This window comes from Agelaius phoeniceus, chromosome 5 (assembly GCF_051311805.1).
Source record: "Agelaius phoeniceus isolate bAgePho1 chromosome 5, bAgePho1.hap1, whole genome shotgun sequence".
Lineage (NCBI taxonomy): Eukaryota > Metazoa > Chordata > Aves > Passeriformes > Icteridae > Agelaius > Agelaius phoeniceus.
Genome location: NC_135269.1, coordinates 63,883,476 through 64,460,191, shown reverse-complemented (window position 1 = coordinate 64,460,191; position 576,716 = coordinate 63,883,476). Strand labels below are relative to the sequence as shown.

The 576,716-nt window shown below is 36.6% G+C and overlaps 3 protein-coding genes across 44 annotated transcripts; 2 read left to right on the top strand and 1 right to left on the bottom strand.

Annotated features, from left to right (window-relative positions):
- The first annotated feature begins 17,150 nt into the window (after window positions 1–17,150).
- On the top strand, window positions 17,151–148,726 carry SEMA3E (semaphorin 3E). Its single transcript, XM_054631424.2, has 17 exons — window positions 17,151–18,000; window positions 86,361–86,521; window positions 94,041–94,100; window positions 98,716–98,835; window positions 113,407–113,500; window positions 119,882–120,001; window positions 120,442–120,584; window positions 122,322–122,436; window positions 122,762–122,831; window positions 124,139–124,283; window positions 128,812–129,034; window positions 131,604–131,695; window positions 132,868–132,909; window positions 136,031–136,197; window positions 142,244–142,311; window positions 143,761–143,900; window positions 145,488–148,726. Exons 1-17 carry the CDS (start codon window positions 17,886–17,888, stop codon window positions 145,938–145,940), a joined length of 2,328 nt encoding a protein of 775 aa, XP_054487399.2. The 5' UTR covers window positions 17,151–17,885; the 3' UTR covers window positions 145,941–148,726.
- A 91,747-nt stretch (window positions 148,727–240,473) lies between these two features.
- Window positions 240,474–564,591, top strand: PCLO (piccolo presynaptic cytomatrix protein). Of its 9 annotated transcripts, none has more exons than XM_077179156.1 (26): window positions 240,475–240,956; window positions 247,394–248,645; window positions 259,873–261,267; window positions 381,268–382,482; window positions 389,440–394,504; window positions 394,882–396,314; window positions 424,693–426,901; window positions 432,004–432,140; window positions 439,920–440,001; window positions 452,339–452,464; window positions 478,700–478,808; window positions 479,426–479,493; window positions 481,986–482,197; window positions 487,086–487,136; window positions 487,993–488,123; window positions 489,725–489,751; window positions 493,105–493,198; window positions 499,190–499,261; window positions 501,811–501,991; window positions 503,209–503,403; window positions 504,656–504,838; window positions 515,862–516,003; window positions 519,328–519,395; window positions 554,104–554,238; window positions 554,857–555,002; window positions 559,522–564,591. In XM_077179156.1, exons 1-26 carry the CDS (start codon window positions 240,715–240,717, stop codon window positions 559,660–559,662), a joined length of 15,111 nt encoding a protein of 5,036 aa, XP_077035271.1. In that variant the 5' UTR covers window positions 240,475–240,714; the 3' UTR covers window positions 559,663–564,591. The 9 variants fall into 9 exon arrangements, with proteins under 9 accessions (XP_077035273.1, XP_077035272.1, XP_077035271.1 ...); XM_077179152.1 differs by having other exon boundaries at window positions 240,476–240,956; window positions 394,882–396,890; window positions 481,989–482,197; XM_077179153.1 differs by having other exon boundaries at window positions 240,476–240,956; window positions 394,882–396,890; window positions 504,764–504,838.
- Window positions 502,091–544,380, bottom strand: LOC143694170 (uncharacterized). Of its 34 annotated transcripts, XM_077179194.1 has the most exons (12): window positions 543,900–544,366; window positions 534,699–534,834; window positions 530,832–530,998; window positions 526,673–526,748; window positions 521,418–523,406; window positions 518,990–519,177; window positions 516,998–517,086; window positions 514,609–514,677; window positions 513,016–513,258; window positions 510,642–511,163; window positions 508,785–508,854; window positions 502,091–507,217 (listed from the first exon to the last, which is right to left on the bottom strand). In XM_077179194.1, exons 2-5 carry the CDS (start codon window positions 534,766–534,768, stop codon window positions 523,390–523,392), a joined length of 330 nt encoding a protein of 109 aa, XP_077035309.1. In that variant the 5' UTR covers window positions 534,769–534,834; window positions 543,900–544,366; the 3' UTR covers window positions 502,091–507,217; window positions 508,785–508,854; window positions 510,642–511,163; window positions 513,016–513,258; window positions 514,609–514,677; window positions 516,998–517,086; window positions 518,990–519,177; window positions 521,418–523,389. The 34 variants fall into 34 exon arrangements, with proteins under 34 accessions (XP_077035309.1, XP_077035308.1, XP_077035278.1 ...); XM_077179193.1 differs by lacking the exon at window positions 521,418–523,406 and having other exon boundaries at window positions 518,990–519,173; window positions 543,900–544,365; XM_077179163.1 differs by lacking the exon at window positions 521,418–523,406 and having other exon boundaries at window positions 543,900–544,359.
- Window positions 564,592–576,716: the final 12,125 nt, after the last annotated feature.

Genomic DNA, 576,716 nt, shown 5'->3' with positions numbered 1-576,716 from the left:
GCAGAAGGGATAATACTCTGTGAAAAGCTGCTCCATGTTCCTCAACAGTTTTCTTGAATTGTCCTCTAATTATCTGGTTCCCTCCACCACAGAGGAAAAAATTCTGGGCTTGACAACTGTGATCCACCATAAAAGTTTTACTTTAGGAAACATGTTAATCATTGAAAAAACCCCAATGATCTTTTTGCAGCCACCCTCTTTCATTCTCCAGAAGTTCATTAAGTGTATAGAAATTCAGTATGCTGCTCAATCATTTTATTAGAATATTTCTGTTAGTAGATGGACCAGAATCACATCACTATATCCTCAAGGGGAACTAATGTGATTTTGTCTTTGCCTATCTCTTTCATTAAAAGTTCACTTCTCACTTCTGTACAAATGATCTGGCTGACCTGAGTAATTCAGACATACTCTGAGCACATTCTACTTCACTGAGCAATTTAAAGAGCTGAATTTTTATGTCTGAAAAGTCTAACAAGTAACATTAGAGAGTATACAGATTCTATTACTTTCCATTTCCATTCACTACACTGGTGCCTAAGGTCACTTCACACAAAATTTTTTACTGTTTTCTGAGCAGCCACCTGTGACATCTATGCATAGAAGTGAGACCATCAGTAAGTCTGTTGCTTCTAAGTCAAGAAGTGCTTATTCACTAAGGGAGGAAGAAATATCTTGACAAATCAAGACTCCACTGCCTCTAAATACCCAATTGTTTCCAGCTGCAAATAGACATTGCTTCTCCTGCTTCTCCCCGTTCCCTGTTTAGCAACTCTGCAAAGTTCCAGGGAGGCTGGTTCAGAAGGTGGGGAGGGAATCTGCATCACAGAGGAAATGACCTCTCTATTGGCAAGATCTGCTTGAAACCACCCTCCTTTTCTGGTGCAGATTAAAATGCCAGTTCACAGCGAGAGAGGGAAGGGAACGGGGTATTGCTGTTAGTATTTGTTACAGCATAAAAAGCAAAGGCTAATCAAAGATAATGATTCTGATGAAGCAGAAACAGGAAATGTCATTAAATCAATAGCCCAATGTCATTTGTATGTTAAAAAAGGGTAATATATTCCATGTAACTCTAAATATACTTTGAATTAATAAATTATTGGGCTATGATTTCATATAAAAGTCAAGATAGAACACATGTAGACCAAAATCTAAGCTAAAAGTCATGGTGCAGAAAGACAGAAATGAAACTCAGTATTCTGTTTCCAAGGGTCTTCAACACAAAAGTTTAAAAATCTTGAAGAGCCATGTGGAAAATTTCTGCCTGTTTGGAAACCCATGTTTTCAACTTTCAATGCATGGAAATGATCAGAAATACATGAAAGTTGTACATTTTTTTTATTGTAAACTAAGAAAAAAACCCTCTATTTTTGAACTTTTTTTTCAAATCCTGTTTTTCAGACTTTCTTAATAATGTTTAGCTTAATTCCAGGGTAGAATGTACCTCCTTTGGCAAGGTATAAGATAAGAGCATATTCAGGATTATCACAAAACCACATTTGCAACACGTGCAGCTGCACACTACAGACTGTGTGAGAAGGACACAGCTTTGCCAAGCAGAGCTCTTGCTGCTCCCAACAGGCTCTGTGAAATCCCACTGCCTCCAACTCAGCCACTGGGTCTGGCAGGCTGTTCTTACAAAATAGCCCAGCACCAGGTAATTTGGAGAATTTAGGCCCCAACTGGTTATTGTGCTCTTTATATAAAAGACCTTATCATGTGGCAGTTTCCTGTACAAAGGAATTTGTAAATATAATGTTAACTTGTGTACAGATTTTTAAATTTGTTAATTATTTTTCAATTTTAAATGGTCTATTCACATATTTAGAAAAAAGCGTGTTTCACATATGCAGATGAATGAATAGATTGTGAAAACATTTTCTTTTTTTTCTTTTAATTACAAATCAGGCATTTGAAACATGAAATTTCATGTGTAAGTCTGTAAACTTTGATGGATTATTGTTTAAAGGGTCTATATTTTGTCTCCTTACTGTTTAAATGCTTTACAATTTCTATCAATGTCTAGCTTTAGTAGAATAAATATTTAAACTAAATATAAGTAATTCTCACCGAGAGAGAGTCTCCAATTTTGTAAAGTGAATTCAGTGGCAAATCAAAAGAAATATCATAAATTAAAAAGTTTGATTAGTTTGACTCTAGCATTTATTTGCTTTCATTTTTTACTCTGTATTTATCAGAAAGTGGTTTGGCTTTCTGTGGAAATGAATTTAAAGGAAGACATACGATTCCTGTGCTGTATTAAATGGTCTTTTCCCCTTAGTTATTCTATCATTCAATGTGATTTTATTGCAATTATTATTTTGATTTATCTGCACAATTTTAAATCTTGTAACAGCCCTGTAATAAGGGTCAAAAATTAAAATAAAAATGGGTCAAAGTTAACTTTGTCGTGTGACTGGTAAAGAACTGCAAGTATGAAGGAGTGGGAAGCTCAGATCCAGCATGTTGGCTTATAGAAGATGCTGGGAGAAAAAGAGCTGACACAATTTTATGCCAATACATTTGATCTCTTGGGCATTCTGGATATAATTGAGTGCAAATAAAATAACAATAAAACCCCTTCTATCTACTGATATTTCAGCAGTTGAGGTTGGTGTCTATAATACTACTTCACACTCAGGTGTGCCATAAAATATGTTCTGTCAAGCAGTTGAGAAAGGAGAAGGAGGAAGGAGAGAAAAATGACCTTTTCAGGTTATTCAGACTCTCAGGGGAAGCCAGTGAAGCAGAACCACATCACACTGACCTGCTGGACTCTGTCACAATTTGTCACTCTGTTCCAGGGCAAACTTCATCCATTTTGTAACACTGTAAAACCAGAAATCAATGCAACAGAAAAATTCTTTTAGATAAAGAGAACTGAGAGACGTAACTTACAGAGATTTCTCCTGTAACCATTTTTTTAAAGGAAAAGCAACATTCCCTCTTACTGAATAGGATGTTAGGTTTACCACCTCTAGCAAAAACAACACATTGTCATTTTCTGGTTCACTTACTGTGCTACTGCACTTTTTTATGCTTTTACATGTTATGAGCATGGTCTGTATTTGATAATTAATAACATCTGCCTCCCTTACACGACAAATGATGTTTCCTAAATGGAAGTTTTTTCATTTCTACAAGTTCTGCATGAGTCTTTTAGGAAAAGTTTTCAAATCTTTAGTTTTGTGCAATTTTTAAAAAGTTTCAAACATGTAGGAGAGCAGGTTATCTTAGCTTTTGACTCTGAATTATTTAAAATTCAACCTGCTTCTCTTGCTGCTTCTTAAGCAGGGAATATATGAATAAGAAGAATTAGTCTTACAGTATGACGTGTAAAGTATTTTGAAGTATAAAATGTATGCATTTTTATAAGATGATTGACTGTCCCAAAGGTGTTTGTATTCCAGACTTGATATGTTTAGACTCCATAAATATTCAAAGAAATATCTTTGCTGTATACTTTTAACATGTAAAGTAACATTTCCGTTTTTTATTACAGGGAATCTCAGACATGAAGAAATTAAAAGACCTCAACAAACACTACAAAAGCAGAGACAGGAATTGAATCTGTATCTCCTGCATGTTAATTATTTGGTTTCACTTGCAGAATTAATCCTTTAATGTGTTGCTGTTCAGTATCATTCATTTGACATTCGTGCAGTTTTTTTGGCTCCAAATAGAGCAGGTTTAGAAAGCAGCAAGAAGCTGTGTTTTCATTTCAGCAATTGTGAAAGGAAGCAGCTAGCTTGCTATCATTCAAGTAAATTCCATTTTTCTGGACCTTGAAACTTACTTTTTTCACCAGACAATGCTATGCCAAAATAGATGTCCATGAACCATGGTGCTGATTGGAAGAAATGGGCTTGCAATTAGGAACCACATTTTCTGTTGAACAACACAATACATACAGTCAGTATTTTAGGGAGACTTCCTGCATTCTTTATAAAGCTAAGGAACCCAGGTAGATTTCATCTCAGCCAAATTTAGCTGCTTAAATAAGTTCAGCCATTCAGAAGTTCTACAGAGCATCTAAGAGTTTGCTACATTCTTTGAAGTAGAAATAATAAATAGGAAGCCATGAGAAAACGAGATACCTGTGTGGAGCAAAGAGGTAAAAAAAATGAAAAGAACAAATAGATCTAAGACATACTTGGTTTTTTATCTATTAGTTCTATTTAAGAGGTAGTTATTTTTAAAAAAATTGCTTCCCTGGAGAAAAAGACTGCTAAGCAGTTTTATTTATCCTCTGAGAATTATGTAGCTGTTGTTTTGTCTATCCACCTGTTTACATGTGTTCTTTTCTTCCTTGGATGCAAATTTTGGCTGTTATATGAAGCCTGTTAACCCTTTTTCTGTCAGGTCAGAAAATTAGATCATAGAACAGTATTAGTGTTCGTACAATTTTCCCAGGTTTTTGGATGGAGTAAGTGGGGCTTTTTTGTAGTGTCCTCAGTAAAATTTAAAAACAGCTTTTGTTGCTGCCAATCAAATTATGGCAAAAGGAAGTTTTCTATCTCATGATCTTCCTACCAAACATTCAAAATCATAAGCTTGTTCCACAATATAAAAACAAACTTTACAAATAAAAACATTTTTCCAATTTTTGCTTTTAAATTGATTATTATTTAACTGTAGAAATTATCTATCTGAAGAAATATTACAGAAAAAGAAGAAATTGGATGAGGCCTGAGGGAGACTGAAATACATGCCTAAAAACAAGTAGCGAATCATAAAAAGCAAATAATTATTAATTAGTTTTAACATTGTACATTTTATTTTTATTATGTTTTTATGATGAAGGAATTTAATCAAAAATATCCAGACAGATTTGGAATCCCATTTTGCTATCTGGTGATATTAAAAATATTACCTTTAATAGACAGAACTCAGACACCAAATGTTATAGGCTATTTATGAGGTGGAACGAAGGGAGGAATTCCAACCCCAAAAAAAGTTGCATTTTCAGGCAATTTGGTCAATGGTCACCATTCTGAATGTTGCTATGAGCCTTTACGGTCGACTAAAGATCAGGAAATTTAAATGAGCTCTTGCTATCAAGGAGTCAATTGAATGGGTAAGGCTGTGAAAACCCCGCAGGGATGAAGGCAGCCCGAGTTAAGGAGGAGATCCAAACTAAAACCAGTTTTCAAAACTGTTACTGATTTTTATTTTTTTATTCTTTCCAGATGCTTTGCATTCTCTGTCTTCCAATTAACGTAGAATGAATTTACAAATTTATAGAGAATATAGTTCCAAAATGAATACTTTGTACAGAATATAATTTCTGATTTGAATTCACAACTTTCAGAGCACAAACAGCTGCAGGGATTTGTTCCAGGCCAAATCCTGTCTGGAGCATTAGCAGCTACAGCAGGCTGATTTCTAGTTTTATTGACCAGTGGTTAGTGTGACATGTTTGGGCTGAGTCCCATTTTCAGCGACATTTAATACCCTAAAATGAACATGTCATCTTGTCATAGCTTCAGTGAAAAAGGGACAAATATAGATTTGATTGCAGAGAATCATGTGGTCTGTGTGGACAAAGTTGATGGTGTTTGGCTTTTTTGTTCATCAATACTGCTGTACACTTGAGAACCAAAATACATATACATGCTGTGTCTCTCTCTCTCTCTCTCACTCTCTTTCTCTCTCTGTTTTTCTCTCTCATTCTCTGTGTGCTGTTGCTTCTCAAATTAAATGCAGGTACATAAAAGCCCATCAGAACAGATCACTCCTTCCACTGCTGTGGCTATGGAGGCAAACTGAAGGGGTCCATAGACATGAACCACTTGTGTCCATCCTCTCTTTGGGACATTAATACCATGGCAGACTCTGTTCTTCTTTTCTTCTTAGCTCCTCTGAAACCTTCTCGTGTAGTTTTGCTTTCAATTCAGGATGTTTTCACATCCTGTCCAAAAAACACAGTACCTGAAATAACATTTCTCAATTTCCAACTTCATTGCTCTGTGTTGGCTCCTCTTTGACACATAGCTTGAAAATTGGTTTTGGCACCAAGGCACTCTCCTTCTTTTCTTTATCCAAAGGAATGTAGACCATTTTCTAGCGATGTATTTCTTGTTTCTTTCAAACAGGGTAGTCCTCTTCATAACTATTATTTTCCCACCAAAAAAAAACAAAACAAAAAAACAAACAAACAAAAAAGACTGGGAAAGGTGATCATGGTGAATTATTTCTCAGTGAAATATATTTTTCAGATCATGGAGTTTGGGAGTCCAGGTTGTGGGTCTTCTACAGAAATTAAAAGAAAATTTTCATAAGATCCAGAGACATTAAAATCTGGAAGAAAATACTCATGGAAACATTTACCCTAAGAAAAATTCCTGGGAATATCTCTGGAGAGAACCAGTTCAATGACACAAGCTTAGAATTAAGACTTTCCAAAAGTTAAGTGCCAGTGAAAGACATCTGTGAGTATGCAATTTTATTTTTAGGGACATAATTTAAAGATATTTTAAAAACAGGACATAAGCTGTGGAAAATTACTGGCCCTTGAACTGAAATAAATAAAATATGACCTCCAGTACCAAATAATTCCTCCCATCTTACAGCTATTCAAACATAGAAGTCAATTGGTCATTTATTGGGTGTTCAGCCCACAGAGAAATAAGCTCCCAGCTAAGGCTGATCAAGATTTATGTGTTTATAAATATATAATTTTAGTTGGCAGGCTTTCTTGATCAAGCACACCCCTTTTTTAGAAGAAAATGGCACATTTCCATAAAAGTGACAAGTAATAGTAATCTTTCTCAGACAGGCTTCCATTTTGCTGAGTGTTTTAGTCTGAAGGTCTGAACATGGGAACTGCGTGCCAGATCTGGGGAGGTCCTGTGAATAATGTTATGTGAATAATTGTACTTCAGTACCTGAAAAGTGAAAATGAGGTTTGGGTACTTTAAAAATGAAAATTAAGTTTCAAGTTGAATAGAATGCAAAACTCTTTTTCTCCACAAAAAAAAAAAAAAAAAAAAAAAAAAAAAAGAAAAAAAGAAAAAAAAATTTGTGGAACGAAATGTTACATCCATAGTGAACCTCAGAAGAAAGATCCAAGTAAATCTGTGTCAGATCATCCTCTTGTTTGAGGCGGGAATACAAAAACACTGGACCACAGACCAACCTTATGCACTGGTATATTAAAGAAAATTAACAAACAACAAAACTAAGTGGAGTTCATATTTATTAATTTAATGTTGACATAGTTTACAGTTGAATCTCTCAACAGTGGGTATCTAATCATTGATGGATTAGGATAGGGAAAATACACACTCTTGCTTTAGAAGTTTTATGGGCCTAATCACTTCCTAGCTTTTTCCATGAAAATAGTTGCATCTGAAATAATTCAATGAATTCAATATGAATTTGCCAGCAGTCAGGAGACAGCAGTCACTGGGATCAGTTTTTATAACATTAACAAGCCCTGACATCTATGACATCTATATGAATTTCAGGAGCTTAATTTTGGAATAGTTGTAATTTGATACCATGGACTGGTGCCCAGCAACATCAGGAGCATGTTTGGTACAATATTCAAATATATCTCCCAGTTTAGTTTCATCCCAAAGGAATCCACTTTGTATCTTCTCCCACTTCTGTGCAATTTAAACCAAGGTGTGGTGCATGAGTCAGAAAATTCACTCCAAAGTCATAGTCTGGATCAGAACAAAAGTGTTCATGTGGACAGATACACACTGAGTCTGCTATCCTGCTTCTCCTCAGGTAAAGTGTTAGTGCAGTCAAAATGGGACATAAATTCCACAGGTTATACCACTTAGTTCCTTTCCTTCTATAGCATTTTTTTTTTGTATTACTCATAGCTATCACTTTAATACAGGCTACAGGTGAATCTTAAACTTGAGCATGGTTGGACCTGGAGACCACAAATTACCTAGAGTAAGTGTTGATTAGTCACTAAGTAACTCACCTGATGATGTGCAATCACAGAAACTTAATTTTCTTTCATAAAACTGCCAAGCTAGTGAACTGTAACACAGCCCTCAAGGCATTATTAGACAGTTTGAAACCGGTAAAACACAGAGAATGATAATCACACCTCAGGACCTCAGGGTTCTAGGGAAACCTTTGGTCCACACTTTCTGTAAGTGGATGTGACCAATCTGCTCTATGGAATGTTATCCCTAAGCTGTATGGACACAGGTTCTTATAGCCAAAAAACATCCCCCAGTTCCTTTAGCACTGGAATCATAATTCCCAATCCCACTTCCACCCCTGGCCTTCCTTTGCTTGCCCTCTCATCTCTGGAACTTGTTCTGCCCAACCAACACCTCAAATTTTCACCTTGGAACAGTTTTTTTTTTTACTGTGCACATGCAAAATTTGGATCTCTATCTGGAATCAGTTTCACAGAAATGATCATCTGTTTTGGGGAAATTCCCAAAACAGGAAAAACAGGTCTAAAACTAAGAAACATGTTGGTCTTTTCTAAAACAAAATTTTTTATTTCCCATTTTTCTGTTAGTAAAAAAAAATCCAAGATTTTGAAGTCCAACCCAGCAAATCACTGAACATTAACTTAAAGCACATAAATGCCACTGTTAAAATCAGTGGAACTGTTTGTAGTCAGAAGGGTCAATCTGTTGCCTTGGATTATTGGAACAGAATAAATGTATTTTATTTATAGCGTTTTCATTTGTTTCACAAATAATGCTGCAACTAACTTGATGTAACCCCAAAAATTCTGTTTTGTGAATTTAAGGCATAAAATAGTGGTGTTAGAATGAATGTTAATAGCATATTCACACTTCTCATCAACAGTAATAATTTCAGAATATTTGGTGTTCTTAGCTGTCCCTATTAATAGAAATTGAATCAAGTCATTTTACACAACCAGAGAATGAGGCCATCCTGTTTCTGGCCTTTCTGATGATGCAACAATTTGGCTCTGAATCCATAGGAAAATTTAACTGAAGGAATAAGAACTACACAGACTGCAGTGACACACAGGAACCAAAATGAGAGGGTTCCACATTTTACAGAGCACTTCCATATTCCAGATGACTCAACAAATAATATTTTGATTATTGTTATTTTTAAAATTTATCAGAGCAGCTACTATGGTAGTTATGCTGAGCATCAACTAGCACAGCAACACCAGCCTGTACAACTTGCTGTATTGTAAATCAAGGATTCCCCCAGGCAGCCATAATTTGTCTGTCCTTCTGGTTTTGACTACTTTAACTTTTCTATTTTAAGGATTAAACATGTGCTTTGTGTTAGAGTAGGGAAGCCATAGCAGACTAAACTACAGTCTATGGTGACTTTGCCTTTTAGGTCGTGCCCTTCTTTGGTCCTGGAGGAAGATGGTCACATATAAAAACAAATTATGATTCAGAGAATCCCTACAGAGACATTAACCAGAGAAATGTGGTTTTCACTGTGCCTTCACCCAATGTACTATGTCCCTGTAAAAATAGTCTTGTACTGGTCTAATTAATTGGCTCTCTAATCCTTGCCTTGCCCACTACATACAAAGTGGTTTTGTAAATTCAAAAGAGACACGGTCCTGAGCCACAACATTTATAAGATCATGGCATCCAGGGATGGAAAACAACTAATACATCATCCGGTCCACCTCCCAGCAGGGCAGGGTAGCCTGTTAAAAATGCCTCAAATAACACAGCTTTGACCACATCCCGAGGCAGCCAGTCCTCTGCCTCATTCATCCTGCTGCTGGGAAGCTGCCCTTGATTTCCCTGGAAGCTTGTTTCACAGCCTCTGACTTTGAATTCAGCTCTGCTACGGAAAGGGAGCAAACCTCCCTTGCCTGAGGACAGCCTTGCACATCCAGACAATTGCTCACCTCCTGTTTATGCTTCTATCTCATTACTGTTCTTTTGAATTGGGGAAATTTGTTTAGATGAAATTTCTGCATCAGCCAATAGAGCCTCAGGATAAGATTTTTGATGTTTTTCTCACATCTCACAATACTATTGCACTTTCACTACACAGCTATAGCACTGGATTTCTGAGTATTTGTTCTAATGACTGAAACCCTAGGTTTTGCTACTGGAACAATGTAATATCATTATGAAGAGGGCATAATCTCAGTAGATGAGGGTAATACTTGTACAGCCTTAATAATAATATAAATGAACCTTAACAGGCAGACAACATATTTCCCTGAGATAAAAAATTCACTTATCTAGTTGGAAAATAGACTGCAACTACTATTTCACTTCCTCAAGGTTGTAATTTAAAGGATTTACTTAATGCTGTTTGATACCCTGTGCAGAGACTTGAAAGCTGAAGTTGTTGGCTCTTCAATAAAGAAAATTTATTAAAGCCCTTGGTTTTGGGGTCTTTTTGTTTCCTTTTTTTCTCTTTTTCTTTAAGTGACTGTGTGGTTGAAATAAATATCTGTCTAGACAGATGTCAAAAGTGAAATCCAACGATAAAGACTTTCTTCATGATAATAATAATAAAGCAGATGAAAAAAAAATTGTGGTGTAAAGAACACCCAAGTTCTGAATGTAGAGCCAGATCTTTTTGTTTCAGCTGTCACACAGCAAAGGGCACTCAGTCAGTCACTCAGCCAGACCAGAAGTTCTCCCTTACACAGAGTGTGGGTGCCGGGAGGGTGTGTGAGCACAGTAAAGTGGTTAGAAACACAGCAATGGATTTTGTGGTTTTCTCCTTTGAAAGCTATTATCTGGTTAATGCTGGGATTTCTGAAGACCTCAAGGGAAATAGATTTTTTCAGTTCTCATCACACTGGGGGTTCTTTTTTTGGAGAGGATTTGTACAGTCTGAAAGGTTTGAGAACTCCTTCCCAAAGCTCCCCACGGCTGCAGTGGGATCAGACACTGCTCACCAGGAACTGCTGCAAGACACTGGGGATTTGTATTTGTGCTTCAGTACCATCCCAGCACCTGGGTGTTAGCTGCCTGACAGCTGTACAGGGATTCAGAGCAGGATATGTACCCAGGAACATCTTTAAGCCACGGGGAGAATTAATGCTTTAACCACTGTGACACAGAAGCCTATCTGCTAAGCTTCTTTGTGTGCTGAAGCTGAATACAGACAGCTCACTTCCAAGCACACCCTCTGTTAAAAGCCAAAAGAATTTCTTTAGATTTATTCCTTCTTTCCCTCAGGTTTTGGACCCACGTTGCTGTCACAAGAAATCTAATACATTCCTAAAAGCAGATTATGTCCCACTGCTGCAAATGCCACAGCATATACCAGCTCTCTGTGTTCGGGATCTGTCATGGCATATGTCTTCCACTACTAGGAGTAAAAATGCAAATTCAGTGTAGCCCAGAACTTGAGTCCAGAAGTGATGATGTCATCACCTTGCTCAAATAGGAATGTGGAATCTTTTAGTGGGCAATAAAAGTGGTATTGATTTTTAAATATTCTGCATCAAAATGTATTTGTAGCACTAAAACCTGCAACTGATTTGTAGTAAAAATGGTTAATTTTTCAACAAATGCTTTTCATTTCACCTTAGGATGATAATTGCACTAAATGATGGTCACAGGCTTCAGACAGAAAATGTGTAATTTATAATTTTGCACGTCTGATGATGGAAAGAAAGATATTGTCTACAACTGTCTCCAACAATGGCCAAACACTTATTCTCTGCACAGAAATTAAAATTAATGGCTAGGAACTGAGGCCACTAAATGGCACCTTTAAGCCATTAAAAATCATCCTTCTTAACTAGTTATTTGTTTGTTGTTTTGTCTCATTTTCAAATAATGAAGCATCAAGAAGAAATCAACTGGAAGCAAAATCATGTAAAGGGAGAACAAAATGGTATTCACATTGATAATTTGGGTTAAAAAAGGGCATCATTAATCTTTAATAAAATATATCCCTCACTTTGAGTTAATAGGAAATAGCTGATAGATATAACTACTTTATATTAGACTTTTGACCATTACATATTTATTTCCTGCTCAGTGATCAGGATAGGAAATATTTCAGGCCACATTTCATCTTCAACAAACAGCTAACTGTTTCATTTATATTTTTTCTTTTGAGAGACTTCAGTAATTATTTGGTAGCAAAAATGTCATCAAAAATACATTCCTCTAGAGAAATCAGTAATTTGATTTTCATCCATAACTAACCATACAGATTGCTGTGACCCATGTACTAATGGTAAGTCAGGCACATGGAGTTGATTTCAGGAATAAGATACACTGATATGCCTGGTTTTTAGTCCAAGCTATAAAGAAATCAGTTAAGAGGTCTAAATTTGAAGAAAGAAAAATTTATTCCTGTTTTTTATAAGTTAGACAAAATACCCAATCTATGTCCCAAGCCGTATTGACATTCACCTGTAATTACACATAGAAACGATGTTACTGCAAACAATAATGTTCCAAGGACAGTCTGTTTCTATATTTACCTGCCAAAACCCTGTCCTTCTGGAATTGAGGAATGAAATTTAATTGAGACTCTTTTTCTTCTTCCAGAGCATTAATTTATCATGTAATTTTGTGGCTGTTTTGAAGTACAGGTTCATGTTCAGTCAATCTCTTTTGCTTAATGAATATTTTCTAAATTTTATCTTGGATCAAAGAGAATGCACTGCATATAAAACAAGAGAAATAACACTTCCCTGTCCTGGAGATATCTCATACAAACACTTCTATTTTCACACAGGGTTAGGCTCCAACTCCTGATGACAAAAGCAAAGACTCAAAATACTTCTAGTCGGAAAATTCCACAGAGGACCAGGTCTTATTATTATTTACTGTCATTTCCTTGTAACAAGCAAGATCTGGCAGCATTCTTCTGCTATCAGTTAGCATATCCTCCTGAGAGTCAGTGGTCAGTGGGGTCATTGAAGTGGTGGCTCTGCTCCTTTTTTCTTGAGAGAGATTCCAGAAGATATTATTGAGTGATTACTCACCTGTAGGATCAGCTTTTCTGCTTTTCTGTTGTGTCTTGCCAGCACTCTTAACAAATGTGTCCAAGGAGTTTTTAGGGGTTTGCTGGGAGCTAGGATGCTGCAGTACCTGACACAGTTTGGTGCAACCATTTCTCCCAGCGCAGCTCACATGAGGGAGTCAGTGGCCAGTTTGTAACAGAGACTGGAGCAAACATCAATTCCCCCCTCAAAGGCAGAGATAAGGCAGAGGTAACAGTTACATGATGTATTATAGACCTTTCCTTCAAATCCTACATCTGTTGTAAGAAATTTGTATGACAGAATTTAAAAGTCAATGTGAACTGCAATGCCCAGTGGACAAAGTGTCATAAAAAGATTTACAGATGAAGAACTGTAAAATAAGTTATTTAAATCTTTTTGTATTAAATAAATGGAGATATCATGACCTGTGTGCTACATCTACTGCAGGGTACTGTACATACACAGGTACCATTAACTGGTGAAAGCCACACAGCTCCTTTTGGGGTTGCTCACCTTCCTTAGATCTGCAGCCACAGTCAGACAGAGACAGAAAAAAGAGAGAATTCCTTCTTTGGCTCAGTGTATTGTCATCAGAAGAAAGATGCAGTTTTGGAAATTTTAAACCTGGTTTCTAGTTATGGTTATGGCAGATGTTGGACCACCCCAGCTTTAAATTTTCTAAACATTTCATTTTGCTTTATGGTTATAATGCAATTTGTTACTAGTACTAGTAGCTGCAGATCTACTTATTTATGTCGTGCTCCTGCGTTTACATTTCACTCTATCAGTTAAACTTAAACCAGTTCACACAATATGTCAGAAGTATTTTCTGTTAGAGTTCTTAGATTTACAGGCTCAACAATTTCATTACCATTGCTCTGGATCTGCAGCAGCTGTAGCAAATCAAACTATGGCTCACAGACTTCACATGGCAACTCACAATTAATTTGTAGTTCTATTAATGGACTCTTACTGTACATAAAGACTGCATATGCACACAGCAAACTTTTTTTCCCACTTTTAAAAAAACTCATCATCTTCCTCTTTAGGAGAGTGTAATTATAGGCATTCTACACTGGCAATCAAGTACAGGGTTTGCATTTGAATTTTCAAATACTCTTTACTTACAGGCATGTTTGCAGGCATTTTTTAACTTATCTGTCAGCATTTACTTAAGTGGCAATTATACTACTGAAACAAACTCAGGTTTGACAGAGATCTGTTGCATTTGCCTTATTAAACAGAAAATAAGGAGTAAACCCACCTTGTTTATTCTTCAGAGATCCTTGTACTGTACTACATGAGGGTTCCATAGCCCTGGGGCTTTGTGTTTGTACTGATCTAAGACTGAATCCTAATATTTGAACATCTGTGTTGCCATCCTTCTACCCACTATTTAAAACTGTAGAGGAAAAAGTCCAACTCCTTGGGGCAGGACTGTGTACCTATTAAATTGAAAAGATGCTGAGGTATAGAGCTTGACTGCCTTGCCTGAGGGCACACATTTCTCTTGGGTTGAAATTGTGTGCACCTCTCCACCACTTGCGTTGCCACAAATCTTGTTGTGTAAGGGTGCAAGGGCTTGCAATCCTCACAGAGCAATTTGTGAACGATAAAGAGAGGATTCACTCTGTGAGAACACAAACAGGGGGAAAAAATCTATATCTTCTGCATGTACCTGTATGTGAATCTTCCTTTTCTATTGTCAGTTTACTTTGAGTGCAGGCATCTTTCCCCATGCCCAGCAGCCATTTCCAGATTTCTTGCTGACAGCCAAAGCCTGAACACCGAGCAGCAGCTCCAGCTTCTGCCTCCCTGCCTTTGCCCCAGCCCTTCCCTCGGCAGGCAGGGAAGGAGCCTGAGGCACCCACGCAGCCCACCCTGCTTGAGAATCAGATTTCAGACAAAAAAAGCTTTGTCCTTGGGCACAAATATGAAAATCAGCTTGTTTGGGTATTTCTGACTCCTCTGGAGCTCCAGCCCTGGGTCACGTTGTGTTTGTGGAGAGCCAAGGAGTTGTGTAATGGCTGGGATATGTAGGGCTGGAAATGCAAGTGAGTGCATGCAGGCTCGGGTTGGTGGGGGAATTGCCCTTATTTGTATGCATGTATTTGTTTGAATAGACCTGCTGCACCCCACATCTTATCTAAACACAAAACAAGGCCTGTAGCTTCTAGCAGCTCCCTTGTGCTCCCTCCTCCAGCTCCCTTTCCCCTGCTGGAAAATGAAAACAGAACTTTAAACGTTGGGGAAATTGTTTTGGATTTGCCCCTCTAACCTTTTTGGTATCATCTCAGGATAACCAGAGTGTACCTATTCAGTCTGTTAAGCCTCTCAGATGCCAGCTGAAGCCCAGGAAAAGTAAAAAATAGCACCATATAGCAGCTTGGAGGGGAGTTCTAGAGAGAGACAATATTTGAGATATTGCACTAATATTTGCTTTACTCACTGAATATGGTTTTAGTTTTCATAGTGTGAGCTCACATTTGGATTTTTGTGTACTTTTTGAAAGTACATATCATAATTAAAATAAAGTATTACATTTTCCACAACAAGATCTTTCAAAGAAAAAAAATTCCTTTTGGACTACTTCAGAATCAGAAATGTTTACATTTTGTAAATTTATGATGACAGAGAATGAGGCTTTGAGAAATGTCTTAATTGTATGTTTGTGGGGTGGTTTCGGTTTTCTATTTTCTTTTAGGAAAGATGCAAATATTTCAATAAGAACTCACAGTATCACAACCAAAGGGGAGTCTTCAGTAACCTTACCAGGCACCAGATGATGCTGCTGCTTTCCAGCAGCTCTCAGTGGCCACAGGCAGAACACCTGTATGCCTCAGCAGCACAGAAAGGTGCCAGCAATAGCAATCCCATCAGGTGGAGACAAACTCATCCCTGCTGAGGGCTGTGCTTGCAGGCAGAGCCTGCATTGCCTTCTCCACTGACAGCATCTCCAGTACTCATGCTGAGCTGCTTCCAGACAGCTGGCACATCAGCATAAAATCCACTGCAACCTGCAATTGTGTGCAAGAATTGGAGCAAATAGCTGTGTGGGATTTAGCTGGAGCTCCCCAGGCTCAAGTGCTGCTGGCACAGCTTCCAGCTGATTCAAAGCAAGCCCAGGGATGTGTACATGACCTGCTCCTGGAGAACTAACAGGTACACATGACCTGCTCCCTGCTCCTGATTATACAGCAGCCTCCAGGAGTCCTTGGGCATTCTGAGGATTTACTTCTGTCCTTTCACCACAGCTGCATATTTTTTTTTTTTCCTCTGTCCTAGTAGTTCACATATTTTATTCTTCTTGAACAGATCTGTCCTCTCCCATCCATGTATCCTACTATTACATTTATTAGCATTTCATTATATTATTGTTCTGGGTTCTTTTCAGTTTGCTGGCATACAGACATGTCTTATTTAATCTTTCTCTGCAGATATTATTATCTCTGGTTGACTACCAATTTTTTTTGAGTGCATTATTGTCAAATGCATATATTAGTTTTCATTTTCCTTTCTTTGTGATTCTTTTTCTGTAAAAAACAATGAGAATTATAAAGACTTAACACGACTTTAATGCTTCATCCTATTAAAATAGTGCAATTGTTAATGTCTAAAATGCACCTTGCATAATCCTAAATGATTATATGCATGAGATCTTAATTACAGAGAACTTTATTCCTTAATTAATGTATTCCAGACATCTGTAGTTTTGATGTATAAAAACCTAGTTCTTGCCATGGGTATATTTTAAGTCACACACGCAAAAAAGAGATGAAGTTTTCTGGTACTTGTTAGCAGTGTAAGAGGTAGCTGCTTGGCACTTTTAAATCTGATGCTGTTAATCATTACAGTGCTTTGATCAGGCTTTTTTATTTTTTTAAATACTGGCCAATCCTACAGGCATCTATTCAGATAAACAATTTTACTGACATATATAGATGACCTCAGGTTCCAGAGTCAGAGACATTTAAAATGGAAAGGGAAGAAGCTACTGTGTAAAAGCACATGAGGGGCGAAAAAATGTAAAAAGCAGATCCTTTTTCTTTAAAGTGAGAAAGTGTATACAGTTAGACTCTTTTTACCCTGATCCACTTAGGAGCATGCTGTTTAACGACACTAAGTGATAATGTACTTAAATGGTTAATGCAAGGGTTGATCCTCCTCTAAGACTGAGCTGGGAACAAAAGCTGAAATGACTTTTTGAAAGGGAGGGACAGGAGGAATTCTGACCCTTCTCCTGGCGTTTTACAACGTGAAACCACAAAGCAATTGAGGAATCAGTGCACGGCACGTGGATTAAAACGCTTCCTAGAAGCAGCTAGGACTGTGCATTGCCTAAACCCTCCCTGAACTTTCCCAGTGAATACAGCAGCCTGACAGCCCGGCTTCCTGCTGGGTGGATCCTGCAACTCCAGGAGGGAATGGCACTTCTTGTTTTTAATTAGCAAAGGTGAAAGGTGAATTAAAACTAGCTGTTTGGCAAGTCAGAGCAAGGGGCTGAGTTCTGAGGAGCACCAAGGAGGAGGGTGCTTTCTCCTTTTTTTCCGTGTTTTTTTTTTTTTTTTTTCCTCCTCTCCCTCCCTCCTTCTCTGAATGAATTGCCTTGCAGGAGGGACTGAAAATACAGCTTCTTCCTGAATCCACTGGCAGAGTTACTAAAGACAGCTCAAGACACAACACTGCAGAGTAACGCCTTGGAATGTCCTTGCACTTTATAAACAATTGTCCTAGGGAGGGAATATTTTTACATGACATTTGCACAGCTTGACAAATGGCTAGCTGAGGCTGTGTGCTGCTCTGATGAACGTTGAATTTCCCACAGAGACACCCCACAAACTGACCAAAGAGAGAGAGAGAGAGAGAGAGAGATCAAACTGCACTGGCAAAGTGGAAGTTGGAGCCTTAAAAACACGCCAGCAAAACAACAAACAAGCAGCAGCAGTTCAGTGAAGAGAGCAAGAAATCAATCTTGGGCAGGATGGCATCTGCTCAGGACCTTGTGATGCTGGCGCTGTATGGCTCGTTACTCGCGCTACCGGCTGGATGTCACACAGCAGATACCCGGCAGCCGAGGTTACGGCTGTCACATAAAGGTAGGTCAGTGTGTCAGGCTTTTATAAAGACTTGGTACTCTGCAAGTTCATTGCCTTCACTGAATGCATTGCAGCGGGATTAAATTATGGTCTTTTGATAGAGTAAAGTGTTCCCGTTCAGAAGTCATGTGAATTGTTTCCTTGTGCTAAGCTTCACCCTAGATTAAGTTTACTGAATTCTGGAAGACTTAAGGTACTTGCAGTGATGATTTTAGACTACTGAAATGTTCTTCTACCTGAAAGTGTGTTAGATTTGCATGTCATTCTCTCTTACTCTCTGTGCTGTAAGAAGGCTGTCAGGTCTCTTATTAAGAGGGAAAGAAATGGAGAAGATAACCTGAAATTATTGCTGAACAAATGTGCATCATGTAACCCTTGAACAATTAAATGTCTGTTTCGCTTTTAGAATTCTATCTGTCTACAAATATAGCTAAGGCAAAAGGACTGAATTCCTGTGCAACCATATGATTCATTTTCTAAACTAGCAAGTGTCATCACACTATAATTAAAATGAGTACCTGCCAATGTAAGTCTGCTTGCTGTTTAACTGAGTTGCCCAAAGGAAAAATGTTATTTTTTCTGACATATTTATATAGAATACTTAGAACTTTTATTTTTGCTTAAAATTATTTAAGTCTCAGTTACCTGAAGACTGAACCATTCTTCCTTAGCTCCTTCAGTGTCTCTGTTCTGGATTGCATGTGATTTAAACTCTTCCCTATGATTTGGGTTTAATCCTGTATATATATAAAAAATACCTGTGTGTGCATAGCCATGGCATTTCAGTTCTCTGCAGCAGGACATAGATTTGTAGATTATATACTTAGACAGGTATGAGAGATGGTCATTGCAATAGGAGAAAGAAATGTAATTGTGCAAGATAAAGTGATGATTGGCCAATCAGTAATGTTTGGATATTACCTCTTAGGCACAGATGAAAACAAAATGCTTTTTTGCTGACATAGGTGGGAATGAGCAAATTCCAATTTACTCAAGAACATTTCAATGGTTATGCAAGTGATAACTAAGCTGCATCAGTGTGAAGTACATTAGAATACCTATTTTAGGAATGGCTAAGTTTTAAGAATTAGCAGCATCTAGAGATCCATGTGTATACAGCTTTACTCCTAACAAGGTTTAATTGTGTTTTATATAGCAAGCTAAATTACCAATTATAAGGAAGGGAGAAGCTGAATAGGATAATTGGTCTGAAAGTCTTGCTAGGAAGCTATAAGAAATGGGGCTTGCTTTTATAGGGCCATGAAATGTTTTACAGAAAGAAGTATTTTTCATGGAAAGCTGTCTTGTAAGTAAACAATTAATTGCTCTGAATGAAATAAATTATATGACCCCTTTTAACATATAAACCACTCTTCTTTTAACCTATAGTTCAGAGTACAGTAGGAATGAGTGCCAAATGCTGATTGTATAATCCTTTCACATCTCTTACTGTTGAAAATGTGCATTTGAATATTGATTTATTTCTAGATGTAACTGCTAGGGCTCTAATTGTTACTGACATTTGTTTGCTTCTGATGGGGTAAGGGGGATGAGAAAAGCACAGTAAATGAGACAAATAGACCAAGTGTTATGTTGGTTAAGTACTTTGGCTTAGCTGAACATTTTGGCAAGCTCCCCACTATGGTGCTGTGACTATTAACTGCTTCTCTGCTCACTTGTAGTAGTAATTGCTTTCCAATGGTTGGAACTAGTGCACATTTCACTGCATCCTACTTCTCTTTTCAGCAGTGAGCCAGTAATTTGGCCATAACACATCATAACTCTGATATGTTCAAAGAGATCTTAAAACATCCATTTCTCAAAGAGGGCCAAACCTTACCTGCCTGATGGCAGTTCCCTCAGATCCAACAACACAGAAAGATCCGTCCTCATAAATTCCCTACCATGGTCACACACATCACCATGTTATATTTCACCTTGTACAACACCCTATCACAGTTTTTACCCTTAGGAAATGAGACTGATTTTACAAGCAGCATTGCAGCCAGGGAGTGCCTGACCCCATATCCCCAGGCAAGGGTTGGAAATGGCATACCTGCCTGCCACCCTGGGAACAGCTACTGCAGCCCTCCCAGCCAGAAGAATGTAGCGACCAAGCACGAAGACAATGAGCAAATGTCACTGCTGTCCTCACTAATCAAACAGGAGCAGCAGGAGGGACCCTCATCTGAATTGCATTTGCTCCAGAGAAAGGCTGCTGAGGGTACCAGAGAGCTTGGGGAAGTTAAAAAGATGTGGTTGTGCACCCTCTGTATGAAGGTGCTTCAGCCTGTCCTGTGAGTTGCTGTTGTGGCACAGAGGATGAAGCCCCATATGTGCAAATTTTCAGTGTGGAGTAGCTGCAGCCTCAGATAAAAATTCACTGCAAAGAGCCTGCAACATGGGAGTGAGCAGGCTGCTGGCTGCCTCCCTTTGGAACTGCAGATGTTGGTGGCTAATTGGGATTCAGGCCCTTGTAAGATAGGTCAGTGCTGAGTGGCATGTTAAGAGTTTCTATGATGAGTATGATGAGGTTATGGACAGCAGATTATTTTGGGTTTTGTTTTTTGGTTTTGTCTGTTTGTTTGTTTGTTTTTGGTTTTGTTTGTTTGTTTTTGGTTTTTTTGTTGATATGGAAGAATATTTAAAACCAGTCCATTTTAAAGTCTCGTCTCCTTTCAGTCAAGAGAACACTTGCACAAATTAGTGTCCTTTGATTTTTACCAGTTCACAAATTATCTCTTTAAATCCCTTTTAAAGTGGTGCTCAGTGAAAGTGAGTTACTGGTCTGAGAGTGAAGGGGAACCTTTTGCTGCTCAGTGAAAGTGAGTTACTGGTCTGAGAGTGAAGGGGAACCTTTTGCTCTCCCAGCACACCAGACCTTCACCTGCAGTGCACACGTCTCCAAACCCACAGCAACAAGACCAGGTCCTAACCCTTGCAGAGGGGTCACCTGATGGATAGGAATACCACAATCCCCCTGCCAATTAAAGGATATATTGTGCAACCCCTGTTTGACTCCATGGCCATTTACTCTGCTTCAGTGGGAGTTAATGGAAGTCCTGCATTCATGAACTACTGTTAAACCTGTCAAGTCAATGCAAACTGTAATGGTGATTTTTGCTAAGGCAGGTGATGGTCTTAATTCACAGTAATTCACACTCAAATCTGAGTTTTGCCATTTCTTTATCAGATGTGGCTTGATCCTATAACCACCTAGCAGTCATTTTATGGTTCTAACTTCATTTATATTAAGTTTATATCCAGAACTTGAAGGTGTTTTCCTCAAACCATCATCTTGTGTGCATTAGGAAATTTATATTGCAATCAGTACCACTTGTGGTATTAGTGTTATGATTGCACTAAAGATCAGTGTTTGAAGATGACCAACCAAGATCTGTGTACTCCAATAGCTTCATTTTGATTTGTAGTGATAAACATGTGTTACAGCATGTCAATATTACAGAGAAATAGATTTCTGCATTATTAAGTTGTAGGTTGACAACTTCATTTAAAAATCATTAGCTCATTTTACATACAGTACAGACTCTGGCTAATGAGGTGTTAATGGGAAGCCAAGCTTCAGCCCCTGTTCTTTATAGGCTGCTGGTTAAATTCTTTCCCAGTGTCCCACAGTTTGAGTTCTTGCAATGGGAAATATATAATTAAGGTGAAATCAGCACACACTGTGTGTTAAAAAGAAACTATTTACATTACAGATTGAAATGGATTGGGTTTCCAGAGGACAGGAGGGATATATTTTTATAAGCCTAACAGAGCTACACTGGAAGCATGTGGGCCTGAAAGGCACATGAAGGACATAATTGTCTAATTCAAGCATTATGCATGGTTTTATTTGTATTTCTAATTGGTTTGGGATGGGGTTTTTTTCCTAATTCATAATTATGGTAAAGAACAAAGGTAATACAGTATAAAAATGAGATGTTGAGCCTTTAGAGTGGTCTGCACAGTTCTCTTGCAGTGATGGGGTCTGGTGCAGTTACGTGCAGCAATTTGCACATCTTGAGGGATCTGTTTTCTGTTTTACCCACTACATTCTCCTGAGTGGCTTGAGGGGTTTTGGCATTACCTGACCTCAGGTTGTGCAGCTATGCACTGGACACTGCTCTTGACTGGAAAAAGTGTGATTAAGAAGCAGCTGTGCCTGCCTTACCCATTGAAATATGTCTTTTTTACCTGTTGTTTAAACTGCTTGCAACTTTCTACAGTAGAATCAAGCTGCAGCAGGCAGAAGGAGCAGACTGAACTTAGAAGCAAATCATCTGGGTTAAAAAAATGTATTATCCAAGCACAAATATTTCAAATAGTAACATACTGCTAAGGAAGGGAGAGATGAAATATTGCAGACAAAATCTGATACTCTCCATGTTCATAGTCAGATTTTAATATGTAAAATGTGTAATGTAAAATGTGTAATATAAAATGTGTAATGTAGAAGAATTTAGGTTTTTTTAGGGCTGACTAGTCATCCTGGAGGGCTTCTGAGGTCTGTTACAGCAGAAAAAATGTTTCATTGCCATTTGCAGGAACTGCAGTTTCAGCACACCTACTTTAACTTCCCTGATATTTGCAATTTAGAATTTATTGTAATTGAGACTAAGAGTTTCACCATGTTTATCCATGATATCTTACTCTGTTCTCTAGCTAGAGGGCAGTAAAATTTCCTCAGGGGCTAACAACTACATTGAGTAACAAAAATGTGGGGAATATTTAGACAGTGATTTCTGAATTCTAAAGTAGGCAAATATGTTTCATGAAAGTATAGTTTTTCAATTAGTAATCAATTATTACTCATCATAAATCATGGCTAATTAATGACTAGCCACATAACCCAAAGCTGAATCATGATGGGTTCAATTTCATACATGAAAATGTTTTCTATTTCTAACAGCTTTCACTGGTTTTGAATGACTAGGAAAGAGCAATTTTCCTACCAAAGCAAATTCAAATTCAATAAAGATGTTAATTCATGCTTGATATAAATCACCTTGACTTTGTACCAAGATAAGGAACTGACTTGTGGTCTTTGTTTATGTATAGTCCAGAGAGGTCTGTGTACAAAAAAAAAGTAGAGGATATCATATATGTATTCACACATACACATAGATACATAAATACATATGTACATGTAAAATATGTGTGTGTGTTTATATATAACAGATTGAAGTTTTTGTATTTCTTACATTGAACTAAAGAGCAGTAAAATTCCAAGGGTTTAGAACCTAATGGTTTTTATTATGGCTCCACACATAAATGTGCGTGGGTATAAGGGCTGATAACCAGAATTCCAAGTGTTTGGAAAAAACAACTGACAAGTAATATTTTATAATTCTTGAGGCCACATAGAACTCAATGTTAGCTTAGAAATATCTTAGGCAAAGATGCACAAGCATCTCTAGGCCACTTATGAGGCAGACAGGAGAGCTTTTGCACCTCCTCCCACTGTATAGGCAACTGATTGTCTACCAACATTTAGGACAAGATTTAGGTTTATTATCTATCCATATCACAAGGGGTGACTGCTAGGAAGTTCTGGAGTGGCTACAAGTAATCTTAGAGTGCCTTGCTCACTGAGACAGGAATTTTTTGGCAGAGGATTCATGCTAGTTCCTTTCATAACTGCATTTTGTTGACAAAGGCTGCTGTAAGTATTGCTGTAGCAGAGCTCCGAGGCGGTGAGTGCCACGCCAGGGATGCAAGGAGCAGACGGTTTGCAGCCTAACATCAATCACTTTCCTGTTCCTGCTTTAAAGAACTATCTGAAGGTGCAAGATCAGAATATCCTGCATGTTGCTGCTTCTCTGCAGCTAACTCCCTGCTTTCAAAGTGATAACACCATCTGCTATTTTAAACTCTTCATCAGATATCGTACTCATCATTATTTCACTGAAAGCAGGCGTTATATTTTGCTTAAATGAAAAGAGGATTAATGCTATTTACATGATTTACAGGATGGTGTGCAAGGGTGAGCATCTGTGTTAGGCCTTTTGAGAAACTTTTGATCAATAAGTATGCTAAAAGTGTAAAGTGGAAATTTATATATTATTAAAACTCCTGCCCTGGTTTTCTTCTTGTAGCCAGGCAAATGTGATGAAGTTATAGCATGCAGACGGTGTAATTACAAAAATCATCATTTCTTGAAGAAATTCATAGCCTGTAGGAATAAAGATAACAATCTTTGTTTTACAGGGAAAAAAGCCCTCTTGAGTATACTATTTAAAATGTTTTGTGTTGGTTAGTTAATGTTTGGCATTTATTTAAATCAGTTAAGGATTCAGAATTAAACATGAAAGAGCGTGTTGAAAAAGAATGAAAATATTGCATTATAAAAATATGCAGTACTTTAGCCATGACTTCAAACTCCTCTTAAGAAAGGACTTAAATAATTTTGAAGAAACAATATTTGAGAAGTTTTAAAAATAAACTCCATCTTTAAATTGGTGAAAAATTTGAATTGTCATCACCAAGATTCAGTTTGAGGAACTGACTCTACTGAGCCTACTGTATATATTAAAACAAAGGAAACCATCATGTTTCTCTCAGAGCACAATTTTAAAACCAATGTGTTTATCTCACATTGACAAATTCCATTTTTGCCTTGGTCTTGGTTCTTCTGATCACCCTCAAGGCTACAAATTCTTATTTTGGAAGAGAGATTTCTCCTTGTTAACGACTTCAATTGAAAGCTGACTTCAATGTGCTTTTCCTCTAAGCATTTTCTTAGTTTAAGCTATAAATTGAAATGCTTTCACTCATGCTGCATCCCTTTGGCAAACTATTTTATAGCAGTCTAAAGACTATTTTTTTCCCCTTTCAAAACAATGTAAAGCAGGACTGTACCATTATGTATTCAGTTTTTTCTTACCCTGTGATGATTTTCATACTTATAAAAATCACTCAAGCAAAAGTATTTTAAGATAAATATTGTTTGGTGGGTTTTTTCATTTTTTTAAGATGCAATGTTACAAACAGAAGGAGTGGTTTCTCTGATTTGTCTCAGGGGTTCTTTGTGGCATTTTGATGCTAGACCTCTTCAAGGGGTTTGTAAACTGCAGCCCATTACAATCAAGCATCCAAATGCACTGTTTAGCTGCGCTGCTCTTGGTGAATGTATAATCTTAGTGATGAATCTCTGTTCCTCTTCTAGTCTACTCATTCTTATTTTACCTGAAATTTAGAGGACCTCCAGAATGTAATGGCATGCCAAAGGTTCCTTTTACAGTTTCTGTGCAAGTATGTACAGGAGGTCTGCAACCACAAAGTTGTCAAAGGGATGCCTGCCAAACATCTTGGCCCTGGCATGACACCCAGCCTGTGTGTGCAGCCAATAGCTGCAAAACTTGATTCACTCATGTAGCTGCAAAAAAATTTCTGATGAAATAAAAGTTGAATCTCATCTTTAAATTACTTTTTATTAGTCTCAGGTGAAAGCAGAGAATTGGCAGTTGTCTATGTCATGTCTTTCTACCCTGTCTCGCTGGAGTATACCTGGTGTGCTTTATTGCCTCTTCTGTCAATCAGAATCTGCTCAACTCTCATTAAAAGTCAACACGAGTCCTCCAGTTACATGTAATGATCTGAGATTTGTTGCTGAATGCAGTGTTGTGTTTCAGACTGAAACTTCATTTGCCCTGTGGAAGTGCCAACCTTTTCCCTCGTAAACTCCAGAAGAACAGAACCAATTCTGTGTACCAGGAAGCAGCAATAATCCATCATGTTTTCTTTGCTTTTCCATGGGGAAACCCAGTGCCATAGCACCCTCTGTAACTCACCTGCCTGCTACTGATTGCCTCTTGGTTCTAAGACCTCCAGTATCAAGGAAAGGATTAAAAACTGGTTTTGTCATCTTCTGCACATTACAAAGTCAATGTAAAAGAAACCCTCTAATGGTCAAATGGCAATGCCTAGTTTGACATATACATGTAACATTCAAAAATTATATTACCATTCTTGGTTGAATTTTCATATCAGAAGTTCCTAATAGTGAAGGAAACTTTCTAGTAAAGGAAGATTATATGAGAAGCATGAGACTTGTCTGCTTTGTGGGATCTATTGCAATATAGTTCAAAAGATCTTTATGAATATTTAACGTGAAAAAATAGAAAAAAATTAAAGGCCAAAAATTTCATTAATGAAAAATAAAAAAACCCACCAACATAAACTCAACCAAAAAATGTCTAGTAGCCAAAAATGGGAGAAAGACAAAAATATCACTGACAGCTTCTCCTATCCCTTTGGCCTGAGCAAAAGATGTTCGTTATTTATAAGAATTTGATGACAGGCAATATACAGTACTCTTCAGACTGTGATTTGGCAGGAATAGATATGAAAAAACGTTGTTTATGGTCCTTGTGAAATCATGTTGCTAGCATTTTTACTACATCTGTAATGAAGAATTTCAGGTTTTAGGAGATTTGCTTGTTGAGCATTTGCAGTTTATCTTCTCTATTTTTTTTAAATCCCCAAAAATATATTTATATGCAAACATAAATTCTCAACCCATGCTAGACTCCTCTAACATGATGATGGGTCTTTTTTTTTTTCCCCAAAAATAATTCTCTAAACCAAGGGACCAGTGCTTGGAAGATAGGCATTCAGTGAAAGAAGATTTAACTCCTCTTCACATCCTTAATGTGTCTGTTCTCTACTTCTGTGTTTATTTTCATCTAAAGGATTCCTGACTTCATACTGTGAAGCAATTGAAGCTTCTGTGGGGAGTCAAACAATGGGGTTTTTACTGTTGCTAAGTTTGCTTTATAAGCTCTTTCTTACAACACATTTGTTTAATAGGCCTAGTAAAGTGGTGAATGCAGCTGTAAATATATCTTTTATTTGTGGATGTGCAATAAACATCACAAGGATTTTGGTCTTTTCTTATTCTGATCTTCCTGACACTGGTGAAAGGAAATAGTAGAAAATGAATGAAAAGTGCCTTAAACTGATTGCAGAAAACAACAGACCCCACATACCTAAGGGTTAGTACCTTGTTTCTCTTTTAACAGATGGTTTCTCCCAGCAGTGTTACTAAAACTTAATAATAGCAAAATAATAGGTTTCTTGATGTGAGGGAACTATTCCAGATAGCACTATTCACTGGGGTCATCGCTGAAGGTCATTTTTCATCCAGAAAGCTAAAGGTTAGCAAGTGTTGCTCAATTCCATGAGCTCCTGCAACTCTTTATTTATGATTAAGCTAAGTGCTCTCCTGTGGGTGTGTGGTAAAAGCCAAGAGTAAAGGAAAATAAACCCATTCCTTTATATATTAAATATTTCATCCTAGTTGATTGAGAATGGTATGATGCAAAGCTTGAAAGTATGTGCTGTCTGGGAGCCCAGGAAGACATAAACTGTCTTGGAGATCTTGTTCTTATTAGTGTTGTTGCTGAGAAAATGTCTTGTCTTTACGTGCCCGTGTTTACATGCAGTAAGTTATTATTCTCTCTTCTCTGCTTATCTTAGGCATGGCCATGTCCTCCTGCATATTTTCAGGTTACACAAGCATCTGGGATAGCAGTCATTTCTAAACACACTGCTGAGAAGGTGTTAAAGTATTCAGCAGGTTCAGCACTTATTGTAGCTCATAACCAGGCTGTAAACAGTCCCAAGCACTTTACTGATTCCATAGTATTCCTTGTTGAGGGACTGCAGCTTCTGTGGTTTAACTCTCAAGCTCTGCAGTGGGTTATTTCATTTCTAGAAGAATTGAGTTTTTGTAAATAAAATGCTTCACATTTAGAAGTTAGTAAAGAAGTGTTTCTCCAACAATGGCTCTGAATGCAGTATACTGTCTTTAAATGCTATATATGAAACCTTTATTACAAAACCAGAATAATTAATACAAAAATTGAACCGAGACCTTATTTCACTAATTACAATAGCAAACCTCCAATAAACTTTTGTGACTACAAAGTTGCCAGGATATTCCTGTCTCCTGACCTTACTCTCTGAAAGAGTGATTCATTTGGTCATTGTATTTCACCTGGAGTTGTATTTCTATCTCTGTTGAGTTTAGAAGGAGAATAGTGATCAGCTTAAAACAGAGTCCTTACATTTCAATAAAAGTAAGTAAGATGAATTTGGAAAGAATGTCTGATGACAGGTCTAGCATGTTACCCGTGTAAGGATAAAACCCTTTGTCTGAGAATGACTTACTGCAGAGTTTACAAGCTGCAGTACTATTGCCTTGATAAACTATAAGTAAAGATATAATTCTTAAGTAGTCTGACTTTGATCTAATAATGGTCTGGAAGAAGAGGATGGATGTGTAGTCATTTGAGCAGTGACCTGAGCAGTGTAAGTTGCTTCCAGAGCTGCTGGACACAATTGTCTCTGGACCACAGTAATGACTGATGTGCTCTGCACCTGCTTCCATGCACAAGATGCTGATTTAGATTAAGCATGGCATGCTTAGGTTAAGCAGCTTTCAGAACAGTTTAAACCAAATTGATGTACTTTTGTATGAAATAGGTGAGCCACTCACAGCTGTCTGCCATAGCTCAGCTACTCCTTAGCAAAGAAGCAGTAAAAAACTGCTGGAGGTTAGATACAAGCTAAGTTATTTCCACTGCACACAAAGTAGCATTAAAGACTATATCCTGAAGCTTTGGTTCTATAAGTATTTGATCTTATGTGTGTACTTTTAATTATACAAATTGTTTCTTTGATTGAAAGTTCAGTTGGGGTGTGTTTGCAAGATCAAAATCTGCGGCATGGATTCTTTGAGGCCATCCCTGTAGTGTGATCCATTAAGATCAACGACAAAAGTTGTTCTATTTTGCCCATACCTCACGCATTACAAAGCAACTTTAAACTTTGAAAATTCTGATTTATATGTACAATTTAACTTTCTATTTTTTTCTTAAGTTGAACACTTATGGAAAATCTTGAGAATTGTAACTTGCAGTCCTCCCTTGTCATAAGGAAAATGGTATTTCCAGAAGATGCTTCTTTGAGGCTTTTATAGAGCACTGTAATATGTGTGGGTACATGTCATTAAGAATTGTGGAATAAATTTTACAAGTGCTGTATGTGGTCTCTGTAATTTTCTTGACATGGAACAACCCCTTACTTTCTTAGAAAATGTAACAAGTTACTTCATAATATCAGGCTAATAGTTTTCTTTTTCTTTTTTTGTGGTTTCACATTTACTGCTTTAATGTGTAATACTACTAAAATCCTTGAGCTGTAAAATTAGATGTCTGGGCTGTTGAAAACTTGTACTTCTAATTTAAGAGTAAAACAAAGCAAAAAAATTCCAGCTTGGAGATTTGAAAATAAGAATAACTAGTGTTTGTGCATTCTTGTGAAACAGTTCCTGAAGTGTGCTGTGAATTTGATAGCAGCATAGAAATGCCTTACCTTGAGATTGTTGAAAGGTAACAGAGATATTGACATTTCCTGATATCTGATACCAGTGCCTGGGAGTGTTGCATGACCCATGGGGAAAAGCTGAGAGTTAAACTTGTCATGTCTTAGCATGTTTTAGATTTTAAATGGTGTATACTATAAATTAACATGCAGAAAGTAGGTTTCTAACCTATGATGAAAAGGTGCTCCAGAGATTTCTGAATTAGTCATACATTATAGGCAGGACTGCAGCCTGGCTTCAGCCTTGTTGGAGTGGTTTGGCCTCTGCATTCAGCTGTTCACAACATGGTGATAAGTTTCATCTCAGTGGTTTTGTTTTGTTGTAAGTGTTTGGTCCTTCAGTCTTCAAGGTCTGCTCTTGCCAGGCATTTTAATTTTGATGGCAGAGGTTAGCTGTTACAGCATCCACCTGAGCACCATAATTGTGGTTGCAAACACATCACAGTAGCTCAGGGAGAGAGCACGTTTCTGTTGGCATCTCGAGTCCTGCAGTTGGTTTCACTTACTCACTACAGAGTTGTTTACAGACTTTTGAAAATGTGTTTGAGAGCACTTGAGTGTGAAGGTAGGTCCTGAGAGCAGGTTCCATAATTGCATTTTAAAGTTGTGCTGATCTTAATGCTGTTTATTGGACAAGACTTGCTTTTAACCCATCAGTTCCTAACCTAAACAGATACTGATTTTCAATCCTTAAAAAGACCTCCCACCTGCTGAAAATACAGAAGATGAACCTAAATAAAGACCTCACAACTGATGGTTGGTGTCTGTCTTGGATGGTGAAATCCAGAGATCTGATATGATGCTTATAGAAGTTATAGTACCTATGAAACTTGTCTTTAAACCAAATATTTTTATAATTAAGCTATTTATTTTTTGGAAAGTCAAGGCCTTTTATTTCACTGAGAGGTTTTTTGGTTGGGTTTATTCAATCACCAATAATGTATGATCACCAATTAGATTTAAGAAATATGGATTCATTTGAATTTTTATGGAAAACTTTCAGCAAGCTCCTGTGATATATTTAAGTCTTGCTAAACCTCATAATTTGCTTCCCAGTAGAATTATACAACCTACATGGAGACTAAAACTTCCTTCTAACTACCTATTGTTTTATCTCATGAGACTGAAATACCTTGGAGCAGTGTGACACTGGCAATAAGGCATATGAACAAAGACATGCCTCAGTAGCAGGCTATCATTAAAGAAGATAAACTTGGAAAATGAAGGATGTATTCTATACTCCCGTATCCTTACATCACATTTGCCTTGGGGTTTTTTTTCCATTCTTTCCTCTACTGAAGTACTCTGAAACATTATTTTCTTTATTATTAGCTTTTAAAATATCTTCACTTCTTATTAAATCACTTAATTCTTCCAAATTCATACTCACTTTTCCTCATCCCTAGTGTTTTCCTATTGCAGGTATAAGGGTATCCCAAGTACTGAGGTCTCCCTTATAGCAACTATATCCCTCTCATGGAACCTTCTGCAGTATTTCTTCAACTCTTTTTATTTATTAAACACTTATTTGGCTCTCTAGGTGGGCCAAAACCAGCAGAGGTATGATTGTTTCTGCATGGACTTCTTGACCAGTTAGTTTGCATGTACTAATTGACAGTTAATTGGCTTGCTCATTGTATTACTTATCCAATGATTTTGTTCTCACTCTTTTCCCACAAAATTTAAAATTGGTCAGTGGGATCTCATGTGTCATAGGGAACAAGAATTGTGTCACCAATTGGCAGAGTGCTCCAGAGCACCTGATTTTCTAAGGAAATTAGATCACAAGGCAATGAAATAATTTTTACTGTGATAAATGATTCCTCTCTTTTGGTCCTTCCAAACTAATAATTCTGTAGAGAAGTCAGATAACTACTGACATTTCAATGGCAACATAATTATCTTTTCCAATCGTTCCTATAGAAATTTCAGTCTCCTGTGTTGCAGGTAGCTGTTCATGTGAAATTACATGATATCTAATCATGATTTACCCTGAAGGTATTTTCTTATTTAGTGAATTTAAGGCACTAAATCTGTATTCTTAAGGATTAGGAGAATTAAAATTAATAAAAACATGGGGATTTGTTTTGAAGTTTTTTGGCAGTGAATTGAAGACAGTGAAATAAATGAGTACTTGGAAGCTATTTTCTGTTCTACTCCTTGCTTTCAAATGGGTTAGAATTATTATCCTAGCCCTTTCCTCTAGGATTTTGATATGCTTTTATTCCCAGGGGAGTCCTGGGGATGTACATACATACATGTAGAGATTTCTGGAGCACGAATATTAAAGCCAGGAGCCAAAGAATGATGGAGGTGTCCCAGATCAATATAATGCTAAAGGAAAAGAACATTTGGGTAAAAAAGACCACATAAATTCTATATGACTGAAAGATGAAGGTCCTCACAAAAAAAAAACATTTGCACTGGATGTTTAGAGAGGACCATATAACCGAGGTAGTGAGATGGGGCTTCATCTACCCTAAATCAAACCCACTATATCAGTACTGGCAATCTTTTCCCAAAAGACTTCCTAACATGAAAATTTCAAGAAAAGAGGGATCAGGCTGGCAGTTGAAAAGTGCATTAGACAAGCAGGCTAAAAACTAATCTATGAGTATCTGAGCACATTCTGCTTTAGGAGTAATAACAAAAAAGCATTCTGTATTTACCTTGTATTATCTTAAATGGTGTCATTCTCAGATCAGACTGATAAACTAGTAATAAATTGTTATATGCTTTCCTAACAAGCAAGTTTTTTTATCTGTAAACTCCAAAGTTTTTAAGTGAAGCATTTTATTTAAAGTGCTTTGAGATACTAAGTTAGATAAATTAACCTTTTTCCTTGTATTGATTGTGCTGTAAATGCATTCCAAAAATTCTAGTGTGCTGATGAAGCCAAATTTTTCCTTAAGCTGCTGCCATTTGTTCTTTTGTAATGTTTATCTAGATGCTGTTAATTAACTTCAATTTTGTGGATAGTTTAGGAATGTTAAAACGAGCCTTGTCCTATCTCAGTTGTCAGAAACAGTAGCAATGCTTTGAAAAAGTCAATGGCTGTTGTCTTTCAATTTTAGACTCCACAATAATGCTTAGTTTTGTTCACAGATAAGTATTTAATTCAGAAATTTCATATGAACTGATTTAGTGATGACTGCCATTTTAATAAATTGAGATGCAACATTTTTCTTTGAAGTCCAAGGTTTTGAAATGAGAGGTTCTTAAGAATAAGTCATAGTTTTTGAAAATTGTAGTGCTCAGCATTGCATAAAATTCTTTGAAACAATATATTTTCAATGTTTCAAATATTGAAAAAAATGGACAGTAAATTGAAAGAGCTTTGCACTTATTTCTGGAAATATTACTTGCTTTTCTGCCATTATAAGAGATCCCAAGTTGGCAAAATTCCTTTTTTTTTGGATGAATGTAAATAAGTACTAAAAACTTAACACATTTTCAGTGACTTTCAATGATGCTTTTTCTCTAGGACAGAGGTTTATCATCATTACTTGAAACAAGTATGTCTTAAGAAAAGGGTATTTCATTAAATTATTGTGATGAAGAACAAAGCCAATGTTCAGTTGCTCATTTCTTCTAAACTAGCATTGGTGACATGGATCCTTCTGTAGACAACTTCCCTGGTTTGGGGTTTGTTACAGATTCTTCAGATTTGATGTCAACTTTGCAATTCACATATGCAGAGAAGAGTTTCCTGTGGTTTAACAAATCATATGGCATCCAAGTGCACATTTCCAGCTTGCTGAAAATATAAATTAAACTAACTTCACAGCATTGTTGTTAATTCGAGGCTAAAATTACTTGATTCAGAGGCATTCCTGGTAACTTTTTACCTCATCATAACTTGGTCAAGTATCAAATCCCCCTCAGTTCATGTTCACAGCTGATTCTCTTCTGTTGGCCTCAATGGGCTGTTTTGTTTCTTTTGAAAAGGTTTCTGCTTAATGCAAAAAAAAAAGAGTCCAAGACTCTTTTTGCTTTGCTAGTGGAGTTTTTAAAATTAATTTTCCTGATTCTTAAAGGTCCAGAAATAATTATGATTAGTATCATGTGTTTATGCAGCTTCCAGCTAGTAATACAAGGATTTAAGTTAACTTTATATTATATGGGTCCAGTTATTTTTGGTATAAGTTTCATTTTTGTTTTGGTTTTAACTGTCTTCTGAAATGTCATATCTTAGGTTAATTTTTTTTAATGTTATTTTATATTATTGCTGCTCTAAGAGAACTAAATTTAATTCTGGTTTGATCACGGTTACTGAATATCTCAAGTATAATTTTTTTTTCTATTTTTGATTAAAGCTTCTTTTTATATGTTCCAAAACACGCCATTCCAAGAAGGAATCATTTAACATACAAAATAGAATTTCTTTAGATGTTTTCTTTATTATGCCAGATAATTAACAAAAGAGATGTTCAAGATATGTTTTAATGTAATATTACTCTTTTCTGCATCATCACTAATCCTGGCCAACACCATGCCTTTAGCATTCTCTCCAGTAGAATATCTTTAGTAGTACCATATCTTTATGACTCTCTTTGTGTACTCTACATTAATTTAAGAAATAAATGCACTTCTCATATTTTATTATACACATGCTTTTTTTCAACAGTTGCATTAGATGTAGGTTCTTGTTTGCATACCCTGGAAGTGTTTCTACCCATTCTTCTGTGGTGTATGCCTCTTTCTTAATTTTGGGAGCTCTGGATGAAGAAATGCTTAAAGATTTTTGCAAAAACAGGAGTTTGTGTATTGTCTGGTTTTTTGGTTTTTGTTTTTGTTTTTTTTTTAGTTGAAAAAGCTGCTGAAAATACAGAAAGCAACAGTTAAATTTTCAGTTCAAGGTATAGGATTTAGTTGTGCCAGGGGAGGTTTATGTTGGCTCTTAGGAAAAGGTTCTACATGGAAAGGGTTGTCAAGCATTGAATTAGGCTGCCTAGAGAAGTGTATATATGGAGTGTTTAGATTTAGGGGTGGGTTGGCAGTGCTGGGTTTGTGGTTGGACTCAAGGATCTCAGGGGCCTTTTCCAACCTAAATGGTTCTATGATTCTGTGTTTTGTGATGCTTGAAAAGACACAGGTTCACTGTTTCTTTCAACTCTGTCAACCTGGTCCTAACCCCATTCAGGAAAGAATGTATGTTGTGTAGGAGAGAATGGATGGGTTTTGTCTCTTGATAGACAATTTGGATGCAGGGTTGTTTGTTTGTTTGTTTGTTTCCCTTTTTCTAAGAAGTCCTGGAGAATAGCAGAAACTAGAGGCAGACTTCATGTTCTTCTTGGCATAAAATGGTCAGATACCTGTTTATTATATTCTTTTTCTGTCCTTCTATTATATCCAAAAAACCATAATTCAACTGACATCCAGGTTTGGTATCAAAATCAACATTCCTTTATTTCCAGTTTTTCTCATGCTCCTTTCTGGTGCTTTCACTATAATTTAACAAGGACTGGCAATGGGCTTTAACTGCCTTTCTTTGACACTTTTTTTATTTACAACATTTTCCGTGGTGCTCAGGTTATTATAAGAAGTTGGAAACTGTGTTGAGTTCTGTAACTTGTACTGATGTCTGGAATATCAATAACTCCTGGTATTCCTCTTAAAGCACACACTTGTTTTAAGGTTACTTTTAGTTTTGTGGAGCTGGATTTCAATAAGAATTGACAATGGCAATGAGAACAGAGATATCAAATTGTGATTCAACTGCAGAAGACATAAAAAACTCTGACTGGTGTGCATTTCAGAGCAGCAGCAGTTGTAATGCTGTTAAACTAATTAGATAAGGAGAAACCTCTACAAATTTTCTGAGAAACTGTCTATTATTTAAAGCATTTAATCTGAGAGTACAACATGTTTTTTTTGGGAGTGGAACTGTATAACTTTTGGCTACCAAAGCTGTCAACCTTTTTCAGAGATGCACTTTACTTTTTAATTTGCTCCTTTAGACTTTCACTGCAACCTGGAAAAGGTCTAAGGAATTTTAGTAGCAATAAGTTTTGTGTTAACTCTGACACATGGACAACCAATGAATGAATTCACAGTTGAAATTATTCAACTTTTGATCTAAGAGAAATGTCTCAATCTGCAATCAATTCTTGGGTAAATTGCATATGGCTAAGTTACTAGGCTGAATTTCTGATGTACTGTTTCAGCTATCCAGAGCTTAATAACAGATGAAACTTTCTTCTGTTCTTGGATAATCTGGAGAAAGAGGGTCATAACTGTACAGAACAATAGATCATTCATGACTACTGAATAAGTGGTGTGTTTTTGTTTTCCCAAGCCGAGCATTTCTAAATTGATTATTCTTTTGTGTTTGTTGTCTGTGTTAAAAACATAGATTCCTTAAAAGATTTTTTAATGATGACTGATGCTATAAGAATATGTGGAATTTGTTCTGAGTTGTTAAAATCAGTGCATAATGAATTCAGAAATATGTAATGAATAATGCATTGTATTCTATGTAATTTTAAGTTTAACTTGCCTCTCAGATGTTGATCAAATAGTTCTAGAAAAAATATTCTATAGAAAAAGGGGAAGAGAAATGACAAGACCTTCCTACTTAAATATAAATCCCATTATTGTATGCATTAAGGCCAATCTTTAACAAGATTTGAGCTATATATCACATGAAGAAGCTCAAGTTCAGCATATCCTCAGAACATGTGTTTGGGACTTCTGTGAACAAACCTCTGACGTTTTAGTGCTTCAGCTGGCTGAGTCTCGTGTGATCTTTTCCAAATTCTGAGGCAGCTTGTGGGTTTGGAAGCTGAATTAGTTTTGTTTTCACTGCATCCTCACTGCAAAATCAGGGCAGAACTAGTTCACATGCCACAGCCCAAACTGGGCTTTTCACTTCATTTGCAGTTCTCCTAAACTTAGCCCAAGGTTTCTTGTGTGAATGAGAACCTAGGAGAAGCCCACATTAACACTAGTGAAGAAGCAGAAGAAGCATGAGGTGTGATCCTTTCAAATGTTACCTTTTTCTTTCTGTTCACAATTAATTGTCTTGGAGGTGTTAGAAATATGCTGGTGAATTTGTATTGTTTGGGAACTTAAGTTGATTTTAGGCTCTGGTGGTTACGAATCATATTCCTGTAGAATATTCCATTTTAATTCATAAAATAGTATGATTAAGTATTTTATTTCAGATTTATATGCATCCACACCCAGTTTTTGGTTGGTTATCATTCTTCAGTCCATTTGAACTGTTCCTGTAGTGATTGGCTCTTAGGACTATTGCTGGATTTATATGAGAAAAGGAATATTCTGTGAGCACCCTCTGAAAAATTTCAGTGGGACAGGATGAAAGGAAAAGGAGATAATTCCATCATGTTTCTTCTCCATCCCCCTAAAATAATCTGCAAACCAGGGCAATCACCTCTAAAAAGCCACTGGAGTTGGCTTCAGAGTGGTGCAGATTAATGTGCTGAAATTGAGTAAGGCTGTGACACACTTCCTCTGGCATGATTTTATAACATTCCTCATTAGGCCTGCCCTAGTGCCATCACCCACATGCTACAACCAGAATGATGGTGGGCACATTATTCACAGGTTGTTGTGAGAATCTGCAGTGTTCTTATTATTTACAGGTCAAGTCAACACAATAGAAAGAGAGCAGAAATTTAAAGTTTCATCTAAACTAATAATCTGCCTACTCTTGACCTGTGTATGCTGTATTTTTAAATGCTGTCCTATGTTGCAGTTACAGACATATATCCACTGAAGAAATGGGTGGTCTTCCTATTCTTCCAGAGCTTCAATCAGGGGAACAGTTGGGTTATTTTCCTCATTAGGACATCCTTAATCTAACTGAAATGCTAATTGTCATGCTGTGAGATCACAATCCTACATCTGATGGGGAGATGTAACATCTGAGCTACCTGCAGAAAAGATCTTGTGTCTGAAAACTTGTTGCTTTTTCCAAACGTTTTGGCATTAGCAGTTGTAGCCTCTGTTTTCCTTACCTATATTTTGGGAAAATTACAGCCAGAGTCCATGAATAAAATGTGGGAAGTGACTGACTTATTTTAAAACCAGTTGTTAGCAAAGATTCACATAAGCCATACTCTGAAATGATAACTTTGTTGAAATGAAAACCAAAACAAAGAACAGCAGTGTTGTAGGATATTAAATATTTAGATAGTTTATCTAAATATCTCTGCTATTTCCCTCATGCCTTGTTTTTATCCCTGTATTTATAACTAGGATCAGAAATGGAAATGTAACAATATTCTTAGGAAGATACAGAATTACAAAAAAATCCCTCAGATATGATTTTTTTTATATATTCATTCCATCTTAAAGAAGGGCAAGAACTCTGCATTTCTAACATTTCTAGTTCTGTACTTGCCAATACAGTTTGGGTAAGCAATTTTAGGACAAATTGACTATTTGGAACTGCTGGAATGGAATTCAGTGCAGCCTTTCCACATCTATAGTTGGTGATCTCAGGCTGACTTACATAAGCACATTGAAAACAGATTTGAACTGAGGAATTATGTTGCATTAATTTGTATTGCTTACACCCATAACAACTTCAAATGCCAAGTTCTCACTTGGCATGATTAATAGAAGTTTTCAAAATTTCTTTTTTTCCTTTTTTAAGCTGCCTCACATTTGTAAAGGAGATATGGGCTTCTCTTTACTTGAATATCATCCTATTGCATCCTGGTTTGGAAGGGCCCCATAAGGATCATTAAATCCAGCTCCTGGCCCTGCCCAGAACACCTCCAGAATCACACCCTGTGCCTCAGACCATTGTCCAAACACTTCTTGAACTCTACCAGGCTTGGTGATGTGGCCATTTCTCTGGGAGCACTCTTCCAATATCCAGCCACCCACTGGGGGAAAAGCATTTTTTTGGATATCCAACCTAAACCTCCCCTGACTCATTTCCATGCCATTTCCTTGGGTCCTGTCACTGGGCACCAGAGAAGAGATCAGTGTCTGCCCCTACACTTCCCTTGTGAGGAAGCTGCAGGTCAGGGAGAAGTCTCCCTTTACTTTCCTCCAGGCTGAACAAGTGACTCCAGCCACTCCTTGTGCAGCTTTCCCTCCAGACCCATCACCATCCTCATAGCCCTCCCTGTAACAGCTTTATATCCTCACCTTGTGGGGCCCAAAACTGCACACAGAGTCGAGGTGAGGCTGCACTAATGCAGAGCAGAGAAGGACAATGCCCTCCCTCAGCCAGCTGTGTATGGCTGGGTCCTCCTGGCTGCCAGGGCACTGCTGATCCATGTTCAACTTGACATGTTCTAATTCTTATTCTTCTTATTCTTATTCTTATTCTTATTCTTAGTGTTTAAAACAATATCAATAGCTGCAGCAATTTTTCAATCTGATCCCAGACAGATAGAAGGTAGATGAAAAAGATTGTGTGTGTTTTATGTATCTGCATTTTTTCTCCTTGTGAATACATAGCTCGGCTATGTGTTGAAAATAACAATGAACAGCAACAAAGTAGATTGCATGAATTTTTACATACAGTCTTGAAAAAGCTATATGCTTGCTCAAATGAATCTACCCATTTTGTTGTAAGTTAATACTTCTTTTTCAAAGAAATAATAAGGATAAATATAGATATATTGTTGTAGAAGCCATTCTCACTATTCACATTATGTGAATGATCTTCATAGATAAAGTCTATATATATATTGCACAGGTTCTGGGTTCCTTGTTATTTATTATTTGGCTCTGGCAAAGTTTTGGATTTAATGAATTATTTAATTGGCTTATGTTTTCTGTTATATATTGTATTTTGAAATTTTTTATTTTTGCTGCTTATAAAGCATGATAGCTGTTTTCCTGTTCTTCTAAGTAAGTAGCTTTATAAATTGCTTACTGATTTTAGGATCATATTAAGAGATTTAAAACTCTGCTATAGGTAATACTTATATAGGTAAATACAGTATTTCAGTGCCATTTCTCAGAGTTCAAAAAAGGTTTCCTTGTCATTTGAATACCTCTTGAAGTTCTAAAGACAGTTTCCCTTATCCTGTGGGACTGTCTGAAAAACAGATGAACTGTTACAATATGGAGATTGGCATTTCTTGGCTGGGTAACTTTTGTACTGGCCATTAACTATTTTCTCCTCCCATCAGTAATTTCAGACTTTAAAAAGGTGCTGGAGGCCAGTCTGTGACTTAAGCAACAATTCTGTCTTCAAGACTTCAATTTTGAATAGCCTGCAGGACACTAAAATCTTGCACTCACTACATGTAATTGAGAATCAGTGATCCCTGGTGCTTCAGCTTACTAGAGAGTAGATCCATGGAGTATAGGCAGTTTCCTGGACAATTAATTAAGGAAAGGGTAGAGTTTTCTACTTCACTATGGATCAGTTAGACAGTTTATCATTCTTACAGATCCAAAAAACCACATCTGTCCACATCTTGTGGAACAATATTTTTTTTTCATCCTATATTTCAAAAACATATGCCTTTCACTAGCAGGAATTCTTCTTATTCACCTGCAGTGGTCAGTAGCTGAACATATTCAGAGAGAACATAATGTTGACAGTTAAAAAAGGCTATTCAGTTTACTTTTCTTCTACCCACTCTATTTAGTTTGTTATATATGAATTATTACAACATTAATTTGAATTCCTACAGTCTCCAGCACAGCCAGAAGTAGGATCATCATCAGAGCAGAAAACATCAGTATTTGGAGTTTGTGTTGATGACTGCAAAACCTGGTTTGCAGAAGCAGTTGTTTCAATAAGAGTATGTCTTGTCTCAGCTTGTACACCTTGAAGTGATTGATTGTAAACAGATGTTTGGGCAAGTGAGAAATAATAATAATGCCTGAGCAAATTTTGTCCACACCTGGCCATTTCTGTACTGTTTCTGAAGAGAAATCTGAAGAGTCTGAGGCAAATTGTATTAAATGTTGGTACAAACAGAGTTTCACAACTTCTGTGTGATAAATCAATGGAAAGTTCATAGCAGAAGAGGAGGAATTAGGCCTGATGATGACAATGATGATAGTTTTATTCCTTAATGAATGCTATTATGTAAAGTGAGTCTAGTCTACACCTGGCATTTCAATCATCATACTTCAAACATCTTTTTTTCCGGAGTGACTGCACACATATTCATGAAGCAAATATTTCAACAGCAGCAAAATTTTCTCCTCTATGAAAGAGTAGCTTTTAATTTTGAGATACTGAATTACCCAGGAATTAAAGTTTTCATTGTTTCATATGCCACACGTGCATAAGTTTCTACTTACACTTTCTCTGCTTATGCCAAATACTGGAGATTCCCAGTATCCAGTTTTAATATACTCAGACTCATTTTCTTTGCTACTCAGTGTAATCCCAATTCCAAATCCATTGGAGTTTACATTGCAACTCAGTGTAAATTGATGTATCACCCAAAACTTCAGTGATCTACACTGATTTCACTGCTCTTCATAAGTGCAGGTCCAGGTTATCTACAGCTTTCTTAGGCTTGTGGAGATGTGCTGGGTCAGCCCAGATGCGTAGTGGTGGATGAGAATTAAGTGGAAGTGGTAAGCATACAGGGCTGCTGCTCTGGATTAGCTAAATAAATTCAAGTGAGGTTTTGCAGGAGCCAGTGGAGCCTTTGCTCTGTCTGGGATGTGGTGTGTCTCCAGTAGCAACCTCTCCTAATGGCTGGGATCTGCTTGAGTAATCCAAACTCAAGCAGATCCTATCTTGTACCAAAGCAATCAGCACACCTGGCTACTTAGTTCAGTGTTGTGCTTGTAATTTCCACTCAATCTTTGGCCCTTCTCATTAATCCAACAGGGAACAATTCTCATAAATCCCACTGTGTATTATTCATTTTCTACATTTACTGAAAATCAGTGCATTATTGAACCTCCTGGCCTGTGTGTGCCTGGTTGTGTTGTTTTGAGCAGATATCAGGGTGGTTGGTTCGGGTGGCCTTTAGTAAACACACACAGCGGTGTCACCCATGTCATCCTGCCCCTTAATTCTTACCCAGAAACTCAACTGGTTCTTCATCCCCCCCATGGCAGAACTCAATACATTCCAGTTGCTCTTCACATAAAGAGCCCAAAGAGATTATAGTTAGTTTCTGTTGGCTGATATGAGGACATCATTCTGTCTTTGGTCTCTCATTATGTATATTTAGTTAAATAATATTATAACATGCATATTATATATATATATTTATTTTTTAAATAAATCTAAAGGTTTCTCAACAGACAGATATGTATAAATACCAATATTTATTTAGCAATGCCTATAATATGGCATTTCCTATGAGAATATCTCTGGTACAAGAAAGGGTCTTTTCATATGTCTGACTTTTGAAATAGTGCTCCCTGTACTCTGCACAGAGGGTCAGGATAGATCTTTATAATGTTCTCTTCTATCCTTCAGATTTCTGGGACGTTTCTTATTTGGCATAATTCAGTCCAGCTCTCTTGAATGCAAAGACATTTACAAGCTTAATACAATTTTACTGTCAATAGACTCCTAATTTATAAAGGCAGCTCTGATACTCTTTCATCATTTATGTTCAGTTTTGATCTGATGCACTTTTTTTTCATTGGACTTTAGGCAAACATATGAAATATATCATTTTAGCTGCTACTGCATGCCTGAATTTGAAAAGAAAGAAAAAAAAATTAGGAAGTTTTATCCTCTTTAACCACAGCATATTTTTTCCATCCTCAGGGAAAAAGAAAGTAATTCTGGTTAAAAAGGATACCCTGTTATGTATAGAATAATGTTTTCTCTGACTCTAATGGATTTCACTGTTTGAGAAAGCATTGGAAATGGAAAAAATTACACACTGACAACAAAAATCACAGCAGACTGGTTTTATTAAAAACAAAAAGCCTTTTAGAAAACAGACCAGAGAGAAGCATGGATTGAACAGTATTCCTTTCTTTAAAAGAAACATGTTTCCATGATACATTTTCTTTAGAAACATATATACGTATGCCTAATTAAGATACTTAGAGATATTTAATAATGAGCAATTAGTTTTAAATTCAGAAAAGCAACTATCATTTTAATAGTTTGGTTATATAGGAACAATGCAGACATTCAGTTTTCATGAAGCATCAGTGTGACTTGATATTTGATGTAACAACTGAAGAATTTTCTGTGATCCATCCCATTATGCTTTAATATTTTTAGCACCATTCCCAATTATGTTCTAAATTAAAGTCTTACATAAACAGAGGCATAATTGCAAATGCAATGTTTAAGATGCCATGTCTGGAATATCACAGAATTTCAACTAGCAATTCCACTCAATCCATTTATATTACATGTATAATCCACTGATTAGAGGGGTCATCCCTACTGATCTAAAGCTTCATAAAAAGTAAATAATAATGTGAATTGATTTTGAAATTATTTATGGAAAGCATATTTTTTATGGAAGTACCTGAGAAGTGGAATTCTTCATGGAAATTTTTTACCTAATGAAAACTAATAAATATTTTTTTCACAAAGCAACTAGAAGAGTTTCTTATGTATCCTGAAAATAACATAAACTTTTCTTTAACTCTGCCATTTCAGTTTTAGCTCAACTCTAACCTTCTCCTCCTGTTGGTGACTTGCACTTCTTTAAAGGAGTCTCTGTTTGAATGCTCAGATTAGTGTGTGACTCAGGTAAATGATAACTAAATGCAATATAACCATAAATGAGTGACTGTAACTGTAAATGATAACTAAATGCAATATAACCATAAATGAGTGACTGAAAGTTCTGTGTGTGACTTTATCACTGAAAGGTTCATGTTAGAATGAAGGTTCTGGGATTTCAGTGACCAAGTCCTAATATAAACCCCTTTAAATGCTTTGAAAATTCTATTATTAACTATTGAATTCTCCTAATGAGGTATTTCTGAAAGTACTCATGCATCTCTAAAATGACACACAATGTACAGATTTGACAGACTTTGAGAAGGAGAACAACAGGTGATTTTTCGGTGATATTTCTTAACTCTTCAAATAAAGTTGTGTATTTTTTTAATGCCGTATAATTCTAATTTTGTGCTACATGTGAGCTGTTTAACAACATATTTAATTATCTTCTTTTGAGAAAAGTATAAAAACATTATTGTAAAAAGTATGAATTATTGAAAAGCAGCTATAAATATGATTGCACTTATATCTGGCGGTATATTCCAGCACACCTTCTATTTGTCATGCTCCCTAAAGTGCTTTATTTATTAAAATATATATAATTTTGTATCAAATATTCATAAACATAACAATTTCAAGCACAACACAATGCTTTTCCAATATAATTACAACATTCTGGCATATCTATGTGTACTTAGTTATTACTATTTTTGAAGACATTATTGCCTTTATCTAGTATGAGTGTGAGTGAGATTAAGGTGACATTTATGTAAACCTGTAGGAAGATTCTTCTGTTTCCAGGGAGCACAGTTTGCTTTTGTCTGAAAATATCTGTAGTATTAAACTCAGTTTTGGTTGCATGTCCTTATACTGCCCCTTCCTACTGGAAAAATAAGCATTAGAGAAATTTATTACTATTCTGGTATCCTCCATAGGATTTAATGAGATGTCTCTAGTTTTTCTGATCTTGTAATCTAGGGTAACCTAGCTTTATAATGTTATTCTTCTGAGAATTTAATTGAGTTTTTATATGCAAAGGTCAAATTCCTTACTCATATTGATATAATAATTCTGTAAAACAGTTGAGTTGTCTGCAGCACATACTACTGCACATCACGAGTGCTGTGTAATATGATTTTATAGAGGTAAATTAGGGTTTAAAATCCAGTTTCTGAATTTGTAATTATACAGCACAGAAGGCCAAACACAATCATATGTATGGGTGTCTGAAATTTCTTGGAGACAGCCATTTGACATCACCCACAGTGACTTTTGAGTCATTCATTTTTTGCATAATATCATGTTCTTTCTTTACTTTCATAATCAGATCTGAAAGTTACTCTTTCTGTTTGACAGAATTAACAGCTAGGAACATGGAAAATAAAGAATGGAATAAGGCTTGTCTACTAATAAAAATGTCTCAAGTTCTATTGCTTATATCTGAAAGAAACAACCTATTAAAATAGCAACATGAGAGAAAAAAGGATTTTTAAAAAGACTATTTACTGTGGTTAAATTCTAGCTTGAATGGAAATACAGTTCATATGAAAAGTGAATATATAAAATGAAAGTGTAAAATTATACATAAGTGGCCTTATTCAAGCAAGAGAAAGATTTGAAAATTTGATGTTGTCAAAATGACAGGAGTGCTTATGGTCAGAAGTAAAATCCAATATTTCATAGCACTACACTGTGTCATTATTTGAGTGACACTAGAGATTAAATTGATTTAAACTTTACTTTGCTATTATAACTGTTAATTCCTGTGTCAATTGTTTGTATTAAGACTTTGCTTTTCCCTTGGAGATGTCAGAGCACTGCAGAAGATGTGTAGTGCTCTTTAAAGATATGGTTCTCATTAAATAAGCCATCTGCCTGGTTTACTCGTTTGGAAATCCAACATGTGTCTGCTAAAATTATTTATATAATTTTTAGTGCCCTCTTCAAGGCAGAGGTCAAGAAACAGCATGGTTGTGCCTGTGAAAAGTCAGCCAGTTTAAGCTGCCCATGCTGGTGCCACATCTCAAACATTTTGAGCCTCTAACTTCTACAGACAAGTGAGAAGAGCTCGAGAATCTTCTATCTCAGTCCCTTTCCCTTCCTGGCTAAACAACTTTGAACCCCATGAATTTTTTTTCCCCCATATTGGCTCAACTCCATGGATCTCCCCAAGCTCCATAACGTTCAGACACAATGAGTTAAGCTTGTATGTTTCTTATTGCAGAAATATTTTCTAGCAGAGCATTTACATTCATTGAGACAGAGTTATTTCCAGTTTGAAAAATATACAGGCTTTGCCAAGGAAGGCATCTTTAAGAAGTGTGTTAAAAATATTGAAGAGAGACATTTCATGGTGTCTCAGCCCAGTTTCAAGAGCTATAACTCTCATTTCTTTGATGGCCTTCGTATTTAATCTTATTTTTAAGTCCAAAAAAGTGTTTTTTAAAAAAAGGTCCAAAATTCATCCTAGTTTCTATGCAAATTATTCTATTAACATCTCTACATAAAATTGGACATGGGAAATATTTGGTTTGGTTATATTCCATTCGTTGATTTTTTTATGGTTTTTTATTTACCTTACTTCCCCATCAACTTTGCATAATAATCAGGAACAATTTGCACTTGAGGAGAGATTAAATGTAAAAAAATTTTACCATAGTGGGCATAATCTTGGCAAGTAACTTGCTATAAAGAAATAAATTGAAAATATAATACAGTAAGGAGCAGTATCATTAAATAACTGTTAGGGTGAATTTTCTTGTGTACAATCTATCCTTTCTTTCATGAGCAGGGGTCTCATTAGGCTCAGCAACAATTAGGACCTTGATTTTAGGTGGTTTTTAGGTAGGTACGAGGTAATGTCAGAAAAACAAGGAAGTCAAATCCTGTATCTTGGTCACAATCTAAATGGAGTAAAATTGGAATAAACCATGTCTGCTGCTATCTCCCCAAGGTGAGATATGAGAGAATGGACCAGAAAGAGGAAGAAGGCATCTCAAGATATTGGCTGATTCAATAAAAATTCAGGTGTTCCACTGCTTCACTCATACTCTTGTCCTCTGTAATGAGCACTAAGGCCCTGGATCTCCCTTCAGCGTCCCCTATATGTGAAAGTTCTGTGTCTCAGCAGAGAGAGAACTGAGAACACACTGCAAAGTACAATCTTTAAAGTCAGAAACAAACTGAGGAGCTGCCCTTTGCCAGTCAGTAGGGAAAGGGGACAATGTTACAGTGGCAGTTCTCATATAGCAGAGAGTTTCAGATATCTACAAGACAGACTAATAATCCTTTTTACTTTTTAAAGGTAATCATCTGCTTTTGAAACAGGAGATGGGGTATCAATTTTTCTCTCCTGATGTAACTTCATTCCTACGTAACTTAATATGTAGAACATTTTTTCTTTGAGAGGTGAGAAGTCCAACTCAACTTCCCTCTTTGCTGGTGGCAATACAACTTTTTATCCTTCACCTTCAGTGGAGAATTTTGATATAATGATGAGATCCCTTGTCTGTCCTCCCACTGCAGCTCTCACTTTTATAAAAACATTTAAGTCATTAAGGAGAGGATACAGGTGAGAGTAAGGCTAGCATGTGGCAACTTGAAAGCTACAGTAGTGTCCTGGCTAAAGAAATTCTGGACATCCCAAAATCCTCCATATATTTAGGCAGTTTTCAGTATACTAATTTTGAGTGTTTCCAACAGAATTTCTAATTATTGCTTTAAATGTTATCTTCATTGCAGAATTTTATTACAGAGCTAATAAAAACTGTGTGTATCATCTGCACTGGAGCACTGAATTTAGCTTCTTTGAGACTGCTGAAACCCTGCCTTGCTTCTCACATCAATTTCTATTTTTAACTCTGAACAGGAGCCAAGTAATTTAAAAGTATGTGAGAAAGTTAATGTATTATAAGTGGTTCTAATAGGTTATTCTCAAAGACTTAAAAATCAGCATTTGCAGTGAAAATATGAGTCTGGGAGAGACAGATCCTACTTCTCTGTAACTGATGCAGATTTGGTGATTTAGAAGTTCAATTGCAATTGCTTTGAAGATTTTCAGCTTTCACAGGCCTGCTCCATAAAAGAGTTTGCTTTTGCTGACAATTGAGAAAACACAACAGATAAATGTATTAAATCAGACAATGCCTGGGCCCTACATTTTTCTTCCATCTGGAAGCCTGTTTAGCCAATATCAGTCCCTAAGAGACTTGCTGCCAGTAGCTGGTTGTACTTGTTTATTTATATATCAGTAATGTTTTTACTTCTCGAATCACTGAAACCCATGTGCAGTTTAGGGTTTCATCTAGGCTCTGGATCTCTGGTCTTAATGAGAATGGTTAGGTTCAGAATAAGAGTGAAATGCCCACATAAAAGGGTAAACACAGAACAACCCACAACTGCTTTGTAATCCTTCATGAGCTTCCCAGACTGGCAGGGCTGCCTGAAGCTCTGGGCAGGCTCTGCTGCCTGCCCAGCCGGGGTAACACCCCAGGACACAGGGAATTAACAGGGAATTAACATTGCCTTTGGCTCAGCTCTTCCACTTGCTGGCCAGTGCAGCTGAGCTGGCATGGAGGTGGCACAGGAATTTATTTCTGGAAAAGACCACAAGCAAATGGAAAGACTGAGGGTGAAAGGAGGAAGCAAGGGAGGAATTATGACTCAGAGGGATGGTTGTCTGTGACTCCCAGTGTTTCCCTGGGTTACCCAGGAGTTACATGCAGCCTCCTACTTGGAGTTAAAATAAAGGAATAATCTATTTCAACAGCAAAGTGAGTACTGGGGTTTGGAGTTTACATGTCTGGTTTTGCAAAGAGCAGCTTCTTAATGATGTTTGTACTTTCATGTGCTTTCAGCTTGAATTGAGGGCATGTAACTCTGATGAGGTATTAGAAAATCTGAGATCATGATTCTGCTTCATTCCTTCCATTGCGTTCATCATGAATCTCACAGTGATAAATACAACAGAAACGGTACACATTTCATTAGAAATACAAAGATGTACTTCCTTACTCAAGAAGACTTGCAGATTTTACAGCTTCACTCTTGGATACCTGTCAGGTGAAACTCTTTTAAACACCCACTTACTGGCAGTGCAGCTGGGTGTTTCCAAGCAGCAGAAAAACTTCTTTCTACAGCCTTTACTCCTCTCCAGTGAAGAATTTCACGTGTCCCTATATGTCAGGGTCTATTGAAATTCATTCGTGTTCTAATGTTCTAATAAAGCTAAAATGTTAACATTCCTGCAAATATATCTATAGAGGAAATACTTTTTAGTCCCACAGTTATCCATGATAAATCCCTTCAGATCAATATTAATCCATTCCTCCTTAGGATGGCAATTATGCTTAATTTGTGTTCTGAATAAGAATGTTCTTACAAATCAGAGCATCACCTACAAAAGACCAGTGGCAATCTTTTTATTTGCCTTACTCAATCATTGCCTTGGTGAAAGAATCAAAATGCGTAGAAGTTTATGCCTCTTCATTCAAGTGCTTTTTTCTCATAATATGAAAACCAGCTTACTCTTTTTGTACACCTGGTCTGCTGCTTTACATCAACAGAAAAAGTGGTTTAGCTTTGCTCTCTCTCACTGTAATCACACTCTTGACAGCCAGCACACTTAGAACTACTGCATGTAGCATTAAAACTTCAGTAGTTTGAGAGAAGATCCCTAAAGATTCAGTAGTGGTTTTAGTAAAGGAGTAGGAAAGTGTATCCTTGAGCTGATACAATCCAGCATCAGGTAAAAGTTTATGCTCTTGAAATTCAATGAGAACTTTGCCAGTACCAGTGTGTCACTGGGCTCCAGGTGCACGTTTTTAAGAACAGCTTGGCATTTGAAAAAGGTGAGCTAATTAGTAGCTTCATGTTCTAATGCTCATATATTCTTCTGATACAGTAAGATGAAAATAAATATTAAGATGAGGCGAGCAGTGTATGAATGTGCTTACACATTTATGTGTATAATGATGTAGTGTGTATAGAGACACACATTTCTTTGGTGTGTCTCTGTACACAGATATACATGTATATATGCATACACACATCTCCACACTTTTGGTTTATAAAGTTTTGTGCTTCTTTAAATACACATCTCATAAAACTCTTTCAGTAATTGTTCCTGTGCTTCAAGTTAGCACTGCACCATTTGCTCAATTCTAATCCCTTGCACAAGTTGAAAAGAGATTTTCATTCACTAGTTAGTGCACAATAGGCATTCTCTATTTAGTTACCCTTTTTTATCATTCACATGTTTGTACTTAACTAAAAACCAAGAAACTAATGTGGTGAAATTATTCACCCAAAGAACACAAGTTCAATGTCAATTATTTTTTTATGGACATTCTTTAAAGTATATATGTTTCCCATATATCTGACGTTCATAGCAAGAAATTGACATTTCTAAAAGGAAGTTTTCCATTAAAACATGGTTCTGTTCCCCAGCACTGAGGTTTCAGCCAGCTTTGCTTTGACTGCCCATACTCCTCCAAGGGAAAAAATTCCTCTCTTGGAAAAATGGAAAGGATAATACATGCATTCATAGACTAAATTCTGTGTAGTATGCCTCAAGTGTAACATTCAGCTTCCTTAAGAAAGTAGAAAGAAGCTTCTGTTTGTGGTATTAATACACATGAAAATGTTTCCAAAAAAGAAGGTTTTCCACCCTTCCTGAAATCAGATCAGATGTAATCCCCTTTATTTAGATACAGTTTCTGAAAGTCTTCTGTATTGTGATTTACTAGGACAGAATCACCAAGTTTACATTTTTCATTTATATTTGTGTAAAGATTAATTTTATTATCCTTCAAAGAATAAAAGGAAAGGAAATTGTAATTCCACTTTTTTTTCTTTCTTTAGCTGTAACAAAAAAGCCAATCCACACTGACACTAATGGGTGAAAAGCATCAGTTATTCCATAAAACCTTTTTATGTCATCCCACATTTTGCTGTAGTGAGATTCCAGCTATAGTCAGTTGACCTAAGTCAGTGTCCCAGTAGCCTGGGCTACACATGCCAGGGCTGCAAACTATTAAAACTTTTGAAAAACCTTTGTTTCAAGGAATTTTAATTATGGCTCACAAGGTCATTCATGTTGAGACTTTATATCACAGGCCAAACTTCAGATCTTCATGAGTAAGGCAAGAGGTTAGCATGTGTAACTCTATCCTCACTATAGAGTTCATATGCTGCTGATTATGAGCTTGTAAACAAATCCTTCACATCTCTCCTGTCTGAAAGAGCTTTATAAGGAGTTTACTTTTTAGAAAAATAAGAACAGGTGACAAGGACAAATTGTCGTGAAGACTGTGCAAGAAAGTTAAACCCCCAGTTTCTGATGCAAAAGAGATTAAAATCAGAAATATCAGATCTAAGTCCTTAGGCTATGTGGAGCATACTTAGGTCATGTCACAGTTGTGTTGTCAAGGAACACTTGTCCTTGGCTTCAGTAAAACACAGGATAACTTCCCTTTTCATTCGTCTCAGCATCTGTTTTCTTCTCTTTCCCCTCTTTCTCCATGAAAACATGATTTTCAAATGCTAGTCTTGAGCTGAAGGTGGTCAAATCCCTTGCTCACCAATTTGTAAACTCCTTAATGTATCTGGCAACTTGAATGAGAAAAGCGTTCATGACTACTACCATCTCTTAAGGGACTTAAACAAAGTATGTAAATATTTAATCCAGATTCCCCTTTAGGAAATTATTAATCTGTGTGAATCATAGTGATGATTCTGCTGTTTAGTCTGTCCTTACATTTTAAGACATACCTGTGTTGAGTTTGTTTGGTCCATGCAGCAGTACTGTTTTATGGTATTTTTTTCCTTGAAAAGGCATAGTTCTTTTTTTCTTTCTTTTCTTGAAATAAGCCATTCTGGCTTCTCTGCCTCTCACTTTATTTGACATACACAACTTGTCTTCTGCCTTAAGAATCAATTTGGCTCACTTGTGTAATTTGCTCTTTTAGCCTGCTTTTGTCATCTTTGCTTCAGAGAACATTTATGTCTTCAACTAAATTGTGTTAATTAGGAAAATATCTAATGGCAGCTTGCCCATCACCATGCCTGAATGGCCACGTAAAGTTAAAGTAAAAAAAAGCAGTACTGTTTCTCTTGAGTTCATATGAAATCCTTCCAAAACTGCCATCACAGAGTAATTTATCTTTTTAAAACACAGACAATGTAACAGAGAAAGGCATAGTAAGACAGACTTGGAGAGGAAATTATGTAGACATTTTTTTAAATAATGAGAATAATTAATTGTTGGGAGAATTTTCTAACCAAAGTGATGGAGCAGCTATAGCTGAGTGTTTCTCTAAATCATGTACTTAAGCTCATCAGGAAGTTATTAGGCTTGATGCAGAAATTGCTTCATTAAATTTTACACCCTCTGTAATGAAAGAGGTCAAAATAAACAGTCATAAAAAACATTTTTGGCCCTCAGTTGCAGGTAAAATTGTGGTCAAGTGAATCCTAATAGGATCTAAGTCCTATTGATTTCAATAAGAAAATGTTCTCATCCAATAAACTTACAAACAAATCTTTTGCTTATGTTAGGTGAAGACAGAAAAAAAGCATTTTAGGTAATTTATTTTTAATATATTGTGCTATCTAATCAAGTGTTATGAACAATAGTGAAATATGGATACAATGGGACACTCCTATTTATGGTTTTGCTATGGTAATTGCAATTAATATTTTTTATTCTTTTGTGCCTCTATTAAGGGACAGAAAAGATAAAAGTACCCTCTTTATCATGCTGAGAAAACAGCTGAATGTCCCTATGGAAATTTAGCATCTGTTCATCTGACTTTTCTTAGCTCATTATGATTAAGACTACTGCCAATGAACCTGCAAAGATTTTACTTAATACTGGGATATAGTATTTACTATATTGAATATTATGATAGTGTGTATCTAAAGATATATATATATATATATATATATATATATATATATATATATATATATGTGCACATTGTATATATTGTGTGCTGAGTAGCAGATCTTGATCTTTTTCTAGTTTCTAGTCAATTAGAGACCCTTTTAACTTCCCTGAGACACAGGTTTAAGTCCCTGCTGTTTTTTTTTTTTCTTTTGCAAGTTAATGCCTATATTTTTAGCTTCTTTATATAATGTAGCAGAGATACCCATGCAATCTAGAATAGAAAGCAGGTCAGCCTGCTGTTGTGCCCCCTAATTGCTTCTGTCTTAAAACATTTCAGTCTTTCCATGACATGTAATTTCTTTTTTCTTTCCAGTGCACATGAAAAGGGATAATGTTAGCATTTTGCAGTTAATTCAATTACTTCCCACTTGTGAAAATGCTGACAGGATTTCCGACCACTGGAAGAGGTGCCCTGACTGTTAAATGTGATTGGCAGCCCAGACATAACTTATAAATTGCAGCTGAAATTAAAGCATTTTATCTTCACTCATATATATCCTTCATGACAAACCATTCAGCAATACTTCCAAGCCATTATTTCAGTGAATTGATTTTCAACAGCAATTAGTGACCAATTTGTGAGATAATGTTCTCAGTCAAATCACAGGCGTGTCAGGATCTGTTTCAGTAATAGACAAGACTTTAATGCACTTATGATCATAAATCTTAACTGTTGTTCTCTAAATACTGTAGATGAATTTTTTGCAGATTTACACCATCTGCAGTAATACTGTTATCAGAAAGCTGTGCTCTGTGCATTTCATATAAACAGAAAAATGTGAAAAAAGAAAGATTATTCAAAAAGTGCCATTGTCTGCATGTTGGAGAAGATAATTTCCCATAATAAACCCATTATTTTTTTAAAATGTTATTTAATGATAATAGTAAAAATTTGCCAATAGCATAATAAGAAAATAATTTAGAAAATAAGGCTTGTCAAAAGCAATTATAAAACACATAGAGGAAAAAACGCCTACTTTAAATATATTTAACGAAGGCTCATAATCATCACACCTAACTTTAAGTGTCCATTTAGCTCAGATTTTCTCTGAAAAAAGAAACGGGGGAAAAAAGAAAAGTGGGAAAAAAGAAATGCTCCCAAAGCTAATTTAAGTAAGAGGTGAGTTGAATTTCCACCTTCAAGTGGCTTCCTGTTGTTAAATGTACAGAGGTGGAGGATCCCTCTGTACCTGTTTGGACTTCACATCTAATTTTCAGACAACTAACACTAAGAGATGTGTGCCTCTCTTAACTCACCATCTGATGACATTAGCAGGATTTTAACACTTAAAAATGCATAAGAACAGAGGTGAAAGTAGGAAGGTGGAAATTCTACCATGGTAAATCAATAACTTAATCTCATAATGGAATTTGCAGACAAGTGCTTGAACCCAGTAATAAAAATTAGTAGAAAATTTAATAGCCATATATTGAATCATATTTAAAATTCTTAAAAAGATATAGCAGGAAGGAAAAGTCAAAGATAGAATGACTTTTGAAAAACATGAAGACAAGTAATGATCTAAATAAGCAAAAGATATGCCGTAGTATTATGAACAAGAACATTTTTTTTTCCTTTATTTCAGTTTTTAATTTGGTGTATTTATCCTGAACAGCTGGAATAGCAATATTTAGTGTTCTGCATGTTGACCAGAGGTGAGGACTTCCTTAACTTGGGATATGTCTGGGCTGGTTGGTGCAGCCAGCCACAGGAGCAGGAGGTCAGACTCCCGAGTATTTCATGGTTTTCAGAAGCAGATTTCTCATTCTGTTCACCCTTCAGCTCCATGGGGGAGAAATGAACAGTTTATTCTGGAAGCCAAGGTCTCTGGGTTGACTTCTTGTCCCTCCTTGAGGAATAATGAGAGGGTCATGCATGTTCCAAATGTGGAAGGGCAGGGATGCAGTGGAGTTGTTGTGCTCCTTGCCTTGACATGATATGGAATAGTGGTTTAAATACCTTAGATATGCAGATAAACATCCAAGATAGCCTATGGATTTGAAAAGAATGATTAAATCACATTATATAGCTAATATTAGTCCATGCACATGCTTTTAATTTTTTTCTATAATAGAATTTCAGTTTTTTTCAAATTAAAGCTAACAAGGGATTTAAAGATGAAAAGTTATTAAGGAAAATTAAGGAAAAGAATTATGCTCATATGCAATAAACCTCCTTTGGTATCATGAAAAGATATTTTTGTAGTTTTAATCACATTTGCTTTACACTCTGCTTCAGTTTAATTAATTTTTTTTTCAGTTTCTCAACTTTCAGAATGCTAATTAAACATACAGAGTGGTTTATCCCTTTAGAAAAGGAGTCAATATGTTTCATTCCTTTGAGGAAACTCTCATTTATTAAAGACCCATTTGCAGTCCAATAGGCAGCTTGTTCTTTAGACATGAGGACAAGCATTTGGTACAGTTTGCAATATCCACTTTAACTAGCAGACAGTTGCTAGGTATATGTTGTAATTGCTATTGTAATTTTAGTGCCTCAAGCAAAAAAAAAAAGCATTTTTATAAATGTTTCTTTGTTATGTCTATACTTAATTAAGTTTAGGGATATGATTTTCTCCATCATCATGTGCTTCTGATTACAGTGATACTTACATGAGCCTGTATTTTGAAGGACTTAAATCTTAAATATTCACCATCTGTTAATAAAAGAGATTATCTCACTGCATTTTGCAACAGGTATAGACTAATTAGAACCAATTGGTATTTTTTGCATTCCTTTTCCTTATAAAGGAACTCTTCAGTGTAGGAGTTACATGGTTAAACTCTATCTTTTGGCTGAGTGCAGTCTTATTGGATCATTACTTAATCCATCAAAGATGTTGATTATATCTTTTAATAACTGGAATAGTTGAGACCAAAAAAGAGATTGATTTAATGATATGGCAGTTTTAGCACAAAGCAAGCATTTCAAAACTAAGTGGTTGCCTGAAAGGGGAGAAATGGCCTGAAGGCTTTGGAGAAAGCCCTGTGGTATTTCAGTGACAGGTTTCCTCACTGCTACCTCAGCACAGCTCCTTCACAGCTGGTTGCTTCTGTTTGTGCCTGCAGAGCCTCCTAAGGATTATGAGATTATTGGTCTTGACTAAATAAAATGAAGTGAAACTTGAGATTTCTGAACAGGCTTTGCACTATTAAAGTGATATAAGTTTATTTCCTTGAGTATCTCTATATCAGTAATTAGTGGAATCCACTGCCTCAATTATTCTAGTTTTGAGATTAATGTGATAGAAAAATACTGAAGCTGCCACAAAAATCCTTTTCTCTTAAGTAAATGCATTCTGACAAGGAGAACAAGAAAATATCAATTTAAATCTTAAACATATTGATAAAATGATAAACTTATGATAAATGATAAACTTATTTGGACAATTTATAATTATTAATCTCTTGGTCAGACCTAAAAAATTTAAAAGGAATTAAATCCCCTTTAAAAAATCCTTCTCAAAAAGTAATATGATGGCTGGATATATTTTATGATCAGAAGAATTCTTTGGTGTTTTAAACTAATATGGTGTTTGGTTCAAAATGACTACAACATTGAAACCAGTTCTTGAAGGGTAGAATGACCTTGGCCATAAATCCAACAAGAATTACCATGATACCATAAACATAGGTTTACATTGATTTGAAAAAGGAATAAAATCAATTTATTTCAGAGAGAGCTGGTTCATTAAAAGGAATGGTTGGAATTAACACTTTTAACTTTTCTTATGTAATAATTGTAAAACTCTATATAAGAGGCTACAACATTTTAGATGAGAACATGTTGTTGGACTTGATGTTCCTCGTTTCTTAAGATTCATTAGTTTATTATTTTCCCCACACAGCTTTCATTATTTTAAAAACCCACATGGATATAGAGACTGCATCATTATAGAAAATGCAGTTTCATCTGGAAATGTCTCAAAGGCCATTTTAGAGGGTTTTATCAGGCCAGGTGAAAGGGGAGCCTTGTGAAATCCTCCAGCTGCTTCAGAAGTGATGGTTCTCATTCTGACTTTCCTAAAAACACTTTCATAGATTGCCTAATTTTTGAAGCCTTGGAAAATTGTAATCCAAGATTTAAAGGGCTGCATGAATTTGTGTGATCTGTTCCTCATCGATATTAGATTATTCACAGGCCCTGAGGGAGACTGGGTTATAAACAATTATTTTCCATAATCATCCAAACTTCTAACAGTTTCAGTAACATCCCCTTTGCTGTATGTGAACCAGCCATGGCAGACCTCAAGACACCACATGATTTCAGCAGGAGCTGTGAGTGTCAGAGGAATTTCAGTATTCACTGGGACATGCTTAGCATTGGCCTCAGTGATTCCTTTTACCTCTAGTGACTGCTGAACCAAGAGAATGCTATTTTTTTTTACTCTAATGAGATTTGAGATGTTGAAGGTGATCTGAAGAGTCATCATCAATTGATGATATACAGTATAAAGTCACCATATATGCAAGTTATGTTAATTGTTAATCTGAATATTCTGTCAAAGAATTTTGAAATACATTTTTTGGAAGATGATCTGTAAGATCATTTCAAATGATTACTTGGAAGATTATCCTACAACCAGAATAAGAGATAAGAAATATTAAACAAAAAAGTTTTGAGCCCAGCTTTAACCAGGAGGCTGCCCTTCAAATTGTTTTCTTGGATTAAAAACTTCAAACAAACTTCAAACTGAAGCATGAATGTGGAAGTTGCCTCCTAAAACTCTGGTTCTAATTCAGGCAGACTGATATTTATTATTCAATTTCAATCTTCATGTTTTCTGATCTTTTGATCTACAGATAACCTATTAAGCTAACTACTAGGAAAACATGGAAGTAAAACATTATTCTTAGACATACTGTGCCAATGTTTCAACAAAGTAACTGAAAGGGATCTGGAAATTTTGCTTTAAGGAGATGGTAGTGAAGCTCAGCTATGCATGGATAGGTGACAATGGGCATTTGGGTAAAATCTGAAATATAATCTATATGTGGCAGACAGCATACTTTTGTTAACTTATTACAGAATCATACTGGAAATTATTCAGATGCTTTGTAGCTTCTCTAAGTGTTGATTTGATAATGTAAGCAATCTGAGACATCTGGAGAGGAAAACCAAAGTGTTTAACAGAGAGTGCTAAGGAGAAAAAAACATCAAAAACCTAGTCTGTGTACCAGAATGGCATATTGACAGAATACCCTGTCAATAGGCTGGTAACAGATTCTGAAATGCAAAGATCTTAAATACAGATGGATCATCATTATTAAATAAAGAGTCTTTAAAAGTCAGTTTTTAACTTTGAAACTGCAAGTGAACTAGGTGAATTGGGAGCAATGAAACCTATTTTATCAATAAGATGCCTACAAGTAGGATTAGAACATTTTTGTACCAACAGCTCTACTTGAATTTGTCTTGTGAGCATCCTTTAAAACCAGTGAACAGAAATAGCCACCTCTAGAGCACAATTCATGTCAGCAGTGTTGAACTTGTACAATGGGGATTTTATCAATAATCAATTTTATTTTATCAATAATATGCCTACAAATAGGATTATAGCATTCTTGTACCAACAGCTCTACTTGAATTTGTCTTGTGAGCATCCTTTGAAACCAGTGAACAGAAATAACCACCTCTAGAGCACAATTCATGTCAGCAATGTTGGACTTGTACGATGGGGAGTTGAAAAGCTGTCTTGCTAGAAAGACTCACTTCCCTGTTGTAGATTAGAACATATCTAAATATCAAATTTCTGGAGTTGGATATGCTACCTTTAATGTTTTATAAGGTGTTAGCCATATATCTGCATCTTAATGAAAAATAAATTATGTTTCTAAGCCTAAATGTTTCCAGGCTGTTATGAAAGGACAGTGCCATTAACCTGTCCTCTAAATGTGGTCCTGAGATCTTAATTTGAGAGTGTTAGGGATGATTTTATAGAGGAGAAAGCAAAAGCAGAGCCCAGTCTTCTGACTTCTTTGACTGCCAGTATTGTGACATGCCTGTTTCCCTGGAAGCCTTAACTGCAACCCTAGCAGTTTCTAATGCACTTGACTGAAAACAATTGAAATTGCAAGTGAATTGCAATTGCTACAAAGCCTTGCCACTGCAATTTCTGAAGGCAATTTCCTTGGCATTTAGTGAGGTTTTGAAAAGCAGTTAAGTTGCAATTAATAGAAATAACAGTATATCTGTAATTTTCTTTGGCCTCAGACCAAACCCTGATTGACATATATTCTAATAACATTGTCATGAATGTTAGCTGCAACTTTTCTTTTCTTTTCTTTCTTTTTAAATGAATTAAATAGGATTGAGTATCTCTATTATTACAAGCCATGAAGCATGCAATTACTTGGCTAGCAAGCAAATAGTAGCTGGCAAACTGTGTAGACAATCTGGAGCTCAGATATCTGGACCCTCCTGGTGGTCCCAGATTCTGCAGTGAAGACTCAATTGCATAGGGACTGAACTATTCTTGCAGCTGAGTAGGTGGTTCTCTGCAGTTCAGAGCTAAGACAAATAACTAGCAAAGGCAGGAAAATATTTACTGCCACTACCCACCACACATACTGCCACCATACATCGTGTACCAGCATTGTGACTGAAAATAACTTGCCTGGCTCAAAGACTATCAAACTATCACAGACTACACCAATAATACAAGATGCTTGTAAATGAAACAGGATGGAAATGCCAGCATTTATAACATCCTAACCACATCTGTGTCACTACATTCATTGTAGGAGTCAAAGCATATGCTCATCTTATCTAAATTCAGGCACCTATAATGCTTTTATTAATATTTTGATCTTACTTGACTGCTCATGCAGTCAATGCAAAAGGATGAGCCTTTCCAGAAGGCAAGGCTGATCTGCAGTAAGCTAAGTTACTCTTTGGAGGATCATACTTGTCTCCATTAACTATTAGGAATTTCAGTCACTGGATATGTACCTTGTGTGCCCCGAAGCTCTGACTTGGGTGGAATGACTCCAAATCCACGTGAATAAAAATATTGTTGAGGAGAATGTAAAGGAAATGATACATACAGTATCTGGAGGGCTGAATTGCTTTTTTTTTTTGTTGTTCTTGGGGTTTCTCTGATATTCAGTCCATAATATCCAATATTAGTGCTGGGTATGGCAAACTTCACCAAGTTAACATTACCAGGTTTAACCTGAAGCATTTGATTTGTCCTAGTAACTGAATTCTTGAGTTTTACCATTTAACAACCAGTTTTCTCATATGTGAAATCACATGTGAAATAATGCATAGTTTCTAATTTATAGAAACAACCAAGTTCAATCAATATTTAACTTATCTTCATTGTCTTCTCATTTGATGCAAAGAAATCTCACTGCATGTAACAAGTCAGACAGTAATGTTTATCCATTGCAGTTGTTTCACCTTTTTGAATGAGGTTGTTTCACCTTTTTGAATGAGGCTCAGTGTACCTCAACTAGACATATGTTGGCCTTTGGAGACCTATAACTCATCTAAATTCCAAACAGAAAGCTTGAGATGAGTGTGTTCAATTGATCAAGAAATGTCATTGCCTCCTATATCTCATACCCTGAAAGGCATGTATAATCTTCCTGGGAAACAGGAATCACAACCTTAGAGTCTTTCCTGCAAGGCAATGAACTAACTGCTAGGCAAGGGTGAAATGCTTGTTGGCTCATTTGTCTGAACAAGCCCTGTCCTTCTTCCCTTTTTAACCAACTGACTTGCACCTGCCTCCAAACTGACTTCACTGAAGTCTTCTGATGGATTGTTAATGATAAATATGGATGTCTGAATCCAAATAAAGTAAGTTCAGAGCTGTATTTTAGGTGTGCATGTCTCATTTTATGCATATATTAAAAACTAATGAAATTCTATAATTATAGGGTAGTTTTGATGAAGACCACTGCCAAAGGTTGCAAATCCCATACACTGCAGCATCTGACTAGCTGTTACAGTTACTGATATTTAAGGACTTTGTGGTCTTCATTTTAAAGCACAAGTATGTATTTATGTATTTACACCCTTGAGCTAAACCATCAAAGGCATCTTTGTAAGCTACAATTTTTAGTAAAAATAAATTAAAATTGTTCTGAATGCTACTGAAATAACAAACTGGGGCAATCCATCTGGAATTCATTTTACTTCATATTACAGGCTTTGTGTCGCTGCTGTCCAATTTGACACCAAAAAGCACAAAAAATAACATTGACATAAGGATATAGTTATGTTTATAGCACGAAGTAGATTTTTTTTTCCCATTATTTTCAGAGTAGTATCCTTAGAGTTGGCACCCTCAACTGGATTTCAGAAAAAACTGTCTGTGGTGGTCATGTTAAAATGCAGCAGCAAAAGCAAAAGGATGAAGAGCTGTCAGTCCAGCTACTGTTCTTAGCCAAGTACTTCTGTTGTACCCATTGGGGGAGGCTGTGGGGCTGGAGCTGGGAGCCAGGATTTTCCAGACATGCTTTGAGGAAATAGGTACAGTACAAGTCTGCTGCCTGCATCAGTGTATTTTTCTTATGGTCCATTAAATCATGCCAATTAAAATCAATAGGATTTTTTTTTCTTTAAAAAGCAGAATAAAAATCTGGTTTTTTTTTTCTGTTTTCCCTGAAATCACATTCAATGTGCTTATGTAATGTATTTTTAAAAACATCTAGAAATCTTAGTCTCCACAATGGCTGCAGTTGTAAGAACTTTAGGTATCTGAAAAAGACAATAGGAAGGTGAAGACAATTAGATCACTCTTCAGTAAAGGCAGAACTTGAGGATGATCCATACAGGAGCCAAAACTAAATTAAAAAATCACTTTCAATAATACCAAAATTGAAAATAACAAATGGATTTATAAAAGGGAAGTGTCTTCATTTGATTTAGAAAAAAAAGCTATGAGTGTTTTCACAGCTTCAAGTCAGAAAACACAACCTTCTTCAGCCCTAGCTATAGGCTGATTGAGCTGTCTAAAAGTATGGATCCTAATTCATTCAAGAGAGAAAATAGGTATCTAGTTTAATTCCAAAGATGTCTGTGTACATGTACGGGTGCTAATGTATGAAGTGATTTACTCTTCACATATGCTTACATCTTTCATTTGGAACCTAAAAGGCTACTTTACACCAGATGCCTACATTATGTTTTGCTAAATTTAGGTGGAATATTCCTTCAATTTAAAGAAGAAACCAGTCCTTAAAACAGAATTAAACTGAAAGCAAGATGATACTGAAGACAGTTTCATCAAAGATAAATGCAATTACTTGTACTAATATATTTTTATTTAATATAGGATTAATTCCTTCAGACATTAAATGTAGTAGAGAAAATGTGTTTAGACTTCAATAAAACATTTAATATAGTGCTATAGTCAGCTATTAGTCAGCCATGGGGTTAGGGTTGGACAGGTATTAGCACATACCCTATAAAACTAAAAAAAAAAAAACCAAGAAACGGACAGAAGCTCTATTTGAAGAGAGGTTTTTTCAGAATTCCACAAGGGTTATTCATGGAATGCATCATCTTTAATAGACTCATTTTTAGGCTTGGCAGAAAACCAAGCAATTTGCTAAAGAAATTAGCAGATAATGAACAAAATAGATGACCTTAAGGAAGAAGCGTTAGACTGAAATAAACTAAATGAAATTTTAATAGTATTGAATGTTTGGATGTGAACACAAAGGTCCATAACAAATGACTCTGTTAAAAGCTGCAGCCAAGATTTTTGGGACCCAGAAGGAGGAAGAAAACGGAAGTGTAAGAGCTGATTCCAGGGAGATTATTAGCTAAGCAGTGGGATTGGCCGTGAAAAGAAAGAGGGGCTCCTAAAATCTGTTAAGCAAAGTGTTTCCAGTGGAATTGGGAAATACTGAATGAGGCATAGGTAAGACAGTCATAAAATCATAGATCCAACAGTTCTGTGAACTGGGAACCGCTGCTGGAAAGGCATGGGGAAGATGCAAACATCTGCCAGCCCAGCACCAGTGAGGATGCTGAGCTCCACTTCCCCTGCCAGGCCTCAAGGCAGTTTCATCATCACCTACCAGGACCAGGGACTGGGGCTCCCCTGTGAGAAGGCAGAAATTTTGTACAGCTCTGTAAAACTCCTCCAGCTTCCTCCTTCTGATGCCAGAACCCAGAGCAAAGCTCTGAGAACACATGGTGTCCCTGCTGCAGCTCAGGGGACTGAGTTACTCACTTTTACTCTGGAAAAAAGCTGAAGCAGCCTGATCTGAAAGAAGTCTCAGGTTAGTGCTACAGATGGCTCACGGAACTCAGTATGAGTGTGTGGTGGGGTGTCCCTTTCCTTTTCCTTCCACACAGAAGATCTCCCACTCATCACAGCTCATGCCATAGGAAAATCCTATTTTGAGTTGTGTAGTAGTGTAGCAGCAAGACAGTAGTAAGTAGCTGCAAAACTGCAAATTTAGAAAAACAACCTCATCTAATAATCAGAAGAGGTAAAAGAAAGTGAATTTTGGTGGACTAATAAACTACTTTTGTATAAATGTATCCAGGAATAAGGCAAATAGTGAAGTTACGCAGCAAATATATTCTATTTTGATTGTGTTGTCCCTAAATTGACTGTTTCAGACATTTCCATGTGACATCAGCAGGTCTTATAAAAGATATAGAATGCATATGCCACTAAAGTGTGACCAGATTGAAATTCAGCCACATTTATGCTGAGAGAACATACTTCCATCCAACAATGATGAGGTATAAACAGCAGGGAGTCCTATCATATGCTTATCTAATCTGTGAGTAACTCTGCACTAATGAGCAGCAGATGAGATGGATTCTTTGTAGTCATTGTTTTCCTTTCTCCCCTCCCCATTTTTCTTCCTTTCTTTTTTTTTTTTTAATGTTTTGTTCTTTTTGTTGTTGCTGTTGCTGTTCTCTGTGGGTTTGTATTTAGTGTCTTTGGCTTCTAGAGAGAATTCTCCTGTATATTTTTGGTTGTAAATGTAATGATTTCTCCTGTATACCCTCGGGTTGTAACTGTAATAAGTTTTACATATTTAACATACTCTGTCTTAAATATCTACAATTTCTCCTCTATTTCGTGGAATTGCTTCAATGCACTCTCAATGGAAAGTATTAATGTAAAGTAAAGGAAAATATCTAGGAACCTTATATCTGTATTTTTTTTCCTTTCTGCTTCAAACAAGGCAACTAATTTTAGAAGAGTAAGTGAAGATACGAAAACGTATACATCAGACCTCTACAGAATACTACCTCATTTAGATTCTTAATATTGTGTTTTTGTAATTAATTTCATTCATTTCTTCTCCTGGAAGAATGATCTTCAGACATATTAAATTAAATGAGAGAAACAGGATTTAAGGTTTGTAGATTATGTATACTTCTCGAGAGGAATAACAATTTTTCAGCCTTCTAACAAACTTATGGGCCATGGAACTATTGAAACCATGGAGATAATTTTATTTGTTTAATTATACTTACTGGTTTTTATAAAGTTCTAATCCAAAAATGTTCAACAATGAAAAAAAAAATTCAGCATTCATAAATATCTTGAATGCTACATTAATATGCTTTGTCCATACAAATATATGTATTTTTAGACATAGAAAAAAAAGTGTTAGACACGGAAAAAATGTGACAAAATTAAATGTAACACAACAGAACTGAGGAAGAATTTAAAGTCTGAAATAAAATGAGCAACTGAATATGAAGATAAATATACAATAGTACTTAAAATAAAATTCACATCATAAATTGGAAGCACATCAAAAAGATTATGTGCTTTCAGCAGTCTAGAGAATGGACTGTATTACTTATACAGCTGAATGTACTGATTGAATTAGCTATGAACTTTTAATGCTATTGACATACTTATTCACAAATGATAATAGCAATCCATTTTCATTCTTCTAAATGTGTATTATATATCAGAAGACTCTAGGTGGGGCAACACATGTACCATGTCACCTGGTCAGTATTAGAATTATTCCAGAGGCATCGGATTTTTGCCAGGGTCAGCAGAAAATTGCCAGTCAATATTAGCAAATGAAATAATTTAGAATTAATCTTGCATTCTCTTTTCAGAATCAGAAAAATATTTTGAAATAATTATCTAAGTGGACTTGAAGCAGTGGAAGATATATCTGTAATCTTATTGTGTGGCTAAATAACTCCTTCCTTTGTGTTACTTTGATGTGGTTTTTTAGTTTAGACTGTTTAATTTTGGATTATGCAATTCAGCATGTCTACATTATAGAGCGGAAAATGTAGCACTGTGCCTACAGCAAAATGTGAGTGAGGAAATATTGGCACAGGAAGGTTGATCCCATAGTGCACTCAAGCTTATTATTCATCTCTTAAATGAGAAAAGCTGGCTTTTCATCACAAGATGGTGATTTATCACATAGTTGAAGTGAGAAGCCAAAGGTTAGTAGAGGCATATGAAAATGAAACTCTTTCATGCTTTAGTTGAGTAAGGAGTTGGCAGAGTTATACTATTTTGGTTTATAATATAGGTTATGTTCATATATACACATTAAAAAGAGGAAAGAGTGAAATTCTAAATAATATATTTATAATCATAGCAATCATTTGTAGATTACTTCTTAAGGAGACATGGCAGACAGCTCCTTTCCTATGCTGAGTAGTGCAGCTGAAGATCTACTCTAAGGAGGAATTTCCGTATCAGGAGTACATAATCCTTACAGTTCTGGGTATGGAGACTCTGATGATAGAAAGAAAAAGAATTGATGTAACATTCTGACTACAATGCTTAGATTCTGTTCTTGGCATTAGAACAAGTTGCAGTTGCTAAGTTACTTATAAAAAACAGCATTGTTCATGCAACTTCTCTGTTTTCCCTAGAGAGGAGTTTGTGCCTAAGCACAATATAATATGATTTATCAATATATATCTACTGTAGGAATGTGCATATCTGATGAGGAGACCATGCTGGGGAAAAGTGACCTGTCACTGTCTTCAATGTGATTACAATTTCCATAATTTGAAGCAATTATTTCACATATCATCACTGTGAAATAGATTGCTGTGTTAGATCCTAGGACCTTTCCTGTGTAGAGGTTTCCTGGGGGCTGGATATATCCCTGTAATGACATTTGGATTATTTCAAATGAAATTTGAAATTCTTGCATTCATTTCTTATGTCTTAATTTTGCATTCCATACTCAAATGCTTCTTAGATTAAACAAGATTATTAATATTGAACTATGCTGTAAACCTGAGTATGTCAAAGCAGCTTCTTAACTAGATTTTAATTAACAGATTACAGATATGCTTTTCATAAGCTGTTGCTGATGGTAACTGAAGTTACCACTGCTCATTAGCATTACTGAGGTGACATGATTTATTATTGCTCCTTGGCTATGAGGTAGCACGTGAATATTTCCCTACTGTTTTGTCTAAATCAAAGGCAAAGGCCTGGGCCTTTATTGTACACATATGAGATGTCTGGTACAACAGAAATTCTTCTTAGTTCTCCCAACTCTGCTCTAATATATCAGTTAAATAATAATTAAGACATTTTGGAACAGAATACACATGCCATAAAACAAAGAATTACCTAAATGGAAACAAACCCATCAGAGTCGATTTAGAAAAGATTACATCTCATTTTAAAAGGTAAATCCAGAGCACAAGCACCACTGAAGCACTGACATGTGATAAATCCTAGTATTTAAATTTTTGCTGTTCTTCTTGGCAACTTTGAAAAACAGTACTCTTCCAAATAATATTTGGGCATGGTTCAGGAAACAATACAAGGGCTATTCTGCATTAGGAGGGTTGGATGACGTTATGTTGCTTGGAGATGAAGACAGTGGAACATTTTAGCTTTATGGAGGTATGCCATGTGGCCTCTGAGACATAAAATGGTTTTATTTAGTACTACTTCTGCAGCCAAGAAAACCATATTCTTTCACACTAGCAGGGCCTATTAAAGAATTGTTACTTTCAAAAGAAGAGGTGGTTGCAGTTTCACACCTCTCCAGGTTGTGTTGTAGTTGCATCAGCTGCAGCTCTTCGGTGTTGATGTTATTTGCTATCTTATTTGAGGATAAAAGTGGCTGAACTCAGTTTAGATAATGCCGACAAGTACGAACTAAAATTCATTAGTTTTACTCATAAATCTGCTAATTCACCGTTGTTCACTTTTCAGTGCAAAAAAAATTTAATTCAGTCTCTGAATTCCATTTCTTGGTTCAATTCATTTACGTTTCGTAATTGAATGGAATGAAGAATAGGGAAGACACTATTCAGAGTGACTTTCCCCATAAATTTTTTGTTAAATATCATAAAATTTGTTGCCAAGACAATCAAAGTCATCCTTGAGACCAGACACTGAAATTTTTTATGCTATACTTTCCTGCAGTCATCAGCACGTGAGAGAAATAACACCGCCTTGAGGTTTTTCATCACATGAAAACATTTGTCAAGCTGACAGTTTGGCTACTTCACAAAAATACATAAAGTTCATCAACAGCGCATGAAAAAGTTGTAAAGTAATTTACAATTTCTCTTTATTCCACTTCAAGATATGTGATTAATGGGATATAGCCTAGTTTGATTAATCTGTGCATTCATAGTATCTCCCACTTGAGTTTTGTAGATAGTTGTTTCTTTCACAAGAATTTTTTCTTACATTTTTATACAAGAGGGGATTAATCATCCTTCCAGTTAGTCACCTCTTTTGTCACTTACCCACCAAAAAGACTTGGCTTTCCAGAGAGTGTTTCCACTAAACACTCCTGCCATAATATTTGGTTTCTTCACCACACACTCAGTTTTCATCTTTCTTGGCCAAACTATTTTTCATTCTACAGCTTATATGGAGTATAAGGTATTTGAACTGAAAAAGACATTGCTGGTCTATTTTCCATTTCACATGTAATGAAAACAATTTGAATTTGAGTTGACATGCAAGCACTAATAGTGTTCATTCAGGGGAAACAATAAATAATGACAATCAGCAGTGGTAGAATTCTATACTTGTATTTGACAAGCAACCTCAATGTCCAGTGGTAGAGTATATGGCAAAAATAAATCAGTTAAAGTACAGTCAGTATCCACTAAAGCAAAAGAAAAAATGTCATCTTAAACCATTATTTCATTTCATCTCTCAAAGGTGAGATGCTCCAGTCTTCTGAGCATCTTCATGGATTCCTCTGGACTTGCTCCACTGCATCCATGTTCTTATGTTTGGGACACCAGAGCTGGATGCAGCGCTGCAGATGGGCCTCATGAGAGTGCAGTGAAGTGGCAGCTTCACCCCACAACCTGCTGCCTATGCTACTTTGGATGCAGCCCAGGATAGAGGTGGTTTTCTGGTATGTGAGCACACACTGTCAGGTCATGGCAAGCTTTGCATGCACCAAATTCCCCAAGTCCTTCTCCCCAGGAGATGGACTGTTCTCAATCCATTCTCCACCCATCCTGTTCTTGTGCTTGATATTGCCCTGACCCAGGTGCAACACCTTGCACTTGACCTTGTTGAACTTGATGACATTTGTACAGTCCCACCTCTCAGGCCAGTCAGGGTCCCTCTGGATGACATCTGTTCCCTCCAGTGTGTCAACCACACCACTGAGGTTGGTGTTGTCACCAAACCTGCTGAGGGTGCTCAAGCCCTCTGGCCATGTCACTGGTAAATGTGTTAAACCCAGCCCTTGAGGAACACCACTCATCATTGGTCTCCACATGGACACTGAGACACTGAATCTGCTGCGTGGTGTACAGTGAAAGAGGAAGGCCTAAGAGCTTTTCAAAATCTGTTATAGAACTTTATTGACAAAATTAATACAGCTCACCAAGTAGTTCAGAGGAAAAAAAAAAGAGATCTTTACAGAAAGAGTAAGAAAATTAACTTAGTTTTAAGTTTCATGAGAAAAGACATTAAACCTTTCTGTGTTGTGGGGGAACAGCAAACTATTTGCTCATTTGCTCAAAGGAGAGCTCATTAAAAATCTGCCCCTAAATCTGTCTCTTAAAAGATGTCACCATATCTCTAAGTGAGTGTGCTCATTAGTAGTAGCAATTATTGCTCCCAGCACTAATAATTGATGCTTTCCCAGTTGTCGGTTCTTTTTTAGACATAAAAAGTTTTGCTCAGTCTTCTTCTTGCCTTATTCCCCTTGCTTTTTCAAAGGCAAGTTGCTTTTCCCTGCCTTGAAGTTCAGAGGCTCATATCTTTTGAACTTAGAGGTGAATAAAATACATGGCAAATAACCTGCCAACTGTAGGATCAGTTTCCTTTTCAAGATACACTTTAAATAAGCTGGGATAATTTTCAGAGTTTGTTAGCTCACGAAGTCTAAATGTCAGATTTTTCTGTGCTGAGCACAGTGTGGGCCTGTGTAATTATCGAGCACAGCAACCCTATTGTTGCTTTATAATTAATTGATTTTCAAGGCAATGCTTCTTCTGTTCATTTAAACATATTTCTGCTATTTAATTTGTCATAAATAAAGATTACCAAATATATCTCTTGGGGTTTTTTAATGTTCCTTCTTCAAGTAAGCCAGCAAAGGACTGGAGATTCTTAGTCTGAAAGTAAAACCTGACACTCTCCCAAATGCAGGCTGAAGTGCCATAATGTGAATAGCAAATTTAAATTCCTGGGTTTTTTCCTTGTCTGAAATGCAGCTGAGTAGCCACTGTCCACACCTTTAGCAACTACATCATTCCCTGAGCACACAGAACCATACAAAACCCAATGAGCTCCTGTTGACAGTAACAGCAAAGAGACCTTACTGAGACTATGGCAGTGCGTATTTTAATGCCATTATTGCATTTTTAATTGAAATTGGTCTCCCCTTAACAAGCCACACTTAACCTACAGGTACAATGTGCTGTACAAGAATTTTGAGATTGTCACACATCAAAGGTGTGTAGTTAGGCAGAAGGCCAAAGCAAAGTGTTCCTTGTTCCTCTGGAGAAGAATATCCCCTAAGGAATGCAAATATTTATATTTGGAAGGTATCCTTATCACCAAGTGATTCAGCTTTCAACAATCTCCAATTCTTCAAAAGGAAGTAGATTATTTTATAATGCCAAGAAATGATCAGTATATTATTTCTATGGATTTTTATGCATGAGCAAATAATAAGCACTCTAGCACCACCATCTTTCTTTCTTTATAATATATTTTTGTAGCATTAAACTGATATAAATCCTAGACCTTGACATGGATTTCCTATTAGCTGATTTGTGCTAAAAAGCATATGATGTGTACAGATGGGTTTGTTCACCTATTTACCAATTTAAATAGTAATAAACAGGACAAAAATGTAAGTTCCTCTTTTCACACTTCTATCAATGGTGGAAAGAACCACTAAATGTATTTTCTTTCAACCAGCTTCCAGATGTATGCTGCCTCATATGCAAGTTGCTTCTGTCAGAAGCCAACTTTGCACATAACTAATCATGATATTAGAAGGTCTGTTGCTTATGTCAAAATTAATTCATGAGGAGAACAAAATCTAATACACAGTGTAACTAAGCACTAGCTAACCTAGATAGTCAAGGTCTAGTTTTATGGTGAAATTAAGATATCCTTTAGGTGTCTTAACAGCCTGTGACTAGGCTGTGGTTATTTAAAAAAAATAAAAATGTATATAACCAGTTAAAAATATGCTTAGAGGCACTTTTTGTTTATTTTAAGAACTTTTGCATTATAACTATTCCACTAGCCCTTCTAAAAGTTAAAATGGAGATACTGTGTATCTGCCTGGCATCTGAAGAACAGCTGTGAAACAGCAGAAATATTGTGATTTGAAAAGAAACCAAAGTATTGTCATGTCAATATAAACTATTTTTCTAATTTATATGTATTAGAAAAGTGTTGAAATAATATGGAGTAAAACATTTAAATTCTATTATACACTGAGTCATAATTTAATGCCATGCATTTAATATAAATATTTGTTAATTCTCTGACTAGAAATACTTCAAAGAGAAAAGTATTTTTGAATATTTCTTCAGTCCCCTAAATTTTTCTTGTATGGAGAATACTAAGTTGTATGTTAAATTAAAGGTGTTTAACAGGAGTGGGGATAAAGATATGTAAAAAACAATTGGAGAAAAACTTTTCACAAAAAGAATTTCACAGCACAGATGATGGTGCTAGTCAGCCAATCCTTCCATTGAACTACCATTTTGAGATACTGTTCACAATTAACAGCACAAAGAAAAATCCCATTCAACTAGAACAGAAGAGCTTTCCAATTAATAAGACATAAAGCAGGCATTGTCATGCTCTCAGTTCTGTGTGTCATTTCTAATAAAGATTGGATAATAGAAATGCGTGCTAAAATGAACCTTTTCTTTATAATAAGAAGGCTCTATAGAGCAGGAAAATAATATAAACTTTTTTTGGTATAGCTGTTTCTCAATCAAAGGGGCATATCAGTTACTGTATATTGCTGCAACATTCCAAGCATTAAATTAAATTATAGACAATAGAATCAAATACAGTTTACATCTGTGGAGCATTAAAAAATGAGGCACGTTCAGCAGTTTATTTATTCCCAGTAGAAATACTCCTGTTGAAACAGTGCTCTGAAAACATTCTTTCCTACCAGGCTTGGCTGTCTCAAATGCATTCCTCAGGCAATACACATATTTAGTTTTTAAATGTGACATGTAGAAATCAACCTTGATTTTCTTGGATGGCTGGACTTTCTTTAGTTGTGCTACAGTTTAGGTAACCTTATCACTCCCAAGCTCTAACCCTGCTACTGGACCTATGCAAACAGCCTGAAGCACACTTATTCCACAGGGCTGCAAATAAGCACCAAAGGCCCACCTGTGTTAATACATTTTGAAGGCTTCTGTCACTTATTGCACAAGATTAATGTGTAAGGAGAGGCCAAATTCTGTGGAGACTGAACGTGCAATCTTTAGTATAAATACAAGGAACTGGACCATCTGATCTGAAAATTACATTGTTGGTGGAATACCATTACAGCTCACTGCAGTCATAAAAGGAAGGGCTGCAAACATTACTAGTAGGCTTGGATGCACATTTTTAAATGCAGCTTAAAATTGTTTTATAAATCAAATGAATTTTGGATTTACGTAGCAGGCATCATATCTTCTTGTTCCTAACATTGGATAATTCCTTCTGTAATTTAGATCAGACTGTATACATAATTCAGAAACAGCAGTAGGGTGCATCAAGGACAAGATTCTACACAGGTATAAATAAGTGAAATGTCTTTGAGCAATTTACAGTGCTGCCTTTTGCACAGTGGTCACTCCATCTTCTTTTGCTGCTGTGGTCTTTTGCCTGGAGACATTAGAGCAAATTTGAAATTGAATCATTACCTATGTTGAGTCCATCCATTGCATGATTTGCTGCACCATTCTCTAAACACATATATTTCTATTTATTTTTTTAATTTTTTTCCCTCCAGAAAGACTCATTGGTCAAGAAAAATTACCTGCATCTTCATAGATTTTTTAGCTTGATGTGAAATTTAGTGTGTTGTGTTCTGTGACTAAAAGCTCAGACTGGGTTATATTGAAAAAAAAATGAAGGTGTTTAAGCAAAAATGAATGCAATTCTCTTAGAACTCTTGTGCAATGGACCTTCTGACTATTTACATTAATATTCTGTAGACTTGCCCTACTTGGATTCTTCATTTAAAGCTCTCTGACAAAAGAATGTGAAAAGGAGGTAAATATTTAATGTGAAGGGATTCCTTAGATGTCTGTAGTACAAGTTACTTGAAGCAGAGGATGGCATTTCAAGACATGTAATTTGTGTTAAGGTGCTCTGCTTATATTTTTGGTATAAATGCAAGAACAGGAGCAGCTGGCTTGGTGGAGGGCACTGCTGCCTTGACAAAGTCAAGGCATCTATGCAAACACCACAGCTCCAGTTTTCAACACAGGCAGCATCCATCCTGCTGCTTTACTAGAGCAGGCCTTGTAAATCCTTATCAGTAAACCACCAACAGATACACAGTGACAATAAATCCTTCTAAAGGACATGTCTTCTGATCTTAATAAACCTTCTAAATAGAGCAACAAAGAAAACAGTGAAAATTCCACTGACTGTCTGACCTACGAATCATCAAAATGCTAAATCCTACAGGGAAGAAAAAGTAATTTTTTCCAATAGCTGTTTAGCATTTTTGAAGCTATTCAGATAATGATGATGGGCGTAGACAAAAAAACTGATAACAACTGAAAAAAATAGTTGCTGTCAAATGGCATTAATAGCAGCACCAGGCTAGACATGCATAGGAATGTGCAGGTATAAATAAGCACTTTAATAAATGCTAGAGTAGAGCTTTATTTTTGTTCTAGTATCTCTGAGACTAACTTCAAAAGGAAAAAAAAAAAACAAAAACAAAAAACTAGAAGTGAGTTGAAACAGGAAAAAGAAAAAGCCAAGGCTGCTTTTGGAAAGATAGATTCTCATCATAGAATGAGAATCAAAGCTCTCATTTTTCAAGAAGGTACTATCATTTTTTAGTACCTTTATTAGAATACTTTCAGATGCTGAGCAATGCTTTCTTGAAAAATGAGAGCTTTGTGTGAAATAACATTTTGTATATGCATATAAACGTACCTGCACACATGAACAAAAACACACATTCTATGGGTCACAAAATATTTTCCTTGGATGAATATTTTCTGAGGAGATAAATGCAAATATTCTTTTTTTTATTTTTTATTTTACTGTTGCACAGAAATATTTTACTTGCAAATGTGACACATCCAGCTACTGATCTGGTATCAACATCCTGTGCTAGCAGAAAACTTTGTTCTTTAGTGTAGTTTATATTATGAAAAATGAAGATGGGGAAATAGCTGGAAGATAGGTAATCCCTTCCCCACTAACTAGAACAGATTGTCACATGTTTCCTCCTATCTTTTTTAATTGGCTCATCTACTAGCAGTTCCACCACTTGCCTTTTCAGATTATTCTGAAACTAATAGATCTGACTTTTACATTATTTGAATCCTTATTGCTAAATTACCCACCACAATACCTTGTCTTGTCCTAGCAGTATTTGCTGTTTACTTTTCCCTTTCTTTTTTTTTCAAAAACAAATATATGTTTTTGTGCTGTGGTTTAACAGCTTTATTTTCTATTTCTTCAAACAGTGGAAAATGAATAGAGAATGTTTGATATTTATGATACACTAAATTTGGATAAGTGAATGAGATTGAAAAAGATGCAATGAAAACCATTTTTTGCGGGGCTTTCTTGTGATATACATACAACACACATGATGGCCTGTGTGGTCTCTCAGTGGCTGCCAGATGAGATGTTGTTATTGAGAAATACATCCTTCTGCAGGAGAGCCTGTTGAAATCAGAAACGGTGTAATAGATATTTATGTGAATAACACTGGCAGAAACAAACCAGTTATACTGCATTTTCATTTACATGTATGAGTATTTTCTAATGCTTTGCCTCCTTTTTTTTCTTCTTTGGGGAGAAATGTCACATTGTGTTCAGATCAAACCCTATTTTATAATATCATACAAGTGTTAGAATATGACCCAATTATTTAATTCTTAAACAGATTCCCTTGAACTTTAGTTAAGCTTATATAATAAATGGCAGAACTACTTAAGTGTAACATTTTCCTCTGAAATATTTATGAAATATAATATAAACAGTTAAATAGCTCTCAGTTAAATAATATATGTTTTGGATCTATTCATTCCTAAGTGTACTTATTTCTGACAGTTTGATAAATATATTATTCTGTGACAAGTTATTTCATACAGTTCATTATGGTGTTTTTACATGTTTTTCCTAGTGTCAGGCATAGAGAATTGTAACCTGATGTATAAATACTAGTGCAATATGCAGCAGGTATTAAAAAATTATTTTGTCCTCAGATAGTCCCATGCCTGAAAATAATATGCAGAATATAAATCTGTGTTTCTATTCTATTCTAAGAAAAAACATTGCTGTCAGATTAAGTATATAGCACTTGGGATCTATAGTTCTAATATAATATCTTCACATTTTTCATATTTATATTGACAATTATTTTGGATGTAACCAGCATATCTCAAAAGTTGGTATTTAGAAATTGTCTTGTAATTTTGTAAAAGGATTTTGAATTTTGTCTTCTATATTAATTTTTCTCTACAATCTCCATACACTACTATGAAAAATCCACTGCAGTTTTTCCATAAGTCCTATTGCTTTTGGAGATAGCTAAATTTTATTAAAGATACATCTTCTTAGAGAAGGCATAATAATTGGTACTTTAAAGGTATGCAGAAGTTCTGGAAGTTATTTCCTAGCAGTACAGATTCTAGTTTTGGTTTTTGATTTTGGTGTATAATTAATCTATGAAGCATTATGAAATTACAGAAATTTAATTCTTTTTCCATTGATTAATATTTTTACAAAAAAAGGGATATTTGCATGTTTTAAATTAAGACTTCTATTTTGTTTTAAGACCATGTAAGTTTGAAATGTTAGTTGACTTACTATAAGAACAGAGAACTGCATTAATCAAAATAAAATATGTAAAATTATCAAAATTATTCCATCCATGGGAAAATAACTAGATTTTTGATGTTTGAAAGTGCTCTGTATTTGAAGTTTTTCTTCCAGTTTGGCATGAAAACATTTTCCTATGCCTGTTGTGTGTTCTGCTCCCTTTTTTTCTGAGAGCAAATTCTCAGGACTGTGGGTCACCCATTGTACTTGCATTCAGAATATGACCTGTCCAGCAGTTTTATGCAGACTTGCTGAGTGATCAGTGCAAATCCTGTAGATTTGCACTGTAAATTCAAACCCTGGAGAATTTTGTAAATATTGATTTTTTTTTTTTCATTTATCCTGTCTTGATGACAGAATTTTGTTTTTAATTTTGGTCTCGTTTTTTAAAATTTTGTTTTGGCAATGCCTTCGAGTTAGATTGGAAATTCCCAGAGAAAACACTTGTCCAAGGCTGTGTGTTTTTTTCAGCTCTGAGCAGTACATAATCTATTAATGAGGATCTGGGACAGGTACTATTTAATATCTTCAACAGCAATATGGTCTCTGGGATTGAGACCACCCTCAGCAGGTTTGTGGATGTCACCAAGCTGGTGGAAGCAGTGACAGTGCCTGGCTCTGGCAGGGGGCAGTGGTTGATGAACTTTGAAGGTTCTTTCCAACCCAGAGCTCTCTCTGTATCTATGATTTAATCCCTAGATCTCTATGAACTTCTGCACAACTCTTCAGTATACAAAAATGAATCAGATGTATCAATCCTTCATTTTCATACTATGTCTATAATTCTAAACATCAATAGTCCTTGTGAGAAATAAAGGACAGTGAAATTATCTCACATTCTACCTTCTGTGAAGCCAGCAATAAGTAGAAAAGACAGATTGACTCCAAAACATCTGAAATCAAGCCCCAGTGTTAAACCAAGAATCAAGATGAAGGTGAATTTCTAAATTACAGTGAAGAAAGAACAAATGAAGGAACACCCATAAGTGTGGAGTGTTTTTACATCCTGGGCAAAATGATTCAGGGCAGAGTAATAATACTGAGACAACGTTCCATTTTGAGGTGGGAGAAGTTTATGGAAGATTTTTTATGATTACCATCAGGTCAAGTGAGGATATAGAGATGTTACTTGTAATTTCAGGAGATTGTTTTTCTGTTGTATCGTAGAATTCTCTTCACCATGAGAGGCGCTTTTTTTATCATTGTGAATTTTTCTAAAAGCACCTGAGAGGCTTAGGAGCACAAACGACAGCTGAAATTCAGTACAGTCTATTGTATGACTCCATTGGATAATCAAATGTGACATGAGGAAAGATAAAGTTTACATCAAAGTACAATAAACTTCTAAACAAGCACTATCATTTTTCTGTTTTGCAAAACCCATCAGAAACAAATTAATAGTGTTGGGGGGAAAAGGAAAGGGAGGATGGGTGGACATGTCCATGAAGTTTTGAGGATAATATGCAACAATAAATAGTACAATTCCTAAGAGTTACATGACCATTTGTGGCTGCCTATTATTGACTTTTATTCTCCAGTTAGACTATTTAAGATTAACTGTGTTGAGTTCTACGAGCTCCAAGTCAAATGGCTGAAGAATGTTTTGTCTGTTAATATTTGCAAAGCATTACTGATTCTGAAAGGTTTCAAATATGTCCTAAACTATTGAAATAAAGCTTTTTTCTGTCTCTCTCTTCCAAGTCATTTACTTAACCAGAATTTTACAGATAATAAGGCATACTGGGGGGAGAAAAAGAAGAGACAAAAAGATAGATATTTCTATGTGTTGCTCATCGCTGCTGTGATTAAAATTGCAAACACTGATAAAATACAACCTTGGTTTATTTATAGAATGCATTTTGGAGAGGAATTAATCTACAGTTAATTATGTATCTAAAAATTAGATTAAATTCTTAAAATTTGGATCATAGAAATTACTATTTTCAGATTATATTTGTTTGGATGCCCTTCTACAGGAATTTTAAAATGCAGTTTGGGAATGCCTCTTTCTTTTGTTCTGATAAAAAAAGACATCTGGATAAATACCTTAAACTAGACAGCAGACTTTTAACAAAACAAAATCTGAATATGACATATCCAACCCTGCAATATATGAGCTTGAATTCATTCGTAATGCTCTGTGTCATAATAAAAAAAAAAATTAATTAAAATAAAGACAACAAAAAGATCTTTGATGTATTTAGTTCTCACTAATATTTAAAAGTATTTGAGATGGATCAGGAAAAGCAGGGTCAAACCATGGATGTGTTAGTTAACTCACATGAGGTGGCTTCCAAAGACACTGATGCAGCAGCTGAATACATCTCCTTTTTTTGAGTTAAATCTTTCCAGAGAGGATATTCTGGTCAATTAAAAGAACAAACTTTGGACTAACAAAGTGTTCATTTCTAGAGAAGTCTATTCAGTCTGTTTATAGAGTTTCTATGCTCAGGGAATATTGAGTTTATTTCAGTGTGTGAGCTGTAGCAAGTCTTTCCAAACTCACCTATTGTCTCGAACTCTGCATATGCTGTGAGTAATTTATTTCAGGGGAAAAAAATACCTTGAAAATTTCCTTTCATCTTTTTAGTTTTTTCCATTTCAATTTTCTGTCTGCCTTTTGCTGTTCTCACAATGCCTCCTTTCTCCTTTTTCTCAAGAAAAATTCTGTTTTTTTTCCTGTTGATGACTCCAGATAGCCTTACATACACTGTCAATCACATGCCATCCTGCTCAAGAGCATATGCTGCTGAAAATCATATGAGATAGCTCCTTTTAATCCATCTTTTACAGGGGAAATTCAATTTAACAGTCATTTTGAATAGCATAAACCCCTGACTCTTGGCATCTTCATTTTAAATGAAAGCACCAGATTCTCTTTCTGTCAAAACACAGGATCTCTCCATAGGAGGAATTCTCCTCTTCCCATACTGGTGTGGTAATAACCATGTAGTAAGTGGTACACCTTAATAAATCAGGTCCTCAAGAGACTGGACTGTCTGTGTTTCATCAGCAGAGTTCTGTGATTATTTGAACCATATGTACCTTCTAAAACTCAAGTTTTATAAATCGATTATTTCACTTGTTAACACTATTAAGATATTAAGCATAATGTAAAACATCTTCTGTGAGTATAATTTTAAAAGGGCATTTCTTTTTGTGCTTACTTCCTTGGAGGTATATTGGATGAAGTGTATAAAGTTCACAAAGAGTATTTCATGGACGCTTGTGTTTTCCATAGGTTGGAATAATTGCACAGTAAAAAATTCCAGTTTATATTTCTGCTGGAATGTTTTCATAGAAAAACACATTTCTAAAGCTTTCTATCATGCAGTCTACCATTCACAAAGAAATTTATAATATTGATGAAGATATTATTATCCACAACTTTATCATATATTATCACCTCCTAAAATACTTTACAGGAAAAGGATCATTAGGATTTGAAGTCGCTAGAAAATTTTAGGCAGCCACATTATGCAGGTTGCTGAGATCTGGGAGTTCATAACAGCCACAGTGTTATGCCATTTTGCATAGGCAATTGTTTGATATTTTCCGTCACAACCACATTTCTGAACTGTGTTGTCAGATAGTATTTTGGGGATGCATGTGCCTTTTCCAATAAAATCCCACTGGTAAGCTAAACAAATGTTTCTATAATAAAGTATAATGGCATAATGAGTATGTCAATTTACCATAGCAAATTTGTTTGAATGAGTGCCAAAATTTGCTATCTAATACTGAAATGAATTTAAAAAAATTCTTCACCATTCTGCAAGCAATATCACTCTAACAGGAAATAGATATAGAAAAAAATACAGTAAGCTTAATTTAAAATATTTTAAATTGTTACTATTGTTGAAAACTAAATACCATCATCAAAAGCATAATGAATGGTAGGCATCATTTATATAGTAGTTTGACATTGAAATTATGAAAATTTCTTCTCGTTCTGAGTGATTCTCTGTTGTTTCACATAAATACAGATAAATACAGGTTCAGATAAAATACAGAAGGAGAACTATTTTCCCTATACTGTTCCACATCTATTTAATCTATACTGGTGTGATTACCTAGGTCAAAATTAATGAATTTAATTGGGAAAAATGGCAGATGAGCTCTGGATTAGGCCTTCTCTGAGAAACCATCCTATTTTACTGCTATAAAAAAAATCTGTAAGGTCCAGAAATTTGTAGGGTCAAAATGTGTTAGTGTCAAAAAACAAATATCACTTCAACATACATGACTGTTTAGCAGGTTCTGTAACTGCTTTCATTTGACTTACAAAGAGGTTTTCTTCTAAGACAATCTGTAAATCATCCGTCATTTTGGGTAGGCATGATTAAAAACAAAAATATCAAGTTTCTCTTACAATGAATTTAATTTCTTTTCAAGCATTAGAAACATTAAATTGAATATCAGATTTTTTTTTAGTGGACCGGCCTGTAAATCAAGAAATGTATCTAAAAATTGCTGTAAACTCTGCTTGTATGAATATGGTGTGTTTTGTGTGTTATGTCCTTTAAACTGATGTACACCATAGAAATTTCCAGCAAGTACTAAAAATATTACAGAATACTGTGCAAGCATACATGTTTTTACTGTTATGTAATATACTACCACTATAAACCCTGGTCTTTTGTGATGGTTATATTTCTGTTACTGAGTGACTAAAACCAAACCAGCTACAGTGTTGCTAACTGAATATGCTATTTTGCTACCAGGGAAAAAGAAACAAGTATTTGCTAGGTGTGACATAATACAGGTATATCACAGTATGTATGTGACATATAATAGTTTGAAATGGAAATATCAAGGATTAGGACTTGAGCTGTCATGATTAGCTGTGTTAAGGATTTTCAAGCTACACAGAATATTTTCTGTCATTAGCTGAGTAGCATTAGAAGAAACAAAAATATTTCCTAAGATTTATTATATGTTCCAGTTTTAGGTTTTTCCAATATTCTTAGGGGAAAAAATCCAGAAGAGTGTTTTGTCTTCCATACAGATTGAAACTATTCTTGTCTCTCCCAACTGTACCTTTTAATTTCAGAAACTTTTGCCTCTGTAATTTCGGCAGACTGAGAGGGAAAGATTTTGTTTGAAGTTTTGACTATAATTTAAACTTCATCACTAAATCCAGAACATTTAGAGGAAGGGAACCAAATAAGCAAAATTATTCATGGGCTTTGCTGCACCAGCTCCCTTCATGAAGCCAATTACATTCCCCAAATAAAGCTCAACAGCCAAACTCACCTGCTGTTAAGAGCAGAGGTTGAATCATATGAAAGTAGTTATGGACTAATGGGTTTTTGCTTGTTGTTACTAGAGTTTGCTTTCTGTCTCCTTCTCTGCCAAGTTTCTGAGGCATCTGCCTGGCAGCCACATAGATAAAACCTCAAGCAGTGAAAGCTCATACTCCAGTCTCCCTCACAGACTTTTAATCCTATCTCCTGCTGATTCATCTTCTCCCAATAAAACACTAAATTATCTTAAGAACAGTGTTTAAAAATTACACTGGTGTCTTTCAGCATTAGTACTACCCTGGATTTTTTAGTTAGTTTACTATTTGCAATTAATTCTGCTATTACAGTTCTCATCTCGGATTTTGCTACCAAATCTCATGCAGGAGGATTTACTTTGGCCACCTCTGGCCAGTTAACACTGTTCCCTTTTCTACTTCCCAACCAGTTCAGTTCCTTGCTGTTTGACCCGAGTTAATGCAACTTTCCATTACCTGACAATCTCTGTCATGACTCTATAATTATTTTTACAGGGTTATATTTAGCTAAGGACTGTAAACATAGAAAAATAAAAATTGTTAATCTCATATTCAGCAGAATTGGGGGTTTAGGTGAATTTTATTCTCTATTTTTTATCCTGGGAAGAAATCTTCTGCTTTCTACTAAGTTTATGTAGAATATTGCCAGTTAGAGGTCTTAACCCTGTCAGAAAAGATTCAACCCCTTGTAAGTTTATACTTTTGTCCTTGTGATGGATGAGTCTTTAGAGTACCCTCAAATAAATATTTGCCTTAAAGTACCAGTGTTTTATAACAGAAGATACATATATTGCCTGGTCTTACAATTGACCTGTAGTTCATAAACTGTGTCACAGATATTTCAAGCTCTCCTCTATGTCTCTTTTTATTTTTTCTCATTTTTGTTTCTATCTCTTTCTTGTCACATGTAAGCAGATTTTGTTATCACTGGTCAGCAATATAGCAAAAAAGCTAAATTAATTAAAATTACATAAGGTTCCCAAAGTTCTTGTAAAACTTGTTCCACTGCAGTATCTGTATTCAAGACTATGCCAATAATTTGAAGCATAAGATGTCATTCAGTTGCTCACATTACCTAGACTTTATATCAGTGGCCTTTCACATTATTGATGGGGACAGAAGGCAACCCCAGCCATTAACTCTTCCTGTAAAGCAGCACTGAGACATCCACCTTATGTGGGCTCATTTGTCAGTGCCCTGCATCTGGAAAACATCTTTGCTGGAAGAATAATCTGCAGCATGAAGTAGTGTGGGAGGTGAGACTGTATTTCTGAAGAATTTAAAAGGGGAGCCAAAGATTTTTATGAGGGCAAAAAAGGGCAAAGGCAATAGACATGTGCAGTTGTGATGATGTAATGCTATGAAGAACAGAGCAGAGCAACAGCAGCTTTGTCACTCCCTGAGAAAAATAGAAAAGATTGAAAATTTGCAATGGTATTTGTCTGTATTGAAGGTCCAAAATGATATATTACTCAAAATATGCTTAAATTCTGAGAGTTTGTTATAAATGAAATGTCACTATAATCTGGTTGCTGTGGAGCACTGTTGAGATTTTTTTTTGCATTTAATTTTCCAAGCATATTTAAGTTATCAATAATTTTTTATTTAAAAAACATTTTAACAAAAATAGAGTGACATTTTTTTTCTAATTGAAGAAATGACTAATCTAAAATAATCTTGGAAGTTAGAATTATATACTGCTCATTAAAATATCCAAGAAATTGCCTATTAGGAATGTAATTAACATTGTTAGACCAATGTGGAATAGAATCCATTTTGTCAAACAGGATACAGTATGAATAAATTCACCAAAGTAGATCTGCTATAAGAGATGGTGTGGTAAGCAAGATCAGTTTAAACATTTGCCAGCAAGCTCTGCCAGACAGATAGCAAACCAGCAGGTTTGTTCTCAGCTTTTAAAACAGAAAGAAATCAGACTTTTTTCTCCTATGAAATGTAATTCAGCAGTGCAGACTTGCTTTAAAGCTTTCAGAGGGAAAGTGAAGTGCCATATAGGAGTATGTAAATATTGAAGTAGTCTTTCCTTTGTTGAGTAAAATGTTCTTTGTACTGCAATGGGGTGGGTTTAGTTATGGTCTTGAGAGTTAAGATTAAAATGGAAAAGCACTATAGCACAAAAGATAACATTTTCTCAAATTTATGGATCAGTACTCCAGAAGATTTGTTTTTACCAAAAGATAGGAAAGGTCCTTTCTCTTTTTTTCTATGTGCTGAGTACTAGCAATATATTCACCCTGAATAATTCATCCTCTGTGTCTCTGGCTTTTTGCTTCTTTATGTGAGATCTTTTCAGAATAAGTAACTTTTTTTGGTGTTTTTTTTGCTTTTATTTTGGATTTGGGCTTTTGTTTTTGTTTTTTGATACTGAAACCTATAGAAACTCAGTAAAAGGAAGGGTTCTGCTCAACTGAAACCCTTAGTCACTCCCACATGAGGGACAAGCCAAAGGTTTCTAACCCATGGTCTGGAACAGTTTGTATAATTTATTAAATGTTAAATATTTATATATTTTGTTGCACAGCTTCAACAGGAAAAGGATAAAGCATCCATCCTTCTCTACCAATCTAGTAGCTAATAACTTGTGATTAGAACTCATTACAGAAGTAGAAAAACCTTCATTTCAATCCATTCAGAAAATGAAATTGACCTCATTGTCTGCTATTCCTCAGGTTTAGCCCTTAGAATATTTTTAAAATTTTAGGTAGCACATATTTTCTCTGGCCAGGTTATTGAAGAAAATTGTACTTGCACCTGATCTTTTAAGTGTGCTAGATGTGCCCAGCATAAATGTGGACATTAAATCCTAGTATTAGGTAGAGGAACAATGTCTTTCTGGGTTATGCTCTTAAGACATTGTCTAGAAATTGATTTTTTAATTAAAGGGTATCAGCATGACCAGGAGTGTAACTGGACACCTCAAGGAATCTGTATTTACAAGGTGACCTTAAGCTTCTTCAAGGTAACTGAAGGTAGATTTTGGGGAAATTTGCTTAAAACTTTGAATCAAGTGCCTCACCCCCAGTTGTGTTGTGATTTCAATGACCGAGTGCAACTCAGCACTGCACAGTGCAATGATCTGTGTGTCCAGCTCTGGGGTCCCCCACATGAGGATCTCACCTGTTTGGAGCAAGTCCATAGGAGGCCAAAAAGATGAACAGAGGACCAGAGTACCTCTAGTATAAAGACAGGCTGAGAGAGCTGGGACTGTTCACCCTGCAGAAGAGAAAAACTTAGGAAGACCTTATGGCAGCTTTTGGTATTTAAAGGGGCTAAAAGAGAGCTGGAGTGGAACTTCTCACCAAGGGCATGTGGTGATAGAACAAGGGGTAATGGCTCTAAGCTGTAAGAGCATAGGTTGAGATTAGATGTTGGAAATCTTTTACTGTGAAGGTGTTGAGACACTGGCACAGGTTGTCCAGAGAAGATGTGGGCGCCCCATCCCTGGACTTGTTCAAGGCCAGGTTGAACACGGCTTGGGGCAACCTGGTCTTGGAGAAACTATGGCAGGAGGGTTGGAACCCGATGATCTTTAAAGTCCCTTCCAACTCAGAGCATTCTGTGGTTCTTAGAATCACAATTCATTTCTGTGAGCATGAGAGCTGTGCTATGTGTGGAGGCAGGAGCTCATCCAGAAGCAGTCCAGCTTCATTCCTACATTGAATCCAACCAGCTTTCCTGAAAGGGCGTAGCACAACAAAAATTGTTCTACTGCTTCAGGACCTATGTCATTTACATCAAACTACACCATGGTGAGATTCACTTGCCTAGAAATGGCCAGCTTCTAGTGCTGTTTTAGACTCCCAGATATACCACTCATTCTCCAGGCATTCAGGATGTGCTGCGTTATCCTAATATCTCATGTATCCTATAACATATGGGAATTCTACTACCTATCAAAGGATCTACATAATATTACTACATTTGTGATTCAGTACAAAATCACTCTCCAAACCCAACTTGATGGGTTCCAGTCCTTTCAGATATCGGGTAAATTCCTATTCCTTTCTCTACCCCCACAGCAACCACATGTCTGTGTGGTTTGCTGGACCTAGCCTTAGAAACATCTCTTTTTGCAAGTTCTATCTTGAAAGATTTTTAATATTCTCAACTTCCATTTAAGACCATAAGATTTGCAGGTGTGCTTTGTGGGGCTGAGTCTTATATGAGCAGTTATCAGTTTATGTGATCGGGTAGAGAATTGTTCATCATTATGAGAACACATGAGTCGTATCTCTGATCTATGTAAAGAAATATTGTCTCATTTATGAACAATTTGCCTTCAGGATAACATGAAAATAAATCAGGGGAAGCTACCACAGTAACCTTTTGTTGTTTATATATAACTATAATTTAAAATGCAATTCTTTTCACTCCAAGACTGATTAAAAAATAAAATGTACTGAATGATTTATATTCTTGCAAATAAAAAGTGGCTTTATTTAGGACCAAAAGTGTATTTCTATCTCTGCTTTCATTTCATTTCTAATCTGTTCAGAAACAAGAGTTGTTCTTCCAAAACAGCAATCTGCTCATTTGCTTGGCAAGAGCAAGCTTTGAAAGTGCCAGTTCCACATTGCTGTGCAGCTGTGTGCTGAGTGTGTCACTGTCAAAAAATTTGTATCTATCCACTGGTTAGTATGCAATGCCTAGACAAAAAAGTCTCTTGTTCTCTTAATCATGATACTCTCTATGACTTAGTTTTCCATTTTCATTAAGTGAGGCAGTCACACACAGGTACAACTATTTAACAGATTCTACTTGAAGATCACACGAGAAAGACATCATACGTGAGGCTGAATTTTTTACACAACTCCTTTGATGTAAATTTTATTATCTAAGGAAACAACTTTCAGAAACTAGTTACTTTTAGCCTCTGTTGACCTGAACTCAGCTACCTAGTAAATGGAGTAAAACATAGTTATCCTATTACTGAAATCACACACACAATATACTTAATAATTTAAAATTAATATAAATCGTGTGAATTTGTTGGATTAAATTAATACACTTTTTGAGCATTAAATTTCTTGCTTACAGAACATCAGCTATGGCTTCTATGTTGCTGTTAAGATGCAGCATGGACAAGTGAACATAAGTGCTGGTGTGGCATGTGAGCAGGAAACCTCCAAATTGCATGGGGGCTCATTTGTCTTCTCTAGCTCAGGGACAATCTCATTTCTTCCAACATCAGCCTCAGGATCACAACCAAACAATTGAAAAAATTATGCCTATGGAAAGCTGTGAGGATAAGCATATTTGATTAATTTACCAAAAGTGATTTCTTCAAAATAAAACAATTTGCCACAGTACAGACATAAGAACATAGTTGCTTTCCCCCAGTCCAAGCTCTGTTGCTTTGGAGGGAGTCTGAGGGTGCTCTCTCAAATGACTCCTTTTGAGGCTTCTCAACAACAAAATTATTTTCAGCCTTTCTGACTTGCTGCTAGCCAGGTTGTGCTGTGCACCACAGTGCAGAGAGATCCTCTGCACTTTGCCTCTTTCTTGCTTCCTGAGGCCTGAATTCAAGTTTCTGCAACATTACCCAGAATGAATTTCCTTTTCTCAGTGGAACTGGCTTTAGCCTAGCTCATGTACAGATAAACCACAGATTCCCATATCAGATCAGTGCATTTCTTGACAAAATCAGTGTTGGAGAATTATTCATATGCATTTCACAGATTTCATACTGTTTTCATTGAATTTAGAGGCAATACACTCAGTGAACTAAGTGAAGACAGTGCTAAGCTTAAAACTCACAATGCCATCCTCCTAAAAATACAAACCCAGGTAAAAATAGTGTATACATTGAAAACCTGGAGTTTGACATACATGAGAGACAAGGACACAATTTTGAGTATTTTTTTTTTTAATTTCCATTAATTCATTCAGTGTTTGTCCATTTGCAGTTATTGTTCTAAGAAGTACTTAGAAGTATTTGCAGGGAATGCCTCAACAAAGGCAGGAATGATGAATCTGACTCCATATTCTCAGAGAGCTAATTTATTACTTTATAACACTATATTATATTAAAGAGTATTATACTATACTAAAGAATACAGAAAGGATACTTAGTAAATGCTAAAAAGATAATGATGAAAACTCATGACTCTTTCCACAGTCTCAACACAGCTTGGCCCTGATTGGCCAGAGTCAAAACAACTCACACCAGAATCCAATGGAACAATCACCTGTGGGTAAACAATCTCCAAACACATTCCACATGTGAGCACAACAGGAGAAGCAAATGAGATAAGAATTGTTTTCCTTTTCTCTGAGGCTTCTCAGCTTCCCAGGAGAAAAATCCTGGGTGAAGGAATTTTTTTCAGAGAATGTGAATGCCACAAACTACTTTTTCCTTTTCAGAAAATGTCCAGGAGAAAACTAACTTTCATCTCTCCCTATCTCATATTTTAGACATAAAGACTATGATGGAAAGACTCAGAGACAAACCTCCTTGAGAACTGGCTTAGTTTAAGAATTGTTCCCAGGTGTTTCGTGTCTCTTTCTTACTCAAAGATTATATGTTTAGCATTTTAATGTCCCACAACTTCTCGCCCAGTTCCCTAGGAGGATATGAAAATGAAGCCATGAAAGCTAAGCCGTTTGGTATTTATCACAAGCTCTCTGATTGTGTTTCAGAGCTCTGGGATTTAAACAGGACGTCAGTCTTTCGTAGCCCGTTTGGATATCTTGGACTTCACGTAATGCTGCTGGATGAGTATCAAGAGCGACTGTTCGTGGGAGGAAGAGACCTCTTGTATTCCCTCAGTTTGGATCGAATCAGTGACAACTACCGAGAGGTGGAGTAAAAAGCCATATATGTACATTTATAGTATATATTTATATAGATTAGTCACTTCATGTCACAACACGTAGCACAGGATATTAGAACTTGCATGGCTGAGGTAATGGAGTTTTTGTAGGTGTTTTGTGCATGAACTCTAAGGCCATGTTTATATTTAAGAGAAATATACTAATTACCATTTCCTTCCCCCTTTTCACCCACAAGGCTCACTCTGTATGAGGAGACTGGGGGTCCTATAACTATTTCTCACTGAATTTCAGCATGGTTACAGATGTTTAGAGCACCTCACATTTGTAGACATCTGATTTATCTCCACTATATTATTGAGGAATAATATCTCCCTGGTATTTTTGGGGAGTTTCAGAAGATAAAATGTAAGGGAAAAAAGTAGCATAAATAGAAAAATAGCATAGTATTTTTATGCTTTATATTTTTAGCATATAGCATACTATATGCTAAAAAATAGCATATAGTAAACTATTAGAAGTTTTCAATAGCAGCATAAACCTTTTTTTTAACCTTTAGAAACTGGATTTTGCATTGGTTTGAGCCAGAGGTGCTATTACATAATGACTGAAAGTGGCATTTGAAGGCTATTTAGTGGTCTGTGGGAGAAAGGTAAGTTAAGTCATAATCTTGGCAGAGAGCTCAGAACATTGTAGAAACCACAAGTGATTGGCAAACTGACAACTGAAAAGGAGAGGCTGGAGTCTGAGCTGATGTGAGCCTCGGGTTCCTTACTCACTTCTGTCCTTGGAAACTAGAATTGGAAACATATAGTGGCAAGGGAAGCTGTCAGGAGCATTGTTCAACCATTTTGAATGCAAGTAAATGATCTCTTGAAATATTTCAGTATTTTCCTTATCTACTTTAAATTTTCCCAATGTGTTTTGATGTATTTTCATTTATTTGCAAATTAACTAGTAGAACAAAAAGTGAGTAAAATAAAATAAAGTCAATTGGGAGAAATATTTTTTTGATTTCTGTACTGCACTGACCACTGATGTTTCAAATTCTTTTCTTTCTGCCCCCTTGCTAAAAGTGAATATCACTATTCTTATGGTCACACTCTGACCAACTTTACCATAAGTATCTTTGCTTATCTCCAAGCATAATTAGCATGTTCCACTACTGTGAACAGATATAATGTGCTTTATTCTTTTTATAAATATTTAGGAATGTCAATCCTTGTTATGGGACACAAATCTATTCAGGGAGGCTATTTGAGAATTTATCTACATTAAAAAAAGAAAAACACTCAGAATTTAACTCCCCAGGGGGCAGAGTTACATACTGAGCTTTGTTCCTCAACAGTGAGATATAAGCTAATTCCTTTTCGCTTTGGAAAAGCGAAATTATTAATATCCTGTGACAAGATATTAGAGCTCACAGATATAAAAACATTTAAACCAGCATTTTTTTCTATAAAATAAGCTTTTTGTCTCTTTTTCCCCCTTTGGCAGTAAATCTGTGAGGAATGATAGGATAGAGCACTTCATGCTTCTGTCCAACCACCATCATCCCATCTGGACACACTCAACGTTCATTGCTCCCCTTCTTGTTTTTAAGTGGAATATCAGCCATTTACTCTGAAGCCATGCTCTCTGTCTGGGGACCTGTGTAGAGTATGGCAAAGTGATGTAAACTCTTCTTGCCTTTTTTTATGCTAAAGATGAGAAACTGAAATAAATGAAGCTTGGCCTGGCACCTTTAGAAACATGGTCTCACTGGGACCTATCTGCCTTGAGTACAAATGGCATGAGCTTTTATTCTTTTTCCCAGAATTCACTCAGAGCAGATCTCATTCAGGGATAGTTAAGGAAAGTATGATCATTTTACAGCTTTATCAGTAAAAGTGTGGAATGAGACATTTCTGTTATAGAAATCCTTAATTGCTGAGATACATTGGAGAAAATTCCTGGAGTTGAGAGAGTGGTTGATTAATTCTTGCCAAAGTTCTTAATTAATTGATGTTTAACTGTGTCTTGGTTAGTTTTTGACCTTTTCTTTTAGACTGAAGAGTTTAGCTTAATTAATCTAAACTAGAATTTGTAATCCACTGAAAGTATATGAGTGCAAGCAAATTCCTGGATTTTATTCTCTCTCTGGTAACCAGGATGACTCACTATCTGCAAAAGAAAGGTTTCATGAATTTTTGGACAGATTTGTATTGATCTTCATCTTCTGTGACCCAGAAAATAGTTTATGTCTTTTAATTCATAGTCGTCCCTTTCTCAGCAATTTAGAATATGAATATGCTTTTTAAAAACCAAACTGAAATCCATTCCCAACTAGAGATTTATGCCTTTTGCTGTAAAATGACCAAAGAATTCAGTTCTAGCCAGCATATTAGAAGTTATCCCAAAGAAAAACAACTAAATGCTGAATGGACATAAAATGCTTTTGCATTGAGACCTGTTTACTGCCAAAGTAATCCAACATTTCCAAAAAACTTAACTTTTGATGCATGTGAGGTATGCCTCCTATAAATCTGTATTTAATAGACTACATGTTTTCTTCAGGTTCAATTCTCTTCAGCTTTCAAACACACTGCAACACTCTGAAGGGTCGATTATAGCTTTTTCATGTAACCTAATGGCTGTTTATATAAATGTCTACCAAATTATTTTAAATACATTTTATCCTCACCAATTTTTCATATACACTAAAAAAATTGTAAAAAAAAATGGGGGAAAAGGCCTTCAGGAAAAAATACTACTACTGTCATTCTTGCATTGGTGAGGAAATCCAGACATTTGTGTTGAGCTTTCAAGAAAGTTCTCGACCTTCCATGTCACCTGGGAAAGACTCTCACTTCTCTATTTGTTCAAAAATGTTTATTTTGCCTACTTTGCTCTTTGTATCCCTCATTTGATACATACATATTCTTGCTTAGAGTATGTAACACATAATGCTTTATGTTTTTGAACATTACTTAGATGTCTTGTTTCTATGTGAAGCGTGCCCTCACACTAAGAGTAGCAAGAATGAGGGAGAATATGAAACGTGAGTATCAATGTTTACAGAGAATTAGAGCCATATAAGCACCTAAAAGCTTGTGTAATGACAAAGCTTTGTAGGCACATTTCACTTAACCTTTGCTTTCCCTAAGAGCTCATTCCCTTTGACACCATCTTTGGAATAAATCCTTACTCATATTTGAGATTTGGTTCAAAGCCTTAAAGGCTTGTAGTGATCTAACAGATAGAGAACTTTCTTTGGTATCTGGTGCCAAATTTGTTTTTAAAAACATTGCAGTTCATTATAATTGGTGCCAGAGAGGATCTTTGTTAACAGCAAACTTGAGCCAGTGCCAGTAGCTCATCACCACTGGTCAAACAGCTCATAAAGAAGGGATACCTTTGTTCCTCCTTCGGTCTCATGTTGGAGTGAAAATAAACTGCTCTTCCTATTTGCCCACAAATTCCTTACAGATAGTTTCTACTTCAAGAGCCTTAGGAAGATCTGAGTCTGAACAGAAACCTTCCCACTTCTGTAAGTGGGCTTGTGCAGGCAGATTTAAATTGTGTTGTTTCTCACCTAGTGTGAGATGGCGCCAGATTCGGTTTTATATCTCTGCTGTAATAAATTATAGAGACCTCATCATATATCTTGCCTCTAGTGAAGCTCTGCTTCACTCCAGAGCTGGCTGAAGACAAGTCTGCAAGATCAGGGCTTGCTTGAGTCTTCTTTGAATGCCGTGTAGGAGTGTGCACTAATGTAAACTGAAATGAGAAGCACACAATTTAGCGAGTATTATCCATTGGAATAACCTTCCAAGAGGTTATTTGTTGATAAATATATACAATATTCAGCCATCAGCAGATACTTTTAAAGAAATTATGTTTCAGCCAAGCACAAGTTGGCTGTTAATTAAGCACTATTTATTGACTTAAACTGGGGACAGGCTGGTTGAATTGCTTAATTGCCCTGTCGCACATTATAGTTCAGACTAGAACACACAGTGGTCTGTTTTGGCCTGAAGTGCTATAAAGCTCATATAATTTCTTTAAATTAGTTTTCAGTATAGATACCATCCTATTTTTTGAGGCTAGTGTCTGAATGGAGAGGATGTTTGCAGACACTAATTAGCATTCCAGCTCGAATTAAAGTTTCGCCCATATCTGTACTTTCTTACAACTCCATTTTTTTCCCCATGATGAATATATTTAAAAATATCTTTTCCCTACAGTGCTTTACCCTTTACAGAGCTAAAATTACATCATCGAGGTCAAGGATGAGAATGCTGTGGTACAATAGGAAAAAACATCACTAAACAAGCAATTTTAAAATTTAATTCACAGTAATCTAAAGTTGTGAAAAATTTTGAAAAATTATGCTCAAGCCAATAGTTATGTCAAGACTGCAGCCCAGTGGGATGTATGCCAGTGTGATGCTAATACAGTCTATATACCCAGGCAGATTTCCCAAAATACGTATTGATAGCTTGCCAAATGATTGTAATCCCAGCAGAGAACCAATTAAAAATTAAATTAATTTTTGTAAACCCAGCAGAGAACAAATTAAAAATTAAGGCTGGTAATTGTCACACCTCTTAAACACAAACATCAGGAAAAGTAATACATGCCAGGTTAAAAAGTACCATTGCAGCTGATTAATATCTGGATTTTCATGCAATGCAAACACATCCTATGTCATGCTAATTTAAAATTTGGTATGATAGTAAAATCTGACATGCAGAGATTTTTTTAGTCTCGATTCTAAAATACTCTTGAAGAGATTAAAATCTTAATACTTATTTATGTTAAACTCAAGAGCCTTGCAAGAGTTATGAGTTTAAAAAATAATTTCTGGATAGAAAAACTTCTCCAGGAGACATATATCTATTACTAGAGTTATAGTTCAGACCCCTGTACTTCAGGCAATAAACATGGACTTGCCTTAGAAGTCAGTAATTTTGTGAGGAGGGCCACAAAAATGGTCAGAGGGCTGGAACATCTCTCCTATAAAGACAGGCTGAGGGAATTGAGGTTCAGCCTGAAGAAGAGAAAGCTCCAGGAAAACCTTATGCTGGAGTTTCAGTTTCAGGCCTTACAGGAAAGACAGAATTTTCTCAAGGACTGTAGTGACAGGACAAGAGACAGAGGTTTTCAAATAAAAGACTGTAGATTTAGCTTAGATGCTAGGAAGAACTTCTTAACTATGAACATGGTGAGACCCTTTGCCACACAGAAGTTGTGAATGCTCCATCCCAGGAACTGTTCAAGGTCAGGCTGGATGGGGCCTCGAGCATCAGTGAAAGAAATCCCTGACTATAGTAGGTGGTTACACTCGTTGGTCTTTAAGGGTCCCTTCCAACCCAAAGCATTCTGCAATTCCAAGGGTTATTCTTTTTTTCTGTGCCAAGGACCAAATTTATGTAGCTCCACTGCAGCTGCTTTTTGACATTCCAGACAAGCAGGAGCATTAGGTTACCTCTTTGGCTTTTTTCTCTTAACTCTGTATATGTATTTAATTCAGTATATCTTATATCAGTATATAAGTGGAAAATGTACATTCAAAGTATTTCCAACAGCACTGGGACTAAGTCTCCAAATGCAAAAATAATCACCTACACACAGTGTATTTAATATCAGGTTACAGAGTCAAGTGTTTTATTCCCTCTGTGGTTTCTCTGTTCCTAATAGCCCCCTATGCCTGGTGTAGGCAAAAGCTCTCATTTTAGCCTGCTAGTTAGAACATGTCTTTGGGAAGTGAGAGCTGTGTTTTCATACTTCTAGCCTCGAGAGATCTTAGAGATCTCATAACTTCTAGGTTTTTTGGGTTAAGGACAGACTTAACCCAAGCTTCATTCAAGTCCTGACCAGTGACTAAAATAAATGACTGTGGACCCTGGGTTTTGCAATGAATGAACCAGGAATGGTCTGACCAGGATGACTGGATGAGTGCCTTCATGGGAGTTCAGCAGAGTCCAGGTACCCTTCCAGACTATACAGCAGCAGTGAAGAGACTGGATGAGAGTAATTTTTCATCACTCATAGATAACTGCAAGACCATCTGACTGAAAACAAATGTTCTGATTAACTTGGATTTAGATGGTTTGAGACCTAAACACTGCCAGGGCACTGCTGACTCACTCAGTTTGCCATTGACCAGGACCCCCAGGTCCCTTTCTGCTGCTGCTCTTGTCTCTCATTCCCTGATCCATGCACAGCACTGGGGTTGCACTGTCCCAGGTGCAGAATGCACTTGCTCATGTTAAAATTGATCCAGTTGATGATTGCCCAGCCCTCTGATTTGTCCTGGTCTCTGCAGTGCCTTGGCCCTCAAGAGAGTCAACAGCTCCTCCCATTTAAGTGTCATTGGCAAATTTATTTAGTATTTCTTTGATTTCCACATCCAATTAATTAAGGAAGATATTAAGGGGAAGTGGGTTTTTTACTTTCAAGTCCCAGGAATCTAGGATAAATAATTTATCCCCACTTGTCTGCAATTAAGTTTTTTATTAATTTATCATTTTCTCAGATTAGAATTATTTCAAGAGAACTAAGACAGTTCAATTACCAAAAAAAAAAAAAAAAGCGGGGGGAGAAAAAAGCTTAGCAGAAGAATTTCATTTAAAAATGTTTTCCGGACAGAAAACAAAATTGTGATTGGATTATTGACAAAAATGTCTTAATGATGACATCAGTTTTTAGATATTTACTTGATTTCAGCCAAGCCTGATATCACTGATGTGAACATGTTTTTGTTTTCACTTTTAAATGTTGTAAGAAATTAAGTAATCATTCCAGTGTGATCAGTCATTGTTTAATATTGTTTTCATCCAACCAAATCATGCATCTGGGATGAAACCTAAATGTTATACAGTACATAGCTGAAGAAAAACTCATTTGTGTAATTTGGCTTCATGTCTAGTAATTGACTGTGAAGAGCCAATCCTATTCCCATTAGGTTAATTGCTAACCCTTATTAACTTCAACTGTAAGCCATTTTCTTTCCTAGGTGCCACTTCAAGCAGGAAATCAGTAGTTCAAGATTAATAACTATGTTGAAATTCTCTGACAGTTCAGCATAGTTTTTCCTACTGAATTTATATAAAATGTTCTATACATTAACTTCCTTTAAATTCTGTTGACTGCTAATAAATTTGCTCTGCTGCCCTAATCAAGACAGTTGTGTTCCAACAAAGGGAAGACTGAAAGTCTTTTCTCTCAGGAGAAGAAAGGCTCAGGGGGAACTCATCATAGTATTCCAGTAGTTAAGTATTTAAGTGGCATCTCAGAGAGGAAAGAGGCTCTCCCTTCACAAGGAGCCAGGGCCATGGTGGAGTTTCTGTCAGTGAGGTTTAAAGATGCCTAGGACAGACTGATAATCTCACCATGGGCTCCCATTCCCACCAAAAGCTGGACCAGATGATCTTTTCAGGCACCTTCCAACCTGGGCTGGTCTATGATTTTGTATTTCTGATCTGAGAATCTTTCACATGAGAAATAATGGAAAGGCTGGATTTCCATGATCAGACTGCCAATTAATTTTTTTTTTTCCCTCAGATCCATTGGCCTAGTACACCTCTGCAGGCAGAAGAATGCATAATTAAAGGAAGAGATGCTGTAAGTATCACTAATAACAGATCAAATATACTTTAATTATACCACTGGCTGGTCCAAAACAAGGATTCAGGCATCCCTAACTTAAGAGAGATTAAAGCACAGATAGAAAGTGAAGTGTTGCAGGTTAAAAACATGTAACTACTGTGAACACATTAAATTATTAGTTTAATTGCTCTTCAAACCAGCTCGTAAACAGGCAATGAACACTTTTGATTGCCTGAACTTTCTTCTAATTCTTATTCTGGTGCTAGCAAAGAAGGTACCTTAATAATTTTCTTTTTCCATTTCTATGTCCTTTTCTTTTCATACACACAGATTATCTTCTTTATTTTCACATTCCAGTTTATCTTTAAAATTTGCATTCACTAGAATACATTCAAAAAAGCAGTTATTAATGATTATAAAATACACTGTAATTTATATTTTCCTATAGGTTTCTTGTTCTATTAATAACAATAGTGTTTTAATGAACCTCAGACCTGTTCTGTTCTTGTGATTCAGTGCCCTGACTGTAATAATTTCCTGGGAAAAGACTTGAAAGCTCACTGACACACAGCAGCTGATATCATTGGCAGCACAGGATGAAAGTTCTTCTGGAGGGGAGCTCTCTTTAATTTTGCAGTGCACCAAGCTCATTAGCTGCACCTCATAAACACACAGAGAGTACACCTAATAAATCCCACAGCTGAGAGAGCTCACACTGAACCAAGGGATGTGAAAATTTTGATAGTTTTACAGCAACAGTGACAGGAATGTAGGACATGGAAGGGGACACACAAGCTTTGCCAAGAAACACAGCAAACAGCAGCCTCAACGATAACCACCATCAATTCCCAGTAAGTTAGGAAGCTATAAAGATTTCTTCTGAAGTAAAAGCTTGAGAACTGTCCACATTAAGGCCCTGGAACCAGATTTGAATGTTCTAGTAGTAGTAATAATAATAATAATAATAATAATAACACCCCAACTCTTCCTATTCACCTTGTATAGAACTGATCCTTTTTGAAGATTCTTAAGGTTTCTTTGTACTTTTTCAGGTTACTTTTATATCCTTGATAATTTTAAGTGGCTTTGGTGGCAAATGGTGGTTTTCTACAATGGCTGAACTTTATGGTCATATTAAATGAATCCTAAACCTAAATTATTTGGCCTTTATTTGATACTACCTCTAAACATTGGCTGTTGTGAGTTAAAGTTCTACCATCCTTCTTTAGCCCTGCATGTTTTCTGATACTCAGACAATATTTTTGTTAAAAAATGCAGCAATAGGTACTGCTGTTTCAAAACAAAGATAGCTCTCCCAGACTCACATTTCCCTAAACCTCAAAACCTTTTTGCAATGCAGTTTGTTGTTATAAATCCTCAAATTTGCATTCTATGAATGTGGTCATTTAAAGAGCTTTATGTGTTTCCTACATTTCTGTGCAACATGAAGATTTGGAGTAACTACTGCTTTTACAGAAAAAAACCAGAACTTTTAGATAATCACAGGATTCTAGAAGTAGACTCTTTAAGAAATATACATTAAAATTTTAAAAATTTTTAATATTGTAATACCAAACAATGTTCTGATCCTCACATGAGACTTAATTATGCATGGACTATGTGAATGGGTGACATTAATATCAAGGAAGTCTTAGTAATTTTCATCAACATCCTCAGCATTCAGTAAGATAAATCATTCAACCTGAAAGGAATCTAAATTAGAATCAAAAACCTTCCTACTATTTTTCTTTTCACCCTTATTTTTTGTAGCCATAAACCAATATTGACTTAATAGAATAATGTCTTAAAATCAACCATCTATGAATTTTAATTTCTTAATGCTTCTTTTCACACTACAAAGTCTAGAAAAAATATTTCTCTATTTCAAACTTTTTTCTTATTTCCATGCTGTTTCTATTTTTTTATTTTCCTTTGCAAAAGATCTGTTACTCAAGACATAATTATTAAGTAGAACTGATAATATTGTAATAAGCTTCTCAGCACTGAAATACTTCACGTGTACTTTGCTGCCTCTTTCTACATAACAGAACTGGCCACTTTTACAAGCTTGTATAACCTTAAGAAGTTATCAGTTCTTATTGTAGCAGTAAAATAGCAAGTACTGTAGTCATAAACATTTTCAGAGCTTGTAACAGACTTAATAGGACAATTAAAAAAGGCTTGTCTTAACAACACATCTATACTCTTAAAATAAGGCCATGTTTTCCTGATTTGAGTGAAGACAAAGAAAAAAAAAATCCTTCAGCTGTCATCCAGTGTGCCAGGAATCACACCTGTTAGCCTGTGGTGGGAGAGTTTTCAATTACTCTGAATTACTTTATCAGAATAGGAAATCATTCAGATATAAATCAAATTCTGTAGAGATGCCTCACTCCTCCACACTGAGAAGTTTCAGTTAAAAAAATTCCACAGATCTAATAATTTATCTTGGAGCATCCTAAAGACAACCCTAGTATTTATTTAATTGATAAAGTATAAAGAAGTCTTATTTCAATGTTCCCTTGGATGATGCATCTCTTCCCTGCTCTGTGTAAAGTACATTATTAGTAGGTTTATCAGCAATGCCTTTTTTCCTGACACTTCCCAGAACAGCACCTTTTGTCATCTGTTTATAAACTTATAAATGAGCAAGTCTAGCCATTTTGAATTAGTGTTTTTCTATGTTTGGTATTTTCATATCCTAGGATTTTTTTGCAGATTTTTTTCAGGCAATCCTACAAAGGCACACAGGAGAAAAAAAAAAAAGTGTGGTGTGGATTTTTCCCATTTAAATAAAATCTTAAATCCCTAAAATGATTTTGGCATAAAGATCAAGAGTTTATCCATATACAGAAAGTGTATATGGATAAAAAAGGAAACCATGGAGTAAAGAAAAGACAACCACTGAGAGCAGACAAAGGGAATAAGTCAGGAAGGAGGAGAGGGAGAATCAGGAACAGCATCAGCACCCAGTAAAGCGTCTATTCAAAATCTTCATGGCATCATAAAATACCTATGAAATAGCATTTTGCTACCACAAATCAGCAAACATTTGGGAAATGAACATAAAAAGTGGACACCTCTGTCTTTGAGTGCTGATCCATACAAGGAGGATCACATGCTGCTGATTTAACCCCATTCTTCTCTCATTTTGTCTGACTTTATGCTTTTATTTCTTTTAAAAAAAGGAACACATTAGTTAAAAATCAAGAATTTCCAAAAGTAAAATATTAAAAGGTCGATTCTCCCATTGTATATGTATAATATTTCATTACAGAACATGTTATGTCTTGTGTAGGTTACTTACTTCCATGAATTAGCATGATGTATCCTGAGGATGAGCAGTTAAGGAGAATCAGGTAGAGGGGGAGATTTCTTTCCTTTTTTATTTGCTGGAGCATATGGAAGACTTACACGTAATGATTTCAGGGATTTGAAGAAAGATGGTTTCTTAGTTTTGAACCTGGTGTGGATTTGCAAGTGTTGAATTCTGCTCATGAATTCCCTCTAGACCCTTCCTTTTTGATGTTAAGTTCTTGCAGTTGTTTAATAAGATCCAGGATTGTTCTCACACAAATACAGCAGTCCAAAAATGAGAGTAGTTATCAGTGAAACACTGGAAATTTTCAAAAAGGAAATTCCTCCACTCTGTTTTGCACATTCATTTCAGGATTGCATTAATTGCTTTCTGGAGATGTCTGGCCTGCTTCACTGGCTATTGAAAAAGCCAGAGAGAATTCCATAAATTACATGTCAAATGCAAGAACAAAGTTAGCTGGGATTAATTCCATTTTAAATGTCTTAAACTTGATGTGACTCTTAAAGCTCAGGGTTCTAAGTTGCAGAAATGTTGAGCAATGAATTGAAATGAGCAGTAATTTTGCTCCACTCATAGAAACCCACTGTAAAAACACCAAAAAAAAATTCTAAAAACAAATCCCAGGAATCCCAGGAGTCCCAAAATCAAGGGATACTTTTATCTCACTGTCTCCATTTCTAGTTTAGCACAGGACCCCTCATCTCAAAGGAAATGTTTTAATTGTAATATTTATGAAGCTGCAAATACACTAATGAGTCCCAAAGTATTGCCTTGGGGGAAATGAATATTTCTTTTTCAAAGGGGTTTAAACAGTGGAAACAGACAAAGTATGTGTCTATACAATATGAAAAATATTGATTAACAATTAATTATACAATAAATTAATGGTGCAATTAAAATATATTTTTAGCGAGATCAAGTATTTAACTCTAGAGAGAAGCTGTTTTCTGACCGTTCACATCTTATGCTCTGAATCTTATGTATGTGTCCTATGTACCCACTAATACATAGTAAAGATCTTTTCAGATTTGCAGATATCTCCATGACTAAAGAAGCACGAAAGTGTTTTTATAATTTATTAACTCCTAACTGGATAAGCATCTAAAATAAGATATGATCAATCAGTGCTCTAAACTTGCTTTTTTAATGTAAAAATGCCCACCCATGAAACTTATGGAGCAGAGTTAGTAAAATGAAATGAAATAGAATAGAAAGATTCAATATTAGAACATCACCTATGGGCACATAAGATACTAAAAGAAATAATTTAAAAGCTGATATTTCCCTGTGTTTATTTTTTACATAAACTAGGATGAATGTGCAAATTACATCCGTGTCCTTCACCGATACAACAGGACCCATCTTCTGGTTTGTGGAACAGGAGCTTTTGATCCACTCTGTACTTTTATAAGAGCTGGACATCCATCAGAGGTAAGAAATTTGGTTTATAGTACTGATCCTTCCAGTCCAGATTCCAGCAAAGCCACTGTGGTAAAAAATAAATATTAAAGTTCAGTTGTTCACAGCTCTCATCTGATAGATATTTTCCTTGATTTAACCCCGTTCTTCTCAGAAATGTAATGCTGGACTGTAATTTAGTTTATGATCATAGGAACTCACTAATATTTGAATGTATATTCTGGAGAATTATGCAAGTAATCCAAAGGTCATCTTAGATTTTTGGTGTGTTTTTCACTAGCTAAGCTGATATAGTAATTCTTAAGAAAAAAAAATTAAATTTTTTGGGGAGAGTTATAGATAAATCTGTTGGGGTTTATTTTTTTTGTTGTTGTTTTTTGTTTATTTAAAAAATACATCATATATCAAAATATGTGTTAGTTTGATGGGAGATTGAATTTCTTAACGAATCTTTGGTAAATTCTGCTTCTTTATACTGGTCTTGTTCAGCACAAGTGTAAGCTCCTTAATGATGCTTACAGCTGAGTGAAACAGTACTGCAGAGATCAATAAGAGGATCAATATTTTGAATATTTTTCTTATGCAAAAATAGAAATTGTCTGGACATCTCAGGAACTGGGATCCTTTCTGTCTCAGCTATATTAGAACAGGTTTAAAGATTCAGCAGAAGTACCAACCTCTCATTTTAAATTAGCAGGTAAAACTCCTTGGGCATCAGGTCTAGGCTGCTGAAGGCACAGGTGATGGCAGCTTTAGGAACTGAACCAGGGATTCTTGGGAATGCACTTTGTGAGATGGGGCCTAATAGATGGAGATGATCTATAACCCAAAGATAAGATTGCTTTTGACTGGCAGGTGTCAGGAAGGGTTGCTGGTTAATGGTTTTGTTTAGTTGGTTCACAGGATGTCTCCTGGTGGAGCTGAGCACTTGTCATGGAGCTGATGCTACAGCACCATCCAAGGGAATTCTTGCTTTCCCCTATGGCCAGGAACTCTTGTCTTGAATAAATATTAATTTCGTATATAAAATTTTTTGAAGTGTACTCATAGAAATCAACTACTGGATTTACTTTAGGCAATTGTTTTTGATTAATCTTTTCTGAGTAATGATGCATCCTTTTGACAAAGCAAACAAGAGTGACATCACCAGAATCAATCTCCAAGGATCCAATCCAGGCTGTGCACCTCCAACTGCAGTCAAAATGAGAAGAAACTCAGGAGTTAGAACTCCAGCACAGCACTTAGATTCAGAGTTGTATGAATTGCCAAAACACACTCTCTACTGAAATTAAGGAAGGAGCTAGATAATAAGAAATGTTTAAATAAGAAAATGTGTGTGTCTTCCTTGCTCCTCTCACAAACCTCCTGTCAGGCTTCCCAGTAAAGTTTGAAGGAAGCAATAGCTGTACATGTAGGAACACTTTTTGAAAGCTAAACAACAGACTAATAAAAATAGAAGCTAGGAAAAAAAAAGAAGCAAGATATATTTAAGACTGGGTGACCCATGATCATCCCCTTATCTTATCCTTCCTTCCCTTATTTTTGTTTATTATTCTCCCTTGTCACACTGAGGTTCTAAAATTTTACCCACAGTGAAATCATGGGAAATTTTCTTTTGTTGTTTTTTTTGTTGTGTAGACAGGAAATATATATTCTACACTAACAAGTAGCTATACTTTTTCCTGTTATCTGAAAAGCTGACCATCAGGATTAAAAAAGAGAGATGCCATTTATATGGTAGGTTAAAAATAACACATGGTGTGTGGTTGAATGGGCAAATTGTAATCTTGCTTTCTTTGAGTGATAAGGACATGGTGTAGCTGCAGGAAGTGAAAGGACAAGATCCTTCTGCAGAAAGCTGCAGCTCAGTCTCTGCTGATCTGTCTGGTCAGAGTATCCTCTTCCCAAAACACCTGATTACTGTCCTCTATTTCTTCCACCTCATCTCTCTGGCCATTTTCTCACTGTCTGACTGTCATGGAAAGGACAGTAGCAAATGAAACAGTACTTAAAATATGACTATATACCTCTTTACACCTCCTCAAGCCTGAGTAGCACAGTTTATGTTTGAGGCTCATATATATTTGAACAATGTCACTTCTCAGACATGTTAAGGTGTAAGGTGTAGGATGAAGGAAAGGAAGGAGCTCTTTATGACAAAATTCTGTGTATCCAGATACATAACTAATGCAGCATATGAAGGTAGATGCAGACTTTCATATGGAATTATTAACCAACAGTATCAGCATAGAAAAATACTTGCTCTCAAGACGTTTCAATAGTGCTCTCTGAGCTGATGGAGTGGGGAAGTTGGGACCCTCTCAGTAAAAACTGCGGGGTTCTTAAGTTATTAATGGTATATAAATGTAACCTAGAGATGAATTTAGAGAGGCATTTAAGCACGTGACAGAACAGCAGGAGTGTATCTGCTGCAACACTGCCCCTTCCCATTTACTGAGCAGGCCAAAGAGGAACCTGTTGGAACCTAACATCCAGTTAAGGCTCTGGATCTTGGTGATCATGTTGCAGGGATGTTTGTCTTGTAGCTGGCTTCCAACAAAAGTCATCCATTTCTGAATAGCCATTTGGTAAGAAACTGAAGCATTGCTGGTTTTCCTTTGAACAGTGAAGATTTCCCAAAGCCATGATCCCAAGGACACTGTATGGCATCCTGATTTAGCATGGGTTTGTGAGGTGCAGTACAGTTTGTGAAAAGGAGCATTCTGCCTCCTGTATATAATCTTACATACTTATACAACCACAAATTCATCTTTTCATATCAAAACCAGGTTTGAGCTGTATCTTGCTGAGTTCTTGTCAAGAAATCATGAAGCCAAAAGGAGATTTCCAAAAATAGGCGGAATTTGGTTGCTTCATTGGCAGATCATTATACCATGGAACTGCCTTAAAACAGAACATCTGATGTTCTTGAAAAACACAGCAATAATGTCCATTCCCCAGCCACTCTCTGTGGAAAGTATTATCCTTACAATGTAGTGAATGAAATGTGCTTTGAAATCTTCACATGCACATTGTGCTATGAAACATTACAGCTTCTTTTGTGCTTCCCGTGGTTATAGCAATGTCATTATGCCATGCATTTTTTCTTTATATGTTGATCATAGAAACCAACAAGAAAAAAATATCGGTTTTATTTAATTCTACATCAAACTTGTGTTGTACCACCAGACTATAACCAAATGTATTTTTCTAAATCACATTACTTATAAGTTCTCTTATATACTATATATCCATTTGAAAGACTAAATAAAAAAATGGTTTACTGTATTCTATCCCAATATCGACTTAATTGATTTCACTGTGGAATTCCAGACTGTTGTGTTTCATAAAGCTATTTCAGTTGCTATATGTCTAAAAATATATAAGTATAGTCACTGACTGCAGCTTTTTATCTTTTTCTTTATTTCTAATTACTTTGATCAATGTTTCTTTTCCAAATTTAAACATTTCAGCAAAATACTCAATGTTTTTCTGCCATTTAGAATTAAGTTACAAATTAGGAAAAGTAGTAGTGCTGACTTTGCAGACAGAACAGCTACTGATGTTTGCAACAGAACATATTACAAAGTCTTGTCCAACAAAACAAATATATATAGCCAGCCAGTAAGTGAATTGATTATCTCTGACTTCATGAAATGCTTCCAAATGTCAAAAAGCATTGCAGGTCAGAAAAGATTTGGTTCTTCCAGGGGTTTTTTTTTGGTATTTTGGTTTTTTTTCCCTTTGAGTTTTTTGTTTTGTTTTGGTTTTTGTTTTTTTGTTTTTATTTCATCCAGAAATGAACGTGAAATCATTAAAATAAACATTATTTTTCTGGAGGAAAGCAAGAGTCAGAGACCCTGCCCCCCAAATTTCTCATGAGGAAATGTATATGCATCCTTCCCATGTACTCTGTGAGAGAAAATCTGAGATAAGTCTTCAAACAAGATATAGAAGATGAAGAAACGTTCAGGAAAAATGTTATTTTGCTTGGATTCTCACCAAATTGACATTTGTCTCTCTTGTTGACTTTGATGCCAGCAAGGCAGGGGCAGAGAAGAGGGGAAGCACCTGCATTTAGTGTCTTCCTTTTACATTTATATAAACTTCTCAGTTTTGGCAGGTGACAAGTGCTGAAGGAAGTGCTTTCTGTCTCAGTCTATGTTTCACCACGTCTAGCTGCTAGTAAAAGAGTGCTCTGGCACTGTTCTGTATTGCTGGAAATACCCTGAGTGTGTTTTAATGAACCTTAGATAAATCAAAGGACCTATCTGCAGTCAGGTAATGATTTATCTTTGAGTTATCTATTCAGTAGAGCAGCAGGTGTAGGGGTGTCCTGGAGGCTTTCCAGTGATCCATTCTGCCTTATTCACTAACTCACAAAACACCTTTAACAAGTCCACATGGGAGTTTCACCAAGTACAGCTAAAAATTACTCTGCCTCTATAGGACCTACAAAATTAGTAGAAATTCCAAAAGAAAACAATGTGCAGAAATAATATCCCAAGTTTTTGCAAGCTACATGGGGGACAAGGTAGAGCTGATTCCTGAAGAGGAAGGCATCTCTGCATGACAAAACCTGTTGAGGGAATTAAATTTATGAGAAAGAACTATGCATGAAGAATTTTTCCTCCATAACACACTGTAAATTTTTAATATGTACATGGAGCTGGCAGGGTGCCATTTCAGTGCCTCATTTAACTCAGTAAACTGCCTCCAGCTGCATTTCTTCACTTTGAAAGGCTGATGGATTAAGCCACCCTTTCCACAAAATGCACTGGTGGTTTTTGGGTTTCTCCTCTAGGTGTTCCTAATCTGATGTGTTTCTTATTACGTTACTTGCTCCTCAATTTGCCAATTGAGATTCTTCTCGTCAGGGAAGACCAGATCTGAATTGAGTCTTTAGTCCTGTTAGAGAGGTCTTGCTTTTAGTAAGCGGCAGCTGTTTTCTTTTGCTTGGAGGACAGTTCAGTCAAGTTGGAACTTTTTCTTTTAATCTATGTTGCCTTTAATATTTTGTTGAGTGTGGGGAAGGACACTTCTTTTTCTATATGTTCTGTGATTCAATGCAAAACCAAGACAAGGTTCAGTTGTGCAATAAAATTTCTGTTTACCCCGCTACACCAACCAAACATAGGCAGCATGAGCTCCTCAACGCTTGCTTTAACAAACTAGAGTGAATTCACATGCAAGTTGTATGAGAATATGCCAGTCTTATCTCAGCTTATCTTTGACATGATAAAAATCTTCTGCTCTTGATCAGCACATGGTAATGTTATCATTCTTCCAGCTTTGTTGAGAAGCAAAACTGCAAAAAGCAAAATATTAGACATATTTCTATCTATTATTTTACAATAATAAAGTTGTTTCTGACGTATTTTTATAATCAAAACAAGCAATGACCTGCCAAGTTGATCCCTCTCCATGCTCATTCCTATTACCTCATCTCCACACTGTTTTCAGAGGATTAAGGAGGAGGAACATCTGGTTTCACTGACCAAATAGAAGTGGGTGTTGGTCAGTTCTTCATTAGATAGAATGTGTGACAAATTCTTGCCCTGAAAATATTTGCTCAGATGCACAGTGTCCTTCTGCATGGGTGAAAAGCCACCCTTTGGAGCACCATCCACTAAATAGGTATGAAATTCTGCCAAGTGGGCAACACATGTCATAAAATCTTTTACCAGAGGGGTTCATTTGCATTCTCTGGTCTGCATGCCCACACCACAGACTGCCAAATTGCACCAAAACATCCATACACTCCACACTTCATTTAGGTTAAAGCATTTCATGTTCTGGAAGCTGAATATGCATACATCTCAAGAGAGGTTAAAATGGTACCTAACTTAGACAGAAAATTAGTTAGGTGAAGGCAACATGTATGCTCACAGCAAACAACAAAGGTGCTGTGCTGCAAAAGGGGAAAAGGGGTAACACCACTATTTCTCTGACCTATATATTAGCTGTTCTAATATTTAATTACTTTTAGTGTTAGGAAATAACCACTTATTCAAGGTCAATTTGTGTCTAACTTCAGCTTCCTGTCATTTAACCTTGATATGCCTTTGATAGCAAAGTTGAAAAGTCTCCCACTATCTTTTCCACATCTTTTCCTCATGTAAGTACCTATGCACAAAGATCAAGCCACCTCTTCACTTTTTTTGATAAGCTGAATAAATATAGCTCCTTAAACCTCCTATCACCAGGACTCCTCAATCTTATTTGTGTCCTTCCTATGAACTCTCTGCAGTATTTTCACATCTTCTGGAAGTGCAGACACTAGTATCACACATGCTATTCCATGGTGTGTGTACAGGCAAGGTCACTGCCCCACCTCTGTTTGAGATTCCCCATTCATGGGCTCAAGTGCTGAGTTCTTGGCATGGTATCTCAATGAGAAAACTCTTTTTTAGCAGTTTGCACTTAACCCAAAGTTCTTCACTTGAGCACAGAGTTATGCCAGGTTACATGCTCTGCTGAGGCACCTAATTATCAGTCTTGTGTAACAAGGTAAGTGAAGAGATTGCTGGTGCTGCCTGTCAGTGTCAGCTTTAATAAGGCATCTGGGATATCCAAGATCCTAAAAGAGGCACCTGGGTCTAATGCATGAAAGCAGTCTGAAGAAGGATCTGAACTTCCATCTTCTAGGGTGTTCTGATGTATTTCAGATACAAACTCTGTTCCCTATTCCAAGATGCAGCTCTTTGGATATGGTTGTATTAAAATCTACGTAGCAAACTTCTGACCTTTAACTCAGTATTCCAAGCATTCCGTAACCTGAGCTCTCATTAACCTTTTCTCTTTCTTATTTTGGCCTCCTCAGTACTTTTGTGAACTTTACTGGGAAAGAAGTCATGTGATTGTTTAAATCACTTCTACATTAAAAAATAATCTTTCTAGCAAAAAATAAAATTTAGGGAAACCTTCAGTAAAAGAGGATTCATCAATGATACCTCATAAGAACTGTGCTTTAATATACGTCAACTGTTGGTATTTCTTAACAATTCTACAATGCACATTTTTTATCAAATACCTATGTACTTAGTGAAATGTTCTGGAGAAAGTCAGGTATTCTGTAACAGCACAGTTGCTCTTATCATTCTTACATTTATAACAGACAACAGGTTTTTTGAAAGTGCTCTCCATCCATAAAATGAGGTGAATAACATTCATTACTTTTGAATATTGGCTAAATATGGCCATACGTGAAGTGTAAGTTCAATTTGGGAGATTGGTAGGGTCTGTGAATTGATCAGCCATATGAAATGGATTTTCCATCATATTACCCCTGCTCCTTTGCAAGATTAAACACAGATGGTCCAGGGAGAATGAATCCATACAGAGGAATAATGGTGTTATCCCACAGAGAAAGAAATCCTCCACCTGTGTGGTAATTTGATGGGGGTAACTAAAATATTCCAGCTCTCCTTATAATGATTTTTAGATTCTGCCACATTTATTTATGTGATAAAGTATTTTCTAAGTGACAGCACCTGGTGAAGTCTATATCATTGTTTGAAGAATAGACTTACTAATCAATAAGGTGTTACCATAATTAAAACGAGGAAAAAATGTTTCATTAATATTTTTACATTATGAGATGAACCCTTAATATTGTATAATCCTTCTATGATATATAACTGATATTTTTTCTTATTAGACTGATATCTATATAGAAAGTAAAACTAAGTGTTGCTAGCAGTTTATGTGTGTCATTGGGAGCCAATGGATCCACTCCTCTGCCCTTTTTTCCAGAATGGCCAATTTAGCCATGCCCAGCTGAAGCTCTGCAAAAGGGCTCCACTCCATGGAGACAGACAGAACAGGGTATGAGTCCTTCTGAAATCCATTCCCAGTTTAATGTAGCTGTTCTTTTCATGCCCAGCGCATCTCTTCCTCCTTTCACCACCAAAGCCTAGATAGAAGCTCAAACCTTGGAGCTGCATCCTTCCTTTTTCATTTCTTCATGACCTTCATCCCCAGTTGTTGTGATAACAATCATTAGATTAGGTCATTAGAGAGGCTTTTATTTGGTATTTGCTCTGATATGACCCTCACAATGTCAGCACAAGTTTAGCCTGTCAAAGACATGGAAGAGGAAAAGGCTTGGCTAGTGGGGCTCTGTGTAAAGACTCTGCACTTCCCCACAGAAATCCCTTCACTTTTGTACTGTATTTATGACTATACTTTTCCTTTCACTTGGTTATAAGACTATATCACTATATACAGCTACTTATACATTTTAATTCTATATACAGCTACTTATACATTTTAATTCTAGAGAGCCTTTCATACATATTAACTATCACATTAGTGCAATATAATCAGCATTTCTAATGGCTCTATTCCTTGCCATAAGACCCCTAATGAGTTTATGTGACCAGTTCAAGGTCACACAAAGGTGTCCCTTCTAAAATTCTGATCAATGCAATCACTTCTGCTGAAACACTGTGAGCTGCTAAGGATAAATACCTCTGATTTCTATGTTCACTGTGGTGGGATCTTTTTTTCTTTTGCCAGATTTTTTCACATTCTTTAAGTCAGGAAAATATATTATTTCTGTCACTTTAGGCCAGATATTTTGACACAAGTCACAAACTGCTAATCCTTTTGCAAACTCACACAGCAGTCTGACATAGCTCCAGATTTTAAACACATTTTCAGATTGGAGTCCAATGTGTCTTAATCATTTAACTGTGGAATAAAATGCACAGACCTGAAAAATTCATCTGAATTTTTAGGGAGGATTTAATGTCTATAATATTTTATGCACTCTCATCCCATAGGGCGATTGATCTTTTCAGTATGTCAGTGGATAGTAAAGAGGATTGAAAACAGATCCTCAGAAGAAATACTACCTCCCAAATAATCTTAATTATGTCAAATAGCAGAGACTTGACTATTGCAGACAGTTTTTGAGGACTCTATTCCTAATATTGTATCCCCATTTGGCTTGGAAAATAAAGTTGAGTGAATGCTGAAGGTATAATTTTAAAAGTTAGTAATCCTCTGACAACAAGAGATTTTTTTGCCAGTGCTTAGATCCTTTTGAAAATTAATGTTTGGATTAGTTAAAGAAGATATTAAATGAAAAGTTCTTTCCCTGTTGGAGCATGGTCTTGATCACCCATATACCTGTATGCCTGTTTTATGGTGACTTAAATAGGGCAGTGTATTGCAATAGGAACTTATTAGTATTATTGTAAGTATTTGGAGCACAGGTTCCTTTATACAGACTCAGTTGTATTCCACTGGGTTTAGATTTTTAATTTTTCAATGAATTAATTTGCTTTGTAGCAATTAGACACCTAGCTAATCTTTGGGACTAAATTTATCAGATAATGCTAATGCACATTTTTCTTAGCAACAGAATTTAGTCTGCTTGAATACAAAGGCCTAAATAATATGAGGCACCTTTTCTGACCCAGTAAGTTATTTTCTGCTGTTATATAAGGACAACCTATTTTCCTGTAGATCTCTTTTACCACGTTCCTTCTTGATGAGGCAAGTGTACAGATTAAGGCAGGTCATGGAGTTGAATGTTCACTTTGAAGACTTATATCTGAATTATATTTTCTGCTGATTTACAGACATGTTCTGTGATCTTTCAGCTTATTTTTTTTAATGAGGAAGTCAAGGTTCATCCTTCCTAAAAGAAGCCTCTGCACAGTGTAATCAGTGTGTCTGTCTATGTTGAAATAAAAATGCAAGGATAAGTATAAAAGAAAGAGAAAATATGTGAAAAATATTTGGGAATATACAAAACAAAAGAATATTTGCAAAAAAAGTTAATTTATATGCGAATCGATAATAAAACCATTATAGTGTGAAAAGAGAATGGAAATCAAGGTGAGATTTGTAAAGCATTTCATTGGTGTAAATGGATTTTTTTTCCCATGTGAGTGATTGAATACTAAGCGAATGCATAGAAAATTTTTGATCGTGACAAAAACTGAAGTGCAAAGTACACTCCCATTTCTGATGGCTTAAGAGTTACTTGAACATAAAAAGAGTGCAACATGTATGACACTAGCACCATGTGGCTTTATTAACAATTTTAAAAGAACGTTTCTCATAGCTTTGCACAAGCAGAGAATCTCTATTTTTTTCTATTTTTATGCTTTCCCTTTCAATTCAGTTTGCATATGAACCTCCTTTTTCCACTTATCTTCAAAAAAGTATAAATTTCATGACCCCTAGAAAAGGATAGCAACAAACAGCTCTTGCATGTAATGTCAATCTACTCTAAGTTGAAGAACTATGAGATCATTAAAGCTGAGAAAGAATTTTGTCCAGTGCTTTAGAGCAGTACTGAATAGTATAGCCAGTGTTTTAAAATATACTTTAAAAAATCTTCACAGACTTTCCTCACTGTACTCTAGATATGATTTAATACCTGGCAAGGTAAACAATATGGAATTGTTAGGAAAAAAAAAAGCAAAACACAAATCCAAACATATCACACACCAGGAAAAAAAACCCAAAAAAAACTGCCTACCAACCACAAAAATGCACAGGCCTTTTTGAGAGCAGACCATGTCAGTACTGTTGCAACAAATACATACACAGTTAAGGGTGTAATTAAAGATTATGAAAAAGTTTCAATCTCCTTTAAAAAATGCCAGTATGATATGTTTTACTTTTTTTGCTGTGTGGAAAATAATAAAATTTAAAGTGAAATAACCAAAACACTACAAATTCTTGCAGAAAGTCCAATTATTTTTCTCTCATAAAAATAATATCATAGGAAAACACAACTAAAACCGCTGTATCTTTAAGTCCCTGGTTTAGTGGAAAGATACAGCTGTAGTATTAATGTTCAGAATAGGCTTAGGTACTTTGCTGAACAGGAATGGAAGTGAGCATATGTTTTAAATTAATCACATGCATAAGTGTTGTCTTGACCCAGAGCAAAGCAGCACTTGGCATTAGTGAAAGCAATTTTCTGCAACAAAAGTTAAATTCAGTCTTTAAATTTTAATGCCTCTGATTGACCTTTTCTTTCACTATTGTGTATAGCCTACATTATTCTAGCCTTCATTGCCTAAAATTATCAATTCATATCAAGTTAATGGCAAAATGTTGGATGTTTTAAAAATATCTTCTATTTCTTTGAAAGAACATTATTATTTTAATAATAGTTGAAAGTGTATTATGTTTCCTGAGTCACTGGTGTCATAAATCAAACCCAGAAGCCCCTTTCTTTTCCCAAGCTACATGTAGAAACACGTAATTCCACTCCCAGCCCTCCATATGTGCTTTTGCTTGGTTTTTACCCTAACCACTGAATAATGCCCATAAAATAAATTGTGATGTTGAATTGATGGGCTGTATAATCTGTCAGGAAACTGTCAGTTTTACTCTGATGTTTCTCAAGGGATTTCAATGTCAAAAACTGCAAGGAGGGTTAGAATTATGGAATTAGCCTTCAAAGCTGATTATTAATGTGCAATGCTTATTTCATTTAAACTGGCATCCCATGGAAGCTGACACATCTTACACCTGAACTTCAGTTACTTTCCCCAGTGATAGGAATAACTTATTGCAACCATGGAATATTTGGCATGTGGTCCTAAAAGCCAAAGGTGGAAAATCTCTCTTGGAGGAGTCATTGCTTACATTTTCAGCAACTTTTCAGACAGTTACATGTGTCTGCAAGCATTTATGAGCTACACATCCTTCTTTATATCAAAACTAGTGACCTCCTCTTAAAAATTCCACCAAATTGCACTGAAATCAAATTTTTTGTCTTCCCCCAGTGTTAATGCTAGAGTATGTATTTAGGCTACAGTCCTTATTCATTAACTCCAGACAATGAAAGGATGCTATGCATATTGTTTAGCATTTTCATTCCACAGTCATATAGTTGGCTGTTCTAAACACATTCATGTTATGAATGTTAAAAGAGATGGGTTTGTCTTTAGCATTGATTTAATCCTGGTTCTCAGGGAAATTATTGACTTCTTTAGTAGCGTTTTCATTGTACTGGTACAATTTTGTGTGTAGTGATGAAAAGTTCTTCCACATCATCCAGGAGATGCCCACATCCCCTACTGGCCACATCTCCCTGCTGTGAGGACCAGTGGCATTTTATCAGGGGAAGACCAAAATATGAAGTGTGTTTTATGATGACCTGCTGGGATCATGTCTCCTCCAACAGCAGGAAAGCTTTCAGTGTCTGTTCCCTATGCAGGACAGAATGGGAGCCACAAACTATAACTAAGAAATGCAGAAAAATCTATCAATTTTTAACTCTTGGTTTGTCTCTCCACTTCTAAATCTATTGAACCAATTAACTGACAAATAGTTTAGCTGAAGTCCTGGAGGAGAAACTCTTTCATGAGTAACTTTATTTTGAATACTAAACTAGAGAATACATAACTTCAGATGGTTTTTAGAAATATTTCCTTACAGCAAATTTTATGCCATTATGACTCCCAAGTACTTTTTCATTATTTCAAAAAGGTTTTCTTTTCCTTTCTGAGTTCACCTCACTCTTTTTTTATCCATTGTTGACTCCAAATGTTACAGTATTTAGTTTTGAAAAATACATGGTATGTGATGTTTGAAAAGTATGGAATAGGACTGAGATTTCCACACACAGGGAAATATTTCTTCATTGTTTGACATTTACCCAACAGCAGAGGGGGAATAGTTACTACTGATGTGAAATTGTTGCTGATACAGCATAAAACAATATTCCTGCACCATCAGTCTCTACCCAAGACAGTTATTTTCTGCTACATCAGCTTTAACAACCAGGGCTAGGCCAACAGAGAAACTTCTGCAGAGGTGAGGTTATAAATGCTTTGTTACCTCATGAGTTTTAGGTCCATTTCCTAAAATTTGTATGGATTTTTCCTTATTTTATTTTATTTTATTTTAGACTTTTTCACTGTAAGTACACATGAAACAGATGTCCTCTTTTTGCAGAACTGCATTCTGAGCTGTATACCATTTTTTATAGAAGCTTTCTAACTACTGGGAATATTTCTTTTTGACTAGAAGTTGCAGCAAAATGACATCTATGATTTAGACAGTTGAGAATGGAAGACAGGTACATCAGCTTATGTGTTCTGGGGATTAAGATGTGAATAATGCTTTGAAGTCAAGGGGCTTATGAGAAATTGAAGATTGACTCTTTTAAATTAAATGCGCATAAAGATTCAATTATTTGTCAATTAGAGGCAACTAAGAGCTCTACAACTTTTCATTCTCCTAATATCTTTTCTTCTTTCTGTCCTTTTAAAGTATTATTTTATTACTGTTATTATTATCTTTCATTTTTCCACCTTCTGCTTCTTTGGTCCTTGTCTTTTTAGGCTGGGATTTTTTTGCAGAAGAGCATAACTGGGATGAAGTCACCTGAAGAGAATATTCATTTAGTTTCTGGGGCAATTGCACTTGCTTGAGAATTTTTTATGTTTTAGATTATCAAAATTTTTTTCTGTGCAAATACTGAGTTCGTCGAATGAATATGTGAAAAGTCCAGTCTAATAAAACTTGATTTTTATGACTAAAAAGTCCCTTGGAAGTTTATGATAATGTGTTCTGTAAGGGAGAGACTGAGGCAAATATTTCTCAAAATTCTGGAGGATTTGGTTTCCTGTTGCATGTAACTTTATGCCTCACAAAATATTTGCCTCATTTATTAGGAACATGAACCTGAGATTTAGTTTAATCAACAGGTAGGTTACATTTATCCAATATATGATATAATCTGCATTTCAGTGGACTTTTGAGAAAAACTTTACACAGAACTGGAACTACCAAATTATCAAATATTTGCTTGTCACACATTTTATGGCTGTGTGGCATATTTTTTATCAAGTTTTCATAGCTTTCTATCTATTTGCCCTTTTATTTTTCCCTTTCTCTATGTTTTTGGCATGCTTTTCTGTTAATGTCTAAATTAAAAATATTGTGCTCTCACTTGATATTTTAATCAGACATTAATGGGCTTTTCTGTGAAAGCTGAGACAAAAGTACCACTGCAAATGAAAATTTAAATTGTAAATTCTTTCTCAGTCTTTACAGCCTTATACAGACAATTTAAACCAAGTTGCCAATATTTTTTTATACCGATATTCTGTTAAATCCACTGAAGAAATCACATCTGCTCTGAAAACCATAACTGGGGATTCATGCTTCTGTGAAGAAGATATATAAACATCTCCAAGCTATGAAGAGAAGATAACAGAGTCTGATATATTTAACAACTACTGGGAAAAAAATTGTTTAAAGGGGGAAAACACATTCCATGGTGAGATATCTATTAAATGTTTAGATAATTTGGAGAAAAGATAGAGGAATCTTTCCTCCCTACTCCCACAGAAATGAAAAAAGTGCAATTTTAGTGCATATTTTTCTGATTCTTTTCGGGCAGTGCACAACAAAGGTGATTTGTAGAACCCCAGAGAATTTTTACTAGTACATCAGTGAGCCACCATAATTGTGTTTTCTCCCTAATGAAGTCAATCCTCTACAAAGGTGTAATGAAGTTAAAGCTTGTCACTAAGGACTGTGTTTCTTTGCCTGTAGGGTTTATGGTGTTCTCTGTCTTTTTTTTATTTTTAATTTAAGGATCATCTGTTTCAACTGGAATCGCACAAATTTGAGAGAGGACGAGGCAGGTGCCCTTTTGACCCCAGTTCTTCCTTCACCTCCATCTTAATTGGTAATGATCTTTATGTCACAAGCCTCACAGCCCTGTCAATCTGTCATTCTGAGTCCTTTCTCCAGCACACCAAAGTGTTGTCAGCCTTCCATTGCAATCTTCCACGTGTCAGACTTAATCCTCGTGGTGCTGCCCACATTAATATTGCATTCCAGGCAGCATTACCCACAGCAAGGGCGTCTCACTGAAGTGAAATGTTGAATGACATGTGCCATCCTGGAGGTAATTGATTGTTGTATAATTATGGAAATAATCATTTCCTGCTTTCCTTAAAAGCAAAGAAGCATGACTGGCTTAGTCATTTACACCCCTTTTGTTTTCATCTGCTGAGATGAATCTGAGCAACAAGCAGCCTATAAAAATGTGAATTTAACTGTTTTTATATCAAGCTTTATTAATTATATAAATTACCATTTTTGAGATTAATTTTTTTTTTTTCATTTCAATGCTTCCTTCTAACAAAGCTATCACAAACTGGTGATTCTGTGTTAGAAGAGTTGATCTCATACTCAAAAGATATAAAAATAGAATTCAATCTAAGTGCTGCCTTGCCAGGAAGCTGTGCTGAGATAGTGCTCCTCTGGGCCTTGCTGGGAAGTGTAGCACTATAGGACTGGGATCTTTGGAGCTGTGATATAGCAAACCATATGGGCTTTCCTCAAGAAATGTTTTCTTGAAACATTTTGTGAGATGAAGCAAAGACAGTCTTGGCACTATTGACTGACTGTACAATGACTAAAAATAGCCTGGAACAGCAGGTAAATGGTAAAAGCTAGATGGAGTTAGGGAGCAGCACAACAATTTCTGGGTTTAGAAAACGTGAACAGAAACTGAGCATTCAAAAGAGATATAGATTATAAGAAGGAGCTAGAAAAAGGAGCTAAAGATTAAGTAAATATTCTGTTTTTCAGGGATTAAAAAAAAGAGGATTTGAGGGCCTTTTTGATATTTACATTTGTCTTTGCATCTTAAAATCAGGCAACTAAATTCTCTGATGATTAACTACAGTGGTATGGCTCATCCATGGTGGTGATGAAATATTGGTAATGAGTGACAGTTGTATTTTTACATGCTAGGTTTATTTGTTCCTTTACATTAATAAATTAATTAAAAGAAGAATCTTCAGCAGAAATTACAAATCTTTCACACTGCAGCAATTGATCAAAATATCCTTTAATTTCATTTAAAAAAGTAAATTAGAGCTCTAATTCTTAACAGTTAGTGGGCTAAGAAGTCATAGAAGAATCAGAAAAACATACTGTATTTTGCTTGACCTTTCAAAATCCATGAAGCACAGATTGTCATGCTTTTATCTCACCCTTATTTCTAAATTGTTTCTACAGTTTTTTACAGATTCCATTCTCAGCTTAGCCTGGGAACAAAGATTCATGGAATTGCTGTAGGCCTGAAACCTCACAGTCTAATCTTGAAGTCCTTCTCAACCTTTCCTGAGATAGAACTAAGTAAATAAATTAACCTGATCATGTTCCTACTGTGAGATCAATCTGAATTTTATTTGCTTAAATGGAAGCCAGATTGTCCCACTGAGCTTTGAGAGTTTGCCTGAATTATGGGAGGTCCTATGGATCCTCATATTTTTATCTGAAGGAGAAAACAATTCCTTTTTCCTTCCCTGGTAAAGGCTGATGAGAGCCTTAGAGATCCATTGACAAAGATATCTGACAAAGCTAAAAATTCTGTAATGTAGCAAGATTAACAGGAGAAAATAATATTTTTGTCAGATCACTGATACACCAAAAGACAGACTAACTTTCACCTCTTCATCAAAACTAGGAAAGTATTTAGAGGCTGTTTTTCTAGCTATCCATTAGGAAATTCTACAATTTCAAGTCATCATGCAATGATATTTTAAAAGCATAAGAAAATTCTTCCAAGATTCTATTATACTATTTGTTTCATATTTTTAACTATTGGAGCTAAACACTTCCAACACTTAGGAAGAATATTTTACGGAAGTTTGAATTTCCATTTATTCTATTTTATTCTGCCAATTTCTACTACCCAGAGACACACAGTTCACAGAATAAAATGCTGCACCTTAGACTCCAGGATGTATGTCCTTTGTCTCTGCAGGTAGCCAGCTGAAAAGTTTGGAAGACCTAGATGCAAACACAGTGAATAGAAATCTTTTAATCGACATTTGAGAATGAGAAGACTTCTAATGCCAAATGCACTGAGAAGGAAGGGATGCTCCTTCATTCAGATGAGCACTGAGTTAAGCTCATGATGGACATTACCCCATGACAGGAGATGCAAACTGCACTATGCACCCTCCAGGACTGTTCTTCCAGTCCTTCTTCCAGTGCTTGGAGGTTTAATTCTTCTTCATGCACTTCAATTTTCTTAGAAAGTGAAATCTGCTCCAGGTGTGAAGTCAGCATGGTCTTGGAGGCTGCAGCCCAGAGCTGTCTGTACTCTCTGATGCAAGTTCAGCCAATGTGCATGTCCTTGAAAAGGTTTTATGCAAACCTGTTAGAAAAGCACACCCCAGCACCTTCTTCCTCCCAAAGAAAGTGTTCAAAAGCTGCTCCCACCTCTGCCCCTCACATTAACACAGCACCTACACCAGCATGGCCATTGACCAACAGTGAGGATTAGGCTAACAAGAAAACTTTACAGGCCTCTCATATAGTTTTAAAAGCTTCTAAAATTGTTATCTTGAAAGATCATTTGTACCATAACCACTTAGGACCAGATTTAGCTGGATTAATTTAGGAAGAAAGAGAATCCCTTGTTCCCCATCTCTTTATGCATTTCAATACAAGAGTTAAAATACCCACTCCAAGAAAACAACAGTTCGTGACTTGGCTTTAAAATGAAATTTCTGTGCTGTTGTAAGCATTATTGTAGGTTATCTGACCCACTAGTGAAGTAGCTTGTGATGAATTCCTCAAAATATGAACAATTAATTTATTGCCAGCATCAGGAAACAGAATGGAAGTTGGATGGCAGACAGGCTGAATACAATATTTATGTTTAGCTCAACGGTATATAAAACTTTTGGACTTCTATTCCTAATGATCTCCTCCATCTGTTTTCAATAGCCAAAACTATTTTTGATACCAGATCTTGCACGCTGATTAACTTAGACCACACTAGCTGAGAAATTAATTTATGTCCATGTATTCTTACCTGCAACATATCAGAAGCAAGTGGCGAAAATCCTAAAGTACATCTGAACAGGTTTATATCCAGGGAATCCATTCCAAAAGCATTTTCTGCTTTTACAGTTTTAAAAGTTAGGTATTTATGTCTTTTCTTCTAGTCTAGACAAAAAGACACTTCTTCTCAAAACAAAACAAAATAATACTTGAGTGAAAGACAGAAAATAGAAATATACAGAGGTACTAGTTTACCAGTTACTAGTTAACTAGTTACAGTTTACTAGTTTACTAGTTACCAGTTACCCCCAATAGGGTTTTTTTTAAAATTTTCTGTTTTCATACTTCCAAAAGTATCATTTTTCTAAAATGTGAATTAGTCTTTTGATTTTAGTCATCATGTGAGTAATAACTGACTGTCAGTCAAAGGAATGCATGAAAGGTGCAGTTTGTGTTCTACTCATTACATCTACACACATTCTAGTGCTTTATTAATAAAATAAATTTTCCATTTTACACAAAAAAGACTACTGATGAATAATAGCTTGTGTTTGCATTTGTACCTTCCAATTTCATGCAGGTACAAAATCATGCCATCTTTAAGATGGTAGCAGCCTATTTATAGAAATCTTTTCTATGAGTAATTTAATTTAAATGCTCCAATCTGTTTTGCTTTAGGGTTGACACCGAAGAATTTTGAAGGATGTAGAAGAAAAAGTTTGTATTTTAATTTGTTAATATTTTGCCTTGAATAAAAGGCAAAATGAAGGTATTTTAAAATGATCACCATTGAATTCTGATATATTTGTTACTTGAAAAGATGCTAGCTAAAAGATGAAAAAAATGCTAACTAAAAAGTATGTGTGTATCACTTGAGCTAAAAGTGGTCTTTGAGGTCCATGGGGGTTTTCTGTTTGCTTGAAAGAAGAAGGAAGGACAGGAGACACTTTTTATTCTTTTTAGAACATAATTAACCAGGCTGTTAACCTGATTTACAAAAATTTAATTTTAGCATTTTAACGTGAATCTGAGGTTAGATTGGAAGAGGGGAGGAGTAGTGTAGGTCTCTGAAGTTACTCAGCTGATTTTCACTGGAGGTTAATCAGTGTGTGATGAAACCCTGCAACCAAGACAGGATTGAATTCATATGTGGTAGTAGTTTTTCAAGGGAGGAGAAAAAAGTAGAAATCTTTCCAGAATTCTTCAAGCCTCAGTCTTAAATTATCTCTAAATCTGGAATTGGTCAGTAACTGTAAAAACCTAGCAGTGTTCAAAATTTGTAACTTACATTTATACAAAAGTCTATTGAAAAGGACAAGAGAAGATTCTCTTAGTGTCAAAAGTGCAAAATATCTTGGAATTATTATTATTATTATTCAACATTATGCTATGATGTTTTTTTGCTGAGGTATTTGACAGTCACATTTGTCAGTACTGTCCCATTGTTGTTCTCAGGTGAAGTGGCCTGTCTGCTCACACATGATACTTATATTTAGTTTAGTAACAGCTCAAGGTAAAAATCAGATTAAATTCTATATCTGTAAAATATCTTCCATGGAAAAATATCTCTCCAGGACTGGGACTTCCATTTTCTCCCCTCAGGATCTCACAGATATAATCAGTCATAACTTCTGCAGTATACAGTAGAATGCCATACCAGCAAGTTAGTTATTTATAACAACATTTTATACCTATGTCAAACAGAAGGAAGAGACTTCATATTCAACTTGGGAACATCTGGACTCACAGATGTCAATCCTGATCATTGGCAATATGTGATGAATCATTTACCCTACATTGATGCATTTTCCAAGATTCATTATACTTCTGAAAAGATGAAATGTCCCGTTTTGCATTACACACTACCTAAATGAAAAAGAATACCAACCAGTCTGATATATTTTTCCAATGGAATTCCCAAAGGGGGATATATGACTCATTAATTAGGGAGTGTTTGGAACAAATAAAGTTATAAAGACACTGGCAAATTCTACAGTTTAGGCAGCTCTGTGTTGTTTGAAAAATAAAGTTCTCAATTAGTTTTGGGCAACCTTCACTTCTACAGATGCTATGATTTATACTTACCTTTTACTTCACTTGCCAGTATTTTACACTAAATCTGACGATGTATTTTCCAGGGCAATAACCATTCTGTATATGATGAAGCCTAAGGCAAAACTATGCTCAGCTCCAGCTCAGCAGAGGTGTTGGAACCCAGCTGCCAAAATATTAACTTTTCAGAATGATCATTCACAATTATACCACCATTCAATTCATGTGTCTCTCTTAAAAGAAACAAAATTCACACTTGGTGGGAGACTTGCAAACAAAATTCTTGCTTTCTGCTATAATCTTTTATAAGTGCCAGCAAACATTATTTGGATGTATCAGTCGTGTTTATTTGGATTAGGGTGCAGGAAGCTGTGTCACTGAAGCCTCCACTCAGATTAGCCTTCAACTGGAAATCATTTATTTCCCCTCTCCTTGTGCAGTTTAATTCCTTTTGTGTCATTTTCTAGTATAAGGATGCCATCTAGTGACAACTGCTGAAGCTGCTTGCTTCTTAAATTGGGGCTAAAAAATTTGTAATCCAAGTCCACAAGGATATGAAAAAAGTTATTGTTAATGCTTAGTCAGTTAAGGGGAATAGTGTCCATGCAATACTGAAAGGTAGAAGTATGGATGGCATTTTCCCAAAGTAAAATATATCCAATATCACAATTTAAAAGGGGTTGGAGATAGGCTTGATTTTTGAACATATTAAATGGTACCTATATACATATTTATTTTTCAACAGTGTCTGTCATTCAGTGTATTATTTATAAATTTTATGATGACTTCTTAATTTGTGAATAACATCTAATTCTTGTGAAAATGAGACCCAGTTTCTGCTTTCATAAATTTTTCAAGAACTATTAATCACCAGTTGTGGAGGATGGATGAAATCTCCAGTTCTGTCCTTGCACTGGTAAATATTTCAATGCTAGGAAAACAAGTTATTGCTGGAACAGAGAAAAATAGTGCCCTTTTTTCTGTGTCCACCAAACACACAATCCCCTCAGCCAGCAAGTTATTCCCAAACTGTAATTATTCCAGGTGAAGTGGAACAGCTCCAGTAGGCTGACTGGAAAACTTCTCAGCCTAATAATTAGCACATATCATATTTTAATGTGGTTCCTATCACATGCAATGAAATTAACTTGTAGACTGTTACCAAATTGTTTCATTTTAGGTTTTTATTATAATGTCTGGTCTGCAGGTGGTGAACTTTTCACTGGTCTCTACAGCGACTACTGGGGAAGAGACGCCGCCGTGTTCCGCTCCATGAACCGCGTGGCCCATCTTCGCACCGAGCCTGACAATGAGCGCCTGCTGAAAGGTGTGGGGGCAGAAGGAGCTGAGACCAGAGGTGTTCCAGATGGCTGGACCATTTCTGGTTTGCATGGGATCACAGATTGCTGTGCAAAAATTAGCCTAGTTTTAGCCTAGTTCAAATTAGAGTGTGTAAAACACAGAGAATGGGACTGGAAAACTGTCTTTGGCAAAAATACAGAGGAATGGTAATTTGTCAATTGAAGGTATAAATATACTTCAGCATTAATCTATTCTACATGTTCTATGGATACCTACTAAAAACCCCTTTTTTTATTATGACCAGTAACTATTTTACTATTTACTATCACCCAATTGCTCTCTGACTGACAGAGCTCTTACCTCTAGTTTTATTTTTGGGTTGCTATAGGCTGGTTTTAAGGCTTGAAAAATAAGGCAATATTTTAATAACCAGGCTCAACTCCTTTTTTTTTTTTTTTTTTGAAGAACCAAAATTTGTTGGCTCATACATGATTCCTGACAATGAAGACCATGATGATAACAAAGTATATTTCTTCTTTACTGAGAAAGCTTTGGAAGCTGAGACAAGCACTCATGCCATATATACCAGAGTGGGACGTGTATGTGCGGTAAGAGCCTTTCTCTGATTGTGCAGATAAGAAACTAGAACTAGAACAAATGATGAATTGTACAGCAAATTATTATTACAAACGGACTTAAGTTTTACAGGGACAGAAAGATTTTTCTTCCCTGAACTGCTCTCTTCAATACTCCATTTCCCACTCAGGCCATGCTCCTGGTGTGTTGATCTCATCTCTTTTTGGCTCCCTGGCCCCACACACAGCAGTAAGGTCTTGGGCAGCTGCTGGAGAGGAGCACTGTTAACATATGATCTCCCAGCTGCCCATATTGGTGCTCTCTAAACGCTGAGGAATTTTGGGTGCTTTCCTCTTCTAATAACCAGCCACTGTAAGGCTGATGAGAGAAGCTCTCCCATTTTCCCACTGGGACTACAACAGCTTGATTAAAGGAAAGAAGGAGAAGGTTATTTCTTAACACCTGATTTTGATTTAAAAAAAAAAAAGTTTGTATTCCCCCTCCCAGCTGTAGGGAGTACAGTTTAGGGGACAGTTCAGAGGGTTCCTAAAACCTATTGAGCAAAGAGCAAGGTGCAAGTTAATTATTTTCTGTCACCTCAATAAGTACTATTTGACATGTATGCTCACCAGCATACTGCCCCCTATGCTTTCTTAGGTACTCCTTTATAACTTAAAAACATCTGATCCAAGTACCAAATTGCAGCCTCAGACATTAATGTTCACAAAGCCACTTGGATTTCTGGATTCCAAACTGGATCAAGATCCAAGCTGGAATTCTTTGGCTTCTGTTCTGAATATATGCCTGGATAGATTATTTTAATAGTTCCCCTTACTCTGCAATATATCCACCAGGAAGTCTTATCTCTAGCTATGGGTTAACCAAAATCCCACTGACCTTTCTCTTCCACCTCTCCAAAACTTATCTGGCCATTAACTTCACAGCTGTATGTCATAATTCAGATTTGATTTAGTGAATACAGAAGATATCGAGCTGGTGATTCAAGAACTGGCTTTTTTCCCCCAGCTTTTACATTTTCATCTGAAAAGTAACAGGTTTTGTAACACAGAGGCATCGACTCTGCCTATTTCTACTTTTCTAAGGAAAACAGATCTCTGTTTGTAGAAGGAGTTTTGCAAGCCTATTGCAGAGCCTTCAACAACCAATTACACAGGTCTTGAATTGAAGACCACAGATTGAGGATGCATCCTAAAGCAAGTAGTACTAAATGTTCCCTTTTCTTGAAAGTCCCGACATTTGCAAGAGCAAGAAAAAGGCAAGGCAGCCATAGCAAGGCAGGTGTTAATTGAAGTTGGTGAAATTGTTAGAAAATCATATAAATAATTGCTTCAGACTTGCCCCAGCTGCACCAGGTCTATAGATATACTCAGGGCTTCAGTTTCCACATACATTGAACTGAGCTCTTAAAGCAAAGCTAAACTTCAGTAATGTACTCAGTATATCTAGTTTGCAAAAATGAGCAATTAAAAAAAGCTTTACGACAGCTGTATAGCTAAAACTATCCAGGGATGTGGTGCAGAATTAAAAAATTCTTATGAAACCACAGATCTTAATGAGACCTGGACTTGATCAGTACAATCCTACTTGAAAACTGACTCCAGAGAAATAAGTCTAGTAATAGACATGTGGTTTCAAAATGGATGCTTTTGACATTAGAAGATGTAATGAGCAGCTAATTCATCAGAGATGTTTGTGCTTCTAGACTTACTCATTCAAATTACTGCTGGCATTTGTTTCTCTCTACACAGAATGACATGGGAGGCCAGCGAGTGCTCGTCAATAAATGGACCACTTTCCTCAAAACCAGACTAGTTTGTTCTGTGCCTGGGAAAAATGGAATTGATACACATTTTGATGAATTAGGTAAATATCCTAGACAACAAACAACTGGAAATAATGGGAAAAAAATATACCTTTATCATAATTGTCAAATATTGCACTTGTATTCATTATCAGGGAATGGTGGTTAGTGTTGTTTCCAATGTGTATGAAATTCTACACATATGGAGTTCACTATCACCAATTACTCCTTTATGTACTGCATTGTTTTTAAAAGATTAAAATCTGCATAAAATGAAATGGAATAAATGAGTAAAATGTGATTATGCTTTCAAGAATCAATGAATTTTCTTTTGGTGGGCTGAGAAAAGTAGATTTTTAACAATAACATTGCATTTAAATTTTACAGAGGATGTGTTTTTGCTGCAAACTCGTGATAATAAAAATCCAGTGATATTTGGCCTCTTCAACACGACAAGGTAAACAACTAGAAGAAATAATAACAGCCATAGAGGAGTGTTTGAACAGTCTATTAATGAGCTAGAAGCTGGATGATACATATCCCTTAGCAACTATATAGTAAACAGTTTAATCTCAGCTCTATTCACAGCAGGTTTCCTTGTTAATGTAAAAACTTCTCTATAACACTCAGGGGCTTGAAGTCTCATTCTGTGATTCAGTATATCTAGATCAAAAATTAATTAAGTGTTTCTCAGCTTGACAATTTCCTATGCCAAAGTACATGCACATCTGCATGCTTATAAGAACAGCATCTCAGAGCCACCTGTCTTCCTTTAAGAGCTCCACTGTAATTCAAGGTTAAGTAGATAGCAGCTTAAATTCCTACTAACGTCTTAGTAAAGCCTAAAGCAGCAGTGGTGGCCTCCTTTTCCTTTTCCACTGCAGCCTAGCTCAGGTGCAAGCACACAATACTCTCAGCTTGGAAATCTGACTGTTAGTTTAGGATGTAACTGGTAGAAAACAGCACCTATGCTTTTGCCACTTTCTCCTGTTTTTTTTTTTACTAAAAAAAGGCAGATCTGCTCCTCTAGGGTTGCAAACACCTGGCATTTCCTCATGGCTCTTAATGCCAATAGAGAAAGTTGGGCACCAAATTTAAATTTTCTGGGTTGTCTTCTGCAGTCTTCAGAAACAATTTCTTTGTAGAGAGCACTCATGCTTCTTTAAAAAAACCAGAAAAAACTACAGAAAAAAACTAAAAACAATTGTTCTTCTGGAACAAAATAAAATAGAATTTAAAAATAAAATAAAAACTTTTATCTGGATTTTTCTTCATAAAGTTATCTGATCTAACTAATAATGCCAACCAACATTCCCACTCAATACAAAAAGAACTCATTTTAGGACTGTTTATTTTAGTAAGCATTGGTTGGTTTCCCATCTTTCCAAGCAAAAAAACAGTAGGAAAAACGTTAAAATCTTAAGTTGTTTAAGTCACTAATCAAAGACATACAGGACCTGAGTTCACTCTGTTTTGCTTTCTCTGTTTCTAAACAAGTAATTTAGAGTTTGTGTATACTAGCATCAAATTTTGGCACAACAACACAGAGCTTCCTTGGAGAACTGTTATGAATACAAATAAATTAAAGACTTTTGAAGAACATTGGATGCAGTATTTAGAAGAAAAGCATGTAGGAAAGAATAAGTGTTTTCTCCCTGAATGCTGTTGAAATGTGACTCGTTTTTAATTACATAATAATGCCACTATTATTTGGACAGAATGTGACATATTGCTTTAATAATGTCTTTAAATTTTGCTTCCTAGCAATATATTCAGAGGATATGCTATATGTGTTTACCACATGGCCAGTGTCCGAGCAGCTTTCAATGGACCATATGCTCATAAAGAAGGACCTGAATACCACTGGGCTCTCTATGAAAGAAAAGTACCTTACCCTAGACCTGGTTCAGTAAGTACAGTCTATTTTCCACTGCTATGCTATGTAAATGATTTTGGAAAGAAAAAGCAGACTGCTGCTAATGTACAAATCCATTATATTCCTTGAATATCTACATACCCCAGGTATTCCTGGAAAAGTGTGGAATGGATCAGCAATCGGTTTAATCAAGTACTAGAACCATACATTTTCCAAAGGAAAATAGTTGGATTAAATATATAAGGTTTTTCAAAATCCTGTTGGGACATGATTTTATCAACATTGTGTAAAGGTCCTAAGGGCCCCAAATTAGGACTGCAGGCAAAAGGGATAGAAAGAGGCAGATCAGATGCATTCAGTTTCATTCAGAAACATTAAGTGCCTTACCTGTGAAGGAACCTCTCTTTCTTTCTTTAGCCTGTTGAAACTGGGACATTTAACAAGTGTTAAAGGAAGGGAAAAAAAAAACAAACAACAAAACCCCCCCAAGAAAATCCACTATTTCAATATTTCAATAGTTTCCAGGAGGTTTTTGTTCCTTTTTTCCACCTCATTTTCCAAAAGGATCAAATTTAAATATATCTGTAATTTAGATAAATGAGCAGATAAGAAATCAGACATATTTTAATAAAACTGACTAATCAGAATAAATGCATTTGTAGATAAAGAGCAAATTCTCCATTATTCAAAATCCTTTGCTCAAGATTGGTTCTTTCTGGAAGCAATGGACTGACACCCTCACAGTTCATTGATTTCCTTTCAGACATCACAGAGTGAGATTTTTCTACCCTTCAGTCAGGTTCCTGAGCTTACCTACATTCTTGCTCTGTACCATTTACAAAGAATACAAAAATACTAAAACAACACTGTTAAAAAACAAACTCACAAACATCACTCATACTTTTTGTTAATTTTCACACAAGTTTCCTTATAAACATTTTTTTCCCAATGGCTACTAACTGAAGGAAAGAAACAAGATGTATTTTGAAAATGCAATTAAATAGGAATTAGTGTAGCAGGCATTCAGCAGCTATAGAGGTGCTGTCATGTATGGAGCTGTTCCTGTCTGGTACTTAGATTTCTGGAGGAAATCACAAACTCATGACTTACGAGACAAATAATTAACTTCTACAAGGAATTGCCATGTTTTGTCAAGGACATCACAAGTAATCTTCACCTCTAGCCCTTTTCCTGTTTCAGTGTCTTTTTAGGAGTTTCTGCAGTTTCTGTGCCAGGTGCTCACATCCCCACTTGAGGGGTGAGGAGGGTGAAAGGTGCCCTGTGCATTGCAGGGCCTGTCACCATCTCACAGGGCAGGCACAGCCTCCAGGAGGAGGCAGGCAATGCCAGCCTAACTCAGGGAAGCACAACTTCCAGGATTTCTTTTTTACCCTTTTAATCCTTTTGGGATTACAGCTACCTACCCACCCATGGAGATTGTCATGTGCTGCAAAGCTGCTTTTGTTTGCACTCATGAAGGTCTGCCCCTTGTCATGTCAGCATTGGGCAGATTTCTAACTCTGAGCAAAGACATTTCTAATAGCTCTTAAATCCACCCCGCCAGTCTTCACACTTTGCCCCTTAATCTCCTCTCAGGCTTGGGGGTCACTCTCTTGAATTTAAAAGTGTAATAAACAGTTGCTGGACATTCCCTTCAGTGCTGTTTTCCCTTTGCTAACTGAATCAATATTCCCTTTTATACTAAAAGTAGTCATTTCCATAAGCATTGCAAGTTACATGTAAGCATAAGTAACTAGGCCTAAGTAACATACAATTAATTTATCACTGAATCTCATGAATGAGAGGTGGAAAGGCCTATTAGCTTGTCTGCTCCATTGCAGTGATACCTTTCTCCCTGTTGTGTGATTTCAAATGCATGCCCTTTCTCATTTTAAATTATTATTTTTCTCTACTTCTCTTGAGGTTACAGACATAAGTCAAAATTTAGAACCAGATACTCCAAAAAAGAGATTATCTAGGATTTAAACATTATGAATATGATTTCACCATCTTGGCCAATGAGCTACCACTGTATCAGTGCTGGCATCAATACCAAATATTTTTTTTGTTTGTTTGACATCAGTTGAAGTCATTAGTATTGAGTCAGGATAGAAAAACAGGTAAATAAATTATCAGGTTTTAGGAAAAATGGTTGAATTCCCAGGAATTATTGTTTTCCTATTTGATATTTTGTATAGCAAATGTATGGGTTTTGCAGTTTTACCAAATAATGAGACTGTGCTGTGCATGGATTGCAAAATAGCTGTATATTTTGCAAAGATGATACAATCCAAGTTCTTTAAGTGGTATTCATTTTTTTCTGGGCAGTAGAACACCTCACATATGTTATTTGGACTAGCATTAAACACAGGCATGAATTCAGTGCTAATGACTGCAGTTTATTACATTGATATCTCCTAGCACTGAAGATTAAATCGTGTCTTTTTGGCACGAAGGAGAGAACTCAGAGCCAGCACTTCAGCAAGGCTGACAATGATTTATAGGAAGGCTGCCTTAAGTTCCACTTGCTTCCAATGCTTCTCTTCCTTGGCCATGTTTGGGTCAGACTAGAGTGTCACCTTCCCAAAAAGGCAAGGCATAGGAACAGAAAAAGGAGCAGAAGAGTGCAAGTAATTTCCCAATATCAGGGAAAAAATTAGCTGAGGAAGCAGGTCTCTCCTGAGTGCTAATAGATTTAATTGTGGATTTCTTTATATGTCGCAGAGCACATCAGAGGCTGAAGTAGATGGCTCTGCCAGGTAACAGAGCATTAATTGATTCATTTTTAGCTACTCATTTAGGGCACAGTTTAGAGGTCTTTTCAATGCTTATCCAGTAGCATGAGTTAGGCTCCACACTCCAAACAATGTGCAGCCTGTTGGTAAAATAAATCCCACCACCTTTCCTATTACAGGAGTGACAGTCACAAAAACCCTACTAATGGGTGTCTCTGAGAGTCAGAACTCATTGATCTTAGGTGTTGAATAAGTAAAGAAGAAGTCTATGGGGAATGAGAGTAGAGATTAAAGCTAAATAAACAGAGAGCCACTGTTAAGAGTCACACAGGTTCTGACAGACTCCACAATCCTCTGCCATAGTCTCTCCTGGGTTTTTTAGTTCATTTAGGCTGTGCTGCTCCTGGAAATGACATCAGCTACATCAAGTAGGGTTGATATACTTCAGAGACAGCTACATTTACTGTTTCCTTTCTAGACTACTAGATTTTATTTAATTAAAATGAAAAGCCTGTGAGTGATTATTTTTACTAATCTCTCCAGGACTAGACCTTTGCAAAGGGAACCTGGCAATGCCTATTCACTGGATATGCTGTGCAGTGCATGGGAAACACAGGCTCAGCCTGTCTTTGTGCTCCAGCTCTTTTTATTGCAAACAGCTGGTAAAATTCCATCACTAGGTTGATTAGACAATTACTTTTAAGTCAACAGTGAACAAATGCATTCCTGTAGCTAAACCCAAAAAGTGGAAACAAACATTGCCATGCTTGACAAGTGCAGGAGTTTGTTATTGTCGATTACAGCTGACCACAAGTTTAAAATTACTGTTTCCAGTAAACTTAAGGAGAATTGTATTTCATTTTATTGATTGAAAAATCCAATTTAAATAGAGAAAGGCTGCTACTGTGGCTTTGCTTGAAATGCATCTTAAAACTACGCTGTCTTATGAATATTTAGAGAAAGTAAATGGTTACTGAGATATTTCCAACTCAATCATAAATGGTTTCAATTAGACATCATGAAGCAAATTGGAAATGTAGGATCTATGTTCAGTTGGGAAACACTATCTCGTTCACAAAGCATCCTAAAATTAACTTCTCTCTTTAACGCAGTAAATTATCTCTAATTGCATATTTAACTGAAGGAGTAAGCCTCTTTTAATCAGTCATTGACATAAAGTTTATTTGCTTTACAAACTGGTAGATTGATCAGTGCAAACATTGGTATTTGAAGCTAAACTGTGATATATAATACTGTCATCAAGAGTCAGGAATCAGAATCAAACATAATGCTGTTAGGATGCCTGAAATCAAGAATTACTCTTGGCATAATTTTTAAGTGTGTTTAGTTTCTTATGGTAATACATTTTGCAATCAAAAAATAATAAAAGTAGAGATTGATTTCAAGCATTAGTGTTCTGCTGACTTTGCATGGCTGTTTCGCTACTGGGACAGAAAAGCCCTTTCTTCTAACTCTGTCCATGACCATTTTGATTACATCTTCAGTGTGAGTTTGGGGAAGAAATAAGCACTACAGCTTTTGTGAAAATCTGAAAGTGTTACCCTGTATTCTGTCCTAGTATGCCAAAGAGGGATGAACTCCTGCTTCCTAAACATGACCATGCCAAGGCACTGTTCAGCATCTCCTTTCTTCTCATGATTAATAATCCACACATGCATAAAGTACAGGGTTCACTGTCCTAATTCCCACTGTGGTCTTCTGGGATTGATTTTCTGTAGACTTATCTTTATCCCTGAAAACAAGCCCCATTTCTGACAATTTCTTGGGCAAACCTTCAGGGTAATCTGTGTTCTGTGTTTTTGCAGTGTGCCAGCAAGGTGAATGGAGGGCTGTACACCACCACTAAAGACTATCCTGATGAAGCTGTGCATTTTGCCAGGAGTCATCCACTGATGTATCAGCCCATCAGGCCTGTTCATAAGAGACCAATACTAGTTAAAACAGATGGAAAGTACAATCTTAAACAAATAGCAGTGGACAGAGTGGAAGCTGAAGATGGGCAATATGATGTTTTGTTCATTGGAACAGGTAAATTTTGCAAGTTTTTTTTTGTTTGTTTTTCTTTTTTTTTGTTTTGTTTTGTTTTGTCTTTTTCTCCAGGATGAAGCAAATCAATACAACATTTATTTTTATCAACTTTTATTTTCATGCCTTCGCCTTACAGAGGATGTTAGTCATTCTAGACATGTGTTTCACTGTGATGCTAACATACAGGAAAGTAATGGTAGGGAACTATTTAAAAACTAGCAAGAGAAAGAAGTATAGGATTCCATTTTAATCTCTTTTCAAAAAAGAATACAAAAAAATTGCAGAACAACCAGCCTTTTTTTTTTTAAATTTCAGAACACTGTCAGGTATCTAAGCTGAGACTTGGAGACCTGAGAGAAACAAAGGTGATATGATTTCCAAAAATATCTGTTGAAGTTATTGGTTTTATTCCACAGTTTCTTTTCCCCAGTTCTGGAGACAAGAAGTCTAGCTGATACCATTAAAAAAAACCTGCAGCTTCCAGATTTGGGTTTCAACACAGATGAAGGAAGGAAGGAGGAAATGCCCAATTTCAAAAACCCGAAACTTTTAGAAGTTTCCTATCAAGTTTTCTTATCTTTCTTCTGTGCCATTTTTTTTAAATATAGAGAGCTTGTTTAGCAAGAATTTTTAAGCTTCTTCCTAACAAATACAGTAAAGGAAAAATATAGCCTATAGCTGCACTGAGTCTAAGAAAGCAGAAAAAAAAAATAAATACCCTAATGGTATTTGAAAAATAGAAAAACTTAAGAAAACAAGAGGAAAGGCTGGAACTATGCAAGACTTAAGTCACATCTAATCTGTCTGGAAAAAAAACAAGGATTCTTACATTCACATTTAATCAATTTAACAACAGGAGTGGTATCACACATCATTTTGACCACTTTGTCTAAGAAAGCAGTTCCAGTGAATTATTTTTTATTAATGACATTCCTCTGATAAGTACATTTCAGTGTTGAAAACATTCAAAAAATCATGTAATAGAATAGCAAAGGCCTATTTATATTAGTGCTGTTTTCTAAGGTTTTAAATAGCCTTGGAATAGTCTTGCTAATGGACTTAGCTGTGGTCTGTAAAATATTGTACCATGTGTCACTTATATACAGCAGATTTTACAGCGGGTCCTACACCTTTTATATTTTCTCCTTGCATTTTTAATTGTGACTGTGACTTGTACACAAGTCTTTTGTTCAGCAAAGTTGAATCCAAAGTGGCTTAAGTGTGTGCTTTAGAGCTGTTTTGGATTGGCCCCCAACAGCTGCCTAGTGTTCTCAGGCTGTCTGATCTCAGGTGATGTGAAATTCCAGCACAAGAATTTGGGTTTTGGAAGGTCTGAAATGAAACCTGCCATCACTACTCTGGCAAAGCTCCCATCAGAAAACTCACTGCTTATTTGGGCAATATAATGTTAGAAAGGGTTGATATATATGTATTTTTTAATCCTAGTCCAACACCTGCTGTGTAACATAAGTGAGCAGCATCTTACATCTGAGCAAGTTTCCTTAGGATAGCAGTGCAGGTTAGAAAGGTTCATCAAAGGCAAAGTCTGAACATCAGAGCTTTCACATGTCTGTCAGCAGGAGTTGAAGAGGGACTTACTTATGAAAATCACAGCTCAGAATACAAATTCTTTTCACTGTTCTACTACAAAATGGTTGCCTTTGATTACATAGTCTCTTTGAAAAATGGTGTATGACCCCAGTTTAATGGTTCCCCTTTTTGTTTCACCCTTTGATCTTTTGCTGAACATTTTCCCCAGTGCTTCCTTGCTTAATATGTCCCCTGTAAACCAAGGGTGACTGAAAATAACAGAAGAAAAGAAGTGATATTTGCCATTGTTGATGACAGATTTTCAGATTAAGGAGAGGAAAGCTTTTTTATAAATAGCCAGCAAGGCAAAACCAAAGTCGTTGAAGTCCAGATGTTATTTGTGTGTTTTACTTTCCTGCAAGAGTTTCAGAGACAGAGAGGTTGATAAATCTAAGTCCAATCTGTCTTTTTGAATGTACATCCTACATTTTGATTCATCTCCCTTTTAGTACACCTTCAGCTCAACAGCAGCTCAGCGTTTCCTTAGAGAAGGGTAAGAACTGTGCACAATGAGCCCCTGAAGGTTTTTGTACTTTTGCCTGGGGGGATGGAGCTGCTGTCAGCAATTAAGGATATTTGTAGTTTGCTATCTAGTGTAAACACTCAGATCCTATAATTAAAGCTACTTTACACTTGCTTGCCTCACTCCCATTTCTTTTTCTGAAATATGGTTGCCCTCTGTGATCCTTTTGCTACTCACAATGGGTTATGACCCAATGTTTGAAAAATACAATTAATTACATATCTTATAAGTGTCTAAATCAACTCTTATTTGCCAGGGACAAATTTTCATATATTTCATTTTCTAAGAGTAAAAATCCTCATTAATAACAGCACAATGCAACTAACTTTTCATATTTATAAATTTCAATCCATTATCAATTTGAAGAAGCCATTTCAGGTATTTGAAGGCCATATAAATATTTCAACCAATCATAGCCTTTACTTTTGTTTTGTTTTGTTTTAAATTCGTGTCCAGATAATGGTATTGTGCTGAAAGTCATAACAATTTACAATCAAGAGACAGAATCTATGGAAGAAGTGATTCTTGAAGAGCTGCAAGTGTTCAAGGTAAACTGTGTTGTCTGTGAAGTATATACAAAAGTCTTGAATTTTCTGCAGAATTAAAATGTCAAAAAAATCTGAGGACAGCCAAATGTATCATACTTGTTTGCAAGAAATTTTCTAATTACCTAGCAATTTTATGACAGGAAACCTTCATTTTCAAATGAAGTTTTTCTAATGTCTCCAGTACCAAAGCATGTTGAAGCAAATCACAACTACTGCCTTTCTATTTATGCACTTGGACATTGGAGTGCAACTTTTAATTAAAAACTTATTTCATTTTGTTTAATTTTCCCTTGTATCCAATTAAATAATTAAAAAAAGTATAACTGCACACATAAAAATGTGCCAGCTACAATCTTGGAACTTTAAATGACATCCAGATAGAAAAAGTCCACTCAGAAAGGTTGATTCAGTTAACCTGTCTCTACAGTGGGCAAACATGGGTCCTCATGAGGCAGAACTCCATTCTCCTAAAGAATAAGCTATGACTAAAGCTCAGTTCTTGGCATGTGACAAAGCTAACATAATGAAATTCTCTTAGTGAGTATCATCACATCACGTTAGCCAAATAAAGCAGGAGGCTAACCTGCTTCAAGCTATAGGGAGAATCTAATATCAGAAGTCAGACATTGAAATCTGGTACCTGAATTTAGGCAGTGTAACTATTGACTTGTTGCCTGCAGAGAAAATCAGAGAATTTGCCCTTCTTGGTAAAACTAGTTTTCAATAGAACTATAAGGGGCTATGTATTGCTCCAAGAAATCTGAGCAGAGGGCAGAGAGGACAATGGTAAAAGAAGGAATTCCCGCTATTTTTGTCTTATCTTCAATGAATGTTTTGTTATAAAGAACACTCCACTTATCACTTTCAAGCAGGACAAAAGACATTCAGTGGTGACAAGAGCTAATGTCATGTTTGACAGGGAAATTGTAGTGTTCCTGTAGCTCTGATAATCCTGAATTAAGTGTTGGCTGCTTGTTTCCAAATAAACTGTTTTAAAGCAATGTTTCTGAAAGTCACAATTTCCTCACATCTTTCTTAAAAAAAGTCAAAGTATCTAGCAAAGCTGAATGTAATAAGTAAATACCAATACTATTTTACCTGATTTATTTTCATAGCAAAAATATATTATATATTCTTTTTTCTAAGCAAACAAATATTTCCTATTTTTTTAGATGCCAGTACCTATTATTTCTATGGAAATCTCTTCAAAAAGGGTAAGTATTTTACAAGTTTGAAATATGACGATTGTGACTCAAATGTAATGAAGCTGTAAACTGCACAGAGCTAGGTGCATGGATAGATGAACAGATGTACACCATCTATAATGAGATCTGGTTGGACACATGTAATTGTTCTGTAATATAAACTTATGGTTATATGCTCTGTTCCTTTATCATGTATTTATGTTTTTCAGTTCTAGTGGTAAATATCCTTAGTTCACAATACCATAAATATCAAAGCAAGTAAAAACCTGTTTCATAAGTTGCTGTTGTACTAATCACAGTAGGGATTAGTTTGGTGGATATGGTAATTCACAGAAAAGTTCATTGTTGATAAATGCAGACAGACTTCAGCCCCATGGGGATATAGAGCCTTGCTGGCTCTCCCACATATTCAGTTGCCCTGTAGAACTGTTTGCATCTGAGTTCTTTTTGAGTTTCTGAAAATTTCTGCTGATAAAAACACCCACTTTATTACTCTTGTGGGAAGATTCTCTTCCATATCATATCATATAATCATATCATCTCAGCATGGAGCCATATAAACATCCAAGGATAGTTATATCTTAATGTTAAACATGTCCAACAGTGATGTTAGACATCCGGTGCAATGTAGGTGCACATAAGCACAGTGAAACACGAGTAACAAAGAATGAAAAGGGCTTTCTTAGGAGGTGTGACTGTGCCCCAAAGGGTTATTTGAGTCTTGGTGTCTAATCAACTTGCATTCTTCCTGTATGTAATGCAGAAAGTCAAAGTCCTGTGATGGTAATTCAGAAAAGGATTTGGGTCAAAGTATTTTGAATTATTTCCTGCCTCAATCTTTTCCCACAGACTGTGAAAGCAGCTCTGGAGACTAGATTATCTAGCACAGCACCTAAGTGATTATTTGGAGAAAGACTTGGTGTCTTTTCAGATGTTTACCTTCAACTCTCAATGAATTGTCATGGTTAAAGGGTTGTGTTGGAAAAGTAAAACAGATATCATAAAATATGAAGTAGCATTCATCCATTGTATTCATCTCCCAAGAGGTGTGCTAACTCTACTAATTCAAGGCATACCTGGAAAATCTGGACAAATCTGCAAAAAAGCCACAAGAGCAACCCAATAGTTGAAGAAAAAACTTATTGTGAGAAGTAAAAGTACCTTTACTTTTTCAAGAGATCAAAAAGAAGACTGAGAGAGAACAGGAGAGTCAGATATATATTTTACTGTGTGAAGTGACTTCCCACTGTGTGTATGAGGATTCTTAAACATTGATGGCAAAGCAATATCAGATTAAAAAACCAACATCAGATTGTTGAATGTAGATAAACTTATTCTTGAAAGAGGATACAGTTTTCTGACACTGAGGACAATTAAATGTTGGAATATGTGTTAGGGTCAGAGTTGGCACCAAGTAATTTTGTATTTAAAATCAGCAGGAATGTAACATAGTTGAGCATACGTGAAAAAAAAAAACGTTGTACCTCCAGCATTTTTGCTGATCTCTTTTGAACTTGGAGTTACTGAGCCTGTGGAGATCTCCTTGCTACCTATGTCTCCATATCCTTATAACACTGACCAGTCTTCACCAAGTCATGGTACAGTAAAATAGCACATTTCAGGGCTGAGCTTGTTATCTGCAGAGACTGGGAAAGAATGTTCTTTGATGTTCACTTGGCTAGATATCAGATGCTTCTTTTTCCTCCTGTGATTTACCAAGACTTAAAGAAGTCTTTACCCTTGCTAAAAGATAAAAGAGAAAATCTCATCTCATATGTCTCATTGAAAGTGTTGTTCATGTCTTCTGGGACAATCGCACTGCAGCGCTTGCAGACAAAGAATTCCCCTCAAACAAGTATCCTAGGTTTTCTCTTCATTCCAGTTGGCAGACTGAGTTCCTGCTACTATCATCTGGTTTATCTCACCAGAAAAAGTCTTCAAGCATTGCTGTTACCAGCCTCTCCTAGTTTATTCCCCTGGCATCTCTCAAAGTTTGATTTCTGTGATCTAAAGAGATATAAGAAGTATAATAAGGAAAAGGAACAGACTATCCAGATTAAAATTTATATTTTGTGACTGAATAAGATGTCAGTATTTTCCAGCTTTAAGTAACTTTAAAATACCAGATTATGACAGCTTGATCAAAGAGTAGGAATTATGGACTAAATTTGGCCACTAGGATGAGCACAACTTAGGAATCCTTTTTCTGACTGGTAAAACTGTGGAAGTGAGCTGTGCATAAGCAGTTTCTATTGCAGTGCATAATGCATATTTCTGTGTTCAGAAAATTTACATTCACCAGCAACAAGACTTTTTCTCAAATTCCTTTCAATTCAAGCTATTCTCTTCTGAATTTATTGTGCAAGTGTCTGAAGAATTAAATTTATTATCTCTTATTTGATTTGAAAAGGACATCTATGTGAGCTCAAAAGATTTGAACAATGAATGCTAATGCTGAAAAACTCCCACTCAAACCCTGTAAATAAATACTAAAGGAGAGAGTGACATGTTAATTTGTAAGGAAAGACTGCACAGCAACAGGAAAACAATTAAATAGCTATCTATCTATCTATCTATCTATCTATCTATCTATCGTCTATCTCCTGTGCACTGAGGTATTATACAAATCATAGCACTACTGTGCATGTAAATATGTGGCTATATTCTAAGTAGCCACATCAAGAGTTAAATTTACTTGAAAACTCCCATTTTAAAATTTAATTTGCTTATAACCCTTGCATATTTGAACTTCTTTGTTTAAAGTCTTTCATGTCAAGTTGGGTTTTTTTTGCAGATCAGTTAGGTGACAGACAAGTGCAAAGAGGGAGGCATTGGAAAATATCTTGATGAAGAAAAAGAAATGTAAACTCTTGCCTATTCAAACACAAAGCTGAAACTTCAGAATCGAGGAAATGCCAAAATAAACTTGTTCGTTTTGCCTTCTTTCTGTTTCTCTGTCCTCAGTAGGAGAGTTTAATCTGTAATCAGATATTTTCCTACAGAGTAACTCTGCCTCCCTCAGGTCACACGCTGGAAGCACAACAAGCAACGATCCATTTAACAATTTCTGCTTTGGGAAGAGAAGTTTTAGTGGACATTCTAGGAACCCTGTGTGGTGCTTTTTTTGCAGCAACAGCTGTACGTGGGATCTGAGGCACTGATAGCCCAAGTGAAGTTCCACCAGTGCGACATGTACGGCACAGCCTGCGCCGACTGCTGCCTGGCTCGGGACCCCTACTGCGCCTGGGACGGCATCGCCTGCTCCCGCTACTACCCCACGGCAGTGCAGGCAAAGAGGTGAGAGCCCCTGCTTCTTCTGGAACTCTTTTTACAAATATCTGCATCAACAGTTTCTACTGCAACACCGAGTACTTCGTTACTTATTTATCTTATTCATATCCCACTCAGACATAACCCAACAGTGAGGCGTTGCACCACACTAAGGCATAGTCCTCTTCTAATTTCTCAGCAGCGCCTTAGAGGATTGCGAGGAGCCAAACTCACAGGGTGGCATAAACCGCAGTAGCAGGAATATTTTTATGACTAGAGCTAAGTCACTTCGTAAACATTTGCATCACACTGCAAACTGATTTTCTCAAACATCTTTCCGTGTCTTTGCAACATCAGAGACCTGGTTTGGTAGTACTATACAGCAAGTATATCACACTTCAGCAACATATACCACAGAATTTCTAAGAAAAAGTCAAAGAAGATGCTTTGTTATTAGTTGTGACAGTGTTCACAGGGGTCCGAGGGTGAGGGAAGAGATGAGGATCTGACTCCATGTTTCAGAAGGCTTGATTTGTTATTTTATGATATATATTATATTAAAATTATACTAAAAGAATAGAAGAAAGGATTTCATCAGAAGGCTAGCTAAGAATAGAAAAAGAAAGAATGAATAACAAAGGCTTGTGGCTTGGACAGAGAGTCTGAGCCAGCTGACTGTGATTGGCCATTAATTAGAAACAACCACATGAGACCAATCCCAGATGCACCTGTTGCATTCCACAGCAGCAGATAACCACTGCTTACATTTTGTTCCTGAAGCTTCTCAGCTTCTCAGGAGGAAAAATCCTAAGGAAAGGATTTTTCAGAAAATATCATGGCTACAATCAGTAATATACCTTCACCAACCAAAAACCACTACAACAGATTTTCTGCAAAAGCTACGTTTTGGTTTTCTACAGTGGTTGAAAGGCAAATTATTCTAGAGGCAAGTTCAAAGCACAGACCTGATTTGGGTGCTTTAATTCTTTCTTGTGGAGACTCTTTCTCTGTATCACCCTTCACTTATTCATGGTTCTTGACCTTTATTCTTTCATTCAATGATTTCCCTGGGACTTGTTGTCCTCCCTTCCCTCTCAAATCCAGGTTCTGAAATTCAGCTACACAGGTCAAGTATCTAGAACATGCATGTTTTAATCCAGACCTTTTCACAAAAAATTAGTCAGCTTTGCCACCTAGACAGAGAAATTTCTTACCTGAATTGGTAAGAAATTTTGGTATTGCATAATTCAAATAATTTCTGTGGCTTTTTTAGCAGTTTCTGGTTTTAAAAATATATCCTTATTTATATTAGACCTACAAGGACTATAATAATAAATTGAATAAATTCCAGAGAGAGTTTTGAAAACTTGTGGAGATGGTTAAGTCCAAACCAAGTCACAGTATCCCAAATGTATTATTGTTTCTTAAGGAAAATCAGGAATATGGGGCTTTGTATTCAGTTATTTTTCATCTGGCATATTTTATCTTTCCATGAACCTGGATGCACTCAAATGCATGCTGACTATTGTCAGGCATAATAGACATTTCCATACATTTTTTAAAAAGATAATTAATACAGTGATGTTATCTTTGGTAACATTATTTTTTGGATAAGGTACATTTAAAAGTACAAATGAGATACACAGTGTGTGACTCAGCATAATTGAGCATCTCTTGGATTTACTGCACTATGGCATATGTTAAACCAAGCAGGAAACCTACACAGCTTTTATGAGCAGGACTGCATAGTTTTCTTGTGCCTTTTGTGAATATAGGGAAGGGAAGAAGTGGGCTCTGGTTGACTGCTCACCATGAAATGAGTCTGGTTAAAATTTTCAGGCCCCGGATTAAGAAAGATGAGCAGCTATACAATGGGCCAGGGAGATTAATGTCCTACAGTATAAGTAGAAATTGGATTATCATAATGATAAAGCATATGGGTTACTCATCTGATTCTGTAAAAGTCATTTGGGAGGGAAGGGGGGGTTAAAAATTTCCCAGCAGCATTTTAGCTTGTTAACAGTATCACTATTTATGTTGTGCAGGCTACTTGTTGTCTAAGGAAAGATGAGAGGATCTCACTGAGGCCTGGACTTTGTTGTACATGTTTCTCAACTAAGACACTTTCCAGAGTATCAGCCTTTAAGTTCCCTGAAAACACATTATCCAGGGTGGGGTGATATGGGCAGCAGCCCAGGCACTTTCCTGTGCCTTACCTCCTCAACATTCAGCTGGTCAGCCTCTAAAAGAAGAGAATACTGCTGCTATCTCCCTCCTTCTCTTAAGATAAGCACTGTAGCAGTGGAGAAGGGATTTGCACTCAATTGAATGTTCTTGAAGTCTGCAAAACTTGTTTTCCATATCAGAGTCTGGGGAAAACATCAGGACTAACAGTGTTGAGAGGCATGAATGGCATTTGCTTTGTTCACTTTAGGTCACAGCTGAAGCTCAGAGCATTTTAAGTTTAAGGCTTTACACTAACTGTGTGGTACAGGGAGAGGCAGGGAGAGGTACTGGGCACATGTGTATGGAAGTTGTTTTAGGTTGCTTCCTGTCAGGTACCATGTGAAGAGTACAAGGGGACAAGGCAGGTCCCGCCAGACAGCGTGGAATTCTTTGAACTGTGTGGAATTCTTTGAACTGTGTGGAATTCTTTGATACCAAGTAGCATTGAGTAGTTGATAACCCTACCATGGCTTTGAATTTATTAATGCCACATCCCAGAGCATTCATGCCTTAGTCTGCCTTTTCTCAAGCTCAAGCTGCACATGGTAATACAAGTAATGTGAGTTCAAGGGGCATTGGAGGGCATTTGTTTCTCCTGTTCCTGAGACCTGTCCCTTTATTGGAGTCATGGAGTCGTGCCTTACATTGCAACACACTTGAACTGACCTTAGTACCACCTGTCTGCTCAAATGTGACCTCCATTCTGTACATTTAGGTGGAGTTTTGATCTGTAAGAGCAGGGCTGCTAGTGGGTAAGGGCTCTGCTCAAAGCTCTCCTTTTAATTCCAGTCCTAGTGGTGAAGAATTCAATTGAGGCAGGGATGTACAATGTACATTTGGTCCAAATGCTGTCTGCTTTAGATGCTGATACCTCCAAGGTACAACAAGTGTTTAGAGTAACATTAAATAGAAATCTGTAAACTAAATAACAGATTGAGAGAGAAGTGAAGCATAAATATAAAAACCTTACTTGGTTTGGCTTGGCCTCTGATATTAATTTTTTAAATTGTGAAAATCCTTGTTCATGTATATCCTTGATAACTAATTAAATGGGGGATTTAATTAAGAAAAAATAAAAACGGAGTCCAAAATCCCATATCTTGATGCTGGCAGCACAGCACACCACAATTCTCTGGTAATTACAGGTGTGTGGCTCCTGAATACTGCAAATACCTCAGATGGCAGAAGGAATTTCAACTGCATTCAAATTTCTTGAAGTGTACTTGAGAAAGCAGAGGTCCAGGACTTAAATATTTTAGTTCACTATTAGCTCTGCAATCTGATTTAGTCAGTTTCAATTTTTATCTAAACAAGCACCAAATTCTACAAGTGAGATTCTTTGCAGTATCAGCTCCCTATCCAGGCTGAAAAAGGTCTGAAGTAATTTAAAAATGTCTTTGAACTTGGGTAGGCATTGTGTGATTCTTTAGCTAATTTTTGAAAGCTGACAGTCTCTCCCCTGCCTCCTCTCCCTCTCTGTCTTCTTTCTCCATCACCCACTCCACCTGCAGGCACACAGTCTACTGATTTACTTGTGCAAACATAGTGGTGCCTTTTCTTCACAAGACTTTTTGATTTTGCCTCACACATTCCTGGGAAATAGTGAAGAAAAATGAAAATTATGGTGATGGTAATGATGATGATGATGACTGTGTTGCTTTCTTGCAGATTATTTTTACCAGGCTCATGGAAGCACAGAGTTAAGGGCTGAAATCTAAATCAATGAAATTACAGATTGCAAGAGATACTTCCCAAAATTCAGTAGACTTGTTAATCACTGAAAATTGTTCCTTACAGTAATTTATCTCAGGGATTGTCTGATAATCTATTATTCTGAGTAAAATCATTTCTAAGAAAAAAATAATACCAGACTTGTGTCAGTATTTGTGAAATAAGTTTATCTCCCAGCAGCTCCCATCTTTCAGCACCTCTCTCCATTTTTGCCTTCTATTTGAGAAAATAGTAAGTGAAGGCACCGAAAATAGTAAGTGAAGGCACTGTATCTTCCCCAGTCTTCACAGCTGCAACAGTAAAATTCCATCAAGCAAACATTTCTTTTTCTTTAATGATTCCGACAACTGGAGAAATAATCCTGTCTTACAGAACTAAGTTTTTTTAGCTTTACAGTGATCTTAAGGAGCTCATGAGTAAATAGAACATGCTTGCTACCTGTTCCTGCTAGATAGGGCTGTTGGACCTTACAGCAGCAGGATTGTCTTGTTTGTTTTTTTAAAGGCTATAGTGTTTATGTATATTTGTGCAGGAGAATGTCTCTTCTGAGTAATCTACACACACAGACTTGCAAACCTGGTGACAACATTTATCAGCACTGACACTGCACATTGCAATGACAACACCCAGGGCAGAATTAAGGCCCAGTTGCTACCTCTGTTTTTCTTGAATAGGATGCAAGTATTGTTAGCATTTCTCCCTAAAAGCTCAATGCAGTCTTCACTGAATTTCCAGATTCCCCTGAAACAACAATGGAAAAACACTGGTTCTTCTCTGAATATCAATGGAGGTTAATCTTGGTCCACCAAGAACACTGGATCAGGAGTTCATATGGGTGACAGAACTCAGAAAATAATCACTGTCTACAGCCAGATTAAAAATGAAATTAGTAATATCCATGGACAAGACTTTTAGATGGTGTAAATCTAAATAGTTTTAGTGAATTTGATTTGTGACAAATTAAAATTTTATCTATTGGGTTCACATAGAACTGGAGAATAACCTTATTTCACTAGTAAAATGCACAGAATAACAGAACTCTTAGGCTTTGTTTGTTTCTAATGTAATTTAAACTGTACACATACCTACAGTGTAAGATTTGCTGCACTGCATATTTCTTCTATTAATCTGTTATGTGTGGCATTGGCAATACTGTATAGAATTACTCCTTATGCAAATATAGGAACAGTATCCTCAGAAAAACTACATTTGAGGTTGTTGGACATACTATTGTAGCAAGATACAGCATTCCTATAGGCTCTTTTATTTCCCAAGTAAAGAATTTTAATTTTATTTATCAAGGCACTCAAAGAAAATAAATGCTATATGAAGGCACAGTTCTTCTGGGAATACACTATATAATAATGGTTTTAATATTTTTTTTTCTGTAAATGCAATAAAAAACTCAAACCTCTTAAGTCAGAATGATTTTTCTTTCAAAAGGACTTGTATTTTTTCCAGGTCAAAAACAGGGCTCACATGTTCTGACCCCAGTTCTTCTTCTACCAGTTCACTTTCTAAGCATGGGCATTCATGAATGTATATATTTCCCTGTTGAGAAAAATGAGCTCAGTAACTGCCTGGTACAAAGGTGAAATAAAATAAAGTGTTTCTTCCACACATTAAGACTCTCAAGTGAAGGAAAAAAACTGAAAAAAACCCCATGAGACTAAAGGATAAAAGAAGTACCATTCACATGCATGGGAAACTGTGCTGAATTAAAAAAGGAAAACTTCCATTCTTTCTAGAGAGGAAGAGAGAGAGAAAGAGAGAGAACCCAAAGACAGGATAAAGGTCCCTATGACTGAGTGTTACCTGTCAGTTCAAAGGATCTTGTTTTTGCATTTATAACATTAGCATAGTTCTATATAAAATGGACACATAATGGTACATCTTCTCCAGACAAGCATGTTTCTGTTTTGCAGACACATGACTCCCAGTAGGCTGAATGGAGACAGAATGCTGATTTATAAATGAGCACTTCTCACAACAATGGTAAATTGTTAGCAACAAAGGTTTAACTCCTGACGTTTTTAATGAAGGCTAGTTCAGCATAAGCCAAACAACATGTCAGCTAAACATGTTCTCTCAGATAATTCCACCTTTTTCCCTGCAGACGTTTCCGCAGACAAGACGTTCGGCACGGGAACGCGGCGCAGCAGTGCTTTGGCCAGCAGTTCATTGGTAATCAACTCAAATGTACAAATGCTTGTAAAGGCCTGGAACAGCCAGCACAGAGTTTGCCAGAGCATGAGCCAGACCATGATCTCACCTGCTGTTTTCACTGGCATGTTCCTATCATGTTGTTAGAGCTGTGGGGCTGAGCCCCAGCCATCCAGGTCTAAGGGTGACTGTCTCAGAGGGTGACGTCCCAAAAATGTTCATGTGGTGCTGCAGCACTGAAATTCAGACTAAAGATATGGAGAAAGCATCCCAATGGCTCCCAACAGAAAAAAAAAAAAAAAGGTAGAAAGATGAGGCAGGGATAAGAAACAATGGAGCTGCATTCTGAAATGTGTATGAAATAGTCAGGACACTTAAAATTTCAGAACAGGCATGAGCAGTGACACGACAGAATAAAAATTTGTGTTTATGATCAAGTTTTCTCTTAAAAAAAATAAGATAGAATACTGTTATCCAAACCTTGAAAAGTGAGGTTTTCAAACATGGGTATTGGGAATAGAAAACCAGAAGGAAAACATTTGCATGGAAATGCTCTGTATTTTGCAGGGTAATACACAATACATTTATAGAAGAAAAAAATAAAACATAAAAGTTCCTTCTATAATGATATCCAGAGAAACACTATTTTAATATTTACATATATATATATTTTACCAGAGAAAGCTTCATTAAAATTGAAGTCCATTGGAGGATATTGTACATTTTGGAAAAGTATATTCCAATATTAAGTGCTAATCCTTCCACAAGTTCAAAATACAACAGAGAAATCACAATTATATTAAACAGTGTATTTTTTTAAGATATAAAGCTACTTGGACTCAAGAATCGTTCTCACTTTTATGGAATAAGATGATTTCATTAATGAAGCAGTTGGTTTTGTTCAGTGTAACAACTAGTTTATCTTCGTCCAGATGTTTTGTTGGATTGAAAACCAGAATTAAATTTTGATTTAATTCATTCACCTTGTTTTTACTAGCACCCTTGGGCCCAAACTGTACATTCAGTTAATACATGTATAGCATGGATATATATAATATTGGTTAGAGTATTTACAGTATCATTCTGCAAACAGTTACATGCTGTAATTATCCCTAAAAAAAATTAATTTTTTTATTATATTTAAACATGTTTTGAATCCTTCTCTTTCACTGAGTGAAAATGAAATTAACTATTCATAAGAACCAGGCACAAGCAATTAGCAGTGTGAAAGGCTGAGATCTGTTTCTCTGTAATCTTAGGTGAGTCACAGCACAATTTGGTCAGATGCTGTGAAAGCCTGGGATGATGGGAAAATTCATTTAGCAGGTCAGATCTTCCTTAGACATTCCTTTCCAGTCACTGTCTGGTTGGATCTGAATTAAGCTTCACTACCAAAAGTAAATATACCCTGAACATGGAGCATAACAGAACTTGCAGTAACACATTTTTGAAACATTTTTTTCCTTCCAGGTGAAGTTCTGGAGAAGACTGAGGAAAGACTTGTTTATGGGATAGAGTACAACAGCACCCTTCTGGAGTGCACCCCTCGGACCTTGCAAGCAAAAGTCATTTGGTTTGTCCAGCGAGCACATGACACTAAGAAAGAAGAGGTAAATATTCTTATAAACAAACTTTTTTCAATAAAAGAGCCTGCTGTTAGGAACATCACCTCCTCACTGAATTTCTGCCACCAGTTGCTGAAATGTACATGGGTGTCAGGGAAAATCACTGTGTTCATCTGGTCTCTTGAATTAATAGACCTGAGAATTTCACCTGGTGTTTGCATTCAACATCTTGAATGCAGATGTTAGACATGTAGTGAAGCTAATTTAGGATCTCAAAACAAAGGAAAATCCATCACTTCTCTTGGTATGTTTTTGCAGGGATGAAATGTGTATGTATTATTTCCAGTGATAGTCTAGCTTAACTTCTATTCATTCTTGCTGCCTCACCCATTTGTTACAAAATTTTTGCAAATACGTGTTGGTGGATTCTCTGCCTCTTTTACATGTGTTTTACCATTATGAAAATGTTTCATAAGTGCAATCATATTCATTCCTCCATACCTCTCTGATACACATCAATGTAGCTATCACTGCAGTGTAGATAGGTCACTATAAGGCCTGGTAAAAAGTCCCCATCTTTCTTATAAGCTCCCTTTAAGTACTGAAAGGTCAAAATAAGGTCTGGAGCCTCCTCTCCTCTAGGCTGAGCAACCTCAGCTCTCTCTTTCTTCATAGGAGAAGGGCCCCATTCCTCTCTTCATTTTTTGTGACCTTACTCCAGTCCCACTCTAACAGGTCCATGCCTGGCTTGTACTGAGGATCCCAGAGCTGGATGCAGCCCCCCAGGTGGGGGCTTACCAGAGCAGAGTGCAGGGAGAGAATCACCTCCCTTGGCCTGTTGGCCACACTTCTTGTTAGACAGCACAGGATAGAGTTGGTTTTCTACAAGTGGATGTGGCCAGCTCTAATCCAGTCCCTCATCCTTCAGTACTGCCAGGTCCTGAGTTGATTCTCTTCAGGGCTGCTTTTGATCCCTTCATCACTCAGTACTTCTGCTTAAATTCATCACCTTATTGTTAAATGAGAAGCTGAGGATACCATTTCCCTGGCCATTCCTGCTGCTGGGTTAGACAGCTCAGTGCTTCCTGCTTGCCAACAGCTGTGAATGTCTCAGGAACATTCCTGTAGCCTCAGGAACTGTAGGAGGAACTCAAACAGCAGACTCAGAACTGGGACTTTAAGATCACAGTGGTCCTGCAGATGGATATGCAAATATTTTTATGAATGTCTCCTCAAAAGCACACCAGTCTATAAGAGAATTCACAGGAATCCTTATCAAAGGTCATCTGGGAAATGCCCTTTTTTTTTTCCATCCAGTAGATTAATTCCATGTTTCCAACTTACTTCCCTCTGCAATTAAAACACAGATCTGTCTGCTTCACTATATGTTCTGCCATGCTTCCCAGATTCTTTAGATTGTTCTCCATTTACAACTCAATCTCTTCTTTACTTCAAGTAAATATTTTTGTTATTAAAAAAACACTCTGAATTAAAAAATTTGTAGATCTCTAATCTTCCTCTCAAAATTTAGTATCACAGTCATGAAAGTACAGTTCAGAAATAATTAAATTTGTTTAATGTAATAGCAAAGGCCTGTGCTCTATAACTGCATTTTATGTTTTTTTTTTTCAGGTGAAGACTGATGATAGAATAATAAAAATGGACCTTGGCCTTTTATTCCTGAAGCTGCATCGACTGGATGCAGGGACTTATTTTTGTCAGACAGTGGAGCACAGCATTGTTCACACTGTCAGGAAAATCACCCTGGAGATAGTCGAGGAGGAGCGTGTAGATGAAATGTTCAATAAAGACTATGAGGAGGAGATCTCTCACAAAATGCCATGCCCAATGCAGAGCAGTATACCTCAGGCTTCAAAGCCATGGTATAAGGAATTTCTTCAACTGATTGGTTACAGCAACTTCCAGAGGGTGGAAGAGTACTGTGAAAAAGTGTGGTGTACAGATAAGAAGAGAAAAAAGCTGAAAATGTCTCCATCCAAGTGGAAATATTCCAGCCCTCAGGAGAAGAAGGCAAGGATCAGGCCAGAGCATTACCGGCTGCCCAGGAACATAGCTGACTCTTGATGGACAAAATCCATCCACTGTTTCTGAGCAAAATTTTATTTGGACTTAAGAGGGAGAAATCAGTCTTGGTTTGAGTAAATTTCACAGGTTTATATATGTAAAATATTGGGACTGAAAACAAAAATGATATGGTAAGTTATATTGTACACTCATGATGACTGTTTAGAAGCATTTTAAACAAAATCTTCCCAACTATCTGGTTCTAAGTAAGTAAATGCAATCAGAGTTTTGCATTAGGGAGGACATGACAATCTTCAGGTTTTGAGTGCTTGAATCAGTTCCCTGGGTGGGTCGTGCTTGCGCTGTATATTGTTGCACATGATGGCATATTTAACAAATTCAAATAGCTAAACATTCACAAGTGGATGAAAAGTATAAGAGATATCTTTTCTTTGTTTCACAAATTTCTCATGCTTCTGAAAGCAGCACGTCTCAAGATCTTTTTCCTTTTGATTGTGACCTGTCTGAGTTCATCACTGAGAACAATGAGTTGTGTTAATACAGTGTACTGCTACTTCTAAAGATAATGAAGGGAAATCCTATTTGCTTCCCATTTTTTTTTCAGTATCAGCCATTTATGAGGCACAGTGTGCTCCCACAGCTAAATAATATTGCCTAGTAACTTCATGTAAGCCACGTGCATGCTGAGAACACAGAATGAAATTCATCAGTTTATCTACATAAGAAGTTGAAATAATGGTTTAGATAGAAAACGAGTCCATCTTGTGTCTGTGCATTGCCTTAGTGGACACGAATTAAGGGATCGCCCTCTTGTGGCTAAAGAAAGCAAAACACGATATTAAATTTTTTTTTTGAAGAAATATGTATAAGCAAAGTATTACCAAGATCCCCACTGGTTTGCTTTCAGCAGACACTTTTAGTCTCCATGTGCTAAAGCCACAGATTTAGAAGGCAGTGTTGGAAGTACTTTATACTGGGAAAGCAGCGTTTTAAATAAGTGATGCTTTATGTTGATAATGTGCTTTTGGGGTAAAATGCAGTCATAAAAAGTTAGGATGCAGATTAAAAACAAAGCCAGAATTATGGAGCTATGTTTCTATAGTTTCAGGATCTGGTCCACATAAACCTTTTTCTGATATGTGATCTCTGTTCGAAAGGGCTGCTTTGCTCCTCTTGTGAGTGATACCAGGAAAGGAGATCAAAAGAGCTAAGTCATTTACAATCTAGGTCTTACATGACTGACTTAACAAAAAAAAAAAAAAAAAAATCCCAGTATATATGTGTATGTGTATATATATATAGTATATATATAAGAAAAGCTTGTTTTAAGAAACCAGATCCAGAAAATGCAGAAAACCTAGCATTTCAATACCTGAGAAATTTAATATTACAAAATGAATTGGATTGGGGATTTTTTAAAATTAAAAATTTAAAATAAGAAAGGGAAGTTAAACACAAATTAAGCATAAATACAAGCTAAATGTAAACACAAATGAGTTGAAAATTAGTTTAGTCCTAAAATAAGTACAAGATGCCAGTAGGGGAAATAGCCAAGCTGATCCAAATTTTTATGCCATGAAGAAAATATACAAGGGATTCATCACCTACAAAGAGTTTCATGGCCCTGGAAGAGTGGGATTAGCAGCCTGGGTAACAGAGGTTTGTGGTTTTGCTGCATTCCCAAAGGCAGCAATCAGTGCTAAGCCAGAGTTCTCCAAGCAGGCTGTTTGTGAGAGGAGCTCACAGCTGCTGACAGGACCAGTGAGCTTTGCTGTGCTCCTCTGGGAGCAGAGGCTGAGCCTGTGTTTGGAAGGAGCACATGGCACACTGTCAGCAGCCAGAGTGTGAGGAAAACAGGGTTTCACCTGGTGTGGGTATAACATGGATGAATCTTCATCAGCCTGTTAGGGGAATCAGGGTGTCTGAGGGTTTGCACTTGGTTTAGCTACTGTGTCTCTCTAAGAGATGGGACTGGACACTGTGCAGATCCTTGCATGAATTCATGCTTTGGTCTGAGAGAGGAGACTGGATGCACTCATGTTTCTGGGACAGTTTAATGGAACTTAGTTGCCTGTAGGATTTCCTATTTGTTTACAGCTGTATGGAAAGGACCAGCAGTGTGATTTGTGGCAGAGAACACACACAGAACAAGCATCCCTGATCTGAACTTAGTGCCCTATACAAACCTCATTAACACCCTCGGTGAAAAACTTCTAAAACACTACTAAAATCCTTTTCTGATGAATTATGGAGTCCCCTTCTTTTAAGTAACAATGGGAGTTATTTTTTATTTTTTTTTTATTCATTTGCAAGTATCTAGTGCTAAATGTATCATTAATGAACCATTTGAAGACAATTATAGCATCTCAGCCTCATGGAACAAATCTAACTTTGTGTCTCATTTGCTGATATTTCAGGTGGAAATCATCTTATATGGAAATCAGGATTCTTGACTTAATATGAGAGTGTATATTTTTAGCTACCCATCCCTTTAGTGTTTACATGTGGAGAATTGCATTACCTTTTTATTTTCCTTTTAAAACTTACATTTTTAGCTTACACCTTGCTCCTTTCATGGTTGCAATACCTGTGAGAATTCAGAACTACAAGGTCTTGTTCAAAGAGTGCTCTGACATCTATATGGAAGAAGAGAAAGAGTGACAGTGTATTTTGGAAGGATATGCACAAATGTGCATTTAGCACAATGTTATTTAAAATGCTTCTTTGTATATTTGGGGGCCATTGTCTGCTTCTTATCATTATGAGTTTGATGTATTTTGTATGTGCATGAAGTGGTCAAATTATAAATATAATTAAGAACCATATTTGGCTGAAATAATCTGTATTATTTCTTATCATTTATTTTCCCCAGACAGCATGATTATCTGCAGCTCACTAGTCACACATTGTTAATTTCAGATGTCCTTCACTATGCATTTTATGAGCAGAGACCACAGATAAGGACAGAAAGATGTGTGTATAGAGTTGCCAAATGGGAAATGTGGCACAGGGTAATGAGTAGATATAGTCTGCCTGATGCATCAATGTGTTTTGAGAGTGGAACATGGTCACTTTAGCCTAGAAGATGCTAACCAATGGAAATTCACTGAGAAGCCACAATTTGGATAACGCTTTGGACTCTACCCTGTTTCATGATGAAGGAAAATCCAGAGCACTTGGATTAACACTTCCTTTGCTTTGGTTCGTTGTTGTCAGTGAGATTACTGTCACCTTGTACAGACTGCTGTGCTCTCAGATTCTCTTGGGACATCAGGGCAGGAGGGTGTTAACCTGATGTGCAACTCCTGGCTTTTATATCTCAAAATGCGCTTTTAGGATATACACTGCTGTTCTGTAGCATGAAACAAATCTCCTTCTGTAGGCAATTGAGAAAAATAATTGTCCTGAAGGGGAATTATTCAGGTATCTGAATAGCACAAGTAACCATCATATTTGAAAAAGTGCTTGAATCAATATAATTAACATAGTTATAGAGCTTCTCTTTCATAGTTATAGAGTTTCTCTTTCTTGTTCTTTTACTTTCTCTTAAATTTCAAGAGTGTGGTGGTTTTGGCTGGTGTAGAGTTAATCCTCTTCCCAGTGGCTGCTGTGAGGAAATGTTTTGGATTTTTTCTGAGCACAGGGTTGATAATACAGAGAGGGGTTTTTTTTGTTCTTTTGTTGTTGTTGTTGTTGTTTTGTTTGTTTGTTTGTTTTGTTTGTTTTATTTTTATTGCTGAGCCGGGCTTACACAGAGCCAAGACCTTTCTTTGCTTTTCATACTGCCACACTGGAGAGGGACCTGGGGATGTGTGAGAGGCTGGGGGCAAACGCAGCTGGGACAGGTGACCCAAACAAATATTCCAAACCATGTGGCATCATGGTCAGTTCATAAAGTGAGTGGAAGAAGGAGGTTGGGGGGAATTTTGGAGTAATGATGTTTCTCTTCCCAAGTCACTGTTACGTGTGATGAGGCCCTGCTCCCCTTTGAGATGTCTGAACACCTGCCTGCCATGGGAAGCAGTGAATTAATTCCTTGCTTTACTTTGCTTGTGTGCATGGCTTTTGCTTTCCCCATTAAACTTTCTTTATCTCAACTCACAAGTTTTCTCTGTTTCACCATTCCAGTTCACTCCCCAATCTTGCTGGTTGGGGAGCAAATGAGTTTCTGCACTGGGGCTTGGTTGCTGGCTGGTTCTTAACCCTGACAGGGGAAAAAAATCAATTTTCTCCTAAATGTCAGTCAGTCAGGTTCCCTCTTTAAAAAAACCAAACAAACAGTAATGTTATTCTACCTTGGAGCACTGAGTCTGGAGTTATTTATGCAACTTTACATCTCCGAGTCCAGAAGGCACAAATGCCTCTGAAAGCTGCACTGTCCAGATAAGAGGCACTGAAAGTGAGCTTTTTTACAGCTGTAACCAAGCAGGATGCCTGCAATTCCTATCAGCCCTGCAATCCTGTTCACTTCACCAAATTACTGTTTTTATTGGAGAATTCCTGTCCAGCTGACATGAGTATTTATTGTAAATGAAGCCATGATTGGCAAGTTTTCCCTTTGGGTGATATTTTTTATACTCTCAATGAGTGATTTCTTTTATTACTATTAATTTATTTTTTTTGAGGAAATAAGTTATCTGACTGGCACTACAAAGATGGCAGAGCTAGCAATGTCAAGTAAACCTCTTGTCAATATGAGTTAATCAGCTTCCTACAGTGATGCACATATTGAAGAACACATTTGCCAAACATCAACCTAATCCATTACTGTAATTGCATTTCACAAAAGAGCTTTGCTCCTTTGAGATATGGCTCTCATGTAATGTTGAACCAGGAAATACTTTGTTAAGCATTTGTGCACATGTGCTTATAAATTGCTGTAGTTAGAGTAGCAGAGGAGAGCACAAATGAACAAACTTAAAGCATGGAAGCCTCATCTGCCTAATTCCTAGATTTCCTGAGGTTCTTATAGAAGCCCATCTAGAAAGAGCACATATGGCTGCAGGAGGAGGAGCCTGGATCAATAAATGGTTTGGTGCCACACAAGTCCTGTTTCAGGACACCTGTGGGCTAAGGATCCTTTGTGAACTTGTTTCAGTAGATTTCCCCAATGGCAACACACAGAAAACTCTATTGAAACAAAACATCTCTTTACTTGCAATGTCAGTTAATTCAACAGCAGAATTTCATGTCTTTGACAGTGTTTTTGCACATCTTTGGAAAGCTATATTTTAAGAAGAATAGTCCAGGATTACATTTGATGTGGCTGCATTTGTTGCTTATAACTTATGAACTCCCAGAATATCTGTAGCCAATTTGGGTTTCAGCATTTCCAACATACATGCAGATAGCTCATGATGATTTTTTCTCACTCTGAAGAATCACATTTGCCAAGTCCCCTCAACCTGGACTTCAAGTATGTCTGTGAAGGCACATAATAATGTCAATACCATCATTATCCTCATAAACCACAACAGCTATAATTCACTGTCTTCTCCCTTTCCCAATAATAAGAGCTGAAATTTGCAGACCAGTGCACATGATTAATGCACCATGAGCATTTTCTGCATTTTAATTTGCTAGGTGTATTAAATAGTGCTGTTAATCAGAACTTGAAGAATGCACCGTGGACCTTATCATAATCAAGGTAATATAAATATTCCACCTGTAGCTTTAACTCAAGCATACAGATCATTAGTATTTAATTTACTGCATTTTCTTCTGCTTAAATGTTTTACTTGATAAAATATCAATATTCAATCATTAAAAAAAAATCAACATTTGACAGTGTTTTTTACATTTTAAATTGGCTTAGCTTCACAATAGCCACCAGAGGGATAAAAATACAGTTTTGTATCCCTTGATCCCTTCTTCACAGACCCTTATCTCTTATCTCTTATTTATCTCTTTGGCCTGTGGCTAAGCTCCCCATGTCCTGCTGGAACAATGAAGGTGAGCAGACAAGTTGAATCATCAGGGAGATCCCAGCTTGTGCTCCAAAAGCAGGGAGTGAGGGAATCTGTGCAAATCAATACTTTTTTCACAGAGAGTTTCTGATACTATAGTCTAACACAACCTCCTCAGTCATTCCTGTTATTGAGTGGAATCTTCTGGAAGAGGGTCCAGAATGAAAAATCAAAGGTTAGTAAGTCTGTCAAGGAATATAAATTCTTTTTACAGTGATGCCCATTCATGGTCTTGTCAGATGGAGTCCAGAGTCCAGAGTACAGCCCATATATAAATATTCAAAGCACAAGAGCAGCAGTTGTTCAGTTATTCAGGCTTCTTAGATCTTTTTAGATTTTTTTTTTTTTTTTAATGGGGAGAAGGGGGAAGGTATGAGATTTTGATTGTATGTTTGGGGGGGTTGATGTTTGGGGGGTTGTATTTTTTAAAGTTCTTCCATTCTAATTGTTGATGAAAAAGAAATATAAATTTTTAAACAGCAATCTGTCCTTTTAAGTTGTGCTCATTACAATGAGAGGATTCATCAGATTAACTCCACCATGATGTTTTCAGGTAATCAGAAAAAAATATTTCAAACTGATTTTTGTCTCAAAATAAATACTCCAAAATATTGGACCTATCCATATATATGAAAATATGGTAAATACTTCTCAACAATTTTGCCTTAGAGAACTACTAAGCAAAGTCACTGGGGAGGGTGACATTGACAGCATTCAACAAGAAAATGTATATTGCAGGATGTTTTAGTTCAGAGTGCCTTTTTTTTAATGTACTCTCATCTCTCATAGGTCATATTTCATTAGAGATGAATTTTAAGAAACAATTATTATTTATATTTTCTTAGAATCTGGGGAATTAAATTTTAACACACTTTTGCACCACATTTCTGTAAAAAAGAGATATTAATGAAATAGTATCTGCCTCTCTATATTATGCTTTTTAATCATCCTGGAAAAGATCAGACATGAGATTTTTTTTGTCATCTGAAAACTATAGAATTCTTTTTTTAATGTGCACTGACCTTTTTAGAGTGTGTACATGAAAATAAAATTCATTTAGCCTCCAATATATAAAATTATGGCTCCCCCAGTCTAGAACATTACCCTGTCTGTTCTGTCCTGTAGCTTTCTGACTGTTTTCCACACTTTTGTGGCATTGTTTCCTGAATTTCATTAAATGTTGCAGTTGTCACAGGGAATTGTCAGCTGGCAGGTGAATATTTGGCTGTGAGTTATATTATATATATTATATATATTATATATAATATTATATATATTATATATATTATATATAATATTATATATATAATTATATACTATATATTATATATTATATATTGTATATATTATATATTATATATTATATATAATTACATATATAATTATATATAATATATATATTATATATATTATATTGGTGTAGGGTTAGTGTCTAAAATTATATAGGATCTGCTCACACACAGAAGCTTTTATAAAAGACTTTGAGTTGTGATTTTTTATCATAGTTCCTGTGCCTGCATGGATTATGAAATGTGGATAAATTTTTAATTGCAAGGAGAAAATGCTTCAGAAAAGCAGAAACGTATTTTTATTGCTTAAAAGAAAAAAAACTGAAAGGTTTTTCATCCCATTCATCATTTTCAGAGCACCTAAAATGCACAAATTGGGAAACCACAGAGGAAAAGGAGTTGCAAGAGTGGCCTTTCTGGCTTCTCCTGACTTTGGTCTGTGTCTTTGGTGGTGAAAGTAGGGTCAGTATGAACTCCATCCTCTTCAAGAGCTGCTGGTTTAGCTAAAGCTGCCAAGAGGGTTGCCACATCCACAGCTCGTGCCAGGGAGCACATCCCCAGAGGGATGATTTTTGCTGCTGGTTGTTCTCAGGGTGTTCCTGTGCAGCTCTGGTCTGATCCAGTGTGCTGGTTTGCCCAAAACCGCTACATCCAGCCATCACATGGATTGAGAAGTCTTGTGGGGGACATTGCAAAAGCCATATGGCAGGAGCAAAGGGTGCTGTGGTGTGAGGGGAAGCCTTTCTCATTTACAGTTCACTGCATTTGATACTGTGCAATGCAGGGGAAGGAGGTGGAAAAAAGAAATAATTGTTAGCGACCTCTGTAGTTTGAATTTTCCATCTTGGAAAGCTGGATTCACAGAATTAAAATTAAGTGAATGGCATCTTTGGACAGCAGATGTCATATGCTCCACAGAGCGTTCAGATGCAAAGCAACTGCAGAGAGGGCCATCAACACTGCAATTACACAAAGGCCACAGGAAAAAGAGAATATATCAATCTTTGAGCTTGGTGGGAGCTGAATATGAACATGAGCTAGACTTTCAAAGGTTGCAGAATAATCAGGTTAGTCCCCATTCTATTCAGGCTCTAGAGGAAGTGTGTTTGCTTCCCTTTCTCTAGACATAAGGCTATAAGGGACTTAAAAGGAAGGAGAGATGAAAAAGAGACTGATCTCTTTCTTGTCTCATATTTAGTCCATCTCCTACATAAGAATTCGTGGGTTTAAGCCACATAAAAGCAATGTATCAAATGAAGCAATTAGTCTATTTTTGTAGCCATAAACAAAAGCCACGCTGTGGGAAATCTCTTCTTACCTGAAACTGAACCTTCCTGTCATCAGCATAACAAAGGCTGTTCCCTCACACAAGATCTAGGCAGGCAAAGAGACCAAGATCTGAATAATTAAGGGCATAGCCAAGGCAGTGATTTATGCAGCACAGATGGTGTGTCTTTCTTTAATGCATCCAAGACTTTTCCCTGAAATAAGTAAAACCAACCTGATGAGTTTGAAATCAGTAGCTACTTTGCAATAGAATTAAAGTTTCTTAGTTTCTTTGGAGACAAACTATTCTGTTTCTTTCAGTGAGAGCTGGTTATTGTGAGAGACTGAAATGTTAATGACTCAAAAAAACCACAGGGGTCTTTGCTGAGGCCAGGTTTGCATCCCCAGAGGGGCAGGAGGTGAGTTTTTGGGTGGGTAATGACAAGGCTCTGGTCTGCATTAGACAGATGGGGTGAACAATCACTACCAGAGGTTACAAACTTGGCTTTGAGGCCAATAAGAGACAGATCCTGAACGGTGGGATGGTGCTTTTTATCATGCCAATGGCCCTCCCCTTTACAATTTATTCAGTTGTAAGCCCACACACACACACCCTCTTCTCCTGGGGAAGTTTCTGAAAGAACTGGATGGCTGCATCCAAAGGCTCGGTGTCCAAATGGAGATCAGTAAAAAATGGCCTCCCTCAGGGGACTGAGACATCTTCAACATCTTCATTATGACAGACAGTGAGACTGAATGCACCCTCAGCATGTGAGGGACACCAAACTGAGTGGTGCAGTTATTTGCTAGAGAGCAGGGAGGTCATCCAGAGGGACCTGGAGTGGGGCCATGAGAAACTCATGTAGTTCAACAAGGCCAAGTCCAAGGCTCTGCATGGGGTCAGGACAAACCTGAGTTCCAGGACAGTCTGGGGCATGATTGGGTTAAGAGAACTACTTGGGGATATCAGGAGAAGAAACATTCAGGAAGACATGGCCAGGTTGACTTGCAGCTCAGAAAGTCAACTCTATCCTGGGCAACCTCACAAGAAGAAAGGTCAGAAGGTCAAGGAAGGGGATTATCCCTTTCTACTCTGCTCTTGTGTGACTCCACCTGGAGTACTGCATCCAGCCCTGGCGTCCCCAGCACAGGAAAGACCTCTTGGGGCTGGTGGGGAAGAGGGGCACAAAGATGATCAGAGTGATAGAGCACCTCTTATATGCAGAGAGACAGAGAGCTGGAGTTTGGCCTGGAGGAGAGAAGGCTCTGGGGAAACAGTGTTCTGGTCAATATACAAAGGGGGCTTATAAGAACAGTGGGGAAGGACTTTTTACTAGGGTGTGTAGCAACATGGCAAGAGCTAATGATTGTAAACTGAAAGGGGGTAGAATTAGATTGAATAAAGGAAGATCTTTCTTGTTTTGTTTTAGTGGTTTTTTTTGTTTGTTTTGTTTCTGTTTTTTTTTTTTAATGAGACACTGGAATGGGTTGCCCAGAGAAATTGTGGTTTCCCCATCAATGGAAGTACTCAAGCTCAGTTTAGACAGGGCCTTGACCAACCTGATCTAGTGAAATCTGTCCCTACCCCTGGTGGGGGGGGTTGGACTACGTGGTCTTCACAGGGGCCTTTCACATCAGACCATTCTGCCAGGGACTACTGAATTAACAGATAATTATTACTACACATGGTAGTGTGCCTGTAGAAAACTGCAATTTCTATTAGTACCTTGACATATTCCTAGTCCTGCCATTTTTGCTTATATCATCATTTTAAAATATTTTGAAGTTACCTGCAAAACTAGTATATCATTTGAGTTTTCTAAAAGAAAACCTGCATTCTCTTCCCAGAAAATGAGGATTTTATGCTAGAAGTTTTCTGCTATGATTCTGTTCTCAAATGTCTTAGTATCTCAGTGTGTTTTTTCTTGCATCAGCAATCTTTCAAGTTCCCCTTGTATCTGCAGTGAAGATTTTTTAAAATATTACTGTATTTAAAAATACAATTGCTTAGAAGCAACACCATGCTAGGCACTTCACAGATACCAGCTACAGACTTGCTTCTTAGCAGGGAGAGATTCTTCTTCAGATCAGGGATTTAGCTTGAGCAACTTGAAACCGATCTATTAGCACACTTGGCATGGTTAATATTATTAAAAGAGAAATATCAGCAGTGGATTAGATTTACACAGCAATGTGTCTGGTCATGGCCAAACACAAACTGTGAACCAGTTTGGGAAAAAGTCATTGGCCATTCTGAAAGCTACCTCATATATCCTAATATATTTTTATGAGGATATTTTGCCTAATATATCTTAGCCTATTATATCTTTAGCCTAATACATCTTAGTTAAGATGTATTAAGTTTTTCTGTATGCTAATAGGTTGCATGCATACATAATTTGCTATTTAGATAGATTGCAGGGTTCAAATTAAAAAAAATACAAACATTTAAATATCTGTAGAAATATACAGAGAAGAGATCTGGACAAACACATTCAGATAATTTGTTTACTGTATATTTTTTCCAAATTCTCATTCCTGCAGCACAACTCAATTCCTTTGCACATAGCTGAGATAATGGCAAAGATGCAATTTGCTCAGCAAATAAGTAACATATGTCCTACTTCTTGAAAGGAACAAATAATGACACTTCTGTTTCCTGACATTGCAGACCAGGAGAGTTGTAAAACAAGCAAACTGCATAGTTTATCAACTCTGCCACTTATATGAGAATTGAATTTTGACCCCATTTCATTCCATAATCATATTCTCAATTCTTGAGTAATTTTTGCCTTCCAACTACACTAGCACTGGCCTCTCATTACTTTCCCTGAGTACCATTCTCAGCTGTATCTGAACAAGGGTTTTTGGGGCTCCATAGAGGGACCAGAGCCAAGGATTCATAAACTGATACAATTATGCTAGAGGCACAGGAGGGTCAAAGAACAGTAGGAACAGAAAACAATCAAACAAACAAACAAATAACAACAACAAAACAGCATGAAATTATTTGTAAGCTGAATTTCCTATTGCACAAAAGCTCTATGACCATTTTACAAATTCATTTACATGAGAAACGTTTTCTTTTAGAGAAAGCTCACACATTTGTTTGACAGCTATTTGATTTCCAGAACCATGTCAATTATTTCCTTGTGTTGCCCTCCGTGTATGAGTTAGGGACATTTCTGAGGATTTGTAGTCACACTAACATGTGCAATGCACACACAAAATACACCTCTTAGCAAATAGTGCTGTAGAATATATATGTTTACAAGCTAAGCCTAAGAAGTTAAGACTTCTCTAAATTAAAAGTATCTGACACTTGCATGAACTGGCCTGGCTGCTATCACTGCTGCATTGAGTGAGCACCATAAATACCTTCATTAATAGATTGAAAAGTTCCAACACCTGGATAAAGTAAGTCCAGAAACTGAGAATTCAGAAAATCTTCGGACATACGGCCCCTTTAGATTCTGTTGGTACAGTTAACACATATCAAACCTGAATAAGAATCAGAGTGAACAGCATTCAAATTTTTTTTTTTCTTAAAAATACTTAAAACCCATATTTGTATCTTTCTGGAAGAGTTGAAATTTATGAGAAATTAAACACAAAGGAATGTGTCTCCAGCTTGGACTGTAAGTAGAGGAAGACACAGAACTGAAATGTTCAGGAATAGAACTTTATATATTTAAAATGCAAATTGCCATAATTCTAGGCTCAGTAACAGAGTACGAGTCTGTCTTTACTCCAACAGAAGGTCCCCAAAATGGGGCACTTTATCTGCCTGTTTTCATCTCCTCTTACCAAAATGCAAGGTTCTCTGCTCTGATTCTTATACAAGAAAAAGTTTCTTGCTCCAAAACCTTCTACCTCTGACAAGTGGCCTGCAGACACCTCACCTCTGCAGTGCAATAATTTATTGTCTTACAGTTCTTTACAATCTGTTCCTAGGGCACAAGTAATTATACTTGCAGCTGCAAAACTCCAGGAACAGCTGGAATCCACAGGTGATTTCACGTTGAGTACAGTTTACTCTCTACTCTCACAACCAGCCCAAATGTGTACATGAAGATGTGTTTTGCAGTGCTTAAAAATATGAATTATGAATTGTGGGGAGGAACACAAGTCCCCAGCTGGCATTCACATGAAGATGGAGAACTGTGAAATAAAGGTGTCAAAGAACAAGCAACAGCTGTGTTCCTGCTGCCTCTATCAGATCTGTGCTTGAGAGGCTCAAGATGAGCAGAACACGGGATGGAGAGCTGGAGAATAAGTTAAAAAAACCTGTGTTCAGGGGGATTCTGATTCTAGAGCCCATTGAATGCAAAGCAGGCACAAGATAGGGAAGCTGTTAGCATTCAAAAACACATAATCACATAAGCAATTATATGCAGGTGCTTTTCTTGAGAGCTCTGGGTGTCAGGAGTATTCAACTCAAGTCTGACTCCGACCATACATTCGAGATGATCATGTTCTATCATGATGATCGTGTTTTTATATTCATCATATCTATAATATTCTATATTAACTTTCATGTTAATTATTAAACTTATATTGTTCTATTGTATACATGGATTTCAGTCAAGCATGGCTTCTCATGGTTCCCCCTTAAATTTCTAACATAGTTTTCTCATGATTCTTCTTATGATTATACAATAATTATATTTAGTTACTAAACAATCATCGCATCTAACAATTATATCATTTATCATACTGCTTAGGCAGGTGCAGTGATCTGAGAAAACACAAAGCCCAACATTTTCAAAGTCTATCTTTAACATTTTCCAGGGCTCCACTATCAAAGCAGCCTTTTAAAGAGTGCAGAATGGGGGCTGGTGATTGGCAGCTCCTGCAGAAAGAGAGGTTTTCCATGGCAGATGTAGACTTTTGTCTCGAGGCTTTGGATCAGAATTTCTTGGACAGTGTTCTTTGAAATATTTCTAATTCTAAGCACAGGGATATACAGACAGGCAGGCAGGAAGACAGTCCCCTCATATAAAGAGAAAATGTTTAAATTTGACAAAAAACAAGTGAAAAATCTTCAAGAAATATAGGATGTGAAGAAAAATGTGTTCAGTTGCCTGCATTTAATTTTTTTAAAGAAGTTTTAGAACTAAACATCAATAAAGATAAAAATAAGCAAAAAAAGAATAAAGAAAAAAGAGTTTTAGGTAATTAATTCCTTGCGAGGATTGTTATAAAGAAAAGGCTGTAAAAACAGTAGAAAAAGGAGGCAAGCAGGGAAATAAATGCTAAAAGCATAAAATTCAGTTAAATGGGGAAATAAAAATAAGCATCTGGATTTAGACTATCTGTACTGGTAGTTTACATTAAATTACTTTTCATATAATGCTACTGTGTAATTATATTTTTGCAAAATCCTGGATGATGAAAATACCCAGTTTTGAATAACACATATTTATGATGAATAATATACTTTTATAAGACAAATATATATTTAATATGCCAGTTGGAAACTTGATAGAAAGAAAATAATCATTATGCTGTCTGTTATTGTAGTTCAATAATATCAGAATGAGAAATTCTACTGCATTGGTGAACAGGAGAGGGGTTATGTCAGAAAATAATAGTCAAATAAGCCTTTGCTGTCACATTGTATCACATAATCTTCATAGATTGAAATTCCTGCTTGAATTAGGAAAAATGTAATAGTAGAGATATTGAAGGAAAAAATTGTAAAAGGAAAAATATGCTCTGAAAAATTATGAAAAATATTGCAATAATTGTGAATTAAAACCAGAATTGTGTACATCTTCAGTGAATCCTCCTAAATAAAAGTGAACATGGGAAACGTGGTGTATAAACTGCACTTTAAAAGTGCTATTGTGCATTGGAGTAGTTAGAGCATTCACAAGAGAGAAAATTACTTTTATATCAATAGCATCCTGGTTCAGGACAGAAGACTGAAGTGGCAGTAACATATCAGCAATTTCATTTTTGAGTAACAGGGGCCATACAGTACTGTAATCTGATAACCCTTAGAGGATACTCCTTCTATAAAGGTGGAATCCATACATACAGGATGAACAAAGTTAGAATGAGATAAAATAAACTGCTGACAGGATAAAATACTTCCAAGAAAAATTTGTTTAAAATGTCTAAAGAGATACTTTACTTAAAAATAGGCCACTAATAAGAAGATGAGAAACAAAATGCATGAGGAACACACATACACACACACACACACACACACACATATACACACACACAAAGAAACAAACAAACAAAAAAAACCCAAACCAAACAAAAAATACACAACCAAACAAAAGCCAGATAGCATGGTTAAATAGTAACAAAAGTAAGTATTAAGAACAAAAAAATCAACTTTCCAAAAAGGGAGGCTTTGCAACACAGACACAGAAGATAAAATGTCAAATTAGATATAAAACGGCAATCAGGGAAGCTATAAGAGAAGAAAAGAAAAGAAAAGAAAAGAAAAGAAAAGAAAAGAAAAGAAAAGAAAAGAAAAGAAAAGAAAAGAAAAGAAAAGAAAAGAAAAGAAAAGAAAAGAAAAGAAAAAAGAAAAAAGAAAAGAAAAAAAGAAAAGAAAAATATTTTAGGGAGAAACTTGCTAGAGGCATTAAAACTAATAATGAAAATTTTCAAGTACATCAGAAGAGGGAAACCTGCAAGAGAATTTACAAGGCTGATAGAAGATACCATTTAAAAAAAGCTTTTAAGCAGGATAACAAAAACTGCTAAACCAAATTAGTTTTATGTACTGTTCAATAGACACAGGCTAGAAAGTTTCCTGAAAAAGGTTCTCACATATTCCTCAGAGGATGAGATGAACAACTGTCCCAAACAGAATAGAATAGAATTAGAATAGAATTAGAATAGAATAGGATAGAATAGAATAGGATAGAATGGAATGGAATAGAATAGAATAGAATAGAATAGAATAGAATAGAATAGAATAGAATAGAATAGAATATTTCAGTTGGAAGGGATCTACAACAATCTTCTTGTCCAGCAGCCTGACCAGCTCAGGACTCACCAAAAGTTCAAGTGTGTTGTTAAGGGCATTGTCCACTTGACTCTTGAACTCTGGCAAGCTTGGGGTATTGACCACCCATTGCCCACTGCTCCAGGAAACCAGTTCCAGTCTTTGATCACCCACTCTGCAAAGAAATGCTTTCAAAGGTCAGGCCTGAATTTCTCTTGATGCATCTTTGAACCATTCCCATGTGTACTGTCCCTGGATACCAGGGAGCAGAGATCACTATCTCTCTTCCACTTTTTTTTTTTTTTTTTTTTTTTTTTTTTTTTTTTTGAGATTTTGGAAGAAATAGGTGCAAGGAAAAGCAGCATTTTTTCAGGATTAGTTGGTGTCCACCCAAAAATCCTTCAGAAACATGAAAATGAAACTGATGAATTGCCATTTGTTGTGTATTTTACGAAAGCAATGAGGTAACCAGTGGTAATGAAACCAACCTGATCTACCAGAAGGGACATAGAATTTTGCATAGTCTGTTTGAAAGCAATTTTTATTTGGTGAACAGTAACAAGACATCATTTAGGATTAAAAAAAAAAAAAAAAGGAATGAATGTGATTCAATCTCTGCACTTTACACTTTGAGTTTTCAGAATTGTCACTTCTTAAATTTAACACTGTTGTAATTGGAATGCTGGACCAGGATTTGTCATGGGAAGTAAAAATGGCCATGCAAGCTGAAAGCACCTGTATACCAATTATATAATTGATAAGCTCACTTGCAGCAGGTACTGCTTAGTAAAAAAGAAAAGAGAGGTACAAAAAAAAACCCTTTTTCTTTCTCATCTTCAGTAAGTTTAAAAAACAAATTAATGTTCTGAAATATTGAAATTTATCCCTTTTACCAGAAGACCCAATTTCATGTACTAGACAAAGAAGAATCTTTTGCCTTTCAATAAAGTACTTCAAGCAGACAGATGTTGGGAAGATGAAGTGAACAAAATGAAGTCTGTGCTGTTACATTTTTCTATGTAAATTGGGGGCTTTAAAACTAAGTATTTGCCTTAATATAAAAGTCAATGCTCTTGGCCACTGAAGCAGCCAGAATCATGATAGAGGAAAGGGGAGAGACTTACATTCTGCTGTTTGGTTTTTTGGCTTGTATAGAGTTTATTTTCTGCCTGCTAACTGGTACAGTGCTGTGTTTTGGATTCAGACTGAGAATATTGTTGCTAACTGATGCTGCTAACAGTGATGTTTTAGTTGTTGCTGTCCCAGGGTGACGTTATGATGCTTGTATCCCCATTCATGTGTTCTGTTAATGTTGGATATTATGTTCTGTACCTTTAAGACCGGCTCTGAAGAGGGAAAGTTTTGTTTTGGTTTTCTTGTCAGCCTGGCAGGACACAAAGACTGCAGCTTTTGCTTTTTCTGCTTTTGCTTTTCACTTTGCTCTCTCGTTCTTGCTTGCTTCACTTCTGCTTGCTTTGCTCATTATCTAGTTTAGCTAAACTGTCCAATTTCTTCCTGGACTGTTTCTCCTTTCCTTTTTCTGACCATTTTGAACCTGCTCCAGACTGGGACCTGGGAAACACCAAGATTCTGCACCTTGTGGCCTGCAGCAGCTGCCCCAGCGCTGGAGGGACTGAGAACAGAGTGACCACCCCTCAAGAGAGACTTTCTGAATTTGTCTTCTTTTTTCAGAGCGTTGCCATCCGGTATTGTTCATTCTGTGTGCTGGGGGTGCTGTGCCTGTTAAATAAACAGGTTCTTTCCACTTCTCTCCAAGGAATCCTTCCCAAACCGGTTGCGGGGAGGGGCTGTGTGGGTTTGCTTACTGGAGGGGCCCTAATTTGGAAATTCTCCTCCAAATTTGCCCTAAACCACGACAAAATCTTGTTTGAGCCCCCGTCTCTCTATCTTGCCCATGTCTTGCTGGCGTGGCTATTCACAAGTGTGGTTCCCCACTGACCACCCACAGGAGCATCTCTGCTCCATCAAATGGCCTCGGCCGGCTCGCGCCTCGTCCCGGCGACTTTTCCAACGGGTCACCATATCGATGCCAGCTTTAGGTCCCACACAGCTCACGTCAGCCCAGAACCACAGGCTCAAGCGATCCGCCGGACTCAGCCTCCCCCACGGCTAGGATTACAGGTGTGTGCCACTACGCCCAGCGGCATTTACTCTACATCCAGGACTTTTCAGTTTCCCAGGCTCTGCCAGTGGGCAGGTGCACAAGAATCTGAGGGGGAAGCATGGCCAGGAGAGCTGACCTGAGCTGACCAAAGGGACATCCCATACCACGGAGGGTCATGTCCAGTGTAGAAACTGGGGGGAATTGGTCAGGAGCTGCCTGGGGACAGGTTGAGCATTTTTCAGTGCATGATGAGCAATTGCATTATGCAGCATTTGTTTTTATTAGGCTTTATTTCCTTCTCCCATTATTATTATTGCAATGGAGACATTATGTGTTAGTAACCACTTGAGGAAGATTATTCAGGAAAAATATTATATCTACAGAGACATATTATAATATGTATAAATGTATAAATAAATGTATAAATATAGTTTTATATACCGTTATATAAAATGCTTGAATATGTACAGATATTTGTAGATAGGGGTCCTAATAAATTTCTACCATGTGTCTGAAAAAAGACATTCATTCTTATGGATAACTCCAAAATATGTATTACTCTTATCTACCATTAAACAAAAAGCAAACCAATGAACAGAACTGTCAGTAGTTTTAATTAATCTGTGGAAAACATACATTAGGTTGTATCTTCCGTGTGGAGGAGACTGTGATTAATGGTGATTTAATTTTCTTTTTAATTAAAAAAACCCCAACACCCTGTACATTGAAAGTTATAAATTGGATGTAAAATATTGGGTTAGTCTATACTTCATTCCATTTTTTTCAAAATATCTAGGAAGCTACTGAAGGAAGCTCCACCATGATCAATGTCCTGGCAGTCTTTTAAAAATTTATTTTACATCTGCTATCGAACACCAAAAGCTAGCAAGCATCCTAGAGGCTTGGTAATGAACCACTGAAAAGCAGCAGAGTTGTGTTGCTGCCTTTGCTCAGGATTAAGGTGGAAGGCAGGATACCCATTCCAAACCTGGCTGGGTGTGCAGTGATCCACAGTGTGCAGCTGCTGAGGCACAGCTGTGTAGAGTCATTATTCATGAGTGGGAATGCTCAGATCCATTTGCAAGGATGTCACTTGGTATGAAGACCACAGATGTCCTGAATGAAGAAAAGCTCTTCCACTCCATGTGGAGGAGGAACTGTGGCACACATGTTCTGCAGAACATCTGACCACCCTCTGATCACCTCTCAAAGAGCCTGTGGATCATGAAAAGATGCTGCCTTTACCGTGCCTCTTCCTCCTTTGTCTCTTTACCATTCAAAGGGATGACTATCTGAATCTCAGCCCTGGAAGTTGTCCAAATTCAAGTATCCAAATGAAGGTATTCTTGTGGGAAGGCAAAAAGTTAAATCCATCTGTTACAGAGAAAGAAAAAAAAAAATTGAAATAAAATGTAGCCTGTCTGAGGCATAGAGGTATACATTTTTGGTGTGCAATACTCTATTCAGGGCTCTTGTCCTGGCAGATCCTTGGGTCAGAGAACGGAGAATTTATTTTCAAATCCTCCAGTAATGCTGCAATAAAGCATAAATATTCATTGCCATCTCTCCCAGCAATTAGAAGGGAATCCATCTCAGTCTGAGTTCCTGAAAACGCCAAGCTCCTTGTCAGACAGAGTCTATTCCCTCCATACAGACTGCAGAGAGGCACACTTAATCCTGGAATTGGAAATCACTGCACCACTGATCATAGTGACAAACTTATTTCTCACTTCACTTATTTCTGTGCCTGGATGAGCTTAACTGGGCCAGATGATTTTTGCTGAACAAGTTTTTGAAGCTTCTCAATCCAGGTCAAGGTAGACAAAAATAAAAAATAATGATGAAAAAAGACAAGTTAAGAAGCTGTGCTGGCAGTCCTTATTATACTAATGAGCAGATTGGTCCCTTTTGCTATGAGATAATAATTTCCCTGGGTAGTGATGAACAAGAGCAAGTTGACAGCTAGTAAAATAGGGAAAGCTATTCTGTGCTTTACAGATGCCTTATCTGACCCTTGAACTAGGTGTACTTGCCAGCTCACCAACTCCCCAGTGTTTGGGGCATTTTCTTAGAATCATAAAAATGGAATTGATGGGGATTTCTTGACCAGTGCAACGATCCATCTACCTTTGGGGGAAGGTCTTTGTGAAAATGAATCACTTAGCATTAATTATGCACTCAGATACCTTACTAACAAAGAAATGAAAAATTTTGCTCTTTGACATGTGTTCAAATTATACAGCAATAGTACTGTAGTAAGGCATAAACAGTACAAGCAAATTATTGAATAACTTATCATTCATTTGGTGCCCTGGATAAGGGAAGAATCCTATTTGAAGAGCTATGATTTCTTTTTGTTTCACATTTTAGAGAGTGGTTATGCATGAAAGGATCAAATTAAAGCTACAAATATAACATGATATTTATTTTCTTTGGAATTATTTGTTGGATTTACTATTATTAATTAATATTTTAATTTGTTTGTGTACAATACATGATCTAGTGCAACTGTCTATCTCTGCTAAGGTGCCTTTCAGAACAGATTTAAAACCACTGATTTTTCAGATTGATGCGACTGCATTTTTTTCCACTGTGAGTTGCATTCAATTGCTAATAATAGTAGTAGGGAAATAATAACAGCAAAAATAAAATATAAATGTTAACACAAAAGCTATGAGAATAATTCAAAGAGTCTAGTGGAGAATCTAGAGGAACCTGAATTAACCATCTGACATCCAGATATTTATTTTTCATGATTTTCTTCTATAGTCGGAGGAGAGGAAAAGTGGTCTCTTTGATCTTGGCAAACAGATTCTCATCCTCAGACCAAGTTCAGGATGGGACAAATAGTTATAGCAAAATCAATTATACAAGTTGTGACTTTTTTATACAAATGCTAAATTTTACATTAAAAATAGCACAAATGAATACATAAAATATGAGTGCTTGTTATTGAAAAAAATTAATCATTGCAAATGGGCACTGCTCATCTTAATCTTCCTTCTGATTTTTCGTGGGGAGAAATGTTGGATCAGATTTGGAAGAGAAATTCAATGTTCACCTTCTAAGTCAGTGTTGATTTGGAAAAGCTTCAAAGTATTCATTTTATCACTTCATTACAGGACTTCTGATATGTCATTAATACTTTAAAGATACAGAGGAAAAGTCAAAGTCACTCTTACTGAAAAAAAATATTTAATGAAAAGCTTAAATATATATAAATAACATTTTTAGCTGTTCCTGATAACTTGGAGACATTTTCCAGAAAGCACATCACTTTATCTCAAACATGCTCCAAGACCTCTGAACATTAGCTAAGAAGTCAGCATGGGATAGTACTTTAAATTTTGATGCAGTTATTTGCCACTTTAATTAAATAGAATTAAATAGTATAAAGCTGTGGTATCTCAGTCCTTTTACCAGGTCCCTTTTATCTCCAAGACATTTGGTTCAGGGTTTTATTTTAAAATATTTTCTTTTTTATTTTTCTCTTTTTCTGGTTTTGTTTTTTTTTGGTTTTTTTTTTTGTTTGTTTGTTTTTTTTTGTTTTTTCTTTTTTTTTTCCCTAGCAGCTTTGAGCAGCAGGTGGACAGGAACAGACTGACAGGCAGCAGCAAGGGATGGGGATGTGCCGCCTTTGTCCACAGGGCAGTGGCCTCACCAAGCAAGACCAGGCCAGCTGCACCTCACTGGGTGAGTGGCACAGGCTGGGCATGGCAGCTGTGCTCAGCCCAGAGTCCAGGGGACCAGAGAAGTCCATGGCAAAGCAGCAAGTCCAGGATTTGTGTGGGAAGTCAGCTCTGAGGACCAGGGTCGAGGTCAGCAAACCCAAGGCATGTTTGAAGTGTGACTCAGGTGTGGTATTTTCAGGGTTCCCCCTGGCAGGAAGGAAAGATGAATCTATGTTCTTAGAAGGCTAATTTATTATTTTATGATATTATATTATATTAAAGAATTTTATACTAAACTATACTAAAGAATAGAGAAAGGATACTTACAGAAGGTTTAACAAGATACTAATGAAAAACTCGTGATCTCTTCCAGAATCCTGACACAGCCAGACAGTGATTGGTCATTAAGTAAAAACAATTCACATGTTGGATAAACAATCTCCAAACCACATTCCAAAGCAGCAAAACAGGGAGAAGCAAATGAGATAATACTCTTTTCCTTTTTCCTTTTTCTCTGAGGCTTCTCAGCTTCACAGGAGAAGAAATTCTGGTGAAGGGATTTTTCAGAAAATATGACAGTAACACTCAGGCAAGGACCAGGACAGGTTCTGAACTTAAAAGCAGTTCCTAAGGAAAGGGTCAATAGACCTCATTTTCAAACTAACCAGCAAGTTTACACATCTGCTCCATATCAGAGCTGACCTCCAACATCATTGACCAAACTTCTGGAGAGGCAATGTCTGCACTCAGGTCCCTGCCACAGACCTTGTTACACAGCTCAGCGGCTTTAATGTGACAGTGTGTCACCATCTGTTATGTCCACCACAGCCACACGCCACATTACAAGCCCTGTCAAGGAGCTGTGCATACCATGTGAGCACAGAACAGCCCTGCAGCTGGGCAGGGTGAAAAGCTGATTCTTAATTCTGGTTTTTGTCCCCTGGCTGTAACTGGTTTTCTCACTCCAGCTGTGTTCGGGTGGTGAGTCATCCTCAGTGCTAAAGGTGTAAGAAGCACTCACAGAAACATAAGGAGCAGACATTACATAGCTGAATTGTCAAAACTTCCCTGAATGTCTCAGAATTTCGTGAAGCAAGAATCACAAGTCTCATATTTAATGCATGAAGGGAAATAACTCAAAATTCCTTCTATGCAAAAGCCTTAGAATAAAAGTGTCACATCCTGAAAAATCGTGCTCTACAGTGGGGACCTATATAAAAAAAGTTCCTCTGTCCATAAAATACATGGAGTTGGTAGGACTGTGAGGTGGGACTAAGAGGAAAATACAGCTCCTCTCTGTGTTGGCAAAGAGCCCTTGGAAAGCCAAGAATCTGTATCTGCAGCACTTGGCAGTGGGCAGCAGTATCCTGACTACACACACTTCAGAGACTCCCTGAAAGTGAACAGATCTAGGCTAAGGCATTTTGATACTTCTGAGATAAGAAGAGATAATAAAATTCATGTTTTGGAAAAGAACACAAGCCATCCCATCATTCTTGACAGTCATTATTTGGTATGTGTGACTACCTTTTCTTGTTCTGTGGCATCTGAAAAGTTTAAGGGCAGTATTTGTTAGACTAGTTATGTGTTGCTGATATTATGACACAAATGGGGATTACACCAAAACAGATGCCCAAAATACCTAACACATTCTGATATTGCTGGAATATTTATGGGCAATCTTCTGTTCCACCACTGTAGAGGCCCTTATGTAATGTTAACAGAAAAAAAAAAAAGCATTACTTTGTCTAAGTTTTAAAAGATCAAAGCAATTAAACAATACTGTTTCCTTCTCCTCAAAAGAGGCCCTTCTCAATCCAGTCTTGAAAATCAAGGAGTGTAATTTTCTGTAAGAGGAATCCACTTCTATTACTGGAGCATCCATCTCTACAGCACTGTATTTTAAGCAGTAGTGACAACCTCTAAGAGGTAGTCTTGAAAATCTGAAGGTCTGTGATCTTTCTTGCTTTATCAATAGCCACAAAAGTTGCTAAAATTGTTACAAAGTTGATAAAAAGTAGCTTGAAACCTGTGATTCAAAATTTGTCACAGGTGAGACCAAGTCCTATGGGAAGGGCTTGGTCATGCATATTGATTTTATTGAATACTTTCACCCTTCTCTGATTACTTTCTTCCTTCATGAAAATCTGAAAAACTTTTCAAAAATAACCTCTTTTCATACACTCTGACACTGCTAACACTCAAGCATCTTAAAGATTTTTAAATAGTTCTAATTTTATTTTGAGAGCATATTTTTGTGTTTTAGGACAGTGGGTTGTGTGTAAGTGTGAATTGCTGTATTTTTGGTTATAGAACAGGAGGACATTTTTAATTGATTATATATCCCAGTCTACTTTTTTCCTACATACATCTAGTTTGTGAATTCTTCTAACACTGGGAAAATATGAAGATGATTCAGCTTTCCTGTAGCCTGCTGGTAGGGGTACTAAATGCAGTCCTTTATTCTGGTACTGGGGAGTAAAACAAAGAGAAGTTATTTTTCTTGTGCTAACCTGAATTATTTGTGCTTTCAGTTTCTTGAGTGTGAGGTCAAGTACAGCATCAACATAATCACAACTGCCTGGATGTATTCTAGGAGCTGGTCTGGTCTGAGGACATTCACAGGGCAGGAATTAATTTTCCTTTTATGAGGTTAGAGGAGGTTAGAGGAGCTGCTGGTTTTCAGCTCAGTATCAATTGCTAAGCATTTTTTTCAGACTAGCACTGAGCACACCATCCTCTGCAGCAGCAGTGTGCTCCAGTTTCAGGAGGCAAAGCCACAGCATTCTAACACTGCAAATTGGAGTGTGGGGCAAGGAGCTATAAGCCATGCCTTCTTTCTGTGCTATTAAACTGCATTAATCATCGTGTCATCTGAGTGTTTGCTTTCCTTTGCAGGTTTTTTTGAGCTACTCAGGTTATTTTACTCCTCTGATTTAATATTGATTTCCTTCATTCTGTTCTCTGTACTAGCCAGCTAATCATTGACTCTGTGTGAGAAGTATGAACAATTATAAGTACAATAAAAATAATGGGAATTCTATCATGCAACTACTGTGAAAAACAAACAGATGATAGTTTTAATAGTCTTCAGAAAACAATGTACCGAGGAAATCAGAGTAAAGGAGTAGTGGTATTGAAAAGTAAGAATCCTTCAAAAAAGGATTCAAAAATTTATTGAAAGCAGAGTAATAAGAAAAAAAATCTTTTCTATACTAAAAAAAGCACTTTTCTATACTAAAAAAAGCAAATTTTAAAAATAAAGTTATATGGCAGTTTGTAGAAACCAGAGCCTATTTTACTGGCTTGCATGGACTGTAGATCAAATAAAACACCAGACTTCCATGCTTCTGCATTAAGGTATGAGACAGTGTGTCCTAATTCCCTGGTTTGAAAGAACCCTCAGGCATGTCAGGAAACTTCTGCTTCTATACCTTTTCATTCCTGCTCTGCACTAAAGCTGCATAGCTGGAAAGCTGCAACTACTGACTGCAAACAGGATCCACAAAGCCAAGGTGCTGTGAAAACCTAGATTTACATACTGGGTAACCAGAATATCAGCAAGCCCTTCTGTAGATATAGCTCTGCTGCTATTTCAATGGTGGTAAAAGATAAAACAAATCTAATTTTTGAGAGTAGCTGTGATTTTGCTGATAGCCAAGCAAAGGAAACCTCAGTGGCTGAAGCTGCTGCCCATTGTCAGCTGAAATTGCAGGTCTGACTCAGTTCTTTCTCCTGATTCCTTCTACTTGTGGGACAAAATAGGCTGGTTTGTGCAGCTGTCAGAGAGCCTAAACACATCCTGTTTCATAAATGAGAGAGTGAAAAACATGTCAGAAAGGGCCAGAAAGGTAGCAGAGCTGTGAAGAGATAAGTTGCTAAGCTGCTGTAAGTCACACTCAGTCACATAACCACAGCCAATGGTCGGTGTGTCACCTCTTACAGCACTGTCACTGCTGGCTTTGAGAGCAGTATGAAGTGTAATGCATGATTTCTTGTTGCTCATTCTGCTCAGCACATTGTCATGGGACATTTCAAGCTATTTTTGGCCTCCTTCTACCCATCACATTTTCAAGACAATGGGAAGACAATGTGTCTGTGTCTCATTCCCATTATTATAATGATTTAAGATTGTGCCATCCTCTGTTCTCATTAATAACCTTCTTAGAGAAACAGTATAATAGGAAATACACCAGTCAGGAAAGCCTTCAGTGACAACTCAGCATTGTGATAAAACATGCTGCAGTACAAGGAGAAACTTGTATATGCCCATTGTGAGGAAATGGAAGATGGAAAGAAGAGAATGGAGAGCAAATTAACCCCTTCTGATAACTGAAGCTCATGAAACTCTGGAAGCTTCTCTGCCTTTGTTAGTCATAAGATGAGACAGTAGAGGACACAATCTCTATTGCTCCCCAGGGGATATTTTTCCCCTTTGTAGCAAAACAACCCATTAGGTAAACAGAGCTTTGTTGCCCGTAGCAACAGAAAATTGCATTCCAGCAGGATAACAATGTATTTTAGCTTTGCTTATTTAGTTCAAAATTAAAAGTAAAGATTAGCAGGAAAACAGAAGTACAATGAAAATTAGGCCTTGCTTAATAAAGACAGGAGAATTAAAAGAAGGAAGAACAAGATTCATCAACCGAATGAAAAACACAGTAAAATCGTCCTGTATTTACCTGCTGCTTACTTTATTTACAGCAGTTATAGTCTGGCATTCAATTATTTCCACACTGCCAGACAGCTTGACACAAAGAAGCTGACATTGTTCATATTATAGAATTACTGCATGTCCTGAGTTGTAAGGGACCCACAGGGATCATAAAGTCCAGCTTCTGGCCCTGCACAGGGCCCAAGATTCACACCCTGTGCCTGAAAGCATTGTCCAAACACTTCTTGAACTCTGTCAGGCTGATGCTGTGAGCACTCCTCTGAGAAGCCTGTTCTGGTGCCCAACCACCCTCTGGGTGAAGAATCTTTTCCTAAATCCAACCTAAACCTGCCCTGACACACCTTCAGGCCATTCCCTTGGGTCCTGTCACTGGTGACCAGAGAGAAGAGGGCAGTGCCTGCCCCTCTGCTTTACCTCTCAAGGAAGCTGTAATGAGTTCTCTTTTCAGTCTCCTCTTCTGCAGGCTGAACAACCCAAGTCACCTCAGCCACTCTTCAGATGGCTTCAGCTTTACACCCTTCACCATCCTCATGGCCTTCCTTGCACAGCTCTAACAGCTTCATGTCTTATATTGTGGTGCCCAAAACTGCCCCCAGGACTTGAGGTGAGGCCACCCCCGCTCAAAGCAGAGCAGGACAATCCCCTCCCTTGCTTGGCTGGCATTTCTGTTCTTGATGGCCCCAGGTTTGGCCCTCCTGGCTGCCAGGGCACTGCTGACTCCTGTTCAATTTGCCATCAGCCAGGGTCCTTTCCATGGCACTGCTGACTCCTGTTCAATTTGCCATCAACCAGGACCCCCAGGGCCCTTTCCATGGCACTGCTTTCCTTGACTTGCTTGCACTGCAAGGATATAAAAGCCCTGGGATTCCTTTGTTTGGGGTCCCTCCTTGGAGGCATCAGCTTGAGTTGTTTCTGTGTTACAGCACTCTAAATGGATTTCTTTATTGAGCAAATCATCTGAGACTCTGTTCTGGGAGCCCTGGGGTTGAGCCAGTGAGGAAACTGGTCTGTCTGTGTGTTTGGGGTGTGTGGGGAGCCAAGCAGGGACCATTTGGGTCACTGGAGGGACCTTGGTTTCTGTGAAGGGACTTCAGTCCCAAGAGTGGCAGTCTTGGTCCTCAGGAGTGTGATTCCCTGAGAGTCTCATGCTTTGTCAAACTGGAAAGTTTCCTTAATGAAACCTTTTGCGTTAGAAAAGTTTAGTATTTGAAACCCATCTTCCAAGTTGGTTGGTAGCACACATCTTGTGTTTAGGAAGGGTGGGTGTAGGATTTGGGTACCTTGCAGATTTAATGAGGTGCAAGAATAAAAAGGGATGAGGCTATAAATTTTCTAACTGTGCTTTTACTTCCTTTAGAAATGCTTTGGAAAACTTTCCTTTTGTCCTTATATCTTAATGGCTCCTTTTTTTTCCTAACAGTCCTTGGCTTTTAAATTTTTTTTCAAGGAAGGCTATGGATAGCATTGGTAAAAATATGACTACAAAGAAAACACTACATTGAAGCAGAACAATGGTAGATTTTATCTAAAGTAGTGAATTGGGGATACTTTTTAATCATCTAGTTTTCTTCAGTTTTCATTACAAGTGAGTTACAAGGGAGGGGAATAAGCTTTGTAATTTTTTTAAAAAACTACAGACCTGGCTACATGGATGGTAGGTAGCAACACAAATTGAGATGTATTGATGTTGCTATGGGGAGAGAGTCTCCAATAATTCATAAGTCATGAGGGAATTAGAGTCCATTTCTCATACTCAGTTTAGCAGTAAGAACAGTCTTGAGAACCTTTTGGTCTGTTTTTAAAAATAAATGAAAATAAATTCCAGCAAATTACAGAATATCTCTTGATTTTTTTTGTTTGTGAGAAACTCAGAGACCCTCTGATAAGTGTTCCAAGGACCACTATCTGCCATTTTACAATGGAAAATCATGGAATCAAGTCATTTTAGACTGTAACTTTTTAATATGCTTTTGAAAATGAAGATTTGGATCATAAAACAAACTGTAAAAATTTGGAATTCAAAGATATTTTTCAGAAGGCATAAAGCAAACATAGGTAACAAATATTCAAAAGTTTCTGCATTTCAAACAATTAATTATTTTAAGGATAAATTCATGATTTCTTAGTACTTTATAATACTCAAATGCCCGATTTAATTTTCTTTGATTGCATATTATAATGCAACTACAAGAATCACATTTCTAAAATAAATGCTATTGCCTATTAATTCAAAATGTACTTTGTGTGAATATTCCTAAATTCTATCTAAAAATTCATGTTTCATTGCAGTGTTTGTCAATGTGGAACCATGTCAATGTGATTGGTGCAGAAGAAATGGAGAGTGAAATTACCTGGGAACTGATGAGACTCTTTTTGGCTAAGAAATGCAAAAAATCACGCTTAATGGAAAAATAACCCTCCCCAACCAACTGTTGCCTCTAAAATGACTCCAGGGTGACTTTGGTCATGACCCCACATGCACTATTGTGGTGGTTTGACCCTGGCTTGATGCCAAATGCCCACCAAAGCCATTTTGTTACTGCCTTTCTCAGTAGGACAAAAAACATGACAAAAGGTTTGTGGGTTGAGGTCAGGGCAGGGAGAGATCACTCAGCAGTTATGGTGTCAAAGGCAAAACAGATTTGACTTGGGGAGACTAACTGAATTTATTACTTATCAAATTTTAACAGGAGAGCAAGAAAAAATAATAAAAAAATCTTAAAAACACCTTACCTGACTGAAGGCTTAACTTCACTCCCAATTGCTCCCCTTTGTGCTCCCCAGCAGCGCAGGGGAATGGGAGCTGTGGTCAGTTCATCACATGCTGTCTCTGCCTCTCCTTCCTCCCCAGGAAAGCTCTGCCCACACTCTCCCCCTGCTCCAGCATGGGGTCCCTCCCACGGGGGACAGTTCTCCACAAACTTCTCCATCCCTTCCCATGGGATGCAGTTCCTCACAACCTGCTCCAGGCTGAGCTCTCTGTGGGGTCACAAGTCCTGCCAGCAAACCTGCTCCATTGTGGGCTTCTCTCTGTGTGGGTTCTCAGGTCCAGCTGGAGCCTGAGCCAGCTTGATTTTTCCACAGGGTCACTGCTTCCAGGGACATCCTGGTCCAACACGAGCTCCTCCACAGCCTGCTCCACCACCACCACACCAGGTGTGGGCTGACCCTCTGGTCAGCTGGGCTCAGCTGTCCTGGCTGTGTCCCCACCCCAAGGGCACTGGTGAGGGGGGAATGCTGAGGGATGGCACTGAAGCTGTGCCCACCCTGCTCAGCAGCAGCTCAACACTGATCTGTTACCAACACTCTTCTGGCTACCAATGCAAAGCACAGCAGTAGGAAAGATGCTGTGGGGAAAATTAACTCCCTCCCAGCCTGACCCAATACTATCAAATACTGTGACCCAACTATCAAAAGCATCTGATAGCTGAGAAGGTTTTATATCACATAAATTATAAAGAAAGGTGTTCTGAAATATAAAGGATCTGCAATCCTTTGTTTCTGATAACTTCCTGGGTTTTTAATCCCATGTAATTAATGCAGTCTCTTTCATACATTTTTTTTCTCTCTCAACTTTTTCCTGACTCATCACCATTTTTTTCCTCTCAGTACTCCATTTATAGATCTTGCCAAACCACAGAAATATCTTTTTTCATATATTCAAATGTTTCTATTTCTTAGACACCAAATGTTTGGTTATACATAGGATCTTATTTCTTCAAATCTGCATGTGAGTTCTTTCATATTAAGCATCACCTACAGAATATTTTTATAGTCAAACCACTCCTCACATAAAATGCAGGTTAATTTCTCTTCTCTATACATAACAGACTTACCACAGGGTGAGGAAACAGCTCTTTTGAATTAGTGGCCATTATCTCAGTCACAGGCAATTTATCTTCCAAGAGTCAGAATCAAGACTGACACACAGAAATTCCTGATTGCCTGCCTTGTATCTACTGATCCAGACTGTTAAATAAAGTTTAACTAAATAGAAACTGATAGACTGATTTTGTCCCAACATTCTCCATGTCCTCAATATTCCATATATTCAGTGATAATTTTATTTCCAATTTATGCAGTGCAATCCAGCTATATTCTTTCTAGATTTTGTTGAGTATTTCACTTGGTTGTGACTTATTTGTGAAAGGCTGTATTCAAGTATGATTAGAATTCAGAACATATCTCTAAATTATTTTCTACATGATTTTGTTCACAGGCAAGAACTTTTCTCTATTCAAGTAGTGGTGCCAGATCAAAATCAATACAGATAAACACTCATGATTTCTCTGAACTTGGCAGAGGTAGGAACTGGTTTGGAGCCACTATGAACAAATTATAAACAAAGTTTTTAACCAGGGATCAGGAAACAGCTGCAGTGATTTCAATGCACTTCTTTAAAACCAGTAATCCTTCCTCTCCACTAAAGACAAACAGTATGGGTCAGGGGAAAAAAAAAGTAATAAATGAATTATGGGTGATTTTGCACTCTAGAAAGTGGAAAAAATCCTTAAAGGTTGAAGTGTGTGGGAGTAGCAGATTGTGCAAAAGAACCAGGATCTGTTCCTAAATCATTAAATAATGACACCTGTATATAATGACCACAAATATTTAGCTTACAATCTTTCTAAGATGGATTTTTCTCTCTTGGTTCTCTGTAATAATCTTAATTTTTTTGCCACAGTTGTCAATGTTATTTTTACCTAAGGAGTTGATAGCTGGTGTGATTAATAAAGACACAGCACAGCTAAGAGAGAATGACCAGGCTTGCAAAACAAAGGTGAGCTGCAGAGCTGGAAATGATTGATTGGAATGTCTGGGAAATGCAAAGGACCCATCATTTAGTATGTAGAGGCAGTCACACCAGAAATCTGGTAGAAATCAGGTGAGGCATGAGTGTACACATTAACCTTGGTGGTGGGATAGAACACTGTATTTCAAACACAATTTTGTGTCACTTGGATGACTGAGAGCAATCCCAAGCTTTGCTGGGAGTACTTAGATGCATTTTTACCCAACTTTGAGGTTTCATATTTTACAGGGCTGCAAGGTGCTCCTAGGATTTTTAACTGGATTTTTGGTATAAAGTACAGATGGTCCTGAATTCGAAAATGAAAAACAACACTGGACAAATGGACATGGGTTACCCTTGATCACCATAGGATTGACAATTAAATAATTATACAATGACTAAATATCATATTGGGATAATTTTAACTATTGATTCCAATATGCTCTTTGAACCCAGTCACTTGAAATCAAATCTCATGAATCTGGTGGTTCTTCTTTCAATAATTTCAGCTAACCTTGAAGCACCCCCAAGGATATTACTGTGACTATTTCCTTTTACATTGGCAAAGTTATGGTTGAGACTTCTAAACACAGGTGAGGTATTAGGATCCAGAATATGGTGTTTAGTCTAACTCCATGGTCAGAGGTTTATGGCAGATTTTCCTTCAAGCAGCAGCACAAGTAGTTAGTGACATGCAAAGATAAACCCATTGCAAGCACATACCATATAATTTTGTAAATCATCTACCTTCTGATAGGAGGAAGTCAGTCCTACGTTTCTAACTGCTAAATAATTCATATTAATTTCACTCTCTGCTCATTTAAATTTGAAGAAAAGCCCTTACTTAATCCTTCAGGTATTGACCCTGCAAAATTCAATACACTGCACTATTCAGTATTTCTTGATTAGGTAAGATGAGAAAAGCAATGCCAAACACACAAGAGTCAAAAAATGAACCACAGAGAAAACATTATGAACTTTTGTCTGTTTAAAATAGCTGCTTTTCCAGGTTGTCCTGTGAATTATTATTTAACTTTGATTTCTTTCACTAGAGCTAGATGTGAGATTTTCTCTTCCCTTAATGACTTTTTTATCTCTTTTGTATATTTACATGCAAATGTGATTAAGAAGAAACATGCTTTTATGTCTTCAACATCTTTAATAAATGGCATTGTTTTGTCTGAAGAAAAGGAGGGCCAGAGGGGCCTTGTTGCTCTCTACAAGTACCTGAAAGGAGATTGTAGCCAGGCAGGGGACAGCCTTGCTCCCAGGCAATAGAATGAGAGGAAATGGCCTCAAGTTGCAACAGGCTGGGGTTTAGACTGAACATCAGGAAAAAATTTCCTTACCTAATAGGTTGTCAAGTGTTGGATCAGGCTCCCCAGGCTTGTCACCTGTGGAGGTATTTAAAAGGTGTGTAGCAGATGTGGCACTTGGGGACATGGTTTGGTGGTGGACTTGGCAGCGCTGGGTTCATGGTTGGACTCAGTGATCTTAGAGGTCTGTTCCAACCCAAACAATTCTATGACTCAGTGACTGGCAGAAAGGCAAGGCATAGAAAATCAGTTTGATGAGACAATCCTGTTTTGTATAACTCCCTGATCAGTGGATGCCAAACTCAGGTGGAAGTGTTGGATCTTGTGAGCAGACAGATTTTTGGCTGTCCTAACTCCAAAAGTCAACATTAAGTTTGTAATGCATATGGGTAGGCTCAGGACACTTATGCTTGTCACCTCTGGTTGGAACTGCTGTTAATGTTAATTTATAACTCTCTTGTGCACCTGTTATGTGCTGTCCTGTTGTCAGTCCCTGTCTGGCTACACAGGCAGCCTACAGGGGTCTGAGCTCTGCAACATCTGGTGTCTGAAAAGAGAGAGAGTCTGATGTCCTGAGCAAAGAATAGATCTGAAACATCACTGTATACTGGTTTGGGCAAAACTTCTTCTGTTGCCTTATAAATTCAAGACATATGATTAAAAAATTATCTTGAAAACAAAGGATTAAGTATGGGAAAGTAAATCAAAAATCCAAAATGTGCTGCAAAGATATAGCAAAATGCAGAAACAGAATTATTACCTATGAATAATTCTGCTATTTAAGCATAGCTTATTATATAATAATAAGCTATGAATTTAGAATTATTAGAGGTGGTAGTCAGCATTTTTTTTCAGTTATTACAATGGAGCAAGGCACCATCCTCCACTGCTAATAAGCTGTTCATATAGTAGTGGGAAACAATACCTGGGATGTGAATATCATTTAAGTAAAGATATAATGTAAAGGAAAATTTTCAAAGTTCCCTCATTTCATTATTACTAATTCTAAGTAAGTTCCTTTAATACAGGTTAATTCTCTTAATAAATTTACCCTCCCCTACATTCTACCAGGCTGTTTATTTCCTATCCAGTGTACCTTTGACAGGTACAGCATCCAGGTTACATCTTGTGTGATATTTTGCTTTGTTAAAAGAGCTGTACTGTGAACAACCAAGTCCATGAAGTTTATTTACAGCAGTTAAAATGCCCTGGTTGTGAATGTCATTCATCCAATCCAAGACTGTCAGAAGAAAAAATATGGGCTATTTTAACATTCTCAGGCTTTATACCTACAATAATAAACAGTTTGCTTAACAAAAAAAAAGAAAAAAAGACACATTCACATCTCCCCATATTTCATTTCCTATGGTTAAGGAGTTCCCAATTTACATATTAATGCAGCTTAGCAAAAAAAAGTTTACAAGACCACCTGGGAAAAATTCCACTAGGTGGATGGTCACTGCAGCACTGGAAACAGAGTTCAACTGAGTATTTTCCTCATTGCTCTAAATTTAAAAATGACAGTGTTAATGTCAAATACAGGACAGAGTTGTGAATGCAGTCCAGAATTCAGGACCTTAGTGAGCTCCCAGAAGAACATAGTTATGCTTTGATTTTTTGAGTTTTGGGCCAAATGTATATTGCAAAGTGGTCCTGTTTGCCCAGTGGGCTACTGTCATACCCAATTATCTGAAAACAATGAAGTTAGGGAAATTTTAAAATGAATACGTTTTTTCACTTTGAAATAACTTGAAAATTATTCTGATTAACTTGAACTCAAGCCACTCTTTCAAGAAATGTCTGTTTTTTCACTCTCGATGTTCGGAAATAAATAAAGATATTGAAAATCCTTCATTTTGTGGGGAGCTTACAAATCTGTCCAGCAGATTTTCAAAACATGACATTACTCTCAGTGAGAGTAGCAAAAGCAGGATATACAGATACTTTTTCTATTTACAGCTTGTTTAATAATTTCTTCTGCATTTCCAAACTCTAATATAGCTTAAGAGTCGCAGAAAAAAGAGTCTTTTTTGAAGGGCAAAACCACCAAGCCACAGCAAGGCCTTTTACCCAGACTTGGTACCACCTGACAGAAACAATCAACTCACTGCAATATGCCAAAATGAAAACCAGTCACCCAAGCCTGCCCTTTTCCTGCTTTTGTTAAAGGTGTCACAAACATCCATATAATGTATTTCTGGCAAAAATGAAAGACTTCAAAGAATAGCCAGGTGACTCAGTGTCACTCAGAAACACAGCACTGTCACCTGGGGCATATTCTCCAGCAATGCCTAATTCAGAAGGGTGGGTTTGCTGGTTTTGCTCTCAGTCCTTCCCTTTTCCACACTGTGAAAGACAGGTGTGTCCCATGCTTTGGATCAGACTTATTTAGCCCTAATTTGCTGTTGCATTTCTGTCCATGGAACCCAACCAGATGAATGACTTTTCTTTGGTCTGATAAGCTCCCCTTTTCTAGGTATGTCAGAGTTGAAGTATTCCCTTCAGAAAAATGCCCAGGAGCATTATTTCCACAAACCCACCTTCAGCTGTCCCCTGCAGCACATTTTGCTCCCCTGTAGAGCTGCCCTCACGTCCCATTATTGAGATTCATTGCATACATAGGCAAGAGAGAGTGACTCAGCAGCAATAGGGACATTATTCCCTTTTTCTCATGTCCACAAGATGGGTGTCTGTGGAATAACAGCAGAGAGAAAGATACATTATTGTGTCACCAGGGTGATGGGAGCTGGAGCTCCAATTTATAGTAAAGTGTTTCTGCACACATTTGCATCCATTTTTCATATTTTGATCTGACAGAACTGCTCTATGTAGAGACTGTCAATGTGTATCTCTGTGAGGGGTAAATGCTTTGCCCAGACCATGGGGTCATTTCAAGGGGTTTCTGTTTCCATCATGAAAACCACAGAACCCACAAGTGCCAAAGTCAGGCCCCTGAAATCATCTTTATGACTATATCAACTTCTGTCCGTGAGACTTTAAAAAATCTGACAGGGAGAGCCAGAAAAATCTGTTAGTCTGCTACCAATTTTACATGTGGCTTTGGACATTTCTGCCTTCTTTCATAATTTGTTTCATTAGCTCTTCAGGACAGCACTTTCTATACAGTGGATAGTCTAAATGGGATCCTGCCCTCTGCTTCAGCCTTCAAGTTCTGCCATAGAACAAAGACCTGTAATAAATATATTTACTTGCCTTCCCATTAAGGTGCCTTTTGTGAAATCTATTTGATGGAATTGTTTCACAATTACCTCAGAGTGAAACCCAGGGCTTTTAGAGATGGAAACCAGCTGACATACAAGTGTGTTCATCTGAATTTATTTTAAAAATAAAGGCACTTTGACTGCCATCACACATTTCCCTATACTATTCTCACTAATTAATGCTTTCAGTGCAGGTAACAGCTACAATTAAAAGTTGTTTTAGTATCTAAAATCAAAACACCAATCTAGGATTGAAATGAGAACTCCTGAAAGAAATAAAAAATTTTAAAAAACAGACTCAGATATAAAATCATCTTACTTGTTTGTCTTTGTGGAGTTTTATGAAGGAGGGAAAAGCAGGGGTTTTGTTCCTGAAGTAACAAAAAAACTAGAAATAAGAATCACACTCTAATGCTAGCTGTAGTGAAGGCACTGGTACATAATTCATCACTCCACTAATGCATTCTGGCAGAGGATTATTTCACATGCATGGCAGGATGTGTCAGACCCTTTGATTTAGGGTCTTCTCTAACAGACTCCATTTTCCAAGAAGTGCAAGAGGGTTCTGCTTCCTCCCCCATAAGCACTATCAAATTCAATAGCAATATTATTAGTGATTGACTACACCCAAGGAATATTGAGTGCAGATCAAGCAAATCATATCCACAACATAAAATTAACTAAGCTTTTTGAAGCCCAAAGGTACATTTGAGAAAATCTGGTAAAGCTGCTTCTTAATATTCTTGGTGAAAAAACATAGTGTGGATCTTCATATATTCTAGCATTCTACTTCCTAATCTCATATTGGAAGATCAGTTAAGTAGCTTTGGTTTTTTTTGTAAAAGAAATAAGATTCCCTGTAATTATATCTAACCAAAAAACCAAAAAAATTTTGGATTGACTGTGAATGTCATTTAATTTTACTGTGTCTCCTGAATTGCAGTATTCATATCAAACAAAAGGATTTTCATTCTTTTCACTATATTTATGGCGTGAGCTGCACATGCAGCTGTTCTACTCCCCACATATCCATCACCTGACCAAAAATCAAACTCTATGTACCAAAGTTATCTAAATACACAAAAAAATAGTCATTCTAGGCCTTCTGACATTTCAATTTTCATAATTAATCCACATTAGGGAAATTGGAAAAGAGAAAATAGACTTAGCAAAGTGTGCCCATTTTCAGTTTATCTACTTGTTAAACTGTTAGTGATTAGATTAATTTAAAAAATGCTGACAATGAGAAGACCTTCAGTCCCCCCTTGACTAAAGGCAGCTGAATTAGCTTATTTCCTCCAGCACAGTTGGTGGTGAACACTTTTCTCTCCAGCAGTTACATGGAAGATGGAAGTTGACAAAGTTCCTAATCTAAAACCCAAACCTGTTTTTTAAATAAAAGGGTGAGAATAGTTTTCCCTCTTTTCCTTGATGCAGGAAATATTCTTGTTTCCTTCAATTATAAAGGATTTTAAAACTGCACTTAAAGCATACTGGTTTAAAGCCTGGCTTTATTGTTGTACTTGAAAGTTTATGATTTAATCTGTGAAGCTGTGTAAGGCAGCATGATTTAATAATCTTCTCTAATCTGGAATTCTGTCTGTATGAAAGATGACTTGAGTAAAGAGAAGCTGTTCCTTGCATTTTGATTGGATTTTCAGACCTGAGTCAAATTAGTCCTCAGAGGTTCTAGAAGCTTACTTTTATTTATAGAATATATGTCTCCCACGTTCTGTTCAGGAACTTTGGACATGATGGCTCCAACTTTCAGGATCATACAGTTTTAATCATTTTAATCTTCAAATGTCAGTCTTTTTACATCTCTCTTTAAGTTCTCCCAGATTTTCTGTTTCCTATTTTCACTTTGACAAGCATCTGGAAATTTTTGCAAGCCAAGTGCACATTCTCTATCTACAACATTAGAAGCTGAGATTCTCCATCTTGCCCTAGTTTTTAATTCCCTCTCCCACTTTTTTCATATTTTGTAACCAGTTACAATAATCATAATTACCATAGGCTATCCTGCATAGCATCAATTTACATTTTTTCTAAGAGCAACCATACAAAAGATGTAAATATCCTGAAAGCAGATCAAAGCTCACTCTTCCATTGAAAAATATTTAAATTTAATCAGGAAACATGACTTACAATTTATACTGTGGGGTTGAATCAAACTCATAAAAGAAATTTTGGGTTGAGGCTGGCCATCTGTTCTTAAGTCATTAAACAAAAAAAAGTCCTACATGACTTAAGGACAACATTTTCAGCCTGAATTGACTTCCTTGGGCTCTTGCATCTCCAAAACTGTAAGTTAAGGTACCCAGATTTATAGTGTGTATTTCACACCATTTTTCTCTTATTTTATTGTCCCAAAATAGTGAATATGTTTGTTGGTACTCAGTAGCTAAAATCATTAACCCCAGTGATATTCAGTTTGATAAACATAGACTGGAAAATAAAAACATAAATGATTGAATTTTTTTTGGGAATTATTTTTAGCTGTAAACTGAGGCAGCACCCTTTGAACACCTTAATCTTCCAGTTTAACTGCTGCTTGACACTCTTTTCCAAAGCTTTTGACTAACCCTGGTACAATTTCTTATTATTCTTACCATGTTCTTAACATGCTCCAAGAAAATTGGATCACTGTACACTTACACATTTGAAGTTCAAATTCAAAACTTTATCTTTGAGGCTGTCTTAGAGTTTTGTGATGGGGCTTAGGAGTAATACATTTGGGTTAATTTCTGCAAGGCATTGTCTTTTTGGGTTTCTTGAATTTCTTTCCAATAAATACAGTCTGAGTTTATGCTGAACAAAGTCCAAGGTGTGACTGTTTATTAGACTACTCTTAATGGATAAGCTATTGAGTTACCTTTATTTGCCAAATAATGTCCTCATTAAATTTATTAGATACTGAGGGTACAGGACTTGATCATGAACAAAATAAAAGAGCTTACTAACACATTCTTAGAAATGGAGAGGAAAAGTATGTTGGCTAACACAAATAATCTTACAATGCTAATTTTGCATGATTCAAACAAATTCTCCTCCTCGCTGTGCTTACATTCTGATTCTGCTAGCAGGTAAGTTGTGCAATTATCCTACTTTATTGTGTGTTAGTGGGTGTGTGAAAGGTGTACTCTACATCTACAAACAGTCACAGCCCATTTGGCAACAAAATGGACAAAAGAAAGATATGCCTCATGGTTTGTGTCCAATTGGAACATTATTTATCAGCATCTACTTGCAACAATTCTAGTTTCAGGATGAGAATTATTGCCATGGTCTGGCTGGAGTTCTGCAAGTGCTAATTTGGATATATATGGACAGATTAGTTGTTTGAAGTTCATTTGAGCAGTGTAGTGATGTCAGTAAAAGAGGCTGTTCAGAGCTCAGCAGCCTTGGAGCACATTTATGTGAGCTGCAAACATCAGTGACCAAAGGGCACCTCTGTAGAGCTTTGCTTTGCTCAGGGGGCTCACCTCAGCAGTGCAGCTCTGCCAGAGAGCCTTCAACAGAAGGTTCAAACAGCTGGGAGTTTTACTGGCTTCTCTTCTCTCCTCTCGCACTGCCTCCCTTACAACTTGTGAGGAAAATACTAGTGTGGAGAGACTATCAAGAGGGATGGCTCATGAGAGAGGGACTGTCTGGGTGTTTCTCAGGCCAGCACAGCCTCTACTCTTTGCCTCCTACCAAATTTCAGGTCCTGCAGTGCCACAGCCGTGGGAGTGCATGGCCCTGTGTCTCAGAGCCTGCATATTGACCCCCACCTTCAAGCTGATGTCCAAGAAAATCTGCATCTCCAGGGAAGAGCCTGGTGCCAGGGGCTGTGCATACCCAGGCTGAGGCATCAGGCTCTGTCTGCTGGGCTCTGCTGCCATGGGAGCCCCTGACATCCCCATCTCCCAGCCCAGGGAGCTGCCATCTCCCCAGCATCCCATCAGGTTCACTTCAAATCTTGACTTTTTTTTTGAAGCTTCAAGAGTAGTGATCTTAATACCCAGATGTGTGATGGTGCTCACAGGGGTCTTAGGATGAGGGAAGAGATGAGAATGTTGACTCCATGTTTCAGAAAGCTCAATTTATTATTTTATGATATATTTATATTAAAACTATACTAAAAGAATAGAAGAAAGGATTTCATCAGAAGGCTAGCTAAGAATAGAAAAAGAAAGAATGAATAACAAAGGCTTTTTTTGTGGCTTGGACAGAGACTCCGAGCCAGCTGAGTGATTGGCCATTAATTAGAAACAACCACATGAGACCAATCACAGATCCACCTGTTGCATTCCACAGCAGCAGATAGCCATTGTTTACATTTTGTTCCTGAGGCCTCTCAGCTTCTCAGGAGAAAAAATCCTAAGGAAAGGATTTTTCAGAAAATATCATGGCTACACAGATGGAATTAAAATGCACTTTTTTATTCAAGAAGGTAAGAGACAAATCAGTGAAAAGTACAAATGTTCACTTCCTAATAACTCCCTTACTATAAACACAGTGGAAGTAGAAATTTGAAGAAATAAGATCCATGCAGCTCATTTGTTCACGTTTTGATATCTTATCCATTATTCAGGATGAGTATACTGATTGAAAAAAATCTATAAATATGAACATATCCATCTTCCAGCAGAATGAATAGGGCCTAAAACAATACATACAGCAGTGTCTGGGCTAATCTACCAGATTATCTGAGTCAGCCACAGAAAATCTGAGCTATCTTTAGGCTCTGACATGTGGTAGGAGAATTTGGTTTAGTCCCAAGGTGAACTTTATATTCTTGTTCACTTATAAGCAAGCACATCTTCTCCCTTGCTGCTGATTAGAAACTCCTCTCAAAGAGCTTAAAAACCAAAAAGCATTTTCAGTTTGAAGACTGAAATTTTGTTTATTTCCGCCACATTGATTTTCAGTCTTGGATATATATCTTTGACACTCAGCATCCACACTCACTAGTTTTTACACACCCACATTATGACACCAGTGACCTCCAACTGAGGGCTGGAGATAAAAGAGTGGAAATGTGCCTCTTGAGCAAGAGATAAAATTTTCTCCACTTGAAGACTGTATTTCATATTAAATTCCTAATCACATATTTTATCTTTATGAGAAAATAAAATGCTAATCATGAAAATTTTCAGTAAAGTCAATTGTCAGGAATTGTCAAAAATGCTGTGTAACCCAAGAAATATGATTTTTTCTATAACCAGCCAAAGAGTTGAAATGCTGTGGTATTGCAAGGTGTCAGAACACGTCTGTCTTTGTCTTCATTTTAGCTGAGATTTGTATTCACCTGGTGGCAAAGTAACTATTACTTCATATTTATATGAGCTGAAGCTTTGTGAACAACAAGAATGGTGAAGTTCTGGCAAAGCTGGAGAGGCACTGCCTTGCAACAAACAGTCCCTGATATCAGCTGGGGCCTGGGGGAGAAAACTTTCTGATTTCAAGGGAATAAGTGATGATGAAGAAAAAAAACTACAATAAGAAAATATTTAAATATAACTCTAAGTGGACCCAAAGAGGAATGAGGAAGAAACTCTTATCCACGGTGAACATCACACAGGGAAAGGACATGAGTTTCAGAATTAAAATTAGGAAGCATTTCTCATGGAAAGGAGGTCAAACACTGGGACAAGGCTCCTGGAGAGGTGGGCAATGCTTCCAGCCTGTGTTCAAGAGACAATGCCCTTAATAATATTCTTTAGCTTTTGGTCAGCCTTGAAATTGTTCGGCAGCTGGACTGGATGAACGTTGCACATCCCTTCCAATGAAAATATTCTATTTGACTCAGTTTGATTCCTACTTCACCATAAAAGACAAAGAAAGCTGAAAACTCAGCACAGCTATCACCCCAATTCCTGCTTGAAGAAAGCTACAACTGTCAAGCTTAAGACAGGAGAGGCATTGGACCATAGTGTGAGAGAAAAAGAAGGATTTTAGGTTATAGGAATATGGGTTCTGTGTAAAGAGTTTAAGTGTATTGTAATATGAATTGCTGTTTCAATTAGATAACTTGGAGGATTTGACCATTAAAAATTAGTTTAAATTATATCAGTTATTAGTTCAGTTATATTCTTGTTATTCCTGTTCATTATTATTCTTTATGTTTTAATTCTAGGCATGCAGTGTATCCCTCTTGCCAGTAACATTTTATCTAACGCAAGCCACACCTTGAAACCCAGTCTCAGAACCAAGCTGAGATATGGCTGTAGAACATAGCTGTATTTGTTTATATGATGTATATTTTGAAATGGCAATGCTTTTAACTAGCATATTGCTGCTTGGTTGGCCTATTACTCATTCATTTTTCTTGTCCCTAACATATGTAGCAAACACCCACAGCTACATATAAAGTGCACTTGATAAATACAATATCATCAGGAATGAGGAAGTGATATGGTAGCACTTGTCCTTTTATTTATTCTCAGGACAGCACATAGGGTGGGATGACTGAGTGGGTTGGGCCATTCACCCATCTGTCTTTATTTTGCAGGTCTTATGTTGTAACACAGGAATTCTATTTCTCTGCCATATTTACTTCAGCTAGATGTTCTTTTGTCCTTTTGCAAGTCCAGCTCTTGGAAGCTCTGGGCACTCATTTTATTTTCCAAGATAAAGGTGCTTTTTTAGAATTCATTATTGTCATGGAGACAGTCATACAACATTTTAAGTGGTATTACTCAGACAACAGGAGGGCTAACATCTTGCAAGGTCAAGCCTTTAGAAAGCATGCCAGGCCTATAAGATCCTTTCCAACCCAAGGCATTCTAAAATTCTATTTTAAAAATATTATCCTTCAAAGAACATAATATGCTAAACTCTCCAGACACCTTACAGGGAAATTTTCAATATTTACAAGTTAAATACTGTGAATTTAACCTGCTTTTCTCTGCTAAATTTCTAAAGGTAGTCACAGTTTTTCTTCTGTATGTGGCTAAAAATTATGCCTTTTTGGTAAACATGGCCAGCTCAACAATTATTTTGTCTCGTTCAAGATCTCTAAACTGAGTGCTTCTCTGTCTGCTAAACAGATCAATACATTAAGTGTCCTCAAAGCTCCCTTTATGTGATGATTGCATTCAGCTCTATACAAAACAACTTCTATTCAAATAATTCTATAGATGATGTTTGCTATCCATTTCTTAATTCAAAAGCTGCAGCTTAAAGGCAGGAAAACAGATCCCCTCCACTTTCAGCAACTCCTGCCCTACCAGCAGCCAGTTGTAAGGAAAAGCTTTCCACCCCTGTGGTGAAGCCTTAGAATCACAGAATATGCTGAGTTGGAAGGGTCCTATCAGAATCATGGAGTCCAGTCCAACACCTGTGCAGGATACTCCAGTCCTGCAGGATTGGAGTATCCTGCACAGGTGTTGGACTGGACAGGATACTCCAATCACACCAAAACCTTCTTGAACTTTGTCAGGCTTGGTGCTGTGACCACTGCCCTGGAGAGCCTGTTTCAGGCTCAACCATCCTTTGGGTGCAAAAAAAATTCCTGATATGCAACATAAACCTCTCCTGACTCAGCTTTAGGCCATTTCCTTGAGTCCTGTCACTGGGCACCAAAGTGAAGAAATCAGTGTCTGCCCCTCCTCTTCCCTTCAGGAGGAAGGTGAAGACCACAATTAGGTCTGACCTTAGCCAGACCAGGCTGAGAAAACCAAGCAACCTCAGCAAACCCTCATAAAGATTCCCCTCCAGACCCCTCACTGTCCTCATGGCCTCTTTTGAACACTCTCTAACAGCTCAATCTATTTTTTATATTGTGGCACAAAACTGTCCCAGCTCTCAGGGTGAGGCCACCCCAGTGCAGAGCAGGACAATCCCCTCCCACTGGTAGCCCAGCTACCAGTGCTGTGCCTGATGCCCCCAAGACAGGGATGTCCCTCTTGGCTCACATTAAACTTGCCACTTGTTATAATCTTAACTCAAAGCTCCCTTACCTTCTTGGTGATGTCTTATAGGCAGCTCCTTGCAACACTGACTCCTCACAGCACAACCAACAAACTTCATCTCTCTCCTCACCCAGCTACCCCAGTCTTTTATAGCACTCATCCTTATTGGACACAGCTGTGGCCTGTTAAGGGCAGGCCTGTTCCTAATCTTTGGTGCTCAGTACAGCTGTAACTCCTCAGGGGTGAGACTGCCTTCTGCAGTGTCTTTATTTTTGTACATTCTGTCCCCCCACAGGCACTGACCAGGATCCCCAGGTCCCTTTCTGCAGCTGCTCTCCAGCCTCTTGTTCTCTCCTCATCCCCACCTCAGCTGCAGAACCTGGTTCTTGCCCTTGTTAGACCTCACATGGTTGCTGTTTGTCCATCTCTCTAATTTGTCAGAGTGTATCTGCAGGGCCCCCTTGCTCTGACAGCTTCTTGCAGTTTAGTGTTCAGCAAACTTAGTATTCCTTAGAGGTTGGGTTTGTGTACCCAAAATCTAATACCTCTGCTTCAGGGAAAGAACACATCTGCTTTTTCATGTAGACTTTTAGTTCAGGAGCAGGTAACTGAGAAAATCCTATTCTCTCCTCCAAGATTTAATTAAAATATATACAAACAGTTATGAAAAAATCATTTTTTAGTGCTTAAAGTCCTGTGCAAGTTCTTATAAATTCTAGGTTTTATATTTTAAACCCCTTAAACTTTAAATAAAAATTCTTGCTCCACATTTTGCAAAGTGGTGATATTGACTCCTTAGTGTTGGAGTAACTGTAGCTGATTTTGATCCAACACAGGAATCCCCCTCTAATCTTTATTTAGTTGCCACACCAGCACAAAGGGACTGTCTTTGCTCCATCCTTCACAGATTTCCCTGTTTTAGGCTTCATGTTGCTTGCTAAGGGAATGATAACAAATTCTATTTTGCGGTATTTAATTCCCTCCAGGCACTGATTAAGGAACATTAGGTATTTAACTCAGAGATATAAATCAAAGCCAGCTTCAAAGTTTGGGTTTAGATTTGTTCAATGCCTCTTGAAATTGCCTTTCTTGTTGGCAAGATTCATGAAGGTGACAGATTCTCAGCAGCTCTATTCTTGTGAAGGAACACTGGAAGCCGTAAAAATTAAGGATGCTTTTAGAAATATAGGATGCAGTATTTTTTTCAAATTCCTTTGTCTCTGGGGTGCAAGGGGGAGGTGGACAGGACCTTTTGAACTGAAACTATATTTAAAGGAAAGCAAACAAAAAAACCCCACCCAAGCATATGGAAATTCTTCTTTTCAGCCAGCCATACAGATTTTACTCAAGGCTTGTTAACTAAATTCTGGTGTCTAGTAGCTGATTAATAATCCTCTGAATGATTTAACCTTGTGTAATGTGTGGGCTATGATTCCAGTTTAAAAAAAAAAAACAAGCAACAAAAAAAACCCAACAAAACCCTGAAGTGTCCACAAACAGAATAAAATTGAAAAGCCATGGTAAATATTGTAATTTACGGTTCAGCACCAAAATTAATTACAATTCAAGATGGCCTCGAGGTTCTTAGCAAGTAATTTGTTCTTAACTGGAAGAAGCATTCCTCTTAGGCAGAGCTGAATTATCTTACTTTATTTTTTCTGTTTGTTTTTTTGTTTGGGTTTTTTTGTGGAGCAAACTACATGAGGGACAGGCCTGGTGGAAGGCATTAATATTTTCCTTCAGGGGAAACATAGGAATTCACAAAGGAAAAATGGAAGAATGGTGCCTGCATGAAGAGAAAGTTAAAATTGCATCTATGTCTATATCATCTATATCTATATCTGTGTGCATGTATATATATCTATATCATCTATATCTATATCTATATATATATATTGGATAAAGCTATGTCTGGTAGCTTTAAATTAGACCCTGGCTTCCCTCAAGTCCATTGCACACTTCATTTGATCTCCTTGGGGACAAGTTTTCTATTTAAATTTTCTTCACTAAATTTATGGAGTCAGAATATGTTAAACAACTAATGAGTAGGTATTTAAGGGGTGACTGGAGCATTTTTTGAGAGAGAAATATCTCTCAAAATTAGCCTCATTTTCTCTAAGCAAACAGTAAATTCTTTATATCATGTAAATTCTTTATATCATTATAACAGTAAATTCATTAATATCATGTAACCTATACTTATAATTTATACTCATGTATCTAAAAACATTAAATTTTACCTCTAGAATATTACTTATCTCTTAGTACTGTACATTACTTTAAACATTTGTAAACATGAATTTGCTCCTTAACTTTTTTCTTTTATACATTTTTTGTTGCACCACTTCTTTCCTGAATGAACGTGCTGAAGACAGATTGGTAGTGTGAGCACAGTGCATAAACCCAGCTCGAAGGACAACTGATTTTCAAAGAAAATACAAAACTCTGGACGCCCCTAAGGTCTCCACACTTTTTACTGAATGTGCAGTGTTTCAAAGAGGGCAGGAAGGAATGGAAGAAAGAAAGTGATGGAAATGTATCAAGTTTATTATCAGAAAGCAACATAGGAAAGTAGAGCCTCAATAACACCAATACTCCTCCTCTGATTGTCCTTCAGTTAAGGGATGTCATGAAAGAATCACTGCATTCTGTCTCCAGGTGCCTGCTGGACTTCACCTTTCCTCTTCTTGACTCTACCTTTTATTATTCAAAAGGGTATCAGACATCCAGAGCAAATAGTTGAAAGATCTGAAAGTTGTTTTCTCATTTGTAGTTGACTAATGATGCAGTGTTCTCTAAGTCCACTTTGTATCCAAGTGAAATATGGCTCAAATGCACCTATTTTCCTAAGGAACTGAAGATTGAAGTGCATTGGTAATTGTACTAATTATTATTATAATAATATAGTTTTTTTTTGATACTGCTCTTTGCAGCAACTTTTTAAGGGACAAAACAATTTGTGTTTCCCAGGAAAATGTCGATTACTATCAGTATTTTATAAATTAGTTTTCATCACGGTTGGAAAGAAGAATATAGATTTATATCTAAGGAGTAAAATAAAAAATCATTATAAGAGCAGACTAAATATTACTTTAATCACCAATCCAATTAGCAATAATATTAATAAAAGGAGAGGTACTCAAGCTAGTTTATTAGAGCTAAGACACAGCTTTTAATGTCCAAGGAACATCGTGATAACCACCCTGCTGTTATACATGCATAGCTTCCCTGCTCCTTATCCAGATAAGGTGTGTGTTTAAAACAAGGGAAGAACTGCATCCTCAAAAGTCACCTGGAACAGATCTTCCTCCTGCATCTAAATTCAAGTGTCAGAGCAAACTGCATTCTTCCCTAATGTTTCTGCGGGCTGAGATTCGGGACTATCCCTTTTAGTGCTTTCATTCCCGAAGGAGGAGCGGCCGGCCGGGGCTCACTAGATGGTGCTAGGCACAGGGAGCATCCCTGCACCGCCGCAGCTGGCATTGGAATGGGGGGAAAGAGCTTTGGGAAAGTGACTCATGTGAAAAGGAACCGGTGGTGTGCATTTGTCAGATCAACCCTGCATTTTAAAGCAGCCTTTCTGTCTGATAATAACTTGTTGCAGTTGCATCAGTATGCCCCTTTTTATCTTGCTTTAACACTGTCTTTTGCTGTTCCGCCTTTCTTCACTTATATATTAATTATTTCATTATTGTTTATTTTCAGTTCCTCTTTGTGTGACAAACCTATCACCTTGTCAACAGGTTGTTTTCCTCAGTTTTGATTCCTGTGTGTAGTTTTGACCCTCCAAATTTTCCTCTTCACCCTGCCAGCTTTCCTTGGGTCCACGTCTCCTGTTTCTCACTTCCAGCCCATCAATATCTACAGCTGAGCTTCCTGCAAGCCTGATTTATGCTGAGCTGCATCCTGCCCCAGGCCAGAGACAGTGAAGTGCATCACACCCATTCTGCCAGGGCCCATCAGAGGGTCCCTGCCCTGTCTGGGCCATCCATGGCCCCTCAGGTGTGTGTCTGTCCCTGCCGCTGCCACTTTTCCGATTGCCCCTGAGCCTGTTTCGCTGGTTTGGGAGACTCCTGGAACCACCCTGCAGCCACACCAGCCCTATCCTGTGGCTGCTGGCTGCTGCAAGAGCAGCACCAGAGTCTCATCCACCCCCCAGTGCTCCCACAGCACATCAGTCCCACCCCAGCCACTCCTTTCTGGCTGAACTTTTGGATGCAGACAACACACATTTGAACAGCAAGTGTACAAGTAGCTCCTTAAAGAAATGCTGTGGTGTCAGTCAGCCCCAGCACCTCACATTAATCTGATGAGACTGTGTTAATCATAGAGGAAATGTTGGGTTTTACTTTACAAAGCACACAATGTCATGTATGTTTTTAAGTAGAAGTCTTAAATGATGCCTCTTAAATGCCTTAAATGCCTCTTAAATGATGAAAACAGTACTGCAGATACTTGCTGCTGGATAACAGGTAAATATTGTAATGTTAGTAGTAATTACTCTGTACTTCAACAGGTTTTTAACTTGATGATTTGTGGGACAAGACAGACAGCAGCTGCATGTTGAAGGGCACCTGGTGGGGACAGGCAGGTGAGCACAGTCTGGTACACAGAATCAGATTTGTAACTTTTAATTCATGGTTCTTTCCAAGCATGACTCCCATGGTGACCTTCTCCAAAGTTGGAATTACCAAAAAAAAAAAAAAAAGAAAAAGAGAAGACTGATTTAAAAACAGGGAAAACAGGGCCCTGATCTGCATAGAATTTTCCTTTAGTGGCAGACTTACAAGGCCTCAGGAAATATTATCCAGATGCATGACTTCTTCTAGCAGATGACAAAGCCTTTGATGTCACTTATTACTTGGAACTAATTCTGAGATTGTAAGTATGCGTTTAGGTATGCAAGATACATTCTATCCCACACAACTAAAAAAATAAATAAATGCCACCATACTCCCAGGGTTTTTTTAGATCTTGTATCCAAGTCTTCCTTCTAATTTGCACACTTATTTCTTAGTAGTTCCACTGGTATAATGCATGAGTTTCTCAACAGGGTGTGTGGGTTAATTCCAACCAAAGTGGCACTAAAACTACAAACTACCTATTCCTCTCACTGTCTTAAAATACTCTCACTGTCTGACTGTCTGAAATTTCTCCCATTTTATGAAACATACCACAGGGGTAAAAATAAAACAAACAAAAAAAAGAGACATAGACAATACAGTTCATTTTTTATTCATTTGAAACAGAAGGCAGATTTAGGCAGGTACAATATGTGCAATATATAGGAAAATCTTGCCAATTTCAGCACTTTAGCCTTCTTAATGACTTCCAGTTAAAAATGAAGTTAACAAAAATTAAAAGTATATACAAAAATCTTGGCACACACACACACACACAAAGAAAGAACATCTACTTTTCGAAATGTTTTTACTCAGCTAAGTGGACTTGACTGTCATGGAAAATGTCCCATTTTTGGAGCTGGTAGACTGTCTGTACCTATCAGCATTAAACAAATTGGCTCTGAGTAAAATTACTTTGAGAAAGGGTGCTTATAAGCAATTGTTCTGAGTTTGTGCTCAGAAATCTACTGTAGACCTCCCATGGTCAGACTGAGACTTGCTTAGTCAAATGATTTCTTCAATGGTGTTAGTGAAACAAATCATATCAGAAATTCTCTCATAATGAGCATGTAAAATCTGAGATACTGATTGGAATGAAAGGCTGCTAATGCTGTAGGGCACAGCAATCCCTGGATGCAATTGCTCTTATTTCCTACCAAATAGTTGTTAACCAACCTGAGGCAGCACTGGGTGGGAGTTGATTCTGGTAAAAAATGAAGTTCTCTTTCAAGGTCTGCTTGTCAAACATACTCAGAAATAGAATTTTATCAGATTTTTCCACTTATTCAATATGAGTTTAAGTTACAAAAAATGTAAATTGGGACTTAACATATAAATATATCTCTAAGTTAGCTGATTGAAATCATTGAATCAGAGCAAGGACACTTTTGATATGTGACACCGTTGCTGGTATTAGCTAATAGAAATTAATTCTCAGCAGTACAGATAAGGACACTGGTTTAGATAAATTTTTAGTTTTTAAAAATAATGATTAGCTACAAAAACTGCATAATATGACCATAACATTATTGATTATCATGATAACTGGTATTTTGTGTTTGAATTGTTTATCAGTGAAGCCAGTTTGGATTTTTAGCTGCTGCATGGCCACGCCATATGGGTATTTTTGCCCACAGATGTACCAGAGTATTGTAATTTCTTGCACTGGGTAAATAAAGAAGCAACAGTCTGATATCAAGATGAGTTTTTAGCCTCCAGCTTGTGGCAGAAGGAAGTAGATTATTGTTTAACACAACCTAGAAGAGGAGATATTTATGTTCTACAGTTTAAAAAAGTGTAAATTCTGATAATGTATGTGGGTTTTTTAATGAAGTTTCCCCAATTTAGGAGCTGTAGGTTTCAGTTTGGAGACACCTTTGAAGTTAAATTAAAGCAGCTAACTCTACATGAAGCTTTACTTTTAATTAAGAGAGGAGAAAATAACCACTCCCAAACAAGTGGAGTAAACAGCTTCATCTAGAGACATATCAGGAAATAATAAATATTATCTGTAGAAGGTAGGAACGCTCAATAACAAAGTCCTGTCAACCCTGTAGAGATGAAGTAAACTTCTTAAAAACACATTAATTTTGAATTTTCAGGGGAAGATGGAAAAAAAGTACCTGGGTGCATAAATAAAAATATAATAAGAAATTTAACTTTTATATAGGAAGACATTAAAGAGAATATAAAATACTTAGGTCAGCAGTCCCTAGAATGAGTTAATTCAATGCTCAAAGATATATATGATAGGATAACAAAAATAATAATAAAGCAGCAGTTCTTTGAGGTACATATGAAAAGGACACTTGCTACAGCAGGCATGTGTACCAGAAAATTATGAGGCTGACTTTTTTTAATGAGCGGTCAGAAATTAGAACAGTTCAATAAAAATGTCATGATTTTCATCCATGAAGGTCTACTAAAGTCTACTGGACAAAGCCCTCAGCTATCTCTGATTTTGAACTTAGCTGTGCTTTGACCTGCACCTGGTACAGATGACCTCCAAATGTTTATTCCAACTTAAATTAATCTGTAATTCTGTGATCTTTCTTAAATAAGGTGATTGGTTTTCTACACTTATGAAATGTGATTGATTTAATGTCCCTGGACATATCAGACTCAAAGGGAGTGACATCAGGAGTTCTTTAAATGTGGTATTTGAACTGTAATTTGGTTTATACATGTGAAATTCCAGGGCAAAGTGGAAAAAAAGTTTCTGTAAAACTTTCCTAGGCTTGTAGTAATGAGTGGCCTCATTCAGCTGTGGAAGTTTTAGGGAACGTTATTTAGAGCTAAACTTAAATGGCATCATCTTTGCATTATCAGCTTTTTCCCTGTCTAGAAAAGACATAATATGCATCAAGATCTCCTGCAGTTTCTGGATAGATCTTTATTTTGTAGATTTTAGAGGCATCCCATACATTTTAGCATTTTTCTTGAATGGTTTTGCTTGTTGTCAGATTTATTGTCTCCTTTGCAACTTGTAGTATTTTAAGTTTTAATGATGAAGCAGATTCCAGCTTGTGCTGTTTGTTTATTTGTTTGCTTCTTCACTTGTTTGTTTATAAAGCTGGAACCTCCTTATGTTTCATCTGTATGGCTCAATCAGATATCATCTCCACAGCATCAGGAATAAATCTACAAGTGCAGTTTTTTAGCCACTGATCTCTTGTATGTTTGATCACTGCAAACAGTTTAGCTCTGATGAGTCCTTGCCATAGTATCCTTAATTAGATGCTTTTATGCTTTTCTAATATGATTTTATAAGAAGCCACTTTTACCATTTACTTGTATGTAATCAAGTAACTTGCTTCTAAGTTTTTAATCAAGCAATATTTCAGCAATTTCTATGTCAGTTCTCAGAGTGCTGATCCATTATGTAATAGCAACAAGTAGAGATCTGTCTTTGCAGGCTTTTTGAAATGTCCTTTCAATACTTTTAATGACATTTCACACACACCACCATAGAGGGTGAATGCCAGAAATCAAGAGCAACATGGTTACAATCATGTTGCAATGTATTTGCATTCCCCCCAGATGAAGGAAGGAATGATGAATCCAACTCCATGTTCTCAGAAGGCTAATTGATTATTTTATTATACTGTATTATATTAAAGAATATTTTACTAAACTGTACTAAAGAATACAGAAAGGATACTTACAGGGGGCTAAAAAGATAATAATGAAAACTTATGACTCTCTCCAGAGTCCCAACACATCTTGGCCCCAATTGGTCATTGAGTCAAAACAACTCACACCAGAATCCACTGAAATCATTTGTTGGTAAACAATCTCCAAACCCATTCCAAAGGAGCAAAACACAGGAGAAACAAATCAGATAATGATTGTTTTCCTTTTTCTCTGAACTTCTCAGTTTCCCAGGAGAAAAATCCCAGGCAAAAGGGTTTTTCCAGAAAATGTGAATGCTACAACAATCATGGTCTTTTTCAAAAGGACTTAAACTCATAGTAGCCAACCTGTAAGTCACACCACTGCAGCAGTGGGTATGTCACATCTCAGAGCTGTAGGTGCATATCAGGGTTACACATTTAGCAATTACATTCTTTAATATGCAATTTCTGGAGAGCATTTCAACAGAGGTAAAAAATAGATACATATTATGCCATTATTTCAAGTATTATTACCAGTATTATTTTCAAACATATCTCAACAGCAAAGTGGTGAGCCACTTTTTTTTTTTTGCCTCTCCAACTACTTTATGGGCAGTGTCTCTCTTTTTAACAATATTATATGCTAATGATTTGCTGTAACACTTGTGGACAAGAAAGATTATTCCTTTTTGCAGGGTGCACTTGCTGAAAAAGACACAGCTCACAGTTTGATGTCACCTGGCTACTTTTGAGCCAGTAACCCAGAACCCTTCAGAAGTGGCTAAGAAAAACAAACCTCTAGGGCATGATTCATCCAACCTATTTTAGACAGCAGCTTCAGGAGATGAGATGAATCAAGTTCCTGAGAACATTTGTGCTCTCCAATGAATATAGAGAGGGGTAAAACAACTAACCCATGGGAAGATCATTATGCTGTGGGTTACTACTGGGTTTGGTCTGATGATTCCTGATCTTAACCCCTTGATTTTAGACCTGAAAAAACCCAGTTTTATTATTATTATTATTCCTATTGTTGTTGTTATTTTTGTTACTAGTATTATCATCATCACTATTGTTGTTTTTACTGAATTTATATCTAAGTCAAGGGACTACTTAAAGTTCAGATGCTCAGAATTGTCATCTCAATTATATATTCACATACTTACCTTCTTATAAAAACTAAAATAAGGTGTTCTCAAACTGTTTTGTTGTTTAGTAAAATTGAATATCTCATAGAATGCTGAAGTCACAATGTTCTAGCACCCATCCTAGTTGCACTTTTTTATATGTTTGGTTCTGGGATTTCTGATGCAACTTGGAAGGAGAGTTTGGAGGTGACTCAGCTTTTGTGAATTTTCAGTGTAATTTCTAAAACTGCATAAATTTCAATAAGTTTGTTTTTGTTGCAGTATATGTTTGAAGTATTATCTAGGTAAAATCTACAGTAGTAGACTACTGAAGACAGTTTGTAGACTGTGAATTTCCTATTAAATATGCTATAAGTGCTAATTTTATCTTTGTATTTTATTATTGAGCCCTCTTTGACAGAAAAATTTACAAATAATGCTATTCCATAATTTTAAATTCTATTGAAATAGAAAGTTATTAATTTTCTGCATTCAACATATCTGTGAGTAGCTTCTTTCCTCTCAGAAATTATTCTCTTTAGGGAATGAAGGATTCTCATAAGAACATTTTTAGTCCTGATTATTACCTCAAGGCATATTTGCATGGATGTAAAGTCTTATACAAATGATACAGTACTCAAGACCTATGAAAGATAATGTTTGTAGCTAATAGTTAATATAGTTAATAAATATATAATATAGTTCATAAATCTTTGGACTCTTCTTTCAGATCATATAAAAATTGTTTTCCAGTTCAAATTAAGCACTAAAAGACTATGGAAGTACATTTTATTAATTTCAAAATGAAGCTATGTGGAGAGAATAAATGTAACCTGGTGATGATACTGCAACTCTAGGTAGCTAAGCATTGCTTTAGGTCATGAGAAGCAGTGTGGAACTACAGGATCTTATCCTCTGAGATTTCCCTACTTAAGTTTCCATTTCCTTCTGTTTGCTTCAGAAAATGGTACTTGTCATAGTAACATAAAAATAAAACAAAGCAAAATTAAGACTCCTTTCTGTGAAGAAATAGGTAAATACTTTTATTAATTTCAGAGAAGCCTTTGTTTAGCCACCAGAGTAAGAGGTATTTCTGATTCAGCTCAGGTTGATAAGTGACTTGAGTGGCAGATTAACATAAAGGTCAAAGCTATTTCATAAGGCATTTGAGAATTTCTATATTTCATTTAAGTATCACTTCAACATTTATCTTCTAAATATAAGAACAATTAAGCAATTTGAGATCACTATCACAGGTTATTTTTATCATTAGGTAAAAACATTTGTCCTCTAAAACATTTGTTGCACATTAAATAGATTCTTCTGTGTTCAATTTGCCAATCAAAAAAGTTTCATTGGTTTGGGAGGCACAAAAGAAACCAAACTGGATGATTATACTGATCCTTCCATTTTTAAAATATATTTATCTGCTTTAATGAATGGAATATTATAAGAATAGTTGAACAAAATTAAATCGAATAGATAAAAAATATTTATTCATAAAAGTGCTGACAGGTGCCTTCTGTAAGTGTAAAATCAGACTTGAGGTGCAGTGTAGTTAAGCACTTCTGTAAATGCCCTCTGTCATCAAACTTACTTTGGGTAATTTATGCTTTGACAATAAAAATATTAAATGAAACAGTAAAAGACCACCTAGCATTTCCTCCTACCTGTAAGGTGATCTATATATTTATATTGTCTTACTTTTTATCTTTTTTTGTTTCAATGGATTTAGGTGCTGACAGCATTAATATTTGAATTGTAGGTGCCTCAAACCTACTTGGAAGCATGATTCAGACCTAACAGACTACAATTCTTTTATCTATTCATCTGAAATTTTTTTTCAGTATAAGAAAAAACTATTTGACAAATATTTGTACAAAAATATGGCTCTATACAATCTTCAGTGGAATATATGGATAGCCTAGGCCTATGTAAAGTGCTCTATTTCTTAGATTTACCTGCTTATTTGGGGGAGAATCTAGGCTTTCTCACATTGTGTTCCCATGAACTATGTGGCTTCACTCTCAAAGGAGAAGAAAATAAAGTCTGAAATTTCACAGGAGCCAGAGCTACAGAAACTGTGGTGCTGCTTTATGAAAATTTTATAAAATGGCTACTAGTGAAGGTAATCACGACACTAAGTTTGGTGTTGGACATTCACTGAGTACTCTCTTGCAGTCTTCAAGCAAGAGATAAGTGAGAGTGGAGGAAAAATGTGCTGCATAAAAGATGTGTGCTGAGAAAACAAACATTCTCATCTAGTGTTGTGAATCTGTGAACACAGACTTCGTGGTTTGGTTTTTCTTAGGGGGACTTTCACTGTTTTCTGATTTAGAGGCATGTTTTCTAGGGTAGGAAAACAAGCATAAGCATTTGGGCTCTTAGGGTCTGACTGCAAATGGGAGCACTGTGAATTAATCTGAGGTGTATTCTCTACTTCTTTTCAGCCATTTCTCTGAACCTAAGGCAAACAGATGGCTGAGGATTTCTCTGGAAGATGAAGTGCTTCAAAATGAGCATCTCTCAGGATGTAATTTACATGCTACTTGAAGCCTAACTTTTTTTTAATGTGATTGGTTTTTTTCTTCCCAAAAATATTAAAGCATAAAGGAACAAAAGCCAGAAGACATAACAATAACATTTACATCACAAGCTACTTGTTCCTACTGCGACATTGTTTATTTACTTATTATTCAAGCACTCATTATAGTTCCTCTTAGTGTATCTTTGTCATCAATTCAAAGAAACAATATAATCTTATGATTCCTTAATTTTTAATGCACCTAAGTATGTTTATATGGGTCATAAAAGCCTCAGGGATAGCAGCAGGCTTTTGATAGATTTTGTTCTTCATGGCTACTTTCCAGCTGATCACAGCTGCTGATTCCAGCAATATATAAGCTCCTGACTACCATGATCCTGTATTTTTCTCAGTGTAGCTACAGATACACGGGGTGACAGAAGCTGCATAGTCTCTCCTGTAGCAGTGCCAGAGAGAAGTCTTCTCTCCTAAACTCAGAGAAGACAGAGAGACTGAGGCTGGTTTTTTTCTGTGAAAAAGGAATGCTGAGATATTCCCATTCCTTTTCTAGTGGGTAGATTTGATGAATAAGATGTTATTTTTCTTTGATAGTGTAAAAGCTTTCTAAAGATTGATTTACTTATCCAAATTTAATTCTTTGAATCTCCTTAATCTAAATATTGGCTTACTATGTTGATTTTGTTAGCATAGATCAGTATTTAAGTGACTAAAATATATATGATTTAACACCTTTGAAGCTATTCCTGAGATGGGATGTCCAATAAGAACTCAGAATCACATAAGTGTTTTGTACTTTACTCAGTAATGCTGTTTACTCAGTAATGTTTGTGACAAGTTTACCTGACATACTGTATCATCTTTTGTCTTTCCTTCACTAAAACATTTGTTCTTTTCTGGAGAAATTACTGCTAAACACAAATATTTACTTAGGATCTTCCTGGGTGGCTGTACTTAGCACAGAAAAACTATCATGAGATAACATTTCACAGTTTGAGTATTCAACAACTTCCAAAGACATTCTCTTTTTTCATTTTTACACAGTCCACTTTTCTTCCACTTTGGAATAAAAAAAGACATCAGGGATAATCCATCTGCATTGAAAAGTGGAAAATACTCAACAGGTTGCTCTTATTTAGGTGGTACTAAAATCTTGGTACTATTTAGGTGGTACTACTATCAAAAATTTGTTGACATGTGCAACTTCTGATCCACTGTAACCTCAAAACTTGGTCTGCTTCCTGCCTGGTTATTCTTCAGCCTGTGTTTTATTAACTGGATGGGCTTGCCCAAATAAGTAAATTGTATTATTTACCTACAGAATTCCATAACTATCAAGACGTTTTTTAACTTTTCACTGTAATAAATTTACACTTCAGTATTTCCTGCAGTATATTCATAGTCTCCCCTAGACCAAAATAATCTAAATTATAATAAGAAAACAATAAAAGCTAACAAGTTTTTTCCATAATCTCAAGAGAGGTTCCTATGCAGTATAGCTTGATTTGTTTTTCATTATTTGCCAATGCATTACATATAACTGTTCTGCAGCCATGGCTATCTAACTAGTCTTACATTCAATTTTAGCACTTTTATTTGTGCTGTTTTCCTTCCAACTTTATGAGCTTTAATGGACTCACAACATCTACTTCTTCCCCCCAACTGCAAGGCCCACTACTGTTATAGAAGACAATTACACTGATCTGATATGTGCCAGATTCTGCCTGTTCTTATTTCATTTTTTCCCAGGTCATTAAAATGCTTTGATTATGACTCCAGCATTTTTCTGATTAGCAAAAAGAAGATCCAAGAACTATAATAATAGCAAAGCAGGTAAAAATTGGTGTGACTTGTAGATTTACTGAATAAAATTGACTATAGAGAAATTCAGAGCTGCTCAAGGACTCCAATTGTTCAGCCATCTAAATTTTCTAAATAGAAAATTCTAAGTTGAAGCTGAGGCATTTGCATGTGGAAAAGATTTTCCTCAGAGAGCTGTGAGTGCCAAAAAAAATGTTTTGATTCTGGTTTGAATTACACCAGTACTTCAGTGAACTAAACAGAGAAAAGCATATAAAAAATTGGGTCTATGCTGTCACTATCAAGCACCACCAAATTCCCTTTTGTCTTGTACATCTGCAAGTATGCTCCTATTGAAAATAACTGTAAAATAACATAGGAAGGTCTTTGTTTTCTAAAAATTATTTATTGGTGATCTCATGGATTTACATTTTGAATGGATTTTTTATTTCTTATAAATAATTTACATTTTTAGTAGGTATATATTCTTCTTCACAGCTACCACAGACAATGATACTTAGATTGTTTTGGAGAAGGGGTGAGAGATCTTGTGGGGGTGGAGGAACTGTAGACAAAATGTTGCTTTGTCATTAATTGTGATAATCATGTCTTCCCAAATGCTCGTGATGCTTTTAGCTTGTGAAAATTCAGCTGAGAATTTAACTTCCCTGTGGAAGCAGGGTAGCTTTTAGTAATGAGATTATTCTCCCTGTTCTTTGGCTATGCTAAGCTCAAACAATGCATTCAACTTTGATTCAAAGCCATTATTTTCAAAACACTGTCATTAGGAAATTAACAATTAGGTGAAAATATCTTGCTACAGTAATTCCTTCAGGTTTCTCTTGGCTGCCTCAACTTCATCCCATCTGAAAAGTGATGTATCATCACCTTGGCAAAGATTTCAGATGCTGTGTTCCCAAAAATGAACGTAGCATTTGCATTCATTTTGCCTGTTGCTCTTGGTTTGCTTTTTTAATTTTAAATCTTTTTATTTACTTCTGATAGCTCCAATCCTTCTTCTCCACCATAAGCAGTAATGAATGTATTCATATCTTCTTTTCCACAAACACAGAAGTGTGTATCAACATTAGCAGTGCATAAATGGTTCAAAGGTGCTGAAATTCATGCCAGATGCTTCAGTGACTCAGTACCAAATGGTGAAATATGTGAAAGCTTAACAAGAGATTCATTTTTCTGTTGAAAATGTCTTAGAAAGGCCTTTTTGTGTTAAGAGACATCATTGCTCACAGTTCCTCAATATGCAGAATCAACAAGCTGAGCAGTCAGCTTACAAAACAATTTCCTTCTGCTGCCTGTATTAAACCATGACTTTATAACAGTCAATTTTTGAGAGAAATTTAAGTAAGATACCTTAGAGAAAAAGATTCTAAAGAAAACAGTGTTAATATGTTGTTTGTTGAGGTTTTTTTCAGCTTTAAAGGCGAGTGTTAGTTTGGATTCTGTGATTTTTTTTATTCCTTACAGCTTGATTAAAAACAAAATCAGTTGTCATTTGGAAAGAGAAAAGGATGTGAAAGTTGTTAAATAATAAGTCAAAAGAAATTTAGGCATCATTCAGTCTGATTGGAGGTTTGGTCAGTGCCTCAGCCTCATTCCTGTGCCTCTTCATTTTTATTTCACTTTCTACAAGATGGTGACTTATTTCAGCCAAATTAATTCAGTAAATAGAGAAGAATTGTGAATTGTAAAATTGATAACCATTCTTTTCCCTGTCCCATCTGGTTTGCTGTCGGATATATGAAACACATATTTCAGATGGACTCATCCACGTCTCGTGTCCTGAGACGCCACATTGAATATCACACTGAAGATTATTTTTACTATCCAACATACCAATTGTCTAATGGTTTTTAGTGTCCCTTAGGACACTTAGATAGTTGAACCTGACTTCTACTTGATCACTAGTGGTGACTTGTATGTCTAGATTTTAATTTTTATTTTTAGTATTTTTTGACATGTGAAACTGATCACTAAAGCAAAACATGTAGTGAGTTGAGAACATAGAGATTTTCTTTTTAATAATTGATGAAATTAAATGCCATGAGGACAATGCCAATACATTTTCTCTTTAACATGTGGATACCCACAGAATTTACTGTGCTTTCAACATTAAAAAAGAACTTATAAATTATAACTTTTAATCCATTTATTCTGTAGATAATATTTTCAGTTTTCATGCTAAAAGGAGGAAGCAAAGTGGGTAGAGTCCCATTTCTAAGCAGTATCACTTATTTGTGAGGCATTACCACATGGATACATTGTTTAGAAAATAAATGTTATGAGGAACTATGTATCAAGCAAAAGTTTTTCATGTATTGACATTTTTTCTTGTAAAATTTAATGAAAATGTAATCCTCTGAATTAACAGCTCAATATAAATGCCATTAAAATAGATGGAAATGTATCCATTAATTTAACAAGTCTTTAGAGCAAGCATTTTAGTACCTTTTAATGCTTTTTGCTCCAGCCTGATGAGTATTATCTTCATTATACAGACAATGTCGTGAAGTCATAGAAAAGTTAAATGTTGATTCCAAGGCCAAAAAAAGAGACACTTGGAAACTCAAAAACTTAAATATTAAGAGTTTTCTGTCTGTAGTTCATATTTAAGTAAGCTGTTTTCTAAATAAATGAATTTTAAGGGTTTTTTTTAAACGTAATATATATTAAAATGTTTCTTGATCTTTATACCATAAAAAATGCATTCTGTAAATAAATTGCATTTATTTACAACAAAGAGTCTATGTGGTTCTAGAGAGACTGCAGTCAAAAATTTTTAGATAATATTATGCATCAAAGTGAATAAAAAACCTATGTAGGAAATATTTGTATATTGATAAAAAATAATATGTTTACAGTGGTCCTTGCTAATAACTGAAATAATATTTTCTTAGTTTTTTCCTTTGTTTTCTCTGAGATACTGGTGGAGCTAATAGGAACATTTTCAGTGGTATTTTGACTGGATTGCTTAGATTAATTGTTAAACCAGAGAGGAATGCAAATAACATTATCTACAAAAAAAAAAAGCATCCAAAGTTAGCATACAAAGTGCTGGGAGGAGAAAGGCAATATGAAAGCCAAGCACCATAACACAGTGACAAGCAAGAATTGTGCAAAACTGATGAAAGATAACACAGGAAGATTAGAAATCATGCACCAGTGACTATTTAGCAAGGAGCCATCTAGGCAACCAGTTGTAATGGATTTATATGAAAATTACACATGAACTTACACAGGAATTAAATGCACAAATTATTTATGTGCTTCTTAAAATGTTCCAAGCATGCCCGTGTAAGTTATCAGTGCAGTATTAGCTATTATTGCAATGCTATTAAATCTTATACAAGGTGATAATGGAGTTTTGGAAGAAAAAATCTCTTCTCCCATGTGCTGCAGAGCAGCTTCCATTGTGGGGCTTTCATTTAATCTGATGTGAACGTGGGCACTCCGGGGGCAGCTCCTTCAAGCAAGGGAGGAAGGAGAGGCCTCTTCCCATTCCCCATCATTGCTCAAGCAAAGCCTCCTTGGGCAGAGACACTGTAGGTGCCAAAGGAAGGAGGAGGGTTGTCGTGAACGGCGGGAGAAATGCGACACACTATATGTGTGAATAGCAAATCTCGAAGTTTATTGAAAACTTACACATATTTATATTAGTGTTAATAAAGCTTATACATATTACAAAAGCTGAGCTCATTATTGGTTAAAACACACTTAGATCAACTACACTTACTTTTATCTTCTAATAATTATTTTGCTTCTATGTTTGCATTCTTCTAGTTTCTCTACTTAAGATATCTACATTTTCTGGCAAGCGATTTTTTCTCCTGTCTTCTCGTTTCAGAGAAAGTCACTGTAACTTTTGTCAGTGATTAAACACTAGTTGCTTAGTTCTCAGTTTGTTTCTCTTATCTTTATCTATCAGTATCACATCGAAATGTCTTTTCTCAGCTAACTAATTAGCTAAAAAACTCTCTACAGAGGGTCAGGCTTCACCATATGAAGTTGATCTCAGGGGGCCAGAACAGCAATCCTGGCAATCACAGAATTAAAGAATCATTGAATGGTTTGGGTTGGGAGTGACTTTAAGATCATCTAGCTCCCACTCCCTTTCTAGGGGCAGGGACACTTCCCACTAAACCCAATTGCTCCAAGAGCCATCCAACCTGACTTTGAACACTTCCAGGGATGGGCCATTCATAACTTTGGCCAGAAAAGTTCTTTTGTGCTCTTTTCCAGAAAAAACATCTTACAGTTTTCACCCACTGTTCAAATATGCCTAAAGCCTTGACCTAGCAAACATTTGGGAAGACATTCTCACTCTCAAGGCTGAAGGTATGTCCCATGTGAATGTGGAATATGGAAGGATTGACATATCATCTTGAGAGTAGTCCATGAAGATGAATCAAAGATCAAAACACAAATGCTTTAATAGAAACCCTAGAAACATTGAAAAGGAAGGGAGGAGGTTAAAAAAAGTGGCATAAATTAATCACTCTCAAGTAAAATAGAAGTAGTTTGAGACTTATACTTGGTTTTATTTTGCCCCAATCAAAGCTTTAATCTCAATTTAACCATGAAATATGTCAAGGCAAATTGCCACAGCTACAGTCAAAGTAATATCTGTGGAATTGAGTTTATAATTGTGCTTGTAAGTCAAGAGAAATTGATTTCAAAATGAGTGGTACTCACACTGCATATCTATGTAGCTATACATTAGGTCATTTCTCACATTGCCCTCCTGAATCTGTAGGGGAAAATCCAGCTTCTCTGTAAATTGTATTTACTTTAAGAGACCAAAATATAATCTGTTTAATTTTTCACTCCATTTAGGTGCCCAAGACAATATATTTTACTTTTCAAAAAACATGTACTGTAAAGCTGGGCTTTGAAAATAGGGTCTAGAAAGTCCCAAGAATCACAGATAGAAGTATAAATCAATATATTTAGTCTAATTTAACTAAACTACGCCACCAATTAATGCTCAGCATTGCTTTTCAGTGCCTTGACAAGAAACAGCCAAAAAGTCATTGCCAAAGAACTGTCTGAAGAGGAATGAGATGGCAAAAAATTCTCCACTCAGTTTACTCATGTCCTTCACCATCTTCATACAGTACAATGTGTTCACATTACAAAAATGTAAAATAACATATATTCCTGGATTAAATGATGCAGAAAAAAAATTTCACAATTGCTTTACACTGAACTTTAAATCTAAATGTCAGGCTATATTTTGAAGTCTTTCCATCCTAAGAAAAAACTTCTTCAAAGTCCAGAGGATTTTGTAGAGCAGAAAAACTGAGTTTAAAGTCTGAGGTCTGATCCAAAAGCTGAAGAGAAGTTCTTAAATGTATCTGATTAAATCCTGGTTCATTTTTGCTGCTAGTAATTGTTCACATTTTCTCTTCAATTTCTATAACAGAAAGAAGTGATACTGGGTCCAGAGAGTAGAAAAGGATTTGGGTTTTAAATAGCATTATTTAGAAGGGAGAAACAGGAATTGGGGTTGTTGTAGATCTTTAACACTCATCCCAAGTCAGTATTTGCAAGCAAACTGAATTTTTATTATCATATTATTATGCATTTGTGTTGTGATTGTTGGAGAGGATTTTTTGTGTGTGTGTGTGTATGTGGGGTGTTTCTGTGGGGTTTTTGTATTTTGGTGGTTGTGGGGTGGGGGAGGTTGTGGTTTTTTTGTTTGTTTGGGGTTTTTTTTTGTGGTTTTATTTAATTTTTTTTCCCCTCGGGATCTTTTGTAATTCTACCCTTTCTACACATCTTTGTTTTTTTAACCTTATTTCCATTCTCTGTCATCATTTATATTTATTGCTACTGTGACCCCAAAGGTAGTTTACATTTCTGCACTAAGAATTATTAGCAGAAAATTAACAGCTAATACTCCTTTAAGAGGGATAAGATATGTCCCCGAGGGCAGAGACATCTTTTGCTTTGTTCAGCACCATCTTAACTCTAGGAGTAGCAGTTTTGTTTGACGTTGCTCAATGGAGCATGCTCACCATGAGCAAAGCTTAGACTGTGGCCCCAGAGCTTTCCTTGTTACACTCACTTATCAGAGCAGGTCCCACGTCCTGCTTTGCAGAGATGGGGTGCTGGATGGCTGGGAGAAGGACTGACCCATGACATTGCTCCCTTGCTATCCAAATAGCAAAGTAAGGAAAGGGTTATTGACCTGATTTGCTGCATTTTCTTATTTTCTGGTTAAGCTGCTAACCCAGAAGATTGGCTGGCTGTCATTAAAAACTGACATTTGATTTTCTGTTGAAGTGAATCCAGACACTATCTGATAAATGCTTAGATAATTAATATAATACAAAATTTTCATATCAGTTTTCCAAAGATAATAAAGGTCCTGATCATTTTTGGCGTGCTGAATACTCAGCTGTTCTGCTTTCCCTTGTGCTGCATACATAGTTCTTCACTATATATAGTAACTCACTCATTATATTTTTTTGGAGTTACAGGAATTCTGCTACTATGAATGTCATATTAGTCTTAGACGTCTTGAAAATGTTCTCCATCACCATCCTTACAAGGCTCGTGTACAGAGATTTTTTGCAGTGCACATATTCAGCATGGAAGAAGGCAGCCTCCTTACCTCAATATTGCATCTGTTCTCTTTAGCAATTTAATTCTGGATATCATGAGTGAGGAGCCTCCTGTGCAGTGACCCTAGTACACTGTATTGGCCAGGTTATCTGTGAATTTACAAAATGGGCTTCAGTTAATATTTTCCCACAAACCAAGAGACGTAAAACACTATGGTTTGACTTGATCAGAGATGTACAAAAGAGCAACATAAATCATTTACTATAAAAAGTCAGACAGTGCCAACAAACAAGCACAAATGCGGAGAGGAAAAGAATTTTCCCCTTAAAAAGTCCCCACCAAAACACACAAACACACACACACACACACACACACACACAGGACCCTACCTGATAACCTTTATGATGTAAATACATAGGTATTCTTTGATTATAAACCATTGGCAGGAGTGGATATGATAGTTTTCCTACATGAGACCAGAAATTCAAAAGTTATGAAAAAACATGTTGAATTTTTTTGAACTTCAGAGCTTCTAAACCCTGAGCCATATATTTTTTTCTCATTTTGGATAGGAAAAATCACTGAAGTTGAGAATAGAGATCAAAAGATATGTTCCTTTCCTCTTCAGTCTCGCCAGGATTTCTCTCTGCATTTGTCAATAAAATAAAAAGTTACAGTCCTCATCGACTTGTTTTCCTATTTATATTTCTGATGCCTTATGGTAAAAATCCCCTACAGGTATAGGGTGATGGCCAGTGCATTCTGCCTTGAAACCATTCTAAATAGCCTGGAAAGAATGAGGGAGCCTGGGGAGTGGAATATCATGCATGACAAGTCCAGCAGCTGGTCAGAGCTGTACTGGGCAGAAGCTGCTCATGGAGATCTGTCTCATGCCATCCATTCTAACAAAGAAAATCACATGTCTCAGGTATCAAAAAAAGTTTGGGAAATATTGTCTGTACTACCTGGATTAATTAATAAATTCTACTCACATATATTAAAACATAAAGCCTTTTTTTTTTTTTTTTTTGTGCAGTCAGGGCTCTCTTCTCCTTTAAAAGAAAGTTCAGTATGTTATATTTTTTGTTACTCTTGTGGGAATGTCTGAGCGTGCAAATCATTCAGATTCTCTGTAGAAACCTTGAAGTTTTTTGGGAAAGTCTTCCTGACCTCTTCTTATCCAGAATTGGAAGATTTGGGTCAACAAATCTGTACATCTTCACTCAGGTTCTAGTCCTTAGGGATCTGAAGACTTTTGAATAATTGAGTTCCCACTCTTCGTCTCCTCCAGCGGGAAACGACCAGGAAGAAAAAAATTCTGGTTAAATATGAATTGGAAAGAAAAGACAATGATTGAACCATAGACTGTCAGTAAAAAAAATACCCAGCCAGGCCTTTGTCACCCCACAACAAGCTTGAGACTCTGTAGTTCCAAATTAACTCAGCTTATTTATAAAACTGAACTCAGGATTCACTGGTATGAACTCAAACATCTTCCTGTGAATACTTACACCATTGCAGAAAAGCAGGAGTATCTGGTGCAAGTAAAGAGATATTTCTTCAAAAGAATATAATTTAAAATATTTTAAAGAAAATTTCAAAGTGTATCATTCTCAAAAAGTGCTGCGTAAGTGCAAAAGTTTTATTATGTATGACTATATGAATAAAGCCAAGTAAGAATTTTAAAACTGCTACTACATACATTAGAATGCCCAAAAGCTGTCATACCTCAATCTAAAACACAGAGAATTTGCAAAAAACTTCTTAATCCTAATTATAATGGGTCATAACTTACATAAAATAATATTTGGTTTGCATCTAGCTTTTTTTTAATTCATTATTTTTCCTGATTCCTGAATCAGTTGCCTAAGAATCTTTAATTGTCCATGCAATTGCTGTGGTTCCAATAGTTCCAAAGTTCAGTAAATTTTAAGAACACAGGTTTAAACATTAAACAATCAGCTAAGACATTAAATATACCATATCATAAATAATCATTCATCATCTTTAAGACTATTTTTAATGGGAACAGCTATCACAATTGCCCATAGTTGGGAGGACAAATCAGATGAAGATTGGTAGCAATACCAGGATTTTTTCTTTGTACTCTTATGGTCTGATATCTGTTTTGTCATGCAGATAAAAATTACTGAAAACAAAATCTGAAATCAAGACACTTATGAGCATACTAGGAAGAGCTGAAAACTGTAAAGTTCATTTAATTTCTTAGTTATGCAAGTTTCATTTTCTGTGAAGCTCTTAGAGTCTACTGATGGGAAATTTTGAAAATTCTTAGATCATTTGTCAGCACTAGTTGGGAGCATTTAATTTATTTGGGCAGATAAGAAATGTGAATGTGGGAACTGCATACTTTTAAGGCAGTCAAGAGCCAAGACGAAGAAGAGGGAGAGAAAAGAGACCTAAATTTCCCTATGCCAGCCTGAGACTTTGGTCTGGCATTTAATCTCTTTGTTTTAATTTGTTTTAAATCAGGAATAATTATATTTCTGTAATCTGGAAGGATTCTGAGATTCTAAATTTAGTGGTGCTCATAAGGCCTTTGAGAGGCTTCACTGGTAGATGTTCTAAATTAGCACTATGTACTTACAAATATCCTCTAATTTTCTTAAAGGTTGATAATTCCTGGCAGTATTAACTCAATATTTTCAAGGGAGAAATGACTAATTAATTTTCTAATGTTGTAGAAGCACACTAAAATTAATAAGTCCTACTTAGCAGAAATTATTTAACACTAAAGAATTGCAGTGCTGTGTATCAATACATTTGTCATATTATGAATATCTAATTTAAGTTTAAAAAGGATTATGAATGAAATAATATAATGTATAATATGGAAAATAGGGAAAATTACCTCTACTGTTGATGGAATTATAGGAACCAGATATTTTCCCTTTTCCTTTCCACCACAACTTCCTGATGTTGCTTCTAGGAAAAAATAAAAAAAGGCAAAAAAAAAAAAAAAACCAAACCAACAAAAACCAAACATATAAACCCCCAAAAAGACCAACCAAACCAAACTAAAAGAAAAATAAATCAAATAAAAAAAAAATCCAACAAAAGCAACCAAAAAAGGCACTATAGTTATAGCCCAAACCTGAACAATAAAGCAACTTCACTGTTCTGAAAACCTCCTGCAGCAATGATTGAACAGTTCCTGCCACATGTGGTTTACTGCAAACTCACTTTTCCTCCTTATTTAGATTCTACAAATCAGCTTTGTTTTGTAGCCTTTTCATCTTCTCACAGTGTCTCATTTCTTTTGCTTTTGTCAGCTGACTGGAAGCCTCTCCTAAATAAAATCCCTCACAGCTATCCAGTAATGGATAATTGGTACAGAAAGGAACTACGGATGGGTTTTTTTGTGCCATTCTTAGTTTTCCATGTCTTCTGACTTTTCCCCTCCTTTGCACCTTGAAAATTAACATAATTAGTTGTGGTTTTTACGGTGAGCTCACCAGAGATTGCAAGTTTGATAAAATGAAATTTAGAGTGATTCATTTTCAACAACACATATTTAAAATATAGCAAATGCTCCTGAAAAGACCAGGACTAGCTGGAAAATCATTTCATTTAGGAGGATATTCCAAGCAAAACCAAATTAAGCTTGTGAATGGAGAGATTTAGGAAAGATGAATAGAAGTGCCTGCATTTGTTTGGCATGGCAGCACCTCCTCAGGTGAGGTGTAAAAACATGGGAGAGAAAGGGAAAACACAGATTTGGAACAAAGAGAGGCAGCCCAGACTCCTCATAGGCAGTCTCATCAAAGGAGGTGGATGGTTCCTCTAAGCTTGAGTTTGTTTCTGAAAAGCATTGCCTGGGTATAGGGTGAACCTAGGTGGTTATCTTGGCTTCTACAGCTGATAGTGAACTTCAAGAAATCTTGAAGTTTATAAATAAATAAAGTCATAAATATCATCTGAACCAAGATGCTGGATAATAGGATTAAATCACAGGGCATATTTTCTTCTGTTACACTTTTCTGTAGCACCCTGTCCAGCTGGGTAAGGGGAATAAAGAAGTTGACATAACTTTGCTAAAATAAAACTCTTATTTTCATTTTAAGCTTGACTAGTATCTAAAGTCAATTTAGGTAGTAATGCACTTTTATATTGTTCTTATTTCTCCTAAAGAAAAATATCTAAATAATTATATGTTAGAAAATAAGTCACTGCAATATCTAAATTCAAGCAGTTCTAAAATCTCAGGTCTCCTGTACTTGTAATTCACCTGTAGAAGTGAGGCTGGTGCCTGACCCCCATAGTGTGTGCAGCCTACTCCTTTATTTATGAGTGGTTCTGCCAAGAAACAGATAGCGAAAGGACAACCTATGACTCCAGGAGAGCACATTTGCTTTTCAGGGTAATAAATTACTGGTAATGATTTCAGAAGAGACCAGTAGTGTCCACGAGTCTTCTCAAAGATAGTTGAAAAATACCTCCTGGTTTTATAGCAATTTCCTTCGCTTGTCAATGATCTGTATGCAAACCAGTTTCTTTGGCACTTGTGTACATAGAGGTTATTCTGAGCAATCATGTAGCAAAAAAGTGAAATTGCCATCACAATTAGCAAGAAAAGGCCATTTGAGTTCCATATAGTAGAATTCTGTTTTTTAAATGTCATTCTTATCTTGTTTCCAAATAATTAAGCTATTCAATAAATAAATTATCTCCACTGCAGTCTCATTTAATTAATAAAATGCAATCCTCACAGAGAAGGAACGGAAAAATATCCACCTGAGAATGGGCTTTCTTCTTCCTAGAGAAGACCAAAAAATCATATTTGACTCCAGGTGTTTTATTTCCTTTTTAATTAAGGGAATTTAGAACCTTTAACTAGGTTATTAAGAAAAAATAAATTAGAAGACAAAATGTTAAGAGCATAGTAAAAGAGCCTGCTTTTCTTTTTCTTTTTTTTTTTTTTTGTTTGTTTATTTTTGGTTGGTTGGTTGGTTGGTTGGTTGGTTGGTTGGTGTTTTTTTAGCACAGTTTTTGCAGACTCTTTTTGAATATTGCAGTTTTCCAAGAAGAAGCTTTGCACCCTTTGTCTGAAGCCTACTGAAGGACAATAAAAATTGCCTATAAGCTTTTTCTCAGATTACATGAAAACAGTTTCATTTTGCCAAAAAACTCCTTCTATTCATGTGACATAAATAGCAAAAACAAAAAAAAATTCTGCAAATTTTCCATAATATTTCAGTAGAACCTTTAAATACTCTAATACTGATGGGGTGTAAAACGAAGTCAAATGTTTGGGGTTTTTTTTAATTAGTGTTGTCTCTTATTATTTGATCCTGATTCTCATGTTTTTCAATATTTCATTTTAAATTCCATACCTTGGGAGAAATTAGTTAGATCAAATTCTTAGCTTGTTCATTGGAACAAGGGTTTTAAATAAAATATTGCATGTAAAGGGATCCATAATGCTACTAGTTCTCAATATTTTATCTATTCCTTTGCCCTTCAGGTTGTGGAGAAAACCCAAGATCATCATTCTTACACATTTGTATCAGATGGGAAATAAAAATAATTCCATATATAAGATGCCTTAAAATTAATGAGTTCATGAGTTTTTTTTCAGGACTCTTATGACTTACTGTGCCTGGATTTTTTGAGTGTCTGGCTTTGACAGCAGAGTTAAATTTAGAATGTTCATTCATTTTCTTCAATTTTCTTTCTAAAACTTGACTGTCAAAATCTTTCTACCTATTCACTCAGGTTCTCATTTAACTATCTGATTGCTTTTCAGAAAAAACAATCAAAATTTTATTTAGCTATAACTTAATTGTTCTAAATAAATAAATAAAGTCATAAATATCATCTAAACCAATCATCATTCTAAATATTCTGTTTTGTTACAATAATATAATAGTGTTCAATACTGTGAAAAACATTTCTTTTTATTTTCCTATGTTTCTTTCATAAAGCTTTATGCTCTTTTTAAAATCTTAATTAAACATCTACTAAGGCATTTTGTACTTCAGTATCCTGTTATTACTGAAACTATCGAGTGAAGAAGATGGAAATACCCAGAATGTGTTTAAAAGCAAAAAGTATATGGATCTGCTAATCTGGTGAGCAACAGCACAGGCTGCTTATGAGCACTGATAAATATTTGTAGAGAAAAAATTGTGTAGCATTAATATCATTTAGAGGATAGAACAGTTTAGACAGACAAAACAGAATTACTTGTTTTAATTCACATTTTATTACCCGATTCAGTAAGTATTCATCTTAATTGTAAAATGTTAAAAATGCCCAAGGGGAAATAAACAATCTTACCACTGAATTGACATTACAAATTCAGCCAAGCATATTGGGGAGTGAGATTCATCTACCTCTTCCTCTGCAAGTGAAAGGGCTTTCTAATCTCTACAATCTTTCTCTGTTTATTAATATAATATTTGATTTTGAAACTCTTCATTTCACTGCTGGCAGTATAAGTACCCTATTCTTTATTCTAGCAGAGGAAATGGAGTTTGTCCCTTCCTCTGATCAGACAGACACAGTCATACCTTTACCCTTAATCGATCTCATATATAATCTACCCAACACACAGCCCAGGTGCATTGGTAGAATCAATCATGCAGCTCAACAAGGGGAAGGGCAAAGTTCTGCACCTGGGCAGGAACAACCACTTTAGGCACTGATCCTTGCTGGGGCCAATCAGAGGGGACACAGCTTTGAAGAGAGAGGATCTGGGAATCCTGGTGGACATCTAATTGGAAATAAAACAGCATATACCCTGGAAGAAAAAGAGTCTAATGAAGCATTGCCCCCAGGTTGTCTTGATATATCAATATAGCAAGATAAACACCTCTTTATTCATTGCTAGTGAGGTCACAGCTGGAGTCCTGTGTCCAGTTCTGGGCTCCCCAGTACCAGAGACACTGGGACATACTGGACAGAGCTCAGTGAAGGGTTGCAAATATGGTTAAGAGCATTCCTTCTATGAAAAAAGCTGAGCTGCAATTGTTCATAACAAAAGGCTCAGGGGGGTCTTACTAATGTACAGAAATGCCTGAAAGGAGAGTACAAAGGTGGAGTCAGATTCCTTTCACTGGTGCCCAGGGACAGGACAAGAGGCAGTGAGCACAAACAGAGATGCTGAAGGCACCATCTGAACATCAGGAAACAAATTTTTACTGTAAGAGTGACCAAAGACTGGAAGAAGTTGCCTTGAATTGTGAAGTTTTCTACCCTGGAGATGTTAATGATCTGATATGGTCCTGGTCAGCTCTGGCTGACCTTGCAGCAGCAGAGATTGGGCTAAATGATGCCAGAGGTCACTTCCAACCTTATCAGCCTGTGCTTCTGTGCATTACTATCTGTTGTTACAACATTTCCAAAATTTGTTTTTCAACTGGGCCATGGTTTGGGAATTAAATCTCACTGAATTTGAACAGAACTTATAAAAAGCATGATGAAAATCAATCTTCTATGCCTCGTTATCTAAATTAAGTAAGATGGAAATAACATTAACATGTTTTTACAGTTGGCTTTGATTACAGTTAGGTCTGATTCTATTTGAGTAAAATAAATACCTGGCAATTTTTTTCCCTTTGAAATGCTGATTTTCCTTAATAGTTGTCTGCAGTCCCTCCATTCATGTACCCTTTGAAAACAGATCTCTTATTTGAACACTTAGACACATGATCAAATGTAACTTTTTTCTGTAACTTTGTCTTAAAATAAATATCAGTGCCCAGTATCTCTAATGTTCTGTTGATTTATGGTCCTCAGAACAATTTTGCTGTCCTGCCAATAATTCATTCCTATTATGTGTTTCTGGGGAAAATGTTTTAAAACATAACCTTTTAGATTAAAAGCATCAATTAAATGAAGTAAATGTGCTGTAATTACAACAGAGATACATGGATAGGTCTCAGAGAAGATTAACTTAAAAGCTAACTGTGAACACTTAAATGTCAGTTTAATTATTAATGCAAAATGTACTGTTTGTCACAGATGATTAAATACACCTCCTAGATAATAGTTATTCCTGTGCAAATTGGAAGGTGCTGCATACTTTGCTGTTTGATATCCTCCTGATTATGTATGTATGTAGTCTCCTCCAGTGAAAGCTTTCTCTAAAGCTGGCTGGTCAGTCTTTATGCAATTTCATGTGTGGCATACCTACTTTGAGTGTCATGACAAACTGTTGTTCCTGTTCAAGCAGAAAGTCATGCTATGGATATTTCCATGGAAATGTATCAACCTTTAAATGTTGTATATACAGGTCAAAAAATGTTCATTTTTATGCTTCATAAGCATTAGATCTCAGCATTTGAATATAAAAGTGTTAATACTAGGTCTGTGTTTGTTGGTCATGGCAAAGTTTTGGTAGACAGGAGTTACAGGGGTGGCTTTTGTGAGAGGCTGCCAGAAGCTTCCCCTGTGTTTGACAGAGCCAGGGACACCCAGTTCCAAGTCAGACCCACAGCTGGCCAGGGCTGAGCCCTCTGTGATGGTGGCAGTGGGGAAAAGTTACTGTGCAGGAGAAATTGCAGCTGGAGAGGGTAGTGAGAGTGTGTGGGCAGCAGCCCTGCAGACACAAGAGCCAGCAGAAGGAAGGGTAGGAAGTGCTCCTGCCAGAGATTCCAGAGAGATTCCCCTGTAGCCCGTGGGGAAGATGTGCTGGGACAGCTGTGCCTCCTTCCTGGAGCCATGGAGGACCCCACATCAGAGCAGGTGGGGGCCAAGGAGGCTGTGTCCTTGTGGGAAGAGCACACTGGAGGCAATCTCCTGGCAGGACCTGTGAACCCCTGAAGAAAGTAGCCCACGCTGAGGTTGCTACCAGTTTTGCTGGCAAGGCTTGTGATTTGAAGGACTGCATATCATTTGTTCCTGTGTCAACACTGTCCTATAGATTCTTGCCTTCAATGTACTTGTTTTTCTGATGCAAGGGCATACAATCATATCCCTTTTTCAGCCTCCACTTTACCAGGGTTTAAAGAACTGCACTCATTTATTGCCAACTCCTAAAGTAGGCTTTGTGGTACTCCTGGTTGAATTTTTTATCTGCTTTATTTCAAGTTATTTTCTCTTGAACCAGAGCTACCATACTTGATATAACCAGTACTGCAGATGGGTGTAAGACCTTAAGGTCTTTCACAGTGACATAAAAAAAAATCTTTCTTTACTGCAAATACAAAGCCTGAAACAGTTTTAAATTGTCTTTGCTGTTTTTCAGAACTTTCTCGCATCAATGGTTTCTAGTCATCCTGTAACTGATATATTTACCCATGTTCTTTTCCTCTCCTGTTTCAGACTCACCCTCTGCATTGTGGCATCAATTCCTGTTGTTTAGCCTTAAGTTCACAAGCTATTGAATTTCACTTCATTTCTATTATTATCATCCTCAAGGTCATCCAATTTTTCCTATATGGAAGAGAATTTTCAATTCTTTTCTGTACAGATGATGACTCCAATTCTTTTTAATCAGACAATCTCATTAACCCACTCTTCCACTTTGTGCCAAGGACATCAGATAGCATATTAAAAAGATTAACCTCATGACCAGTTCTCAAAAAGATCTACTTGCAAGCCTTCCTCAAGCTTGTTCTGCTCTTTACTGTGCTTTTCTTGCTTTTCAGTTTTCCACAAACCCAAATATCTCAATATTATCCAATTTTCATCAGTGTGGGACTATCTCAGGTATTTAACTGATGCCCAGATAGGTAAGATGCACCCAGCTCCTAAGGAAAATGAAAATTCAGTTTCTTATTAGTAGAAAATTTATGTTAATCTAGACCAGTAAACTCATTCTTTCTCATGTATTTTTACATCAATATATCAAGATAAACCTCTTTTTTTTTAGTATCAACATTTATAGGAGCAAAAAGATTTTGGAATGGTAAAGTAATTTGATAGATGAAAGGAAAACTTGGAGTGTTACCTTGCTTTCTCTCCTCTTGAGAGTGAAATGTGCGGGAGACTTGTAAAAGGAAATGGACATGTGGTTTTCTGTACAGAGAGGTAAAAACTAATGATCTGCAAGAAAGCTCTTCTGTTAGTAACCTAAAATATGACAACCACAATATCTTTCTGTGTCCTTTATCATGGTGGTCATCTTCTCTTTTTAATCCTAGGTTTAATGAAAAATCTTTGATACATTCCCACCCTTTCTCCTTCCCACACCGCCTTTTTTTCCCCTAGGGACTAGCCTGAGAATCAAGCTGGAATCACTAGTAGATTGGCATCTAACTTTCTACATCTTAGAAAATGTAATTCTTGCCTACCGACATGTACAGGTGCTCATATAGTGTAAAAGCTGTGACCACTGACAATTTATGGAAAAAAAAATACCTAGTCATGGCCAGCTAAACACATGCAAAGGGTCATTCCTTTGATTCTCTTGCTCACTTTACCCATTCTCTTCCATGTGCTTGACTGGAAAAGAAAAAGGAAAGGAAAAAGACAACAAGAGACAAAATCTCAAACCTTTCTCAAAAATTCTGTCTTGTCCCGCTGAGGTGTTAGCATTAAGTTTAGCTTAGCTCTGGTCTTTCCTGAACCCTTGACTGCTCCTTACTAGAAGCAATAAATCATTACCACTGCAAACTTTTATATACATGGAAGCTAGACTTAAAAGGCACATTGCAGACCAAAAAGCAAAAGCAATTTTTTCAACCCAAAGGCAAGTGATTTCAACCAGAGTTATGTAATTTGCTGTTTTGACTTCTGCTCTTCGCATACCACATCATTTTCTCTGTGCAAAGTCTTATAATACTTTGCATCTCTTTCTGAAGACCTGGCCTTTTCCTCCCTCCCTCCCTCCCTCCACACTTTGCATTATTAAAATGATTAAAAATATTTTTTAATTAATCTCTCAACAATAAGAACAGTGTTAGATTTCATTCTTATTCTGTGAATTACTATAAAGAATAGGAACACATGTAACAAAGAAGTCAACTCCTATACTAGATTTTTTTAAGATGGTATTAATTGCTGTTTGGGCTGTGAGTGGTGTAAAATTTCCTTTATCTGCCATGCTAAAATTGTTTTTTTCACTGATGCTGACATCTGTGTGCTCTGAATACTTAAGACATTTGTCAGCCTGTGCATAAGCAACAGTAGCATTTCGAGAATTTTCTCAAGAAATTTTGCATAACTGTCCATTTACCATATGCAATGCCTTAGCTCCATAAAACTAAATAAAGAAATGGTTATGTGAATAGTTGCATTGCAGTGAAAACTGCATGAACTCTCTGTCCAATGCAGCCATGGTGACCTCTGTCAGCATTTAGCCCTTCTGTGCCCTGCAATGGAACACAGCTCAAGGGAGCAGCATGGCAATATCAGAGAAGGAGAAACCCTGGCACAAGGTGACTGTAATCTCAGTAATTTCTTTAGATAATGAAAATTGCAAGAGGTTGTTTGTCCTGCACTGTAAAGGACAAGGTAAATAATTAATTACAGCTGTAAAGTACCTGCAAGAAAAACTTTATTACAGTAAAAAAAAAAAAAAAAAAGTCCTCTTCATTATGATTTTTTTCCTCTGTCTGCATTCTACACTTGTATCATTAGATTATTGAAGTTAAATACTTCTGACCTTTGAGTGGAGTTTGGAAAGGGAAACTTAAATGTGCTTTTAAAATACTGTTTTCTCCTCCTGATGCTCCCTGAAGACTTCATTTTCCCTCTTCCACACAGTGTTAATTATATAGCAGATTGATGTTCTTATGAAAACTGTAGTACATTTGGTGTCCTTTTTAGAAATCTGTATAACTATAAGCAATATTTCCAATAATTACAGTTCAGTTGGAGGAAAGGTTGAAAAACATGGCAAAGTGTATAAAGGGTCGTAACAACAATAGGCAGACAAAAATATCTTCTGAACACAGTGAACTTTTGAGACCCAGTCAAATCTATGCTCTTTTCTAAATGGTAGAGGTCTCAGGGACTCTTTTTTAACATTTGTCATTATTTCTCTCATCAGTGTTATGGAACTGAACCTGCTGTTCTCACAGATGACCACACAGCCCTAGAAATAGCATTACTTTTCTTGTCACAAGACAATTAACAGTAATGAGTTTGGGAAAATTCTATCTCCACAGCTGAAGAAAGTAGTATCTTTCACCAGAACTTTACAGAAAAATCTCTGAATCCTGTCTAGGAATATTCAGAGTATTTTACCACAGTTTAGGACAAACAAAACCCTTAATTTCTTGTTTTTGATAGTATAGTAAAATTAGGAGAACTGTGCAAGAGCCAATCCTGACAGATTAACTCAGAGTATACTTTACAGAAGGCATATTGAATTTGACAGTCACAGGTAAAAGAACTTGCCTAAAGTATTAGGAACAAGGTAATAAACTGCATTTACAGGATTTTTTTCCACTAAAAATAAACTTCCATCAAAGCTATATCACAATAAGTCATAAATATGTTTTTTATTTTGGGAAGAGAGAATGGAATCTTTTTTAAAAGAGTTTGTTAATTAGGAGTTCAAATGTTTGAAGTAAGGAAAAGCATTTGTACTAACAGCATAAGCAGTTGTTTTGGCTTGCTTCTGTTTATGCCTGTGGAAATGTCTAGCAAGCTTGCAGGTAATGGAAGGAAACATGATTTATAATAGATATAAAAGGCAAAGTTCCACCTTCAAGCTTGAGGGCAGGAAATAGGATTGTGGCTGAGCATAAATGTGCTTCACAATTCAAGCTTCATTTCTTCTGGTGCAGTCCCATGGCATCAATGTGTTGAAATCCATGGTAGAATTTACCTCATAACTAATTCCTGCAAATTGTGTGATTTCATTTAGGGCTGAGGTTTTAAGGCTGCTGAACAGATCCCTGTGTGTTTCAGAGGAAAAAATAATAGTTTCTTCTGTACCAGAATTATCTGCTGTTTAATCACTCTATAAATCACGACTCCTTCCACAGAGCAGTGCAGGGGGAGAGTCCATGGCTGCTGGGCTCTGTACCAGGGCTCACAAATCATGGTCGTGTTCAGACAGTGCAAGTCTTGATGCAGGACTAAAGGGAGGCACTGGGATCTTCAACTGATCAATGATTTGCAGTTGTAGACTTCTATGGAATTCAAAAGCCACCTGCTGGTGTGTCTCTTTGGGGAAGATGTCAATCCAATTAACTGTAAAGAGGTTCAGCACACGAGAAATTAATGTGTTTAATCAGCCTTATTTTGCTAGCACATACAGCGTCTGTGTTTCCTATTTTTGCCATTAATTAGGAAGCATTTGGTGATACAGGGTATGCACCATTCAAATTTTGCAGAGATGTCTGTTGGCATTTTTCTGATTTTTAAGTTCAAGTATTGAGATATATTATAAGAATAAAATTACAGATGGATGCTTAAAAATAGATACTAATGTCTTTATAATTCAGAATTATTTGCAAAATTCATGTCTATAGGCTGAATGGATGCTTGAAATATAGAAATAACCAATTAGAAATGTATAAACTACAATACTTTTTTTTTCCAAAAGTTATTCAAAATTTAGGTTAATCACGTGTATATTATGCTTATAAAACTACCTACCCTAAATAAACAGAAGGAAGATTAAAATGAGGAGGTAATAGAAAAAATACTGCATACTCATAAGTTAATGATGAAAAAACACTAATTTCAACAGGATAATAATTTTATTCTTTAAGTTTTATAGCTTCAATGGATGTATGTTGGTCAGTCTTGCTGAATTAAGAATAAAAATGGGAAATGGGTATTTATATTAAAAATATATGACCCTTAAAGACATTAAGGTGGTTAAAGTGTGAAATTTTATTTCACGTGTTCTGATAGTCAAAATTCTGAAATGTTTCAACCAGCTTTATTGCTTCATATGTTGGCAAGGAGATACCACACTTTAAATGTTAAGCTATATTCTTAACTGAGATATCTTTGGAAGAGATTATCAATGAATACTATTTTTTTTAATATGCTATTTGGAACATCATGAAGAAGCAGAAGCATTGGTCAGGAGAGATACACATTAGTGGAAAGAGGCCTTTGCTTTTATGCTATAACTAAGAGAAACAATAGCTCCTGTTCCTCAGAGGTCTGCAAAAGACACCTTCTATCTGTTTTCTCCAGTTTTTTGCAGAAGTAATATCACAATTTAATCACAGTTAACCTTAAAACACTAAGGGCTATTCCAGAAGGTTGTTTCTATCAAATGACCCCCTACATTTCAGGAAAAATAAAAGTATCTCCTTGCAAAAGCACTCTAGCACAGAAGAGTAGGAAAATGTCATCTGAGGGAACATAAATGAGATGGAAATGAAGGTGGTTACTGAGATTTTCTTTAGTTCAAGTGCAAGGATAATCACTGTTTCTTGTGAAGGTGAAGCAATAATTACCTTGGATTGGAAAGAATTTTTTTTAAATGTTGTGGCAGAAAAGTAGCAGTTGCCTCTAACCCTGTATTTTCCCTCCATCCCTATCCAGAGACATAACTTTGCAGAAAGGTTAAGACAAACATAGAGATAGTGTAGAACAACATTTGCATACAGAGAATTTCTACTCATGCTTCTATCAGTAACAGAAAACTTGTAATCAGATACCAGACACATGACAGATCTTCCTGTTTGCTTTCATCATTGATATTAGAGCTGAAATGTACTTTAATATATATAGGTATATAAATTGTAATTTATATCATTATAAAATGAACAACCTGGTAACCTCATAGGGCCTTCAGGAATAAGTACCCAGTATGGGAGGAATAATGACAGCACCAACCAAATTCTTCTCAGGAGCCTATTCCAGTGTAGGTCCTTCCTTCAGGGAATATTCACTGGCTCCATGGGCTGTAGTGTGGATATCTGCTCTGGCATTATTCCCTCCCTGGGCTGCCAGGAAACCCTGCTCTGCTGGCTGGAGGGCCCCTTCCCTGACCCTGATCTGTTTGCACTTCTGCTGTTCATCCCACACAGGTGTGTATGGCATTGAAAATAAATTAAACAACTCCTTCTAAAAATATCAGTTATAGTTATAGTTATAGTTATAGTTAGTTATAGTTATAGTTAGCTATAGTTATAGTTGTTATAGTTATATTTTTAAAGGAAAATAAAGTTCTATAAGGTGTATTAGGTGTAAGGGGGAAGAAAATGGCCTTTTAGAACTGATGAAAATAGTCCAAGAAGTGAGGATACAGCTCTAAATATGATGTGTTCTATGTCACAGCAAGCTTCATAGTAACAGAATTGAGTGTTTTCTGTTTAGTCTTGCATTCTTCCATGCTTTAATGAGCAGATGTGTTACTTTTGAAGTTAAAGTTCTTGGAAAAAGTTGCACAGATTATATGTTGGTTCTGAAATACTTTGCTTACACAAAGTCGTCAGAAGTTTGGAGATACTGGATATTTTGTGTTTGCACAATTAACATTTCTGAATGGCACCTTTCTCCTGATCATGTACAATAGAAACACATGGGAATTGAAAATTTTAAACACCATTTCTGAGCTGAAGACAGAAACTTAACTTTCACTTCTTGATTTCTCAGTTTGGGAGCTTCTTTTCCTACTTGCCTTAGGGATCTCTTACAACTGTTACAGTGAAAAGAGAGACTTGAAGAAAATGGCAGTGTGACAGAGTCGATCACTGCCACAGCAAATCAGGAAGTGTCAAGGTGTCAGTTCCCTCACACTGAATTCTACTATTGATCCAGAGTCAAGGAAAATGCATAAACCCCCTTACACAAACTCCAGTGACAGGCAATCAGCAGATCCTGAAAACCAATTCAAAGTTACTAGTTTCCACACAAACCTTAGAAACTGGTCAGCAGCCGGTTGAAGTGAAAACATGTCACCTGGAGTCTCAGCTTTTCAATCCACAGTTGATAGCTTCAGTCAGTGGGGACAACTAATCAATTACCTGGCATGAATAATGATGGACTATCAGAAACTTTCTTCAAACTATTACTCAGCTGCTAAATTGTGTTAAAACATGACATTGATAATGAATGCAGTGCCATGATTTGGAAGAACTGTTGTTTGAAGACAGCAAGGACATTTCCCTTGCCCAATGTACATCAATTTTAGCATAATTCATTTTGCATGTGACAATGGAATATACAGGTCACTACAGAAGTTAAAGCAAACCAAAAGTAGAAGTCCAACATTGTAATATAAACTCCAACATTGTAGTGGACTAAGATAAGCTTCAACCATGTAATTATGAGATCAGGGAAAATACAACAGATTTTTATAGGAATTTTCAAAATATTTAAATGAGATTTTTAATATATAAATGGATAGTTCACTTGCACATGTCTGCAGTGCAAGTTTTTGTTTTCTACAGGTATGCTGAAGCATAGTATAAAGCAGGGTGAGACTTTAAAGGTATTTCAGCAATAGGATAGCTGTGTCTAAAGGATTAGGGACTGGTCATGTGGACAGTTTTGTGTCACAGTGGCAACAGAAGTTACCTCATTTGAGTCTTATCTTGGGGACTTTCATCCCATTACTGTCTGGTTTTCTGTCTAAAGGAGCTTCTTAAGACCCAACTAGAACAGGTCGTGTCTGGATGTGCACAAGGGCAGCTGGTAGAAGTAAACAAACAGTTGTCACGCTAATTTCATTCAACTTAAAACATGACATAGCAAATGCACAGATGAAAATGCACATGTGAAGAGATACTGAACGAGTCTACCCAAATGTTAAAGTTACAGTAAATAAAAAAAATCTGAGCTCTTCATAGACATTCACAGAATCAGCAAAGTAATCTTAATCTATAATCCTTGTGTGATGTAATGTGCTTTGGTCTACCAGCAGAAATCATGCTGGGTCAGCTCATCCCAGTTATTCTTTGGGTTTTTCTTTTCAATTCTACCAACTCAGAATTAAAGGGAAAATTGATGTGGATAAGAAATACTAGATTGTGAATATTAAAAATCTTTACCCTTTTGATACATTTAAGAATTTGCAGAAATCAACAAGGAATTTGGAAAAGGTATTGTGAAGAAAACAGATTTTATTAGTTGTATTGCTGTTAAATCCTTAAAAAAACCCCAACACTGATAAAAAAAAGTTGGCACAAATATGTTGCTAACTAAATGACAAATCCCACCTTGCCCACTACTTTGCTTGCTTGAGGAATGGTGGTTTTCAGTGATAAGACCCCAGCTCAGACAGGAAAAATAAGTGTGAACTGGCAGCTGTCCAGAGCTGGGTTTGTGTGTGTGAGAGTAGGGCACGTGGCACATGGGTTTTGGATTGGACTGGCAATGCTTTGTATGTAGTTTGTTCACTGCTGCCTATAATTTAATTAATTATATTACTGACAGTTTTCTAAATTAAAAAGGACTATTTGAAAAAAAAAAAAAACAAAACATAATGAAGTAAGGTATACCACTGATACATTCCTGCCCTGGAAATAATAGGTTTTTAAATAAAAATATCTTGGATAAACTAAACCTTATATAAGATGGCTCTGTTATAAAAGAGTACGTGAAATTGAATTACTCTCCCGTTATGATGAGTTGGAATCACTGATTTTGCAGTCTGTGTTCAGTATTAAGGGCTACACAAAATACTCAGCTGTGCCAGGGAGGATATGAGGAGATTAGAGAGACTAATATATCACAGACTAACCTCTTTGCTCTGGACATTCACAGGGACACAGGCAATTCTCATTCTGCTGCTTTCTGGAGCCACTAGATATCAAAACAAACAAAAAGAAACCAAGATTATAAGCAAAGCAGAAGTTCAAGGTAAGCAACTCTTTTATTAGTTATAATTTTCCGTGTTGAGCTGATTTTCCACACTGAATTGTGAATTTAAGTACCAGTTATAATTTTTTAGAAAAACAAAAAGAACATCACTGGTTGAATAGTTGCTAGCAGCAATTAATTCACCTTTTGTTTTATATCTCCTCATTGGAATTCCAGAATGATAGCACTGTTGATCTCAACATTTTGGAATTGTGATATTAAAGGTACTTTTAGCTAAGTGGTAAAAATTTGAATATTATTAGGAGATGCTTATTCCTTGAAAAATACCAAAAGTCTCTATTGATGCATAAAAATCACATGCTGGAAAACAGATAAGGCACACAAATAATTTTTTATTTTCATAAAATCATATGTTAAAGGGAAATGTAGTCTTATATAACATAATCTTTTATCATAATTATTTTTTTATAAAATAGGTTAATAGTAGATAAGAAATTCTAATTAAACAACACTTGTATGGCTTTCTCCCTTGTCCCAACAGGAGAGATAATCTAGTTTATTATCTTAGCATTTTAGAAACACATACTAAACTGCAAGACTTATGCTAAAATTTCTGATTCTTGTGTGGATTACCCTTTTCTGGCTGTGTTCTCCACCAGTGGTATCAGGAGTTCTGTGACGAGCTTTAGAACATCATGAACACAACCTATAAACAGTAAAACAGCAGCTCCACATTATGGAGAGAGTGGTGTTTCCTAGAGATGTTCACAAACAGTGAGATAATTGTATTTCAAATGCCTAATTGAGGAAGGGAAAAGAGAAAGAAGGAACAATTACCAAAGATGGGAGTAAAAACTGAAGAAAAAGAACAACTTCAATCCAACTATTGCAGTTTTAACTGTTGTGTAATACCCTGTGAAAGCATACAGAGAAGGGAACAATCAAATTAGTCATATTGCTAAATGCTACTGTTCTGCATTGCTAAACTTTCATGCATGTAGGAAAAATGGGCCTAAAAATAGTTTCAAGTGAGTTATTTTGATCTTTTTGGAAAGTACTGTGATCCTCATTTACTAATTCTAGAAATTTCTAGGTCTTAAAAATACCTGGTGAAGAGGTACAGCACTTGACATTTATCATTTTTTAAGCAGTAAATATGAGTCAAAAATGCAATTGTGACAAAAATTTATTAAAGGCATGAATCTTTATGCTACTTATTATTTACAGAAAAAAATTCTTAAAGGTAGATATAAAATAAGAATTCTCAAATAGAGATCAATAGAAACCAAGTGACAACAGTAGGAGTTTAAAATTGAGCAGGACTTTGAAACTCTTATTTTAATGTTGTATGTAGGCCCGTTCATACTGTAAGGGAAATTTTATGCTTATGCCTACAGGGTTTTGTCCAAAAGCACCGGTTTTTAGCAACTGGGCTATTGTATTTTTTCTTTTCTTTTTGTGAGAATAAATAACTTCTCAAATGATGTCCTAGGCAATTTAGGACCAAAATGCAACAAATAAGGCAAGGTGGTAGTCATCTGGTGTTTGTGTGATCCTCATGGTAGAGGTAAAAAATGTTTCTACCAGCTGAATAATTCAGAACTTCATAGATTTACCAAAGGCAAGTAAATGAGTCAGGAACTTCTGGTGAGGAGTTATGAAGGGACTTACTTAACTGGGAAGGGATTTGAAAAAACAAAATAAATTTTTAAAATGGAGCTGGTCCTTAGGGAGGAACTGAGTAAAGATTATGGAAAGATAACATAGAAACAGCTCAAAGTTCAAACCTGAGACCGTTGGGAGTTATTAAATCTTGGCCTTTTAAGAGCTTTGATTTGTTGCCCTTGAGTTGTTTCTGGAAGGAGATATCTTCAATGAGTGGGAATTTTGGCTGTGTTGTATATTTCCTTAATTTAATTTTATTTTGTGGATTTTTAGGTCCAGGGATAATAGTCGATAGCAAACATTTCTGTAATAGAATTTGTCTACGAAATTTTGGTTTGTAAATGATATTGGGAGAGAGTTACCTCTTTGACACAGAGGAAAACATTTGAAATTATAGAACTCTTCTTCCATATTATGCTGCAGGCAAACTCAGAAAGTAAACCAGTGAAAGACCTAAAAAGTGTCTAGGTCATACTTAAAAAATATGAATCTTAGATTTCAAAGTCACTTTTCTAGGTCAACAGAAAGAATATAAAGGAGAAAAGAGAACATCCATTTATTTAGCATAGCACTGTAGATGCATATTTCCTCTTAATCTTTGCATAAATCCATTCTTTAATGAAAAAATGGTTTTTTGCTTCTCTACAGTCATAAGACTATCAAAGACACTGTGGTAATGGGCAAAGTTGAGAACTCAGTTAGGTCATACCCCACACTCCCATCAGAACTCGTGGGCAGTGCTCAGCTGCTCTTTGATTTTCCTTGTGTGCCTTCTGAGTTACTGCTGATTATTTTTACTTTTATTTTTGTAAATGTAGCACAGGTGTTAAGGGAATTATAGATAGACAAAATGATGACTTATAGATACTTCAGGGCAGGGGAAGAGGAAAGATGAGATGAAAGAAGGAAGAGGATCCATGTGGGAGGGAATATTTGCTTGTTTTAGCTGAAATTGTGGATTCATCTGTCATCTTATCCTCAGAATTTCTCTGTGTGAATTATTCCAAAGGACTTAAGGAACTGTTAAGAAACTTAATTAAATCTGCTACAACTCTGAGTATCTCTGTGCTATATAATGAACACTGTTAAAGTGGAAATTCTCTTTCAGCTGGTCAGAGTTAATCTGGGGTCTTAAAATCAATGGATGCAATTGAAAAAAATAACCAAGCCCAAATGGGTGAGGTTTATTTTAAGCTTAATGAGTTTATAATAGTAATCTAAAATTCTTTATGAGTTATTTTTTCAGCTAGTTCCTACATTTTATTTAACAGTAAAGCTGGTAAGAGAAATGGGCTGGGTTTTTACATTCATAGTGTGCTTGCTGCTGTTCTACAATCTCTAAAAGTGACTATTTTTGTTAGCTGTGCTGCTTTGGGAAACCCTGGAGCTGAATTAAATCACAGGCATGTTTGTAACTTTTGTGCTATGTTATTGCAAAACAGCAAGATTTTTAGCAGTATTCTATTGATTAGAGTAAAGCAGTGGAGCCTCCACCCTTGGATGTATTCAAAGCTGTCTGTACATGCTCCTGGGCAATCAGCTGTACATGATCCTGCTTGAGTAGAGGACTTGAATGGGATTGTCTAGAAGTTCCTTCCAACCTCAGTCGGTGTGTCATTCTGTGAATGTGAAAACATCTCACCAAATCTGTAAAAATATACTTCAGGCCTGCAAAAGGCTTGATCATTTTTCAGAAATAGCATTTGAAAGAGTTCTCATACCCCTCTTCCTCCATGCCTCCAGCTGTTACAAAGATTTTTCCTGGAGGCTTAGAAACTGTTCTTGATCTTAACTGCAGGTGTTATTTGCACTGGATTTGTCAGCCAGGGGCTTGTACTGTGAGGGAAGAGAGCACTTAGGAAAGGCTTATAAACTTTACCTTTCCAGTATACACTAAAACTGAAATTCAGCTGAGGACATGGGGACATCTAAATTTCAAGAAAGCTGGCTCTGTGGTTTCCCACAAAGCTGTCTAACTTTATGAGGTATGCTCTGCTCCCTTAAGTTATATGCCCACAGGTAGGTATGTAATGCCATTTAATGTGCCTTATGGTAGGGCTGGCAGATATGACTGAGAATTTATAAAATAAATTATAGATCTTATAAAAGATCTCTGCACGGGCAGCTGGAGTCTTAAGTAGCATATAACATGTTTATGCAATTGCATCCCATCTGTTATTCACCTGATTCCCCCTTAATGGTTTATGGAATGGCTCTCATCCAGCTGCAATGGGAGTCTGAACACTCAGCTCACATGTAGAGCTTGTTTGTGGGTATTCAAATTTAAGCATCCTTTTAACTTAGTTAAATCCTGCTCTAGAATGCAATTGCTTAGTGTGAAAATGATGGTAAGGTCTCTGAAAATCCAAATGCTTATTTAGAGAGTGCAAAAGCTGTTAAGAGCAGTGGACCAGGGGAGTTTTCCTGCCATGCCACTTGAGATAAAACTGCTGTGGTTCCCTGTTTGAAGTCCACCCTGTAGCAAGGCCAGCCTTGTGTAATCAGTACACACACATATGCACACTCAATTGTTCCCTGAGTAAAGACACAGCAAGCAGATGAAGTTGTGAATTGCAAATCACGAGAAATCATGAAATATTTTATTGCACATCATGACTACAACATGTGAGTTTTTAAATTCTTATTCTTAAATTATTATTCTTAAATTACCACTGTTAGAGTAAGATGTGTTGCTGTTCCCATATAATAGACACAAAAGCCTCCTACACAGTGGTATACAGTTGATCACTAGAAGTGATTATCTTGTAGTGGCTACCTAAGGTATGAAAAAAAAACCCTTTAACAACAGGAAGTCTTGGTTTCTTTAGCTGTGGATCATCTTTTAGGTTTAGCAACTTGTTGAGGAAAAAGAGACTGGTACATTTCCAGATGATACAAGCCACTGCAACATGCCTAATTATCTAAAGAAAGTGGTATTAAGAAAGTGGTATTGTAAGAGTTAGAAAAGTGTAGTGAATATAGTAAACTTGGGGGTTCTGGACTACACTGAGTTTCATTGTTGTTTATTTCATTATAGTAAAACTTTGGCATATAGGCAACAAATTACAAAAATATTTTTTGTTTGCAAAGGCACTAGATGTTTAATAAGAGAAGCTCTGTTTCTAAAGTTGAGATTGCACCATGTGGAATTATACTGCTGCAGAAGTTGTAAGAAGCTCATGAAAGTTCCACATGGCAGTGATAAGTATCACATAAGCAATGGTAATTTACATTTTCAAGTCCTGAATACTATGGAGGATGTCCTGTGTGGTATGAGACCTATGATAAATGAGAGAAAGAGTGTTGCCCCATTTTATTAATGGGGCAACATTTCTAAGCCTTCTGATGTTTACATTCTTGTAACTAACTTTCTCACACACTTATGTAAATAAGTTATTGTTTTGCATTATTTTATGGAGGAGAAGAAATTTGATGGACTGTTGGTTTGTCCAGTGTCATTGGAGAGGTGGCACTGTCATCCTCCAATCCACTGTCACTTTTGGAAATCTATGAATGTTGGAGTCAGAAATTAAACTTGCCTCTTTTTTACCTTGGAGAGTTGCATGTCCACGTCGTTTTATTTCATGTTCTATAGCAACAAAAGATATTATGTGTTCCTGGGTGCTCATCCACATGGGCACCAATGACACTGCCAGGGAAGACCCTGAGGTGGCAAAAGGCTCTGGGGCAATGGTGAACAGCATGGGAGTCCAGATTTCATTCTCAAGCCTCCTGGTGAGAAGGACAAGCTCGGGCAGAAGTAGATGTGCATTTCATGAGATCCCAGGTATGTCTGAGGTTTAGTGGGGTCCCTTGTGTGCCTGGTGTGCTGAGATGGATGGAAAGAATGTCTTTAAGAAAGATAAAGGTAAAGAGAAAGGGAATTGCTGCTAATGTAAAGGAGCAGCTCTTCTGTGGCATGGGCAACAGTGTAGTTGACAGCTTGCATGTCAGGGTCAGAGGAGAGGCCAGTAAACATGACATTTGGCAAGAGTGTGTTACAGACACTCTGAATGTGAGTGAAGAAGTAGACAGCCATCCTTAAACAGTTGACTAACATCTTTGTATTACAGACTTTGTTTCTCATAAGACATTTAAGCCTCCCTGACACCTGCTAAAAGGGCAGTACAGCAGGACATGTCCCCAGAAAATTCTGGAGGTTGTCATGTACAACTTCATAATACAAATGTTGTGTGTGACAAGCAGAGGTGATGTTTTCCTGGACATTCATGGCCTCTAAAGATATTGTTGGGGATGTGACAGTCAGTGACAGGCAGGCTTGGTCAGTGACAATGAAATTGCAAAACTCAAGATCCTGAGGGGATTCCTGAGGAAGGCAAGAAACAGAACCCAGACCCTGAATTTCAGAAACATATATTTCAGCTTAGTCAGAGAACTGGGAAGTAAAATCTGGTGGAAAGCAGTATTGAAGGGCAAAGGAGCTCATGAAAGTTATATCTTTAAGATGAGTCTCCTTGAAACAAAGCAATGATCCATCCTAGTACTCACAAAAATTAATATATATATCAGGAGTATTTCTTGGTTAAACAAGAACCTGGCTGGGGTCCAGCACAAAAAGAACATTTATAAGAGTAAAGCAGGCTAAGGAGGAATTTAGAAACATTACTTGGGTAGGTACAGATGGTGTTAGGTAGGTCAGACAGTGGAAGATGATGGAGTCAGTGATCTGAGGAATCTCAATATATACAGATCCACAGGAATATAAGGAATACATCTGTGAGTAGTCAGAGATTTGGCCAATGTCATATGAGGTAAGTGTTAGATGTCCTTGAAAGGTTGTGGAGACTGGGCTAGTTCCCTGATGACTGGGGAAAGGAAAATGCTACAACCATCTTCAAAAAGAACTAAAAATGATACCAGTAAATAAATGATACCACCTCACTTTTGTTCCTGGAAAAATCATGGAGTGAGTCCTGTTGTAAGCCATTTCTAGACAAATGAAGAAGAAAGTTGTGAATGAAAATATCCAATATAGATGTACAACATGTAGGTCATGCTTTGGCCAGTTGGACTGCCCTTAACCTGTTTAATAAGTTTACCAATGATCTGGAGGAGAAGGACCCTCAAGTTTGCTCTTGATTCCAAACTGGAAGATGAGGTCAATGTGCTCTGTGGTAGGGCTGGCATCCAAGGAGATGTAGACAGACTGGAGGAATGGGCAGACATGAACCCATTGAAATTCAGGAGGGATTTGTGCAAAGACCTTCACTTTAGATGGTCAACAGCATATTGGGCTGTATTGTAGCCAAGAAATTGAGGGAACTGATAATTCCTTTGTACTCAGCATTTGTAATATTGCATCTGGAGTGCGGCAGCCAGGTTTGGGTTCCTCTGCATTAGAAAGAGATTGACAAACTGGAATAAGTCCAATGAAGGATTGCCCAGACTGTTAGGAAATTGGAGTAACTGTCCTCTGAGGAGAGGCTGAGAAATTTGACTGAATTTGACTGAAAGTTGCTCTAATATATGTTGGCCTTGTTTTGAGAAAGTGGTTGGTTGGGGTGACCTCCAAAGGTTACTTCTTACCCATTCTAAAATTGGTTTTGGACTAAAATGAAAATCAAGGCCTTTGGGATATATGACTGGTTTGGTGCCATTACGAGCAAGGAGCTATTTCCAATGCCAAGAGTATAAAAGCTCTGAGTACATATCTGAAGAGAAGGGTAAACTTTCTTAGGCCTGAAGAAATATACTTTCTGGGATAAAGACTGATGTTTACTTTACCTGAAATGAGCAGTATTCAGAGCCCATTCTAAGGACTATAGAACAAAGATAATTTTTTTACATTTTTCTCTCTAATTCTGTCACAAAGACAGTTGGTAGCTCATGCCAGAAAACCTAGTTAGTGTATTTAACATGGTCTACAACATGTCACTCAATATGTGCTAAGCAATGGGCAGAACCCACTGGAAATGTGTGCTCTACATTCTTGTTATCATTCTACTTGTGAGCTCCTATAGAAGGACACAGGTGCTTAACTTTAATCTCTTATCCTTGGAAATGGTAACCTTGGCCAACATTTAGGGGGTTTAGTTAAAATCCATGTAATACAAAAAAGTTACATTTGACATAATATCCACTTCCCTCTAACCCCCTACCACCCCTGCCTTCCCCCAACCCCCTGGATTCATTTAGAAGAAAATAATATGTAACATTGTATTTAAAATGAACCTGTTCTCTGTGGCATAGGCAGGACCTGAACATATTATCTAAATATGCACTTCACTAGCAAGACTTTCCTCTATTTAGGCTATGAAGTTTTTCCTACTGTGTTCTCAGCATGAAAGAGATAACTGCTAGGGGAATGAGAACTTCCAACACTCTCATGTTACCAATTAAAATCCCAAGGAAAGATCCTGAGGGTCTCACTGTTATGCTCACTGGTGCAAACCCAATTCTTTATTTTAATGTGATTTATCAGAACTTGCTAATGACAGCTCCAATCTTCCCCTAGGTTCTTCCTTGGGTTTGCTTTTCAATTGTAATAGTTACACATATGACACTTTCACCATATAAGCAAATAAAAATTGAACTCTTTGTGGTGGTATCTCTACCACTATTAGTTGGGCTCAACTGCTGCAGGTGAATGAAATCATATTAAAGAAAGCAACAGGAGGACAACAGGACAGAACAACAATATTGCTGTTGCATGTTGTTTAGGACACAGCCTTTGAGATTAGTGTCTATTTTTTTCTATTCTTCACTTTAAGATGCAAATCACTATTTGTGTAGTAAAAATACTGATTGAAAATCATGTTTATCATTGTGACTAATCTATACTATGCTCACAATGTGAGCATATCAGCATTCCTGTGCTGAAGTCAGGTGCCAGACCTTGTTTTGTTGAAGTAAGAAAATGTGCTTGTGAGATTGCTGGGAAAACTTAGCCAGGTGTCCATGCAGTACTGGCTATTCAGTAGGGTAAAGTGCATGTACTAGTCCTGTTTCACTTAGACTGACGATAATGAGGCTAAATATCTGCAGAGGCTTCTCAGAAGTGATTCATTTAATCTTAAAAAGGATGCTATAACAGTAATGCTATTATATCAGAGTGCATGGTATCCCAAAAGCCCAGACAGATACTCTGGGGTACCACAAATAATTCTGCCCAGGATGTTTTATAATACCTGGGCGTTTTTAAGCTGTATTCAGTTTTGGGTTAGGTGGGTGGTTTTCCCTTAAATATGTGAGTTTTGAAGGAGTTTTGAAACAGGCTAGATCACTATTCCACTAGTTTCTCAACCTGCATTTACAAAGTAATAGAGTAGAGAATTCTATGCAGAAAGAGTTACATATATTTGAATAGAAGAGCAAAACCACACAATGCTTTGCAAGGTCCCTTGTTATCATTATTTACTGGTTGCTTTGGTGAGTAGTAATTCAGGTGAGACTGGAGGGTAGTCGTGATCTTCCAGAACATTTGCTGTGCAGTATTTAGCCAAACTTTGGTTGGTATGTAGATGAGTGCAGTTTTGACACAGAATTAGAACTTGTGAGACAAGCCTTGCTGGTGGGAGCTATTATTACAAGGCACTGCTCATTCTGTATAGCAGATGGACTTAACTGCTGGATGCATTTTAGCCATCTCTTTTAAACTCCACAGTCTCTGTATCTCTGAAATGAGGTAGATAAATGTGATAGGGGCACTGCAACATTTACCTAAGTGTTTGTACACATTAGAATAAAAAATATTATTATGTAAAGTTTTATAAATATTTTTATGCAAATTCTAGCTTCTCTTCTAGTTTCCTCTGTCTTATTTTCTGGTACTGATCAGCACAGTCTCTGGTAATCACTAACAATTAAAACAACTCTACCCTCTTCACTTCTGTCTGGGCACAGTGCCAGGCATATTATTAAGATATATAAAAGTTTCTCCCATTTTGCTAGTTGATGCCAAGGTGTTACTGACCTCTTCCTTTCTTCTGATGATCTTAGCATTAGTTGTCCAACTTCTATGCACTAAATGGCTTTTTGTCAACTGTAAAATGTAAAGAGCACATCTATACTAAGCAGCTTGACGATGAAAAAATTGGATGTCTTCAATGTTGTTAATCAGTAAATTAACTTCTAGCTTTCATTTTAGTGCTGCAGATACACTCTTAACTGAGATTCCCTTGCCCCAGATTGGATTCAGCACTGGCAGAAGATGAACTAGTGTCCTTGTGCTGCTTCTGCATACTCAGCTCTACCTTGGACTGACTCCTTTGAAGATTTGATGTATCTAGTTTGCATACCAAATTGGTCAGGGCCTGTTGAAAATACTGCATTACTGATAAAGCACAGTGTTTAGTCTGAATGAAGTTACATCACTTCAAATATATGGTACTTTTGTTTTGCAGGGATAAAGATGCCATGTATGGCCTCAATGTAAAATATAAAAATGTTTGTGATTGTGCTGGTCTATTTTGGATTCAAACAGATATAATTAAGATTCTACAAAAACTGTGAACAGGTCCTCAAAGGCTAGTTTGATTTGCTGCTATTCATGATTATCCTTTTATATTACCTAGTATCAAAGAAAAGGTAACTTGCTTCTCTATCTCTGCATCTAAATTTGCAGAAAGAACTCTAATTTGCATGCACTTTAAAAAGGACTGTTTTATCTCTGAAAAGGTTTTAATCATGTTTTTCTGTGCTAGAGATTAAGCAATTTTTTATAAGGGTTTTTTTACTGGCACCAGTGAGCCGTTTCTTGCAAGTTAGATATTACAATTTTTGACAAATGGGTTGATTAATTTGATAACTTTTCTTTCCTTGCTACAACAGAATCTTAAGACTCATTAGTTTGTGAGTTTCATTGGTAACACCAAAAGGAGAGAGTTCTTGTCACTTTTGGACAGACCATAAAGTACATAGGGAGAAAGATGTGGAAACTATAGGATGTAGGGAAAACAGACTTGCAGCAGGACTTCTGGAACAGATAACTATTGATTCCATGCTCTTTCATAAGAAAAGGTAAATGTCACAGAACTGTGAAAAGAGACTGTTTCCACAAAAATCCCTAAGATATTTGAAATCATAATTTTTAAGGTGAAATCCTTGGATCCAGTGAAGCCAATAATAAACTTCCCACTGAAGGTCATTCCTCATCCTTTGCCTCTTTTTTTGTGCTCATCTTACTTCCTTAGGCATTAATGTCTTTTCCTCCTATTTTCTATCTCAGGACAGATTTAAAGTGAAACAGAAACAGTGTATATAGTTTTAAATAATAAGCTTCATCAGAACTCATTTCCCCACTTTTAATTGTTTTATTGAGTGAATTTATTTATTCAAAGCCACTAGTTCTTCTGACTCAGACCCAGAAGTTTTCTTATGTTTAAAATAAATATGCCATCTGATTTTAAACATAAGACAAGTTCTGGGTCTGAGTCAGAAGAACTAGTCACTCATTTGGCTTTGAATAAATTAATTCACATGATAAAACAATTCAAAGTGGGGAAACAAGACTTCTGCTGATGCTTATTGTTTAAAACTTTCATTTGGGAACATGATAAAGTTTCCAACTACCCAACTGAAGGACAGAAATACCGCTCTCCACAAAATATTCAATATTTAATAGTATTATGAATGCTCACATTAGTAAGTATCAGAAAACTAAATGTTTTCACTGATTAAATCCCTCTTTCCCCATCTTTTTTTTTTTGCACTTGTCTTCTTCCATGCAGCAGCACTTTGCACATCTATTCACGGTTCAATTACATATATGATGTTCATTTGTGCAAAATGATGTTGGGATGTGTTTCTTTCTAACCCCCTTAACTGAACTTTGTCTTTCCTTCCCATGTCAAGGCAATCCACCTTCTGTCAGGTGTGACTGCATTGTGTGTCGCCTCTCCCACAGCCCTTTCTAATATCTTTAGATATTAGATATCTAGAACACCATGTGAAGAGGCAGCCACTTACACTCATGTCATGCTTCTCCACTAAGACAGTTTTCCCTCTGTGCTTTATCATGTTCTCTGCTAGCAGTTCTCTTGATGTGTTCCTTGTAGCCACTCAGGAGAAAAGTAGAAAGCCCCCAGCTGGTACTAGTTTCATCACTTACTGTGAACCAGTACTGGAAAAATGATCTCTGATTGCTACACTACAAGAGCACTATAAATATTTGTACAGCATCCCTATGTAGGTCATTTTGGGAGCTCATCTGCATACAGCTGTGTCTGGAGCAAAGTACTAATGAAGCTAAAGAAGCAAGAGTACCAAGTTCTAGCACATCTTCCTCACTAAAACAAGTTACTTTTGCAAAGATCTAGTTGCTTAACAAACACATTTGAATACGCCAAATGTGGCCACAATTTAGTAAGGTCTCTAGAAAGGATTTGGTAAAAACTTGGCTCTGATCAATGAGGCAGGAACACTAGTGGCAAAGACATAGAAGGACCAAGGGCTTTTATGGATTGGGTTTGTCCTGTAGTCTCCCAGGTCTCTGAGGGACAGCATGAGCTGTAGGAGAGAGTACTTAAATCAGCTGGATATGCAGAAGCTTATGGCACTAAATGGGATGGATCAAAAAGTGATGAAGGAGTTGATGCTACTGTAAAGTCAGTCATCTTCAGAAAGTCACTGGGATGTTTCCTAATGACCAGGAAAAAGCAAGCACTGTACCCATCTTCAAAAAGGAGACCCACAAGAGAGCTACCAGGCAGTTTGACAAATGTAGCCAGTACCCTTCCTGGGAAAGTTACAGAGCAAGTCCTCTTAGAAGCCATGCCCAAGCAGACAAAAGACAGGAAGGTTATTAAAAACAGCATGTGTTTAACCTCAGGCAAATCACTCCATCAGGCTTTCAGCATGATCAACTATAACATCCCTATAGCCAAATCAGGGAGACCTGTACAGTGGATGAAAAATAGACTGAACTGTTGTGCTCAAACCAGCTCTGGTTATTTGCATCACGTCCAACTGCTGGCATGTTACTATTCGTATCTTTCTGACTAATGGTATGCGATGTGTCTGCTACTGATGTGAGCAAGGCATGGAATACATTCTCTGCAAATCTCAGCTGGGAGAGCAGTAGATACACTAAAGAGCAGGGCCACTCTACTCCATCCAGGTGGGAGGATGAGCTGGCAGGAACGCCTTGAAGTTGAAGAATGGTAAGCAAAGAGTTCTGTATCTGGGAAGGAATAATTCCTTGCACCAGGATAGGTTGTCCCAAAAGCAGCTTTGCAGCAAACATCCAGGTGAAATGCATTCCAGCATTATGTGATGAAGAATGACAGAGGCAGACAGACCTCTGCTACCTCAAGTGTGGCCAGAAGATTGGAAAAAGTTATTCTTCTCGATATATTCAGCAGTTGTGAAACTGCATTAGGAGTACAGTGTCCAGTTTGGGGCTGATTGGTCCTGGAATAACACTGATATGGTGGAGACAGCCATCACGATGGTAGTCCAGTACTGAAACACAGACCGAGACAAGCTGTAAAATCTCTATCCACAGGGACATTCAAAACTCTGCTGTTCAGGGCACGGAGCAATCCGACCTCATTGACTCTACTCTGAAGGGGTTGCTTGGAGGGGGTGTCCTCCAGACGCGTCTTCCAGTCCCTCTTACTTCGCTTCGGGCAAGCGAGGCTTCTTCAGGCTTTAACTGCACATCCTCGTACGCAGAGGGAGGCGAGCGGGAGGCAGCAGCGCCCGCAGGATGGCCGCGGGTCCCCGCTCGGTCCCTCACGATGCGGAGGGTGCGCGGGGCGGGGGCGGCGGTGCCTTTAAAGGCCGGGGCGCGGGGCGGGCCCGGAGCGCGGGGGGAGCCGCCCGCCCGGAGCATGCGCTGCGCTGCGCGGGGTGGCGGAGCACGGCGGGCGGCACCGCCGCACTCCCCCGGCAGCCGCGGCGGCAGCCAGCGAGCCCCAGCCCGGCCCCGGCGCTGCCGCCGCGCGGGGCCGTGGTGGCGGCCGCCGAGCCCTGATTGATTGCCCGCGGGGGAGCGGGGCTGCGAGCCGCCCCCCAGCCCGGTCTGCGCCCGACGGGAGAGGCGGCGAGCCGCGGCGGCCATGGGCAACGAGGCGAGCCTGGAAGGAGGCGAAGGGCTGGGCGCCTTCCCCGAAGGGGCGGCGGCAGCCGGGGATGGCGGCGGCTCCGCGGCCCCCTTGCAGAGCCTGGTCCCGGCCGGGGTGGAGGCGGACCTGAGCCAGCTGAGCGAGGAGGAGAGGAGGCAGATCGCCGCTGTCATGTCAAGGGCGCAGGGGCTGCCCAGAGGGAACCTCGCCGGCGCGGAGCCGCCTCCCATGCAAAGGCATGCACGGAAAATCTCCCTTCTCCCGCTCCTCCCTTCCCCCTTCTCCGTCTCCTCGCGGTGGGGCGGGGGGCGAGTCGCAATTCGAGCTGGGCCCGCTGCACCCGGAGCCGGCGTTCCATTTTGCTAGCAGAGGGAGGGAAGGGGTGGCCGCACGGGCGCGGGCACCAGGACGGAGCCTGCACCCTCTGGCTCTCCCCACTACAGCGGTCTCTGATAATAGCGGCGGTGCCCGGTTCCGTGGGCTGCGCCCTCCTTTCCTGCCTTGCACTGATCTGGAGCACGGGCAGTTTGTGTGTCGGGGCGGGGAGAGATGTGCAGACACCGTTGTGGTTTTCTGTGTGCGGGTGTGTGCTTTACGGGGCTGGATGCCCCACAGCTCTGGTAGCAGCCAGGGAAGCGGATGGGTTCTGCAAGCGTCTGGAGAGAGAATCTTGTTGAATCTTCCAAGGCTTTTGGGCATAATACATTTGCTGGCCGTTACTCTGCCAATTCTGAACCTCTACAACTATCATTCGGCTTCATTAAATAGTCATGGATTGAGGAGGTCTGTTTCAGTCTATTTTTTCACCCTTTTTTTTCTTTTTTTCTTTTTTTTTTTCTTTCCTCCCTTTATTAGTTGGAAGGGGAGAGGCTAAATAGATTAAATTGCTTGCCACGGTATTCAGCGTTCTGGAGAGTCATGACTTTACCTCATTGTGCTTTTGCGAAGGCTGGTGTAATTTCCTTCCCCGTTCTTTGCCTGCCCCTCAGCGAATTCTCGGCCCGACGTGCAACAAGCCCGCTCCCCGCCCGGCTCCTCGGGGCTGCCGCTGTCCGTGGTGCTGAACCACGGCCCTGCCCGGCCCCCTGCCGCTGTCCTCGGTCCCGAACCCCTCCTGGCCCGGCCCCGTGCCGCTGTCCTCGGTCCCGAACCCCTCCTGGCCCGGCCCCGTGCCGCTGTCCTCGGTCCCGAACCCCTCCTGGCCCAGCCCGTCACCCGAGGCCGGCGCCTCTGTTGCTCTCCGACTCCGGGGCTGGGTGTGTTGTTTGTCTTGAAGGAGGAAGCTGAAAGGAGCCTCCTCGAGTGTTTCACGGTGCATTGACCTCACCCCACCATACATGCATATTCAGTTTATATAATGTCAGGTTTATATAAGTGAATTCTAGAAGAGAGGCAAGGAGGGTGGGACTAAATTAATTCTTGGGCAATTATTGGAGTCACTAAGATTATACCTGAGATGATGGTCTCCATTTTTTGAAACTGGAAGTCAAATCTTCCTATTTCATGTCTTGCTTAATTATTGATCAGGCATTAGCACTGTGTGTAAAATAAAAATTTCCATTCAATTTAGATCTCTGCACAGCCTCTGTTGTTAATGAGGACCATTAATGAGAAAAAGAAATATTCTTTAGTTCCATGAAACTAAGTTCAAAATTCCCTTTTGTATAATTGTCTATAAACAAAGACACAAGTACTTTGAAACTTACTTTTTACTGCAACAATACCATGAAAAAATAAAGATAAATGTTCTTGGAAGTCATTAGAATAGACTGAACTCATTGCAATGTGAATATATGTGCATTTATAAATGTCTGCTTTCCTACAAACATATTTATATCAGAAGCTACTTTGATCTTGTTAGCATACCATACTTCCACCCTCTATTTAAAGTAAGAGGACTCTAAATTTGTGAATTACAGCCTTTTACCTTGCGTCAGAATGTCAGCTTTGACTATTATAGCAGTTCCCATCATAGTATCTTCATGCCTCTCCACTGTAATGAAGTTACTACTTGTCTTGTCTCTTGGTTTGTGGCTTTATTTTCTCCTCTTGCTGTTTACTTTCTTTGCTGTTGAGAGCTACCAAGAATGTTTGCAGTAATTATCAAGAACCTGATACAAATAAAACCCTTGGAGTAAGCCTCTCCTAAGGATTACAGATCACCCTCTTCCAGACTAAAACTGGAACTTTTAGGTTTTTTTTTCTTTTTTTCTTTCCAGTCCAAATGTTAAGTGACGGAGTGTGATCAAAAGAGGAATTCTGGCTTTCAGTCCATATAGCTTTGCATTTTGGCAGTGTCATTATTGTAGCATCTGTTAATTTTTAACATATTAAATGGTTTCTTCCTTTGTGATTTCCATTATAACATTAGAGTCTAATAATTATTTTCTATTCTAAATGCTCCCATTCCTGCTCCCAAAATAACCCTAAAGTGTACAAATTCCTTATTATTGCTGGTATCCTAAGGTAATATTTTTTGCAAAAACAGGCTTTTTAATAGTAAGTAATATATGTGCCAGGTAATATAGTTGCACCTTTACCACCTTAAAATGAATGCTGTACATTCTAGAACTTCTGTAGGCTTTGAGCTTTGAAGTCTTGTGAATTGCAATAAATGCATTTAGATCTAGAGCACCTAAAGTGAACTGTCTAATAATTGTCCTATTATTAAAAAAAATAAAAAAAAATGAGAGTTTCATTCTCAGGTTCCAGTGAGATGTTTAGGATCTGTGGAAATCTTTCTATCCAATTTCAATTATCTGTCTTCAGAAAATTCATGGTTGGGAAATTTCTCTGAAACAAGCAGAGTCAATTTGTAAGCAAGTTCCATTCGTTCTAGCTTCATCAAATGACTCTGTAACTGTGCCAGTGTTCACTTCCTGAGGAATTACACTATATCTGAAAGGATTAGATGGCCAGCTGAATATATGACCATCTAATACAACTGCTTGGGCTTTTTGGTCATTTTTTTTTCCCAGTTCAATAAGTTGGTCACAATAGATATAAATAAAATAAATTTTGCTGCATTTTGATAAGAAATGCTAAGAAGTCTCGCTAAGTGTTGCACTTCTGAAGTATATTTATGGTATATTTTCTAGAAGAAATATATTTTTAAGAAAAGTTAGCCACTGGAGGATGCATAAATTCATACATATATTTTCTGCAGATATGAAAAAAATTAACTACCTTTGAGTTGCATTGTTACTGCATTTGTCTTTGAAACTATTAATACTGATGAATGGGGAAAAGACATGCCTTCTTAACAGGTGCTTGTAGTTATGGAACTGAAGAACTGGACCAATAGTCCTTTTGTTAAATCTCTGCTTACTCCAAAGTAAGCTTTGATTGGGCTCTAATATGTAAATGAGTAGAGATGAGTTCCATGAGTTAACACCACAGTGAGAGGAAACACAACAGCACAAAGAAAAGCATTATGTGAGGAAGAACTAAATTATTTTGTATGTTGGGTCTGGTTTGAAGGTTTTTTTGTGATTCAAAAGATTTGAAAGCTAGAAAATTCTTGTCAAGATTTAGTTTGAGGTTTCTGATTCTCCAGTTCAATTAAAATTTTTCAATATCAGTTTGTAGTTGGTTGTAAAATGATTGTAGAAAAGACTTCAACTCTCAGGTACCTCAAACTAAATGGAACAAGTCCTGGCTTTTGACAGAAGTAACACTTCTCAAGAAGCTTGTCCTTTCAAGGCTTTTTCTTCCACTAGTTAATCACGCGCTGTCTCCATTGCTTAGAAACATTGGTATGTACAAAGGCAAGACAAGTCTGCTCTTCAGAATATACCAATAGCCTTGAAGAGAATCACCTGAGTTTATTTCCTAGATTCATGGGTTTTAATCTCATTTCAAAGCCTGATAGCTGATCAGGTGGAAATTTATGGAACACATTGTTTGATAAAAATGCAAGCTGGAGCAGAATTCCACTTCAATCCAGTTATTTTTCTTGCTAATTTCCAAGTTGAATTTTTAAAAACCGTTGGGTTTTTTTTGCTTTGGTTTTTGTTTGGGATTCCCCCCTCCCCCCCCCCCTCCCCCCCCCCTTCTGTTCTAACTTCACATTGTAACGTTTGGGAATGGGCATGTTATCCAATTTCTGGACTTGAATTTCAATAGCACCGTTGTTTTTTTCTTCCCCACTCCCTTTTCAGTCTTATCATTGTTGAATGAAGCCTTCTAAGAGTTTGAACATTTACAATCATGAATGCTGGAGGTGTACCCGGCTAATAGACTAGTTAAGATAGGCTAGTGGCTAATAGACTAGTTGAAATGTTTTTGTATGGTAAGTAGTGTCTCTTCAGATAAACCTAGAGTGCTTATCTAAATAATGAGAAACAGAACTGCAGGTAGACCTACCTTGCTAATCAGAGTATAATGTTGGAACCCTGGTTACTGGGAATTTTTGACTTTCTGTGCTGACAGGCACTGACCCTCAAGAAAACACTACATTTGACCTGAGGCCATAGAGAAAACTTCCAAAATGAAATAATAGAACTAGGATTATGAGTGTGTAGTTTGAATAGAAGTGTATAATATCACAAAGTAGAAAACTTTAAACGTTTAGAATATAGTGATATATATAAAACAAAGTAAAGGTTTCAGAGCAGAAGCCTGTCCTTCTTCACCTTCTTCTTCATAAGTTTGAGTAATATTATATAATTAGATAAAAAAATCTGCATTGCAAGCCACAGATAGTTATTGAGTAAAAAATAAAAATAATTTGTCATTTCTTAATTAAAGAGTTTATCCTTAAGGAACCTTATAGAGAAAGAGATATGGTTCCATTTTTTTTAGTTTGTTACAGTAAAATACTGTAAAACTCACAGTTTGTAAAACTGTAACATAAATAAAAACTAATAAACATCTAAGTCCAAACAAAAAAATACCATCTAACATATTTAATCCCAAACCTAACAAAAAGGTTAAGACTCAACAGTATAAAACTGCTCTTTTAATAAGGAAAAATGCCAAATATTTGAAAGAATTAGATTATCTTTGGGCTTTTCTGAACTATCCTCTTTATGAATTAATCAATGTTGACTGATGCCAGTGGAAAAACACCTGCTCACTTCAGTGGGTCGCACATTAGGGTCATAAGCTTCCAAATATTGTGGTCAATAAGTCTACAGGAATGAGAAAGGATAAATGGAATTGTGGAAGGCTGGGAATAGTTTGTCCTTAACAAGTATTGCTTGAGGAAATTTTTAATTAACAGAAAAAGTCAGATACAAGATTATGAGAAGTCCTGCATTGTGAGAATTACACAGAAAAGTTTACCATTAAGCTTTGTCCTTTTGTATTGCCATTGCTAGCCATGTAATGGAAACTAAATGCTAATCAGAAATACTGCTAAACTCATGGTGACATTAACAATCTAAAATATATATTTTAATGTGGCTACTGTAGATGGTTCTGCAGACTTCTGAAAAAAACTCTTTAAATTGTGCATTTATTTATTAGTCAAGGAATGCAGTTAAATCTAATAAATGATTGTTTCTTTTGCTCATGAATACCCAAGAAAAAATGTCCTGTCTGGCAAACTAGGATCACAGCTGACTGATTCTCTCTAAGTAAAAAAGAGAAAATTTTATATTTACAACATTTCTGTGACACTGAAGAGAACCCCCTATCTTCCAGCAGAAGCTGTGTGGTAGCACTGAATAGAATATTTTATTACAGCCCTGAGCATTAGCACCAATGCAACAATATTATTATATTGTTCAGCAACAATATTATTTCCTGTGCTACAGCCAAGTACAGCAACAAGTGAAATACTGTGCCATATTTAAAGCCATGATCTTGATTTGGGTTCCTACATTCTTAGTTTCATTTTCTCCTGTATGAACCTACAGCAAAATATTGGATTTGCATGGATTTTTCCCAATTATCTAATGTAATGTGGTGGAGTTCTTTTTAATACTGGTCAGTGTGACTTGTTCAGATGATGTTGAGAAGGAGTATGGTAGCTATTTGCAAAGAAGGAAAAAAGAAGGTTCAGGCTAACTCTGAACTGAAATCTGTTTTATTTAATGGAGAGCTCTTCTGATTTGTGAGCAGATGGGTGCCAAAATAAAAACTTTACAAAGAAGAAGAATACTTTTGCAAAGAAGAATACTCTTTAACGTACATGAGTTTTCAGAGTTTAAATCACTGCTGCATATTGAATTGTAAATATATCCAAATTTTGTACAAGTATCCAAAAAATAAGTACAGAAGCATATTGCATTGTGCTTTTATTTTTTTTTTTTTTGTATGGCTCTACTTTGATCTGCTAATTTTGACACCTCTGTCTCCCTGTTTTTTATATCCTGAAGAGCAGGGTGGAGAGTTAATAATTTGTATATCAGTATAATAGGAAGTTCTAGCTTTGATCTCTTCGGAATTCTGAAAAAAAGGATATCTGGTTAAATATTGTTGTATTAAATTATTTTCTAAAGAATAAAACAATCTATGACTGAATACCTGTATCAGCCTTTAAAGAATAGTGATTATTTAAATACTTTTTACATGCACCTTGTTATATGCCTTGGTCTTGAAAATGCTTAGGCACTGAGAAACTTCACAGCACTACTGGTGCAATTCCAGGGCTACTGATACATCTTATTTTATCCAATTTTTATTCTGTCATGCATTATTTTAATCTTATTACATTTTCTCTTTGCAGACATCCTGAACTTGATACAAGCCGCCATCCCAGACAACCAGGTAAGCCTCCAGATCCAGGACCACCAGGTTTAAGTAAAAGCAGAACAGTAGATGCGCTGAAGACAGAACAACGGGCACCTGGACGGAGCCCTTCTACTCTCAGTCTACGGGAATCAAAGTCCAGGACTGATTTTAAAGAAGATCAGAAGCCAAGTATGATGCCCAGTTTTCTCTCAGAAGCCAATCCATTGAGTGCAGTCACTTCAGTTGTGAACAAATTCAATCCTTTTGATTTGATATCGGATTCAGATACAACTCATGAAGAAGCCGGTAGGAAACAAAAAGCTGCCCCAAAAGAGCAAGGGAAACCTGAGGAGCAGAGGAGTCCTGCAAAACATCCAACTCAACCACAGTCTCCAAAGCCAGCTGTTCAACAACAAGGACCTGCCAGACCTACTGTCCAACAAACTGAGTCTTCCAAGCCAGCGCTGCAGCAGCAGCCTGGGGGACCAAAGCAAGTTCAGAAACCAGGCCATGGCCAACCAGCAGATGCTAAGCAAGAGCAAGCAAAACAACCACCCCAGCCGAGAGGACCACAGAAATCTCAGCCACAACCATCAGAACCAACAAAACCCATTCAACAGCAAACTCCTGCAAAACCTTCATCAGGCCCAGCAAAACCATCCCCACAGCAACCAGACAGCACTAAAGCGACGTCCCAAACAGCGCCTCCCACAAAACCATCATCGCAGCAGCCAGGACCTGCCAAACAACCATCGCAGCAGCCTGCACGGCAAGGAGGGCCTGTCAAGCCATCTCCCCAGCAGACAGGGCCTCCCAAACAGCCTTCTCAGCAGCCTGGACCTGAAAAGCCATCTGCTCAGCAAACAGGACCTGCAAAACAGCCACCTCAGCCTGGATCTGGGAAGCCACCTCCGCAGCAAACAGGGCTTGTAAAACAAGTGCCACCCCAGGCAGGGCCTACGAAACCACCTTCTCAGACTGCAGGGCCCACAAAAGCCCCAGCACAACAAGCAGGACCTACAAAACCCCCTGGCCAGCAACCAGGGCCTGAAAAGCCCCCACAGCAAATGCAAGCTGGTGCAAGTCAACCCACTGAGTCTGCCCCAAAGAAAACCTTCTGCCCTCTTTGTACAACCACCGAGCTGCTGCTGCACACTCCTGAAAAGGCCAACTACAACACGTGCACCCAGTGTCACACTGTAGTCTGCAGCCTGTGTGGATTCAATCCTAATCCTCATATCACAGAGGTGAGTAATTTTCAAACTGATGTTCACTAAGAATTCAGTTTGCCTTTGCTGTGTTGAAACATCACATGTACTACATATACCACTGTGATAATTTAACAAGTTCAGTAAAAAAAATGCTATTTCAGATAACTGCTTATGAGTAAAACAGGGTGAAACTGGAGGAAAAAGGTAATGGTTCTCTGCTCATATAGATTTAGAAATGTGTTCTCATCTCTTTATATAAAAAAAGGAGAGAACCTAGTGTGACTTTTGTCTCATTTAGATTGTTTTTAATCACCTGCTGTCTATGTTTATAATCTGACCACAGTACTCATGTGCAAATACATTTATAGATAAATAACCTTTCTGCTATAAGAACTAATTAAAAAAAAAAAAAAAAAGCAGTCTTCATAGCTCCAGTGTGTGGCTGAGGAAAGGATATGGAGTGGATTTGCTTTACAACTGGGCCAGTGTTCAGTTGTGTTAGTTGAAAGCCTGAGTCATGAGTTTGCCTTGGTGCTACGTGGGTTATTTCATTCTTGTGGGATGTTAAGATCCCTGTGGACTATTTCTAACCTTGATTACCATTCTTGCTGTAATTCTATAACATAAAAATGGAATAGAAAACAATATTAGGACTACAGATGAATTTATTTTAACCTGATGTTTGTAGTAGCTTGATTTATTGCTTATACATATCCTTTATTGCTCTGCATGGGAATAATGCTTTATGTGATTGTTTGCTCAGCTTCTTGTACATCCTGATATGCTACTTTTAAATTTGCAAAGTAGCTGGAGTTTGTTTTCAGTAACAACACTTTTACCAATTTATGGAAATTCAAACAGAATGGACCTGGCACCAAAGGCTAACTAGTGATAATCAGAAGGGATATTTAGAAATTTTTTTTTTTTGTCTTGTTGTGGTATTAATTTAGCTGATCTGAGATGAACAAAGGAAGAAGTACAGACTACTACTGTATTTTGAACCTAATAAATAATACCTGTATATTTAAAATTAAATCAAAGAATTTCTGGAAAGTTTCTCTGGATATGGTGTAGTCTAACTTCTGCTCAAAGTAGTGTCACCTAAAGCAGGTTTAGCCAGTGTTGAATATCTTTAAGGATGGAGGCCTGACAGCCTTTCTGGGCAACCTGTGTACTCAGTATCACAGTGATTTAAGGACATTATTAGCAGCTGGTTTTCTTTCCAGCACATTTATTTGTGGCTACCGGTAACAAACAGCAGATTTTTTGCATCCAGCAATATGATATTTTTGGTTTTTTTTGTTAAAATTGCAAATTTAAGACTGAAAGAGTAATAGCAGTAACCACTGATAGCACTTTACTTGGTTTAGGATTGTTAATGTCTTCTTTGAGTTTAGGGAAACTGAGGATTGAGATAGCTGGCACTGAAGGCTGGACTGGAAAAGGAGTGACCTGAACATCTGCGTGTAGAAACTTCAGAGCATCTGCAACTAACCAGGTGTCAATATTTCAGGGTCTACATGAGGAAAGGTCATTCTGGACTGTTAGTGTGAAAAAAAGATGCATAACAGGCAAGAAGTGTAACATATTAATATTAAAGTCAACAAGGAAGTTTTATTGCAAACCTTTGTCTTCAAATTCTACCAATGTTTTTAGGCCAGAACTTCTTACATTTATTTGTGAGTGCTGAGTTGTTCATGTCTGTAGTGTGCTCTTGGAGTCTCTTGAAGCCCCAAGTTTGTCTTCCTTTAAAAGCTCCATATTTCCTATGGAATTGGTGAACACCTTTGGTGTGTTCAAATGAAACAGGTTTTGAGAGAGAGTTTATGTAAGAAGATTTCCAAGTATTTGGAAATTCTGTGAATAACTACTAGTTTTTGAAGTGGGTACTCAGTAAGTGTGAAATTCAGGACTTTTAGACAATAAATACAGCTGCATTTAAGACTAACTGATTGCATACATATGTAAAAGCAAATTTGAATTTCATATTAGACATTGAAATAAACACAGGATATGCATTTATTTCATGAAAAAATCATTTCAGAAAATGAAGGTATTGGACATCTAATTTATTCAGCTATTAGTTCCAATCTCCTGACTCCCACTCAGGCTTTTCTCATTTGCTCAGCTTTGCACCACCAGCTGTCTTGCTGAAACTTCATTGTGGGTGTCCTGCTCCAGTCTGCCATTGAAGTGTGACAAAAATCACACCTGACTTTATTACTGAACGTTGGGATCAAAGTCAATAGAACCTGCTCTGGCACAGACAAAAAATTCACTTATTTCAGCTGCCAAGATTCTCACTTGAGTTATTATCAAATTTTCATTCTACTTTCTGTTTCCTTTAAGTATTTAGCTTATTAACAAAAGTTCCTGATTCCTTTTACAGTACTTTACCCACTTCTTCCCAACTATCAGGAAGATCATGATTTGTGACTTGGCTGTCAGTTTTCTTACTTATGGTGCAATTTTTTCCTTTTCACTTCTTGTATTTTAACTTCTCCTGAAGTATTATTGACCAAAATTCTGTGTCTTACCCATGCACCTACTGACTTTACTGTTTTACTTTAGCGTTCCCTGATATTTGTTTGTCAGGCTTCATTATTCTGGAATTCTACATTGTGCTTTTCCCACATCCTGTATAACTACTGATTTTATTGCTTATGTTAAACACATTACTTATGGGGAAGCAATAATTTCAAATTGGATGTGGGGAATGGAAGGCATTTATTTAGAAAAAAATTGACTTTTGTTCTCTAAAATTTTCCCTTTGTGCAGCTGCTGGAATTGCTTTCCTAAGACAGCCTCCTTACAAGTTTCTTACAAGGTAGCTCAGTCTCCAAAACTAATCAAGTGAATAATTTTTCCAATGTAGATCTTTCTAAATTTCTGTGTTCTATATTTCTAGCTGATCCTGAAAAGAATTTTACAAGATTTAAAAACTGGCTTAGGAAGTAGATTGCATACATTGTAAAGCCATTATAAAATGCAGATAAAAAATTTTAATTCATTTTATTAATTTAAACCTTTATTTAAAATTCAGTAGTACATGCACTCTGTCTGTTTTAACTCACTAGAGAGAACTCTAACTAAGAGCAGAAAGTGATACCTGTATTGCCACAAGGTCAGACCCCTTGAACTGTTTCTCTGAACCATCTGACACTGCAGTCCTCTTGGGGAAGAAGGATAGTTGGTGTCTTGCTTTTGTACAGCAGTCTGGAGAGAAAAGGCATCATACATAAGTGTTCAGTAACATATGTCTCTCTAATCTGTCTAGGTATTCATACTTCACTCATCACCATGGCACATGACTGCCTAGCAACAGTTGCATAAAGTAATGGAAAAAATTATATAAGCAGGTTTGAGGACTGGTACTCTATTCCATTTGCCTTTCATGTACATCAGAACCTTGTAGGAAGTGTATCTTTTACTACGTGGTGACTTATTTTTCTAATTTTTTTACCATTTCATTTTCCCAAACCCACTCCCATGAGCCATTAGCAACAGAAAGCAGCACTTCCCAGAAAAAGATTCAGCCCATTAGAGCATTCAAGTAGGAGTAGGCTTTCTGAAAATGAACAAAGGCATCTTGAGGGAAAAAGGCAAAAAGCACAAACTGCTATAGTTAAATCTAAATTAGCGCATATGCTCAGCAGCTGGAGTAAATTTTCATTCCCTGTGAACTAGTTATTGGAAGATGCATGCAAAACTGACTGGGCAAGGGTTTAAAGGGTAATCATAGAATCCTTACATTCTTTATGATGTCATCTGTAAAGCTGATGATGGAGTGGAGTGTTAGAGCTGTTAATGTTGGACCCTTGGCTGTGTGTGGGCTCTGCTCCTGGATGTGTGTTTGTGCACATGTGGATGCCTGTCTTCTTGGGGGTGTTTGAGGAGGGATTATTCTACATGAATTTTATATACATTAGATCACATTTCATCCATTATTGTGCCGTTCTTTAAAGAGAACATTTGAAATTAATCTTGAGGCCAGGTATAATTTTATAGATAGGTACTTAATGAAAATTGTACATTCAAATAATGGGAAGCTGTGTATTGATACAGGATTTGTTTACTTGCCAAAAGTTCTTCTGGGCAGAGATAAAGTGAATTCTTAAAAATATTTTATGGTTTCTGATTTTTTTTTCCAAACAATGTGTCTGTACCAAAGCTAATTTATTGGAAAAAAGAGGAGGGATAAAAATTCCAGTAGGAGGAATCAGAAACCCCAAACAGTTGACTATCTTAAAGTGGAGTGTATGGTTTCTGATCAAGTAGAACTTTTTACTGGATTGCACATTTATTTTTTCAATTCAATATGAAAAAATTTTAACTCTGTCTGAAATATTTTATTTTTTGTTATTGAAGATTTTTGTGGGGGAGGGCATGTCTATTTCTGAACTTTTTTTTTATAGATAGAAATTTTCCATATCAATTGTACTACATATTATTGCCTTGATTTTTTATTTTTTTGCTTTCTTTCTGCCTCTCTTTAATTTTACAATCATATCACAAGATTTGATTTAAAAATATAATATTTTAGTTCAAATCTTCATAATTATTTTTTGGTATTTGTATTTGCTTTTATTAAAATCCTGCAGCTCTAAATCTCCTAAAAATACTTGGGCATGAAGTAGGATCAATAACTAAACAGAATTTAAACAGTCAGCAAGGCATTAATTTTTGTTATTTTCATTATTATTAGGTTGTATAGGGAGAACAATATATAATAATTTAAAATAAGGAAGATGAGTATAAATCTTGTGAATTCAGGTAAGTTATGCTTATACTTGCAATAAAATTAATAGAAATTACTCTATTAAATCTTTGTTGATTACATGATAGTAAAGGAAGCTGTTCATTGAAGTATTCCCTGTGGTTTGCAGTCTAGACCCTGCTGTTTTATAATAGTACATGGGAACCAAAATGGAAGTTGGACTGGAAATGATATATAAACAAGAATAAAGCTGCCATCACTGTGGGTAGTGACATGAAATAAAGTCTTAAGTGTTTTGATATCAGGGAAAATAGCTTTGAGTTTGTAGACCCTATGTGAACTTGGTGGGGTGGATAAAAGTGTTATATAAGTAAAGCAGAAAAAAATAAAAAAAAAAAATCAAAGACCTAAATCTAATTATCAGCTGTTATAGCCATCATAAGTTGTATAGAAATGAGTTTAAAAAACTCCAGCAAATCCCAAGACTTTGAAACATTTTTCAAAGTAGTTATTTAAATGCCAGCTCTTAACTGTGTTGAAATGAAGTGAGAAGAGTTGTGTAAAACTGATGTACTTTAGTCTAGGTTCAAACTGATCAGAGAGCAGATGTAAACAAGACTTGTTTAGTTGCCATTTAAAAGCCATAAAAGTGTGAAATATATGCTGTAGTACAAAGAGTACTTGGGATCTTCCAGTGTTACTAACACTGCAATTTCTATGCAAATGGGGATTATTCACAATTTTTGTGGTGAAATGAAGTTAGTGTAGTTCCTATAGTTCTGCCCCTAGCCACAAATTCTGCACAGACATTGGGGAAAATTGTAAAGATCCTCAAGTAGAAGGGTTATGGACGTACAGGATACTGTTTCTCTCCATGGAATATTCTTAAACAAACTCCCACATTGTTTCTGTCTTAGAGGAAGGCTGTGTGCCCACAGTTCTGCTTTACTTCAAGGATTAGATGTAGAAATAGCAGTGATGCCTTGTGGTTTTTTCTTTTTTTTTTTTTTTTTTTTTTTTTTCTCTTTACATAAGGGGCAGAACATAGAGGCAAAACCCCTCTGTATGGGGAATAGTGTCCCAATAATTTAATTGAGCAATATTCTACAATATGTTGGAGTGTTTTCTCATTAGTCCAGAAAGCTGGCCTGTACAGTTTTTAACACAAGTAAATAATAAATTAATCTGCATAGCTAAAGATGTCAACTGCAGTCAGCCATCTGTGCCAGTATTGCTGTTGCTCAGCAACTGTAATTTACTACTATGTGAGGCCATGTGATGTGGGATGGTGTTTGCTGGGCAGCCACTGGGCAGGCAGCACAGCCCAGCCCTGCTCTCACCAGACAGCTTAATCCTTCTCCTGATTCGCTCAGTGCAGCACAGATGAACTTTGTTAACCTTTTCTTTGCCACTCTCTTGATGTGAAGTCGGATTTTTTTGTCAGTCATTCATGTGTTTCTGGCATATCAAATCTCAGTGTAGTTGATTAAAGCAATGAGCATTTGTTGCATTACTGCATGATGCAGCTGTATTTAAATGTCTTTTTCCTTGCTATGTGCATGAGGCAGCTTAATCAAATCCTTAACTATAAAATAACTAGTTTCTAGATATCCTGAGATACTGATAAAAAAAAATTCAAAAGGTTGTGTTCATTATTCTGCTTTATGATTCTAATTATGTAAGCTATAAAATAATAGTTCCCCAAACATTCATAATTCACATGCAAACTATAGATTTTCATATTGGTAATTTAAGTAGAGTAGTGGAATATGTTTTAAGATTGTGATAACTGCATAATATAATTAATTCTGTAGTGTTCAGTAGCTTTAGAACAGTAAGTAACATTTAACAATGGTTTTGCAATATGTCTATTTAAAAAGTTTTTACCAGCATTGGTTTAGCACCAAGCTACAGAGCTTGTAACCATTGCTGTGGTTTGTGGAAGGATCCCATGGACCATGCTGCTGACTAGAATCTAGTGTCATGTTTGTGAGCATCTTGAGTCAGTGTTCCCTGGCAAACTCATCATATATCTGAAAGGAAGGTAAATATGTATTTTGTAGTGATGATGTATTTGCCTGAAATGAGGATCAGTTGCATACTGTGTACAATTGTTAAATGTTTGGTTTGGTGTAATTACTTTGAACAGCTGAGAACTTATTCATAAAAGAATGGTCTAGAAGAAAAAAACTTTGTCTCCAGGATTGCACAAGCTTCTTTAGAAGACATTTTAACTTGTATATTGATGTACCAATTTAATTTGGTTTGTGATAGTTTTTTTTTTTCATAACAGGGTTTTTTCTGATTTAGCTTCTTGTCTTAGAGTATTCCACCACACTGCATGAAGCTGCATAAAATCATGTGCCTGAGCACTTTATTTTTCATATTTCTCTCATCATCTTGGCAAAAATGTTGGCTAAGAGGCAAATCTGGATTCCTCACTGCTCTTTAAAACTGTCAGGGACCAAATGAGTTAATGTGTTTTCAAACTAGAAGCTGATTTTGTCAATAAAGCTTTGGAGCTGAGCAGTGCCAGCAAAGTCCATTTTACATACCTGTGGTAATGTAAAGGGATGTTAATATTTTATGTACGTTTTAAGTTCCTTTTTATAGCAGCAAATGACTGTTCTAAATGAGAGTGAGACCCATACACTTGGAGTGCAGCTCTGCTCTGCAAAAGGACTGCTAACATGGCTTCTGAGGGCCACATTCATACTTTGTGCTAGTAATTTTTGTATGAAATGTGTGCAATCTGCAAGTCAAAATTTATTTCTCGGGTACTTCTGGAATCATGGAATCAAGATAGATTCTCTTCCTCTCCTACATCATCTGCAGGGATAGAAATTAAGCAGGCCAGGCAATGCACTTGGTGACAGCTTTCCTGTTGCTTTTGATGGGTCTGTGTTGTTAGAACAAATCTCAACCATTTTTGAAGAAAGGAATAGACACTGGATTGCCTTCAACTGTGTTGGCTTTGTTTGGGATAGGGAGAAGGACTGAACTATAGTTGCTATTTGTTACTGGTGTCAACTGTTAGCTTGCCTTTCCTTATGCATTCATAATCCATGAAATGTAGTGTTATAATTTTCTTCAAAGTGATTCTCCATGGATGTTGTTAATAAAATACCAAATAAATTCGTTTGGTGCTTCAAACTAGAAGAGTTGATGCTATGGTTGATGAATATATAAAATACATTTTAATTACTTTTTTGTTGTTCTGAGGGCATATAGTTTCTACAAGAGTTAGAAAACAAAGCAGCAATTTTCTTTGCTCAGGAGTTGAAATCTGAACAAAAATCCTGCGTGGAATCTGTCAGGTTTACTGTTCTAGTTATAGCACTTATTGACATGGGTCTCAGAATGAAGAAAATCACTCACAGATCTCTTCTAGAAATAAGACCAGCTCCCACCCCTATATATTGGTGTAAAAAACAGACAGCTTGGGTTTCTCAGCATCAAAGAGGAATCTCCATCACAGACAGGAGCAGTGAAAGCTCAAAAGCTCCTCTGGAAACTTTTGCTTTTTAATCCCACATAATGATATGAGAAATGTGGAGAAAGAAACTAGGAGGTCACAAAACTTCTGCCCAGGAACACCTTTAAGGATAGAGAAACATTTGTATTTAAGTTATCTGCAGCAGCACTAAGTTTACTTCATCTGTAATAGTGTGTGAGAGCATCTGTATTTAATGGAAGCCCATTCCTGTCAAAATTCATGGAAAATCTCTGTAATTCTGGTAGAAAAAACAGGCAAGTGTTTGATAGAAAACTATATCACATAGCACATTTCATTTTGAACTCCTGCTGTTCCAATCACAGGACTATAGTTTGTGCAGTTTTGCATTTGTTTGAAGATGTGTGTAACCTATAATGACTTGAGCATTTTGGCACTTAATTCCTCCCACTAAAGTGCATAGGAGGAATTTTATGTTTAAACCAGAAAGATGTAAAAAATAATACAGTGAAGTGAAACTTTGTACATTTTTCATTTTTGAGTTCAGCTGTAGGGGTTGCAAATTTGGTTTTGGTTTTGGAGGCTTCAGTTTCATACCAAGAATGCACATGCGTGTATATATGTGTATAATTTTTTAATAATAATAAGGAAAAAAATAATGGGTTAAGGTTTTGTCTTCTGCACAAGGTTGTTTTGAAATCTGTAGCATAAAAGTAATGGTTTTTTGTACTCCAGGTAGATAACAGAATCAGACTGGACAAGCTGCAGGTTGAAGACAAACCTAAATGCTTAAAAATGCAATTTGAATCTGTATACCTTAAATGTAAGAATTATTAAAATGACTCATTTTATAGCCCCACCAACTCTACAGCTACTTCATTTGAGGCCTTGAAGGTGTCATAGTGACTTAAATTTAGATTTCCTGGAAGCTGAATGAGACCAGGTAGCCACCTGTTATTGCCATAGTGTAAAAAGAAGCAGAAGCAGTGAATCCCTACAGAAAGCAAGTTTTCCAAATATCTGTAGGAATCCTTTGGATGGGGGGAAAAGCCATTCCTTGCTTAGGTGCATTAAAAAACTCCTCACAGGATCTTGTCTTTCTCCATTGTAGAGCAGAGCCAACCTCCCTAATGTAGGAAATCTTAGTTACTTTGCCAAAGCCAGACAACTGTGACAGCCTGGTCTTTGATTACACTTAAGCCCTAGAAAACCCTTAAGGATTAATCCAGAAATGGTATTAGTATGTATCTAATTAAATTATGTTACTAATATCTAAAATCAGGTAAGGGAAGTGATCATTAAGCAAACAAAATGGGAGTTAAGCTAAATGTAATCTTTGCTCAAGTCCTCTGTACAGGTCTGAATTTAATTCCTTTCATAATTCAAAGCAGAGTTTAAACATGTGTTCCAGGTTTTTTTCAGTTGTTTTCACTTTTTAACAATCAGTTGTTTTATCGTTTGCAAGTAGAACAGAGAATTGTTTAAAAAATCTAAAAAATTGCACTGAAAATGGAAGTGCAGCCTTACTATGAATGCAACTTTACAGCTGAGGCCAAAATTTGTCATCACTTTGTGAAGCTGTTAGTAATAGTGAACTTATATTCCAGTGTGTGTATTTACACCATGTTTATCAGAATAATTTAAATAACTGTGTTTTAGGGAGCTGCATCCAATTTTTGCTGCTACAAAAACACAAGGCTGGCAAGGCACACAAAAAGAATGAATTCATTGCCTCAGTCCATGATATCAGAGCTCCTTTCTTCCAGTGAGCTCTGATATTACACGGACAAAATTTTTCTTTGCATGTAGTGCCTCTGGATTTGTTCCATGGTGTATAGTAGAGATTTCATAACATCACAGAATCAGTCATGTTGTAAAAGATCTCTAAGACCATCAAGTCCTGAGTGAGAAACAGCATCCAGGAATCTTCACCCTTAAGGGCAAAGAGACTTATGTTGTGTGTTCTCCTACTTGCTGTTCCCTCTGTTGCAGTGGTGCATGCAAGTGCTGAAGCTGGCACTCTTGAGTTTCACACAAAGACTAAAGAATAGGAGAAGAGCTAAAAGTGACCTGCTTAAATATACTCCTGCAGGTGGAGGCCCATGAGACTCTGTACCATATTGAATGGCATTTTTGCTGCCTATAATGTTTCTGCTAGTGATGGAAAGTGTGGAAAGTAGCATGTGACCACATGTTTTAGGCAATTTGATCCTGTCTCAGATGGTGAAGCTGGGCTTATCAGAAATATGGTTTCCCTCTCGTATAACACTGCTTGGGAATGATAAAAAATGTTTTAAAGTTGTGAGGTACTATAACTGATGAGAAACATGCATTATTTGCATTATTCCTTCTTCTCTGTGTGACAAGAGGGCCCTGTTGTATACAGTAATTACCCTAGAAACTTCTAATATCAAAGGAGTTGAGAAACCTGATTATGGCTCTTGAAATACCATCAGGGCTCAGGAAAAGCTCATCACTGATTTTAGATGAACATTTGCCCCCTGAAACTGGTGGTAATTCAAAAGTCTGTTTTATACCGTTTACACACCTCTGTGGCTAATTCATTGGATACATATGTACTGCCAATACCTGTGCTCTGTAATTTAAACCATTACCAAAAGCATAAGCTGCATTAAGAGCTTGATAGATGTATGCTTAAAGATAATTATGCATTTACTGTGTTTTAATAATTCTGATTATTGTTTTCTGTCAGCAGACTTGATGTGTTAAACTATTTTAGCAGTATTTGTCATTATTCTGGCAAATCATTGCTGTAAATGACTCATTGGGTCCCATGAAATTCCAATGCATTTTTTTCATTCTGATGGGTTTTTATCCTCCAGTATTCAGCTGTGTGTAAACTGAATGTGAAGCCATTAGAATCATGGGCTCAGTGATAGCTTGACTCACAGCGATGTGGAGAAGAATGAAAATAATCAGCTGTGCATGTTAATTGCAAAACATTATTAGTGGTATTTCTCCCTTTTTACACAGAATTTTAAAATATTGGAGCAAGTCCTATATTAGAATAACTTATGTTTATTTTATTAACTTTGTCTTATCTTAGTTATAATTGCCTTTTTTTTTTTCAGATCAATGAATGGCTCTGTTTAAACTGCCAGATGCAAAGAACATTGGGAGGTGACCTAGGACCAGGTCATGGTCCTGGGCCACAGCCACTTGCACCCAAACAGAAGACACCCATTCCACCATCAACAGCTAAACCATCTCCCCAGCCACAGCCTGTTCAAAAGAAAGATGTAACTCCAAAACCTGATCCTTCACAGTCAGCAGATTCGAAAAAACCTCCTCCACAAAAAAAGCAAACACCCCTGCCTGGGTCTCCTCCTGTAAAATCAAAACAACCCCGTGCAGAACCCACTGAAATTTCCCAGCAAATAGATGCCACTCCAAAATCTGATCAAGTCAAGCCAACACAGGCTGAAGATAAGCAAAAACAACCCAGTGTACAGAAGCCCACGGCAGACACTGTATCTACCTCTGTAGCGCCAGAGCAGAAGCAGGATTTGGCAGGCCCCAGACCACCAACTCAGCAGAAAGTGACTGACTCCCCAAAGCCTGAGCTTGCAAAGCCATCCCAGGACACACATCCAGCTGGGGATAAACCAGATTCCAAACCTGTTCCACAAGTGTCCCGGCAGAAGTCAGATCCCAAGCTTGCATCTCAGCCTGGGGCTAGACCAGATGCTAAAGCTCAAAAGCCTGTTGAGCCAACGCAAACAAAAGATGAGCCTAAAAAGTTACCAACAAAAGCAGCCCCAAAGCCTGATACAAAACCAGCTCCCAAGGGCCCACAGGCAGGGGCAGGTGCCAAGCCAGTGCCAGCACAGCCTGCACCTCAGCCCCAGCCACCTCAGAAAACTCCAGAGCAGTCAAGGCGCTTCAGCCTTAACCTGGGAGGCATCACTGATGCCCCTAAGCCTCAGCCTACAACACCACAAGAAACAGTTACTGGGAAACTCTTTGGATTTGGAGCTTCGTTCTTCAGCCAGGCCTCAAATTTAATTTCCACAGCAGGTCAGACAGGGTCTCAGCCATCGGGCCCCCCTCCACCTGGTCCTGCAGCAAAGCAGCCCCAGCCTCCACCCCAGCCTCCAGCCCCTCAAGCAGCCCCCAAAGAGGCTGCTCAGGCTCAGCCTCTTCCAAAAGCTGTTCCTGTAAAGAAAGAAGCCAAGCCTCCTGAAAAATCAGAGCCATCGAAAGTGGATAGTGTTTTAACTAAAGGATCTGATTTAGAAAAGAAACCTGGTTTGGCTAAAGATAGCAAGCCTCAAGCTGCTGAAGCTAAGAAACCTGATGGGATGTTGGAACCAGAGAAAGCTAAACAACCTGAAATGTCTTGTCCTCTTTGTAAAACTGCACTAAATATTGGTTCTAAGGATCCCCCCAACTTTAACACCTGTACTGAGTGCAAGAAAGTTGTGTGCAATCTCTGTGGATTTAACCCAATGCCGCACATAGCTGAGGTAAGGTGATGGAATCTATATTTTCCCTATAAGTGTTCCTACTTACAGGTTCCCTGTGCTGTGGAGACATAAATAGCTGGTTTTAGCTTTTGAATTGTTTAGAAATTTTATTGAGCATTTCCTCATCTGAAGTCTTTTAAAATTAAGTAGTTGTGTTGTATGAAACTGTTACTTGTCAGATAGCACTGATGAATTTTTGGTGTATTAAGGAGGTCTCGTAGAGGTGGTTGCTAGGGCTTTGAGACATAAGCAGATGTGGTTATGAACTCATTTGAAAGTGGTGCTACTATGACACAGCAAACTACTGTATTTTGTCTGTTATAAGCTTTTTCTTATACCTCAGAGTTGTCTCCTAATCTGTGCTTCTTTAACCAGTGCCTCTGATCCAAAAAACTCTTGAATGAAGAAATGTGTTAATGCTTAGTTATTGCCCTTCCCTCCTGTTAATACATGATAAATTTATTCTATCAATCTCATTCTGGCTCTGGAGTCTTTGCATATGCTAATGCATTCATTAGAAAGGTTGAAGTTTGAGTGATACCTGTGTGGTGAAAGATGTAATTTTTTGGCAAGAACAATACAAGGCTCACAAAGTTACTTCATTCATTAAAGACTGTCACTTTGGAAGTGCTTTTTTTGTGATTGCCTGAGACAGCTACTCATATTTAAAAGAATTACACAACTTATTTTCAACAATTTCCTTGCATTGCATGTTTTTATCTTTCCTTTCTCCATGTAATTTTTTTTTTACAAGGGGATTGGAAATTTTATCCTAGCTTAATGGAAAGGTGGAGGCACATCTTATTTGCCCTATGAATCTGGCAAGTTTAATTCAACAGAAGCAGACCAACTGAAAATACTTGTGAGTAGCTGAAGTGTTTAAGTTGGTCTGTGCAGCACATGAGGACTGTGGCAGTTGGTGTTCTGCCTTTGAAATCTGAATGAATAAATGACAAATGACTGCCAGGGTTAAAGGATATCATATCTCTGTCTTAAGGTGAGAATAAATGTGTGAAGAAATAGCATATTGCAGGGAAAATACTGCTTATGATGTTTGCATATGCCTTTCTTTGTGTATTATTTTCTGGAATATACTGTCATTTGAGAGGTCTTTTTTCTAATATAATAAGCACATTTTATCCAACACATGAATATGTTGTCTAATGCATTTTGGGTCATTTAGGTCAGAAAGAAATGTCTGAAACTGCAGGAAGAAGATTGATCAGGGATTGAAAATTGGGGTTCAGTTGATTTTTAACATTGTTTATGCACTGAATACCATCAAACACACACACTCCATCATTATCCAAGTCTGTGAATACACACACACACAATTATATGGATTTAATTGTGAAAGATGCTAATGACTTTCTCTAGGGGCTCTGTAGTATGCATACACAGAGAACCATGGAAACAAGATGTGTCAGTTCTGGTGAAACATTGCTCAAATGACAGCTACTCAAGTCCTGGTGCATGACTTGTCTTCTTCAGTGTTGGCTTAGTTGTGATGTTGTGGGACTGCCTTTGGTGTGCAGACATGGTACCTTGGTTTCTTCTGGTTAAGATGAGAAGGCTGATACTCAGTTTCTGTTTTTCCATCACTGGTTTTTTAGAAGATCCCCTCTGATTCTGCTCTTTAAAATATCCAGAGCTTGAAATATGAATGATTTTCCTTAGTCTGACTTCCTCATGCCTTTCTTTGTTTCTCTTTTGGCTCCTGCTTGCATATTTTTCTTCCTTTTACTACACATTTCCACCTCTGTCCACATTTTCTGTCTTGTCTTCTTTTTTCCACTTACTTTTGCTAGAAAGTGGCAATGTACTTTTCCTTCACAATAGGGGGTGGTTTACTTGGCTGAGAGCATCCTGACTCTCCTTTTCATAAAGATTGGACAGACAGAGCAGGGAGCTCATAGTTTCATCTCCCAATGTGCTGTGTAAATAATGCATTTATGGTCAGATAGCAATTCTGTCCCTGGATGCACAGTATATAGTATATACCTTTTACATGACAGAACCATGATGGTGAGCAAATAGTTTATGCTCACTTGCATACTCTTTTTGTCCACCAAATTCTTCTAATGTGTTCAGTGCTGTCTTGGAGGTTTTATTTACTTGTCTCTTTCTTTGGGACTTAGGAAGGAGAAATAGAAATGCTTTTTAAAATTGATCTTTCTGGTGGTTTTCTACCTGGTTCTTTTATTCCTATACTGTGCATTCAGATAAAAAATGTAATTCCAGAAGCTATATGCTATCTTGGCCCCAGAAGTGATTTTGGATGAATAAATATACTGCATCTTAAACATAATCTTAGTTTTGCTTTGGGTGTGCAGCTGTATCACAGTTATTCTGACAGTTGCTTATGTGTTGTCTACATTTTGTTCCCTCAGTAATGGCTGAAAATGAGTGGAGTTTTATTGACTGAGTGATGGCTGAACTCTTGTTGCCAACAAAGCTTGTTATTAGGCTACATGATAAGGATCAGTCCAATGGAACAGGGAAACCAGTGTTTCATTGTCAAATGCAGAGGAGCAGCTAAACCCCATGGGCACTTCTACCTTCAGATCTCTCAGCAGGGAATTTTTTCCAGCCAATGTGCTGCTGTACTGCAGACTGGGCTGAGAGTACTTTTAAGGGAAGAAAGTGCTTTCTTACAGTAGCAGTTGTTTGTTCTTGTCTGTATGTGACAGAAATAACTATCAAGAAAGTCTTTAAGCTGCTGCAAACAGTCAGTCCTCTAATAACCCCTCTACTGCAGAAAATATAACTAGACTCTTACCTAGTCAAAATCAACAATATGCTATTTACTTCAGTGAAATTGTTTTGATTTCTGCAAGCAGAGAATTAGGCCAGAATACATTTTCTTAAAATGAGCTGATTGTTCTTTTTCTCCCTGATTTGTTGCTACAACAGTCAAACAGTTATTTACTTAAATGGTAATTTATCCATGATGCAAACAGCCACAAATGATTAAATAAATGACACTTGATAGATTTCAGAGACCCACAGGACCATGGGAGCCCTAGTGCATTAGCAGACTCCTTATTCTGCCATTTGCTCAATGGGGAGGAGAACTGTTTACCAGCTCTGTAATTAGCTTTTCAGCTCAGGTAGTTGGAAGCAGCTCTATTTTTAGTAACAAAGCACAAGATCACAACTGCTGAAGCCAGAAATGAAATGTGTGGCAACGACCATTTTGTGCATTTAAAACTCAGTGAACTGTTCAGAATATTGAGCAGGAGCAGAGACGGTTGTCTATAATGTAATTAAATATGTTGAGGTCAGGAATGTAGAACCTGTGATAAATTAATGCAGTAATAAAATGTAAAAAAAAGGTGGTTTAAAAGCAAAACTAAGGAAAAATAAGATTTTTAGATTCTATGTGGGCAATATGAAGGATAACATCTTAATAAAATCATGTTATGAACAGAAAGAGTTGAAAATGTGAAGTGTGTATATGTGACCATGCTAATGGATTTAATTTAATAGAACTACCTGGAGAACAACAGAAGCACTTTTTAGTCTACTGATAGCTATAAAATTACCTGGAAAGGCACTGGGAAGTAAAGAATGCTCCATGTGTGAAATAAATTACTGGGGCTACGGAAAGGGAAGAAAAGTTTGGAATGATGCTGAAGGATGGGGAGAACTGGGGAAGGGCAGGAGACACATCATATCTCTGACTTGGTAAGGATTTGTTGTTTGAAAAAGATATAATCTGTTAGAGATATGATCAGAATACATAATATAAACAATTTTACAGTGATATTTCTTAATATGTTTATTATGACACATGTATTCTGTGTGAAATCATTTTGTCTTTGTGGATATGATTACAGGAATCTATAAAGCTTGATGGTTTCTGTCCAATCTATATTCTTATATATCTCTGTTTTAGAAATAGTTGTATCATTTGCCAAAAGAATTTAAGTGTTTTTCTGATAACTCATTTTGCCACTCCTACTTATGAGACTTTACTAAATAATTTTTTTCTTGTTCCCACAGACTATGGAGAGAAAGAAAATAAAAAATTTAAATGATTTTTTTTTCTAAAGTAAGCACAGTGCCATCATTAAACTCCATATCATAACCAGGTGAAAAATGGGTACCTTGCTCTTCCAGTATGAACTTCTAGAAGTAGCAGTAAATAGCATTTTGGAACTGATATAAGCCTCTCTGGAGATGAAGGGTGGTGGCATGGTATCATGTACCTGGATACATCTTGTGTTTTTCTACCTCCTCCCAAAATCCTGCAGAAAGGCAACTGGCATGGGTGGATAAGCAACCAGTGTAAATAATTCTCCTAGATTCTGTTTTTCCAAGACTTCACTGATATTTTAAATGGACTGAGGGTCTGAGTAAGTGTGCCCTTATACTCAAACTTCAAAATCAGGCTTTAAAAAATAATTTTTAAAAACCCCCAAACCTTATCTAAATGAATCAAACCCTGCTGTTAAATGCCCAAATGTGCTTTGGACTTTTTATACAGTGTGCAGTAACATTAAAAAGTAATAATCCATGTATTATTCTAATGAAAATCCCTAAAATAGTGTACTGCACCATCTGAGGTGACACCCATTGCCTATCTTTAATTAATTAACAGCTCTGTACTGTCATGTATTTCCTGCTTGAAAAAGCTCAGACTGCTCTGCAAACTGGCAGGTTTAGCTCCTGTAAGGAGCTCCTATCTTCTCTTTTATGTTTGGTGATGTGTTGTTTGGGAAACAGATGGTGTCTGGGAAACATAGTGAAGAAGAATTTGCACTAAAGAGACAAAGAGAAAAACAATCACTCCTTTCAGTTGCATAATTTATCTTCTCTGCTTCTTCCCTCTCCCCTTAAAGCACCTTTTAAAATTTTGATTGTAAGAAAGTGAATGCTATTACTGTTTAATAAAGTAACTAAATAATACAGAACATAATAGGCTAACACAATGTACTCCTTAACATTTATGGAAATTTTATCCATTAAATGATAATTCTTTATAATTGAGAAAATATTAAAACTACTGATAATTATTACTTTGAAAGATAAAATCTGGCATTGAAAAACAGAGTGCATGTTAGATGATAAAAACCCCACTGTATTTCTTGACTGTCAGAATGAAATTAATCTCACTTCTAATTAGGTATCTTACTTTTCTTTTTAACTTATTCAATATGCATGACAGACAAAAATATTGAAATGGAAATATTTTTCATAGCAGAATGACTCACCTCTTCCATTTTGCCTATAAAGCACATATATTGTGTATATGAACAGAATAGAAGGGCTAATATGGAAATAGAAGGGCTAATATGGAATGACTCTTTGATGGATGATGTAGTCAAAATTGAACACAGATAAATATTTTTTTTTAAAATTTAATGCCTGAATTCACTTTTTAAATAAGGTTGAAGAGCTTAAGCTTCTTCAACAAAGTTACATTTTGGTGTTTCACATTTGCAGAGGCATTTAAGTGCTTCAATACAGACAAATACTTGTAAGGATGTTAGGAGCTCATGTCCTTCTCTGATGCCTCAGCTAAACCTGTTCCAAAAAACCCTGCTTTGGCCTGATGATTTTACAGAGGCCTGAACTCTTGTCTTCTGCACATGTCTTGAGCTGTTCCTTTTGGGCAGTGTCTCACTTCTGTTTAAACCCCTTTGAAGTCCAGATGTGGAAACCTCTTATGGGGTCTGATTTAGGTGTGTCTTTGAGATTAGTTCAACCAGAGGCAGTACTGCCTGGCATTAAGCATATCAGCTACAGCTACTTAAATTAATTACAAGAATAAAGCCTGATCATGGTCAAGTGTGATGTGGTGGTGGTTTGCCAAGTTTATTTCTTTTTCAATGGTTTTATATGCAAAATACAGACCTGCAAATAGACATGTGACTTCAGGACTCTCGTTGTCATCTCAAGCCTGTTTCTGCCATGGTGCAATCAAGCTTCTTGTCTCCCAATTTCCTCCAAGACCCCATGATTCTGCACTCAAGGTTCAACAAGGTGAACCACTGCATCCAAATAACCTATTCAGTAGATGTCTGTGATGGTTTTGTTTGAATTCTCCATCATCCATTCCATTGTAGACGGGAATGAAAACATCCTTACTTTCTCACAACTGTCTCTGAACTTGTGTCTTGCACTTCAGTGGGGCTGCTTACTCCAGAGCAAATTATACACTAATGCAGTTTCATTTTTTTGGCAGTCAGGTTTTGATGGGTTATTTCTGAATGTGATCTTGGGACAATATTTGAAAGCAAAGCATCTGAGATCTCTGTGGTTATTAGTCAACGCATGAGTTACAAGATTGCATTCTTGTTGATTTTCCCTTTCAGTATTTATGACCATAAAATTAGGTTTGTTTTTTCTCCCTGAAATGAAATTCAAGGAGTGAAGATTGGTCTCATTGCTCAAAGTAATAGTGTGACCTTTGGAAGGACTATTACCATGATTAATTGCTTGCTATTTGTTTCCTTTATTCTTGTCTCGAAAAGTTTCCAAATAACTGCTCTGAACAAGGAACTCCATTGAAACCAACAATGAGATATAGACATAAATCCATGTAAGGCCAGATGGCTTTTATTAATGTTGGTAATGGCCACTGGTAGTGTGAAATCCAAAGGGATGTCTGCAGCAGCACTGCTGCTGGCACACACAGCTCCTGTCTATCTGCCTATTTTTTATCCACTTGGAATTAATTTGCAATGAGTTCTTTACTTATATACATTTATTCCATCTTGATGCCTTTGCAGTTCTGAAAGATGAAATTCTTAGGTGAGTGATTAATGCAGAGCTTCCAGTGCTGATTTTTGTGTGTGGTTTATTTTTCTCCTGTGCAGATCGTTTATAGACTATGTCTGTTAGAGACAGTCAAGCTGGAGTCAAAAATGTAAAACAGATTATCAGGAAAATTACTGACCTGGCCTTGAGCCAGGTGATTTTCTTCTCTGTTACTTCATTAGAAATTTGGTTGGTGTCCCATTATTGAATGAGGAAGAAGTCCTTTGAAAGCTAAGCTGGTATCAGCTTTTTGAATTTTTCTACTCAACTTTATAATAGTAATTTAAAGAGAATTTATTTCTTGAGATAAAGGTATTTCATGTTTTTCTTTTCCATTACAGCATTATCCCTTTTTGTTCATGCTTTATTGAGATACAAAAATACATACTTTAGAGACTTTAACTATTGCTGTGAGTTTTAGTTAATGTCAATATAAGACCCAGTGATCCACTTCCAGATTATCTTAAGCAAACAGACAAAATCTGTTATGTTATCTGTATGTTAAGTGCCTTAATTTTGGGGGTTTTTTGGTGGCCAGGTATGGCATTCTATGCTTTCTGAGCACATTCATGAAATGGTATTGGAGACACTGTCAGAAGTTGTGTGACCATGAAAATATAAAGCATTTAGCTTTTTGTAAGAACCTTCATGTAGTTTTGGTGTTCTGATGGATTCCCTAATAGAGGGGAGCTTCAAATGAATTTTTTTAATATTCCAAGACTATGAAAAGCTGGTGTTCTTCCAAGGAAAAAATGTAATCATAGCATTTTGAAAAATATCAGAGGATTTTATGTGTCTAAAACCAGGATATTTTTCCCTGAATATTTGTCACTGTGATTGAGTGTAACAGGACAGATAGATATTGTAGTATTTAATAATATTCTGAGAAGGCAATATACTTTCAATTTAAATATTTGCATCCATTTTGTGGTCTCATTTATTGAAGAACAAGGCTATTTATGTTAAAGAAGTTAAGTTCCAATTCCTGCATATGTTAAATTTTCATGTCATGTTTCTGCTGACCAAAAGTCAAATGTTGTCACACCACAGCAGCATATTGGTAAAGAAAGGTCAACACTTCACACAAATAAATTCTATAAAATCCCTTGTTTTCCACTACTGTGGGGTGATTTTAGACTTAATGGGATGACATGAGTGTAATCAAAGTAATTTTGCAACTAGTTTTAACTGTTTGCAAGATGTGTGGCCAGCTGTAAAAATAAAAATTCAGATGTAAAGGAAAAGATGAAATGAGCAAGAGGGGGCATTTGCCTGATTTCTGTTTGTATTCTACACATTAATATTTCTCCGTGAGTAAATGAAAAGATTGTGTCATTTAAAGAGACAGTAATTATTTTTATTTTGCTGAAAAACAAATAGTTCAGTGGACAGAATGAGAACAAATGTGACTTTAGATTGAATGTCATGTATCTATTAAATTGATTTCTGCAGTATTACTGAGAGTAAGGATGGAGGCTGAGGGGAACCTAAGGCATTATGTAGTAGTGGAAAGGATTAGATTCATGCCTGTAAGCTGCTGGAGATGCTGTCTGGCAGCATTTGAAACAGGAGGTCACAGGCTGATGTTGAGGAGGGGGATTAGCTGCTGCTGAACTGTTCTGGCTGAATTTTACACAAAATGCTGTTGAACTGGGGGGAAAGGGGGAAAAATATCTATTTTTGCATCACTAGAAAGAGAAAAAAGTAAGAGTAGGTTGTATTAGACCAGAACACTCACTGAGAAGAATGATGAGGTGTATTAGTTTTCCACCTGTGTTTTAGAGGTTAATGAAATCACTCAGACAGTGAGGTAACTTAGGCTTCTAAGGACAAGACTGAAAGACCATCTGGTGGTCTTCTGTTTTTAGTATTTCTAGGTTAGTAAATTTCTTTGTTGTTGTTGGGTTTTATTTTTGTTTTTCCTCTTTTTTTCCTTAGCAAACAGCCTTCAGATTGGAAAGGGTCCAGCTGTCATGTATAGAGATTAGAAATTGAGCATATGAAATCTTGTCCTTATGCATACTATTTTAATGCATGTTTTTACTTTTTCAGTTACTTTTTGTAGTTACCTTAATAATTGTGCTACAGACTGCAGATGTAGTTAAAATATTTTAATATTTTGGAGGGATTTCTGACCACTTTCCTGGCATCCAAAAGGAGTATACTATTGTGATTTTTTTTTGTTTGGTTTTGCGATGGCATTCTCATAATCACTGAAGATGTTGACGTAACTCTGATCCTCACCATTATACGTCAGTACAAATATCTGATTTTTTTTGAGGTTCCACTTTGTTAAGTGATCTTAAGTTTTGCATATTTCCTTTTATATAAGAAGAAGGTGTATTTCTTTCTGATTGCTGACAAACTCTTAGCTATTGTCTTCAGGATACCAGTTAGTAACTATATTTTTGTACATTTAGAGCAGGATATTAGGTCCTTTACTGTCAAGGTAAGCTGTCAGATATGCTTGTTCCTCACCCTCCCCCAAACCAACACACCAACTCTTAAATTTCTGCATAAATGTTTTTTACCCACATCTATTCCATGGCAATTTTCACTGAAACATTGAACTTTGACATAGTGCAAGAGAACCAGCCTGGGCATATAGCAAACTTCAGATGCTCTCTTCTTGCTTTTGAATTACAGGAGGAAAAAGACTGGAGTGCTTGAAATACCTGTTATTTCTAAAATAGTTTTGTTTTGAAATGTGCACTAAATATTTTTTTTCTCAAAGGTCAGTCTGACGCTGAAAATTGGCTGAAACAGTAAAGTTTAAACATATTCTACCTTCTGGCTCTTTTTTTTGGTGTTTCATAGGCGAATTTTCTATTTTTCTTTAAAAGTCAGAAGTGGACATTAAATTAAAGTTTCTCACTACCTCTAAAAGTATTTTGATTTTTGTAAAGTTTAACTTTACCTACGGAAAGGGAAAAGCTCAGAATAAAATCAAACTCTGCTTAGATGTTTTTTTAAGCACTATGTATTTTCTACTTTATGTGGCTCAAGGTTGATGTCATGGTATGACATTTGTAAGACTGAGAAAGTCTCATTACAGAACAAGTTAAAGAGGACTAAACTTCTTTCATGAGCTTCTCTATGTGCACCTTTGTGCTGACACACAATGCACTTCTGTTTTTTCCTGACAGTTGCAGCCAAGAACACTTGCAATGTGCTGTGCAGTGAATTTTTGAAGTCATGTGCCCAGTATATCTGGGACTCAATTACACTGTTATGCCAGACCTCTAAAGAGGAAGAGCACTACTGTTTTTCTTCTGTATCTCCTATCAGCAGAAGGATCTCCTGATCAAAACATGATCTCTCATTTGATTTGTCATCCTTTTGAATACTTCAGCTGTGCTGCTTCTTCTCTAGACCTATAAGAATTGTGTTACTGCTCTGTCACCTTTCAAATGACAAATCTGGTCAATGTATTTTTCATGAGGTGCAATGAATGCACATTTTAGCTTTAGGAACTTATGTTTGAATACGTAAAGTTTTACAATTAGTTACAAACATAATTAGCGATGTCAGTGAAATTCATACTCGTCCTTCCCCTTGCTTTCTTTTCTATGCTATTGGTAACTGGAGTCAAGAAAGCTTCACATTATTCTCTGTTATTGGTAACTGGAGTCCAGAAAGCTTCAGCTTTGATGTGGTAAATTTGCCTGTTCCAGGTGTTGGTCTAAGGTGTGATGCACTTTCCCTGATGAGTTCCTTAAGCTCTTTTGAGCTTGGTCCTTGTCATCTTTCCAGGATAAAATGAAGTTATATTTGATGCTGTAAGGATTGGTAGGTCTTTAGTACCTGTAAAGGGCAAGGTGAAACTCTCTCTACCTACAAATCAGAGTAGACCATCCTGTCCAAATCCCTGCCCAAAGCAGGGTCAGTTGAAGCAGGTTCTTGGGGCCAGTTAGGGTTTGATTGGTTCCTGACTTGGAGACTCCACAACCTTTTTAGACAATCATTGGCCACTTTCCTTTTTTTTCTTTATAAGTATTTTGTTAAAATAATAATTATTTAAAGGAATTGAATTCAAACAAACTTAAATGAATAAATTAAATGCTTAGTATTTGAATTTTTGTTAATTTGAAATTTTTTTCTGTTCATTGGATACCATTGAGGAGACTGTTTTTATCTTTTTTTCACTCTCCCCTCAGCTATTTGCACACATTGAGGCAACCTTCCTGAGCCTTCTCTGTAGGCTCCTTTTGTTTCCCCATTTCCAGCTCTCTCAGCTTCTCCTTATATGACTGATGCTTCAGACCCTTAGTCATCTTCATGACCCTTTACTGGACTTGCTCCAGTATTTCCATGTCTCTGTTTTACTGGGAAGTCAAGAACTAGACTAAGAGCTCTCCCAGCAGTACAGAGAACAGGGGAATATTCACCTCCAAGATGTGCTGGCTGGGCTCCTCACTAAGACAGCCCAGGATGTTGCAAGTATTTAAGCCTGGCTTTTGTTCAGTGCCTCCCCTTATTTTGATACCATGCTCAAGGGCACAGAATACATGTGTGGTGTCTTCAGCACCATGGTAGCAGGGTGAGGTGAAGCACTTTGCTGTAAACACAACTTATGCATATTAGGCAAAGTTATGGGGTCCAGAGGAAGGAATCAGTCCGTGCTAAGGAATACTAACTTTAAACTGGCCATTAGTCACTGTACATCAGTGAACTTGACACAGACAGAGGTTCTATAAAGTGCTAATTTTGGATTACTGTGATATATCTACAAAATATGTCCTAGCAGATCTTCTCCATGGCAGGTGTGCATTGACTTCTCCAAGTTATATTAACAGGTTCAACAGCAAAAGGTATAGATACTGTTTTGGAGGAAAGGAATGGTTAGGACAGAACCTCCAAGTTAAGTTTCATAGGATGTTCCAAGAGTTGAACTTTGAACCTGATCTGTATGTCTGGAATATTTATATTTGAATCAGTTTAGATAAATGTCACTTTCCACTGTCTCCTCTTCCTAAATCAACTTCCTTTCTATACATGCTGAAAGTGTTGTTATTTGTATTTAAAATTATCTTCCATTAACTATGGGTCTCCTTTGTCTTGTCACCTTTTACATTAATGATTTTCATTTTTTAAGTGTCTCTTTTTGCTCCAAGCAGTGGAGGAGAAAAAAACTTTAGGGTTAATGGGGTAACTTCAATACTTAGTAGCTGGTTTTCCAGGTGCAGAACTTCTGTTGTTGTATCTTGAATCAGTGGATGCATTTTGTAAAGTGTAAGGCTTTAAAAACACCCTGTAATTTGCAGAGCTTTGAAGCGTGCTGGAATGAAAATTTTTTCGGTAATGATCTATTTTCTGAACCTCTATGCATGTGAAAACAGTTAATCCCTATGTTCCAATAGGATTTATTAGGTGTTTCATGCTCTCTAAATTTTGTTTGGATGGCTTGTCCATATAGAATTAATAATTCTATACAAGCAAATAATCTATATTTCTTGGTCTTAACTTGCTATTCAAAAATAAGTAGTCATTTTTCTTTTAGGTCCAGGGATATGACATCAGAAATGATGCATTATCGCTAGAATGAAATTATACTAGAGGAGATAATATAAATTCATTATTAGTAGCAAACAATTATTGATATATTATAATTATAACAGGAATCAGGGTGAAATGTTTGGGTCGGTCTTCATTAGCATGCAGGATATAATTTTCTGAGCATGTCAAGGAAAATTTACTCTAATTTTGTTTCTGAGTCTGAAGCTGTGATAGTGATTGCATTTCTTGGATGGCTTTTTCACTTCTGTTTGCTTTATTCCAGTTCACATGCTCTGTCCTTATGACTTGGATTAATTCTGTGTGCATTGCAGGGTATTAATATCCCTTTTAATTAGTTTCTTATTACCTACATAGACAAAAAAATGACTTCATAGAATGTGAGAAATCACTGAACAATGGACTGAAAAGTGTTTAGTTCCTTTCAGTACTAAAGTTTGTATATTTGTAGTAAAAAACAGGAAAAATCAAGGTGTCCTTGCAATGGCAATTCAGTTTCCTCTGCACAGGTTCCTCTCCTTATGCATTGGAATCTTTTTTACATAAGTCAGTAGATTGACAGAGTTTTAAGAAGGTGATACTTGGAATTTTTAAGTACAAAATGTGTACTTGCTGATAGAATAGGGTCAGGTGCTGGTTAGAAACTGGTCATTCCCCTGGCACACCTTCTAAGGCCTTTCACATTTTTGAATGTACCTTATGTGTACAGTTTCTGTTCACATAAAAATATTTATTTCTGCTGACAATTCTCATCTGCTGTTTGCTTGGCATCACTTATTTCTCTGCACTTGACTTCAAGTCTGCTGTACTAAATCTGTCTGAGAAGAGAAACATCTTGAATTTTGTGTTTGTAAAACTAGCACTGCTATAGTATCATTCTCTTCTCTCCACCTTTTATTTTCAGACATTTAAAGCAGTCTTTCTTATTGCCTGTTTTTCACTTGATTGTGAAGTTAAACATATTTAACTATTTATGTGACTGTCACATTTAACTACCAAAAAGTAAGATCCATTTTTTAAAACATTAATAGAAATGAAACAAGGCAAGTGGAAAGAAGGTTCTGACAAAAATACGATGATTTGCAAGTTAGTGCAATAAAAACTAATAAGTCCAGTTAAGAAAAGTGTATTTCCTTGCAGTTATATTCCTTATATCTCCTAAATGTACCAAACCAGAAGCCAGTTCTTCAGCATGGCAGAATATGGCAGATGGAATTATTTCTGTGCAAGTATTAAAAAGATGGGCTCTACGTGATCTCAGTCATGATTTAGTTTTGGGCTTCAGTCCCTATGCTGTCTATTATTAACATCATAAAACATAATGGAAGTATTTAGGGATTCAAATGCATAGATTCATGCTGGATTTAACTTCCTTATGTATCTGCAGATGGTGTGTATATTTTTGCATATTGGATTTTATGGTGGTTAGAATATATTTGATGGGGTAAATGTAGGGAAGTGCAAAGATTCATTGCAAGTGATTCGTTCAAAGACTTATTTGTATCTTTTGTGAGCCATTTGGTTTCCAATGAAGACTCTGAATCATTATCTTAGTTTATCACTACTTCTTTTTAAGTTTGATGAAACTTTTTTCATTGTTCAGTCAAAAAGGCTGGGAGTCTGATCTACTAAATGCTTGGATGCTTAATGTTGAAGGGTTTATCTATACATGAGAAGAATAAAATCAAGTAAGACCTTGTGCATAGGAGAATACAGGAGGTCCATTTTTCTAAGGATTTTGATTTGGACCCCATATGAGCACTCCAGTGTAATTCTAAATGAGGGAAGTGAAAACAGTGTATGTTTGAGGTATGCACAACCTGCAAAAATAAAGACACAAAATCACGGAGGTTCAGTCACAGGGATGGATTTCAGTGATCAGTTACAAGTTGATCAATTCAATTAATCAATTTTATTTTCCCCCTGGTCTCAGTGGAGTTTAAAAGCTATGAAGTCCACAAACTCAATTCTTGAGGACAGACTTTCCTCACACTATCCAGTTTTTAAAATTTCTTCACACAGGAAGCTACTAAGAGGGAAAGTTGAGTCTGTAAGTAATGTCTGGAGGGTGCTCACCAGGAGAATTGCCTTAACATTTGCAGTGGCTTTCATTCTTCATCACAGGTGGAAAATTTATGGAACCAACAGCCTGCAAACTAGAAGAGTTTAGTTATGGAGTGTGTATCAATGGAAAGCAAAGGCACAGCACAAGTAATTTCTTCTCCATTTATTCTTTCATGGGGAGGAGATGTCCTTTGCCTATGCTGGAGTTCCACAGCACCTACTCTTGTGACAAGTTGCCTGTCAGCATAGTCCTGTTGAGCTGACTGAAGTAATGTGGAAGGGGAGATAAGAGAAGGAGTTACAAAACAGTGATGTCTTTTAGATGAAAGGAGTTTCAAAATTAATCAGATAGGTAACATAAATGCTATTTTCCTTGATTTATTTCTCAAGAGTTGATGGAAATGACTCTGATTTCAGATAGCCTGGCATTGCTCAATCAGCATCATGTAGCAACTGTTCAAATCAATAGATGTTTCTTGGTTTTAGCAAATAGTGTTGTCTGACTGATGTGACTGAAATAAGTCAGCCTTAAGAAGCAGAACTAAATACCAGATTCAGTGCTTGCTTTCTGTCTGTGGGGATATATTTTCATAGTGGCATTTAGGATTTTAGAACTTCATCTTCTAAACTGATTAGCTAAGAGAGAAACTTCGGCTCTCATTAGTAGTTATTTCCAGATATGTTCAAAGATATGGCATTAGAACCCTGAACATTACTTCACCAGGCTTGGAAGGATTTTCAGGAAATCTCAGAAACTTACAGTTCAAGCCTTAGTCCTGCAAGTAAAGAGCTTTCACATGAGTAATCTGAACAACTTCAGTCCTCTGGTTATGGGTAGGGTCCTGCTGTGTCCCACTCCTTTGAAGGAGTGACTTATTCTATGAGGAGATCCATTCATTTGATTGAACTTTTCAAAAAGAAAGAGAAAGCTTATTAAGAAAATAGGTGACAAATTTTGTTCTTCCTGAGTAAAACCATGATGATGTATGAAATCTTTTAAGAAGGTGACTAATGTGGTACAATCACTTGAAGTTATGCATGCTGGTTTTTCATGGTACTGCTCTGTTTCTTTGTGCATAGATGTAGAAGTTTTGAAAATATGTAATTGGTTTGTGATTAGAAACTTTAGTCACACCCCCATAATTGCTATGGTGAAATTCAGAAAATGTGTCCTAGGCAGTTAAATGATTCCCCAATACTTTTAAAGTCTTGCCCATTTTCTAAATGGGCAATTATTTGAGAAGAGGGGGAGTTGTTTTTTAAGACAACAGAGCAGGTTTCATAAAAGCAAATATATTAAAAGTGGTTTTAGTCTATGCATATTATTTCAAGAAGGAGAAAAATATTAGAGTTTGGAGGTGAAATTTGGAGGAATGGCATATTGAAGCAATACTGAAGGCATAAATTTTGAAGTTGCCCTTTGAAGACTACCTGTGTCTCTATAGATTCTGAACCTGAATAAATCAACAAGATGACCAGGAGTCTGAGTTAGTGCTAATATACATTGATCATTTGTGCTTCCATTTGCCTTAGTGGTGATGCTACTGAATTCTGTCAGCAGCCAACATGATCAGGCTCTGTAAATAAGGGTGTTGAGTGCAACAGCAAGATCTCATAGCTGAGGTGTGCACTGCAACAGCATCTGAACAGGGCAAGGAGAACAGGTGGGACATGGGATGGTAGACAAGTAACACAAACATTTAAATTGCAGGTACAGAATGACTGAGGTTAGAAGGTACATCAGTAGGTCATCTAGTCCAACCTTCTGTCCAAACTAGGGTCCACAAACCACACCAGGTTGCTCAGGACTTCAATATCTAGTTTTGAAAGCCTCCATGAACAAAGGCTGCATGAAATCTCTGGACAACTTGTTCCAGTTCTTCAAAGTCCTCAGGGTGAAAAAAGTTCTCCATATATTCAGTTTAAACCTCAGTCTGCAGTTTCTTGTCCTCTCAGTGGGTATCACTTTGAAGTGCCTGGCTCTGTCTTCTCAATGGTTTCCTCCTTCGGTTTCTGTTAGTTTCCTGAAAAGCAGATTTCTGCATGCTGAACAAGCCTCTTTCCCTCGCCTTCTCCTTACAAGAGAGTTTTTCTAGCTTGTAACCATCTTTATTGCTTTTTACTGAGCTTTCTGCAGTTTGTCACCCTTTTTTTGGTACTGGGAGAATGACACAGGATGCAGGGTGTTAGATGCAGTCTAGTAACTAATGGGCACACATCTACTGGCCATGGGCCTTTTAAACAGCCCAGGGTGCTCAGATGTTCTTTATAGCAACTGTGCCATATCCACCCTGTTTATTAGTGGGCCCATGTTTTTGTTGTCCAGACCTTTCCTTGCATATTTAGCATAGAAACTATTCTTGTTGCCCTTGATGTCCCTTGCCAGTTTCAATCCCAGCTAAGCTTTGCTTTTCCTAGACAGATGGTTGTGCAGTGTTTCTAAATTCCTTCTTTGTAGCCTAATTAGAATGCTGGTTCTGGAGTAGAAGCAGAGTTCAGAGGTCCAGGCATCCTGTCCCATGTGTGTAGCTGGTTGTTTGAATGATATAATCCTATTGTAAACACTATATGCAGAATATTTTGGAAGACAGCTAGCAAGTGCAAAGAACTACTGAAATATGCCCTTTACAGTGCTGTTTGTGGTTTAATGTTTACATATATTAATGCAAATCTTTTTTGGCAGTCTCCTGGTCCGGGCATAGACCCTGTCTGTTATGGCAGTTTATATTTCTGATAGCCATAAGAAACCATCTCAGCTTCTCAGAGATGATAAAGCTATTGCCTCTGTGAGTCAAATTTACTTGAAAGTTAATGCAGTTGCCCATCTAAACTTTATGATAATGTCTTGTTCTTCTGTGCTGAGCTACTTGGCACCATTGTATCTGTCACATTTAATAAAGTATATTCATCTTCAACTTTATTTCATATAGGAATTGCCAAACTTAGCATATCAACACATCACATTGTATCTTTGCTATGAGATTAGGTTGGTTTACCATAGCAAAGACTTTGGCCTTCAATATTAAAAGTAATGTGAGTTGTGTTTATCACTACTCCAATACTTACTTTCCTATTATAATGGATGATTAAAATTCTGACAGATATTCCAAGGTTGCCTGACAGAGGTGTTACTGCCTGTTACTATTTTAAATGACTACTTATTTGCATTTGTTCTTTCATTATCTCTAATAGATGATGACATAGCATAGCAGGGGAAAAAATTATGTTAAACCAATGTTGTGAAAGAGACAGTTTTAATGTGGTAAACACAAAATTATCTTGACAAGCTAAAGAGATTTTCTAGCTCATTTTTAGGAAAGGAAAAAAACAACAACAAAAACAAAAAACAACCAACCAACCAAAAAAAACCACTGCCAAAACAAAATCCAATTCTTCTTAAAACCCAAATACCTTGATGTTTAGCGAAGACTTAATAGTTGTGTAAGGTGATGAAGGAAGCATTGATGTATTACTGGTATGTAGGAATAGTTTGAATAGAAGTTGCTATTTCTGTGTGGATTGATTGTATATTTTTTATTTTGAGATTTAAATCACAGATTAGAATCCGTCTTGGGGGCTGGGTTGTGTGTAACAGCCAGAAGCAGTGACATCCATGGTCCTTTCCCTAAAAGCCTGTGACCAGTCCAGCTCTGCCTGGCTGAAGCTACTGAGTCAGAGCAGGAATGAAATGTCTGGTTAGGCTCAAAAGTTGGGTGTCTTTCCCTGCACCAGTGCTGTCATCTCATTGCAAAGTTCCTATACTTGGTGATGTCTCATGGTAGCTCCTCACAGTACTAACTCCAACTCCTTCACAGCACAACCAACTCTACCTCTCTTCTTCACCAGCTACCCCACTCTTTTGTAGCACTCTTCTTATTGGACACAGCTGTGGCCTGTTAAGGGCAGGCCTGTTCCTAATCTTTGGTGATCAGTACAGCTGTAACTCCTCAGGTGTGAGACTGCCTTCTGCACTATTTTCTTACATTCTATCCCTCCACACACCAGGGCACAGCCAAGCACCATAATGCCACTTTTGCTGCAGCTCAGCTGGAGGAAGGGCAGGAGCTAAAGGCATATTTCCCACCAAATGTGGTCCCAGGATTAGATTTGAAAATTGCCTTGGCAACTGTTGACCATCCTTCACTTCTAAAAGGTAAGACCACTGTGAATACTTATGAGCGCCAGACACTGGGAAGTTAGTCAGCAGGTATGACAAGGTACCCCAAATCTGTGCCCCCCAGAAAGTTTCACTGTTAGGTTATCAGATATTTTTTCCTTATGCAAGACGAGAGGTATTAGAATTATCCTAGAAAAGATATATAACATTTCTGTGTGACTCTCTGAGCTGTTAAAGTCAGATAGCAGATTTCAGCCCATCATTTTTTCTCATTTAATCAGTAGGAATCTGAAGTAGCTTCCCTGACACAGTAGAATTTTCCTCATATGCACCAGTGTATCTGAGAATGGAATTCAACTTTAAATCATTGAATTAAGGCAAGCCATCTTTTTCATCCAAGTGGATGTCTGCAGCCTTAGGAACTCATAACATTAGCTGTAGGTAGACTTGAACTGTGGTTTTGGAACTCTTGATTTGAAAACTGACCATGCTTGGGCAATGTTTTTAATTTTCTCTTTCCAGTCATTGACTGGTCTGCCAGCTCTGTCTGCTTTCCATTTTTCTCAGCACAATCCTTGATGTGGTTTTTAAATGATGGTGAAATATAAATGATGACAACAGCTTTTAAAATAGGAATTATTAAACTCCACAAAGTCTCCATCTGCTTGTATATCAGCATACAGAATATTTGCTGCCCAATGCCTCATGCTCAGTAGAGAGAACATTTTTGGTTGTTTCTATACATCCTGCTCTGACCCAACTAGGAATGTAAATCATCAGAAATTATTAGACATCTGTCTTTGGGACATTACTACCTCTATTTTGTAGACCAAAGATGTCTGTAGATTTTCTGAAAGGTTTATTTTAGGATTTCATCCTGTGTGTTTATCTAAAAGTGAATATGCAAATCAGTTTTGTATGTTTATTCCCATTGTTGGATACCATAATGCTTTTGCATAAAGAGGTGCTGTACAATAAATAGCTTGCTAGCAAAGGAAAAGCATGATCTTATGGTCAAAAAGAGGAATTTAGATTAGTTAAAAACTATTGTGCTGTAAACATGAATTCCAGCACACTCTCTCGGATAGGAAGTAGTGGGCATATGAATCCTAGATTAGCCAGAACTCTGGTGTGCTCTAATGCCATAGTGATGGATTGAAAGGCCAAGAAGTCTTTGGCAATTTATTCCTGTTTTACACAAAACATATGTTTTTGTGACTGTGCTTCAAAAATAGGCTGATATGTTGGAAGGGTTCCCAAGAGGCTTTGACAATTACTTTATATGTAAACAAAGGGAAGACCTCCAGAAATAGAGAAAAAGGTATTCTCTGTCTGTTTTCATGAGGAAGTGTTTAAGATGAGCTTTTGTACGATTCTGGGAGTATCCATTGAACATAAATAGCACAGAGCCCTTGAGGAAAACAATTCTCATTGCAAAGTGAACATAGTCAATTTTAGACAATCAGAAGAGGTGCAGGATTGAGCACAGCTGGTTATTGCAACAAAGTACTGAGAATTGGTGATAATATGCTATTTATCAGTTGAATGACATGAGGAACTATTATCAGAAATGCCATGGAAATCAAGATAAAAATAGATGCAGTTTATGTAATATAGGTTATCTTAGGTTGGGTAAGAGAGTGGTTTGTGTTAAATGCTGCATTAGACTAATTGAGAAAAGTGATTTCTCCTGCCTGTGTCCAGTGTAATTGAAGATGATCTCTGAGTTTAAATCTTCTCTGGCACATGGCTGAGCAAAGTGCAGAAAAGTTCCATCACCTGTAGAGTAAAGACTCTCAGATTCATGAGCAAACCACTTTCTCTTTTACTGTTCTGAAGATTCATGTGCCACCAAATTTTGATTATGACACTATTGTTTGGGTTTGTTGTTTTTTTTCTTTTTTTCCTCATTAAGAGTAGGCAAAGTCTTCATCTACTTCCATTCTTTTACCTACTAATCATCACAGAGTCAAAGAAAGAGATTCTAATTTAAATTCTTTTGTTTAAGATTTAGTCTAGCTTCAAGATGAAAAACAGAACTCAAGGTTTCTGCAGCTGACCACTGACCATTCTCAACACCATGTATAGCACTCATCCTAATACCATATTAATTAAAACAACTTGGAAAACAGAAGGGATTTTCACTGAATCAGCAAATCAAGAATTACTTGGAAAAAAACCCATTTCTTAATACTACCTCTTCCATAGGTTGCAAAGTCTTGTTGTTGCCTTTTTTTTTTCTGACAAAGTAGGACAAGACTAGGCTTTAGAAAAAGGAAATTTACACTCCAGATGTTAAGGTCAAATAAAATGAATCACTTTCAGAATGGGTCTGTAATCAGATCACTAGATCTGAACCCTTCTGTCTTTTTTTTTTTTTTAAGTTCACCTGTAGAGTGAAAGCTTTGTACTTGGCACTGCTTCTTCTCTTTATGTGGTTGTGGAGACAAAGGTTTCTTTTTCTGGTGTTCTGCTTTCACTTTGTATGTTGTTTTTATAGTGTGGAGAAGAAAAAGGTACCTTCAGGTTTATTACTTTCTCCTGTAATGTAGCTGATGTTGAGATTCAGCTGGATGAAAGCATTCCTATGCTAATAGCTACATTTATTGCACTTTTATGCTTTAGCAGTGGTAAATAATCGCCCCAAGACAACATCTGTTCTCATTTGTCTAGTTTCATTTATGTTAATGTATAAACTGAGCTTTTGATAATCACCCACTTGAAAAACTTACTTCTGTGTGTTGTACTACTGGTTTTGGTTGCCAAGTTATGTATCTAGGTAAGGATCTTTAACTTCCAGATCAGCAGCAAACCCAAGGCTCAGAGGAAAGTTCTCGAAATAACTCTTCCTCTGCTCTGTCTGTGCTGTGTCTGTCACTGCACTGTATTCCAGCACAGGATATATTCAGTCTGTTTTATCACATTTCTTGTACCTACTGTTACATACTGTCAGATCTTGGTTTCATGCTAGCAATTTTCCGAGTTTTTACGGATGTATTAATTTTTTGCTTCTTTTAATGAAAACCACTGGCTCTTCACAGGAATATTCTGTCATACAAGAGCTTGTTTTTGCTTGAATATGAATGGGGCTAAACCAAGTATCTCAGGAACTGGTCAGGTGTAGCTGTAGTTTATTCTCTGCTTGCTGTTTTGCCAATGTGTCTAAACTCCAGGAAAGCTCAGTGTGGGAGTGGATACTTTTCTCGTTTCTTTTGTTTGCTGAGGAGGCTCCTAAACCATATCAGCTGCCTGTGCCTTTGACCATGTTCCTGGCTCTAGGACTGGAGTTTTACCTCGGATTACCAAACAGCCTTTGCAAAGCATCTCTTCTTTTGTGATACTTCCGATGTGTGGTGGGATGGGACCGTAAAAATTTATACCTTGTTTTACAAGTGTAATTATAAAAATTATCTCTTTTATTGCAACTGAATTGCAAGGAAATATGATCTTTAAATTCAGCCATCTTGTTAGCCAATGTGGCAAGTGTGGCTTTGGTCCAAGAAAAACACTATGAAATTACATCCTTGACAGATGCTTCAGCATAGTCAGAGTGACTAATCTTCATTTAAACTTAGCCTTATGCCAATACAGCTCCACTAATGATTATATAATTGTGAATATGGAGCAAGACTTGCATTTAGAGAGAACTGAAACCACCTGAGTTCATTTTGTATATTTTCCATGCAGCTGAAGTTCTGACAAGTGGACTATTAGCTGTCATTGTGTTCAGGGGAGCATTGTGGTTCATGGAAATTTCAGAGATCCTGGGGGTCTTGTCTGTGTTTTCTTCCCTGTCTTCCTTCCCCTTGCTTTAGTCATCTGAAACACATTGACCACATCCTATCTTCTGTGTACATGAAACATCTAGAAAAATATGAATATAGCATATCTCTCAGAAAAGTAGTCTTCATATGACGTTTTCAATGGAAGCTTATTTTGGGATGTTTCATTTTTTGCTTCATTCTCACTTCAATTGTGGCAAGTGTTAATAACACCTTTAAAATAGTGTTCTATAATTTGTCCCAGTTTCTTTAAATCTGTTTTTGTCTCTTCATGAACATTTTCATGTTCTTTATCCTTTGACTGGGCTTGTTTTTAAATGTAATACCATCTCAGTTCTTACTCTACCTGAATTTTTCTGTGCTCTTGTTTCTCTGAATCAAATTGTCTTGCTCTTCTAGGTTGCATATAGGGAGGACTCGTTATTGCTGCTGCTGCCAGCTTTTACACAGTATTTTGTAAAGTTTTTGCTAAGAAGTAGTATGAACTTAAATGTAATTGGTTTTGCTCTATCCTATTTATGGTTATTAATCTGTAGCAGATGGGTAAATTCCCCAACTGTTCTTACTGCAGTATCCAGGTGTTTCAGTGATAATTTATCAATATGGGAGTAAGTCACAGACAAACAACAGTATAAAAGCCATTTTGGTTTGGATTAAGGAAGGAGCAAAGGAAATCAAAATGCCTTGAAGTTCCACATCAGGGTCTTTTCCACTGGCAGTAACTCTTCATATGATCTGTGATATTGAAATCAAGATAAGGATTTGTTTTCTATTACCAGTTTCTGCAGTTTTCTACTGGGACAGTAGGCAGCTGAGCTAAGACAGCATTGCTGAGAGCTTTGAGTGTCTGAACAAGGTCAGTGCTTCTTCCCTCTACTTCCCAGTTCCTGTATTATTGCAGCATCTTGCAGCTTGTAGAAGTGATGATGGGATACCTGGTTCATCTCCATATCCCATCTCTATTTTCTCCATCTACATTTCACACCAATCTTGAGTTTTGAGATTGGAAGCATCAAAGAGGTCACTTGGGAGAATTTTTCTTTGTACTGTTCAAATGTATGGGTCTTATGTGTGAAAATAAAACTTTTTTGAGCCTGCCTAGGGCTCTAGGATAGTGCTTATTCTTCTGCCTATTATCCTTTGTCTCCAACTCAGAACATAGTAAGTACTGTGTGATTTCTTCTTGCTTAAAGCTAACAACAGTTAATTTATTAAATCTCACCATTGCTGGATTAAATACATTCTTCTATAAATCACTGAGTTTAGAGAGACCAAATAGTTGAAATATTGTGTGTTGCTTTGGAAGATGTGTGAAGAACATAGGCTTGCAATTGGAGCTTCAATTTATTGTTTTACCTGGAACTGTAGTTGCTAATGTCCATAAAATCCATCCAGATGTATTCAGTAATTCTAGGCTGCCTTCCTGAGTTGTTGTAGATAACCTTAATACATAAATTTATTATAATTGTGAAAAAAGTAATGCATGCTTTGCTATAGGCTTGAAGGACATAAGTGTAAAAGTTCTTTGCATTATGAAATTGTAGATAGGAACCTTGTGTGGCTGAAGAAAGCTTCAGTGTTATTTTACTTCTGTTTGTCTGTTTCCTTAAGGTCAGGTTATAAATTTCCTCATCAGATTTGTCCTTTCATAGTACAAAATAATGTGCCTTATTTTCCTGGAGGCAAAGTGTTGCAGGAGAAGCTCCCTATCTGACATAGTACTCCCTGATGAAAAAGGTATGTCAAATAGCAACTATCTCAAAATTCAGGCATTATCTGACTCACACTGAGCCTCCCTTCACTGTGAGCACAATTGTGAATGTCTCATGGAGCTGTCAATGTCATTTAAATAACTAATGCCACCTGGGATTGATTTTTGGGATTGACATAGGAAAGGCTGCACAGATACAGGTTGGTTATTGTATGCTTACGTATACACGTGCATAATGGAGGGGACGGTATTCTTCCTAAAATATTTTTAATTTGTATGCATTTATAATGACTCAAACCCCTGTGAAAGGAACACTGATATGCTTAGTCTTCTGTTGCATACAGACTACAATGTACAGTGTTTCAATTTAAAAAATGGGAGGACACTCAAGGCCAAATGAGCAATAAAACTCAATTATTTGATATTTAAAGTGACTAGGCTAGAAATCCTATTTTGATGACAGAAATTTTGTTTTGAACTTGTGCATATGACATCTGTATCCGAGACTCTATCATTCTTGAGGAGAACCAACAAGGGAACCTCAATTCCTAGCAAAAGCAGTGTAGTTTGAACCAACTCTGTTTTATTTTTAGCGGTCAGTCAGAGCAGGGTCATGAGAATGAACCCCAAATCTTAAAAATGCCCTTTATCCCACACCTCTCTTCTTCCTAGGCTCAACTTCACTCCAGAATTCTCTTCCTCTTCTTCTTAGTGGCACAGAGGGATGCAGAATGGGAGCTGTGCTTGGTTCATCACATATGGTCTCATTCACCGCATTCTCCTCATGGGGAGAGCTTCTCTCACCCTTCTCCTGCTCCAGCATGGGGTCACTCCCACAGGAGAAGTCCTCCTTAAACTGCTCCCACATGGGTCCCACATATTCTTACTTCTTTCTCTGGCTGCAGAGGCTTTGGCACTGTAATTTTTTCTGTTCTTACACATGGTATCTCAGAGGCTCTGTCTGATACCATACCCCTGTTCCTGATGGGCTCAGCCTTGGCCATCTTGGAACTGGCAGGCATTGGCTCTATCAGACATGGGGAAAGCTTCTGGTATCTTCTTAGAAAAGCCACTCCTATAGCCCCCACCTTCCTCCAAGACCTTGCCATGCAAACCCAATACATCCTTTAAGTGCTGCTGAGAACCTCCTTTATTACATTTATTGCCTTAACAATTCCTGACTCTAACTAGAGTTTGAGAAACCTAATGATCTCCTTGAGACACTTATCAGCTTTGGTAGGGATGAGATGCATATGGATATGCCATATACAACTTGGACTGAAAATTAATTCGTGCACCCCAGGCTTTTGGTCTCTAACTCCTTCAGTGTGCAAACAAATCTTTATTAAGAGATGAAGAGTGTGAAAGAGCCTGGAGTGTGGTGAGATGGGAGAGAGGGAATGTAAATGCTGGGTAACAGAAACAGGAAAATGGGAGAGAATCTGAAATAAGAAGCAGCAGAAAGGAAAAAGATTATATGATTTCTGTGTAAAATCAGGGAGTAAAAAATCAAACAAAATAGCCCTGCTTGTGACTAACCTCTCATCTTGGCTACTATCAGGTATTTCAGAATGGGGTCTGAGAAACTGAGAGGATAGTTGCAGAATTCCCTGTGGATCAGGGACAGATGAATTTTCTAGATCACACATGCTAGTGAAGGGCTTTAGGCTGTGCTAGCAGAGTTTGTATCTCACTGTGGACATTATTTTTATAATGAACAGAAAAAAAATTAATATTTTGTGCATGTAAAGATCTTCTTTAAAGCTTGATACTGTCCTCTGTAGTGTATTGGCTAGCTTATCTTTTTGAAATTTACTGAGTACCAGGGCGAAGCTGTGTTCTGCATTTCATGAGGTGACCCTTTATTTCTGCTATTTTGATAAAGTGTAAATTAGTCTTCATAGCACTTCCTTTTCTTTTTTTTTTTTTTTTTCTTTCCTCTAGAATAAGCTGCAGGCAGCTTTGTGGTACAGATACAAATGGTTTTTGCCACACTAGGAAAGTGAGGCCAGAAGAAGAGGAGGGGAGAGTGAGAGCACCTTGTGCTGCATCCCAGGGGAGCTGCTGCCTGTGTAGGATAAGGGGAGGGTGGAAGGGGAGAGGGGCACCAGCAGTAGCCCTGACTTCCCTTGGTTGTGGCCCAAGGTCACTGGCAGGGGCTCCATGTCCACGTTGCAGCTCCTGGAAGCCTCTTGCCAAGGACAACCATTTGTGGGGTCTGACTGTTCTGTGGACCATTCTGTATCAGTTGTGTACATGGGGTTACTCAGCTCCTTCTTGACCAATCCCAACCCTATCAAAGGCTCTGTGTTTTGGAGTATTTACAACCACTGAAAATTATTTATTATTAATCACCTGTTTCTAAACTATTGTCTGATAGCTCCTTCTTTTGTAACCCAGAATGCTGTCAGGAGTTTTCAGGTGCTGGTCTTTAATATCTCAAACTGTGTTATCTGCAGCTTTATAACAGCTTTGGCATCAAGGTTTTGGTTTTGCTCCTTTAAGCTACACACTGGTGGGGAGAGGTTAATCATTTAGATGCCCTTACTAATTTTCAGCTTTATTTTCTGGATGTTTTAAAATTAATTTGAAGCCTGGTAATGTTCATTTATTTTATTCTGCACCATCTTCAGGGATATTCTAGAACAGATTTAGAAATCAGTGATTTGCTTATCTTGACTTGCACCTTGCAAGCACTGCCCTTCCCCTTTGGAATGGTTTTGATATTTAAGCTCCCAATTTTGGGTGATGCAGTTTTCATTTGATATGAAAAGAACAGATTTGTCTTTGCATGTGCTGTGAACTTCCTTTTACTTTGCATTCTCTATTTTACTAAGTCCTTCTGCAATGCCTGGCAGCCTTTCCATGATGTGATTAGAAGGGAAGTAAAGTAGTATTCGATTGGGATATATTGCAAGCTCAAATTTCATTTGACTATATATTTTGTATTTGCAAACATGAAAAAAGCAGTATAAGCAAGCACAAAAATGTACAGGTTTATATTCCTTAAAAACTACTAGATGTTCCCCTTTTTCTTTTTTTTTTCTTTAATTACATGTAGGTAATTAGATGGTGGATTACTAAAAGAATAATTTCTCACTGGATTATAATTATTTTCAGGATATAAATTTTGACTACGTGTAAGTGTAATATTTCTGATTTGACATTTAATAACATGATATGGACATGTTTAAATAAGTGAATTTAAATGATCAACCATGGAGTGATTTATTATTGACTAACATTACCTGCTATTGGCTATAACAACTGAGTAAAGTGATTTATATTGCACAGAGATATTTTTCTTGGTAAGAAAATAATCAAGGTGCCGTGCTGCCATATTTTCCTTTCCTTGACTTCTCTCAATCCAAACTATACAACTGGAGATAGAAGTTTTTCTATTAAATTAATAAAATAGATGTTATGATTTTAAATTTGAAACATTTTTCAAGTAAATAATTATTAACACTTTCATAATACACCAGGAAAGTGAGATGTTTGACATCAAAGTAGAATTGTAGCTGGATGACTAAAATTTTTTATGCTTGGGAAACAATAGTTCTCAAGGTACTGAAATAATGAATATTTAATTACTTGAAATCCCAGTAATACACTATATTCAATTTTTACTTGAATATTTTTTATCCAAGCTATTTTGTGCCATTACCTGCTGTTTTATTAATGAACATACTTCTGTATTTTTTTTTTTTGTTACAATTAATACATTTTGCACAGTCTGTTCCCAGAAAAAAGTTACATATTTGACAGGATTTGTATTTGTTGAGATGTTTTAGGTTGAAGAGGAACTACTTCTTGCCTAATCCCAAAGAGAAGTACATCTCAGAATGTTAATGATATGGCTTTTCTCCATAAACTTGTGGCAAATGAGATCATGGATCTGTTAAATAATATTGCATGATTCCATGATTATCATGTTTTTGTACTGGTCGTCAGATTTAGTCTAAGCCCAAAAACTTATTGAAGGAAATGTGTGATATGGGCCAGTCCAGTATCCTAGATAGGATGAGGGGATATTTTACAGTTGTTGCAGAGTTCTTTGGGATGAGGCAGTTGTGAGCAATTCCAGCAGTGTTGCTGTTTTCTATAATATATACCTTTATTTCAGTGTTGTAGGAATTAAGATAAGTTGTCATTTTCTATTAAATATCCATAAATTGCTGTAAAAGTTCATGGCAAACAACAAAATTATTAACGGCAATAATGGTAGTACAAGTTGAGTTAAGGAAATAGTTATGTGCTTTTTGCTCAGTTTTCACACTGAGCCTAACAGGCTACTGGGGCAGTTTAGAGGCTTCCTCAAAATCATGCTTTGCTTGTTGAATACATTTCTGCCAGCATTTGAAAATCTGAAAAAAAGAGAATTTCTTAATCCATGAATTTTTTTATTAAGCAGCAAAAACAAAAAAACCCATCCCTAGCCCCAAAAAAGACAGAAAAAAAAAAGCCCTCAACCAAACCAATAAAAACTTGCCTTTAAAGAATTAGCAGGAGGCTTGGTCTGAGTGCAGTGGATTGGTGTCAGCTGTCTGATGGGTGTTGCCTCTATCCTGGAGATGCAGATCCTGCTGGACAGTGCAGGGTGGGAGGCAGATGTTCCTACAGACTGTACAAGCTTGTGCACTCAAGAACATGCAGAACTGAGAGCTGGTGGGGTTTGGCTGGCTGGAGCTAGGCTTGACTGCTTCTCCCTTTGAACACTAGATCAAAAAAGGAAAGATGCTGAAATATGGTGTCGTTGGTTTCACTACAAATCACTTGGTCAAGCATGCAACAATTCATTATAAGAGCTAGGGAAGGAGAAAGGTTTCTTACTTTTTGATTATTTAATTAGTGAACATTTGGTAAACTCATTCCACTAAAAACATGTTAATCAATCTATCATTTTTGTTGACGCTCCATAGTATTTTGCAATTGCTTTTCACGATCTCAAAAAGAAAAAAAAACAAACCAACGCCACAAACACAAATAATGCACCCCAATCCAGGAGACTAAGTGGAAGAGTTATGTGAGATAGTGTTAATCTCTTTTTAATTTTCTTTTTTTTGAAGGAATACAACTCAAAAACAGAGAAAAAAACCTTACTGAATATTTCTGTAGACACTTACCTCTTGCAGAGAAGTAACAGTTCCAGTTTTAAAAACTAGCTCCATTAATAATTTCCTTGAATGTTATAAGAGCTACTTAATTTACAGAATGACTTTGTAGATGACAGTTGTTGAAATACTGGTTTTAAGTAATCAAATAGTTTGATAAATAAATCAGCCTTGATTGAAAAAGAAACTTGAAATAGAACCAGGCAAATATCAAACCCCTAAACTGTTAACATTAGCATAAGGTTGTTAAAAATGGGTGAAATTAAATTAAATTAACAGCTCTTTTAAAAGATTTAAGAAGGTTGTGGTAGAGAATGCTGCATGTTTTCTTGTGTCAAGTGAAGTGTTTGCTGGACTGGAGCATGATGTCTAAAGCTGTTGCAGTTGCACTAAGATAGTCCCCTCTTCCTCTCTTTTCCTCACCACTCCCAGATCTAGGAATATTTGTTCTGGCTCAGGAAAACTTGTTTTTTCTCTCAGGACAGTAACTGCCATGGCTGTGAGTTGAGATCTTCAAGACTGAGGAAAGGGGAAAATACTAGACAGAAGCTGATCAGTATCTTTTCCACTATTCGATGTTTAAAGCACTAATGAGGTTATTTAATTCTGTATCTGACAATGAGTATGATAACACTGAAAACAGATTAGGACCCCATTCTAAGAGAAGATTCCTCAGCAATTTAAAAAGAAAGATCAAATCAATATCTTCATTGCAATTATGTATGAACACAGTTTAGGGAAAGTGCCACCCCACCCAGAAAGAGCTGTAGTAATACCAGCCTGGCATCCAGTAGGTATTCTAGATATGTTTCTAAAAGAAAAAGTTAATTTTATTTTTAGTGGCCAGCAGGCATAGCTATTCATTTTGACCTCATAATTCTGAGGTGAATTTGTTTTAAAGTCAAGAAAGAAAATATTCTGAAATGAAAATGTTTGAAGTTGAAATTACTTTATAAAGAAATACATGTTACTTGTAAACACAGGATACTGAATATAGACTAAGGTTCTAATGTGGTAGCACAGAGTTTTAGGTTCTATTTATTTAGTATTAGGGTTTTTTTCAGTGTATAGGTACTGAGTGGAAGGCAAATTTTTCACTCTAGCACCAGATGTGTTCTCTCTTCAAACAATAATCTCTTTTATACAGAAGATGAAAAGATGCAGAAAAAAATTACAGTTATCAAGTAAAATAGTCTGAAATACTTGTAGCAATGAATTTGTAGTGATAAATTATGTTGCTGTAAGTATACTTTAATAGATTTTGTGCTTATTGAGGAAAATGTGATGGGCATGTATGAAGGAGCAGAGGAAAGAGGGAAAAGTGTGTGTTAAATTTGTGAATTAAGGATAAAATGAATTGCTTTATTTTAGTTAAAATGTAACTATCATGTTAAACAAGATAAAAACTTAGAGGTGTCATCTTTTATCACATAATGCAATGAAACTTCAGTACAAATCTGATACGAATAGCTGATAAGCCCTTCTTTAGTACCAATTAGCATATTCAAACCTCCCTCTTAACAGCAAATAAACACAGAAGCTGATGTTTTGTAGTAGAATAGTTATCTTGAAGTTCAGGTGTAATAGTAAAGGGCCAGATTTTCACTGGTCTAGATCATTACAGGTGGCTTTAGATTCTCTGAATGGTCTAATCTCTTCTTTTTGAAGAGGATTTATAAGTGTCATTGTGGTGAAAGTGCTAAAAGAAATTTTGGTCCTTTTTTCCTAAATTTTTTTGTTGTTCCCTTTATTTTTGTTTTTTTTTTCAGAACAAGCCATTATTTTGTCTTTGTGTTTCAAAAGCTACTTTTAACCAGATGGATTTTTCTTAAAAAGAATTGCAATGCAAATATAATCTGAAAATTCCTAAACTTTATTCATCCTGACTACTGAAACATTGCTTTACTGATGGGAGTTATTCACATAAAGGAAAAAACTTTTGTTTCATGTCAGTTGAGAGTATGGGACATGAAAGAATTTTAAGTAATTTAAGTTCCCACCCAGAGAATATTGACATTTTTGAAAGACTATTATCCCATTAAATTCAATGTGACTGCATATTTTGTTTTTTGATTCCCGACAGCATTTATAATCATGTGTTGTAGCCTTCATAGTAGTATATCAGATCATAACACAAATCTTTGAAGGTTTTGTTAAGGCATTCTTGAAATTTTTTTTGGTTGTCAGTATATTTGATGAAATATCTAGTGAACTGGCAGGTAGTTACATAAAGAGTGGTAAAATCTCTTAGGGCGAATGTAACAGTATATCTAATGTGACATGCAGAAGAAGAAGCTGTGTTTTAACAAAAAATGATGTTCTAGAGTTCAATTTAAAGTTGTTTTTTTTTCTTGATTTAGATTTATTGCAAGTGAAAGATTATCCCAAGCAGTCACTTTCTCTCCTTTCTTTTGATGAACAAGAAGAGGCACTGGATAAAACAAAACTTTTGTTTTAGTGATACTCTTGGCTTTCGAAGCTGGGGAGCCACAGTTAATATTTTAGGATCAAAGGAAAATATCTGGGACTTAGTCCTGTTCCAGAAGAATGCATAACATAGAGACCACACGATAATATAACACCTAATGGACAGCGAGCCTCTGCTCTGCTGCCCTTTCAGTAAATCCATCCTTGAGAGCAGTTGTTGCTAGCAGGGAGTTACTCATCCTAATTGTCCATCATCAAAAAAGTGGCAAAACCTGCATGTCAGTTGGAAAAGGGAGAAAAGCAAATAGCTTCAGGGTGTACCAGCTCATTCTGAGGTTTTACATTAGCTTGCACAAGGTGCTCCTCTTTTCCATCACACGTGGATGCAATGAGGATGAAACCAATTTGTAGTTGCTTAACCATAATTACACCCACTTAGAAATCACTTCTGCTTTTGCATTTGTGCCACTGTTCCAATCCATTAGTGAATGTGCTTAATAATAATTTACCAAGTGTTACTGCAAACAAAGAACTCCTGCTGAAGGAAAACAAATGACTGAGATAGAAAATTGACTACTTCTTCTTTTTAAATGAAAAAAAAAAAGAAAAAGCCCATAACTTAATTGACAGAACAGAGTTTGGATCCTGGCTAAATACTAAGTAGCACAACTGTCTTGTCAAATGAAGAGATACTTCAAAAAGAAACTGTGTACCTTGGCTTTCAACCATTTACAGTAGGATGGTTAATTTGTGTGTGTGTGTGTGTGTTGTCTAAAGGCACAGAGTAAGGAAATCTGCAGTTGGCAGGAAATCTTCAGTTGGTTTTTTGTGGTTTTTTTTGTTTGTTTGTTTATTTTGGTGTTGTTGTTTTTAATTCTTCCCCTCCCCTTCACCCACCCCAGCCTTTCCCCTCTCCCCTCAATCTTCTTTCTTCCTGGTATATCTTGGCCTGCCCTTTACAACAGATGCTCAGGTTTGGAGAACACCAAAGTCCAGTTTATACCTTTGTCTGTCTTGGGGAATTTAAAAGCTTCTCTCACCAGAGACTACAGAAACAATCAGATTCTTCTGGAGTTCCATGGTTGCTGAGTTTTCCTGAATGTGAATTTGGGCACTATACTTTGGATGGGTAGGATTTAAACACTTAGGTGAACTTCTGTATCTAGATCAGATGCCTAGTAAAGCTTTTACATGACTGGCCTGCTAGTATTTTTATTTGGAAAATTTGTATTTCTTTAGAGAAATTGCTTCATTCTTATCAGGGCAAGGGAAAATAATTGGTTCTTTGGATCTCTTAATTATTTGCTGTCGGTGTTGAATTATTTAGAATTTATTTACCACATTATTGCTGTATTATATAGATCAGTATATGAGTGATAGTATAATATGTAACATAATCATATATAACAACTGATATTTAGGATTAACAGGTCAGATGTGTAATAGCTGTGTTGTTACACATGTTTACACATATGAGTTGTAAGTATTTCCCTCATTAATATTATTCTGATGTGGCAATCAATATGAGAGGCTGAAGGAAGGTTGTAACACATTTACTGTACCACAGCTTGCTGCAGTAGCACTTAAGTAAAAGAAATACTTTCCATAGCCTGGAGGTCTGGTCTTGGGCAGGTCATTTAAGATTTAAATATGAATTTGACATGAATAGTAGGAAAATGAGACAAACTCATGCACTTTTTCTTATCTGAGTGTCAGTGGAGCCATGTTGTGATTGGACTCTGACTCCTGGAATTGTTTTTCTCGACAATAAACTCTAGGCTAGGTAACCCCATACAGTCACTCAACTTTGTGGTTTGAGAGTTTCTGTTACTGTGGGTTTGAATCTGCTTGTACAGACAACAGAATTGAATCTGGGTCACCCATATCAAGTGTGCAAGTGTTTTAACCAGCAGTTATTACATAAAACTGGAGACTACAGATTGATTTTTTTTTTTTTTCCCACTCTTGTGATCTTATATAAGAAGGTACAAAATGCCACTGCAATTTGTGCTGAGTTTTCCAACTTTCCTCTGAAAGGCATACTGGCTCAAGCCCTTCATGGGTTTAAATGGAGGATTGTCTACTTTCTGGCTCCTTCCTTGGCTTCAGTGCAGATTAGCTGTGCAGATTCATATGCCAGTGCTGTTATAACCCAGACCTATGGTGCCTGGGTATTGCTCCCTAAAATGGGGGGTTATGGCATGGCCTTCAGTAGTAATGTTTGCAACATGTGTCATGTTTGCAACATGTGTCATGTTTGCAACATGTGTAATGTTTGCAACATCTTTATATCAAGCATATTTAGGTAGCTTTATATAAAGTCCCTGCTTTCCAGGCTGGGAGTTTCTAAGCTGAATATCTAAGTTTATGTAATTCTCAAATGATAGCTGTGCAGAGGGGTTTTACTGTTCTTTTGCTTTTGAGAAATAAGAAGTTGGGACACAAAAGATTTAAAGTTAGAGTATAAGCTACCATATAAACAGATAAATGTAGAAAAACTGTCTTAAACTGAATTAGTGATTTTGGCCTAATTTTTGGTAGTAGTTAAATTTCTAATATCTATTTAATGAATTATTTCAGGTAAAGAATATCAGAGCTAAAGCATTTTCCCTTCTATCAATGTTAATGTCTTAGATCATCAGTTGGCATTAATCCACAATTTTCTTGGAGCTGAATCCATTACATCAGAGGAGGATCTCTTTTTCCCTTCATGTCCAAAACCTGTGCTCATCCAAGGTGAAGTTTCCCTGCTGTGTTCTCATTCCTTGTCTGCCTGTGCCCAAATTGCTTGTGCATTTAAAAAACAGGGAAACACTGTAGTGAGGTTCTCTTCTTGTCTGAGGGAAATCTGTGAAAACAAAAAATTAACTGCAGTGTACTGCTACTGTGTGTACATGTATGCATATATATATATGCTTATACAAACTCATGTACATGCACATACATGAAATATATACAACATATTGTGTAATATATATCATTTGACATAACATGTGGCAGTGTATACACAGTATGTATACATTTATAATGTGTTTTGTGTGCTAGTGAAAAAGAACTAAAGAATAAATAAATATACAATCTTCATAGAGGCAGCAAACCCATTTTCCATAATATACTGTTATTTGTCCCTTTGGGAGATGGAAGAAAAAGAAAAGCTTAGATGTTAAATCATAGAAGAAAGCAGAATCAGCAACATTCTTAATAAACTGGTAGGATACAATCATGAAAACAGCTGCTTTATTGTTAATTCTCAGAAATGGGAATTATGGGCAACATTTAATTTTAGATATTAATTTATGTTCTTCCCAATAATGTTGCAATAGAGCATGTGAATGTAACTTGCAAGTAGTAAATCTCAAAATAAATAATGTTCACAAATGCCACCTGACTGGGGTTAGGGAAGTGTTCTCTGTGTGCTTATGTATATGTGTATATATGCCAGGTGCACATGAGTATACATGCAAACTATGTAAGTATGTATTTGTGTGTACTCTACATGTATATGTCTGGCACAAACCTTCAGAAATATCAAATTAATTATTGCATATGAGGATATTGTGTGCACAGAAACAGACCATGTACATCCACAGACACAACACCAGGTTCTGCATGCTCCCATGTAATCCAAGGGATTATTTTTTCCCCATGTTTTTATTTGAATCCTGACCTTGTTCAACATTGGGAAACAGCACTGGCTATCCTCTTGACAGCAGTAAATCAGTCAAAGAAAAGAGCATTTGGAAAGCACCAGCATATAGAAGGTCATACAATACCACCAGCATTTATTTTTTTGGTATCATTTCTGTCAGATGGAGGTTAATATATCAGAAATATCTTGTCCTTATCTGCATCTCAGAGTCATCCAAGTGATCTGTTTCCTATCCAGTGGAATTCCTAAGGAAGGCAATCTCATAGCCCTCTCTCATGCCAGCGCTGTGCTTGGCTGAGCAGAGGCAGCTGGAGGTGATTAGAATAGACTGACATGTGGAATCACGTGGGAAGGGATTCATCTCGCTGAAGAAGAGGAATCAATGCTCTGTTCTGTAGGGGAAGAGGAGTTTAAGTACAAAAATGAGCAGATTTTCAAAGGGGCACATGGGAATTGAGCTACATGATTGCACTGATCCCATTTAATATTGCAAATCACATCCTACCCTCAGTAGATTATAAACAGTCTGATAATCACAGATGATAGTTTCATAAGAGCATAGAAACCACCAAGCAGGAGTGAAGCAGTGTTGCTTTATCCTAGTTATCCTTACTAGCTCTCCCAAAACACAAACTGATGTCAGGCAAAACAACTTAATAAATAAATATTATAAAATTTTAAAAAAATATAAATAAATAAAATAATAAATATGTATCTGTTAGTGTTAAATTTGTAAGGTGAAAGCAGATATTTCCCAGACATGTGATGTTTGATTTCATTTTAAATGCGCGCATTATTAGGGATGGGTCAATTGAAAATCTTTCCCTCTTGAAAGGCAAAGAATGTTTGTTTTCTCATAAGCAACATCATTTAAAAAACCCAAAAGTGTACTATATAATCAATTTTTTTTTTCTCCAGCTGAACCTATGCATTTTATATTTTGCTTTTATCATGTGGTCTTGTTACTTAAGCCTCTCACTGTAATTTCAATACCAGTATGATACACACAACAGTCAGGTCTGCTGAGGTACCTTGCCCACTGTGTTCATCATCTTGGCATCGGTGTGATGCTGTAACTTAGTAGATTCTTGGTGAACAGCAAATTATTAGTCTAATTTACTGTTCTACAATAAAAAAACACACCGGGGAGAAAGGCATTCATTTGGGAACTAGGCAGAGCTTTTCTTCTACTTCCATAAACTAGGTGATTTTTTGGTTTCTAAATACTGAAATATTAAATGAGAAAAGTAATTATTGAATTTTGAGAATATTCACATGTGTTTTTTTTCATCTCCCTAAAGAATTCTGAATTTTATGTAGATTTGGGTAATCATGGAAGCTGTGGATTAGATTCAGAGATTTTGTAGTTTGTCCTGCATCTGAAGTGATTCTCCTTGTTTTAAAATTAGGTAATGTTCTGGCAGTGATGCCTTCATAGGAGATGGGCAGTGCTGTTGATGCCCTAAAGTATCGTGCTTGTCTGCCATCTAGAACTGTTGACAAGCTGCCTTTTGAATGTCATTTCTCTGCGTGACACTCTGGCAGTCACTTCCACCTGCAGGTGTCCTTCCTCTTGTTTGTTTAGCTCAAGAAAACCCAGTGTCAAAATTGTGAACAGTGGCTACTCTGGAAGGAAACAGGGCCTTTTTTGTTCTGCAACAGCAGTGAAAAAATGCCATTTAATGTAACAGCTATGAGTAACAGGCCAGTATAGGATTATAAACTAGATAGATAATGTTGGAGATGAGCATGTTCACACCACTAGCCACAGGTTCTTTGAATTAAATTTTGTTCTGGTTTTCCTACCTGTACTGTGCTATTAGAACTAAAATATGTCCATGTCAGATCAGGGAAGGAACCTGTATGTTTCCCATATTTAGCTTCATGCATACTCAAAGAAATGTACATGGTCATTTGTTCAGGGGGTAGAACTATTTACTAGAATTTAAAGTTTGATAATTTATTAAATAGGCAAAAATTAAGTATTGTACATGAAACAGAGCCTGCAAGGTAAGCCTGTCATAGAAGGTATTACAAGAGGAACTTTTACCCTTGGATACAGCAGCCATTTGGTAACTGACTTAATTCCACATTGCAGTCTGGTCACTCTTACTGTCTGATGCTCAGATTAATCTTTTCTGCCTCTAGTCATTAAAAAGTTAAGCATGGTGCTGAAATTATTCATGTGGGCTCTCTATGTGACTTGGATTGAGAGATGTCATTTTTGCAGGAAGTTAGTCCATCTGCAAAGGATGTCAGCTCTTGTCCAGGGAGGTCAATTCCCCTGTTGACTCCAGTAATAAGCATGATAACTGATGTGTTATAAAGCAAAAAATGCTCATGTGTTTAAAGGTAGGAAGGTAGGAGGTATCATGAGCTTGGAACAGCTGTTCCAGCCAAGAATGCAACCAAAAACAGAGCAGAGCCCTTTGATGGCCATTTTGAGCACATTATCTCTCAGTCACTGAATGATCCTCTAGTAACAAATAAATAAAAATTGATTGAAAATGAAATAATAACAGAAAACCTTTCTGAGTGGCAAAAAGTTAGTATTTTCGCTATTTCTTGGTGAGAATAGCAAATTTTTCTATTATCTGTTACGAACAGGATGACAGAATTTGCTTGTCAGAACAGTGCCCAGCCTTTTCTGAGACAAACTCAAAGACCCTCAGAGTCTCCTAACAGTAAGCTGGAAAAGTGCAGCAACACCTGAATCTTTCCTGTTGGGTCTCCTACTCCACCAAGAGTGAGCATCAGGTAACCTTGCTAGAAATCCCAAACACATGTTCATTGGTTTTATCTAACTTTTGAGAATAATTTAAAAAAATTAAAATATTTGATTTTATCTATATGTATCTGCACGCACACATCAGGGTGAGGAAAAATAGAGTGGAGTAAATCAGAGAACCATGGAGGTTGGAAGCATGAAAATTATTTTTCAAGCAATAGTCTTCATTTTAAAGGTAGGAAACCTCTTTACTTATCTATCCTGTGTGTGCTTGTGGGAGTGAAAATTCTGTGTAGTGTTTTTCATCGTTGTCAAGATATTAATAATTAATTCCCTGAAGAATTGGCTTAGGCAATGTCTGGCTGCTTTGTTTATAATTTCAGAATAGGACATAGTCATCCATTCTGTATAGAATACTCCTGTTTTTGGTTTTTAGCCTCTGTACATTGGGATTGTATGAACATAGGGGTGACAGTGTTGAGCCACACCAAGGTTCACAGAGCAAAAAGTTCTGTTTCCATCAGCAACAGATACCAAAGGAAAAAGGAGAACAGGGGAAACATATTTTATACTTTCCCCTGATACTCTCATAGTTTCTACTTCTGTAGGCAGTGGTCCTTTAATAATATGTATATAGGCTCTGCCAGCTTCCCTTGAGTCCAGGTTAAAGCTCTCTTTCTCAATTTCCTTGAGGTTTCTCTGGCCTTTGCTTTCTGCCCATGTTGCTAGTCTTCATGGTCTGTTTCTTCTCTTCATCTAGTCCATTATTTTTTACCATGTGGCTTCTTTCATTTTGTATTTTTTCAAGGTCTGTTTTTCAGTCCTTTCAGATAAACTGTTAATTTTTAGTCAGAATTTTCCTAAAATCAGAGTTTTTTCTGAATTTTTCTTCCATTTGGAGGTACTATCAGTCAGAAATTACTGTTATCAAATGGGGTTTTTCTCCCAACAAAATTGGTCAGTCATGTCGATAGGATTTTTGTTTATTTTCGAAATTAAAGAATGAGAAGAGTATATTGCAAGCTGCAAAATCAAACACTTAAAAATTGGATATGTAGGACTTTAGGTGGCAAGTGTGATCTTCATTTACACTTTCCTCCCTTCCCAGGTAAAGGATATTTAATTACATAAAAACTTTTTGTTTGTTCTGTTTTTGTTTTTTTTCACCCCACGGGACTAGTTATAATTTTTTCTTTTTAATTTTGGATATTTGGCTTAGTTAATTATTTACAGTATATAGGGAAAAATCATGGAATGACCACAAAGCTATCAAAATTTTCTTGCTGTATCACATAAAGATTAAAGCAAAAACCTCTGCCAGGCTGATTAGAGAAAGATCAGACCTTCAGTGTTCAGTGTATTTACTATAAGATTGCACTTCAGAGCTCCCAAATGGGCCAAGGGCTATAAGTCACATTTTTGTCTCAGAGTTTTAGGCCTCACTTTCAGTAGCCTTCAATGGTCTGTGAACTGGGATTCTTTCAGCTGATAAGTTCAAAATGTTTTATGTGAGGGAAAAAAAAAAAACAGATCTAGGACAGTTATCTCTTATGCTATGCTGTAATTAACTGTGCCTGTACCTGGGTTGTGCAGCAGAGCTCATCCACAGAGGAGCTGCTTCTGTCTTTGCCATTAAAAATCTTTTACACTTTAAGGTATAGTGGTAAAGTTTGCAGTATGCACAGAGACTGATCCCCTACTTTGCCTAAGAATGGTTTGAGGGTGACCCAGATCAAACCTACACCAAAAACTGTTCAAATAACCTCACAATGGGCACAACTGCAGGCCAGGGACTTTGCTCTGGACCAGGTTTAATTTAGGCAGTAGTGACCATCTGTGGTGGTGTCAGTGTATTTATGTCCCTATATTTATCCCTTCTGAGGTGCTTTTGGGTTAGTTATAAACCATCATCCTGAGAGGGGTGGCCTGTAATGCTGACACTGCACCCTATGAGGGGAAGCCATGTTCCAGTCCTGGGGTGCATATTCAGTGCAAGGTATGGTTCATATAAATTTTTCATGTTGAAGTGTGACCTTTATTTTCTTGCCAGGCATCTCATGACTTTAGTGCAATAACCTGTGACAGATTGCTTGAACTGAAGAGCCCCGGAGCCCTGCTGTAGGTGAAAAGTGGATGCTCCTTACTTACAGTGAAGCATTTCAAACGAGAGAACAAAAACTGATCTTTAAAAAAAATCCAACAAAGCAAAGCAAACAAAATAAACAAAGCACCCTATGAATAAAAATAGGCAGCAGATCAGGGGTGTAGAGTTAAGAATGCATTTTGTTAGGCTTGTATCGCCGTGCATTGTTTGGTGCATGGATTGTTGGGATGGTTGCAGCCAGAGTGTGTTACTGTGGTCAGTGACTCCCTGCCTGGCTGGGCATGTACACTCACAGCCCAGAAAGCCAACCCAGTCCTGAGCCACATCACCAACAGCGTGGTCAGCAGGTGAGGAAGGGGATGCTGCCCCTCTGCTCTGCTCTTTTGAGAGCCCACCTTGTGTTCTGCATCCAGCTCTGGGGTTCACAGCACAGAAAGGACATGGACCCGTTGGAGCAAGTCCAGAGAAATGGTCAGGGGCATAGAACAGCTCTCCAGTGAAGACAGGCTGGGAGAGCTGGGGTTGCTCAGCCTAGAGAAGAGAAAGCTCTTATATGTCGCTCTTATAAGGTGGATTTTCAGTACTTAAAATATAGATGGGTCATAAGAAATTTGGGCACAAACTTTTTAAAAGGGTCTGTTGTGATAGGACACGGTAATGGTGTTAAGCTAAAAGAGGGTTTTAAACTGAAGAGGAATGGATTTAAACTAAATCTACCCTCTTTTAAGATAAAAGAGCATGGCTTTAGACTAGATATAAGAAAGTAAGTTTTTACAATGGGGGCAGTGAAACACTGAAACACATTGCCCAGAGAAGAACCTCAGCTCTGAATCCATCAAGGGTCAGGTTGGATGGGACACTGAGAAATGTTCTCTCATGCTCATTGCAGAGAGAGTTGGATGAGATGGCCTTTAAAGGTCCCTTCCAACCCAAGCCATTCTGTGGTTCCATGTAAAGGTACCAGCTTTTAGTTCTGAATTCATGCTCATAATAGATGAGTCCAGCAACTTTGAGCTACCCACGCTACATTTGCTGTCTTAGGCTATATCACCTTTGCTAATGTTTTCTCTTTGCTTTCTAAAAGATGTAAACAAAAGTGTAAAACAGCTGTCTGCTTTCTGCTAAATAGTAAATACTTGGTACTGACTCAGCTTCACTGATTTTGTGAGAGGATATCTTCATTCTTTTTCTCTGCTCACCTGTTACGTGGTTGTACGCTAGAGGCATTGTGGGCAGCTCACAGAGGAAATCTGTAAGGTCACCTCACAAATGAACACATCCTATTTTGTCAAATATAATGCTATAATTAGCTGCTTCTACCCTTTATGTTCTTTGCCCTCTGTTTATTTTCCTTAACAATTAGTCAGTGTTGTGAAAGCTTTAAAAGCAATGTACATGTAGCTGACTAGAATAGAATTAGAATAGAGCAAATGCATGTTTTCCTCTGGGAAAGAGGATGAAGCCAGTTTAATGTCATTTTAGTAGTGGTAAAGCAGACCCATACCTCTGATTTCTAACTAAATACAAAATAAATTGGATTGATAGCAGTTCAAGGAATTAAATGCTTTGGTTAAGTGCCCAGAATAAGTTACAGAATACAGGTATAAAATGGTGGCTAGATGTGGTGGGAAGGTGTCACTGCTGCCAGGGAGAGCTGATGAAGAACATAAAGGGAGTTGTGCAGGAATGGGGCTAAAGAGAAAGAAGCAGAGCACTGCAGAGGTTGGAGAGAACTACAGAGGAGAGGATTTGTTGTTCTGGTAGGAATGGAGAGCTATCACCTCAGTATTGTCTTTGGTTCGAGTTCTGCATATTAAGAGGAATTGAAGGGTCCTGGTTGTCTCATTACATCTTCTGACACTGAAGTTCTGGCTCAGATTATGGGTTTTGCTATAAATTATGCCTGGTAATTATGTTCCAGGGGGATGTAATGGCTGTTAGTTATAGTATGTTGTGTTTTGGCTGTCATGTCAGTACATTCTGAAGTACATCAGCACACTGCCTATTTTTGACTTGACAATAGGAGCATAGAAATTCACTCTGTCATCTTCATTAAACAGAACATGTTCCCAGAGGATGATTCCACCTAGTATTCTGGAGTCAGTTTCTTTTCATCTGCTATTTTTTTTTTCTACTTTACATCCAGATCTCAGGAATCCTTTTTGAAATGTTTAATAGTAAATTTTTAGGTAGCTTTGACAGTGTCCATGAAAAATTAGTTTCTCTGTAAAGAAGGGAAAGTATTTAGGTTGTGCTGTTCAGTAACACAGCAGGGACCTCATAGATCATGGCAAAATGTGACTTTGGTCAAGAGGAAACATTTGGTGTGTCAGTCTGTGAATCTGTGGATGGACACAGCTCTCAAGACAATCAAGGAAATTCTCTTGCCTTGTGTGGGGAGAGCTGCATACTTCACCTCTCTTCATAGTATCACAGGCTGATACAGGTTGCAAGGGACCTTAGGCTGAACATGTAGAAGACAGTCTCACAAAGCTGTTTGCTTACAGTCACACAAAGGAGTTTAACTCATTGTTTTTCTTGTATGTAGAGATCAAAGTACTTGATCATAAATATTGCCAACCTCTTAAAAAAAGGTACCTGATATTTACCAATAACTTGCCAACAATTACTGCATGAAAACCAAACCCCAAATTTCCCTGTGTTGTAGGAGCAATATATTCCTAATCTCTAGACCACAAAGGACATAGCTACAGGAACGTGTACAAATAGATACCAGCTGTGCTGTCTCATTTCCTGAGCTGCTCAGAGATAAGACACCTCCAGACTTGAAGCCAAGTATTCATCTCAAGTGCTACTCCAAGCCTGAGAAGGTTTGACCTCTTTCCCTGCTGGGACATGCTGGGATAATGATATGGCTCTGTACAGCTGAGCTAAAGCCATCTCATGCTCATTGCACAGGCAGCACAAGCATAAATCTGTTACCCCTTGTCATGCTATCACAAATAATGCTAGGTTTATTTAGATCTAATATATATTACTCTTGTTTTTTGGCTGCTTATGGCAAACTGTTGCTGCTTTCTAAAGGCCAGAATTAGGTATTTGACTGTAGGATTTTAGGAAAACCTGGTTTGATCTGGTGCCTTCTTTAAGGGGCTTTATCTTTTCCTGTGAATCTCACTCCTAAGATCCTGCTGTCATTTGTATGCAGTCCTGTGTGGCAGTAGCCTTGATTCTGCACCATGAAATTCCATTTTAAAAAGACATTTTCAGTGATTAACACTTCTTTTTTATTAATTTCTTCCATTCAGTAAATAGATAAGATGTTTTGAACACTGCTATCACTTTTCCTCTAGTGATAAACACTTTCACTTGTGCTGTAAGTGAATAATGATTTCTTTGAAAGTGTGATTAAAGCACTGCCTTCTTCATAATCACTTTATTTTATATGATAAACTTGATTCAATGAATAGCTGTCTGAACCACACAACAGTAATGAATATTTGATTCCATGACTTTTTCTCAGTAAAGGCTGAAACAATACCTCTTATAAAGCTCTGTATGTGAATGCATCAGGTTGGAAGGCACTTCAAGAAATTTTGCTGTCAACCCTCCTGCTTAGAGCAGGATCAGTTCTCAGGTCAGACCAGGTTATTAAGGGCTTTATCCAGCCTTGTCTGGAAAACTGCCAAGGCCTGCACAACCTTTGGCAGCAGCTGATTGCCTCTTAAAAAGAGAAATATCAGAGACTGAAAAAGGGAATGAAAATAAATTTTAAAAAGGAGAGGCTTGATAAAGCAGATGCTGTAAATCAGATGTCTTTTTATGCATTTCTTTATTATCACTTAAGTTCTTGAATATTTTAGTGTTCACTTCTTCTCGCCCAGTGTTTCAAGTACACTAATTGGCACAGTTTATATTCTAAGGAGATGTTAGGAAGCATTGAAGGAAAACTGCCTTGGGTTAAACTAATTGCCTGTTTCCTGGCCTTGAGAATCCTAAAATCAGTGAAAACTTCCATTGTGTGCTTGCCTGATGAGAGGGTGGAGTGGAGTGCACCCACCTGCCGATGTTATTTTGTGCAGTTTGGTTGGGCTTGGTCTCATTTCAGCTTTTCTCTTACACCAGGCTTTATCAATGCACTCTTACATAACCTCTGTCTGCTCAAGTGCTGTCCAAAGAAGATGTGAAAATTGACACTTCTCTTATTCAGAACAGAGTGTGAGATGCTTGGAAGTCATACCAATAAGCTGTATGCACCCTTCAGAGGGGCACTTTGCTGTTGAGCTGCACTATTAGCTATGCATCAGTTCCACAGTCTGGCTCTGAGTTCTGAGGAAGTGTTAATGAGCTTGAGTCGTGAGAGCAATTGTCTGCTCTTCATGGGAAAGGAAATGGAGTCTTTGATCATAATTGCAAATATAAATTGCCCATCCTAAAAGCTAAAATGTCAGAAAGCTTCTTTTAATTTGTTTTGGAGCAACAGAGATGCTTCTTTGAGACATGATCAAGGACAAATATCTCTGCAGTTTATTTGCTTATCTTAGTATGAAAGACTGTATTCCTGTGTGTGAATTAAACAGAGGGATCATAATGAAAATGATGCTCAGATAACTCCGTAAAATTTGGTAGCTAATAGATGATCTATACATTCTTTCCCTCCTGGTAACTACAGGATCATCTTCTTTGGATCTCTTCCTTATATAACCCCAGGAAAAATTGTCCATTTTCAAGGGTCATCTATGCTGGGACTGGTCTGGCAAAACAGTGATTTGACAGTATAGTGCTTGCTTTGTGAATTAATTATTGAATTCTGACATTAATCAGCTTTTCTTGCTGGCATTAGCTTTTTGTGCATCTCTGATATTTATGGCATAGATATTTTAGGGGTATATAGAAAGGGGAACATTTTATATCTTTCAAGTCAGATGTGCTTCTTGATCTTGTAATTCCTTTTTGCAGTTTACCAGATGGCATCAGATTTAAACTCATGTTGAGACTTTGTACTATGCTGAAGCATATAAGATTGATTAAATCCTTTGATATTCAGTTCAAATTGAGGTTTTAGTTAAGTTTCTTGTTTAGAGTATTGCAAACAAGAGGTTCAAATGTCCTCGGAGGTATGACTGCATGGAGAGGACCTGAAAATAACTGCAAGTTTCTCTTTCACTGTATTTTTATGTATTCAAGCATGCAAAATATGGTCCTAAAGCATCTTCACTTTATTCATTTTAGATAAAAATTCTAGCTGGGAATTTATTACAATTTTTTTGGTAGCAGGAGTAAAGGGAGCAAAATCAACTCCTGGAGCAGGTGCCATATGAATGTGATTAGTTTAAATAAGGGATTTGCCATGCTGGCTGGTCAGCCTCTCCTCATATAAGAAGTTCCATTTTTCCATATCACTGTCAGTGGTGAGAGAGAAGCAGCATCTGCTTTACTGTTCCTGATTAGGATCAGCCTCAGAGAAGCCGTGGTCACAGTATTTAGGAGCAGTAGAAGCATCCTTGTCTATGAGAAATTTGGGTGCATGTCTAGGAAACAAGATAGCAGGAAAAAAACCTACAGGAGAGTGACTTTTGTAAATGCTTTTGTACATGACTCTTTTCAGTGTATATGCTTTTGTATATAACAAGTTTATTACCTTCCATAATTCTAATCACAAAAGCAGATTTTGGTATTATTCAAGCTTTGTGTAGACACTTTTTTTCCTAAATCACACCTAACTCTTCAAACACTTCAGTAAAATGGAATTAAAATTAGGAATTGATAATTTGCAAATTGTCCATTTATCCTTATGGAAGATTAGACAATTCAAGAGAAGCAAGTACAAATGATAAGTTTCAGTAGGAGTTTTTGATTTATAGGGGAAGAGTATGGGTAGATATAGTTAAACTATATCTGTTGTGAAACTGTAGTCCTTAAAGATGCCATGGCTGAAAGAAGAAGGGACTTTTAAAATGGAAATGATTAATACCCCACAAAATGCTGGATTTCAAATTCTTTTCTTACAGTTGGTCCCAGTGACATGACTCACCAGTGTACCTTCTTAGCAGCTGTAAACAGAGAGAAGGGACTTGGCCAGAGTGAAACAAAATTGTGTGTAACTTCCTGTGAGGATATTGGCTCTAAAATTTTGAATGTAGAAGTTTTGAGTATGGAGGTGCTTATAATAACTTTGGAAGCCACTTTGGCAAGTAAACAGTTCCACAACATTATAAATTCAGTTGAAGAAACTAAAACACTTCTGAATAAGTTTATATATTAAGCAGTTGAATCCTACTTGGACTATTAAATCTTTATTATGTCAATTTAATGTTAGTCTGTTAAGCTGGTATTAAAATTAAAAATAAATCTTTCAAACTTCTAGAATTCTGTTAGCATTGCTTTCTGGAAAGTTAGTCCTCTTGCACCTTGTCTAGATACACTCTGGAATGAAAAATTGACTTCTGCTAGAGCCTGTTCACTTGCTCTTTCTTTAATCAGTTATACCTGTATGACAGGAATGCAAAGTAGATGCCAAGTGCTGCCAAATCAGTGGATTTTTCCAAATATGCTTCCATTTTTTACATGGCACAAAGCAGTAGAGAGTCTGGTCTATTAAATTTTGTTCACTGCTTTTATTTTTCTCAACATCTTTTCCTCATGAGTTCTTGTGTCTGCTTGCTGAAAACACTGGTTCCTCCACAGAATATCTTGTTTTATACTGCATATTTTGGTCTTGCATGGGGCATTCATTTAGCTTTCATCATTCAGGAGCTTTCAGAATACTTACCTGATTAAAGTCTGCAATATATAATTATAGATATTTGCAAGAGGAGAGAGTCAGGAAAGCATTATTTTTAAGGTTGTAATTAATGGGCTAATCTCTCATCCTTGCATCAAGAAAGAGGATTTGCTACAAGAGAATCTCTAAGTTCTGAGTATGTTGTAATCCACTGAGCAACTCAAGTGTCTAGACCAATGATACTTCCAGGCTCTTAGAATTGCTGAGAGTGATCTGCAATATGTGAAAATTGAACTGTCAGGGTGGGTTTGTTTGTTTTGTTTTCCTTTTCCCCTTTTTTTCTTTTTTTTTTGTCTTTTTTCTTTAATTTTAAGAAATCTTTTAATAAAAAAACAGATCAAGGGCTTTGGAACAGTTCCTTATATAACTTATATATAACTTAACACAGTTGGTCTTGCAATCCATAAGCTATCATAAACCTTTCTAAAATACGAAACCCAAAAATCACTGTTTAGGAAATTTTCATTCTCTGCACATCTATAAACAAAAAAAGCCAAAACTTGTGAGATTTTGTTTCCTATTTTTTTTTCTCTGTATTTGTGTGTAGCCCAATAATAATTCATTGCAAAAACACATGGTGATGGCTCAACTATTTCATGCTAACATGTCCAAATTTATATCAGAAATAGCTGCTTCAGAAACACACATCCTAGGTAAAACTTTATTGACTATTTTTATAAGATGGCTGTTTTCTTCAGCTGTATGGACTCAGAAATAGATGTGTTAAACATGTCACAATGGAACTCACCACTGAAAATCATGGGATAAATTGTATTGAATGGAACCTCAGATTTTCACCTAGTCCAACCTCTTGCTTAAAGCAGGGTCAGCCCTGAAATCAGACCAGGCTGTTAAAGGCTTTATTCAGTTGGTCTGGAACACCTTAAAACATACACAACCTTTCTGGGCAGTCTGTGCCACTCCCTGGCAGTCTTGAGGAAGAAGTTTCTCCCCACATCTCCCATTTCTACTTATGTACCTCACTGTCTCACCAGGCCTTGCTGTGAGGAGCCTGGAAGCATCTTCCCAATAATCTCCCTATAGGTTTGGGGGATTGCTGCTTGCTTCCCCAGAAGCAGCCTCTGCTCCAGATGTCCCTCAGCTGCTTCTCACTGGTCAGAACTGATTTCCTTGTAGACTTTGTAGAAAGGAAGGCAGAAGATTCTAAAGTGTGTGTCAGTTTAGAATAGGTGTCAGTTCCATGGGTGATGGAACTCATCAGATTACATCAATAGAAATGAGTGGGGATCTTGGTTCAGCATGAAGAAAGAAGGGCTATTAGTGACTGAGATCCAATGGAATTCAGGTAGGGCTTCCCATGCAGAATCACAGAAACACAGAACCATTGAGGTTGGAAAAGACTTCTGAGCTCATTGAATCCAACTGTTACCTCATCACTGCCAAGTTCTTCACTAACCCATGTCCCCAGCTGCCACATCCACAGTCTTTTAAATAATTGCCAGGGCTAGTGACTCAGCCACTTTCCCTGAACAACCTGTTCCAATGCTTGACAACCCTTTTGCTGAAGAAATTTCTTAACTTAAGGAATTTCTGTTTAACTTAAGGCCATTTCCTCTTGTCCTGGGAACTTCTCACAGGGCAGGTAGGATCAACCTCCACTTTGCTACAACCTCTTTTTTGGTTGTTCAACTACCTGTAGAGCAAGTTTGGTTCATAAACTTCAGTAGAAATTTGCCAAGTTGTCACAGACACATTTTATGAAAAATCCTTTCCTTAGGATTTTTTCTCCTGAGAAGCTGAGAGGCCTCAGGAACAAAATGTAACCAATGGTTATCTGCTGCTGTGGAATGCAACAGGTGCATCTGGGATTGGTCTCATGTGGTTGTTTTCAATTAATGGCCAATCACAGTCCAGCTGTCTCGGACTCTCTGGTCAGTCACAAGATTTTATTATAATTCCATTCTTTTCTATTGCTTGCAAGCCTTCTGATGAAATCCTTTCTTCTATTCTTTTAGTACAGTTTTAATATAATATATATAATAAAATAATAAATCAGCCTTCTGAAACATGGAGTCAGATCCTATCTCTTCCCTCATCCTGGGCCCCCTGTGAACATCACCACACCAAGTTTTCCATAAAATATCCCTGCAAAAGCTCAAATCTCTAGCCTTTAAAAATCTATTATGATATTAATAATGAAAGATGTGCTCATATGTTTGGAGTATTTTGAAGGAAAGTTATTAGTTTTATGAAATTTCACTTAAAAATTTAAGTTGTATTTTTGCCTGTTCATTTTGATAAAAGAGCTGTCAACTCTAGCTTATTAATTTTCTGTATTACTGTTTTGAAAATATTTTCAGAATAGCTGTTGCATAGTCTTTTGTAGTCTTTACTTCTTGTTTCTGATTTTGTTTGGTTTTTGCCTTAGATTCCTTCATAATAACTTTTTAACAAAAATAGCAAATCCTTTGCTCAGAGATCCTCCAGAAAATTCTCTTCAGAACTAATTATATCTGTTTTTAAAATCTCCTGGCTTCTACTGCCCAAAAGTAGTTTTTTAGTGAAAGATAATAGTCTAAGCAAAGTGCTCAGTTTCTTTTTACTGCATAACAGTAACTTGATGTGACATTTCTGCATTGTGTTATTATCAAGCTCTGAAAACTTACTAAATCATGTTCTGAGTGATCAATGGATTTATCCTTTGCAAACTAAAGTGCTCATCATTCATGGCACTCCTTTGTTCTGGTGGAATAGAGGACAGTTCTAATGCATCTTTTCAGGTCCTCATTTTCTTTATTTGTTTGAACATGAACTTTACTTTTCCATAAGGAATTGGATAAGTAGGCATTAGGTAACAGCCAGATAGGTTTGTGTTTTGTTTTTTTTTCTTTTCTCAGAAATAAAGATAATCTTTTTTGAGGCAGAGTACAGTCAACCACAGCCATTCTGTTTGTTCAAAGAGCTTCTTCAATACAACTCCTTCATTTTGGGAATTACGTGAAACTGAAAATAGCAGAAATGAAATTTCTGTCATGGGGAATGGAGAAAATCAGATGTTGGACTTGGTCCATGCTGTAAATAGTTCAAGCCAGTGTATTTCTGTGTCAATTCTTAACATGAACAACAATGGTAAAGTGGTTGCTGGACTCACTTGTTGAAAATCATTTTCAAATTTACTCACAGGCTGGAATTTAGAACAGATGATGATGACAAGAGGCAAAATTTTGATCCCTCACTGTGATCCATGGATGAACTTATCTTTTTGGATTTAGAGAAGTAACTTCAGAAAATATTTGGTGCAATTATTTAGCCCCAAACAAGCAGTCTAATGCTCAAGTATTAATGTATGGCAGTTTGTGTGTAATAAATTATGGAAGCAGTACTCCCCAGTCTTTTAAAACCTAAACATAAAAATGCACTTGATTTTGTTCATAATTTAACAGCACAGAATTTCCCTAACTGTAAGGAAATATGAGCATGTTGTAGAAAAAAAAGAAAATCCTTCCTGCTGCAAAAGCCAAATGAAACAATATAAAATGAAAAATGTATATAAGAGCAGACAGAATAGCTGTGTCTAATTCTGGAACATAGCACTTAATGTCAAAAAAGAATTGTTATAAAAATTTATATTAGGGACTATATAAGTAGGCAACATACCTTGAGAATCATAAGTTTGTATTTTTTTTCAGTCTTATGGTTTCAGGATTTGGGCTTTTCATATGATGAAGTGAAATAAAAAATTTTCCCAGTGTTGGTATAAAACACAAATATATGGGAATTTCTGTTCACTTGAAATTATGAGGTGTCCTACAAACACCTTCAGATACCTTCTGAGAATACACTGTAAAAGTTGAAGGGAAGAAAAAACTCACAGTTACATTTAAAACAGCTCATATTAGTATAAGTTGCCACAAAATAATAAAAAACAAACAAAGAAAACCCAACAAAACCCCTAAACAACACTTTTTTACCATATTGTCCTTTCCACATTATTTTCTTTGTTTCTCCCTCTCAAACTTTGTTCTGTCATTAGTGCTGAGATATTTAACTTGAAGTGCACTATTTCTGGATTTTATAAGGCTGGTGGAAAGATCTCATGTCTTAAAATAATTCTTTCCTGGGCACCATTTGCAATCAGAAACAGGCTATTTTTTCATATTAATATTGCCATAGGAACTGTCCTTCATAAATGTCGGCATATTTTTCCAATGGATTGGAATTCTGGTAAATTGAGCTGTTCAGTGACTGTGTCTGCAAGGGACTTTTGCAGTTCAGTGGAGGGAGAGCTGTTCAGGGCACTCTGTGTGGAATTTAACAAGCTTCCTCAAGCAGACACCTGTACTTGCTGAGATGGATGGTGCTTTACATTTTATTGGCTGTATTGACCACGGGCTTTGCTCAGCTGCCTGAACAGTGACACCCAGTACTGGATGTCTGTGGGTGTTTTCCCTGCCTTCCATCCATGCAGATGTCTCAGGGCATGTCTGTTGGCACTGGTTTAACACTGATGGTCCTCTGCTGGTGTCTGTTTTGGGCCACCAAGATCTGGGTCTTCATTCACTGTAGTAGAAATCTAAATAGCAGTCCACGAACTTATAAATGTTCAAGTGTAATCACAAAACACAGACTTTCAGTGCTCCCAGTACAGAATTTAGCATAAATAAAAGACAGAAATAGTCCTAGCCATAAATGAGACCTTGTTGTGCTCTTGAAGATAGTATGAAGGTGAGGGATGGTTTTAGGTATGAAAAAATTAGACAGTAACTTAAAGTATTAAAAAATGTTGTGCAAGAGAGATTTCTACTCCAGGAGAAGTGTCTGAAGTGCTAAGCCTGGCCCAGAGGCAGCCACATCACATCCCTTACAAGCCCATGCAGCAGCTGGACTGAGCAAGTCCCTTGGCTCAGCCACAGGCAGAAGGGTCCCACTGCTGGGGTGTCCAGCCTGGTTTTGCCCCCAGGGTTTAGAAGAGAAAACTATGAACAAAATTCATAGTGGGGTGTGTGGGGTCACAAGAGGCTTGCTCAGTCTTGACACCCAAAAATTTATAGGGGAAGATGGCAGACAGGGAAACAGCTCTGCTGTGACAATGCACTGGAGAGTTACCCTTGCTCCTGGGGTCCAGGGAAGCCTTGTCCCTTCAAGAGTTGCTGTAAACACACCATGTGCTCATGAAAAGTGAACTAGAATAGTTCTGGAGTTTTATATATATATTATATAATGATAATATATACATATATATAAAAATAAATTTTATATATGTATTATATAATGATAATATATATATAAAATCTTAAGATGTGGAGTATTGGATGCATTTTTAAAATAGTGATTAAAAGTTGTTTATTTCTTGGGGGAAGGATGAGGAGCCAATTACACTTCTATAGTGCAACTGCAGGAAAGACAAATGGAATATGAGCTTGTCTTGGCAATGTAATAGAAGAAAAAACCCCAAACCAGTACATATATTACTATTTTGAAATAGCACAGGTTCCTGTGTTTAATCTTTCACTGTCCAAAGCCAAGATAATTTCCAAGCTTTCCTTGAGTATTATCAATTGTTAATTTAAATGCAAAGCTTTTTAGCATTAAAATTTGTATATATAAATCAACAGCAATAGGCTGCAGGTTTCAGATCCTATAGATGTATTTCAAGGGGGTGTCAGAGTCCTTTCCCTCACCCTTGTCCTGGAAGCACAATTTTAGTTTACCCTTGATGAGATATTTTACTGGGTGATTACACAGAATATTAAAGAAATGTGATGAGTAAGAGTCTAATTGGGGTTTTGAAGATATTCAGTAGTTCATTTAGGGATTCAGGATCTGTTCACAATTTGGTGTCAGTCTCTGATGCTTACTTGTGATTCAGAACATCTGACACCATGTGTGCTCTCAGGGAATATATGGTCTTCTGATTTTGAGTGTTTCATTCAAATACCACAGTGATTTAAATAATAAACCACTCTACAGCAATCATGACATCCTGAAATAACAATTCATGCTAAATTAAGCAAAGAAAAGTGGTGACAGCTGACAAATGTCTCTTTTAGAAAGATTGGAGTTGTGTTATTCTTTTAGTGTTGATTTTCAGTTTGTTTTCCTTTCTTCAAAGTTCAGTTAATATTTTTAAGACACAAGTGTGGTCATTTATATTGCTTCCTGTCATATTTAGTGAAAATATCTACAGAACATTTTTTTTTCTGGTTATAGCAAGCTGGCTAGGTAGTTAACTGTTCTAAACCCCTTTAATTTTATAAGATCCTTGTGTATCTTTTACAATATTAAAATTTAGCTCAGCTGTTCTGTGATTCCTAATGATAAAATATCCAGGACCTCTGAAGCACACTCATTTTATAAACTCCAGTTAGTTTTCAAAAAATAAGCAAAACCCTAAACTGGTCATTTAGATTACAAATAATTAATTTTCTACTCTGTTTTAAAATTTATATTTCCTTCAGCCTGTTACTTTGAGGGTAATAAAACTGATTTTGTGAAATCAGTGAACCATTTTATCATTATTTTTCTCGTAATAGAACCATTTTTTAAGGGAGTAAATGGTAGTTGTAGATATCTCCAGACAGAGATGCTTCCCCTACTTACAGAATTAGAATAAAATTAAATTTGGACACTATTGTGCATCAAAATACTACTCAAATTGCAGTTTTTCAAAAGAATGGTGAGGACAAAGGAATAGCAGTCTAAAAATTCTGTGATTTACTTTGCATCCAGAAACAATTCTATTTGCATTACCAAGTACTTACCACATTATAGAAAAGTCTTAGTAACCTACTTGAAGGTACCATTCTTATATACCCTCCATAAAGAGAGAAATCTGGTAATGCATTATCAAAACCATATGCTATAAACCACGTTGTTTCTACACTTTCTTTCATCAAGGATCTCAATTTCAAATTTAAAGATTTAAGTCAGAGAGCATTGCTATAAACATGCAGAACTAACCTCCAACACAGTATAGATAACCAGTTTCCTCTGGTAATTTTTTTTTTTTTGGTCAAGCTCAGAATAGCAACGAGGGAAATAAAATTTAAGTACCACTGTAATTAAAATGGTCTACACACTTTTCCACCCCATCTGTCCAGTTGAAGGAATAAAGGAAGATCTGATAGAGCACTGTTGTTTTTTTTTTAATATCTGATTTATTTCCTGCACATTGATAAAGCTTCCCTGATAGAATCCTGGCTGTCTTCTCCAAATTTGTAATGTAGAAATTGTGAGGAGGAGCAGCATAGCATAAATGGATCTTGTTTCCAGAACTGGTATGCACATATGGAGGGAGACAAGTGCACTTAATAAATGGAGGTTGTATTTTAAATAGAAGAAGGAGGAGGAAGGTCAGAAGGTCAGAATGTTTGCTGCTGTAGCTCTGAAAACAAAAATTTCCCATTACTGAGAAAAAGCTGAAGGTGCTGGACTGAGTTGGCAGTGCAGGGTGTCAGCACGAGTGGGTTTGTCTTGGCACGGTTTCAGATTGCTTTCAGTGAGTCCAAGTGACTTTTGCCTCCCCTTTGTGTGGGCAGAAGCTCTGTGAACACCATGAATAAGGTAAAGGTGTGTCTGATCTGGGGCAGCACTGCTGTGCAAGTAACAGCCCTTGGTGTCAACTGAGGCCAGGGAGGGAAATGATGAGACTTCAGCAGGGAACCAGTGAAAAGGAGGCAGAGCGTGATGAGAAGACTTATAAATAGAGCTCCAAGTATATCGCAGGATAGAAAAGGAAGAAACTCCCACAACTGTGAACATCATACTCCCAGCAAGGATCCCAGGTTGTTCACAACATGTTCAACTTACCCCTCTTTCTGTTTGAGGAAGACTGTAAGTCTTGGCCCTAAGAAAAAGAGGAATATTGAATAGACAAATATGTCAAATGAAATTAGTAGATCCTACAAGAGTTTGGTATAGTTATGATTAAGGGGTTGGGTTTTTTTGTGTGTTAATCAGATAATTTGAATGATGTAACTGTTTGAACTAACAGTAAATAATTATATCTTTATATATAGTGTATTTCAATTTGTCCATAATAAGATTTTGAGTAAAATGCTGTGTTCCATTTTTAGGACTTTAAGCAAAGGGCAGGGTACAGTAATGTGGTAAATAGTCTCAGAGAAATCATCTGGGAGAAGTCCAGTAAACCTCTAACAAAGGCAGACTGAAATGCCTAGAGGAATCAGAGATTTTCCTCCTCTTTTATGGCTGTGGCCAGTACATTCTGCTGGATTTGGAGACAGTAGGCTCGGGAGAGTCTAGAATCAGGTTTCTAATCCTCTGCTAAGTGCTTTAATCCCTTTGATGTGCAAAATACCCCTGCATCTACCACTGCTTCCTCCTCTGGGAGGTGAATGGTTATCCACCAGCCACGGGCACTGCAGTGCTCGGGGTGGTGAAGAGGAGATTGGCTGCCCAAGGACAAGCTTCTGAAAATGCAACATAACAAAGGATCACCACAGAGGGAACTTCCAGGCAACCAGTTATAATATGAAGAAAGTCTAAGCCCTGCCAGAGATGGCCACTGGATGAGGTGTGGGTTGAATTGCTTTCCACACTGCTGTCATTCTCTTTTTAATGGATGGCTTTTCCACAATCAGTGCTGTTGGGTCAGGAATTGTGCTGTGAAGCCAGTTGAACTGGCCCATTTGGTTGAATTGCTGGGGTTTGTGATCATGGAGCTCACAGTCCCTCTGTTCACATGCCTCTCTGGAATGAAGAGAAGCTGTGACTGCTAGATCACTGTGGGAAGCTTGTTGATGCACATCAGAAGAGATAACTAAAATCTTAAACCTGTGATGATGTTAAAGACAAGAAAATGCTCTTATTCATACAGTTGCAGCATCTGTAGTGTGGAACAATGGAACCAGAAACACTTTTAACAGGAAGCAATAAATATTCAATTCCACTAAAATATGGGAAAATATTCAACATGGAGTTGAGTATTTTCAGGATCTGTGAAATAGGAAATTCCCATGACAATATTAGAATAGCACCAGCACTCAAACAGTAAAATCTTCAGAGCAGATTAAGTTAATTGCCCTGGCTAAACAAAATCTTTTAAGTCAGAAAAGGCCTCCTGAATGAAAATACATTTACTAATTGTCACAAGCCTATGAATAAACTGATTTACCAGGCCAAATTGTCACCTTGAAAACTGAAGCAAGAAATGTAATCCTGTAGTGTGTCCAGCATGAATGGACACTTCAGGGCATGATTACAGCACAGTAAAGGGCACTGCAGTGGACATACCTGAATGAACACCTATCACAAGGTGCAGTGGTAAACAACAGTATTGGATAGTACCTGTCATGACTGATCCTAACTCTAAGGATAGTTCACATGATCCTGGCTCAGATATCAATTTGCAGGTTGCTTCATAAGGAGTCAGGTGGTGTGTGTTTTTATGACATAGATATGACCTTAACCCCAAAACCTGCTGTTGAAGCCATCTGGAAAGTTGTGCCATTTGACAACAGGTGGAAGTGTTCATAATCATAGAATCATAGGATAGCGTGGGCTGGAAAGGACCTGTAAAGGTCATCTAGTTTGCTATAAGGTCTCCCTGGAGCCTTTCTTCTCCAGGCTGAGCAACATCAACTCTCTCAACCTTCAGCAGAAGAGCTGCTCCAGCCCTCTGATTATTTTTTCAGTTCTACACTGGACTGACTGCAGTGGGTCCATGCATTTCCTGTGCTGAAGATTTCAGAGTTGTCTTACAGGTGTGGTATCACAAGAGCAGAGGGGCAGAATCTCCTCTCCTGACCGATAGGCCAAGCTTCCTCTGATGCAGCCTAGGATACAGCTGGATGCAATCACACCTTACTGGCCCATATCCAGCCTTTCATCCACCAGCACCTCCAAGTTCCTTCTCAGCAGGGCTGCTCTCAACCCCTTCATCCCCCAGCCTGTATTGATAGCAGAGATTTGCTCTGACCCATGTGCAAGAGCTTACCCTTGACCTTGTTGAACATCATGAGGTTCACATGGGCCCTCTCCTTGAGCTTGTTGAGGTCCCACTGGGTGGCATCTCATCCTTCCAGTGTGTCGTGTCCGGTTCGGCTGTCTGTCTCTGCCCGGACACGGGTAGGGTGGTTCTTGGGTGACCCACGTTTCAAAGGACGAGTCTGGACTCTTCAGTTTTTCGATCTTCAGATTGTTTATTATTTCTTATCTACAAAATTTTCTGTCTGCCTAACAGAGGTCTGACCTGCAAGGCAGCCAAAGGCACTCTGACCACCCACGGGGCGGTCGTATCTTTTTATACTAAAATCTACGTACATGATATTTACCTTTATTTCCCAATACCTTTCACCCATATTAGTAAGTGCACCTTCACCATGAACCAATCCCCAAGTGCCAACATCACCACAGGAGATGGATGACAAGAAGAAGAAAGAAGAAGGACGAGACACGCCTTGATCCCTCCATCTTGTCTCCATAACTCCCCTGTACCAAAAACCCTAAAACCTATATTTCACCCTATAAATGTGTCTTTTTTACACCCTTCACTCCTAAGTGATTCTCATGTCCTCAAACTGCTGTCACTTCCGTGGATGGATCAAAATCAAGCCACCAAACACTCCTGGCAACATTCCAGGATTTCCGAGACCCCCAAGGATTCTCTCGGTAACTCTGGACATCTGGAGTGATGTGCTGAGTTCCCACATGTCAGCTGCATCACTCAGGTTGGTGGTTTTGGGAAATGGATTGAGGGTGCACTCAATCCCTCTTGTCATTGACAGAGCACTGGTCCCAGTAGAGACCCCTGAGGGACACCATTTGTCACTGGGACACGGAGCCACTACAGTCTGGACGCAACCATCCAGCAAATTCCTCGTCCACTGAAGAATCCACCCATCAAATTCATCTCTCTTTCCTTTAGAAAGGATGTTTTGGGGCAGCCCTTAGAGAAATCCAGGTGATATAGGAATTGTTCTGTTGCTTCATAGATGCTGTTAGTCCACATTAAGTGTTTTGCTGTCAGCAGAACTGCTGCCTGATAGTCTGTATAAAGTGCAAATCTCTTGATTCAGAATGGTCCTGCAAGCTTAGATCTTTGAAATGAGTTCACATTTGTAAACTTTGAAATGAGTTCACATTAACAGAGAAAAATGGAGTCACAGAGACACAAATAAATGTTGGCACTGCTGATGAAAGCAGTTATTTTCAAGATGCAATGGTTCAGCTTCAGATATAATTTTTTTCTCCCTGTTACTGAAAGGGAAACCATGAAGTATAATATTGCAAAACTTCTTAGATTTATTAGATTTCTCTAACATTTCTCAGTTCTTTCTGAAGCACTCACACGTTAAGGATGTTGCAATTACTTTTGCATGCAGCCAAACTTTTACTGAGAAGAAACCTTAGATGGCAACGCTGTTTACATGAGCTGTCAGTTTTGTATTGCAGAGTTTTATGATGTGGTGTTTATGTACTCAGATCCTACTCACATTGAGAGATTTACATGCTGCAGCCCTTTTTCCTCTATTTTTAAGGCTTACCAAAGGTTATTAACAGTTTTGAGGACTCCTATGAGAGATCCTCTCAGTCCTTTTTTCTCTAACTGTTTTTATATGTCTTTATTTTAAACTTAGTAATGAGGAAAAATCTTTCTGAAACTGAAAATTTGTCCACATATTGTGGTTGAGCCTTGTCCACAATAAATATGATGAAAACTGTGAGGAAAAAATGATATATTTTCCAAATACATTTTTCTCTAAAGGTGAGGAGTACATTCAATACTTGTAGGTTGGCAGTGCAGAGCATTGATCAATTCTGTACCACGGTGACATGTCCAGTTGGCATTGTATCCTAACCATCACAGGATTAAGGGTGGTGTATTGAATGTGCCTGCTTTCTCACATACCCCTGCATCATCATGTGAAATTAGAACCTGAATATAGAATCTAGAGCACCAACTTTCAGGATATTATTGACTCTAGGCATCTAGCACAAGAAGATTCAGAGTATCAAAAGTAAGCTCTTCCTCTGTGTCACCCTGTAGAGTTGCCAATACCTTTCCTTTTCCTTCACAAGAAGGTGTGAAGAGTAACTTACCTAGCTGTCAAATAAGGGTAATGATATGTATCACCTCTGGGAAAAAAATATGATTTGGGATAAGTGGATAGTCCTTCAGTTTAAGATTAAGAATGAGGAGAGCAAGAAGATAAACTGCTTTATGCAAATTGAAAACTGCCTCTCAGCCCTCTCCAGAGACATTTTTCGAGTTCCTTTCCACACCAGACAAAATCACTAAGTGGCTCAGACCTGTGGGTGAGGTGGATGCCATGGTAACAATAGCAGGTGAGTAAGGCTTTTAAAGAACATTTTCACAGAATCTGGATCACGAACTCTCTGTGAGGGTTTAGATCACGACTTTTACTTGGGTTCTTCAGAATTGTAGGGTATGTGTACACCAATACACACCTGGTGTAAATTAGCAATTGTCTGATGTGCCATCTCTCTATTTCTGTTTTAATTTTAGGTTTACACTTGTGGTTTGGCTTGGTCAGGAGGCAAGTTTGGTTAGATGATAGTAAGAGTGACACTTTATCCTGTCCTGACAGATGCTGTGCCACCATCTTGCTCTTAATAGAGGAATTACAGTGTAGTATTACCTGCCTGGACATTCTAAAGCATGGACAAATGAGGTTAGAACGCTGGTGGACGCTGGTGGACACTGGAGCCTTTCAAGAAAGAGCACTGGGAAGATTTTAGGGCATTGCTCTACTGGAGGCAAAAGACTCTGTGATACTCAGCAGGTTTTTGTTTGGCTCAGGACACTGCCTTAGCAACACAACAAAGTTCTGGGGTACAAAGGATGCACATACATGCATGCACATGACCTGTTTTCCTTTGATTTCTTTCTTTCCCTCCTGTTTGATTCTGCAAATGTGAGGAAATTTTTCAGCAAGATGCACAAGCATCTGTTTAGCTATGCAGCTTTTTTCCTCTTAGTTAGCATCTCTGAAATTCTGTAATTACACTTCTGGGTAAAATAGGCTGTCATGATAACTTATGCATGGAATGCTATATTTAAAGTAGTGGGCCTCATTCTTCTTAGATTTACACACAAAGCAGAGGTAGGGCCTGATGAAATAAATTAGAGGAAATTTGGTCTTCCTCTGAGAGAAATAGTTGAAGTTCATCAACTCAATTTAAAACTGACCAACTTTTAGAAAAAAAAACAGCTAGGGAAGACTCCTGTTTCTAGTAGAATATGGAGACTGGATATTTCCATGCTTATTCTGTAAGATATGCACTTCTTTTTAGACCAGCAGGTTTTTTGTTCAGGTTGTACTACTGATCTTTAAACTATTACATTAACAATAGGGAGGAATACAGGACTGGCAGATGCTATGGTGCCAATGTGAATTACTCATTTATAGCAGCTTGAGAGTGAGATTGATGGTCTTGAGAGCATGCTAAAGAGCATGACCCAGAAGATTAATCTAGTGAGAAATATTCCAGAGAAAAACAATTGCTAAGAGAAAGCAAAAGATAATCTAGAAGACAATGTCTTGTAGCATCTTTATGGTTTTCTTTGAAAAGTTGTCTGGAAAAGATTGTTTGCTCTAATCTGAATGCTTGGTTTGCAAAATACTTATCAGGCTGATTGATTCTAGCATGAAAATTTGATTTCTGCTGGACTGAAAGATTTAAAGGATAAGAATTAATGTTTATAATATTTTCACATGTCAGGTTGTAAATCAGGGTGGCTGCTGTGGTTTAACCCCAACTGGCAACTCAACCCCCCATAACTGCTTGCTCACTCCCCCACCCACAGGATTGGGGAGAGAGAGTCTGAAGACCACAAGTGAAAAATTCATGGGCTGAGACAAATACAGTTGAATAGATAAAGCAAAAGCTGCACACACAAGCAAAGCAAAACAAGGAATTAGTTTATCAAGTATGCCGTGACTTTCTCTGAACCACCTCACCTGGCTGTTCATATTTCTTATCTTATGCAACAAAAATTTGGTACAAGTGCAGCTCCCAGATTCCTGATAATATAGAAAGCAAACCTTGTTTCTAATTACCTTAGATATAAACTTAAGGAGCAACACAAAGAATGTTTCATTAATTTCTGTCAGGATGCCAATCTAGATATTCACATATTCCCATTATAAATACATAACTGAAGTCAAAAAACTGCCTAATTTCTATTGTGATTAGCTCATCCCCAAAAATAATAAAAATCTGAGTATGATTTTATAGGCAAAAGATTAATTGAATATGGTTTTGTTTTGTTATTCCCTTTGTAGGAATTGGCTTGGAAATACCCAGAATAGTAATACAGGCAATATTTGTAAATTTCCCATTGGCTAAACAGGAAGGAGAAGTTGTTTTATATCATCAAATTCACTGACAAATTTTCAGGCAGTGATTCTAGTGCAAGACCAAGGTGAAATCTGCTGTGAGAAGCTTCAGTCACCGACCAGGGAAGCTTAGGAAGCTGCTCAACAATAACCACACAGCTTCATTATGAAGGTTACCACTTGACTGGTATTTAAAATCTGGCTTGTAGCATTGATTCCAATGTGCTGCTTCTCAATAACTAACACTTAGAACTCTGTACTATCATTTAGACACCCTGATCAAGAAAAAGCTGTCTCCCTTGTTCCAAAGTGAAATTACTTCATGCCCAAGCTCTGTTGTAGTGACATGTCGTTTGTATGAAAGCCACACAAGCTTTTACATGCTTCCAACAACAGTTCATCATTTGAGGACTCAGTGACATGTGAGATAGACTGTAATTCAATTTTCACCAATGATTTTTTTTCTTAATGCAACTTAAAAGATAGAGGGCTTGCTTTTTATTTCTTCTCAAACTATAAAATGTTATTTCCTAGACTTGAAATTTGAAATTTCCTAGTAAGAGTCCCTATGCAGTGGGATTTTGTATATATTCAATTGTTCTTCCACCAGTGTGTTCACACAAAAACTAAAATTAAGATTAAATAAGATAACCTGCTAAGATATTTTCTACTTGAAGATGTGTGGTCCTCTAATGTATGCATTTGAAAAATTATTATCAAATAACTTCTTCTATATTTAGAGATTACTGCTTTCTTAATTTTCAAAAATATATTAAGAGAAATAAACATGTAAGTTATATCTGGAATACTCAATGATCGGTATAGGGACAAACTAGCCTACAGGATTTATATTTTGATATCAATACTCATATAAAATATTTAAAACTTATGGTAAATCATGTATTAGAACTTTTCAGACATGAATTTTGTTTTTCTTCACATTGAAGAACCCATGTAGAGATGCTCTCCCATAATTGATCAGTGTTTTTCTCTATGTTTTCCTTAGAACTGTGTTGGAGAAAAATATCCCTTTTCCATAGGAAAATATAGTTCCTTCAAAGTTAAAATGAAAGTTTAAATGAATTTTCAGACAGGCAAGAAGGTCAAGAGAAGTCATTAGGTTTTCTTGCAGAAAAGGGGTGTGATAGAATATGATCAGGTGAAGTAGTAATGCTTCCTTTGGAGCATTGGAGTAAAAGGGTATGATGAAGGTGGATAAAAGCAAAACCAGAATAAACCAAAATATTTTAATTTTTGTGGGACAGATGAATGTCCAAGTAATTTCCTCAAAGTACCTCCTGGTAGAATTTCAGACAAGTCCATTTCTAGATTGTCCATCTTTAGTTAATTTCAAATAATTGTTTTGACCTTCTTTAATCTTCAAATTGAGAGGATTTTTTAAACTCTTCTGAAAAGCAAAGCCTTTGTTTAGGTGTTGAATAGTTGATTGTTTGTCGTAGCCTCATTTTATAGAATTATGGACTTTTTTCTGTAACATTTGCATTAAGGTGTTTGCAGGAAGTATTTGAATATTTATCATCACAATCAAAGTCTAATTGATGTATATATTAAAATCTTGATTGTCTTTAGGAAGTGAAACTGAACTTCAGATCTCTAGGCAACTGCTATCACCTCTTGTTTCAATTATGTTCTTCACAATATTTTCCTTTACTAGATGCATCTGTATTAACTTTGCCAAACATATAAATCTTTTATTATAATATGTAATATATTTAAATATAACAAATGTATGCATGTTCGTGGAAATAAGTAGATGGCTAATATCAATGTTTTCTTCACATGTTTATATGCAAGTCATGTTCTTCATTCTCTTTGCATTCCTTACTGTCATGTGTGTCCCCAGGTTCTACACACACAGTATTTGTGTGTATTTAGATATTATTTGTAGTTGTATTTAGAAACTATTGTATTCTTTAGGTTAATTGGTGTCCTGTGTCTTGCTCAATTGCCTTTTTGATTTTTTTTTTAAGATTCATTTCTCATATCTAGTCAAGGAGTTAAGGTAAATTGAGTCACCTTTTCTGTACTTAATTGGCTCTTCTCCTTAATCATCTGTTTGTTTGCTCAAAGCACCTATGAACTGGCCCTGCTTTGGGCAATGTTTTTAACTCTCCTTTACCTTATTGGCTGGTTTTTGTTTGTTTTTTTTTTTCCCTCAGAAATTGCAAAGATACATTACATGAGCACTTGCTGTTTATGAACTCTGCCAGTGCTTGGAAAATGGGAAGTATGCTCAAGATTATGGAAAAGCTAGTGAGAACTGGATCTCCCAGGAAGCAAAATCCATGGCATTGCCAATCTTCTTAGCCTATTAAAAAATAATCTGGTTAGAACTAATACCTGCCCATAACATGCCAGTTTTCCAGAAACAACATTAGAGAAATTAAACTAAAACAAAGAAATAAGGGAAGAAGCAAATGTAAAAGAATTTCAGATTGTGTAAAACGGAACTATGCACCTGAAAAATGCGCCATGATGAAAACTGTATTAGAACTGCAGCTATGTCTGTGAAATTGGAGAAAATCATGACTTTGAGAACTTATTCAGTTCTTCCTGAATAAGGCTCTGCAGCTGAAACTGGTTATGGCCTTCCTTAGTTTTTTCTAGGTCTGTGCTGTGGCATTTCTTGTAGATTAAAATTCCTAAGCCTACAGTTGGTTTTTCAAGGGAGTTTAAATCTTGGCAAACTAAGTTCTTGGAGCATTTTTATTTTCATGTAATTATTTGAGGACCTTATAAGGGATTTAGTTAGAAACAGTGCATTCTTCATAAGTGCCTTGACAGGAGAGTGTTAAATAGTTACAAAATACCCTGCAAAGTTGCAGATGCTGCCTCACGGTGATATACACATGTGATAGCTTTCATCAGTGAAATTCAACCAGCTGTTGGAAGTGTATTTATTCTCAGCTTCAAGATTTGTTTTGTTCTTGCTCTCCTTTGGTTTCCTTTGCATTTCATAGCTTTGTAGATAGTTTTCTAATGGTGTTTCATATTGTACTTTCAACAGCACACACAATATGCAAAATATAATTTCCGGACCTATCTAGTCACTTTATGTCATTAAATCTTCAATGAAGATGAAGAAGCATTAGGAATCACTGTTGTTGCTGCAATATTGCACATGTTGCTTCTCAAACAACTGATTTCTCCAGAAGCACTGGCCATGAGTGTACATCCATCAGATTGCTAAAAACAGCTAGCAAGTTGTTTTTGTAGGCTGGGGTGGAATGAACTGTAATTAAAAGCTGCTGGTGGCAAATTCATCCTATTCCCTACTTTTGTAGGCTTCCAAGATTAAAGGTGAAACACAGCAATAAATGCTCATTAGTTGGAGCCATTATGCAAATTATCTGGCACCCCCTTCACCCCCATCTCTCTGGGCTTTTGTCCCCTTTTAACTGCATGTCCCTAATTTCTTTCCTTCTCTTCCCATCTTTCATTCATCTTTCTTTACACTCTTGAGTTTCCTTCTATTATTCTTTGCTCATTATATACTTCAGAATTGTCAGAAAGAGGGCCAAAACTAAGGATTCTTAGAGGAAAACTGTTGGGACCAATCTAACATGTACACTTAGTTTGATGTGTAAAATCCAATGAAGAAATTATACAGCCTGGCAGAGCAGCAAAAAGGAGACCATAAAAAATGTAATTAAACAAATCAGGAATTGAGACCTTCACACTTCACCTCATTTTCCCTCTGATTTGATTATTGTTGTGTGAGAATATTTTCTGTGGTATTACTCTCTGTTCTGTCCCATTTTAGAAATGTCAAAACACTAAGTGATTTCCTTAAGGAAAATATTTTTCTACTCCCTAACTTCCCATTTTATGACATAATGGAAGCAAATTATTGACTATACGTACAGTTCTCAGTTTTGTCTTATTCAATTTATGTGGTTTGCTGAAGCAAAATCTTTAACTTTTACACAGTAAAAAGCTCACTTCTTTATAAAGTGAAAATCAAACTATTTTAAAATGAGAAACAATGAAGGAGTTTTACAAAATTGATTATTTGATTTCTGGGTACTTGGTGAAATTTAACCTGTTTGTTTTTTTTAAATAAAATTTAAAAAAAATGAAATTAAAAAAATTCCCAAAGGAGTACTCAGAACTTTTAAAAAAGCTCAACCAAATAAGCTAAATGATTTTTTTTGGTCAAGATGTTCTTGATGTTTTTTACTCTCAGAAAATAGGATAATAATGCATTACTATTTAGTGTCTTTTACTATTACCTTGACACCTTTTTGTGAGAGAGGAATGAAAACTTTTTTCAGGAAATTTCTTTTTCTCTGCTGTGTTAGGTTGTACCTCTAAAGACTTTGGTTAAATAATTTCTACCATTTTACCTCATTCAAAGTTTTGTTTCAAAGCTAAGATCCTCATCTTCCTGTTCATTTCCAAGTACCTGACATAGTGTGAGGAATGTGTTGGTGGTTCTCTGGCAGAAAAGTGAAGGTACATGTTCTCTCTTTTATAGTGTGACATAGTATGAACCTTTCTAGGCCAGAGAGTCATTCTCTAGTCCCATGAAAACATAAGTGGAAGATCTTCAAAAAGGATGGATTGATAAATCAGCGTTTCATCTGTTAGGGTTGTGCTCTCAATAATTCTGGTAAAGGTACAAGAGGAGGCCCAGGACCCAGGATTCTGTGTTCAATCAAATTAGGTGAGCAGATGGTGTTTAGAGAGGCATACAGAAAACAGAAGACTCCAGGGACATGAAATTAAAAACTCTAAAACCAATGCAAAAATAATAAAGAATTGTATAATTTTCTTTTAAGTGAGGAGGCTAAAGATTCTTAAGAAATGTAAAAATAATTTTAAAAAATAACAATAGGTTGCTAAAGAAGGTGTCATGCATGAGCATACTAAATGAGAAAAATATAGTGTAGGGTAGGTGTGGAAAACACAAAGAAAGACCAATGGACAGGCCAGTAGTGGAAAGATCAGAGACATGTAAAAAAGAAAGTGTGTAAGTATCCATCCAACGAGTTTCTTTTTTCTCTCCTTTTCCTCTGCACTTCCATCATCTTTGGCACAGTGTTCTGGCATTGCACAGCATCAGGCTGTGGTTATTAGCAGTTTTTATTAGTAAGATATGCACATGTGTATCTAAAGGAGTTCCTCCATGGCCTAAATTTTAATTGCTTGGCATTTTTTCTTCTGTGATTAAATGGAGAAACTGTCACCAAACTATGCTAGATACCATGCTCCCCCTAAGCAATCAAGGTGATGAACCATTCAGAACAACAGTGTGAAAGCCTGAATTGCCATTTTGTGAATAAATTCTTATTTTAGCTCTCAAGACATTTTAGATCAGCAAGTGCTTGTCCCTTGGGGGAAGAGAAGTTTTATGGGCAAATCCCAAAGTTGTCAAAGGTAATTTATTGAGTTTGTTGCTTCTTTTATATCAGATATAGGATCCATAGGCATTTTGTTGCACATATAATGACAACTTCCTAAAAAAATATTATAATTTCCTTTCTTTCCAAATTAAAATCAGAAAAAGGTCACACACTACGTCACTGGAGCAGCAGACTATAGTTTTAATTGAGTGTCCATGGAAGACTTGAAACTATTTTTGCTAATTTAGCGATATTTCAAAGCCTACTGAAACTACTGTCTCATACTTCATGTAGCAGTGTTTTGCTTTTACCTTAGCAAATGAAGACAAGAACTTTCATAAAATTAAGAAAATGGGATAGAGTTTAATGAACATAGATATGCTTTTTTCAGTCAGATAGCTCTATTCCACCAAAGCCTACAGGGTTACCAACACAGCTAATGTGCAAAGCTGTTCTTTCTCTGTGAAACCAGACAGAGGAATACTTTAATTGTCTGTTTCTATATTAATGTCTCAAAGAACACACAATTATTCCAGTAGTTCTCTTCTTCTTGTTAATTATCCTTACTCTCATGGTCAAGTCTACAGATTGCCTATGATGCCTCTTCTCAAAGATGTCTAGCTAGAGGGTACAAAAGCACTAATGATATTTTTTAGCTTTTAGTTTTTAGTAGTATATCACTGAAATAAATATTTGCAGGTGGCTGTTGCAATCATCACTTTTTCAAGCTTAATGAAGAGAGTTCAAAATGAACTTCATTATTGAATTCTGCTTTGAAATCACTTTGTCATTTTTCACAGCGTGTTGGAAAGGTTTATTGTTTTGACTTGAAAATTGAAGAAATCTATTTGGATTTATGGAAATTAGAATAACATGAATTTCACATTTAACACATAAGTTTATGTTGCTATGTGCAAATTGTGAGGCCTGCTGTTTAATAAGCCAGTTTATGTAAACAATGATGTTAACTTTTTATTGTGCTGCAGCAAGAGTCTGTGATACAAGAATAGATAAGGAAATACAAACTATTTCCAAAGCTGCAATTCTCTGACTTCCATCATTATTTTAGAAGAAAAGTCATAAAATGCTTATGAAGTTGTATTCTGGGTCCTTCTAAAAAAAGGATGCATATTCTTTTGATGCATAAATGTCAGTGTCTCTTTTCTCCTTCCCCCCCCCCCCCCAAATATATACATATATATTATTCCTGAAATGTTATTTTTATTCTATAAAAATAAGAATAAATAAAAATAATATCTTTCACTTCCAAGATCACCAAGTAGGCATCTTTTTATTCTTTCTTGATGATGCAACCACTCTAGTCCAGCTTCCCAGGTACTGAGCCATTTCTGTTCTACTGTTAGAAATACTTTTGAGCCCAAATTCTGTGAAGTCTTATGTCCTTCTGCAAAATTTTGACAGCACTTTCTCATTCTAAATAGTTGATTATTTTAGTGTCTTCCTCATGGTTTGAACAGTTCTTTCATCCAGAAGCAAAATGAGTGAGGCTGATTTTTCCCTGGGATGAAGACTCTCCATTCTTTCCTGATGAATTAGTTTATGGCCCTGCTTTGCAATGATGTACACATCTTTTAATTATGCATTTGAGAATGTGATTGCTCTTAATGGTGCTAAGGAAAATTGCAAGGAGTGTATTTTTCCAGTCAAAGGTTCACAAAACTGTATTTGCAAATAGAAAACCAGAAATAACATAAGCCTTATTTTTTTTTTTAATTCTGTTGATGATGTCAGAGCCCTGTGTATGGAATTCTCATTGACTGCACTAGGAGTTTATCCATCAAATACAAATCATTATAAAACCTCTGTGCTTTCTTCTAGAAATAAAACCTTCTCCTTTCTTAATAATTGAAAATTACTTGTAAAGGGACATAAAGAATAGTTAATAATTATGGATAATAAAAAAGCCATTCTTTCATTTCAGCATCAAAAAATAATTTTTTAGAGTGGCATTACATTTATTTTTCACAAAATGAAAATATTATTAAAATGTTATTAAAAATTGCTGTGGTCTATAAAAAATCTTCCGCAGACTAAAATCTTACATCAAAACTTGTTCCTGTCTTACTTCTGTGAGTAAAAATAAAAAGATTGAACTCTTCACCTTCCATAGCACAGATTATCCCTGTTTGGCTGGGATTTTAATTTCCCTGTGAACTCTCATGTTAAATGATCCTGTTTTACAGGTGGACTGCTGTAAAATGATTAAAGGTTTGATACCTTTAATCAACTTTCATATGCTAAAATAAATTAGAACTTTTGGTAGCCTTGCATATTAGTTCATTAAGGAAGTGTAATATTCACTCACCCTGAGGCAGCCATCTAAAATCAGTTGAATTAATCACATCTCTCCAGGGACTGTAGGGGCATCAAATGTAGCTCTGATGCCACACATTTGGGCAGATAAAGCCATTGCAGGAATTTTTTCAGGATTTTTTTTTGCAGGTGATAAGGCCAGTCCCAAAATGAAGTCTTATGTCCTGGAACAGTGGAGTGTGACTGTGGTGGCATAGGACTAGATTTGATGTCTGCATTTTCTACTCACAATTAATAATAATGAATTCAATATCCCACTAGTGGGATGAAATTTGGGGGATATAGGAAAGTTAATGAAGCCAGAATTTGGTCTATACTGACATTAGCATATACAGAGCAACAGACAGTTCACTGTTCTTATTATTAATAAGGAATTGAAATTTGTCTTAAATAAAAATTAAGCCAAAATGAAAAAATCTGAGTGCTCAAAATGCAAATTATGATTCAGTAGCTTTGTTTTAACAAACTCCTGACCTGAAATGTATGATTGTTTAATAATATATTTTATAGTGATCTTAGTATAAATTTCTCTTGTGACAAAGGAAAATTTATTTTTAAATTCTCTTGCATACAAGTAGGATGTCATGGTGTCAAGACCAATTTTGGAAATAATTTCTTCACCTCAGTGCTAGTAGAAGTCAGACTGTATTATGTTAAAATTCTACAAAAAGTAAAAATTCAGTGCCACGTACGCTTTGTTCACAAACCCTGTGTAAGTATACTTGAAGAACCAATAAAACCATGCAAGGTGAAACGCTTCCATGAGAAAATTCTTGTATGTGCTTTGCTTAAAGATATTTTGGTAATCAGTAAAGGACAGAGGTGATGTTTTCTTCTCTTTTTTTCTTTCTTGTGATATAATAATTGTTTCTATAATTAGTTATATATTTCCTGAATATGAACTTGTGTTTTTTAAAGCCATAAGTAGAAACAAGGGAACTATTGAACTATTGTCCACACTAATTAAATTCTTGCCTCCTATTGTGCCACCTTTCCTAGCATATATATATATAAATATATATATATATTTTTTTTTTTCAACCACACTGACATATGTGGTCTGAGCCATACAAGGCACCACTGCACTCCAGGGCAGAAGATGAAGAAACAAATACTCAGTGTCATATTGTGTAACATTATATAAAGCATTCATATGCTATAAAAATAAAGTGAAATTAATCCATTGCAGCCTGTCATATGCTATAAAAATAAAGTGAAATTAATCCATTGTAACCTGATTCAGGAATTACTTCCATAATCCAGAAAGAGCAATGAGATTTTACAATTACAGACTGCTTTCTCATGTGAATAAAGAAACTAAAGAATTACTCACAAATACTGACAAAATCTGGGTTTACCTTTATTATTAGCCATAAATGAGTGAATTTTGCTTCAATAGCTGTTCTTCTTGTTTATGGGTAGGAACCACAACTGTTTATTTCAATGCTTTTGTTTCTAAGGTTGAAAAAGCCAAGACTCTTCCTCCTGCTGGAACTTGGAATGTAGGTGTCTGGATTTCATGCATCAGACATTTTTTCTGCTTATCTTTTACTAATGGTAATTGAAAAAAATGTGGTAGATGCCAGTGAAGTAAACAGCAGCCAATTTCTGTCTGACTGTAGATCTGAATGTCTCAGGCCAGACATTCATTGCTCCCCAGGACATGGCTGCTATGAATTTAGCCTTGATTCCTGAATTGAAGGAGGCTGAAAACCAAGTAAGACCTGCTAGTCATATACATTTCTGGGGAAATTCAAAACCTTTTTGTTCCACAAGTGATATTTACCTAGTTATAATTGCTTCTCAGTAATTGCTAAACTACATTAAAGTGGATGCAAAGTACTTGCAAGGGGTTTTTTTAGTATTTTTATTAATTTTTTAAGAATTATTTTCAATAAAGGGAGCTTCCTTAGAACATTGTTGCAGTTAGAGTCTGTCACACTGCTCTTGCAGGGAGTGAGTTAGTAGGTGGCTCTTGCCATTACCATTTCTCAGCCTCCAGGACAGCCCCACTCCCTGTGTAGTCAGAGTATGAACTACTAAAATTCCTGAAGCTGCTTTACCTGAGTGCTGTTCAGGTTTCCTTTGATAGTTTGAGAGGCTACCTTGAACAGAGGCTAGACAGCGTTGAAGGAATAAAGTAGGTATTTATTAAAAAGGCCATCAAAGGATACACCTTGGCCTTTGCCTTAAAAAAAAAAAAAAAAAAAAACCACATTTTTTTCTCTTTTCAGTGACTGCAAATGCCCACAGGAGCCTTAATACACCTCTCATTGGTTGTGTCTAGTGAGGTCAATCCATAAATGTACAAAACTAAAGGAAAAGATCAAATAAATGCAATATCCAAGTTCAAGAGCATACAAGTAGCTCCCGGACTTCAGCTCACAAATGTTGCTTGATAAATTTTTAAAGCAGTCTTGCTTATGTGCTGGCTTTTCTAGAAAATTAAATATTAATAGTTTGTGAATCCTCTTAGCCTGGTGCCTCCATTTTCTTTGCTGTGGTCAGTGAGATCTCCCAGATGAAAGCTGTAGGCTGAATGGGCCTCCATGCCACTTCCTCTGGGGTTATTAGAGGAGTGTTGCCATTTTGTCCACTTTGTCAACAACTGTGTTTGCTGCACCTTCCCAAATTACAAACATACATTTTCAAATATTTATGAAAACATGGCAGATGCAAATGCCTGAGAGATATCAGCTGAGATCCTCTTTTTGTCTATTTTCACTTCTCTTTCCACTTTCCTCACCACATCGTGTATTACTCTTCCAAAAATGCTGATCAAAAAAAGACTGGTTTTTTTCCCATCTCTGCTATGTATATGCTGGCTACATTTGCAAAAGTTTTGTATCTCCTGGGCATTTTCTTGGCTTATTTTAATTTTGACAATGCATGCAACCGTGTGTTTTGTTTTTGCTGTGCTACTGCTTTGAACTCTCTCTGCCTTACTGCCGCAGGTTTTTTGTTTTGTATTTTGGATACCGTCTCATGCAATTCTTTTGTTACTTGTTATAAGCCTCATTTTATTAGACAATTTCTTTTGCTTGGAAAATTTTAGTTTGGTCTTTCAAGAATTGATTCTAAGAATTCTAACTACTCTTTTTATTCTTACTGATCCAAATCATAACCTCTTTTTTTAATTAGGAATTTATCTAGCCTTTGCCAATTGCAAGTCTGTAATTCTTAAACTTTGATGAGATTCCATGTGTGGTATCATATGCCACATCAAATTGCAAATTCTTCTTTGACCTTCTTTCTCAGAACTAGCAGTTATGGGACATCAGGCTCTCCTCACATCCTGCCTTTTTGCTGAGGGTAACTGCTTCACAGAATCAGAGAATATCCTGAATTGGAAGGGACACACTAGGACCTTTGAAGTCCAACTGCTGGCCCTGCACAGGACAGCCCCAAGAGTCACATCATGTGCCTGAGAGCATTTTTACAGTGCTTGTTGAATTCAGGCAGGCTTGATGCTGTGACCACTGTCTGAACATCTCTGGGTGAATAACCTTTTCCTAATATCCAACCTAAACTTCTCCTGACATAGCTTTAGGCCATTTCCTTGGCTCTTGTCACTTGTCACTGCGCAGAAGAGATCAGTGCTGCCCCTCTGCTTCCCCTTGTGGAGGAAGATGAAGGTCTCCTCTCAGACTCCTTTTCTCCAGGCTGTGCAGATAAAATCCCCTCAGGCACTCCTCATAAGGCTTCCCCTCCATTCCCCTTGACCACCCTTATTCCCCTACTTTGGACCCTCTGTAATAGCTGAATGTCTTTTTTTACATTGTGGTGCCAAAATGCCCCCAGCACAGAGCAGAGTAGGAAAATCCCTTCCCTTGCCTGGCTGACAGTGCTGTGCCTGATGTCCCCCAGGACAGGATTTGTTCTCCTGGCTGCCAGGGTACTGCTGGCTCATGTTCAACTCTCCATTGACCAGGTCTCTCAGGTCCACTTCACTGCTGCTCTCCCAGCCTGTGCACACAGCCAGGGTTGCCCCATGCCAGGTGCAGAATCAGGCACTGGCCCTTGTTAAACCTCACATGGCTGGTGGTTGCCCATCTCATCTCTGATTTGTCAAAGTGTCTCTGCAGGGTCTCTCTGTTTTGAAGGGAGTCACCGGCTCCTCCTTATTTTCTATCCTCTGCAAACTTAGAATCCCTTCCAGTCCTGCATTCAAGTTTTTAACAAAGATGTTGAAGAGCACAGGGCAGTGCCCTGTAGAGCCCTGTTACTGACAGGTCCCCAGTCTGATGTCCCCTCATTCACTATAATTCTTTGTGCCAGACCCATGAGCCAGTTGCTCACCCATCCCATGATGTGTTTATTCACCTTTGTTCTAGAATTTTTTTCCAGAAGGATATTGTGAGAGACAGCACTGAAAGCTTTACTGCAACCCTAAAAGATTACAGCAACTGGCTCCCCTTGATAACTAGGGGTGTTTCCTTCTCAGAAAAGGAAATCCAAGTTGATCAGCAGGACTTCCCCCTCATGAACCTGTGCTGGCTGTGATCAATGCAGCTCAAGAAACTGTTTTGGTCGCCTCTGTGTTACTGTCGTCTTCCAAATTCCCTAAGTTTTAGTGCTGGGGCAAACTTTTAGCAGCAAAATCCTTCCAGTATTCTTTGTCACTTTCCTTGTGAGTATGCCAGCTGTGGGGTAGAATCTCATTGCTGATTTTGATGCTTCCTGATCTGCCTGATGCTGTGGCCTCTGAAGCAGCTCTACTGAAGCCTGTGGGCTGGCCTTGCATGGCACAAATTTAATCTCTACAGCTAAAATTGCTCACACTCCTGCAGGAAGGAGCCTTGTAGTGATGGGGGTCTGTCTAACACTGTCCTCCAAACTTTTAGACCAATTTTTTACAGAGGTAATATCAAACCACAGTGCATCCTAACAGCAAAATGGGTGTGAGACATGGGCCAGAGTCTGCTCCATGCCCCTGTTAGTTTTACTGGATTAGAAGCAGTGTCAATAATATTAGCCAGTAAATTATATATATGTAGGAAATCTAACTTTTAAAAGATTCAGTCCCTCAGGAGAAAAGCTGATTTGCTCTCAGGAGCTGAAATAACAGTGTTGCCTCACTTTACAGTCCCAATAGAAAGCACTTAGGCATTCCCCGGGACAGAGGGAATCCCACCTTCAAATATCTTTTAAGCTTTATTTGAAGCCAAGGTATGAGCTTTGATCTCCTACCTCTGAACCCTTAGGCTTGCCAAGTCAGTCTGTCTATATCTGTAGTCCAATGAATAATTAATTATTGAAAAGTGGAATAGTGCTTACAGAACACATTATGGTGTCTAGCTGCAGTCTTCCAGCTGAGTCTAATTTTAATACCTGACTTTGCTAATTTATCTGAAACAGTCTAATCACTAAGTAGTAATGGTCTATAGTATTTGAGTTAAAATAGAGGGTTATGGACACCGTGTGCTTCAGGGGAATCTGAAGGTATCTTGCCTTCCAATTTGGCTTGTTTATACAGAATTAAAAAATAAATGCTTCTGACATGTTTCTCTTTTCTGCATTGCTTTGGAACATTATGTGCCTTTGGCAGTTTGCAGTTCTAGTCTAAGTGCTGTCATTGCTTTTGCAACTTTAATCTTTTAAGATAATTTAATTTCAGCTGACTTTTTAGATTTTTCAGTAAGACATCATTTAATTAGTGTGAGTGTGAACTGGACTTTCCTGTTCAATTGAATGATTTATAATTAACATTCTCATTTTTTTTGTAAAACTGCAATAGTACTCTACATTCTTTTTAATCAGTTTTGTTTGTGATATTTATTTTTTTCTGTTCTTTTCAAGTTGTTCTCATTTGTGTTCTTCTGGTAAAATGCAGTAATTATATCCTTATTAATTCCAACCTCTGCCCTCTTAATTACAATTAAGGGAATCCATATATTATTATATTTAGATTTCTGGATAATTTAAGACAGGAAAAAGAAGTCGTTTTTAGAAGCTTGCATTATTGCCTCACCCTCTCCTTTATTATACTGCTTATGTCTGCAAAATTCAAGAATCAGATGGAAACTAGAAATAACCAGTTCATAACCTCCTATTCAATCTTTGTGCTTTTATATGGGAAGACCTTTCTAAAAAAAGTTTCTGTAGTTTCTTTTTTCCAACCATATTTTAATTTGTCCTCTATGAAGTATTCTGTGCAACAATAGCGTGATGACCTGCTCTTCTGTGTTCCTGGAACTATCTTGGGAATTCACATAGTGGATATCCTACTTCAGCTTTGTAGGGCTAGAAATAGATCTTTGTGCACATGTGGACAAAAACTAAACTAGCACCACAAAACCCCTTCATATTCCTGTTAAGCTAAAGATCAGCTGATGGAGAGTTAGTTTTCATCTTTTGTCAGAAAGTCTTTATTGTGCTGGATATTTCTCTTGTTTACATTTCTTTGTTTATTAGGATGAAAGCAATTACAAGATAGTTCAGACAAGTACAGACCTTAAAGTTTTCTTTCCCAGGTGATTTTTTGCCTGCAGTAATGGATTAGTGTTGCTTTGGGAGGTGAAGTATTTGGTGTGGTTTCCCCTTCTGGCTGTGAGCCTGCACCTTTCCCAACACTAGGCCAGGGGAGCAGATGTAAAATGGCTCAGTGGCAGCTCCACTCACTTCTTCTTTCCCCTGAGAGGCTGAGAGATTTCTCTCCCATTCCTTCTCTCTCCTCCATTATGCATAATTGGAGATGGACCAAGGAGTGCAAGAACTGCCCCTCTCTGCTCACCTGGAGAACTGTGCTGCTGCTGTTGGGTGTTACCCTTCTTACAAGCTATAGGAAGGACAAAGAACTGGCCAAGAGAAGCAAAAAAGGCAAAGAAAAGTAGTGGAGCACCCTGGAGGAGAGATTTGACAGGAAGATGAAGCACAGGAGTAGTTGCTGTGAAGGCATTTTCCTGATCTACACAGATGGCCTTCCTGCCATCATCCTCGGTGCAATGAACAGCGGTTAATGCTTGCTACTCAGATGTGTAGCTTCAAAACTAATATCCTATTCACTGACTTTTAAACTATGCCTTGCAGATCAATGGAGCATTTTGGAGTAGGGAATGGAGTATTGCAGCATTTTGGAGACCTTTATCCTTATGGTTGGGTTATTGAGACCCTGATGAGTGGGCCAGTTCCCCTGGTTACAGTCGGTTGCCTGAGGAAGGGACTGCTGTTTTCCAGCAGCACTGACATCACTATTATGGCAAATATAAACTCCATGTTCTATTGGAAATATAATGATAATAGGATAGCTGCTGTCCTTAGAGACATGCTCAAACATATCTGACCACTGACCCTTCTCAAGTCTAGCTTCATGTAATTTTCTTCTGTTTCATTCTGCTGAAAAAGCTCTCACAGTGTCAGCTGGTACTCAGAGATCAATGTATCTCATCTCAATGTTGCCTCCACCCTGAGAAGTGATGCTCATGTAATAGCAAATATGGGGTTTTTTTCTATTTACTCCCTGACAATCCAATGAGGCATCCACTCTTCCCATAATTGTGTCCTATAGATCATAAATGTGTCACTGAATCGTGAGATATGTTTTTAACTCACTGACAAGAACACTTAGTTTTTAACGAGAATTTAGACAGATGTGGAACAACCTCTTTATGAAAAGAAAGTTCAACACCTAACACATTTTGCTAAATTAGTTACAATTTGACATGGCCTGCTGTGAAAGAAAATTCTAATGAGGTCTGCTGGGATGAGGTTGACACCTTTGTATCAAGCTCTTTAAACATACAGATTTTGATTTGCTCTCTATTTATAGTGTAAAGGGGAAAAAGAACTTTAATTTACTACTAGTTTTCAATAGAGAATCAAGAATTACAGTCATAAACACATTTGGTGCAACAACATTTTTGGGGGATGCTAAAAATGTCTTGCAGGTTTTGAGAAGCATCAGGGAAATCTGGCTTCCAAGAGACTGAATGTGTCATTCTTATTTGTATTATTTACATTATTTCTAATGCCAGTTTAATAATGGGAAATCAAGAATGTAAATAAGAGAAGTATTAGTTTGTTTTAGCATTCATTCTTGATATTCAGAAGTTTTAATTCAACTTCTGCTTTTCTTCATGGATAATTGGAATTGGGAATGCTTATGAGGTAGTTTTTTGATTTGGATTATCTAGTGGATTGGATAACATAGGAGATACTGAAATGACAAAAACCAGATGCATTCTTCTATCACCAATTTTCTAAATAGGGATGAGTGACTGGAATGACAAAGGAATTGGCCAGCTGAACATGCTAGCCTGATCCAGGCCTGGCTACATTGCTTCCTTGTCAGCTGGGTTCCCCCTGTGCACTGTTGTACAGATTTGTTGCACAGTTTTAACTTCTCTGCCTGCTGTTCAGAGCCATATTTAGCAACACTGTGATCACTGTGCAACCAGCAAACAAGTTGGGGTATTTTTCCAAAGGATTCCCTCCATTTTGCCATAAAAGATAGCAAAGAAATGCAAATTTTCTTTCTGGTTTTCTTTGTCCCTCATCCTTTTCACTTGCCTTTTGAGCTTCTTTATGGCTGGGAAAGTCAGAGATAAATTAATTATATGTAAATGTTATGTTACTGTTAGGTTCAGTAAAACAGTGATAATCTGCACTGCATTAAGCAGTTCACTTAATAATCTCCCAAAAAAAAGAGAAGGAAAAAAGAAAAATTCTTGTCTCTCTTTTACAGACTTCAGTAAGGACTTAAGAGAAGATGCTGTAGTGAGGTTTCATATTAATAAAGCTTGATTGCATTTAGTACATATCTGCTAGATTACTGAGCTATGACTTGTCAAATAAATACAGCACAATTTGTGATAGCCACTTTTTAATGGAGTTTATTCCTTTCTAATTTGCAAAATCTAGTCATTCATAAGAAGTTCCCTTGACACTGGTGTCAAGTGGCTTAATTTAATACTGTTGGATAAATTAATTTTATTTATGTAAAAACTCTACACAGGGCTGGTGAACACAGTGTCTGAGTTGGTTTCTGAGTGCATTATCACTGTGGGGAAGTGTGAGGATGTGGTTTTGCTGAGCAGAAAGCTGCTGTATGTGTGGATCCTTCAAGTTTTGAGTAATCTGGTGCCTGGATGTTTCTCATCTGGCTCATGTCTCTACTATTGAAGCCAAATCACCAGCACACCCAGGGCTCAGTCCAGACACTTGGAGTGCACATCCTCAGATGGCACTTGGACATCCTTAGTGTTTGACTCTGGAAGTGGGGGGGGGGAAATGTGCATTTTTGTGGGATCTTCCTTTTGCTAGAGTGGACCACCACTGCCTGTTTCATGCTCTTTTGTGCTGCAGGAGATGAGCCACCATTGATCCACAAGTTTGAGGGGACAGCAGAAGGGCTCAGGAGCAGTGACACCAGACAGTGGGCTCAGGGTGATGGGGTCTCAGTGTAGGGTGGGAGCTGCATGCATTTGTTACTGTGGGAAACCTGGCAAGCCTAAAATCACAGCTTTTTATCTTCTTGGCAGAAGTCCTCACTACTTCATCAAGGTTAAGAATAAATTAAGAGTCAGCTACTTTTATACAGGTGGCTTGAGTATCTCCAGAGGGTGCTGAGACCTGCTTGCAGAAAACAATACACTCTCCTAGAACTGAACTGTTTCACCCAAAAAAGTTAAGTGATCACACCCATACCAGGCCCAGGCAAACTCCCACAGTCTGCTCATTGGAGATTGCTTGGGAGGGTGCTATTTACATGATAAGAAACCAAGGCTAGTGGTCTGTCTAACATTTAAATGACATCAAGTGTTTAATTTTTGTGCCTGAAGGCACTTCTAGCTCTCCTTAATTTGATATGGTCAAAGCCTCTGGAGCTTTGATAAAGCTTCTAACTTAGAAGTTAGAAAGTTAGTTAGTTTAGTTTCTAAACTAAAGTTTCTTTAGTTTAGAAAGTTTTTGCAGAAGTTGAAGTTTACCCAGATGTCCGTGATCCAAGATAACTTCACCTCTGTGACAGAAATCACATTAATCCTCTTTATTGGTGTCTTGATTAACTGTCACATCTAAAGTTGATCCCAGCCTCAGGAAGTCTTAGTTTTTGGCAGAGTGGGGAGATGTGGAATGTAAAGATAGATTTGACAGTAAGGGTGCTTTTTAGTTTTGTAGTGGTAAAAATGAAAATAAAATTTTAAAAAAGAAAAAAAAAGAAAGAAAGAAATCTTGACTCTGGTGATTCTCATTTTGGTAGGATCTGAACTGTTCTGTTGCTGCTGAATGAGTCACACATTTAAACCAGCAGAACTGCAAAATAGGTTGTTGAGTTGAATCAAACAAGAGATTTATGCAGACTTGTTGTGCTTCAGAAGAAAGTCTGTAGAAAGCTTATTGAAGAAATGCAGCCTTGCAAATGCTTTCTGCTGTCACTTTTGATGTTCCCAAATACAGAAGATGTCAGCTTGAAAGAAGAAATGTTCTTGGTAGGGAGGGATGTTGACTGTATGAGAAATGGATTTGTATTATAGCACTCTATTCCCCTTGGAACGTTAATACAAGGAAGTGCAAGCTATTTTATTAAATCATGGATTCCAGCATGGAACCTGTCAGTTCTGCCAAGATGTTGTATTTTTAGCACTTCAAAGTTTCTTGTCGTGCTCCCACACCTCACCTGCAAATTGTGTGTGAGAAACAATGAAAAGTAGTTCACCAGTGGCTTCATGTGTTAGGTGCAAACCTCAATCCATTTAAAATTAGCAAGACCTTTTAAAATTACATTTTAGTTTAGTCCAAAGAGTTGCATTTGGTGAGGCGTTTGATGATACAATGCGTTTGGGTTAATCCTGTAACCTAAGAAAATTAATTTGCTGCTTATTCATGACAAATCTTTCTTGCAAAGAACTGGAGAGGGTAGGGAGGTGGTATGGGAAATACCAGAAAAACTAACAATACATGATCTTCCTCTTGGCACATGCATTTGCTCAATCATGGATAATCTGACATTTTCCCATGAATGCTTCACAGTTGGAAGTTTTGGTCCTTGTCAAGAGAGGCACACGTGCCTTTATGCTTTGGGTCACTTATAATTCCACAAGCAGAGAAAGAGTCCAGGTGTCTAAAAATCTCAAGGTATAAGTCAAGTACTTGAGTGACACAGGGACCTGCTGTTTCATGTTATAGCCAACTTCTCTGTAATGTAGCCCTCACTTTTTCAGTGTTCCCATGGCTGTTATTTACACCATGGGTTTTTTTTTTAAGTCTTCCATGTGCTAAATAATTGAGAGCTAAACTGAAATCTGCATAGAAAAATGAAGCATAGTTTTTAGAGTACACAGCTGAGTTCTCTGCTTTTCTCCCAGTGTTTATGATTCAGATATTCTTTCTTTAATCCTGCCCAAATTACTGACATGGTGGACTGAGCCAGTCATGTAATGTGGAATCTCCAGTCAATTCTCATTTCCCTTCTAGCAAAAGAGACAGGGACCTCTGAGCAGTAAACTACAACAGCAGAGGAGCTTTATCTTCCTGTCTCTCAGCATCAGTGATCCCTTAACCCTCTACAGCAGGATGCTGTAAGGCTGGTTCTTCTGGGAGCATCCTGTCTTTAGGGAAATTGTTTTGGCCTTCTCCCTTTTATCTGGACTGCACATGCATTTCAATCCACCAGCTGAAAACCAACTACCTGAGCTGATCCCACTGCCTGAGTATCATTTTCTTAGAGATAAGTCACTCTTTCAGAGTTTTGAAGGATCCACATGGTACGTTGGGCACTGAATTGGGTGGTGATGAGAAACTTTGTTCACTGCAGAAGGATACTTGACACTAACCTAGTTTCACGTTTGTATATCTTACCCGACGTGCCTGAAGTTATTTTGGATTTATACTGTTACAAGGGACCAATATCTTTTTGCAGAATGGTTTTCTTATTAATTTGTTCCATTTTTGGCATTGCAGGTTGTCTTGAGAGAAGTTATTTTATAAGTCAATATCCCATTTTCAATATCCTTCTAGAAGTCCCAAACCTATCTTCATCCTGCCAAAAATTAATTCCTGTAAGTAATTAATTTTTTGTGAGTGTTTCCCTTAATTCCCCTTATTCACATTGGAAATACACTACACTGAAAATACACTACATTGGAAATAATCCCAACATTTATTGCAGAAGAGACTGCTAGACTCAGTAGTTTGTTTTTTTTGGTGGTTTTTTTTTTGGGGTGCCTTTAATTTTTTTTTCCTGTTTTTTCATGATTGTTTGTTTGTTAAACACCTTCTTATACAGAATCTCAGAGTTGTTGAGGCTGGAAGGGCTCTCTGGAGGTCATCTTGTCCAACCCTTCTGCTGAAGCAGCATCACTAGGGCAGGTTGCTCTGGGCCATGCCCATTAAGTTTTGAACAGCTCCAAGGAATGAGACTCCACAACTTCTCTGGGCAACTTGATCCCGTGTTCAACAACACTCACAGTAAAAAAGATTTTTGCTTATATTAAATGGAAATTCCTGCACTTAAATTTGTGGCCATTGCCTCTTGTCCATTCTGCTCTTTGGACTCATCCTGGAATAGCAACAGGCTTCCATTTATTTTTTAGAACTCTATTAAATCATAAATGCAGGATTATACAGGCAATAACTCAAATGTTTTTGTGCTTTATGAGTTCCCACCCACTCTTTGGCTGTGTAATATCTACATCTGAAGGACATGGTGTTTATGGAGCTAGGACTGATTTTACTGACTGAAAAAGAAGTGCCACTGAGGTCTGATTATTTATTTCTCAGCACTTCTTTGTCCTTCTTTGTCTCTTTCTTAAATTCCCAGAATTACCACACTTTAAAGCTTAATCTCAGTCTGGCAGCATTTTTGAAGTAGCTGTATTTAAATTTATTTGCATTTTCCTACAGACCATTTTCAGAAGATAGAGTTGGGTGGTCAAGATCAGCCAAGTGAGATAGTGCCAAATTGAAATGTGTATTAGATGTAAACCCAAGAAACTCAGGTTTCATGTGCTAAAGGTGGCACCAAAATGATTACTAAAATAGAGTATTGGTGAAATAATTTTAGAGGCGAGTCAGAAAAGCAGCCCATTTCTTAGTAAGCATTTTTCAATATAGTTTTGGCCCAATAAATTCTGATCCATAGTTCTGAATCCACATTGTTCCAATCAGTTGCTAAAAATGGGAAAACAATCAAATTAAATCATGTCAAAAAAAAGGATAAGCTTTTAGAATTTTAGTGAAGTGCATAGATGATAATACAAAAAAGTACTTACTGATTGTGTGAACATAATGTATATTATATCTTGTATTGGAACACCAAGATCATACCAGAAGTACCAACATGTGAATAATTAATTTGAAACTACTTTTAAATTCTTGTGTTATATGATGAAGACATGATGGTAGTAACAATTCTGGTCTGAAGTTCTTGTAAGCTATGTTTTATTTCAAATTTTAATTAGCAAAAAAGGATGTAATTGGGATTGTAGGACAATGAAAGGTTTTATCCGTAAAATGTAATAATAAGTAATTATTTTCCACTGAATAAAAGAAATTATAAATTTTTTTTCTGTAGCCTTTTAACTAAAATATTTAATTTCAAAATCAATTTCAAATATATTTTAATATTTCTTTTCCTACAATATTTGATTTAATGTTTATTTGTATGAAAATTTGCTTTGCTATATATAAAATATGGCTGCAACCCCTTGCTTCCTTGTGGATATGTTCTTTGAGCTTTTTAAATTTACATTAAAATATAAATTTCAATAGATTATGTTAATTTTATGTAATTGTTTTTATGGTCTTCTAGACCTTATGATTTTATATAATTTTTAATAAGGTATCAGTCACCTATAAAATTCCTGTTTCCTCTAAGTAGCTGTACTAAACCAATCACATGATAAAATAGTGTGATTAAATGTTACTAAGGAAGTAGGGAACAAAGAGTCACAAACAGCTTTAGAATACATATGAACTGTATGTGGAAAGTCTTCTCTCCATATTTTCCCACTAATTGCTGTGATCCAGTAGAGAAAGGTGTTTGGTCACTGATACATGATAATTTGGAATCCTTAGCAGTTTTGTACTTAAAAATCACCTCTATTTGCCAGATGTGATGACTGCAGAAAAAGGTGTCTTTTTCTTTCCTTTCTTTTTTTTGTTTTATTTTCATCCCATGCATATTACTTAAAATGCTGATCTTCATGTTTTACTAGTTAGTTAATGCTTGCAAAGCAGTTTGAAAATGAAAGGGACTAAATTCATCATTGTTAGGCAAGTATTGAGAAGAAAATTCTATTATGTTTTTGACTTCTGTGTAAGAAATTTCCCAGGCAGAAATGAAAGTTTCTGTTCAGCCTTCCATTGATCTTCATGCACTTAGCATTTTCTCCTTTTTTCAGTTATTTCTCCTAGCTGAAGTCTTGCTTCAGGAAGGATCAGTATTGAGCTTAGTCAGAGGATCCTGTATAGTAACCTTGTTCATTGGAGTGCTGAACCAAGAGCAGAATGTTTTCTTTCCACTTTTCCCAGTCATTTATGCCATATTCTTAGCTAGGTCAGTTAACCCAGATCAGTGCCCATCCCATTTGAAATCTGAGCAGTGGTCACTGGTGCTGCTCTTCATCATGAAATTGAGTCTCATAACCTCCATGTGGCAAAGAACATAAAAGAAAACAAAGTGGCAGCAAATATTTTATCTGTAAGAGATTACAGGTACCTTTCAAAGCTCACCACAATATATTGAAAACTTCTAAGTTTTCCAAGTGTGGGAGAAAATTAATTTCTTTTCTTCTGCATCCTAGAGGACGTAGACATTTTCTGAATATAATTGTAATTTTGCTAGACCAAAAAAATCTTGCTGTTTTATTGCTTCATATAGAATATTAAAAAGGATGTAAAGCTGAGTGCTATGGTGCACTTACTGGGCTGCTGCTCAATAAACTGGTGATGAGTTTTAATGTGTGAGCATGTAGCATTTTTCCCTGATGTGTCTGTCCTTCAATCTCTACAGCAGTATGCCTGTAAATGTCCTTATTCTGCCTACTCATGAAACAAAACAGATATGAACAGCAGGAAAATAAATGCTCATATGCTTATCTATGATTCATAATATGGAACAATTTGATCTTAGCACCATCCTTCTCAGAAAATGACAGTAAGCCAAACTATGAGCAAACAGATATAAACAAACCACGTTGGTCACATCTTCCAGTCTCAGCAGGCAGGAGCTGTGCTGTAGCTTGTGCACTTTAGTGCAGAGCAGAGGCAGGTGGTGATTCCCTCCCCCCAGCCCATAGAGGATGAAGCACTGCCCAACTCCACCCCTCTGAACCACAATTTCCAGTCTGCATCTTGAGACATTGCTCACAGAGAGGTCTCTGGAGCTGTATCTTTCCCCTTCTTTGCACTGTGTTTAAATTTGACAGGGAGATATAAGGTGATTGACAGAACATGTTTAGTGATTAAAGTATAAGTGTAAAAAATCTGAGAGCCATTGGTGCACACAACACAGCGATGTTCATTCCCACTGCTGAAAAAATAAATGTTCTAAAATCTGCTTCAGCTTTTTCTATACATCAGCCAAAATGACTTGCCAACTGCACATGAGGAGTAAACCCAGAATAAAATCAGAACATTGATAATTTCAGTTCATCCAAAACATAAAAGCTGTTACACAGATGGATCCCTATTTTTTTACTTTCTCATGTTTCTTTATTGTTATCGTGAAATAAAGAGATTCTGTTATTCACAGACCAGCAGCTTTTATTTATATCACTTTAAACTTGGATCCCAAAATGTGTACATTATTTAATATCTTTTTAGTTATTCAAGAAATATGTTTTTATTTCTTTGCCATAGTTTTTATGAATACAAATGCAAAAGCTTTTCTAAAATCCATCTTAGAGTAATTATGTTTTGTTTTCTCTTTAACTGGACCCTGTTTATCTCTATTTACTCGTGATCTTGCTCATAGATACTCTTGATTTTGCCTTTCCCTCACAGAGGTCTGGAAGTGGTTAGAGTAAGCAACAAATCTTGTGTCTATTTCATTATGGGGAATTTAAGCACATTTGGCAAATCTGTTCCATTCATAAACTTGAAAAATCATGAAACAAATGAAGCTTTAGAAACATTCAGCAAGCTCCTTCACAGATAAGGGACCCTTGATCTATCAGTCTTTTTCCAGGCTTCATCACCCAACAGAAAATTATCCTTAATAAAAGTCTTGTGAGCAAGGAATGGCACAGGGAAGTTGCTGCTTTATAAATTCTATTTATTCTGATTGCAGTTTATGAAAACATCATGTTGCTTTCCAATTAGTTGCTACCTGTGAGTTCCTGCAGTGTTCATAGGCACATAAACACAAAAATGTAAATGTGATTCTTGTTCCTGTTTGTTTTCCTTAATCCTTTTCTGGCAATAACATATTTGTGCAATATAAATCAAACCCTCAGCTTTAATACCTGCTGCTTTCATATATTTTTCTACTACCTATCCCAAGGGGAAATAAAATTTATTCCAGCTTCTCTTTCTGAAAGTATTTAAGGCATTGAATGGATGTGTTTCATTGAGATTAGGATAGATAAAATATATTAATGAAATCTAGGTAACTTACCTGTCATTTTCCAAAACCTAGAAACTCAGAGTCGAAGGCTCATATTCATAAAGTTCACCCTTTCCCTCCCCATAGGAAAACATAATGAATTAGTGAAAAAGAACAGAATTTATTTATATTTAATAAAATCTGGAAAATTCCTCTTCTTAAATTAGATGCATTAAGAATAACCAGAAAATCTTGATTTTTATGGGAGTCAGTGTTCTTTTGGACATGAAGTGTACACCATTCCAAAAAGTAGTTATAAAAAAGAACAAAAACAGCTTTGATTTCTATTTATTTTTGTTTTATTTCCTATTTATTAATGTCCTCTCTACTATGCACTTTACTCAAAGCAATATGCTGTTCTCTGTCTTATATGTGATAAAATGGTACATAAACTATGAACATAAGTATATGCACTATAAGGCAAAATAATTGAAGTATGTAGTACAAGAATAACACTGAAAAGTGATTAATCAATTTTGCATGATGCCACAGTTTTTCTACGGTGTTGAAATTCTCAGAGGAAAGAGAGGAGGATTTCAGACTTCCTGAGTCCTTTTCATAGTGAGGTATGCTGGGATGGATAAGGGAAGTTAATATGGGTGCTGTTTGTATCAAAGAATAAATGTATTGTAAAACTTGAAACTCATAAAATCATTGCTATGAACAGGAGAAACCAGAGACAAAGATGACTTGATCCCCAAATTCTGTCTCATTTTGATATTCAGATTATTGGTGCTTTCCTTTTATCCTCAGCTTTCACCTCACCTTGCCAAAGAAGTTCCTAAGAGGTTGCAAATTAGCTCTGTATTGTGATCTCCCCTTGGAATACATTTCCTGTAAGGGACATGGAGTGAGATTTTCAGGAGCAGCTCTGGCATTATGAAGGAAGGTCATCCCATGGGACCAGCTCATTGAGCTCAGGAAGGAGGCATCTGAACTAATTAGAATTCATCCAAGTGAGTGCATTAGATCAAGTGTGACAACTTGGAGGCAAGTTAAACTAAAAATAAAGCTGTTGGCATCACAGAATAAAAATAAAGATAAAATTATGTTGCATGAAGAATTACACTTATATCAGTTTCCACAATATGGGACAAAGAGATGGAATATAATTGCAGGCATCATGAAACTGAGATTTTCATGGTAAGTCAGGCTCTGACTGAAAAAGTAATATGAAATGAAATACACTTAATTGGACAGAAATAAATTAACTTGGAACATTATTTTTTTCCCTATTACAATTAAAGCAGTGTAGTTTAAAATTTCATTGTAGAAAATTTAGATTTTTCAAGGACAGTAATTAACTGATTTTATCATTTTACTAGCTCTGCTTGTTTCTACATTTCTATTTTCTAAGACTTCCAAGAATAACAACTACAGGATTTTCTTTGCGATGAAAAACATGAATAATATTTTTTTTAATGGGGAGGGAAAAAGGCCAAAATATTTTATTCTGTTTGAGGGCTTGGTTATAATCCCAAAAAGTTGATTTTTTTTCTGTACCTAGGACAAGGCTAGAGGAATATTTTCAGGTTTGAAAATCAGTTCTCTGTTCTCTGATTTAACTATGTTTTGTTTTTTTTTTTCAGTTCATATGCAGTGAAATCTATTAGTTGAATAGTCACTGAGGCCAGTGAATTGAACCATACTGAATGCTTGGAATTTAATTATCTTAAATGCCTTTTTATATGAAGTAGTTTGGCACAAATTTGATTATATAAATAGTAAATTGTTCAGTTAAAGCACTGTTAATAACTGAATAATGGAATAAATTAGTGAGGTTTTGAAATAATTCAGCCAGTGCCTGAAAAACCAAAGGCAGTTTTAGTAATATAGAACTTCAGGCAAAATTTAAAAACACCAAAACAATGAAGAAAAACATGCAAACTCAGGACAGTTCTAGAACTACAGGGATACAAATATCATGTTTTTTTAAGGTTATTGGTAGAATCACAAAGTGCCTTTGCTAACTCCCATGAACATGCCTACAGTAAAACTACTTTTTGTCAGGTGAATCCTGACATAAATGGCAAGAAGTAGGTACTTTTAAAGATCTGTTCATTAAACCCTGATCTCTGTAAGATCCTTTTTCCACTGTTAAAAATTGGTGACCTAGAAATATCTGCTTTTCTCCACTGTCTCTGAAGGAAACCTGGCATGATCAAGTCCAGTTCTTTTAAGCATCCTGTTTTAAATACTGAACTGCTAAGCCAAGAAAGGGTTTTGTATTTGATGACAGAGTTATTTACAGTGATTTAAGGGGCATTAGTTCCCTCTTGCTCATTCCTGTCCTATATCCACTCTTTCAATTGTACTGTCAAACTATTTGTGTGTCCATGAGATGAGAAAGTTCCCTCAATCCTAATGGAAGTTAAGCCTGAGAAATATTTGATTTTTTTTTTTTTGCCATGTTAGCTCCTTAGTCAAGTTCACATATATTTTCATAAAATGTTGAGTAAATGGATGAGAAGGCAGAGGGTTTTTGTGCTGGTATTTTTGCCAGAGAAATGCAGGTGAAACCAGAGACCATGATCAGGATAATATAATGATGCATTCTTTTGCAGAAGGAGTGGGGAATAAAGAGCATCAGCCTTCATGGAAGTCACAGAAATGGACTGACATGGAATTCTAGACCTTTGTGATTAAATTATTTTAGTTTGTATTGGTTTTTAATGGCATAAAAGTTCTTTTATTTTGGCATGACATATATTGAGCAATCTGTGGCACATTATTCTCTTTATTCCTTGTACAAGTGTGGCAAACAGAGGCTTAATCATATTAATTAAAAAACAAAACAACAACAACAAAAAAAACCAAAAGCAAAAACAAAACTCAAACAAAAAACCCCACAGTAATACAAACACATTAATTTCCAGTATGAATAAGCCTGGACTAGGTTAGAGACAATTAGGAAAACATAAATATTTCCATTTAGTGAGTGATGGTGAAACATCTGATGAGAGTACTTAAAGATCCACCCAAACCAGTTTTTTTACATGACTATTGTGAGACTCTGGGGAGGACAGGGAAAATCCCACAGGACTGAAGAAGCAGCAGCATAATTCATAGGGAGGGATACTTCCAGTGGATCCCAGTATTTTCCTTACTGACATTGATAGAGAGGGTACAGGTATGAAACTGATGATGGGGTAAGGCTAAGAAGAATTGCAAATACTGTGAAAGGCATAGTTAGAATTCCTAATACAGATAAAAATATGCTGTCTAAAACCAACAAGGTAAGTCTAGTAAAGACAAGAACAAATCTCTAGTTTTAGTAGGAAGACATATCACAAATACATGACAAAAGAATGGTATATGAGGCTATAATGTACATGAGTTCCATGTAAATTAACAGTGTGATATGGTTTTAAATGAGATAAATCTCTTTCCTTGATTAACAGACACTTTTTAAGAAGGCTGCTATTACATCTGCATTCACTGCTATTAAGATCTCTATTTTGTGTCACTCTTTTGAGCAAATCTGCTTAAGAATGTTATAGACCACTGAAAGGTAGTGCAGTTGTAAATAACAAGAATGGCCTGTGGGGGGAAAAAAAAAATAGGCTTCATTGCTCAAAAAATACAGAAGATTTAGGGAGATATGACAGCTGTCATCCAAAATGTGGAAGACTATTCTGGGGAAATCCATCTATTGCTATAGTAAGAGTAAGATAGTAAGAGACATTTTCTGTATTTAGGAAAAAAATTTCACCTGTTTGCAAATGTATTAAAATAGTGGGAAAAAGCTTTTGGAAGGCTATCAAATTTCATTACCATAATTTTTTAGCATTCTTTTTAAAGGAAATTTTTTAATCATAAGAGGTTGGATTAGGCTCAAAGGGTTTTGCATCCTGCTTTAAAGGTTGTAAAGGATGCTCTTTCTGTGAAGCATGATTTGAATTTAAAGATTTAGCTCTGTGTTGATGACAGTGGCCAGGTTATGGGTTTGAATTACAGCTAGTATGTGATTATTGTTCAGAATTAACAGGGAGAGTTTGGAGCAGAGAGGGAAAATTAAATTTTGGGTGGGGTCAGCTGAAGGCAATGGCTGAATATTGTCAGCATTAGATTACAAAGTGAAGGGTCTCTAGAATAACAGTTGTAGGAATAGCAGAACCAGTGCAAAATGTTAAATTCAGGGGTTTCAGAATTGCTGAAAAACACTTTACTGGTAAAGATTATGAGTGGATCCTCTATAGATTACACATCTGTCTGCAAATTTTGAGCCAAAATATGAAAAAATGCAACCACTGAATAGCATAAAATTCTAATGCATTTCAGCTGAATACATCTGGTAAGTGCACTGAAATAACATTTAGCTTGAGATAATAAATTTTACAGCAAATTATATGAAATAAACAGGAAAACAGAAAGCATCAAATTTTCAGAATATAAGCAGTTAGTTCAATCCAGTCAAGTACCTTGATTTAGACTGTGATAGAAATCCAACTAATTTCTTTGCTCCCAGCTTCCCTGTCATGTTATGTACCATAGAATGAAAAATAAAACTCAAACAGATTTACACAGGTGTGGAAAATAGCACAAGTGACATTCAGGGCTTTATCACTTTCTTCTTTAAAATGAAATAAGAAAATCTCAGACCTTATTAACTTCTGAATGTGGGGGCAATTTTAGCTCTGACAAAGCCACACAAGACTCAAGGAATTGAGAAGGCTTCCTATTGTGGAAACCACTTGGGGTAATTCTTTGTGAAAGCTACTAGTTCAATAAGTGCTTCTCTAAATTGACATTTGTTTAGCTACAAAGGCAAATTGTCCCCATGCTATTGTGATTCAAGAAATATATGCAAGCATATGTAATGTTATCTTTCATTTGTATTCCCTATTGTGTTTAAGAAATTATAGAGCTATGTGTAGGTGCTGATTCATGTATATGTAAATGTACATATGTATTTCTATATCTATACATGGATTCATTGATTTGGTATACACAGTGATATTTTTGTTTGTTTGTTTTTATTGTTAGAACCTGGAAAAGTTCAGCAGAAACTATGACCTTTTCTTTTTTCCATTCTGTTTACATGCAGTAACACATATGGCTGTTCTGCCATGCTAGATAATGCTCATACATATGGAAAACATGAGGAATAGTGCTGATTCCTGGGAATTTTGCCTTCTGTTCCAAGCACAAGAAAAGGGATGTGTGTGCCAGGATGTATACTTCTACCTTTTCTTGGTCTTAAGTTAAGCAGAAGTAAATTTATTGCAGAGGTCCAGAGCAGGTCACAAGGGAGTTTTTAACTCTTCCATTTACCTCTGACATACATACCATATACATTTTTCTAGCCCTTTCTTACTAGGTTTTAAAATGTTTCCTTGGGAGTATATGGTATTTGTATGCAGTGAAACTGAAGCAATAGCTGTAGAAAAGAACATCTGGCCCTCTTCAGAAGCAGTATTTTTCTCAAAATTGTCTGTAATATCCAATAATGATTTCTGTCTAGTGAAAGACTAAGTGAACACTGATTAGGAGCTCTGTGTATTTCAGATTAATTATGTCTTGTGGGCAGTGTAGCATATGCTGCAGTATCCAGAAGGCTAAATTTAAGGATACAGAAATTTCCTCTTACAAGCAAATCAAAGTCACAGGAGCAAAGTGATCTTAATCCCATCTGCTGTCAGGAAAGAGCCAAACATAAACCAACAAAAATTTAGAGGTCTCCCTGATGAATTGCCACTGGTGCTAAATTACCAGTTGGACTTCATGATTTTAAAAGGTCTTTCCCAACATGAATTATTCCATTATTATATGATTCTATAGTTTCTTGCTTTATTTCTTGCTTTATTGTCATCTGTAATCAAGTGGTTCATAGACAGTGGAACCACAATTATACTGAGTTTCTTCAAACTTAGTTTTTCAAGTTAATATGATGATCTGATACTGTGTGTTGTTGGATCTATTTTTCTTTTCCTTCATAGTTCACTTTTTTTGTGCGTGGGTTTTTTTTCTCCTAATATGGATAAAAAAAGAATATAATGACCTATTCCAATAATCTGCAGTCTCACTGCCATTTTATTTAATTTATCCAATTTTCTTCTTTTCTTCCATGCATAGAAAGTTCTCCTTCCTGAAAAATTATCACTGGAACATTGAACTTCATGTCTATATCTGTTCTGGTGGGAACATTGCAGCCCATGAATATTGAATAGCTAAGAAATAGCTTATAAATATATGAACAAATCAATAGAATGTATCTTGTATCATCACAGATAATTAAAGTTATTTTCTTTTTCCCTCAGCTAAGGATTAGCATGTATTCACATTTAATGGCAGTCTTTGTTTTAAAATTAAGCAGGGAGTTCTTGTGGAAACAATCCAAATCACTCCCTTTTCCCCAAATTTGGCACATTCTTTCCACTAAAACCTGTGTTTGTATCATGCCTGATTTAAATCAGAAATACTTGCTGCATTGCTGAGGAATCTAGTACAAGACTTCAGAGTTTACACATGTGTTTATTATACTGCAGGAAAGGAATTAGAGAAGCCTGTGCTAATACTGGGGTTTATTTATAGCCTGGCTTTGATTTTTAAAGTATCTCAACCATTTAGGCCCCATCAGACAGAGAAGCATCTGTGCAAGGATGATTGATGTGTACACTCAGTTCCTAGGGCAGGTTGTGGCAGTGAGAGGAGATTGCAGTGAGGGGACTGTGAGGTTGGTTCCTCACAAACTGGAAAGCAGGAGGAGGATACGTGACCACGAGTATTAGCAAGTGTTAGATTATCTTGTGATCTTAAGGGAGAGCTCTGCTGTCCTTTTGGTATTGATGATGCCATGTAAAGGTGTGGTGTGGGCAGAAGGACACAGTAAACAGAGGGACTCAGCTTCAGCTGTATAAACAATCTACATTCAACGCATATGGATAGGAACCCAAACCTACAGCCTCTCTCTTGGCCCAAGAAATGCCTTTCTTTATGTCCGATCAGTGACATGTTTAGGAGGAAGAGAGACACTACAGTCTGGGTCAGCCCATTTTTTCTTTCAAAACTGAAATTTTTTCAGCCCACTATTTGTGATAGTATTGGACACCCATATTTGGTCATTCCAGAGCTCTCTGTCTTCCTCCATCTCTTCATGGAGCAGATCCAGCATGGAGACATGCTTCTTCCTTGGAAGATGACTGAATCACTCCAAAACAGCCCAATGAGAGACCTTTTTAAAATTATTTTAGCTGGATAGAATAAATGTTAGAGCAACTTTTCTTTCAATTCCCAAATAATTACATCTATGATGATTTCAGAATGGAAGCAGGAGAGAGCTATGCCTTATGGCCAAGCAAATACTTGTTTTGCCATAACCAGTGAAAGGCTGTAGGTTTTGGTCTCATGGGACAGTGGAGGCAAGAATGATGTTTGTTTTAGCAATTGTCTAATGGCCAGGTGTCTCACCTTTGTGTGAGCTGAACCTCTGTGAAGAATATGAATGTTTAATGTCTGGAAAACCTTGTCTAGGCTAGGTGATCTAGACTATCTTTCATCTCTCATGATCCTGTGAGTATGACAATGTATTCAATGAATTATTGAATACTTTCCCTGTGTCTAGAACATATGAATCAAAATTTTCAAGTTGTTTCCTACTGATGACATAACCTATGCCTGCCCTGTTCCTCAGGGCTCTGAAGAGATCCTTAAGAATCAAATGAATTTGGTTTTAATGCATCTGCCTCATCTGTGCTCCAGAATCTAGAGAATGCAAAAGAAGCTCATTAAGAGGGAGGTTTACTAGCCATGCCAATATGAGTAGATATTTCTCATAGCATGTGTTGTATGACATAGTGCAGAACACATAAAGGTGCTTGCTGGGCTGCTTGCCTTTGCAGCTCTCAAAAACTGCCTGACTAAACTAAGTACAGGGATTAGTCATTTTCTGTGTTCTCAGAGCATCATTTGAGATCCCTTCAGGACACAGGCAGCTTTCTGAAGCTGTCATCAGGTGAATGGAAGAAATCACTTACTGAGCTATTATCAGATTAAACATCTAGGGAAGAATCCCAGAGTTAGGAAAGTGAAACAATGCCAGAATTTGAAAAGGTTTTTTCTTGTTGGCGTTAGACCAACATATTGTACTCAAAACAAATTTGCTTGGTTTTGAATTTTCTACTCTGTGCTGTAATCACAGAAAGAAAGGAGCATTTCAGGACTTTGTTGACTTTACCAATATATTGCTTTATTTAAGTAACAGGATACCTCTTCAAAAACAGCCCTGCACTATAAAAAACTCCAAAGTCACCATTTCTGCACGTGTTTCACTGCACTAGCAGCTCTTTCAGGACCCAGAGCCCTGTACATCACACAACCTTGTTACAGTCCTTCCCTGCCAAATCACCCTTTGTACATTCCCTGATGTGAGGACTGGATCTCACAGCAGTTTTTCAGCTAGCAGATGGGCTTGTAATGCTTGGTGGGGGCTGTTATCCTGCAGACACAAATACCTGAACATGGCAAACTGCTGTCCATGGCAGAAAAACTTGGTGAACTTGTATTCTCTAAAACTTCCCATAGAGTAAAGGAATTTCTGTTAAATCAACCTGAATTTGCCAAGTATGGCTGTGGGTTTGATCCCTGTATGGGCTCTCTTAAGAACTGGATCAGGATCCTTGTAGGTCCCTCTCGACTCAGAATATTTTGTGATTCTTTGAAGTGCCCTGATAAGCAGAGGCATTCTTAATTTTCACACAGTTACTCTCTCTGGTCCTAGTCTCCCTCTTTTCCAATCTGTAGGAAATATGTAGCTTTTCTTGAAAGCTGCAAGGCTTGATACCTGGTTTATCACCTGGTGTCAGGTGTCCGTGTCTCTAAAATGGTGTTCACTTATAATGATATTTCACAAGTAGTGGGGATCTCCTTATGGGATCTGAATTATAATATTCTTAAGTAGTATAACTTAATGTGGTAACTATTTTATATGGGAAAATATTGTAGACTCAGAATTATTTAGGTTGGAAGAGACCCTTAAGATCAAGTCCAACTGTTAAGCTAACACATGCATCATCAATATTACGTTCTTCTTTACATTAAATCAGTCCAACCCTTGGAAAAGCACCACAAATATGGTGGTAATATTATTTTTAAAATGACTGATTTCCTTGTATAGATAATAAATACTATGTATTACCCCACATCAGAGAAGTGAGTTTTAGATCATGGAAGGTATTACAGTCTCATTTAAATGAAGTCTCTCATTTAAATACTAGCAGACAGGAGCTATAAAAAGCTTTTTTTTTTTTTCCTAGTACTAAAAGACAGAAGCTTTTTTCAAGTTTGCAGGAGGGCATTTTAGGCTTGACACTAAAATATGTTATTTGGTTGTATCATGTCATGTGTCATATCTTTATTGTTACAAGAATTGGTGAGTCTGTGATGTAGCAAAAAAGCTTTCTGGAAGGCAAGTTTTTTGTTTTTTTTTTTAATAAATGTCCTCTATGCTTTTTTGAAAACATTACTTGGTACAAGAGTTTTCATAACTTTTGTTCTTCCTTCCTCTGTCCCATGCCACTCCATTTTATACTCTTGTGGGGTTCTGGCTAAGGTTTATTAGAAACTGAATTTCAGCTGCACTGTATGCTGAGATACACCCAAATTTGATTTCTGTGAGTCTTATTTTGAGGGCAGAGTTCATTCTGTTTTTTTCATATACTGCTGTCAGACTGATAACTATGGAAGGAGACCAGGAAACTGGTCTCCTTCATATTATAGAATTGTGATCTGCATTTGGCAGGAAAAAAGCAAGCACTTTGCCTGTGCAGAGATAACTTCACAGCTGCCTGCCCTCTGAGCAGACACTGCTGAGGAGCTTTTTTTGCAAGGGTTCTTTTTGGCTTAATCGATTGATCTTTGTCTGGATACAGTCCTATTTGATTTAATGTAGAAACCTTGGATTCAAGAGTCAGGAAAATTTTCTGTAGCAGTTTCCTGTAACCAGACTGTGAAAATCTGAGTAGAAAACCCTTTACCCTATTGACAAACCAGCCAGTTGTGTCTCTCAAGAGCTATTAGAGGCTTCCTCCTGCTGGTCTGAAAAGCTTTTACGTAATGGGGTGGAAAACCACTTTGTCAAAGGGCACAAATACCTCTTCAGAGAATTCTGAAAATAGCAACCTTCCTTCCTCATCTGCAGCACAGTAGGGGCCAGCTCAGCAATTACTGTGATGACTAAAGTGCTGATAAAACAGCACTACTCGCCCTAAGGAGTCTTGTAAATAAAGATCTCCAAGGCTGTCCCAATCTTGTGTGGGGTAGCTACAGCAACAGTCCCAGACCTGCCAGCAGAATGCAACACCCTCAAGTCAGATAAGACTGAAAAAATTATTTATATTTACTGTAAAGCCTATTTTCCTACTGTGTTATCCCTAACTTGGAAAGGGCAGAATGTATGTACTTTGAAATGTTAACTGAGGCAAGAGATGAATTCCCATTGGCAAACCATTCTGACCATAGTTTTATTTCAGTCACTTGAGTCATTCCTGGATAGGTTTTCCAAGTCTCAGTAAATATACTGGATGCTGGTACATGCTCCTATTGCTGCCTACACTTTTATCCATCTGTTATCATGGCATGATTCCTACTTAGAAGTTGGTCAGACCATTACACTAGATAAGGGGTGCCAAGGGAGTGTGGGTTTAGACATTTACAAAAGCTCTTCTGCAGGCTATCTCTGCTCTGAGAGAGGATTGCCACATTGATGCCACATGCTTCCTCACCTCATGACATCTGTTGATGCTGAAATGCCAAAAAAAAACCCCGTGTAAGTACAAAATGGACCTTTCTGTTGCTTGTATATGTTGAAAAAAATTGCAACAGATATGTTTCATGAGATCACATCCTTTTCCAAATACAGAATCACCTTGCTGTTGTTTTTAAAACAGTTTCATGACTCATAATATCAGCCAGTAAGTCTGTTGGTTCAAGTTTGTATTGGTCCTAAGTCACCTAGGCTCAGTACTATCTTAATTAAGACATATGTACTTCAAGGGGCTTGATAGCTAAGTCTGGATCATCACCATGCAGTTGTTTGATTACAATTTCATCACAAAATAGTGGTTTTGATGTATTACACCACATTTCTTATAGTTCATTTTAAGTTTTTCTCTTGGCCAATTCCTTTTCTTGATCAGTTTATTCAAACTATTTGCTTGGTAAAGGATTAAGTTATTTTAGAGTAAGTTCTAAAATGTGCTCAAACATATGATCAGATGTGAGTTGAATTGTAGCAGCTTGACAAACCAAAGATCAGCTGAGCTGTGATGATGCCTCTGACTCCATCTTATCAGAAGGCCAATTAATTACTTTATTATACTATATTATTCTATACTATATTACACTATATTACATTACATCTAAACTGAATCTGCCAAGCACTCAACTCTGCACAGAACTGCACAGAATCTCATGACTGTCAGCCGACAGTCCTGACACACACACACGTGTTTGGCCCTGATAGGCCAAGGAAACAAAACACCATCACTTTGGGTAAACAATCTCCATATTGCATTCTATTTTGACACAACACAGGCGCAGCAAATGAGATAAGAATTGTTTTTCCTTTCTCTGAGGTTCAGAGAATGTGAAACCCAGAAATATTCTTGGGAAGGATTGTGCCTTGTTTTTCTCCGTGAAGAGAAATGTAGCTACACTGTGGTACCTATCCATGTGCTGAAGTACCCACCCTGCCTGGTGTGTGCTCCCCCAGTAAATTCACAGATGACATCAAGATGAGGGGGAATGTTGATATTCTGGTGGGTAGGAAGGCTCTGGAGGGATCTGGAAAAGCTGGATGGATGGGCCAGCATCAGTGATAGTGAGGTTTAACAAGGTGACGTGCCAGGTTCTGCCCTTGGGTGACAGGAACTCCATGCAATATTCCAGGCTTGGGGGTATGACTGGAAAGTGGCCTGGTGGCAAAAGACTTGGGGAGAGCCATCTGAACACAAGCCAGCATGTGCCCAGGTGGCCAAGAAGGCCAATGGCATCCTGGATGTATCAGCAACAGTGTGGGCAGCAGGACCAGGGCAGGGATTGTCCCCCTGTACTCAGCACTGGTGAGGTCACACCTCAGATCCTGGGGTCAGTTCTGGGCCCCTCACTACAAGAAAGACATTTAGGGGCTGGAGAGAGTTCAGAGAAGGGAACAGAGCTGGGGAATGGTCTGGAGCAAAGTCTAAGGAGGAACAGTTGAGGGAGTATTTAACATGGAGAAAAGGAGGCTCAAGAGGAACCTTATCACTCTCTACAACTCCTTGAAAGGAGGTTTAGTGAAATGGGGGTCGGTCTCTTCTCCCAAGTGGCAAGTGATAAAATGACAAGAAACAGCCTCAAGTTGCACTAGGGAAGGTTTAGATTGGGTGTCAGGAAAAATTCCTTCACCAAAAGGGATGTCATGCATTGGAACAGGCTGTGCAGGGAAGTGTTGGAGTCACCATGCCTGGAGGGACTTAAAAGACAATTGTTTAGATGTGACATTTGAGGACATAATTTAGTGGTGGACTTGGCACTGCTGGTTTAACAGTTGGATTCCATGACCTTAAAGATATTTTTTGACTTGAAAATTTCAATGATTCTATACTGAATATCTACTGTTAAATGACTGCAAAAAATTAGTATGACATGTTAATGAATTAGCTTATGTCATCATAACAGCATTAAATGATGATAAGACAACTTTGTTACAAATGTGACTAAAGATATGCCTGTAACACATTTAAAAATTCAGTCAGAATGGGAATGAACATTTAGTCATGTGAGGGGGCTGCATTGGAAGCTGGGTTCAGCAAGCAATAACATCATTGCTTATAATAATATTCTCAGTTTATCCTTAATTTGTATTAAAATGCATTTCACTAAACATTGGTAGAAGTAGTGTAATTATGAGGAAATATTCTTTTTAATTTGTATTGCAGTGGGCTGAAACTGCACATGCTGCTGGTTACATGAGCTTATCTAATGAGAGCTTCTTCATTAAGCACCATATCATGATTGTGTTCACTGATGTGTGTGAATCCTTGTGTATAAATATTTATAGGCATTTTCTTCTATAACTTAGGATGTTTCTAACAAGATTTTTACTACTGTTTCATAAACAGAAGTTAAAGTAGAAATGTAACTACTTTTTACTCCAAAGAATAATAAGGCCTGTGAGATTGCATTTTAGATCTTATTTTCTATTCACTTATTTTCTACCATTGTTTGTAGGATCATTGTTGGAGTCTGTTGTTATTTTGAATTATATTTGAACCTTTTAACTCAGAATTATTAGGATTTTTATTTAATATCTTAAAAAGAATTTGAAGTCACAGCTTCTACTATAGTAAATGTATGTTTTTAATACAAAGTTCAATGAAGAAATGGCAAGGATTTTGGATCGAAATCTGAGTTTTCCTGTTCTGTTCCTGATGCTCATTGAGACTGGGTGGCATTCAGATAAATATTACTATCTCTAAATTAATTTGACTACAAATATCCTCCTATTAGAGTAAGTGAAGATCCAGTCAAACCACCTGATGGAGCCTAGAGAGGGAATTGGGTATCCTAGATAGGCACTACTGAAAATACACTTTAATGTGAGCTCCTGATAATGTGAACTCAGAACTCTGGACAAGGATTGATGTGACTAAATATAAATATCTGATATCATTTCAAGCATGTTAGAGTATCATTATTTTCTTGCTTATTTGCAATACAGAAGGCAGAGGTCTTCTGTAGATATTGGCTCATATCTTCCAGCTAATATCTTGTGTTTTGGAGTGTTAATGCATATTTTTAAGTGAAAAGACTTCTCAGTAGAATGGGGTGTCTTGCACTTCTACATATGTGGCTTTTTCACATTCTAGAAATATGAAGAAATTACATTATCATTATTTATTTATAAGCATTTTCCCCAAAAAGAATCACTCAAAGCAGTTTCAACACAAAAAACCCCTATTTCTTTACATGAACATAGACATTTCCCATCCCTATGCAGTAGTTTTTCAGTTAATCTCTGAGCACCACAAAAATATTCCCTAAGTGTCCTGTTGGTTGACAGTTTCTATCAGTGTTAGGTAATCATTTCTTTGCACATTGGCTGTCACTTCAGACACATAAGATTAATCAGTGCCTTTCATAACACCCTTCTGGAAATGGAACTTCTTAGTGCACTTATCTTTTCCTCTCACTGTTTTCTTCCTTCTTTCTGTGCATGTCAGTGAGAGACTGTGAAGACTTTAAGGGAAATGTTGCTGAATTAAATTAAATGCTTAAATAAACATCAAATAAGTTCTTTAGAGTGGAAGTGAGTTAACATTTTCTGAATTCTGACTAAACAAGAAAGTAAAATTACAGTTCGGCAGTAATTATAAAAATTACTTTGTGGGAAAAAAAAGATTTTAAACTTTAGACATGACAAAAACATTGGAGAAAGAGTCATTTGAAACTGGGCAAGAAACCTTTACTACCTTAATCTCTAGATTATTACAAAATATTCCCAGGTTAGATATTCTGGAATGCTTTAGAAGAGACAATTTCATATTTAATCTCTACCTGATTCAAGTGAAGGTTTATTCTTCAAATTTCCACAAAGTCTGGGGTACATTAATTTAATTTTTTAAAGGATTATAATTTTCATAAATGTTTCCTAACATTGTAAAAATAAGTTTAAAACTTCTATTTATATTCAAAAATCTCAGTGTAGCTCTTTGATACCTAAGTCTGCATTAATATGTAGTCATTTATTGATCATTTACAGCAATTGGTGACAGAATTTTTTATTAACAATTTATCACACAGACTGTTTGTCTCTTTCAGACTATAGGAACCAGAGACATGTTTATCATATTCCTTTTTTTATCCATTTAGACTACTGTTCATATAATTGAGTAAACATTTTATTATATAACAGTTAAATGATCATGTGGGGATGTCACAGAGTGGCTCAAGCCCTGTGACTCTCCATGAGTAGAGCAGTGATTGCAGTCCTGGTGTAGCTCAAAGAAACCTTAGATTTAATTTATGTCTTGCAGAAGTGAACAAGAAATTTCTGTAGTCTGAAGTGATTTCCTCTGACCCTGTCTCAACAGCAAGAAATCTATGTGAATGACTCTGTCAGGCTTCATTAAAAGCATATCAGCAAAATGGCTAAAACAGTGAAATCCTGCCCCTGCCAATCACTTTCTATAGGTGTAAAAAAAAAGCAAAACCTTAACTTGCCTGAGCAATAACAAAGGAGATGCTAAGCCTGAATCTCTCCCAAGAATCCATTTATTTCTTTGGAGTGTTTCCTGTTGAAGCTAAGCATTCTGTTCCCATGAATTACTGGGAAATTGCATTTTGTGTCATGTCAGATGTAAAAAACAGTGCACTCTCTCAGGAAGACACCATGCACTGTGCAAACTGTTTTCAAAGATGCCTAATCACACTTTCTATTCATCCTGATACACTTTATATTATGAATGCTGTGAGTGTTGCTGGATTTTGCAGGTTTTGTGCTGTAAGAATATACTAGTTTACCTCAGATTTGTGATGGGAATTGTACATTCACACTGCTGTTTGCAGACAGATTAACAAAGGTAAATATTCAAATGTTTTCAGCATTTATTGTTCTACTTAGAAAAAGCAGTGATATACTCTAAAATGTATAACCTACAAGGGAACACAATGAGGTAGAATAGTAAACTTGGCCATTTTTATTATAGTTTTTTACTTATTTTTAAAGTATCTCTTATGAGCATATTTATATCTCTTGTAAAGCAGATGCCTGTGTGTCTGAGTAATACAACTGATGCCTGTGTGTCTGAGTACACTTGTAAAGCTGATTTGAATTCTACCTTCAGTCAGAATCAATTTTGTTAAAAAAATACATTTGACTCTCTGCTCTTCAGTGATCTCTGAACTTCTCAGTGAACTTCATTTCAATGAGCCATGGCTAACCTGACAAAACAGCATGTTGTCAAGAAGGTTGCTATCCTAGAAGAATGAATAAAAAGAAAATAAAATAGAATTTCCATCTAGAGAAATGGCCTATGCTACAGATCTGTTCTGGGGTTGAAGGCTCTTAGACTTGCAATAATATAGGAATGCTTCTGAAAAAAAGATTCTAAAATATTGTTTGCCTTAATTTTTCAAGATAATTTAAGATAGTAAAATAAATCAAAAGAAAATGGAAAAATAAATTAAAAATAATGTCTGTAATAGGAAATTCAGAAACTTTGGATTTACTTGTTCAGCTCCACATTATCCCCCTGCTTTTAGGTTCTCATGTACAGTAATTGACACTGTAAAAAGTGTTAAATCACTGTTTTGTTGGATTTTTCTCTGTTTATAGTCAAAAGTTTCCAAATTATATGTAGGTATTACTGAAGACTTCCTTTACCTCTTGTATATTTATTCAAGCAGGTATTTCAGGTTATCATCTTTGTGTTTCTTCATTGTGGGTTGGTTGTAGTTGTGGGCTTTTTTTGAGTTTTTTTGTTTGTTTGTTTGTTGGATAGAGGGGAGGGGCAGATTGACTGATATGGTTTGTTTTGGGTTTTTTTTTCCTGAACAGCAGAATTTCCAATATAAACTCTGATTGTGCAAGTTATGTATAGAATTTCTTCCATACTATCATGTATTAGAGAGCTAAACTAAGCAACATGGTTTGTCTTTTACATTTGGTACTTTTCTCATAATGTTTCCTGAATTCCTGAATGTGGTTTAAATTTACATATGCTAGAGACAGATTATGTCCAGAAAATCTGAATCCTGATTTCAAGTAGAGGTTATTATAGTAAGAGCCAATTGCAATATTTTTTTTCAGTATAGGTATTTAAAATAATGAACTTAATAAAAATTATCACTCCAGCTCTTGCATGAAAATTGAGTCAGAAAATCATGGAAAAGCTGTCATGGACATAAAATTAAATTGTAATTCATTGCAAAAAGTTGCTCATAAGAGTAAATTGCAGAATTAAACAGGACTGAACAACATGGAAGTATAAGAATTTACAATTATGTACCAATTTGCAAATTGTTGTAATGACCAAACTACACTCTTTTGAGAGCTTATCTGTAATGCAAATAATCTATGCTGTGCTATTTTAGAGGTTATCATTAATTTGTATCAAATTAAATATGAGTGAATTCATTCATAGTGTTCATTCAGAATTAAACTCTACTCTTAGTTAGAAGGAAGAATCTGTCTGTTTTTATTTTCAGCTACAATGCTTAAGCTGATCAGTTCCCCTTAGTCTCTTTTAAATCATAAATTTCTACTGAAGACATTGAAGTATTTAATGGAATAGTGCAAAAAAAAAGTGTTACTACTGTATTGAAATGATGTTCCTGTCCAGCACAATAGATATAATGAGACCATAAGCAATATAAACTATTAGTAAACTAATTATGAGTTGTGTAACAAGTTATAGACTGAAACTGCTTGTACTGTTGATCAGCATATTTCCTGGAATGTTTTAGCACACAACAACTCATAATAATACAGGTCAGTGGATGGTCATAATTTGCTTAATAACTTTCAGAATAGTACCACAGCCAGTCTGGATGGAGTCATTCTGGTTGGGGCTAAATTGCTTTTAGGGGAAAGGGCTAGCAAAGACTTACAGACTTACAGCTCTGCTGTGCCACTTGAACTCAGTTTTGGAGAACAAACATTGACCCATTTGTTTTAGGATGTGGCCATGGAGCCCTGCCCATTAGGGAGGCTGATGGCCCAAAACAGCCCAACCTGTACCTTGAGAAAAAAATGCTGTAATGGCTAAGCAGGGTACAGGTTCAACATCTAATTTTCTCTCTTAACATGTGTTAGGCCTGTGTTGTATTCAATTTTAAGACAGATAAATAAGACTTGTGTTTGTGAGGAGTGTTCTTCTTTCATGCCCTGTGAGTTAGTTGTACCCAGCTCAGGTACATTGTCAGGTGTTTCAGGACAGTTGAGATTAATGTTCCACTGACATCCATTCTCCTTTATCTCAGATGGTGTTTGTACACTCGAAAAGGGGGAGATAGATTTACAGTTCTGGGCTTCTTTGTTCTTTATTTTTGTATTTTCCAGAAGGGAGGCTGAGCAGCCTTCGAAAGTTGCTCTTCTAGAACTTTCAAATTATTTTTTTCCATCATCTTTTTTGTTAAGTACTAAAGCCTGATCTGCCAAATTAACTATTTATAAAATTGAGTTGATTCCAATTAAGATTATGGTGAGTCCAGGTATTAAATCAGAATATTTAATTTTTCTGTCAAGTTTGGGTGCTGAATACTACTAGACTACACACTTAGAAACTCTAAATTTTCAGGTAAACAAACATACATACCCCCACCCAAAGCATGTCAAATATTCTCTTTAGCTACTGTGGGCTGAACAGATATGATTAACTTTAGTTAAAGTCTGCTATAGTCAAGGAATAATTAATCCTTCTGCAGTTCAAATAATCTTTTTTTTTCACAGGTTCTACACAGGAAAAATTTGATTACCTTAAAAACATTTTATAACTTAATTTTAAGTCATTTGTTTAGGATCAACTTTAACAGACCTCCCTTAAATCACAATGAATCTTTAACAGTTCAGAAATATTTTATAGGAAGCACATAATTTCAGGTTACATTTTGGGATTTATTAGGTTTTTTTGGCTTTTTTGTTTTTTTTTCCAGTGCCAGTTATTGATGTCCATTGAAGAACATTAACAGTTTTTGAATGTTACAACAGTCAGCACTGTGCATCTCATCTAGATGTGCGTTGCATAAGTCAACAAATTCTCTTTATTACATCAAGACTGGAGAGTGTTTATCATCCATAAATCTTTCATGGGGGTGAAATAATAATTGTATTCCAACACTTTTAGAAAGCTAACTGGAGTGTGTGCAAGTTCTTTCTATAATCTTGATATTCATAATGGCCACATGGTCCCTGTGTAGAATTTTAAAAAGGCCCTAGAAGGAATCCCATTCATGGATGAGAAATGATCTATACATTTTTTTTCTGCAATTTTTCTGGAATACCATAGAAATCAGGAGTTTATAACATTTATCATCAAACTTTTGGGATATTTCCTTTTCTACAAATATAAAATTTAATTTCCTCAAAATTAATTTGAGCAAGGAGCAAAAGGAAATACAGACACTAAACCAAAGATCAGTTGCTGGGCTTGTGTCTGGTTCACTAAACCGTCTAAAATAAATCATAAATTCTCCAAGTACACTTTAGTCAAAAGTTTTGGCTTACAGAGAATGCTGTAATGGTTCTTTTTCTTATGAGCATTGTGAATTAAAGTCTGAACAGACTCTGGCATCCAGAAACAAGCAACCTATCTAAATGCAGCTTGTCATTATCTGTGTAAGACAGAAAAGAGAATGGTGGAGTCTGAAACAGTAATAATATTTTTTAGAAAATATAACACAGGTCTCTATAAACTAATCTTATAATAAGGAGCCTAGATCAGACAGAAAAGCTAAGAAATATATGAATATTTAAATATATTTATATAATATTTAAATATAAATATTTGCACCTCACCTGTTGTGGCATCAGATTTGCTGGGGGTTTTTTGCATCTGAACTCTCTAGATAAGCCTCATGTTTACTTATATCTGACATGACATTTGCATGGATTGGCAAAGGTCTCAGTTTTACAGAGGACATTTGTAAATCTCACCAGGTAAAAGTGAGATTAAAATCAGATACTGCTTACCTATCTAGTGGATCTGTGCTCAGAGTGATAAATTGTCAACCATGAATTCCAGTACTATTTATTCCTGTAAAAATGATTGTAAAAGGGATAGAAAATGGCAAATTCATAATTCCTTCTTCTCACATAGACTGTAATGAGAACAAAATATCACTATGAATTTTTTTGGTGAAAATCATCAAGCTGTAATGAGAACAGAAAGTAGCACAAAATAGGTACCACTTCTCTGAGCTTCCTAAAATGTGATCTTTCTGTTGCCCTCAAATGGCATTTTCCATTAAATGGTTCTTTTAGTCTGGTCATTCTACAGTGGATTTTTTGTTCCCTTAGCTGTTTCTAAATGGCTCATTAAAAATATGCACAGATTTTAAAAATGTAATGTGGTCATGCAGTTTTTTCACAAGACATTTTTGAAATATTTTATGCCTCTCATCATTGTAAAAATATGTAAGTTTCTGACACTTTCCAGCTAAGCATGGAGAGTTGAAACCAAGTAGAATTGATTTGGGTCAGCTTGATGAGGGTTGTGGGTGGTTTGGGGCAGCAAATATAAAATGCATTCACATCTTTGAGTGAGCTTTAAGAAAAGTAGCTTGAGTCTGAAATGCTGCATTATGTTTAATATGACTTTTAATAATTTCTAGAACTTCATTTATGTATTTTATCTATTTATAGCTTTTTTCATTAAGACTGAGTGTGACATATTTTTTGATCTCCAGGAATTCTGGAAAGTTGTTGAGTTAATTTCCTAATTGGTGGCACAAAAGACTCTATCAAGCATACATGCTCTGGATAGTCCTTTTGACAAAAAGGTTTCAGTTTCTGACACATTGATTAAAATAGATTTATATTAAAAATAAACTCTTAAAAATTATATTTGGGCTCCCATGATTCTGTGATAATTTTTCAAGCCCTGCTCTTGCAGACAGAATCCTTTTGCAATGGATCAACAATTACATGTTTTTCAAATCAAACCAGCCAACATAGAGCTTCCTAGAGAGTTCATCAAGTTTTAGAGGAAGCTCTAAAGGCAGATTAGCCAGTCCTACAGAGAAGCATTTTTTATTTAAGTGTGTTTTTACCATACTTACTGCTGTTACATAACACAAAGTGGTTACCAAACCATGATAAATAGAGCAGCACTCATTTCCTCTTTATTAAACAATTGTTTTTTTTCTGAGAAGGATCTTTATTGATGGAATGGGAGTAAAATGTGTCTTTTGTAAACTTGTAGCCCCCTGAATCCTCTGGGTTTTGCTGTGTTTTTCCTCCAGCAGCTGGGTTTCCTTTTTGAGATGCCTGTTTATGAGCATCGGTCCTGTCAGGCCTTGCACAGTGGTGCAGTCTGTTTTCCACAACTTTTGCAATTATTGGCTTTTGCTGGTTTTTTTTTTTAGTTTTCGTTAAACTTTTAAACCATTTCCTACTTTTATTTGTGGATCTACTTTTTAAATTAGTTCATGTGGTTAGTTGATTTAATTCAGGGAGTGCTTTTACGTAAAACCAGACACAACCAGGCTCACTTGTTTTCTGTCTTCATGTGTTCAGCACAGTTTATTCTGCAATTTCCTAGATAAAATTTTGTCATTAAAATACTCCATTTTGTTGCAGATATGTCTTTGTTTTCCTACTTCCAATTAAATTCATTAATGATTATTGACAGCAATGCTATTCCCATAAGTCATTTCTAAAGAATGTTTTGGTAATATTATGCACCATCTACAAATTAGTTCTGTAAGATGCAATGTCCCATGAAGAATTTATTGGGTAACTACTCTATTAGAAAGAGAGAACTGAAAAGAGCTGGTATTATCTGAATGAGCTACACACTTCCTATAATACATTATAGTTGTAATGTACATTTTTAACTATGATGGAGAAGTAGCTAATGAAGCATTGAAGGATAATGTTTTTTCTAAGTGCCAATGAAGCAAAATCTTAATAAATGAATGAAGCAAAATAAAATGATCTGTCAGACTGGTTAGACAGCTAAATGTTCAATCAACAATAAGATCTTAAGATGGCAAATTTTATGAATCTTGGTAGGCATTTTGGGTATGACGTCACTTCCCAAACATCACTATGGAATGAACAGTCAGCTGAATTTCTTTTTCTTTAGGTACCGGCATAATATAAACACTTTCAGTGCAATTAAATGTCTTTTACACAATTTTCTTTTACACAATTTTCTTTAACACAATTTTAAATTTATAGTACATCATATCTGAAAACATAGCAGTAGAAACTCAAGATTTTTTGGGAAAAAAGGTCTGCTTAGTTGTTTTAGCAGAATAATTAAAATTATTGCATCCAAGTTCCATCTTTGAAGAAAAAAGATTATTTCTGAAGTACCGGGTTTACATTAAATGCAGATGATTGCAGGACGTAACTTTAACTGCTTTGATGTACAAAAAAATTCACTTCTGCACACTGGAAACTGCTTCCAGTTCTGCCCTTGAAGACAGATGTGAACTTTCCACTTCATTGCCTAGAGATATTTTTTAAAAGAGCTCCATAAATGGTTCATTTTACAAGCAGACTGCATATTATTCTGGTGTCAAAAGCTTGGGAATTGATTACATGGACTATAATACAGATATGATAATTTCTGATGTGTTTTAGGATGCAATTTGAATTCTCTGGGCCATACATCTTCAGTTATGATCTCTGTAATACACTCTTCATGATTTTATATCTTAGCTCTTTATAACCCACTTTGACAAAGGCTCTTGCTTTCTGAGGTTATTTAAAATTTCTATCAAGTTATAATATAATTGGGGTTATTTTTTGTTTTTACTCAGGCAGATTCATATTTTACTAAAAGTTTGGTTTTGGTTTGTTTTTTTTTTGTAATTGGCTTACATGATATATACAATTTAAAAAATAGAATGTAAATGCAAATTCCTAATTTAAGCTATATAGTTTAATAAAACTATGAGTCTATGAATAAGTTTCTATTCTAAAGATATATTTCTTTAGAAGAAAAAAACCCAAATTATATCCTGGTTTTATAAATTATGAACTAAGGTGAGAGTGAAGTAGCTAAAATTTTTCAGGTGCCACAAAACCAAGAACTAAAAATTTATTTTGAACAGTTTTACAAAAAGGCTGTTGTAGTTCTTTGCTTTGTTTTGGTTTTTGGTTTTGGTTGTTGTTTTTTTTTTGTTGGCTTGGGGTGGTTTGGTTGGTTAGTTTGTTGGTTTGGTTTTCTTCGTTCTTTTTGGGTCTGGTTTTTTTGGTAGAAATTGTGATAATTTTAGGAAATCAAGGAGATTTAGAGATCACCAACAAATTCCATCCTACTGTTTTGTTTTGGGATTTTTATATTTTTTTTTGTAAAATGCTATTTCATTGATTTAAGACCATTGCTTACAGGAGTATCCTGAGGTAAGTAGAGAATTGTAAGTAGCAGAAAGCTGTGGGTCTGTCTCTGAAGAGGAATAAAAGAACAATTAAAGTGGTTGTAACATTTTTGCTGAGGATTGTAACACAGAAAAGTGGAGGTGCTGCCTGGGTGAGCTCCTTACTTCACTTGAATCATCAGAATCCCATTGGCCATGTGAGGGTTTTCATAGCACAGAAAACAAAGATAAGCAGAAAGTTTTGGGGTTTGGGGCGGGTTTTTTGGGAGTTTTTATCATTTTGTGATTTTGGGGTTTTTTACTTTTCACTTTTCATCAAAGCACTGAGAGCTATTGACTTCTCTGTCATTTTTATCTCCAGATGTTTGTCCTTGACTTATAAGAGAACATACAATTAAATTAATTAGAAGCTGACATTAGTATCACTTATCCTGGAAGACTGAGGATTAGATCATGTTATTTATGATATAAACAGGTTCTTTGAAAGGGTATTTCAAGGATTGGGCAAATGCTTCAAATTTAATTAAGATTTGAAAATTGACTTTTAATGAGAAAATAAGATCAGTCTATTTTGAATAACATCAACACATTTGAAAACATAAAACTTCAAATGAATGTTGCTCTTATTTGTTTGTTTGTTACTTATGTTAAGGGTTATTTTTTGTCATTTTGAGTTTTTTAATAAGGGAAGAAAATATAGAATTCAGCCCAAGGTTTGGAGAATAAAAATATTTGTTTGTTTTTATAACAGATGTTAATATTTTGGGTTTAGAAGTAAAGAAAGAGAACTGTGTGCCTCTGAAATGACAGAGTAAAAACAGCAGTTAACTTTAGAACTCAATAACTCTTCATATTAAAAGTACTTTAACATATTTCTAAAACTCTTCAACAATTTTCAATTTATCTATAAGTTTTACTAAGGACACTTGAGCATCAAATACCTTTTAAAACATGGTTCAAGATAGGCCATGCTTTCAAGATAAAAGTTAAGCTTCTGTGCAGTTTCTGCTGTCATTGTAAGAATGATACAAATATTAACCACAAGAATAAGGTTTGTCAAATGTGACATAAGGTACAAAACTATTAAGTATGAATACATTAGGTATAGTAGGAATAATAATAAAAATAACAAGAAGAAGAAGAATACAAAAGTTCAAATGGCAAATGTGTTATTTCACAGCAGAGCCATATTTATTATATTTTTAGCATGATTGTTGTAGAGTGTAATGCAGTTTAAACCACAAGCTATTTTCATGACTTAGTAACTGTGATACTTTTTGCCCAAAGGGACTGTGAGTATCACTCCCATTTACAGTTCAGCTACATGGTGTGGGAAGGTGCTGAGCTTGTACCACATGCATCTGGGTATTGCATGGCTTCTTTTAGAGATTATATTTTTAATGTTTTAATATGATTCTTTAAAATTTAAGTATAATTAAAATTCATATCTTCTCTAGCTTTTGTTTTTGTATTTTTATGCCATCTAAAAGCCAACATGTAAAAAATTCAATGGATAGAGAAATTATTGGAAGAATAATCTTTGAAGCTAGAGAAGTTCCCCCCATAAATTTGGCTATCTTTCTAAGAAATGCTGAAATGTTGAGAATAGAGAACTCTTTGTGAAACTAGAAGGATTTTGGCATTAAAGTATCAAATCTGTTGAGAATAATGGCCCCTTCTGGACATAAAACTCTATATAAAAAAGTTTGTTTGGCCTCCTGTGTGCTGCATACATCTGTATGTGTGTGGATCTCTGTCTATGTATCATTCATGCATGCATGAGAGAGCAATTATGGATATTCCCTTTCCCTGAAATATTTTTGAAGTTTATGGAGGGATCCTCTGTCTTCTCATCAGGGAGAAATTCTGAATCTGCTAAACTGTATAAGTAATTGTGTAATTAGTATTAGACCTGAGCTGACTGGTTAATTTGAGAGGATTCTTTTTCTTTCTGAAGACAGCAAAAAGGAGTGAAAGTGCAACTAAGGAATGCTAGGAGGTAATTTTGGAAGCACTTCATTTTTTTGTAGGGTTTTTTTCCCCACTCTATAGTACAGTGTGTATTTTGAGACATGAGAAAAGATTATCTTTAGAAGGATAAAACAAATAATTTTCAAGCATAATCTGTCTATTACTTGCATTGCAAGCCCATTGGGAAATGGAGTACTCCTACTATAGTTGAATATTTTGGGGCCTTTCCTTTACTTCTAAGGAGCTATGACAGATTTATTGACACTAATGAGAAAGAAAAATAAAGCCCAGATATCATAGGTTTTTAGTTTCGGGTTTTTGTTTTGTTTTGTGGTTTTTTGTTTTTGTTTTTGGTTTTTGGTTTTTTTGTTTGTTTGTTTTTTTTTTGTTTGTTTTGGTGGTGGTGGTGTGGTTGGTTTTTTTTTTGTTTGTTTTTTTCCTAGCAGTTAAGAACTGTATTTTCCTTTTATATTTAATATTTATATTGAGACTTGGCAGTATTTTTGTTTTGGGCAGACTTACATTGGTTTAGATTATTTGGTATTTCCTTTGCATAATTTTATGGTGTCTCTTGAAAGTAAACTCAAGCTTATTATGTGTGATTGCTGGAGTATATAGGATTTATTTGCACATTAGCACCACGAAAAATCTGCTTTAAGTCATAACTCTACCATCACAGTATACTTTTAAACAGATTGCACTCATATTTCTTCACAAAATACTGAGAAGAATTTTTAATGAATATTGGTTTGAAGTTTCCCAAGAAAAGTATTTTATTTTTAATTCTTCTTGTACATATTTTCCAAACTATGGAAGAACACAGCATGCTCACATTTTTGATTTACGATTTTTGACAGGATTTTCCTGCTGACTAAATGGCATATTCCATTTTAAGACAATCTTTCCAATATTTTCTTTACGTGGTGGCACAAAGGAAAAATTGTAGGCAGGAAAGTGCAAGGTCAAAACAATGAGTGGGACATACAGAAAAGATTATTGTCACTTAAAAGGTGTCACCACAGTCTCCCTGAGAGCTGATCAGCAGCAACCTCAAAAGAGGATGAAGCCAAGAGACTAAAAAGCTTGAGTTTTTTTCCCTTTTGCACCTGCACCTCATCTCTCCCCTTGCCTCTCCCCAGAGTTTGCACTGTGTTGCCTCAGGGCTTGAGAATTTGCCTCTTATCAGTAAAAATGGTCACACCTGCTGATAAAGTGTTATTCTGCTCCTGCATGGCCAAACCAGGCAGTGGCTTTGCTGTGGTGCTCTGCCATGTCTGCACGCTGCCCGTGGCAGGGAGGCCAGTTTGCTTTTCACCTCCTCATTTTAGGTGTTTAGGAGAGATGTACATTGGGAAGAGCTGCAGAAGCTGCTGGAAGGCCTGTGTGCTTCTCACCATATCACACAAAGCCATGGGCATTCTGCACAGGTGTCACATCTATTTCCTTTCTTTATTTCCTTTATCTCTTTACTGCCATGGCAGCTGCCAGCAGATCAGAAAATCGTTACATGCAAACTTTTTCCTGTTTCTGTAGCTAATAATTAATATCATTTTCCAATGCCAGGTAGGGGACCTTCCTTCCCTTTCTGCTGCACCTGTGTTTTCTTCATTGAGAATAGAGTATTGCCTTGACTATGAATTATCCCCCATTTTTTGTAAGCTTGTTTCTTTGCCTGTCCCCCTAATTTTTCAGGCACCTAAAGGACTCAGATATCTTTCACTTGACACTGAAAGCAAACATTGTATGCAAACCATTGCTAATAAACTGAAATTATAAAGCCATGTAAAATATAAATAACTGATAAAACAGATAGGTACACTGTGATTCTGATTTAAAAGATTCAAGCAGAAGAGACAAACTGAAAAGTGGAAGAGAGTCAGTGGAACTGTCTTCAGGTATTTAGAGATTTTGAATATCAGACCATTTATTTAAATATCAGATTACAGATTTAGGTCTTTTCTTCAGGCTACTATTTTAGGAAAGGTTTATCTTTGGACTTTAGTGTAGGCTCTGAGCAAATCTCACATTCGTCCTTGAAGTGAGGTCTGTATGGAGCACAGTTTGCTGCAGGCTCTCTCCCTGATCAGGAATAGATACAATAGTCAGACCACCAACACTGTTCATATCTGGAGAGAAGATCCCATAGCCTGCTCAGTGAATCTGAGTAGCCAGGGTCATAAATTTACATCCTCAGTTAAGTATTTACAATGGGTTAGCTGAGACTGGATGGAGCTAAGACAAAAAAAAAAAAAAAAAGGCAGCTTTTTTTTTAAGCATTTACATCTCTGTTGATAGCATTTCACTTGAAGCATACAGATTCTTCTTCATTAAAAAATTAATGCATTATTAGGTAAAAATGGCGGCAAAAGATGCACATTTCAATCTGTCTTAGCAGAGAATTTTGGTTTTTCAATGCCTATTTTTGGGGTGAACTGCACATGTTATTTTTAGGATAGTTTGATTTGCAAGAGCAAACAAAATACAAAATGGCTTTTAAGAGAAATTATGTATATCAGTTGTCTCTGTATTTCTATTTGGGGTGAGCAAAACAAAAAGTTCTTACAAAGAATGGTTAAGGTGTTTATATATATGATCCATTAAGGTTCAGGTAGAAAGATTGCTTTTGTAGTTTATAACTAAATACATACTGTGAAATGTAATAAAAATAACAGTTCTCCTTTTTGCTATGGAACCTAGTTCCATAGCTAAGATCTGGGTTTTGAACAGAAACAATTTTCTCTATGCTGTCTGTAAAAGGTCTGCATTGAGCACAGAATTGAATAGACCACAGAATCTTCAGGGGATGGTGGTGTTTGTTGTTTTAGTGGCATCTGTGACACTGGGGATTTTGTCAGTTGAGAACAAATAATAGCAATGGTGGGATGGGAATACTCACGTATTCTGCTGACCAGTTTGTGGGAAATCGTGATTCAGCTGCTAGGAGGCACAGAAAACAGTTATTCTTTGAGACTGTTGTAATAAAGGGTACAAAGGAGCATGGTGAAGAGCGTTCTCAACATCTACATACAGCCAAGAAGGATTACAATAGCCTAACATTTTTCAAGCTCTGACTAAACTGGTTTATCAAATAACTATTTAATAAAACTGTATTTTTACCATAAAATTATGACTTCAGACACTTACACAACCTTGAATTTCTTTGTCTATAGAATCTACAGAAATCTTTAAGAACTACAATTCTATCAAAGCAAATTAAGAATAGCATGAATAGAGGTCACATGCTGCTATTCATTAATGAACAACAGTGTGGTCATTTGTCACGTATGCAAGCAACCAGAAATCATTTTAGTCACCTAACTGAGAATTTCCTTAGAAGAACCTGTGAAAGAGAATGTCACTGCAACAACTTTTATCTGACTCTGGTTGTCAGATATACACTGAAATATGTCTATGAATGTAACTATTATCTTCTTATCCTGCCAGTAAATTCTCTATCTGCAGTGGATTTTGTGAGTTAAATGAGAAACCAAAAATATTACAGAAACCCCTCTGAGATGGACTTTGCAGATTAGAAGACTGCTGAATAAGACAATTGTATAGTCATTGACATGTAAGGAGAGAAAGCTGATTTCCATGTGTACTTCATTGTAGAAGTCATTATTCGAAAATATCTTAAATGTTTTATAAACAAAATGTTGGCCTTTGAATGATGCCCATATCCACTTTTTTTTTGTTTGTTTTTTCCTTCACTGGGGTTGTTTTTGCCATGCTAACAGAAGAAGTGGTCACCAGGAGTACTGAAGTGCTCAATGGGAATTTTTCTGTGTAAGACTGAGGAGGGAGGATCATGCCTTTGTTTTGGGCAACAGAACCCTACAGCTAAGCCTGCCAATTCAAATACAGGAGGGTTTTTAGTCATCTTGTTATAATGATGCATGAAAAAAGCAACAAACATATCACTGTGCAGTTAGATGCAGAGTAAAAACAAATACAGTGATGCTAGCCCCTCCTCAATAAAAAAGTTATTTTTCCACAGTTTTGGTTTGTTTGCATCAGTAATGGTGTATATATACACTAGGGATACATTTTTGTGCATTGACAGCATAATTCTAAGCCTCTAAGGGATTTCAGCAAAATAACTAAGGGAAATTAAAGTTTACACAGACACTATACACATAAAAATCCTATTATATATTAAATTTAATGGCTAAAATAAAAATTCCCATACAACAGAGCAGTTGCTGAAAAAAACACAAAACTTGAAAAAAACACAGAACTTTTTCTGAAGGTGCTGAGATGTATCTTGAAGTAAGATAAGGGTATACACTTTTCAGAATTGTCATCACTTGAAGAAGTAGGTCATCTTTGTGTTGTCATACTCTGTATTTCATCTGTACATAATTGAGTGAAATATTCAGCACTCCCAACCCTGTTGAATTAAGGAGCAGATAATTCCTAACACATGGGAGAAACACCAATTCCTGTGTACTTTTCTGATCTGCTGCAGTATTTAAAACTTTATCACTTGGTGTGGAAGAAGAAGAGATCATTGAAATGAACTTATTTCATAGTTGTGATGGTTTACAACTAAACATATCAAATAGTAACAATAATACAGGCTGAGATAACTTTGTCTTCCTCAATCACATACTGAAACTCTTTATTTGAGAAAAAGATAAAAGATGGTATTTTGTTTTGCATTGTTCAGAAACCAATTTCATCTTGCTTGCAAATTTAGCAAATAAAAAACCACATTCCTAAACTGAAAAGGCAATCCCTTCCTCCTCCTGTTGACAAAATTCTTTATTCTGCAGGGATTTTAACAGGTTTTTTGGTTTTATTTCTTTTTAATGTGGTGCTTTAAACTCATCTGAACCAGTTTTTGGGGTTTTCTATGATCTCTCTTTAGTGGCTAAAAAACACCTTGATGCTTAAATTCGACTAAATTTTGTGAATCTATTTATTGCTAATGCTATAATGCATTCTTCTCATGATTACTATTACAGAAATGCAGTTTTTAAAACTGATAGGATTTCATGAATCATTGAGTGATTTTGTTGGCTATCACATCACATATTGAAATAAACTGTGTTTCTCTGTACTACAATCCTATTGTGTCATACTCCAAACTTCAAATTACTACTGGCAAGAAAGGTGTTCTAATTTTAAAGCTAAATTTGTCCATGGAGCATTAATATCCATTTGGTTTGCAGCCAATATACCTTTCCTCCCATATAAGTCATATTTGTGAGATTCATTTCCCTAGGTTAAATTAGCCACATTTTTCTAACCTCTTCTCCAAAAATCAACCATCTGACTAAGCATTTGTTTGCACATCATTTCTCCACTTCTGGTGGAATCCAAAAATAAGTTTAAGTTCCTAAGTGACATTTTAGACAAAATTGATGTGTAAATTCAGGAGAATGAGCCTGGAAAACTGCCTGCGACCTCCACAGACGCTATATCTGTGAAAACCTCTGTGCATTTTTTCTAATCCTGGATGCCATAGAGGCTTCACTGTGGACCCTGTCTCTGCCAAACTGGCTTCATTTAGACAGTTACCTCCTGCCTGCCTAACACTGTTTGGATAGAGAAAATGTGAGATTTTAGTATTTTGGTTTTTGTATATTTTTTCTTCTGCCAGATCTACAGTCTTTGTGGTCGTGCTCTGAATATTTATGTTTCTCTATCAATCTATGTGGCATAGGTGGTAACTTTTTTATATGTAGATCTAGCAATTTGAATATTTCTACTAAAAGCAGGAGATTAAAACTCCTCAGTTTGTGTGGGATTTGAATTTGTAGATCACACATCCCAAAGAACTGCTGAGGCCAGCATTCCCATTCCAGATGGGAATGTAGCCTTCCTTCTCTGCATTTTGTTCAGGCAGTGTCTACCACAGGCAGAGCAACGCAGCAAGGAGGATGCACAGGCCTGAGGAGTACAGAGCAATTTGTGGATGGACATACACAGCAGACAGATGCCAATGAAGAGTTGTTAATATTAACATATTCACCACCTCAGTGAGCCCTTTGGATAGTGCCTGCTGGCCAGACAGTCACCAGTCAGGTCAGCAAGCATCAACTTCTCCACCCCCTTGGAACATACCAGCCAACCTTTGCACACTTGCTGGGTTGTTACCATCCATTTCTCTGTATTTTCCTTTTGGCTTTGTACCTCTTCATGTCAGGATATTTCTTCCTGAATTTTTCTCCCTGCCTGTGACCCTATGTGGCTTTACTCTTTTTTTTTTTTTTTTTAGTTTTCTTATATCACCTGGTTTTCTCTAAAATACCATCTCAGCAGCCTTTTTCTCAACAAAACTGAGACGAGGACTCTCAGCTGTGCTGTAACAACCTAGGCCTTGAATCAGATGCCTGAAACTCTGAGCTGAGCCTTTCAAGAGTTCCTTCACTCCTTTAGTTTGCAGAAAGGGCCATTCTGTAACAAGCAGGGCAGAGCTCTTGCTTGATGACTGAAAACCAGACATTGACAATGAATGCTAGACGTGTGCCCTTTTCATAATGACATTCGTTTATTACAAAACCGTGTGAGGAGAACATTGTGACAGAGCTATTTTGTTCTGCCCAGCAAAATATTGGGTTGTAAGGGTTGCTGAAACCAGGGAGAGAGCTGTGGATTCAGGGTATTAAAGCTCTTGTATCACTTGTAGTGCCAATCAAAATGTCTATGGCCAATTCAGAGACCAAAGGGTGTGAAGAATTCTGTAAAGAAATAAGAAGATTTATCTAGTGAAGACTGCTAAAAGAAGATGATATCCATTTCCCAAGTCCTAATAAATTTGGGTTGACAGGCTAACTGAAGAGGTAGCCTTAGGGAAAAGCTTGCATTAAGGGCATGAGGTTAACTGAGGAAAAGACAAGTCTAAGACTAAGGCATATGACTTCATGGTACAAAATTTGATTTTACAGAGAACTATTCTGACAGGGAATCAGGAGCTAGAGGCCTGTTGCTATAAGATGGTTTTTGTACATTCTTTTGTGACTAGATATCTGCATAGTAATGAAAAACCATTATATGAAACACATAGCTTTGGGAGTAGTATGTGCACTGTTTATACAGCAGCACTAAAAAACAAAGTGGTAAATAGATGCAGAAATAGAAAAAGCTCAAGAGAACAATGGCAAGGTTCATTCAATCACTGGATATCTGGACAATTCCAGGTTATTTCCCTACTATCACATTCATCATTATGGCAGAGAGGCAAGTCTGGGAGTTCCATCTTTTGATAAAATTTAGTGCATTTTGCCAGTCTGCTAATCATCAAATTCCTTTCTTCATATTAATTGTCATTATATTCCTTTTTAAGAATTCTACCATATGCTCAGCACAAAGCATAGTCCTTGAAATTTACTCCAGGGAAAAGACACTAAATAGAGACAGCAAGCAGTGGAAACAGTGACTGGGTAACTAAACACTTAGTACCACTACTAAAGTTGCTGAAGTCGTTATGGGCATCCAGAGAATGGAGTCTGTGAAGGATTTAAATGAGGGAAAGGGAAGTGATGATGAATCTGAGAAGGAACAAGTGCATGAGCAGTGAGTAGGCTACAGCTGGGAGGTATGAGGTGGAATCTGCATCAACAGGAGGAGAGCCAAGTGTAGATGTACCCCAAATGCAGATAGAAAAGAAACAAACACAGAGACCCTAGAAACTGGATATAAAGAAATAAAAATAAAATAGTTCAAACAAATGGCACTGCGAAAAGAACATGTGAATTTAAAGTGTAAATGAACATGTTCATAAAGAATATCTATATAGCAGTAATTGTTTTAACTATGGATTATGTCATGGCAGAAGCCACTTCATTATGTTTTTATGTAATTAAAGATGGCTAAGGCTAGATTCTGAAAAGCTTAATACATTTAAGTACTGTCTTATTCTCATGCCCTGTGCTGACTGAAGCTATATTAGCACAAATAATAATGGCATTATTTCTGCTTACATTGGGAAATGAGCATTTTTCAGGCTGAATGTATAAAGCAAAATCTACCCCCTTTTTGTGGGTTTAAAATCTTTTCAACCCTCCAATAAATTTAAAAAAAAATAACTATGATAATTATTTTGCCAACTTTTTTATATTGATCTCCACAAACTTTATGAGAAAACAATCAAAGCTACTATGAAATTGGATCTGTTTTTCAGTAGCCTTTTTATGCTACATTTTATCTAGCATTTTTAGTCCATTTCAGACTTCTAATAATAATATAATGATTTTCTGTGGGGCAGATTTGTTTCCTGGAGCATTGCTTCTATTTTCAGTTTATAAAAGACAGTACACAACATATGTATGGCTTCCAATACTGTTTTCTAGGAAAAGAGAGGAAACTGTGCTAGGAATTCCAGATAAACCCATCTAAAAGAAATATTTGCAAGAAAAATGAGTTATGTTTTGAACATTCATTTTAAAAAAATAAATTGTACTTCTTAGTGCTTCCTCAACAAATGATGTGTAGTTGGAATACTTTAACTCCTAAGGAGAATAATAGATCCTGGAGGATTATTATTTAAATGCTTTTTTCAACAGAAAATAATTTAAACCTAAATTATAATGGTCTGATTCAGAGCCACATTCAGTTTGGATTTGCAAAGGATTTAGTAAGTGTTAGGGGACACTACTGATTCAGCTGATAAACTGCATTTATTGGGACAGCATTATTGGGTACTATTATTAAATGTTTTTGTGTCAATTACTAGGATTCTCACTAGTTTGGTCATTTCTATAAAAAGTAGAATAATAAATACACAAGATAACTTTTTGGTGACCTGAATGATAATGCATATATTCTTGCTTTGCTTGTGCCTCGACCAAAATTTTAAATAGCCTCTCCTTAGTTGCATTTCCATAAAAACAGCACATTTGAGCTGTTCTTACTTAAGATTTTTTGTCATATCATCTGTGTTTCTTGTAATTTATATATCACTTATAAAAATTGCTGATCAGCTATTTTTAAATGTAGATTTTATTGCACATGATACACCACTTATCCACCAGTGAAGCTCATATTGCACTAGTGAAGTAAACCTTCATTAGCTATTCTAGTATCCAGAAGAGACTGTTTTTCTTTCCTTTCAGTGCCTTTCTGTGCTTAAAATTTTCTTTTGCTATTTTAAAGGAACTGTGAGCTAAATCCCACTGGAAACAGTGTGATTACTCCTCTCATGTAGTAGCTAGGCAACTGGCAAGGAAATCTTTTGCACACATAGAAGCACTTGTCCTTTTTCTGATTTTGGGGAAGAAGAGTATGAGGAGCCAGTGTGCAGCAGGGATTTAGCAGTGAAGTGAGCAGAGAGGTGATCTTCCTGTTGAGTTACAGCCATAAAGAATTTATACAGATACCTGTACCAAACCTCGAGAGGATTTCCTGAGAGAAACACAGCCATGAGTGCCAGTTGGTTCCCTTTTTCTCAGGCTAGCAAAATTATAGGGACCTATTGATAGATTATAGAGGCTTTAGAAAGAAATATATGTTAGAAACATGTCAGCAAACTTTGCACATATAGGTCATCAATACTTTGGAAAAATGCTGTTGCTGGTTTTTTTCACAGTACCTTTTTATATTTGCTCATCTTGGCTTTCTAGAACCTGATATACTCCATTTCTGGAATGGTGCTATGGAGCTTCCTTCAAAAGCAGAAAACAAAATAAATAACTTACCAGGATGCATAGCATTCAGATTGAAAGAATTCAACTGTATCAGCTGAAAACACTGCATGATTTTATTGTTACTTTTTCAAATAAGTAACTTCTTATGTTTGTTGTATCACAGGTACAGGAATGGCTGTGCTTAAACTGCCAGACCCAAAGGGCAATGTCAGGACAACTTGGAGATATGGGCAAGGTGCCACTTCTGAAAACAGGCCCTTCACAACCAACATCCAAAGCACCTGCTCCTCCTCAGAAACGTCCTGTGCCTGCTGTCTCCCATTCCCCTCAGAAGACTTCCACACCGCCCACTCCAGCAGCAGCAAAGCCAAAAGAAGAACCAGGCGTTCAGAAGGAAGCTCCGAAACTTCAGAGATTGGAAAAAACATTGTCAGCTGATAAAATCCAGCAAGGAATTCAAAAGGAAGATACAAAACCTAAACAGGGAAAACTTGTCAAGACACCCTCAGCTGATAAAATCCAGCTTGCTTCTCAGAAGGAGGACCCAAGGATTCAGCAAACAAAATTGACAAAGACAGCCTCCTATGACAGAGTTTTGCAGGAAGTTCAGGAGGAGGATAAAAAACTTCAAGAAGCAAAGCTGGCAAAAACATCCTCAGCTGACAAAATTTTGCATAGAGTTCAGAAGGAAGACATAAAACTTCAAGAGGCAAAATTGGCAAAGGTACCTTCAGCTGACAAAATTTTACAGGGAATTCAGAAAGAAGACCCAAAACTCCAACAGATGAAAATGGCAAAGGCACTGTCAGCTGACAAAATCCAACCTGCAGCTCAGAGGGAAGATACAAAACTTCAGGAGGTAAAATTGCCAAAGGCAGCTTCAGTTGATAAAATCCAACATGGAATTCAGAAAGATATAAAACTTCAACATGAAAAATTAAAGAAAACTTCATCGGTGGATAAAATCCAAGAGGAAGGTCAAAAAGAAGAAACAAAACTTCAGCGAGGGAAACTCTCTAAGACACCTTCAGCAGATAAAATTCCTGCAACAACAACTGCAGACCAAAAGATCCCCCTAAGCACATTGGAAGAAGATAAAGAAACTGTGCTCCCAGAAAAGAGCACACCACACCCAGAAGACAAAAAGGCAGAAATTACAGCTGAGATTAAAGACCATGGTGCTGAAGAGAAAGCAGAAGTTGAAGCACCTTATAAGGGACTGCAGGCTAAGGAGCAAGAAGATGTTAAGAAAGAGGATTTGACAACTGGGATTTCACAAGAGGTTTTGAAAGCTGAAAAAGCTCAGGAAGCAGAAATTCCTGTTCAAACAGCACCTTTGCCAGGAGCCGACCACGTGGAAGCAGTGCGAGAAAAAATAGTAAGTGTTTTTCTCCCTCCCAATTCTCTCTCTCCACCTTAGAATCTGATCCTTGCAGACCCTCTCCTTCCTGTTTTACTGTTATTCTCTTTACAAAATGATTCAAAATGATAAAACCAATGACTCCCATTGAGTGAAAGTTTCACCAGTTAGTCCTATGCTCTACATGCACATTTCAAGGTTACTTGTCTGTTTTTAAGTCTCAAGCAGTTAAGCATTTGAAACTAAGGCAAAGCTCCTGTTCAATAATTTTTCCAATATTTCAGATTTATTTAACTTGATCTCTTGACTCTTCAGACCTCAAAGATTAATTGTTGAAATTGGGGTGTTTTCACAGTTCTCAATCTCAAAAGGGAATAATCTGAGAGAGTAACATGTACAGTGCTTTGCAATAACAAAATATAATATAAATTTTAGGAATACTTTGTGATGCCTGAACATGGTTCATGAAAGTATGTAATCTTTACATCTTTTTACTATTTAATTGCTTTATCTCATATAGACAAGTACATTCAGGTAGGGTACTTGTGGGCTCTCAAGTCAGAGGAATGGGTGAGTTTATAATAGCATGTACTAGAGGTTCATTTTATCAGCTGAAGAGAATAGCATGCACAATTTGTTGAGAAATGAAAAGTTAAGGGGTTTTGTATCAGCACTGCAAATGAGGTGCTGATTATTATGTTATGAAAGTAGTGTGTTATGAGGGAATATTGTAAACCCAGGGTAACCCCGACAAAGGGAAGAAATGATGCATCTGACTCCATGGACATCAGAAGGCTAATTGATTACTTTATTATACTATATTATTCTATACTATATTACAATAGATTTAAACTGAAACTGCACAAGCACTCAACTCCACAAAATCTTGTGACTGTCTCCTGACAGTCCCAACACACACACATGTGGATGCAATTGGTCACCTCAGCTAAACAATCTCCAGAACACCTCCCACATGAGCACAACACGAGGAGCAACAAATGAGATAAGAATTGTTTTTCCTTTTTCTGAGGTTCCTCGCTGGGATTCCCAGAAAATATCCTTGGGAAGCTGAGCCTTGCTTTTCTCTGTGAAGAGAAATGTGGCCACAAGAGTAGGAGTAGGCTTAGGGGAAGAATTTAACCTTTGCCAGAATTATGTTTTCAAATAATCCTAGTCAAAAAGATCAAGGATTTGTTTGATTTTATTTCATGTATTTCCTGGTGATAATTAAGATATCTGGACAGAAAAATATTCTAATTCAGAAATTTTGCTTTGGAAAATAGTATTTTTATGAACCAAGTCTCCTGTCTGAAATAAACCTCCTATCACATGTTATGTTTACTGCTCTTGATCATATCAAGAGTTATGGTGTATGACTGTACTGAATTATGCTTAGAGTAACATAGCCAGAAATTCTACCTTTTGGACCAAACAAAAAGGAGATCTTGGAAAATCCTATTTCAAATTGTTCAGTATTAAAAATAAAGAAGGTTTCTCACCTAGCTTGTGCTTAGTAAAATTAACTGTGATTTATTTTTAATTTTTCTTTATTGAAGTACTTCAGTGTTGTCTGTGCTGTTCATCAAACACTGCTAGACACAGCTCTTCCCAAGAGAGCATGTGATAAAAGTGGAAGAGGTGATGCCAATTTAGATATCACACGTTGCTTCCATTTCACTAGGTAAAAGACAACATGTACACATTAAAGAATATAATTTACATGTATTTCAGGGTGGAATTATATGGAGGATTTCAGCTAGGTATATTTTTAATTAGGGATACAAGGAAAAACCTTTCTGCACTTGACAAACTACTGTCATTTTATATTCAATTCTGTGGAAATGGTAGTTACTAACTCTTCCAGCTTTCCAATAGTAGATAAGCAATTTTTGCTATCTTGTTTTTCACTTAAAAAAAAAAAGAAAAGGCAGCAATAAGTCCCTGAAGCCATGAAAAGGCTAAAGTTCTGATTCAGTACAAACAGTAGAATAATCCATGGGAAATCATAGAATCATAGAATGCTTTGTATTGGGAAGGACCTTAAAGTTCATCTCATTGCAACCCCTCTGCCATGGTTAGGGACACCTTCCACTAGAGCTGGTGGCTCAAAGCCCCATCCATCCCAGCCTTGTGCACTTCCCTGGGTGGGACATCCACGTCTTCTCTAGGCAACCTGTGCCAGTGATTCACCACCTTCATAATAAACAATTCCTTCTAAATATCTAACCTAAATTTGCCCTCAGTAAGTGTGAAGCCGTTTTGCTTTATCCTGTCCATTCTCTTATAAATATTCTCACTCTATCCTTTTTGTAGGCTCCTTTCAGGCTCAGGGCAAATCACAGATATCAATTGAATTTAGAGCTCTGGTATCCTAAAAAAAATAAAAAGTGACTTCAAGATTCAAACATTTTTAGATGTTTGAGTCTCAAAGTGTGATTTAAGGAATCATAAAGCCTTTTTTTTTTCTTCAAAGCATTTTTTCAATAATATTTTGAAATATCTTCAAATTGTTTTTAAAGAATAAACTGACTGCTCATGTTTTACAGAAACTGACTTTCCCTGAGAAACTGTGTGATAATATTGACTATTGACATAGCAATAGCAGTTTGTTGTTCTAACAAGGATGCCTAGAAATCTTGGAGGTTTAACACATGCAGTTTGTCAGTAGCTCATTGCCATCTTGTAAACTCACAAATTTATACAGAGGTAGTTCAGCATATCTGTATGAACCCATTACCATTTTGTCAATTGGCATACATTTGCAATGTATTTAATATAAATGTATATGTACCCTTATTACAACCTTCTTCTGATTACTAAGGAAAGATCACATGCTTCAGTTGAGTAATTGGATAAATATTAATATTTTGTTGATTGGCATCATTATTATAACACATGCCACAAAACACAGCCCAGAGAGATAGAAAAAGGAGGATAAAGTTGTCTGTAAGCAGTTTTTCTGGATACAAATAAAATGCTTCATTTTGAAAATATAAAATTGGAATGTATATTATGGAGCTTAGTCAACCATGTTTCTTTTCCACTTTGTGAAACCTTTTTTTTTTTTTTTTATAATGTAGATATCTTTATCTCCTTTATAAAAAACCCAACATTTTAAAAATTATGAGTTCCTTTGCAAAATAAAATTTCTGTCTTCTGCAACAGAATATAATCTTGCTAGCTAGAAACAATTTTTTCTAAAAAAATTTTTTTTCTTTTAACCATATTTTTCTTTTAATAAATTTCTTTAGTTTGGTAACTGATGGAACTTTTTCATAGAATCATAGAATCTTTAAGGTTGAAGAAGACCTCTAAGATCATGAAGCCATTAGCTCAGCATTACCACTTTCACCACTGAAACATGTCCACAACTACCACATCCAGTTGTTTTTTGAACCACAAGCTTTATATTTTCAAATAAGAATAATAAAAATGAGGAAGAGTACAAAAAATAATATTTATAAAGCTAAAAATTCTAATACAAAATACTTGTGAAATTATTTGATTCTGACATCACAGAAATGCCACAGGAATAGCACAATTACAGTTGAAATTAGATCATTTTTTACATTAGTTAGAGAGGGTGCATTTGCTGTTTTTAAAGTCTTATCCAGACTGCAGATTTTACAAATCTCTTTCTTCCTCATTTCTCAAGAAGTTTCTCTCATCAATGTCTGTATCAGAGCTAAATTTGTCCAGTATTAAAAAAACACAGTAGGCAAACTCAGAGGAAATGCCATTGAAGTATTCAGAAAAGCCCAGTATTGCAACATGTGCCAAAGTACTTCCTAATTTACAAGAGAAAAAAAAGGATTTTTTATTTAAATGCATTTTTTCAGTCTCAAAGAGTTGTGGAATATATATATATGATCTTTATCAACATTGTTTTGGCAATATTTTGTCATTCATCTAAAAATATTATGTTTATGATATGTTTGCAAGTTTAACAATGATGCTGTCTTTGTGGATGTGATAGGCAGTACCACAGAAAATAAGCTATCTGTCCTTAAACAATAGATGTAGCTAGTGGCAATATCCTAAGTCTCAGATTACACAAAATAGGGAACAAAAGCCCAGAGATTTTTCTTGTAAGTATTGCTTATTGTAAGTTACATGCATATTGATCTCAAAACATGATATACAGGATAATTTTTGCATGTACCATGGTGCAGGCAATGATACAAACAAAAAACATTAGAAAATATATTGATATTTTGGTAACCTTTTAAAAGAAAGTTAGATTTTTCTCATCCTTTTTATTTGTAGTGAGAAATGAAGTCTGTCCTCAATATTGATCTTTTTCTTCTCCTTACTATACCAACAGCAGACTTTCTCACATTCAGTTTTCTGGGATTCATAGCAGTCATTTATGACATTCCCTGAGGTTCAACACCAGGGTGGGCAACAGCTGCCATCTCCTCTGGTTTGGTCACAGGAGTTATTAGATGTTGGACTCAGCTGCAAGGAGAATGGCTGGAGCTGTTCCGTGACCAGTTGTTCTCTACCTTTTTCTGTGCTTAACTGTTGAGTCAATGCCTTCTGTCTCTGCTTTGCAACTGACAGTATCACATCATCTTGGAGAGCCAAGGTCTGAAAGGTTCACTTTCACAGGATGGATGCATTCTGTCCATCAGCTCCTGGGAAACCTTCTGAGCTTGAGCAATGTTTGCATTTTTCAGTAGCTCATCTAAATTGATCATAATGAGTTTTGTTGGGTGTCCCTTCATAAGTGTGAACATACCGGTCAGAAATGAAAAAATGACAATCAAGTGTCAGGTGAAGTTTTAGTGAGGAGCATGCTATTTATAGAGGGGAAAACAGTTTGATTTTAATGATAAATGTATTTTTGAAACACAGCAAAATAAATTTCCCTTAAGAACTTTCTTCTTTAATAAAGAGAAAAAAAATGTAAATATAACATGCAAAACCTGAAATTTTTACTTTTGCTTCATTGCTGACTTTTTGTAAAGACCATACATAATTCTGTCCTTAAGGGCTAGAGAATATCCAAGACTAGATTCTTCAGAATTTGAGAGCTGTAGGCTTCAAATAGTGATGCCTTTCCAAAGATCTTGTAAGAATTGCAGGTTTCTCCATGTTTATGTATTAATCACAGCTTTACCATTCAAGAAGTCCTTAGAAATATTTGTTTTCACATTGGATTTTTATTTGCAATGGATTTTGCTGTGACATCAGATATTTGAATTTGCAATATTGGTTATAATGTTGATAATCTTGATAATATAAACTGAAAATGCAGTTTATATTCAAAGTAATATCTGATTTTGCAAACCATTTAATAAATCACTCCTGTGAATGATGATTAATTAATAAAATATTAATTAGTATGCACTGTAATAATAATATAAATATTTGATACTAATATAAATATTAGTGTTTGAGCGTAGGATTATGTTCAAAGTGATATGGCTAAAAGCAAGAACACATAACTTAAATGTAAATAAAACCTAAACCTGATTGGTTATAAAAAGTAACATCACTGACTATAATAAAAAGTTGGGTTTTGATATTTTGACCCTAATTGTAACTTTAGTGTGAATAAACTTTGAAAATACTTGTAGTTCATAGCAACTTGAGTGTAAATGTAATTTAACATTATAATTAACACTCAGGATAATTTTTCTAGTATATTTATTCCACAGTATTTTTAACTACTTTTCAAGTAATTCTGTTACCAATGAAGATCATAAATTAAACCTTTAAAAAATGGTTTGCTCTACTTCAGAAATCACTGACTTAGATTAGCAAAGTTGGTAAATATGACCTATTATTGAGAGCCCTAACAAAAATAAAGATCACATCATATTATTAAAATCATGAAACTTTGAGATGCTTGTTCTCAAATTGCCAGTGGATTTGGGGACACTTCTTAAAATTGTCAGCCCAGAGCAGAGCTATGGTGACCTGTATTTTGGAAAGTGAACTGTGTTTTAGCCAAACAATGAGGTACTTTCACTAAGTACAGAGCATTTCACAGCTGTGAGAAGCAGGAGTGAAACTGGTCCAGAAATACTTTCTGTAGGATATTTTTAGTATTTTTGTTATTTATAGAAGGAGATAGAGATGCTTGTCGGTCAGAATGAGGTAGAAGAATCTGGAATGTCAAAGGGTGTTTCATTAGGGATGAGAAGGAAAACATTGGTTCTGATGCTCAGTCAGGAACGCCTGCCTTGTTTGCTTCCTTTAATCAAAGGCTGACCATCGTGCTTTCCTCCCTGCAATTACACTGCCCCTACCAGCAGCTTGCTCAGCACTACCAATTTACCAAGAAACTTATTTTTTATGAGGTACTCAAAAAATAGTTGTACAGTGCCCAGCTGTAGGGGACATTCCAATATGTGGGGACATTCCAGATGTCATTAAATCATGCTTCACTGCTCTATGTATTCTGTTGCATGTTGAAATGTGGAATACTTCAATCAACAAAATCAAATAATGAGTGCAAAACTTAACACATTTCTAGACAATTATAAAATGTTGAATGGGCAAAGAAAGGAGCAGACTCCAGAAATTCTGCAGACATTTGTCAAGCTATATTACTTTGTATTGAAAACCATGTAGACAGCTTTGAAACATAGTAAATAAAATCTTCAAATAAATAAACCCCTGGGCAAGTTGTCCCATGAATGTGTGATCAAATGGCAGGTTATCATTACTAAGTGTTCTTAAAACAATTAAATTTTATATTGAAAAGAGAAGTTCATCTTATAACTGGCAAAATCAGTTGCCAGTGTGGACATCCATGCAAAGCTTCGTTAGAATCAATGCAAAAAATCAAAATTTGAGGCATTTTTTGTTTTATTCTAATAGCTTTGAATAGCAAAATTAGTGTTCAGTCTTCATCTGAGGCGTGAACTCATCCTTTAGAAAAAAAAAATCACTTGTTAATTGCCAGGAGACATTAAGAATTTATATAAAAATATATACACACGCGTTATGTATTTATTTTTTTAGGAAAAGGAGGATGACAAATCAGACACATCAAGCTCTCAGCAACAGAAAAGTCCACAAGGTCTGAGTGACACCGGGTATTCTTCTGACGGGATATCAAGTTCACTTGGTGAAATTCCAAGTCATATCCCCACTGATGAAAAGGATTTACACAAAGAAATTTGTAAAAAAGACGCCATTTCACAAGAAAGTCCACCAAGCCCCTCAGATCTAGCTAAATTGGAAAGTACTGTACTCTCAATTTTAGAAGCTCAGGCAAGCACTCTTTCTGATGAAAAATCTGCAAAAAGCAAAGAGCTTTCAGAAACATATGGTGAACAGACAAAGGATCAACTTAAAACAAAGCCTTTGCCCGTCACTGCAGAATCTTACAGTTCAGATGAGGAAGACTTAAAAGCTATCAAAGAAGGTGAAGGAACCATTGTAGAAGAGGGCAAAGGAACAGCTTCCTCCCAGGCAGAGTACAAGGAAGAGCATGAAGGAGATGACATTTCAGCAAGAAGGCAACAACGCTATGACTCTGTGGAGGACAGCAGTGAGAGTGAAAACTCACCTGTCCCAAGGAGAAAAAGAAGAACTAGTGTTGGTTCTTCAAGCAGTGATGAGTACAAACGAGATGACAGCCAGGGATCAGGTGATGAGGAAGACTTCATTAGAAAACAGATTATAGAGATGAGTGCTGATGAAGATGCTTCAGGTTCCGAAGATGATGAATTCATTAGAAATCAACTCAAAGAGATCAGTGCAGCTGAAAGCCAAAAGAAAGAAGAAGTGAAAAGCAAAGCCAAAGGAACAGCTGGAAAGCACAGAAGAATGACACGGAAAAGTAGCGCAGGCTATGATGAGGATGCAGGGAGAAGACATTCATGGCATGATGACGATGATGAGACTTTTGATGAAAGCCCAGAGCCAAAATACAGGGAAAGTAAAAGTCAAGACAGTGAAGAACTTGCAGTATCTGGAGGAGGAGGCCTTCGACGTTTCAAAACAATAGAACTAAACAGTACAATAACAAACAAATATTCTGAAGTATCTGAACCACAAAAAGGTATTTTATATTTTGATGAAGAGCCTGAGCTAGAGATGGAGAGTCTTACAGATTCACCAGAAGATAGATCTAGAGGAGAAGGATCTTCTAGTTTACATGCTTCTAGCTTCACACCAGGTACATCTCCTACTTCGGTGTCATCACTTGATGAAGACAGTGACAGTAGTCCTAGTCACAAAAAACTGGGAGGGGAGAGCAAACAACAGCGCAAAGCAAGGCATCGGACTCATGGTCCTCTTCTTCCCACTATTGAAGATTCTTCAGAAGAAGAAGAACTAAGGGAAGAGGAAGAACTGCTAAAGGAACAAGAGAAACAACGCGAATTAGAACAGCAACAAAGAAAAAGTTCTAGCAAAAAATCCAAAAAGGACAAGGATGAGCTTAGAGCCCAGAGAAGAAGGGAACGTCCAAAGACTCCACCAAGTAATCTTTCTCCCATTGAAGATGCATCTCCAACAGAAGAATTACGACAGGCTGCAGAAATGGAAGAACTGCACAGGTCCTCTTGTTCTGAATATTCACCCAGCATTGAGTCAGAACCCGAAGGTTTTGAAATCAGCCCAGAAAAAATAATAGAAGTGCAAAAAGTTTACAAATTGCCTACTGCTGTCTCTCTATACTCACCAACAGATGAACAACCAACTGGACTTCCAAAAGAAGACAGTGGTCAAAAGACATTGAAAAGTGCTGAAGAGGTATATGAGGAGATGATGCATAAGTCCAAATCATTTCAAATGTCAAATGAAAAAGATGAAGTATTTGAAAAAGAATCTTTATATGGTGGAATGTTAATAGAGGATTATATTTATGAATCTTTAGTAGAGGATACTTACAATGGAACTATTGATACTAGTCTTGTTATGAGACAAGATGAGAGCAGTGAATATATACAACAGAGAGGAAAAGAGAAAAAGCCAAGAGCTTCAGAACAGGTCTATGGTGAACCACAGAAAGTTAGTGATCTAGAGAAAGACTACTATAGTGTTGAGACTTTACATACTATTGTGCCTCAAGAAGATATCGTTTCTAGTTCTTACATTATCCCAGAAAGTCATGAAATAATTGTATTAGACAGCACAGTAACTTCCACCATGGAGGAAAAGCATTTGTTAGATGCAGAAGCTGCTTATGAAGAGCTTATGAAAAGGCAGAAAATGCAGCTAACCCCAGGGTCTAGTCCAACACAACCAGCTTCAGATTTCATTCCCACATCTGATACAAAGGTGTCTGGAGGTGGAGAAATAGTAGATAGTACATCGTTAACATCAAGCACTACTTCAGCAATCTCAGACGTGTCACCTGTCAGTAGCACAACACTTTCTATCCCAGATGTTAAAATAACACAGCATTTCACAGCAGAGGAAATTGAAGATGAATACTTAACAGATTATGCCAGAGAAATTCAAGAAATAATTTCTCATGAAACATCAATATTGACCTACTCTGAGACATCAGAAGGTGCTGCATCAGTTTTACCTTCTGATACAGCTTCCTTAACATCATCTACATCTTCAGTTTCTACCACAGATAGTTCCTCACCCACAGATAGTGCAACCACAGGATTTGTAGGTCCATCAGATGGTGTAAGTAAACCAGCAGATTCTGAAGGTGTCAGGATAGTAACACAGGTTCCCTTAACATCTGCAAAAGAGTACTCTGAAGTGAGCATGCCTTATGAATCTATTGTCGGAGCCACTAAAAAACCATCTCTTGAATCAGATGCAGAGAGTGTGGAGCAAACTGCAGTTTGTTTGCCTGAAAGTGCACCTTTAGTTGTGGCAACTACAGTTACAAAATCCAAGGAATATGCAGCTGACATCATTACCTTTGATACATCCAAAGCAGAGAAGGAAGCAGCTAGAAAAATTAAAAGTACGGTAGAGGCTGGCAGTGTCAAAATTCGTCATGAAGAGCCACACAAAGAATTGGGTGTTGATATGACAAGGATTGATTTGACTAATGCTGCATCTGAGCAACCACCTATATGTGTAGCACCAGTACCAGTTACAGAGCCTGCATCAGAAACATCCTCTGTACTCATTCACAGTGTTGTAAGTAAGACCAGCATGGTCTCTGTGCCTTCCTCAGCTCCTGCTGTTTCAGCCAAAGTATTCTCTCTTTTTAGAAGCTCTTCTTTGGATTCTTCTGCTCATCCTTCTCCACCCCCACCTCCTCCTCCTCCACCACCTCCTCCACCACCATTACCACCACCACCTATTTTACCCAAGCCAGCCATTTATCCCAAAAAGAAGCCACAGATTAAGGCTCCAGCGGCAACAGCTCCCACAGTGATACCTCCAGTCACAAGTGTTCCAACACTAGAGTCCACAGCTGTTCTAAAGGATCATGTGGTACCTATCACTAAAACATACACCCCAACACCACCTCCTGTACCACCCAAACCATCCTCCATTCCAGCAGGGCTTGTTTTCAGTCACAGGACACCTGAAGTAACTAAACCACCAATTGCTCCTAAACCAGCAATTCCTCCACTCCCAATAGCTGTTCATAAGCCAGCAGAAACACAGCCCAAACCAGTAAGCTTGGCATTGACTTCAAGTATGACTCTGAATTTGGTAACCACAGCTGAATACAAAATACCGTCCCCCACTTCCCCTTTGTCTCCACACTCTAACAAATCTTCACCAAGGTTGGCAAAACCCTCACAGGAAACCTATGTTGTGATCACATTGCCATCTGAGCCTGGAACTCCCACTGAAGCTATAACTAGCCAGGCTGTTACCAGCTGGCCTTTAGAAGCACCTTCTAAAGAACAGATTCCCCAACCTATGCAACCAGTTTTTACTACATCCATGAAAACTCTGGATATTCAAAATATGGCAGGTCAGAGTATGTATATTTCAGGTGCACTGCAAGCTATTCCTGTGACAACACAATCAACTTTTGAAAAAATACCCAGTTCAAAACCAGAAGTAGTCACAACAGACATAACCAAGACCACAGTGTCTGTGGTTAAGGGTCCAGTGCCTGGTTATGGTTTAGGTAGTGTTGCTATTACTATACCTCCAGAGCCACTACATATTGTAGACCAGCCCAGATACAGAGAGAATGGAAGATTCCATCCTTTGGGCGATGTCATCGACCTTCGCACTTTAACTAAGATGGACATTGAAATGAGGGACAGCTGTATGGATCTCTCTGCTGTTTCCATGGATGTAAGAAGGCAAATGCCAGCAAGTGACACAGGTGGACGGCCAGTAAGTACTGTCCAGCCATCCATAATAAATCTTAGCACTGCATGTGTTGCTGATGCTTCTCTGCCTGCAGTCACTGAGACAGTGACTGTAATGACTTGCACTGCCACTGTGAGCTACACCACCAGCACAGACAGCCTTGTGGATCTGGGGCACGCCATGACAACGCCGCTGCAGCTAACAACATCAAAACATTTCGAGCCTGCATACAGAGTAACAGGCAGCCAGGCCTTCTCTGTAGGTAGAGATGAAGTGCCAATAAATTTATCACTAGGTACTTCAACACAGGCAGTGACATGGGCTACTACAAAGCCTGTTACTGTACCACCTGTTGGGGTTACAAATGGTTGGACTGATCTCTCCACTTCTCAGGAGCCAGGAGAGGGTGGAGCAGTTGACCTTAGCACTACGAAATCCCACAGAACAGTGGTAACAATGGATGAAACTGCTTCAGGTATCATAACAACAGTAATAGAAGATGATGAAAAGCCTGTAGATTTGACTGCAGGGAGAAGAGCTGTCTGCTGTGATATGGTTTATAAATTGCCATTTGGTAGGAGCTGTACAGCACAGCAGCCTTCTACTACACTTCCTGAAGATCGCTTTGGCTACAGAGATGACCATTATCAGTATGATCGTTCAGGGTCATATGGCTACCGAGGAATTGGAGGTATGAAACCATCTATGTCTGACACAAATTTATCAGAAGCTGGACTATTTGCATACAGAAGCAAGAATAGCTTTGATTATCGAGTTGGGGCAACTGATACAGCAGTAGATCTTACTTCTGGAAGAGTAACTACAGGTCAGTATGACACAGCAGCAGATCTTTCTTTGAAATATAATTTTGATGTTCCTCACCTCATTTCAGGATAATTTTTTTATTGGTTTTTTTTTCCCTCCTTCTGTTATTTTGTTTTCTTTTGGACAGTGTGACAAATTATTCCGGATTACACGTGTTTTTCATTTCTTCATTTTACGTATGTGTTTGCACAGAGGTGCCTGCATGTGCCTGCATGTTCAGAAATGCTGTTTCCTTCACATCTAAAGTAGATCATTAACCTGAAGATTTGCATGCAGTTTCCCCTTCCCATTTATTTCATCAAGATGGGATGACTTTCAGAATCCGCAAAGCAGCATTCTTTTGTGGGACTGGACTGTAACTTTGCCCTGTAATTTCAGGTGAGGTTATGGATTACTCAAGCAAGACTACAGGTCCATATCCAGAGACTCGGCAGATTTCTGGCCTCGGGCTCAGTACACCACAGTATTCCCAAGCAAGAATGGTGTCCACTGTGGGTTCCCAGTTTGGCGTTGGAAGTGTTTTAAGATCATCCAATGGTGTTGTTTATTCTTCAGTAGCAACTCCAATCCCATCCACATTTGCCATCACCACACAACCCGGTTCTATTTTCAGTACAAGTGTCAGAGATCTACCTACTCTCCAAACAATTGACTCAGTGCCCTCTTTATCAACTTTGCAACAGACTCAACCACTCCCAAGATCATATAGTTTCTTGACGACTGTGGCAGCTGAAAAAGATAAGGCAATTACTGCCATTGGTGTGGAGACGGGGTTACCACCTCATTCTATAGAAACTATTACCACTGAGCCAACCAGCTTGATACCTGCTTTAACTACAGCATCTGAAGTTTATACAGATGTAATTGATGATGAGGTTGCCCTTCTCATTGCCCCTGAAGAAGGGAAACAGCAGCAGCTTGATTTGGAGCGGGAACTTCTTGAGCTTGAGAAAATTAAGCAGCAGCGCTTTGCAGAAGAGCTGGAATGGGAACGTCAGGAAATTCAAAGATTTAGGGAACAAGAAAAGTTTATGGTGCAAAAAAAGCTTGAGGAGTTGCAATCCATGAAACATCATCTCTTATTTCAGCAGGAGGAGGAACGACAAGCTCAGTTTATGATGAGACAAGAGACATTAGCCCAGCAGCAGTTGCAGCTTGAACAATTCCAACAACTTCAACAACAGCTCCACCAGCAGTTAGAGGAGCAAAAACTTCGTCAAATATATCAGTATGGTTATGACCCTTCAGGAACTGGGTCACCACAAACTACCACAGAACAAACACTTTTGGAAGGACAGTATGCAAGCACAGAAAATGGTCAATTTTGGCCTACTGATGACACAACCACTACAGCTTCAGGAGTGCTGGGTATTGAAATTCCACAAAGTCAAGCATGGTATACAGTTCAGTCTGATGGTATTACCCAATACATACCCAGGTCTGGTATCCTAAGCTCAGTTTCAGAAATGTCTCTTAAGGATATTGATGTTAGAGAGGAGAAGCAATTGAAGAAGAGAAGTTCTATGCCAAAATTACGGGGTCCCTATGAGGAGTTTGAGGAGACCCTGGAAGAGCCCCGGTGTTTCAAAAAAATAGTGGACAGTGGAGTGCAAACTGATGATGAAGATGGAGCAGAAAGAGGTTACACCAACAGGAGACGGAGATCTAAGAAGAGTGTTGATACAAGTGTTCAGACCGATGATGAAGATCAAGATGAATGGGATCTTTCCAGCAGATCCAGACGGAAGCCTCGTGTAGGGAAGTTCAGTGAGAGCACCCCTGAGGCAGACAAAGCCAAACCATTCTCCAAGGTATCTAGTATTGCAGTTCAGACAGTGGCAGAGATTTCTGTGCAAACAGAACCTGTAGGAACAATAAGAACACCTTCAATCAGGGCCCGATGGGATGCTAAGGTTGAAATCATAAAGCATATTTCAGCTCCAGAAAAGACATACAAAGGAGAAAGTCTGGGATGTCAAACAGAGACAGCAGCAGACACTCAAAGTCCCCAATATCTGTCAGCTTCATCTCCTCAGAAAGATAAAAAACGTCCAACACCATTAGAGATAGGTTACACATCCCACCTTCGCCCAGACTCCACATTACAGGTAGTCCCTTCCCCTCCCAAATCTCCCAAAGTTCTCTATTCACCCATTTCACCTGTTTCACCCAGCAAAGTTATAGAGTCAGCATTTGTACCTTATGAAAAACCCATGACTGATGACATCAGCCCTCAGAAGATGCTGCATGCTGACATGGCCAAGGTTCCTCCATCAAGCCCAAAGACAGCAAAGATGATGCAACGCTCTATGTCTGATCCTAAGCCCCTGAGTCCCACAGCAGAAGACAGTTCCAGAGCTCAGTTTCAGTACACTGAGGGTTTTATGGTAAGAAGTATTTGCTTGCTTTTTTTTTTTTATAATATGCAATTCTACAGCTATCAGTACAGCATGAGGACAGACACACTCATTTCCAATACATGTGTATGTAGTCTTTTTGCACACCTTGCTGAAAAGTCAAGAGGAATATCTGCTGTCTAAAGCAATGGTTAGTTCATTCACTGCTTTGCCAGGAACAAAGAAGCCCATACTACTAATAATCAGGAATTAACACAAGAAGTTAATTTTCAGAATTTGGATGGCATTTTATGCTTTATATGGCAATTCATTGCCAGTGTAGGTGTTACTAGCAATGCTTCAGAAAATTGAAAGCATTTCCTTTTTAATCATACAACATCCAACTCTTGTGGCACAGTCTATAGTGCATTTACCATGAAGGCATGTGCCTTCTGAGAGGCAGATAACACCAGATTTATAATTGCCTTAGTTAGTTGTCCTTTTGGACCCTCATGAGGTTTCTTAGCCATGTGTGATTCTGTGGATAATCTTCTGTCCCAGTGTGTACATCTTTTATCTTTCTCAGACCAAGAGGTCTCATATTAAAAATCTATTTTTAATTTGTTTGTTTTGTATAAGGAAGATTATCAGGAAGTTATACAAGTTTTGAGGACTGTTTCTTATAGGGGTCAGAGGAGGCTGACTTCAGTTGGATCAAAATTTTAATTTCTGCAGTATTTCTTTTCCTTGAGAAATAAGATTTCATATTTGGGAATCAGATTGATATTTATAAATAAGAGGAATAAGTCTTGGCAAAAAAGAAAAAAAAAAGTACCTTTAAAATATAATATGTCCTTGGCTGTCCTTTTATCATTCCCTTCTGTCAGTTGATACATCAGTATCTTTTCAGAATTCTGGAAGAGTTGCCATTCAGCAATATTTATTTTTTATGTTCAGTTATCTGTGAATACCAGTGATTAGTACAGACTGGATAGGAAAAAGAGGGTTTGTTCTCTCTGTTTGATAATTTGTAGTGGCTTTCAAATACAACATTATCAGGTTATACCCTCCACGGCTCCCACTGTAAGTAGTTCCTGCAGCTTCACGTATTTGTGCAGTATTAAATGCTTCCCATGCTGTTACTGCTTGGAAAACAGTACTTGGAAGTTTGAAGGGAAAGCCATAGTTATGGCATTGGTGCTCTGTATAAACATCATTCACTAATGAATGATAAGCATGGTGGGAGAAACTAGCATGAGCACTAAATTTTATGTAGAGGATTTGGAACAGCATCTTGAAAAAGGTTGCTCATGGATTGTAAGAAAGTGTTGGGTCCTTCTTAATAATGGAGAGTAGATATAATACTGTAAAATATTATAATTGTAAAAGTATAGTAAAACTATTTCTGAGAACGAATTATTCAGTTCACTTATTTCACAGATACACATATATATTTGATATAAATGGTATCCTTCTATGATGGATGATGAATTCTACAAACAACTCATTGTTTAAAGGTCTTTACAGTGGAGTTGAACACATACATTATTCTTTAATGAGACATGAAAACAAAGAGCTTGTACACCATTGTTTCTTCTTGTACCAACATGTTCTCTATGCTTTTGCCTTGAGCCCAACCAGCAATGAGCTATATGGTTTCCACTAGTGTGCAGCTATCAGGCTGCAAATAGCCCATGTCTCAAAGTAGTTGCAGCCTAAATAAAGGAGTGGGACATTTTTATGGAAGGTAGGGTGCAAGTAGACAAACACAAGAAAATTAAAAAAAACTTCCATGAATAAAAAATGGACTGCATTAACTTGGCCATAGATTAGAGGGTGAGGAAGCTGCTCTGCAAATTTCCCATGACCATCATGGCTGACTTCAGCTTTGATGCTATGTCAAGAATTAAGCTTTTTATTCTCTGATGGAGTTTTGTTCATACTGTGTCTGAGTTTCAGATAGCTTATGCTGAGGTCAGGTACATGAAGTTTAAAGGAGGAAAAAAGGCACATGACCAACAAGAAAGAAAATATTTACAGTGATCCTTGAAGAATATAATTGACTGACCTCATCAGCATCTGGAAACAGTGACATAAATTGCTTTTGCAGTTTCTATATCAGTTTCAGTTCTGAATTATTCATTCAAGTTATGTTATGAAGGAGGGTTCTACAGTACAAGATCTAAATTATCTAGTTTCCACAAGACTTACAGTATTCCCTCCAGCATGTCCATTTGTTATACCATGGGTTTAGGGCTGCATCATCTTGAAGCACAGGAAAGACTGGACAGTGATTTCTTTTATACATTTTATCACATTCAAAAGTTCAGTGAAAGCATACACACAGTGTCATTGTTGGCAAAGTGTAAACCTTGTTGACATTTTTTCAACTATAGGCCACATGGTGTTGCTATATTTAAGTTTAAATATAGGATCACTTTTGGACTATCCTTCTAAGTGTGGAAGTAAGATGCTGCCTTAACTTAGAAATATTTTTGGCACTGGAACTGTTTTTTATTCATTGTTTGTATGTACAGTGCCCACAGCAGCTAAGCCTTGTTAATTCTCTGTGCATGCTTTTGTGCCTCCTGACACAGAGTTTCTAATTTCCTAGTTAAAAAATGGAAAGGTAGAAGGGGACAGTTATGTCATTCAAAAGAGTGAAGTTCAGTATGGAAAAACTTCCAAAACAGCTCACTCTGAAAAAGAGAATTTACTAGAGCTGAACATAAAAGAATAAAATGGAAATGAAAGATTGATCTTTCACTACCTTAAGGAAATTGAATGTGTATATGAATATTTTTTGCATGGATGAATATCCTATCACTTTTTTAATAGCTCATGAATCAGGGTTATGTCTTTGTCTGCATTCATAAACATTTCAGGTGAAAAGGGTATTCATGTCTATGATTCACAGACATTTTTTTCATGACAATTGAGCAAAAAAAGTTGATCCTTACACAATTGGTGGGACTAAAAGAGTAAGAATAAAACTGATCTCTTTTGAAGATTTACAGTGAAATGATAACGTTTCTCAGACAGTGCCCTTTCATCAGTCATGCACTTCTTCCAATAGAAAATGGTTTTTTTACAACATTTCAGGGAAGGATGTTATGGAGACTCTGACTAAGATGATTAAATATGTCTTAGAACTGTTGCTTTAAATATGATTGCCTTCTTTAAGGCAGCTTGAAGAGGAAATCATTACAACATCATTACTAATCTAGTAAAAGTGAAATGCTGAAAAGTAACCTGCTAGCTAATCACATAATAAAAACATACAGGTAATATTACTTTATTACTTTCAGTGGTGTCACATTTAATTTTCTGACAACAGAAATTTTTCTGTGTGGTTATGTTATAATTCCACTTGATGGTCTGTTATAGTCATTGTCTCTGTGTGAACACTAGAAAGAATTTAGATGGTGCCTTCCTATTCATCCAAAGAAAAAGTATTGCTTGCCACTCTGTCTGCTTTTGTAGTTCCTCTGTGCTGTCCATTAGTGATATATATTAGCAATCAGTAGAGCTGAGTCAAGAAAAAATTAAAATTGTAAATTGTCAGCAGCAGAAAAAGTTGTGAAAGCCACCCATTAGAACTGACATTTTGCAAAGATACCAAATTTTGCTGTTTTGTGAGCTTTGTGTCTCTTGCACTCCCTGTGGCAATGAGCTCCCCAGCACTGATTTTATTAGACTGTCCAGCATGGTAGGGTTCAATAGGGTGAATAGCCATAGGAATGGTTTCCATGAGAGCACCAGGAGCTGTCAATAGAGTCTGGAAGTGAAGATTGCAATTCATCCATTCAGCAGCCACAAAAAAATTGTGAGTACCTGTCTAACATAATAAGGGAACAGCTCTACACCAGTGTGCCACAGAATCAAGTCACATGCCAGTCACAGTCATCTTTGGCACTTGTACAGATTGCATATGTGTAATTAAAGATGGGAGTTGTCTTCCTTTTGCCTTTGGATGCAAAATGTCTGTTCAGCTAAAATGAGGCGAATTGCAGAAGATCTTGCACATGACCTGTCACACACATAAAGCATCCCCAGCTAAGCAATGCACAGACTCAGCAGAAGTGTTTGTATTCGTGAAACTAATGCAAAGACACATCTGTCAACAGCCTGTCAGCTTTAGGGTAGAAACTGTACATTTAAGCTTCAACACTTAGAGTAAATCCTATCAATATGTTTATTAAGAGAGACTTTTCTTGACATTTTCATCTGGTGTGATTTACCATCCTTGTAAGGGAAAAACAAATCAAGTCTTCATAATGTAGTTAAACAAAAAGTAATTATTTCAAGTGAAATCCCCCAAAATGTGTCTTTATTTACATAAGAAATGCAAGATTTCTTCTATTGCTATATTAAGAGCACAATTATACTGAGTTTAGGAGTGGAATTTATTTTAGATGGCTTTATTAACACATTAATGTGTATCACCTTCAGTGGTATTTGGAAGTTCTCAACTTTAAAACTAGAAGGTTAAAACTTCATGATTTCACAGAATCACAGAATGGTGTGTGTTGAAAGGGACTTCAATTTTCATCTAGTTCCAACTTTCCCTGCCACTAGGGACACCTTTCACTACACCAGGATGCTCCAATCCACATCCTACCTGGCCTTAAATATTTGCAGGGAGATGGGGAATCCACAAGTGACTTTTGCAGTGTCAGACGTGCTGCACACGTGAGCACTGAAAAGGGAAAACAAGGTAGTTGTTCCCAGTAGAATTAAGACCTTCCATCTATCATATCCATGATCTGATTTTTGCTTGTTTATTCAGGACTAAGCTGATCACCAGACTTGTAGTTCAGCAAGGAGTGTTCTCCATGGATAATGAATAGAGAGAAAAAGGCAGGGATAATTACCCTGTTTGAAGGTGGATATTTCTGTTTGCTCAGGTTCCTCAGAAGCAGGAAGTAGGTTCATTTCTTAATATCATGCCAGAATGACAGGTATCAGAATTCTTATACTGCTGAAGCACAAGACATAGGTGTTTCCTTTGGTTTCTTGTTATCTGAGCTTAATTCCAGCTAACAGAGGTTGGTACTTTGTTATGTTTCTTTTAGTTACTGTAAAATCTTCAGAAGTGATTTTTGGTCTGAGACATAGATGGTCACATCATTGTACTGCAAAAGCCTTAATTCAATGATTTTTAATTTTCCATCTTAGTTCTACGATTCAGCCCAGAAAAAGGGAATAACATTTTGGTTTCTGCAAAATATGTACTTTGTATAAAGGAAGAATTATCTTTTAGCAGAAACAGCTGCTGTTTGTGTTTCAGTACAGATGGGTGTTGAGTGAGGAACCATCTTTGGTAGTATCTAAATTTTTAAATTTTTATTTTTTTAGCTTTGCTTCTAAGTGACATCACTGGGCTGTGGTTTAATGAAAATTCTCCAGACACTGGTGGCAAGGTCCTTCATTTTGAGCATGCATGAACCAGTCCTAAAGAATGATCTGGAAGAAGTCTGATTTGCATAATTCATATGGCTTCCATGCAGTTTGTGAGCTGCACATGCAGGAATGCCTGGAAGTGTGATAATACACATAACAACTGAGGCCTTACAGGCCCTACACTTAGACCTGAATGCTGATCAATTGCTTATAGATTGGAAATCTTGTCTTGAGCCTGAATTTAGGCCAAGAAGTTGTAGATTTTCCCCACCAATTTTCTTTTGTGCTTTAATATTGTCAAATACTTTCTTTGTGTGCTTCAAGCAAATTCACTGGGACATGAGTTACAAAGACAGTCTCTGTCACATTTAGAAACAATTCCCAACAATCTTATCCATGTGTAAATAATAAAATAGGATCTATCTTTTTCCTTTAACCATGTGGTTTTAGCAAGATTTATTTTTTTTTTTTTGCACCAGTGGTCTAAATTATTTACTATTTAGAGTCCTATTAACATTCCAAGCTACTGTTTCCTGTGAAGTATTTCCTATATATATCCTTTGGAATAACATTTATGTGACTGAAGCTTCTTTTTTTCCATCTGTCAGGTCTTCCAAAGAGATAGAATATCCCAAATTTAGGCAACATGTCATATTAACATTACTTTCTAAAGCACATTTAACTGGGTCAGTCTTTTCTGCCTGATACTTTTGTATTCATTGGTTTCACACCTTCTCTATTCAACCAAGGGACGTTCATGCATAATAGAAAATCATTATAGTGTTCACTCTTTTTCCTTAACACTCTTTTATAAAGCACGAGATTTGTGGCAAAGTTGACAAAGAGCCCTGGTTTTATGTCACTTGGGCCTTTTCTCACCTGCTTTCAGCTTATCCATCTTCCTCTCAAGCTGGCTCCTATATAGACATTAAGGAAATCATCCCTGGCCACAATTGCCATCCCTGTCTTTTTTCTTCCAGAAATACAAAAACAACCCAGAGGTACAATAGTATCTCTATGTTCACTTCTGGTTCACTTGGTTACTGTGGTTATCTATTTTTAGAATACTTGGAATATTTGGTGTGGAAATAGGTAAATATCATGTTCCTTGTTTTAAAGTAATAAATACTGGATATAAATTTATACAGTGGAACCAAGCAGGCTCAGAAGAAAGACAGAGGGGCACATACCCATGGGCAAATTTTGGCCTACATCAGCTCTGTTTTGCTTCAGACCTTCATCTCCTCTCAAGCCAGAGATTACTGTACTTAGCATGAATAGGAGGGTAAAAGTTCTACAAGTGGAATTGTCTGACTGAAATAAAAAAGAGGATTTCTTTCACATGCTCTCCTGATAATTCTGGCTTCCTGCATTTTATTCTGTCTACAGTTTAATGAGCATCTTTGAAGCTCTGAAAACTATACTGGTAAAATAAATGCACATTCTCCAAAAGGAGCAGAAGAACAATGTGTATAAAATCTTTGTTAGAAAGAAAGTGCTATCTGTGCTTTATTAGCAAGTTGTTTGGTGCAGTAGAAGCTGAATAACAGATCAAATTAGCTGATGTAAATTATCTGCTGTACTGCATTTTTGTCCAAAATGAGCCAGTCATGGGTTTGGACTGGTTTTCCCTGCTGGGATTTGAGCCCATTTGAGTTACACTTAGGACAGAGCTTCCTACTGAGTTTCTCCTGAAGAAGGCTAATTTGTTTATAGTAATTTCTAATTTATTTTTAGCATATGAGATACTAAAAATTTCAAAACTCTACATTATTCCCTTAGGAAAGATATGAAAAATATTTCTTGAGCTAGATATACCCCATAAAATCACCCCAAAAAATAAAAATTACAAAAGGATGACAAGAAGGTAGTCCAGTAATCTTTGAGCTAGATGTGTTCATGTTTGTAATACTCTTCACAGCATTATTAGCTTCATAAATTCATACCAGATCTCTGAATGTTTGCTGCTTATCTGTAGAAATCCTGACTAGACCCGATCCTCTTGTGCTATCAGTGTTTAAAAATGCAATGTGTGCTAATAGCAACTATTTGTTTGTTTGCTTGTTTCTTAGTTTTTAAATTAATAAGGCTTGCCAATGTTAGTTCTAACTTTACTTTTATACTGAGGCTCAAAATCCTTCTAATCAGGCATTGCTTTTCTGAGACAGTGATTTCATATTAAAAATAATTTGTTAAGATAGACACATGGTTTTGCATAATAATGCTGCAAGATCAAATCCCATGATTAGATATTAAGAAAAATAGTCCCTTCTGCTGCACTTCTTTACATTCTTACTCCAACATAACATTGTTGCTAAGCTAATTCTTTTTCAATGATTTTTAAATGGAAGTTTTCTTTCTATCTGCCAGCTGGAAGTGAATATCTTAGGTCAATATGGTCACTGTCAGACAGGAAAGCAGTTTCAAGTGTATCAAACAGGGACTTGTCCTAGACTTTACTCTTTAATAATTTAATTTGCAATTTAAAGTATGAAGAAATGACTCATAAAATTTTTAGACTGATATAGGAAATACAATTACTTTGGAAAGCAGAATTGCAATTCAGAGCAATGTTCCAAAATTTCAATAATGATACAGACACTATGGGTAAAGAAGAAAAAAAAAAAAGAAAACAAAACAGGAATATTGCTGATTAGGCAATAGCAGAAGTGAAAATGGTCCAGTGTACCAGTAAATGTTCAGATGTAATATGAGTTAAAAATATCAAGTGCTTGCAGGAAAGGTAGTGGTGTTTTGGGAAGTACTGACAAGCGATGCCTGTGTAGGAGATGTGCTGCAGCTGTTCTGCTCTGCTCAGGGGCTGGTGAGACTTCAGCTTTAATACTAAATGCAGTTTAGCTGAGCACCACTGAAGAGTTAGAGGATGAGATGTTTGAAAGTTGAGCATAAGAGAAAGGATAAAAGATTTAGACAATGTTGGTTTGCTGTCTAAGGATCTGGCTGTGCGGATCTAGAAAGAAGACCAAAGCTGGACAAGATAAGAGTCTTTCACTGTGTTAAACATTATTTTAAATAGGAGAAATATTAACCACACTTTACTTTACTAACCAGTAGAGACACAGGATAGATTATCTCAATCTGTGGCCTGGGATATTTTGTAGGCATGAACTTTATAACTGCAATAGCACAGATGCCTTAGAACTGCTATATTTTAGTGAAACTGTGTTACATCTGAATATTGGGAATACCATAAAGGGTAAGATAGCTTACATGACTGATTTTCTTTCCAAGCCAAGAATACCTTGAGCACTATGAGTAATAAAATTGTGTTTAAAAATTAAATTCTAAAATTAAATACAACTTTCTTTAGTATTTATGGCTCTTCTGACATATCATGCACATCTTTGCTGTTAATTTGTGTCAATACAGCATTTGCCACAGAGTGCTGAGTAAACAACCACTCAGATATATATGGCCCTTTCCATTATATGGGTGAATTAATAAGAATTTAATCTTTTAAATTAATTCAATATTCATTTAAAAGATGGGACAGGCATAATCAAATAGCCTAAATGTCCCCTGTTTTGTTCCTTCCCTCCCTTAGTTGAAGTAGCATTTATTCCTTATTTTAGTTTCTCTTCTGAAGCCTGGAAGTCTCTTGTTTTCCTTGGCTGACACAACATAGTCTAAGGAATGAAGGGTTGGAAATAACATGTTTAACATTAGATATTGGTGGTGAAAAATCCCACCTGATCTGGTCACTGTATATTCCTGTTATAATCTGCAGGCAGAAGTACTCCAAGGGAATAGTAGTTAATCCAGTTACTTTAGAATAAGATTAATCCCACTCATTTCTCAAATGACTACATTAAGGTTCTAGATGACTGAGACTGCTTTTGGTCCCATGGTCACTCAAAAAACCTGTCTTGTGCTTTTCTGTGTTCTTGTTTCTTGTTTTTTCTTTCAAAACAGTGAATTTCTTAATTATGTACTATTTACCTTTTATCAATTCTGCACAAAAAAAAGTTATGATTCAGTTAAAGTTACATTTATAAATTTTTTCTAGGTCCTAAAGCTTAATTAAAGAAAAATATTTTAAAAATATTAATTTAAAATAACTTTCATTTAATTCACTGAAACATCATTACAAAAAGTCTTTCCACTATTTTCTGGTCTCTTCAGCATGCTTTTAAGATGAATGGCTGCTGATAGATGGGCATCATAGTGCAGACAAACCTCTTATTTACAGGACAAGGTTGACTCTGCTGATGCCAATTCAGAATTTCAGAAGCTATCCTGTCAACAGTTCTCAAAGCCCACTTGGAGAGAGCAAGTTTTTCATTTGTGCTTATCTTTTCAGTTCAATTTCTGAAAATAACTTTCAGTTTTGTTTCCAAGAAGCAGCTGAACTCTGGTAAAAAAAGTGGTTTACCTGCTGCAATGTTCAGCTCAGGGAGTGGAATCCATAATGGCATGGTAAGTGCTTGCAGTCCCTGCATTTAAAATGAAGATATGAGAGAGGAATTAACAGTAGCAGGGTTGGTTAGTGCTGTGCTGCCTAAGTCAACTCTTTAGAAACTCCAGATACAGGGGTAAGTCTGTCACAAGATACGGCTTCGACATCTCTGTGAAATTGTGATGCAGAGCCTGAAATTTCTCCCTTGGTGTGAGACTGCAGAGGAAGCCTGCCTTTTGGCTCTCCTTCAGAACTTCATGCATTTTATACATCATGAATTTGGGTCTTAGTTCAATTTCTGTTCACATTCTCCATCTGTCCATATCTTCCCTCTAATCTCCTTGCTAAACCCTACTTCTGTTTCCCAGCTGGTCTTTCTCAGACTCTCTCTCTCTCATCCAATCTAAGTGGTTCCTATCAAAATACAGCTTTGATTATCTCACCTTACTCACTTTGCAAGCTGTTTGCTGATGCCAAATCCAGCTCAAGCACTGGGTGTGCTGGTGCTCTTACACTGCCTGGCAAGCCTTTCCCTGGGGCATGATGGCCAGGCAGGCTGAATGGGCCAGCCAGCAGCTACAAGTGAAGGCAGGCTTTGAAATTTAATAACTAGTATGGAGGAAGGTCTGAAGGAGGATTATATGCTGAGGATTTCTTTAGTGTGTGTGTGGGATGAGAAGTTTAGCAGGTCTGATTTCTCTAAGTCTGGATAACTCCTTGATTTAGACAGTCAGCAGTTGCCAGAGGTGAAGAGATAGTCAGGAAGGGTGATGGATGGAGAGAATCAGAAGGAGAGTTACCCACCTAAAATTTAAGTTTAATGTAGGGAAGATTATTTCAAGACTGAGACTTTATTTTCAGCTGCTGTATAGCATTATTAAAACACAATGGCATAAGACTCAGGACATCATAAGTTAGTTTGGAGATAATATTTACTTCATTTGTTTCTGGAATGCATTTTTTGTAACCTCCTTCATAGCTGTGGTTTTGCTGTATATATACAATGCAAGAAGGCAACAGTGAAATAAAATTATGCTTCTTGTCTGAGTTGACTTTAGAAGCAATTATTGCCTTTAAAAAAAAAAAAAATTACTGTCTGGGTTAATCATTTACATCATATTGATGCTCCTTTTATGATTCCTAAGTTATAACCAACAGCAGCAATATAATGGTCTTCAAGAAGAATGGAATAGAATAAATAATTTTGTGCTTTGCCCATTTGATTAGACACACTGTAGTATAGAGAATTTTATTGTAATGCCTTCTGATATTTCTTTTGGCAGAAAAAGTGATTCTTGTGACTGTGGTAGTGTAGGCTGCTCTTAATCCTTATGTTCTTACAGCCTGTTTAAACATTGCTTGTCTGAGGAATGATAATATAGGAAGAGGAACATATTTTATCTCTTTTCTTCCTGTTTCTTCATCATTTGGCCCAAAAGCTCATGATGGAAAACAAGAAGTTTTGAAAATGTTAGAGAAGTAGCATTTTTACCATATGTGCACACACAGACACACATACATATATGTCAGAAAGCAAATGGCTTTTCTGGAGGGTACTTTCAGCTCACACATTCTGCAGTTATGGGACATCAAAGCTTTATTTAATTAGAATAAATATTGAAGTCCCTAATCTTTCTTTCCTTACACAGCATCATAGCAGTATATCCATTAAGATGTTGGTGTCTGTTTAATATTTTGAAAACATTTCCTCTCTAAACTCCTCAGTCATCACAGATCACAACAATCAGGTTGGAAAGGTGCTGTGGAGGTCATACAGCCCACCCTGACCTCAAAGCCAGGCTAATTTCTATTAAGTTAGATCAGATGTCTACAGGACTTGCCAGGTTGAATTTTGAAAATCTCTAAGGATGGAGATTTTACTGTCTGTGCATTCTGTTCTGAGAATTCACTGCTCTCATGTTGAAGAGTGCTTCACTTCCCTTGTGCAACTTCTTCCTTTTGTCCTTCATTGTGCATCCCTTAGAAGAGTCTGATTGTCTTCTCAGTACTGCTTCATTTCAGAGTGGAAGACAGCAATTTGTGTTTTTTTTCAAGCTCAGTTCCCTTAACCTCCCTTCTTTGAACAGACACTCTCCCTCAAGCCCTGAACATCTTACTGGACCTACTCTGGGATCTCTAAATGACATTTTTAATGGTTTGTGTGGATATAAAACAGGGTAGGAAGTGTTGGGAGACTCTCCCATCTGAGTCCTTCTCTTCCAGTTAAAATTATTGTTCTCATTAGCTCGACTGCAGACACACTCAAACTCCTGTGCTGCTTCACTTCAGAAACAAATTACATTTCCTAAAGCATTTCCTACACAGCTTTATAAAGAAACACACAGCACAGTTCAGGAAACACTAGTCTATGCCCCCCATTAAGCTCTCAAGCCCTGTAATTAGTTTAGAGTAATTTGGGAAATTCCTGGGTTTGGAGTTTTGGGTTGTTGGGTTTTTGTTTCCACTAGAACTTCCTCCAATTTTCTAGATTTTTTTTTTTTAATACACTTAAGTTTTAAGAAATCATTGTTTCAAAAAAAACAGACCTGGTATTTTTTTCGGTGCGTGTCGTTCATAGGTGATATATACATTCTAAATTACTAATATCTTATCATCATTATACATAGAAAATCTTATATAAATGTATTTTAGATTTTTTAACTCATAGATTAGAAAATTTCTCTCCTTCCGATCTTATAGGTAACTAGACTTGAACAAAAATTCCCCAAAATCCAGTAATAGTATTCTGTTAAACATCTCTCTGAAATACTTCTTCAGAAAATATGACATAAAAATATTTCTGTGTTTTGTACAAATATAATAAGAAGCTACAATTGAAGGACAAGTGATATAGCACTGTCAAAACACTTTTAAGTTTCATCAGAATCCCAAATTCTAGTTGGCACTCATTAATGCTATTTTATTTTGGAATTTCTTGGGACATGAATTTTACTATCTTAATGCTGTAATATTTTGCTCTCTTTGGGAAGATTAAAAAGTATGTTTATAACATTGCTGCTGAACCCCTTGTGGTCTATTATGATGAATCTACTGTGATGCTCAGATCTGAGTATTTTCATTGACTTTTGAAATTATAGAGGCTTGTGTTTCTGTTGTAGAATCATTAATCTGATGGTTCATACAAAAATCTCTAAAATTAAGGATACACTGTTAATTCAGTGAGCTGTGGATCATGCCTTGAAGAATTTTTTTTTTCCTTTGGATTGCTAATCCAACTATTTCAAATATTAAGGAATTTTTTGCACAGTCTTTAAAACAAAATTTCTCAGTTCTGATTATTATAAAAAATGGAACCCCCTAAATTGACAGAATGTGGGGAGCAGAAAGGAAGGCTATTCATTTAAATGATTGACATATTACTGCTGGAAATTTTTTAGTGGAAACTAACCTTTAAATCTGAATTTTTTATTGAAGAAGTTCAAAGTTTGCACAGGAAGAATGGAGTTTTGTATGGTAGAGAAAAAAAATACAGTGATAGCTTTTGGAGAGGAAGAAAAAAAAGGCCAGGCCATTTTCAAGCTGAAAAAATAGGTAGTGATTCTCTTTAAACACATTTTTTCCTATGTCATTTAAAAGAATAAACAAAAAAAAAAAATCAAAGCAATACCCCACCAAATCAAAATCCAGACAACCATGGGGTTTTTCCCCTCTACTACCCATTCCTAATGGAAATATTTTAAAAACAACAACAACAACAACAACAAAAGAATGTTTTTATTAATGGAGAAGGATTTTCTGTCTGACTTGTTCTGGAATATGGACAGTACAGTCAATAAAGTAAATGGTGGAATGGGGAAAGCGACAGACAGTGATAATCAGCTCCATTTGCTTCAAAGCCTGGAAGGAGTTCAATATATAGAAAAGTTCTAAATGTGTTCATTGAACTGGAGATATCAGTAGAATAGCTGAGACTCTGGAAGTCTCATTTTTGCATTGAATTTTTGATTCTGTTTTTGTTTCAGTAATTTTGATGTGTAGCTTAACCATGTTGATATATTGCACAGACAAATTAGTAATAAATTAAGAAATAAGGTGAATCAAGAAAGGTGTCCTGCTCACAAAAAGTAGAAATTTGAAATAAAGTATGTTTTAACTTCATTGTGCTAAACATTTTGTAATTATATAATGGGTAGAAATATGTCAATGCTTTCAAATATTTCTGTGTGTTTTTAATCCTTATTTCTGAAAGCCTTTGTAATCAGTTGTGAGTTTTCTGCTGAAAGTATAGGATTACCAATAATTTAGTATTAAACTTCAAAGCATTTTTAAAAAAGCATATTACAAATCCTTTTCCCGAAGTTCAGGAAATTCAACATTTAAACACTGTTTGGAAATCTGGTGGCCAACTGAAAAAGAGCAAATTGAAATTTGTGCTTTATAATTTCTCCTGAGCTGGTTTTACAGAAGGAAGAATAGCCTTAAGAACAAGTTGAAGGTTTTCAAGTAGTTTGATTTTTTCACATGAAGTTCAACAACTGGAAATCAGTTTAATGACAATAGAATCTGTGACGCAATTTTAGATCAAAATCCACCTCATTCAGCTTTTCCTCCATGACATTGACTAAGTCCTATATTTTCAGTAAAAAATGAGATCATCAACTGATACAAAGTGATTTAATGTTTTCCCGAAAGAGAGCAGAGCAGGTAAAGAAAAATGTTTCATCGTGAATTCAGTACTTAGTGTTTGTGTGTAAAGTGATGTTCAAACACCACATTAAGGAATTGCACAGTGACACACAGAGCTCCTGGATGAAGCATTCTGAGGTAAATGCCAGAGTACCTCACCATGAGAGATAATCTTCATCTCTGTTCAGCAGCCTGGTTCCTGGCTGCTGGAAGTACAGCAAGGTACTGGAATGATTGCTGTGCTTTCAGGAGAGGAACCTATAAATAAATTATTTCATATTTCCTGATGAAATACAAACAGCTGGGGCTGCTGTAGGTTTTATGAGTTCTGTAATGTTTATAGAAAGGCTCTTTTGTTTATAGTCTTATCAAAGATCTATGAGCATCAATACTGTCATCTGAAAATGGAGTGAAATCTTATAGATACTTGACTTGATGACTTAGAAATAATATAACAGGAATGTTCATCATGGAAAATGACTTTATGTTCACCATCCTAGTCTTTCCAAGGCTCTATAATCAGTGCATGATTGTTGCTAAACAATATCTTTTTCTCAGTCTTAGCTCACAGGCAAATAAATACGTGGCTAATAAAGCTGAGACCCTTTAAACATTAATTTTTTTTGCAGGATCAAATATTTCAGCTAAGAGATGTTGCTTTGCTTAAATAATATGCAATATTTATATTTTGAATAATAGCAAATTAATACAAAAAATATTCAGAATTTGCAAAATATTAAATAGATTTTTTTTAGGTTTTTTTTTTTTTTTTTTAGTTTTCTCATTTTGATCTAGGTGCTTCTAAACTGATAATAATCTTAGGATGCCCAAAAAATCAGATTTGACTCAAAATGAGACAAAGTGAAACAAAATCTCTGCACCCATTGATTTTGTACAGGTGAACTAATGACCAAAACTAATTTTCTACATCAGACACTGTCTGACATACAGTTATTTAGTGTTTCAAGTAGACATTCCTCATCTCTATAGTGCCATTAAACATGCCAATATGGCCTGTTACTGGAGGGTGCCTTTCAGAATTAAACTGTTTAAAATTTGTGCTTCTTGTCTTTCCATCCTAGTTAAGTTCTCAGTGGCAGCATCATGCAATGAATGTTTAGAAGAACCATTTTCATGGTTAGCCAGTTTCTCTTGTTTTCTGACTGAATACTAACTAATAAATGTTCTTGTCATGTTCATCCTGATACTCCACAGTCCACACTTGTCCTTGTTTGGTGTAATACCATTTTCTTAAACTTTTATTGTCCTGGAACTGTCTCCAGAGCCATCTTCTTCTGACATCCTCACCAGCTAAAAACCATTAATCACTTCTGCCCATTTCAGTCTTTGGGAGCACATCTCTGACAAATCACACTCACACATTTATGGGTTCAGTTCTGAACGCATAAATGCTGCCATTTCCCACTCTAAGGGGATGTATCACCACTCTGTACCTCAGGCTGTTATAGGTCCAGTGAGCATTGATTTATTTGAGACTTCAGAACAGTCATTTGATTTTCTGTTAATGTTCTGGACCCAAAAACCACTGAATGACATGGCTGCAAAGCCTGATACTTTGTGAAGATAAGATGTCACTAATATATTCAGTAGGCACTAGTTTTCAATGGTTTAGACTAATTTTTTAGCTCTTGCTCTTCCACTGGTCTAGAATGTGCATTTGGATGATTACAAATATTTCAGGGTTTCATTAATTTTCTTTTCTTTGTATACTCAGTGTTTGCTAGAAATTTTGAAACAGTGAATAAAACACATAGAAAACACCAGAGAAGGGAACCAACCCAAATCTGTCATTATCCTTTTAACATCTTTTAATGATTATTTCCTGTGTTTCTGCATAAGAAACATCATATTGCGTGTTTAGGGTGATTGGTATAGTCCATATGCATATAATCAAGCAGAGCTATTTTTATCTGGATTTTTTTTTTTTTAATCTATGGCAGCAGTGGACAAAGAATGGTTTAGAACAAGTATAGGAGTTCTGAAAATGAGGAGGAAGAAAAGAGCTTTTTAACTTTTGTACATGCAGTGAATATATATCCTAAATTCCAGGCCAACTATGGGAATTTTCATTTTTCTTTCAGGTCTTGAAATATTGTTCTTGCATTAAATTCTGTTTCTCCTTTTTTTTTTTTTTTTTTTTTTCTGTTACATATGTAGGGTTAGAAACTGCAAATGGCACATTTTTTTTTTACATTAACTTCTGGTTTTTCTGCTGCCTTATCTTAATTTTTAACTTCATTAGTGTTTAAAAGTAGTCTTTGCCAACTTTCTGTCTTCCTGTCCTGCTTATCACAATAAGCAGAAATGGGAAGAGGAAGGTCATGATTCTAAAATAGTATAATTGCTATTAAAATAGTAGGAGAAAAATTCATTAAAGGTTACTGCTTTCTTCTTCCTCAGCCCTACACAGTCGCATTAAATATCACATTGCATACAAGTTTGTCATCTGATGCAATTTATCCAGGAGTGGAATACTTCCTCCTCTGAAAATGAATGTAGATTACAGTGCTAGTATAAGAAATTATATTTAATAATTAGTAAAATAATAAAATATAAATGTTATCTCCATGTGTGCCTTTAGAGAGGAGAAAGAGGATGTTCTAAAAACTCAGTTTTATTCAGTTGAGCTAATCAAGACCAAACTGAGTTCCTTGTCTGGATTTTTTGGTAAAGAGATGGAGTGGATGTACAATCTAGTTTTAAATACAAATGATGAAGCATTTGTCACTTTTGTGTTGCAGCTGCATGGATTAAATCTGGTGCAATATCCACAGAGAGTAGAATACATGTAAAAGTAAACAAGCAAACAAAAAAAAACTCAAGCAAAAAGTAAACTCTGAAAAAATGGTCTCATACCTTTTAAAATATTTTTTTGAAAAAAAAAAAAAAAAGACAGGTAATCTCTTTCACTTTGGTATCTGTTTAAACAGAGAAAGCTGTTTTTCTTCCATGAGAAGATGCTCTTTTTTGTATCAGTGTAGCAGATTTCTGTATGTGTTTATTCAACTGTAAATGCTTTCTTTAAAAAGTTGGCTTTTTGAAGGTTAGGGGTGAGGTATATTTGGTTTTGTTTAATTTGTGTCACTTGGAAATGCATTTGTATCAAACTGGAAATGCCATTTTCATATGAGAATAAGAATAGGAATATGGAGTTTTGTGTGGTCTGGCTAGTGCATGTTCTCACTGTAGAAAAATGTAATGGAAAATCCGGACATACTGTGAGTAGTTTTCACACCTCCTAAGTTTTGCCATCTGTGGCAGATGATCCACTCTGTTTGTTGTCAGGTTCAACTACATTTCTTTAAAAGGTGTGAGGATTACGCCTGCCCAGGGATCAACCAAGCGTACTTTAGGGGGAATTTTTATGTTTCAGAAAATGAGGGATGGAGGGGGAGAGGAAAAAAAAGTTTCAGGCAGAAGGAAGTTCAAGGGGGACATTGAGAAACTGCATAGAAGAGAAAAAAATATTTTTACAACATGAACTGAAGGAGAAATTAACTTGTCTAGCTGAGGCAGAGGGGCTTATGCAGAGTCTCCTGCAAGACCTGATAGCTGGTGAGTTCTTGGAATGGATTGAAGCCTGGAAGAGAAGTCTCAGCAATCAAAGAGAGTTTCCCAAACTTATTTTACTTTCTATTCTGTTCCATTCTATTCTATTCTATTCTATTCTATTCTATTCTATTCTATTCTATTCTATTCTATTCTATTCTATTCTATTCTATTCCATTCCATTCCATTCCATTCCATTCCATTCCATTCCATTCCATTCTATTCTCAGTGTGTAATATTGAGACCATGGTATATAGTACCAGAGCTGAGTCAGAAATATACTTCCCACCAACAGAATTTATTGTATTGGTAATTTTAAGGAAGTTTTGGAAAGAGTGGGGGGGAATTTGATGCAGACCATTCTGCAGGTGCACGGCAGTATGGATGAAGCCAGGGCTGAGCAGAAAGGTCAAAAAGAAGGCTTTGCTGTGTAAAGGTCTGGATTAGGCAGGTGGGCACTTGGTGAGTTTGTCTAATCTGTGCCTTACAGCAGCAGCTGCATGGCCATTGCTCCCCAGCATGAACCACATTTTAAAGAAAGTTGTTAATCAGAGCTCTGCTCACTCTGCCACCTTTAATCTTAGACTGGGGAAGTAAAGCATCATGAGTACAGAATAAAGTAAGTATTGCCTGAATGATCAAACTGAGCCAAACCCAGAACCTTTGATTGCTGAGGAGAGGTGTAATTTCTGAAGAATTGAAGAGGTGGTGAGATTCCTGCAAAAAACCAAAAGGATTAAAACTCTGCTTCAAGCAGAGGAGCCAAAAGCAGGAATTGAAACTGCTCAAGTTGTGGTGAGTGGGAATGACCTCCTGTCCTGAGACATTTCCTGGTGGCATCTGTGTTACATGTGGCCGTTTTCATGGCTTTCAAGTGAAACAGGTGTGATTATGGAGTGAGCTGAAGAAAAATGGCACTTCCTTGCATTTCAGGAGTCTGGAGGACTAGCTCAGATTAACTCTGCACATGATGCCTGTGCTTGGGCAGATGAATCCTCACTCTTGTGAACAAACAAGGGCTGTGGCACAGCATGTGGTGTCTCGTCAGCTCCCATCCTGTGGAGGAAGTCTGTAGTGAAGGAGAGGCAGAAAAAGCCAAGATTTTCTCACACCATTTTTGTTTAGTTTTGTGGGGTTTTTTGTTTTCTTCTGTTTTCATTCCCTATGAAACAAGATTGATATTTTCTTTCTTTCAAAGATAAAGGGGGAGTTAGTGTTGATTGTTTCGGTATTTTTTAGTTTGTTGGGTTTTTTTAATTGTTGCCAAAAGTTTGCAAAGTAGCCTGATATCTGTTGAAAACAGATGGTGCTAATTCAGCATATGCATATCATACTGATAAGTATAAACTGTTCTGAATTTTTCTCGTGAGTATTTTCTGGCCAGGATTCTCAGTTAGATTGCAAAGGAAAAGAAATTAAAGTATATTCTCATTTACTGGGAAAATATTCTTTATAATCCTGTAAAATTTCCCATAGATGAGATCTGAGTTTCAAATAAAATGCATTATTCTGACTGAGAGGTAGGACACATAATGATTTGTGTGTTACATGATAGGAAATGGTCTATTATTGGTTTCTATTAGTGAATGAGCCCATGCTAAGGCTATTTCATTACATGCAGAAAAATTTATTCCAAGGATTTTGTTATTTGAAGATAAAGTTGACTGATGCCTTTCTCTATTGCCACAAGCAGCTTTGCAATCAACAAATCCCAGAGCTAGCAGTTAATATTTTGGTACAATATCCTTTATTATAGCTTGTTTAAATTACCAGTGGCAGAATCTCATTGCCTCTGTATTGAAACACATTACTAAGGTACAGTTCTTTGTTATCAGTTAGTTAAATCCAAAAATGGGTTGTGTTGGAGACAGGGTTCATCATGTGCAAACAATATCTGTATCTTAATCTATCAGAGGCATCAGATTGTCCATCCACATCATAGAACTTTGATAACTTCTGATAACCTTTTGGCAGAGAAGTTCGGAGTATTTTCGGTTCTGTATTTATGTAAAATTATTTTTAAACTGTCAGTGAAACACCAGAGGGGAGAAAAAGAAGTAATGGATGATTAAGAAGCACTAATTATGTTGTAGTGTAATATAAAATGTTATAGTACAGTCACCATGAATCTACAGGCTTTGACTTAATCTTGTTAAGCATCTGCCTCAGAGGAATTCTAGTTTTGCCATTTTTATTTCTCCATATAGTGAAGCTTTCTCTTGTTCAAGTTATTGTTATTCAATACATGGACTCCTACATAGACTCTTTGTCCTCTGTTTAGTCATCTATATCATAATCTTTTGGGTTGTCAAAGTAAAATATGCTTAAGAATTCTCCTCTTCAGAAACTTTCCTGAATCATGTGGAAGACAGTGTATAGAAAAATCCATTCATTTTGTTCCTTTTTTATTTTAAACAAATCTTGGATATCTTCTTAAAAGTAATTAGCAAATGAGGAAAGATTTTAATTCACAGACAAAGGGATTTGTTTTAAATTCTTTATCAGACTTTGGCCCTGGAGCAGGGGCTGTAGTGCTTTAGCTCTCAGAGTATGAGCTGGAGTTGATAATGAAAACAAAGTAGTGCAACAAGGGTAGAATAGTATTTTCTTTCTGTGAAGTCCCTCAATAGTTTTTAGTATACTGATATATAAATAAAATACTTGAGGATATTTAACATTTCTTAGCACAAAGACAAGCTTTTAGGAAGCATCTGTAGCTATTGCCTATATAGCAGCTGTATATTTCCTACAATGTTTTCAAGCCTCTCATAGAAAAGTATGAAATCTGTATTTGTCATTCAGAAAAGAAATTCTGACCACGTTCCTCAGGTTGGAGGACAGACTTTCCCCCTTCTCTCCTTTCCCCCTTTCCCTTCCTTTTCCTCATTTTTACTTCTCTTCTTTCTCAGAGATTGAATAATGGGGAAAACAATGAGCCCATTTGGTAAAGAGATTCCAATGCAGAAGCAGTGCTCACCTCTGACAATTTGACTCTCTCTATTGGCTTGACAAATGCCCATTGTCTGAATCAATCTGCCAGAGATTTTCTCCATTGCAAAGTAACTGAGATACCTGTAACTCTGTTTACAGTTAATATAATTAAACAGTGAATCTCTCACATAAACTGCTATCCCAGTACATCTTGCAAATCCAAGTAATATGGTTGAAAAGATAAATAGCAAAGGGTAGCAGAGGGGGAAAAGAAATTAGGAATAAAAAAGAAAATAATGAGTTTTGCAGGTAACATCACTGTGAATTAACCAGAAATGTTTCCCTTTTACATCACCCTTAAGCTATGAAAGAAAAAAAAATTACAAAAAGTGGTGAATTGTACTTAGGCGATTGGGGAAAAGGACTGTTTTCAGTGAGCAGAAAAAGCAAACACTATAGATAAGATCTGTAGAGGTAAAATGAGGGAATTAAAATGTAAGCTTCTGAATAATGTGTATGTTCTCTAAAATCCTTTAAATGCCATGCATAGAAGCTTGTTCCAATTCCACTATTTAAATCAAAGTTTCAAAAAAATGGATTTCATTTTTTTCTTAAAAACTGATTTTTCAATGATGTATTACTGCTGATTTAAACTGCTATTTCTCATTTTTAGAAATTGAGAAGGGAATTGCCCCATTACCCTTTATAGGCAAATTTGTCAGTCCTGTTCCAGATGAATCCCAAATCAGTTAGACTGTGTAAAACTGTCTTCTGTGCAAACAACTGGGAACAACTATTACGTCTGCTCTCATAAAGTAGATGAAATGTAGATTTAGATCCCTTTGAAAATCACAGTGTAAGAGCCACATCTGTCTGTAGTTTGCATATCAAATTTCCTTTGAATTTCTCCTTTCTCCCCTCATGATCAAAAGAAGCATATGGGCTTTTATGTGTTTAACTGAGGATAGAAGTTGGTATCTCACGTCAGCTGTTAGGAAGTGCACTGTGCTGTCTCCCTTGCATTTGAAGTGAAAATGGCAATTTCAAATAATTTCACAGAGAAAATGAAGGAGTAAGAGGATGGAAAGTACAAAAGTGTTTATCTGAGGAATGAATGACTCTGACTGACATGAAGGAAAGCAAAAAAAATGGAAAAAATCTTATTGTTTTGGAATAGACTATTTCTAAAAATTGTATATTGGTGTTAACAGAAACTAAATTTATCTTTATAGGCCTTCAAAGGAGTAGGGGGAAAAAAAAGAGAAAAACAGACTGACTGGCATCTCAGTGCTGCTGTGTAGTGATTTAGAAACTAGTTTTCTGCCTGACTGCTCAGTCCCCAGAGCAACATACTTGCAGAAAAGAAAAGGACAGGAGGTACATTGAAGGAAAGCTCTAGTATATTACTCATGAAGCAGGGTATTTCACTCCCCTATACAAGGCCAAATTCAGCTCATCAAATTAATCTTGCACTACCCTTGCCAGCAATGGCACACAAGCCAAGGCAGTACTGGTTGTATGATAGGGTTTTACTATGGGTTAGAATTTGTTCAGAGAATATATTACTCCACTCTCAGCACTGCTGATGAGACCAGCTTTCATTAAATACATGTTTCTATATATTTTCCTTACCATACACAGCTTATCTGCTTCCCTTAACCTGATGTCTTCCTTGGAGGGTCCCCACCTTCTGTGGTTCTTCATGCTGTAGAAGTGTCCCTATGTCAGCCTTAGCCAGTGGAGAGAAGCTTCTCAATATTCTTGCTCTGACATAGTTAACCAGGGGTTAACAAGGGTGGTGCCTTCTCAACAGCAGTTACCACATAATAGTTATTAAGTCCAGAAGTGTCCATAAAAACTTACATAAGAAATTTTCTTTGCACGGGACAAGTTACAAAACATTGTTCAGGACCTCTGCACCTATAGGAAGATGTAGTTAAGGATTCCATACTTAAAATGAAGTCATCTAATACTAGGGTTCATATCTTTAGGATTTGGGTCTCATTTGCAAGCAATTTTAAAGATACTGTTAAATTACTGTTAAATTACCGAGAAGTTCTTAATGAACGATAACAGATTTCCATGGATTCTTTGTAGGAAATTAAATGTTTAAAACAATGATTTGCCAAAATTTCTTATTCTTCTGATACATTTTTAACAATGAAGAGCACATGCTGTAATACTGAGTAACACATTCCAACCCTCTATAAGTAGAACAGGTGTATTACAATTGCAATTTTAACTGTGCAAATTGGGGCTTTGGGGGGGGTTGTAGTTGGGAAGGTTTTTGTTACATGAAAAATCCAAGATGTGGGAGCTGGAAAGTGAGAAAGTGAGCATCAGCACAGGCTTTACCTTAACAATCTGCATTGGTCCCAACCCTAGGTGATTTTTTTTTTTTTTTCTGAATGAGAAAGTAATTTCTATCCCTCCACTACCTAACATCTGGTTAAAACAGTTTATTCACAGTAATTTCGTTAACACAACAGCATTCATCTCTCAACTGATGCTAGCCATAAGTTTTCTGAGACAGTTTATTGACTGCATGGTCCTTGTTTGAAGACAAAAAATATTATTTTCATTGTTTTTCTGGTAGCAGAAAAATCAGAATGCAGCCAACTTTCTGCTGACATTTCAAGTCTGTTGCAAATTAGCATCAAATGTTTCAGTGAATCTAGCCCTGCAGAAAGTGAGTTTTTTTTCCTTCTGCAGTATAGAACAGGATTTTCACCATGCTGTTGAGTCTCCTGGGGATTGTGGCAGAGGAGTAGCCTCATCTGTAATCCACTTTACTATTGCTTGTCACAGCACACAGGCTGTAGTAGTCTGACATCACTATGTCTGTTATATAGCCTGGTCATGACAAACTAATAAGATGCTGTCATCACAACTGAAATTGGCTTCTGAAAATGCATATATGTATACATATTGTATACATTATTTTCAGGATTTTTCTCTACTTATACAAAATATATATATATATATAAGTGCAGATCTGTTTTGTAAGCTCCAAAGGGGACCAAAGAAGAAGTTGTTGTTGTGATCACAGAAAATTTTAAAAGAGGAATAAATAATAATGATTAAATGTTTATGGCACAATTTAAAACATGCTAGAAGTATGCAAGAATTGTGTGTTCAAGTGTCAAAGCTGAACTTCTGAGCAAATGAAACTAATATCCAAACATGGCTACCTGAATGGAGAGCAGCATATCATGTTTAAAAACTCAGCTGAGACAAGGACAAGAAAGATTGTGTAGCTAAAATCAAACACGGTGTTTAGAGGTACAAATTCATTACAGGTATCCTGAGCCATTCAGTCTCCCAAAGTAAACTATCTCTTTAAAACAGATAAAAAGCAGCAGAACATATTAGTATTTCCTAGTAACTGATTCTTGTCAGAGTCTTGCTGGCTTTGTCAACAATGACATCAAATTAAAAGAGACAAAAATAGGTAGAAGAAGGTATTTCTGGAAAGATTCACAAGGAACAGGATGATCATTGCAAAAGAGTTATTCCAAAGTCACCACACAATTAATTCAGCAGTGTTCCCAAGCCTTTGTCCAGATGACCTCTATAAATCTGAACTCAGACAATAACTCACATCAAGACTAATGGGTATTGGCAAGGCAGAAAAGCAACATTTTGCTAAATCCGTTTGCGTGCAACCTTCAGCTCAGTCTTTTGACTTCCTTACTGTGATGTTATCTTGTCACTGAACTGCAAGACTGAGAAGACTTCATCCTATGTTTATTTCAAAACGTTGTGAGGCTTAAGGAGTGGTGTTGGAAGGTGAAGATAGTTTGTTTCTCCATTCTTTAGTTTGTAGTATTGTGGAGAACTTCTCTGTGGCTTTATTTCAAGCATGAGCTTAGGCCTTATTTTAACAAGGTCAGCTTTGTCTCAGAAGCTTGTCTGATTACCATTAAGTCCACCCTGAAGGGATATCCCAGGCTAGTGTTAAATTATACAAGAGTCATCAAAAAAGTAATAACATTTATATGAGCATCATGCTAAAACAAAAAACTAGAATAATTTACTTCTAATTTTTGGAAGTTGCGCTCGACATTTAGAGTGGTCATTTGCTAAGCAAAAATTTTTTTTAAAAATTAGTGAGGATACTAATAGTTAGCTAGAAGTAAACTGCCTAGAATTAAGGTGGAAAACATGGTAAAATATAGTAGGAAACTTTATTGTTTATTAAGTCAGAGAGCTTGCTAAGGTCATCTTTCTGACATCTAATTTAACCTTTAACCAGTGATTGTAAGGTCTAAGAATGCCTGCTTGTATTTGATAGGTTTCTGTGGCTCCAGAGTGGTCTCATGGAGGTATCTGCCCCATCTTTCCTTTGGGTACTTCAAATGTAAAGTCAGCATACATTAGAAATGTATGCAAGACAATGACCAAAAATACGGAGATAGGACTAGACAGCACAATTACCCCTTTCCACTCCCAATTCTTTTCGACAAAGAAATTAGAATTTGGCAAATATCAGCCCTTGCCTTTTTGCCTAGCTTGCCTTTTTTTTTTAATTCTATTTAACAAATTCAAAGGAAATGCAAAAACTAATAATAGTCACTTTAAAGTTGTCTCTCAAATATTGCAGTTGAACTTCCCTTCAATCTACTAAGACAGTTCCCAGGGAGCATGCTAACATAAGTGATGATGGAAATATCCAGGAACAAGAAAAAGACACACATTTTATCACAGTAATAATTTTCTTGTCCTAGTATAAATCTCAAGTAAAAGCAATTAAGCCTTCCTTTTGTGAGAATAGTAGCTAAAAGCTAGAGGTTATCAATACTTTTTCAAAAGCAAGTGTAACATCTTCCTATAATATCTGTTAGTCTAAGTTTCTTCATATAGAGAGAGATCTAAAAGCAAATTTTTTTTGTTAAAACTGATACTAATCTGACACTGAGATTTATGCATCAGCAACTTAACTATTATCTGAAAATATTAATTCCATAAAGTATTGTAGACCTTTTAATGACTGTTTTATTAATAGCACTTCCCAATACCAGTGACCATCTGGAACTGCTTCACCATCTGTGATCCCAATTTCAGTTCAGGAGGGGGAAATAACAGTGGTATTACACTGATTCTACAATATAAAACATTAGCCAACTAGACCTACTGTAGATGATTAATTTGTCTTTGCTTATAAGTGCACACTGAGGAAGATAAAATTAGCTCCTTTGATTTGTTGGCACAACATGGGTTTGTGAAATGGCCACAGGAAGCTGAAAAGATTAAATTGCTTTTATTGAAATCTGAAACGTGCAAAAGTTCATGGAATTTAGATGAAGAGAATAAAAGAGCTTTAATGGCATTTGAAAAGGTGGTGAATGTTTCCTTAAAGATCTGTGTCAAATGATGTGTTAATTATTACAATTTTTTAAAGCTAGGTAACAGAGGACCAGCAAAAGGAAATTGTCAACACTTCTTAAAAACTTGTACAGTTTATTAATGTCATATCAAAATAAACTGAGAAAATACTGTTTTATAAACTCCTACTTAAAATTAATATTATTTATATCCTATCTGAATGAAGTAGCATTTATTTCAAAATAAATGCCATTTTTAATTAAAAGCAGTTAATCCTTGCAGAAATGCTTTCCTTTTCTGCAGAGGCAGGAGAGTTAATTTGATCAATATTGGTTTTATTCTTCTCCTTTTAAACTGGGCTAAAATGTTTCCATATGGTGGTAATAACATGTCTGCATTCTGTAAGGGCTGAGCTGATTTTTCTTTTGTTTCAGGGTATGTGTGTAGATCAATCTCTTTTCCTTTGCTAAGGCAAGATTTGTAAGAAGCTTCAAGGGCTATAGGATATAATTTCAAAACCATTCAGGTCTTGCTTCCTAATCTGTATACATTGTGTGGGAGCCTGAACTTTAAAACTAAAAAAAATTTCAAAAACATTAGTGATTGAGGATGCAAATTGAATTGCATCTAACCAGTTGCATTGTCTACTTTCCTAACCAATGAAGAGACTTCAAAAAAAAACAGTTATCAGTCTGAGGTAGATAGTTCTACATTAGGATGAATTACTCTTCCACCATTAACTGTGGGGAAGTCTGGACATCTGGATGGAATTGAATTGCTATCATGTTATACTTCTTAATTTTTTTAAGTTTTAAACTGTAGATTCCTAACCGGAACAAATTTCATTTATGAAAGTCTTCAGTGAACTGAAGAAAGCTTATACCAGTTTTGTAAGGAACAAGAAGATCCCCTGAAAAAGAAACCAAACATATATAGCATAAGATATGAGGCAAAAAATTACAAGATCATGTAAGAACTATCTGTCTTGTCACGAGAAAGTTCTGCTTTGTTGTCTGGATTTCAGTACAAGTTATAGCTTATGGGTATGCATTCAGTGTCTGGCTCAGACTCATCTATTTGACTGTACAGATTATATATAAATTTAATTATGAATGCTTATATAAGTACATTAGTACATTTATAATTATACATAGTTTTTATTAAATTAAATGTTATATGAAAGGGAGGTGTATATATATATATATTCCCCTCCCACACACATATGCATTGAATAGTTTATGTATAACCATGTAGAAATAAAAAAAAAAAAATTAAATTACTATAGATTAAACTTTAAGAATATAAGGTAGATTGTTTAAACTTAGGCTAAACAAAGTCCTAGTGAATGTCACCCTTAGTTTTGCATTAGATTGCTCATTTTTAGTAGACTGATGACCATTTTCCTTTCGACTTTCTGCTGCTTAATCACAGATACAAAATTTCCTCTGTCTTAAAGAAAGTATGTGATTAAGTTAAAAAGCCATACCCTGAAAAAATTTAAATAACTTGTGATTAATTTCCCTTCAGCATAGTGATTCAGTCTTGTTTCTTCTATTACAGTCAAAAGGTTCTTCAGGCTTGACTCCATCCAGCACTCAAAAGAAGGTGAAGAGGACTCTGCCCAATCCACCTCCAGAGGAAGCAACAACAGGAACTCAGTCCCCATATACTTCTGTGGGATCAGTTTCACGGAGAAGGATTTGTAGGACCACCACTATGGCCAGAGCCAAAATTCTTCAGGATATAGACAGGGAATTGGATCTGGTCGAACGTGAGTCAGCCAAGCTTAGGAAGAAGCAAGCAGAGCTAGATGAGGAGGAAAAAGAAATAGATGCCAAGTTGAGATACTTGGAAATGGGCATTAATAGGAGGAAAGAAGCCCTGCTAAAAGAAAGAGAAAAGAGAGAGCGTGCCTATCTCCAAGGAGTAGCCGAAGAACGTGATTATATGTCAGACAGTGAAGTTAATAATACCAGGTCAACCAGAATAGAAACTCAGCATGGCTTGGAAAGACCACGTACTGCACCCCAGACAGAATTTAACCAGTTTATGCCACCACAAACCCAGCCAGAAACACAGTTTGCCCCTGCTACAAGCCCGTATACTCAATATCAGTATTCATCTCCTGCCCTGCCAACTCAAGCACCAACTCAGTTCACACAGCAGTCACATTACCAACAACAGCAGCCTTTGTACCACCAGCAGGTTTCACCCTATCAGACCCAGACAGCATTCCAAACAGGAGGTACCATGTCCTTTACCCCACAGGCTCAACCTCCACCATCTCAACAGCCATCATATCAACTCCCATCACAGATGATGGTGATACAGCCAAAGCCAAGACAGACCACATTATACATGGAGCCTAAAATAACAACAAACTATGATGTAATTCGCAATCAGCCTCTCATGATAGCACCAGTTTCAACTGACAATAGCTATGCAGTTTCCCAGCTGGGCAGTAAATACTCTACCTTGGACTTAAGGATAGGACTAGATGAGAGAAACAGCATAGCAAGCAGCCCTATATCAAGCATATCTGCAGATTCATTCTATGCAGATATAGACCACCACCATACACCCCGAAATTATGTGCTGATTGATGATATAGGAGAACTTACTAAAGGAACAGGAGCTCTTGGTTCCAGTTTTAGCCTCCATGAGAAAGATCTGACCAAAACAGATCGACTTCTTCGCACAACTGAGGCCAGGAGAGCACAAGAAGTGTCAGACTTCCTGGCACCACTGCAGACTTCCTCTAGGTTACATTCCTATGTTAAAGCTGATGAAGACCCAATGGAGGACCCTTATGAGCTCAAACTTCTGAAACACCAGATAAAGCAAGAGTTCCGTAGAGGTGCAGAAAGTCTCGATCATCTGGCTGGTCTATCACAGTATTACCATGGAGAGGGCAGCTACAGGCATTTTCCAAAATCTGAGAAATACAGCATAGGTAGGCTTACTCTTGAGAAACAGGCTGCTAAGCAGCTCCCAGCAGCCCTCCTTTACCAGAAGCAGTCAAAACACAAGAAAGCATTGATAGACCCCAAACTAACAAAGTTTTCACCTATCCAAGAAAGCAGAGACCTTGAGCCTGACTATTCAAGCTATATGACTTCTAGCACTTCAACACTTGGGGGAATCACTACTAGGGCAAGGCTTCTTCAGGATGATATCACTTATGGCCTTAGAAAAAACATCAGTGACCAACAGAAGTACATGGGGCCACCACTGACGTCATCCATTGGAGCAGGCCTTGGGACTGCACTAGGTCCAACAATGAGATCTGCACTACAAGATGAAGCAGACAAGTCTTATAGCAGTGGTAGTAGATCTAGGCCCTCATCTAGGCCCTCCTCAGTGTATGGGCTCGATCTGTCATTGAAAAGGGATTCTTCCAGTTCTTCTTTAAGACTGAAAGCCCAAGAAGCTGAACCTTTAGATGTTTCCTTTAGCCATGCAGCACCTTCTGGAAGAACTAAACCCACCAGTCTGCCTATTAGCCAAAGCAGGGGAAGGATCCCAATAGTAGCACAGAACTCAGAGGAGGAGAGCCCACTAAGTCCTGTTGGACAGCCAATGGGAATGGCAAGAGCAGCAGCTGGACCCTTGCCACCAATATCTGCAGATACCAGGGACCAGTTTGGATCGAGCCATTCATTACCTGAGGTCCAGCAGCATATGAGGGAGGAGTCACGGACTCGAGGCTATGATCGAGATATAGCCTTCATCATGGATGACTTCCAGCATGCCATGTCAGACAGTGAAGGTAAATTAGGCCTCAGACTGGTATCTTACTATCACAACGCAAATCCTCATTTCTATGCATGTGTCTGATTTTTGTTACACTTCAAAGACTGGTTCTTTTTCTGTTCTTTGGTGCATCTTCTGTGTATCTACATTTTTGGGGGTTGATTCGTTTTGTCGTATTTGATATTTTTTATTTTACCCTTACAGTTTCTGAATGGTGTTAAGCTACTATTGCATGCTACTATATTGTTGTTGATTTGCTTTCCTTTTGGTTTGCTTGTGCATTTTCCTTTTCACTTGTTTATGTCTACTTTTCAATGATACTGTGTAGAACATTCCATGTACAATACAGACTCTGCCATCAGTCTTTATGTGCAGCTCTCTCCAGTGACTGTGAATCATTGAACTTATTTGCAATAGTTTTTGCTGGGATTTGGAAATGATCTCCCAAATCTCTAAAAAACTCCAGTAATTTTATGTGCATGAAATTTCATGATAGAACACAAAAAATGATAATTCCATCTCCCGATGCACCAATTTAGATCTGTGTTTATATAGAAATAGTCTGTTCATTAAGTACATATTATATGTTAGAACCATATAGAGCTTAACGTGATAGCAAAATAACATTCTACATATGGTTTGTTGAAAGCATCCTGTCATGTGGACTTCTGTGCATTCAGAATTGTGATTATGTAAGATAATTTGTCTTTGAATGGTGCAAGACAATCTCATACTTCAATAAAGGACATAAAGTATTTTACTTTCGTTGATGGGTTATGCAGCGTAGCTGGTTTTATATGCACCCCATACACGTCTGCCAAATAAGCACAAGAGTTTATCTTAAGTTCATGAAAGGAACCTTTCTGATGTATTATAAATAGTGCAATTAAAAATGCTGCTTCTGAATAAGTACAGCAGAATGTTAAAGCTGATGTTGAGTTAATAATTGCAAATTATGTATCAGTTTTGTTTGAGTCAGTTCAGAATTAATATATTCTAAATTGTTTAAAAATCATAAAGACAGTTTGAAGGCAAATGAAATGAATATGTTCAAAATTGTATGCACTCCATTAACTTTTTCTTATGTGTATTTACTGCACAATAAAAGAGACTTTGCATGCGCTCTATTGTCTGTAAATGGCAATGATTGTCTCAGAAGACATATTTGCATGATTATGAAGTAGTATGGTTTATTTTTCACATTTCTACTAACCTCCGTTCATTATTGCATTATTGATTTTTTACACATGCTAAATCTTTCATAAGCATTAGAAAAAATTATCTATTTGCCTTTCTCATACATCATACTAAGGACTTGGTTCTGTAAGCTTTTCTTCATATTTCTTAGATATTTATTACCCCCTCATGAACTCTGTGTTTCAGGAGAGACTCAGGGTCATCAGCTTTTTTGATATTTATCAGAAGTTTAACTGTTTTTATTGTCCTTTGGTTCTTAGCACACAGAGTCCTATAATTAAATCTGAAAGCAGCTGAGAGGAACTCCCTGAGTTGAAACTCATATCATTCTTCCTAAATAAGCAGATGCTATCTTGTCTCCTCTCAGCTTGTGACTTTTATGGATCATTCTAGAGTCACATTGTGAAAGATACAGGACTTTTCCTCCTGAAAACTGAGGAGAACCAACCCAGACCAAAAGATCCATTTTGATGCTATTCTATCACAAATGAACAGGTCATGGAGAATTACATAGCTGCCCTACAGTGTGTTATAGTTCTCATATATATTTGTACAAGACATACATGAGTACTTCAAGTTGAACACGTTTCAGTTTTAAATCAGTCTCTGATTAGTTAGACCCTGTCTGGTGTATTCTAATTCCATTCACATATTCTGTATTAGATTGATATGTCACTCAGGGCTTCCCCTTCCAGCAGTCTTTTTCCAATTTCTATCAAATTTTATCTCCACAAATGGCCTATTTCTTGGGAAACCAAAACACTTCTTCACATTATTTTCAAATATGCAGTCTATCAGCAAGTAACCTGTATTGAAAATAATTAATATAATTCGAATGTAAGATAAAAAGTGTTCAAAAGAAGCAATTATATTTCTAAAGAAAGTCATGCCTTCTTTTTTAGGGACTGCACTCTTCTCTGTAGTGATCTGATGTCTTGACAGTGGACAGCTATTCTGGCATGTTTCATCCAACTTTTTAGCACAATTTGCTTTGCAGCTTCTCTTTATTTTAAGCAACTGCTGTGTGGTCTTGATGAAATTTCATTTAGAGAAATTAGTCTTAAGCACTGTCTTAGGAAAAATCTTCTTGTGCTACAGCTTGATTTATCATCTTAAAAGACATTTAAAAATTAATTTAAGTTAAAATGTTAAATTTGATTTGTTTTTCTTTTGTTCAAATTCAGAGACATGCATGACTTTCTGTTCATTTTTTATAGGTGACATCCCATAACAAATACTAGAAGACAATGCAAATAGGACTTTGAGTCCAAACCTTCTGTTTTTCACTAAGTAAATACTGTAACAAATCTTAAAACCATGCTTCAGCATAAGTAATGCTGGCACTGGGATTCCAAACTTCAAACAGGTTAAAAAAGTAGCCTTAGTGTCAAAACAGCACAATGTCCAGAGCTGCCCATTAAAAATAAACAACATTTTGAGATCTTGAAACACCTGGGATTTTCTCAGGGTTCCCAGTACCATGAAAACTCTGATCCAGCAAACAGATCTCTGTCAACCACACAGCTGCCACTTTCCACACATTATTAGGTATGCTGAAGAAAATAATTTTCAAGAACACTGAAGCTAGTGCTCAATTTTATGAATATAAATAGCCCTTACTGTTCAGAAGGTATAAAATGTACCTTTTCTCACCTCAAGTATATTTTTTCTTTTATATGCTAATTTGTAAATTCTTTAGCAGAGTTTAGAAGTTTAAAATTGAGATATCAAGACATCACGTTATCAACACAGTTGATTCCTTGTAATTTTTCATCTGTGGGATTTACAGTGATCACTGTTATTTCTCTCATTGAGGTTCTTGGATCCCACGGCCTGGAGTTCAATCTCACCTGGTTAATCTGTTTGGGTGGAACCACCTGGCTGCATTCTGTTAGCCTTAGAATAAAAGGATGACTTCTCTTAGGCTGTCAGTGGTTCATCTTGGCTGTTGTCAGGTTTCCAGCTGTGACAAATCCCAGCTGTGCAAGCCAAAACCAATGGGGTGTGTGTGGACATGTGAGTGTGGGGGGTATGTGTGCCTGTATATACATATATTTACAACTTCTTAAATTTCAATAAAATACACACATTCATCACAGTTTGATTACAAAAAAAAAAAAAAAAAAAAAAAAAAGTAGGCTGCAGTAAGGAATTCTACATTTTCAAGAGTAGTTATCCAGGAAATGTTATTTCAACTGAGGCAGGAGGAAAAAAAAAATCATTCTTTCATCTGCTCATTTGATGACACAGATTGTGATAGCCAGCATTAGCATCTGGGGTCAGAATTATGTATTAGGTTCTTCATGTAAGCTTCAGAAAGAAGTTTTGTCAGGATGAGTCATGGACAAGCCTGCTTTGTGCAGGTACTGATCAACTGGCATAAATGTGTAAAGCATGAAATTTTTGCATGCTAGACAATAACTGCTATCAATTGTTTTATTGATAGCAGTTAATAACTAATCAGTAGTGAGATAAGAATCAACCTCTAATAATGTTTCTGGTAATTCATATGTTCTTATCTAAATAATATTAAATAAACCATTTCATGTTAGATTAAGTTTGTGCACAGTCATGAAGGAAGAGACTGTATAATATCAATCATAATATGAATCAAGATTTAAAAAATTTTTGAAGGCTTCTTATATTATATAGAATGTTGGTTTTACCACATACAATGTATTCTTTTCAAAAAATCATGCATATATATTATTCCTCTTTTGGAAAACTTTAAGAAAATAGTAATGAAAAACCACAACTTCCTTTTTTTCCCATTAACAGTTTTTTGAAATTATTTCTTAAACCAAATAGATAATGTTTATTTTCACAACTAAATAGGAAAGATTATTAAAATTACCATTTTTCCTTTTAAATTCTTTTCTGTGTCATGTTCATTCACTCTTGTTATTATAGCAAAAACTGGTATTATTTAAGTTTTACAATTGCTTGTGGTTTTGCTGAAACAAATATTGTCTTCCTTTGATTTCCAAATTTGTTTTGCTTAATAATGCATAAAATTCAAACTTTCCTTATATTCTACATTGAATTACCTGGACATTGCATTGGTTTACAATTGGCAACATAGAAGAAAACAGGGAATGATTCTGATACCAAAGGAGTGACACCTATGTCCCAATAGTCAGTAAGCATAAATATATCCATTTGCAAAACTGATTTCAGTGAAATGATGTTATTTGATCCCCAAAAGATGCCTAATACAACATTTACTGTTGCAAACAAAATATTAGTCTTGTAGAATTTTTGCAGAAAGAACATTAAAAATCCATACATAAAGGTTTGTACTGTAAAATCGGGGGATGGAATTAAAAATGAGAACACCTGTAATATTTCTGCTTAGAATTTCAGTTACATAGGTTGGTTTCCTATCTTCTTTGATTTGGTTTGATATCGATTCCATAAAGAGGTTGTAATTTTCTTATATGTAGTTCTAGATTATTTCCAAAATATTTTGAACAGTACTCAGTTCACAAATTTGGGAATTAGTGGAGTTTGCATTTTGAGGGTTTGTTATTTTGGGTTTTGATTTGGATTTTCTGAGTTTGGGCTTTTTTCTGAGTCTGCTGCAAAATACCTAATATGACTAAATTTTTCTCAACAAACATTTTAGAGATATGTGAAATCTGCAGTCTATTTCTTAGCTGCCAGAAGGAGGAAGTGGCTACAGCACTTGGTAGATATCTTCTGTATTTAATATCCATGGTTCTGACATAAACAGAATCTTCTCCCTTTGCTGTCTCACAGCTAAATAATGCTCAAGTTCAATGTCTCAAGTCTCACCTCTAACTTTGCTTTAGCTGCATGGCCAATTAGTAACCACTCTGCATGTTTGCTATGCACAATGCACATTCTTGCCCTTTGCCCAGCACTGGACCAGAGCATTTGACCTGTCCTTGGTTTTCAAAGCCTATCATCTCCGTCGGGAAGAAACAGATTGGTTTGACAAGCCCAGAGAGCCTCGTTTGGAGAATGGACACATCCTTGACAGAAGGCTGCCAGAGAAGTTGTCACACTCTCGACCACTAAGTCAACACCAAGATCAAGTAAGCTGTCAAATAAGATGTGCCTCTAGTTTTATAAATGATTGATAAGTTAATCATACTGTCCAACAGTTCCCATAGGAACTACAGGATTACTCAAAACCCAGCTGCTTTCAGCTGAAGTGCTGTTGAACCTGTATTCATCATCAACATTTGATGGTGAAATTAGATTAACTTTCCTCTACAACTCAGTATTAATTTTTCAGGTTTTCTTTTGACTTCTGAAATATAACTGAAAATATCTATACCTTAAGTATTCCTATAGGTGAAAAAAAAAGGAAAAAAAGAAAACAGTCGAATTTTCCCTTACCAGCTTTATCTCGTCCAAATTCACTTCCCTTCTTTTAGTAGTTGAAGGAAAATAATTCCTTTATCCTGTTGACATTGTTTCCACTTTCAGTTGGTATGATCCCAAAAGTCTGTGATTAATTATTGAATAAATTGGTGAGACTCTACCAATCTAATACTTAGAATATTTCATTTATTAGAGAGAGAAAGAAAAATACCATAGTCTGCTTTTTCAAGCTTGCCAGCTTTAAAATGTAGTTTACCTTAGGATGCCATTCTATTTCCACTTTTTATTAACAAAGATTATGTATTTCAAATCTCTAAGGTCTTCAGTTCCTTGTTTTAGTTGTCATTTTTACTGATTGATTTAGGTTATATCCTGATTTATTCTTATGTTTTCATTTAGATTACATTTTTACATGAGATCCAATGAAAGCAGTGAGTGCATTTCCTCAAGACAAGAGGAAATTATCTCCAATTGCACCAGGGGAGGTTTAGATTAGATATAAGAAAAATATCTTCATGGAAAGGATGGTCAAGAATTGAAATAGGCCACCCAGGGATGTGGTGGAGTCATCACCCCTGGAAGTGTTCAAGAAACGTGGATGTGGCACTTGAGGACATGGTTTGTGGTGATCATGGTGATGGTACTGGGCTGACAGTTGGACTTGATCATCTTAGACATCTTTTCCAAGTTATTAACAATCCTGTGATTCTGAGAGAAGGAATTGCATGGCCCCTTTGTGATACTCAACAGCTTAAATTGCTCACGTTAATTTGTCAGACAACATAAAACACAGGAATATCTCTGTCATGCAATCTTTAAAAGTTTTATGCTGGTGAGCATTTTCACTGACATTTGACAATTAAATGCAGGTTTTATGAAGCAACAGTGTAGATTTCATGAAGTAAGTGTTAAAATGTCTTACAACACAAGCTTTCATTTACTTTTCCCTCCTTTTCTATCCCCAGCATATATTGAGATTTACACACCCTGGGTTGTACTGAGCCTACTCATTTCTTGTTGAGAAAAAGGGCTTTACATGATATAATTCTTAGAGCACTCTATTCAAATAGATCTATGATTCTATGAATCAACTTAATTGCATAATAAAGGATGCTTTTGAGTCTTAACATCTCTTAATATCACTGGCAATAGTTAAAAAATCCTGTCTCTCTGAGCACTTTAATCCTCATGAGAAGCATTAATTATTCTATAAATACATAATTGTATTTTACCACTACAGCTTTCCGAGGTAAAATTGAAAATTTTCCTTGAAAATCACGTTTGTCCAAAAGAATTACTGCTAACCCTGAGCTCTGTGATCAGGAGGTGGTTAGTAAGATACATTTAACTTTTAGAGCTCCAGAGCTTTTGTCCTGGGAAACAGTTCCTAAGCAAGGTCTTAGTCACAGAAATCTGATCATTGCTTTTTTTCCTCATTTAAATAGCACTACCCTAGGACTGGTTGAAAAAATTTGTTCAAAAATTTTCAGCAGGAAGGTTAAAGGGCCTAGGAGTTCTTGTTTTCCTGGATATTTCCAGGAAAAAAAATATGTATTTTTTTTTCTCCTTCAAGCTGTTGCAATATCCCCATGCTTAAATGGAAATAGAGATACAGCATCAAAATCTTGCCAAAGGAATTTTTTTAAGGTTTTATGAAATATGGGATGTAAGCTGGAGAGTGAACATGTTCTAAATAATTCTATCTGATGCCATGTAAAGCCTCAGCAGAAGAGAAGTGATGTGTGTGGACAAGTTTTACAACAATTCCTTCTTCTCTTTCCATCCAGGTTAGCTACTGTCAGTCACACATCAGTACAAAATAGTATCAGTGACTCTACAGAAGGGAGAAATGCCAGGTCTCACCAACTCCACATCATCTACCTAATCAAAATGTTACTCAGAGCTTGTGTACGTTAAGAGTCTTCTGTGAACATTTGTTTAAGATAACTTAAAAATATTTTCAGACACATCCAGAAATTAAATTGCTTTGTGACAAGATAAAAAGGGACAGAGATATTTTTGAAAAGTTTCATTAGCTTCATGATGAGTTGTGAAAAATTTAGCAATAGAAGAAAGTAAATCAGTGTTAACATCTCTATTTTTTAGTATTAGTATTATATTTTTAAGAGATAAAGACAAATAAACCATATCAGGGCAATGAGAGTGGTGAGGCAAAGTAAGGCAAAGTAGGCACTCCCTAAGGGCTTTTTCAGCCCTGTGTATTATGAAAGAGTTACTGAGTTCATTGTGCCATGCTATCTGTCTCCTGTATCCCCACCTTGGTACTGCACAGAAACCTGCAGTGCCCAAGTATGATGTACTCAAAATGTACAAAAATGGCAAGTCACTCTCCATCCAGAACCATCTGAACATATCCACCTTCACCCACAGCTTCCTTTGCTGCAGATGATTTCCTGAAATTGGTTAAGAGGGAAGTTTCCTGGTTAGCACAGGAATTAAGCCACTACAACTCCATTAATATCTCTTACTGAGCTCAAACCAGCCACAGAAAGAATAATTTGCATCAATAGCACTAATCTGCTTGTAATCAGTGTTTCCAAATACCCTTGCTGGCTCTAAATTTGCTATTCTTATGATCTTCTCTGTTAAAAAATGAAAATATTTTAATGACCACTGCAATACGTGTATTCCAGAAAATTTTGATTCACACATGTGAAATATCAATTTTCTTACTAGATGAAATCAGAACTGCTTGATTACATCCCACAGAGCCTGTACAACAGAAAGTAATAAATAAAGCACGACCCTGAGCTTTTGAAGTAAGAATGCAGTGGAGTGACAACCCTCAACCACCAGTTTCCATGGATTTCTTATAACCCAGTAGATTAAGCTCACATACTGTATTATAAATATTAAAATATATTTGTTTCTATAGCAACTTCTGTGGTGCTATTTAGTGTTCTGAAATCATGTTAAATTGCAGTTCAGTTGAATATCTTAATAGCCATTTCCCAATGCATTGATTCTGGACTGCTTCCCTGAGGAGGGTAAGACCTTATCAATGCATCATCTATTGTAGAATTCCCACTGACCACTGTTCACCTCAACAGTTTGCTGTCACTTCCAGTTCACCAGAAACTTCTTCAAGCCTCCTGACATCAAGTGGTTTTATTCTTATTATTTTCTGTGAAAATTATTTGCATATCCTGAACTAAACTGGCTGTTACAAACAATTTGGAAAAGAACTGTAGGAGAAGATGTCAGGGCAGTAAAAGTTCATGACAAGGAATGGACAATGAGAGTATATTAAGAGGATATAAGTAGTTTTTCAGTGAGGGGTTTTAAATACTTCCAGTCATTATAGATGGGTCTTTTTAAGCCCTAAATGAATAATAAAATCCTAAACTCATCGTAATACCAGGATCTTGCCATCAGTTCACTTAGGCAACAGTTTTCTAATCACAAGAAGAAGGCAAGTGTCCTAGACATGAAATCTTTTGAATGCATTCCCCTATTTCTAAACACCATAAAAAATGATATGCTTTTCTCTTCATTCATGAGTTATTACCATTTTCTTGAAATTTAAGTCAAGCCTTTTTAGGGGCACTTGGAAAATTAGAAATTACAAAAAAAATGGGTCAAAAGGGGAGTAGTAGGGCTGAAATGAGAAAATGCCATTTGTGACAGAGATTCAGAAGTCTACCTGCAAACTTTTGTTCCACAGTTTACTTAGTTTTGATTGTTTTCCAACTGGTGAGGCGAATTTATTTTAAATTGTAGTAAACTGTTTTCTGTTAGAGACCTGGTTGCAGGGGGGGCATTTTGTGGTTGAGATTCTCTGGAAATATGATGAGAAATTGGAAATTTCCAACTTTAGTATAATTGTTCAAATATTTAATCTAAAGAGCGGATTGTTAGCCACCCCCTTACTGTAATTCACAAAGGCATTTATCTGGCAGTGCCTCATTTCTTAGTCACTCAGAAATGTTTTTATCTCTGCATGCCAGAATGACTTTTGGAGCAAAGGTCAGCATTGAATTTACCTAATTGCAGAAGAAAATGCAACTCACTTTGCAATTTATTGATGAACAGGAACATTGTATTTGTTGAGTTTTTATTTGGTATGTCTTTTGGAAATTATTTCCATCACCGGGGATCTATCAGCAGAAAAAACTTTCCACCTTGAGGATTTTGAGACAATTCTACATTTGTGCTCTGCACAGAGGAAATTTAGAGGTTCAAAGGGGCAAAACTACCACAGCTGGAGAAATTCTTGGTACCAGCTTGCACGGGCCTTGTGTGCTCATGCAAGTACCTGTGGTATTCAGAAATCAGGATGGATACTGCCTAACCCACCACCTCCAGCATGCACCATCTTGTTCATGGATATCCACCTGAGGTAAAGTTTTCCTTGAAAATGCTATTGCTCAGAGGACAGCAACCAACTGTAGCTGCTGAGAGTCACCTTATCAGGCCCTGTCTAACACCAGAAGAGGAGATGCAGCAACATTTAAAACCAGGAATGACTTTGGTGATCCAATCCAAAGCAGCTGATACATTATAGGTACGGCTATGGCCTGTAAAATACATTTCATTAATTTTATTTCTTAAACTTAAATACAGCACTGGGGAAATTTTTTCTTCTTGATTATCCTCTTTAACTTATATTATTCCCTTTTATGAGGCCTCCATAGTGTTTGTTTATCAGACAAAACACTTAAAGACAACAGGAAATGAAATGCATTTTTAAACTCATCTTTTATTAGAAGCCCTCAGCACAATTATTTCCCATTCATTCCATTTTTGGAGGGCCTTTGAGCTGACTAATAACACGAAACACATGACCAGACCTTAAATTTCCTGAGGAAGAGGATGATATGCCAGTGCTAAACTGCAAATCAAGTGTACTGAATGCTCCCAAAGAGGTGAGGAAGGATGACAGGGACAGTTGGCAGAAATCTCTGGGGTTTGTAGCAGATATATGGGATCAAGTCAACTTTTGCCCTGTGCCCTAAATCTGGGCTTATGGACTTGTTCTCCACTCCTGCAGCTGTGCAGTGGAAGGATGGCCCCTCTGCAGCAGTTTGGATTTCCACTGCCACATTGTGTGGTTTCAGTGGGGTCCCTCTCTGCCTTCCCTGGGGAAATTGAGGGAAGAGTCAGCCAGAAGGGATTCCTGGCATATATTCAGGTGAAGGGAAACCAACTCTAGTGGATGTAAGAAGATGAGAACAATTGGAAACACAAAATAATTTGTGCTCTACAGATTTTGAAATATTCTAGTAAATTTTCAGATAAATTTTCAGATAAATTTCAGAATAATGTGTGTAAATTTCAGATAAAAATGCTCACTAATGATTAAAGCAAAATATCAAGAACAATGTAATTGCTGTTGGTATTATCTATTTACAGCAACTTCTGTTTTTTCCTATTTGTTCTGCTGCTTTCAGAAATGTTCTGGTCTGAAGGTAAAAGCCTAATGACATGTTTCATTTAAGTACTGATACCTACCAACAATAAAAACTAATATACTACCCTGGATGCTAATAAAATTTAATGCTTTTATTCAGGCCTATATAAATCACAAAGATTTATTCTTCTCATAAAGTTCTGGAAGTAATGAGGAAGTAATAGGCTAAAGAAGGAGACAGTCTATATTTTCTGATGTATTTGTTAGCAGTCATGTACAATATGGCATTGAATATTCTTGGATTGTTATTTATTAAAAAATGAAATAAGATAGAGCAAGTAAAATAATATGAATTGACATTTAAGAGCTGCAGCATTCCTCAGTTAAATTGAATTACTCACACCAAAATGGATCCCAGCTAAGGATCTATTTAAATGTGTTCGTATACTTATAAACTGCAATATTTCATTTTTTTAAATTTAATTCAAAATAAAATTAGATGCATTTTTCCAGATTTTTTACAATTTTAAGTAAGATACCTGTGACCAATGCGTCACTTTTATTGTTATATAAAACTTGTTGAATACAACTTTTATTGTTATATAAAATTTGACACTTCTGGCAGTGTCATTAAAAACATAATATTCTCCCTAGCCATTAATGAGTGAGGAAACCTCATGGAACTTTATACACTCCTGGTAGTATTAGACTCTGTGTCTGACAAAATTCCATGATAAATTCAAATGTCTGCCTGATCACATGTTTTGATTTATTCTGGAACACTTTGCTATCAAATCCATGATCTCCTTTATGTCTGACATTAATTACTGTCAATATTACTCCTACTGTGTTAGGAGAGGATTTGAGTCTTCTAGATGCAGCTTCATTCACTGGACAAGTAACTGAATTATGACAACAGATGTATAAACTCTTCTGCTCACTGCGGGATTGAGCTAAGCAAGTCCCTTGACTTCTCAGTTTCCCTTCCCATCATTTATATGTGCTATCCATTCACTTCATAAACTCTCCAGGGCAGAACTAGGTTTGAAGTGTTTGGCTCAGGAGGAGCTTAATCCCTTTAAATGCTACTTAAATATAAATAATAATAATAAAAAACTCTTGGCAGCAGGCTGCTGATGCACTCAAGCTGCTGCATTGCCATGCTGAATAGCATTGTCCCCTTGGCTCCTTGAGGCTGCTCCCTGAGCTCCCATCCTGGAGCAGGCTCAGTCACGCTCCCTCCTCTTGGTCTGGGTGCTTTGCCCAGGCTTGGAACCAACATGCAGAGGCAGGGAAGTGATGGGTTCAGCTCTGCTACCAAAAGACCAAAACTGCAGGCAAAGGGGGCTGTGATGGCTGTGGGGGAGTGTTGCCACCAACGCTCTGCAGAGGCATTTTGGTGTGGGCTCAGGGCAATCACCCCTGGGAGGTGGGTCAGTCCCTGCAGCTTGGCTCCTCCTATGCCCAAACCATAGGGCAGGTAGGATCATGTCAACAGGAAAACTGGCTCTTTAGAGTTTGTTGTAGAATATGTTACTTTCAGTTTTGATGTGGTCTTGGATAAGCCCAGGTAAATGTTGCACATTTTCAGACAATGTAGTCCTACGAGTCTTAGTTTAGGTCTTTCACATGGCTTTTGGGATTTGAAGACAAAAGGGACATTTAGCCATGTGGTTTGGCTGAAACTAAAGCAGTAACTCATGGATGGTAACACATTAAACAAACATTTTGTTTGCATGTCTAAGAAAAGAATTTTATAAAAATACAGGAATAGTGTTTTCTTTCTTTCTTATGTTAAATTTGGCTTGAATAAAGGACTAAGGTTGAGAGAAGCTACTGAAGAGAGTGACCACCTTCTAGTCACTCAGAAAAATCAGAACTAAAGCCATATTTGAAATTAATCTGGAGTTATGGGAGCAAATATTCATTATCTCATGGAAGGAATTTGCAGTTTGACAAATGTCTCCAAATTTGGGAGACTTTTTGAATTGAGAAGTTGTGATATTTCCCTGGACGGAATAAGTTTGTTTGCTTTTTTCTGTTTCAACTGTCTGAAATTATTTATTCAATTGTTGTTGGTTTATCTTTTTATGACATGCATATTTGTGTTCCTCAGATAAATGGGAAGCCCCTGCAGTACATTTTCCCTCATACAAGGCTCAAACTACTGAGAGACCCAAAGGACCACACAGTTTCAGGTAAAAAACCCTCTACCAGACATGATAATTAATTTGATTAGCATGAATTATACAACAGATTTCCAGTATTAAAAATAGTTCCTGTGTCTATGCAGCAGGAAATTCAGTGGTCATTTTAAATCTTGCTCATTGGCTATAACAGAAAGCAGCAGTGCATAAAAAAGGTCACGACATCTGTTCAAGATATATAAGCTATACAGACATTAAAAACAGAGAAAAATTGGTTGTGTTATCCATATGAACAGTCTGTTTTGCTGTTGCTTTTTATGTAACTCTACATTCTCTGCATGAGTCCTTATAAAATAAGCTTGTGTAGGTGTTCAGCATGTACAGAACTGAGAATTTTATTCTTTCTGTTCTGGATCGTGTCGTCCCCCCCCCACTGCCCCCATAGAGGGGGTTAGGAGAACAATCAGATCCCATTTTTCTGTGATATCTTCACCTGGAGAAATTTATCACAGGACTGCAGATTTATCCTCTTTTTTCCGAACACTGACATAAATGTTCATGTAAGTCAGAGTCTGCTTGCCAAGGAGATGAAAGTAGCAGAGGTGATGTTCATTCACCTCCCAGGCTGAGAGCTGGAAGGCAGTGTAATATTTTCATGTGTCAAACTGTAAAAGGACCTGGCACAGGTAAGGTCTGTCTGTCTGAGCTTCTGGAATTGTATCCATTCTCACATCTATATGGAACTCAAACTTATTTCAATATACTGGTTTTGTTCTTTCAGAAGTAGATGCTTTAAGTAGTTTTTCTGTGAAACCATCAGACTTTCTTTTAACTTGCTTAAAAGATTCTAATAGTGTGTGTCAAACTCTGTTTCTGCCCAGAAGTAATTACTGACTGCCAGCCCTGGTGTTCCCTGAGCATTAAGCAGAAAGTGGCATGAACTTACTTGAATTGCTAAATATTGTTTTCACAGGGTTTCTGGCAGTAAAGCCTTGATAATTTCCATCCTCAGTACCTACCTCACATTTAGGGTGTTAAATGAATGCTCTGTATGCATGATGAGGTATTTTCTTGTTAGTCAGCGTAACACCCACCGATGATTTCAGACTGCAGAAAGACCCCTCCACCCACACAGCCCAGTCTGAAAGGAGCTGCCAGCTCTGCTGTGTGTCAGCCTGTGCTGCTCCAGGCCCTCCCAGTCCACAGGAACTCCTTGGCATCCTTGTGGGGATCTTTGCCCTGCGGGCTGATGAGTAATGCTGTGATCCAAGCTGCTGTCTTACTCAGAAATAAGAGGAATTACAACCACGCAAGTGTAAAGCTCATGATTTAGTGTTGCTGAAGCCTGCTTTCCTATGTAAAGTTACTCACCCTTATGCAGTGGGAAATGCCTATTCCAAATTCTTGATTAACTCTCATGCTGGCAGTCACAGCAACACACTGTGCCTCAGGGATAATGCCTTGTGAGCAGTGATGGGCAAACCCAAGGTGTAGATACTGACATCTCATTGACTAATGACTTGCACAAATGAGGTCACATAGGATCAAAAATTTACACAGAGTCCTGATAAGCTTATATAGGCCACACTGGGATTTCTCACTACTATAGCTATATAATATTGTGCTTAACTTCTAATTGGAGAAAGCAAGCTTGGCTCTGTCTACAAGCTGCAGTCATATTTTTGTTTTAGTCCAGATACACGCTTGGAGACCTGCACAGATATATTTCTGTATGATGCATACCTAGATTTCCCTACAAGTATTTAAAGGCCTAAATGCAAATTGTCCAGAAAAGAGCCAAAGTTAGAATAGGGTGGCCCTGAAACAGAAGAATTAGTTGTAATTTTCACTCCTTGTACATCTTTGAAGGACCATAACTCCTTGACTATGTACCTCCCTTCCTTCCCTTCTCTCAAGTCTCTGAATGATTTAACTATATGAAAACTCTCTTCAAATGTGCAGTGCATTATGCTTAGCCTTCAGCTTTCCAAATGACCTCTACCAGAGATAGGCACATGGTTTTAAAAATAATTAAATTTTATTAAACATTATCTGCAAACTAATAGTAAACATCTGTGTTTATTAACCAGAGTCAGAGGAAGACATAGAAGTCTATTATGCAGTAAAAGTTACTTAAAATATTGGTAAATTTAAAAAATTTATACTTTTATACCATCACAGTTATCTCACTACAAGAGTTTTGGATATTCATATAGATGGCATGTCTGATTGCTTCCCCATCTCATTTCTGTTTGTTTATTTGTATTTTTTCCCTTTGTATCTTTTCACTCTTCTTTCTCCCTGCCCTTCTTTCTAATCAAAAGTACCAAAATGAGGTTTTGACTCATTTTTTCTGCATTTATACTTGTTGCATCAACACAGGATGTGTATGTTAAAAACCACAATCTTCAGTAAAGCTCACATGAGGAGATCAGATCTTTCCAAGAGAGCAGTCACTGTTGAAACCACCCTTTGAGCAGCATCTTCAGCTGAGTTTTTGTGTTGCTGGATTCTTACAAGCCAGCTGGCCTGTGGTCCTGGGTGACCACAACAGTGTGAGCACTATCCATTGTCTCAGATTTCCTCACAGTTTGTACAGCACCTCCTCTGTCTTGGCTATGCACAAAAGCCTCTCCCATGTGATCCTTTCTGCACATGCAAGAGCAGTTTATACTTATGTTTTAAATGATCTGACTTCAGAACCAAATGCACAGTTTGGTCAGTTCTGAAGCAGGAACTCTGTGGAGATGCCTGAGAATGACAGATTCTCCTCAGGGGATTCATGAACACACCTTCAGTGTACAGTTAGTGTATCCTAACTGGAGTGTGACAGCTGGAGTTACATAGGGAAATGTCGTAAAATACAAAATTCCCACTTGGAGAGTTCCTGTGACTGTTGACCAGCTGCTTTGCTGGGAAACTGGCCAGTGCTTCTGCCCATTATCTCATCTCATCTCACTGGAGTTCTTGGGCCAGCCTGGGCATTAATGATTCAGTGTGCTGGTCAGCCCAGATAACCAACTCTACCACAGCAGCTGTAATTGTAGGACAAATTTCATCCTAATATCACCTTTATAAGTTAAATTCCACAGGTCTCATCATAATCTTACCACAGTAGAACTTGCTGCCTGACTATGAATGCAAAAATTGTCACATTCTGAATATCAATAATAAGACTAATCCCAAATATTTTAAAATTTGGGCTTTCCAACTAAATATTATGTGCACATGTATTTGGTTTATTTGCTTTCTTGATTAATGAAAACTGACTCTGATACAGATGCCTTTGATGCCTCTTACATAACCTGGCATAATTTTGCACACAGAAGCATATAATGTGAATTTTGGCATGTGAATGAGGTGTTTGAAGATTGAGGAACCAAGCCAAAATTGTGATGGCAAGAGAATATTAGTGCTGAATGAAAAATAATTATATACTTGCTCACTGTCTGCTCTCTTGAAGGTTCTTGTTTCTTTATTAGATACCACTATTTAGATCATGCAGATCTACTTTTTGAGATATGCAGTGTCCCTTCCTCAGACCATGAGAGGTGTGAAGGACTTTCCCAGGATTACCTCTGCAAAAACTAATTAAAAATTTGCAATTAAGAAAAAAAAAAGAATTGGCATCACAGATGTGCTAATGTGCCAAAGCAATGAGGGCAGTGCTCAGTGAATGATAATATAGCAGTATTTAATGCTCCAGAAACTCACTGTTTGTTTTCACTGAGAGTCCCTTGTTTCTTTTGGATCCTTCAGCAGAGCAGCATAAGTGCTGCTTTATACTGCCAGAATTTTCTCTTCTGTTTTTTATCACGCCATCGTTATATTTGAAAAAGTGAATTAAGGATGTGGCTATTGAAGGTAATGAAAGCACTGGCAATACCTTTGGAAATGTTGCAAAGGTAACTTACATTGTGTTATTCCAGATCAGGAAGCTGTTTAGGCACACTCAGGGGGAAAATCCAACCAGGCAGACACATCTCAGTAGGTCTATAGGTACAGTGAATGCACTCAGTCAAAGGTAATTTTTACTTCTTTACCTCACATAGGCTGAGTCAGAAGTAATTCTTCCTTTTTGATAGGAGGGATGTTCTGTGTTTCCAGGAAAAAAAAAATGTACCTTTGAGCAACCAGACTGTCTGTGTTGGGGAACATCCTCTTCAATTCTGGTAAAAAAAAAAAAAAATAAAAAAATAAAAAGGCAGAGAAACGATTCAGAAAAATCTGCAACCTTTGTAGTGGAGCAAAGACGTGAATTAGGTGGTTGGAAGAAGAGTGCATCCCTAATCTCTGCCCCAGCAGTGATGTCAGTGAAACTGCAAGTAGAATTACAGGGTAGCTGTAATGCTGTACACACATCAGACATGCCTCATACTCTCCCTAAGGATTGCTAATTCCTGCAAAAAACACTACAGTGTTGTTTCTGCAGTGTGCCAGCTCATGCAGTGCTTATTTGGGTGGAGAGGAAGGGAATTCAAAGAGTTTTTCTGTATCAAGTCCTCACTACTATAGTCAGTCTCTAAATAAACAATCCTATACATTTAGGATTCTTTCACCTCCAAGTTCAGCAAAATTAGTTCTTACAGAAAAATACTAAAGGGCAATGAATATGTGATTAGTAACCAGTTAAAAACATGTCAAATATAGTCACAGTCTATGTTCAATGTGAGAAGTCAGAGTGAGAACTGCAACCTATCTCCTGTCTTCATGCTCTTAGAGGATCACCTATCCTACTTCTTTCATTTAATGTTGGGAAGAATTGAGATAATTTTCACAAAAAAGCAATACCCTCCTCTAATATTCCCTTGTCACTGGGGAAGGACTTAGTCCCTAATTAATGGTCATTATTCCCTCAAACACTCACTCCTTACCAGAGATGTGGCACAGAAGGTAAAACCCATAAACAGAAAGGGACTGAGCTGTTGCAGTCGGGCTACATCAGAGATTTTCCTGGGAAGTCACGTGGTAGTAAATGAGGACAGGACTGGAAATAAAAAGAAATGTTTGGTTTTGTCTTAATATCAATTTTAGAAAGAACTCAGTACCATTAAACTTTTCTAAATAAACAAAGAAAAAAATTCTTATGTGTGCTAGAAACACTTTGTAGAGGTACAGACCATATATTCCATTTATGTCTCTTATCTACAAATTATTTTAATTTGAAAAACACTCATGCGTGTATTTAAAATACTTTCCATTAAATCTTTTTGGCAGTTCAGTTGTTTATGCATATTGCAGTATATGAACACTTGAGATTTTGAGAAGAGGAAGAGAGTTGAAGATGTGGAGTGGAGGTAATTGAGAGGGCAATGTGTCTGCTGGCTATAAAGGTTCCATTTGTTTTCATAGCACAAAAGGCTGCATAAACAGGTCACTGCAACACTGAATGTTAGAGCTCAGTCAAGCCCCCAGATTTCCATGGAGGTTCAGCTGTCAGTCAGTGGCACCTATTGAGCCATTGGTGCCTATCAGTAAACACAGATTAAACTCAGTGCCTACAAGGGATTTTATAGATTTAAAGCTGCACTCTACCAGAGATGGCACCATAGATTCTGATGTGACAGATTGTCCAAAAAGATGAGACTTTTATCTTGTTTTCAAGTAGATGTGATAAATGCTTCAAGAAGCTAATTCATAAAACACTTTATGATCCTTCAGGATGATAACCAGTGTGTACATCAGCATGAAGCAGATTTGCAGCTGATATAAATCAATGCTGTGCTATTAAAACAACTGCAATATATCTGAATTTCATCAGCTCCTGATTTGACTTCATGTGTATTTTATGCCTTAATTGCCAATGGCCAAGAAATGCAATAGCTGAGTAGATACAATCATGTTTCTAGGAAACAACTTCATTGAAGCTAATTTTGCTAGAAGCACCAAAACAATTCTCCTGAGGACACTCTTGAAAATGCTGTACCTATATAGACAACCAACCTCTGATATGGATCATCATGTTATGTATTCCAGGGAATTGCATAAGAATAACAATGTAAATAAAAATTTAGGCTGGATTTTATTATACACAGTATTTTTCCTGCTGTTTTTAAGTTCCTGAGTTAACTTTTTGTTTGCTTTTTCACGTTACCTTTCTCTCTGCTCTCCAGACTTTAGAGATTGCTTTATCACCACTACAATGTCTCAATAAATAGCTTGCATTTCTTCATGGTACTTTTAACTCTGACCTTTCCAAGAGAAGCCATTGGTGTTTTTAATGTGTTTGAGCCTTCTGTTGCATACAGACAATGGAACAGGGTGTAAAATTGTTCCAGCAGATAAGGGCCTAGCAGCACCCTAGCATATGTCTGGTCTAGATAAGGCTGGAGGAGGAATGAGGAGATAATATCTAGTAAATGAACACAGGATGAAGGTATGTTCTGTCTCCACAGCCAAATAGTGTTGAAAGGCTTCATATTGTTTATCATTGCTATAACGTGGTACATTGGCACGTTGCAAAGCCTTTCATGCCTAATGTCTCATTTGCATGCTTTCTTCTATGCATTTGCTACCACTGGACCTTGACTAAAGAAAAGATCACCCTTGTACTTCCTTCCCTTAATTCACCATTGTGGTTTTGTTCTGGTTTGGGGAGTTTTTTGAATTATTAGAAATTGATGAAAAATACATTTCAACAAGTCTGTGCATTGGCCTTGCATTTTGCAGTTTAAGCCTATTTCAATTTTTCCCATTTTACTTCTGTATAGTTTCAAAGCACACAATATCTGAAGATGTTAAAATGGCCATGGGTTTACAGAAATAGTGAGTTTCAGCTGTCATCTTGAAGGGTATACTTTAAGGCTCTTAGAAATCAAAATCAATAGTACTTTTTAATTATCTTTCTTAAAGTTCAGTTAAGAGTCTATTACAAATTCATATGGCTCTATTTCTGACTGTGACAGAGTCAGATTGCTGCTGACATTCATACAGTTTCCTATGCCAATTTGCACAAACATGTGTGATTACTGAAAATCTGTTGTACATTCTAATTCCTTCTTTACTTTCCTTGTTCATATAATTAGAAAGACAAATGATTTCATACTTTCAAAAATAAGTCCAGAGGAAATATTTGCTTGAGTTAACACATGAACAATGTTTGCACAGAGCTTCTGAGTCATGTGCCGGCATTCTCCTGCATTTGTTGAAGTTGCTGATACTGCACAGGACCTTTATGATGATTAAATATAATCAATCCTTGCATTTGCTGCTGGAATGCTATTTACTTTCTTGAGATAAAACATCCCTGGAAAATTAATTTTCCCTTTTGTGTAAAATCAGGACCATCAACACCAGCAAAACGCTGCTGGTCCTTGAGCTGTTCATTTTTTTGCTGCTTTTTTTTTTCTTCCTTTCTTTTAACCTTTAACTTATGTATGGGGTTATCAGCAATTGTTTGTAAAGGCAAGCCTAATAATTGCTTGGATGCTGAAATGTTTCCAGGAAATCTAGACTGTTTATACTCTAATGTCTATAATGGAGCTGCTCAGCAAAGCAGATGGTAAAATTTCATGATCTTCCCTGTGTCCTGAGAGCAACAGACAGATTGGCTACAGCCTGATCTTTATTATCTCCATAAGAGACAAAAAGGACTGAATTGCAATTGCAGAGCTCAGGTTATAGTCAGCATATTCCAGCAAAGTAAATTATAGTCTTTCTGCTGTGCTGCTACTGTGACACAATGAAGTATACAAGGAGATAGAATTTCATACTGTTTGAGACACTTTGAGCTACAGAAATTCAGAATAAATATATCTAAAGGGACAGAAAGTACTTCATGGTGGAAATAAGAAATAAGGAGTGATGAATTTTGAAAATGCATTTGCAGTAATGCTTGCCAGGTCACCAGTGACAGAATTTATTAGTAGCAGGTTCTTGGTTACAGATCATATATAATACACAAACAAATATATATATATACCTACATATATATAAATACATGTAATGAATATGCATCATGAAACAGTTAATAGTGTCTGGAAGGATATGAAATGACAAGTGAAATATCCTTTTGAAAGTCAGAGTTGGTTAATTGCCAAAAAGCAAAAAAGGCCATTCAATATTTTTCCTCCAAAAATGGTTTTCCCACAAAAATAACTCTGCAGTTATTAAGCACTTGAAGTCTTTGCTAGCATAGAATGGAATGGGATGGAATGGAATGGAATGGAATAGATCACAATGAAATACAAAATACAGTATTGCAGTCAGAAGGTACCTACAAAAAACTTCTAGTCCAGCTACTGACCACTTCAAGGTGGAAAAAAAGTAAAAGTAGTTAAGGGCATTGTTCAAAAGCCTCTTAAACCCTGACAGGCATGGAGCATTGACCACCTCTTGCAGAAGCCTGTTCCAGTCTTTGAGCACCTTTGCAGTCTAGACTTGTCCTTGTACAGCTTTGAACTATTCCCACAAGGTCTAATCCTGGATACCAGGGAGAAGAGCTCAGCACTTCCCTCTCCACTTCCCCTCCTCAGGAAGCTGTAGAGGACAATGAGGTTGCCTCTCAGAGCCTTTTCTCCCAACCTGACAAACCCAAAGCCCTCAGACTCTCCTTACAGAAAATTCCTTCCAGCTCTTTCACCAGCCTTGTTGCCCTCCTTCAGGCACATTCAAGGACCTTGACAATCCTTCTCAAATCGTGGGGCCCAGGCCTGTGCATGGAGCTCAAGGAGAAGCTGAACCAACGCTGGACAGAGTGGACAATCAGCTCTTTTGACTGTCTGGTGATGCTGTGTTTGATGCCACCAGGACAGGGTTTGTCCCCTTGGCTGGCTCACACCAAGCTGCAGCTGGGCAGCACCCCCAGATCCCTCTCTGATTTACAGCCATCACTCTCCCACTTACACTTGTGCCCAGTGTCACAGGTCCAGGATCCAGCGTTCCCACCTGCTAAATTTCATCCCATTAATCACAGCCCAATGTTCCATGCTATCTAGGTTCCTCTGAAAGGCCTCTTGTCAACAGCACCTAGCAGTTTTTGCCATGAGCAAGCGTGCTAGTGGTGCATCCAACTCCTGCATCCAGATTTTTGACTCACATATTGACCAAATCTGGCCTAGAATTGATCCCTGAAGAGCACTGCTGGTGTCCAGTCCCAGCCAGATGTCATTCCATTCACTACAATCCTTTCAGCTCTGCCCTTCAGCCAGTTCTTCACCAAGAACAATGTGAACCCACTCATCCCACAGCTGGACAGCTGATCCATAAGGATGCTGTGAGAGCCAGCATCAAAAGGCATAGTAAAATCCAGAAAAACTACATCCAGCACCTTCCCATCATCTAATGGGCAGGTGACTTAAAGCTTCAAACTCTGATTGTTCATATGTTCAGCTGTATAAATCAGAGGCTTAAAAGCTAACTGTGGTGATTTAGTATCCTTTTTTAAAATTTGTTTGTTTATCGATGTATAAAATCAATTTAACTGCATGATCAACCTTGTCAAAGTTTAGCATTATATATTTTATTGTATATTTGGTTTGGGTGGGGTAGGGTTTTGAGGTGTTTTTTTAGCTTAGCATGCTCCATCTTAAAGCTTTATTTAAGATTAGATGGGAGAGTAGGATCACAGCCTTGGGAGATCAGTAAAAACTGTTTAAATTAATTACCAGTCTTCTCACTTTCAAGCATCCTAAAAAGGATTGGATTTCTAGGTGCAAAATTCCCTTTGAAGAGATGTTCTCCTGAATATATTTTTCATGGAAATCAATACTCATAATTCAGAAAGGTGCCTTCTCTTATTCAAATCACAGTGATTTGCTTTTTGATGGTTTACTGATCCTGTGTCTTCTAAAGAAAACAGAAGTTTATTAATCAGGAAATATAAACGAGAAAGATTAATAAATGGTTATATCAAAATAGCCTGAGAGATGGAAATTAAGACTCAAAAATGAAAGCAACCACGAAAACAAGGGAAAAGATATCTCAGAAAGCATAAATTAATGTGTCTGATGGTTATTTTTAAACTATCTGCAGTCAAGGTTATACACTGGGCAAAGAAATTTCAAACAGAAGTAGTAAGCTCAATATTTTCAACAGATAAAATATAAATAGGCCTGAAAACCCCTCTCTACATGAAAAAACACAGTAAGACCCAAGCAATATTTCTTTGTCAACCAGAACAGAGCACTTAGAGCTCATTGGGTGAAAAGTAGCTCATTCATTCTAACTCCCAGGAATGAAGGCTTTGTAATTAACCTAAATTTAAATTTAAACTGTAATTTAAATAATTTTCTAGTAGTGTTTTTGCAACACACACAATCATGCACTCACCAACTCCTGTGATTCTCCCTTAGCAAGCATACCTCTACTTTATCCACAAGGCCAGTCATACATTTGACTCTAAAACCTGCAAACATAAAATACAACCCTTTCAAAGTGTCTAGGAATAAAAATAATCATCATATATTAGTATGGAAAGTACTTTATTTTATTAGCACTAACTATGGACAAAACCCTCCAAAAGCTAAACAAATATATCAGCCAAGATTTTCAGTTCCCTAGCATAGGTCTCCATGTGAATGCCTCTGAAATCAAGTGTACACTCATTTATATGACAAACTACTTCTCTGCCATTCTGTCACAAATAACCTGTGAGAGGGTAGAAATGCCAATACTGTGCATCATGATAAAATCCTGACTCTGAGGAGTTCCTGCTCTCTGTGGTGAAAAATATATTTAAAATTCCATGTGTTGACCGTGTGAGTTAAGATACTGTGTCCTTGTTTGTGTGTGTTGTGTAGGAAGAATTTCTTGGATTTGCTGAACTTGATAGTTCCCAGTTGTGAGCTTCAGATGTATAAACATATTAATGACTTTTTCCAAACTGCTTCATCAGAAATGCAGAGCACTTCTGTGCAGAGCAGCCCACATGAATTTCTAAGTTCTCAGGATGGACTTATGTTTAAATGTTTTAATAGGTGTATGCATTCACTTTCTGCAATGAGGTACTTATTTTTTAAAAACTGTATTGTCTAATTTTTTAAAGGACATCATCCTTAGAATGGTGGTTTTTCTTTCCCTATCAAATTAGGAAAAATATACTTTACCTACCAGTGCAAAAGTTCCAATTTGCACTGAAATAAAGTAATCAAATTAAAATATTAACACAGTTTGTTCCAATTAAATTACTCTCCTAAAAAATATTTGGAATATATCTAATTATGAGGAAAGCTGAGTCAAAAAGTATACAGATTTAGCTTAACTGGGATAGAAAAACCAGTGGAAACTTTTTTCTGTCAGAAATACAATGTGGTAATCCTTGTACTGAAAGAATCTCAGGGCTGACTTATGAAACACTAATAGCATTATGAAAAGGAAAAGCCTTAATCTAAAAAGACAAAGCTTTGCCTTGTTGGTGTGGTGACCTTCCTACAGCTGGTTAGTCTAATCATTCAGCAGGTTTGCCTTATGAAATTAATCAATTGAAAAATATTATTTTTAGACATTACAATAAAGGTGGGTGAATCAGACTTTTAATTCTCAGAACAAAGTGTAAATCATATCATATGGAATTTTCTTCAAAAAAAAAATAGTTTAGCTAGTTTAACTAGGAAGTTTGGTTTTGTTTTTTTTTAAGAGCAAAATAACATGAAAAATTGGCAATGCATAAGATTATTTTATTTTATTACTTTATATTTTAAGCTTTTGTTTTCATTGTTTTCACTCTCATTATTTTGTACAGAGGCTAGTGATCTGCTTCTCTCCAGCTGAAACAATGAGTGATGAAAATGTTTTTATCTCTCTACCTTTTTAAAAGGAAGAAAATATGTGTTTTAATGATGCTTTACACAGAATTCTTGTATGCTTTTACCACCATTAATTTGCACATCCTTTGATGTGAAAGATGTCAATTAAAAGCAAATATTTAAGAAAAATAATAGCATTTGCCAAATATAGGTTCATGTAAATGTAGACGCTTTGCTGCTTGAAAGAGCAAGCTTAAGGATCTCTGTCAATGTCTCCATAATTATGTGATTCTAAAAGCTCAGATATTATAATTTCTCAGCTAAATTTCATGCATGTTGTAGGCATATGATAAAGCTATTCTTTGTGTCCACACTTCCTGAGGTTTTCTAGCAATTTAATTCAATTTATTAATATTGCAAATAGATTGTCAGAAGAAGCTAGGATAAGCTTCAATGTAATTTTTAATAACTCAGTTGTTTGTGTTATGTCAGCCATTCAGTAGCTGCTCAAGAAGATCTTCCCAAATTTAGGTCTTTAGAAGAGCATCATCTGTGACTGCAGTTAACCCTGATCTTCCAACTACAGACAGAAGTTATCTGGGACATCTTCAGTAACCTCTGATGACTTTTTCTCTTCCTTTCTTTCCAGTGAATTATTCATTGCTTCATTTCTGTTCAAAGTTTTCTCTTTCTTTTGATCACAGGCAATGGACTGGGAATCCGAGTTGTAGGTGGGAAAGAAATTCCAGGAAGCAGTGGGGAAATTGGAGCTTACATTGCCAAGATCTTGCCTGGGGGCAACGCAGAGCAGACAGGGAAGCTTATAGAAGGTAAGATAAATGCATTATTAAAAGATGAAGCCATGGGACTGTTGGGAGGTTGTTATGATTATTTATAACACACATTTTCTCTTGCACAATGGATGCAATCTTGTGCAAGGAATGAGAGCTACACCTCCATGATGCTTAAAGCAGAAAAGGCCTGATGGAAAATGATTTTAGCACTTCTGTGGCCAAAGAGAGTTGCCACAATGAGCATTATTTGGGCATGTCTTCAGTAATATGTGTCAACATGTTGTCTGTATGGTCACATGTCATCAGCCTATATCATGGACATGGAAGATCTTTAACCTTTAATCTTGATCATCTAAGTATCCTTGTTTGAAATTACTTTTATTTCTTAGTTTTATTTCTTACATTACTTATATTACTTAATTTCCATTTGAAATGATATTTCTCGGTTGCACAGGTAAAACAGATCCAGTTGTCTCCTGGTTACATGCACTAACTTTCTTTCTTAGTCCCCTATAAGTCATACCTAATGTTAGTTATCCAATATAAGGTAACCATCCAACCTGCCCCAACAGGCAACAGAGAAAAAGAAGAATCCACAGTAAAGCAGTTATTTCATCTAACTTAGACCTCTGTTTCAAGAATTGAAAGTGTCTTCCTCCTTTAATTGGCTTTTAGAAAACTGCATTCAACTTCACATCATTTTTTAGGCTACCAAAGCTAGGTGGAGGGATAACTTCATTATCAATATATTTTCTAGGATTATTGCAATGTGATCAATCTGTCTAACAATTTATTTCTGTGATTACATGAATGCCACCTTCTTTTTATAACTTTCTCTTTTTATAGCTATTTTCTTGTTCCCTTTTACAAACCTGTATGCACCTGAAGTGTCAGTCTGTCCATAGACAAAAAAAAAGAGTACATTTGTGTCCAACTCATTAAACTCCTTTTTTTTTTCTTTTTCTTAAATGTACTCAGGGAAAAATAACAAAAGAAGATAAGTAGGAAGAATAGTTCTTCCAGAATTCCATTCATTTAAGTTTTCTGAATGGTAAACAAGCAAAATAGTCACGATTTAATCAAAAGCACTTTGCAGGCAGAAAAACTGAGTAAAATGATCAAAGAATGTATTTACAAGGTATAGTTTAATTATTCTGTGGGTATTACAAAACAGTATCACCTGCATTCACCCTGCAGCTTTTTTCATCCTTGGTGTTTTCTTTGCCAAAATGTCAATGATATACAACAAAAAAAACCCCTCCAAAGGGACACAAACCCTAATGTGCAATGAAATGAAACAGAAAATTAAAAAGAAATATATTTATTTTCTGCCTATACAGTTGATTCTGATATTAATTTTTAATGGGTAATATCTCACTCATCAAATGATAGAACAGTGTTATTTTTTGTGCATGAACGATGAAAGAATTGACCTTAATTTTGTGTGTTTTGAAGCAAGTATTTGTTTTGGCTCCCTCTGTACAAATAAGTAGGTCTTTCATAACTGTGCTAGATTACACATGCTTTGTTTCAGCACCAAGCAAGTAAAGAGGAAAATGTGGTTATTCAACACTTACCCAGGACTGGACATTTCCAGAAAGAGAATGAGCACTTACAGATTGGAATTATCTGTAGTCTTTTGGTTTATTTTGCCAGGAAATTTTCTGGAAATTGAAGTTTAAAACAGTTCTTTACTCACCACATTTGGTTCATTTCAGCAGTGATCAAGAACATCTTGCATTTACAATAACTACAGGAAAAATCTGACATAGAAATTTACTTTTTAATCTGTTTGCATATTATATTCTGAAGGTTTATTCTTATTTTAGAGGAAGATGGATATGACAGTAAAATATTTATTCCTTTGTTTCATTCTCCCATCATATGTTCAGTCATGTTTCTGATCCAACCTTTATAAAAGTATCCTAGACTTGGATAAGTTGGCATAAATCAACTCCATCAAAATCCCTGTATTTCATCTGTAGAATTTGTCCACACAATGTCTCAGAATATGTTTCAGTATTGATGTGTTAAATGTTCCCTCGGAGAGAAAAAATGCTTCCTGCAGAATGCACCTTGACTATGACATACAGGACAAACATTTCCTCTCACTGTCATTTACCTTTAGGTCTTGCCTTTATATCTAGTTTACTTTTTATGTTATTTTAGATGGCTATCAAGGATCAACAAAGAATTTTTTCTACCTCACTGTGAGTTGTGGTTGGCTTAGTGGAAATATGGCTGGTGCCCATTTCACCTCTACCCCTCAGAAGAGCTAAAATCCACTGATGTCTTCAATCATTCTCATATTGATCTGTGCAAATCCAGCAAGACTGCTAATCTTACCAACATCTCTGAAAATAGAAGCTGGCCTTCTTTCCTTTTTCAAGTTATTTGCTGGCTCTCACACCAAAGAGAGAAAAAATAAAGAAAATTTAGTATGTCATTATCTGTAAATGCATTACTTTTTTTTTTTCAGTAATCATGAGTCACTTTTCCTGATTAAATGCTGTATGACTACAAGTTAGAATATAAACAGTCATCAAGTAAACATATACTAATGTCACTACAAGTTAGTATCTTGACTCATTAGCCTTTCTAAGAACATGAATCACTGAAAAATCCCATCAACTTAATTAATTCCTCTAATTCTAAAAACACTGGGTCAAGTCTGAAAATCCTACCAATAGCATAAGAAACGAGGATGGATTTATTGTGGTTTTGAAGGAAGACAAACTCCTACCTGTTCTCTCTATGACTGCATATAAATAAATGACACAGAGATAGCATTCCTATCCTTAGGGAATAACATAAAATTTTAGCCTATTTAAAAAGCTTTGGAGGAGTCTTAGTGCTGAAAAATTTATTTATAGTTCTGACTGGCAAATACCACTCTTCTCGGTTCTCTCACCTTGAATTGCTTTCAAATGTCAAAAATATCTCTGATTCATCACTCATTGGCGTAACAAAAACTGGAGGTGGAGGACTCATTCCATGGAGCTCATCAAGTGCAAGGGCTGTGTCAATTTGATAGATGTGTCTGTGCTCCCCCTCGTGTTGACAGGAACACTTCAGTTCTATTCCACCTGGTGAATCCACTGAGTGAGTGGCATTTCAGCCAGCATTTTTTAGAAACAGAAGAGCATAGAGTAAAGAGCAGAAATGAAATGTTTATGTGTGTTTCCTACTCTTACAAATTTTCTGGATGCCCTCAGCATTCCAGTTTTCTGATTGGACCATTTCAATAGGCTGAGTGGAGGGCCTGGGAACTGATAACAACAGGTGTCTTTATTCCAAGTTTTCAAGCCAGACAAGCTGTGTTGCAATGGTTAGGTCATCTGATGCTCACTGAGATCAAAATATTCCCTGACTTTCCAGTCTTCTAGAAATTCTGGTAAACTAGCACTGTAAAAAACTTATGATGAACTTGATTTGTGGTGATCTTACTGCCTTTGCTTATACCTCACTCAGCAGCATTAGTCAGACTTCTGTTAACCTGTCCTATGCCCTTATGTGTGCATGTCTATTTTTAATATGTATGGATCATTTAAAATATATCTTCCCAAGCTTAAAAATGGGAAAATAATATATATGAAGACAAAAAATCTTGTCATGAAAAATACTGAAATAGAACTTCCTGGAAGAAAAACTACCTGATAGACATAAGATACTGAAAGATAATGAGACCTGTTAAAGCTGCTAAGTAGGTCAGGGCAGAGAAACTGCGCTGCTGTTGGAGAGTTCCATCTTAGATGTGATCTTAGTTAATGGTGCTCTCCCTTCAGTCCAATCCTTTAGCACTTGTTTTGACCTAAATTAATAATTACTCTTCTCAGGATGCAGGAAACATTGCTCATGAAAACACTGTAAGGGTCCTGTCAGAGCCACCTGCCTTCAATAGTAGGTAAAAGCACATCCAATGTCCTGAGCATCAAAGTCTAAATATTGAGGATAAGTTCTTAAATGTGCTCAGCACCTTTTAGAATTTGATTCACCTGCTAAGTAAGAGATGGTCAGCTTTTATAAATTTGTTGATTGCCTTTAATTGTGCTGAAAGTTTCCCAGGCCACATGTCTGGTTCCCCTCAGGAAAGTATTTTAAATGAGTGGGTCTTTGGGAATGCCAGGGATCTCTTTCATCTTTAGAAAACTGCAAACTCAGAACTTTAAGATGCCTTCAGGAAATGAAATTGAAGTTTCCTTATTGCCTCTTATCCATATTTATTCATGTTTCTTTTCCCCTCATGTATCAAGTCGTACATATTCTTATATATTCAATTGTCACAATTTTCTTCTGTAAGAAGACTTTTGATACAGAGCTCACTCTCTCTAATGCCCTTATATGGGGTCAAATAGACCCCATAGATGCATTCCTCAGATTGAGACTTAGAGCCTTCCTTTGGACTTTCATGGGATGGCACAGCTTATCACCTCTTGGATCCACAGACCATAGCCACGGTGTCAACAAAAATACTTTCTCACAAATCTGGAGCCAGTAGAGATAACATGTTCACTGCTTGTCCCCAAGCAACTTTCCACACCAAACTGACATATGAGATGAACAGGGTGTGCCAAACAACATGCTGTTCCTGGCAAAAGAGGGCCACATCTAGAGCAGTGGGAAGTGATTTCCACCCAAAGCAAAATATGACAGGGGAAAAGAGAGAAGAGCTATTTGGATAACCTCCATCAGAGAGCAGCCTAGCTCCCCACCTTCAGTTCATGGGAGAAGAAGGCAGACCCAGGAAGCACTGTCAGAAGCCTGCCTTAGCCAGAATGCTCTGCAGCTCCCACCCAGGGTGTGGACTTTGGCTTCTGACCTAGTTCACTTCAAGCATCAGGCTTCATAATGGAAGAATGTACACTGAGAAGTTCTTCAAAGGCAGAGAAGAAAAAGTCATGGTCCAATGGGACTCTTTTCTAGATGTGTTCAAGTATGGTTAGCACAGCTTTTCATTATTTCCAGAACAGGCAGTTAATCAAAAGGAAAATTATTATAAAGATATAAGGACTTATATATGATGATAAAGAGAGCAGCTGCATTGTTAGGTAAAAATCTACTACAAAATACCAATCAACTGACCACCCAGAAATGAGAGTGAAATATGAGAGACTAAGAAATATAAGAGCCCTTGGTAGCAATTTTGAATCTGGGGAAGGCTGCACATGGAAGCTGAAAGACAGTCAACATGTTCATGGTGTTTAAGCAATACCTCATGCACAAAAAAGTCTGCACTAAATGGATAAAAAGAGAATTTATACTATCTATTGTTCTTCCTCTGAGGAGAATGTAAATAAGACTAATGAACAAACTAGAGAGGAGATGGCCAATGTGGGGAGATGTTTATTTGTACTTTGGTTGTCTAGTATAAGATGAATCTGGCCATAATCAATATTGGGTAGAGGCTATTGGAATATTAGAATTATTATTTAATCTTTAAAGAGTTTCCTGAATTCTAGGCAAGGACATCTTTGAATACAGGTAGCTTTCTCACTCCTCCAGTTAAAAGTGACAACTAGGTAGCTTCCAGAATCTGTTTCACTTCAGCCATGCCCTGGGAATGTATCCCTTCATGTGTTTTCAGATCATAAATTTTCAATCAGAGCTTTTCAAGTTTTTAAGTCCTTGTCATCTTAAAGTTTGTTATTTACTGGCATTGGCAACACATGATTTCTTTCAAGTCCTCTCAGAAGGACAGGGGATGCAACTGGAATACTGACCAGTCCATGAAAGGATTATAAAGAAAATGTTAATAGATTTTCTGTTAACAGGTTCTTTGATACTTTTTTGGGCTACTTTGGATAGCATCAAGTGCTGAAAAGCAAGGCCAGACTGTTTCAGAAGGTCTTTTGCAAAGGCACTCCAGGTGTAATGGCTGTCCATCTTATCACAGCTGTCTCTTGTCGTATCGCAGACGTGCTTTGCATGTTCCTTGGAAAATGCAGTGTGACTGGAATGGTCATGGGCACCTAAATAGCTGGAAAACCAGCAGCAAGTCACCATCCTTCTCTCTACCCTTGTCAAACTTCCCTCTTATCCCTGAGTTATAGATGAGCACCAGTGTAACTCTGGCTGATCTTTTATCGGTCACTGGCTGGTCATTTATTGGTGGGAAGTGCAATAGAAACCAGGTCTTCCCAAGTTGTAAAATACTGTAGTGAGCACTGCTTGCTGTTTAGACAGCTAAAATTGGAAACACTGATTGGAGCATCACAGTGAAAAGAGATTTTACAGTCCCCATGAAGCAAAGATAGTGAAGAGCCAACATCCCTTCTTGAGTCCCTCTGATAATTACATTTCTGGCAAAAAGTAGATAGCACAATGAAGCTGGAAAACGATGAAACAAAATTAAAAGGAACACAAGAAGGGAAGGAAAAATTCTCAAAAAAACTGGATAAAGTCTTAAATGAACACTAATAATCTTTCCATCCTTTACTTCCATTTTGCAGTTTGACTGCTTTAATTTATTACTGCATTGGGAAAAAGAAGTATCAACTTTACCCTGTTCTCTGAGTGTTAGTCTTCGTGATCTATTTTGCTGTCTGTGCTTATTTTGCTAGGTCAGAAGAGAAGAGAGCTTGCTCTCAACATACCCCCTGGGCTACAGGCTGAGGTTCCTCTGTCCCAGCAGAAACTGGCTTTATCAAAGATAATGTGCACAAAATAAATCACAGAATCACTGGGTTGGAAGAGATCTTCAAGACCATTGAGTCCAACCCATGCCCCAACACCTCCACTAAACCATGGCACCCAGTGCCACATCCAGTCTTTTTTAAACACATCCAGGGATGGTGACTGCACCAGCTCCCTGGGCAGGCCATTCCAGTACTTTAACACTCTTTCAGTAAAAAATTTTTTCCTAGTATCCAACCTATCCAATCCAATAACAGGCAGTGCCATTGTTTGGTTGTAAGCTTTTCCCTAAAGCTCTTTAGAAAGGACTTAATCTAAAAAAAAAAAATTAAAAAATGCCCTCCCTCAACTGTAAATCATAACGTATGTAGTTGTGCTCCTCTCATCCATGTATTCTGTTCTGCCTTGTACTTCTTTTTCATAGGTAACGATCAGAGGTATAGGATTATTCTTATTAAGCATGGCAATGGACATTAAATATATTAAAACATGCCTTTAAATATTTCTAAATTAATTTTTTAAAGGAAATTATGTTAGTATAAAGGATACCCTGCCAAAGTGTATCACTTAACATGTTGGAATTAACTTAGTATCTGCTAGAATGACAAAAAGAAAGGCAGAAATCTTCATCATGCTGGTTTGGCTGTTCCCTATGCTGTCCCACTAACAGCGGTCTCAGTTCCATTCTTAATATGGCAGGAGTTGAGCTGTTCTGAGAGTTTTGCTTGGCCTTTTGCTGAGATATGAGAAAGAAATGAGAATTATCAGAAGAAATGAGAATTGTTTTAGTACTTGCGTGGCACTTATAGAAAGAAGTGAAAGTAGAAATAATTGCAGTATGAACAACTGACTTGGAAATGTATTGAGAGCTGGTTACTCTAACACTGTGCACAGCTTTATTTACCAAATCTCTTTTGTGTTGGTTGAAACACACTTAGAAAATAGCATTTTCCCCGGCTTTAGAAAATATAGAACGTATAGTTTAAGGAAATTTAATTTTACGTTGTCAGAAGGATATAATTGAGGTTTTACAAGGATACTTGATTAGAAAACTTCTTGTATACTTAAAATATTACTTTCAATGAGATAAAACAGGTAATATGAGTTTGTAATGTTTCTGCTCAGAATGTAATTTCTGTATACTTAATTTTTCCGCAACAGAAATCAGCACTTAAAAGAGATGTTAGAGAGTAATTTGAATCTAGGAAGTAGCTGAGCAGCTGTAAGGACTGAGCTTTTAGGAACTTTTTTATATTTAATCTAAAGCAGAATCCAAAACTTAAGGTGTACTTATAAATTTTGTAAAGGTAAAGAACAAATAAATGGAAACATATTATGACCAGTAAAAATATGGCCCTTATTGCATAATGCCAGCTACCAGTTTTTTCACTTCTGCATGTAGTCTTGCTATGTACCATATAAACTACTAAAGTTTATATCTTCTTTATGATCAAAAACTCTGAAAATAACTTGAACAAATAATTATTGATGAAAATAATTTTCACTAGAAAAAGCATATTATACAAATTGCACAAGGAACTTGGATTCCTAATAACAAATAAATAATTTTATTAAAGCACCCCTATGGGTAGGGGTTTTTTTAAGTCTTAAATAGATAGGTCTGATTTATGGAAACAAGAAAAATAAACTGGATGCTTCATCAGAGGGAAGAGCAAATACAGTCACTAGATATTCCAGAGCTAATGAAGTGAAGAACCATCACAAAGGTCATGAGAAAAACACTCATCAGATGGTTTAAATACAAATTGTGGAAGGTCAGTGGTAAATGCCAATGATGTCATAACTAGCTTTCAGTAACACTCCACCAAGATTGTATTAGAAACTACTACTAGCTACTGTTAAGTACTTATGTGGAGCCATGCAGTCAGTAATTTTCAGATGCACAGCTTTTGGCAGCAGTTATTTTTCAGGACCTTGATGAACAGTTCCTGTTAGAAAGAATATCCACTTCTTGGAGAGAACCATGCATGCTTCCAGAGAATGTGCCTGAAGCCCTGTTTCTCTGAGCACAGCAGGGAGAGCAGCAGGCAGCATTGTAACCAGGCTGCCCACAAAGCTTTCTTGGCTCCTCCTGCTGGCACCATGCAACTTTCTGCTGTCCTCTGGGATCACACACATCACAGGTGCTTTGTGGTTCTTCCTCTGACATTGACAGATACCATCCATCCAGGTGGTTATAGTCTTCCTGCCTTTACTCTTGAATGCTTACTCTGCTTCTGCTATATTCTGACACTGTGAGTACTTTTAAGGCTCATTTGTCTCCATAGAAGAGTAAATTCTTTCTTGCACTATTCTTAAGGTACTGTATTAAAATCAAGTGGATGCGTTTTTCTCAAAAGATGCAACACACACTGGCAGAGGTGGCAAGAGGTCTGTGACTTTTCTGGTTTGGGCAATGCTGGAGAGAAGATGGGTTTAGTTACTGCTTCCAAGATATTCAGGGATAAAGCTGCATCTTTAGTCAAACACAGGCAGTGTGTTTGTAAGATAGGCATTCTCTAGATCACATTCTACCTGATAGCAAATAGCACAAGCAGAGACATTAAACCACTGTGCCTGCCCCTTTGCCTAGCTGCTTGCTGAGACTGATGATAGGGACCTGAATTTCAGCCTGGAGCATCAAAGTTATGTGCCTGTATTGCTCTGGTTGTCTTCTTTTTTCAAGGACCAGCTTCTGTGCAGCAGATTTACAAAGCAACCAGGCAAATGTCAATCCTTCAGAGCCTAAACTGAGGCCAATTTGTCTCACCACTGAAAGTCATCAAAGGCACCCTCCTGTTTCCATTCACTATGCAGGGAGCTTAGGTATTTATTTTAGGTGAACTGTCTCACTAAAACCTAAAATTCAGACTCTGTAGGCTTACCTTAGGCATTCTGGGCCACATCTCATAAAACAAAATCAGGACATTTTCATCTGATGTTTATAAGGGACAAGATCTAGTTGGGCTCCCATACATGGGCATTCCAGAAAAACATCTTACTACAGTGTGAAACAGTCTTTTGCATAACCACTGAACTGTGTTGTTTAAAAGCGACTTCTCAGTGAACTGGGAAGCTAAAAATACTCTAATTCCATTTCCTATTGTGCAGATTACTGTGGGCTCAAACTTGCAGACTAGCAGTTTGAGGTGATTGTAGTAAAAAAAAATCTAGTGAAATCAAAGTGAGGGTCATCTTGAAGTACAGGTTAAATAAAGCTATGTCCTTATGGAGAATTATTCCTGCCACTGGATTCCAAACAGTGTATTGAAATCTTTTGTGTTTACATGTAGCAATTTTAACCTTCAATCCCATTCCTGAAATCTGGATCTCCAGGAAAATTAGGCCAGCCTGGCCACTCTATGGAATGCTATATTGATATAAAACATAGCAGAGATTCAGGACCCAGGGTGAATTGTCCCCACTCAGGGTTTGTTCTGCTGAAATTCAGGTGGACAGACAGCCCCTGTCAGTGACTCTCAGGGCAGGTTGTGGGTTGTTTGCAAACCACAGTTCTCAGCAGCAAACAGGATTACAGAGAGCTCATTTTTCTGCCAGTGGACTGGGTACTGCAGGGAGCAGAATTGCTTTAGTCACTTGGTATTTCAAAGTACTTTCTAGGTAGGTGTGTGCAAATTCTTCCAAGACCATAGGAATCATTATGAAGAGTTGTTAATAATTTAATGTTAAAAAAGATGACCTGATGGGAGTGGGTTTTCTCACAGAAGAACATTATCTGTCTTTTACATGGCTTGGACAACAGTTTGGAATGGTTTGTCACAGAGCTTCACTGCAGTGGCTTAAAAAGTGACATGGGCACATAGATAAAGCCTTTGTTTTCTCTAAGTATTGGGTAACACAGGAAAAGGAAATAGAAGTAAACAAAATATTTCCTAAATTACTTAAATTAGATCAACCAATCTCTTGAGATAGTTAGATAAAAAATATAGTTGTGTAATCAAATTATTTCAGATTTCCAAGTTTTTATAAAGAACTCCTGAAGCATCTGGTATCACTGTTTTCAAAGGAGATGCTGAACTGCATTGTACTTTGCTCTGACCTAATCTGATCTGACACCTTGATTTTCTTATTCAATTGAAAGAGTAAAGGAATTCAAAGAACAAAACCATAATTTTCTGTAATTAGATTTGCAATATAGTACATTAAAACATAGAAATATGATGTAAAATAATACAGAAAAAGCTTTTGATGTCAGCTTAAAAAAAAAAAAACCACTATGTGCACTCTCAAAAATTACACAAAGACTTTATTTCAAATTTCTTCAAGCATGTTCTATTCCAAAAACCTAATTAGACCATACATAAGGTGTGACTGAGAAAATCTTGTATGAGAATATTCAGGTTTCTTTGAAAAAAAATAAACAGGTGATTGTTTAATTTGACATTAAACAGAGAAAAATGCTAATTAAAAATGATTAGTCTTTAGCCAGGTTTCTAATTCTGGTATTTGAGGATTACCATATAAAATTAGTTAAATATGAAAAAGTCTGAAAAAAAAAATCTACATTAACTGTACTTGTATTGTAAAAATGCAAAATTGAAGTTATTGAATTGCAAATTATCTAATTTATTAATGACTGAAGCTTGAAAACATTTCATCAAGCAGAAATTAAGCCTTAAATCCCTATTTTTACTCCACATTCCAAGCAAAAAAAAAAAAACAAGCCAACAACTTTTTGGAAAAAAAACTTTATTAAAGAATCAAAAATTTTGGGGATTCCTTTAAACCTTGGTACAAGTAACTGATAACAGACCTGTTTGAACTGTTTCTTATTAAAACAATAATATTTTTTTGCCTGAAATATTGCTTAAAAATTGGGAAGGTTTGTTATAGAGTTTTTTCCTCAAACACCTTACAGTGTTTGAGCCAAAACTCATTGGGGTCTATATTATTTCTCTTTGATTGTCATGGAATCATTCAGATACAAAATAGACATAGAACACTTTGTATTAAATCTTTAAAAGTCCATAAGGCCTTCAAGATGATACAGGTAATTTGATGATAAAGAACAATCATCCTGCAGTAATGCTTGTACTAGAGTGGTTCCTTAGTCTTCAGAAGAGTAAAGGATTTTCTGTTGGCTTGATTTGTTTTTCTTTCCTTTTCATAAATTCATTGCTAAGAGATCAGTAAGGACAGAGTAGAGACACAGTGATAGACATCTACTAAAAGAAACTCAAATTAAAGACACAGGGAAAATATTTGCAATCTTTTTGCATGCTCATGTGCTAACTTTCCATTCCAAAGCAGTTCACATCAGGAGGAGGCATGTCTGGAACAGCCTTTAAAGACACCCAGAGAAGCAGCATTAGCTTTGGTACTGCCCACAAGCCCTGTTCCATGAGGGTTCAACTTTTCAGAGGCAATTCCTCTTTCTGAGCACTTCTCATCAGAGCCAGAAGAGTGCTAACAGCTGCTGTATTGCACAGCAGCACCCAGGTTGCTTCAACCCAGCCTGTGAACTTGTGTACTGCTCATGTGCAGTCAGACTGCATTGCAAAATGCACAATGAATATGGGACAGGCCTGTGTTGGAAGGTTAGGCTGCACAAGGTAAAAAAGAGCAGGAAGGAGAGAAAAAGGGCATTAGCATGATCTGTTTAGAGGAAATGAAAGGTAAAAACAAAGGAAAGCAGTGTGGTGAAAAACAAGCTCCCATGTTCGTAATTTATATTCATGATATATGTTCAATAAGAGAATCTATTTTCATAGGCAAGATGAGTGCCATTTACCTGCCCATGTGCAATGACAGGGCCGTTTGCAGATGCTGACCAGTCACCCCAATGAACAGAGGGTTTCATTATTTCCTAATTACGAGATAATGTGCTGAACAGCACCCCATGAAATTAACCTTTAAGATGACAGTAAAAGGAAATGAGTCATTCCAGGCAACGCTCATCATGGTGTGAGCTCTACACTTGCTAAATGAGTTCTGTCATAGTGTGGGTGAAGTGGAATCAATCCATATAATTCATACATTTGCTGCTCATACAGACAGCTTTGGAGCTGCTAAGTAGAAATAAGCATTGACTTATGTCTAACTAAAGCAAAGTTATGTATTACATTAACTGATTATACTTTTCAGATGGGTCTGAAGTCACTGAATAGAAAGAACTGAGAGTTCCTGAGTGTGTGAAAGAGAGGATAAAATGAATCAAAATTCTAGGAAAGTACTTTCATGACTGGGGAAAATGGGGAGGTAGAAACAGTTTTAATCTTAGACAGTACTAAAGAAAGAAAAGATAAATCTTTCATCATCTTATTCACAGACCACTGTAGTATTCTTAGAAGTATCAGCCTATCTCAGTGGTAGTAATATCTCTGCAATTCACACAGTAGAAGCTGACTGATTAGTTACAAAACAGGGGCTTTCTTCTGAATCAATAGCTGTAGAGAACATGAGACAAGAAAAACACTTCCCACTGTTCTGGAAGGAGAGAAGATCCAAAGAAGGAACTGAAAATACCTTCAAGCATGACAGCGAGCCTTGTTGAATATGATGCAGGCAGACTGGCAGATATGACAAAAACAGCTTTACTGCAGATGAGCATGAAGCACACACTGCTCTATCTGGATGAATTCCCTTCAATGGTGCACATGGATGGGCTGCAATGCTGCCTCAGAGGCTCTGTCTCTGAATGGAGACTGGCTAGGAGAGCACCTGACAGCTACAGCAGATAAACACTGCTCTGTTGCCTACACTTCTCATAGATATGGAAAAATTTGGTGCCACCTAATGGACAGCCCCCAGCTCCCAAATTCTGAATGTGTTTTACAGGAATTCTTTTGCAAGGCATCTAAAAAAGGATCTCCCTATGCTTGTCAATGCTTCACATGCAGAATTTCTCATTCAGCATCCTTAATCACATGTCTTCAGATGAAATATGCATTTTTATAGGTGAAGACTTAATAAGCCACATGGGTAATACAAAGATTTCTGTATTTGCTGGCTTTAAATTTATGAACTGGGGTCATCTCACAGCTTCCTCAATTGTAGCAATATAGCAACACATAAAACTAAATTACTGCACCTAAGTGTTCTGATCTGTTTATTGGTGAAATTAAACTAGCTATTCTGTCAGTCACATAAATTATTCTACACCATCCTTAAGCAAGTTTTCTGCTACATGGACATTGCTATCTCTTTCAGTAGAAATTATGACTACGTCAACAAAATATTTAGCCCAGGGGGTTTATATCAGCATGTGTACACTTGCAGAGTATATTAGCAAAAATGAGTTAGACTATGGACTCTTACAATGACTGCCATAAAGAGTAATACTGCAAATAATTGTTATTCCTGAAAAAACTGTTAGGGATAACCTATTTGCATGTCATGTTCTTCAGGAAGCAAAACAGGTAAGAAAACATAAGAGTGTACCTCTTGTATCAGATAAGCCACCAGATACAATATTTATCTGTGATGTCTGAATAGATGTATTATGCTTATATGTGTTGCAAGATGCAATATCTCCTCTTGCTTGTTTGAGCCTGCCCTCCCAGTAGCATCATCCCCAGCTGGAATGTGAGCATTAGTATTAGAACTACAATTTGAACATCATGCTTTGTGCTCAGCTGTCACTGAATTCAGTGGTACAAGTAAGGTCATAGTCAGTTTGATGAAATCCAATTTGTAAAACTACATGCTTTGAAGAGATCCATCTCTTAATGAAACCAATTTTCCATCTGCAATTTACATTTACGGATTTTCAGGATGCATTATGGGTTTGGTTATTCTCATTTGCATGTGAAGAGAGATACAGTAGAATTAGAAGTGTTCCTGAAGGCCTCCAAGCAAAGGACAAAGAAGGAAAAAGATTGGAAATTTTATTTCTATTGCTTCGATTCACTGAAATGAACAGGGAAAAATTATTTTCTTTAAAATATATTGTACATATATCAAGGTCAGTTTGGATGGGACTGCAAATTGAGCAACCTGGCCTAGTGGAAGGTGTCCGTGGCCATGGCAGGGGGTTGGGAACTATGTTATCTTAATGGTCTCTTCCAACCCAAAGCCTTCTATGATACTATCATTCAATAATTCAATAGAGTATTTATTTTCATCTATTAAAAAAATCAAATTAGATTAACCTGTTCTGTTACTTTAAGAGAAAGTAATTATTAGTTGTGGCGAAGATAAAGAAATGCCTTTGAAACGGGATGAGTTCATAGGCACTTTAGCAATTCCTTGGATACTTTTTACCAAAGAAAAATTGCTTAAAAACTTTCATCTCTAAAGGATACAATATAATTTGTGACTCACTCTTTTATTGTATTCAGTGTGTTTGGGGGATTTGCAGTTCCAATTGGCTTTTTTTTTATTTTTGCCTTATTTTTACCTATTGTTGCATTACTGATTCCCAATATTTCATATATGCAATTGCTCAGATTTGAGTGGAGGCTCCTTTTACTTAAATTTTCCGTAAAATAAAGAAAATATGTAATTTTTGTTCTGTAAATTACAGCAGCTAATTTTCCTCCTTTTGCTTGGGAAAGAATAGTTAATGGTTTGACATGAAAAAAGCAGAAATGGTTATTTTACTATTGTACACAATAATCTTAGTATTTGATGCCTGGGAAAAAGACTTAGACATATTTGATAGCTTTGGTGAAATGACAGAAGTCTTAAAAGATTAAGAAGTGAAGTGATCAAATTTCTTTGTCCTTGTTGACCCATAATATATATTCAAGCTTGAGTCTACAGATGAAATGTCAGTTTAACATTTATGTTTGGCAGTTTAAAAAATAATGCTCAATTTCTCACTTGGGCATATATTTGAAGGAGAATAAGCTGCTGCAATACCTAGTAAAGTTAATGTGAGGATGCCATGCTGGGAATTTGGTAACAGTTCAGTGTTTAAATGTGGTTTTGATATGTAATTAAAACAAGTTGGAAGAAATAAGGACAGTTTGTCTTAGGGCTAGTTTGTAGTTGCTAAGTGGAGACTATGAAAGCATCAAAGTAGACAGGCTTATTGCAATTGCTGTTACAGGACAAGGGGTTGCCTGTTTGGGCAGCAGTTTCTGGTTGCTGTGCAGAAGCAGGAGCAGTAGGTCGAGTGCCTGCACCACACCATTGTCACAGAGCACTCAGGCTGGGGACACATCTTTCCAGCACCTTTCATCACCCAGTTCCACATCAAGCCCAACTCTCATCTTTTTGAACCATCTCAAAACCATAAACCACATCTCGTAGGCAGTTTTATTCCTTAGGAGTTTTGACCCATCTCAAAACCATAAACCACATCTCGTAGGCGGTTTTATTCCTTAGGAGTTTTGACCCATCTCAAAACCATAAATCACATCTCGTAGGCAGTTTTATTCCTTAGGAGTTTTGATGCTGTTGCTTCAGCAGAAAAGCTCCATGTGCCTTCAGGGGGTTTGAAAGTGAGCCCTGAGCCACCAGCCCTGCCCTCCTTTGGGTGGTCATCAGCTGCAAGCAGGGCCTTGCAGGGCATTCCTGTGTTTGCTGTCATGTTTGGGGTAACAGAGACTTCTCCCACAAGGAAACTGCTTTCCCTGGAGTGGCACAAATTTAATTTCTACAACTGTAGCTATCAGTCAAGGAATGTGGTATCATAAGTTTGTTTTGCTTGTCTTCCGGGCGCTTACACGGTGAATTCAGTACATTAATTGTTATCATAAGAAACACATAAATACACAGGGACTGGCTGGTAAGAGATCATTTGTTTTAGTGTAGATAATGAGAAGAAATAGCAGCTGCTGCTAATCAGAATGCGTGTGAGTATTCATAGAAGTTGATTAGGTATATAGCTGCCAGATAATCATCATCCAATCTTGCATGTACAGAATAGCTTCAGTAATTGTGCATTCAAATTTCTTTTAAAGAACCTTACAGAGAATGGCAAAACTATGGGTGTAATCCTGCATCATTTATTTACAATGCTCTTTCGTCATGCACGAATTCCACATTTATTACAATGAACCTATTTATTAGAATAATGCTACTTCTTTGATCAAGTACTGCAGATCAAATTTGTATAAAGAGATATTAATAAAAAAAATCAGCTGGCAGCAACAAGTATGTTGAAGATGTGTAAACACCAACAGAATTACATTCTAAGGTATTGAGAAGAATATTAACTATTTTACATTATTTAATTTGAAATTTTATTTAACTATTTTATATTATTATTTTTAAGACAATTTTAATAGCATAGCATGGACCATTCTGAGATGTATGACAGTCGTTGCGGGGGCTCACTTTCCTTTCTCTAATTCCTGTTACAGTTCTGTAAAAGTGGTTTTACCCTGGTAGGCAGCTACACTCTGTGCAGCCTTTCTCTCACTCCTCTGCAGTGAGGTGGAAAGAAGTCTCTCTATCACATCAAAACCAGTACAGCCACTTGAACTGCACCCTTAAATATGAACATGCACAAGTTTTCATGACTAGATTGATTAGATCTCTCTGATTCTACTCATAAAAGCTACTCACAAAATCAGATTTTTTTTTTTTGATTCTTAGTTCCTAACTCAGACTGTGCAAGACATGGCTTGAGCTTCCAGGAAAGGCTGCTTTGGGATCTCCAATCTTGGCTGAGCTGAGTAGCCTCAGCATCATGAGGGAACTTCTTTGCTCTGAACACAGCACCAAAATCAGACTATCATTAGTGTTGCTAATCAGATGCTCCTAAAAATGAGCTTTGTGCCTACATTTATCACTAAACTCTGAAGAACAAGTAATTATTGAGAACTGAAATCCTGCAGTTTTTCAACTTCCTGTTAAAATGACATTAGTTCTAACAGGTAATCATTAGTGTCTCTCATTTTTCTAGTACATATGGAACCTCTACTTCTTAGGGTTGAATAAGCCTAACAGGTATCACTAAATTCCTTTATGAATGAGTTATAGGGATACAAAATTTGGAGAGTTAATACCCAGCCCTTACTACTTGACAAGTACTATCTCCTACAACTCTATTGTTAGTAAGATTTCTGATGCACTTAGCTTTACTAATAACACTTGTCACTTGGCCATCTCAAAGTTAATGTACAATAATATTATCTTTTCACTGTGCCTTTTAACACATAAAGAAACTAAAGAGACTAATTGGTGTGTTTGTGCTGCTCACCTGGCTGGTTGTAGCAGAAGCAGAGCTAACAGCTCAGTCTCTGATGGTGCCCCATTAATTCCCTTCACCTGAGGTTCACTATCTTTCAGTTCCTCCTTCTCATTGATAAGGTACAGCTGTCAGTTTGCTAAACTGAGGAAAAAAGTCCTTTTCATTTTCTAGGACAGATTTATCACCTTAAATGACAAAGGAGGGAATCAATACACATATTTTTAGGTGCCTGAAAAGTAAATATCTTACCTCAGCTTGTATTATGGGCTCTTTTTCTAACCATAAGTGGAAGAAGGGATGTGATTCATCTCATTCCAAAAAGATGTCAGCCGAGATGAGCCATCCTAAGAGGAACCTGCTTCTCTTCATTCATTAACTACTCAAAATTCCTAGACAGCTACTGAGGCAAGACACGTACCTTTTTACAGCCAAAAATTGGTACATTGACTCTAATCCCAAAAGAAGGGAAAACCAAAGCAGCTGTATGCATGTGTGCATGACAGCTGTTCCCTGCAGACACACACAATGCTTTCCATGCTCTTTTCTTTATTGTTCTAAATCTCTTCAAAATTAGATGAAGAATAAAAATAACCAGATAATTTTATGCATTTTCACACGTGGTTCACTTGTGGTCCATTGAAACCAGCCAATTATCAAACACTTGTTTTCTGCATACTTTTTACAGCTATGGATATGAATGCATCAGGAAGTTGTACAAACGTACATTTAACTACTATAAGAGAAACATAGAACATGTTCATTTAAATAAAGTCATTCCAACGATGGAAAAAATTAGCTCAACTTGATTTAGAACACAAACAAGTTGATTCAGGGGTAATATCATGGATTTACTTTATCTGGTATTATGCAGAGCATAAGTTCCAAAAAAACTTTTCTTAAAAGGAGACTTATATGCATTATATGAAAAATACATATAGGAGATGAGAACAGCATAGCACTGGCCAGAAATTTGTATTCACTTTCCTCAGCTTTCAGGTTGCATGAGTCTCACAAATGAGATAATAGTGTGTAAATTCTACTTTATATTTGAATAATCACATAATGTCAGAACTGTAAAATTACTCCCGGGGTACAGAGGATGATTATTGACAGAGTGACTCCTATTAAAACACATCAAGTAAGGATCTCACTCTATGCCATGTGACAGACTGGCATTTTAAGGTCTTCAGCCGTTCTCATTAAGGCTTGACTTTTTGCTTAAACAGTGGTGTTTGCTCACTGTGAGTCACAAAAATTTTCTGTTCTTGTTTCTATATGACCTTAAGTAGCATTGGCATGCAATGCATAACCATGGCCTTTGCTCTTTCCTAGCAGGCTTTCAGTATTTAAATTATCCTAATTATTCCATTACTTTCTGAATTGGCCTCTGTAATCCCTTAGTGGTGACACTGCTGGAGACCAGCCAGGAATTCACCAAGCAAGGGTTAGACCCCCCTGCTCTGTGTGAGGACAGCCTCTTCAGGAAGCCCCAAGAGACTCAGCATTCTGGGGGTCCTCATTTAAGAGCAACTTGTCTTTGGCATTAGTTCTTTCCCTGCTGTACTTTTCAAATACAGCCATTCTGTCCCAAGCACCAGGATGTGTCTATGCAATTGCTATGTCCAGAGAGCAAGGGATGCCAACTGCTGAGCCTGTTTCTCACCCTCTGGGATCATAAATTGACAGCTGTGTGATGGTCTCAGAGATGTGCCTTTTGCACACTTTCAGAAGCTGGTGGTTATCTTTGTTTCTCTGCCTCATACCCCTGCAAGACACTGGAAATTGTTGCTGGGTTACTCTGTCCTTTTTTTCTTATCTCAGGGTCTTTACCCTGTTCTTTGTCTTCCTGCCAGTCTTTTTTAAAGTCTCAGGCTGCACTTTGATTTAGGCAAAGCTTTGCTCAATATGGTCCTGCCTTGTCTTTTTTTAAGCTACTTTTCCTTACCTGAGCAAAATGTCCTATGAAACTGCATTTTAATGAGTTAGGATCCTGATGACATGCTAACCTATGTGCCACGAATCACTCTTTTCTTCCAGCAAAATTCTTCTGGGAGCTCTACATACATAAATTCCCCCTCATATTTCATTCATAGAATCACAGAATGTAATCACAGAGTATCCTGAGCTGGAAGGGGCCCAGGGGATCATTGAGTCCAATGCCTGCCCCTGAACAGGGACACAGGGCAGGGGCAGGGGAGTCCAAAGCATCACAATTTGGCATTCATATTTTCTGGAAAAATCCCTTCGCCCAGGATTTTTCTTCTGGGAAGCTGGGAAGCCTCAGAGAAAAAGGAAAACAATCATTATCTGATTTGATTCTCCTGTGCTTTGCTCCCCCTCTATTTTGATTCTTTGGAATGTGTTTGGAGATTGTTTACCAACAGTTGTTTCATTGGTTTTCTGTGAGTTATTTTGACTTATTGGCCAATCAATGCCAAGCTGTGTCGGGACTCTGGAAGGAGTCACAAGTTTTCATTATTATCTTTTTAGCTTTCTGTGAGTATCCTTTCTGTATTCTTTAGTATAGTTTAGTATAGCATTATTTTATATAATAAAGTATCATAAAATAACAAATTAGCCTTCTGAAGACCTGGAGTCAGATTCATCATTCCCTCCAACATTGGGGCACCCCACAAATACAATATCACACCATGTGCCAGAGAGCCTTGTCCAAGTGCTCCTGGCAATCTTGGTGCTGTGATCACTTCCATGAGAAGCCTGTTCCTTTTCCTAATACCCAGCCCAACTCCCCTGCCAGAGCTCCATGCCATTCACTGGAGTCCTATCCCTGGCCACCAGAGAGATCAGCACCTGCCCCTCCACCTCCCCTTTGAGGAAGCTGTAGACCAGGATTGGAGCTCCCCTCAGTCACCTCTTCTGCAGGCAGAACGAACCAAGTGACCTCAGACCTCCCAAGACCATTGCAAAAACTTTGAGAGAGGTCTCATGACGACAATAGAAGGGTGTTTTATATAGACTTTGACATGCTTGCTGTCATAATTTAAATTCTTAGGCAGAATAGAAACTAACTAAAAAGAGAGTGATTCTTTAGAAATACGCTGTAACTTCCACAAGAACTGTTTGTTTGCATCTCATGGCATGTGATTTTTGCCCCTCCAAAGGAAAATGCCAAGCCCAAATATCTCTCAATTCACAGATGTAACTGAAAGAAGACTAACAGAACTGCATTTGTGTAAAGAAGAATAAATTATTCCTCAGAAAGAGAAACTGAAAAAACCTCACTGAATTTGGAATTCACAAATATGAATATATAATGCAGGCAGGGATATACTAGTCTGAATTCATATCTGGCATTAAACTCCCAGGAAAATAATGGTTTTAGCTATTCACCATTCATGAAAGAGACAGCAAAGAGAAATTCCTGCAGCCTCATTGTTAACTATCTTTAGGTGAATCTTATGGTGACTTGGAATTAACAGACTTTTTCATTCTACCATATATTATTATATAATATTAAAAAATATGAATTAATAGTAAACTGCTTTTAAAAGAGGAGGTTTTTTTGAGCCCAGTCTAATAATGAAATGTTTAAGACTTTCAAGTCAATTACAGCATTTTGTGAAATGCTCATTTCTTTGGCAAAATCATTATAATCTCTTATATGACGTTACTGAAAATGAAGTAAATACACTCTGCTCTACAGCTTCAGTGAACACTGTGAAGGCAGAGGGAGTGGGTTGGAGACAGAGACCAGCCCTCACCTGATGTTCATGTGGCAACAGAGAGAGCTCATTCCTCCAGCCCCTCTTTAAAAAGGGAGTTTGCCTGGGTAACTCATTGATCTTTGACACCACCCAGCTCCCTGACCAGGGAGATGTCAGCAGCTTACGATGGAATGTAATTGGTTGAGGTTCCTGTCTGTCAACCCAGGGGCTGGTTGGGTTTCTTATTTATAGGCATATTAATTGCCCAGTGCAAGCCAGTTTGTGCTGTGATATAATGTGACAAACAACATGCTGCAAAAAAACAGTTGTTTTTTCTAAAACACTGAATAATTACAATGCACCACAACATTTTGTTCAGTGTGGTATAACTGATCATCTGTCTGCAACTCTAATGTAAACTGATCTTTGAGGCTATAGTAATGGTGAAAGCGCTATAAACATATCATTTGTATCATACTTGTTTTCATAAACAGTAACTCTAAGCTTCATTTAACTCTCCAGAACTTGAATTAGGTCACACAAGTACAAGCAGATCATCACATGTTGCTCTAGCATAGTTCAGACTGAAGGGTGATCTGTACTTGGCATTTTTTGGCAGCTATACACCCCACCACTGATTTCAGATTTAGAGACACATGGACTCATGTGCCAGCATGTGTCTAAATCTGAAGTCAGTGTTGGGGTGTATAGCTGCCAAAAATGCCAAGTACCCCTCAAATACAAGTACCCCTCATTTGCTCTGACCATACTTTTATAAATATCATTTTATAGTAGTGTAGCAGCCATAAGGCATAGGAGGGTCCCTTATATAATTTGTACTCGATGAACAACATATCCATTTTTAAGAATCATGAGTGTTGCCTATATAATAATTATTGTAATAAGTGGAAAATATTCAGCTTGAGAGGGAATGACAAATGGAAGAAGAAGTTAAGGTGCCAACAGAAAATAATGAGTTTTGGTGTGATTCATTCAGTTTGGGGAAATACATTAACACATTGACTTCCATCAATCTATTTTGAACCATCAAAGAGGTTTAGAAATAAAAGAAAAATAACTGGAGAGCATAGACTATAAATTAATTTAGTGTTGAGTATTAGACTGCAGGTTTATATTTTTTCTCCTTATTCTGAGTGCCTCATTTTACTTTTATAGCACTTTCTGGGATTTCAAACTAATGTTTCTGAATTTTAATTCTTACTTGATATAGAAAGATGCTAATATTCACTGATTTTTATTTTACTGATTGAAGTTGCTAATCTATAGAGTCCAATTTCATTTTCCTTCATGAGCATTAGATCAGTGAAAAATGCAATTCAAAATGACATGTTTATGATGTATAAGCATAAACAATACAGACTATGAAGAAGCAGAGAATGAGCCCCAGCAATCTGTGGGTATAACTATGGTGCAAACAAAATCAGAGGCTGTATTCCAAGATTTTAATATTTAGATATTTTTAAATTCCAGTAGGACAGCAGCTCTGAGACTTTAAAATGAATGGAAAACTAATAGGTTTTATACACAAGTAGAGTTGGAAATAATTACAAACTCTTAGTGACACAGCAAACAGCAGTTTTTCCACTTCTTGGGTGCCTTGGGTACACTGAATAAGGGAAGCTGCAGTATAATAGTGCATTAAAAGTGACTGAGATTAGCTTTATAATAGTGTACATTATGTTACAAAGGGGAACAAAATTCAAGAGATGTTCCGTGGTTCGGTTTAATATTTCTGTATTTGAATCAACTATGTCAAGACTTGTGTTTAGAGTAATCAAATCCTTGGATGATTTTCAGATTCCTTTCAATTTCAACTGTAATCATGCTGCTAGCTTATGTCTGAAAGATGAGTCTGAAGAGGAGAGAAAATATTAGAAATCATGTAATATGAGTGAAAACTGAGAAAAATATTGTGCCTTCCAGTTGACAGAAACTGTAATACAGAGACCTATTCTATCTGCATATTTTGTAATTTGTTTTGTGCTGTTTTATCAGTTGGAATGTTATATCTACAACCACATTCAGTTAAACAGTACAGATTTATCACCCGGATGATGGAATGAAAGATATATTTATTGAGAGTGTGGGAGCTGATATTGCTAAAATTAAGTTGTTGCTTACCCAGTAAAATAATAATAAAAGAAAGAAAAATGCTAGAAGAAATAATATATTTGATTATCAGGGCTAGTACTTCCTCAGCAGAGTTTCCATGGAGCAACGCAGGTTTTCTCATCTTCCTATTTTTTTTGATTTCTGCCCTACTACACTGATGACCTGAAGCATACAAACTTTTTGAAATGTGGCTATCATGTCCTGACTGCCAAAGGCCAGTGATAGAATGTGATTGGTCTTAGGAATTTGTTTTTTTAATCACAAGTCACATGTGACTTCTCAATACTTTTTTTCTCTTTCTGTTAATTAGACTTGCATATATTTATAGCAGTTACATGCTGAGAAAAAAGAAATCAGCTTTTCACCTACATTTCTCTTTTAGACCCAAGGGCTATCAGTCTGATCAGCTCAGACGTTTAAGTTGCTTGATTTTAAACACTCATGGATCCACAAGGTACACAATAAAAAGAAAATAGCCCTATATTGACAGTCTAAATGGATATCTGTGTTAGCTGAGGCTGTTGAAATTCAATTTCCTTTCAGTTTGTTGCTTTGTTCATGTGTGTGTGGCCCTTCTGACCAGTGAGTGACTGCAGTGCTGTTGCACACACTGTTGAAACTCTCACCAGTGGAAATCAGACTTGGTTTCCAAATCCTGGCACTGCAGTTGTATTCAGCTAAGCTCTCCCTGCCAGTCTTTTAAATTAAAGTGAGTTGTTAATAGTAGCTCAAGTAACTCATAGTGTTTTGTTGAAAAAGCTTTTTTGTTTTGGTAATATAAGGATGTTAGCTGCTCTCTAAAATATCTAAATCTTTCAACCTTTGTTCTTGTTCCTTGCCTCTACATGGAAATGGGGGTTTTGTTTGTCTTAATCATGAGGTTCATAATGTCATACATTACATCCTACGCCATGATAGCATTATGAGGGCACACATTAAAAAAAAAATACAAAAATAACTTCATTTCCTTCCTTTCTAGAAGCCTAAAGACCAAGCTCATGCTGTTATATTTGTATGACTGAAAATCAGGGGGAAATGAATTTGTTCATAATTACTGTTGCTTTATTCCAGAGGAACTGAGTTTAAAATCAGATCTGCTTTGACAAGCAAAAGCAAGATCATGTTTTTGAATCATGGCTGGTAAATGAAAGGGGCTAAATTTTAGGAAAAGTCAAATCTATTTTGACATTAGGCAGCTGGCTTTACTGCCTTATGAGCATTACTTTTTAGTTGTTCTGTGTTGTTTGTTTTTCTGTAAACATCTACAAACAAAAATATAAATTCTGGCTGACAACAGTTATGAGCAATTCTGATATTTCAACTCCTAATTCATGGAATACGGTGGAAAATTTTGGAATACAAATGTGTATATTTATTTCTCATATTCTTTCATTGTCACATAATTTAGTCTGATTTATTCCATGAAAATTTTTCATTATATTTTATTTAGCAACATGCTTTTATATGAGTTTATCTCCACATTTCACTTCATTATTTTTCCCATTTGTTATATGCAACAGCACAGGACTTTGAGATTAAAATATGACCCAGGTGAAGACTTGGTTTTATCTGTGTAAGTGGTAGCAAGCTAAGTGTTTGTGGTTTTCTTTGCTGTGTGGGTGATGTGGTTTTCAGATGTTTTGCAATGCATTGCTTTTAGTCGACTATTAATAATTCATTATCTTGTCCCATTAAGCAATTTTTTTCCCATTAGAGCCAGAGGCTTGGATTTTGACACTTGTAAATCTGTTTGGAGTTCTTATGACTAATTAATTCAAAATTTGAACCTAGCTCTCAGGACCTCAGGTGTAAGTCCCAGATATGAATTTAGGGCTTGCTTTGTGTAAACATTTCACCTTAACCAAAAAAATTTTTATCTTATCAGAATATACCTCACATGATTTATAGGGGAATTGACTCTGCAAATGCTGGGTAAAACACTGTGCAGGTACTCTGCAAAAACTTCCTTGTGCAGATACATTGAACCATATTGAGTCTCCTGACTCAGTCCTGGGACACTTGGAAGACACAGCAGACCAGATCCTTATTCAATATTTTTCAGCCTGATTAATATAGTTCTGTTTGTATCTTCCACAATGAAGTACCTTCATCTGTTTTGTCCGTTTTTTATGAGAAAAGGTACAGAAGAAAAATTTAAACCTGAATACTACCAGGCTGATGTTTGAAATGTGGAGGCACATGTTTTTCATTAAAATAGGTCATTCCAAGCCCTTCAATTTTTTGTATTTTTGTAAGTGACAAGGAAAAGAAAATATATTTGAATTATCTAATCACATTCACAAATTATTTCATTTTTAAGCTCAGCTTCTTAGCAGCAATTTGTCACTGTGGGAAACAGTTATCTTCCAAGACCATGGCTGGCCAGGAAATGTCTGGTATAGAGTGTTTTGGTTTCTTGCCATGCAGGTAGGTGTGCATGGTTTTGATATTGGAAACATTTTTCAATATCATGGAACCCAGACTATGGAGGGTGCATGCATAGTTTGAAACAGAGAGAATTAATCTCCTGTCTTGTTTCAGCAGGTAAGTTATAGCTGAAGGGACAATAACATTCAACAATCTAATCTGTGTGAAGTGAAATGCTAATGTCTTGTGCCATTTGAACAACATTCACTGAATGTCACATCAAATTGTCTTGTCAAAGCAAGGCAAGAAGGATCTAACTGATGCCTTTGTCAAAATCTGAGCCCTTGACCTCTTGCTGTTTTGTCTTAGGAATGCAGGTGCTGGAGTGGAATGGCATCCCCTTGACTGGGAAAACTTATGAAGAGGTTCAGAGCATTATTATTCAGCAGAGTGGGGAAGCAGAAATATGTGTAAGACTGTGAGTTTTTCCCCATCTTTCTGTTTCCATTTCTTTTTGGCTTTTCATGGCTTTTGTTTCTTTTAAACTTTTTTAATTTTAATTTACAGTTGTTAAGGTGGAACCTTTGTTAGCACAAAACATCAATGGAATAATAAGCAAGAATTCACTGTGACTGTGGGAGATCCTTTTATTCTGTTTTTCTCTTAAAGTCAGAAGGAGAGATAAACTGAATCAGATGCTAGTAATTATGCTTTTATAAACAATGATAACTCCATTGTCAGGCCACAATCTCCTCTCATGACAAACATGCAGTTCACTGAGTTTACTGATGTTAGAAAAAGAAGGTAATATAGTAATACCTGGACTTCTAGTGAAATCTGCATCCTTTAGATAAAAGTCATTTAAGCATCATGAGAAATGCATACACTTGCATTAAATCCATTAAAGATTTCACCTTAAAAGAAGCTTTTCTTCTCAGCTCTTTAACAGCATTGCAAATATATATCAGCTAAGGAGGGACCATGCTTGGGAGCTGCTTTCTGTCATGAACCACTATTCATTTACCGACTTAATACAATAATGAGGGTATGAGGAAAGAGTTTCTTTTGTCTCAGGCTTCCACTTGCTTTCTTTAGGGACCTGAACATGCTCTCGGACTCTGAGAATCCCCAGCACCTGGAGCTGCATGAGCCAGTAAGGGCAGGTGAGAGACAAGAAGTTGCTTTGATGTTGTAGGGCTGGATAGCAGCTGAAAATTGGATGTGATATAAACTAGTATGTTAGTATGGTAAGATCTGATGTTACATCCCAAATATTTCCATGGGTAGAAAGGCAACCATGCCTTATATAAAAAGGCAAGACAAGGGGATCCAGTGCACCCACAGCAAGTTTGCAGACAACCCTAACCAGGGCAGGAGTGTTGATCTGCTGGAGGGTAGGAAGGCCCTGCAGAGGAGTCTGGGCAGGCTGGATTGAAGAGCCAAGGCCAATTGCATGAGATTCATCAAGACAAAATGTCAGGTCCTGTACCTGGGTCACAACAACCCCAGGCAGCCCTACAGGCTGGGGGCAGAGGGGTTGGAGAGCTGCCCAGAGGAAAAGTGCCTGTGGGTGCTGGGTACTGTGAGGTTTACATGTGATATGTTGTTGTCCTTTTTCCTTCTTTTGCCCCCAAAGTTTACTTTGCCCTGGGTTTGCACCTGAGTCAGTACCTGGCCAAGGAGTTGCTGGTGTCCCCAGGACCTCATCTGCCATCCTGTGTCCAAACCTTCTGCTGCCACCCCAGGCCTCTGCTCCTGTAAACTGCTTTATTAATCTGGAGTCATAAATACTTCAGTCTGCTCAGTGCAATTACAGCTGTGCCTTTCTAGAGCAAAATGATGAAGAGTGGGCACTATACAAGGTGAAGTGTAACTCAGACAAATTTAGGTTATAGTCATCTGGTCATTAGACAGTTGCAGCCAGAGAGGCTAAAACAGAGCTCCCAGCAAACTGCAGCAAGTCCAGATAACACACAGGTCCTAAGGCCTATGTTCATAGAACTGTAGAATTGTCAGTGTTGAAAAAACTCAGTGAAAATACCTGTTAGCTTAATACAAGGTTTGTGCCTGTTATAAGTGACAAAAACCCAGTACTTACTGGATACAGGGATGCAGTAGCAAGTATTCAGTTTTGTCATGTGAGTTCTGTGATGGCAGTGCTTTTGGGGGGATTTCCTGCTGTTCAGTCAATACCAAACTGCAGGCTTCAGTCATTGTATCAGTCATATCTAAGCTAACTTTGAATCAACATCCACACTTACTAGTGATGCAGCCCCCCAGCAAGCTCAGGGCAGATTAAGATTGCTTCACTCACCCTTCTGTGGGTCTGCTCTGGGTTCTGTGGTTTTGTGGCTGCTCTTTTATCAACCAGAACCTCAATTACCTGGATTGAATCCTCCATTTTCTAACCATGGAAAATTTCCTAGCTATTAATATATTTACTATCAAGCTACCTTTAGTTAAAAATTGATGTTATTGATAGTAATTGAAAGCAAAGACTAAGTATGACAGAGCTTTGAAGCAGAGCTACCCACATTAAAAAAAAAAGCCAAAACAAAAACACCAAAAAGCATTGAAAGACACTGAAATCAGTTTTGGAAAGGACAAAAACTAGAATAAACCAGCTTTTTTATTAATGAAGAAAACTCAAAATGGACGGAACAGAAATAAAAGAAAATTTTTCCATTCTTGCAGGCATGTTTCCTCCTAGTCTGGCAATCTTATAGAGGTTTCTAAGTTGGAACAACTCTGTAGAGTTATTGCCATTACCTCTGAGGTTTGGCAGACTGTTTGTGCTTTAGAAAGGAGCAATCTCCATTTTCTCTGAGAGAAAAATGAATTAGCCAAGCAGGCAGGAGAAAGCTGAAGTTTTGTTTTAAACCTCTCCTACTTCTGAGAACCTGGGACCCAAGCTGTGCCTAGCATCCTTTTAACTCTATTCAGTCTAGCAGATATGAAACTTACTTGACTTCATTTCTGTGTTAAATAGAAATTGCTGTCTCCAAAGGGTAAATTCCTCCCACTCATTCCTGGTCATCAGGGAGGGCAATCAGACTCCTACTACAGATGCCTCACAAAGGTGTGAGTGATGTAGGAAAGATGAATCAGGGCTTTCAGCCTTCATTTGTTTACATTTTTTCTTCTGTGAATAATTTGTGGTAGTAAAGTTTTGAGGCTTTTTTCTCTACATTTTTGTGTAAATTATCTCAGGAGCAGTTCTGTTCAATATCCACTTGATTTTAAAAAAGTTTAAATGAGATTTAAACCTTTTACAAGAAAGTTCAGATACTTAGTGAAAATGGACCAGTTTCAAACAATGAGTGATAGCACAGGCCAGTCTTTAAAACTGTAATTTGCTCCAGTTTGATTCAAAATTATCAGCCAGGCTTGTTTTTCTTCACCTAGAAGTACCTCCTCAGAAAGCTTCTTAGGTAAAGAGCACTAGTAAGTAGCACTAGCACACAAAGATTGGAATTGGGATGTTGATGCTGCGGGAGAGATGTTGATTTTCCATAGGATGCCTTTTGATTGTTCAAAGTATACAGGCAGATGACATGAAAACTTGTAAGGATTGCTTTGCTGTCCCTGTACCATGGCAAGATGTCTCTGGATGTGCTGGCTGTTATCAATGCAAAGCTCTCTTGCTTTAATCCAGTAGATAAAGCAAAGTCCCCAGGGGTTGATCCCAAGCAGCTGGCTGCAGAGCTCCAAAAGGTTTCCCTGCAGCAGTCGCCTCTGGTTGCTACTTCAGGAGTGGAAAAGGGATCTCATGTCCACTCTGGAACCACTTCTGCCACCTCCAGTGCTGTTCCCAGCCCTGGTCAGCCTGGTTCTCCTTCAGTGAGCAAAAAGCGGCACAGCAGCAAGGTAAGAAATCTACAAGTTGTGGAGCAAGGACATTGTGATGACAGGAAGAAACTGCCTCTTTACCTCCTTTAGTGCAGCAAGAAATCCCAGCACATCTTGGGAAACTCATTTCCTGGATAACAGTGATATCACTGTTAAGATATTGAATCTGGACATATAGAAAGATTACATGATTTATCCAAGAGATTTTTCCCTCTCTAAAAAAAACCAAAACAAAACAACTTAATATCATTGTTTTTAAACAAAATAACTGCCCTTTACAGCCTTTGTTGCTCTTGCTTTTTAAGTGCATCCTACATGGGGGTGAGGTACTTTGTCCACTAAAGAAGCTGATATTGCTGGGACTATAATTTTTCCTCTCTGTACTAAACTGCTGCTCAAAGTGCCACAAGCTATGAATAATCATAGCAATATTGATGTCATAGCAATGTCTCTGAAAGCCAGGAAAAGATTGAAAACAAAATTTACCATTTAAAGGTGTTTTGTCATTAGCTAATTCCTGTGAACTTGCCAAGCATAATTTCTCATTTTCTTTGCCATATCCTTTCCATTCCTCAGCTGAAGTTCTGTGCATCTGCACACCTAAAAAGGGAAGAGTGGGAATTTAGTAGCATTTTTTCACAGTTAAAACTGAAAACTAGATCATAAAGTCATCTGTCACATTTTTGCATTTTGTGTCAAAAAAGTCAAGACCTGAAGTGAAACTCAGTTCTTTGAAGACTGAATTTGCTTAAGCAATTTGCAAGACTGCTGATGGCTATCCTGACTATCCAGCTTCTGACTCACTTACAAAGCTTCACATTGCAAAGTGCTTTCTAAACATTTTTACTCTGCACCTTTATTCATTTTTGGGACTGTCAAGTTCCTACTGAATTATAGTTATGGTTTTAGTTTTGTGCTGTTGAAACTATGTCTGTGATTTGGACAGATATGTTAGGTACTGCACAAACCAGAACCAGCAAATGGTATCTGCTCATTTCAGACAGTTCTTTGATATGCCAATATAACTTTCCTGTGAGAGGAAACACAAAAATAAAAATCTTTTTCATCCAGCAATTCAGTACAAACTGGGAAGATATTTATTGATCAGTTTTATTTTGGATAGTAATTCTGTCTTGCCACAATGCCCATAAACTTTCTACAAACTAATTCAGGTGTGTGATGCAGAAGTTAAATCCATATGCCAATATTTACTGGATCTAACTTCAGGGATGTGGCAGAATTGCTTAATCCTTAGGTCAATAGTTAGATTCACTACAGAATACTCTGGACATTGTATGCATTTACATATGAGCTTGTTTGCCATGTTCATGGTTTTTGCAACTGAGAATAATAAGTTTCTGAAGTACAGTTCCTGGGTGAAACCTGCCATCAGAGTGCAGGCACTGCATGCAGAGAGCAGGGCTCTTAGTGCACATGCCACCATCTACACTGAAATGTGGATGTCACATTTGGTGGGATGAATCACACTCCTAAATTTACAGTGTATGGAGATCAATGAGCCCTTGCTGTGCAGTATATCCTGGAGATGTGCCCCATTCTGTCTGCTTGAGGAGACTGGGTTCCCAGCTTTGGCACTGTAGCAGGTCACCTAAAGTTAGATGCATAAATTTAATTTCCTGCTTCACAGAGGATTTAGGATTCTTTTATGAAAATTCAGCTCTAGGCTTATAAAGATGAAACAAAAATTTGTTAGAACTAATGCCTTTATGTAGGAGATGCAAAAGTCAGAACTAGTCAGGTAAATATCTGAAACATTCTTTGCTTATTTGTGAAAATCATGTTGAGAGGGATTTCTTTCATAACAAGCATAGCTCCTGTTGACTTGTATAGTTTCTGTTCATTGACTTCAGGCCAAGTTTCTAATGGTGTTGAGCTCTGTTAGAAGAAAAAGCTCATCCTTTCTGGAACTGCTCTTTGCCTTGGGCTGACAGCATTTCTGGCAGGCTGCAGCCCTGCCAAAGTATCATGACAGACTAAATATCCAAACTGCCTATCTCTTGTTTTTGCAACTGTTTTCATTTTTAGCAAGTACTTTTAAAAGGATGTTTGTATAGAATATACACTCTAGAAATGCTGTTGTAGTCTCTGCCATATTCTGCAGTGCCAATTTTCTCATATTTATTGTTACTACAGAAGGTGATAGTGCCTCGTGCATCAAAGCCTTGAATTGACCAGTTTCACTTCATGGTCATCACTGAGCAGGTGTGATGGCCTTACAAAGCACCATATTTTACACAGGGTGTGTGAGTGCATGTAGGAGTATCAACAGTAATTAGACAGAAATTGATTAGCCATCACAGGAGGGATTTAACCCTTGGAAGCCTTGAGCTGACAATATCTTGTGAAGACCTGTTTCTTTTGTAGTGTAAATGCATGATCATTGTATGGTGAAGATTGCATCCAGGATATAAATGACCTATAGAAACATTTAATATGAAGAATGGAGTAGTTTTTTTTCCCTAAATCCTCAGATCCTTTAGTGACTCTGAAAGTCAACTGTGAAATACTTTTCCTCTTTGCAAATTAATCCTCACTGAGGCCATGATAAAGGAAAATACTCTTTGGCATCTCTGCCTCTCAGTATGGATCCAGCTTCAAAGCTAGCCCTGCTCTGAGCTGGGGGTTAGACCAGATGGCCTTGAGAGGTATCTTTCAGCCTAAATTATTCATGTTTCTTTAAAATATATGGGTAATTTTTCATTATCAGTTTTAGATCTGCTGACATCAGAGAAAACAGAATATTTTATGCATTGAATCATGGTCTTGTAAATAATACAGTGATTCAACAATGATATAGAAACATAAGATTGCACATTTATTTTTACAGAGTCCACTTTACAAACTACAGCTTAACACCTTCAGAAGTCTCAATACAAATTCATCATGCCCCTTCCTTTCTCTGTGAACTCCTCCTACATTTTCCATACTCATACAATCCATATTACATGACATTTGGAGTGAACACACTCATTATTCTCACTATTCCAACTCATGAAAAATGAGAGCATTTAGACTATCAGTGATTTTGTAGCCACAGCACAGCTAGCTCCATGTTATTTTTGGTGGTGTCAGTATTGTCAGTGCTAGTACAGCCTGAGGTCAAAACTATTAAGTATAATAAAATCCCTTTGTAGAGGTAAAGTATGAGAAATACAAGCCATTTATGGCCTACTTTGAAAGATTGCATGATCCTCAGGTAGCTCCCTGTCTTTGGCAAAATCAGTGAAATTAACTCTCTGAATAGTCTTGTCAAGGACCTAACAAGTTTTAGGAGTATTTTGCTGTCAATCTAAAATTTCATTTCAGATTTAGAACATTTTACAGACTACTGCTAACTTATTTTAGCTGCTGGATGAATCAAACTTCTTTAAAAGATTTGTAAGGTACTAAGAGAAGCTGATTATAAGATTTTTCATGAGAATTATGTTTTGGATGCAAATGCATTTACAGACAAATCAAGTTTTATTTAGTTTTGAGGTTTTTGTTTTGGTTTGGGTTTGTTTGTTCATTTGTTTGTTTTTCTGGTAAAGCTTGTGCATAAGGCAACAAGACAGTGAATATACCCTTATAAGAGGCAGATTTGGGCTGGTTTTCTCCTGTGTTTTCATTGTGATTGTGTTTAGCTGGGATTTTTCTGGTTAGTTCTGATCTGTAGATCTGACTTATTGAGAGGATGTTTCTTCAACACAAACCTGAAAAGGGCAGTGCATCACCTCAACTTCATTCTGTGGTGCAGGAAATGTGGGCACTTCATTGGCCTAATTTTAAGCAGTTGATGCCCAACACCCTAAAAGAGCCTTGAAGGGTTTTCTTGGAGTGTCTGGCAGCACAAAAGAGGCAGGTGGTTTTTACTCTTCTAGGAAAGAGATAGAAATACAAATTACATGGAATAATGTCAGGCAGCTGCTCACATCTGGAGGAATAGGAAATGACAGCTTCCAGACCAGTCTCCTGAGAACAGTAGGTTTGTCCTTGTTTGCACCATTTGTTTTCTGCTGCATCAACCAAGGAAGCAGATGTGGAGAGAATACAAAAATATTCAAATCCTACTGCTAAAACAGAGCTTTCTTGCTTGACTGATGGCTTACAGATTAGAGGTTGGTCCAGAGTGGCTCAAGGCCACCAGCATTTAACAGAACAGCAAATTTTTGTGAGTTCAGAATTCTAATGAAGTGGTGATATTATTTTCCACAAACAAACAGGAGGGAAAAAATGGCAGAGAGAAACATTAAGGATTCTATTGCTTTTTTGTCAAAAACTTAGACAAATGTAATGATAAAGGAGAGAGGAAAGCAAGGACAGAAAATTTAAATTTCATGTCACAGAAAGTGTGGGGAGGAATTTGAAGATGAAGTGTTGCAGCTGAATTGACTATCAGAAGACATAGAATAAAGTAAAAGACAGTTTATGAGGTGCCTTGCAATTGTGTAATCCACTTAATACTCATCACTTAGTTTTAGTACCATTTTCACTCTTTTGACCCACTTTCACCTAAACTCAATTTAAATTAGTGCAACTTTTGCCTTTCTCTGCCTTTCTCATACTGACAGAAATATATGGCTGTGTTTATGTGGCATGGTCCCTTCTTTCTCTTGGCAGCATTCATGTTTGTTAGGCAGGGTTAATGCCATGTGGTTTTTTCTCCCCATGCCTCCTTGTCTGCTCAGACTGTAAAGGTTTGGCGTTGAAGTTGTTTCATTCTGTACCTGCATAAAAGCTGATCAAAATGGCTGGGCTGGACTTTAAGTGCTGTTGAAATATAACCATTAGTTTTGACTGTGACAACTGGAGACAGTTTTTTAAAAAATTTGTGGCAATACAGCAGTATAAGCTCCATCTGTTAAAAAAGTTAACTTTGAAAATCTATTTATTTTTAATCTCGCAGCCCACGGAAACTACAAAGTCTGCTTCCCATCCAATCACTGGAGAAATACAGGTAAATGTGGAGTTTCTGCTGTGTATACTGTTGTTGATACTAGTTGTTTTTTCTTTGAAATAAGTTTGCAGAAAAATATCTCCAATAATTTATTCTTATTCAACTCCAATCCCTTAAAATGTCACTAATGTAAGTCAGTGCTTGATTTTGTACCTGTCTTTAACGTTGGATTATGAAATACAACCAGAAGAATGGAAAACACTGCTGTTCCCAAAGGGACTAAAAGGATAGTTAAATTCATTCTAATCCTTAATCATTGGCCACTTCTTGTGGTTTTTCTTTAGAAATTCCCAGTCTGTTTACATTGAAGTAAGAATTGCTGTGAATTTCTTATAGCGCAGCGTATTTATTTCCATGCCATACCAAGTTTGTGGTTATCCCTTATGTAAATTGACTTTAACCTTTTAAAACACTCAAAAGAGAACAGCAGAACAACTGAAGCCTAACTTCCTATAGATTTCTGGGGAGTTTTTCCCCTTTGATTAATCTCTTCTATATTAGCACTAAGAGTCTTTCCATAGTATTGTAACATCCTCGTCATACCTGTCCTCCAGGTAGATAGGATGTGTGTAATTAATACTCAATAAACTGGCTACTGCTCAGAATAATATCAAGGGCTCAAATTTCCTTTACTTTTTCCTGACTGGAATATGAAATATTTCCATTTTTTTTCAATGTCCAGTGTGACGATCTAGCGTCTCATTCTAGTCAGGAGAGACAAAGAAACTTCTGGAATGTGTTTATTTGGAGGGAACACAAAGGTCTAAAAAATTTAATCAAAGGGTTTAGGAAATATTGAATCACTCAGAAACTAAAAGTAACAAATAACCCTACTGTGTTTTAATGCCTTCAATAGCTTCAAATCAACTACGACAAACACCTTGGCAACCTCATCATCCACGTCCTTCAGGCAAGAAACCTTGCTCCCAGAGACAACAATGGCTACTCCGACCCCTTTGTTAAAGTTTATCTTCTTCCAGGGAGGGGGTAAGTGTAGGACAAATTTTAGCTTGAATTTTCTTTTAGTTTAAGTTTGCTACTTGGCATTAATAAACAGAACCAAGAGTTATTGCTGTAGAAAATCCAGGTTCAACACCAGCAAAAATGGTGGATTTTTAATACAGAGTCAGATCCTATTCCCAGGAGAATATACATATTTTGCTAATGACCTTAGGAAATTTATGATCATTCCTGTAGGTATATGTTTGTTGGTTCTTTTTGTGTTGCCTTTTAAAAATTACAATGCATGTAAAAATATTTAAAATAACAACAGTCTCAATGAAAATGTACTAAATAGATGCAATACTTTCTGTAATACAGAAAGATGCATGTTAAGTCTAGCACGGAATGGTTGCTTCATCTCAAAACAATCTCAATTTAGGATTGATTTGCAAAAAAACAAAATTAAAGTACCTAAGGTAGATTTAAGGTTGCAATATAATAAAAAAGCCAAGAAATACTCATCAGAAAATAAATTTCTCCATCAGTATTTTATGGAGCTTTTTTTTTTTTTTAAGAGTGAAGATATGGTTTTAGAAATACTGATAATTTTATATTTAATGACTATACAAGTCACAAATCACTTTTTCACAGATCATTGATTTTTTTGACTCTGTAATTACAAATAGCTCATTATTACCACCTTTAAAAGATATGTTTCTGTATCAGCAATATTATAACTATTCTTTTGCCCTAATGTTACAGAATGTCATATGTATATGGAGAATGCATAAGAATACATGGTTATAATAATGCTGCTGGCTTCAGTGGCACAATGGATATATTAAAATTAAGCTGATGGATCAGACTCTATATTGCAAAGACAGATTTGTGGAAACTCCCCTGCTTGTGTAATAATGCTCATACTAAAAGACTCTTAGGATAGAGCAATGCAAATAAAAATCTGTATTTCTGTTCTACTCAAACTAGCAGGAAAATGGATGCTCAGGTCACAGCTCACCATTTGGCATATGAGCAAGCACCACTAAGTGCATGAGTGGTACAAATAAAGCCAAACATTTCCTTTTATGGCTTGCTAATTCCAGCTATACAGTATTCAATATTGTTTAGTAGCACTGAGCTAAAAACTATTGCTGAATGTAAGGGGAAGAGGTGCTTAAGCTTGAGAAGTTTTTAAATGCACATAAGGGTCTCATAAAATTTTTGTCAAATCACTCAGTGGGAATTTTGCAGGTACATTCATTGATATGGAAATAAGAGTTTGAACTAAAGGCATGTTCATTCTATGACATATCAGTTTAAACTTGTTGCCAAGTTATGAAGAACTGGATATTAGTTTTGTTTGGGTTTATTGTTCTAAAGCATGCCATTGTTATAGTTTTCCATGTAACTTGGGCCTTTAGTCTGGGCCCAGACTTTTTTCGGAAAGTAGAAACTTGGGTTGCTGCTGAATAACTTTTATTTGTAGTTCAGTCCATGCTAGACTTTTTATTCTTCCTAATACCTCTATTTCCTTTGATTCTGATACTAGAAACTACTCATTATTCATGTTTTCTTCCATCTCTGTTCTCATTTTCTCTTACGCTGCTCCCTCTGTGTTCCTAACTCCATAAATTCTGGATGTGCAGACAAGTCATGGTTGTCCAAAACGCCAGGTAGAGTCCACTATCTTCCAACTTTATTCTTTCATTTTCTGTATGCATGAATGAGACAGTGAGCCTGTGCATTGAACTACAGAGTTCTCTTGAGTTCTGATGGCATGAAACTGTGGTATGGTTTTGTTTTTCATTTACTAATTAGGACATTTCAGGAACTGGAAACAAGTAGTTAATGCTCCTTTGTGCAGTATTATTCTAAGACCAAACTCTTACGACAAGCAAAATGTCTTTTGAAGTCTGGAAGAATTTAGTTCAGAGATATCTAAAAGCTCATTCTCACTCACTGAAAGTTGAAAAATAATTAAATGCAAACCTCTATCAGGATTTTGAATGGTGTAACTGTCAAGAGAAACAGGCTCTTGTTTGGTAAAGAAATGGAATATTTTTCTCTATTTGCCTTGCACAGTGTATAGACATTAAAGCCAGGTATAATTCTAAATAATTGCCCAGATGGACAATTAAATCTGCTTGACCCCAAAAGTGGTTATTTGAGGTAAACAAACTTAAAATTTAATTATTGAAATTAGGAGCGTTTTGTTTGTCCTGGAAACATAAGGCAAAGCTCAATTCTCAAGATATTCTTATATCAGCCCAGGCTAAGCACATAAGAAATATTCCAACTCCAATTTTAAGTTTGTTTAAAATTATTACCCTGACCAAAAAAATGAGCAGATTAATTTCAATAAACAGATTTTTGTAATCTGTCTCTTTCTTAATTACTGAAATTATAAATGAAAGTGTAAAATTACACATTTCATATGTGCATTCTATTTCACTTTTTAATATGGTTATTCTATTATGCTTTTTCCATTGCCATTTATGCATTGTATTATATATTAATAAATTATAATTAAGGAATCATAGGGAAAATATAAATAAAAGAGATATGCCATTTGTATCTTTTCATACAGTATACTCTTTGAATTTTGAATGCAAATTATTTTATAATCAGTGACATACCAGTGACTAGTTTAATGAATGCATTTTATTAAAGCATCTTCATCTGTTAATCTGTAATTTTTCCTCTGTAAATCGTTGGGAGGAAGGTGCATCAGGGATATGAACTTAATGTGTTTGCCAGATCCTTCCCTTCAGCGGCCTAGAAACCTTCATCTGCCATCCAGCTTAGCCTGGTTCTGCACCTCCCTGCAGGAGGTCAAGGTCTCCTGCCTCCCTCTGCAACAGACACAGACCATAGACTACACAGGTGTGGGCTCAGCTCACCCTTATAGATCCAAATATTCCATGGACTTCACTGGGAATATTTCAGAGCTGCCATGTTAACAGCAGTTTCATCTTTTGCAAGCTCTGGAACTCAACACTGCATGAATCACCTTCTCACATACTTCAAAAAAGAATCAGAAACTTTGAAAAGGTGATGAAGTCCTACTATTGCAAAAGGAGATCCAAGAAAGGAAAGGGAATGTTGGTGTCATTTTCTTGGCTGAGTGCGCAAAGGATTCTTTCCCACTTTCTTCAAGAAATGAAAGTTTAGAAGTTCACTAAAACCAGTCAGTCATAGGATATCTAAACAGGATGTTCTAGTCAGGGGATGCTTTTCTCAGACCATAGAGTGGGAAAAGAAATCTACTGAGGTGCTTTAGAATTTTAACTGCATTACTTAATACTATTTGCCATTGAAATCTCATTTCTTAATGGATTCAGATTTTGTATTTCAGCTTTCTTTCCAAGATAGGCAAAGAAATAGTTTTGTGTGAGTTTCATTTTCATATCCTCTTTGTCCCCCTAGATTTTAAATCACCCTTGCCATGTCATGCCATGGCTGATAGAACTCCCTGAACTCTGGAGAGCTGCTGCTTTCTTCTTGTAAGCAGAGGCGAACAGATACTTTGTTTCACGGGTCCCAAAACCTTTCATATTTTTCAATAAACTGAAAGACAGTGGATAGAAAGATATCCAAGAAAATATGTGGAAATACATAGAATAACTAGAGAAAAAAATGAGACTAAATATTACTGCAAATCCCTTTCATTTTGAGATATCAGGCCAGTAGGCAGCTTGGATAGAGCCACCTTATTTTGGAGAATTAAGCCACTCTGCAAACCAGATTAATCAGATGCGATCATTGCACAGCAGAATTGAGTTTAGAGAGTGCTCAAGTCCCCATATTAACATATGTGTGCCAGTAAAGCACAGGTATCTTTCACATAACCATAAACCAGCTATGGTATGTCATTAGTGACTGGCTGATTAAATGTGCTCCTGGGTGATCCTTCTCAGTTAATCTCATACGAAAGGAATTTGTACATTAGTGCCACAGTGTGAACCAAAACAGTTAAATCAGAAGTGAGAATAGTACACTACCATAAATTATTGTAGGAGAACCATAAAAGAGTCTAACATGACATATGCAGGTTGTGTTGTGCCATTTTGTCTTAAGTGCTGGAAAATAGTCCTAGGAACACTTTGTTTAGTAATAGATGTAGAAGTTATAAACTTTGAGATTGACAAAAAGAGTTTCTTTAACTTAGATTTTGTGGGTTTTTCAAAGTATTACAAGATTCTCATGTTCTCCAACCCAGGTTTTTTAGTTTTCCATTAAAATTTATGTTAAATTAAGATTGAAATGAAAGCAAATCTAACACCAAAGCTCACAGAGCTAGATGAATCCATATTCTGTTTAAGATTAGTGTATTGCTTTCTCCACACTCAGGAAATGTAAAGTACAATATAAAGCATTAGTGAATTATTTTTAAAACAGATTATGCAGCCAAACCTTTGTTCTTGGCTATTGACATAAGAAAAAAGAAGTGATCCTGATGCACTTTTATGTTTCTTTCCAGTACAGCTAGAGGTATAAGCAGAAAACAGGATCAATAAGAAATTAGTGCTTCAATCATTAACAGGATATTAGTTACTTTATGGCATTCATTAAATGTGTTTGTGAGATGGGATTCCTGTAATTAGAGATTGCAACCTATAAATATAATGAATTTGTGCTACTTTAAAATGCTAATGGGATGGTCGTGGAAAAGAAATCAATGCATTATCACCTCAATTTAGAATCAGAGCCCAATACCTACAATGAGAGGACAAAGTCTATGTACATGTGCTGACTGATGCTTTATCTTGAAATGGTTTAAGGCAGAGCAAGCCTGCTGAAGAGTCAGGAGATGTTTTAAAGGACTATCTCATAAAAGCTTACCAAAGAAAACATCCCAAAGGCTCTCATTGTCCTCTCGTAACCCTGAATTGCTGCAGAAATGAAAGATACAGCTCTTTTCTATTTCTGATTTTTGGTTTGTGGCTGTTTTGGGTTTCTTTTGTATTAGAGCTGAAAGAAACAAAAGATCACTAATGTAATGTTTTCTTCCTTTGTTCAAATCCAGCGCTGAGTACAAGCGGAGAACCAAGTACATACAGAAAAGCCTGAATCCTGAGTGGAATCAGACAGTCATTTATAAAAACATCTCAGTGGAGCAGGTGCGTGACTGGTGCTGCTCTTCAGTGCTATTTGCTGCTTTATTATCTGCATGGTCTGCAATGCTCACTGTGAAGGGAGCAGTGCTACTGGCAATACTCTGAACCCCTGTAAAATCTTACTGATTTAGAAGAAATTTGGAATTCTTTCCTCGCCTCTTATAGAGCGTCCTATGGAAATACTCTTTTCTCGCCCTTCTGCTCATTAAAATGATAATTTGTGGGGATTACACTCATAATCATAAGTACAGATGTGACAATTTAAAAAAATGATAATGGAATAAATTAATAAGGTAATAAATTAAGACATAAGTTTCTGAAGTAGATGCAGAAATCATAGTCACTCTTTGTTCCAACAGCCATGCAAGCTAACACAAAGCACAGTTCCTACCATGTTTTTTTAAAATATGTATAAAACATAGATATACATTTTTCTATTTATCACCAATTTCATTAATCACATGAAAAAAAATAGAAGATATTTGATTTCCTTGTCATAGAAAGATTTAACTCACATCTGGGAAGGATGTCTGCAGAGTCTTCTCTGTTTCTTGGTGGCTTCCTAACTCCAGCTGTGCTTCTGAAGCAATGTGAAGCAATTGATTCCTCTACTCCTCCATCTCTTCTCATAAAGGACTTTTTGCCAATTTGAAAAAAGATATAATTGGCAAAATAATGATCAGTTAAATTTTTTAGAATTATGAAGTGTGTTTTATAGAGTACTGGATTTTAATGCAGTCCTGAATCTTTTTGCCTTTCTTTCTGTTTTGTTCTTGATACTTTCAACTTCACTTTACACGGCCATTTAATCTTTCAGTGCTTGTAAAAAAGCCCTTTAGTGAATAGAGTTCCCAATGCTTTTAATATTCTTCTGCATCACAACCCCAAGACCTCAATACAATCTTCCCAATTTAGAATTTCATTTTTCTTACTTCTGGTCCATTGAAAGGAACATAGATTAAAACACTCATTTTTGCATGGAACAAATCCCTTCCCATAGAGGGAATTGCCTTGTTGCTCATGTAATCTAAACGTGTAGATTTAATAGCATAGCTCAGATTTCCTTCAGAGATGTCCTATTGTAGTTAGTGGTTTTAGGGGATTTTCTTACTGCTTCATGCAGGCTTTTATAAATGGTAGCTATTTGACAATTAAAGCATCAGAAAAAAACCACACTGGTGTTTGCCTAATTGCAATATAAATCCTAAGTTTTCTTCATATTTCCAAACTCAGTTTTCATCTAAGAAAGATTCTTGTGTTTTCTTAATTTGCTTGGGGGTTCTGCTGTGACATTTCACAGAGCTGTTATTAAGAGTGCTGGGATGTTGTAAATTCAGTGGCTGTTTGGTGCTTTGCAAACAGATAATGATATTAATCTAGGATTTCCCAGACACTGATTTTTATGACAAGAAAAAATCTTGTATCTTTGATGTCAGTTTTTGGACCATTATTTGATCCAATTTGCCTTCAGCTTGCATGTTGAATACTTTATATTTTTGCTTTCTATTTGCAAATCCCCTCCTTTTGTCTTCCCCTGAGACTTATGCAGTGTTTATGGTTTTAACTGTGTAAACTTCATTTGAGCACCACATTTCTTTTACATTTAAGCATCTTGTCACACAGAACTGTGTGCAGAGAGCACTGTTTCCCTCCACACCTTTCCATGGCTTGTATCTACTGCTAAGACACCAGTGTGTGTGACTTTTCTACTACAAAATTCCATGACCTGGCTTAGAGAATCTACAGTGAAGCACATTTCTAAATCACAAATAATTCAATGCTGCTGATGAGTGTCCTCCACAGTCTGAAGAACTCTCACCATGTAAGAGACCATCATTTGTACTCATAACACTCACAAATCTATATTTCAAAATAGTTACAGATAGAAATAGAAATACAAGACAATAATTGCATTAGACTGAGAATGAGAGTCCTGTTCACCAAACAAGTAAAACTGCATCACACACTGTTACACGGAGTTAGCAGTCGCATTCAAACATGAATTCATGAATTTTTATAAACAGCATTTCTTCAAAGAAATATTTCCTTTCCCCCATGCTTTTTTCTCTCCATCAAAGCATGCATTGCTTGCAGACAGCAAATAAGTATTATTAAATATTTCCTAATATAGTTCTTATAACGTCACTGTCTAGACTTTAGTTGGTTGTACAATTTTTTATTTTCCTTTTCTCTTTCATAAAATAGTTGAAATTAAAGTGAAAATAATTATTGGAAATAGATCACTCTTTGAAATGAAACAGACTTTTTCAAGGTCAGAATGATTAGTTTTATCACATTTATAGCAAATTTTGCTTTGACAGTTGCAGAAAAAATAAATTAAACTGTGAATATTTAGTAATTTAAGGGTTTTGTTAAGGAATAAAGTAGAAATAGTTAAAATTTGAGAGGAAGGCTGAGTACAAATATGACAAATGTTGTGCAGTAATTGCTAACTCAAGTCCAATACCTACTGAGAGCAAGAAAGAAAGCATTAGAATAATTTAGGAGAAGATGATAAAAGATGTAAGTTCTGTTGCAGGTGACACCATTGGTATGACCATACTGTAAGGAGTGGCTTTCTTTACCTCAACTTCTTACTTGCCAGAAAGCAAATAAAAACATTTACTTATATGAAATAATTCCACAAAGCAAATAGTTTTGCTGTAACTTATGCCTGTAATTTGAAGGCAATATATTTAGAAAGAGTAATATTTTCAAAATCTTCGAGTGATGTAGAAGCTTATGTCTTATTTCCAAAAGTAAGGAAATCTTTTGTATGAATCAGTAAGGTGTTGGTATTTAAGTCTTACTTAATATCTAGGGCAAAAGAAAGTAAGTTCCTACGTGACCTATAAAAAGTCTTTTTGTGCTCCCATGTACCAAAGTACATCAATACAGAGAACAATAAAATGTTAAATATGAAATGTAAGCAAAAATAACTGTAATGGATTACCTAATACATTAATTTCTACTCATCAAACATCCTGACTGAAATTACAATATTTTGTATTATTTCTGAAGTAAATATAGTAATATGCTTTTAGCATAGAGGAAAAAACAAGATGCATTCAAATTACTTCTTTCCTAATGCAAATCCTAGTATGAAATTTTCAAGGAATATGTGTTGAATATTTTAATTAGTGCATATTTAGCTACACAGGCAGACACTATCCATAACATCCAGACATTTACAATGAGAAACAAGCCCGTCTGTACCTGTGGGGTTGGTTATGCCTTCCATGAGAGACAATATTTGCACATTGGCTGTTTCTGCAAATTCCTTCATTTTCTTTAAAATATGGCTGTCCCCAGACAGCCTAAAGCTAACTGGAGTTCACATGCAGTAATGTGCTTCTAGGTGGATTTTTATTTATTTTATTCATTGCTACTTTTTTTTTCCACAATTCTAAGACTGAAATTGCTTGGTTAGCACTTTTTTTCAGAGTATGTTTGGGACTCAGATGACATTCCCAAGATGTGAAAACTGTGCTCCTTCTTTTTTGTGGTACTCATTTTCCTGTTGGTACATTGCCCACTTGCAGAAAGCCATGGTCAGACAGATAAAGGTTTTGCTATCTGTATCTCAGTATTGCTATCTGTCATATTCCTGATGAGCATCAGAACTTCAGGATTCACAACCTAAACCTGATTGATGTAAGGCAGAACCCTTATGCAGGAAGGCAGAACTGGGATGGTGAAATGGCTGCTTTTGAAATCAGCAGCCATTTAGTGCTCTTTGCCACCATGGTGGCACACAGATGTATCTTCAGAGAGGCAAATTTGCTCTGCTTTGAAACTCATTTCATGCACTCTCCCTGATAAAGGTCTTTCCATGGTTTTTCATTGTCATAATATTTTATAAAAGCTTTATTAAACTAAAAGGCTTAAAACAGATTTTGCAAAGTATAGAGTACTGTAAGTTTTCATCACAATTTTATTATCACATTATTGCAAAGAAGCTAGCAAAGTACGGCTGCAGTCATTTGAAATTCTTTTCTTTTTTCCCCTTTCTGCCAAAAATTCTTCAAACCTTAGGAGTTTTTCCCCCATTTCCTGGGTTTATACATTTTTGTCTCTGTCCTTGCACAGTCATCAAGAAGAAATCTCCTCTCAAAATAGCAACAACTGTGACAATACATTTCTGAAAAGTATTTGTGCCATCCCTTATTTCCATGGTAAAAATACATATACTTAATATAGCACCTGGCAGAAAATTGTATCTTTCAGGAAGCCAAAAGCATCATGGGCCAATGGGTGCTCAGCTCACTTTTTCAGGTTATTTTTTGTGTTGCAGTTTCAATGCTGTCTTGGAACAGCAAAGAAAAGTTATTTTATTCAGTCAAGGAAATCAGCTTTAGAAATATTAGATAAGAAATTTTCAAAAATAATCTTTTTGTTCATTCTTGCAGGATATTTTTTTTAAATGAATGCTTAAAACTATTGCTTAATTATGTAAGAATAAAACAGAAAGATTAAAGAATTGCTCTCAAATATTTTTTTTTTAAATCTTAGGTTTCAAGTCATGCTGTTGTGTGCTTAAAGAGTACATTGTTGATGCTAGAAATAGTTTAATTCCCCTTTGTGTGGGTTTTCCAGGATGTGCTGATTTAAATTTTCTTTTCATAGACATTGGCTTTGCATAGTTGTGCATTTTTCCAAAGTTGGCTGGGAGCAGATGATATTCTGAATACATAATGATGAGATTAAATTATCACTTAAAGGCAATTGCAGGTTGCTGGGAACTGTTTTAGTCTGGATGAAGAGAAGGGGCAATGGAGGGAAATTGATGAGATCATCACAACACCAAGGTTGTGGGTTTGATCCTGGGTGTACAGACCATCCACTTAAGAGTTGCACTCAATGATCCTTGTGAGTCACTGCCAGCTCAGAATATTCTGTGGTGCTGTAAATAGCCAAGAGTGCTTTCATTGCAGGTATATGCAATATGTACAATGGTTGGTATAGTGATCATTTTGAGCAATGACTTGATCCTTTGCTGTCCCTCTGTGACCAGCAGCCAATTAACAGAGCAGTGAGTGACAGGTTGCTCCTGTTAGGATGATGACCTCAACTATCACATAAGAATTCATCTTCTGAATTCTTTAATTCAAGTATGTGAAGAGTCCTCTTTTCCTCAGTAACGCTTGCATTCTTCATTTATAACTTCTCAGCCTGACTTTGCAGACACCCTACAACCTGCAGGATTTTCTTTCAAGCCACATGAATTTATTACTGCCTTTGCAGCCACCTTATAGCCTTTTGCCCTAGCACACAAAATCAGTAATCAATCCTGCCCCTACATGTCCTCAGAGACCTGGAAAAAGGCTCAGGTCAGTCCTTACAATAAGGTCAACTGCTTTGGTCAACAGTTTCTCTGTCTTGTGCTCTCTTGTCATATAAAGATTATTTGTTTCTTACTGTGCCCAGCAGAAGAGTGGGCAGCTATCATGCCTAACAAGATCTGCAGATAATGGGTTTTGACAGGTGCCATTAATACCCAGCAATACAACCTGTCTGCATGCCTGGATCACTTGCAGACTCTCACTGACTACACTGAATTCTGCAGGCATTAAAGCCTGGTCTTCACAGATGAGGTTATGTAAAGAGGGTGTTTGATATCATTCATTTGAAATTCACACTCAAATGCACTTCAGGCAGATGTCTGCATTCAGACAGATCTGGTGATGAGAAAAGCTGCAGGAATAAAAGATGGGGCCTTAAAAATAAGTTTGACTCTTGTAGTGGACATAAATTCTGCCCAGAACAACTTGTGGGAATTCCTAAAACAAGGCCAAGCCCCAGCCCATCTGGTTTGATAACAAATAATAGTGTCAAATTATTTTTCTCAGAACAAGGTTGGTGAAATGGTGAAAATTACCATGAAAATACCTTATCCTATGAAAAAGGATACATGGAGGAAATAATCTATAGAAACCACCAGAAAGACTTGATCTGAAGTTAATGAATTTAATTATCCTTTTCCTTGAATTGCAGCTGAAAAAGAAAACACTGGAAGTGACTGTGTGGGATTATGATAGATTTTCCTCAAATGACTTCCTCGGTGAAGTGAGTATCTTATTTCTTCCTCTCTACTACTAATAACTGCAGGGTGTTATGTGGAGACTCTTCTCTTTCAAGGTATGGTACATGTGTTAAGTAAAACTGTTTTTTACATCCCATCCCAGTTTTACTGTTGTCTTCTTAGCAAATGGTCACGGTTTCTTTAATGTAGATGTGAAAGATAAATCCCTTTCATCTTGATTAACTGGGGGCAAGCTAATTTAGGACCCAAAAAACTGTTAATTTGCTGAAAATTAATACTTTTTTTGAGTGTGAGATAGCAAAAACATTCAAAGTGACTCCAGGGGAAATTCTTTTTATGACTGAAAGCTGCCTGACTTGATTTTACCATAACATAGGAAGGTTGAGGACGTATTAGTCTTTGTAAATGATTAAAGGATTAAATTCTGCCATCAAACCATATTTTAACACATGCACAAGTATCTTCAAGTATGAGCACTTTAGTCTTGCTGATCAGTCTCATTTTTTAACATTCTGAAAAAGTAATATCATTAGTAAAGTATGAATGAAGGCAAAATATAATCTTATAACTAATAATAAATAAGATGAGTGCTCATGGGGAAAAGGATTTGTCTTTAAAAAACAAATAAACAAGCATATGCACATAAAATACAGAATTACCAGCAATAAATATGAAATAAAAATAATTAAAGATGTATTTACAAATAAATATTATAATTAAAAACAGAAGCCCAGGAAAATCGATCTCTCATGCAGAGTAACTGGGAGTATCTGGGCTCATTCTACATTTGAATTCTGCAAAAAAAACCACACAGTTCAGCTTCAGTTCCCCTTTGTGTAACTACCAAACTGAGCAATCAGTGTCACTATTTGAACAATTACTAAAATAAATGTATAGGAAGCTGCTACATGATTACTTATTTCCTGCATCCTGTGTCCATATTCTTATTGAGTTCAGCATGTTTTTCCAAATGCAGGGCTTTACTGAATATTTACATCCTTGGTTTTTTATTACATTTAGAAAAGGGATGCTCTAGCAACTGCTTCTACATGAAGATTTAAGCCTTTCCCCTTCAAACTTTCTTCAACCTCTAGAACTACTTTTTTTTTTTAATTATTTTTAAATTGTGAAAGCAGTTATTTAGGGGAAAAAGCAACAGAAAAGGCTATCCAGTGTATCTCAGCATCAGGCTGTCCAGAGGAATCCTGCACCATAGCATCAGATGTGGCACATCAAGGTCCATATCCATGGAAAGTGAAACCTTTCCTACAAAGCAGAGCCCCCAGCCTCCCCCTTTGGCAGCAATCCTCAGCCATGCTCTCTCCCAAGGCATTTTCAAAGCTTGACTAAAAACCAAAAAAGGGAGCATGCTAAAGAGTTCATCTGTTAAGACTGATTATAGGTCTAACCAGAAAGACCAAGGCAGATCATAGACAGCCTATAAAACTGAAAGGAAAAAAGGCTTTTAACCTAGAAACCATCAGTTTTTAGGAGACTTCCCCATCCCTATACTTGAAGAGGCTTTCTTTAATTAAGGGTCTTATAGTAAAGTGACAAAAACATTGTTCCCTGAGGTAATTGCACATTTTATATGTCTAGAAGTTTTAAAACTTCCCTACCTGACATTAGTTTTAACCATTTAGAGCCAGTTGCAAATCTATTTTTGCCCTTCCTGCCTTCAAGATTCTGTGATGAATTTCAGTACTTTACATCCCTAGGGCCCTTTCAACTGCAAGCTTATTAAGAAAGTATGGCTCTTTTTGGTGCCAATGCTCTTTTTGGTTTTTTTTTTTTTGCATCTATTTTTTTAAAGAAATTTCACCAAAGTCCTGCTAACAATGAAGGTGGCTTAGAGCAGTTTTCATCTACAATGTTTGCAGGTTATTTAGCCAGTTTATTTGTTTCATTTCCACATTACCATTGCACCTCCTGTTTTTTCCCTCAGCAATGTTTAGGTGCCTAAATGATCAGTTGAATTCTATTATTTTAATCAAGTGCAAGAGTAACCCTGTTTTTTCTTTTTGTTGCTACTTCTGCATATGTAGATTTTTTAAAGACTCAAGAAGCACGAGCCTCATATTATTGAAGACCTCAATAAAGGCAAATATGCAACTATTTCCCCCCTTAAAAGCACTGCTAAAAGGGAGGAAATTATACTGCTTGCTTCTCCTATTAGAAAATGTCTGTACAGAGGCAGAATAGCTGGATGTCTTTTTAATGTCTTTTTAATGTCTTTTTACTGTAGCTGTCAAGCTAGTGCTGACAAGCTGCCCTCTAAACTGCCCAGCTGTCTTTGTGTGGAGCTATGCCACAATCAAAAGACTCAGCTCACAGTCCTGACTGAGGTTCTGGTGAGGAGACTTTTTGGTTCAGACATATCAATATGCTACTGCATCTGGGTTTGGGGTCACAGCATGCCCAGAGAGTCCTGAATCTGTCAGCACAGAGCCTTATCCCCTTCACTCTTACACCTGATTGGAACTTCTGACAACACAGCTCTAGTCTCTTCTGCTGTATGCAATCACAAATAGGTAAGATACAGGCCATATATTATACTTTGATTTATTTGTAGGTATTGATTGAGTTATCCAGCATCTCTCAGCTTGACAACACTCCTCGGTGGTATCCTCTTAAAGAACAGAGTGAAAACATAGATCATGGGAAATCTCATTCTGAAAAGAGTAGCCAGCAATCTCCAAAACCATCTGTCATCAAGAGCAGAAGTCATGGAATCTTCCCGGACCCCTCCAAGGGTAGGAATGACTTGGTGCACCTGATACGAAATGTTTTCCCAGATGATGTGTAAACCTTTGCTATGTGTAAGTTCTAATAGAAAAATAAAGATACTGGTATGAAGTTTGTATAAATTTTTATTAAAAATTCATTTATCTCTGTGATTAGTTGGAGACAAGGTTTCAGTTGTCTCAATCTTGCCAGCCAGCTTACTGAGCAATTATGTCCTTAAAACAGCAGCATACAGACTCTACTACTACTCTAGATGTGCTTTGCACATCTGCTATAGATTCTGTGCCCCTTTGATTTTCTTGATAGCCTTGGGCAAACTCAATACATATTTAGCTTTCTATTTTTCATGTTCCTTAAATATTCTATGGATTTTTTTTCTTCTGAAAATGCCACATTTATATTTTATAGAACAACAATTATGCTGCAATAATGCATATGCATTTCCAGTCAATGATAATGGATTGTAGCACATCTCAGTTGTATTGGAAATCAGTGGAGCTGATACAGTAGAAATATACTAATGTTTACAAAAGCAGAATTGATCTCAGTGTCTCCTGGTTCAAGAAATTTATCTCTAATTCTTTTTTTTATACTAAGTAGTCAGTGGACAGGTGCTCTCTTAAAACACATTATGTGTACTATCAAAGCAAAAAACAAATTGTGTCCATCTACAATCCAGATGAGAGCCCCAGAGGAACAAGACTGTGCTCCATCTCCTCTCTATTTCTCTGTTTAACATTTTGCCAGGGACTGGTGTCTATATAAGATGTCTGTCTGAATGAGAGGTAAGTATAAAAGATATTGTAAGCTAGGCTGTGATTGTCCTGCTGGCACTATTCAGGATAAAATGACTTGCTTTTGCTAAGTGTTTGGTGCTGGTGTAGGTGATGCTGCTTAGCCTCGACATACTAGAGAACAGAAAGTGGAAAGCACCATGCCATCATTCCACCAGTCTGAACCAGCACAGGAGGTCTAATTCACAGGTGATAAAAAAACTAATACTAAATAAATTATTCTCTGGGCCAGGTAACAGCGGGGAAGTAGAAAATAATGTTTTATAAGAGTTTCCTAATCGTGATATATCCTGATGCTTTAAATGGAAAGGCACAGCTTAATCTTTGTTCCTTGTTCTGGAATTCAGCTAGAGAGACCAGTCATGAGAAAGAGAATGAAAATGTTTGTTTTTAATAAATGCAAGAGTTGTACTTCTTCATTTTCCTGGTAGACATGCAGGTGCCCACCATTGAGAAATCCCACAGCAGCCCAGGGAGCTCCAAGTCTTCTTCCGAAGGCCACCTCCGCTCTCACGGTCCCTCTCGCAGCCAAAGCAAAACCAGCGTCACTCAAACCCACCTTGAAGACGCTGGGGCAGCCATCGCCGCTGCTGAAGCAGCTGTGCAGCAGCTTCGCCTTCAACCAAGTAAAAGACGCAAATAAATTCCTCAGCATGGCAGCTTAATGTTCATCTGTTGCCTTTTTCCCTGCTGTCCTTCCCTTTTCGGCTATTTTTCTTTTTTTTCTTTTTCAGTTCTTGGCACACTGTGCTCACTCTGTTCAATGTCTTTCTTTGTGTGCCTGTGTGTGAATACATATAATTACAATATACTCTTGTATTTAGAAGTCTTTTATTTATTTAGTTATTTATTTATTTTATAAAGACTGCAGTGAAACTGGCTGTTTCTCCATCAGTCCCTTCACTCATGGTCCATGATGTTCCATGGTTGTGCATGACACAGAGAAGTCCATTGTGTTTTGGTGTCACTAAATACCTACCAATGAAATAATCAAAACCTGCAGAGATGCAACTGCCAGCTCTTCAAATTGCATACAAGACTGAGACCACAGGATGTATCTATAAGTAGTTATCATGAAGGACAGTACTATATACACAAAAGAAGATTTGAAGTTAAAGAAACTTTTTTTTAACTACATGGCTGAGATTTCTATTTTTGAAACATGACTGTAAATATCTATTTTATTTTTTTTCTTGGAAAGGAAATATAAGGCAACTTTCTTTATATCTCAGATAAGATTGTGTTAGTGATGAGCAGAACAGAAATACAATAAAAACATTAAACACAATAATTGCAAAACCATTAAAAACACAGAGCCACTAACAACATCAGATTTCAACAATGTTGTCAAGTTAGCAAACTCAAAGGGAGTTGAGGGCTAAGTCAGGTGTCAGAGTTCAATTTTTTAAGTAGATTTTTACCATGGATTGATTAAGGGTCAAGGTAGATTTCATCTGACAACTTCAAATAGGTTAAAATAAATTAAAACTATTCCACTCAAAAGGATTACTCTCCAGAGTATACTTCAGACCAGTATAATCTGATTGCTAGCTGAGGGTTTACTTGATGGCAAATTAAATCTCTCTGACTGTGAAGTCATTGTGTTTGTCTTTAGGATTTGTTGATATGCCATAAACTCACCATGGTAAAATGCAAAACTGGGGGAAAATTATTTCCCTTGTCTTCACTGTCATTAATACAGAAACAGCCAGTTTTGATACTCTTTAATGCTGTGCATGTGGTGTCTCTTTGGTGTTTGAAAACACTACTTACTTAAGTACAGAAAAAAAAACCACTTCTGTTTGCATGAATAACATTTAAGCTGGTTCCATCTGAGGATACATACTCTGGGTTTCCATTTCACCCACACTGCCACAGCAGCACATAAAAGCGGTCAGTCTAATCATGCCAGGAAGCAGCACAGACACAGCATAGCAGGAGTCCTCCCTATTCAAAGAACTCAGTCTGACAATCTGCCTCCACCAGCCAATGACAACAAAGACCAAAGCCAACTAGCCCTCAGGAAAGTGATGTCTGATGGACCAGTCAAGCCTGAAGGAGGTGAGCAGAAAGACATGGTCAAGAAACCAACTACATCCCAAAAACTTCTTGCCATGTCGACTAATTCATTGCGATATTTAATTATTTATTTTACCCCTCCATTAAGTGCTGTAAATGTTAACATGAATCAAGAACTCTGCTTGATTTTTCCACCTATCAGCGCATAAATCCATCATGAAAAACTGTGCTAAGAAGCATTATGAAACAACAAATGTGTGCACTTCCATTCCACTGGAGTACTTGGAATTCTGTTGAAAAGTAGTATAGCTTTGCTCATGTTGTTGCCTAATAAAAAGCATGCATCCAAGCTGGTCTGCTTAAGCATGATTGGACATTTCTTGTATTGTGACAAAAACCTAACTGCACATTTTTGTTTCTAAAAATGTAATTGGGACAATAACAGTTCCTGTTTCCTCTTCCAACACAATTGTCATATCAACAGTTATTAGCATAGAGAATTTTTCGAACCACCAGTGGAAAGGAAAGGAGTTTTGATCCATGTATAGCTCAATCTCTTGATAATTTTCGTATCAGCATCTTTAAAAATTATTTTCTACTTGTAGGCACCTGTAATACCACATATCATCAATTTATTCCCTCATCACAAATAAAGAGCCAGAATCTCAATCAGTTCAAATTGCCACTGTTCTTTTGACTTCTGGAGCATCTTGTTTATTTCCATGGAATCTGAGGGATAATCCAAATAAATGTACTGACTGAACTCCTAGATGTTCTTTTGTGCTGTAATCCCTTCCTAAGCTCTCAAGATGCATTGAAGGTTTTGCTGTCAACACCATTGCACACATTGGGCAATATAAGCTGGCTGAGGGGTACAGGAGAGAAAGAAGAAATGGTACTTTAGACAATAAAAGGCAACAAGTCATTTGGACAACTAGTGTGATGTTAAAACAACTAATAAACAGGGCAAAAGTAACAGGTCTTTTTAAGCATATTTAGAAGTGACAAATTTTTTTCTTAGGAGAGCCTTTAGAGTTCTTCCATAAATCCAGGTATTTATACAAACACACACACACACACATTTATTTTATTATTCTATAGCTCAAATCTAGATAGTCAGCTCAGGCAGAACCAGGAAATGTTGTGGTCAAGCTCAGGCATCATGTCTGAAAACTGCATACCACTCCTGGGGGGTAGACCATTCAAATCTAAATGACTCTTATGGTCTTTTGAGATGTTGTGTCTGTCGAGTTTTATCACAGACACATAGCCCTGTGGTGATGCCTTTTCACATTGATAGGTAATGCAAAACATTTCGCTTGTGATGTAAGGTTAAATATATAAGGTTTAGATATCAATTTATAAGAAACAGTGAGTCTGTTGGCTTCAAGTACCTGTGCCAAGAAACTGTTATTCTATCTTCTTTAATTTTAAAAGTGCAAAAAGAATATATACTGATATGTACTTGGCTCAGCAATATTGGAATATTGGAATATTCTTGTTATGGGAATAAGAGTCCACATTATAAATAATAAGAGTCCACATTATAGTAATAAGAGTCCACAATAATATATAAAAAAGGTTAAAATTGTTATGAAGACATGTAATACTTTTGTCTTTTTACTTCTGACAAATATACACAATGCTTGGTCACCTACACAATGCTTACAAGTCTGGTTTCAGACCTGTGAGATGTTTTAGCTTTTCTTTGTTGTTCCAAAGATAGTTTGTCCAAATTTATTCAGATGAGGTGAGCCAGTAGTTACCATTTTGAGGTTAATGACTCTCATGGCTTTTAGCAGGAATGAAAAGCAAGATGATTTCACTGCAGTTTTGTGGAGTATGAAAGTAAAATGAGATGAGTCTATAACCTCTAATGGAAAAAGCACCAAAGATACTCAAAACAGCTTCCAACTTATGGACTTTTTTGTGGGATGAAGAGATGATAAAGAAAGGAGATATTTCACCTTCATTGTGAACTATGAAAATCAGGGCATCATCAGTTTCCAAGTTCATTCCTAAAGGGATGATGCATGTTTGTGGTACCCACCTCCATTATACCCTGCTTTATTGGTAGCTGCAAAAGGACACCTTAGGAACTGGTTTTAATGACTGAACAGTCATCTTGGCAAGTTAGTAATTTTTTGTTACTGTGTCTCAAAGCCCTTTACTAAGGAAGACATTACAGATAATACACAACATTATTATTATTTTTTTACCACAGCTATTTCTCTGTGCATTTATTAAACAACAGCATATTTAGAGGAATTGTTTGGGTTTTTTCAGCCTAAGTACACAAAGGTGATGGAAATGATTCTATGCTGTGAAGTCCTTCTATGCCTGAGATAACCCTTAGAAAAAGTGTCCTCCTTTGATCTTGCCTCTCAATAGCTCCATTTTTTCTCTTGAATTGAACTGGCTCTAGAAAAAAAACAACAAACCAAGCAAGACAAGGATCCTCAGTCATTCTGACAATGTCTCAGAGAAATCCTTCTGTACTTCTGATTCCTAGGACCCTTTCTATTGAGTCTATTTTGTCAGTTATCAATTGTGTGTCCTTTGAGAAGTAACAAGGAAATCACCAGAAAGAGAAGATCAGAACCTATAGCATAAATAGCATATTTATGAACCAAACAAGAACCAAACAAGATCAGAACCTATAGCATAAATAGCATATTTTGTGAAAACAAAGGTCTTTTGTCATTTTTTTGTTGAAATGAATTGTTTCTGTATTCCTTTTACAGAGTAAAAAATGTATTTAAATCAATCTGCTTTAAAATTAAGGTGAAGATGCAACAAAAAACATAGGTTTTTGCTGAGAACCTTTGTAAAATCCAACAGTCAGCTACAGCAGTTAATTAAAAATAAACCCTGAAGTATAATTTTGTCATTGCCCATGAGAGATAAGAGTGTGATCTACAAAGAAACCAACTGCATGCTACAATTTCCAATCACATCCCTCAGAGAGGAACAATAAAATTTCAGAGCCAACTCTTTGAAGGCAGAAGTTGCAAGGGATCCAAGTCAGAGGACAGCTGGAGTTAATTTGATTTAGGTTTTGTGCAATATATGAATCATTTCCAATTACACATTCACTTAAAATTATGTACATTCCCTTCAACATAAATTTGTGTATTAAGAGTTTATCCACCAGATGAGTCAGTTTTAGAAATGGTGTGAATCAGTCCACCACCTTTTCAGTCAGTAACTTATCCCACAAAAGGATCTTCTCATTATATGGAATTTTCTTGGTAGGTCAGTTATGTTTAAAATAAACTATTTTAGAATTCTTCAGATACTTGAAAAGTTGAATGATTATTCAGAACACCACCAGTTCTCTGGATACATGCATATGAAAGAGTAGGTGTATTTGGAATATAATTTTTACTGATTTTATATAAAAAAGTCTTTTCAAACATAGCTTATAGATTTAAAGGAATGAATAACATGCTTTAGTTTTAATACCTTTCAATAAAATTAATAAGAAAGACAAGGAACTGAAAAAAACTTCAGCATCTGTGTTAAGCAGAAAGGTGGACTACTTCTGCCTCACCATAGTAGAAATTTGATTGGTTTGTCCTTTGCAGAGAAAAAGATGCCAGCTTTTCCCCTAAAGGACAATGATTGTGCTATGAAAAATCAATTCCTTTATTACTTTAGAATATCCAAGGGTGAACAAAAATCCATTACTTTATGACCAAATAAGAGAATTTCTAGAAATTCATTTCAAACCTTCCTAGCATCTTTGAAGAACAGTAAATTAATATTTAAATAGTAAGTAGCTCAGTAAGTGAATTTAAGTCTCAACATCATTGTAGCCCTATACATCTTTTATTCTTTCCAACAGACACATGAAAAAGAAGCTACAGGTCAATATGCTATTGCTTGTATATCTTTTGTTGATGGATGCCATAGGCAACTTCTATTTGGCTCACATTAACCTGACCAAACAATCAACCTGCAACAATAAAAACACTGCTATACTCACCTGAACTAGGTAGCAAATGTTAAAGATCTAGAGAAATGGCCATGTGTTTCTGTTAAAGATCCAAACACCCCTGTTAATTTAAGGTAATACCAGCATTATAATTCTACAGGGATTTCTGTCTAATTTTCAATAATGGAGAGATTTTTTTCAAGATCAAACTTCTACCACCTTAAAATCACATTTCCTTAAAACATCCTCTGGCACATGTCACTGAAAATGGTGGGGTGAGGGAGGTGGGGGTAAGGAGGATGGGAGAAAATGGAGCCCCACAGGATTTCATAGAGAAGATTTCATCTTTTACATTATGCATTTCCCATCATGACACAACAGCTTTTCCAAACAGTTGTATGTCAAGGGATTTTACTGGCTGGGGGAGATCTACTCTCAGAGATGATATTGTTAGCTAGAATACCTCCAGTTTCAAAACTCTACCTCAGCATTTTCAGAATGGTACCCAATTAAGCCTATCAATTTAAACATCTCAAAGAATGCCTGTTTAAAACACTCTCGTTCAAAAGGTAGCACACCTGCTTATAACTGTCTTGAGCCAACAACTTTGACACAAGTTCACTTAAGTGTCAGCATAATAGGTTAAAGTTACACAGAAATGTGATGTGATGCTTGCATCAAGACATTGTCATCACTGTACAACCCGATACAAGTCTGAGCCAGCACAGTGTAATTTCTAGCCACTTAGCTTGAAGAAATTAAAATTTATATGAATTTTCCTTATCACTAAGTTCTGTTTGCTGGCTTTAGCAACAATGGAATGAAAGGAAATTGATTCCTAGGTTACATAATTCTGAATTGGATATGATTGTGGTTCCAAATACCTGCTAATTTGGGATCTCTTTTGGTCTGTATCCATTTTCACACATTTAATAGGCAATGCCATGTTTTAATTTCCTACATTATTTTAGGATATTTCCTTCACACTTATATAATTTATAGCCCAAAGCTGTTTAGTGACTCATGTCACTAGTTTCTTAATTTCCAAGTTAAATGGGCCTTCATATTGCTCCAAATAACCCATTTCCAAGAATCACTATCAAAACAAGAACAGTTTGTCCCCAATCTCTGCAGATAGCAGAGAATGTCTTTTCAACCTTGTTCCAATCTAATAGTTGGCCCATTTTGCATTGGTTATTCCTGCTATTTACTCTTTCACCATTTTAAACTGACATGTAATTTCAGAGAATTGCTCAGCTTCTTCATTTGATAACTCTTATTTCAAAAGTATTTTTTCAACATTCTGTAGGGTAGACTAACCCTACAGAGTGCATGGAAAGTTATTTCATCTAAATTGCTTTCCTGGGTAAAGAAATTACTTCAGTACAGTTTAAGAAATGTGTTTTTCTTCTGTTACTCATCTCAAATGGTAAATTTGTCTGTAAAGGGTTGTCTTGAACTTTCACAAAGTATCCCTGCTCAGTATACAGTCAAATCCATGTCTAATATACAGCTGTGGCTGAGATGGGTGACACCGTGGCTTAAAGTTCTGTTCAGTATGAGGGACCATTAGGAAAATAAACTATCTTGGCTGACCTGAGGTAGATGTGTTTGATCACCAGTTGTTTATGAATTCCCAATCTGTTGCCAGTTCACAAAAGATGCAACAAGCAGTTCCAAAAACACTTTTACCCTAACTGAGCAAGCTGGAGCAGCTCTTCCTTTTGATGCTAGCAAACACTTCATGAGAACAGGAAAACTGGCATTTGAGGCACTTTGAGGTTGGAGCACTTGAAACACAAGGCTACTGAGAGTGAAGGACAGCCAAACTTCTGCCAAAAGACACTGCATGAGATGCCCAGCCTGTTGGTCATCAGAAAGTTACACACAGCAGATGGGTGCTCTCACCTTCTCCCATGGGCTTGCATCTCTTTGAGAGGACTCAGGGTGATGCTTTCAGCCTTTTTTGTCACACAGAGTTTCTCAGAAGATGGACAGTTAAAAGGACAATTTCTTTCAAGTAATTAGAGGCCAATTGAGGAAACTTAATCCTGAATCCACACTTGAAGGCGTTTTTCCCTCCTCCTGTTTGGTTCACAAACAGAACCATCATTCCCAATGTTTTGACAGTGTAATTCTGTTTCTAGACAGAAACTGGAAAAGGGGAGCATCTACAGTTTATTCACCAGGAGAAAGTGCTGGTTGAGTCTGTTCTTTCCCTCATATGAACCACAGAACTGTAGAGTCAACTTTTTAAAATTTAAGTCTTAACAAAACATCCATTCACTGTAGGAGAATGGCTGGAGTGGCTGAGAGTGCTGGATTTTTTCCATTTTCCTGCTGACTGATTTAGTAGCTCCTGGTTATAGGTCTTGTGTGAATGATCTATCTTCCCTGTATTAACTTTTAACAAAGGATCTTCTCTGTTGCCTGTTGAAAAAAGACTTTTCTGAAAGATTAAGTGAAATCATATGCCTTCCAAGCTTTCCTCTCTTACTGATTTTAATATGATATTTTCTTCATACTAAAGCATGGCTTACACATTTTTCTTGATTCTAAAGGTCTTTTTTCTAACTGGGTCCATCAGCCAAAGTATAAGCAAATACATATTTTTGCCATACTAATAATAATTTTAAAAAGTATAAATAAAAAGATGCAGCTAAAATGTGAGGTCAGTGCTAACCTCCATTATTGAATCAGCAATTCTTTTCCCAAAAGGCATAAGGGTTGAATTTATCACACCCAAACATCATTCTGTTGAATTTTTTTCTTCTTCCTGTAAACCATGCAGAGTACAAAAGGTATCTGTCTAACCTTTATAATTTTTTTGAAAACCCTGGTCCTACACCAGGTATAGAATTATCATCCACTTTATTGGAACCTGAAATAATTACTGCAAGCAGTTGAGAACTTTTCCAACTCATTTATATATCATTCACTAGAATGATTGACCTGAAATTTTGCTCATGCCAGAGCCTGTAAAACAGGCAGTTTAACAGAATCACTCAGAGGCAGCATTAACACCACATTTCAAACTACTAAATGTGACATATGTACCCATTAACACCTATTCCAAGTAGAGAACATTTCATCTCATCGAGGGAACTACCAGCTAAAATAGGATTAACAGATGAAAATTAAATCAAACCACAACAATAGCTTTTTATAATAGGAAAATCTGTGCCCTATTTCAGAGAAAGCAGCTCGTATTAGGGTTTTAAACTTTCATTTCATATTTCTATTCTTCATAGTTAAATGGCTGGGCAGCCCACATATAATGATATTGCAGTCCCTAGAAAGTGCCAAACACCTGATAAACTGTGTAAAGAGTTTACAGAAATAGGGCTGGAGGGGGTGAAGTGATATTTTCTTTCTCCCAGAGAGAGGCCAGATGAAGGTGCCTAATGACCTTCAGTTAATTTTGTCTCTTTCATCTGCTGAGGCCTGAAGAGTCTTTTCTCTAAAAATGTAAGGCTTTAAGAATCATATGTAATTGACAGCAAGAGCTTGCCTTTGACAAATATTTTTAAAGTTTTTTAAGCTTTCTAAGAGTTTCTAAAAGTTGCTTATTGGGTTGGTTGGGTTTGGGATTGTTTGCAGAGGGGGCATTGCTTAACAGCCAGAGAATAATTTGCAAAAACAAAGGGCAAGGAAGCAATGAAACACAGCTCTTACACACTCTGGGTATATTCAAATGATGAAAAGTGCCTTCAAATGCATTTCTATTCAGATAAACATTGTAGATTTCTGTAAAGCAAGACAGCACCTTGTAGCTCCAGGCACCTGTGTGATATCAGATGACAATTTCTAATCTTTGGACCCAAGTGAATCCATATGAAACTGTTCAAATGCTACAGACCAAAGCACCTCCTGCCAGAACTTTGCTGTCAAAATCCATGGACTAAAGAATTTTCTAGCATAGGCAGCTCTAAGCAGAAGCTCTGTAACTCAGAATTAACCTGCTCTGATATCATATTTAAAAGTAAAATTAAAACTAAATATAAAGCAGTAGTTGTCCATCCTTTATGTGGATATGAACCCAATTGACCGAGCAAGGTGGAAATTGTTCTGACACTTTCAGGACTTCACAGACCTTATGTAGACTGGTAAGACTAGAGGAGCAACAGAGTGAAATGACTTTCTTGCTAAATTTTCTAAGACAATGTTTGCATGAGGAAGGGCAAGACTGCCAATGAGTGTGTATACTAGTTTCTTGAACATAAGAGCATGGAACAGTTCTATCTTTCCACATAGAATAAACTATAACTATAGTTATACTAACTCTTAGAGAAAATATTGCATGGCAGCAAGCATTGCCACATCATCAGAACTCCAAAGTTTTGTACATAACTAGCAGAAACTTAGAGGTCTAGATGTATCTGTAAAAATCCCGACGTAGAAAATGTGGGTGTCTCACAAGTTATGAGATGATCTCTGTATCCAGATTCTGAATTTGTCACGAAACCAGCTGTAAATCTATTTGTGGATTTCATATCTTGTCACAAACTGACACTGTGATTCATTACTTTCAGAGCAGACAGGAAAAAAAAAGAATAACATTAAACTTTAGAATTTTCAAAATCCAGTCACGAATCTAAACTTGGGTCCATTATAACCATTCACCAAGTGAAGTGACCTTATGGAAAAAAGCATCAATATGGAAAAAAACATCAATATGGAAAATTATGTGAATTGTTGAAAACAGTAGAAAAACTAAAAATACAGCATACTGAATGTGTAATTAGGGTACAGCTGTTTCAAAAGAAACAGCTCTGCGTTGATTATAAATAGATGAAGCAAAACTTCTAACCCATTTCTAAAGGCTTCATTCAAGCTTTTCTGGATTGAACTAAATTCTAGGTTCTTATTGGTTTTAGAAATCCACCAGTAAAGATACAAGAAATACTAGTTTTTACAGCAAAATCAATTAAAAAAAAAGAAAAATCCTAGATATGAAAGATCCACTCAGGCCACATATGTTATGGTGGAGATATATGCTACACTAAGTAAATTCATGCCTAAGGGAAGAACTGAAGATTCTTTTCTGTGCTGGCACAATATTGTTTCGGCTTCCATGGGTTTTGCAGATGTGTTGATCTCCCATTTGTACTCACCTGTGAGGCAGTTATCATGCCATGGAACAAAAAAAAAAAGGCAACAAAACAACCTAAACTAAAGGAACCCTCAGAATTCCACACAGAAAACACTGGGAGACATACAAGTTGTGCAAACACAATGAGAACTGAGGTGATGAATCAGTTTGGGACAGGCACCAGAGAGCCACAATTCAGGCTGTTAAATACAGAGCAACTGGCAATAATATGTTATAACAGAGAGCTTGGCCTCTCCTCTCTGAAGCATCACTCTTGCTCAGCATTTCTCAGCAGCATTTTGCTGACATGTCACCACAGGCATAGGAATTCACTCACAGCACCACCAGCTGAAAGTGGTAGAGCAACCACTGCACACAGCCACCCCAGCTGGCTGTCTCTCTGGAAAAGCAAGGGTGCCTTTCTTCCAGGTGAGATATTGAGAGTATCTGCTAATAACACCATGATTTTAAAATTTATTCCTGTTGTATTTACATCCAAGAAGGCAGCCTATGATCAATGTGTGAAGTCATGGAATAGAGCTAAAGAATCATTTTATCTGAAAACAACGTAGACTGACAGATTCCACTTCTGGCTGTGGGCAGTAGTGGAACAAAGGAGATTAATAGAGTTGAAATGATGAAAAAAATTATGTGACAACTTGGTTTACCAGTGAAGAATCACCATGGAGAATAAGGGATTCCTCATCCCAATTCCTTGGGATTGCTCAAGGATTGATGATATAAGAATTGCTTCATTTATTGCTTCTAGTTCAAATTACTCACCTGTTTTTGCATTATGTTTGAGGAGTTACACTCAGCTTCCTGTTCCCACATCAGGCAGCATGCAGCTTTCTTCACCAAAAATATTATTCAGTTAGTCAGACATAAAAAATATTGATTGCCAGTTTAAAGTAGGACACTGTTGGGGCTCTGGCTCTTATTAAAATTCCAGCTAGATACTTGTCCAATTTATTTTTAAAGAAGAATCTCTTTTAACTACTTACATAGGAGCTTCACAGTTCAGCAAAATAACATAAAACCTCATTAAGTCTTCATAGAAAAATAACTTTGCAAAACATTATTTTCTATCTTCAGTATATATGCTCAGTAGGTTGAAATAGATGAAACATGAAAATAGCAGATGTATTAGAGGACATTAAAAAAAAAAAAAAAACCAAACAATCCAAATCTGTATTAATATTCCCAGACAATTGTGTTATTCAATATGAGAATAGCTCTATTGTTCCTGTATTAATTACTATGTGTAATGTCACTGTGTCCTTTTTCCTTTGTATTTCTCAACTTGCAAAATGCAAAATACTGGATGATTTGTTCATGTAGTTCAGTAATGACAAAACACAAAATAAGGCAATCTGAAATAAAACTAACATATGGTATTCTAACACCAAATGGTATTAAATTTGATTAAGGCATCTCCCATCAAATTATGTTCATTAAAATTCTATGCATGTAGTAAGAAAGATCCAGATGGGTAGGAGCAGTTGAGAAATATAATGCATAGCTGTGTTATGTCTGAAGAGGGGTGGGGAAATTCTCTGTGACTATAGGTTGTGTGCTTGCACATCTTTGCAAACTCCTCTCCTCAAAATCACCTAATGCAAAGAACATTTCATAAAGAATTTGAGGAAGGTCCACTGGGGCTTTCATTTTTGCAAGATTATCGTATGAAATGTTTCAGATGAAAAACTGGTTTTCTGCCACTTTAGTCAGAAAAGCAGTGTTAACCATTCTATCCCAGTCTTTTTCTTTTTCCCTTCAGGCTGTTGATTTGAACTATTAACATGACTGGAGAAAAAAAATGTGGTGGTGTACTATTTGGTTCAGAGAACCTTATTCTCTATGAAAACAAACTTCATCTGCAAAATACGATAAAGCAATATTTGAATGTAAAAATATAAAAGTGAAAGTGTTTGCAGCATGTGATTTTGATAAATTGCTTTTTTTATTTTTCCTTCATGTCAGTGGTACTGATGTCTTACAAGTTTTTAGTAACCAAATGTTCCTGCCCTGTACAGCAAGGTCTGCTAATCACCGACCTGCAGAAAGTTCTGTCTCCACTGGCTCATCAGCCAGTAGCTTTGGCAGTGGATACAGCATGGATAGTGAAGGCAGCAGCAGTGCCACGGGAGAGAATAATCTATTTCCCATCCCCAGAATGTAAGGTTTTTCCATTCCTATATTGTATCCTCCGTGCACAATTTACAGCACTTTCAGTGTGCCAGTCCTCTTCTTATGCAGTTTCCTCTGCAGACTTGAGTTATGCACTAGAATAGCAGCTAAAGGGGGGAATTCTCCAAAGTTCACACCTTTATTCTGCTTTGTTGAGCATTGAATTGTTAATAACCAATCAAACCTCTGCCTCAAACTTGTGAATTTCTTCCTGGCATGTAGGAGATATGCTGGTCTCAGCCTTTGATGAAGTGTGTAGAGATGGGCTTAGTTTATGTTTTAAAAATACAATTATTGTAGGATTGAGAAAGCTTTGTTTAAGTTTTCAGATTTTCCTCCCTCTGTAAAAAGATGTTACTAGTGCAAGGGGAATTCATATTCTGGATACAGCCCAGCTTTTCCCAAGTTTTTAGGAGTTTCAAAAGAATTTCTCATTTCTTGGCTGGAAAAAGCTTTTTGGTACAGAGTCCCTGTAGGAATTATCAAGCTACTATCAGTGTAATGATCCTATAAAATGATTTAATTTTCCAAATTTTTTACCCACTTAAGTACTCCACAGAGAAAAGTTTTGCCTGGATTTTTTCACCTCCTCTGTCAGCATGCACCATCATTTATCAATTTCATTTATATTCCCTAATAGGACAAAGTAACTTCTGATCAACTTAGTGATTCTGTCCTGAAAAAAATTTACAGATTGACAGTTCTCAAAATATTAGTTGGGGGTCATTGTTCATTCATTGTCTGCAATAGCTGTTCAATGTTTTCTCTGGAACAAAAAATTTTTGCTTTTCCCTTGAAGTTGTGAATTATTAGTCACAAAAGATATAAGTTTCCTAGAAAAACTTTAATGAAGTGAAAATTCTCTAGAACTGTGATATTTCTGAATATTTATCATTTTAATAAATAAAGCTCAATGGTATTTGTCTACATCTTGTTAGTAACTAAAGGGAAAATAGAGATAAATGTAAGACTTCAATCTTACCTTCAGAATCTAGGAGGATTATATGAGCTTAGATTGTAGGGTGCTAATTGTTTGATTTGCATTGGATTTTTCACTCATGTTGTTCTATGCTAAAAGAGGAAAAAAAAGATGAACTTTGACAAAATCAAAAGAAAAAGAAAATTATTGGGCAGTCATTCCGAGTGACAAAAGCAAAGATACATAAAATCTTTGTGCACAATAACACAGGATGGAGCTCTCAATAGAAATTTTCAGTTCAAACATGTCAAATTTGAGTCCAAATAACATCACTTACTGTGTATTGACTAGCAATGTGACAGTACCTACTGTTACTTGCTATTTGGCTGACAGACTCATTGGTCTCTTAAGCCTGAAATCAGCCCCACTTCTACTGAAAAGTAGGAGGAAGTCTCCACAGCTTCACATTTTCTCATATAGAAATTTGTTCTCATGAATTATACTTCATTAAGTAAAATATATCCACGTCTCATTTTTTTTAAGGCCACATTATATTTTTTTTATTATGGCATTTTAAACTAAGTTATTTATATGCTTACAGAGTATTTAAAATTACACAGGAAATTTGTACAGACAGGACCTGCTTCATTTTTCATGTTAGCTCCCCAGGGCTTTACATAGCAGTGTAAGGAAAATGAATGACAAAATAACTGTTTACCATCAGATCATTCATGGAGAGAATGTTTAAAATAGGTAACTGTTTCCATTTTAAATTCTGTATAAAAATTCTTATTTATCTGAATATATATATAATTGAAATTCTACTCATCATTTGCACTCACACTGGCTTGATAATGACTTCAGGGACTCTGACCTTGTACATTAATTCAGCAAATCCATAAGACCACAGCTTACAATTTGGATGTGAAGTATTAACAAGGCTAAATATTTTTAAGTATCTTGGTATTTAAATTCTTCTTTGGTTATAAGCTCTCTGCTTAGACTAAGTTTCTGGTCTATCAATAGAAATTGTTGGATATGCTGAGTTTTAAACTCTTTGTTTTAGTCCAAGTGCTTTTAACCATAGCAACAATTAGTTTTGAAGCAAAATAAAATAATTAAATAGTGACACCATGGGAATTGTTTGATGAGGTAACTAATTAGAATACTTGCCAATATTAAGTAGCTATAACTATCAAGGGAAATTAATAATTATTATACAGTTATATAAATCTGAATATGTCTTGTAAAGCCTTTCTAATTTGTTTTTTTTTAAATACTTCTATTATCCAGTTGTAATATTCTTGAAAGCTACTCATGTTCTTATCTCTGATAAAGACCAGATTCTCTATGCCTTTGTGTTGTGTAACCCTTTATAGCAGTACATTGGCTGTAAAATAAAATTCATTTTGAATGCAAAGGTGAAAACCAATTTAGTGATGTATAATGAATATAACCCTTGGGAGAAATAATTCTTGTATCATAGTTGTAAGGATTTATGAAGCATTATCTACAGAAGAAGGAAATAATAGCTTTCAGTTAAAACTGAATATAAAATCACTTGAAAAACTGATTTTATACTAATTTTTTAGTTCCCTGTGAATTTTGACAACTTCAGACATGAAGTTTTCTTCTCACAGGTTGACACTTTTCTACTCAAGTAGAAAAGGACAGTGCTGACCCTTTAACCCCCAAGGAATCACATGCAATTGAAGATAATGCCTTATAGTCTCTTAAGCAGTCAGAGTCTTAAGGCAAAAAGAAAACTAGAAGCAAAAATGTTTGAGAGTGATTTTAATCATGCCTTTGAGCTTGCAACATGTATATTTAAAGGTAGCTTATATTTTACCTAACTTTCATTGGGTAAAAATAGAAATTAAGATTTTAATGAAGGTTCTTTCTACATAAAATTCAGGAAAATAGTGAACTCTAGGGCATGATTTATTCCACTCTGTTTAGGATTAATGTTAAGTTTTCAGAATTGTTTCCTATGCTAAATCTAAACTATAAAGCAAAGCAATAATTTAAAAGGATACAACCACAAGTATGCCTTACCTTTGAAGTAATGGTATGGTAGACCAAATATCAATTTTTATGAGTGCTTATTATATATTTCACTTTTGACTACAACAAGATAAAGTGAGAGGAGAAGATATGCAGCCCCCCACTGATGGGGGGCAGGTAGCAGACAGCACCTGATGGACCCTTTCTGTACAGGCTCAGCAAGATGCGATTGCAGCTGCCTTCAAAAGAGAAAAAAAGATAATATTCTTAAAATAACCAAGCCCCATTGGCTTAGATGTATCATTGTTTTAGCTCTTATCTTTATGTTTTATTGACAACAACAATATATCCTTTGTTTTATTGACAACAACAACCATATCTTTTCACAGAGGGAAGATGAGCCAGAATGGACAAGAACCAGTAAAGCAGTCGGGAGCAGGAGTGACAGATTCAGAAGGTAAAAAGAAATACAAACAGCTCTACAGTGGTACCCCATCTTTTTAAGAAGGATGTGCCTATTTCTTTGACTTGTCATGCTATGAAAAATTAGTCTATGCTCTCTGTGTATTGTAGATTAAATCCTGACCTTCATTTTCTCTAGGGGCCCTTTACACAGAACACCAGTGTAATGAGTTTTCAGTTTAAATGAGAATGGGGCCCTACCTGTATATTTAAAGTAATTAAATAGTTAGATTACAATGAATAATATATAATAATATCTGTCTTCTGATGTTCATTGCTTTTCAAATAAAACATACAAAGTATGGAGCTGACTCAATACTCAGTGGATTCAGAGAATATGTCTAATGCCTGTCAGGCTCTATTTTAATGACATTTCAGAATATTTACTTCATAAATCAATTATTAATATTAGTGTTTACATAAAACATTAATTTAAAATAAAAATATTAGCTGAGCAGGTTTGACTGCTGCACTTAATGCAGATGAACTATAATGAAACATTTATTGGATTGGGAAACCTGAGTGACTTTGTTTTGGTATTAAAGTGGTGCTGAGAAATAAAAAGACACTGTAATATTGGAGCTGGAAAGCACCTGACAGAATGACTTTCATAATTTCATAGGGAACGTGATTATCTTTTTCTTGTGTAATAACAAAAACCACATGAAAATGGAGAATATTTTGTACTGAAGGACACGTTATGAAAATTGCATTTCCCTTTACACATGAGGTATATTCTTTCAAGTGTATGTTTATATTGACCTCAAATATAAAACTTAATTATCATGACCTTCATTTTATTATTAAAATAAGACCTTTTTCATTTAGATGTATTTCAATGAAGCTTTGAGTATCAATTAATTCATAAATCAAAATTTATATTTATAATTGATAAATGGACCTTAAGCTTAGTCATTCTTAAAAATCAACATTTTTCAGGTTTATAGAATCTCTATACATGAGGAAATAATTGCTGTTTCCATATTTGAGGTAAAAGCAATCTAATATTCCACAGAGTTGAAGAAATCAAATTAGAATTTACAGGTAGATCTGTAAAGTTCCCTTTTCCAAAACAAGAATTCTTACTCATGCATATGTGTTTTACTAAAAATTTCCACACATAGTACTCATTAAAAAATACTTAATAATTTGCTTTATCAAATATTAAATACTTTGATAGTTTTCCTATCAAAATTGAATTTTTCAATAGTATATTTAATCATTTAAAAAAAATCTGTTTTCTAAAAGAGAAATGGTGGGATGAAAATGGGAAGTCGGGAATTTTTCATTTTTATTTTATCATTATGAGTTTTATATAACTTTATAATTGTAAAAAATATCTTTTCATTATTTTTTTCAGCATAAGTTGCCCCTTGGGTTATGTCTTGGATCCTAAATTTCAGAGCCTAAAAATACAAAATATTTTTATTTCTTATTGGTATTATGAATTAACGCCAAACCCAAACAAATACAAGTAATAATAAACCAAACAATACCCAAAACACCTTTTGAAACATTCTGAAAGGTGCGGATATAACATTTGGTCTGAAATTACCTTTCCAGTTATGTTTCTTTTTGTCTTCAAAATTTGCAAATGACTCAAGAGCTGTAATTCCCTAATTTTCTCTTACAATGCCATTCACCTCTGCTACCTTGGGAGCTCTGAGTGTTACAACTCCTAGTCTGATAAAATGACTGGTTCTTGTTGAGTTTTTTTTGCCATTGAGAGAGGCTGGTGCAGTCAGCCTGGATTTCAGTGTCTGACTTCCAGCTGACTTAGAGGGGAAAGGTCAGTGTCAAAGGATAAATTAAACAGAAAGCTGGAAAGCAATTCAAGAGCATTTGAGTTTCAGCATGTAAATGTAATTATCCTTTGGGAAAGTAGTTCAGAATTTAGAGGAACTCAAGATTAACTGAGAATTACTTCAGTATTACAGATTTATTGTGGCATTCTTTTTATAGATGAATAAAAGACAATGAAAATCTTAAAACCATGCGTTTTCTGTAGTTCACTTACCTGTGTTGTGGACCAGATGAGCCTTGGAGTTAAGTGGAAGCAAATATTCATTCCCACTTTTAATTAACTGTAGAGATCTCCCATAACTGGCATTTGTATTCTTATTTGCAAATAATGACTTGGAGTTACATTTAAAACTTTTTAATACTGGTATTCTTTTTTTTACATTTTCAAATATTCTTAGGCCATAATGTCTATAAAAAGTAGCCTTAGGTTTGTCTCTTGAAAAGGGTGAAGAATAAATTTAGTTGATTGAGCTTGCAGTTCTAGTGCTATGTGAAATGTTTTAGTCATCCAAGTCATTCACACAGGCCTGACAAGTGTGGCAGGGGACTCAGAGGATCTTTAAGACCAGTAGCTGCAGGCAAAGAAAGGTGAGATCCTAAAATGACAATGAGAATTGGTTTCTGGGTGCCTGAAACAAAACTGTAGCAACAGGGCTTGAGTTCAGCTCATGGGGATATGAGAACAGAATTTAGGCATTTACATAAGTGGAATCTCCAGGGAAGAAATGCTTATTTTGTAACTGTTTGCCCATTTGTGTTAATGTTTTGTTGGGAAGAGTTTTTGTGCTGTTAACATATATCAGGATAGTTTTAAGTAAATACTGGAAAACAGCGCTATTTACTTTGCTGGCATAACCAAATGGTCAATATAAACAACTGTGATTGTGTCTATGATAATCTTTGTTTCTCTGAATATATTATCTTCTCATATTCTGTATTTTTATACTAGTTAATAATATAAAAAAATCAGAGTTTTGTTCTTGGACACTGTATTAGTTATTTTTATGATATGCATTGTTGCATGCTATCTTACTCTGGGCATTCTGCCCTGAGCAGATGAAATACTTCATCTTCTTAAGCTTCAGTAAATCTTATTACACATATTGTGGTCTCCATTAAGTTATGCAAGCCAACTTCTGTATTTGTTTCAGAAAGTGCAATATACCTTGTTCCAAGATTTCTTATGACCTGGTTAGAGTATTACAGACATTATAAAAAACCTAATTTCATCCATGTAAAGATTGAAACTAACAATTAAAGCCACATGATTAATATCTTGATTCAGTTGTAGATCATGATTGGTATATCTGTCCTATGAAGTTGCTCAGTTGCTCAAGAAGCTCCAGATGGTATTTTCCACCTACCAACCATTTATCCATTTAAAAAATATATGGGGAAAATATTTCCATACATTTTATAAGTGTGAATTTGCTAGGTAATCCCAAGATGTCATTGCTTCTAATAGGAGAGAGATATATAGATATAAATAGCATTGTCATGGAAATGTTGTATCTTCTCCTCTTGAAGATTCCATATGCATGCAAAATATCATTCCTCAATCATTCCTCAGTCCTCAACCACTGAGGTTCATCTCAAGCAAAGACTCTCTTAGGAGTATGTCAGGGGGTTTTTTGAGTGAATGAGAACTCACAGTGCTTCTGTCATCCTCTGTGGCTTGCCTTATTGTTGTGAGGATTTTCAGTCAGAAAATTGTAATCTTTCTACCAGAGCAGCGTAGCACCTCACCCAAATCTTCCAAGACAGTAGGGTTTTTCTACCTTTCTTTTTTCTTTTTTTTTTTATTACCCTCCAGTCCATGTCCTGAATAGCAAAATCTTCTTTTCACTGTTCAGTCATGTCTCTAAGATTCACTTTATGGCCTTTCCAATGGTCCTTTGAGCCTCATACTTTGAGTGTAATTAAAAAAGTTCTCTGAGTAAGAAACTGCCTCCAGATGATTGAACCTGAATAGAAATTTTAAGAATGTTCTAGTAAAGCCCCAGTATATATTATAATAGAAATATATTCCCATAGGACAGTGGAAGGAAGAGATTTGTACTATTTCAAAATCTAAAGGTGCCCACATACTTACTGAATTTCTAAAAAATGATATGATAGAGATATGTTCTCATTTAGTATTACCTTTGGTGAATTCTTGCAGCAGTTTTCATTTTTTTATTTTTTTTTCATGCTAGTAATTTGCCTAAATTAAGAATAAAGGAAATTTAAAAAAGCAAGCACAACAACAGGAAGCCCCAAAGGTATTCTGTAATCATATATTAACAGCAAATTTTACAGTACTTTGGATTTAATTTCATCTATTCAGAGTAGCTGAAGATGAAAAAACATTTTTTTCCTAATTTTTGAGCTCTGTGGTTCATCAGCCAAAATTATCAACTAAGAAATTCAGAATGGTTTAATTTCTTATCATTGTACTTCAATAATATAGGCAGTCTAATCTTTATTTATGACAAAAATTGTTGAAATTCCACAGAAACCTTAAAACATGCTAGGAAGTCATTGCAATAAGATTTTGGAAAGGTGCATGACCCTCTGACTGAGAATAATTTGACTTGTTAATGTTCCTTTATAGCTTTCTGAACCATCCTAGTGAAATTTTCATCCGTCCTTTCTGCACAGAACAGACCCTGGAGCAAATTGTCTTGCAAACAGTTTCACACTGTTTCTCCTGAAGGGGAGCACCCAGGAGTGATAAGTGGATTAGCTCTCTTGAGTAAAACAAGGCATGAAACAAATTGACAGAATAGGCACAGCTAACCAATGCCACATTCTTCAGAGTAATTAAAACTCAGAAAAAAGAATTCATTTTTACTTGTTCTTAAATTAGCTAAAGTAACACTCTTTAAACCTCAGGATTCATTGTACTAGGACTGAGAACAGGCTGAGGGCTTGCTGCATCCCACATCTTAAAAAACTAGCATTTTAAATTCTTTTATATCTCAAGGTTGAATTATCAGAAGTATAATATTAATCTTTATAAGGATGTTCAGAGAAAAATGCCCTAATATTGGACCTTCAACCAGGAAGTTATAAGAGGAGAAAAAAGGCAGATGAAGGAAGTTATTAACAGATAATTATGATACAGTTACTGAGATTTGCAAATGCTTTTGTATATGCACAAGTCCATACTTTGATGTCTGCTTTGCCCAGGCTAAAAATAGCAGGTTTGCTGCAGGTGAGAAAATTTCTCACTTTAGAATAATCAGAGACAGAGCACCTTTCCTATGGAGACAGGCTGAGAGAGTTGGGGCTGTCCAGCCTGGAGGAAAGAAGACTCTGAGGAGACCTTGTTGTGGCCTTGAAATAGATAAAGGGGACTTACAAAAATGAAAAAACTTTTTATCAGGGCCTACAGTGACAATGGTTTTAAACTGAGAGTAGATTTACATTGAATTTGTGAGGCACTGGATCAGGTTTCCCAGAGAAGTGATGGATGCCCTAACCCTGGAAGCGTTCAAGGGCAGGTTGAACACTGGGGGTTTGAGCAGCCTGGTCTGGTGGAAGGTGTCCCTGTCATGGGGTGGGGTGGGAAGCAGATGAGCTTTAAAGATCACTTCCCACCCAAACCTTTCTATGACTCTTTGCTATGAAGGAGTTGACAAAGATTTTTGAAGGGCTCAACACACAAACTGCAGATATGCCTGCTCAGTGTGAGTGGTGTTCTGGGAGCTGCTGTCCACTGAGGTGTTTGACAGCTACAGAAGTAAAAACATTTCTTCTGTGCCCTTGATTAGGAGCATGAGGCACCCACATTTCACACACTTCATCCAGTGTTTTGTTTTGAACAGATATGTTAGCAACTCTGTGCCAGGAAAATTCCACTTTTTAGTTTCTTTGCATTGTTTCAACTACTGAAGCAACATGAGAATGTCACATGCACAGTATTGGGTAGCAAGAATCTGAGAACTGTTATTTCCAAGGAAAATTGCAAGTATAATTACATAGCATACAACTGCTTATTTCTATATTTATGTCAGAAAGTGACTGAATAGACAGAGGAAGTGTGAATTCACATGCTGGAGTTGTCTTCAATTTACCTACAGATCATAAAGTAGTTATTTATTTTTCTTAAATGTAATTAAATTGAACTAAACTGAAAATTTTTATCTTCTGTAACATGATTCCTGACTCCTAGAAGCATAAATAACAGCATATAGAGCAGCAATAAATGACCAAGACAGAAGCAGTGACTTTCACCATGATGGAGAATAGTTCTATGTTTCTTAAACCAATTCTTTTTAAGACCTATTTAGATTGGTATTTCAAAACCACAGGAAGCATCATCTATTTAGGTAAAATACTATCTTTGACGTTTGCTGCCTTCCCAACAACTCAAATAATTCTGGATTTTTGCTCATTTAATCCTAGCATATACCAAAATGCATGAGAACCTTGAAAAAGCCTGGAATTACAAGGTTTTTTTTTGAATCAACAGTCTTTTACTGACTGAGTATAAGACAGCTGACTTAATTCCAATGGATATTGATCCATGGATGTAGAGAAAAATACAGACAATCTGAAATGTTACCAACATTTCATCACCAGTCAGATTACCACTGACTTGAACAATGGTTGAATTGTATTTTTTTTAGTTTTGAGTTCATGTCATGTACATAGCAAAGCAAAATTGCTGCACATTCTCATTGCCTTTCCTCAAGAGCAATATAAACATGTTAATCTATTTCTAAATACCCATTCTTAGTGTCTGTAATGCCTGCTTTTATAGCCCTGTTGCCCTTCTGAGTTACATGTAGAAAATGTTTTTGGTTGTTTTTTGCAAAATAAAATATTACTGATTAAAATGTAATCCTTTCCCAGGAAGATATCTAATTGAAAGAAGAAGAATTGCCAAACTTCTCTACTGTCCCTATAAATAAAAAGGCTAAAATTCAACCTGACTTTGTTTAAACTGTCTTTAATTTAAAATCAGAACCTTGCTTTCTGCCATTACCTTCTAGCAAGGGTCTGCCATCTACTACTCAACACTATAATTTTAATCAATGCCAACAAAATTTAAAGCAGAAAATACCAGCAAGGGTAATTTCTCACATGAGCAGCTGCTACATTACAGAGCAGAAAAAAAGGACATAAGGGAATAGAAAACAAGTACTGAAAGCACTTGCAGATAGCCTGTCATATGCTGATTTTAAGAATTTAAAAGATAAGATACACTTTTCTGTCACAAGGGATCCTTAAGCAATGAGTCAGGCCTATGCACTGACAGTAGTCCTTATCCTCTCTGGTTTTTTAAAAAGAAATCTATATTTCATACATGTCCCCTTAAGCTAGGAATAGCCTCACTACTAATGCCTAAAACCCAAACTCTAAAAACTGAGTCAAGATAAACAACAGCAGCCTTATAAACCTAAGTATTATCAGCTTCCTCTCTAAACTCTGAGAAGTATTTTTTTATCTATCCCCAATTGGCCCCACATTCTAATTTCCCACCTGGCTCTCCAGTAATAATTGGAGCAATTATTTCTGCCTTCCTGAGGTATTTGCCAGTATAATCCAGCTGGTTTTCCTAAAAAGAAGCAGAAAGAATTTAAATAAGAAAAAGTTTACAGCCAGAGATAAAAAAATAGAGGAAAAGAAGGACAAGTTTTGTATTATTGAATCCACATCACAAACAACATTGATTTACAGTGTTACAAATCAGCCTATTTCTGAACTGTCACTGTAAAATGTCCTCAAAAGAAAAATAAATAATCCAGAGAGACTGTGCTTAACTAGTGGCTGGTCTACAGTTTCTGCAGTTCTGAGCTCTGTATGAACTTTGACTAAAAGGCTATTAGCCCTTATATTATGTCTCAAGATAATTCTAAAACAAAATTATTTTTTAAAGTTTGCGTTTTCTGCTTTTCCCATGGGATCTGTTTAATTTTTTAAAAAATTACTAAGAAGACAAATGAAACAACAAAAAATCTGAAAAGCACAAGTATTTATTCAGAAAACCAAAATACCACACCTTTGAAGTGATACTTCAGTAATCACCTGGAAAGTTAGTTTGTTTGGTTTGTATTCTTAATCACTTCTATTGGCCTAGCTCTTAAATATATTTCAGTTAACATAAAGCTTCTTGGAACTTTCAGAAAGCTTTTTTTGCTGACTTCTTGGAGTTGCAATGAGCTCAGGGTGCTTGAGCTTGGAATCAGAATGCTGGTAATTCCATCAAAAATCTGACAAATATACACAGTTTAATTTGAGAATAAAAAAATATTTGTAGAATTCTGGAATCAATTTCTTTTAATAAGATGTGGTTATGAAGGAAATCTGATTTAATACTACCTGACACATTTAGTATAAATACCTAATTAATAAGGAAGACTGTCAACACTGGAAAGCAAGCAGAAGGATCCCCCACCAAATGAAGTGAAGGTGAAAGTGCTGGAGTGTGATTAGCTGAACCTGAGCCATGTCTGAAGAAGGGCTCCTTCATCTAGTGAGAAATTTAAAATAGAAACAGAGTCACTTTCCATGATAAATGTTCATTTATGATCAGTAAAAGTCAGGTTGAGGAATTAATATGATAGAAGGTGAATTGCTAAATCCTAAATGGTTTCTCTTTTGTCATGAACGTGAAACTAGGACGTAGCAAGTAGGGCTTTTAAATGTCACTTTCCTGGAAAATTCAGGTGATCTCTTCTTTTTAGTACTATGATTAGGATCTGGAATTTTGTGCATGCTCCAAGGGAAAAGAAGTAAGCAAAATGGATCTGTTCTAAAGTCAATAATATTCAATACTCAAATACATATAGACTATTCAGTATTATGAATGATGTTAAGGGGGCTTCAAGAGGTCATCCCAATGATTCAAGGCACAATATTGTTCCTAAAAGGCTTTTTTAACTTGCACCAAAAATTCTTAGTGTTGGTAGAGACATCACAGCTTCATTATCTGTTCTATTGATTGATTATCTTTAACAGTTATTTTTTCCTATGTTCTAGTCCAGTTGCTTGATGAAATTAGTACTCAAGGACAGAAATAAGAATCCAAATCCAAGATCTTCCATTCACAAATATAACATATTTTATCAAGCACTTCCTGTGCTTGATAATTCTAAGCTTGCCTACAAATGATAACACAGCTGTTCCTATGGAATAGTTCTGTATTAGAACTTCACTTTTACTGTATTTATTTGAAAGGTTACAAAAACCCAAAACCAAGATTTCCATAACTTGTTTCTATACTAGAGAGTCCTTTATAGCTCCTTAATATCTTAAGATTCTTAAAATTTTTTTAGGCTAATTTATAACTTAGAAATTAAACTATTATCCTGGGGATTCAGAAAAGAGGTTTTTTGTTTACCCTTCCATATTCTTGAATACAACTCCTTTTTTTGGACTGATATTCAAACTGTTACTTTGGAATGCTGTTTAAATGCAAATAAATCTAGAGCATTTCCAGGTGGGATCACACAGCAAGCTAAAATTAAACTTCAGCTGATCTTCATTTTAGCATGTGAGAGCCCTCAAAATTATTGGACTGTAAATTGTGTTCCAAGAGAGAAGGCTTTAAAAAATCAGTGCATTAGAATGAATATAAATCATTCTTATGATGAAAATACCTGGATATGTCCAAGTCTTCTGGTAGAGAGTATGCTTTCATGTCTACAGCTAGAAACTCCTGCTTTGTCCCCACTTAATTTTCAGATTAATTTGCTTTCCATAATGTTCATTATTGCATCCTGTGATAGGAGACTTACAGGCTTGCAGCTCTAATGAAATGTGTTATCCACTGCTGCAGTATGTGAATAATGGCTTATCTGATAAGGGAAAGATTTGGTGTGGGTATTTCTCATAAAGAATTCCTAATAGTTTGTCCTGTAAAGGCATTTGTAATTTCTTTAGGCTGTTACATGTTGGTCTTGCCTTTGTGCATTATTTATTCTGACATTACTAGGCTATGACTGGGAGGGAATCAAATGGACAGAAGACTAGAAAAATCTAGTAAAAAGTAACATACTCTGTGTGTCGAAGTTGACACAAAAGTTTATTTATCCTTATCTGCAAAGGGATTCAGGGTCTTCAAGCACAGTTGTATTCTGCTGTCTGAAATACTCCATTTTTCTGCCTCAAACCAGTTACTGTTTCAGGAAGTTATGGGTATCCCATAGATTCCTAATCAAATCTGCCATTCCAGATCAGCCAGTCCTTTTCCTTTACTTAGGAGACAAAAGACTATAATGAAAATTTAAAGCATTTATTTTAGCTTCCTTATCTAATGCTTAAGTGGGCATATCAGATGAGATTAGTGCTCAAAATGGTCTGGGTTTGCATGTGTGGTAATGCCATCCATTGCAGAAGTCTTTATTTTCTGGAAGCAGCCTTTGGTATGCTTTCTTTCTGTCATACCTTCTTTTTTCAGTATTTCTTTAGTTTTGTTTTGTTTTTTGTTTTTTTTTTTTTTCTTGTCTGCCGTATTGGCTTTACACTCTGACTGATTGTGATGTGATAACAACATGACTGAATTTGCATGCCTTGGAAAATGCACAAATCTTCTGGAGATCAGCTGGGTCAAACATCTGATACATGTACCTGCCTTCATGTTTCACACCGCTGCAGTACCTACAAGTCCACATTCTTTTCAGAAGCCTGCTAACATGCTGCCTACAAAAATTAGTCAGTTTGGGTGATTTACTAGTCCCATGTGTAACTTGTATCAATGCCTGCTGAGAGTGCTTTGGATTCTTGCTGTTTCCTCCTGCTGCTCATCCAATATCTGTAGCATTATTCACCAGCCTCCTGGCTGCCTTGGCTGTGCCTGGCTGGGTGTTTAGCTTTTTAGAAACACATTCAAATTCATGGAACACTCTGTTATATTCTTGAAGGAATTGGATTCCCACTGATCTGTATGCAATTATTTGCCTTTTCTATAAGTTGTGCCCGTCTGACTAGTCTGATGGTCTGAAAGGCTCCTTTTTCTTGGCAAGTAAAAGAGAGAAAAGGGGATCTTTCCACCCTGTCTCTGGACATTTGTGAGACTAACAAAAAAGACACTTTATCTCATTGTTTATATGTTGGTTTTAGGACTATTTTGGGTTTCATTTATATTTTAAAGCAGTATGCAAGTCTCTGACTTTACAGAGACATATTTTTCCCATCATTTTTATGTTTGATAAAGTGAAGTCTACACAATATCTATGCTGACTATCTTCCTTCCTACTTGGTGCATCCTTTTCAAACACATCCACAGAGCAAAGTTATCTAAATTCCTGTAAAATTGTAATACAGATTGTTATTATGATTCAGAAACTATCAGTGTAACAATTGGTTTTTAAAGCCCATGATAAATCTATACATGAAAGCTGCAATTTCCAAAGAAAGGAACTTAAACAGTGTTAGAAAAAGAATAAAAGAAAAATAACATGAGATTTTTTTTTTCCTGGTGGTGAACATTTTGGACACAAAAGGAAATGGTGAACATTTTGGACACAAAAGGAGTTTTCATAGCAATAGTTAAACAGAATTTAGGAAGCAGATCCTAGGAGATGCTCTTCACCTCTCCTAGCAACCACACCTTACCTAGATGTTGTTCCACTGATTAAAGGAGCTACTCCCGACATACAAAATAATAGAAAGAAAAGAATGCATTGAAGACACTCACCTTCAGAAAATGGTTATACTTGGAAAAATCCTGCAGCATGAGAAATAGATTTTTACAACTTGTGCTCAGTAGTGGAGACAATGCCAAAGCATACTGTTTTCCAACAGCAACCAGAAAGGCAGCATGAGTGAGGCAAAGCCAGTTTTTCTTACAACATTTCTCATTCTCTGGAAAAAAAACCCCAGCAACTAATGTGTAATTGTACACTGCTTTTTTCCCCAGACTCTTGAAATTGTCTTCTTCAATCTACCTTCTTGTATGCAAGTACAGATCTATCAAGGAGGAAAGGTAAAGAGGCCATAACCTTTCCATAAATGTCTCATTATTTTGGCTATCTGCCTTCTTACATTATAAGGAAAAACCACTCTGATATCATAGCTACATGCAACTATAATATGGCAAATCATTTCCCTCTTTATTGGCAGCATCTACTGCCCTCAGGTTAGTTGTTCTGAATAAAATTCCAAAATTAAATATTGCTGTTTTCTTGTTGAACAAAGCTGACTAATTTATTTCAAGTACAATTTTCTGCCACTGGCTAAGGATTCTAAATTGAAGACAGCTTGAAAAATGGATATGATAGGAAGTGATGCAAATCCTGAAAGAAAGAACACCCACACAAACAACAAACACATCCTTTTTTCTCTGCCCCTCTGTAGGATCAACTGAATATGTGGGTACATATTTAAAGCACTGACCAAAGGTAATAATTATTCCAATTTCTGCTATAGTTTTGAGCAGAAATTTCTTTCTTGAGGATACTATGTCTGTTATGATCATGGATTAAAGTAAAAAAAAAAAAAAAACAAAAACAAAACAACAGATCTTTTGGACGCATTTTGTGAGTTTATCAGCATTATTATTTTTATGTTAATATTCCAAATTACACCATAGCAGATTTTTTTTTCATGAAAAAGGTCCTAAAAATTATCTGAGCAGATCGCCTAAAGAAATTACAAGTTTTGATGAAGTTTTAGCTGTTTAATTAAAACAATCCCAACAAATTTTAGGAAGGGATGAATAAAATTGACATCTTCCTTAGTTTCTTAATGAATCATTTGAATTAATAACCTGATCTTTATAATTCAGCCCCTTGTAATGGCAAAATAAGATTTCCAATACATTCTCAACTGACTGAAGTGCTTTAAGTGCTTTGTTTTACGGTACCAAGTTACCTTTGATGGTTAGGAGAGGAACTTCAAGGTTTCCACATCATTTGAAATCAGTGTAAGTGGAAAGACAGAGCTTCTCTCTGGAAACTTTAGATAATGCACACTGGGCATTCTGTCCTTCCATCTGTTCTGATGGCCTTTAAATATCTCCAGTGAAGGAGACTCCATTCTCTCTCTGGGCAATCTGTTCCACTGCTTGGTCACCCACAAAATAAAGCAGTACCTCATGTTCAGGTGGAACCTGCTGTGCATGAATTTCTGCCTGTTGTTCTTGTCCTTTTGCTCAGCACTACTGAACAGAGCTTGGTCCATCCTCCCATCACCATCCCTTCAGATACTGATAGACATTGGTGATGTCTTCTCTCAGTTGTCTCTTCTCAAAGCTGCATAGGCCCAATTCTCACAGCTTTTCCTCACAAGAGGAAATCATTTTTATAGCCCTTTGATGGACCTGCTCCAGGATCTCCATGTCTCTTTTACTGAGGAGCCAAGAACTAGACACAGCACAGCGTATGTGGCCTCACAAGGGCTGAGTAGATGGGCAGGATCACCTTCCTCAGCCTGCTGGAAATGCTCTTCCATTGGCCTTCTTGGCACAATTATGCAGAACTAATTGTCCATCAGGACCCCCAGTTCCTTCTCTGTAGAGCTGCCTTCCAGCAGGTGCAATCTCTGCTCCTCCCCAGGTGCAGGACCCTGCATTTGCCTTCATTGAATTCCAGAAGGTTCTTCTCTGCCCAACTCTCCAGCCTGTCGAGGGCTGCACAGCCCTCTGGGGTATTTGCCACTCCTCCCAGCCTTGTGTCATCAGCCAACCTGCTGGGAAATATCTACCCCTTCATCTAAGTTATAAGTTGAACAAGATTGGACCCAGTATGAAAACCCTTGTGGGATATTGCTTGTTTGCAGGTTTTCAGCCAGGTCTCTGTGCCACAGATCAAAACCCCCTGAGCTCTGCTGTTCAGCCAATTCTCCATCCATCTCACCAAGCTCAACAGCTCTGCTGTTCAGCCAGTTCTCCATCCATCTCCCCAAGCTCAACAGCTCTGCTGTTCAGCCAGTTCTCCATCCATCTCCCCAAGCTCAACAGCTCTGCTGTTCAGCCAATCCTCCATCCATCTCCCCAAGCTCAACAGCTCTGCTGTTCAGCCAATTCTCCATCCATCTCCCCAAGCTCAACAGCTCTGCTGTTCAGCCAATTCTCCATCCATCTCACCAGCCTTCTCTCCACTTGTTCAGCCTTCACTTAATGACTTTGTCTATGAGGATATCATGGGAGATAACATCAAAAGCCTTACTGAAGTCTGGTAAGCAACATTCCACTGCTCTCCCCTCACCTATCCATACAGGTTTTGGAATTCAAGTGATGCTTGTGACTGAAGGAGAGACTGCCTTCAGCGAATTAAGGGAAGTTTTACTGTTGGAATTCAGTACTGCCCCATTTGAGTACTGCAATAAATTCTGAAATAAATTAATATATTTCATTGCATTGTGCAGGAAACATTGCTTCACTTCTGTATGAATTATATAATATTTATACATGGTCATGACACACACAGATGACATAACACAGCCAAATAGATGTAGTGGCCTGTATGAATAATGTTCAACAGTTTAGGTCAGGGTGTACTTCATGAAAGCCATGGAAATTTCAGCAGCCTAATATTGGCATGAGAGAAGAGAGATCACACAATGAGAAACTTTTAGGTATGTGAAAAATACGGGAGTGGTGCTGGAGAATGCAGAAAAATTATATTTGAAGCATTTAGATGACTGAGCAACTAAAGTTCTGCAAATGATTCCTGAAGGTGGGAAATCTGTCCACTGAGCTGAGACTCAACAGCTTTTACTCTATTAGTTAGAGTAGCAACATTTTTGTCCTTCTCTATAGGTGATCTTTAACTCCCCAGGTTATCACAGGGCTGATTCACTGTACTGTATTTACCTTAAATAAGCAGAACTGTATTTCAGAAAGTTGCTTACATAAATGTAAGGAATCCTTTGTGACACAAACTTTTTGGAAGTCAGATAGCCTGTCTTGTCTTCAGAGAATTATCCAAATTATGTAATTTTTTTTTGCTCCTCTAGTTGGTTTCTGTACTGATGCTAGTGGCTTTTTTTTTTTGGTCTTTTTTCCTTTTTTATTGCAGTAAATTGTGAAAGGGAAGGTAGGATCTATGAACCATTTCAAGTGGAAAATTTGTGTAATGCTACATGGTAGGATCAAAACCGTTATAAGCAATTTAAAATTAACTAACATAACTGTAACTTCATGATCTTAAATTTGAGCCCAAATATTTAGACTGGATTGGTTCAACAAGCAAATACTTTGTGCTGAGGCAAGGTAGATTCCTAGGATTAGACTATTTCAATGATATATATGCTTACATTTGAACAAATGAACATATATACATACACATGTGTTAGGATCCGATTATCAAAAGATGCTTCTGCCCAAATTAAGATGCAAATGAGACCATATGCAAATGTCAGGAGTATGAATTTTATTGAGGAGTGGATATGTGGTAGGGAGAGCAGAGAAAGAAGAGAGAAATATTAAATAGAAATGCAGTCACCACCACATGCATGTATATATAGACATATGTACACATATATAAGTTACTGAATCTCACATAGATATATACATACATATGGACATATATATATATTATGACTTAATAGTTTTTTTACATACCTCTTTGGAAATAAAAAACAAACCAGGGTTCTGAAAGAAATGCTTCATCTGTGTCTGTGGGGTTCTTCATTATTCAAAATACTGCTTTTGTTTCATTAACTTTTATTATCTGGAGAATGAACATCACTGTTTTTAACTGCAATGGATAATAACAAAAAAAGATTAGACCTGTGTTGCATAGTGGCTCTGATATAAAAAGGCAACAAATCCTATTAATATTCAGTTTTACAATTGACTTTTACCTGTCAATTGTAATGGTCTTCCATGTTATAAACATTTTAAATAACTTGATGATTAGTGATTTCATTGGAAATTTCTTTAGAATCTTAAATAAAGGATAAGGAAAATTATGATCTGATATTTAATATTTTGCAAGCAGGACCTGCTTAAGTAGTTTGGGCATTTAGCTGAATAAAAAAGTTTTATTTCAGTCTCTTACTCATTCTGGTTCTATGTTAATTACCTAATTAAAAACTTAGAGTCTTGTCTAGTCTACATAAAAAAAACCTTAATTCAATATCTTTTTACAGCTGGGACCTCTGAAATAGGTAATACAATGAGAAATTTCATCATGGGATTTATGGGAGGTTCAGCCACTTAAATAAAAAAATTATAATCAATGGAATGAAATAACCAATCTGAAGGTAAAATCAATCTGACCTATTTTAGAATTCTCTTTGCAAGTAAAACCAACTATATTCTAGATGAGCAATCCCCCAGATGAAGACAGCAGCACTCAGACAGATGAATCCTAGTAGCAGGATTACCTAATGTCCAACAGATGTTAGATGACAGTCACTGTAAAACATTATTCTAAATGCATCAAGAAGTAACTTTTAAGCACATTTAACTTTATTTGAAAAAAATGCTAATTTGATTTGGTCTGAAGTTCTAAAATGACTGCTGTGCTCAACACTAAGTGCAATTACCATTTGGAGTGTTAAGTTCCATATTTATCTTGAACTAACAAGAACCACGAGATGGTGTCAATTTGGGGTTTTTTTTGTTTTATTTGTTAGAAAAGGCTCTAATTAGGGCATGAAAAATAGAATAGGGGAGAAATTTTGGGTTAACGTTCTACTCAGATACAGCATAACTATTTTGAAATCATAGACAGATAATTGTTATAGAGAACCAGGATGAACACTGAAGCTGGTCAAAAATCTACCAATTTTGTGCATCTGCAGATAGCAAGTACTAATTCTATTTAATTGCATTTATATAATTTAGTATTTTCATTACTCAGAATTCAGTGTTTCTAACCAATTTGATGGGGATGGGTTTTTTTTAGTTTTGATTCTTTATTTTATTGATTTGTTGGGGATTTGTTTGTTTGTTTGTTTGTTTGTTTGTGTTGGTTGGTTGGTTTGTTGGTTGGCTGGTTGGTTGGTTTGTTGGTTTGTTGGTTGGTTGGTTTTTTAACAAGGCGAAAGGAATTTTGCCAGGATTAGTGATCAATTTAGCAATTTAGCAAAAGTTTCTCTTTTGGTTCCTCTTGAGGAAAACCCCATACTAGTTCTCTCTTCTTTCCACCTTCCAAATCTCCCTGGAAATAGCAAAAAAAACCCAAAAAAACCCCCAAAAAACCCAGCACTGTAGAGATGATATCCTGTAGAATTCTTCCATAGATTCATTTATTAACACAAAACTCATTAGAAAGAAGTAGGAACATTCCTGATTCACTGTATCTTGAGTTCTGTAGATCTACAGTTACTGAATGCCTCCTAGGTTTTTTTTGCCTCTCAGGAAAGAATTTCACCCATAAAAGATGTTAGCAGACAGCAGGCTCCCCTGTTGACCTGTGACAGGCCTGGCAAGAAGCTCTGGATGCCTAAAGAGATCAGATGAGCTCTTCTCTGGGTCCTGTACCTCTGTGGAGATAGTGGGTCTGTCCCTGCTCACATCATAGTAGCTCACCAAGAATCATAGCAGACAGAGTCAAAATCTGTTACAATCTTGAGGGAAAAATCACAACAGAAAACACAAGTAGATCATATTAAAACACAACACATAGAATAAGTAACTTCCTCTTTTTTTAGACAGCATCACTAATATTTATCATCAATGGCAGTTCAATCTTTCTCAGATTTGAACTATATACATAACATATAATTTTAAAATTAGGCCTTAGGAGAGGCATGGAAATAATATTGACAGTTCAGGAAAGTTTACTCTCAAATACTTTAGTGATTTCTTCAGGGCTGAAAACCCACCAGTATTTAGACTTTTAACTCACTGTTGGTTAATGGAAGGAAGAAAAGGATCCTTCACCAGCTGGGAAGCTGGAATAACAAACTCTGGGACTCCTAGAGGAGCAAAGATGAAACTGGAGAATAGGGGACAAAGGTGATGTGGGAACTTGTCGGAGGTCATACAATAATTTTAATGTTCCACACCATGGGCCTGTTTGGAAGCACAGACTTTCAAAGTTTGGGGAGTGGGTAGCCCATGATGAAATCTGGCATATGTCTGTCAAAACAAGAGTGAGGAAAAGCATAAATTTCATTCTTTAGATTTTTCTTGTGAAGAGTAACAAGGGACTGAAATGTCCTTGAGCTCTGAGGTGTTCCCAGGCTGTTACATTCCTTCTTTTGATTTTAGACTAACAGTTGGGCCAGAGAACCCAACCTGCTCACTTAGAACTGCCAAGCTGTCTTTAGATAAACTCCATGTTCAGCTGAGTCCAGCACACTTCATGAACACTCATGCCCAGCATTATAAAACTTTGGGATTCACCACCAACATTCAATTTATATGGAGCACACCCAGCCATACATTATCAGACAGAAAGATGTATCCAATGCATCTGAGCTCTCCAGCTCCCTCCAGCAAAAAAGGAACAATGAAGAACTCAGCTTGCATTCATGCTATGGCACTGCTGACTTCTATCTCCTGCAGCAAAACCCTGGAATGAACTGGACTTGCTTTCATGTAGTTGTGCTAACTTGTTGATAGCACCACGGCTATATTTAAAGCTCTTTTCCTGAGGCAGATTTTCTTTATTGCTGACAGTAAAACAGATGTGCTATAAAAAGAGATTTTTTGTTTTCAAACAGTTGGGAAATAATGCAAGGACCACAAAACAGATTCAATATTCTTTAGACTTCTTTAAAATGAGCAAAACTATGAAAACATGCAATTGGTGCCCAAAGCAATTTTAAAAATACTGAAAGTCCTGGCATTGGAGGCAATGTCTTTTTCCCACAAAGCAATAGATTTTTTTCATGGTTTCATGGCAAAATGTGCAGTCTCCACTCTGTTCTGCTCCAAACAGAGATTAAAACACTCTTCAAATCAGATTTTTTTTCCAAGAAGGTCACTTGTAAAATGAAAGCAACAATTTTTCTTGAAACAATATTAATTTAGAAAATGTCATTGTGATAATTATTACTTGCAAACTGGGCTGTAAAATTAACTATGCAGGGAGCAGGTCATAGGAAAGGATTCTTCCCTTCCACTGGGTGCTTGTTATTATGATGAAGATGAAGCCAGACTCTTCTCAGAACTCAGCAGTCAGAAATAGGAAATAGATAACATTCACAAGCTGAAGAAAAAGAAATTCTAACTGAATAAAGGGGAAATAAAAAGCAACCTAAACCAACAAACCAAACTAAAACACACAAAATAAAGTTTTTCTCTACAAAACTCTACAGAAATATTCTGTTCAGCCTCATCTAATGTGGAAGTTAACCCTGTGAGTGTGAGGTTGGACTGGAGTGCTGCAGCAGTCCTTTGCTCTGTGAATCATTCTATCAGTTACAATTGCTTCATAAAGCACACTTCAAACCAGCATTATCTCTGTAAAATGTCATTTTTCCTTTCCCTGAACCTCATCTCTCCCTTCATGGTGGCATAAGGCGTGTGCTGATTCAGGTTAGGTGACTAACCCAAAATCAAAGCACTGGGGTGGGGCAGGGAGGGGGTGAGGTTACAGTGGGCAGGATCCTTTCTGCCAACGAGCTCATTAGGCAGCTGTACAAACATTATGGCTACAGGAGATGAAATCAGGGACACTGTGTGGGAAGCAGTAAGCAGGAATTTGGAGAGAGCTCTTTCACCACCAGTGCCTGTTTATGACTTTTTAAGACTTGGTGATTAGTTACAGGTGACAATCTTTTCAGCTAGACTGGTGCAGAGGATGGTATAATCTTCTTTAGGAGAACATCTCATCAGAAAGTGTTTAAAGCAGCAATCTGCTTCAACTGTTTATTAAAACTCCATAGTGTTTTTCATAATCACTGAGCTGGTTGAATTCCTCCTGGGTAATTGCTTGATGTTCCCTGCTGCAACTGCCTACAATTAATGTATTCTTTTCTTTCCCTAATGACAACAAAACCTGGAATATCTGATCACAGGCTTTGTAAATAAGGGGTTATTAAAAAAACCAAAATTGTTAAATAACAGAAAAAAAAATCCAAGCCAGGTTGTTTATTTTGCACATTCTTTTTCTGAAAGGATGATGGTTTTGCGGTAAATCACTGAGGAAAACTCAGTAATTTTTTTTTTTTTGGTCAATGCCAGTTGCACCAGTTTTGTCTTTTGACAGCAGAGGAGCTAATTCTGCCTTTACTAGTGCCTGTTTTCAAAGCATAACAAACAGCTTTCAAAATCAGAAAGCACAGTACTCAGTGGGGTAGCAGACTTGCCTTATGTTTCTTGAAGCATTCTTGATAAAAAAAATACTCCTTTGCTGGAGCTTATATGTCACATGGAAGAAGGCAGTGAATTCAGCATGAATTGAAAGCTCATTATCTTCTTGCCTCTATGTGCTTCTCTGGGATAGTTTACAAAAGTAATGAAGATTACCAATGTACATTTAGTTGCCATTACTCTCTTTAACTGTAGTTGCCTCACCTTTCTGATTGGAAGTACTACTTATAATTATTTATATTTCGGTGAAAATAATGATTGTAAACATATAATACAGACCACTATCCCTTCTAAATTTTAGGGGTTTGCTAACTACAACTAGAATTATTATTATTATTAAGGGATAAACCCAAAAATTTTTCAAAGAAGAAGTAGTGCAAGCTCTTGAAATTATTTATCACAAAAGGTCTGAGATAGAAATTTTGAGTTTTTGATGGAAATTGTGACTATTAGCTTACAGAATAATGGGCATCTCAGGCTAAGCTCTATTTAATGTAGAGCTTGTTTATGTTGTGCTACTGAATTTTATTGTATGGATTTTATTTTGAAATTGGAAGTTGAGTGCTTTGCACAGGATAATTAGAGCCTTGTGAGCCATTTCAGGAGCAAGTTTGCAGTCTCCCACATCAGTATGATGGTCCTTGGTCAGAATCATGGACTTAAAAGTCTGCATTCTTTCCTGCAGCCAAACTATGTTGGGGAGGAGGAATGAAAATGTCCAGAGAAGTTAAATGGGTGCTCACCTGAATTACAATGCTCAAATTACAGACAAGAAGATAGTAAAATGTATAGATTTGACTGGTAAATAAAGCTTTTCTCTCTTTGGAAGAGCTACCAACAGAGAGACCTTATGACTTCAACACCGAGTGGAACATGAATCTAACAGCACTCAGAGACTTGAGGTTCGGCAATGGATCCCAAAGTTTTGCTTCTGAAAACTCATGCAAGGGGACTTGTGGTACATGTGGTCAGGAGAGGGTAAAATTGGGCATCAAAGATAAAACAAATAAACATAAAATAACTTCAAAGATAAAACAAGGTCTTCAGCTTCTTTGGCCATGAAATCCTGTATTTCACAATGATAATCACAACAGAGAAATAATTAGCACTACCACCAATCAATAAGTCCATTTAAATTCATATGAGTATGAATATGTCATATTTTCCAAATCAGATAGACAACTTGATCCTATTCTCAGGGAAGAAAAAACAGGTCAATTTTACATGATGAATCCAGATATCATAATTTGAATTTGAGAAAGTTCATAGATTTTAGCAAAACATTTCCTTCCTACAGTAGATCATAATCTGAATTGATCTTTAGTGATTTTATTGATGTTCCTGAACTGATCTATATCCCTACCTCAATATTTGCATATTTAAACGTTTCTGCCTTTATTTTTATGCCTATGTTCTCAGTGATTTCTTACTTTCGTTGGGAACTTAGTAAAAATCTGTTCAATCACTAAATACTGTCAAATGCTGATGAGAACTCCTGAATCAGTCTTTGAATCCTTTTTTTTTCCCTCCGTACTCAATCATTTAATATTTTGCATGTCCATTATCAGTTAAAATTATTTCTGAGATTTTATACAGCTGGTAATATTTTTTATGGCCTAGAATTAAGCGATTTCTATTCTGTGAGAAAATGTACATCACAGACAGTTTTTTGTGACAGATGCAGAAAAAATTTGTTGGGCATAAAATTGCTCACAAATAGCACTGAAATTTCAACCTGGCACTGGTTCTTCTATGTGATGATAAAGGAGGAGTTTGATCTGATACTTTACTGTTTGCAAGGCTCTCTCTGGTGGTGCTGAGTATCTCAGCTGGTGTGGTATCTAACCATGGGCAGGCACCAGCTTGGCAAGTCATTCTTCATCAATATTACCCAAAGGGACAGTGTGTTTTCTTGGGTTTGAGCCAATTCCAAGCAGATATTCAGTAGTCATATTGTGTCTCTCTTTAGGTTATCTAAAAAGGCAGTGCTGTAGAATTTTTAAATATTCTTTACTTCATCAAGACTCCTTTTGTGGTGGCTCTTTGGAGGAAAGTATCTTCTTCAGTTTATGTACGCCTAAACTGGAGGTTTAATAAATCTGTAGATCGGATTTTTATTCAATCTTCTCTCTCCAGTATGAAATTCTTTTTGAATAAGTAAAAAATACAGGAAAATATATGTTCTGGTTTCCTAAATCTGTCTTTGTTTTTAGTTTATCCCTCCCCCCTTATTTTCTGTTCTAAATTCACTGAAATTGTAAAGAAAGGCTGTGCAATTTCTTCAGGTATTGGCATCATATTAATGGATGATGATTGCAAAGGCAATGCTATACTTTATTACGCATTAATAATGAGAACATAACAGTAATAGTTTGGGTTCTTTTCCATGTACCAGGTATTTTACATTTCCAAACTCACCAGGCATGTTTTGAAAAACATGCAAAGAATCTATGCTGTACTTTCTGTTTGTGAAGTCTTGCAAAACCCTACTTTCAATTCCCATATGCACAGCTTTAATTTTTAAATGTAAATTATGAGAAAGACTTCAACAGTCATCTTCAAAAGAGCAGTATTAAATCTCAGAGATTCTTGACAAAATCATGAGGGTTGGCCTCAGTGCATAAAGTCTATGAAGTATTAACTCTCAAAACAGGACTAAGCTTTTTCAGTTGCCAGAAAGTAAATCAACAGGAGATGTCAGAGCATTAGCTCTCCATGAGATACTCCTTTGTATTCATTATTGTAAAGATTCAGCTAATTATAAAAGTTCCACTGCATGCATACTGCCCAGAGCAGAAAAGGATTTTCAATTAGTTACAAAATAGTTGAGTTTCTTTTTATCTACAGACAGATGGTGTATGCTTCAGTGCCTTCAGAAAATGGAGAGAGAGTTTTTGAGCCAGATAGATACAAACACCAACCTATGTGTGTTTTCTTATTCACCTTTTCTGGTGCACATCATTTTGAGAAAACTTTCATCAGAAAAGTTTTCCATTTGCAGGTGGAATTGATATAAAATCCAGATGAAGGCCATGAAATCATAGCTTCAAACCCCCTTATTTGAAACACCCTCAGATTCCAAGATGGGATTACCTCTTTTCTGTGTGGTGCCAGGGAAAGGTCCCAACATCTGAAAGGAATCAGTCTCTGACTTTTTATTTCTCTAAAAAGTCCTGAAAAAATATTTTAGGTGATCCTATTGAAAATTTTCAGTCTTGCACTATAAATCATCTCTGCTACAAATCTATCATATTCTCCCATGAATGAATATTAGGCCCTTTTATTTTACTAAAATCCATGATTCCCAGGTCACCTTTCTTTGTGAGAGAACTTTGACTGTCTCTCCCATTTCCCATGGAAGTTCAGAAAGTCAGAAACATTTGTGGCATTTTCACCTCTACAGAATATTGTGACCTCTTCTGTAGCATCATTTTGCCACCTGGAACATGGAATTAAACTGTTGACTTTTGTCATTGTTTTTTATGTTATATATAATTCCAATTAACTGTTTTCTTACCAATTCACAAACACTCTAAATAGAACTACATTTTCCCTTTCTTTTTTTCTTTCCATCATTTCAGTCTTCATCACAAATCTGTGAGTGGATTTGCATAAGTGCTGTGCTGTCCCTGTACTTTTTCTTCTGCTCTAGGTTTTTATATAATATTTTTTATTCAAAGATATCTCTGTGGAGCTCAGCCATACACATCAGTTCAACAGTGCAATGAAATACCAACTTTAGGATGTCTGTTAGAGCAGCTTGAGGGAACCAGCATTGCATGAAATAAAGAATAATGGCTCGGCTGAGTGCCGAATGAGAGGGAAAATGTAAAGTATGCATTCCAACAAAATGCAGGTACATTAGTCTGTAAGGATTTCTGGTGGAAGGTTAAAAACTTGAAAAAAAAAAAAAAGGCATTTAATAGAAAACTCCAGGCAAGAGCCAAAAGGTAAATTGATATTTCTCCAGACTGGCAACTTTAGGAACTATGCCCATATTACTGTAAGATGCTTTCAAGCATCAGTCCTCCACAGACTATAGAACTCTGAATAATACTATGGAATGCTCTGCAGACCATATCTGTTCATCTCTCCTGAACAAAATTTGGATTAACAGTTTGTTTTTTTTTTTTTAGTTTTGACTGAGCTGATTCTATATTAATCCTGATTAATGGAAAGGATCATCCTCCATTGCTCTGTTGGGCAGATTATGCAGGTAGTAGAATCCCAGTAGAGATTACAAGTATTCATTCTTATGCTAAAATTTCCTAGGTTCTCTACAGCCAGCCCCAAAATGCTCTGATGGTCCTGGAAGACAGATTTGGTTTTCTTTCCTATGTTAGTCACAATGAGCTTTGTTAGCATTATCACAGCTCTTACTGTCACACAGAACAGGCAACATCTCTTACACTTAGTAGTCCTATTAGCAACAATAATTTCAGTAATCGTTCCTATTTAATGCAAGAGAAAGAGCATCTCAACAGTGAGCTGCTAGCACTGCACCAGGAAATGTAAGTATGCAAAAGGAAATCTATTAATATAAGAGCATACCTGTCTTCCACATGAACAGTCAGTGCAGAAGCCTTTGCTCTGGTGCCCAAGCTGTGCAGCACACACGGCTGTGCTCTCCAGTGTGTAGCTCCAGGGAGGTATGAGCAAGACTTTAAGCATATTTCACTGAAAGTGCCTCAGAGCTGCAGTATAAATCTGAGGGGGAATCTGGAAATCATGATGTGAGGAGTGAATAGGCTTGTTCTTACCAAAAATTTTCATCTCCAGCTATCATGATAGTGTGCCTACTAGGTTTATAGCACAAAAGAGTGCTAACATATTGTGTTAGGTTTGGTATGTGTATGGATGTATTTGTGTATACAAATGCCATCTTCCACCTCCTTCTCAAAGAAAGCCTTATTAAGTTACATATGCCACCATGTGTTAAGTAATTTTTTTGTGGGCTATAAATGACTTGGCCAAGCTGTGAAATGAAACAGCTTGTTCCACTGCACTAACAGTGCAGGCTCAGTGCTTATTGTCTGTGCAGTAAATGTTCGATGAGTCACTCTCCAAACGAAGCCACATCATATGCGCTCCTTACACCAAGTCCTTTTCACTGTGCATGCATCCTTGTGATAGGACAGCTCTATGACAAAGAGAAAATATCAAAATATACTATTGTTTGCCCTTTTAAGTCAGAAAACAGTGGTTTGTTGTTTTTTTTTTTTTTCAGGTTGATTACTGCTTTTAAAAACTTCAGTCTGTCTAGTAAAACTAAGCCTGTATTAGATTATTAGATGTTTAGGTAACATCTACTCCTGAAGTTAGAATTTTACCTTTGAACTAGTTTTCTATTTCTTTTTTCTAACAAAATAAATTCTCTTAAGACATATATTTAATTTTATCCATCTGCCTTTAAAGTTTTTGTTGTTGTTGTTGTTGTTGTTGTTTTCATTAGACTATATATCAAAAACACTACAAGGAATGAAAAATCACTGCTTAAACAGCCCTCTGCCAAAGCAAATAGGGAAGTTCCTAGGTATTCCTGTTATGCAACATGTTCTTGGGTTTACATTCAAATGCAACATGACTGCTTTTGCTTCTGCCTGACCCAGAAGTTCAGAGACATTATATAAATAAACTTTGTTTTCATGTCATTGTTCCCACTTCTGAGTGGTCAGCAGGTTTCCTAACAGAAAACTACTTTTTGCAAATGCAACCTGCAAACATTTTGTTGTAATTGGTTTCATTTTTAGCTGGTTTTATTTAGGAAATACACTGTTCTTACAGCATCTTCTAAGCACTCCATGTATTTCAATTTAGGTTGGCGAATATTCGTTTTCATTGCAAGTAAAAAAATATTCTGTTCAAATTATTTGTCTCTCTTTGGATTCCCAAAAATGAATACAATAAATGTAAAACCCACTTGGTGATCTAGTCTTTCCTCTCCTGATATTATGCTACATAAGACTTCTGAATTGTATTTTTAATTATTTTATCCTCTTTATTATATCTTTAAGGACATTTTCCATTATCTCTTGCTACCATCCACGTGACTCATTTTTCTCCCCTTAAAGTGCTTATATTATTTCAATTGTACTTCCATTGTATTTTAACATAAGACAAATGGACTTTCATCCATTTCCTAGGTTTTCCAGCATTTCAAGCCAGAATGTCTAATTTCTCAAAATCAAGCTGACACAATGAATAAATAAATCTGTTGTGATATTCAACTTCATATGTATATTCAGATTGAGCAGGTGTAAAATTTTTCATTATTTTGACACAGAAAGTGAAAGCTGTCTCAGAAGGGATTTTGTAATTTCAGACTATGTTGTTGAACTCTCAAAATCTTTCATATCAAAACTAAGAAAAGATAAAAAATGTCTTTATCGTGAGAGAGGGAAAGTAGCTTAAAAACTGTCATTTTTTATTGAGAACCTAAGCAAATCTAACAAAATCCTCCCTGTTTTTGTATAGGTGAGACCCATTTTGTGTTCTCATACTGACATGGGAAAAAAGTGCAGACTCAGTCATCCTACTTTAATAACATATTTATGCTGTGTTACACAAAGAGTATTGTAGCATTGTGCAAATACTTAACTGAACTGTTGTTGTGTCAAATTCAGACTTTTTCAGGCAGTTTGCAATTTTTTTCCTCCCTTTAGCAAAACATTTTCTCCTGGGTAAAGCTGCAGTAGAATAAGCTTAAATAGTCAAGGTTTAGGTTGCTCTGTATGTACAGCATTAGTTTTCTTCTTCTCCCTGTATGAAGTTTTTTTATACAAAAAGCCAGGGCAAAGTGTGCTTTTCATCATCAAAATTTCAGATGTGCTGTGGCAAGCCATCTTTTATGCAACTGAATCTGCAGCCTCTGATATGTCTCATTATGTAAGATGCTAAAATTGTGAAGACTATGAATAGATATTTAGACTTGGGCAGTGATTTATGGTGAGGATGAAAGGGAACAAAGGTGGTTGAAGAGAGTTTTTCCTTCTGAGACTGCACAGTTTCCCCTTTCAGATTCAGGCTGCACCTATCTTTGAAGTTCAATTAAAACCACAAGAATAATTTCAACCATCACTTTAGCTTTCTCTCAAGTTTTAGCTTTCTCTGAAGTTATGGAAAATTATGGAGCTGTATATTTAATTTTGATACTTTTAGCCTAGTTTCATTGGCTAAAAATCTGTTTTGCAAATGAAAGCCGTTAATTTGCCTCTCAACTAACACTTTAAAAAATGCAGGAATTACCTCCAAGGGCATTTATCCATCCAAAAAACAAAAGCTTAAAAAGGTATTATCCCTGCTGCCTACAAAATTCAGGGAGTTTGCATTAGACATAAACATCTCCTTATGAATAACCCTGTCATTAGTTTGTAATTATAAATCAGAGATACATTTTGGGGAAACCTGGTATTTGAGGGAAGTGCAGAGAGCCTGTTCATAGAATTATCACTTTAGAAACACAAGAATTCCCTTCCACAGAAGTGGAAGATATTTATAAATAAGAGATAATCTAGTAGGAGGTACTATGAGTTGTGTAAATATCTTGACTTCCCTCACTTCATTTTCTTTCTCTCTCTAGCTGCTACCAGTCAAATGCATACAGGTATCCTGTGTTCATCTTCATTGTTGAAATCAGCCTGTGGAGTGATCTCTGATCACCTACATTTGATATTTACAGGTCTCATTATTTTCCCTCCATTTATTCCAAATATCTCTATGGTACAGGGACAAGTCTGGCTAGATTATTGGAAAAAAAAAAATCTTTCTGGAGAAGGCTCTGATCCCCAATACTGTCATTTAGGTTACTGGCTTGGGCAACTTCTGATACTAGTGAAACTCTAATCAGATTCACCTCCTCAAACATTATTCCTTCATTATATTCTTCCCACCACCTCACTTTTCCTGCAACATTTTAGAAAGTCACACAACAGAATTAAAGCTGGTTGAAAGTGGATTGGTACATGTCTCTATTTTTCATATTTCAGCATATTGCAAAGTATCAGTGTTATTTTCCCACACATCACATTACTTCAGATCAAGAATTTTTACATATGGTATCAATGTACAGTCAGAAGTGAGTTTTGGTTTCATTTATTTTTTTGTTTTGTTTTGTTTTGCTTTTATCTTTCAAAATGATGAATAAAACCTACAAAATAGGGGCACACATAGAATGACCAATAAATGGAACAGAGCTTACTTTTTATTTTTCTGGGAACTATTCCACATCTCAACAGGCAAAATACTTTCTCTGTTTTCAAAATGTATTTCATACAACAGGGTTTTGTTTTTCTTTTGTTTTTTTACTTAAAATAAGGATTTGGGGAATGCAGGCTAAATTTCTGCAGAAGTATATTTAAATTTCTCTTGGCAGTGAGCCTGCTAGGTCTGAGAGTCACAATGTAAAGCTGTCAGCTTGTTCATATGCCTGAGCCTCAAATTCAGCCACCCTCAGTGCCCACTAAATTGTAAATTGTGTTTGCTGCAAGCAAAGTTGCTGAGTTCTGCTCCTCTCCCCCATTACACAATCGCACGTGCATCACATCCCAGGCACTGGGAGATATTAATGAAAGACCTTCCTTGCTCATCTCATAATATACAGCCTGTCCTCAGCAGTGCACAGTGCAAGGCAAGGAAGGGGAAGGAGAAAAGAGAGGAGCTCCTTGGGTTCCTGTCTGCTCCCACCACAGAGCATCCCTGTTCCCAGAGGGAGGGACAGAATAAATCATAACAACACCCAGCCCTTCTTTTGTAACAGCACAAAGCCTTTCCACAGGCAGATTAGGGAAGACTGAACACAAATTAGGGACCCTTAGCAGCTGGAGCTAGCTCCTCTTCAGAGCAGAAAGTTGTATTTATCTACAACCTTTCTCTGAGCTTTAGTTTGTCCCATGAGCTGTTGATTGCACTGTCCAGAGCAAACTGAGTATCCAGTTGTGAGAGGAGCAACAAATTTCAGAATATATTCAACCTCATATTTATTGAGAAAAACCCATGGTAGTGATCCCAAATGTATTTAAAGCACTTTGAGACAGGAGGAAGTGGTTGTTAAAACTGTATTAGATGTCTGATTTTTCTCACTGCAGAAAAAAAAAAAATATAAAACCAGCCTACAAAAGAAAACTGGAAATTTTCATAGGGAAAGAAATACATGTGCAAAAAGTAAAAGACAAAAACAAGGAAATAAAAAAAAAAGATAAGGACAGAAAATGTTGGAGCCAACATTGATAAGTGATGTTTATAAAGGTTATTAATCATTATTTTGAAGAAGCTTTGCCAGTAGCTCATGCCCAAGCAAGAGGACAAAAGGCATAAATGCAAACAGCTGGTACTGCAAGTAACTTGTGTGATGATAAAAAAAAAAAGAGAGAGAGAGAGAGAAAGATTTGCTTAAAAAAAGAATGGAAGGTTTTTGGCTGGCATTTTAACTTCTTGATACATGTATGTTTAAAATAATACTGAATACTTTTGCTTTATCTTCAGCTGGAGTTGTTTAGCTCTGATACTGAAATGTATATACTATATATATCTATATAGAGCCTATTATTTGCAGTAATACTGAATTATTTATTGCAATAGGATCATGTTATCTTGTTTTTCTGAAGCACAGCTGTCTGCTGGAGGACGAACATTTGATTCTTAAAATAGTGTTAAAGGAATCCAGCAGAAACATGTTTCTTGGTACAACAGCAGTGTGTTAGACAGAAAATTATGTCTGTACAAGCTTCATGGGTTACTGTGGAGACATTCTTGACAGTGGCAAGGTCCTCATCAGCCTTCCTAAGACTTTGTGTTTTCCCCTGGGATCACACTCCAAAGCCCTGTCTGTGTTGACATGATCAAAATTCCTCTCTTCACAGAAAACCCAGTCTTGGTTACTGAACCGAAACAACTCGAAGAGATGTTATTAGCTCCATCTCTGAGAGATGAAATCTGAGATCAGAAAGCTACTAAGGAACATTGGTCTTGTGACAGAACCCATCTTTTTTATTATCTTTAATCATGTCCCATATTTTTAAGCTGTAATTTTATCCATTTTTAATTCAAGTTTTCGAGACATGGATTGGAATCTCAGATTACTTAGATTTTATGACATGCTACTATACGTTCTGACTCTCTCAATATTGCAAACATATAGCTGAATACAAGATTTTGTTTCTTTAAGAAATACAGCTACATAGGAGTATTTTATTTGTTTTATTCTGGAATATATTATTTCTTATTACGCCATGTTAGACATAACTATCCAAGTCCAAGTCATTAAATACCTATGAGACAAACAGTAGTTAAGTACATCTAAAAAATTCCTTTATTGTATCAATACACACTGTACAGAGCCCTCAGTGGTACATTAATATAATCTCTCAGTGTATCAAAACAGATAAAGACCTAAGGAGATTATGCATCTCTTCAGTAGGCCAATAGCACTGAGAACTGTTTAGAAAGATTTTCCTCTGATTTAAAATCTTTCACGATAAAGTGTCTGATTCCATTTTCTACCTATTTTATAAACAATATTTTCATCTATAAGCCTCATTTGAAAAGAAGAATGCTGGGAAATATTTGTTAATTTTTTCCCTTGTATTTTATGTTTAATTCCCCTGCTGTAGCACCCCCCAGTCACTCTTCTGGAACAGGAGAGCCCATACCAATTTATACATAATTATGAAACAAAATGTCAGTTTATGTATTTTCCTGATTCTGTTTTCTGGCCATCTGGCATCCACTCAGGAAATTACTCAAGTATGATGTTTATCAAGTAGCAGCATTTAGGCATCTCATATTTAAATTTCCAAGTTTAACCTACTCATACATTAACCATCTATGTGAAAATCTGTGTGAAAATACATAGTCAACATCAGGAAGCCATTCAACTTATTCTAAGATAAAAGTGCAAATTATCTCAGAACTTTACATTTGGACAATTGAACTGAATAAAATTCCTGCCATTCTGCAGGAATGTTTACTTGCTCATCTAATGCATTGCTGAATTAGCCTTGATAACACAGAATGATGGGAGGCAGCTACTTACTTCTGTCTTGGGTAATTCTGTTTGACAACAGGCATTTGATTAAAAAAGAATGGGAGCACAATCCATACTTATCAATCTCTGGAATTGACAACAACAGTGCAGATGACACATCCTGTGATTTACAACAGCAGTCAATTAAAACTAATAGCAAAACTAATTAACCTTTCACAATGCAAAGTGTGACAGTTCTACTAGAACAACAGCTTTGGTGTTGCCATCACTACAGCAAATTTAAACTCCTTGACTTCTAAAATACCTTGCAGCAATTTAGTTAATAACCACCTCCTTTTAATTGTTAATAAATAATTAATAAATATGGTCCCCTAAAAAGAGGTGCGCAGTCATTAAAAAAAACAAGCATAAATGTTTTTAATCCTTTGTATAGATATAGATATATTGAAGAAATGGTTGCCTACAGGTGGCATGTTGCAAAGGTGAACACAATGCTGCTGTGCATGACTGTGGTCTTCTTGTGGTATATTAGTAAGTGTGTGTTTGATTCATATGAAACAGGTAAAATATCACACTAATTCAGCTTTAAAAACTCTTATCCTTTTTAATTTTTACTCTAGCACATGGTTGTAGAGCATCTCTTTTTCACTCCTTGTTTCCTAAGCTAAATTTGACAGTAATTTTTTAGTGCTTTACTATTTGGTTCCTTGCCACTGTGATAATCCTGTTTTGCACCTTTTTCATCTGAAAATAATTTTGATTGAGGGAAATGTTACTACTCGAGTTAAAAATTGTTTTTCATTTATTTGGGAAACCATATTAGTACTTCCCTGAAAAGATATGCACTATCTCTTTTTCAGAGTTGAATTGTAGCATTTATCATCATCCAGTGTATCAAAACACCTGCAATCAGTTCCATTCTCATATCACTTATGATTTATGTTTTCTAAACTTATATAAGAAGGCAAAATATTGTGATTGGGTGATGTATATTTTGATTTATTCCCACTAATGCAACTCTTGAGGTTATCCAATCCCACGACACCCTGAGGAAGTTTATTTCTGTCACACCAAACACAACATTCATGACACATTCATGTCCAGCTCAGCCCACTGTGAACTCTCACCAGCTCTAAGATGGTTTACTATTAACCATTCTCTTCATCACTGTATCTCTCATTTTCATCTAAAGAATCAACTCCACAAAACAAGGCACAGATGTTCTATTTTTGTTCACCCACCAAAGGAAAGATGTATGGAACTTATATACGAGAAAGGGGAAAAAGATAAGCAATAGAAGGAATAGGAATCCCTTCTGAGTCTACAAAACTCTGGTGGTTTCTAAAGTTTATTTGTTTTAGTGCAATGTTTCATAAGCCTGGTGTTCAGGCTCCTTCACACATGCTGTGGGAGAAATGAAAATTAGTATGGAAGTACAATAAAGCTATTATGCTTCATGTGTTTGCAGCTGTAGATCATTGTTTTCCCCACAATGTTTAAATGGTGAAGCAGGATTGCTTGTCCTAAAGAGTATCTGGCAATATAGAATAGTCCATGGAAAATTCCCAGATGCTGAGAAATAGTGTTGGAATATTTAAGTATAACTTGCTGGAAGAATATATCCTTTTTTTCTGTCTCACAACATCACAAGTGGCATCCAAACCAGCTCATCTCATCTTAAGCTTAATGCACACCCAAATGAAAAAGGAGGCACTAAGGCAATCAAGATGAGGTCCTAACAACTAATGCAAATAGAGCTTAAAGGACAGAGAGGGAATCAAGAAAATAAACCATGTACATTTTCCAGAAAAGCCTGTGATTCACTAAAAACAGCCTGAAACTAATATTAGGTTTGTCCTACAACTTTTCATGCTGGGCTTTTTTTCATGTTTCTGGGAGTCAGTGCAAGAACCAATACTGGTCACAAATTCAGATTCAAGCAACACCTTTCAGGTGTGTCACATCTTTATCCATGGTTTGAGAATTTTATCTGCAGAGAAAAGAAGGCATTATAATTTTGTCTTGTATCTCTTTCAAGTCATCCAAAATCCACAGTTTAACCAAGATGGGACCAATGGAAACTCAACTCTTTTCAGGGAAAGGACATTATAACAATAGGGATATAATGAACAATAACAGGGACATTGTTGGCCATTCCTTCTTTGATCCCAGCTATAAATGATCTTTTCTGCTGGCATCACAAAATGAAGACTTCATTATCTTTGCACAACCATGTAGCAGGAAAAGATGCTATTATTGCATATTCAAACCTATAGGAATGGTTTTGTGATTATTAAATATTGTGAAAGAATTACTTGCCTCCTAAAGGGTCCTCTCACACCTTAGAAATAATAGAAGTGCTGGCTCAGCTGAAACTGAGTTACAAATTTATTAGGGACTGTAACTAAATTAAATTCTACCTTTGGTTTGTGAGGGGAGTTGGGGGCCAGTTTGTGGCTGTGATTATTTCTTATTACACTTTTACTCATGATCTCTCAAACTATTTTAAGTAGAAAAAAAAAATAGAATTTACATCTGTGAAAAAGAAGCTGTCATTTTAGAGGGTGTTATTCAAATTTGATTATACATTTGTGATACAAGAAGTAATCTTTACATGCCACTTGGCAACTTAACACTCTTTAATTGAGAACCTTCTTCACATGTATCATAATTGTTTACCTTCTGCAGAGTTGCTTTGCACCTTCCATCATCTTGACACAAGCTTCTAGAATTTCCAGTAAAGTGTTAAATCCTGCTGGCACCAGAAGCTATGTAACAAAGAATCCCAGCTGCTTTATGGTTTGATTTCTTTTGAACTGATGTCTAAAGTGAAGAGAAAGGTGAAATAATATTTTCAGTAGCAGGACAATAGATTTAGAAGCACAGCCCCCACTCTGAGATGATGTTAGTATGGAGAGAAGTGAGCTGAGGATGCTCTGCTCCCACGCCCCTACGCACTTAGGAGATGCAGCCCTGCTCCTCTCTGCCTGGCTTCTCTAAAGGCTTGTGGGAGGACAGGCAGAGCAAAGGCAAAAGAGCTTTGTCTACATTTCCTTCTGTGCCTTCTCTCCATCTCTGAACTGATTTACAGAGGAATGCATAAAATGTAGAAATAATGGCCCTGTATTTCTACCCACATAAGCAGAAAAATTACCTTTAATTTTAAAGGTCACTCTAAGCCCTTCCCTTTAAACAGTGTGAATGATATTGCTCCATGTATATAGGAAGGTGAAATAAAATGCTGACTTCACCAGCCTTACTTCATTGCCTTTGAATATCTTACTTTTAACACTCCATTGAAAGTTCTCTTTCTTCTTTTCATGTTTTTTTTTCTTTTTTAAATGAGATAACTTCAGAGTCTTGTAGTAAATGTTTCTGAAAAGGTGAATTGCAGTGACCATTATGAGAGTTGTAATAACTCCCAGAGAAATTTCTATTCTTGGGAAAAAAGCTCCACTGAGGCAAATATATTCTGAAGCATACAATCTAGTTATACAAGTGTATGGCATGTGCCCACCATTTGCTCATCTAAGCTATATATTTTCTTTACATTCCTGACTGAAAACTATGAGCTGTAAGTATAGCTATAAAAATTATAAGGAAAAAACCCAAACAAACCAAAACCAAAACTAAAGTAAGCAAACAAAAACAAAACAAAACAAAACCCAAAACAAAACAGAAAAAAACCCATAAAATTTTACTTCTCTCCAGGTTAGAAAGATACATTTGGTTTCCTCTCACATTAATGAGGGTTGCTTTTTTATGCTTTTCCAGGTAAAACACAGGTTATGGGTGAAATCAAGATTGCATTAAAGAAGGAAATGAAGACAGATGGAGAACAACTGATAGTAGAAATCCTCCAATGCAGGAATATCACATACAAATTTAAATCTCCAGATCATCTTCCAGGTATCACTAAGAAAACAGCTTCATGATACTTTGAAAACATTAAGTAGGTTGTACCTTAAGTCATTTAACATCATCACTAAAATCGAAAATTGCTTCTTTGCCAGGATGACATATTCTACAGGATTCTTTTTGAGTTAATTATTTTCTCCTATGACCAACTTTAATGAAAGTAAAAGCATTTTCTAGAAGCAAATTAACTCTCAGAAGTTAATCTTCTTTTTAATTTACTTTTTATTTTTAAAACTTAATCCATTTTTAACTTTAGTGAAAATTATGAATCCCTAGGTGATAAAAGAACAGGTATAACTAGTAGAAGATTGTATTTTTGTGAAAAAGCTTTTTAAAAACAAAAATCTCACGTTCATAATGATATTTTCATACAAAGATAAAGATATCAAGGTATTTTTCCCTTCAATGACAGTATTATAAACACAAAGTAATTCCTTTGGATTTAGGGGGGTGGGATGTGGGATTCACATTTTACGCCATGTGAGTGAGAACAGAATATGACTTTGTAGAATATAATTTTTTCACAAAAATTCCCCTCCGCTGAAATCATTAACAACAAAGATGATTTAAAAGCTTCTATATTTAACTCATTGAACTATTTTTCCCCAGACCTGTATGTGAAGCTGTATGTTGTCAATATCTCTACCCAAAAGAGAGTGATTAAGAAGAAAACCAGGGTATGCAGGCATGACCGAGAGCCTTCGTTCAATGAAACATTTAGATTTAGCTTGAGTCCTGCTGGGCATTCTCTTCAGGTAATTCTGCATTTTATTAAATCCTAATTTTTGATGTTGTCTGTGCTGTGCTATGGACATTTGAGCTCCATCTATTACCTCAGTTGTTTGCTGAAAAGAGAAAACTACGAATAAATTAACACAGTTATATAATAATGAAAAATATCAGACTACAGGAGACTAAAACACAGGAGAGGGAAGATGGATTAAAAGATGGATTACTCCATCACACCACACTGAGGAAGGGTATTTATAGATCAGGCCTGAAAATTTTAGGCTTGATCTGTTCTTAAAATCCCCCAGAGAAGGGAGTTATACATGTCTTCCAAGAATATTTTTCTATGTATTTAGAAAGTATAGTGTAATATCAAAATCAAATATGTCATATTTTTAAATTAAGCTCACTTATCCTTAATTGTCCTCACAAAGTACAGAGGAAAACTGATTTGCCCTCTTTTTAGTTAAAAAAAAATAGGGTTTACAGTGAAATGCTGTTATCTTACCTCTCCTCTCTATTTTCCAGACTGAGTCAACCAAATTTCTTTGCTATGTCCTGTTGCCTAAATGCTTAATCATTTTATCATTCTCTCAATTTCTCCAACATCTTTAAAAGTTGTGGTACCTAGAATTTTACACAATAGCCTCATTATTATTTTACATAATCTCATATGCTGAGAATTAATGATTATGCCAAGCCAGATATTCTCTGGTACATTTGTAATGGAGTTGACTTTTTGTCAGTCTGTGACACATCAAATCATGCATGGAACTGGTTCAAGAATAGTCCCCCTCCTGTGTTTTAGTTGCTTAGACAGATTTGGTCATATGGCCAGACTTGCTTTTTTTAGACAGATTGGATTCAGTTCCTCTACCTTCATTTATTTTCACATTAGGAGATAACAAGTACAAGCCATATATTCAGAAACTTCTTCTAGTCAGTGGAGAGGGATAAGCAATTCAAGGAGTATCTGCATGCCAACTCTAAAAGTCAGTGGAAGGCATTGTTGGGCACACCAGCATCCAGTTAATGAACCTTTAAATCTGTCAGACCAACCTGAATAAGACAGCTACATTGTGGTGACTAAAGTTAGTCTGGATAATCTAAGTACCATAACCTAATTATGCTTATTGCTTGTATCATTAACATTACAAATGGATGTTACTTACAAAACAAGACCCCCTAAAAAACAGATACTGTTTTTCCTGTGTTAAGGTGTCCTAACATCTTAGTGTTTCAATAGACTAAAGAAAAGGCTGTTTAAGAATTGACATTTTCTGGGAAAAGATAAAATGATCAATAAAATATTGCTAAAGTTTAAGAGCTCCCATAAAAAATTTGCTTCCAGTGGTGGCTTGAAGAGGAAACCATATAAGGTAGACCAGTAAAGAAGAATTCACAGAGTCCTGTGGCAAAATAATCCATGAGGTTTTAAGGAGGGAGATAGTGAGTGACACATCCATAAGAACAGTTAGAGTGAGACTTGGCAGCATTTCCTCTGGAACTCTGTGATATGAAGACAAGAGGGGACTGAGAGGAGACCTCACTGCGCTCTTTAACGCGCTCCTGAGCGGAAGCAGAAGGGCAGGCACTGATCTGTTCACTGCTGTCACCAAGGGCAGGACTCAAGGGAACAGCTGAAACAGTCAGGGAGGTTTAGTTTGTACACCAGGAGAAATTTCTTCACCCAGAGGGTAGCTGGGCACGGGAGCAGGTTACCAGGGAAGTGGTCATGGCACCAAGCCTGACACAATTCAAGAAACATTTGGACAATACTCTCAGGCATAGGGTGCAATTATTGGTGTGCCCTGCACAGGGTCAGGAGTTTGACTCAATGATCCTGAGTGATGTCTTTAAACTCAGTATATTCTACAATTCTTTGATTCTATGGTATGTGCTGATGCTGCACACCAGAGCTAAGAAAGAGAATGAAGGTCATAAAAATATCCTGTAAAAGTATCAAGGAAAAAGTTTAAAACAAAGAAAAAATGTTTCTGCTTCATGAGAATTGGAGTTTGAGCTGTAAAATATATTGCCTTTATATATTCTAAGTGCTAAATAATTTCAGAGAAAAGTACCTGGAGAAAATTATAGGAGAAATGTGCAGATGAAAGACATCAAATTCTCTTAAATACAAACTTACTGCCTGTGAGTCAGGATGGTCCACAGACCTTAGCAGGTATTTTGAGTGAGTGTAACTACTTAATTGCTTTGTCCTTATAGTCTGCCTTATACACTATCCTCTGCACTTTTGCAAGCAAAATATTTTTTCTGGAGAGAGCTTTAATCTGACTCAGTGCATTTGTTTTTATGTGCTCTTCAAGCTCAACAGTCTATTTGTTCCCATGGCAAAGCATGAACCTGGATGATTTGAATGCTGAATTTGAGTGATTTAGGGCCAAAGAGATAGACACAGTCCAAAGAGATTTAGGGGAGAGGGAAATTAAACAACCCAGAATTTATAGAACAAAAATGGAACTGGAAGATGATGGGAGAAAATAAGATCAGAGAGAGGGAGTAAGATGAGATCAAACATGACAATAATGAAAGGTACAATGTAAAGAGTGATGAGAATCAACCAGAGGCAGAAATTAAGACAAGGGACTGCAGTCTAAAAATCAGCAGTAAGAGCTGTGAATATTCACCATAAAAATGAATCCATAGGCTGTTGAGGAAAAAGAAAAAAGAAAAAAAATTAAGAAAAGCTTGAATTGTCTGGTACAGAGTATTGGGAATAAATAAGAAACAAAACCCCTGGGGTTTAAAAACTAAGACTAGCTGATCCAGGATAACAAGACTGGAATTTAAGTCCTAGAACACAGCGGAACAAAGGATGAGAGACAGACAAGCTAGAGAAGACAGATCCTAGGGTTCCATCTGGGAGGAGTAGGGAGAAGGATCAAGGACAGAACTAATGAAAAATTGGATAAAATTTGTCTATCCCAAAATGTTAATTGTCTCAGAATGAAAACATGCTGTGGAAAACATTTTGACAGTTTTCAGACAGGCACTTTCCTCAGCCCCTGGCAGTTTTTTCCTCGCTTCTCTGATTTCCCTGTTCCTTGGCAACTCACCTGGGACCCTTCTGGAAAGCACTAAGCTTCTGGCTCCTGGCTCACTGCAATTAGAATTGCAGTGTTGCAATTAGAAATACATCATGTCCTATGCAAGGATAATCAGAAAAACCCAGAAGAACAAATTTCACAGATGTTCTGGTTTGGCTTTCCAGCCTCTGGGCAGTCCCTTCTTCAGCTAACACCAAAACTAGGGACCTAGAAAGCCATCAGCAGTGGAGCAGGTTGCCTATTTTCCTCAAGGACACATTTTCTGATGAATGGAATTTCCTACAGTTCAATGCCTAAGAGTTTTCCCTTCTCAAGCCTTTTGACTAGTAACCATTAGGTTTCTAAATTGTCCAGGTTGCCAATTGATATCAAAACTTATCCTTTTTACAAGGAAGTAGGAAGCTTACTCAGAAAAACATTTACAAATTTCTTCCCTTTTGAAATTTATTTTAAACTTTATTTGTAATGTAAAGTTTGCATTTTTTATATTGCTTTCCAAATCAGAATAAACTTTCTGAAAATGGTGAAGTTCTTGATTACAGGCTTCTACAGACCTGTTACATTTCTACTGCCATGTGGTTTCAGCAGAGTACAAAACCCTTGTGTTCTGTCATTTTTCTTCTAGCATAGATCTTTGAAACCAAGCAAGGAAATGCTCGTTTTTCTCTCTTGCTGGTTCACATGGAGAGTGACATCCTCCTCCCATTAGCAGTTACTTCCCTTGCTTGTTGCTTGTTGAAGTCTGCTCAGTAACTGAATATTACAGACCTGCTGCTAATGCTCTCATGGAGATGCAAATCTTCATTATTTCTTTCTCTTTTTGAAAAACTTAGGAAGTTTAAAAAAACCCCAAAAAAATCCAAAATCAAAAAAATTCCCCACACTGTTCTTGTTAATGCAGTTACTGAAGAATTAAGAAATGCTAAAATTTTTCTGAATATGTAACTATAACTCACACCATGAATTATACATATTATCAAATGCATTTTCTTAGAAATATGTATAATGAACCTATAGATTCACAGAATGAGACAAGTCCTTCAGAAGAGTGTATTGTTTGCATGGCACAAGCCTCTTTGGCTGGAAAATATGCACTTGGATGACATTTCACAGAACGCCTTGCACATCCAGTCTGCATCTGACTTCCACAGACTTAACAGGAGCTGCTACTTCCCTTGTAACTTAAAACTTGACCTTATGCTCATCTTTGGTAATCAGCAGGTGAACAAATTGCTCATTAACATTCAAGATGGTCATCTTCTAATTGCTATGCCCCATGAAAAGGAAAGAGAAGCAGGAGAAGATTCAATTTTCACAGGGCTTTCTGTGAAGGCAAAGGTGACTCTAAAAAGCAATGGTCAATGTTTCTTTTCTGTGCATAGCATATTTGAGCTCAATATCGTGAATCTTTCATGTTTTGCTAGTATTATGTTACTGTGCACATTGGTGATGATGATGATCATTATTATTTTCACAGATTCTGCTTGTCTCCAATGGAGGGAAGTTTATGAAAAAGACACTGATTGGGGAAGCTTATATCTGGCTTGACAAAGTGGATCTAAGGAAAAGAATAGTAAACTGGCACAAACTGTTGGTCAGCTCCACACAAACACACTGAGCAGAGCTGTCTGCTTAGGGCACAAAACATGCAGAGTCTGCTCTAAACAGAATCACTTCAAGAATATAGTTTGATATCATTGTGTTTAGCTAGTCTTTCCGATTACAAAGTAGAAAAGAGCAGTCTCTGGGCTACAAAGCACACTTAAATGAGGGCTAGTACACTTATTTTTGCTGCAAAACACAGCAAAAGGAGAAGAAAATCTGGGCCCAGAAGTTAAAGTGAGGCTGTTTGAAACGAAGACTGATAAGAGGGCTCCATGTTGTTGGACTCTTTGTGAAGAGAGTAACTGTGAAGGAAATGAAGAAGGCTGGAGGCAGGCGCTAACGCAGAGCTCGGCTGCAGCTGGAGAAGTGTGATGGGAAGTGCAGTCTGGTTTTCTGTGCAACCAGAAGGAGATCATTTTATGCAAAACCACCTAGGGTGACTGACTTTCCAAAATCTCACTTACTGAAAGTGTAAAACTTGCTCCTCTGCACCTTAGGATCTCTGATAATTTGCTGTAGTGAGATTACGCCACTTGACACAACTGCAAGGTGTTTGCAAAAGTGGTGATGTTATTTTACATTACTTTTTTCCTTCTTTCTTTTTCCTTCAAAAACTAGGCTGTGGAGAATCAGATCTGATTGTTTCATTTGTTTCTGTGTGTTAACAATGGATATAAACCACTCTCCTAGAATGTGATGAATAAAATTATATAAACGGTCTATAACTTGGGATGAGGATTTAAAGAGAAAGGACAGGTTATAAACTACACTACATCAGCAAGATAAAATGCAGTTTCAATGTCAGTGACACTGTGTTTCACCCCATCCTTTGAGTCAGAAGGCCTGAATCATTTTGAGATTGAAGGGACTTAAGCACTGGGACTGATGCAGTTATTTCAACCAGTCCTCATGTTTTTCAGCAATCAATCTTGCTCTGAAACTGTAGAAAGAAAATGAATTTTAGGCTATTTTGTGGCACTTGGGAGCAGCAGCCCCACCATGCCAACAGTGACCCTCTCAATGCAGGGTCTGTACCAACACTAGTGACACATTTGGAATCTAAGGGGAAGGGACAGCAGGGCAGTTCCTTACTGGATGCTGCTGCATCAGGATGAAAAATATCCTCTTGCTATCTCAGGTGAATGTCTGAGTATAATCCACTCAACAGCATGGCTTCTTGGTGAGGAAAGAAATAAATAAGAGGTAACTTGCAACTTTTAAGTCTGTGTCAGCACTTCCAAGCATCAAGTCCCTTTTTCAAGGGTTTGAAACCAAGCAGTTCGCTCACTTGGGAAGAAATTACTGCCTGCCATGGCTTAGGCTGGCTGCTGTATTTTCCCTTGTGCCATGTTTGAAGAAAGGAGAGCTTTTTCTCTCGTTCCTAAAAGTATAGCAAGTTTGTTAAAACCCAAGAATCAATAGTACTAACTCCCACGTTACTCAGAAGTCATTTAATATTTCACAGCTTCAATAAAAAGTAGTTTCCCTGGAAATATGATCTCATGACCTTTGCATACTTAAAAAGAAAATTAACACATTTCTGCATGTCAGACATTTATTCTTCTGGCCCAAAAAAGACTTTCCAGTTTTCATTATATTATTTGATGTACATTGTCTTATATTTTCTGGATATACGTAATCCATTTCCACAGGTTGTGCAAGACCAGCTGAAAATATTCTACTGGAAAATATTATATGCTTAAAAAAAAAAAAGGAAAAATAAAGCTTAGGTTATTAAGCAACTGGATTGACTGTGAAAAAGCTACACTATTTAATCTGGTAACACTTCCCACATAGATTTTTTGGTTTATGTTTATCAACTTAAAATATCAGCATGGAACAGGAATGTGAGAAGAAACATACAAATTATATAAATGATACACACACCAAGGAAACTCCTGTTGTTCATAACCTGCTGGTAGCCTGCTTAAGTTGCAAGCAGAGCAATCTTACCAAAATCTTATTAGCTGTCTTAAAAACACAACATCACTGACAGTGGAAGTAAGGTGTGTGCTTTAATGTTGAATTTTATGCTTTCACCAGTATATGTATACCCTACCTCTCATATATTTTAACAACAGTCCTCTGGAGTTATTGTAAAAATTCTATGTTTTGATGTTGTATCTGTTTTTATAAGAAAATACTTCCAAGAAAAAATCCCCGACTGAAACAAAAAATCCTGTGTGGATACATTTGACATAAGTGTTGCTCTCTTGGTGGGTTATCTTGCATTCCTGATGACTATACTGTGTTTGTACTTTGAAAAAAAAAAAAGATCTGCAAAAAAAAAAATTCTGTGTGAAGTGCAAGCCATGAGGTGTGCAATTTTGTGCAAACTGCTGGTGATTTTGCTCTTGCTAAGATTTTCTACAAAGGCAGCAAGTCGCACTGGTAGTTGCTATGGAGATTTCTGAGAGGAAGGAGCAGTCTGTGGCTGCCTGACTGGAAGCCTGTAATCATCATCTGTGACTGAGGACGTGGCCAGGCGTGCTTTGCTCTCACAGCCCTACAAATGTGGCCAATGTTTTATTGAATACTTTTGCTGAGTGAGGCTGTAGGGGACAGCTGCCTTTGAGGCTAATCAGCTGTCGGACACTGGTTTAATTCAAGCATCTTTGGTTCTCTGAACAACACCCAGAAATGTTTCTGCATGTTGAAAGGGCAGTTCTGGACTCCTGTCATGGGACACAAAGAGTAGAGTTAGTGAGGAACGTGGCACTGCCTTGGCCAGCTGCAGCAGGATTGGGGCTCCTTCGGGGCGGGCGTGTGTCACACCTGGGCACACACACTTGGCTTCCTGAGGCAGCAGCATGCAGAGGTCAGGGAATGCCACCAAAGCGTGCCAAGTTCCTTTTTTTGACCAAATTTCTAGGTTGTACTGAAATCACTCTATGCAACACGGGTTCATGTTTGAGTGCATAGTTTCTTTTTTTGTTGTTTGTTTGTTTGATGAATGAAGTCAGGAAAAACTCTCATGACAATGTTTTTAAAAAAAAACAATCAAACAAGGACTATTAGTATTTTTTTACTGTTTTTGTATATATCTCAGTATTTTTTTTCTTTTTCCTCATTAATTTTTGTTTATTTTATCTGGCCAAATGTGCTTAGATGTGGCAACAGCTTTTATCATTTCTGAGTGATTGATTATTAATGAGTTCACGTATTTCTATGATTGCTTTGAAGATTCATATTGCAGGGAGGCAATAGGAGAGGCATTTAACTCTTTTGATTCATAAATCTTCTGAGAAAACAGAAACTGAAGCTGCTTCTTAGTTCAAGCCTTGTAGAGTGGAAACAAGATGAAAAATGAGCAAAAGCACAGTGTGTGTGTTTACAAATGACAGGGATTTATAACATTATCATTGTTATTAGTATGCATAAAATGAGCAGCAAACAGCCATTTTTTTTTTCCAGTTTAAAACAAGACATGAGAGTTACTATGATGAATGTTGAGCTAGTTCTTTATCATTACACTTTAAAGGGATAGTATCCAGGGGCAATGAGTGCTGCTTCTTTATTATTACCCACAGTTTTACATTACATGGATCCTGTATGGAAGAACCAAAAGCCAGTTTAAGTCAGTCACAACCAATCTGCTGACTTGAACTGGCTTTAAATCAAGGCCTAGGAAATATTTGAGTTATTTTTCTGGATGCTGGATGTTTGCATGGCTACATTGTGGGATATGGTAGCTGGTAACCAGCTGATATTGATTCATACTTTGAGAATGATGATGAAGAAAAAGAAGACATCTATTATATTGTAAGCTAGTGTGAGCCCAATAGAGATTATTTAATTAGGATTTAGTTTCATGGAGATATCATAAAGATGTTAATAGTATTTTTTTAAATTATTATTTGAATCATAACTGACACTATTTTTAACTAGTTTATTTTCATTGCTACGATGTTGAATGTCCCAGATTCATTATTTGAGTATATATCTAGATATGTACATACATATGTGAATAGCAGAGAAAATTTGTGTGAGTGTAACTTATAAAGGTAATTAAACAGAGAGGAAATTTAGCATAAGTATCCACCTACATTATATTTAAACACTAGTCCTACATGCCCTGTGAATTTTCTGTACACCTGGCATGTAGGATGAATTGCTCTTTATAAATACATATTGCCTTTAGAAGGAAAATAGGAAGAATAAGTGACCGGATACTCTCTCTTTAAACCATAAGAAACATTTTAATGTTTTCTATATGTTCTGTTTTATTCTTTTGAAAAAAATTAATAAGCAAATATATTGATGAGCTCAAAAGTTATAATATATATAGATATCCATAATTAAAACTAGATGATTTGATGAGAGTCATTTTCTTAATTTGTTACCCTGTAAATAAATATACATTTTTGTAAAACAAACTGAGTTTAAATTATTGACTCCATTTGACATCCAAGCATGTGAGTGTGTCCTTATTTGATTGTATCTTATAGATGTTCAGTGATGTGCTCAGGTGCTCAACAATGGCTGACTAAAGTGTGTGCTGTCATGCTACAGACAACATGTACAGCAGACACAATGTTTAAAAAAATCCAAAAAACACAAAAAAAAAACCCTGCAAAAAAACAACAAAAAAAGAAGAATAGTCCTTGGGCAAATGTAATGTTTCCACAGTGAATGTTGCATGCATAGGTGGTGGTTTGTTGATATTCATTTTGTTTTGAATTTTTTTTTAATTTTCATTTTGCTTCCAGAATCATCAGAAAAAATGAAAACAAAACAGACTTGTTCTAAAAGTTGTAAAAACTGAAACAAAAGCAGTATGAGATTGTATAAAAATGCTTGTAAATCTGTCCCAGTTTTCACTTTATGTATAAATCCATGCCATGGTTTTGTGATTGTATACAGGATGTATCTTGAGAACTTATGCAAATTGTGCTCTATAAAGGCTGTTATCCCAGTCTGACAAATAAATATTTAAAATATGTGGTTTGGGTTCTTTTTCCTCATTAACATGAAAACCTATTTAGCTGGTTTATATTTCCCACTTGTTGACCACAGTGGTTTTATGGTGCTGCTGTACACATTGCCTATATTCTTCTGTCCTATTTCAGCATTAGCAAACCTCCCAGGGTATAACTCATCTCCCACACTTCATTTTGAAATAAAGAATGGTTGGTTCATCAGAGCTTTTTTCCAAACAAGTCAGAACCAGAATCACATTCAGCTTGTTGATATCTTCATACAGTTTCAGCTCTGGCATCCTATATAGGCAACAAATATATATGAATACAACAGAAACCTTTAGGAATATCCAGGGGTTTGTCTCCTCAATGTGAAGAAAAGATGAATTAAAAATGTAGCTATACTCTGCATCCTTGTAAGTTCTTGATGGAGACATAATAAGAAAGGATTTGATAAATCCTTGAAGGATTTTCTCTGGCTCTTTCCTCCAGCAGAAAGAAGGTTTCCAGGAACAATATATTTTAGACTTTGCTATTATAAACAAGAAAGCATTTTCTTTAAGCAATAATTTTTGTAATACTGAATTTTACCTGACTCATATAACATTTGTGATGCTTTCCCATTGAGACTGCATTTTTGAGCCATGTCTAGATCTATATTCATTATATTTGCATAGTTTCCTTATTTGATACAAATAATTTTAAAAACCCCAAACGTGGCCCCCAAGCGAAATAAATTGTTGTTGTAGTCTGGCACCTGAACATATAGACTAGAACTATTTTCTGTGAGTTGATGCCTTTTTCTCAAAAAAAATGTAATGAGAAATAGACAACAGCTTTGAGGATGCCTCAAGACCAAAGCTGCCCTTTTTCTCACTACAGCACTGACAAAGGCTGACTTTTGTTAATGCCCATCAGGAAAGAAACTCAACTTCCCAAAGCTGAGCCTGCCTCAATCACTAAGGTATGAGTTCAAGGCACTTTGGGTACCTCTCTCTGAGAAAATAGTTATGATCACAATAAACACTTCACCCCATACTCAGCCCAAATTTTTGGCATCCTCTTTTATTTTGGTAAGGGAGGTCCTGCTCAGCATACTGGCCCTCTGGAAATGGTTAGAAAACATTCCTGAAGTGTTTAGGGAGAGAGAGCTGACTGGAATTATCTGCTGTGGAAGCTGTTTATCTGAATCTACCTCTAGGAAACTAGCTTACAGACAGAAAATCCCAGTGTCCCTTCACAGACACAGAAAGAATGATTAAATAATATGCTTCTTTTTAAATAATTAAAAATATTTAACAAAAATATGTGTTTACTTACTCAGAGAGCGCAGTAAAGTATGCATGAGCTATTTCCTCACATTGCTGTTTGTAGGGTTTAACTTAGAAGCTATGATGTAAAACTGGGAATTGGGAAATTCATGGAATGCTTTTAAAATAAGTTGGACTTAAAATTCATAGAGAAAGAAGTTACTGAAAATCATACATAGAGATTCAGCTTAGCATTCTGACTTGTGAGGACAAGTCTCTCTGGAACTCCAGCAAGAATATCTTCAACATATATCTTCAACTTTATTCTTTTCATAGAATCATGGAATCATAGGATAATTTTCATTGGAAGAGACCTTTTAAGGTCCTGCAGGACAGAGGACAGGGGCTGGTCACACTTTTTGTGATGTAGCCAATATACAGTTGGTTTTCTGGGTTGCAATTACATATTGCCAGCTCATCTCCAGTTTTTAACCACCAGGGCACCCAAATCCTTGTCCCCAGGACCACTCTCAATTCATGTGTATTTATAAAGTGAAATTAGGAAACTCTTCTTACTTTTTAAAGATGATTTTCCTGACACATCTGATGCAGAAAGAACATAGTGCTTCTTTTCCAATCCTACTTTATAAGCATGCACATGACACAAATTTCAGTCCATCAGTTAAGGGTATTAGTGAATTTAGGCTGCAGCAATAAGCAAAATAATGTAAGATAAAACAGTTACAAATTAACAAATTGTTCAAATCTGTCATACCAACATGCATCACTTTAGACTGGGGAAAAAACCCCAAGAACATAGTTATAGTTGGATGATTTATCTGTATCAGCATACCTAAAATGTTTGTTTGCAGACACTGTAGGTCTGACAGAAGATAGCTTCTAATTTGAGCAAGTTGGTCATTTTGCTGCAATAGAGTGGCCATTTCTTTGACCTTTTCAAAGGATCTGTATTGCTGTGTCCTTCATTTACTGTATCAGGATCTTTGGGTGATACTGTATCAGATAAGATTTTTAAGCACAGGTGAAAAAGCAAAACATAATCTTTTTTTTCAGCACAGACTGTCAAATCTCAGAAAGTTCTTGGTGTTTGCAGTTCAGCAGCCACAGCAAAGATAAAGATAGAAGACACTGACAGTATATTGGGGGCTGGGATCAACAGAAAGTTGGTAGGGTCCTTGCTATCTAGAGGAGCCTTGACAGTCAGGAGAAATGAGCTGATGGGAAACTCATGCAGTCCAAAAAGGCAGGTGTGAACTCCTAGATTGAAATTAAATAATCTGATGTATCAGGCTAGGGCCAGCTGTGTGCCAAAACAGGGTCAGGCCTCAGGGAACGGCTCTGGTGGGGCAAAGGCACAGAGGTCCAAGCTGCTGCACAGCCCTACATCATCTCTCCTGCTGAAGGAGCCTTTAAGCCAAAAATAAACAGACAGCAGGACAGTCAGCTACAAGTGGGATGGAGAAGTCAAGCAGAAAAAGAAGAGCTGCAACTTTATGGTGAAAGTGAAATGGAACAAATGCAGGGCAAAAACTCCTATAGTCCTCTTTTTAGGAGAGCAAGTACCATCTTTAAGGAATGACACAATGGCACACCTACTGAAAGTCCTCCAAAACTTTCTAAAAGTGGTCTTTTCACTGTGTTGTGGTTCTAACTGCTCTTATACATAGGAAGTCCTTGATTAATTTTTTCCTTATTATTTAAAAAAATCCAATGCATTATTAAATTATTTCTTGAAATTATTGTATGTACATATGCTTAATGAAACCACACTACTAATGGTTTTGTTTAAAAATTCAGATCTCCAGTTTATCATGAAAGATTCTATTAAATTGAGGATTTAGGGCTTTGCAGATGATTTTAGACATTCTCTGTAAATGCTACAAGAACGAGCTCTAATGTCTTGTATACACAATTGCATCTTCCATATCTAACTTAAATTAATTTTTCTTGACTGGCATTTTAAAATATAAAGGAATCAAAATGTTATACCTTTAGACTTTTTTTATAGTGATGGACAGAGGCCATTTGAAAGTAAGTCCTGATAATGCAAAGAAATTTCTGTATCTTTATGATAAAACAAGGGAAAATCTAATTTCTCAGAAAGCTATCTTTTACCAATTTTCAAGAACAACAATTATTATTAAAATTTTACCATCTACTTCATCAATTCAACCTACAGATGGTAGGGAAATGCTATTCCTGTTTTTTAAAGGTGAGGAGCTAAAGCAGAAGCAAGTTACAAGCCTCCTTACAAAGGTTTTCAAGTTATCATGACTTGCTCATCTCTCCTTTGTAAATTATAGGCCTTATTTAGTCTCTTCCTCTAAGAGGAAATCAAATAAAAGAAAATCACATTTCAACTCTCTGTTCTGAAAATCAAATTAATAAAACCTGGAATAATTTTGTATGTCTAAAGAGAGGAGGTCAGAAGAGAAGCTACAACTAAAGGACATTAAGCAGTTGTTTTGACAGTAAGCATCTGGAGCTTTCATGTTGTTTTTGAAGCAAATTTGGGCTGAACACATTTGGGCAACTGCTCAGAGCCTCTTGCAATCTCTGCTCTAGCTCACTCTGGTAATACCAGGGTCATTTTCATTAATGGTTTTGAGAATTCAGAGACTTTGCAACCTGCAGGCACTTCTTTCTTCCTTCATCCTAGGCATTCAGAAGATGTAATATGGAAAAAAACCTTCCTGAAAGCTAAAACTCACTTTGTTAGAACTATATTCTGTTCTTAGCCTCATCTAGCAAGACTTCAGGGCACAGTAGAATTCAGAATTGTTGTCTTCTTTTCCTTTTTGTATAATACATAAAAGGATGCAGGCATGCAAACTTTTCAACAGCTCTCCCTCTCTCTACCAAAGTTCACTTGATGTCATCTTTATTCAGCTAATATTGGTGCTTTCTGCTCTGTTGCTCAAGAGAGTTTTTTCTTTCTAGGTGTGGTGTATATCACACAGACAGGATCCCCTCACCTAGTTCACTCCTTGTCTCCCACAAACATTTTATGATGGTTCTCCAGCTCCTTAGCTTGGATTGACTCAATATCCAACCACAGAGGAGCAGCACAGACTTAGAGGCCTGCATTGCAGGAATTTAAATTTAGGTAAAAAAAAAAAAAAAGAGTCGTAACTATCATCACAAAATTTCAAACCAAAGAGCTTGCAGTTTTAGGAGGAATAACAGTGCCTGGGAAGCACATAAGAGTGATGTGGTTTAATGAAAATAGATCCTGTACACAGTTTGAAATCCCCTGTTCATGACAGACAGACTAATCAATACCCTATGATGGTGCTTTAGGAAGAAAACCCCACATGCTACAGACTGACTTTGCTTACTCACAGAAAAAGGATTGATCTGAGCTATTCAGGGCCTTGCTGTGACACTTAAAATTATCTGAAACAAATCTCTTTCTGTTGTTTTCCTGAAAGGCCAGGCTTTCCCTGATAAGCAGGTCTATGGGTTTTCAATAATTGTGAGCATATTTCAGACCACCTAGTAAAAGACAAAAGACATGTATAGTGTAAACTCTAATAACTCAGAAACACACACACACACACAAAAAACAAAACAAAACAAAACAAACAGGCCATGTCTTTTAATGTTTTTCATGTACAGTAAAATTTTATTTTTAAATTACTGAATATTGCTAGTCCTGGAATCAGTGTTCCCAGAAAGAACTGTATTGCTGAATTACTTTCCTCTAAAAAATAGGTAGTGCATGCATGCCAAGGAAATGTGGTTTAAGTCCCTGAAAGAACAGTGTTTGGTGATGTAGATCACAGCAACTTTTGCATACCAATTTACATGAGAATAGCAAAGCAAGTCTGTACTTTCCTAATGATGTGTTAGAGGGGAAAAAAGTAGCCTGTATACAAAAAAACCTTATTGAAATCAGGCTTCAAAACTATATAAGATTTTCTTGAGTAAAAGCTAGTGTTTGGTGCAAGAGCTATTTTCTCATTCCTACCACAATGCTTATTAAGGTCTTTAAGTTCAACACAAATTTACAGACTATGTATGTTGCTTTAGTGCCATGAGGCTTCTCAAAAGTGTCAGTGAGGGTGAAATTAGGTTTATCATTATCATTAAGCTTATTTTAGGCATCTTGGTATGATCAACATAAAGAGTAAATATTTGAGGGCATAATAAATCAATGTGCCCACATAGAACTCCAAAGGGCAATGTTAATCATTATAATAAGCTTTCAAAGGCAAGGTTTAATCACATAATATCATCAGATTAATAATGAAGTAATTGTTAGTATATAGGTCAACATAAGAGTCAAGAGAAACAGAAAGAATCTTTAATTATAGTGTTAATGAAGGAGCCATGTAACAATATTATAAAGTCTGATGCCTGTGGGATAAATTATTCCTTCTATCCCTTTATTACCTTGAAAAAATTTCATGGGCACATCTTTGTGCATGTTGCAGATAGAAGAAATAGTCTCTGTAAAACATCTTACATATATTTTTGTTTTTGCAAAGGTGCTTAGCATTTGGGAAAAGAACATCAAGAATTGAAAGTTTCAAACTGATGCTTTCAGTTTTTAATATCTCTGACAGACACTAATGCAGCAAGTGAAAATAATCACCAGTATTTTCTTTTTTTCTGAGGCTCTTACAAACCCTCCTGCTATAGCAACACCAAGTAACAATATCAAGCAGCAGAATTTTTAACAGTGCTGTCTGACTTCATTTAAAGTCTGATGTGTCCAAGTTTGCCCTGATTCAGCACTGTGCTGTCACCTTACTGTGTGGGGAGGTTGAAGAAGAAAACACACACACACTCACATGCCCACACACCTGCTTAAAATTCTGATATCCTTAACCTAGTTACATAGGCATTGGAGATGGCTGCTGAGTTACAGCAGCAAAATACTGGGAATGGCAAATAAAAGAGAACCTGTTGTTCTCTACCAGGGGAGAAGAAGGAAAAGGAGGAGGAGGAGGAGGAGGAGGAGCTGCTGCATACACCCACCAGCACTGCCCTGGGGCAGCATCCTTTGCTGAAACAGCATCCTTAGAGAAACAGGAGTGGAGTGATCCTTCTCCCCCTCTTCTTCTGCTTTCTGTTTCTGCAGAGCTGTGGCTGCCCTTCATGCCTTCTTGCTATTCCCTCTGTGCTTCCATGCTTTATGGGGTGTTTTTCATGCACTGAGTGTGTTTGTTTCTGTCTCAGCTCTCAGAGCTGCATCCCTTCAGAGAGAAGCAGCACAGCAGACACAGGGATTTGGATTCCCACCCTTAGGACCCCTGGTGTCACATTACCCTTGTACTCCTGTGGCCTCTGCTTATAGACAGGAAAAAAAGACAGCACCAGTGACTTGTTTCCCTTGGAATAAATCTAGTCAGTAATTACAAGTCCCTAGTGGTTTCATGCCATTTTCCAACTGCACAAAAATTCAATCTTTATTTTAATGGCTGTAATACCCATTCTGTCTACAGGCATTCAAGAGCCCAGTGAGGTTCTGTGTGGATCAATATGAAGAACTGTGAAAAAAAAATATTATTTTAAAACCTTGAAAAGAATTGTGGCATGTTTTTAAATTCAAAAGAAGGAGAACACGACTATTTCTTTTATTTTTTTTTAACTCTGTATCTCTTGATTATCAAAGAAATTACTACATTTTAAAGATTAAAGCACTAAACTCCAGGCTGGAGCGAGGCAGTTTGTCTTTTTCAAGAGTAAAAGTTAAAAATCTTTTGCTGGTCCTAGACACCTACAGTGGACTGAAAAAAAGAAGTTGGTATTTTCATTCATTCAACAACAGCTAGGCACTCATCTGAAGTGTGAAGGGTCATGGCTCATACATCTCTTTCCTATTTGCTTCTCATGAGGGTCTGAAAAACAGGATTTTCTTCTCTGGTGACTTCAGCAGGCCCTTACCCTGCTCTGCCCTGTGCCCCAGCACTCTGCTCTGGCCTCCTGCAGGGCTCAGGGTGGGCACAGGGCCTTCCTTATACCTGGGCTAGGCAAGGAATCACTGCTCTTGAATGCCTTTCTGGGAACTGCACCATTGCTGAGTCTGAGAAGGTCCTTTACACTCCTGCAGCAAAAACCTGACTCACCAGATTGGGGGTTTCCAATCATTCCAATTTCAATTATTACTCTTTTTAGTTAAAGGTGTTTCAAGAGGTTGTTGTCATCCACCCTTTGCAGAGTGCAGCTCAATGTGTAACATGCAGAGCCTGCTCACCAAACCTCTGGGTCTGATGATTAAAGACAGAGGCCAAGGAGAGTGGCTGAAGTGCCTTGCTTGGATTAACCCAGTGGGGCAGTGCCCATATGGCAGCACCTATTTCAAACTTCTCAGGCCAGCAGGGCCTGTGAAATTCAAAACATGGCTCAAAATCCAGGCTAGCTGAGGAACTAATGTGTCTCAAAACTTTAACATTGCACATTTGGTTTGTCAGAATTGAATGTTAACCGTTACTGTAAAAATTTTGAAATATTTTTCAAGAATTTACTATTTCACATCTTTATAGATGACAGTGAAATTAAGCAAGCATATGGAAAGTTCAGGTTTTGGTAGAAGTTGCTGACATAGTTCTGTGTTCACCTGAGCAATAATGATAACTATATTAGATAGCTATTTTTGCTTGAAAAAAATGGTATTAATTATTTCCGAGGTTCCCATGTGTTCTGGGTTTTAATATTAATTTTTAATCATAGTAGTCTTGGGTCTGTGATCCATTTTCAGTATCAAATAGAGTTCAGCCAGTCTTTGAAAACATTGATTCAAACTTCAAAAGAATATGAAGAATGCTGACTAGGAAAGAGCCCAGAGATATAAGCATAAGGAATAAACAAGTGAGCAAAATCTCTGAGGAAAAAAACCCAGGGGCTACGTAAATCTGGGGCATTCCTCACAAATATGTGCAATCATTTTTATTTAGAAAACATGAGTTGAAGGTGAGGACAGTAAGATTTCCTTTTAAATATATAAATATGGTGATAAATTTAGGGGAAAAGGGAATAGAATTTTTTTCTAAAATTATAAGCTAAAAATAAACATTAATAATCATTTTATGGTAAATTTCTTTGTGCAGACACTTCTATTAATTTCCACATATTTTAAATATTAATGACAGTGATGTGACTACCTAGAATAAACCAGTTAAATAATTTTTATATGGTATTCAAAATAAATTTGTAAGCTGCAGTTCTTACAACTTTTACTATGATTGTGAAATTCAGAAGTCCTAACCCTAAAGTGATATCGGATTTTTTCTCCTGCCTTTTAAAGGTTGTGGATTTTAAAGTCAGCAGCAGATGGCAGCAGTGCCATGAACAGCTCTCAGGTTTCCCCATCCAGCATTCAGACCAGAGAAAGTTGGAGAACTTGCAGTAGACTTCACAGGGAGAAACTACCCTAATTAGGCTGAACCTTAATTCTAAGGCAAAAAAATTAAACAGAACCATAAAAATTAATTTTTTTCATAACATAAAATGTTAAGTGGAAACATATCTTTACAAATGTTCTCTTAGCCGTGTCAGTGCTGAGGAAATGTTGGGTTTAGAAATTAGCAAAGGCTGTGAGTGGATCTAATTCTCTAAAAATTATTTTTTCACTAAATCCTTGGTCTTTAAAATTAGCAAGAAATTCATTAGACCAAGATTTTTGAGGCAAGGATTTAACATAAATAGGATGTAATCAGTACACAAGTTTCTTTAATGTATTTCTGAGGTCCTTTGTTAGCATATAATGCTCATTATTCAAGCTTGACATGTTGTGTGGACAGCTCAAGATTTTCAGCAGTGATTTTATAAAATTCCAGACCTATGGAATGTGCAGGGGTCTCCTCTTGAAATCCTAGGCTGTGCAGCCAAAAATAACTAAAAATACCTAACCTGCTGGTTAAAAATCTAACCTGCTAAAAAAAAAAAACTAACCTCTCTATAGGACTCCTGCTGAACTTCAACTGATACATTTTGATATTTTTAATGAATCATTTGCACAGAAGGGGTTACTTTTGGAAGGACTCAATGAGGTTTCAGAAATAATGGGAAATACCTTTCAAAAATTACCATTACACATTAACTGCTTGCTAATACTCTCATAATCAAGTCAAATGAAAAAGCATTTTTGATAGTTGTCATGAAGATATTTGACCCTGCTCTGTGTTTTATTGCTTACACCAGCTGTTCACTCTCTTCTGGCAAACCCCAGGTAAAAGAGCAGAAGAAATCCTCAGACAGTCCTTCAGCATATTTATATTCAAGCATCATCACAACATGATAACAGACCATTGGTGTCTGGGGAGATGTGACAAAACATTGCCAGCAACCTCTAGGTCTGAGAAATTAACACAAGACCAGGCCCTCATCAGTTTCTTTGTGTTTATGTACACCTGTAATATTTTTCCTCAGATCTATAAGCAATTAAATTATTTCAGAAATTATTTTAATATAAGTTGGTAGAATCCCAGTGTTGAAGGATCCATAGGATCAAAAGAAAATTTCTGCCAGAAGAGACCTTAGAATGTTGTGCCTTACGTTCTTTGCACTGTAGAGACTGGAGCAAGAAGCAGAATGGTAAGTACTCCAGAAATCTTTACAACATCCTGGTGACACACACTTTTAACCTCAGAACTGATTTTCTGTACCGAGTCATTGGCTGCTGGATGTGGATTTGACCCTTCCATACTGCCATGAAGGAAGAAGAGAAGGCTTGACTATGGAACAAAAGGAGAAAAACTCTGTTTTCACTCAGGGATTCCACCATAATGTTGTACGCACTGCAAATAAGAGAACGCGTAGCTCTGCTCACAGACCACAAAGTGTAACTGTTCCTGAAACACTTTACAAATTCTTTAATATTTCTATGTCTGGTCTATTATTATTATTATTATTATTATTATTATTATTATTATTATTATTATTATTATTATTATTATTATCTGCAGATAGTTTATAGTTCTGCTCCTCCAGCCCTCATTAATGTACCACAGGCAATTGGGAGCTCTGGTAATTGAAATGAGCTGGAGATGGGAACTTCAGGGGAAGCACACAGCTATTGTTTTTCATTGGATTTGCAAAAGTTGCAAACACTCCTTTTTGCCAGGAGATGGTGACATAACACCATAAAATGTGGATGTGTGGTTTCAACAAGAAAGCAGAAATACAGATTTTAACACTGCTATGCAGAATTTTAAAATCTACCCATGTAGTATTGAGCCCCAAAATTATTTCAGTTTTGGGTGTTTCTTAAATTTCTCTGGTTTGGGGAGTTTGCTTGCTTGTTATTTGATTTCTCTGTAGGAAACTAGTCACATGAGTAATTATGCCCAGTACATAATCCAGAGTTTCCTTTCCTTGGCTTGGTATGTTCTTTATCTTAGTTTACATCAGTAAATGTGGAAGTTTATTAATTAATTAATATTTGAAACTACAGATAGAGAGATAATCTAAATACTGATAGCTGTTATGAACTGCTAGTGAAAGAACAAACAGGTATTTTGCATTGATAAATAAAAGAAAAAAACCATGTTTGATTGCAGGATTAATTTGGAAATACCAAGAGAAAACAAAACTGATTTGGGATCCTTTGGATCATTACAGAACTCCCTCTTCTGTAAATCTAGCAATGTTTCAAGCCAGCATTTTGCACCAAATCAGAATGGCCCAAATGAATTGACCATGCTCAGTACTTTTCCTTGTTCCTTTCATTTTATTGTTCATTTAGGAATATTAAAAAAAACAAACAAACAAACAAACAACCTGCTTACCTCTATGTTACAGAACTTGAAAGAAAGAGACACATTTAGCTAACATGAGTTCTGTTAGTTCCATAACTAGCAGAATTGGAAATATTTTCCACACAACCTACATCCGAAATTTTCAATTTTGATTTTCAGCTTGTTGTTTAGAACTGAGAATTTTCTAGGATAAATTATTTTGATCGTGAAAGGATCTTGCTAGCTCAAAGTGCTTTACTGAACAGCTCCAGATTAAACAACTTTGTTTAAGCTCAGGCATGGGAACGTCCTGAGGAGCTGGAGCACTGCAAGGATGCATTCCTAAATGTCCATGTGCATCACCTGAATCCCCCCTGAGGTCAGGTTATTTGCAGAGTCTGGCTGCCTTTTTAGCAGGTGCCAGAGGAAAACCCTTTTAAGACAAATCCCAGGTTGTCTAGCATATGTTTAACTATAAGGGTAAACCACCAGACTGGGTACAGCATGGTTTCTAGTACTTCATGGTCTCTACTACTTCTAAACTCAAAGACAAACCAAGAACCTCCTTTCCCTACCAGAACTCAAATGGCTGACTCAAATGAAATCTTACCCAGGGCATATTCCAGGTTTTATATTTCCTTTTCTCATGTGGTCCTCTAGGATCTACTGTCCACTGTAGCCCATAAAATTCTAGTGGCATCAGCCCAAAATTATTTACCCATATTTACAAAATTTATTTTGCATTTTATGCCATTTTCTACATCTACCATGGTTTCTTCTTTCAGAATTTTTAACCAGTAACCCAAGTCAGAAATCTAATGTATTGACAGACTTGAGGTAACAAATTCCAAATGTCTTGAAGATATCTGTCCAGAGACTTCTTTTAGATATAAAAATTGTTGTCCCCTTAGAAGTGATAATTATGATTATATTCTCACAACTGAAAAGAACCATATTTATATATTACAACCCTACTTTTCAACAAAATTTTTGTAAATAAAAAAATAATTGTCTATTTTTTAATGAAAATTGCTGGAAATACTTAAAGACAGTATTGAAGCTTATTAACACTTTTTACTAAGTATAAAAGTTGTAGGCTTGAGGATTCTCTGTCTCGTCTGCACGACTTGCCTTGACCTACAACTTTGTTTTAAGTTACCAGTGGTGAGTTTGGAGCTGCACAGAGGTGGTCTT

Bases quoted from the DNA above. Each gene is read 5' to 3' on its own strand.
- SEMA3E (XM_054631424.2), top strand. From the start codon at position 17,886: ATGGCATCTGCTCAGGACCTTGTGATGCTGGCGCTGTATGGCTCGTTA. The intron at 98,836-113,406 runs GTAAGAAATTTG...TTTTAATTTAAG, and splicing joins GAGCTGGACATCCATCAGAG to GATCATCTGTTTCAACTGGA. The intron at 142,312-143,760 runs GTAATCAACTCA...TTTTCCTTCCAG, and splicing joins CTTTGGCCAGCAGTTCATTG to GTGAAGTTCTGGAGAAGACT.
- PCLO (XM_054631650.2), top strand. From the start codon at position 240,715: ATGGGCAACGAGGCGAGCCTGGAAGGAGGCGAAGGGCTGGGCGCCTTC. The intron at 488,124-489,724 runs GTAAGTGTAGGA...CTGGATGTGCAG, and splicing joins TATCTTCTTCCAGGGAGGGG to ACAAGTCATGGTTGTCCAAA. The intron at 501,992-503,208 runs GTAGGAATGACT...TTTTCCTGGTAG, and splicing joins CTTCCCGGACCCCTCCAAGG to ACATGCAGGTGCCCACCATT.
- LOC143694170 (XM_077179161.1), bottom strand. From the start codon at position 534,768: ATGAAGAACCCCACAGACACAGATGAAGCATTTCTTTCAGAACCCTGG. The intron at 530,999-534,698 runs GTATGTAAAAAA...TTTTTTTTCCAG, and splicing joins TGTTTTTTATTTCCAAAGAG to AGAATGAGAAATGTTGTAAG. The intron at 507,218-526,672 runs GTGGGAAATTAG...TTTTTTTTCTAG, and splicing joins AATTATTACTGGAGAGCCAG to AGCCAGTTCAATTCAAGAGA.